General features: G+C 38.2%; 9 protein-coding genes across 17 annotated transcripts; 4 read left to right on the top strand and 5 right to left on the bottom strand.

Moving 5' to 3' along the window:
* Positions 1-2,094: 2,094 nt before the first annotated feature.
* NAPEPLD (N-acyl phosphatidylethanolamine phospholipase D) lies at positions 2,095-24,082 on the top strand. 3 transcript variants are annotated; one of them, XM_074869908.1, is made up of 5 exons: positions 2,095-2,336; positions 13,602-13,914; positions 19,876-20,522; positions 21,590-21,704; positions 22,959-24,082. In XM_074869908.1, the coding sequence occupies exons 1-5, from the start codon at positions 2,140-2,142 to the stop codon at positions 23,082-23,084; spliced, it is 1,398 nt and encodes a 465-aa protein (XP_074726009.1). In that variant the 5' UTR covers positions 2,095-2,139; the 3' UTR covers positions 23,085-24,082. The 3 variants fall into 3 exon arrangements, with proteins under 3 accessions (XP_074726009.1, XP_074726010.1, XP_074726011.1); XM_074869909.1 differs by lacking the exon at positions 2,095-2,336 and adding an exon at positions 2,343-2,588; XM_074869910.1 differs by lacking the exon at positions 2,095-2,336 and adding an exon at positions 2,653-2,922.
* Positions 24,083-25,812: 1,730 nt separating this feature from the next.
* On the bottom strand, positions 25,813-35,339 carry ARMC10 (armadillo repeat containing 10). Of its 5 annotated transcripts, none has more exons than XM_074869913.1 (6): positions 34,601-35,339; positions 32,608-32,753; positions 31,291-31,425; positions 29,788-29,964; positions 28,658-28,729; positions 25,813-27,366 (listed from the first exon to the last, which is right to left on the bottom strand). In XM_074869913.1, the coding sequence occupies exons 1-6, from the start codon at positions 34,611-34,613 to the stop codon at positions 27,112-27,114; spliced, it is 798 nt and encodes a 265-aa protein (XP_074726014.1). In that variant the 5' UTR covers positions 34,614-35,339; the 3' UTR covers positions 25,813-27,111. The 5 variants fall into 5 exon arrangements, with proteins under 5 accessions (XP_074726014.1, XP_074726018.1, XP_074726016.1 ...); XM_074869917.1 differs by having other exon boundaries at positions 35,217-35,237; XM_074869915.1 differs by having other exon boundaries at positions 34,635-34,704.
* Positions 35,175-133,724, top strand: FBXL13 (F-box and leucine rich repeat protein 13). The gene is made up of 20 exons (XM_074869907.1): positions 35,175-35,249; positions 42,147-42,250; positions 44,860-44,953; positions 46,305-46,372; positions 48,070-48,224; positions 50,772-50,881; positions 52,912-53,007; positions 63,278-63,373; positions 69,323-69,458; positions 86,350-86,402; positions 91,057-91,157; positions 94,543-94,672; positions 102,881-102,979; positions 103,602-103,719; positions 103,872-104,034; positions 106,883-107,002; positions 108,029-108,155; positions 115,703-115,786; positions 125,151-125,314; positions 133,452-133,724. Exons 1-20 carry the CDS (start codon positions 35,175-35,177, stop codon positions 133,603-133,605), a joined length of 2,247 nt encoding a protein of 748 aa, XP_074726008.1. The 3' UTR covers positions 133,606-133,724.
* LRRC17 (leucine rich repeat containing 17) lies at positions 76,516-94,714 on the bottom strand. Its single transcript, XM_074869919.1, has 4 exons — positions 94,613-94,714; positions 82,414-83,288; positions 78,589-78,744; positions 76,516-77,366 (listed from the first exon to the last, which is right to left on the bottom strand). Exons 2-4 carry the CDS (start codon positions 83,168-83,170, stop codon positions 76,963-76,965), a joined length of 1,317 nt encoding a protein of 438 aa, XP_074726020.1. The 5' UTR covers positions 83,171-83,288; positions 94,613-94,714; the 3' UTR covers positions 76,516-76,962.
* Positions 133,725-134,811: 1,087 nt separating the features above from the next.
* On the bottom strand, positions 134,812-181,655 carry FAM185A (family with sequence similarity 185 member A). The gene is made up of 8 exons (XM_074869911.1): positions 181,072-181,655; positions 174,075-174,184; positions 168,818-168,910; positions 163,315-163,453; positions 157,904-157,945; positions 148,994-149,089; positions 146,147-146,281; positions 134,812-136,544 (listed from the first exon to the last, which is right to left on the bottom strand). Exons 1-8 carry the CDS (start codon positions 181,463-181,465, stop codon positions 136,429-136,431), a joined length of 1,125 nt encoding a protein of 374 aa, XP_074726012.1. The 5' UTR covers positions 181,466-181,655; the 3' UTR covers positions 134,812-136,428.
* Positions 181,656-181,903: 248 nt separating this feature from the next.
* Positions 181,904-261,002, top strand: CCDC146 (coiled-coil domain containing 146). Its single transcript, XM_074869896.1, has 19 exons — positions 181,904-181,971; positions 190,573-190,739; positions 219,036-219,118; positions 226,565-226,774; positions 235,050-235,107; positions 235,650-235,826; positions 236,428-236,501; positions 237,846-238,073; positions 239,036-239,222; positions 241,863-241,958; positions 243,206-243,376; positions 244,749-244,837; positions 244,955-245,119; positions 247,501-247,725; positions 248,349-248,577; positions 255,994-256,122; positions 257,662-257,799; positions 259,172-259,420; positions 260,618-261,002. Exons 2-19 carry the CDS (start codon positions 190,584-190,586, stop codon positions 260,819-260,821), a joined length of 2,868 nt encoding a protein of 955 aa, XP_074725997.1. The 5' UTR covers positions 181,904-181,971; positions 190,573-190,583; the 3' UTR covers positions 260,822-261,002.
* Positions 198,801-205,248, bottom strand: FGL2 (fibrinogen like 2). The gene is made up of 2 exons (XM_074869895.1): positions 204,510-205,248; positions 198,801-201,799 (listed from the first exon to the last, which is right to left on the bottom strand). The coding sequence occupies exons 1-2, from the start codon at positions 205,246-205,248 to the stop codon at positions 201,093-201,095; spliced, it is 1,446 nt and encodes a 481-aa protein (XP_074725996.1). The 3' UTR covers positions 198,801-201,092.
* An 888-nt stretch (positions 261,003-261,890) lies between the features above and the next one.
* On the bottom strand, positions 261,891-309,990 carry GSAP (gamma-secretase activating protein). Of its 3 annotated transcripts, XM_074869897.1 has the most exons (31): positions 309,829-309,990; positions 306,273-306,346; positions 301,768-301,824; positions 300,986-301,055; positions 300,512-300,568; positions 300,291-300,379; positions 299,824-299,893; positions 298,747-298,793; positions 297,365-297,469; positions 296,368-296,427; positions 295,661-295,704; positions 294,083-294,168; positions 289,489-289,566; positions 287,154-287,231; positions 286,599-286,691; positions 285,110-285,327; positions 284,732-284,801; positions 283,937-284,019; positions 283,230-283,283; positions 279,212-279,337; positions 278,742-278,797; positions 278,290-278,321; positions 276,582-276,643; positions 274,900-274,995; positions 270,461-270,531; positions 269,795-269,889; positions 268,552-268,671; positions 265,912-265,973; positions 263,865-263,969; positions 263,638-263,731; positions 261,891-262,615 (listed from the first exon to the last, which is right to left on the bottom strand). In XM_074869897.1, exons 1-31 carry the CDS (start codon positions 309,911-309,913, stop codon positions 262,515-262,517), a joined length of 2,538 nt encoding a protein of 845 aa, XP_074725998.1. In that variant the 5' UTR covers positions 309,914-309,990; the 3' UTR covers positions 261,891-262,514. The 3 variants fall into 3 exon arrangements, 2 of the variants coding, with proteins under 2 accessions (XP_074725998.1, XP_074725999.1); XM_074869898.1 differs by lacking the exon at positions 289,489-289,566; XR_012629128.1 differs by lacking the exon at positions 265,912-265,973 and having other exon boundaries at positions 262,532-262,615.
* A 37,126-nt stretch (positions 309,991-347,116) lies between these two features.
* Positions 347,117-429,244, top strand: PTPN12 (protein tyrosine phosphatase non-receptor type 12). Its single transcript, XM_074869894.1, has 18 exons — positions 347,117-347,325; positions 380,536-380,644; positions 384,274-384,350; positions 385,369-385,464; positions 386,458-386,496; positions 387,296-387,367; positions 390,016-390,075; positions 393,489-393,631; positions 395,060-395,126; positions 395,742-395,819; positions 395,919-396,017; positions 408,869-408,954; positions 419,324-420,288; positions 423,668-423,745; positions 425,073-425,161; positions 426,153-426,183; positions 427,229-427,345; positions 427,935-429,244. The coding sequence occupies exons 1-18, from the start codon at positions 347,227-347,229 to the stop codon at positions 427,994-427,996; spliced, it is 2,367 nt and encodes a 788-aa protein (XP_074725995.1). The 5' UTR covers positions 347,117-347,226; the 3' UTR covers positions 427,997-429,244.
* The last annotated feature ends 2,481 nt before the right edge of the window (positions 429,245-431,725 follow it).

Genomic DNA, 431,725 nt, shown 5'->3' with positions numbered 1-431,725 from the left:
CTCTGAAGTAGAATTTTATTGTGTACACTGGCATGGCAGAGTAGGTAATAGGTGCTGATATATACTTCTAGCGGGGTCAGAAATTACTTGAACATTATAATTCCTCACCAGTTGTTATACTAGAAAAGAGATGTTCGCTTTCAAATTGAAAACTGCATGGTGCACAGACACCAGTTGTCTTTACTTACAGCCTCCAAATGTTGACATCTGTATCTGTGAAGTGAGGAACCTTAATAAAATAGATGCAGGCCTCTCAGCAGGGTGGGCTCTCAGCAGGATGGGCTCTTGAGATAAGGGAGGAGCTGCAACTACTGAGTCCCAAGATAAGGAACCGGGATTCAAAGAATGCTAAATTGACATGCTGAAGAGACCTAATTGGGTGAAAAGTCACAAGAGGAAGAGGAGGCATCTTCAATCTTCATCCTGAAGACCCCTGCCCAAGACCACCAGGAGCCACTGCACAGGCACAACGGGGAGGAACTTGAGAAATCATTATCATAAATCCCGCCCCAAGACTAATCGTAATATCTCTCCCTATTCTTGGGATTATCATGAATATGTAAACAATTTACGCTATAGAAAGGAGTTGCTTTTCGCTCCAAAATGTGCACGTTTGTGGAGGAGGGATCCCCCATGCACTCAGCGCTGAATAAACATATCTTCTTTATAACCTTACTGGTTGTAAAGTCGATACTCTGCACGTCATCTGTAGTACCCACAAAATGCATTTAGTAAAGCAGAGCCTCCTGAACTGTGGCTTTTGCAGCACTGGTGACATATAAACTACTTCCAAATGCCATGTGGAGGCAGGTCCACCTACCAGGAGATACTCAGCTGAAGTGTAGGATGAGCATCCCAAACCTGCTACTGTTGGCAATCAGTTACCACCAGTCTGAAGGCACTTACCTCGTGGCTTACACAAATTTCTATACATAGGCACTAAGTATTACTAACTGTTAACGGCCATTGATCAGAGCTATGGAGAGCAGCTTTATCACCTAATGCATTTACTAGGTCTTAGAATCCATACAGTAGAAATAACTTCAATCAATATAAATTTGTGGTTAATAATGTATGAGTAAAAGTCATTGCTACAAGGCCAGTTTGGCATTAGACGTACTGATAGGAGATGAAATGATCAGGAAATACCAGGTGAGAAGAGCCAGAAGTAAGAAATAAATTAGGATTTTCCACTGGCAAATCTGCCTGACTGTAAACAACAAACACATACCTCTCTTCCTCATACAGAACAAGATAAATTGGTGGTATTATGCTTGCTCTACCTTACCTAGACTAAGAGAATGATAGATTAACGATAAGAAGAGTAAGGCTTAAATTTCTAGCATCCCAATACCTACCTTGAGAGCTTTATGTCTGAATATAGGTAAGATTTATTCACTAATCAACTGGACATCCATTCCTGAGCTTCAAGATTACATGTACATAAATGTGTTATCGGAGCTCCAGATAGTCTTAGATTTCATATTGCAGCTATATATGATTTTTTTTCCCTATCACAGTTGCATAGCTTTGTCCTTTAACTTCCATTGTATTATGTGCTTAAGGAGGTAAGGAAAGATTAAAAAAATGCATATTTATTTCTAAAACCCTAATTTCTCTGGATTGGGTGCCTCAAAATCCCTCACTTCCCAGCCAGTCGGCTGGAGTAGCGTGTGAACTACTCACAAGCGTGAACAGGGAGGGAGGCGGTGGCTGTAATCCAGCACGTGGAGGAACCTGGGCACGAGTTTTAACTTCCCAACATTGGGGAAACGGCGACGGGGATAGAGGGGCCTGCGAGGCGGGAGGCGGCTCCTCCCGTCAGCGCCGGTACCCCCCGAAGAAATCCCAAGAAAACCGGGTCTAGGCAACTTTTCACTGCAGCACCAGGTGGTCAGAGCAGCTCGTACTCCCACGTGGGACCGCGGGCAGCGTTTACCAACCATCGGGGCCGGCCAGGAGTGGAACCAAGCGCTTCCCTTTCCCCGGTGCTGACGAGCAGCCCGGTGGCAGCCCCGCCACGGCTCCGGGCCCGAGGGCGTCCGGCCGCCACGGCTCCCTCAGCGCCGGCCCCCCCGCCGCCATCTTGCTAACGGGCGCCCGGCGGGGCCCCGCCGGGTGCGGGCAGGCCGCCGCGCCATGGTGCGGGGCAGGGCGCTGTGGAGCTGCTGCCTGCAGCTGGCCGCGCTGCCCTCAGCGGCGGGCGGGCCAGGTGGGAAGGCGCAGCCGTTCAACGGCTCCTGCTGGAGAGCCGCGGAGCCGCGGAGGGGGTGGAGCGGCACCATGGAGGAGGAGGAGGAGGACGAGACTTCTCAGGGGCAGCGGCAGCCCGGGAGGTGAGCGGCTCTCCGGCGGCAGGCAGCGCGCCGGGGGCGGGGGTCGCTGCCCCCGCGCCGTCCTGTGGGCAGGGAGGGACCGAGCCGAGCGGCGGCTCCCGCCTCCGTGCCCGTCCGGAGGAGAGGCACCTGCCCGACCGGCCGCCTTCACAGCCCGCCCGGCGGCAGGCGGGCCGGAGCAGCGCGGCGCTGCGCACCTGCTCCGAGCACGGCGGCGGGGCTCGCCGGACACACGATACCGGCGTCCGCCGGGTGAGCGTGGCGGGGGGACCGGGCTGTGCCGCCGCGGGAGGCGGCGGGGAGCGGGGCCGAGGGGGAACCCCGCCGGCGGCAGCGGGGCAGAGCGTCCCGCTCGGAAAAGTTCGGCGGTGGGCGAGGTGCCGGGGGCGGCCGAGCCCCGGCTGCCGGCCGCAGGGGAGCTGTGCAAGGCGGCTCCTCCGGCGCGGCCCGGCCCCTGGCGGGGGTGGGGGCTGGCGGCGGCGCGGGCGCAGCGCGGGAACCGGCCCGGCCCGGCCCGGGGAGCGGCGCCGCGGCCGTCGGCGAGAGCCCCTGCGGCTGCCTGGGACGGGGAGAGGCGTTTGCACCGGTGAGAGGAAAAAAGTCCTGGAAGGAAAATGGAGACTAAAAATACTGTCCGTAAATTGACAGTAAAACATGCTGCGGTGGTGCTCGGAAAGAAACAAGTTATATAATCGCCTATATAAAAAAAATACGCTTTGTGGTATTGACGGTGTAGCGAATGTTTTCCTTTGAGGGGGAAACACGAACAGTTGTTTATCGCGAGCATTTTTCTTGCGTTGTGTAGTGAGAAGTGGAGGATACTGACACAGTCATTTAGTGTCATCAATTCAGTCAAATAATCTCAATGATCGGCAATTATCTCTAGTAAGGATTTAGGGAAAGTATTTGTTGAATGTCTTGACGGCGTGCAGTGGAGTCCATATTAAACTTCTGCAGTTTTTCTAGTGATGATTTTCTAGTGATGGTTTTGATTTCTTACTCTGCTAAATGGCGATTGTGGAGCAAGTTTTCAGTTTTAAAGGAAAGTACCTAAGTATTTTTTCTTTATTTTTAAACTACACGGGCTAAAGTGACATCAAAAATGAAAGGTAACGACGGGAAAATCACTTCTGTTTTCTGGCAAAAGAGCCTTGAAAAGAGTCATGTATTTTTTAATTCATAGTAGCAGCTTTATCGGTTATTAAAGTAGGAAGCCCGATCCATTTTATAGGTAAGAGTTTCAGGAAGACAAGAAGAAATAAGATTTTTATCTTATTAATGCAAGAATTATCATAACAATTGCTTTAGAAATGCCCCAAATGATCTGAAATTGAAAAACCTCTTACATGAAGATAATGGGAATTTTGAATACCTGGAGATTGGAAAGCCCTGCCTGATTCACTCATTTAGATGGACAGGACACATTCAGGAGAGGAGGAAGGGATGACAGTGAAACCCTTCAGGTATAAATAACAGTTAATTGGGCTTCATCTTGGCCCAAACCAAAAGAGATCTGCAGCGTTTTTAAAAGGAAGCAATCCATTATTATTATTTTCTTCACTTGTATTGACTAAGTAGATTTGAGGAATTACCTCAGCAGGAATCTGCTATTTCCTCAGCCTTTATAAGCTCAAGATTGAACCAAAACTGCTAACTCTCCATTCAGAAATAGCTTTTCTTTTCTGCAAATGGGAAGGCAATTGTTTTGTCTATGATGAGAAAAATGGAAATGCTGTGGTATTAATTAGTGCCTTTATATGTAACACCTGCTGTGAAATTATTTTTTTCCTTTCCTTACATCTATGAGTCCCTTCCTGATCTCACTTTAATTTTTTTCAGTCAGTTGCTGCAAGTATGTAGTTTGCAGTATGCTGGTTAGCACTGTAATCAGAATCCTACTTCTAATACACTCAGAGCCAGGACCATGGTAAATCACTTGGTCATCTTGTGTCTAAATGCAGCTTTGGGTAAAAAGGATTTTTCTGTAAACCAAATGTTGCACTTGTTTCCTAGATTTTCTAAAAATATTCAAACCAAGTTACATGTTTTTTACTGATTACTTGTAATATCTTATTTAGCAGCTGTATAAAGAAAGGATGATTTGGGTTTGAATAGCATACAACTATGCCCAAGCAGATAAACCTTACAAAGCTGTTCAGCAAAGAGAATTGGGCGTTACCAAGTGGCACTATGAAAACACTTTGCTGCCATTGTGTCCCTACTGTGAAAAACAAGGTTTGATCAGATGTTGTGCAAGTGAAAAGTCAAGTGATAAGGAATGTATATCAAGAGATTTTTCTTGTTTAAGACCTGTTACCATGGTTAGAGCTAGTAGTGCTACTGTCTGCTGAGTAAGGCTTACGATAAGATTTCAAATTTTATTGCTTATACTCTTTAGAAATAGTATCAGTTGTTGCGGCAGAAACCTCCTGTGCTGTGGACTGGGTTTTGAGGGAGGGTTTCAGTGAGGTTCAGCTGTTTCTCATAATGTGATTGTGGCAATAACAAGTTGTTTATGTGTGTCTATTTAGGTGTGTTTAAATTAAACACTTAGTCTCCTTAAAACACCTACATATTTAGGATGGTGCCTCCAAAATTAGTAGATGGCTCACATTTGTGTTGGAAAGGTGCCTTGACTCTTCCATAAGAAAAAAACCCAAACCAAAACAAAACACCAAACCAACTTTAATATTAACACTTTTGTTGTTGACTAACAACCAAAGCACTTTGCATTTCATTTAGAGCACATGAAGAGACATCATAATCTAGAGTCACAGGGATAGAGTAGAAGGCTGGTTACCTATAGGAAAAAGTGTTGTCTTGAAAAATGTTAATGTGTTGTGACATTTCCAGTTTCCTTGGGTATTTGTGTTTTGTTGTGTCTGGTGTTCTATCACTTGCAATTTCTTTTAATGGCTGTGTTTCAGTTAAAGAACCATAAGGGTGCTGTATCGCATATGCTTTCTGGCTTTCCGGTATGAAGTTTTGGTGATTCAAAACCTATATTTGGAAAGGCAGATGACCTTCTAGCTTAACTCATGGGAACAGTTGCATTCAAGACAAACATATTTTTCAACAAAGAGAAACTTATAATTTCCTTATCTTAACTGACCTGGAAATGATTTGTTTGGATTTCAATAAATTTGAAGTCAAACGTTATAAATAGTTCTATAAAATTCATATATCTATGGGGTGTGTGTACATGCATACACAGACAGAGGGAGAGACAGAATGTTGTTGGGACAAGCAGAAGTTGAGTTTATGTTGAAATCTAAGTAGATGTACAAAGAATTTAGGGAAATAGTTTTATATTGCAGAGCAATGACATTGGGTCCTTCGTGCTTGGACTTTGAACTGAAGAGAGGAAGTCAAATAGACAAGCATTTAAATATGTATATAAACAAAATTGTATGACTATGCATTAACTTAAAAATAAAAACTAGTTTAGTGCTTGGGTGTTGCTGCACTTCCTGGACAACTGAGGTTTTATAGGGTTTTTAGGGTTTATTCTTGGTGTGAGTCTAGAGAAAGTTTGCATACGACTTTGTTCCTTTCTGGCATGGAGAGGAAAGGAAAAAGTAAATTAAAAGGTTTAGTAAATGAAGTGGAGATAGCAATTGCACAGTTGCAGACATAAAAGTGCCAGAGTTGTTTATAAGTGAACTGCTTCAGATCCTGCTTTGCCCTGTGGATCCTACGGATCAAGGTTTTAACATGATTTCTATGCATTTTTATGGAAACAGTTCTTACCTTGCCTCTATGGACATGTGTTATGAAGGAAATCAGATTTCTACCGTAGTATGTTAAAGTGGAGCCTTAGTTTCATAACAGGTAGTAGTATTTATTTTTAGTCATATCTAATTGACATAAGATGATAGATGGGAAACCTTTACCGTCAGGATGGAGTGCAAGCTTGTAATATATTAAAACTTTATTTTAGTTAAGGAAAATCTGTGCTAGCAGCTTCAACATTACATAATAACTTAAAATACTAAAACCAAGATGTGTAGGCTATTAACGCATGGGAATGGCTAAATTGTGTTTATAAATGCTAAACTTTAAAGTTTGGTTGTTTTTTCTAACAGTAAGCCCCATCCTGGAAAGGTTTGCCTTTTGTTATTACTGGTAGTCACATCAGTAGACCAACTGAAACCAATGACCTACTCGTTTGCATAATTACTTACAGGAGTGGAGCTGGGCCAGAACACTAAAGTTGGGGTCTAGATCCTGTAGCTGGGTTGGTACAAATTTCATGTTTGCTCTGTTGGAAAAGCTTTATTGAAATTCTGTACAAGTGTGAAGGGCTATCCATGGAGATTATCATTGCTGTTGGAATCCAGGGTTTATCTGCCCAGCTGTGTGCATGTGCTATCTTCTATTATTTTTCTGTTGATTTGAAAAATTGTCTGTATTTGATTTGTGATCCAGTTATTGTCTTGCATACCATAACACAGCTGTAATGCACAAACCTTGCTTCTGTTGTCAGCCTGAGTCCTGCAGAGCAGGTAAGAAAGCTTTCATTCCAGCTCTTGTGTTTTCTACATTCTTCACTATATATTATGTAGTCATATGGAATCAGTTGTTTAGAGAGAGCAAAAGAAAGCACTTTCTGTTCTGGTGCAGGGAAAATTGACTCCTGCTTTCCTTTGGTGGCTGCTTCAGCAACAGCACAGAATTACGCTGCTCTTGTGCTTAATCATAATGATAGTCTAGGCTGCTCTTTTAAATGTGATGGCTACATGCCAACTTTTGGATGCTTTTATTCAAGACTGCAGTAAAAGGTGAGGGTAGAGAGGGAAAGAATTTATTTTAATAGGTTTGTATATCTAAAGAAATTGGCTACTGGGTCTGTCATCTCTGTTAATATTTGTAGCCTCTATGGACAACTACTGTCATATCAGGGATCATAAGCTAAGCAGAATATGCATGTAACAGAAAACTTCTATAATATTAAATACAGTTCATAAACATGTCTGGGGACTACAAAGTGTTCATATTGGAGAGGGACAGCCCCAACTGGGGCACCTGGAAACAATGGGAAAGTAGTTATGTATTTTCCCAGTTCCAGGAAGAGGCATCTTTATGCAGTTGATAAAATGCCCATAGCTGATCAGGTTTAACTCAGGGTTGAGAAATAGCTGGCTCCAGGTACTACTGATGGACCTGACTGTGCAGCCTATTTGCATTTGTATCCAGAGGCATATAAGGGTGTAGCTGATAGGCACTCGTAATGGCTATGAATAACTTTCTGTTGGTTTGGTTCCCTTAATGAGTGCCAGGAAGGTAGAGGTCGGAATGTGTAGTAACGGGAGTGGGCTGCCTTTTGGGTGATAGGTAGCTATTAAATTTGATTATAATATGAAAGTTTAAGCAGCTTTAGTACTAAATGCGAATGAAACTTTGGATAGGGAATAGATTGAAAATGAAGCATATTAAGGGTAGGGGGGGAATCGTTGAACCTAACTTGGACCTGATTTGGTGGTGTATGAAGCTGAGCTACACTGCGTGAATTCTAAATGGAGGGTATTTAATGAATTAGTTTTTTTATAGCAGCACTGGCATAAGTAGTTCTTGTTTACAAGAGTAAATTCCTGTTCTCACCCTTCCCTGTCCTAGCCAGTTTGTTGGTATAAACACTTGCACGGTTACACAGTGATGCAGGTGAAAATTAAGTGCTTCTCTAGGGGATGGGAAGGTAAAAACTGACTTATCAGCTAGATCAGTTTCTTGAACTAATTCACCATGTGGACACAAATGTTTGTTTTGGCAAGCCTGGGGGTGTAAGGAGGGCAGAAATGGCTTGGCTCATGGTGGCTGCTTAGGTAATACAGCTGTTGTAAGAATATGCCTAACAACAGAGGACCATGGGTAGATGCTTCACATTTGTTTTATTTGTAACTAAATTTTTTTCTCTGTTATTTTGCTTTGATTTACTGTTGATCCTCAAAACTATATAAGAATGGTGAAGGATTCATCCTAATTCTATGAGGTTGTTAATAGAAACAGAAATAACTCTCCCCATTATCAACTCCATTATTCATCTTTCTTGAACAGTACACAAGATCACTGTAGAGTCAGAATACTTACAGATCTGTTGGGAACAGAGAAGAACCGGGCTGGCAACCTACAGCTGTGCTGTGCAATGGGTACATCCGAAAATGGAAGAAGGCTGTACTAGCATGGATTTTTTGTTTTGTGCATGTTTGGAAAATACGGAAGTAGGATGTCACACAGAATCCCAAGCTGGCTATTGAAATATCAAATAATACGAATTAAAGTTTCTGCAATGCTTGTTCTTGCTTGCAACTTTTAATGGGAAATCTGTAGAAGTATTTATAGATCAGCTAGTTGTAAGCTAGAGAGATTTCTTTCTGTGAAATCCTAAGACTAAGAGCATCTGGAATAATTGCTGTTGCAAATGATGTTGCAGTCATAAAAAAGAATGTATAGTGAAAGAAAAATTCCAAGTTGTGTATCAGTATACAGTTTGCAGAAGGCTCAGGTTCTTGCTTTGGTAAGTCTACAGTGGTATGATGCTGAAGTACTGCACAATAAAAGTTTAAATGCATTCAGAATTTTCCAGTCTCAAACTGTTTGTTAATTAAAGCAGACAATTTCAGACCTGAAGGAAAAATAAAAGCACAGCCAAAACTTAGCTGACAGTTGTTTGATAGTTGAGCGTGCGGAAGCCTTTTTTCAAAAAATTACTTATATGCTCCCTAGTGTTTGCAGATATCTTTTAGCTGAAATACTTTTTGGCTTGAAACTTAAAAAATATGCTTTTTGCAGTCATAAAAAAATATGTGTGTTGAAAGAAAACTTCCAAGTTGTGTAGCAGTATATGGCTCAGATTCTTGCTTTGGTAAAGCTACAGTGGTGTGAGGAAGTGCTAGGAATTGTGTGCTGTCCCTTTTAGTTGATGTGTAGTGCAGCCCAGCTCTGGGTGTAGTCTATACAGAGAGGCAGTGGTTAGAAATGAACCAGACTTGTTACTTCAAAAATAGAGAAAATTAAGGATATTTGGAAAGCTATGGAATGTTTGTAAGGTAAGTGTAAAGTTTTGTGGATGTTACTGGGTTCCAGTAAACCATAGCTTCATAGTAACTCTTTGTTAAACTTTCTAGCTTATGGATTTGTTAAATAAGGACCGTGTTTATGTGTAGAAAAGAAAGATAAATCTATTCTGGTAGACTTCACAGTTAGTAGCGTGTCTGTATGCTTAGCAGGGGGAACAACATCCATTTCAGTTGTGGAGTAGTGGATGTTAGAGGAGGCTGGGTGGAAAAGGTGAAGACTCACACAGTAGATTTTATGTTGATGCATTTCTTCAAATAAAATTAAAATAATTTGGCTTGAAGCTCGGCTGTGTTTAAAAGACCATTTAAAAAGAAAAAAATTAATGTTAGAGTGCTTCTTGTAATGTTAATGTATCTTGTTTCCAACCTTCTTTTAGAACAGAAAATATTAAAATATTTAGTTAAACTTTTAATTATTTTCCTATATAAACAGAAGACTCAAAGCCAAAATATTTGTGTCCATGTTTCAGTTATATAAGCAATGCTAAAATAAACAGTCTTTAGGACAACAGGTTTGGGGTCATATCCTGTTTGCAGGTGTAAACCTGTTTACTGGGACATAAGACATGGGTTTTCCATGCCATGCCCTGCCTGATCTACAACTTCTCTCCTGCTTTGTACTAGGGGCCCCTTAGTATTTGGTGCTGGAAAACCAGTTCTGTGAGCTCTGCGCTTTGATTCATGTTAGGCTTCATCCTATTCATCAGACGTTGGTGTTCTTCCCCTCTGTCTAGAGTACCTTCTGGCCAAGTGGATTTGGCATGACTAATGGTCTCCTTTAGTAGTCTGTACGTCTTGGTCCATTTCCTTTTCTGAATTCAGTCGAAGCAGTAAAGCATCTCTGAGCACAGAGAGGGTAGTTGGGTTGCATCTTGCCTGAGGCCCTCTCACAAATGGTGACAATCCACTTGCCCTTGTTTGGGGGTAAGTCACCTCATCCTGAAGGATGGGTTCCATTTGTTAAGAAAGCAGTTTAATGCTTGTGAGTAAATAGTAGTTTTCCTCTTCCTCTTTGTTTAAAAGTGTGGACAATAGAAGATTTCTTGTGGAACCTTACAATAACAAATACTCACCAAGGACATGACCCCTTCCCCCTGCCCCTCCCAAGTGAACACAACTCTACTCCAGTTCGATTTTGGTGTCTCTATTGCTCATAATTTGGCTGGCAATCCAGTGCTTAAATTTATTTCTCAAATGTCAAACTGTTTTGTTGGGGGGGAAGAATTCAGGAAGGCTGGATGAAAAATCAGCTCATTTCTGGTTTTCTAATATTTAAAATATACCTGCCACATCTCCTTGTCTGTAGAGGCTTTCTTTTGCAAATGGATAAAAATTTCCTTGGATGAACAACTGTTTGAGTTTTACTTTAAGCTAATGATGAGTGGCTTTCAAGAAATGATCATGTACCTTTTTTTTTTTTTTAATAAGAAAAATTAGATTTCTTTATTCCACGAATATTCTAGCATGTATTTTACCAGTTTAAATGAAACAGAAACGAACTGGCAGGATTGATACTTCAGAGGACTCTACAGTTTGTCAGGAATACTTTGTCAGTTAATTGTTTGTAAATGTGTCCCTTTCTTATGCATGTAAAAGGGTTGAAAGTATTCTGTGAGCACTGAGGTCTTTTATCCCATCAGTTGCTTATGGAATACTAATGAAAGCCATGTATGTGCATCATGTGGAAAATATGTTGGCAGACAGATACCTGCAGTGCCTTAAATGCTTTGGCATTGTCTTTGTTTAATTAGCGTAGTTGATCCCTACTTCCCCTAGAGGTTTATACTTTCAGAATAAGATCAAAGGTTTATATGAAAATTTAAGCAAAAGTAGAATTCACCTATTTTAGAGATGAATGAATAGATAAACAGAAGCTTAAAAACAAAACCTTAGGCACTCTAGTCTCTAATATAAAATGGCTCGTGGGAACAATAATTACGGGAGTTATATATATTTAAAAACCAGACATCTGAGATGTAAACAGAAGAATTTCCTGGAATTAAATACCTATCTGATTAAACTTTTGTGATTTGTTTTCATGATGCTTTCTAGAAGAGTAGATGTTTTATGCTGTGTCTGCGTGCTTTGCTAAATTAATAAGCTGACTTGGCATTGAAAATGCTCTTTGAAGAATGCCAAAAAAAAAAAAAAATCTCTTAAGTTAAAGTAACAGTTAAAGTATCCATTACAATTTTTTGAGTATTCTGTCTGTCTTTTAGTGGTGCTGATTATTTCTGTTACTATTTATGTCTGCTTAAAATGATATAGAGCAAGTTGGGTGGCTGTTCCATTGAAAGCTGATTCCAGTAAATGTTTAGTGGAATAGAGGAAAAAATCCTAGGAGTATCAACCGTTAAATTAAAATTATGATGCAGGTGTGGTATCTTATTGCTAAATAGAAAAAACATAAATGGAGTAGTTTCAGTAAAACTACAGGGAAACTAGAGAACAAAGCAGTTACATTAAAACAAGATGATGACCAAGGGTGGTACTAATAAAAAAATTCTGTCAGCAATGTTTTATGAACATAGTTCATGCTTCTTTATTAGAAGTGAATTTTGATATGTTAATGTTTTATCTATACTGTATGGCAAAATTATGGTTCTTTTGTTAAGAAAATGTCACAATATTTATCAGGTGTCATATCTTTGCAACTGAAACCATACTTTCTGTTAGTAATCAGTTGTTGATGAAATAACAGGGCCAGGCTCTGCATTTGAAGTTGAAGCATCACCAGTAAATGTATTTGGGTTCAATTTCATAACACTTATATGTGTATAAAATCTTAGCTGTAATGTCGCAGTAACATATTTCTTTTTCCCTGTAATTATGAACTTATGAGGGGCACAATGAGTTACACAATTTCGAAGACTGTGGGCTTGAATTCTGTTCTCTGAAAATGCTGTTTGAGTGGACTGGCTTTGGTACATCAGCCTAGTGCTTCTCGTATGAGTATGCAGCTAAAGTTTGAGTATCTGAGTTGCTGAAATAGTAGATAGGCTAAAACATGTGGTGGAGAGTTTTCCACAGGACAGACTTCACAATTTCTTATTTAAAATTATTCCTGCACCTAAGCAGTATATCATGCTGTCTGTTCATTACTGGTCATCTTCTAGTTTTTTATCAGGTAGAGTTTGTAAGTACCAGAAAGTTGTGCGATCTTTAAAATATCAACCTATTTTTTTAAAAAAACTGTCAGAACAGTCTATTTACTTTCAACTGAAATATTGAAAATAATTATAGAAAGCATTTAGCTTTAGCAACTTTTAAAATAAAGTAGGGATATTTGTTTCTTCTACCTTGGATATAATGAGATAGTAGGACTCCATATTCCTAAACTCTGCAACACGTAAGTGCAGTTTGGAATAAGAGACTCTGACTACTGGGTTTGCAGTTTTCAAAGAAATGTGCCAGAATTGTGGCTTTATAGAAATAAGCTTTTGTCAGTTATTTTCTCACTTTTTTTTGTATTTCACAATGGAAGTAAGAATAAACATTGCTGCCATGAGTTGAGATGTTCCATTTTTCTGTGGCCTTTCACTAGTCAGTTCAGTTAAATGTGTATCAGAATTGTATTTGAAACAGTTACTTTTACTGTTTTTACAATGAGCTTTTCCTTCATTCTTGACAAAATAGGAAATAGGACAAATGTCTTTTGTGTTCTGACTTTTCTACATGTATGTGCATCTTGTCAGCTACTAAGTAGTGTGTTATTACTGCTACCTGAGTCTGGTGCTCTTACTACAAAACAAAGTCACTATATAGGCAAATCCTGAGGTACTGTATAGTTCCAATATCTATTGGACAGGTTTGCAGGATCATATTACATCAGGCACTAAATGTCATAAGTTTCAGGAGGAACTTACTATTCTTCCAAAATGTAAATTAAGGAACCCTTCCCCCTCACTTTTGCAGTTGGTAGACAATAGTGTTAGTATCTGAAGCTGTGCATACCGGGGAGTAAAATTCTGCCTGAACTACAAAGAGATCTCGTCTGCTTGCCACAGCATGTTTTTGAAGTCTTTTGTGTAATAGCTACTGTTCTAAAAGCATATTTTGTTGAGGTAGAAATACAGTAGATCATAAAATGAGAAGGACAGGCTTGTTTCTGATGTGTGTGAGAACATTCAATCTTATTAATGTTGATGTTAGTCCAAGAAAAGATTGATTAATTTAAAATTTATTTCAGTTCTCCTCAAAAAGATATGGATAAGAAAACGGATGAAGAGCAGCCTTTGACTGCGTGTAACCAGTACCCTAAAGAAGCAGTGAGGAAACGTCAGAATTCAGGTCGAGGTTCCAGGGGCAGCGATTCTTCCAGGACCTCCAGGAAAAGCTTCAGACTGGACTACAGATTAGAAGAGGATGTAACTAAATCAAAGAGAGGCAAAGATGGGAAATTTGTCAACCCGTGGCCAACATGGAAATCACCAACCTTGCCAAATATTTTGAAATGGTCCCTTATGGAAAAAAATAACAGCAATGTGCCATGCTCAAAGCAGGTAAATACTTGTGTGTTTTCTGCTCTTGATTTAGACTGCTTTTTCCTCTGCTCTAATCAATAAAACAGGACAGTTTCTGACTAATACTTATTAGGCATCTTTTGGAGACTTTTCTAAGTCTTGTTTTTCTGATTTTATTATTACTTTATCTTTTCAAAAGATGGGTTAATACTTTCTGCCTCTTTAATTTTTTTCTCCTTTCTGTTAGTTCCATACCTTTTAATTTATTCAGCTAGGTTTATATCTACAAAAACAATAAAAATGGCCTCCTAGTTCAGTCATAAACTACAGTTACACTCTTTTTCACAGGTGTTGCCTTATGAAGCTTACTACTAACATCATTGGTATTGCATGAAATAGCTGTGGAATATCTAATTTTAAAAATTTTGCCTTTTTTTCCCAGATTGCTGTTTACTATGTACGTTACATCTTTTTCATAAAAATGTAGTAAATAGTTGCTGTCATTTACTTATGGAAGTGTTCGCAAATCTATGTTTTTCTGTTTCTGTATACCAGGAGCAAGTATTTGTATTGAAATACTAAAGATGCAGTGCCAGTTTACACCAAGAATAGGTAATAGTGTTTCCTTGTATTGCTTCTGTCAGATATTCTATATAAAGAAGGAGGCGGGGGAAGCAAGCTCTGAGGAAAGCTTCTTTTCCATGAAGAGTAATGGATACTGGAAAGCTACAGGTTATCTTTGTGGCCACAAGAAGTGTTACGATGGCTACAGTTCTGACAGTTAGGATTACTTCTCAGTGTATTTTCTAATGTGTTGACTGCATTCAGAAAAGCTGTGCTGAACTGTGCAGAACCAGGGAAAGTGTTTTTGAACAAATAGGTGTTGTTAATGCTTTTAAGCATCCAAGCTTTTCATTTTTTATCTTTATATGAATTGCCTGTGAAGGAAGGAATTTGATCAATTTCATGGATAGGAGGGCCATGTTACTTATTAATACATGATGGTCAGAGGTTTAGGGATTTCTTTAAGGATATTTAGTACTGAACATGTTTAAGGGAGAAATAATCTTGGCTGTAATTGTTCTATAGTAATAATAATAATAAGACTTCAGAAAGAAGCACAGGAAACCTATGTTGGTTTTGGGATCCCTTCCAACAATTTACTGTTTTAAATTTGGTGTCTTGCTTCTAGACACTATCTGCACCTTGTAGAAGTAACCGCAGTTGTGCCTCTGTGTGTACAGCTTTCTAGGCAGTGTGGTGCATAGTGATACTTGGGCCACATTTGTGTAAAATTCATGCCCTGGCATTTTCAATTGCCTTTGACCGCTGCCCTATTCCGTATGTGCACAATAGACTTCGTATCTGGCCAGCACCAGTGAGAAGCCTGGTTAGTGACTGAAGTACCTAGAAGGCAGTGCTAAGGAGTACTACAGAGTGCAGAATATATAGCTTTCTGATGGCAGTGGACAACTGCAGCACTCCCCTTTAATTTACAGATTATCCCTGCAATAAAGGATGATTACAAGAAATCCACGCTGTACCAGTTGCAAAGCTGTCTCTCTGACCCACTTGGGATTCATTTTGGACTAAATTTATTGCTTTGCATATGAAATTTTTTTAATTAAGTGCCTGCAATTATTAAGGAGCTCGGTGAAGTAAATCAGAAATACAAAAACCTAGATAGGGATCAATGAAAAGCACTTCTGGAGTTCTCAGCCATTTTGATGCTTCTTCCAGCTATGTTTGTTCCACACCTAAATCAACCTGTAAAGTACTTCTGAGCTTATTTAAAATTCAAACTAAGGACTCCATACTTTATTTAGCACTGCTAGATAGCATGTCCTTTGAGCAGACTCCTACTTTAATTTCCACACTGAGTGAGCCTAGTGATACCCTGCTATGCTGAGCAGGTTCAGTTTATCTGTACCAAGTGCTTTGCATATGTAAAAAAAAAAAAAAAGGCATATTATCCAGGATATGTACTTCACTGTGTAAAAGCTGTATGTATTCTAATCATGCCTTCACAACAAGCCTGTATCATTATCTAGAATGCATAGACTTCTTGTATTTTCATTACAGTCTCTATTAATAACTTTTTTCAGTGCTGTTGGAGTATCTTTAGTTGTTGGATCAGCAATTTAGATTGTTTTCATTTCTGCAAAGTCCAGTGGTATTCCAGTATGCACTAAGCACCAAAAATCCTAAGCTAATTAGCTAGTCTTACCAAAGCCTGTCATGTGTTTCTTCTTGCTTTGCATTAGGAAGGAAAGAACATGGGAGGGGGGAAAGGGCACAGCAGGAGGAATTTTTGTATTACTCCAGTGATGAAGATAAGACAGTATTAGGCACATTTTGCTTCTGTTGGTAGCTGATTTGACATTAATGCCATATTTCAAAGATCTGTTAGGATTCTTGTAGTATTAATATGTTTCTGGTTAGTCTGACAGAGAACAAAATGTACTATAGCAGGATAAGAGTTCCATAAGATTATGTATTTCGTTCATGATGTTGGTTTATCCTGTTGTATGAGTTTTAAGAATTTAATATGAAGTATACTACCAGTAGAACTTGTGTTCTAGTTTGAAATCTTAGAGTTGAGTAATGAGTCCTTATTGCTTTAAAAGGTAATTCTGGGGATTTTAGTGTACTTTTGTAAAATATTAAAAAAACACAACCCCAAACACAAACTCCATGCACTGAGAAGTAATTTCTTCAGCTTTTTCCCTGTGATTTAGTATGATAGCTCAACAAAATGCCTGATTTCTGATCTCATCCTCTGAGGAATCACTGATTTGGATCAGAGGCCTGTGTATCACAAGCATGTAGATCTCATTCAGAGTTTATGCTTTCCAAGTTACACTGCCTTTGTGCTCTTGGTTTGCCTTGGACTTTTGTTCACAGAATTTCGTTTAAATAGGTCAGGATACCGGTTTCTCGAACTGTGCTACTCTTTATTTGTCAGTCTTCCTGTCTGTGTGTCCTTTACAAATGCCTTTTATAGTGATTAGTTCTATCTTTAAATCAACTGTTTGAAATACTTAATAGTGTCGATCCTAGTGACATCCCTGTAAAGCCTTTAACAGTGCAAATGTGTTGTCGTTTTACCCTGGTAGGCAGCTAAGCCCCACACAGCCACCTGCTCACTTGCTCACCCACAGTGGGATAGGGGAGAGAATTGGAAGGTCAAAAGTGTGAAAACTCATGGGTTGAGATAAAGGCAGTTTAATAGGTAAAGCAAAAGCTGCATGCACAAGCAAAGTAAAGTAAGAAATTGATTCACCATTTCCCATCAGCAGGCAGGTGTTCAGCCATCTCCAGGAGGCAGGGCTCTGTTGCCCGTGACAGTTACTTGGGAAGACAAGTACCATCACTCTGAATGTCCCCTTGCCTCCTCCTTCCCCCAGCTTTTATTGCTGAGCGTGATGTCATATGGTCTGGCATATTCCTCTGGTCAGTTGGGGTCAGCTGTCCTGGCTGGGTCACCTCCCAACTTCTTGTGCACCCTCAGCCTACTGGCTTTGGTGCTGTGTAAGCACTGTTCAGCAACAGCTAAAACATCAGTCTGTTATCAACACTTTTCAGCACAAATCCAAAACATAGCACCATAGGAGCAACTAGGAAGAAAATTAACTCTATCCTAGCCCAAACCAGTACAATATATTTGAGTTGCAGTTAAGAATTGTTCACATCTGCCAATCAGCCAGTTCTTCATCCATTTAGTATTGTTAATATTGTATTATGCTGATTTTAAAAACTAGTTTGTGTCAAATGTCAGCAAAAATAAAGTGGATTCATTTAGAGTTCTCCGAATAATTTGTTGTCTACCTCTAAAAACAGCTACTTAAAAAGAACATTTTCCATAAAAAATGTATTTACTGACCTAAATTGCATTATGACAATTAATAATTAAATTCCATATCTGAGTTTAATTTCTTTGATATAATCTGACTTGTTGACTTAACCATGTGTAATTTGGTGGGTTGTCCTAATTTCCATTTTCGAGTATTATGTTGGTTTTATGGATCTTCCACTCTTTTTTTTTTTTAATTGAAATGTCACAATATAACACTCTCTGTTGTCCAGATTTCTGCTGCCAGTGTCATTCCCATGTACTTAGAATGAAATAGATGTAAGAAAGTGATGCTTTCTTGGAGAAGCAGCAGTTCGTCTCAGTTTAATACTCATACTTTGTTCTTGTATGAATTAAGTGGTTGTATTGTACTAACCTTAGATTCAGCTTTATAGAAGGTTATCTATTTTTCGTTTCTGGACACAGTAATCAAACTCTTTCTGTAGACATGTCTTGTCCATTAGCTCTCAGAAAAAGCAATTTCATCAATATTTTATTACTTACAGTAGAATTGCAGGGGGATGGAGGTGTGTGTGTTTTGTTTTTCCCCAACATATGCCCTCCAAATCAGTAAAATACTGTGGAGAAATTAACTTTCCTGAAGCTGTCAAGACTGTTTTAGCAACAAAAATCCTAGACTCCTAAACTGTCACAGCATCGGCTGGACTTTTAAGGGAGCAGGAGGTCAGCTCTGTATAAGCTTGCTGATAGCACTGATTTACTATCCTAGACCTAGAGAATGAGAGCACCAACGACTGCAGGGAGAACTTGACCAGGAACCAGAAGTACTGGGACATCTGTGATTACCAGGGAGGGAAGAGTGTCAGGAGTCTGTAGAAGCTGCCTAACATGGGAAAATTCTTCTAACGTGATGTGAGGAGTTCAGACTAGAACTGTTTGGGAGGAGACCCTTAGCCACACTGTGGCAGAGCTGAAGGTGGTCAGGAACTCTGAGAAGGCTTTTTGTTTGGTTGTCATTTTTAATAGGAAAACTCTTATTTATTATAACTCAAACCTCTGCTTAAGCATCTCAACCAAATTGCAGTGAAGAATGTAACTGGTTCAAATGAGATATTGAGTGGTCGTTGGGCAGTGAGTTTCAGCAGATAATGTACAGCCATGGCCTACTTTGTGCCAACTTGAGCCTACATACAGAGTCAAATTTGGAAGCTGATCAAGCTGAAAGGTGTTTATTTTCCTTCTCTGGATTAATGTTCAGCTGGATCAGTTCTCTCGCCCATCAGACTTGAGTGGGGACTGTGTAAGTATTTCTGCTGGAACAAGACGGGAGGTGGGAGAAGGTTTCCATAACTTCGTTACACGGGAGTATGGATTTAGGTTGATTCGAAGTCATTCATGGGACTGTATCCTGTACGTACAGGGAGTTCAGTACAGTGATTTATTAATAATTTTAACTACCTTGAAGGCTTCAATAAAACATCACAAGAATAATAGCTAAGTGCCTTAAGGTCCATCTTAAAAATGAGTTTGTTTTACAAATGTTCATTGAATTATTGGCAGATGAGAAGAGAGAATTATAAAAGCTAACACTAGCCAAGTGAGGTTAACCTCCGTGTGCTGCTTCTGTATGTAATGGGGAGAAGAGAGGGGGTCTGCTAAAGGCTTTTGTGGAATGTTGTTGGGAACATGGCATTCTCTTTCATCGGTGGGTTTCCAGCCTGTTTATGTTAGGACTTAAGGGATGCATCATTTAGTTGCACAAACTAGACTTGAACATTTGTTACAGTAACAGTAATGTACATATTCTTTTCCAGGTTAGGAAGGCCAACCCATTGCAAAGCCTTTCCCAGGATGCTGTTAGTGCCTTGCAGTGCTTTCACTGCAATGCTTTGAGACTCTCTCTCTCTTAGTAGGTCTCCTGGCCTGATGGGATACTCTCAAGTTCTCTCTTCTCTCTCTCGACAGAGAAGTGAAAATGTTACAAAAACCCAAGATGAAACTAGGAGGAAGTAGCTGGGAAAGTGGCCATTAAAAAGGCATCTGTTTTGTGTTGCAGTTCTGTGGTTGCCTAAAAATATAAACAAAATGTAAATCTTGACTGTAATGATTTGTGCCTTGTATGCAGTTTTTGTTCCATGGCTAAGTACATTCTGAAATCTCATGCATATTGTGTTCTTTTTTGCTAGGAACTTGATAAAGAGCTTCCAGTGTTAAAACCTTACTTTGTTCAAAAGCCAGAACTTGCTGGGAAGACAGGAACTGGTATGCGAGTCACGTGGTTGGGACATGCCTCAGTTATGGTGGAAATGGATGAACTTATATTTCTTACTGACCCAATCTTCAGCCAGCGAGCTTCCCCTACTCAGCTGATGGGTCCCAAGCGCTTCCGAGGACCTCCGTGCACAGTAGAGCAGCTCCCCAGAATAGATGCGGTCATGATCAGCCACACCCATTACGATCATTTGGACTACAACACTGTTACGAGTTTGAATGAACGCTTTGGGAGTGAGCTGCGCTGGTTTGTGCCTCTGGGGCTCCTGGACTGGATGCAGAGATGCGGTTGTGAGAACGTGATTGAACTGGATTGGTGGGAAGAGAACTGCGTCCCTGGTCACGATGCCGTAACTTTTGTCTTCACCCCTTCTCAACACTGGTGCAAAAGGACTGCGACAGATGACAACAAGGTTCTTTGGGGCAGCTGGTCTGTCTTGGGACCTTGGAATAGGTTTTTCTTTTCAGGAGATACTGGGTATTGTGTTGCTTTTGAACAGATAGGTAAAAGGTTTGGACCTTTTGATCTTGCAGCCATCCCCATTGGAGCTTATGAACCAAGGTATGAAAATCAAAGTTTGATCAAAATACATAAATGAGATTATATACTGATGACAAAGAAATACACCCAGAAGTAAAAAATGTAGGTATACTTTATTAAGAATATACATTAGAATGTAGAGGCAAAAGAAGGAAATTGCTGAGGCGAAAGGAGACTGCTGAATGACAAAAAAGAAGCAGGCAATTGGAAGAGCTGAAATACCTAGGATGCGTGCCTGTGTATGTGTGATGCTCTTGAAGAGTTTTTTCTTCAGTCTTAAGCACAGCAAGATGACTTTCTTCCATGAAAAATATGGATTAAAAATCTGTAATTACTTTGTGGGGTTTTTTTTCTGAAATAGCATCACTTAATCCAACCAGTTTAGATGCATGCAATTTGCTGCATTTTTCTCTTGCTTCAGGCTTTACTCTGTTTTTGCAACTTACCTGGAGATAAAGGTGACTCCTTTCTAGGGTATGAAAGATCCGTTTCTTTAGGCATCTGTATCCTACTTACGACAGGGTTCTAAACTTTTAGATGATAATACTCATATAAGGCTGGAAGCAAAGCCTGTATAGGCTGGGAAAGGAAAATAGGAATCTGAATAACATGGTAAAAATCCAGTATCTTTCAAGAATTGCCAGGTTCTCTCTTCTGTTTTACCACCGTTCCCTCAGGCTATCTTCTGAAGCACACACTTTTTGGTGTGTGCTGCTAGCATGAAATTTTTTCAGGGATGGATTTAAATCTATGGCCTTAATGCCTCAAGGCACCAGTAATATGTCCGTATGCTATTAAAAATATAGATAAGAAAAAATCCATTTGAAAAGGGGAGTGAAATACATGAACTGCTGTTTCGTGGGTATGTTGGTATATTCCAGCTTGTTGATTTTGAGGGTTCCGTATGTTGTTCAGACATACATGATCCGTAATTTTTTTGATTAGGTGAGTGTTTAGACGGGGATTTTTTGTTTGTTCGTTTATTTAGTTAGTTAGTTTTGATTCTTTGTCTCTTACCCAATGAAAGTAAAGAAGAAATCTTGCACTGAATTAGTGACACAAAAAAAATGTACTTTGTGTTTTGGTAGGTGGTTTATGAAATACCAGCATGTGGATCCTGAAGAAGCAGTAAGAATCCATATTGATGTTCAAGCAAAGAAGTCTGTAGCAATTCATTGGGGGACCTTTGCTTTAGCAAATGAGGTAAATTTCAATGCTATACATGAGCTCAGATTTCCTGTGTACACAGCATTAATGAAGGTTTGCTCTTGCAGTTTGACCTAGTATCTGTAAATGTATATTTAAAATGTAAACTTTGTATAAGTGAAAAGTCGTTACTATATGTACTGCAGTTAAAAACAATTTTTAGCTTTTCATTTCCAGTTACATAAAATATTTCTGTTAACATTTATTTGAAAGTACAGAGTTACTGAAACAAATGTGGAGGATTTCTGACATCCAAAAGGTGTGGACATGCATGCAATAATAAAAGTAAACTCAGCAGTGCATCACCTGGAGACAGTAAGAATTGCATGTCAATACAGTATTTATTAATCATGTCTGTCTCATAAATAAATGGAATAGTATTTTTAATAGTTGATTTGTAGTTAAACCAGCAAGAATATGAAAAACTAAGTTATTCTGAGATGCTGATTTCTTTTTTTTTAATAAAATTTTTTTTGACTCCCCTCCCACCCCGCCCCAAGTCCCCAGTTGTAATAAGGAAGTTACCCAGGTACCTTCATAATGACTAAAAATGCATTGAAAGGGAAGTATCTACATCACCTTTGATACACCTTGTCTGGTAGCTGTTTTTCAACTTTGTAACTTTGTCTTTGTATCAGTTGTGCCACTTTATTTTATAATTCAGTCCTGATGCTGTTACCTGTGCTTACCTGATATGTTTTCCTTAACTTGGATATAACATTTTCTAACCCGATGCTTCCAATAAACAGTCACTAGTGCCCACAGTACAAATGCTGCTATGCATTTAGAAGCACAAAATTGGATGATTTCTTCCTGATGATGCCTTTTCAGAAATGTAACAAATACAATGAAGTAACTTCAGGGGGACCTTACTGAAACGGCACTAGTTTTGAAACAGCAAAGCTGACAACTTTGTTTTACTGCCCGAGAGAAAGCGCCATCTGCTGACCTGCCAACTCTTACCGCATTTCTGCTTCTAAGGGAGCTACTTCAATACGTGGAAGACTGAATTTTGGATGCTAAGTTGTGCCTTGCTAGTTACTCTACAACTGTAAATCAGTATTCTTATCATTTAATAACTGCAAATGAAACCAAACATTTTGACAAATGTCTCTTCCCCCTTCCCCACTTTAGATAACGTTTAAAATATAAACCATATCTTGTTTAGAGCAGCGATATTCTTTTTTTTTTTTTTTTTTCCCCAAATGCTGCAATGGTATCTTTTCCCTCATATTATTCTTATTTTTCCAGTACTACTTGGACCCTCCAGTTAAACTGAATGAAGCTCTTGAAAGATACGGCTTGAAAAAAGACGACTTCTTTGTCTTGAACCACGGAGAATCACGGGAGTTGAGTACAAATGATGGGTTTGAGTAATGAAACAGTAGCAGTTCCTTGTACACCCTGTTTGATTTGAACTAGCAATTAATGTTACAAATATTAATATGATGTACTTACAAAATAGACTTTCTGGAGTGAATTGGATTTTCAGATGCCAGGTTTGTCAGTTTCAGAACTAAAACTTGCATACCAACTTCGTGATAAATTTTACTAGTTATATTGTTTATAAAATTTGAGAGGTGATCTAAAAAAAACTGGTTAATATTTAAGGTATTGTCTGGGAATAACTTGCAGTTTCAACTCTTATGTACACCACTGATAAATTACTGTTTTTTTAAAAAAAACCTCTTCATCTTACCTGCAGCAGCAATAATAACCTCAGCACAGGACATATTCTTAGAATTAATGGCTGACTTGAATTAGTCATTGTTAGAATGTCATCTCCCACTTGTTAGTCATTAATCTTCAGGTTATGTCCTGTGCCTTGATAGCTTCACTGTATGTTTTGTGGGGTGGAGTCTTCCAATACAGCTGTGTTGTTAAAGCTCAAGCACAGTAAAATAATTATTTTACTGAGTGCTTCTACATTTTCATATCTTGACGAACCACAAAAGCTGAATTTTACAATGATCTAAAGAAATGTGCCTTTTAAAGAGAGAGATAATTTAATATTGCATCATTGATGTGTAAAACTTACTGCTGGCCAGAGTATCTGCACACTTTCATTGTTTTGTCAATGTTTTTAAGTTAGGCCTGAATGTGTCTAAAATAACTTTCTTGTCAAATGCAGTACCTGAAATGGAAGAATCCCTTAATGGCGCTTGTCTTTGCATTGACTCAGCCTATTACTAAGTACTTTTTTTTTTTAAAGTCTTAAGCAAGGGCTGCGGTATTTTTTCTTATAACTTCCCTATAATTTTAAAGTTAAATGAGAGATTACAACATTGTTCAGTATTGTAAAACTTGGCTAAATGTATCTGTATCAAATTGCCATGCTAATTTATAGAATTAAAGCCTATTGTTGCCAATAAAAAGGCATATTGTTGTTCTTCATAGTTCACTGGCAAATAATTTTTTTTTGGTCATGATTTGTTTTGGTCTCTGGGATATGTGTGGGTTTTTTTGGTCTTGCTGTGCATTACATTTTATGTTCAAGAATATAAATAAAAAAGAGACACATTATTTCCCTGCAATTCAGATATGAACTTCTGGCAACTAATTAAAACCAGTTAATGAGACTTCATGCTAGGACCAAAACTGTGGTAATCTTAACTGTTGCCAGTTAACTTCTAAAAATTTATATTGGGAAGTCCTAGAATTCTTATAGATCTTAATACCAACAAAGAACAGCACAAGGAGGCAAAGATCAGTTAGTCCAAGTTCATACAGAGGATTACAATTTTATGTTAGGAAAAAGTAGCTTATATTTCTTTGGTGGGATTCATGTTTGACAAACACCAAGATTTCTTTATTTGAAGAGGTAATTCTAGCATGATCTGGATGTATTCACCAGAATTTGTTCAAAACTGGTTTAAAACTACTCTCAGTCATTCAGTGTTGATTTTGGGAGGGTATTTCAGATGAAGTCTCTGTTGGGCCACATATTTACAGAATAGCTTCAATAACAATTTGGATAATATAATGCATATTACATGTTCATAATATTGTGGAGGACATCAAGCTGCAGGATGTTTTGAGTACTTTGAAGGACATGGTTAAAATTGAAGTTGTTGGGGCTTTTTTTTTTTTAGTTTTCAAAATCATCAGTAGACTATTCTATGAAATTCTGTACTTTAGAAAGAAAGAGTGAAGCTAAAATACAGAATACCTAGATAAGCAGCCACATGGCAGAGAAGGATTTGAGACTAAATGTCAGTAAGGGCATTTGTTTTGGTTTGCATCTATTAATTCATTTGTATGTAGAACAGTGACTGTTATGCTTTGCTTGGTGCTGGTAAGATTCCATCTAGGGTGCGGGATAAAAAAATTAGACACACTTGCATGAAGACACTTTGGAGAGTCCTGCCTGAATACAAAACATCTCAACAGCATTGCTCTATGAAGAAAGCATTTAAAAATAGAGGTGTTTCTAGACCAGAAGATGATGACTGAGACAACACTAATAATTTTCATGTTTTTTTAGAAAAGGGAACACTGGTCACTTGTTTCTGTTGGCTAGCAAATCAGAGGATGAAGAGATCAGCTTTAATTATCAAAAAGATGATACTTGAAAAACTTATTTTTGGGTTGGAGAACATGGGGAGGGACATCTAGACATCTCTTGTTGCTGAGCTTACAAAAACATATATACATCAGATATACCTAGAACAGACTAATCTAAGTTCTTGTCAGAAGAGAAGGGTGGGATTGGTAAATTCTTGGTGTCTGACCTAGCCTTTCTTTTCCTTTGTTAAATACAGAAGCAGAAAAAAATTAAAACTACAAAAAGTGACAAAACATTGATTGATTGTAATGTAACTTGCTTATTACAAAATAAGCAGGTTTTGGAGCAGTGGGAAGGAGAAAGGGAAGTTCATTGTCAATACAGCAATTGTCAGGTTCTGACTGGGAATCATGCCAACTTCGATTTCTGCCTTAATTGTAATCCTGATGAGTTAAAGCTACCTAAGTAGATAAATTGGATACATGTAGCTTTACCCCTGTATTGATCAGGGCATAGATACATTGTTATTTTCAAGGTCATGTTTTTCTTGCAGTTTTAACTATGTGCAAAGTCACCTACTGAAAAAAAGTATCTATTGAATTACAGAAAGAGAAGAGAGTAGCATTTTTATTAACAGCAGAGTGGATATATTAATTTTAGAAAGATGAAGCATCTGTAACAGTTTAGGTAATACAGTTCTCTTAAAAATGGTACAAGGTGGAAAACTTGTTTTCTAGCCTTTACATCTGACACTTTTTTACTTTATGATGTGTGTTCAGGAAGTTTTAGTAGTCTCTTTTTAGTATGAAGTGTTTTCTGGTATGTTTTATGTTCACCAATGAAACTTCCTTCAGGTTCTTTTACAGTGATGTTTATATGTATTCCACTTCATTTTGAATTATCGCTGGATGGATGACTAAAACTTTATGGGAGCTAACTCAACAGAAGTACTTACTCCGATGATGTTCTAGTTGCAGAGAAAAAGGAATAAAGCTCTCCAAGGAAAGCAGGCTTGAGGGCTGCTTCAGAACAGGAAGCTTTTGTAAAAATGTGTATGATACTGCTCTTGTAGACTTATAAAGATGAGAATGTTGAATTGCAGTTGCAGACAAGCTTTGACTCCCACTACGTTGAAAAATATGTATGCTTTCCTTAAATTGATAATTTTAAAGCAAGATAAAAATTCTTTCATTTTTTCTTTTTTTTTTCACCTGTAGAAACCTTGCACAGTTGTGGTTAACTGCACTGCAGTTTGGCTAAATGGCATGGATATACTAAGCGTATGAGAATAGTTTTAGAATATATTCTGTACAGGTGAAAAAACATACGCTGGGTAACTTTAATATGCAGTTTTCATTGAAACTACTAATTTTGTAGGAAGCCAATGCTAGTTTGGTTTTCTAATTCAGTATTTTCTAAGATTTGCCTGCACCCATTTAGTAGATATCAGACTAATAAAATGTAAATGTCTAATCTCTAATTGCTAAATCTTTAATGCACCATTCTATAGAGATATTTATTCAACAGGTGTAAATACTTAAGGCAACAAAAATTCATTATGGTATTGAGAAGAACACTTTAATTGACTTAGCCATCTAAAATGTTCACTGTACATATGAAAGTTCTCATGTTTTAAACTACTCCTCCCCCTTTGTGTACATGTACAGTGGTTTCTCAGTACTAATTAAGCTCTTGCTTTTATCCTGCTCAAAAAAATCTGTTATGCTCTCTATATTAAATACATTGCATTCTCTTTTGGAGTAACTGATTTGTGCCTAATAATATGGCGGTATTCAGTATTTTTTTGGTTGTTTTATTGTTTGCTTGTTGGGTTTTTTCAGCATAGCATTCCTAAGATTAGATATTTTCACCAGGTCAGTTTGTTTTTTAAAAAAATCACTACTGTGTTAATATTCTCACAGCTTGCTCTTTCACTTCTCTATCAGGGTGATGCAACAAAGATGCCAGTTTCTGAGCAAATGGGGTAGAGTCCCTGCAGAGTGTAAAGAAAATTGAATCTTTACTGTATTGGTCCTGAATCATGGTGCCATCTTCATTGTTCACATTCTTCTTCAAGTTTGCTGCAAAAGCCAGGGATCTAAGCAGAATATCTCTGTTTATACAGTTGTCAAAAAGTAACAGCAATGATGGCACCTAGGATATTCAAGAAATAATCCATACTTAATCACCAGCAGTAAGTACATGTAATTAAATCTAACTTTAAAAAAAAACGGAAAAAAAAAATCTGCACTGAAACCTTTTAAAACAGAAACCCTATGAAATACCAGAACTCCATATGCTGTGAAAGCATACCAGAAACTTGCACAGCATGCACATTTCCTCTTTAGAAAAGACTGGCTTGTGCATCACAGGCTAATAAATGCTTTGTAGTTTCAATCTTCAAAATGTGGCTGTCTGGAAAATTCCCATTTGGAAGAGAGGGTCTGGCTTTCCTTCTCAATAATGTTGCTTTTGCCCTCTGCAGTGATCTGAATGTTTTTAAGTTAGCATATCTGATAAACAAGAAAAGGGTATGTTTTTAACAACTGAATATTTAGCTACCCTAACCTTTTTAATAATGACATTTTTAATAATGAAAAGCCAGTAGTATCTAAACCAGCTTTGCTCATGGCAGATAGCTCAAAAATAAAAGCCACTGCATTTTTTAAGAAACTTACTTTGGGGAGGGGGAGGAGGATATAGCACCATTCCAGCCCCTGATTCTTTGTTTTGGTGTGAGGAAAAGATGTAACTGAAATAAACCTGTACGCCAAGGCCAGCAATAGCAAATGTCAGATACAGTTCTCCACAAAGACGTAAGCAAATCCACAGGGACAGTTCACTTACAGTGCTCAGAGACAACAGTTTTATGGCTGCATTCAAGTAAAGGGGTGGGGATTTCAGTGGAATTGGGTCATCTTAGGTAGAGTATGTTAGCTATAGAAACGGCTGTTGAGAAGGATCATTTACAGCACTGGTTGCAGTTGATATTTGTTCCTGGTCTTCAATCTGTATACTAACTGCATGTCTGGAAATGAAGTTTTGGGTTTGTTTTTGAAACGTACTGGGGTACCTTATGTGTATTACATACAAAAGTTCATGGTACTACCCCTTTGGTGGAATGTGAAGGTGAGAACAGGCTTCTGCAAGTTGTCACTGATTGTTTGGAATGGTTCACAGCAGTATGACCAACCTTCCTCCAGTGCATAGGCCCTGTGACCCCTCAGCAAGCACGGTATCTGTACTACCCTAGCTCTGGAAGAAAGCTAGCCTGTGGAAGAATGCACCCTTCTACCTGCTGATTTTGACCAGGTACTACCTGAAATTTTACTCTGGCATTATATATATACCTCTAATACATTAAAATTCTTCCAATGCATGCACCTACCTACACACATACACATCTATAAATGCTAAAAATACAACGAAACAGCAAGAACCTTACTTCAGCTCTGAGGAGATGTCTTGTCGTGGCTGGGTTTGCAGATAAGTTCACAAGTACTTTCAAAACTTGAATCTGAAATAGGGAACATGCAAGTTCATTGCAAGCTCCAAAAACAGTAAGTACAGCAGTAATGGGCATCAATGTCAGCATTGACTTGGAAAGGAAACTGTAGAATGGGTCAACTAACATCTTGAGTTGCGTGCTTCAGTCTTTGGTATAGGAAAAAACAGCTTATGGAGTTACTAGCATGCATGTACTAAGAACTGACATTTTAGAAGCAAATTCAGTTTGACTTAAACATCAAACAAGGCAAGATACATACACAACTCACAGTAGGCAGAATATGGAATATTTTTTAAATGTACAGAGGATAGCTAAGTACTGTATTTAAAATGTGATCAGAAGCATATACAAATACACCTTTGTACTTTCCTGGACCTTGTGACACTAATCTTTTAACTAAATGCTAGGAAAAGGCCAAGTGCTACTTAATATACTTAACAGGTCTGTTAAGTTTAATGGAAATTGTTTTGAAAAACTGTTTTTGATCTGATAGAGCAACTAAGTGCGTTGATATTGATGGTACTGTGACATCTTGAATAAACGCTGTATTAGGTCCCTGTTTGAAGCTTTTCTCCTCTTTCAACATTACAATAATTCACAAACAAGCACAATTTCTCATTGCAGTCACTAGTGCTGAAAGAGATGTAATAAGCATAAGGGAAGAGAAATCCGTAACTTAGGTTATCACAGCTTGGCATATTTCCCTACAGAGATTCATGCATCAGTGAAGCCTTTCACGTGCAGATTCTCCTTGCCCTGCGATGCAGTAGCAACGTTTAGTGAGCAGAAGAGAATTCGGGAGTTGCTATAGGCATGGGACAACAGCAGTGCACACAGCACTGCTTTGGTAGAGCTCTAGTCCAGCAGTTCCACTATCGAGATTCTCTTCCTCCTCTCATCTGAATTTACATTGAGAAAGTAATACAGATCCATATTTTACAGATTTTATGCACTATTTGCTACTATTAACAAATATTTGATTTTCTAAGCACAGTCTAAACCATTTTACAAAAACAGTGAAAAGGAGGCAAGTAAAGCAGCTTCATAAAAGGTTTGTAACCCAGTACCTGTGTCCTTTCAGTTCCTTCTGAAAGCAAATGAAGAAAGCACGGAATTGAGTTTAGCATCTTATGGTGGTAGTTACTGGTAACAGACATATTTGTCAACAATCTGAGTCCAGCTAGCTGCAGATCAGAATTCAGGGGAGCTGACTCAATGTTCCTACAAACTTGTGTAATATACACCTGGGGGAAGAGGAAAGAGGATAAAAAGATAAGACATTTTTTTTATACAAGTAGATTCTCTATTCACAAATAGTATCAGTGGCCTAGCTACAGTAGCGTAAATACCTCTTGAACACCACTGGCTGAATACATATCCTGATCAAAGTTCTTGGAAACAAGTACTTTTTTGGTTTGTTTTGAATATATTCAAGCATTCTATTGGCGTGATAGAAGCAGACGTTACAGAGTTATGCTCACTAACCTTCCTGAACCATAAATTGCTCTGAAAACCCAAATTGCTTTGACTCCATCTCAGAAGTGGTACAGCTGCTCTAAGGAGTTATTTAAAAAAAAATCACTTACAGCAACTAACATCATCTTAAATGTTGAGAACAAGCTAAGGACAAGTCTTGGAATGAAATCCTTTCTTCCAACCGTGTGGCCCATTCACTGGAGTACTCCTCAGGAACAGTGATGACAACTGACATTAACAACTATTATTTACCATATTTTCTTCTGGATGACAGTATACAACGAATCTTGGAATCTTAACTAAGAAAAAAATTACTTTGCCTTTACCAAAGGAGTTGGTTTTTACCTATATGCCTATATAAATATTTGCTGTTGGCACTACTTTAAAAAAAGTTGTTCCATGCTAAAGATGCTGCAAACTACCATGTACAGTCAAACTGCCTTTTCATCAAGCTAATGAAAAAACTAGTAAAAATCTTCAAATCTGCATCAGCTCACTGCTTGGACACTTCTTGACCTATTGATTAATCTGATAATGTCAAAAATGGATGCTTTTTTGATGGTTGGTCCTTTCACATGCATAGCATCTACTATATTTTGCCAGTGGGACTTGTTATTGTTTTTACATGCTATTCTTTTAAAATGAAAGTATCACCCTGAAAAATTGGTCTCATACAAACCCAGGGGATCAACTACTGTTTTCTTCTCCCTTGCCCAAGAAGTCATGCTAAATTCAGTCTGTAATCCATCCTATTAAACAACCACTGCTGATGTTCTAGACGTGTTTCAAAATGATCTTGCCTCACATAATTTTACTATAAATTAGCAGCACAATCTCTGTTTAATAGCATTTGGTGAAAGCTGAACACAAACTGCCTAGTTTCCTAACCATCTTTTAAAAAAAGTGTCAGTGATACAAGGCATTTTTAAGTAATCCTTTTGGCCTTGGGACACACAGATCTTCCAGATCCGCTGACTTGTATGTCTAACATCAAAACATTTGGGCATCCTGGCTTATATTTAACCAATATGCTGAAAGCCCTGTACTATCTCCCGTGTCTTAATTACTTTGATTTTGCCCTTTAAAAAACTTACCTGTATCTCTTCCTGATTTTTAATATTCATACTCAAATTATTAAGTGCATTTAGTGCTTTTTCTTTAACTTTGGGAATGCAATCTGAAAGCATCCCTCCAATAACAGAAAGGCCATCCAAATTTCGGATTATATCCTGAAAAATAAAACAGATATTTAATAAGATTTTTAAAAATTTAAATTAAACGCTGAGGGCTCTCCTCAAAGTTTACATTTTAACACAAATGGAATGTGTGAATAAAGACTTCCAGAACAGACGGTTTAAAGAGAGTGTTTGCAGATATTGCTTTACTGCTTCAAAATTTAAATTAAGAAAGTAGTCCTTGCTTAGGGTCAAAGTAATATTTGACATTATTTGACTATGGCACAACACCTTTACTTTTAAAATCCAGCTGCAAAGCATGTTTAAAGCATTCTAGATTATAAAGAATCAAAGGTAATTATTGCATAATGACTTTATAGAATAGCTGAGCCAGGTCACAGTACCTAAACATCCTGACTGAACAGAACAGGATGTCAAGACACAGCTTTATATTATTATGAGTAGAAGTTCTAAAACTTTATCTTTCTTTTCCATTACATTTCATTTTATTTTTTTTTAAATCTTTCTCACTTAAGACTCTAACCATCACTGAAAAAAACATGTACTGTTTTCAAGAAAATGAAAAATGGGCCAGTGGGCCTTGGGATTCAGTTATGTTCTGTTCCGAGAGATTTATATTAAGAAAACAGTTTTGAGAAGCCAGAACAGACAGCTATCATAAGTGCCATACAAAAAGGAAATACAAAAACCAACCAAACAAAGCAGGACCCTGGAGATTAAACCTTTACAAAGGCATGAAAATCTACGTCCAGCTCAAAGTTTATCGGCATCGTATTTCCAATTGATTCAGAGATACCTGGATAGTTGGAAGGTTGCTAAGATGTAAATGGCATATAACTTTGTAAAGATAAAAAATTAATTTAAATTATCTCAATAAATTTCAGATCTGATCCTGAAAGTATTTAACCCTTCTCCAATTCAACCCTTTCATTAACATAACTGTAAGTAACAAAAGATCTATTTACAGCACTCTTAAAATACAGAACTCTGTACAGACTTTTAAGTTGTACAAACATTAAGCTCAGATAAATTCTGTGAAGCTGGTAAATTATATTATTTGGGTTAGCAGAAGTTAAGGCATGGACATAAAACAGATTTTCAAACACAAGCTATCCTAGCTCTCAGTCCTGTATCATTCTTCAGCAAAACAGCACCTCTTATCTTCCATACTGACTGGTATTGAAACAGTGGTGTTTTCTACAGAACAATACTTACTTGATTTACGGAGAAGGCAGCACTGTTGCTGAGAGTGATTAAAGCTTGCTCTTGAATTAATGGATCATCTGTGGCCTGGAGCAAATGAATAAGTTTCTGTAGAGCATCCGCATCCATGGTATGGGCTGATGCTGGAGGACTGTTGCCTGTCAGTATTTAAAAATGAAATACTTGATACCAAGTTTGAGACATTTCACATAGTTACCACTTAACTTTTTTACAAAGCAGAAGTTTAGTTCTCAGTTGTAGAACGTGTTGTTCTAAGTTTGATTGTACCCAACCGTCATATCATGTCAAAAAGTCTGGTGTTCTACAACAGCAAGACTTACATTCTTTTTCCCCTCCCCGAGTCCTCTGACTACCTCTTTTCAAAGTAGAAAATAAAAGGAATACATAACAAGAGCTTGAAGTATGTTACTCTTTGGTTAACCAACAGCAAAGCTCCCTTCAAAATTATTAGGAATATTCACCAATCATGTTAAGTTTTTACTTGTGTTCCCTGAAATGAAATGTGGAAATCTGTCTGGACACTGTAGGAAAACAAAACTTCTCACTTGCAGACTACTACTTCCAGAAATTATGATCATGTCAATTTGCTAGTACTGTGATGTCATTTGACAAAGTAACAGCCCCAGCATTAAGAACACTGGCAATCATGCCATCACTCAACCTGTGAAGGCTGAGGAAGGCTGTTTCTGAGTCAGGGTGATGTTATGGAGTACCTGACTTTCATAAAAGGGTGACACAAATGCCATCAAAGACCATTTCCAGCCAGGTTGGAGGCAGAACTATTTAGCTAGCTGAATAGCCTGAAGTCCCCATCTATGACTACTGCACTAGTCATAGATGACTTGAGATGACTTTTGAGAAGCTAACCAGTCCTTTATAATTCCACATGTTTGCTGCCATCACCTCACCAGGCAAACATCATAGTATTCTTGGGGGAGAGGAAATCAAAGTTAATTATGATAATCCATGAGCTGGCTTGAAAAACAAAATTGTTTACCCTCATCTCATCCTTGTCTAAACACTTGATTTAGCTTTGAATTATAGGGGGAACACAAATAACTTTAATAACAGAACAGCAAATCAGCCCATTAAGTACATACACTGATTGGACGTACGCTTTAGGAGACTTTAAAAAAAATAAATTGGGCTTTTCTAAAAATAAAACATGCCTAGAATCCTTTAAAAACATCGCATGGCTGTCAGAGGTCGGTAAGCAGTACTGTGGTATCCCCTCGCACAGGCAGCAGACCTGCCTCCGAGGCCACAGGCGGGCAGCAGCCCGGAGCCGCGCTCCAGAGCCGCGGGCAGCGGCCCGCCGGGAGCTGGAACCGCCCCGGGCCCTCCTCCGCGGTCACCGGCGCTACCGAGGCCCTGCCGCGGCCGCTCCGCCTGCAGCCGCGCCCCCGCCCGCCCTCACCTGACGGTGGGCCCCGGGCGGCCCCGCTCGCCGCCCGCCGCCCCCCCGCCGCCAGCCGCCACAGGCAGTAGCAGGCGCCCGCGCCGAGCACGACGGCGGCCGCTCTCACCACCGCCCCCCGCGGCTCCCCCATTCCCGGCGGCCGCCCCGAGGGCCCGCGGAAGCCACCGCCCCATCCGGCGCGGCGCCGGCCCCGCTTCCCTCCTGCGGCCGGGCCTGCCGAGGCGCTGGCGGGGGCGCTGAGCCCACGGCTCTGCGTGTGGCACTGGGGGGAGGCCTCAGCCTGCTGGGGGCAGCGAGGCGCGAACCCACGTAGCGACGATGCGATGCAGCTTGTTTTAAAAGAAAAAATAACCCGCGCCCCGAAGCCAGGCAGACCACCTGCACCCGGGACCGAAACAGGCTTCCCCTTTGGGAAGGCTGCTGCAGCCAGGCACCTGGGAGGAAAATAAAAATGCACTCTGTAGGCACTACGTTATTTGTAAACACATCAATTAGACCACATACAACCCCTGTAAACATCTATTTAAAGTTTTAACAAAATACAGCAATATATTAAAAACATACATGCTGACAGCATTTGCTTCAGGGGTATGTATACCTGCCGGGCAAATCCTTCCCCTGCTAGTGCTGTCTGTCCGTGTTGGCTTTAAATATTAACACAAGGCCACAGTTTCTCGGCTGCCATCTTAGCTGCTGCCCTCTCCGACACCTGCGTGCCTGCCAGGCCTCCGCGCTGCATGCCGGCCGCAGCAGCAGCAGCAAGCCCCGGGAGCGCTGCGCTCGGCTGCAGCCCAGGCCGGGCCGGAGGCCCAAAGCACTGGAAGGAGATGCCGCAGTCAGGGCTGGAAGGGCTCTCTGGGGCCCCTCGGGTAGCAGCTGGTAGATGCTCCTCTCCCGCCTCTCGGTACATGGCTGCCTCTCTACCGCTCCTTGCCCCGCTCGACGGGGGAGCGGGCACCCGGCTGGGGCGGGCAGGGGCGCGCAGCCGTCCGAGGAGTGAGGACCGGGCGCCTGTCCCAGCCGGCTGCAGGTGCCGCGCAGGGCGGCAGCGGGGACCGCAGGGCACCAAAGCCCGGGCAGCTCCAGGCCGCGGGCCCGTTGCTACGCGACCGCCGCCGCAGCTGGGCCCAGCGCCGCCATGGCGTCCCTCAGGACCGCCAGCCCCGAGCTCCGAGCTTACTTCAGCCGCCACAACCTCCCCGACATCTATGAGGTAAGGGCGGCAGACCCCGCGGCAGCGGGCGGCTCACGCATCGCCGCCCCTCGCCATAGCGAGCAGCGGAAGGCGGCCGCCCCCGGGACCCTCCGCCCGCCCCGGCCTGCGCTCCCGCTCTCTGCGCAGGCGCCGCCGCCGCTGGCGGGCGGGAAGGGGCGTCCCGAGCATGGCGGGGTCGGGCCGCGCCATGGCAGCCGCTGCGGGGAAGGCAGGCCCCTCAGCTGCCCATGGCTCTCCACCAGCCGGCCGGGCGCCCTCCCTGGTCGGCAGCCTGGTCTCCCCTGGAGCCGGTGGGACCACAAACTCCCCCGGTATCATCCGCGGGGGGCAGGCGACGCCTCCGCCCCGGGTCCCCCTTACCCCTCAGCAGTGCCCCGGTACCGCCTCGTTGGGTCGCTCAGTGTTGGCCCACCAAGCACCCCCAATGCTGCGCTCTCCTCGCGTGGGACATGTTTTTGTTCTGCTCCTTGTATTAAGCTTGCTTCAGACAATTGAAACTTTAAAAGTAGAAATAAGATGGAACCAAGTAATTCTGCTTCTTAATCCATATTGAAACTCAAAACAGTAACTGAAATGAAGGTAAATGCAGTGAAGTGCGTTGACGCCTTCCCTAGATTGGCTGAAGTTCTTCAGTTTTAATTACAGAAGTACCTCTAGATTTCAGCTGGATACTTCCCTCCTCTTTGAGCACTGCGGGTGCCGTCTGTGGTTTTTAATGGCCTGTCAAAGGTAAAGATGGTGGTGGACCACGTTTCAGATATTGGTGGATTAGGTATTTATTGGCACAGGAGTAAATTACCATGAAATGTTAGAGGATAAAACTGTCACAACCTGAAGGACTGGGGGAGATGGGGTTGGTGGGTTTGCCTGTAGGATTCTTACCTCATTCTCTATTTCTTTAGTTTCCTCCCTGTTTGTCACCTCTGCCAGTTTCAAAATCTGCAGCAGCTGATTTTCAGTTTCCTTAAAACAAAGAAAGGCACAATGCACAAATACAAGTTAAGAGCCATCCTTTTAAGCTACCAAAAATAGACCCCATTTGCAAGCAGCTATTACAGCCAGGATTTCCATGGAAACATTAATAAAGAAATCTTGAGCCAATTAGAATAATTATAGAGCAGCACTGCCACGTAGACTGAGTACCTCTCCTGAGAGTCTGTCTCTTGATCATTCTTTGTTTTTTTAAGCACAGAATAACATAAGATGTATCTGCGTGAGGTATATTTCTTGATTCAGCACTTCAAAAATAGCTCATATTTACATTTCCAAGCAAAAGTTCTAAACACCTTTATAGCAACAGTGACATTAAGTCAATAAACTAAAAATGAAAGAAGGTTAAGATTGAAGGGACTTTCTTAAAAGAAAGAACCAGTTAAAAATTAGCCTGTGTAAAATCTTTTTATGATTTTTTATCTTGTTTCTTAGAGGTTGGTGCTTGCTGATATCTAGCCTTATTTCTTATTTCATTTTATTACATTTTAATTTCTTTATGAAGTTACAGTATGCTTGGCCTGAATATAAATGAGATGATACTGATCCCTGTATTAAGGAACATCAAAGCTAAGCTGAGACCTATGAACATTTATACACATATTCTCAGAATTAAGGATATAGAGATCTAAAATGTCCATTTGCTTAAGTCTTTTTATGATTAGGCTGTGGTTTGGACATTGTCCAAACACAGTTGTAGTCCAAATAATCATGTCCAAATAATTTGGGATTCCCTGCTGCGTCTGTTTCATTCCTGTCTGATTCCTCTCTTTAGTTCTCATCCAGATTTGCTTTTAAACAGAATCCATAAAAAGTCAGGCAGACTGTAATCCTGCAAACACTACACATATGACGACTTTTCCTGTTGTTAGTAGCTGTATTCTTAACTGTGTTAGAATTAAATATGGATGCAGAGCTGGTTTAAGATTTTTCTGCTGTACGACCCAAGTGAATTTTGCTGTGAAGGGTAAATGGCTAAAGGGGTCGAAAGAGGAATGGGGTCATGGCTGGAAGAGAGAAGCCTTTGAGACAAGCCAGGCTTTCTACTCTGGGTTAGGGAAGGCAGAAGCTCATGGCCAGTCTTGGCTTCATTATGTGTTTCTCACACCCTCGTCTTTTTCGCCTCTTCCCTTCACAGGAATAGCAGTAGCGGACCAGATTTTCTGTGTCTCTGGAAGAGACAAAGTTGACAACCGTTTTGTCACTGTTTTGCATCAGTTTCATTACCATTGTTAATTTGCTGCTTCGCGCTGCTGCCCACCTTGCTAGGACTCCTCCTGGGGATAGCAGGCTTTCGCTGCCTTTGCAAAATACATCTGATTTTAGGGTGTAGTCTCTTATTGCAGGTAGATATGGAATAATAATAATACTTATAACTGCATTGACGTTGAAGCAAGGTGTTACAGAATAGCTAAAATGTATAATTGGTAATGTAGTTTGAATGTACAGTGAACAACACATCTTCAGTGCTGGAAGTACGATGCTGGGAAATAACACGCATTTGTAGCAACAAATAAAAATTCATACCTTTCTTGGTACTTTTTTTTTTAAATATTGGTCTCACATGCTACTTCTTGTAATAGTTATCATCATTGTAATGCTTAGAAACCTAGGTAATGACTCAGGATATTATGTTGTGCTAGGTGCTGTACATTTATCAAGTGACATTATCTGCCCAAGTGCCTTATAAACCGATGGTGAGTCAGCAAATGGACATAAGAAACACAGTGGGCATGAAAACACAAAGACACAGTAAGATCATTATGGTGAGCAGGGAAAGGCAGTAGTCACAACACATCAAAACTGACCACGGTCAAGGGCTTTTATCCAAGCTTCACAGGAAAGAGAGTTTTTTGGGGAACCTATTTAGTTCATTTTTTGATATTCAACAGGAAAACATACAGTCTCTTCATTTTAGTAAGTGCTCCTGGAAAAGCACTGCACATTATGAGGGTTTGCAAGAAAACAACAGGAGCTGTTAACAAAATTACATCTGATTCTGGATAGCTTAGGGCGTTTGGGAGGATCATTACGTTTAAAGCTTGTTATATCTCTTACAAATGACTGTTGAGTGGATGCTGTGTTGATTTGTCCAGGATTAGGAGTAAGAGAAAGTGATGAAAATAAGCCACTGTTAAGAATTTTTTGGTAAAATGAATATGTTGTGTTTAGATTACCTGATATTTGGGGCATAGAATTTAGGTCTTGAAACATCTGGCTTTGGAAAACTTTATAGGCAAGACATGGATGTCTCTTCATCCTCTTAGGGAATATTTTCTAAGGCACAGCTGGTAGTCATCATCCATGCCACGCAGTCGTGCTGCCTATTTGGTGGTGGAAAGAAATGGAAGTTACTATTTAGAAAATGTCAGTGTCAACAAAACTATTGCTCTGTGTACTGAGGTCATTTCAATGATGAAAAAATGTTACAGCTGAAGAGTTTGTAGAACTTGTTAGATATCAATATAATATATTTTACTTTATTCAGATGATGAATATGCTGATTCTCAATAACTCTCACATATGAATAAGGAATAAGAATATATATATGCAGGTATGCATGTATTTTTAAGAGTCGCTAAATGTACACAGGAAGGGAGGCTGAAAATGGTTTTCCATTACTGAACTTTAAACTGAATGCTGTACGATTTTAGGACTTTTCCTTTGTGAACTTTTAAACAACAGGTGAGCTTTTTCAGATTGATGAATAGGAACAGTTCATATAAAAACATGACCTAAATATTTAATTCAAGCCTGCTAACTTAGTTGCACTGTAGCAGTTTTGTTGATAGTTTTTTTAAATACTTGTTTGTTAGTTGGTTAGCTGGGGGTTGTGATGATACGTGACTAACGATCATTTGACATATGAGTATACTTTTAGTTGTTTAATGTTATGAATGAATACGATTTATAGATTGAGAAAAATTGTCAATGGACTCTCAGATTGTTGAGAGTTTTGTAGAAGTTTAATAGAAGTATCCAGACTTGTACAGATTTGTCTTAATTGTTTTTGGTTTTACACCTGGCCCAAGTATCACTGAAAAGTACCTGAATGAGGACTTCAAGACCAGGTGTTACAATCCTTCCTTATTTAAATTTTCTAAAGGAATTCTCAAATGTTAAACTGAGGCCTTGCACTCCAGTATATGGTCGGATAGTTTGGATTTCCTGTGTTGGAGACCTTTCAGAACATCCAAAGAAAAAAAGTTGGTTTTGTTTGAAAAAGGAAAAAAAAAGGTAAACAACACTTGAAATAATAAAAAATGGCGTTCATATGGAAGACACGTACTGGCTTAATCCAGCAGAGGGAGTAGCCGACCAACATTGGAATTGGCTTTGGGAAATCTGTCCATGGGAAAATTTGTGATGAAAGCCATTTAACTGCCTATATATTCTTTAAAATTGTATGTCATCAGAGATAAGTGATGGATTTATAATATTTTCTTAATATAGTCAACCATTAAGATATACTTTGCAAATTACATTTTTCATAAAATTGAAGATATGCTAAGGTTGGAATCAGTGTGTGGATTAGTGTTATAAATACTCAAGGTGTCTAAACTGAAGACAGTTGCCTTTCATTGTGTCTGTGCATAAAGAAATATTTTTCTTTGCCTTTTCATATTGGTCTTAACACAGAATCACAGAAGGTTTGAGTCGGAAGGAACCTTCAGAGATCACCTAGTCCAACAACCCTGCTGTGGGCAGGGACATCTTTTGTTAGATCAGATTATTCAGAGTCCCGTCAGCCTGACTTTGAACACTTCCAATGATGGGTCCTCCCCAATTTATGTTCCACAACCTTCAGAGATCTCTTCCAGTTTACATTATTGTCTGATTCTGCACAGTATTCTGATTAGCATCTGGAAGATCTCTTTAGCATGCAAAAGTTCCCAGGCTTCTCCCTCTACCTGCCTGCCCTGCCCTCTGCCTCTTCAGAGTGAGGGCCCACTTTGCAGGACATTGAATTACTGGAGCATGTCCAGAGAAGGGCAACGAAGCTAGTGAAGGGTCTGGAGCACATGTCGTACGAGGAGCGGCTGAGGGAACTGGGGTTGTTTAGTCTGGAGAAGAGGAGGCTGAGGGGAGACCTCATCGCCCTCTACAACTACCTGAAAGGAGGTTGCAGAGAGCTGGGGATGAGCCTCTTTAACCAAGTAATAAGCGATAGGACAAGAAGGAATGGCCTCAAGTTGTGCCAGGGAAGGTTTAGACTGGATATTAGGAAGCATTTCTTTACAGAACGGGTTGTTGGGCGTTGGAATGGGCTGCCCAAGGAGGTGGTGGAGTCCCCATCCCTGGAGGTGTTTAAGAGTCGGGTCGACATAGCGCTGAGGGATATGGTGTAGTTGGGAACTGTGAATGTTGGGTTGATGGTTGGACTGGATGATCTTCAAGGTCTTTTCCAACCTTGACAATTCTGTGATTCTGTGAATCTGTGACAGGGTGCCTTTTTTTGCTCATGCTGTGCATGGCTTTTGCTCTATATCCATAGCATGTTTTTGATATAGAGCCTTCCTCTTTTCCCTTGTCCTCTCAGCATGCTTCCTGAAAAGGATTCAAGCACATGCTCCACATTAATGTAATAATAGTGAGAGACTGTATCTTCAAAGGAAAGTAGTATTGCATCATTTGAGTTTGTACAGTGAGTAAACCATTATATTACTGTGTTGTCTTGATCCATCAAACACGTAGCTGTTGCTTCAGATATTTCCTGGTTTTAAAATTTAGTTTTATATTTATATAGACCAGTTGTATTACGGTAATAACAAGTCAGAATCAATATGGATGTTAGAAAATGAAGAAAGTATTTCTACCCCCTGAGTGCATAGGTGAAAGGCCGTGGTTTGGGAAAATGAAACGTAAGTGGATGGTGAGATTGCATACTCAGAATTTTGGTGGTGAGCTTATCAAGGCCTGAGCAGACTCTGAATGGCAAAATTTAGATGTGTACCATCCATCTGCACCATGGAGGGTGATGGTAGTGAAAAGTGGGCAGAGGCAAAGAAAAACAGTTTTCTGAGAGTCAGGGCTGAAAGAAAATCTAAAAACTGATGTTGTGATAACTAATAAAAGCTAGTTTCTTTATAACAGAGGGAAGTATAAACAAGAGAGTGTCCCAGGACAGCATCTTTTGCATTAACATAGATTAATGACTAGTTAAACATATACAATCATGTTTTGAAATTTTTACCAGATGCAAAACCTTCCAGTTTATAATTTTCATTAAATATTCACTTAAATAACTGTAATTTGCCTGTATACTTTTAAAAATCAATATACTTTGGACGTTTTTGCTGTATGTGAGCTCACAATCCAAAAATAAATGATCTATGAACTTTAGCTGATGACAGCTAAAGAGCAAATGAGAAAAATGGTTCATTGGTTATTGTGCATTATTACTAGAAGATAATACAAAGTAATGTGATAACACAATCCTGAAAAGGAAATATTTTTTTAAACTGCATTTTGTTTTCAATATTGGTTACAAGATCAATTTCTGGGCATGATTCCCATTCAACATACTCTTTACTACACAGGATTAATCTTGTTTTAAATTCTGCTTTTCATTAAGTAAATAAAATTATGCAATCTTCTATATATTCTTTCTTTAATGCACATTAAAAGCAATTAAATTCTTAGTAAGAATTGTTAAAGAAATACCACATATTTTATTACTATCCTAAACCCAGTGCTTTGAAGTCTATCAATTGAAATATGCTGATACATGCAATACTACCTTCAAAAATAGAATGAAAGGTAAGGTAAGTGATAAAAAGAAAAGCCTCTATTTTACAATATTTTAAAAGATGCTAGTAAACTTGTGTTTATTTTAACAGTTTCATGTCTAGATGCTATTTTGCTGTTAACACAAAGGCATTAATTTGCAGTTTCTTCTTGCAGGTGCTGCTTTGTGGTGTAATTGTTATGCGTCCAGAAGATCCACTTACATTTTTAGAAGAAAAGCTCAGAGAAATAATGGAAAAGGGATTAGATGCTGTCCTTTGGTACATACTAAATGATTGTGTGTGTGCTATGTGGTTTATAGTAGTGAACTTGGACTTTTAAAACATGCTAATGGCACAGCATCTACTGTGTAGATGGCAAGTTACATGCTGATACTGCTTTTTCTTCAAATATTAATGGCATATGATATAGCAAATACAGTAAGACAATATCTTCTAAAAACAGAAAATACTTTCTTTTGATATCTATGTCTTTTTTGCCTAGAGGATACCTAATGAATATAACCTTTACTTAAAGCTCCTCCTTGTTTAGTTAATATATTAAACCCGTACTTTTGCAGTAATTGAAACAGAGGTAGTGTTAACTTGTTCATTGCTGTCCATGGTATACTTACTTATATGAGCCAGGGATGTGGCCTTCAAGCACTGAATCATTTATTGTAGTATTTCTCATTTTTTCTCTTCTCTGTGTGATCTTTCACCCTTTTAAGTGAAGTCATCACAGGAGGCGATAAAAAAGACTTAAGGATTTAGTTCTCTCTACACTGGAATCTTAGAAAATATTGTGATTGATTTAAATGGGAGGAGGCTTTGGTCTCTAAAATACGTGCAACTTCTATAGGCTAAAAATGCCATTCTGAATTTTTAAAAATATGTTTCACAGCAAGTGCTTTTTCTCAGACTTGTTAGTGCTTTTTGCCCACTTATAGAAAAAAGCCCTTGATTAATTTGGAGCTAGTCTGTACCTGACAAGAGAGAAAACGTGTATGTGTATTCTTAGATTACTGTGCAGAAAACAAGACACAAAGTTTTGCATTAGTTTTGAGTACTGTGAGATCATATGTTCTTACCTTTTTTTGAAGCATGTTCATTACTGTTGGTGCAGCTCCTGTGGAAGTTACTTCCCCTCCTGCTTTAACTTACACATGTAATTAAGTAATTTCATGCGTGTTTCAAGAAAAGTTGTGTTTTGTAAATATGCCATCTTTAAGGTTTATAAATTCTGGTTCATTGAAGGTTTTTAATATCAGGATGAAACTTCAGTAGATGCAGAGGGAAGAGAAACAAGCTATAATGGTATTTGTGTTGACATGAATCACTAAGAAGATGAAGTACCCTCTTTTTTTAGTTGCTGAACTTCATCTAAGAATGAGGTTTCATTTGTAGGTGTCACAGCCGTGCAATATCAAGCCTGATGTTTTAGGATATCATCAGGATTAAGTTGCAGGAAAACTTCAAATATTGAGAAAAATTTCTACTGAGATAGTAGTGTAAGCAAGTAAGAAGAAAGATGAACAAAATTTCATAACAATAAGGATGCTTGGAGGAAAAAACTGCTGAGGAGTGAAAGAACTTTGTACAGGAATGAGATGGAAAGTGTTAATTCAATATGAATTATATTCTGTGTTACATGTAAAGTCTATACAATATAATTTTTCAGAGTTCAGGTTAAGTAGATAAAACTTTTTAATAAGGGACTGTTCTGTTGAGATACTGAGTTCTGTAAAATGCCTCATTGTTGTCAGAAAATTGCAGTGTTCCTCACTTGATTAAAGCACCCCAAAAGACACTGCTGATCTATTTAGATGTGACCTAGAAAATCTTAGAGAATGAGAACTGGAAAAAAGAGGGAAGCCAATATAATGGACAAAGTCATGGTTAATGGTAAGAAAATAGGCATGTTTTGCAGTGTGAAGAAGCTGTAATTTCAAAGCTGGTGAGGTACCTACCTCACTTTTATATTCTGTGCAATTGTCACTTCTGGTTGAAGTCTTCAGTAGGAGGTGGATAATAAATCCTTAATCTTTGGGCTCACTCAAGCAGAGATCTCAGGAGTTGTCTGGACCCCCAACCACTCTGCATGCACTCAGACAGACTTAAGTACGTTGTGGTAACAGGTAAAATCATTACAGTGGGTGATGCAGATTTGTGCCCTTATTGTGTCCTTTCCCTGGGGTTCTCATGGGGTAAGACGGTTCCTCATATCACAAGGTGCACCAACAGCCTGAACCATAATGATGAGGTTTTATTGTTTACTTTACAGTATTTGTGATGTCTTTCCTAGAAGTTGGAAACTGACTTGATTTCTCTTTTAATTTTGGCTCTCTGGTAAATACTTTTTATTTCCATATTTTTCATGGAAGTATAATGCAGCGTAGTCTTTTTTTGATTGGCTCTTGCAGTGTGTCTTCTTTTTTTTTTTTTAATGAAAAAAATCTAGTTTACCTACCTAGATGTGGTACAGCCTGTTTGCAACAGCAGGAAACTTTGCTCCAACTACTGAAAATTTGAAATGGCTGTTCAGTCAGTATTAAGATGAGAAATAAAGCAGTATAATCTGATGGGAAATGTCTAAAATACAGGGCTTAATACATAGAATACATGAAGTGTATTAAGCTCTGATGTACACAGTATTTCAACATAGATCTAAGAGCAGCAATAAAACATGATAATTTGTTTTCATATTTTGTAAACACATTTAAAAAATGGGTGCTATAGGTATTTGTAATGAAAGTGAGATACGTCTTAATCTTTTAATAATGACAATATAATACCATAACATGTAACTGTAATCTATTAGGTACAGAGAAAAGATGTGTTTTCTTTTGGGAATACTAATATGGTTAATATAATTTACTTCTCTTTTAAAGGTATATGCATATTGATCTGTCTTTACACCCAAAATTAAAGAGGATTTCAGAAACTTACCTGAGCGCTGTTTTTGGACTAGATGGTGAACAACTGGTAAAAATTATTGAACATTTGCTGCATTAACTCTGTGCTGTGAACAGATCTTCTAATACAGAATACTCATTCTGGTTTTAAGTTTTCTCATTTTACTCTTCTATAGCTAACGCAAGGAGTATGATACTTTGCATTTCTTTCTATTGATACTGATTTGTATACAAAAACTGATGTCATCAGAGGTGAGCATGGCATCCAGGTATATGGTAGGGAACAAGTAGTTCCTGTTTCATATTTGATCATAATTTTAAAAAGAGTTCCACATAAATATGAATCTAGTTTCTGTAGCATGTTTTTTCTATGCATTATTTATTTTTACTTAGACCGATTTCTAAAATTACACTTGAACTAATACATCTTGGAAAGTGCTGTCAATGCTAATGATTAGTAGTTACAGGTAAATGCAGTATTATTGTACATAAAGCAATAAGGAGTTTTGCCAATCAAAAAATGTCACCTGTAGAGAAGAAAAGCTGTTATTTTAAAACATTCAGAGAAGGAGAAAGTTGCTGTAAGACCATGCAAGGAAGCGGTCTAAGCAATTTAGTCAGTAAGCTGGCATGCAGTGTCACCAGATTTTTCTCTTAGTTATAAGTGTATAACTGTACTTGATTTTGTCTTCTCTTAGTACATCTGTACTGTGAGTGTACTGCAATTTCATTTCAGCTGTTTCCTCTTTTACCAACCACTCAAATATTAATCAGTCTAAAAGTGGAATGGTTGATTTATATACTATATCTATAAATATACAAACGTCTCACAGTCAGATTTTCTCTCATAGATTTTCTTAGGAGTAAGAACAATAAATGAGATAAAAGACAGTACTTTCCGAGGCCCAATTGGTATTTGCACATTCAAAGGACCATATTTTCTTTTACAGGGATATTCTGATGCAGTTTGGTTTTGTAGAAGTTCAAGCAAGTTTATTATGAGTTAGAATCATATGATAAATTATTTACATAGCAATGGGTCATGAAAAGATTTTTGCAAAGAATAACTAAAGTATTTGTTTAATATGCTAAATTGCTGGATACAGCTGGTCAAGAAAAGAGTGGATATGAGGGATGAAAGACCGAATTTCAGTTATTGAGCTTTCCCTCAAGCACACATATTAATTCTGTTTTGTATGCTAACGTAGCTTTTCCTTTAACTTCTGTATGTAAAAACAGAAGTATAATTTGGTAGCAAAGTACTTCTAACTATACACAGAATTTGAACATTTGTCTCTTTAAAATAGATTAATTTGCACCAGTCAACATGGAAAATACAAGATTTCATATTTTTGTCTGATTTTTAAATATTCATAACACAGCACTGTTTTGTGTACTAATGTCATAAATGATTTGTTTAGATGACTGAAGAATTATGTACCAAAGCATGGGACTTTTACAGCAGAAACTTAATGAAGCTGTATTTTGGGTAAGTACATGCATTTTACATATACATCAGGAACATCTTGGAAAAATCTTTTACGAAAGCACTATTTATGAAGTTCCTTTGGGGAATGAAAAAGTTTTAATTTTAGTAGAACAACGTGAAGAGAGATTAGAAACTTAGATTTGGCTTTACTTTTCTTCAGCAATGTTATTCTATGTTAAAACTAGTAAATTCTGAGTTTCTGCCTGATCCAGACCTGAACAAAGTCCTTTGACACTTCTGTACTTTAATCAGTTCTATTTGCCAGGAATATGGTAGTATACCCAGGAATAAAAGGATAATTTGCATTTGGGTCTGAAAGTAAAAGATTTGCATTCTCTTCTGCTCTTTCTTCGGTTTCCTTTATGCTTGGAATTATGTAACTCATACTTTATGCAATTCAAATTTTCCTTTTAAAAATGGGGATAATATATAAATATGTTTTAAAATATGATAATCACAACACATTAACTGATTTATTTGTTATAAGCATGTGTATCAAAATGTAATGATCCTCCATTTAGAACAGATAAGTTTGGGCTGTTTTGTTTTGAAAACCATACAATGCTAATTAGATAGGAGGTACAACTCTGTAGGAACACTGTGTAAATCCCTGCTAAGAATCACAGAACTGCTAGGGAGGTGAAGATTTTCAAGCTATGCTGTGGTTAGTCTTGGTGAACATTTGTCTTGGCTGGTTTTAGTCGTCTTAAAAATCACAGGTGTTGGAGACATGACAATCTCTGCAGGCAGTTTATTCCAGTACTGCACAGTCATTTCTACTAGAAATGTTTTCCTAACACCTGAGTCGTTCTTGCTACAAGAGAAACCCTTTTTCTTCCCCTTTTTGTCTTATACATGAGGGACATGGAAGATTATTCCTTTTTCCTTTGCAGCGGTATTTTGAAGATTGTCTGAGCTAACAGTTTTGTTTAATTATCACAAAAGTCAGACTGAACAGTAGAATGTTACATTTATAATTACTCCCAACTATATGAAATGAAATTCTTTTTTTTTTTTTAAATTTGAAATGAGAGAGATTTTGGCAAATGAAAGTAGTCATGTAAAGTCTAATTTATTCAGTAGTCTTTCCAGCAAATCAGATATGAAGAGATAGTGTATTTTAATATATCAGTGAGATGTGATTAATTTGAAATACATTTTTTGTTCTGAATCTAATTATTCCTCATTACTTAGCTTAGAAGAGAAATGAGATTTTTACCAAAGGTTAAAACTGTTAAGTTATAAATTGAATTTGTATTCTATAATATTAATTTTTATTGGTATTGCCAAGAAAATGTAAATAGCACTTAAGTAGATGCTTGCAATCTAGCACTTTTAAATTATTTTCTATAAACACTCAAATGTCCTCCCTTAAATACAGATCTGTACACTAAAGTATAGCTGACAGCAGCAGGAGTAGTATATGATGGTGGAAGCAAGAAAGTTTTTATTGCTCAATACTGTAGAATATCATGAACAAGTAGAAATTTTATTAAAATGAGAGAATGAATTACTACTGAAAAAATTATCAATGCGTATTTTGTTTAAATTATAAATAACGAACATCAGTTCTATTCAGAAGTTTATATTGTTGAGCTTGACTGCTTTGTATTTTACAGCAAACTACAAGTTTTATAGGCTTTACTTCATTCTGGTTGGGAGCCATATTAAATTACTCATTCTGTTTTACAATTCAGAGGATGGATAAAATATAATCTGCTGAAAAAGAACAAAAGAAAAAAGGCAAAGCAGAGGATGGCTCTAGCAGTAGTCCATTATAATGTCCAAATATTAAGAATTATTATACAGAAGTGGAGCATGTGGGTGCAGATTCACAAGGAAAAAATGACATGTAAGTCTATGTAACTGCTTTGCATAAGACAAAAAATACGTGCTATATAAAAGCAAATTATGCTGTATAAATATGCTTGGTCAACAATTTATCTAGTGATCTTTTTGCAGGATGCCATTCATTGTTTGACGTGTGTCAACTTGCTGCCATGAATGCCATGAGAGTCAGTTCCTTGTGTTCTTTGTTAGGACAGATAGTGCTGGTACTCTTCTCTAAAGACTGAGCAGTGATGCTGATCCAAAGCAGGCTTGGGAGGTGTTAGGGAAATGGAGTGTATGTCAGAAGTACAGGGTGGAGTGAGTCAGGATGCTTTTCTGGGAGGTGAAGAGTACAGTGATAGAGATAAAACAGGATGGATCACAGAGTTGGAGTCAGTTAAAGGGAATGCATGATGAAAGGTGGGGAAGGAGTGAAGATCAAAGTCAAAAAAGTCAGAAGACAGAAAAAATAAATACTTTGTTCATTCTGACTGAGACTTTGTGTCCCACAGATCTTCCAGGTATGGGTTTTTAAAAATGTCTCCACACAGCAGCATCTGTGAACACAGACTCTGAACCTGAGTCCTCCCAGACAGAAGTTTCATAAAAGTGAAGAATGGGCCAAAAGCTCTACCTATAGCTTTTGTTTGAGCTCAGGCGGTTATGTATGACTCAAACACTGCTCTTACAGAGCCGGAGGCCTAAGCTGTTGTCTCACTCCCCTAGGCAGTTTTCAGAGATTTCCTATTCTTTTTTATTACTTCCTTTTATATTCTCTTCTAAATATTACTTTCAGCCAAGGCACCTTTTGTTAATTTTAGATTCACAGAGGCAGAGGAGCAGATATCTAGAGGGCATAATTACACAAGATATTTCCTTCCATGACAAAGCTGACATACAGAAAAATGCCATTGAGCCCTTCTTGACTGCGTAACTCTTCATTGACTCTTGACTAGTACCAGTATAATTGTTGTGGGATTGCACTATAAACAAGGTTGCTGGAATGACAGAGAATAAAAAAAAAAAAAGTAGGTATTTTTTTCTTAAAATTTTATCACTTTGGGAATCTGCTTGTAGTAGAACTCTACTGTACTGTGAACACAGCCCATGAAGGGGTGATCTGTGGAAAAAGTTCAAGAGTGAACAATGTGTTGTGAGAAAGAATTAAGGGGCAGGTCAGTGGGCTGTTAGGTCCTGATTGTTGAAAGTCAGAGCAAATTAATGTAGATGCAGTTTGGACTTCCCTTGCAGTCCTGAGAGTCCAGACCCCTCCCTTGGGCAATGAAAATTTGATATTATTTTGTAGGCATTTGCTTTGCAAATATTTCTAGTTTCTGTACCTTACTGGTTGTATAGCCTAAAAAGTTATTAAAGTTTGTAATTAAAGTGTAAAGTGTACAGTTATTAAAGTGTATAATTAAGTAATATCATACAATATCTTCCCTAGAACACATAGTGGTTGACCATGACTCAGGTAAGAGAAAATAGACTTAGATTTATACTGTTGACACTGCATCTCTTGCCAGATTTGAGATACATTGATTTTTTTTTTTTTTTTCACAAACAAGAATGGATCTTAAATGTACCTGTATAATAATTTATTTCAGTTGAATTTCAAGACACCTTTTTGTTAAAAAAATAGTAGATAAGTGATTCTATAGAGTGCATTTAATATATCAAACTTTACATTTTAATACTTTTGACAGCAAAGACTGCATGTCACACTAATCAAGCTTAGTCCTTGTTCATAAAATAGGATTATATAGGGCTAAGCTACTTAAACAGCTATATCTTCTTGAAAGTATCAAGAAGAGTCTCTCAGCTCCCTTTGTAGCTTATTACAGGGTTTTTTTACAAAGTTAACTGATAAAAATTTTAATGATGACTTAATTTTTTGCAGAAAATTGCACTTATTTCCTCTTGATTTTATTTTAGTGGCTGTGAAGAGCATTTTTTCGATTGTATTTGTAACACCTTTTACAAATAAAAGGACAGTTATATTATCCCCCATACCTTTTTTTGTGCCAGACTAAAGCAAATTCAATTCCTTCCAAACTTTTCGTAAAAGTAATTATTTAAATGTTTAATTTATAATGAACACATGATCTTTCATATGCTGCTTTACTCTTCTTTGTACATTTAACACTTAGCACTTGACTTTACTGAATTTATTCTTACAACTTTTGACTTCTATGCCATCTGAAATAGTATTAAAGTTTTGTTATTGTATTTTATTTCACTGAGGTCTGTATACATTTTGCACCTCCAGGCTCTGAGAAATTACTGTGTAATTTGGTAGATCAAACTGTAGATCAGTAATGTCTTATACACAACTCTGATAAATTGGAAATATGTCATGTTTATGCCTTGCCTGCTAACTTGAAATCCTATTGCAACAGTCTTAATTATCTATTGTAAAAAGTTGTTATTTATTTCTTTACAGAACCTGAATTGAATACTATTTTATTGAAATGTAATTTGAGAGACAGTCATTCATCTGAAGCATTTAAATGACATACTTGTTTTTGCTTGTGGTCCTCAGATTGGTTATAATTATGTATATTTTCAGTGGCAGCGAAGAGACTGCAACAGGTCTTTAACAAAATATATTTAAATGCTGTCGTGAAAGCTTGGCATGCAGAGGCCTACAGTTCTTCGAAAACAAAAGCATATTTTGAGGTATGCAGTATAATACTTTAAATGTAGTAAGCCCAGTGATTAAAGATTAACTCCTTTAATTCTAACTGTTATGGAAAAACAATTCTATCAATATTAATGAAGCATTTTAGTGTGCTACTGCTAATACTACTACTTAGTACTTTTGGCATTATGGAAAGCAGATCATTACCTCTATATTCTACAAGTAAAAGTTTGGTCATATCTTATGCAGCAAAAGGGGTTGAGTGTTGTTGTATATTATTAGTGATCTAGCTGGCTTGGATCAGGTGGCTGATGTTTTAGGGGTGATATTACCAGCTGAGATGAAAATCAGTAAAGATGATGCCTCTGGATCCCTGCCACCAGAATCCAAGAGGTGTAGGTTCCTACAGAGTGAGAAGAAGTCTCAGTAACCTCATCTCCTCCCCAAAAGTGTGAGGTAACCAAAATTGTGACCACCTGAGAGTAGACAGCAGTGGACAGCCCCATATACCCAACTTCCAGCAGCCCTATCTGGTCTCACTGTGAAAACAGGGCTCTTCTCATTTCTGGGAAGGTTTCTCCTGCCAAGGAAGAGAATGCCATGGGTTGGTGGGATGCTCAGCAGATACCATGTGGGGAAGGGGAGAGATGGGAGCTGTAAGACCCAGCCGCTGCTAATAGCATGGGGGTTCTGAAAATCATGGTCACACAGATAAAGCTCTCCCGCTGTTTGGTTGCTTTTCCTTCCCCAACTGTAGGATGGTCAGAATGGAACCAGCTACGGACAATTTATCAATTGCTTTTATTTTTGTTTCTTCTCTCTCCCATACATTTTCTTTCTCCTCTTTTATTGCTGGTTTCTTAAAATACTTAAACTGTTAGTCTGACTAGATTGTGTGCACAAAAGATATCCTGTTTCTGGAGCGTATCAGGGCATTCCTAGGTAGTAATATCCTTAAATTCTTTTCATTCTTAGTATCAGTTGCAAGGATAGGTTTGACTTCCATAATTAGATTATAATGCATATAACAGAAAGCATATAACTGAATAATTTTTTAATTGTGTACTTTTGTATTGTGTACCCTTTCGTAGTCATTTTGGGTGCAACTGAGTCACCTGAAGATACGTTTCTGGTGTAATTCAGTATGCCCTGGAATATCTCAGGCAGGGCTAGACCAGACAGGCCTCCATCTTAAAGCTCAAGAAGTGTAAGAATCATCTGCCAATCCTTTGTTGTATCTCCCAGTCTTTTGTAGATATCTTGGATAATCCAGGACATCTGAGATGACATTCATTGGTTTTAAAATGCAGAATTAAACCATCAATGATTATAATATGTAATAAACTTAATGGGCCAGAAGAACTCTCATTGCTACTAAAGGGCAAATAAATTTTCAGAATGGGAAGTTACAATCTAAAGCTCATTATTTCCATTTACTCTGTTCTTTCTGGCTTTCCCATCCCACTGTTTTCCTCCTTTCCATTTTCTTTATTCCTGATTTCTCCTTTCCTACATATTTCCTCTTTCTTTTCTCTTCTCTCTTCCCTGTAGCAATATTCAAATGAAAACCAATTTTATAACACCTGAAACTTTTCTGTTTCTGGAGCTAGAATAAAAGAATAAGAAGTTCAATGTTACTCCCATACTGAGATTATACACGAAAAATACTTCAGTATCTCATGCAGTATACATTGTTGGATACAATATAACATCAGAGAGGTTTTAGTAGTGATACCTTTTGAAGACTTATGTGAAAAATTTGCATGTGCTAACAGTACGTTTATGTCATGTTGTGTGTACACAATGTTTTAGTTTGGAAATGCAGATGGTCTATGCTTCTATATTGTGTTGCTACGATGGAAAATCATGAGATGCCCCCTAAAACTATGATTATTCTCAGTAATATCAGTTACAGATGTTCATAGATGTGTAACTATATATGGAGATTTGAAAATACCTGGTTAACTTTAGCAAGTTTAATTTCATTTTTTGAATATTTAAATGTATTTGAAACTTTGAACCTGCAGTTAGGATAAAATTTTACTTCTCTTGTACCATCTTTTTTCAGAGTTTGGCAAAAGAAAGTCAGAAAGGCTGTTTTGAATCAAATGATCTTACTGTCAGACATAAAACATCCCATTTACCAGAAAAAGCCATATTACAGGTTTGTGATAGTTGGTGTTCTTTTTAATTTTTAATATGTTTATTTCATAAATGACATGTATAATGTTTTGTTGAAAAGGATGTGTTTGTGTGATGGAAGGGAAGGTTCCTGTTTACATTGTTCATTTTGAAGGAAGGTAATGTTATTCTTCCCTTCAGTGGCACCTGATCATAATCTGTATGCCCTAACCTGACATCCAGAAGCTTCTCTGAGCTGAGACAAATGAAGAAAGAAAGAGACTCAAAAAGGGAGACCAAGAAATCAGGATATCTGTAGGACAGGTTGAGGGTGGAACTCCTGAGACAAGTAAAGGGGTTTGTTTGCAGTGAACAGAAGCTCATAAGCCAGGCCCCAAATGTGATAGAAAGCAGTTTGTTTCTCTTAAAAAAATAGAGAAACTGTATGGATATTATGCAGCACCTTAAAACAGAAAAAACTGCTAGGCCAGAAAGCAGGAGTAGAGGAGAGGAGAATCTACTGCAAGGGCACAGTGGGTAGGGAGAGATTTCTTGCCAAACATTTTTATTCAATTTGTTTAAATTAGATTGTTTAAAAAGTTGCTTTGTTCAGTATTTTTGTATCCTTACAAAATGTAACTGTAAAGAGTGAAAGCTTGTTCATATGCTAACTTCCAGAAGAGAAGGTATTTCTTTCCAGAAGCAAGAAGATTGATTTGCGGCAGTATTTTAGAAAAAAGACAGAATTATTAACTACTGGTCGTGGGACCTTCAGTTGTAGAGGCCAGTTTAACTAAATTATAGGTTGGTTACTGAAAATAACTGCTGTTGAGGGATACATTGGAACTACTGCTAAAATGTTTTCATTTTATCTTCTTATTTATAAGCTTTAATTTGTCCTATCATTTTTCCCCCTTAATTTAACATTGGAAAACCAATAAAGTGGTATTTCAGAAAAACATGATATGTTTTTCTTTTAAATAATATGGACTATAGTGAACTCAAGATTCGATTTTTATCCAATAAAGTCTAAAACCCAAATGCAGGCACTTAATTTTAAGCATGTGCGTAATGCCACTGACATCACAGGAAACTTGAATCTGTAAGCTAAATCAGGTACATAGTTTAAAGACCTTACTCACCAAAAACACAGCATGCATACTTTAAGTCCTCTTGATGTTATCTATATGGATTCCACTGGTGGTGCATATGGTCTTCATGGATGTGATACTGGTTTATTTTGACTTGGGTCCATCAGTGGGGTTTAGTCAGTGCTATTTTCTTAGTACTGGCTCGTTCAGTAACCAGAGAACTTCTGCTATTAACTGATTCAGATATGGGCCCCTTGCAGCAGCAGTAGTATCTCTCCTAAAGAATTTAGGAGTCATAATACTCATACCTCTGATTACTGAGACATTGATACAAGTTAAGGAAGAATCTCTAGTATGACCTCTTCTTCAAAAGCAGTGCACTCAAAAGGAAATGTTCTTCCCATACAAGTATAAACACCACTAAAACAGAGAGAGAGATTAATTTACTGTATGAGTAGCAGAATGATCAAAATTTGATCTACAGGCCCACCTCCTAATGTTCTCTTTCCTAATAAGGTTGTATTATACACCACAATAGTAGTATATATAAAAGATAGTACTATGTAAGAGAGTGTGTATATCTGTGTCTATATTGCTACATCTATATCTATATATCTCAGATAGAATAGCTTGCATGCGTCCATAACTATCAAACTTGTCATACATCTAAATAAAAGATTATTCAAATTTTCAGGAATTCTGAGGTTGGTAGTAGCATCCTTTCTTCATTAAAAACCCTGAAACAGTGTAATCTTTCTGTTAGTCCTATAACAAACAATATTGACAGTATCATTCCGTAGCTTGGGAGAAATCTGTTTATTTTATCTTAATCTATGAGCCTTGGTTTTTTGACTTCCAAACCATGAGCTCAAAATATAGTGACATTTTAAGCTATCCTTGTAGGTTGCCCTTTTTTGAGGTCACATCATGTTCACAGTTACATGTGCTGCTGTCACAAAGAATCAGATCTCACATGCATGAAGATTTTGCACATGAAAACCAGAATCCAGATACTGACATATCAAAAAGAATGACAGCTGTTCTGAGGTATGTAGCTGTACTTTTTGATTGAGGCTACAGAGCAGCTGTAAAAATACATTATATGATTTTTCTCTTCTGTTTATATACGAACTTAATTTTATAGCCTATATAAATCAAATATACTGTCAAGTGCTACTTTAGTGGCTTAGCGGAGAACATTGATGTCTTCCATTTCTAGAGCAATTCCAACTCTGAGGTCTGGAGCTGAAAAGCAAGGTAGTTTGCCAGTTTAGACTTTGGTCCCATCATAGCGTATATTTTAATGTGCCTTTAGGAGGAGAATGAAGTAGGAAGTGAGAATTCTACTGATTTGAATAGGAAATAATAACCTAAAGAATAAGAAAAAAGAAAATTGCATAATCCATACAAATTTCAAGCCATATTTCTATGATCCATATATAAGTATGTCATTGTAGGAAGAAGAATTATTTTTGTTTGTCTATATTTAAATACATTTGCATATCTAAAATCCAAATCCAAGAGCTAAAGCTAAGGAAATTGTATGTCATAAAGGAAATCAAAACTAATTATATCACTGCAGTGAAAAAACCTGAGAGGTAATAAAATGAAAAACAGCAATAGGGTAAGGTGAATATATTAGGGAATGTTAGTAAAAACTGCATTGTAGTAATGATGATGTTGAGTTTTTCACTAGAGAGTGGTCAATATCTGTTGGATTTTCAGGAAACAATAAATGGCAATAACATTTCTGAGTATTTTCAAATCTGATGATTGATTAATTAAAAAGATCTTTAATTAGCAGTATGCCCATTCAGGAGTATGCCTTGTTTGTCACAGTTCTTTTCATGTGACTGAACACACAGGTAAAGATAAAGAAATATAAAAATCCTGCATCTTAAGCAGTATACATGTCGCATAGCTTTGTATTCCTAAAGACAAGAGGTGCAAACTGGTTTCTGTCTTTTCACATATTCCTATGTGTAATATCTGCTGCTTCACTGAACTGAACCAAATGTAGTTTTCTATTCTTATTTGTATGTTGTAAATAATTTTAAAATATTATTTTTTTCAGTCCTGTTTTCTTATGTCTGAGTCCTGTTATTTCCCTCTCTTTACAGCACAGGAAAATAAAAAGCTTTTAATATGTAACATAATATTATTTCTGTGAGGAATGCTCCAGTTCACTAAAGAATTACAAAGTATAAAATGAGCTTAGATAGGAGTTTATCACCTAGATCTAAAATAGAGATCCTTAAAATTATCCTTCAGTATCATTTAACTGCAAATGCTCAAGGTTTCAATATTCAGGTTCCTCAGAACTTGAAGTTTTTCTGAGGATCTTGGACCCACAATTATAATTGGAGAGAAGCTGTCCCAACCTTCCTGTTATTCCCATTTACATTTTCTTGCCCCAGCACTGTTCTCACCTTTGTGTTCATTACAGGGATTTATAGGAACCACATCAGGGAACAGATCTGTCCAAAAAATTTTCTTTCATTTTCTTCTTTTACTGAATCAGCTGACAGTTGAATCAGTTCCTTAATCCAGTTCTTTGTGTGGTGACATGAACAGTTGTTTGGGTACAGAGGAGGAGGTAGGCAACAAGTGGTGGAGAAACAGGTGAAGCAAGAGTGGATCTGCCTCATTTTGTAGGTGCAGGGTGTTCACTGAGCTGCAGTGCCTCAAGGCTAAGCTTATTGGGATCTGTCAGTGAAGCAGGTCTCTGCCTTTCTAGCCTGAGAGTCCATAGGCAGTTTTAGAGCGTACAGGGTGTAGCAGCTGCTGTTGTTTTTCATGTACATTGGAGAAGGATATATCGGTGCCTTCCTTTTAGGCATTATTTAAAAAGTTGGTCCCTTCACCATCTGTGGGAAATGTGAGTTAAATTCTTGCCCTTACCAAAGAGGTTCAGACCCCTGTATCTGCTCTGAAAGCTGCGCTGACCACAGAGATGTGAACTGGCAGTTTTCACGCAGAGTAAGGGGGAGATAGGAACAGGTCTTTCTGGGACACCCTGGGAGAAGGAAGAAGCCTCCCCAAAATTTCATTCAATCCATCCTCATCCCTCTTTTCTTGTCTGTCCCCCCCTGCCCCTGGCCCCTCCTCCCCCCAAAAAAAACCCCAGACAACCAAACCCCACCAAATCCTGTCTTTAACAGAATGAACAGAATAACATTACTTTGAGATAGTGAGGACATAGGTTTGGGATATAGATGAAGGCAGTAGCTGAGGCAAGAACAGGGTTTTTTTGTGTTAACTGGCTGGTGTGCTGCACAGGATTTGCCACCTCCCTCCTTTTTTTGTGTGGTGTGGTGAGACAAACTGAGCTGTCGTGGGGTATGCTGTGGTTGTCGTGGGCATGGGGATGCAGCAGTTTCCTGTTTTTCCTAGGGAGTTATCCCAAGAGAAGTTGGGCCAGTGGGAATGGGAACTGGTTCTCTTGGGTTATGTTGTGGTAGGGAGGGTTAAGGACTGGGATCAACAAAAAGACAACAGCAGCAGTGTGGGGATTTGGGGAGGAGTGCATGGAAGCATCTGGGGCTGGGAAGCACCTTCTGGAGAGTCGCCTTCAGGGCACACAAGAGAGAACAGGCTGAGCCAGCTGTGCTGAAAGTATTTTTGCAAGTATTTTCTGTGTATGTGGGATAAGTTGATAAGTTGTGCAAGTTGTTACATATGTGGGCTGGAAGCTAGAGCTGTGAATGTTCAGGGAAAGCCAGAAAATAATGGCTTTATTTATGTGTAAAGTGTAGAGGGAACAAAAATCATTACAGAAAAGCAGGAAGCCTACTGAAATGCTTCCATTTTGTATTTAAAAAGAATGCAGCTCCCTTGATCCAGAGAGAAGTGCAAATCTATGTAGTTGTCACTGGGTTTCTTGAGCTGTCACTATTTTATTCAGTATGGAAAGTGCAAAAAGAGCTCTTCTGTTTACTGGCAGAGACCAGAGCTTCCACTAGCTGAGTGCCTAACCATTTGCTGTAGAAAGGCAGAGCTCCCTCCCTCCCTCCCTCCCTCCCTCCCTCCCGTCCTTCCTTCCTTCCTTCCTTCCTTCCTTCCTTCCTTCCTTCCTTCCTTCCTTCCTTCCTTCCTTCCTTCCTTCCTTCCTTCCTTCCTTCCTTCCTTCCTTCCTTCCTTCCTTCCTTCCTTCCTTCCTTCCTTCCTTCCTTCCTTCCTTCCTTCCTTCCTTCCTTCCTTCCTTCCTCCCTCCCTCCCTCCCTCCCTCTCTTTCCCTCTCTTTCCCTCTCTTTCCCTCTCTTTCCCTCTCTTTCCCTCTCTTTCCCTCTCTTTCCCTCTCTTTCCCTCTCTTTCCCTCTCTTTCCCTCTCCTCTCTTCTCTCTCTTCCTTTCTGTCTTCCTTTCTTTCCCCCCATGAATCCTCATGCTCTCTTTTTGGTGGTTCCAGTATGTAGGTACAGCCTCCTTCAACAGGAGATTGTTACTGGGTGCTGTCTCTTCCAGGCCAAACCTGTGTTTGCTCTGAACATTCACAGACTGGAAAATAAAGTATGCCTGGACTTCTCAAAGTTTTGGAACTTATGATAAGGAGACTTTATTGTCTCTGGCACTGTGGATGATATTTGGCAGTGGATCATTTCAAAATCACAGGATATTTAGTAAATATCATTATTAGTATGCTATCATTTATTGCAGCTTTCTGTTCTGCTTCTATGCAAAAAATATCTGTCAGTTTGTATGTACTGTTGGGACAAGATCTGTCCTCAGGGCCAGCTGGAAACCATTTGCTTTGTAAATTAGTTTCCTTAAAAAGTCAGTGGTACCACAGTACCATAATGTTGAGTTATTGACAGAAAATGATTGCTGTGCTTTAAAGCTGGCTACTGTGGTCTTGACCTGACATGAAATAAATGTTTCAACAGACCTTTCCAGAACTGAAAATTCAAAAGGTTACTAGCAAGAGAGTGTCAAATTAAAAGCCTTGCTTTTGTTCTTCTAGTGTGAAACTAAACCCTACTAATGAATAATAATACAGTCAATATTTTCTTTCTCATTCTAACAAGTCATATAGTTCCATTTATTCAAATACTTTGAATACTGTTTGTGAGCTGTGTCAAAATTCCTTCGAGTTTTAAATTAGATTGAGTTTTGAAGTTAAGGAAATAATCCACGTGTCCAAATTAAACAGACTTCTGGTTAGAGAAGCCTGTAATGGATCCAACTATAATTTTCATGGGATGCAAGTCTTTGAAGGGATGTGGTGTACAGAAGGAATTTGCTACTGAAACGGGCCTGCACATTTCTGTACTTTAAAAAAATCTTAGTAAGTCCCCAACTGCATTCTGAACCACCTAAATATCTTTAAAATGAATATGGCTATAGCAAGCTCCCAAGATTCCAGAATAAAAACATAAAGCCAGAAAACCTGATTTTTAAAATTGTTTTAAGTAGTTTATATGAAGTGAAAACAGACAACTTGTGGGACAGCAGCTTATTTTGAGGAGCAGGCAAATTGCTTGATTGTATTACCTCTGCAATTAAATGCTAGTGGTAAAAGACACATGATCAGTGATTTTCTTACCTGGTTTGTCCTTTTCTAGCTAAAGAAATTGTAGCCTTTAGGTAGTTGCTATAGGTTGAAACGTAAGATCTTTTTAAATCTTGGTAGAATAATCTTGAAATTTCTGCTTGTTTCTTTTAATTGTAAAAATGAGTTCTAGCTGGTATGTTTTTCAGTCCTGTTCATTTCAGTAGAACTGCACAGAATATAAATCAGGATAAAAGTTTCTCTTAAAGAAATAATATTTCTGTCAGTGAAACATCTTTTTTATTAGAACATTCTCTTTTGATTCTAACAGTTTTTAGTGACTCATTTATTATAAAGCATATTTCAGTATAACGAAGATAACCTGCACTTTGGTAATCCATGCACTCTACAGAATCACAGAATCACAGAATTGTCTAGGTTGGAAAAGCCAACCATCAACCCAACATTAACAGTTCCCAACTACACCCTATCCCTCAGTGCTATGTTGACCCTACTCTTAAACACCTCCAGGGATGGGGACTCCACCACCTCCCTGGGCAGCCCATTCCAACGCCCAACAACCCGTTCTGTAAAGAAATGCTTCCTAATATCCAGTCTAAACCTTCCCTGGTGCAACTTGAGGCCATTACCTCTTGTCCTATCACTTATTACTTGGTTAAAGAGACTCATCCCCAGCTCTCTGGAACCTCCTTTCAGGTAGTTGTAGAGGGCAATGAGGTCTCCCCTCAGCCTCCTCTTCTCCAGACTAAACAACCCCAGTTCCCTCAGCCGCTCCTCGTACGACATGTGCTCCAGACCCTTCACCAGCTTCATTGCCCTTCTCTGGACACGCTCGAGTAATTCAATGTCCTTTTTGTAGTGAGGGGCCCAAAACTGAACACAGTCATCGAGGTGCGGCCTCACCAGTGCCGAGTACAGGGGTAAGATCACTTCCCTGTCCCTGCTGGCCACGCTATTTCTGATACAAGCCAGGATGCCATTGGCCTTCTTGGCCACCTGGGCACACTGCTGGCTCATGTTCAGCCGGCTGTCAATCAACACCCCCAGGTCCCTCTCTGACTGGCAGCTCTCCAGCCACTCCTCCCCAAGCCTGTAGCGCTGCTGGGGGTTGTTGTGGCCAAAGTGCAGCACCCGGCATTTGGCCTTATTGAAACTCCTACAGCTGGCCTTAGCCCATCGCTCCAGCCTGTCCAGGTCTCTCTGCAGAGCCTCCCTACCCTCGAGCAGATCAACACTCCCACCCAACTTGGTGTCATCTGCAAACTTACTGAGGGTGCACTCGATCCCCTTGTCTAGGTCATCAATAAAGATGTTAAACAGGAGTGGCCCCAAAACCGAGCCCTGGGGGACACCACTCGTGACCGGCCGCCAACTGGATTTAACTCCGTTCACCACAACTCTTTGGGCCCAGCCATCCAGCCAGTTTTTTACCCAGCAAAGCGTGTGCCCATCCAAGCCTCGAGCAGCCAGTTTTGCCAGGAGAATTAAATACACTTACACAGACAGTCACTCTCTCTTCACTTCTTAGCTCTGTTGATTACCAGTAGTGAAACAACATTTGCAATTATTTCCTTACTTTTACGAGACTTTATGTGTATTTCTTCTGACTACAATACTCATTTAAGTCTCAAATCCTCTATTTGACTCAAGATTTCTCTTGTGCCTGTATAGTTTGAGTGAACTCTGTACAGAGTATGCATTCATTTTTCTGGAGCATATTTCAAGCCATGCTTCATATACCGCTATAATGGAAAACAAGTTTTATGGTGTGCATTATTGTATGGAAAGTTGTATAACTAATATGGAAATACTCTTCTATAAAACACACTGGCATGTTTGCTATGTTTTCTCTCTGACATCTTACTATTAAGGTACATATCTTAAGTGCTAAGCTCTTTGAAAATGTATATTAATAAAAATTAATCTTCAGTGACAAGTTATGGGATAAAGTTAGAAAGTTCTTTATGTATTTTTGCTATCAGTCAATTACTGTACCAGGTTTAAACTGTTGCCAATGATGTATTATTGTGCAGTTATGAAAGTAATGACATTACAAGAGTAAAGTTTTCTTTACATAAAAGTTGCTTTAGAAAAAGTTATATGGGATTTTATTCTCTGTGTTCCTTTCAGCTGGTTTCTTTTTCATACTTAGAACTGCACATTTTAAGTGTTGCATTTCATATCAGATATTTATATTTCAGCATACGATGTAGTAATTCAGTTCTGCAAATGATTATGGATATGGGAGGTTTTAGTATGTAAATAATCCAGCTGTTTTACATAAAATTCTGCGTATGCGCTTTGTCTTTGAGTCTTAAATGCATCTTACATTTTCAGATGGTTGTAATATAATGCATATTTCCTTCTATAGCAAAGACATTAAATTTTACCATATTTTCCCTCATTTCATTTTACCAAGTTTCTTCTAAGATGAAACATTAGCGTTCTGTTGGCAGAAATGCTGTTTGACACTTGGTTGTAAAAATGGCAGGTGAGGAGCTATGGCAGAAGTTTGCCAAATGTTATCTTCATTCAGTCTCTTACTTTTATGGCCTGAGATTGCTGTATCTAAGATTATTTACCAGGACAAGACCTTTTTGGAATTCTATAATTTAATTCTTTCAAAATTTTGCTTAGTGGTATCAGTATATTTTAGAATATTTTAACTGTATAAAACAAACTATCAGTATAGTTTTCATATTTTTTCTACCATAATGCAACACATTGACTTTAATATTCTGGGGTTAAAGATTTATAGATATATTTATCTATATAGCTTGCCTTATAGTAGCCTTCCAGTACTTAAAGAGGACCTACAGGAAAGATGGGGAGGAACTCTTTATCAGGGAGTGTAATGAGAGTACGAGGGGTAATGTCCTGAAAGATGTTTAAAGTTTCAAACTGAAAGAGGGTAGATTTAGATTAGATATTAGGAAGAAATTCTTCACTGTGAGGGTGTGAGACACTGGCACAGGTTGGCCAGAGAAGCTGTGGCTGCCCCCTCCCTGGAAGTGTTCAAGGACAGGTTGGACGGGGCTTTGAGCAACCTGCTCTAGTGGAAGGTGTCCCTGCCCATGGCAGGGGGGTTGGAACTAGGTGATCCTTAAGGTCCCTTCCAACCCAAACCATTCTATGATTCTGTGATTTACCAAATTATACTATATTAGTTAAATTACTTAAAATATTAAATCTAATTAAATTAAAATGAAATTATTAAATCAAATTAGTTAAATTATACTGTATTAGTAAAATTAAAAAGACGTCTGAGGTAGAAACTACAGAAACTCTTCACAGGTGGTTTAAAGTTGAATTTAAAACTACTGTATTTAATCTACAAAGCTTTAGTCCAAATTATATTGTCTCAAATAGGTTTAGGAGAGGTGTTTTAACAAGGGTTGTTTTAATATAGGTGAAATGAAACTGCTGATAGTTCATGAAAAATCTTCTTTTGAAACATCCCTGTCATTCTCCGTCATAGCTTGAATTTATGAGCTTTTAAGCAAAGCCATTTTTTCATACTCTTTGTTAAGGCTGTTAATGAGAGTAATTATTGACATTCTGCTATAAAAGGTATGTTTAAATTCCTAAGAAATAAGTATTTAATTTGAAAATAGTTCTGGTTGTTTAGGATAGATGAATATGTATCATTTAATAAAGCAGTGCTTCTTATTGATTGGTTTTTTAATATCATGTATGTGTGTTTTTCTGATGTAGATTTTCCGTTATGTAAATTTAGTTGATCTGGCAAGATGTGCTCAAGTTAGCCAAACGTGGATGCTACTAACTCAGAACAGCTCGTTATGGAGTGCTGTAAGTAAGATAATCACTTTCAATATTTTATTTTAATTTTATTTGTTTTAAAAAAGAGTGAGGCAAGGAGGTAGTTTAAGAATGTTAAATATCTAGGATAAAAGTTTTATCTCAGAATCTGACTTGTTCTTGTGATGGTTTAGCCCCTGCCAGGGTCTGAGACCACGCAGCCGCTGCCCCTACCCCACAAAGGGAGTGAAATACAAAGCCCCGAGACTGAGATAAGGAAAGGTTTAATACAACAGAGCAACAGCAACACAACAAACAGCAACAATAAGAATAACAGTGATAACAATGAACAGAGCAAAGTATATACCGATACAGCAGTGAGAGAACTGGCTGCGCCAACTCACGCGATCACCAATTCTTCCCGTGCTCGCGCCAGGATGTGACGTCAGCATGATATATGAATAACCTGGCTAGAGCTTCCCCCCCACTGCTGGGGAAACTTAACCCTATCCTGGCTAAACCAGGACATAATCCACCCCTTTATTCTATACCATGTGCGTCACATCCAGCTGCCACTTAGCAATTAGCATTGACAAAGAAAAATTAACAAAAGCACAGTATAACTCACGGTGTGTTTTCACCCACAATCAAGTCCCCTTGTGGCACGCATCAGACCTCTCCATCCTTCTGCATCACCCACCAGGTGCACCTAGGTCCTTGAGCAAAAACAATCCTGTGGATGGGTTTGCCTTTGCCCGGTGCAGGACTAACCCAGACCATTTTTCCCAGCAGGTCCCTCATGCGCACCACAGGGACTTTATCCCCGTCTACAACACGTGGAAATTTTGACTGAGCTGGGCCAGCTCGATTGGCAGATCCTCTTGTGTTCACTAACCAAGGGCCTTTGTCAGATGTATGTCCCAGTGTTTGAAGGTTCCACCCCCCATTGCTCTCAATGTAGTTTTTAACAGTCCATTGTAGCGCTCGATCTTCCCAGAGGCTGGTGCATGGTAGGGGATGTGGTAGACCCACTTGACGCCGTGTTCTTCTGCCCAGGCATCTATGAGGTTATTTCGGAAGTGAGTCCCATTGTCCAACTCAATCCTCTCTGGGGTGCCGTGTCGCCACAGGACTTGCTCTTCAAGGCCCAGGATGGTATTTCGGGCGGTGGCGTGGGACACTGGATAAGTTTCGAGCCACCGAGTGGTTGCTTCCACCATTGTGAGCATGTGGCGCTTGCCTTGGCGGGTCTGTGGCAGTGTGATATAGTTGATCTGCCAGGCCTCTCCATATTTATATTTCATCCATCGATCTTCATTCCGCTGGGGCTTCACCCGTTTGGCTTGTTTGATTGCAGCACATGTCTCACATCCATGGGTGATCTCTGCGATGGTGTCAATGGTGAGGTCCACCCCTTGGTCTCGAGCCCACCTGTATGTTGCATCTCTGCCTTGGTGGCCCGAGGTCTCATGGGCCCACCGGGCTATGAACAGTTCACCTTTATGCTACCAGTCCAAGTCCACCTGAGCCACTTCGATCTTAGCAGCTTGGTCCTCCTGCTGGTTGTGTTGATGTTCATCAGTGGCCTGACTCTTGGGTATATGGGCGTCCACATGGCGCACCTTCACAACGAGGTTCTCCACCCGGGCTGCAATGTCCTGCCATACTTCAGCGGCCCAGATGGGTCTGCCCTTGCATTGCCAGTTGTTCTGTTTCCATTGCTGCAACCACATCCACAGGGCACTTGCTATCACCCACGAGTCAGTGTAGATATAGAGCCTCGGCCACTTTTCTCACTCAGCAATCTCCAAAGCCACTTGGATGGCTTTCACCTCTGCAAACTGGCTCGATTCACCTTGTCCCTCAACAGCTTCAGTGGTTTCTCGTGTGGGATGCCACACTGCAGCCTTCCATCGTCGATGTTTTCCCACAATGCGGCAAGACCCATCAGTGAACAGGGCGTATCGTTTCTCCTCCTCTGGCAGCTCGTTATATGGTGGGGCCTCCTCAGCATGTTTCACCTCTTGTTCTGGTGACATCCCAGCATCTTTGCTCTCTGGCCAGTTTATGATCATTTCTACTAATCCTGGGGGGTCGAGGTTCCCTATTCGAGCCCGTTGTGTTATAACGCAACCCATTTACTCCACGTGGCATCTTTTGCATGATGTGTGGAGGGAGCCTTTCCTTTGAACATCCATCCCAGCACTGGCAGTCGGGGTGCCAGGAGGAGCTGTGTCTCAGTGCCGACCACTTCTGAGGCAGCTCGAATTCCTTCGTACGCTGCTAGTATTTCCTTCTCAGTCAGGGTATAGTTAGCTTCAGAGCCTTTGTATCCCCGGCTCCAAAAGCCTAGAGGTCGGCCTCGGGATTCCCCATCTGCTCTCTGCCAAAGGCTCCAGGAAGGGCCATTCTCCCCGGCTGTGGTGTAGAGCACGTTCTTAATCTCCTGCCCTGTCCGGACTGGCCCGAGAGCCACTGCCTGGGTAATCTCCTGCTTAATTTGTTCAAAGGCTTGTTGTTGCTCTGGGCCTCATTTAAAATTGTTCTTCTTGCGGGTTACGTGGTAGAGAGGGCTCACAATCAGGCTGTAGTTTGGGATGTGCATCCTCCAGAACCCCACAGCGCCCAGGAAAGACTGAGTCTCCTTTTTGGTGGTTGGTGGGGCCATGGCTGTTATCTTGTTTATCACCTCCATTGGGATGTGGCGACGCCCATCTTGCCATTTTATTCCTAGGAACTGAATCTCCCTTCCAGGCCCCTTAACTTTCTGTCGCTTGATGGCAAAACCAGCCTTCAGGAGGATTTCAATTATCTTCTTTCCTTTCTCAAAGACTTCCTCAGCTGTGTCCCCCCATACAATATCATCAATGAACTGCAGGCGTTCTGGAGCCCCACCTTTCTCCAGTGCAGTATGGACCAGTCTATGGCAAATGGTGGAGCTGTGTTTCCACCCCTGGGGCAATCGATTCCAGGTGTACTGGATACCCCTCCAAGTGAACGCAAACTGTGGCCTGCACTCTGGTGCTATTGGAATGGAGAAAAACGCGTTAGCGATGTCAATCGTGGCGTACCACTTGGCTGCCTTCGATTCCAGCTCATACTGGAGCTCTAGCATGTCCGGCACTGCAGCACTCATTGCTGGCGTAACTTCATTCAGGCCACAGTAGTCCACAGTTAGTCTCCATTCGCCATTGGGTTTTCTCACTGGCCATATAGGGCTGTTGAAAGGTGAATGAGTCTTGCTGATCACCTTCTGGCTTTCTAGTCGACGGATCAGCTGATGGATGGGGACCAGGGAATCTCAGTTAGTGCGGTACTGCTGCCGGTGCACCGTCTTGGTGGCAATTGACACTCACTGCTCTTCAACCTTAAGCAACCCCACCACCAAGTGGTCATCTGAGAGGCCGGGTAAGGTGGACAATTGCTCAACCTCCTCCAGGGCAGCTATACCAAAGGCCCACCGGTACCCTTTTGGGTCTTTAAAGTACCCTCTCCTGAGGTAGTCTATACCTAGGATGCACGGGGCATCTGGGCCAGTCACAATGGGGTGCTTATGCCAGTCCTTCCCAGTTAAGCTTACTTCAGCTTCTAATAGGGTCAGCATGATATATGAATAACCCGGCTAGAGCTTCCCCCCCCCCACTGCTGGGGAAACTTAACCCTATCCTGGCTAAACCAGGACAGTTCTACATGAATAAAAAAGTAGGAGCAACTCAGATGAAGTTGTCTGTGGTATATCATTATAAAATCAGTGGAATTGAAAGAGAATTGGCTACTAAGGCTTAGCTATAGGCCACTAAATTTAGACAGTTAAGTGAGGTGTCTTAGGCTCCCTAGGTAATCTGAACAGGTGCTATATGACTACTGTGGAAGGAGAATGTAAACTCAGTTACAGATACTCTGAGACTACTTGTATTTGCTCTAGAGAGGCTCTTGTCATCCCTGGAACAAGTGGTGCAGACCAGCTCAATTCCATACTCGTGAACTCTTAAGGGTTGTTGAGGTGGTCACTGTGTCTCCAGAGCACATGTCAGTGTCCAAGGTGCTGCGTTGTTTCTTCTACCTTAGCAGTCCAATTCTCTAGCACACACGTTTCAGTCAACTTGCATTCTAATGCAGATTTCGTGACCATGCTAGTATGGTCTGTTTGGGGCCACACCTGACATAGCTACTCTGAGTCTTTGCCTTGAACTTAAAAATACAATCACACAGCTCATTGCTATTGCCTTCAGTGTGCTCATGATCAGCTCCAGTGAGAGTAACCAGGGTCAGCCACCCGCCAGAGACTGCCAGTCAGCCCTGTAGTGAAGAGGCATCTCCAAGGTCAAGTCAGGAAGTGAAGTCCATGAGTGAGGGTCAGGGTCAGCCAGACACATGGCTGGACACAGACATGCCTAACGTGTGGTTCAAGCAAAGACTCAGGGCCAGAACCTGAGCTTAAGGGCAGCTCTGAAACCAAGTGGGGAAACTCCTAATGAGGCTTCTCCAGCTCTTTCACACAGTGAATTGTTTTCACAACAGTCTTATCCAGAATTACACTGCTGCACCATGTAGGAGCTGACCTTGGACTCAAGTACCTAATCCCCTGGGGAAGGAAGAGGTTGCAGAGCCTGTTGGTGAACCCAGGGCCCTGACACTAGGCACCTCTGTCCCACTTGGAGATCCATTTGAGATCCAGAAGGTGAACTGAGTCTGAGAAGAGATTTGAACTTGGGTCTTCCAAATATGCTGTTCTGTCCCCTGAGTGGGTGGGACACAGGCTCTAGTTCCCAGGTAGCTGGAAGTGAATTCCTGACTGAGGTGAAGAAGTTCCGGAGGGCTCAACCAATGCTGCTTACAGTGTCCCACTGTCTGGTTCTAGGCAGCTGCCTGTTCTCTGTGTGAGTTTCTTTAAATTGACCACTTGAAGTGCTTAGCTGTCATGTATATTTTGTAGTCTCTGCTCAGATTTGAGTTGTTGTATCTACCCTGGGCACCAACACCTAAAAGTCACTGCAGTGCCCAGGTTGTAGGTCCTTGGAGCCTTTATTAGGTCTAGTCTTAAGTTACTATGATGAATTCATGATGTTAATGAAAACTGATAATTTTAATGTAAGAAGAAAAAAATCCTAATAAGAAATTGAAAAACTGAAAAAAGTTCTGAACTTCTGACTTCCTGGTATTGTAGCCACTTCCAAGCATTCTGCTTAGAAATAATGGTGATTGATTTTTCAAGGTGTTTGGATAATAAACACATATTATGAAATGTACAACAAACTGGTGTGGTATAGCTGTAGCAGTTTATACAAAAGGGAAAAAAAGGTTTTTCTGGATTTTTTATGAATAAATTTAAAGAAGGCATGAAAAAGTCTTCTCCAAAAAAGGAGATATTTCTTATTAAGTGTTTGTATGTTGGCTTGCCTGCTTTTTTTGAAACACTCTGTAGATAGACTTTTAAAACTATTTTCTAGTAATTTTTGTTAAAACTTCTTAAACTTGAAATTTTGACAAATACTAAAAAAAATTACGGTTTTAGTTAAAGATCTAGATATCCCCAGCCTGCAGCTTAAATCATTTAAGGATTATTGTCCTAAAACTAAGATGGTTGGTTACATATTCTTGATATCTTGATGTATCAATAGACCACCAATTAAAAAAAAAAAAAATTTCAGCAACTTTAGGATTTTATACATATTAAAGGGAAAAAAATAAAGTAAATATTCAAGTCTGACAAATTTCTTTACACATAATATTCTGACATGTCGTATTTAATCAGTTCAAGACTTGCCTCAGTTTCATAAATACTGTAGATACATGCTTTCTCTACATTTAAGTATTTTTAGTCAGAGGTCTAGAATTTTTATATTTGTAATACACAGACATTTCTGTGTTTTCCAGACTATTGATTCAGTGTTTACATAGAACTTCATATATGTACTAGTGATTTTCATAATGATGTGTATTTTGTATGTACTACCTATTTTTAGTACTGAATTATATATCAATTTTTAAAATTTTTAGATCAATTTTTCAGCAGTGAAGCATAAAGTTCAGGACCAAATAGTAGTAAATATTTTGCAGAAGTGGCGTCCATATGTATTACATTTGAATCTTCGAGGTTGCTATTCTCTTCACTGGCCTACCTTTAAAAGTATCAGTAAGTATTACATGTATTTTTAAAATTGTAATTATATTTTTAAACTGTGTCTTAACTCTATGCTTTGCTATTGTCCCATTTTGCTGCCTATATTCTTCTTTATATGTCCAGCCATAATGAAGCAATGTGAGTATGAGATCTGTAAAATTACTTTAAATGCAGCCCCCATTCTTTCATTACAGTCTCCAGGTCCAGCAATATCCATATGACTGAACATTGCTAGAATGCCATAGAATGGTTTATATTATGTGTGAAATACTGTAATATGACAAATAAGATTGGAATGCAAACATGTGCTTAAATATATCAGAATGTCAGAATCCAACTCTACTGAGATAATTATCACAGAATCACAGAATGGTTGAGGTTGGCAGGGACCTCTGGAGGTCGCCCAGTCTGACCTCCTGCTCAAGCAGAGCCACATAGAGCAGATTGCCCAGGACCATGTCCAGATGGCTTTTGAAGATCTTGCAAGGATGGAGACTCCACAGCCTCCCTGGGCATCCTGTGCTCAGTCGCACTCAGAATAAAAAAAGTGTTCCCCGATGCTCAGACGTCACCTCCTGTGTTTCAGTTTGTGCTCGTTGCCTTATGTCTCCTCTGTCACTGGGCACCACTGAAAGAGCCTGGCTCCATCTTCTTTGCACCCACCTTTCAGGTGTTTATATACCTTGGTAAGAACACCCTGAGCCTTCTCCAGCTGATCAGTTGCAGCTCTCTCAGCCTTTTCTTACAGGAAATATGCTCCAGTCCCTTAATAATCTTTTTGCCCTTTGTTGGACTCTCTCTAGCATGTCCATGTCTCTCTTGTACTGGGGAGCCAAGAACTGGACACAGTACTCCAGGTGTGGCCTCACCAGTGCTGAGTAGAGGGAAAAGATCACCTCCCTTGACCTCCTGGCAACACTCCTCCTAATGCAGCCCAGGATACGATCTGCCTTCTTTGTGGCATGGGCATGTTGCTGGCTCATGTTCAACCTGGTGTCCACCAGGAACCCCAGGTCCTTTTCTGCCAAGCTGCTTTCCAGCTGGGCTGCCCCCAGCATGTACTGGTGCCTGGGGTTGTTCCTCCCCATGGACAGAATTTTGCACTTCCCCTTGTTGAACTTCATGGGGTTCCTGCAAGCCCATTTCTCCAGCCCGTCAAGGTCCTTCTGGATGGCAGCACAACCCTCTGGTGCATCAGCCATGGCTCCCACTTTGGTGTCATCTGCAAACTTGCTGAGGGTACACTCTATCTCATCATCCAGATCATTAGTGAAGGTGTTAAACAGGACTGGACCCACTATTGACGTCTGGGGTATACCGCTAGTTACTGGCCTCCAACAAGAGGCTCACAGACGCACACACACAAAAAATAGAATCCAAGCATGGTCCAAGATATCAATGTGGTGTTCAAGATTTAGCACAAATAATAGGTACTTCATTCTACTGCCAAAACAGAGCCCCTCTGGATGTAGAAAAGCACTGATAATATATGTGGAAGTACACGTGACCATGTGATCAGAGGTTAATTCCCTTCGTGACAGCATTTTGCAGTAGTTTCAGGTCAGTAATCTTTTTCTCAGTGCCGTTGTATGCTCCACTAAGCAGTGAAGTGGTCAGGAAAAATAAAAGCATTTATGATCAGTGTTAGAGGTTCAGTGCTAGCTGTGAAAGTATACTTGATTTGTTAGGAATTACCTGCATCCTAACTGCTATTCAGCCATTTTATCATGAAGAGTGTTAAAACATCTTGGTAGTGTTTTCATGAGAAAAAACTCTTCTGCTACAACTAGACAAGATCCCAAGAGAAGTTTTTGATTCCTGGCACAGCTTTATTTCAGTATTTCTCAAGCAGGAGAATGTTACTGATTGACTCTTTCCTAGCCTACACTTTAATTGAATGCAAATGCATAAAAAAGAAAAGGAAAATGTTTCTCTTTTTCAAATAAAAAGTGTATTTTTATGTTTTGAGACTATAATGCATTTATTACTTAATTAGATAATACATGATTGAAATTGTTGATGCAGTCTGTAACAATTTCAGTGTGTTTTGTTTTAGAAAGTGACTGTGTAATTATCAGTGAGAACAATTTACTCTCTAGAGTGGTGACGGAAAAGAACAACTGGCCAAGAATAAAAAGTATATTTGATCATGGTCTTGGCTTTTAAATCACAGGATAAAATAACGTTCTTAATGGTATCAGCTTGCAAGTTGTTTAGTGAAGCAATTTAATTTAATATTGCCATGAACTTTGGCAGCTAATAAAGAAAGCAAGCCAAAATAAATCATACACAGCCACGTTGTCTCCATTGTACTTAGAAATGTTAAATACTTTTTTGATTTTGTTTTCCTTATGTATTTGAGTTCAAAACTAAAACCATAGTAATGTTTATAGTGTTTAAAGCTAAAAACATGTAAAGAACAGTTGCAATAGAATTAAATTCTCTATACACGCTGTCTTTTCTATCACAGTTTTTAATTGATTCGTATTTAGTTAAAATAATTTAACTTAAAAGTATCAGTATGTTGGTTATATCAGTTGGAATATCAGTAAGTTCATTGCCATCCATTTCCATTTATCTTACATATCAAAGATACTAAATTCAATTGTGTACAAAGTATGTATTTTCCATTTTTGTTGATAATTTATATTTTCTGTAGGCTCAATATTAAAGATTATGTCCGTTTATGTCTACCCGGTGCTATTAATTTTAAACTGGTCCACAGGGACTTTTAGAAAACAGTGATTTATAAAGCTGTTTCTTCTGACTTTGAAGATACCCTTTGAAGTTCTTTTTAAGAGTGAAACGTCTTTATATCAGTGTACTGTTGCTATTTAGATTAATAACATGTTATTTCTGTTAAAACTCATTGATCATACAGCCTACTTGTGCCATTCTCTTGAAGGTCTTGTAGATAGTTTAAAATTGCTGCAAAATTATTTTTCTATCTTTTTTTGGTGATTGAAAATCATATTGAAATTCTCTTCCTTTGACGTTTCTTCAGTTAACAAACTGCGTTGAACTGTCTGTTCAGTTATAGGCTACAGATGTGATGAACCTTTCCATTTGAACTTCCCTGAGCTACAGTTCTGACCTCATGTTTCCAAATAAGTCCAGACTTACACAGATTTTGGCAACATGGTTTTATTGTTAATGGTAAAACAGTAATGATATTAACTGGGGTTTAGGTCTGTTTGGCTGGCTAATCATGTTGATAATTTTTTGTAAATTAATTAGCTGCAATGTTTAAAAATTATTTTTATGTACTGTAACTTTGGTATGTGGTATATGCATGAAATAGTAGTCATTGTTTAATATCTGCATATGAGTGTTATACAATTCCAGCTCAGACTGTTTTTGGCGAATTAATGTGTTATTGTGCCAAAGAAAAATGAGTATATGAGATGCGTGGATTACAGCTCAGCTGTTTGTGGTATTACTCCACCCACTCAGTGATCTTCGAAAATCATTTGACTTTCATGTGTGACTGGGAACTGCATTTAAAAGCTGTCATTCATATTCATAGTGCAGGAGCTAAAATTTCCTCAGAAGCTTTTGAAGTTTTTTATTCCCGGTAGCGGTCACAGTATTGACAGACCCGTCCGTTTTCCCTACACCCTGTCATGGCAAAACATGGTGCAAAATAATCTTTTCTGTGTTTCATGTGTGCTGTGTAGAGGGAGGGGCACTGCTTCGATGGAGTACTGTAGTTTATCCCTTAAGCTGGCCCTCCTAGTATATACACTGCACGTCAGCAAGACAGTGCACTGCCATGCAATTACTTCCTGGATATGGACAGAGAAAGAAGGGGAATCAAGAGAGAAATTACTGAAAGAAAGGACTTAAATAGCATATAAAGGAAGAGGAAAGCCCATGATTTTCTTTTAGACATGGAAATGCTTCTGGAACTTTTGGGATTAAATAGTACAGAAACAAAGAAATGTCAGCATTAAATTGTGGTTTGTGGCTGTGGTGTTTCATGGAGAGTGTACTTTAGTTTACAGTACATTTCAGAGAAGCTTAGAGAAATAGCAATTAACCCTGTAATGCTGAAGGTTTTATTAACTGTTAGTTGTTTCCCCCATATGTATGTTTTTCAAATATATTTTTGTCTTTTTCCTTGGTCTGCCTCCTATCCTATCTTCATAGTTCCTACATGCTTTTCCTGTTAATGCGGCCTTTTCTCAAGGAATTTGCTACTAGACACTGTCATAACATACTAGCCTATGTTACCCTTGCCCGAATCTAGTATTTCCATTCTTGTGGTCTTATATTATTTGCAATTGCAGTTACTGTCTATTCTGCTACACGCTCAGTATGGATGTCTGAAAATGCCAACATGCAGAAAATCCTAATGGGTTCCAGCTAGTTTTCCAAGGAGGGCTTTCCCCCCACCTCTTTAATTATAGGAAACTAAACTGCCACTTGAATACTCCTATATCTATTTTATAACAATTCTCCAGTACCATTGCAAAAACTGAAATATGCAATAGCTTTAGACAGTAAGGAATAAAATCATAGTGCATTGAAGTTAAAAGAATAAAACTTCTAGCTACTCATTGAAAGCTCCAGAGGCCATCTAGGGAAAATAGAAGCAAGGACAATTCCAGAATGCAAAACTTCAGTTCATTCTTCTCTTGACTGCTAGAAGTCTTTTCACTTGTTGGTTCTCAGAGGTCTAGACAGATCTGCTCTTAAGTATTAAATTTTATTTTGGTGTTATTGCACAAGTGTTTCTTTCATGGAGCTTCTGAGATGACACTGATTTCACAAGTTCACACTGAAAGCTTTATTTGCAGGGTAGTTGTTTAACCATGTTCCTCTAAAGCATCCTTGTTGATATGTCCCTCACTTACATATTTCACACTTAATAGCTGTTGCCAAACATCTTGTGCTGTTAGATATAGGCAGCATGTTCAGCTCATCACCCCCCTTGAACCTTCAGCAGATGCAGCACTTTCTGGTGCCACTATTTGAGAGCCTGAATGATCACACAACCACACCGCCCCCCACCCCTAACTTTGGCTTCTACTGAACAATGGCCACTGCGACCCCCAGCTTCTAGCCTTGGTCCTAAGAGGGACATTTTGTGGTCTGTTTAGGAATCCCCAGGGCCTTTGAACTTGTTATTTACAACAATTAGGCCACTGCTTGTGGTCCTCAGTCTTATTCGACTGCTTTTCCAACTGGTAACCTTCTGTTGACCAGAGAGATCAGAGACCTTGTACCCAGATTTTATCCTATATTCCTTTCCTGGATTGCCTTTTCTACCCAAACTTTAGCCTACCTCAAGCTAGTCTTTTTTCCTTAACACTGATTCTTTGCAGAAATTAACTTAACATGATTTATAAATTCATTTTTTCCTACTCAGCTTTTTCCATTGGCTCTGCTGCCTATAACAGATGTTCTGCTGTGGTTCCATTGTCTGTCCTTTTCAATCATTCCCAGTAGTTCCATTCTGTACTGAAATAATCCTCCAGAATTTGAGAGGAGGAGTTCTTCACTTAATACTGGCTACTACTTATGACAGATTTTTTTTTCTTTTAGCACTTTTAAGTTTCTAGAAAATGCCCCATTTAGTGAATATTACTGGCCAAATGGAATTTTCATCTGTGTTCCATTTTATCAGGATTAACCTTTAATAATTAAGATAATGCTTAAGAGATTCCCAGGAGCAGGGATGAGTTAGATACTGTTGTATCTGTTGCTATGAAGTTTTTAAAATATGCTGCAGAAGAAATGATTAAATTATTCAGTTTATCAGTAAAGCACCATTAAATATATTAATAATCTGAATAATGGAGGACATGAAGGAATGCAGTTAATAATACGATGTGTTTGCCTAAGGATTCTTTGGCGTTCCTACCACCCTTAATAATTTCTGAATTTTTCCTTTATGTTGTTCTTTTATTTCATGTTAGCATAAAAGCACTGAGTGCTTTGTATTGCACTTCTGAAACAAAATGTTGACCTTTTGGGCTTGTGGCTGAAGCACCAGAGGAAACCACAAACACCGTAATTATGTGCAGATCATTAAAAGAGATAATTTTCTCCGTGGAGTGTTCCAGAACTTCTTCCATGATAGCCAATAGATATTTGAAGTTTTGGCTCTGAATATCTATCGTGCACTGATGTATTTCTTACTGATCTAAGAGCAGGAGATTGGTTTAGGGCTTGAGCTGGGAATAGTGAAATTTTAACTCAGTGTCTCCTACGTCTCCACCATGTGAGCTTGGGGAGTTACTTGTCCTTTCCATGTGTAAAAAAGGGTTTACTATATCTGTTTTTAAGATGCACTAGGTCTGCTAGTTCAATAGTAACTGAGGCAAAAATTTAAAAAAACCTATTATGTAAAAGCTAAGAATAGTCATACAGTAAAAACAGCTTTTAGCCAGTATATTATGTTGCAAGGAATTTTGTCTTTAGAGATACTGTCTGCTTAGCTGGGGCATTTGTACAGCTCTGTTACCATAGTATTTGAATAATCACAGTTTTTAATGAATGTATATTCACACAGACAGTTGTGTGATAAGGAGGTGCTATAATGTGCATTTTACAAATGAGCTGGGTGAAGGGTGAATGTTGAGAAGGTGTCACACTTTTAGTGAGCACTCAAAAGCTTACTTACCTTCAGTTTGTCTGGGCACTGGCGTGTTGGATGCAGACCACAGCAGCCTTCATGTGGTCCTCTTCACCTAGAAGTGATGTCATGTAATCTGTCTCAAACTGCCACAACAACCTAAAGTGCTTCTTAGAAAGACTTCAGCTCCGCCTATTGCAAAAACCAAACAAGGCAAATATGAGCATGTGGAGCTGGATCTCGGGAACCAACCATGTCTTGGCTACTCATGGTTTCAGGTAGCTCAGGTACGGAGGAGGCAGAGGCTGAGTTATTCACTCAAGACTGAGCAGGAACACTGGTAAATCAGCAAATAGAGCCCAGCTTCTGGGTTTGAATCCTAATCAGTATAACAACTTCAATTCCTGTTTTTCTAGAACTGTATTTAAGGTTAGTCTTCAGTTTGATTTTTTATATATAATAAAACAACAGGAAACTGATACAAAAATCTTAGAAGTGTTTTCTGGGAATATTTCAGGAAACTGATAGATACAAAGAACTGTCAATACATTCAAGAAAAATGTTTCTTGGTCACAATCCTGCAGCAAGTTCTGTCTCAACACATAAGCAGCTGTGTTCATACATAAGACAGCTTCTCCTCACCACATTATGTACATTTGTGTCTATCTATTTCTACTGTATAGTTTCAAATATTTGCCAAAATATTTCACAAGAATGTCCAGAACAAATTGTCAGAGACTATTATTACTTGATGAAGGATGCTGTATAACTAATGTCATTCTGTAATTATTCACTGCAATAAACAGATATCTTTGTAGCCAGATAGTCCTACAAACAATCAGTATAATTAACAAAAAATGTAAACAGCATGTTTTAATTTGTCAGAGTATCAAATATTTGAATGTACTAAAAAAAAAAAAAAAAAGGATTCACTTATTAGCCTATCACAGTGACAATTACACCATGCTTCTTTACTGTTTGAACTGATTGTTCTTTGTGTCGTTCCCATTCCTCATCATCTTTGTCCAGATCAAAAGTTTCTGGATAAATGGGCAGCTTGTCTTTTGGGCACTCCTCGTAATAACTTCGAACGTATTTTCCAACAGACCATCCTTTGTATTCCTCAGGCATTTTGCATTCTAGGCCGTTGTAGTGAACATTGTAGTGATGCTTCAACCAGTAGAAAAGATAATGAATGTTGTAGTCACATCTCCAAGGGTTCTCTCTCAGCCACAGTATTTTCAGAAAGTAAAGATCTTCCAGTACTCCATATTCAAAATTCTGCAAGCTGTTGTTTGATAGATCCAGCTCCTCTAAGTTATTGAGGCCTGAGAAAGCAGCTAGTCAATAGAAAAATAGTTATTGGTACCTTATAAAGATAAGTTAGAGAAAAACATGCATATCTGCAGCAGGAAAAACATTTTCATAATTATACATGTATTAAAATTTTTTGGCTAAAGGCTACAAAAAAGAATTTTCAAACAGTGGACTTTAAAATATGGCTTGTGCCTTAAGAAGTGACATATTGGTATAAACAGATTGACACTAGGGGAGTTGTACTGCTGGTAAAGTTATAAAACACCTAATGAGCATGCATGAGTGTAGAATAGGGACAGTGAAGGTGAACAAATGCTTAATTTGCTCATAGAATTCTACTGTTATCGCTCTGATATGGAAGTAGAAATATGGAAATTGATTATGTATTGGACAATGTTCAGGGCTAGTAGTTTTTGTGTGTATGTATTTGTGTGTGTGTGTGTATAGAACCTTTAAATTAATATTTTAAAATATGGAACATAATAAACATGGAGCTTCATGATAATGCTTCTGAGTCACATTTCAGAGAGTAGTTCATACTTTTTGCAAGTATACTGTTTCTTTTCATGGCAGAAGTCTTAAATTGACTGTGTAATGTTAAATCTCAGAAGTACCATTTTACTGATATTGCTACTTTACTGTTTAACTTCCAAAATACTACTAGAGAAGGCTCTTTTTGCTTCATACTTTCTATCTCTCTTTTCTTGTGTCTGCTTTCATAATTAAAAACTGAATACACATAGGTGATAAGGAAATTGCCAACAAGGCCACTTGAGTTCTAATAATATATAACTTAAGAGCAATTATATGTAGTGATTTTTAACCCAAAAGAGTTTAAATCCTTGTGCTTTGTCTGTTACTTTATTGTCCAATATAATTTAAAAGCAGCCTCGTTATATGACAAGTTTTCCTATATTTGGCAAAGATATTTAAAAAATCATTCAACTATTTAACATTTTAGGAAATGATTACCCTTCAGTCTGCAGAATTAAATTTTTGCACTTAGTTGATTTAGTATTAAGAAAGGGCAGCTGAAATCAGTCTCTCCTTGTCGACTTCCTAGATGAATATATTTCAGTGCAAACCTTTACTCTGAATTGAGTGGTACAAAGGTAAAATTTGCACCAACTTCTCGATTTTTAAATCTTTTTTCCCCCTACATTTATATCTGATAGAGAAATTATCAAAGTTTATAATTAATAAAACACAAATCACTTTTGAAAGAATATTTAAAATTGTTCTTACCAGGATCAATGTAAGCTATTCCATTACTGTTTAGATTTAATATCTTCAGTTCACTGACATCTTCAAACTCTTTGGCTCGTAGTTGTCTAATTTTGTTGTTGGACAAATCAAGTTTAACTATATCTGGAGGTATGTTACCTGGAACTTTCTTTAAATCTTAAAAAATGAAAAAGACATAACTCATGTCAGCTTTAGATTATTCTTATTGCTTAGGTATTACAGTTGCATACCACACAGAGTTTGGTCAGTCTAGCATTGTTTCTTGTTTTCTTTCCCTTTATCCCCACTACCAGTGTCAACATGTTTTTTCAACTTCTGAATTTCATTGCTTTGTTCACCTGTATCTTTACATTCCATGTGAAAATTGCTCTTCGTTAGTGCTTATAGTAAAGCCTCTTTCTGTGTTCGTATGTTTATTTTAATAGAACTGTACTATTTATGTGCATAGGGATAGGGTAGGTAGTGAAAGTACTGTACTAATAAAAAGTATGTGTGAAGGGCTTGATCATTTAACAAAATAAAACCAGACTATCTATATAAAAAAATGTTCATTGGTATGTGAACATCTTCCATAATTAAATTATAGTGTTCTGTCTTACATCCTTTGTTGCCAGAAGGTAAAATGTTCTAAGTTTTATCAGCAATAAAAATGCTAGTTGTTACAGTATTTATAGTAATATGTATATAGTTCTGTAGTTACAGTTATGTAGTGTTTTAGTAATATTTAAAACTTTATATTTGTTACAATACTTACAGTTATTATATGTCCGGGCAGCATAGTGTCATTCTGTCTATCTATTTCTTTATCCTAATTGTGTCACTGGCATTACCAAAGTAGCCAAGCATCTCTCAGTCATCTGTGTACATACCTTACAGTGTTCCTTGCAAAAGAGTTATAGAAAGAATAGCTTCTTGTCCAGTAGTAAGGGCACATTCTTAAGAAGTGCAAACTGTGGTTTGAATCCTCTCAGGATACTGTTAATAAAACTAATCTCCAGGATTATGTTTACTCAATGAATGTTCTAATCCTGGGCTGTTTTTACAAGAAAATGAGTGGTATCTCTTATTTCACCATCTTTGAATGAAAGCAAGTAGTTTCCAGATCTGTGCTGAAATCTGTGTTGTCAGTGTTCTTCTGAAGTTCTGAAGACGTCTACTGCATCAGATATTCTCAAGACTAAAGCAACATATCAGAGTCTTCCTGCCTTATATCTGATTTTGAGCAGAGCTTTGGTATTATAAGTACATAAATATTATAACTACTCCAGCCCGCTCTGGTTGGAGTGCTTCCTGCTTGTGCAGATGTCAAAGTTTCAGGGCCTATTTATCACCAAATGAATGCAAATAATGCTTGAATTTAGAGACTTGGAGAGTTTGGCAGTCCTAGAAAGCAGATTTTTTTCAACTGCTCTTGCAAATACAAATTCTTTTGCAGAAAAACAAAAAAGTTACTTTTGCATCCAGCTTTTGTTGCTTTTTTTGGTAAAACAGAATCAAGGACATAGGGTATTTTCATTCTGAAGTACTGAAAGATCTGGCGTATCACTGGTCTGATGAGATATAAATAGCAAGTTCTTCAAAAAAGGAGAACATACACATGGTTATATGTATGTTTTAAGATGTTTCTTTCATGGGCTTTCTGACATTAACTGAAAGCTGCTGACTTGTCATATATCCTTAGAGATACATAGTGCTGGTATACTGCTTGTCACTCCATCCCCTCGACTGTAAAGGAATAATGGATTGCAGCTTTTCATGTCCTCTTACTGGTTTGGCAACTGATCCACGTTTTTTTCTACTTTGAAACCTTGTCCATGTGGGTTTTCCCAGGATTTTGGGTGCATACTCCTATTTCTGATGAAAATTCCAATGAAATTGTGCATCTGCTGCACAGTAATCATATGCAAATACAGTAAGTACAATGCTTTCATCAAAGATTACCATATGTTCAGAAATCCCAAATGTCCATGGCATATCTGCATCCAGCTGTCAAGCATATGCACAGTAGATCTGATACTTCCTAAATAATATTGAACATACTCAATGTGTCCATGCTAGACATTCAGGAAGTCCTGAACTGATATCCTTAGTTCTTGACCTGAAGGAGGGAGTCCCTGTACCCTCTAGTACACTCATGTAGAGGTTGAAGTGACTTTATTTCAGCAAACCATTTTTTTAAAAGAGCGTAAAAGCCTGTGAAACTCATATGAAGAGCAGACCACATGGAATGTTTCTATGAACTTAGAGAAAAAAGTAACACTATTCTTGCCAAAAGTTTTTTAGTATATTCATGTATTCAGCTCTCTCTTTGATACCACTAAATGGAGAGAGCTGGAAAGTCTTCTCTTATATATGCCTGGTTTTTGTTCAGTAGCACGGTTTACTGGAGACATAAGGTAATGATGATATAATTAAGATCCTGTGAAGGATAATTAAGACTGTGATCTGTAATCTAATAATTAAGATCCTATCTACAAGGAAAGGTAACGTTAGTGAATATTAAGAAATTAATGAATGTTAACCAGTAAAAAAGCATAAATCATTAATAAAAAGGATGTAGTAGCTGCATGGTAAAACAAAGGGAAAAGTGAGCCAGAGAAAGAAGAAAAGAATTTAACAGGGTAGAAAAAAGTAAAAATGTGAGCCATTTTTTATGACATACATAGTAGATAAACCATGTAATCAAATACTGAAATCATTAATTCTTTGTATTTAGGTATTGTCTCCTTATACTGACTTCTGAGCTTGTCTCTGGCATCAATGTCTAAGAATAAGGGCACACAAGTGTTGTTACATAAATTTAAGTCACTGTTAAAGCAAACAAGTTTAGCAAATACACTGCAAGATACAAGTGGGCAAAACATCCTGCAGTGATCCTGTATTGCAGGCTATGCTTCACAAACGTTGGGAAAAAATCCTCCCAATTTTGGCTACTTCTAGTAATGTTTTTTATTTCAGATTTGTAATGTTAAAGAATGACTCTCTTCTGAATTCTTTTGTTGTTTGCTTTGTTTCATCATGGGATAAAATATGGGAAATATAAAGTACGAATAAATGTGCACTTTTGTGTTGATATATGCCCCAGCTGGTTTGCCCTTAAGGCTTAACTGTGGCTTTTAGAAGCCTGAGAAGGATTTAGGAATGGAATGGATCCAAGTGTCTGAAAACATTTCTTGAAGCCCTTCAACTTTGAAATGTTTGCTGGATGCTGGGAGGAAGAACACAGAGGAGGTATTTCTTTATGAACAAAAGCATACGTAGAAGAAATCTTGCACAGAAAATGAGAGGATGCAATGGCTCTCCTTTGCAGTCAGGTTCCTTTGGGCATTGTAAGCACAGCTGGCTGCTCCAGTCCTGCTTCACAGCTTGCTTCTGCCAAAGTTGTTGCTATCTTTGTTGCTACCTGTTTGTACACTGGAAAGAAGAAAAGACACTCTGTGCTTTTCTCTATCAGTACAATTTTAGCACAGCTGTAATTTGACTGATTAGTATATTTATAGTTGTAAAATAGGACTAGTGAGGTGCTGGTCCTTCAGTAACTTAAGTATGTGCTTAATTTTATTCCTGTTGATTTTTGTTGGATATCTTATACCAGAGCACTAAAGAATATCTGTGGAATTGGGGCTGCAGAGTAGAAGTAAAATGCAGAAGGAATTCCTGCTTCTTGCTTGTAGTTATGAGAGAAAAACAATCAACACTATTAGTTAAAGTAAGTAAAGTGAATACTAGTCCTATATTAATTTGCTGTAAATAATATGTGAATAAATGTAGTAAGGGAGCAAGGATACTAAAATAATTAATTCAGTTATAAGGACAGATACAAACCTTTTCTTTTGCAGTTCAGAGTTGGTACAGGAAACACATACATGTGGCAAAAAGAGGAATCAAATTCTGGTTTGACAGCTTCAGGCTTCTCTCGTTTTATGTTTTGGGGGTCCTGCCTGTCCTCTTCACTACATAGCTGTTCAGCTTTTATCTGCTTTAGCTTTTGATTTTTCAGTTCTATTGGGTGCACACACTTGGCATAATTTCCCAAATTCCTGTTTGTTGGGACCTGTAGCATTGTAACAAGAGCTTCTAGTTCACAGTTGCAATGCCAGGGATTATCATAAAGACGTAGGTAGTTTAGACTGGGCATATAAATAAAAATCTCCTCAGATAAACTCTTGATTTGGTTATGCTGAAGTAAGAGTGTAGTAAGTTTATTCAAACCAAAAAAAGCCTCACTTTCAATTTTTGATATGTCATTCTGTTGTAAATCCAGACTTTTTAGTACTTTGTACTTGGAAAACATATTATTCTTCAATTTACGAATCCTGTTTCTTGCTAGCAGCATGTGTTTTAAATCCTCTGGCCAATCAGGTGCCACAAAAATCAATTTTCTTTCCTGACAATCTAGGTATTTCTCGTGAAGATAAGTGTATATGTCACATGGTAGGCCTCGGGCATTGCGCTTAACAGTGCTAGATGCTTTCCTTAAGATGTTTTCCCTTCCATTGTTTCTCAGACTCCTATTCCTTGTCTTCCTACAGTCAGATGCTTTACAAAGAAGAAATAGTAGTATAATAGTAACTACTTGCATCCTGACATTCAGCTGGCCCCAGTTACTTTCTGTGACAGCTGAAACAGTTGAAATTTTTGGATAGTCTTAATCAGTGTTGCACAGATCTGAGGAGGCACAGCTGGGGTATGTGGGATCCCTGTGTTGGAAGAAAAGTAAAACATTAGAACAGATGAAACAGTCATTTTCATGGAGGCTTGTACATAATATGCAGCATTCAGTCAAGAACTCAATCATCACACTACTTGGAGCTTCACAAATACTTTGAAGATTTAATGTCCTATTTTTTTGGTCATTTTTACTGTCTCTGGTCTACTGTCATTCATTTTGATTAAACATGGGAAGCTATATGGACCAATTTCTAACTGATCTTTGTTAGAAGGTTCTTATGTATTCAGTAGAATGGCATGAGGCTGAATCTTCTTTGTATTTAAGTTCATCTTGGAAGATGAGCTTGAAAGAGGATCTTGAAGCTGGTATTTTCTAGCTTTCTGGGTGTTGGCCCACTGGAACACGTACAGACCCAGACCAGGGAAAGTCATCCAGTGCCTATGAAACCCCCAGTTTTAGACTGTGCTCAAGTGTGGACTTGTTTTCAGGTTGAGCCCCAATTTATAACTAGCCCTGCTACTACCAAGTGTCTCTCATGGCCCATGTCAGGTAGACAATGTTGGCTGGACTGCTCTGAGAAGGACCCAAAATTAGTATTTTGCAAGAGCCTATGAGGCTATATGTCATCTGAGCGTAGGCGGAGTGCAAAGAGAACGTGCAGGTCCTGGCCATGGCCTGCTTCAAACTGGTCTGGCCACTTGAAGAGGGAGAGTACAGAGGGGTAAGCCAGGAGCTTTTGCCTTTCCAAGAAAGCCAAACACAATCATTAGGAATTGTTATTAGGGGAAGACAAGGACTGCTCCCCGCAACCATGTCCAAAATTGCCTCAGTATTTTCAGTAATTGTTTGGCCTGTGTTCCCTCCTGAGTTGTACTCCTGAATGTACTCCTGTGCATGTACTCCTGTGAATGTACTTTTCCTTCATTTTCAGTGAAGTTTGGCCACAAGGTTGTTTCCTTAGAACGCCTCAGGTTTTTGTGTTTTCAAACTTTTTTCCATCTCACAAATTTCATACTTTTGCTAGTCAGTATCATTCCTTCTGAAACTTTTTTTTAATTCTTTGCTCTTTGGCTTAACTACTTAGTTACTTTTTTCTCTATGACTGTGGACATCTTTGCATTATGCTCAGTCCTTTTTGACCTTAGCAACTGGGAAGGTATTGAATCCCAGTCTTGAGTGCAGATGATTTCACAGATGTTCTGTTTCTAAAACACTGTTGTTTTGGGCTCCAAAAACTTATTTTTATCTAGAGGAAAGGTGGTGCAATAAATCAACTAATACCAGGTAAAATTCTTTTGAAAGCAAAGAATTTTTTCCTTTTTAAACAAAGTGGTAGATCAGTTTAAACCACATCCCAGCTGTAGGGTGTTCTCAGTATTTGTGCAGATTTTACTCATTAGACAGATGGAGCAGTCCTGTCTATGCATGCTACTGCATCCCTCTAATCCATGTGGCTAGTGGCTAGTTGTTAATATTACCTTTGAAAACCCACTGATTGGTTCTCCATTTTATTCCTGTAGTTTCCAGTTGTCTATCTGCATTCAGATACTGTTAGTTCACAGTGTGAATGAGTGTTTGCATTGACGACTTTATCCCTTACATGAAAAATGAAATTTTATTCATTACTTTTTGGCAGCTATATGCTAGTCACTGTAAATTGATCATGTGTTTTAATAACTTGAATCATAACTGGCGTCCTCTGTGTTGTTTTGAACTGTTCACCATTCTGGTAATGTGATAGCTCATTCTATCCAGCAGAGCTCAGAAACAGAAAAAGCAGAATTTGGGGGAGGAAAGGTAATAAATAATTATGGAAATATTCTTTCCTCTTCCTTTCCATCTCCTGGGTCTCAACTGAAATTTTTTACTAGTATTACATTCTATCTGCTAACTAAATTATACTCAGCTATAATACCAAAATGAGCAGCTGTTTTCCGTAGCATGTATAGGTTCACATGTAAAATTATAACTATGTCTCATTTAGTGCTAGAGCTAAAAACGTGTAAGAGCTATGTCATTTTTGTGGCTTAGCAGCCTCAAGGATGATTTTAATTGGTTAGGTTCTTTTGAGTTGTACAATCTCTCTCAGTATTGTCCTACTCTTCAAAAACGCATCGAGTTTTACGGGATATCAGTGAAGTTACTGTCCCCGTAGAAAAGAATATACAGATCTATTTTGTACTAATGCTTGACTGCAATTGAAAACATGTATTTGGCTTTCAATGTGAAAATGTGTTTTTAAAGAGTTAAAAATGTATTTCTTTTAACTCTATAAACCTTTCATACTGCATTTTCCATATTAGGTATCTGTATCAGGCCTATTTTTTTCATTTCAGTTTAGACGGATCAGTTATTTTTGAAGATTAGGTTAAGGCAAATAGTATTACTATGTTTAAGAGGAGCTTTTACAACTCTGCCTTGGAGGATAGACTCCAAATTTGGCAGAATGCTGGCTGAGGGGATGTGTAAGTGTTGTTTCTAGTGTCAGACATATATCTTTCATTATTTTGTTAGAATTGCAACAATCTCTGCAAAACAGGAGTTTCTAAAAATAATAAATTATAAGCACACAGAAGATATTGTCTCAGGCAGCTAAATTCTCTGAAATTCCATACCTGCAGAAGATAAGCAGGGCTTTTCCTACAATTGGTCTGATTGCTGCACCTCTACTTTCAGAGGGAAAAAATTGTTCATGTATGTAATTAGATACTAGTGTCATAATATATGGGTGGGAGGGACAGATAAAGCTACGTGGAAAATTGAATTCTGGCATTTCCTAACACCAAATTGCTTAATTAGGTAGCTTTCTGGTCCTTTGGTAACATAAAACTGAAAACAGCTTGATTCCTAAGCCAGCCATTAGTTGATGGAGCGTAAGAAGAGACATTTCCTCAGGACAGCTTACTCCAACTTTGTATTCTAATTTTGTTTTTTTGTACTTTCTTCTCAGTAATCTGCTGTGGCCATGGTTTCAGGGAGGATATTGGCCTAGATAGACAGAATCTGTAATAGGAATTCTTATGTTTGTGTTGTACATTGAAAATTTGAACTGATCATCTTTAATATGATTTTTTTTTTTTTATTTTTAGGTGAATGTAAGAATTTGCAAGACTTAAATCTCTCTGAATGCCAGGGATTAAATGTAAGTGCTACAGACTTTTCCCACAATCTAATTTATACCAAGAAGGAAGATTTTTTAAAAGTGATGTTGTTATTTGGGTACGCAATATTGCTGATAAAAGTAGAGACTTGTGTTCTTAAATACTTTGAAAACAGAGTTGACTAGGATTCAGAGATACTCAGTGAAGTTCTAATTTGTTTTGTACAGTGCCAGGGCAACATTATATATCAATCTCAATTAATTTTAATAAATGGGCTTCAAAACTTCACCAGTCTGGGGTGAAGTTTTTTCTGTTTTTTTTAAGTTTGGATTTGTCAACAACAATACTTTTTAATCATAGAATCATACATGGTTTGGGTTGGAAGCGATCTTAAAGATCATCTAGTTCCAACCTCCCTGCCATGGGCAGGGACACCTTCCACTAGACCAGGTTGCTCAAAGCCCCGTCCAGCCTGGCCTTGAACACTGACAGGGAGGGGGCAGCCACAGCTTCTCTGGGCAACCTGTGCCAGTGTCTCATCACCCTCACAGGAAAGAATTTCCTCCTTATAGCCAATCTAAATCTACCCTCTTTCAGTTTAAAACTGTTACCCGTCATCCTACCACTACACTCCTTGATAAAATGTCTTGCCCCATCTTTCCTGTAGCCCCCTTTAAGTCCTAGAAGGCTGCTATAAGGTCTCCCCGGAGCCTTCTCTTCTCCAGGCTGAACAACCCCAACTCTCTCAGCCTGTCTTCATAAGGGACATAATTCTATATTGTTTTCAAGTTCCTTTATTCATTCAGTAGTACACTTGGTCTCTAAAAATGTCTCACTAGATTTCTAGATATTTGTGAGAGCCTTTGTTTGAAAGGTGTCTAAGTATGCAATCACCATTATGTATTTGTCTATCCTTTAACATTTTCAGTTTTATCTTGCTTCCATTAATTCTCTTTAATGTTTTTGCATTGCTCTTCTCTGATGGAAAAACAATGTTTGACTCTGCTTTAATTAGTAATTTCTTAGAAATGACACTGATATGTGCAAATTTTTCTAATAATAAAATCAATCTAAAAATAAAATCAATTTTTTTTTTAGAAATTATGGTTCTTAATAGATTCATGTAATGTATACATCCATTTATAGGCTATTTATAGTGTTAAGTAAATAAACAAATAATTTGGTATAGTTTAGTTGTCTTTGGAGTGAAATGTACATCCAAGGGCCTAGCCCAGAAACATGCCAATATTTACACACAAAGTTTTAAAAATTACCACAGATAAACTACAGCTTATGAACTTCATACAAAAATGGCATATGATGGTCAAGTTAAAGAGGCAAGAGCTGCAGAAGAATCATGAGGTTCTATTTGATAATGCTCTGGTTTGGTTCTGCTTTACATATATCTTCATCTCTGTCCTATGTTGATGTTAGGTTTATTGCCAAATATCTTGTTCTCACTGTTTTCACAGATTATATAATTTTCTTTGCTATACCAGCTACAAGGATAAAGATATATTATATTATATTATATTATATTATATTATATTATATTATATTATATTATATTATATTATATTATATTATATTATATTATGAAGTTCTTTGAGTAACACTGTAGAATTATCTTGCTACATAACCTAATACTTGCTATATGATATTATAATTACAGTGTAATATTCAGAGGTTGTATGCTTCTTAAGGATCATGTTGATTGTAGGTTCTTGCATAAAGGCAATAAGAGGGCCAGGTCTTGCCAAATTGTAAAGACTCAAACACTGTTTCATAACTGTCCATTCTGTTTGGTTGTTATCATGCTTGCTAATACACATTTGGTGCGTACCAGCAAGCGCATTCCTAGGTGATGCCAGGGCTTGGTTCATGGGATAGCAGGGACTTGCTGATTACACTCTTGCCAATACAGCCTAGTATGCAGTTGGCCACCTTTTTCAGAAGGGCACACTGTTGATGTTGAAATTGTTATTGACCAGGACTCTCAGGTCAGTGTGTTTGATAGCTGCTTTCTGTCTGGTGTCTAGACTGTACTGATGCATGGGGTTATCCCATTCCTGATGCAGGATTTTGCATTTTCCTTTGTTGAAATGTTGAACTGAGGTTTCTATTAGCCCATTTTTCCAGACTAAATCTCTCTGAATAGCAGTTCTAGCCTCCAGTGTATTGACACTCCTCCCAGTTTGGAATAATTAGTGAATTTGCTGAGCATGTACTCTGTTCCTATCATCTAAACCATTTATAAAGACATTTAACAGTAATGGCTCCCATACTGACCCTTGAGGGATGCCAGTTGCCACAAGCCAACAACGGGACTGAGCACCATTGGTGACAACCCTTTGGCCTGGCAGTCTAGACAAATTTTCACTCACCTTGAAGTCCACTTATCCAGCCTTTATTTTACCAATTTGGCTGTGAAGGATACTGTGGCCTGTGTTGAAGGCCTTGCTGAAGTCAAGATACACAACAGCCGCTTTTCTCCACTTATCCATAGATCCAGTAATTTCACCATAGAAAACTATCGTGTTACCTTGCCCTTGGTAAATCCACGCTGGCTGTTCACTGACACTTTTTCATCCTTCATGTGCTTGGACAGGACTTCAAGGAGGATTTGCTGCATAACCTTCCTAGGGACTCAGGTGAGGCTGACTGGCCTGTAGTTTCCTGGATCCTCCTTGTTCCATTTCCTGAAAATGGATGTGACATTTCCTATCTTCCAGTCATCAGGAATCTCCTCTGATTGCCATGACCTTTCAAAAATGAGTGAGACCTTTCAGTGACAGGAGGCAGCTTTCTTGGTACTCTTGGATGCATACCATCTCATCCCATTTCCTCAGGTGCTCCCTGACATTATCTTCTTCTGCCATGGGTATTGCTTCATGCCCACAGACTCTGCTACTAGGCTCCTGGCAGGCACCTGGGAAGCCTTAAGACAAGCCTTAGCAGTAAAAACTAAGGCAAAAAAGTAATTGAGTACGTTGGCCTTGAAGAGCAACCAGTTCTCCTGGGCCCCTTTGCCGTCCAGGGCTGTCTACCATGAGATCCTGTTAAGCTCTCAAATTCAGGTTTTGTCTTCTACAATATGTCCAATTTTCTTCTCCCAGGATTTTAAACTCCTCATTTTCATGGTTGCAGTAACCAAAGTCACTCTGGTTCTTCACATCCTTGACCAGTTTTTCCTTGTTTGCTAAACAAGTCCAGAAGAACATGTTCTGTAGACCACTCATCAGTGACCTGGATCAAGTAATTGTCTTCAACACTAGAAGTCTCTTGGATTGTTTGTGCCCAGCCATGTTGTTCTTCCAGCAGATATCAGAGTGGTTAAAGTCTCTCATGAGTAACGAGGATAGGCAATTGTAAGGCTTCCTTCAGCTACCCAAAGAAGGTTTCATCTACTGTCTTTTCTTCACCAAGCAGTCTGTAGCAGATACCTACCACAATGTAATCCTCATAGGTCTAGCCTCTAATCCTTACAAATAAACTCTTGACTGACTTGTCACCCATTCCAATGCAAAGCTCCATGCATTTAGGCATAACTTTGCATAGAATGCAACCTGTCCTCACCTTCCTGGGTTGTCACTCCTAAATATTCTGTAACCATTAATTGCAGCCTTCCAGTTGTGTGTGCTACCCCTTTGCGTCTCTGGAATCCAAATGAAATCATAGCTCTGCATCTGTGTGTGGACTTTTATCCCTACTGGTTGATTCCCATGGTGCAAGTGTTTGCGTTCACTTGAGATGGACCCCTGGTTCTGCTGCTTTCACATGGAAGGTTTCAGAGTTTTCACCATCATGTTATCCCCCCAATGCTTTCTCACCACTCCCTGTGCCTTCAGTTCATGGTTATCTTCTGTCAACACACCTATTTTTACTGGTACCACCTCTCTCAAAAACTTTGTTCCAGGAATTTCAAAAGCACAAACTGTCCTCCTCAAAGTTGATTGGTATGGAATTTCCAGCTACCTTGATAGTTCTTTTGCTTAATAACTGAAATAATGAAAAGGTGACCACAACATGGCAAAAGATACACACTCATCTATTATATTTTTGTATAAGTGCTGACTTTTTGCTTTTCTATTATATTGACATATATTATTGTGAAACTTTCTTCATACTAGGAGATTTGTTCCCATTATATTCTAATGGAATGATATATAGAACAATATAGGTAGTACCACTTTTGCAGGTCAATAAAACATGGAAGCCTTATAATTACTCAAGCCTAATGTTCCACCTAGAGAGTAGAACTAAACAGGAAGCATTTTGTAAATGATATTACTGGTTAGAGAAGTGTACCAGAGTTTATGGAGAAAACTCACCAGTGGTTTTAGATACTAGGGTTGGCTAACAAGAATCTTGGTTTAGCAAAATATGTAAGCATGTGCTAACCTTCAGTCACGTGAAAAGTCCCCTGTGCTCCGTAGGTCTGTATAGTGTATAATGTTTCCTTGAATTGGACTGTTAAAATTACCATACTTCAAGTGAGTAACAGTGGCATCACATGTCTCTCAGTAGAAACTTTGAGGCTTCCAAAGAAATTGGCCGTGATTTATAAAATTTATGATGATGTTTTAAAGATACTTATTCATATTTTTTCCCTTGTTACTCCACATAAAAAATGTGAGATAAATGAATACAAATATAATTTGAATGTACTTCTGGATTTTTTTTTTTATTATTCAGGATGAATCAATGAGACTCATATCAGAAGGTTGCAGAGCTCTTCTCTATTTAAATCTGTCGTATACGGATATTACTGATGGAACACTACGACTATTGTCAAGGTAAAATTAAACAAATACAAAAGTGTATTTGTTTTAATCTTGCAGGAAACTTAGAGGCATATGTAGTAGAAATACTCTGAGTGATATACAGGATTCCGTCTGCTATACAAAATGAAAAAAATGCCCCATACCATTGACTTAGATAGCAGCTCTTTTCTTTTTTTAGTATAATTAAAAGTATATGCTAGATTACCCTGTATATTTCACAGTCTTACAGAAACTTCTAAAAGAACATGCTAGCTAAAAATTTCTTGGGCATGTCCAGTTACTCATGATGATGCAAGAAGTTTGCAAGTTAGATATGTTCTTAAAAATTTCTTTTGCAAGAGAGGGTTGTGGATAGGTGTATTGTGTGGGCCAAGGCCTTGTGTGACAACTGCAAAAGAAAGAGTTATTCCAAACTCTTATTTGGAAGATCATTGAGCTGAAGGCAGAGAATTTATATTTCTACAGATGTCTGCTATTCCTGTTTTAAATGTGTCTGTCCATGAGATTTGGAGTCTGTCTGGTAGGTAGAATTGCTGCATTAAAATCTGCCATAAAGGAAAAGAAACGTGCTGGTCCACGATCGCAGCCATCACAAAGATGTATATAGATTTGAAGATAGCTATACACTGTTTCTCTTTCCTATGAGGAAAACTAATGTCTTCCTTTCAACAGCAGCCCCACAAAGTCCAGAAACATGTTTTTCTTCGGCATTTACATAATACATTTGAATTTTGTTTTTCTTAGACTATAATGCCATATTCTCATATAACTAACATTTGTTTTGGCAAAGTTTTCCATTTAGTGTCTCCAGTCTTACCACTCATTTCTTCATCATTATTCTTTTCTTAATGTGTGTTTTCTCCATGCTGGCTGATATTTCGTCTTTTAAAATTTCCATATATTTCTGTTGAAGTTTGGAACAGCTGTTCTATAGGTAATCTCAGCATATGTTATTCTGGTTACCTGAGTGTGCTGTTGCCACCAAAAGTCAGAACTGTTCATTTGTTTTGATGCATAAATAGCATGTCCCCAAGAAAGAATTCTCCAGAGTAGGTGAAGCTTTCAATGCAATAAAATGTTTAAAACAAAAAGAAAAATTCTCTGCTGACAAAATATATTTTTAGTTAACTTTTACCTCACTGGTAAGAAATTTTCCCAGTCACACATGATGCTTCTAATGTAAAACCATAAGGTACCACCATTTTTATTGACAATGTTTGGACAAAAAGCAAAGCTCATTGTTTCTGAGACTGTGGGGATGTACAAAAAGTTGCTGTCCTCTGAAGATATTGATAGCAGACAAATTTCATAAACATTTCACATGCCATCTCAAAAAGCATTAGCTCACCACAAATCCTGTTACCACAAGGTGACTAATCAGAGTTCTTAGAGGTGGCAGTATTGCATTTCATAATACTGTACATGAAGTTTGCTATTGTATACCAGATGTCTGTTATTGGAACAAGGAACAAGTGAAGTGTAGGCTGAGTGTGCTCAAAGCTGTTTGGTAATTTTTTATTCTCTCCTACTGTTCCATACGAGCATTTTAACCTCCATATTACACAACACAGATCATCAGCTAAAACTTCTCTCTGACAAGTTCTGTTGCATATGGTAGACAGGAATATTGTCTGTCAGGAATAAATGTCAGAACGTGATTTTGTCAGATTGCTTTAAAACAATGATCCTGAGATTATTAATGCCAAAATTAATGGAAAAACCAATATGACAGAATTCCTGCAGAATTTAGCTGTAACACAAACCAAGGATTTTTAGTAGTCTGTGTGCTCAATCTTAAGTTTTAAGAAAGCTGTCACTTTAAAAATGGCAGAAGAAGGCATGTGTTAAAATTCCCAGATCATAAAAATGAGTCATATGACCTGTAAAGAAAATCAGTGACTCTTCAAAATTATTGGAAGGTTTTGATCATACTCTTCAAAATGCAGTAAGAAAGGCTTCCCTGTGTCTTAAATTGTGCAACCTTGTAGTAAAAAACTAGCATGTAGTTTAAAAACACTCAGAACTGCCAGAGTATAAGAACCAGTCTCCTAATTTATTATCTCTTTTGTCAGACAAGTTTGGAAGTGTAGTCTCTCTGAGTTTGATTTTTCCCCACTCATTTCTGTGGAATATGTCACTGAAATGCAAAAAGGCTTATGCTTCTACAAAGAAGGATACTTTTATTCCTGTATTTAATATGAATTAAATGTTTCCATTTAAAAAAACCACACCACAAACACATGCCCTTATATTCTAATATCTGGTTCTGATGCAAGTTGTGTCTTTTTTTTCATGAAATGTAATCTTACATTTAATTTCTTAATATTTTTCTATTATTTGTTTTTCACAATAACCTTTTTTTTCCAGCTTCCTATCTCTTTTTTGTGTGTGTTCAGTTCAAGTCAGCATGTTTCCTCACTTTATATTGAAAGTATAAAGTCAATTCAAAAATGTATGCCACTCCTTAAGCAGTCTTCAGTGGGTGTTCCCATCTTTCTTCAAAATGCCTACTTTTGCTGACTTGCAGAACTGCATGACTATCTCCCTACAACTAAATGTCTACCAGAGCAGTAGGTCCTAATTCTACGTTTTGATTTTCTGCATGCTTTCATTTGTGGTGCTTGTGGCAATTGTTATTTATTCCAGTTAGAAACGTAGTTCAGTAAAATGAATAGTTTGCAGTATGTTATAAACCAAAGCTGCAGATGGAAACTCAAGTATATTCAGAGTATAGATTCTTGCTTTTACAGAGTGCTGTTGATTAACATTTTCCACTTACACAGTTTGCTTTCTTTTAATTGACATTTGGTGTAAAGAAATGTTTTCCAAAAGAACTGAGCAAAACCTAACACTGGATGTTCATTTTGGATAATTCCCTTTTGTATCTCTTTCAATTTTTCAGATTCTTTTAATAGCACTTTTCTAAATAATTGAGAAGTTGAGACTTAAGTTCTAACTGTACATTTATTCTTTTAACGTCCTTTGATAGAGTTCTAGTTTTCATTTCCAGCAGGCACTGCTTGTAAAATCAGTGGCAGACAGTCCAGCAAACTTACACTGAAAAGTCTACTAGCTTCCAAAGTATGCACACAGAAATCCCAGTTAATTTAAAAAGTATGCTTTTGCAGTTATTTGAGATAACTTTAAAATGATACTGTATTCAGATGGTGAGATATCTTGTATGATAGTGCTATTCCCCAGTAATTTGCAATACAAGGAGCAGAGGAAAACATACAGCAGAAGAAAGGGACTTTCAAACTTCAGCAAGGAGATAATTCTGTTTCATATCAAACATCTTTACAGTAATTGCCAGAATACTTCAACTATGTTATTTTATGTTTTTTTGATTCTGTATCATACCCTTGTAATAATTTGCTCTCTGTTTTTTTTTGCAAAGCAGCTTCCCCAATTTACAGTATTTGAGTTTAGCTCACTGCAGAAAGTTTACAGACAAAGGTTTACTGTACCTGGGCACTGGAAAAGGCTGTCACAAGCTCATCTATTTGGACCTTTCAGGTTGCATTCAGGTTTGTAGTTCACGTCTTTCTTTCATTCTGTGAAGAAGAGAATCCTTTATGTGACTGGCTGCATCCTGCATTCATGGTATACTGAAGTAGAACAAGCACTGCAGCAGACTTCCAGGGTTTTGAATTACATGACTACAGCTGTTTAAATTTTACTAAGGAATAATAGCACTATAGGTTTGGATTGCTTCCAACAAACTGTCAGATCTATAAACAGCTAGTACTTACTGCATAATGAGACTTGCTTTTTGTAGCCATAAATAGACTAATTCTATGTCATGATTTGTTAGGATTTTAAATCAGGAGATTTGAAAATGCAGTTTTTACTCAGATATCAAAAAAATAAAAGCCACTCTGCACTGGAAAAGTACAATTTTACACTTGATTTCCTGAGAAGGAAATGAATTAAAAAGTGAACTTTTGATACTATTTTATAATGATTTAATGTATAAATTGAAGTAATATTTATAACTGCAATCTAAGAATAGTTAATGTTTAGGATTATTTTAGTTTCCTACTAAACATCTAAAGAAAACCAAAGTTTTAGAATCTGGTACTATTTTAGAAACTTTTAAATATGTACTGTATCTTGAAACATACTTCAAAAACAATGTGAAGTGCCAAACTGTAAGGCAATAAAAGCTTGTCAATGTTTTAATAAAGACTGCCATGTATATTTCTTTATGCACTGAGAAGATTCTCCAAATTGCAAAATACATGTGAAATGATAAAGAGATGGAGTCTGAGGAATATAACAGTTTAACTTTCCATCTAACTAAAACTTTTCAGAACCAAGGATGAAGGCAGATAGGGCAACAGTCTGCTCTTTACTGTGGGTGTCTGTTTCTTGTTCCTGAGAATCATGCTGAGACTATTGTATGGTGATGGTGTGAAATTTGAAATGAGGGTTGAGGTTAGACGAAAGTTAAGAACTACCTACCTCTAAGTTACTTTTTCAAAATGCCAGTAATTGGTTATTTTTTCCAAAAGCAACATTTGTGCTTGTTCAGAAGTGTAATCATGAGCTGTAAGGATCTGCCTCTAGAAAGCATGATCTAATAGTAGTCAAAGTGATCATCATCGAACCGGGAAAACCACAATCCTCCCCTTTCCAGAGGAAAGCGTGTTTGCTCACCAGTGTATTTGAGAGCTCTGAAAGGAATTCCACAGCTGCCTCCATTTTGGGTTTCCCCACGAATCTGGAACAGTTCTTAATGATTATGACTGAGTGCTTAAGTAAACAGTTAAAACCAAAAAGAGCATCAAATTGCATCACTGTTGCAGAAAGCATTTTAATAAGATATAATTCTTTTTCTCCCCCCTCACTGGATGAACTAAACCAAAGGAAATTTCTATAAGGCTAATGTTTCAGAATTAGTTAGAAAAATGCAGTGAAGCTGTATTGTAAACATCTAAATTATGCTAAAAAGTGTTCTATAGAACAGAATATATATTCTATGGAACAGAATTTTTCCTCTTTTTTGATGTTTCCTGTTCTTCCTTCATTTTAACATTACAGTTCTTTTTATATGAATTCTTATATTACCATTACTACTGTAGGATTTGAACATTTATTTAGAAAGTCCATCTGTAAAATGGATGATTACGCTAATGATTTTGCGAGTGGCAACTTGAGGACTAGGGCATTTAAATGGCTTGTTAAAACATAGTTAGTCAGAAAAGCAGGAATTAAGCATGCATTTTCTATTCTATTGTCATTAAAAGAAGGCAGTCTTTCCTTTGAATGTTATATTAATACATGGTAATAATACTGGATGAATTGTAGGTATGGATTTTTTGCATAAAATCTCGGTAATTAAGGTTGTGTCGTTATGACACACATGGTAAATATTTTCATTAATGAGTTTCAAGATACATAACAATATAGAGATTCTCCTGTGTCCTGCTCAGAGGTGTCCTATTACACCATTGATATTCTCAGAGAATTACCTAGAAAGCATAAGATTTCTTTGTTCTGCTTCTGAGACTGAACAATATAGGTGGAAATTTTTCTGCTATTAGACACAACCCTGAGAAGACGGAAGGGTATAAAGCAATTGTATGTCATTTACCAACATATCAGATTGAGATTATACAGCTAGAACAGTTTGGTAAGAGATATTTTCAGCTAAATTAGAAAGATGGAGATTTTCAAAGAAATGGACTTTTTATTTTTGGTGCCAACATCCATGGCTGATTATCAGACTGGAACTATTCTGGCCCAAAATGTGCTAGAGCAGTCTACCAATTGCCATAGTTTACCACAGCTGGATAAGAGATCACAGGCCACTGGGAAAAATAAATTTGACCTTTTGATTTCTTGACATCCTGCAGCGTTTGTGGGGATGTCAGAGAAGCAATTGGCAAATGGGTAGGCTTCACCAGTTTTCACCATTTGAGTTCCTCCTGCTCTGGCTTCATTGGGAGAATTCTTATTTTGGCAGCTACTGTCAAATTCTGGTGTCTTCATACATATCAAGCAGCAAAAATGGGCCATCACTTGAGCAGAAAATCTGAGCCATGTTCCTTATTTATTGGAGGACTGATTACATTTCCTGAGTACAAACTCGTGTAACTGAAGAGTACTTTATTATAAGTTACTCATGCACTAGTCTGTATTTTTAGAAATATGCTAATTCAGGAGTATGTTAATATAAGCTCTTTTTGGACAGTGGAAAATTAAAAGAAAAATAACATGTGGAGGCAAGCCATCGATGTAATGTGCCAAACGTCTGAAAGGATGTCACAATTTGTTTTATCATTCTTGACAAACACAGAACAAAAAAAAAGATAGCCCCTTGTGCACCACAGGAGTACTTATTCAATCCTGAACACTGATTTTCAAGTTTCTGAACACTGATTTTCAAGTTTCTGCACTCACAGTGCATTGACAATACTAGATCATAGAACAGTGTTTCTTCAAAATCTCTTCAGTGCCGCAGACAGCATTCTCCTTTGCAGGGTGGATTCCACATATACAATCAGTTCAGGGGGTTAAAGAAAGAATTTTAAAGCAGTACTGGATGTGTAGCAAGTAAGCCAAAACCTGAATAAAAATTCTGTGTGTTCCTATTCTTTGGAATTAAGAAACTATAAAAAGATGGAATTAAATGAGTTTTGACATTCTTACAAGCATTTAATCTTTTCACTACATTTATTTTCTAAATCTATGGGGACAAATCTTTAGCTGTGGTTTGCTCCATGTTTGTTTTGATGTACTTTCATTTCAGATCACAGTATACTAGCATACAGTTAAGAAAAAACCACAAATCAGTCATTTACACATTAGACTGAAAACTCCTCACAGCCAAAGAATTCTGTTTTATGTATGATCATTGCATTGACTTCTGATCCTGTACATGCAAGAAAAATAATACATTTATAAAATTATCTTGCTGAGTCATGCAGGAAAAGTCTGGTTTGCAGAATTTTATAGGATCTAAGACTCATAATAACCTTCCAAACTTCCTCCCTCACAACTGATTTGAAGGAGGAGGTTTAAGTGGGATTTTACTGATCCGGGGCAAAGAATGCAGTATTAAATTCCATATGTATCCTAACACTGATTCTCAGGTCAAGATGTTCTCTCTTGGGTCAATCTGCTAAATATTGAAATTCCAACTGAGTTGAGAAAGAAATTGTTTTACTAAAGAGTGCATAAAATTTCATATTTCTACACCTTATCTTCAAGAGAGTCTGAAGTTTCATAGATAATCCATGGGGGCTTTGGAAAAGAAATTTAAGATAAAGATTTTTTTGTTCTAGGAACAAAGGAAAATAAGGCAAATACATATGATATTGCAGCAGCATCTAAATGTTTACTAATTTAAATTGAATCTTATCTGAATGCATGTTTCACACTGGAACTTTCTCAACCTGATGCCTGAGATCTATTATTCAGCTTTAAGTTAGAAGGCAGTTCAAGTGAAAAAAATTTGAAACAATCTGTTCAAGGGTATTATTAGCTGCTTCATTATAATTGTTTTTGGCTTGCATGAAGGAAAACACTAAATTGTTGCTATTTGTAGTATCAAATGACTATGTTAAGCAAACACTTTTTCCAGACAAACAGATTAAAAGTCCTTTAGACTGCAGTTAACATTCTACAATCATTACTGAATTCCAGAAACCGATATGCTACTCTGTCCTTCAACATTGTTGAGTTTGATCTGATTACCTGCTACCTACTATCTATCCTTTTGAAATGGGAATTTCACTTAATTTTAGGTGTTTAACCCACGGTAATGCCTACAAAATTACCTTAATTTATCTATATAACAATTAGAGAGGGAGAGAGGTCTCCAGAGGTCATTCAGACTTTTTCAGGTCTGACCCATCTTCGAATCTTTCTTACTCTTTGCTGTACAAAGATCCCAGGTTTCATAATGGTCTAACATAGACACCTCAGTTACATTCCTAATTTCAGTGGAGTAAACAAAGGCTTTAGCATTTGCAGTCTATTTTTAAAATCAACAATATCATTGGAACCTTCTTGATTTAGCATTTTTTCTACCTATTTCCCTGATTTTAAAGTCCCCTCAACTCTACAATTATTAGAACAACCTGTAAGCCTCACGAATATTTATCTTACTGCTCAGTTAAATGGCTAACATTTGCAAAGTCAGGAGCTTAACATTAGGCTTCTGAGTCTGCATTTAGGTTTTTTTCAATGATATTTTAAAAATCTTGGCCAAAGGAACAAGTAATGTAATGTAACTAAGATCCATCATTTAACTGTATTTGCATCCGAATTTTAGGTACCTATACATGAGGGATCTTGTATTCCTACTCTGTATCTAACTGTGATCACCAGCCTACGTAGGTACTTAACAGTTAACAATGTGTTTTTGGTAAAAAAAACAAACTCAAGAACAGTTGGCAGCAGGCCCCATTAAGCCTCATACCTTCCTTTGATTAGCAGTCATAGGAGTAAGTTGTAGTTGGTTACAACTGATGCATGCATTTAAACTGAATCTTACAGAATCTCTTCAGTTTGAACAATAAGCATAGCTTAATATGGCATGTTCTGCATTATCTCAGCTTTTGAGTGACTGTTCCTTGGGAGCAGAGTTATCCTCATTATAGCAAATCTGTTCAGCAGTTACAAGGGGAAATCCTACTGTCCTAATAGCTAAAGCATACTCAAACTGCTTAACAAACTGCGGCAGATTTTTTTAGAAAAGTGAAAACCTCAGTTTTCTTTTGAAAAGGCACCATGTTCAGGTTATAATGGACAGTGTTATTACCACGTATTACAAGAAACTGCATGATGTAACATACCCTCTCTTCCCTTGGGAATGCTTTGCTCTTTGTAGTATATGGAACAAGAACAAGACTCAATTACCAGAAATTCACCTCTCAAACTGAAATTTCTAGGGGGTGATTCGTTTCACTTTAACATATTTAACTAATTGGTGTGTGTTGCAGAAATGTGTTGTCTTCTGTTGCTGTGCTGCTTGAGAGCCAATGATGAGGAGGCTTGTTGCAGGGTTAGGTAAACTCTTGCTTGAATGGATTGGTCATGCCATGTTAAAGCAACTCGTGCTTCTTGATCAGCAGAGAGTGGAAATTTCCCAATACGTCCCTCAGGCAGCTGTTTGCATGATGTTCACAGTGTAAGCTAATCCCTTTCTTACAGACGGGAGGTTTTGGGCTGAGGAAACTGGAGATGGGATTACATTGTACTACATTACACATACCAATAGTGAGTACAAAACTGTAGAATTTGCACAACTGAATTTCATATTCTGCTCTGAGAACTAGCAGCCATCTTTCCATGCCAACATTTTACACTCTGGTGGTCACTACCTGTTGAAAAGAGGATTGCCTTTGCCACAGTAGCACTACACTAGTACTGTTTTTTTGCAGTCATTTGAGGTAGGCAAAGCCAATCTATCCATGCTGATGGGTGAAATCTGCAGTACTTTTCTGCAGACCCTTGCTGATGTTACCCACATCAACCAATTCCCAAAGCCATGGTGTCCTTTTGTCCAGCAGACATGTCTCAGTTGGAGGGCGTGTGAGAGCCTGGAGTGCACCAACAGGTTCTACATGCTCTGACCAGCTTGTAGTTACAAGATGGTTATTTTTCAGTATAATCCTTTTCTGCAGCCTTTCCTCCTGCCTCCCAAGATTTTGCTCTTTTTCTTTCTTTGGCCCTTTCTTACAATGTAGATGTTTTCAGAGGAGCCTGATCCAGGGTTACACAGCTGCACCATATCAGACCTGACCTTGAACACAGGCAGCTGACAAAGGGTAGTTGATGAGATTTATATCACCATGCATTACCTGTATAATATTTCCTATAGTTTTTCTGATGGTAGGGTTTTCACTTTGTGTTTTTGCAGGCTGTTACAGACCCACTATAGGAAAAACATTCATGCTACACCTGTCCTGAGCTTAAAACACATCAGACTATTTGCATCCATCATGCTAACAGTGCCAGTGTGTGTCATGAGCCACACCATATTCTGTCTGTCTGAACATGAGACCTGCACGAACACTTCAAGACTAAGAACACATTTGACAGACATGTAGCCAGTTCCCCTCTAGTGCTGACACCACCCTGCACAGGGGAAAAAAGTGCAGAGTGCCACAATCCCTTATGAAGGAGTGACAAGACATTTAACATCAAAACATTTTTTAAAAATTATAAATAATCTCTTTAAAAGGCCACTCCAGCCTGAAAATAAAGAGCAAGCCGACCTGGCCATAAGTTAAAAGATGGGGCATTATGCTGTCTGCCTTGATTATAACTTGAAGTCAGATACTCAGTTCATGAAAAAAAATCTCACACTCAAAAAGAACCCAAACATTAAGTTTGCAAAAAGAAAAGCCAGAAACCCAATGTGTTAACCACCTCACTCAATGCTAGAGTGGAAGGTAAACAGGCTTGGCCCTTGTTTCCACTGATAAGTAGTTGTGGGGAACAGTCAGATGTTCTACAAAGGCTGGAGGCTGCAAGTGCAAGAACTGAAAGCATCTTCTGGTGCACTGCTACTGTACTGATGTGTGATGGGTGATTCGCTGCTGTTAGCTTCTGGCTTGCTTTTCTGTGACTATCTCTTGTCTGCTAATGGTGTCCACTGTCAGACAACATATATAGCCTAAGCAAAGCCCGTGTTTTACACTGCCACTCCCCTTAAGCAATGTAACTAAGCAAATCAGGCTTCTGCAGCAGCTGGAGAGGTGGGGTACAGCAAGAATCCCTCTCAGTAGACTTTATCTTTGAAGTTTCCCCCTTTGGATTCTTGTCTCCAGAGGCCTTGTTTGGTACGCAGGAAAACATGTCAGACTGCTTTTTTGTAGATGTTTTGCAAATGAATTCCTGGTGCAGAGCAGTGCAAGATTATTAGATTATGCAGCTTCAAAACTCTGGGAAATAGTGAGATCTCTACATGCAAATATCAGGGGGGACTATTTCATGGGGAGGAATGGTTCACATCCATGTGGTCTGTAGAACATGGAGCTAAAAGGAAACTGTCCTGTGCTTTACAGAGGATTTATATGTCAAAGGAACTACTTCGTACGCCCAAGAGTGAACTGACATCTATTGAATTTGTTCAGTTGAAGAACTGACTCCCTGGAGTAACTCCCTAAAGTCACTCCCTGCAGTGATAAAGGGAATGAACTGAACTGACAGGTCCATCTGTCCATTCAGACTTTCACTGAATATTGCTCTGTTAGAGTATGCAGAGTTGGTGATGTGGTCCTACATGAGGGATTCTGTAAACAAGCTCCATGTTACTGTGACTGCATAGGACCTTTCTTTGTATCCCATCTGAATTTAACACACATTTTACTATGGAAAAAACAATGAAGATAGTTTACCACACTCAAACCTTCCTTCAAACTAGATGTGAGCACCTGCCATGTGCCTGATAAGGTTGGGAGAACAAAGGTAGAAGGATGTGACAATGACATTCATTACTACTCCCATAAATGGTGTTGACTGTAGAAATTGTTGTGCTTTAGTCTAGCTTGCTTAGTAGATACACTTTTGGAACAGATCCTGGATTTGGATGATGTTAAAATTTCAGAATAATATGTATATATCATGGGTCTGTTTTTCTTTTAGTGGGATTAATGCATATCTTGTTTTAGTGATCATCTAGGTACCTATGAATTTTAAGTATTGAAAAGATCTCAAGCCTTTCATGGTATTGCTTTTGTTAGGCTTGCTGAGACATAAATATTTTATTTCTTACTTAGATTTCAGTTGATGGCTTCAGAAATATTGCCCGTGGCTGCAGTGGAATTCAAGATTTGCTAATCAACAAAATGCCAACTCTTACAGACAGATGTATTCAAGTAAGAAATTGAAAATAAATCTGTAATTTGAGAAACTTTCTGATATTGGAACTAGGAACTCTCAACTGACTTTAAAGAAAGTTATGCAGATACAATTTAAGAGAAAAATTTCTCCCTGAAAATATTTTTTTAAACTATTATCTAATTATGTTTATAAATCTTGCTCACTTGCAGTCACTTTCAGAAAATGTCAGTTGTCTTATCTTTTGCTACATGGGTAATGGCTAAATTATGGTCGTCCAGTTTATAAGAGTTTTTAATTTTGTTCAGTGTTAAGCAAATATAATATGTGGGCACAGCATTCTGCTACCAATTTTGCCCATCTAAAAAGAATTTTAAAGCTCCTGCAAAAGCGATTGTTAACTAGATCTCTGTCTCGGGTGTCTGCCATACTTCATGTCTCCAGTTACTTACTTTTCCTTGTGTTCCCAAACATAATGAATGTATGGAGAATTTCAGTAGTTTGTATACCGCTCACTGGCTAGAAGTTACTGTTAAAATGGATTATAACTATTTGCTTGAAATTGTAATATTTGGTATTATGTGCAGAATATTTGCTGGTTGTTTTTTATGTGACAGCATAAGTATATGAATATTTTATTTCACCTTTTTCCTTTTGAAGGTTCTGGTTGAAAAATGCCAACAGATAGTTTCTGTTGTCTTTCTTGACTCTCCACATCTTTCTGATACAACTTTTAAAGCCCTTGCTGAATGTAAACTTGTCAAGGTCAGCATTGAAGGTTAGTATAATAATTCACAAAATTAGGATGATGTATTTTCAAAATTAATCCAGATAATTTGAAATAAATCTTTCAGCTGGCTTCAGCAGGTTTTGGATCAGGCCCTTAATGTATGTCAGATGTGTAACATATGTCTTTATATATTTCAACAGGGAATAGCAAAATTACTGATTTAAGTTTCAAATTTATGAGTAAATACTGCCCATATATCAGGCACATTCATATGGCTGATTGCCAGAAGATTACAGATGCTGGTCTTGAGATGATTTCACCATTGAAGCATATTCTTGTACTGAATGTAGCAGACTGCATAAGGTACTATACCACATCCAAATTTCTTCAAACTATTGCAAAGATATTTTGTTGAAGTTAATTATACTTGTAATAAGTCCTGTTAGCATATCTTTCAGTTTTAAAAATAAATTCTTAGAATGTTAACACATGTATGTTAATATGTAAAAAAATACTTTATACAAGTAGGGTTTTTTCCTGTATCATTGTTTTCAAAAATCCATTCATTATTACTCCAGTTCAAGCAAAAAAATCAACTGTAGATGTAATATTACCTAATAGCCATGGCATATTTTAGTGCTGGAATGTGGCTACAAAGAAGATGAAAATGATAACCAAAGACAATTCCAATGCCACAACTCTAATAAGATTTGGATATTGTTTAATTTTGTGAATATTAAAATAATACTTTCTAACTATCTAGTACTAAGATATAAACAAAACTGCCAATTTTTTACAATTACCAAGACAACATTGTAATTTATACTGTAGAGGAAGGATATATTTTATGTGAAGACTGTTTTCTACTTCAGGTGTGTCATGTATCAGAGGAAACAAAGACAAATAGAAGGGCTTCCAAAACTGCACACTTGTTCCCTGTTTTGTGGCGTGGTGATGGAGTCAAGGGTGGGAGGGAACAGCGTAGGCAAAACCTCCAAACATTTCAAAATCAGCAGATCTATAAAATAATACCAAGAAGCTGAATTGCTGCTTATCTTAAAATTTCTGATGTCATATGAAGTTTTAGGGATTCTGCTTTAATGTGTAACTAGAGCACTTTTTGTGCCTGTTAATGCTGTATAAAAATCTGATAACACTGCGTGTAGATGAGCTGAGAAGCGCTGGAGTAATACCATGACATCACATTGGTAGTTCAGTGGGGCAGATGGGACAGCTGCCTGCATTTTCTGGTTTAACATTTAGAAGGCTGGATTTTCCAGTCTGTTAGCCAAATCTTGGGCTGTGAGTGTGTTTGCACATGTGTCTACTGTCTTTACTGCTAAAGAATTGCCGAATTGCCTTAACAAAACTTTTTAAGCAGTTGTGAAGCTATTGTAAAACTCGGTGCTTATATTATTGATTTTCCAGACACTTGTAAAAGTTTCAGCATTAACAAAGTTATAGATTGTAACACATCTAAACTTGGTAAAGAGTTTCAAGAGTTATGAAACTACAAAAGGGGGATGTTAGTATTTGTGTTTCTCTTATTTGAACAGTGTGTTGCTATAAAAGTTCACATTGTGAGTTAGAACATTTAGGAATTTCTCATAGAAATCAAGGGAAGCGCCATACTGGTGGTAGAATCTTAAGAACAGATTTTGAAATGCTTAGCCATCTTAGTGCTCTTAATCAGTTTCCTTTTTTTCATTGGCATTTTATCTTAGTGTAAGATTCTAATTTTTTCTAACTTAAGTGATATGGAAATTTTTTTGTGAAATGAAAGGGAGGGAAAGAGCAAATCTACCAATTCAGAATTCTTAAATTACAGGAAGTATTTGACTACATGTGAAATATGAAGAAAGAAAATTAACTGATCATGATTATTAGAATTATGAAATAATAGAGATGTGAGTAAAAACGTGTCTAAAAATGGACACAGGCAATGTGGTGGCTCATACCCTTGGCACATTTTCCCAATTTAAGTATGTTATCTTCATGTATGATAAAGCAGTGTGTGGCCTGTGTTCTTATGCAGTTAATCAGCTGACTAGAGAAACTTAGCATGTATATTCACAACACAATTATTTCAGCCCTCAAGCCTAGTGTGGTTACAGAATATCTTTTTTTTTTTTTTAAATTCAGTTGACTGTATTGTCAGGTTCTGCATTCCTTACAGACCCTATGCAAGTTAATTATTCTGAAAGTATACTTCTTAAATTTATCTATCTTGAATGAAAAACAACTGCACTGTGAAATAACACCAAAACTACCACAGTTGTTGCAGAGTGATTAACGCTTTATGAATTGTGGCTTCATCTGTAGCTTGTGGTCAAACGATGAGGCTCTGTTCAGGTTATCATTTTATTAGTAATGCTATTCTTACCCATATGTTTCTGGGACTTTGGGATTTGCAGTGATTCTTTGTGCTGCAACAAACTGTGGAAGCCAAAATATGATTCCATCCTACAGAATTCTGGGATTGATTTTTTATTCATTGGGGAACACAGAAGAAATACTGGGAATGTATTGAAAAGCTAAGTGTACAGTAATGTTAAGCATACCAGAGATATGAACTGTATTGAAACATCCAAGTTGCAGTCAGCTGTCCAACCCTCTCAATTTGGCTGAAAGATTTTCTGTCTACTTAATTTTTATAACCTTTGTGTATATTATAAACTAGCTGTGTTTGAGATTATATGCAATTAAGTGAAACACTCCAAGGATAAACTCAGGTTAACTCTCCATGCATATGTACAGAACAGCTACTACATACATATAATACCTATGACTTTTGCTTCTGTGCTAGAAGATCATTTTTCCTTTAAATTCTTTCAGTACCTTAAATTAACAGAGTTACTAATATAAATATTACTCTGAAATGTTTAAACATGTTCTGATACTTTCTAGATATGTATTCCAAGCTCTGTCTTTTGGAGTGCTGTCATATTTGAGTGTTGGAACTACTGGAAGTTCTCGTAATTGCCGATAGACTTTTTTTCAGAAAGTTCTGGTTTTCAGCAGTTCCAAAGAGCAGCATCTTTCTAATTTAGCCATTAATGATTCTGATCCTTTTTGGGTTTAAAAAGCTATTTTAAAAATGCCATTATTAATTTCTGCTTATCTACAATGTAGGCTGAATGTAAATTGTATATTGACTTGTATGGAGTAGGAAAAATGCATATTATAAATATTGTCTGCATTTCTCTTTTAGAATCAGTGATGGAGGTGTAAGGCCATTTGTACAAGGTTCTTCAGGAACTAAGCTAAGAGAGCTGAATTTGACTAATTGTATTCGTGTCACTGATGCTTCTGTCACAGAAATAGCACAAAGGTACCATAGTCCAGTACAATATTTTTCTAGTGTTGTTAGACTTTCAACATACTTCTGATGTTAGTGTTCTTAATATGTTAATAAATGGGTAAAATTATGCAGCCAATTATATACAGAAATTGTACTAGGTAAATGACTAGTCCCTTTTGGCATTGTGAATCGCTTAAAAAATGATCCATTATATAAAGGGGAATTCATCAATATAAATATGGAAACCTGAGAAGTCTTAATTTTAGGGAGGAAAAGGTGTGTAAATGATGGTCGTCAGTGACAAAACTGCATTAAAAGATTAGTATGTGTAAGTTACATTTTTGTAAACTCAATAAATACTGTTGTCTGCACAAGCAAAAAGCACTCTATTGCTAAACTGCTTCAATTCCAGTTCCTCGGAAGCAGTATTGGGTAGCTGAGCATCACTGAGCGTAGATGCACTGTTTGAGGAGTCACATTTCTCAGGTTTTCTTGTTTGGTTATGGGAACGTATAGTTTACAGTGCTTACTTATGCAGTAAAATTCAGTCTTCCATGTATGGTCAGTGCTGTATCTGCTCATTTGCAGAACCTGGCAATGTTTTCATTTGCTGTATACCATTATTTGTGTAGCTGGAACTGGATGTGGGTACAGCCATGGGGTCCTGAATCCTGTCATTGCAGTGAGCTTTGAAGTTCCTGTGCAAGATATGAGGGATTTGGAGATGTGGACAAGTCAAGTATCAAACAAATTTTTAAAATACTTTTATTTGTTACACAGCTCCTTGATTTTCATATTTTGATTTAATTGCTGTTCATGGTTTGAAATATTTGCAATGTTTATGCGTTATGAGTATAATCCTTGAAAGTGCCTATGTAAACTAGGTATCAGAAGTCTGGTATAGTTCCATGAGTTTAGAGTGCTTATTTTCATAGGTTCCCTGAAAAAAACTTAGCAAGGTTTATTACAAAAATGTACTTGCTATACTACATTTCTGTAACAAAAGTGGAAAGGTGACATTTGTGTTTGGTTTTTTTGTTTTTAAATTTAATTTAGATGTCATGAATTGACCTACCTAAATCTGCGTTACTGTGAAAATGTGACTGATGCTGGAATTGAGGCTTTGGGAAATATGTCATCATTGATATCCATTGATCTCTCTGGAACCAGCATCTCTGATATGGTATATATATATATATATATATATATGATTAAAGAATGAAAAATGTGTTTACATTTTATTTAGGCTTTCTGAAAAAATGAAATAAAAAACCATTCATTTAAAAACCTGCATGGATATGAAGCAGTGGAGTTGCAGTATCATGAAAATATATTTTAGAAATGTATATAATACAATATTAGCCTGTGTATAGGCAGTACCCAATAAAAGATAATTCTTATGTTGAACAATTCTCACATTTGAAAGAGAAACAGAAACCATCAAAAAGAGAGGGTTTGGCTGCTGTGAAACTGATCTGGAAAAAATGTTTATTAAACAGAATTTTTTTGCTTCAGGATGATTAGACCTAAGGAAAACTAAAAAAAAGGTAATTTTTACAATTTAAATTTATAAAAATAGTCTTTTCCATGAACTAGATTTTATGGTGAAAAATCCTGAATGTTAGCTCTAGCAGTCACTGCTCTACACCGTGGTCTAGAAAATAATTACTAGTGAAAGAAATACTAACAAGGTATCTTCAATGTGTCAATTTGGTAAGACTCTGGAAAGCAAAATAATGAATGTGGGAGCCAGGTTAAACATTGCAGGCCTCCACATCAGATGTTCTTGGCAGGTCCTGCTTTGTGCACAGGGTTCAGAGCCAGTTCTGCAGTTTCTTTTACTTTTGGGGCAAACTCTTTTCACTGAACACAGAAATCTAGGAGAAACTTTGTGAAGAAAACTTGCCATAGAGACTAGTCACTGTTCCAACAGAATTCTGACCAAGAACTTTATTATTTGACTCTAACACAGAGTTTGTGCAAAAGTAATTAAAATGTGAGAAAAGTAATTAAAATGCCTGTAACTTTTCTGGAAGCCTAAAAAAAAATTAAGCTAAGTAAGGAGGGTTGGGAAATCCAAGAAGACTTCATTTAATGTGGTAATTTGAAATATAAAATTATATCTGAATGAGTTTTATAATGCCTTGAATTACAGTCCCACAATGTTTCAACATAAATGTTTTCTTTCTCCTTGCCTGCCACAGCTAGTCTTTTAAAATGCTTTGTTACTTCTTACTCTAGTTTTCACATAGCACAACCCATGACCTTGGCAATAAACCAAGCTCTTTTGCTTACACTGCATTTCTAAGGCATTCAGTTGCCTCCCTCCCACAAGACAGATAAATTAACCCGGAAACTGACCATTTATCATTTTTGTAATTTCTGATCTGATTGCTAGTACTAGCAACAAAACTGTTACGGTTTTTGCTGTTCACTGTGTTTTAAGTATGTAACGTTCATGCATGTATAATAAATACATTTTCTAATCTTAAAACATGATTTGATAAAGGAAATCTAGCAATCATGCTTTGCAACAAGCTACTATTTGTATGCATTGACTTCATATTATGCATTTTATTAGCATATAGGTGAAGTTGTATTAAGATACCTTTCAGTTCAGACTTTGTAAGTACTGTTGCCAAATTGCTTTAAAAATGTAGCAGAGTGTGCAATGTTTTATGTGCTGTAATCAACACCATTATGCTCTGCTGATAAAGAGAAATTATAAGGCTCATATGCTTTGCTGCAGTCTGTGCAGCAAAGAGATCTCTCTTGCTTTTGCTGTCTTGCTGTTTAGTGTGTAACATGTAGAATACGCAACATAGATTTGCACTACACAGGAGAATTTTCCTTTCTAGCTTTTCAAATGATGACAGAATCATTCTGCCCATCAAAGCAGAGCAGAATTTAGTGCAATAAGGATGACATATACTAAAGGAAAGGATAGAGGAGAGTCAGATTTTGTTGCAGATTTGTGCCTCAGTATGACTGATTTAAATGTTAATCAAAATGGAAGTTTTTTCCACTGTTGGTGCCTCCCTCTGTAGTTTCTCTGTTGCCAAATAAGTGAAATGTTCCTGTTGCACTCTGTCTTTCATTCAGGGAATGTGTTGCATTTGGAAGAAATATATTGACTCTTAGAATTTTCTTGATGAGATCTTGTTAATAAAGTACTCTGTAGGCTCACAGTAACTGAAATATGCAATGCTAATAAGAAATACAGCACTCGTCTCTCTCTCTCATGTTTGGAGAAGTTTATTATCCTTGTCCTGAGTCTGCTCGTCAACAGAAAGACTGGGAATTGCATAAAAATAATCATTGCATGTTTTCAAATTTTGGTATTGTATAGAAAGTTATGCATTTTACATTGAGAGAAAATGCCTAGGTAAACTTCTAAACAGAACCTAGAATAAGGCAAGTAATTCATCACATGCTTAAGGTTGGGTGTACACTTACATGTCTTGCTAAATAAAAATCAAAGACCATTCATTAACAAAACCAAATATCATCCCATGAAAAGGATATCAGCTTTATGCATATGAGAGATTGGTGGCATACCACAGAAGTTTCTTCACTTTTCTCATTAGAGCTTTGACTACATTGCTCTTACTCATATAGAATACATGACAAAACATAAAACACAATTACATTTAAAATATTAATTTATTCAATCAGTTATTTTAGCATTCATCCTTTTACATTTCAGAAAATATTTCCTTCTTTATTCAAAATTGATTTTTTAAAGCTAAATTAACACACATTTTTAAGTCTCAATAACTTTTTTTAATAGTGGGAAGGACATTTGTTTTTGTCACTGCTGAAGTACTACAAATTGGTTTCTTACGGTTATAAACAACTTAAAAGAGACATACAAATGAAAAGATTTCAAACTTAGTGACAGCATTTTTTTTTTAAAGACGCAATGACAGTGCCAAAAATGTTGAGTTTTTGAAAAGACTATCTTTAAATTCTTTGAGAAAACTCCCTTTTTTCTTGCTAGCCTTCTACCCCTCATTGTTTTCCCTCACGCTTTGCTCTCCTAAACTCCCTGAAATAGAGACCATAGGCTTCTGGGTTTTAAATTGTGAGTATTGTGAATATTTTCAGGAATGCATAGATAATATTGTAATCACAACTCATTTTAGATATCATTGTAAAGGCCTTTACAATACATGCAAAGTGTTTAAGCTTCTATTATGGAGCTGGAAACACTGGCACTTAGGGCTAAAACCTGTTTATCTTTCTTATAAAAGCAGTCCCAGTGACTCAGTGGAAACGCTTCCATGAGTTGGAGAAGCAATTTTATTTATAAGCTTTATTCTAATGTTCTCCATATTTTTGTTAAAATGTCTTGAACTTTTTCTTGATGTGTATATTACACAGCTTTGGCAGTTTTGCTCCAAGTCTGAGAGTCTGAAAGCATTCAGCTGCCTAGCTTTACTCATTCCGGCACAAGCTGCTAATGCATATGGCCTGGACCACCCATCTTCTTGGGACATAAAAAAAACCATTAAGTATAGAAGTTCAGGACATTTGAAGAAAATGTCTTAAGTCAAGCAGGATTTAGACAGTCAGAAAAAGCATAGCAAATAATAATAAAAGGAACTGTTAAAGTAACTTAGTTGACTCCTGAGATATATAGAGCATCCAGCAACAAAAGCAGTATATGGCCTGACATAGACTCAGGGAAGCTTAATATTAGTGGTGAATTATATGCAGTGTAATAATGAGAGAGGAAAAAAAATAGCCTAAAACATAAAAAATATGTAAAATACTTTAAAAATGGGAAGAATCCTGATACACTTCTGAAATCAAAGATAAAAAGGAAATATTAAGTACACAGAGAAATATTCGTTGCTTCTGTGTTTTCTTCTGCAATAACTGTCATGCATTAAATTCTCTCTTGCAACAGTCTAAGGCCCCATTCTCTCTTTTAGCTGAAATACCTCCTCAAGAATTATCTGTGGCATCAAGTCAGCTGATCAGGAACAGATTTTTTTGGGTGCTGTGTGTAGTTACTCTTTGCAGTTGAGGATAATTTGTAATCGTTAGGAACTCTGGAGTAGTGGTTATAGGGATGTATACACAGTTAGCTCAGCTTTCTTTTCTTATGTGTTTGTACTTAATCTTCAGATCTTGGCTGGTCCTGAAGGCCAGGCTGCAACATAAATATTTACTAATATTTCTGTAATAAGTTTCTAAATAGGGGGAAAAAATTAAAACAAAGTGGCATTTTGGCTTTCCACAGTTATCTAGAGGAATTTCTTTGCACTTAGTGAATTCTGAATCTATGGTTACTTGAATCCATAGACTGGTTCCACATTTTGGTCTCTTAGAAAGTTAGGCCAGTAGGACTGAGTAAGAGCCTTGTGAAAGTTCAGAAAAAAAATATTATCAGGTCTAATAGATATAACCAGCAACAGACTGCAAATGAATTAGTTGCATTTGATTTCCAAAGGAAAGGATGTAATAAATCACACACATTCCCAAGGCAGGAAAAAGGAAATGTTAAAATTTATTAAAGTGGGCTCCAAATTCAGATGTTAGCACTCCAGTTTGCTTGGGAGAATAGAGAAAGAGAGAATTTGACCTGGAGACTTAGCAACTTAATTCAACATAGAAATAGGAAATACTAACACAGAGAGTCATTACAATTGATGCCAGATGTCCTAACACCTTGACTCCCAATGCAAATGTTGGCAACTGTATTTCATAAGTCATGATCTGGTCTAACCACAAATTATGTTAGGTACAGAAATTTAATTTTATGGCATGCATTATACACAAAGTCATACAGGAGGATTCTGCACTATGATAGAAAAATCTCTCTACAGTTCCTGTAAACAGGTCTGACCCATCTTTATATCAGCTCAGGTACTGGAAACAGTATAGCTACATTTGCTTAAGAACTTACCCATTTTCAGAAGGCTTTTGCTATCTGAAACTGAACTTTGTTCTGCCACATATGTATTGTTATTAGCAAAATGGTACTGCATGATAGGAATTGCATTCTTCTAGTGTTTGATCCATGAAACTGGTGCCTGACTGTGGCTAATCTGTGCAGAAAACTGAGCATTTTAGAGGACAAACTGAATCATTTAATGTTAAATGGCTCAGAAATGGAAGGTGGGAGATGCCTCTTAAGAACTGTCTTCAAGATTGGAGTCACTTTGAGGTCAATCTGTTTGGTTTGGGGTATGAATAGGAAGTAACATCTGTATATCTCTGGAACATAAAGATACATTACAGATGCTGACCTTTAAGGTTACAAAGAGATATGTGAACAGGAATCTCAGAAGAAGTTGAAAATAGCATAGCACATGGTTATTGTTAGCGAGAGACAGTACATTCATTGCAGTCTGCAGTTGAAAGGCAGAGACTTGCAGCTTGTGAATATAAATAATAAAGAGTTGTTCTTTGGTATGCCATAGCCTCAGATGACTTTTGTCTCTAGCAAGTGAAGACCCTCACCAACTGGTACAGTTGATACTCATTTTCTCATCTACAAAAACCATGGTGAAATAATCAAAAATAATGTTTTGCGAATGTTTGGGCCTCACATAATAAAGTTAATGAAACAGAACAAAAATGTAAAAATTGCTTGGAAAAATTTGGTTGGAGAGGAAGTTTCTTTTAAAGTTCTTTTCTAAATGGAAATGGTAATATACATGCTATACAAGAGATGCAGGACAAGATCTTCCCAGAAGATTGACACAAGATACATGGGGTGATTTCTTTATGTTAAAAAGGAAATTTGTTTTTGGAGTCACATAGAGTGGGTGATCCTAGTCTGTATGCTGCACAGTATTTGTTTTGCTAACATCTATTTCTAGGAGATCCAATGATATTATGATAGCTCTGACCATATCTTTCAAAAATGTGGGGAGGCTTAGTATAGAAGATAAAAGTCTCTAGAAATAGGACAGTATCCTGGATGGGGACCTCTGATGTTACTTATCAGGGAATACTACTGAATAAATCAGGAAGTATAATAAAAACTAGTGATAACTGGCTCCTTTATATATATGTAAGGTACAAAAATAATAGTTAAAAATTTCACATAGATTAGACTTCCTGCATGGAGCTTGTTCGAAGAGGTTTATTTTTGGAAATGTAAAAGTTTCATAGTTTTTCTATGTAATAGACAGTTCCTAATGACATTCCTTGTCTCCCATGTCTTCACTCTTTCCCTTCTCAGATCTGGAATTACTAATGAAATGCCTCAAAGGAGACCTTGTTTTTCATTGAAAAAAAATAGTTGTTCTGTGATTCAATGTCACTCTAGTCATATAAAGCATTAGTTTGACGTCATAGCAGCATTAGTTGTCATATAGCAAAAAAATCTTTATAATATTCTTTAGTATTTCATTACCAAGTACATTAAAGTGGTGCCACTTCTAAATAAAGAAACCTGCAAGAAGAAATTATGTCCCTAAGGTCACACCTATTACTATCAGTCTCTGCTGTAAGGAATTCAAATTCTGACATAAACCCATGTGGGGTTTAAGTACATAACTGTTTTTTTGTCTTGAATAGGAGTGCTATGGTCAACAAAAATTTGAAATCTGTAGATTTTCATGAAGCTGTTGAAAGTAATGGTCACCACATAACTGTGTCTGCTGAGAAAAATGCAAATGTCTTTGTTTTCATAAGTAGCCAGGATTGGAAATCTCTTTCATTGTTCCATTTTTTGTTTTTATTCAGCCTGTGAGATTTCAGGAATTTGCAAAATTTGAACTCCAGCCACACTCTTCCAGCATTATCATTACAGTGTCCACATCTGGATTCCAGACACTATTTACATGCACTTATTTTTTCAAGATATTTCCTCTCTGTGCAGTGCTGTTTGCTGCCTAATTGTAGATAATTTATTAACCATATGGAATTAAGTGATAATTTTGTTTTTCAGTGAAGTTTACTTTATTGATATGAAGCACAGAGATATTCTGTGACTATCTAAATACATTTTACAAAATGAACATTTAATTCTCCTTCAGATTAGAGAGGTTAGGATCAGAACATGGTCCTGTTTGCTGGTGTACAAGCAGCAAAAATCATAAAGCATGTTTGGATACTTTTGCACTACTAAAATAGGAATTTACCAAGGTTTTCACCTCCCTATCGTCTTGAATATGGGGATTGTTCATGCACCTAAGAGTGACTGCACCATTTCAAATGTTGCCTTGTACCATAGCTGTAGCCATAAAGTCCTTACTGGTAAACAAATCATAAAGGCAGAAATGTTAAGATATTATTTGGTCATAGCAAATAGTATTTTGTTCTTCCAATGAAAAAATTTGTGAAAAGTTCTTTCAAACCCAAATTTTGGAGGAGATCTGTGAATATATTTTGTCTAATGAGAGTCCTGGTCTCTGTCCTGTGGAAGTATTTCACACCACTCTACTTTTCTTCTGTTTCTTTTTTTCTGAACAGGTTTCTGTTTTCTTCTGTTTCTTTCTTTCTGAACAGGTAGGAAAATCTAATTTTTCGCTTCCTCAATTTAACTATTTCTGTAAAGAATTCTTAATCCTTGTACATACCTCAAGCAAAAATTGGAGGATAAACTATATGCATTCTGCTGAAGAGAATGTCTTAAAAGGTGCTGTAATTCTTAGATAGACGCTTTATTATACAGACATTGGATATTATTGACCATCTTAACATATTAAATGTAATTACATATAATTTCATGTATTGATTTTTAAAATTAATTTTTCTGGATTTTTTTAGGGCTTGAAAGCCCTTGGCCGCCTTGGAAAAATAAAAGAACTTTCTATATCAGAATGCAAAAACATCAGTGATACTGGGATTCAGGTAAAATTTCACCTCTCTTCTTGGTGTTTCCTGAAAACATCTCTATTTCTTCAAATTAACCATGCCCAAAACGGATCTTACTTTACTTTATATGTCATCATTTTTCATTACACCATTCTGCACTCTCACTCTTACAAATGATTCTCCCCTTTCATTCCTTTCCTTTTTTTTTTCTTTCCTTCCATGAATTTTAATGCATCTTGAATTCTGCTTGTCTCTGAAATTCATTCTACAAGCGCCTTAATTTCTACTGAATTATACTGTGCAAATTTCAATCTAAATTGCTGGTACTATTATTTATTTCTTGCTCTACAAATCCTTCACTAATTCCTATCTAAAACATTTCTATCTAAAACTTTTCTTATTGCTGGTGTGGGCTTTCAGGTCTTGCTTTCTACTTCTTTAGTCAGTCATTTGTTGAATGCCATATTTAGAAGACTTAGCATGTCTACACAGTGAGGAAATACTTTATTTCTTGAATAATCAGCAATTATCTTAGAAATATTAATAATAATGCAGTATTTTAATTTCATTTTACAATGCTTATAATTTTTTTTATATTTCTGATTTACTAACTCTTGCTTTTTTTTAACGAATATCAACAATGAGACTTGCCATCCAAATATTTATTAGACTAACACTATCATCACAGCAGTAACTACAGACTAAATTCTGATTTATTAGTACTCATTGTCTTGTTTTGGTAAAATCAGTTATACATTGTTACTGTAATTCTTTTTATGGGTAAAGCATTGCACTGGAAACTGGAAGAGATTCAGAGAGAGTAATAGGGATGATCAGAGGTATGGTACAATCTCCATAAAAGGAACAGATAAGTAAGCAAGGAACCTGCAGTCTGGAAAGGGGATGGCTGAGACAGTATGACTGAGATCTGTTCAGTCGTCGCAAGTGGTATGAAAAGGTTGGACAGGGGTCAACTTTTTGCTGTTTACTTCCATACATAATCTAGTGGGCATGAAATGAACCTGGTTTGAAAATTCAGGATGAGGAAACGGAGGTGACTGTTTCCAAAATGTATAGTTAAACTGTGAAATTCCTTATCCTTGTCACAGGTTGCTTGAAGTTTACCTAAAACCTTATGGAGATTTGACAGATTCAATATGATTGCATGGATTTACTGCTTTGTGTTTCAGAGCAATATAAGAAATAAACACTAGTTGGTAACTTTACAGTAGAAAAAAGAACCATCCATTTTGTTAGGAAGAAGAGAGGATTTACATCCAAATAAGAGCACTTTTTTCAGTAACTGAGAATTGTTCCTAACCATATGTAACAGAAATGCTTAAATCATGTTTTTTAATTATATCAATTTCATGCCCTTAAGCAGTTGCAGATCATAAGGCTGCAGGTACAGGCAACGCCCTCACATAATCCCAGTCCTCAGCTTCTACATTTTTTCCATTATAAAGCTCCAACATCCATCATTTTATAGCCATATATTGTAAGAATGAGTCAGTTGTTGCTGTACCACAAGGGATGCATCTGGATTGAATCTTGCTACCCAACATACATGTCAGGCTATTAGCATTTGCTTCTTTAGGAATAATTCTGACTTGCCTTTCATGAATGTTGTGTAAAGTTCCATGGTTTTAACCGAAACAATGACCAAGTATGTACATCTTGTGTACCTCACGGAAAGTTGTGTAGCATCAGTGTTGCTGCTTTCAGAGGAGAATATTCACTTCTGCATTGTGCTATGCTTATGGCTAAGAAGCTCTTTCAGTTGTCTCACTACATAAGAGTAAGTTCAAAAAAAGACTGAAAAAAAAAAAGTGTTTATGGTTTCCTTCTCTGCCATATGAATTTGAACTTTTTGAGAAAGAAAGCATCAGCAGGGAGTACATGGATCTAGGGGGGGCGGGAGAAAGAAGTAACTTGAAACAAAATGGCAAGTCCTTTTTTGTAAGTTGAATCTGAAGGATTTATGGAAAATTTGTAGGGAGTAACCCCTTTGGATGCTGCATGACTTGGTTATCCTTTGGTTATATAAAGAATATTTAAATTATGTGAAAGAAAATGCATATTAGGAGGGCTTTACTAACACTGTTAAGGTAAATTGCTGGAAAGTTATAAAATACCTAAATAATATAACCAAAAATAATATAAACAGAAATAATGTTGACTGTACAGTGTTAATTCTTTTACTTGTTCTCAGGCATTATAACAGTATGCTTATGTGATCACATATTTTGTAAATACGATCTTTGCTCATTCATAACTCAGATGATGCTCACTTAATGAGCAGCAGTTTAGTATTTCATATTTTCATTGATGCTTATGTGTGTCCTCAGACCTTCTTTACGCAGAATTAAAATTGTGCAAATAAGTTAGAAAATTATGTTATTTCATTCTTTGTAGTGTCTAAATGTTTTGCAAACATTACTTATCTTCAAAACCTCTTCTGTTATTCTTTATAGGCACAGAACCAGGGATGCAGACATGAAGAGAGCAAACAAAGCTCCATTCCCTTTGATTGCAAATGTAATTTTAGTGCTATTTGCAAAATAATGTAGGGGTAGACTTAAAGTTAAGAGCAAATTCAGAACCTAACTTTGAAGGATATTTTAAATATGTATGTAGACAAACTATGCCAGTAAAAACAAGATAAACATATCTCACAGGCATTGAAATCTTGGCTTCAGCTTGTGCTACATACCCTAGCTGGGAATGTAGTGACTAAGTCATTACATCTGAGGCTTGATTCTGAAGGGAGTGCAATTTCTCTTACACATGGATAAAAAACATTCGGACACTGGGTTTAGAATGTTTCTGTATTGGAGGTTACAAACAGCCTGTAGAGCTATAATTGAAATAGGAAAGGTACAGAAGCCAATTAATATAAATTCTGAATTGTCCATTCTAACCAGTCCTAAGTTAAAACATTGACATTCTAATATTTTTGTAAAATAAAAGAAGAACCCAAAGCCTGATAAGCACTGCCTTCCTACAGCTATACTGATAGATAGAAAAAAGAAGCTAGCATGAGGATACAGACAAAAATTTCCAGTCTGTGAAACAAATGTCAGACTTAATACATTTCTTTGCATCTGTTTAAGTAAGACTTATGAAAATCACACAGAATTGCATAATTTTTGGTCATAACAAAGCTAACATTTTCCAGTGATCAACATATGTTATTGTCCCAATTCCTGTTTTACATAAGGATAAAATAGCTATGTGTCAAAGGCAATAGTCTGATTACTACAGAATTTTTTTCAGAATTATAAATATATAATATTTGTGCATGATAAATATGTGCATTTTTGTGTCTCTGTGTGCATGCACATGTGTTATTTATCCGTGTTGGCCTTAGTCTCTTCACCTCAGGACTAATTCCTGAAAGTTTTGAAAAGCTTCATGCAACCAGTGGTTTTTATTCTATCTACTACATAAGTATTTCCTTCTTTCCCCTACAGAGGTAGAATTTCCATTCCAGTAAATGACAAATTACACTGGCCTTAGGCCAAGATTAGCAGGCCTGGAAGATCAGCTCAGTTACAAATTTAAGACATCTATCTCACCATGGTTTTAGGCTGGATGTCACAGAACAGGAGAGATTCTCACTGAACCTAAAGTTTTGCTTGAGCCGCAGGATGTTCTGCGATCCTCACATCATGGCACCGTTAGGTGAAGAAATATGATTTTAGGTTGTTTGGTTCTTGAGTTAACAAATCTGCAGGCTCTTCAAGAGAAGATTATGGTCTTCCTTCTCCTCTTTGTAGGCCTAGAAGTGAATATTTTCAGGTTTGAAAAAGATTCAGGCCAAAAGGTAAACAAAGTTTCAGAGTGCAAAGGAGAAAAGTATCTTTTATGAATCTATGGGGCCTTTCATAGGAGTTTCATTGCAAACAATAAATGTGCATACTATGCCAAAGTTGTAACTACCCATGTTTCATGAGAAGCAAAGTTTTATGTGGGATTCTCTGATGCTATTTCAAACATATGCTTTAACATACGTTTTGCCAAAAATTTTCATTCATATGATCACCTGTTAGAGGTGCAAATATCAAATGTAAGATGAAAAATACATGAACACATTGAGGTGGTCAGTTGTCCCTTTGGTCTTTTCAATTCAGCTTGTAGAAAAGAACATGAAAAAGGTATTCATGCAAAAAATTAAAAACTCATGTAGAAGCTGAAATGTCTTGATAGTAGTAGTAGTAATAATAATAACACCATACACCTATTTATCACCTGCCATCTGTAGGTCACCAAAAACAGCTCTTACAATTTCATAATATGTGAAGTTATCTCCACTGGGAAAGGTCACTGAACAGTTGGGTCTGTTATTTTCCAAAATGATCTGTTTTACAGGGCATACAAAAAAGCTAATACCTGAGTTACAAAGGTGCTGGAATTGAAGTCAGTAGGATTTTCAAGTGCTTATTCACTCTAAAAATGAGGATAGAAATTGTAGTCAACAGGTATCACAGCAGGAGTTACATGGCACTTCAGCCACAGTTAGCTGGCCTGAACTCCACAGAGGAAATCAGAACCCAGAACTCCCAAGTGACAGTCCTGAGATTCTTACCCATTCTTTTCCAAGAAAAAAATGTAATTTATACCTATACTCTTGTTTGTTCATTTTTGAAAAAAAACCCAGAAAAGTTAATATACAGACAAATGGGCATTTGCAGGAGTAGAAGAATAAATGTATAAGCAATAGAAAATAGCCTCTTAATGCATCTCGTCTTTTTCTAGTGACATTCACAGCCAGCAGCTGAATGGCTTCACTAGTAATAAAGGGTACCTAGAAAACTGAAGTGCCTGAAGTGGATCAAAGGATTGATGTAAAAGTATCGTAAATTGAGAAAAACAGAGTAGGCCTGTCACCTAAGAATGACTGCTTTGTTTGTCACTCTTTCAGGAGTTCTGCAAGGGCACAAAATACCTGGAACACTGCTATGTCTCTTCCTGCCCTCAGCTGACAGACGAAGCTGTGAAAACAATGGCACGTCACTGCCACAGACTAACATCTGTCAGCATAGCGGGTTGCCCAAAGGTATGTAGAAGAAATGGGGCAATAGTTCTGGGATTGCTATTGCAAAGAAGTACTTAGTATTTCATTCAGAAATTTGACCTCCTGGCATCTGTGTCTTGTCACGATTCTACAGGGTACTCAACAGATTTAGAAATCAGCTGTATCAGAAATAAGTTCAGCTGACCGTCCATGAGGTTTAAGTTCTGAGACTTGGCTCTTGAGAGTGTTTGGCGTTTTTCTAATGGTTGCAGTTACAACATATAGGTGTCTGTGCTATATCAGGTAAAAGTTTGTCTCTCCAGGGGTTGATGTCTAAGGAAGGGTGAAGAGAGAAGGGCTTTTAGTGATACTTCCTGCAAATACTCTCTCAGCTGCTGGTGTTTTGGGTGCTTCCAAAGGGTGGTGTCTTTGTTTTAATAACTCTTGGTGTTTTCATGCTTTATTTTTTCCCAGTGCTCTTTCTGAACCCAGGTGAAGCATAAACTGGGTCATGAGAACTTTATACCTCTGGCTTTACATAGCAGGGCAGTGGCTACTTTGAAAATAGCAGTAGTGCCTAAAAGCTCATGCACTCAGAGGTGTAAATTCATGCTTAATTATTTTGAAGATTCTAAGCCTAAGCAACTAAGTCCTTTGCAAAATAAAATTTATGAGGTATTATTTAAGTAACTTATACCTATGGAAGGGAGTCTTAGGCTGCTTTTTATAGTCAGTGGAGCAAATTGTTCCTAGAAAGCATCTGTCAGGGAACCTTTCCTTGGTTCTTTGAGAAGCCCTGTCTCTCTACTGACTACTAGGAGACTCAGAATAATAGTCAGCCCAGGGCTATATGAATATTCCCTTAATATCCAAGTTAGTGTGACAGTTTTGCTAGTGGTTCCCACTGTCACCAGTGTGCTTTGGTGAGTCTGATGTAGTGTATTGTGTTTAGTAGGTATCTATTACCAATAAAACCATGTGCAGTTGCAGCCTTATTCAGTTAACTAACATCTCTTCAGGAAAGGTGCTCAACTAATTTTCATTCAGGATGTCTGAAAAAAATACAATTATTTCCAGCCATTCATTTATTTAGATTAAGATTCACCTATAGTGAAATTTAGTTCCTCTTTACCATGAGCTTATACTACAGCACGTTTGCTTCCTATATTTTCTGTATCATTTCTTTTTGATTCAAGTCTTGAATCTCAATTATCTTTTTCCTGTATCCAAATGTGTGTTCCTTTTTGAAATTATCACTGTTATGAAGGCCTAAATCTTCTTTCCTATACTTTCTGACTTAATACCTCTGGCTTCTGTGTGTTTAATTATTTCTGTGCTTTTAATTATTTTCTTTAACAGCAAAACCAAATACTTGCTGCATTTTGGCAATAAGCATTCAAAAACAATTTTTAAAATGATGATTTCATTTTTTTTAAATTTCATGGGAGAAGTTGTTGTAATGTTCCTTCCATCACTATCAAGTGGGAATAGACCAAGTTTATTACTACATTTGGAAAAGTTCACCTTGAAGTATCCTTTAAAATTTCACCATCTCATTAGGCCAGTTTCCCCCTTTTTTCCTACTGAAGTGCCCATGTCCTGTTTCCTTCCACAATATGTCTGCAGCCATCACTTGTCCCTGCATTCCTCCACTCCAGCACCCTTCTCCATAACCTTTGACTGTCCTTTCAGTCCTCCACACAGTCCTCGTCCTCTTATTCACTGCAGTGGTGGAACACAGCCTCCTGGCCAACTAGTTTGAGATGACTTAGCTGACTAGCTAGCCAGCTCTGAATTATAGATATTTTGGTCAATTTGCTTGCCTTCCAAAAGTTCATAAGTTTCTCAGCCTCTAGCCCAAACCCCTATGTTTCAGATCTGGCAGGCCAAGGAAGTTGCTAGGTGTCTTACAATAGCCCTTGGTTAAAAATCTTACAGATACCTACTGTACACCATTAAGTATTATATACATGAGTCTCAATCTCCTGTATCCTTTGCTTTTAGATAGATGTTAAGCTATTTTCCCATAATAGCAGTGACAATAGAAGTTGAGCATGGAGATCTTCCCAAAGTAGTTGAAGTTAGGTGGTGTTACAATCAGTCTTCTCTGCCATGCTTTCCACTACACCTTATATCCTAACACAGGAAACCAAACCAAACCAAACTAAACCAAACCTCTACAATAGCAGTAAATATATTTAGTCTGGAAATTGGGAGAGTTTCTGATTATCAGAGCAGTGAATTGTAAAACAGCATCTTGGGAAAGGAGATGGGGCAAAGTATTAAGGAAAGTTACGATGGCTCTTGGTAAGGGATTAAACTGGGTCATATTTTGTAGTTCCTGCAAATGGGAACAAGAAGGAGACTCGGTGACCTAGTAATCCCCTTCCAACACTTTGTTCCTAGATGGTTTCTTTTCTTTAAATGGTTATAAAGCCAATCTGTTAACTGCTAATACCCTACTATTTTCAGAAAAGAACATCAAGCCTCTTCCAAATAAATCTACACATAAGTTTACAAGTCTTTTTTTGACTTGAATCCAGCTTGCAACTCCGTAAAATGAGATGGGTACACCTGTGGATGTTAAAACTAATGGGTCTTTCAAATCCTTTGGCAGTCTCTAGTGTAAATTGAGGGGATCCAGCTGCTAAGTAAGGAAATATTTTCCACTCAGAGACTGTTTAAAAATGGTCAGGAGATTAGAGTAAGAATGAACCTGTTCCAAAGGATATATGTTAATATGTCTGACAGTCATGTCCTGCAACATCAGCTAAATTATATCAAAAAAAAGAATTTAAAAAAGAAAGCATAGCAAGAGAACATGGAAAAAAAATCAGTAGAGAAATACATGTCCATTAAGAATTTTTTGGCATGTGCTATGCAGGTTACTCTAAAATTAGAAGAGCTTATCACTTTAATCATATCTACTGAGGCAAATTAATTGTCTTTGAACAAACTCCACTGGCTTCAGTGAAAGTGCAGTGAGTGTCCCTGTCATGCTTCTGTATACCTAGGATAGGTGTAAGTCATTTGCTAATGCTGATACTATAAAATATTCAGCAGTGCAGTTCTTGGTCTTACTCAAGGAATGAGCCTGATTCAAGAGTAATTCTTATTTCATAGGAAAAAAATGAAGTTGCTGTGGGAAACATATCCTACACATGAAAAAATACAGCAAGAATTGAAAATAAATCTCTGGTTAAATAGATCAGCTATTTAAATAGAAAAGTTCTGGAGAGACAGTTTGATGGACAATGAATTATGTAATTCATTACTCTGAAGAGAGGATGAGTGTATGATGAATGTACATTTCTCCTAAATGCATCCAATATTGATTACTGACTTCAGAGTCAGCAACTTTTTATTTCAGTAGGCATGTTAATCTAGTTATTAACCTTTTAATCTATTTATTAATCTGTTGCAGATCTTAATATTGAACATACAGCTAAATCTGGAATAAGCAAAGCACAGAATTAGCTCTGTATTCCAGGAGGACTGTATAATGAGATAGTGTGCTAATTTTCTGTTCCTCAGCCCAAGGTCTCAGCTTCAACTTGCCTCTTTGACCCTTTTAGATTTTCATGAGATTGTCTGTTTAATGCAAGTGAAACCCTCATCTCTCTTTCCACCCACTGATTTTAATCAAGTATCTTTAAAAGGTCTTTAGTATTTCCACTCTTGATTTTTGGTCCTGACTGACCAAGGTAATTAAAGTATGTGCATAGTGTATTCTTGACTGTTCCCGGTGAGGTCGGTGAAGCAATTAAGTAGCTTGCATGACTGCTTATATACCATGAAGACTCTACGTCTCATGTTTTTCTCAAATGCTACTTCTAGCATTAATGGCAATGAATGTCAGTATCAGTTTAGAAAAATGGAATCGCGAAGTGAAACTAAGCAGCTCTGCTTCAGAGCTAATGAAAAACAACTATACATTAAAAAGCTCTTGGTGTGAGACACTCACTCGTAACAGAGAACTGAGATACAAAACTGATATAACTAAACTATAAGTGCAGCCTAATAGTTTAGCAAGAACAATGCAATAGCAAGTAAGGCTAAAGGCTTATATGTGCTGCATGCAAAATTATGAGGTTGGGAAAGTTAAACCATTCTGATTAGGTGAAAAAAAATTCCACAATATTTTTCACTGTATTGGAATTACAGTTAACTAATACCTAATATGCTTCTGATATTTAAGTGACAGTTCCCATAGAGCCTCTTGCATAGATTCAGAATTCTGCTGTGTCAGAAACTTTACTTCCATGAAGTATTTTAAAACATAGTTTTCCTACAAATCAGACACTAAAATTGTGGTCTGTGTTTTTTTCTTTTAACTATTCAATCATCATCTAACTTCTGTGTGTTTTGTTGCTTCATTTACAGATGACTGATACCTGTATCCAGTACTTGGCTGCAGCCTGCCATTATCTCCACTTCTTGGATGTCTCGGGTTGCATTCATCTTACTGACAAAGCACTGAAATATCTTTGGAAAGGTTGTAAGCAACTCCAGATTCTCAAGATGCTGTACTGTAGAAATATTACCAAGTAAGAGAATATTTCCTAATGCTATTTCAGAGCTGGTTGTAAACCCCAAAACATGAGGGTTTTTTCTTCATTGGCAGCGTGGCGTCATGCCAGGTATCTGGCTTGAGTCATCTTGCTCCTTTATGTAGGGGGTGTCCACACTGCTGTCTTAGGATTCCTGTGGCCTGGTGTGGGTATCTATGTATTCTAGTGTCATCCAGGAGTGAAGAGGAATAGGAACCCTCGTCTATCTTTATGGCAGACAACGTCCTCTTAGGGACATTTCTGCAGACACAGGGTGTCACCTCAAGGGCACTTGGGAACATGAGGGAGAAAACCAGAATGGGCCAGATGCTCTCAGCCATCGCACTATGTACTTGAGCTCACTCTGAGGGTTTGTTGGAGCCTGTTTTCCAATGACTGAATGTCACTATATGGCAGAAGTAGATGTCGGCCTGTGCTCAAAATGCGGCATGGTTACAACAAATGAATCAAGGTATCATATGCATATTTCATGAAGTACAAGTGAAACATATTTGTTATGTATCTACAATTGGAAAAAACAGGTCATCTACCACAATGTAATCTAACTTCCCCGCTGGTGTAAACGGACCAAGTCTCCTGATTCCCCATGAAATTTAAAAGCCAGTTAGGTTTAGAAACACAAAATCACAAAATATCTCAAGTTGGAAGGGACCCGTAAAGATCATCAAGTCCAACTCCCAGCTCCTTGCGGGACTACCTAAACACATGACTAAGAGCTTTGTCCAGATACTCCTTGAACTCTGAAAAACTTGGTGCTGTGACCACTTCCCTGGGAGCCTGTTCCAGTGACCGACCACCCTCTCGGTGAAGAACCTTTTTCTAATTTCTAATCTGAAGTTCCCCTGATGCAGCTTTATTCCATTTCCTTGTGGTCTATCACTGGTCACCAGAGAGAGGAGATCAGCACCTTCCCCCCCCCGCCCCCTTGATGAAGTTGAGACTGCGATGAGGTCACCCCTCAGCCTTCTCTTCTCCAAGCTGAACAAGACAGGTCACCTCAGCTGCTCCTCATAAGTCTTGCCCTTGAGGCCCTTCACCATCCTGGTCACCCTCCTCTGAACATACTCTAAAAGTTTGATGTCTTCTTATCTTGAGGCACCTAAAACTGCACACAGTACTCGAGGTGGGGTCACACCAGTGCAGTGTAGAGTGGGACGTGGTTGGCTATTTTGGCTGCCAGGGCACACTGTTAACTCATATTCAACTTGCCATCAACGCAAACCCTGACATCTCTTTCTGTGGGGCTGCTTTCCAGCCTCTTGTCCCCCAGTTTATATGTATAACCAGGCTTACCCCATCCCAGGTGGAGAATCTGGCAGTTACTCTTGTTAAATTTCATACAGTTGATGATTGCCCAGCTCTCTAGTCTATCCAGATATCTCTGTAAGGCCTCTTTACCCTCGAGGGAGTCCACAGCTCCTCCTAGTTTAGTATCATCATCAAACTTAATTAATGTGCTCATTTATAAAAACATTGAAAAGCACTGGCCCTAAACTTGAGTCCTAGGGAATCCCACTGGTGACTGGCCACCAGCCTGATGTAACCTCACTTACTATAACTCTTTGAGCCCAATCTGTTAGCCAGTTGCTCACCCAACATATTATGGACTTGTCTAGCTGTGTGCTGGACAGTTTATCCAGAAGGATACTGTGAGAGACAGCATGAAAAGCTTTGCTAAAATCCAAAACTGCCACACCTACTGGCTTCCCTTGGTCAACTAGATGGGTGACCTTGTCATAAAAGGGAATTAAGTTGGCTCAGCAGGACTTCCCCTCGTGAACCTGTGCTGGCTATGACCAATGACTGTGTTGTCTCTCAAGTGTTTTTCAGTAAATCCCAGAATAACCTTCTCCATAATTTTACCAGACACTGAAGTGAGGCAGACAGGCCTGTAATTACCAGGGTCTTCCTTCTTACCCTTCTTGAAAACTGGGAGAGCTGAGTTTAGAGCTGAGTTTTCATCTGTGAGTCTCAATGACAGCTTCAATATCTGTCACCCCTCCATGGCTGTTAAGAGCATCACAGACCAGACATTGTACACCTAGAACTGCACAGTGGCCAGATATGCCAAAGGGACTGAAACTGGAAAAGAACTAAAATTTAAGCATGGTTGATATATCTGAGTATATAACTTAATCAGACTTTATGAGAGTAAGAAACATATAATACTATTTTATGTAGAGAGTATCCATACTAGGAGAGCTCTAACCCCACTCTAACAGGACCACTGTAGATAGCGCACTCCCTGCTAAACCATTCCAGGGTTTAATAGTCACTTTAGAGACCACAAGACTAATGCAGATGCTTAATAACTTAAAAGATATTTCCAGTGTGCTTCATGATTTCCAAACCCTCCTTGGTTTATTTCCCTCTGTCTCACCACAAACAATTCTGCTGTCATTACTTTTATTTTCTTTACTTCTCTCTGACTTAGTTTTCTTAATGTCATCTCAGAACTTCCTTCTCAAAACTTCTAATTAAATACTTGTTAGATACAGAAAGTGTTTTTAAGGATTGGTATGCAAGAGTAGTAATTGAGAAAATTATTGTAATTGAACTACTCTGTTCATTCTGAAAAAAGATATTTCAAATAAATTTAGTCCCTTCATAACTTTCTGATTTACAATTTTTCTCATATTAAGCCTCAAAGGATTTTCTTTTACCTCCAGATTAGTTGTTGACTTGCTTTTTCTGTGACTTCATATCTCCATTTAGAGCACTAAACAGTGTGTCATCCCTTTCAGACTCTGGATGCTTATACGTCTTCCTGTAGAAGTGAGATGTAGTAAGAACAGACATTTGTGTGAGTTCCAATTTATGTTGGGAGAGCCATGATCAAAGAGCTGACGTGACTTCTCAGAAAACCATTTGCATTACTGTGGCCTTTGCAGGATGACCCAGGATTATGCCTCTGCTTCAGAGTCCCATATGCTATGGGTTCTCCAGACATCTTAAACTCTTCTGACTCAGCCAAGGAATTTCCCAACCAGTTATTGTTACTGTAAAGAAGGCCCTGGAGAGTTATAGATCTTTGCAAAACAAAAAAGCAACACATCTCCACCCAGTGTTATCTTTCCCCTTTTTGTGATTTTTAGAACCAGACAAACTTTGCTGATTTTACTTTCTTGAGCCTGATTTTCTGGTATGTGATGGTGGATGGTTCTTTTCTTTGCCAGCCTCAGTCTCTAACCCTTTGCACCATGCGCTCAATGATAGGAAACTCCTACCCCGTGCCATTTGAGCCTGGGACAAAAACTATCAGGTGGATTGATTGTGTAGAATAATTCAGCACTGAAGATTTTTTGCTTGTTCCTTCCAACAGGTCTGAAGAGCCTCCCTAGACCTAGGCAGGCCGCAGAATAGACTGACCACATCAAGATCAGAGTGCTTGTCAATCAGACTCTAAAATTGTCATTAAAGAGACTCAGAAAAGAAAAGGGTGTTCATAGCTAGATTCAGATATATTCCACATCCTGTATGTGTCACACATCAGAAAAATCTTTTCTTATTGTAGTTAAAGGCCAATATTGCAAAGATGATAAAAAAATTATCTTCTGCCAATAACTACATCAAAAGCACAGTAAAATACGGCAGTGATCCTACAGTCAGTTGTCCTGCAGTAGCTTTTCAATGACATCAAAAGCAGTGACAGTACTGTTACTAATATGTCGCAATATGCTTTTATAAAACTACGTATTTAATGCACAATCTGTATGCTTTTAGTAAAGAATAATAAGCAACCGAAAAATGAACAACAGGGCCTCATTCTCTGTTTTCAGACTAACTCCTAAAACTTTATTCAGGTTCTTGGATTTTCAAAGAATGTGGAGGAAAAGGCTGGTTTCAGGTGTACATTCTGCAGATGTGAAACCACATTTCAGAGACATTTCATTCCCTGTTTAAGGGGATGGAAGAGGACATCTATGTAAAAATCACATCACAGCTCAAGAACTAAACATGCTAGTGGCTTAGGTTCTAAACAAGCAATAGAAGAAATATGGTTTTAGTTTAAAGTTGCCCTACAAAATCTATGTGTCATGTATACTTCATTTTGCCAAAGGAATTCCCCATTATTTATGATTAAACACTAACTTGCAAATATTGAGGTGTATCTCTTGTATTGTGTCACATTCTTTTTCAAAATTTTAGTTTTGCTTTTTTGTTAGATTAAAGTAGAAAACATATGGAGGCACAAAGTTCTTCAAGTTTCAGTCCAATGCAGCTTCATAGGAAACAGTTACGAGCATATAAATTGTCCATTCTTTCCAGTATCAGGTAGCATTCAAGATTATATTTGCCAGCATACTAGTCTGGTTCCAGGTTTATTAAATGTTAGAAGAAAAAAAGGTCTATGACCTGATATCCTGCTGCATATTTCTTATCTAGGGGCTAATGACCTTTCAATTAATCCTGTTTCTAAATGCCGTAAAGAATCGTGGATAATCCACCTGTGGGAGTATATGTCACTGCTATGATTGATTTCTTCTATTAGAGGAAAAGAAGCTAACTAACTGCTTTTCAAAATATGGCTTCTGTAGGAAAAGGTTGTATTGGTTGTGATTCACTTGGGACTAAGCCTACAAGAAGTAACACACTGCCATCTTTAGAGAACCACTTCTCTTCCCTGTAAAACACTCTCCTTAAACTTCAAAACAGAAATACCATTTAAAGTCAGCTGCAGTGCTGAGAAAGATGTGGTGCTCTATTAACATTTCTGGGTGCAAAATGAGAAAGGAAATCTGCCATTGCCTTGAGAAGCCCTTGCCAGCCAGCCTGGTGTTCTCACCAAACTGCATCTCGTCTGTAACAGTTTGGTTCCACCAAAAGCTATTCTTTGAGAGCAAAATTAAATGCTTCCTTCTTTCTTGTCTGCACTAATATGAAACCAGTTACATTTCCTTTAAAGTCAGGACTATGCTGTTAACAAGTGACTCAACAAATACTGTTACAATTTTTGCCTTTTAAATAGAAATTACATTGGGTCTTAATAGCTGCAATACATTTGACATTTGGAGAACATTCTGATTTTGGGGGTTTTTTTGGTTGTTTGCTGATGGTTGCTGTTGGTTAGAAAGGAGATTGCAAGAACTCTCTTTTCTTGGAAAAGCAGAATTTCTTAGGTATTATCTAAATATTCAGGTCTCAAGGCAGGAAGGATTTGGGAGGCCAACACACATGTAATCAGAAATGAAGACAGCCGACACATGATTTGGTAAAGGACTAAGAATAATTACTGTTTTCTCTTGACAAAGCAACAAAAATATCGTAGTACTGTCTTCTCACTGACTGTAAATTGCTCTTCAGAAGGGACATGGAGGCTCCTGGAGTGCCATGTTTCAGCCATTGTGTGCACTTGAACTGGATGCCAGAATGTGATACAACTACTGCAGCTGACATAGACCTCAGAATACTTCAGATTTTGTGGAGTCTTATCACTTTTTGTAGCCTGGAGCATGCTTGCAGGATGCTTTCTGCTCTTCTCCTTAGTGGCCTGCCTCTTTGGCTTAATTTCTCCTGCATTTGCACTATAAACAGTTCTCCCATGTTTAAGTTTTTATTTTCCATTACTTTTTCCTCTTGATGTAATCTCATCTCAAAAAATCTTTTTCAAAAACTCTGCTTTTTAGTATGATGGACCCCATCAAACATTTCTGAATTTTGGAATGGCTCGGGATTCAGACTGATGTATTTCCTACCTACTCCCTCTTAGTAAAAGGGAATGAAACTTTGGGTAAGGATTCAATTATATATTCCAGTGCTGCTCAAGCCATGTGTTTGGGCCAGTACTTTTGTCTGACTTATACCAAGAGATATTTGCTTTGCCAAAGAGAATTGCAATTATTTGCTGAAATGCTTTTATTCATCAATGTGCTCATTTAAGACAGTATCTAAATAAATAAGCAGACACTATCATAGTACAGTATATCTTAAATAAACGATCTATTTTGCCATGTGTTGATGATTAATGAATGGCTGTTTCTGGCAAACTAATCAACTGTAGCTCCAGGCATGGGACAGCGTAAGTTTCCAAAAAAATAGTAACAGATCCCCTTATACATGCTTCAGACAGCCACCATACATTGCAGTTTCCATGAAAAACAGCAATTTGGACTTGGATGAGTTGATTTTTATTTTATAGCTTAACACATATAGCTCATATAAATTGTGCACACATTCCTCAATGGCACAGGCCTCCATAATATAAAAACAGATACAGCCTTGTGTTCATGTCGTTCATACAGTGTGTCAGTGTTAAATTTAAAAAAAAATATCCTGTAGCCGTTGAAAAGGAGCCCTCCTTGCTTCACTAATTTTGTCCCTTTTGCACCCCTCCCTGCTTCCCCCTCCCTGCTGTGGTGGTGCAAGCATCACAGCTGTGTGTGTCTGCCTCTTTTGTAACCATCTCCAATGTTTTCACTTTGGGAAAAAGAAAGATACTGTAGTAGCATTACTGGCAGAGAACAGACCGCTTTAATTTAGATTTTTTTCTATTATTGTCTAGATGCCATATATTATATTCTGTTACAGAGCTTAGGAAATCGGCCAGCAGGGAGCAAGGCTACCTTGCTGTGGCTGAGACACACAGATCAGGTTGAATCTCCTGAAGAGGATGGGAGATGTAGAGAGCTGGCTCTTCCCCAACAAGCACATGAGTACACTCAGCCCCGGGGAGTTTTCTGGAGTGCAAGAGGCAGTGATGGGGGGAGGCCAGGGGTGGCGGGTGCTCTGCGCAGCCGGGAGCGGGCTGGCAGCCAAGTTGCAGAAGTGATGGAAAAAAAGAGACGTTCAGAAGACTGAAAGTGGCGGGTTGAGTTTCTTCAGCTCAGGAAGGCAATGAAAGTTCCTGGACTGATACTGCCTGGAAATGAGGGAGAGGGGAGTTGCTCTTCAACTTCTTTTTAGGGTGTCTCACTCAGCAGGCCTGATTTTCTCCTATTTCTGTGTCATTTTGCTCTAGTTTGTTATTTTTGTGTTCTAACACTGCAAAGGGGCAGTGGCCACAAAATGCCAAGGGAGATCAGAGGGGTCATGGGTGTTTTTGGACATCACAAGCAATTCTCTTGTGGATCAGCTATCACAGAAGTTGCAAAACACAGCCCTGGGGCAAGCTCAGGGCTGGTGCAGGTAACTAAGGCTCTGTAACACTGCCCGACGTGTATCCAATTCTGTTTCAGAAACAATACACTTCAGAAAGAGGTGGGTGACAGAAGATAACTACAAGTAGAGACATTAGCCAAAAAGAAATCGGAAGGTGCACCACAAAAGGGTAAAAATACTTGGAGGTGCCACAGAGACTGTTCAAATTAAAAAACAGAGATAGGCACCTGCACAGTTACTATAGCTGTCCTACATAGCTATGAAAAACCACTCTGGAGACTCTGTGATATCTTTTGATGTAACTGGTTTCTTTGTTTGGTGTTGTCTTCAAAACACAATGCTATTATTCCAATGGCCTCACCTACTCGGTCCCGAAGATCTGTGCTTTAGGCTCCCCAGTCCAGACACTGACACACTAGGGCAAGTGCAGATGAGGGGCCACCAAGACCATTAAAGGGCTGGAGCACGTGGTGTGTAAGGAGGAGCTGAGAGAACTGCTTTACTCAGTCACAAGAAGAGAAGGCTCGGGCTGGAGGAGACCTTATTGCTGTCTGTAACTCTGATCAGAGGATACAGAAGACATGGCCAGGCTGTTCTCAAAGGTGCACTGATAGGACAAGTGGTGTATGTGAAGTTCTGATTACACACAAGGAAACTATTTTCATCAGGGGGCTGGTCAAACACTTGAATAGGATTCCAGAGAGGCTGTGCAGCCTTCAGCCCTAGAGATATTCAGAACTCAGCTCGCAAAGCCATGGCCCACCTGGCCTAGTTGGATCCATTTAGAGCAAGACCAGGATTAAATGACCTCCAGAGGCCCCTTCCAACCTCATTTATTCTGTGACTCTATGGCCTCACCAATTATCTTCTATTTTCCACACCACCTCTTCTAATATTGATGGTTTCAGTTAAAACAAGGAACTTTTGCTCATTAAACAGCTTTTAGTGCTCTTTGTAGAAACAGCCTCTGCAAATTTTTTTTTATTTTTTTTTTATTTTTAAACTCTTGTTGCAGGCAAGCTGTCTCAAAATATACAGCCAAATTGGAGAGACAAGAACATAATGATGCTGACCCTCCTTCCTGGCTTGGATATAATCAGGATGGTAACATACTCACCTTCACCAAAAAACACACATCAGAGCCCAAAAAACCAAATTCTTCAGAATGAAAAATGAAGAAATTGCGCAACATCTACAGTTTAAGGTTTTTTCACTAGAGCATGAAAAGAACACTGTAATATTTTACTGAAAACTAATCATACTTTAATAAAAGGCTGTTTGTTGAATCAGTAAGGAAGCATTGTGAATCCTTCTTGCAGGAGCGTGTGTGCCTTCAAGCAAGACAGCTGCACTGAAACAACACTGCTAACTTTCAGATATTGATTCAAGCTGTCTTCATCTTTCAGTAATGAAAGTTTTTGTAGTCCCGTGCAGAGCAAGCAATAAATAAATCTGTGTGTGTCTGGGGTTCTTGTTTGCCATGAAGGTCCTCTCCAGGACATAAACACTCTGGCTTCCCACAGAACTTCACACTTGCCACGGCTGGTACTCATCAAGTACAGTGTTCTTGAGCAACCAAGAACAGGTAGTGACTACCAATTCCTTAAGACAAAACTACACATGCCCATTTAAGAACAGTTTTCTACTTCTCAACAGATATTTGTGCACCCAGAGCCCTAATTCTCCTAAAAGTCTCTCAGACTGAGTTCAACTCTCTAAGTGAGCTGATGTTTACATTTGTAGATCTGAACCACAGGCTGGCTGGCAGCTGACAGAGTCACACCACATAAAAAGGAGCATGAATGAAAAGAAGTGTTAAAGGGTAAGTTTTCTCCAGTTACAAGAACATGTCTTCTCATCAAATGGACAAAAAAAAATAAGCACACAGGGGATTTGCCATTAAAGTCCTAATTACTAATAACCCACTAATCTTTCCTTGCCTAGAGAAAAATACAAAGTTTCACCTCATCACAGCAGAACAAGACATTACTCAAATGCCTTTGGGGAAACTCCCAAAGATTTGTCTTTCTTCAGCTCATTCTTGACCTTTATGTTAAAGTTCTAGCTAGTCTCAACATTTATTAGCTTGGAAAGACTATAATCAGAATAGCTTTAGTGGTAGCACAATTTTTCTGATGGCTTATTTAAACTTCTTTAAGCAAGTAACTAACAATCCTAATGTTTAATTCCAGCTAGTTTTAGCATATGAATGTCTTAGCTTGCTTTCTTTTGAACATGGAAGAAATAACATATTTTCTTACTGTGTTCTCCCTTAAATTGCTGATGCAGCAGTCTCAAAAGGCACAGCCTTAATCGCAGAGGCTGACAGGCTTTGAATTCCAGGTGAATAATGGAACCATTAAATGGACTCTCCATTTTGTGAAATATCTACTACACTTTTTATTTTTCAATGCAGTGTGAATTTAGAGGTGCTTCTTTCAGTTTGTCTGCAGCAGTGCAAAAAAAAAAATCATCAATTTCAAAAATTTTTCAGGAAATCTAAAACCATTAAACATTTATTTTGTATCTTTTAAAAGTAGTCTAATAATAATTACTAATAACTAGTAATATCATGTTACTTTTAGTAATAATATTAGTAATGTTTTATATATTAGTGTTTATATTAAAAATACATAAAATTTGCCATACATATCAGTGCCCGCCTCATCCAAACAAACAGTACACACAATGCCAAACAGAATGTGGAGGTTTTAACCACCCTGAATTATAGTAAAAATGTTGCCCTTGACTATTGAATTCCAGTAACCAGGGGCAATTATACATCTTCAGGAATCCTGTGGCAAAGGAGAAGTTCATTTCATAATGTACCATTACCATCTAAAGTACATACACATATATACACAACTTAATCTGAGCTGACGCTCTGAACTCTGCTACTCTCCATCCACTCAGCTGGCAGAACATTGCAGTTTTAAAACACAAATTTCAGCACTTCTTTTATAAGGTGCCATATGTGTATGGAAAGGCTTTTAAAAGCTCTGTTTACTGTTTATATTACAGTAACACAAAATCCTCCATAAAAATCACGTATGCCCTTGGGCCGGGCATATGTCCCTCACCTCCCTCCTCTGCCTTTCTGCCTCAGAGCTGACAATCCGTCATGCAAAGTTGCAGGAAGGCAAGTCACTGGAAATGTAGCAACTAAACAGATTACAGATCTCATGTATTGGGCCAATACTTCCATTCTTTGGCAGATTTACTTTACGGGAATGTTCATGTAGACTCTTATCTGAAGTGCAGCTGGTGGAGTGTTCCTCCTCGAAATCAGGCAGATCCATTGCACTTCTGAGTATTTATTTTAAAACCTTTTTGTTGCAGCGGAACAGTGGTAGACATAGCTAGAGTTCTTATTTCTATCCACAAACAAGTTGTTCAGGATGACATGGAGCAAGTTCTGTCATTTCATATTAGTTTTACACATACAGTACCCATTGACAAGGCAGAAACTGCTTAACGGATCAAACACCAAAGAAGACCAAATAAGAACTACAGTTCTGAAAGTGGTTTTATCCTCTCCACGATACAAATTGGTTGAAGAAAATTCTCCGTCTTTTGCATAAACTAGTAGAATTCCCACGGTACTGAGACATTTAAAAATATAAAATAGTTTGCAGAGCATGTCATCTTGGAAGTAAATTTTCATATTTTCAAATATGAGATGTTGAAAACGCGTTTTCTTTTTAAATGACAGCTCCAAACTTCTGCTTGAAAGTTACCAGTTTTTAAACTGATATGTTAAGTGGGTCAAGTTATACAAATTCTGAATATGTAAGATCTTGTCGTTCCTAAAAGGCACTAAAAGTAAACCAGATCTGTTAAGCACCAGCCACTGTCACAGGCAAATCTTGGGTTAAAACACCCTAATTTTTAATATTGTTTCTCTCTTATATTAAGAATATAAAAAGTTCCATAATTTTACAGAAATGTTCCTTTACAATTTCTTGATTTAATCTCTTTGGCTTATTTCATCTTTAAGAACTCTTCAGCTTGACAGACTGGATCCAGCTTTGGCTTTTAAGACACACTCTGCCATATTGTGTGTCAGCCTTAATCCATTTGTCTGTTTCATTCCTTTGATTCATGTGACCTGGAAAAGAGAGTTCTGTTTAGTTTAGTTTGACACACAGTAAACATATCTCCATATTGCCATTTTTTTCAAGCTCCCTTGAAATACTTGTAAGACTTTTATTTGGCAGAATTTATATATTTTTAACAAGGGCTTCTGACATTTCATTTTCGATACAGTTTATTTGCATTAATCTAATGTAATAACATATTACTGGAAATGAAAGTTGTGGGTTTTTATTATATAGTACTGTATTTTCTATTATGGGCTAGGAAGTATGCTGTGGTGGGTTGACCCTGGCTGGATGCCAGGTGCCCACCAAAGCCGCTCTATCACTCCCCTCCCTCAGCTGAACAGGGGAGAGAAAATACAACAAAAAGCTCATGGGTAGAGGTAACAACAGGGAGAGATCACTCACCAATTACCATCATGGGCACAATAGACTCAACTTGGAGGAAAAAGATTAATTTAATTTGTTACCAATGAAATCAAGAGTAGGATTAATGAGAAATAAACCAAAACCTTGAAAGCACCTTCCCCCCACTCCTCCCTTCTTCCCAGGCTCAACTTCACTCCTGATTTCTCTACCTCCTCCCCCACAGCGGTGCAGAGGGATGGGAAATGGGGGTTGCACCAGTTCATCACACATTGTTTCTGCCGCTCCTTCCTCCTCAGGGGGAGGACTCCTCACCCTCTTCCCCTGCTCCAGCATGGGGTCCCTCCCGCAGCAGACAGCCCTCCATGAACTTCTCCAACATGAATCCTTCCCACAGGCTGCAGCTCTTCACGAACTGCTCCAGTGTGGGTCCTTTCCATGGGGTGCAGCCCTTCAGGAGCAGACTGCTCCAGCGTGGGTCCCCCATGGGGTCACATGTCCTGCCAAAAAACCTGCTCCAGTGTGGGCTCCTCTCTCCATGGGGCCACAGGTCCTGCCAGGAGCCTGCTCCAACATGGGCTTCCCACGGGGTCACAGCCTCCTTCGGGCACCCACCTGCTGCAGCATGGGGTCCTCCCCCGGCTGCAGGTGGAGATCTGCTCCACCGTTACCCTCCCTGGGTGCAGGGCACAGCTGCCTCACCATGGGCTGCACCACAGGCTGCAGGGGAATCTCTGCTCTAGCACCTGGAGCACCTCCTCCCCCTCCTGCTTCACTGACCTGGGTGTCTGCAGAGTTGTTTCTCTCACATATTCTCACTCTCTCTGGCTGCAATTGCATAGGTTTTCCCCCCTCTTTCTTAAATATGTTATCACAAAGATGCTACCACTATCATTGATGTCCTCAGCATTGGCCAGTGGTGGGTCTGACTTGGAGCCAGCTGGTATTGGCTCTGTCAGGCATAGGGGAACCTTCCAGTAGCCCCTCATGAAAGCCACCCCTGTAGCCGCCCCCGCCTGCTACCAAAACCCTTGCCACAAACTCAGTACATACGTCTACGTTAGACATTAATCTGGCTATGTAATTTGAAAAGTTTTCTTCTTTATTGTAAACACAGAAGAGACATGGGTAAGACCTGATTTTCCAGACGACCAGACATTGCTACTATTACTGCTTTCTTATGATAGTGGTTTAAAAATACCCCAACCCCGAGATGTCTGTCTTCTTACATGTTTCACATAAACTTAGTATGCATGGTCATGCTCTGAAAAGCTTACTGTATAACAGACAAAGGAGAAAGTTCCACTTATCCTAATTTTACAATCAAGAAACTGAGGCCAAGAGAGAATAAGTGACCTTCCAAATTTATACAGAACATTTATGACCAAATTGGGAATTAAACTGGGATCTTTTAAGTCCCAAATCAGTGCCTTTATCACAAGATCAACTTTCACTTTTGTTTATCTTTATAAAATACCTTTTATTAATACTTTAGTGTTTGTGTGACTGAGGGAATTCTAAGTTTAGAACTAATTTGAGCCTGGAATAGCATAAGGGATGGCAGGGAAGCAGATTCTGAAGCAAGTTTGCAAACATGCTCTGCTCTGACCTGTAACACAGCTGAAGTTAAATTTTGGCCACGTAAAAAACAGTGGCGAAACTCCAGCTGACATCACTGCATCGGTTTCCACAACTCAAGCCTATGCACCAGAACTTTTCAATAGTGTTTCAGCACTTTGGTACTTCTAAGTGGGATTAATTTAAGGTTATGGGCCAAACCCACATTAATTCACTAGCCGGCTGAGGTACTGTCTAGAAGTACAGGATTTCCAGAGGAGTCCAACACTGACAGAGTTCTCCCACTGAACAAAGAGGTATATCAGTATCTTTTGTTACCAGACTACAACATACTTTCAAGGGTCTCCATGTGGATGTCCTAGTACAATTTCTGCACTCCTGACTGCTCCAGGCAGTGGCAGTCTCAGTCACACTCAGTCTCAATATCATTCCTACTCTAAGACAGAATCCATAGTTCTGCTCCCCATCTAATCATGGACTTATATCTATGATGATCACCACCAAATTGGACAAACGTGTACATGAAATGTTAAAATCTGAACCTTCTGTTCCTCAGAAAGCTTTCCTGAATCATTGATTCCAATAGTATTGTATAAGACTACAGAACAGAAATTAAAATAGAATCTATCTTTTAAGTAGAGGTAGCACTTAAGACATTAGATCAGTCTGAATTTTAAACAGGAAATAGCCTCCAGGTGTCAAAAAAATAAACCAACAAAGAAGTGTAAAGGAAAACTTCAGCTGATCCCTGTTGTAGAGCACTAAAAATACAGCTTTTTCCCTAAGGGGAGAGGACACAATAAATGTAGGGCAGATATATACTTCCAGAAAGTGCATATTGGAGTGCTTGGTCCCAGTTCCCCCCTCTCATGTTTTTGTCACTATGGCTTGTACTTCTGCACAAGGAACAAACATTGAAGCACAGGATCAGCCCTGTCAATGAACAATTTCATGCACTGCTTATGCCCTGCTACACTTTTGCTAAAAAGTTAAAGAGTTTTGAAGAAACACAGAAACAAATTAACAAAAGCTGTTTTAAAGCTCAGTTGTGTCTGAGTTCTGTTTCTCATTTTGTATTTGCTATGTGAACTTAGAAAAATGTTTTGTTCCTTATGCTTCTCTTGGAGATTTGCCTGTGAAGGGAATGCAGAAAATATCAAACTGCCTGCAGGAAAGTGAGTGTCAAGTTCCACTCCCTAGGCATGAAGATCTTCAAACTACTTTAAGGTTATTAAGCCTATCGCCAGTAGCAGGTTCAGATCAAGCTTAAGATATTTAAATAGCTTTGTCTATGAGGCGCTCGCTCATCAAGCAACAAGTTTAGTTTGAGACCTTCTGATGACATTTTGGTCTTAACTGTACTCACTGCCTGTGCTCTGAATATTGTTGGAACATAAGTGGATTTTGAGGATGACTTTGCTAGCATGATTAAATCACGAAAGCCAACATCCTGCTGGATTGAGAGAAGGAGAAGGAAAAAAAAAGGATTTAATTTCAAAAACCCACCAGTCAAGACAACAGCATGAGCTCAGGAGAAAACAGATGCAAAGGTACGCTGTGTGGCCACTTTTTCAATCTAATGTCGCAGAAAAAGGATTCCTCCCCCCCCACGTGTGGTATCTAAAGGCAGCACACCTTTGTAGAACTTCACACAGTAAAGTACTGACTGTTCATTCACTTGCCTTCCTGAAGACTGAAGCAGTTAGAGTGCTCTATTTTCATATCATAAAACACACGAAGAGGAATACATTTTAAATGTTGTTCACTGGTGTTAGGACTGTGGTGTATCTCAAAAGGCTGTGAACAGCTTGAGTTAAATGCAAGCTGAAACCAATAAAAGTCTGTAGGATAGCATCTCATCAAATGTGTTTTATAAAAGTTGGATGAACTTTCTATTTGACTTGAAGGAATGTAATCTTTTCCAGATACAACCTGGGTCTTTGTTTGTTTTTTTTCAGATACTGCTTAAGGATTAAGGCTTCACAGAGGGACAGTGTTTGGAGGGACACTGTAAAACAAAGCTCTTCCCACTCAATTCTAGTGGCAAAGAGTCAATAAAAATTGCTTCTAGGAAAGAAGGAAAGTTTTGAAGAAGTGCCTTGAGAACAGAGAAAACAGGGAGGGACACAGCAGCAGATAGTGTTACTCCCGGGATCAGAACCGTAACTGAATGCAAGACCTGAGTCAGCTGCACAGTGGGAGGAGGATTGCTACACTTGGACAGCTGTTAGGTTTCAGAACAAACTTAAGTTTCATCAGACTGACATAATGCAAACTCTTTCAGTTATTTCCCTTTTAAAGGCAAGCTGCTTGCCTCACATTATTCACTACTTCTTCAGCTGTGTTTGTATTTAACCCTGGAACTTCATGCAGCTAAAGAAACAGACATAACCTTAAACAATACAGAATTTCTGATAACGAAAGCAGTTAAACACATCCATGAAGTTTGGTGCATGGTATTCGAGACTCATGCAGTGAGCTCCCTCCTTGCACACTGGCTTTGAAGCAATCCTAAAGGGTAAGTCCACAGCACTTGATAGGCTGCTCTCCCATTACTACCGTATGAGGGACCATTGTGTCAGCAGTAAGTTATTCCCAAAGGTAGGAAACATGTCTAAATCCCCTGTGTTCCAGAGGGGAATCCACCAGATCTAACCTCAGACAGATGTGAAAGTCTTACTATTTCAGTGCATGCCTGAGCAAATGATTGCTGTAAGTAGAAAGGTGCTTCTCACCACAATCTACCTGGAAAACCAGACAAGGTGAAAAGACTTGAAGTACGTTATTAAGAGAAACCAAAAAGTCAGATAGGACAGTGGCATCAAAGCCCATCTTTTCAAGGGGATTTGGTAATTAGACAGGTTGACTCTCTCCAAAGGCACATGAAGAGGAAGGCGATCAAAAGAATAACTGGATGCTGGATCAACCCATAAGGTAGAGGCAACATATACATGGAAACTTCCACAGGAGAAAAGGGGTTAGAGAAGACAACAGGGGGTTCCTCTCCATAGCCAGGACAGACATTTGAGGGAATGCATAAGTTAGCCCTATTACCTGTGTGCACAGTCACCAGAAGCCATGGCTCAGAGGACACTGTTCAGATGTGGCTCAGCTCACTAGGCTGTAGATGGGGTTGGATTAGTACCAAAAGCTAAAAATCCTGTTAACTCCTGCAACTGTTGTCATGCTGGATGACATAGGGAACAAGTATGCCTCAACTTGGGAGAAGTCAGTAATAACTGAAGAGTATGTTCTTTGTAAGAGGACAGAAAAATACAAAGAGGTTGGTTTGCCAACTTGAGAAAGTAAGAATAGGGAGACACAATAACCTACAAACATTCACGGCCTCTGAGGAGCACCTGTGGCACTGTGGGACTTTTACCAAGGAAACTCATGCAAGTGCTGAAAACCAGATGGAGTAAGTCACTGCGAAAGTTAAAAGGTCACTCGGCACCAAGCAGATGGATGGCGTCAGGTCAAAGGTTGCCGCTGGATATGAACTTGGCACTAGAACTGGGACCAGGGATGGAGAAAGATCTGGAATCCCATGAGTCCCTGGCACCAGAGATGGAAGATTTGCACAGTTTAAAGAAAGGGTTCATAATCCAGACAATTGGATTTGGAAACTGACACTACCAGCTACAAGGATCCAACGAAAGTCTCTGAATGACTGCAAGACTTTTTCCAGCAAGCTTACAGTTGTCAACACACAAGCTGGCAATGGAAGGGGGCGGAAGCATGCCCACTGGCTGCATTCATTTAGTCCCCAAATTTATCTACCCACAGGCCTCAACCTTCCTCTGAGTTGCTGTGGAGTGGGTGGGAGCAGATGGTCACATCAACTTCAGACAAGAGCAAACAGGGCTGAAAGCAGCCTCCTGAGGATGCACTGTATTTAACCCAACATGCTCGCCTAGCCTGTTCTTCACAATCTGCAGTACCGACAGCCCTACGGCCTCACCAGACAAGTTCTTATTACCAGAAAGTTTATCTTACTATGCAGCTAAGTTTTCTTTACCACAAGGTCAAATCATAATTTCTAGTCCTATCACCAGTGGACAGAGAACAATTTATTTCTTTCATCTCTGCAGAAATTTCTTACATTGGAAAAATGCATCTTATTTTCCCTTAGTCTTCTTTTCTTTAGAAAAAACACCACTTTTTTAGTCTTCCCTCACTGATCATGTTTTTAAGCCTCTGATCATGTGTTCTCCTTTGGAGTCTCTACAGTTGTCCACATCCTTTTTTTAAGTACAGTACTCAAAGCTGGACATATTCCAGCAAAGTATTACTAATGCCATGTAAAGCCAAGGGATTATTTTGAGTCTACAGAACAGTCACGTTAATACACTGTTTATTTTTTTCAACTGTGTAACATTTTTGTTTCCTGTTTACTGATGTTTTTATTGAAATACTTCTCCTCTTGGGACCACAAAGGTAATTATTTCTACCTTCATACTTTGAACTTAAAATGTCTTAGAAAAATGGCCTAAAAAGCATATAAATCAAGATTATCTGTATTTTAACCTTGCCCTTCAACATGTTTGTAACCCCTTTCACATGACAGTCTAAGGGTTACTTTTCTGCTAAAATATTTGACACTTTTTGGCCTGCTACCCTTCCTTTTACATATATAGTACCAGATATAGTTAATTATCTCTACAGGCTTCTTAAATCAGCTGATTGCAGAATACAGGCAGACCTGGAGACATGGGGAAGGTGCAGACATTGAGCAGCAAGGGCTTCCCTCTTTGCCAGGGAAAGGAAAAGAATGCCTTGACATGATTACCATCAGAAATTACTAGAGTTACTCAAGCATTCTCAAACTCGCAGCCAAACAAACTTTCACAGATGGAAGCTAGACCAGTGCTTAGCATGAAAAATCTGTTTTTATAACAGATTTCATTATACCATACATACTACTTCTAAGAGTACCTACGGGATGTCAGTGGAAACAGATGCCTTATCCTTGCAAATTTACACTGAAGAGTAAACTCCTTCACACTGTTCCCTAGGCTCCTTCCCTTTCTCAGCAAGTGTCCCAATTCTGCAGGAAAGTCCCTTCCCTTTCTAAAAGAGCAAAACACCTTTTCACACTTGCATCACTCTGCCTCTAGAGCACCCAGTCCAGGCTTTCATCTTCTTGCTTTGACTAAATCCTGCCCTATTCCTTGGCTATCCTGCAAAACCCTGCACGTGACTGCTTGTGGGATTGTAGTGTACTGACTTCTCCACACGGTGTGGAAATGGGAGCCATGAAGCAAGGTGATGGTGTTCATCATAACTACTGTAACAGCAGTAGGGAAGGCCTCCCTAGCACAAGTGATAAGACTAGGTGCATGTTTACCCATCACAGAACTCTACCATGTCTTCCCACCGGAGAGCCTCCTCTCTAACATCTCCCAGGGGCAAGTACAGCTTCCTGAAAGCAGCCAGTTCTTGTGTTATCTACATGAGAACTAGCCAGTTTCTGAAAAAATAATCTATTTTTAAACTAACCTTTGAGCTCAAAAAAATCATAAAAATCTAAACTGTCACGCTCTTGTGATACAGTTTTTTTCCACTTGGCAAAACCCCTCTTCTCTATTTTCTATTACTTCAGTTGCAGCAGCAGGACAGTTACAGACTGTACCTAGAAGTTCAACAGTGGATAGTGTTTTCATGATATAGAAACAGTATTAAATGATTTTTAATTATTTCAGAAACTACTTGTACCAGAAAATTCTCAAATATCAACTTTGAGAATGAGGGTACAAGTGCTTGGCCTGCAGAAAGAATACACTGTCCCCACAGAATAAAGAGAAGGAGGAGCAGGAAGCATCTTCCTTGCCATGCCAAAGCAATGTTACTGACTTGGCAAAGAATGGGGAGGTACTGTTTTCAAAATGGTAAAAAAAAAAGGAGCAAAGCACATGATAAAATCAACTACTTCATCTCCCTTTGGGTTTGTTGCTTCTTACTGACCAGTGAAGAAAAGGGAGGACAGAGCTGCTGTAACTGGTTACATTATGTGAGAAAACACTCAAAGCTAAATGCCAGGTATAAAAACAGATGAAGATACATTACTTCAGGCCAGCACTACTTTAGCTGAATTGTACCCCACAGCAAATCCACTCCAGGGTCTATTTTTCATTCACTTGTATTATGATCAATTTAGATCTATATTCTATATTTTTTTGTGCAATGCTGTAACCTCTTTAAACAACTAGTAATCAGTGGCCTAATGCTGCTGCCTCTGCATAGTTCTTGTTGATTTTCATGCCTTTGGGATGTGTATATTTGAGGGTTAACTAATCAGAGCTGCTTTTGGCCTCAACTGCCAAGATCATTTCCATACATAATGGTGGGTTGAAAAATTGCATCTGCTTCAGTGATGACTGTCCTACATAAACACTGGCTGGGTCATGAAACCAGAGAAGCCATTCAGCTGTGTATATCTGAAACACCACTCTTATCTTTAATGTTGCCAGAGTGACACCATGATTGACTAGCCAGTGCTCCTCTTCACTGGGAGAAGTGTTGTTTTACTGCTAAGGCAATTCATTCCACAGAGCCTTACTAGAACCTGGGGTCCTTCCACAGGTTTCTAGCTGGAGAACTTCTAACCATGTTTTTTAAAGAAATTGTATTTAATAGTCACTAGTAAATTTAAATGCTAGCTACTGTTCAAGGCAGGAAGAGATATGCCTAAACATTTCAAGACTAATGTTTTATATAAGCAGGCTACATATTAAAATGACATATCTATTTCTAACATTTCCTGACTTTGAGATTATCATCTTACATGAGGGAGGAAAAGAAGTTTTGTGCATATTTTCTTAGGTTTAAAACCAAAGTAAAACCTCAAAGCCTCACCCAATCTGCTATCATATCAGGTCATACTGACATAACACGTTCAAAACCAAATCTGGAGCCTTCAGACACATTACGTTAATGTTTCCTCTTGAGCAAACTGAGTAATTGGTAACAGCAACAGTCTTAACTTTTAAATAGACACATCCGGAGAGGAGGAGAGAAATACACACACTGACATTGAATTGTACAACTGTTTTCTAAAGCAGGAAACAGCAAGACTTGGGATTCCCAAGTTCAATTTTAAATGCATTAGAAGAATGCTTCCAGTAACTGCAGGCACCTTTCCATGTACTCTCTATTTCACCATGCTCCAGCTTCTGCTCTTCTCCCAGCTATCTCCCACCTATCATTTCTCAGCCTAACCTGCACTGTTTAACATTTATACTCTACATTTATAAATATGCAATATACCCCTTTTACTTCCCCCTCCCACCCAACAGAGACAGAGAAAACTTTTCATTACGTTTTTAGTAGACATTCCCCAGCAATTTGTTATATGCGACTTGCCTAAACCAACAAAGCAATGGGTCAAATTCAGCCCTGGATTGCCTCCCACAAGTTCACTGGAATAATGCTGAGGATGAATTTGACTAAGACTTTTGTTAGAGAAGCAGTTGTTTGCAATCACAAGTCATTTACCAAGAATGAAAAAGTCATCTAGTAACATGGGGAGTACAATGGCACAAGCAAACATCTGAACCTGAAACAGATGAAACAAGAAGCAGCCAAAAGCAATAAACTCATAACGAAACATAGATGCTTTTGACTAAGGCCAGACAGACATTTATTGGAAGCCAAGATTAGTAAGCCTTACCACTTATAGTTACGTGATCATCTTTGGAGGCACTGTGTGTTTCTTTTAACTGGATCTCTGAGCTCACATCCACTTTTCTTCCAGACAGCTGTAAATAGGCTTTGAGAGAGGCAGGTACCTTGACTATAATTGAACCTGGTATAAATGTAAAGTTAGTGTAACATTGAGATCAAAGCATGAAACAGGCAATTATTTAGCAAACTTGAATCAAATCATCGTTTGTTTGTTGTTTGTTTGGGGTTTTTTTTAAGAGCCTTCAGACACACTATCCTCTTTTTTTGTCTCTGAAAGGATAAATGAAGGCACCTTCATTTCTCATAACCAGAATACTCTGTCACATGTAGAAAATGGTGTCACAGTATTTCCTTGGTGGACATGAAAATTAACAATGACATATACTGCTAGCAACAGCTCTTAGAAGAGGATCTTATTACAGGAATGATCAAGGGAAGCAAATCTAATCGATCTCACAGGTGTTTAGTTTCATCTTCTAGTTGCATATTTACACTCCTGAGAAAGGACAAGGGATTAGATTTGATGATTAATCCAACCACTGTGTGGCACATTATGAAAGAACCGCTCCTCTGGAACAATGAGATGCCACTTACATACTGTTAACACTAGCAACTGTCTTTGCTTCACCGCACAGGGCCAGCTGTTCACATCCTTGAACAGATGCAGTCTCAAAAGTGACTATGGCAGGGGCACTCCCCCCAGTGAAGATGGGGCTTCCTGGCTGCTGAAATATAGTGGCCATTAAATTTTTTTTTTTTTTTTGTGCCCTTGTTCTCAGGGTTTCACAGTAACTGGGACCCTCAGCCAGTAAGGGCTGATATCAACCACAGATCAGATGCAGCTCAGGTATAAATGGAGTCCCCTGGAAGAGCCATTTTGAGCTAGTGCCCCCTGGAGCAGCACGCTGCAGTTGAGGACTCTCCCCTTGGGTTGTGATGCCACCCAGGGAAATTCCTTGAGGTTGAGAACCCTCACTTTTTAGGTGAGTGATCAAGCATTTTGGATTGTCGTTAAATCCTAGGAGTTTTGTGCAGTAATAGGTTTTTTTCCTTTCACAGACATTTGGATCTGTCATTTGTGAATAATTGCTGGAGTGCCAATTGATTGTATCAAGATAAATATATTTTAAATACTGTCTGTTTATTTTGAGAGCCTCCACAACAGTGACTAACCAGTTTAGACTATATAACTAAAATGTAAACTACTAGCAAAATTGCTGCTTTGGTGGCCTGAATAATTCTACCCTTGAGATTAAAACCAGAAATTCTGATTTCTGCTTCCCCTAAACATGTGCTTCTATGCATCAGGCTGATGGCAGATGCTGGGCCCCCAACCTGCCCACATTAGTCATATTTGGAATTACTCGGTCACATTTGGAAGCTGTGCCCTACACATTAAAACAAAAACCTACCAAAATTCAGAACACGCTTTCTGTATACATGCTCCTTAGTTTTTGCCCAATTCTAACATTCACTTTAGAAAAACATAAAAAAGTTTATTTAAATATATCCTAAAATCTGAAGCAGAACACAGTAAGAAAACTGATAAGAACTAAGTAGCAGTCAGAAAGCAACCCTACCTATGCAATTTAAGTTCAGCAGAATCATTTGCCTGTGATGGTCCTGATGAACAAATAACTGTCAGCATAATTTAGGCCTAAATTTTGCTGGATACACAAAAGCCTTAGAGTACGAAAGGGAAAAGGTCTTCATCTTTGGGTCCTCCTTGGAGAGTTGCTCAGTGATGTGACTCATAAAACCCAACACACATGCAGCTAATTTATCACGAACAGGACATTTTCTACACTGTTGTTGTCAGCAGTTATTCTGAATTTACAGGGTAAATGAAAACAGAACTTCAACTTTGCCTTTACTAAACTGTGCTGCCAGAAGAGATGTCAGGCAATGTTTTGAAAATAACATTAATTAGCTTTTATTAACTACATTCCTCTCTGCTACTAATTCAAAGACATGTTAACTTAGTAACAAGTGATTCAAAATGTAACTAAGAAATAATATAAAAATAAATTTCTTTGCACCAATGGAAGCCAAATAGATTGTACAGAAGAATGGCACACAAATGATTTCAATGCATTTCTTTCATTATTCCCATTCTGAGTAACTGCTAGGTTTTAACAAGGCACAGACATTGTCTCACAGATGACAGAAGGGTACCAAATACCATATTCATTTAAACCACCTGAAGTGCCTAACATAATGTTAAAGTCAAATATAAAAATACTGTAGTGAGGTTTTTTTTTTACAAAACTAGGTCTAACAAGACATATTCAGGGCTTTGTCATTTACAGTATCATATCTTCTGAATAGCAAAACTCTGAACCCAACTCTAGGAGTGAGCTTTTAAGTAACTGAAATTCTACCGAGTCATCAGGAGAAGGAAGGAAGAATCTTTGTTTTTCTGCCTCCCAATTTCAACAATGGGACATTTCACCCAGAAAGGTAGGAAAAAGAAATGTAAATATGTGTCAGTTGTCACTCTGCACACACATATATCAGCATCATGGAGTAAACTGTGCTCAAGGCAAAGTAAGACTGTAATCCAAGTCAACTCTACAAAATTCTGCTGGGTACATTGGCAGGAAAAAAAGAAAGCATTGAAAAACATAAAAATTCTGTAATCCATTTTAAGTATCAGTGCCCCTTAGAGAATTTACTGTATATTTATATACATCCTCTAATAATGAGGTAAAAATTAATGTAGATAACCAACAATCACATTTTTTTTTCCAGACAGATAAACAAAAAACCCCTTTACCCCTTTTTCTTTTACATCATTAGTTGCCACAACAAAGATTTGGTTTAGTTTGCTAACCTTTCTGGGATTTCAGATCTACTTTTCTTAATTGACTGACATAAACATCTATTGTCCCATGATGTGTAGAAGCTTTTAGACTTCCATCTGATGAATCTAAAAAAAAAAGAAAAAGAAGAGAACTTGTATATTCACTCTTTTTAAATAAAAATTTACTAGAATCTTTCTTTGAACTGATTTTGTCAATTCTTCTGTGTTTGAGAAGTATATTTTATCCATTTACTGAACTGTCAGACTTTGCTTAGAAAAACCAGTTTCTGAACAAAACTTATCCCCTAGTCCAGAACTGCTGCATATACTGGTCCCAAGGCCATTGCCCTGCAGTTATTGAACCTGTGGCATCTACAAGGCCTCAACAACACTCCCCTCCTTCTACAAGGATGAATTTATCTTCGTGAGAAGATAAAGCACAAGATTTGAACACAAAGATCTAGTTTGGTTTCCAAAAGAGTTCATTTGCTCAGATTCTGCACAGGGAGAACTTTACCCAAGAAAGCAAATAATAAGCAGTTATGCATTGTAACATCTTGTCACAGAGAACTGTGTATCAGGCTTTGTAAACTCTGATTCACTACTGAATTTTAAACAAATCAAATAAATCAAACTCTGAATTTTAAACAAATGTTTGAGATAACCATTGCACTTTAATATACATAGGAAAACAGCATTCATTCTTTGCCCTGGAATAGAGAGGCCTACATTTTCTTCTATACCTTATTAACTGAAATTTGTGGTAACAAAACTTTCTAGAGAAACATTTTTACAAATAGGAAGTCTTTATAATATACTTAAGAAGTAGTCTTTAATTACTTGCAATGTATTCCAGTTTTAAATACATGAATTTCCACAATATTCCAGTGAAGTCCTAAAGAGTTAACTTTTGAACTACTGAACAGACCTATAGCTGATAAAAATTGAAAAGAAATTCTAAAGCAACTCTAGTGAAGCATAAAAAAATTACATATGTACATGAGCAAAAGGCAGTCAGTGAAATATCTTTTTAAATACAATGCTAGAAATGAAAGTATTGGCAAGAAATCTTGAAATACTGATAGAGACTGTTTCTTAGTTTCTGGATGTGCATAGGAAAAGAAACACAGTCAAACTTTCAGAAGTAGATAAAATAACAATCAAACCTGAATGAAACTTCCCATTTTAAACACTAAAAACATTAATGAGAGAATGAACTTGATTAATCATAACAAGGATGTCCAGCATTAATGCCTTACACTTGCCATACAGTTTTAGCTCTAAACAAACTCATTTGGAACTTTTCTGATCCCAGATCTCAAGCACAGATGTCGAAGATCAGTGTATTACATATAACACTAAAAACAAGGAAAGGGATTATTATCTCACAGCTGAAACTGATTTCTTTGGAGGAGAAAGTAGTTTTAAAAAAAGTAGCTAATCCATATTCAGTCAGCTGAGAAACTGAGACCATCTTTGGCTAACAAGAAAACAGTAACACCTAGAATTGGATGTGAATGTTTCTACCATCTCAACGGATTTTATGTTAAAGAAGTTCTGTTCCAAATCTGAAAAAAAAAAAACCCTTAACTCTTAGTTAATAGAAATTAATGAACTGGAAAAAAAGGTTTTGCTTGTGTAAGTAACAGTGAAACATTTAATTGATGACTTTTTAAAAGGTTGTTCATGAAATAAGAAAAGAGTGCATAGTTTGAATTCAGAGTTTGCTATGGACTGACAGCTCAAGGGGAAATACAAGGATGAATCCTTCTACTGGAAACAGAACAGATGGTCACTCTTGAGCAATTTCAGCTATTTAAGAATTTACTAGCACAGGAAAAAAAAGGCAAGAAACAAAAGCAATGAAGCAAGATGTCCTTGACAAAATTTTTATTAAGCTTTATGAAAAATAAGTACAGCTTGAAGAATAAGACCTAACTCACATAATTTGAGAAACACTATACAATTAAAGATCACTGAAAGGCCCACAAAGGTGACAGAACTGAAATATCATTTCCAACATTTAGTATCTCTTCTTCCTTCATTTCATAAAGCCATGTACTGAAGAAAGGATTAAACACAAGTGATCTTCCCTTACATCTAAGTAAAAAGATACTTACCTTTCCTAAAGGCACATAATGATTGACCTTGCCCATCAGATCTAGGACTAAAATAAGTGACAAACCTGATTTCAATAGGAAAACACAATATATTTATTATGATTTGGTTAAAGACAGAAGATTCCAGCATATATGAAGTGTGAGGAACATTTAATTCGTACTTAACTGGCTATCTAGCATTGTTTGTTGATAAAGACTGATCAATTTTCTTGTTTCAGTTAATTTTCTAAAACTGTCACATGAAAAATATTATTAGAAACTGAAACGTATACATTAAATAGACTAATTGCACATACTACTAAAAAATCATTAGCAGTGCTTACCATACTCACCATCTGGACCTGGCAAAACAAATGACATAACACAGAAAGCAAAGAAATCTCTCATGAAAACAGTTTCTTTGCTAACTAAATTGTCCAGATTATCCTTTTACCTCTAAATGACCTGTTTTCTACCTAGATTTTAAAGTTATATCCATTGGTTTTAAAGGCCATAGTCTCTTTTGGGTAACTGTTCTGTTCTGAAAAAAATAATTACATGCCTCAATCCTGTATTATAATACGAAGTGCCAAATACCACATCACCTTGATAAGCCTCTGACCTATTGCAGATCAAATGGGATCTTCCCCTTTGAATATCTATCCACACTGTCCATATCTAGGCATCTTCCTCCACAGACTATATCATACTGTGTTTATCATCTCTGCAAACTAATTAGCTATAGTTCTCCATTATTTTAAATGTTTAAGAGACTAATGGGGTGGAAGCAACTTCTGAAGAGATAATGCGCATCTAGTCAGGAACATAACTGTCAATAATATGAAAACCCTGGCAAGGCCTCCTTTGGAAGTTTCAATAAATTACGTAAAACTGCTCATCTGTGAGTCTGGAGTTGGAGGCCAGTAACTAGTGGTGAACTCCAGAGTCAATACTGGGTCCAGTCCTGTTTAACATATTCATTAATGATCTGGGTGATGGAGCAGAGTGTACCCTCACCAACTTGCTGATAACACAAAACTACAAGTGGCCAATATGCCAAAAGGTCATGCTGTCATCCAGAGGGAACTGGACAGGCTGGGGAAATGGGCCTCATGAAGCTCAGAAAGAAGAATTGCAAAGTCCTGCACCTGCACAAGAACAGCCTCAGACACCAGTACATGCTGGAAGCCACTCAGCTGAAAAGGAGCTTGGCAGAAAAGGACCCAAGGGCCCTGGTGGACAACAGGTTGAACATGAGCCAGCAATGTGCCCATGCCACAAAGGCAGCAAATGGTATCCAGACTGCATTAGACAAATCATTGCCAGCAGGCCAAGGAAGGTGATCCTTTCCCTTTATTCAGCACTGGTGAGGCCACACCTGGAGTACTGTGTCCAGTTCCAGGCTCCCCAGCACAAGAGACATGGACATACTGCAGAGTCTCCAATGAAAGGTACAAAGGTGATTAAGGGACTAGAGCATCTCTCCTGTGAGGAAGAGCTGAGACAGCTGGGACTGCTCAGCCTAGAGAAGGGGAGGCTCAGGGGATTTTTACCAAGGTATATGTATCCAGGCAACCTGCTCTAGGCAACCCTGCTTGAGCATTGGGTTGGACCAGATGACCTCCAGAGGTCCCTGCCAACCTCAACCATTCAGTGAGGCCTAGACACATTCATTAAACGTTATGTTTTCTTTTCTATGCCAAGTGCTTTAAAACTTCCTTTTTATTAACAATGAAAAAAATAACAGCCTCCTTTTAATAACAGGATTTCAGGATTTCATTTTCACAGTTTCAAAGTTCATAGTTTATAACACTTGTAAAGGAGTAGTAAGAAAATGAGAGCCTTAATTTTAGCATGTTTAAGGAGAATGCTGACCTACACAGGAAAAAACCCCCCTCAAATTACAGAGTGATTTCTTAAGTTGGCAATGGTATTTTATCCCAACAGGAAAAGCACTTTGGGTTTTGCATGATAGATTTAATAAATAGTATCCTACAACACTAAATACACCCCTGTATTTTAATATGCATGAGACATGCAATTCTTTGATATCATAGCTTCTTCTTTCCAAGAAGGATGACTACATAAGCCTAGATTCAGACTTTCAGATTTGGTCCCTTGATTTAAATCCATAGAAACGAAATCTTCATTAGCCAAATTTCTGTAGATCAACTTTGGCCTAAGTGGGAAACATGTATTTGAAATATAATGAAGAAACCTGATATTTATAGGATACTTCATTTCTTAGAATGTACCCCATGTATATTAAATAATAACAAGAGTACTTAAGGAGATGCAAGAGATCATTTCGTATTCACTTATCAAGAGCTTTCAGTGCACCCGAACTAGTGAGGGAAGGAAACCATTTTTCAGAAGAATCAAGTATTTTTCCATTTGTGGCATCCTATGAAAGACTTTCAGACATCATATCTGTAGGAAAACACTGCCTGTTAGAAGTTATTAGAATTGGATCATACTTGGATGTCTAGTTATATTTGTACTGTCTGGAATGTAGACTGGTTAGCTCTATATTAGAACAGAATTATCCATCTGTGGATGAAATGGGTGGTGTGGTCCATTTTTCTCCTATAAACAAATAGGTATTGACAACTGTAGCAAGATATACATTCTACAAGTACAAAATACGTTATCAAGAGACAAAAAAAGGAATATATGGCTCCCAATACAATATAAACTCAAGTACTACAGTAACAACATCCAGAATCTTCAGTGCCATGATATGAGATGCTATAACACATACATGGTGTAACTTCAAAACTGTTCATTGCTAACAGAACACATACAGAAACAAAAAAGTTTATTCTTTTAAGCTGCAAGGAAAACCCTGTTGTTCTCAGGCAGCAGCTACATTTCTGTATGCTCCAGTTTTTGGAAGTAGTTTCTTCAAGACATAAGCTCTGTCCAGAATGCTATGTAATCTACACTCAAAAGGACAAAGAGAGGGAAGGGGAACATGGAAACAAGACTGATGGTAAAATCAAGTAGTAACTCAGAAGATATTAAAAAAAACAATGTAGTCCACTATGAGCTAAAATTTTCATTTTTCATAACCTGACACCTGAGGGATAGGAAAAAGCAGCTGATTCCAACCTACCTGGAGAGCAACACCCTTAATACAGGATGGTGTGGAAGAAAGTATAGGAACAATGTGGAAAAAAAGAAAGTTACAGGTCTGTCATCATCAGAACACAGAAGAAGGTCCCGTTCCGAGATATGAGGTTGGAAGATGAAGTACTTAAAATGAGAGCCAGAACATCAACATACTTTGAGCAGATGATAAAGACTAAATCAATAGAACTCATTCCTATTAAGAGATAAGTGCGAGCATGAATAATTTTTTTTAAAAAGTACTTAAGAGCTGTACTTTATGAAGTACATGTCTAAAGACAAGTAAATGTCTTTAATGGAATTCAGAAATGAGGTTTTTAATTTAAAAATTTAAGAATTCCCTAGATCACATATTAAGAACTGAATCCTCAAGACAGAACTCACAGATGCAGCCTTACTTCTAAATACATTAAGTTGTTCATTGTTTTATTTTTCAGTTATCCAAAACTGTCTTAAATACCATAGTTGATTCCCTACTTAAAACTCTGGCCTTATCACAACACTCTCATCACATAGCAAGTCACTGAAGCTTTTAGGTCATCTAGTGTTGGTTACTGAAAAAAGAAATTAGCAGAATAAGGCAAGCTGATGCAGACATTTACAAAAAAAAGAGTTAAGAGTTTCTTGGATCTCAATATAGTTTTCCTTGTCAGAATAAGTCCCTGCTGCCCATAAGCTGGTTAAGGTTGTTTTCTCCCCACTGAAACAAAACAACCACCATAAGCTTTATCATTTCTGACTATGCCAAAAGATTAATTTCTTGAATGCATAATTGGGTTAAACCTAATTAATCCAGTATGGAAAAAAATTTTCCTTTACCAGCTCAAAAAAAAAGAAAATTTGGCTTGGCAGCAGAGTAGATAATACATAATCAGACCATACCAAAAACATTGAGAAATAAGCATAGCAGGACTGAACATGAGCCAGCAGTGTGCCCTGGCAGAAATGTCATCCAACAGTATCCTTGGCAGTATTAACTGAAACATGACCAGCATATAAAGGAAGGGATTCTCTCTCTCTACTCAGCATTTATTAGACTACACCTAGAATACAGAATCCAGTATTGGGGCTCCCAAGAGAAGGGAGACATCAATAACCTGGAGTGAATTCAGAAGAGAAGCACCAAGATAGTCAGGTGTGGAAGCACCTTCCTCATGAGGAGAGGCTGAGGGATGAGGGCTTGCTCAGCCTGGAGAACAGACTCCTTCAGGACCTGACAGTAACCCCCTAGTATCTGTAAGGAGGTGATCAAGAAGACAAAGCCAGGCTCCTCAGAGCAGTGCATGATGAGAGCATGATAGACAACAGACATAAGCTGAAACAAGAGTGTTTCAGTCTGGAGAGAAGGAAAAATCTTTTTCACCCTAATAACAGTCAAGCAGTGGAACAGTTTGACCAGAGAGGCAGTAGAGTCTGCATCCTTGGAGGTTTTCAAGACCACAGAATAAAGCCCTGAGCAACCTCACAGTTGACATGGCTTTGAGCAGGAGGCTGGAGACTAGAGACTGCTTGAGCTGGGGAGCTGGACAAGATGGCCTCCAGAAGTCCCTTCCAACCTCAACTGTTCTGTGGTTCTACAACTTCCTGAGGTCTCTTCCAACCTGAGTTTTCTTATAAATTTACCAAATAAAAATTTAAAAGATTAAGCTAGTTCTAAAAACAAAGTACTCTGTTACTTTTTGTAAGATTATTCAGATTTCTAATGACTACTTTTAGTAGTAACTTAAACTAGAAGTAAAAAAAAGGCTGGTTGTTTTAAATTAAAACCCATGCAAAACCCATAGAACATCTGTTAGAAGTAGGAAGCTTCTAATATAGGGTTGGAAAACAATTTGTCTGTGACTAACAAAGCTCACAGAAAAAAAAATAATACCTACTTTCATATTTTCACAATGTCACTGTGAAACACTGCTGTATGCCAGACACAAAATCAGACTGAATTTTGGATAGAGTCTTCAAAAAATAAAAATAGATTTACACAAGCAAGTAATACCAAAATAAATAAAACTATTCCATCAATAATAAAAAAGCAGAAAATTAAAGGGAGTGAGACAACAGCATTAGTTTCCTGTTTTAATGCACAATTATACAAGAATAAGAAACTGTTAATACAGTTGCTTATGTTTTCCCCAAAATATTTTGAAAAAAAATCCAGCACTCTCAACTATGTTTTAGTTTGACTTGTAAATAAATCTCTTAAAAGCTAAGGATACCTCCCCAAAAATCTAGAGATGAGTACATTTTTTTCAGTTAATTGATAAAATTCTGGCTCCAGTGAAAAAAATTAACTACATCCCTATGAAAACCCAGCCAGGGAAGTTGGAAGATCTGATTTATTCTTCCTATTTCTATCAAAAAATCCTTGTCAGATCTCTGACAATCTAACAAATTATCTTGTGGTATAAATTTCTCATACACAAAAATCTTTCACTTAAAACTTTACCTTTTCTTTCTCAAGCTTTTAGAGTTAAGCCACTGGATCTTTAGTTATTTGCCTTTGGAAAAATCCATAAAAGTCTTAAGACTGTTTAATACTTTTTAGGAAAAGTCTAAACTAGTGCTTTCAGAATTGAAATCTGAGAAATAAAGCTTATTCAACTGTAAGATGTGTCTTAATGTTTAAGCTGAACCTGGTTAATTAAGGAAAATAATCATCATCTGTTGATGGAAAAAGCTGCCTCCTGTGTTGAGACCTTTATTTAAACACTCTTCATATTCTATGAGTTTATTTAACAGAAGGAAAAACAGACTAGCAACCTTAATTTAATTCTGTGGTTTAATGACTAACTCCTAAGAATGTGTATTGCGTTCATTTTCCAGCAATGTTAATATAGATCGCCTAAAAACATAAGAGTTGTAACAGTACAGCTCGTCCCTAAACAATGCTTAGTGAGTGACTATGGTTACTACCATTAGCAGAAGTCTTTGAGATTTGGGCCTATAACCAAGTTTATTTACAGAAGGGGAAGTCCTTCTATGTACATTCAAGACACTGAGCCTTGTCTATGATTTTGTTCCTTCAATTTTCTGCCATAGAAATAACCAGAATTTGAGTTTCTCACTTTTGTGTTGATGTACTATAAAAATGGTCAAAGAAGAGGCCCTAATATTTTCCGAGAATAATGCAACTGATATAATGTATACCATAATTGTTAACTCCAAGTTATACTGTTGCATAATACCTCAACTTCCTGATTTATGAGCTGTTAAGGGAAAACAGTGATTAGTGTAGTTTGGGAATGGTGTTTAAATTGTCACAAGCCTCCCCCCCAATATGTAATACATCAAATGACTAATGCTTTTTGATATAAAAATTAAACATAGCTAATCATTGATACAACAAATGTAAGATAGAGAACTAGGTTAAAAGCAAAATGACTGTATTTGATGCACGCTTAGTCTTTTCTTCATGTCCTTTTATCCCATCTTAATCTAAAAGACAACACCTAGACTCAGTCTAACTTGTACAAAGCCCAGCAGGTACTGTGGTATCAAAAGCTAGACAGTGTGCCGTGCCCAACTGCAAAAGGCTGACAGTCAAGTTTGGAAAGGATCTACTTCAGCTACACAGCTATCAGTGCTACTCCTGAAAAGAAAAGAGGGTGGAAACATCTGTGAGAAATCACCTCCCTTTTACTTTCCCTGTGAATATTTAGCTTTTAGAAAAAGTAAGAGCGAGAAAGAGGTATCTCAGAGAAAAGGTAGAACCTACCTACTGTGATACTCCCTGTTTTGGTCTGAAGGCTGGTGTTACCTATTAGAGAAAGAAAAGGGGAAAAAAAAAAAAGCATATTATTTAACTGGTTTCTGAAATTGTAACAAAGGCTCACAGGTAATGTGATTTTATACAAGGGCATTACAGTTGTGTATCTGATTTGCATATAAAAGCAAAATAGTTAAACCAGTTATATTGCTTGAGTATTACAAACAAAAAAAATCTCAACACGTGGGTAACAATGAAGCAATTCCAGACAAGAAAAACACTCTGAGTAAAGCTTAAAGACACAGACTGGATGTGAGAGAGAGGCATTGCAAGGCTAAAGCATGAGATTTTCTCATTTTATTTTTTTTTAATTGTTCCGATGCCTGCAACTGCACTGTGGATGATTTAAGCCATTTAATAGGATGACCAACAAACAGTTTCTGTTTTCCTCTTTTATATACACACATGATCTGCCTCCCACCCCTGGGTGATTTTTTTCTTTATCTTCAGAGGCTACTTCCTGGACTCACTGAACATTACCTACTCCCTCCAAACTTATTCTTATGTACATGACAACCCCTTGTCAATGCTTTTCATTTACTTCAGTAAGATCCGAGTGTGTTGAACAAACTGTAGAACAAACTAAAAGAACATGTAAGGCATAGAAGTAGAATGGTCTCCTATTGAACTTGCATTACTTTGAACAGGCACTGGTGTTTTAACCTTAAAATCTCAAAATACATACTCTTCCCCTTTATCTGTGGCATCAAGGAAATCTGGATGGACAGATGGACCTCATAACTACACTAACAGTCCAAAGTTGGTAGAAACTTCCATAGTTCCATGTAGATTATACATATATAATTGTCTCACAAAACCATTTTAAATTAAAAAACTAAACCACAACCCTCATCCTCCCAGGAGGATAATAGATTGAAAAATAAGATTTATCACAGTAATTCCAATTTAGTAATACAACAATTTTCAGATTTTTTGGGAGAGGCCTTTAGAATTTGCAAAAATCAAGCTCTGGTCCCATCTTCTGTAATTCTACAGTAGTAAACAGCTATTAGGGTTGAATGCATTCCACTGTATATGACCTGTAGTGTTGCTCTTAGTGGTCCGTGGGCTGAAAGCTAGAAAAGCAGCCTATCATCAATAGTCTTAAATTCATTATTTCAAGAACATACTGTACAAAATACTTAGGGGTTCTGAAAAATCAGAGTTCAAACAAAACCGTTTCTCAATGAACTTGAAAGATATTTGGCTTTACTGTTTGCTGTTTTTAAAAGGCACACTATAATTATCCCACCCTTTTCCCCATTTTATCATGACTAGTATTATTTTTGTACAAACTACAAAAAAGCCTAGGGTTTTGTCAGCCACCAACTCCCACGGAGCTGAAGTTAGATTATACTCTGTCTGAATAGACCCTGGGACTTGCAGATTTGCTGGTCTGTTCTTTGTTTCTTGTTTTCTGTTTTGATAAGCAGGTCCTTGAAAAATATTAAACATGTAGAAATCAAACTCCTATTAACCACAAACTTATATGGCAGATATGACTAATGTTGCATAATGTACACATATTAATGTGATAAGCTCACTTCAAACATTTAGTTAGAACAAAAGTTGCTTTTAAAGCAGGTGGGAATGTCCTGCTGTGTTGTGACCTCCACCATCTACAAGCAGCACACAGAAGAGTACTTCTGGTCATGTAATTGTTCAGTGATGGCCAACACTTCACTTACAAGTTTTAAGCTAGCCAAGTATTTTCTGGACACATCAAGGGCAAAGAGAAAGACCTGACTAGAGGTAATTACCAGTTTGATTATTACATCCAACTGACTTCAGCATTGTAGTGCAATACTAAAAAGTCTAAAATATACTAGTTTTAACAGAATATTGATGACAGTGGCTTGGTGTTTCTCTTTTTGTTGCGTCTGAAGAAACAGGGTTTTTTTCTATCATGTACAAGCTTTGCTTCTCCATAAACACTATAAGACTTCAGACTACTGTATTGCAAGTCACAATCAGTATAGGACCAGGGGCAAAAGATGGCTTTTGGGATATAAAAAAAAGGCATCACTTTACACTGTATTATTTCCATTCCTTCAATTTGTTCTGAAGGTACTCAAGGTGGCAGGGTTATTTTGATGCACAGAAGTAGTAAATAAACCACCATGCAGCTTTTTACCACTTTGACTTTGTATTTTAAATGTGCATCAGACTAAAGTACAAGACATGCCTAAAAACGAACAAAATAAAATTAATTTCTACAATTCCACTTTATATACAGTGAAATCCAGAAACATTAGCAGAAATTTGTGGAATATACTTTGGTATATCAGATTCTTTTCAGAAGGGATTATAGAATGCTAAGCTCAAGTATTATACCATACTACCTTTGAAACATTGCAGACTTTCTACTCGTCTTATTCAGGCCACTGACAGGACAAAGCAGCTATATATTCACCTTTTCCTATATATTACTTAGTGTAAATACGTAAAATAACTTCAATAATCATGTTTTCCAGTGTGATTCCCTCACATAATGAAATAGTTGCTAGACTATGAAAGAAGAAAAGGTCAAAAGCAAATATAAAGCCCTGCACATGAGTCTCATCCACCCTGTAAAGCAGTAAAAATTGAGTAGTGACTGTTTGCAAAAAAGCTTTGCAGGTAAGGACCTGGACATCTTGATGGACACCAACTTCAGTATGAGTCATTAAAGAAGGTCAACTGCATACTGAGCTATATGATTAAGAGTATAGCCAGCAGGTAAAGGCCTCTTGTGAGACTGCATTTGGACTGTTGTGTCCAATTTGGGCCTTCCCAGTCAAGAAAGACACTGATGTACTGAAGTGAGGCCAGAGAACAGTATTGAGAAGATTAGGGGCCCAAAGCACACTACAGATGCTCAGAAAGTTGGGCTTGTTTTGCTTTAAAAGGAGAAGGCTGAGGAAGAATCTGTTGTGGTCATCAACTACCTAATGGGAGGGTATAGAAAAGACAGACTCTTCTCATGGTGATGCAGCAAGAAGAAGGGATAACAGTTACAAGTTGCCATAATGGAAACTATGATAAAAAAAACAAAAGAGGAAAGCTTTTTTTCCCACCAGAAGGGTAATTCAAGACTGGAACAAGTCATCCAGAAAGGTCATGCAATCTCCATCCTTGAGAATATTGAAAGCTCAACCAGACAAGGCCATGAGCAAGTTCACTCTAATTGAGCCCACTTTAAGCATTAGTTTGGACTAGATGTCAAATTCCTTTCCAACTGAAACTATTTTGTGAATAAAACAAATCAATAATTAATGCAACTCAACCCAAGACTTTGGCACAGTTGCAAAGAGGGGTTTCCTTCTCCTACATGCCCCTCTGTGGAGAGGTTTCACGGTAACGTTACTGCACCTTGGATAAAGTAGCACATTTCTCAGTCTCAGAGCTGTTGACCTTTTGTTTTTCAAGTGTCAACTCGAGAGCTCAGTGGCACCCAACATGTCTAATGCCTGTTACAGAAGCTGGTGAAAATGACTCAAAACCAATTTATTCAAAATAATGCATTATTCATTTGCCATAAAAGTATGAAGCATGCAAAAGAGCAATTAAGAAAGCCTGGGCACTGACAGCATTGGAATTGTACAGCCCAAGATTCAATTACAAAATGAGTCTCAGGCAGGTCTGTAAAGTTTGTGTTGCCCTGACTTCAAAGTTCTCAGTGCAAAAGCTATGAAGTCTAGCTCAGCGCTGTGCACAGATGTGCTGATTTTATGGCAACTCTAGTATCAGCACACTATCAGCTATAGCAAAATAGGGGCTTAACTGCCCAAGAAACAATCTGTTCAAGAGTTTACAAACAAAAAACTACTAAAATTGAGCTACCTCATGAGCAAAGACTAGAAGTGAAAGTATTTTCTAACATAAAATTATAATAGTTTATCTTTTCCACTAATATCTATGTTTTTATATGTATATATATATATGCAATATAATATTTTAAAATACTTAAAAAGTATTTGCTCTTATTATTAAAACATGATTGAGGAGTATCATGTTTTACAGAAAACATTTTTCTGAAAGAATAGACTAGAATTACCAAGCAAATGTTAGTGTGCAATTGTTTTTAAAAGATACACCTAAAATAACGTTAGGTGTTCCAGACCTATTTAGTAGAGCTCAAAAATAATCCTGAAATAATGCAAGAAATGTCTTTATAATTTGGATACAATTCTATTTGTTTTCACATTGTTCTTCAGCTAAATAACAGTGAGGCATTACTAAGGAAGTAAGTCACTAACTACAGCAGTTATTTCATTTTTGTACCAAGAAAACAAAACCAAACTTTTGGATGTGCAGAGAGGCATGAACATATTCACAAACTGATTATTCCACAGTATCGTTATATCGGTTTGAAGTTGAAAAAAAAAACCAAAGCAAAACAGCTTATCAGACAGAAGTACCAGTAACAACAAGAAAAAAAAAAGTCTTATTTCAGACTATGCATGCTGAAGTGAACTTTACCTAACATGTTTAGAAAGCATTCTTAAAATTACTATAAATCAACAAAGGAGTTGCTCCTTTAAGAAAGAAATAAGAGTAATTTCTCAAACAAGATGACAACACAAAATTGCTAAGAAATTGCAGCAAGTTGTTTACAAGACATATAGCTGGAAATCTGGAACTCTGACTTGAGTAATTTTCACTCTTTGTACATCCTCCAGTTTGTTTTACTTAATGTTAAATCACCACAAATACATTACAGAACAGCCAGAATTCAGTGGGAATTTTTTTAAACTAGAAAACCACATCAGATTCCGACCTTGACTACTGTTTATGTAAAAGACAATTAATTTTAGTTCTAGGTGAAGGACATTAAAGGGTGGAAGGACTGGAGACTTTTTTCTCCCCCAAAGAACAGGAACTGTCACCACTCTTAGTATACTGTGCTAGCACACACACACAGCCTATGCTAAAAGCTTTCTGCTAAAAGCTTCTAAACATGACCGAGTTCTACCATAGCAGATGCTGTAAGAGTTAGTTCTATGAAGAAAATAAGCATGGAGAGAGGGAAGAGAAGCCTCTTTACTACTTTTAGTATTATTTTCATTTCTGACTTTTAAAATATTTTGACATCCTTAGTATGTGTGATGCTTCCTTCCTATAATACACACTTTTTGCTATTTCACAAGTGTGCTTATAAAACTGTTTTTAAAAATAAATACAGTATGCTATATGGTAAGTTAATTCTCATCAATTCCATCTCTAACAAATACAGAACTGTTTTGTTCATATACTGTGCACAGATGATTTAGTGATAACCTACAGCATTAGTCCATTCATTAATGTGCACATTATTGATACCTTCAAAGCAGCTAAGTTTGTGACACTATCTTCCTAATGATGTGACAATATTTCCTTACCATGAATACTTCCCAGCAGAATATCACCACCTACTGAAGACAGAGATGATGATTCTGCATAGAGATACTTAGTTTTCAGCAGCCCATCTTCAGTAGATATGTTGATGGATGTCCCCTGCAGCTTCTCTATATTCACACTCTAAGAGAAATAAACTTAAATAAACATAATGGAAAACTTGTCATCACAGTTTGAAAAAGCAGAGGGAAGCAACAGTTTTAAGAGGCAAAACAAATGGAAAGCAGTTGTTGGTGCAGAGCAAAGGGAATCAAGTTCTTGGTTAAAAGCTACACAAGACAGGGAGAAAAACCTTTTCATCCAAGAGCTCTGACCAACAAGTTAATAATTCTTTACAACATTCCTATGAATTATTACATTCATCATACAGGTGAAGAACCCAAATAGTCATAAACAAATGAAAGAAAAACTTGATTTATTTTTAAAAAACAAACTTAATTTTGAAAAGTAAAAAGGATTATTTTTAATTATGAAGAATTAACGTTCATCCAGCATTATGACACAAAAGCATTGGTAATCGGTTTTCTGCCACCACATACTGAAACATCCATTGTCTTTATTACATAGAGCTATTTATTCAGATTTTTAACTGGCTCACTTTGTAGATACAGCTTTAGTAAAGGTTTGCAAAATAGCCACAGCTGCTCTTTTTCTCAGTATAATTGTTCATATTACCTCAGTTAATCAGGCCCCTATTCTTGGACTGAAACCTCAAGCTATACAAAGCCTTGAAACAGGAGGGATAAGATCTCCATTTCTACTTCTTTTCAGTAGAAATTGAGAGAAAGAGTAAGATTTGACAAGTTGCACTGTGGATACATTTGGGGAATAAAAGGTGATAGATGATATTTATGTACAAGTCACCAGTCGTGTGAGATAACCTACACCGATCTGAACAAAACAGATCACATGCTTGTGCAACTACCACATGCATTTAATTCTATTATTCCTCAGTTAAACTTGGTTTATGATGGAATCATGCAATAGTTCATATTTAACTCCCACTCAATTTGGTTTTATTTTACTTACACAGATTTTAAGCAAATTACACAAAATCCTCATTCATTACATGACATTATATATGGCCTTCTAGACCAAACTGTGCCTTACGTTGAATTATCTTTAAATCCACTTTGTCATTTTAGCATTGTCCTCTTGTGGAGAAAAGTTAATACAAAAAAATAAGTCTGCTGACCCTTCCAGTGTTATATAAAAAAATAAACTATGGATGAAGTAAGGTATTCTGACAAATAGCAACCAGTGTTGCACAAACTCTATGCTGTATTGTGTCCCAAGTAGTGAGCTAAAGAGGCTAGCTTAGTATGGACTACACAACAGGCAAATTATACTGTGACCTTACCAATCCATACCTACTGAGCTTTACACCACCCTTACACCTTAAATCATAAGACTACAGAATGGACTATTGCCTTTAAGACTTTTGACATGATACTACAATACAAAGTAGGTCTCCAAGAATGTAACAAGATACATTAACATTTAAGAAAATCTGGTGATCAAAGTGCTGTGCTAAAATTAGATACATGACAGTCAACATCTACAATTCCTTCAGGTGATGCTGCTTAGAACTGTGCTACAGCACCTAAGCATCAATAGTAAACAAACCCAATGATATTAAGGCATAATTTGTCACTACTGAAAGTGATAGCAATTCAGCCTTTCAATCTTTCAATACTTCTAACAAAACTCTAACAAGCAGAGACCTTAACAAATATAAGTTTACATTGCATCTGTCTTAATGTTTCCCACAGAGTACTCCACTACTCCTTCACCCAGGATGGCAAAGTGTAAATCTGCTGTGGTACATGCCCAAAGCAACGAGTAAAAGAAAAGCCACTGTTATTTTAGGTTCTACAATCTAAACCTGTACTGAAGAGGAGTTAAATGACTTGCAGTGAACCTTTCAAGTTTTAGGAGGGCCATGATTGCTATCATGCCAATGAAAATAGAGTGAGGCACACTTTAAGGGGAGGGGGAATAAAATAAAAAAGCCTGCATAGTTTGGGTGCAAATTGGCTGCCTTGTGGCATTCCTGGATGGGAAAATGAAAGCTCCAAAAGCTACATCTGTTACTATGGTATGCAAGTTTTGACTATTTAAATATTTATCTTATTTACATATTATGAAGTGCTTTATTATAAACAAGCTCACATACCAACTCATCTTATTTACCAGCCTCAACTACCTTTCTTAAAAATGCACAGCAATAAAAAGAGTTGTCTCAGCACATGATAAAAAGAAACACTGAGTCAGCTAGCTACTGTAAAAAAATAAACCAAAACCTACCAACACAATGAACATTTGTTTCAGAATAAACCAATTTGGTGGTTGGGGGAGGAAATCAGACTGCTCAAGTATAAGACTAAAAAAGTATTCTAGATAGGGAAAGCATAAAAAAAAGGATTACTTTTTACTGAGACTAAATATGTTTCCAATCCCAAATTCTTTAACTTGTATGAATTTTTGGCAGACCATAGATGTTTGGCTCTGCTAAATAAGTGCTACGGGAAAGTCCCCATGGCACAGATTAGCTAATGACTCCCCAGGCAAACAAATTTGATTACTTTTGTCCATTGAACCATCAGGTTTTCTGGAAAAATTCCTTCCCTTGAGAGTACAGCCTTGAGAGTTGCAGTTATTAAGACTGACCACTGGCTCAAGTTCCATCAGCTTCTTACCCTTTAAAGAAAAGGTGTCACTATCTTCATAAATCAGACTAAGAATGTTTTGCACCTGAACACATTTTCTATATGAAAACTAGCATCTTGCTATGTTTAAATACGACAAAAAACTTCCCCACGTATTCCTCTTCTTGGCCTTCCTTTTCAAGCTATCCTTCCTCAACCATCTTACTAGTGTCTTCTCCATTTTTTCCCCTTAAAAATATTCTCTGTTTCTCAAGTGCTTAGTGTCTTTTACCACATCCTTTCCCTCCCCACCTCCAGGAGGGGGCTGGAAATGCTGACAGAGCCATAATTACATAATGATGACTACAACTGATGGAAGAAACATCTCATACAAACACACACTGGAGATGTGAGACTGACTGATTATTAACAGAAGCGGCCAATTGACAAAAGAAATCTCACACTGTTCTTGCTAAGTACGCAAAGTTTGTTAATGAGAAGTTCAATAACAAAAGCCAAAAGTGTTCCATAGCTGTAAATTCCTGTTAAAATGACTCACTTCACTCAGGTTACTACAGCTTTACAACTGTGACTTCTAGCAATATTACAGACTATGTAAATATTTATGATCACAAAGATGCACTTCAACTTAATCTGCATGGAGTTTGTTTTATTGTTTCAGGACAGTGTCTGAAAAAAGATTTTTAAACAGCACTTAGAGACTCAACACAATTACATTTCTCATTTTCATAACTGTATTTTCACATAGATACAGAGCTAATTATTTTTCCATCCACTTGTTTTTATCAACACCAGAAAGATTCTATTTGAAGTTAACTCCATGGACTGCACTGGTGTAACAAACTAGTTTGGAACAAATGACTAAGCCGCACAACTCTAAATACCACCACCACGCTAGTATGTTGTGAACAGCATGAATCTACAGCAGTCAAAGCACTGTCTAGACTGCAGTCCATCTTACTCACTGGTAGAAAGCAAGGATCCCAGTTTCCAAATGCTTCCAACAGAAGCCCTCTGCAGGAAGATGGATGACACATCAACAAAGCTGTAAACTACCTCTGCGCTATTCCACCCCCTGTGGCTGCTCATGGCTTAGGATGGATCCCAACTCCACTAACTAGTAATAGTCCCAAGGGAACTGCAGACTAATTAGCACTGATGAGTCCAACTGTGGCATCAACAGAGCATGTCACAGTCAGACCTTACCCACTCTGTTTTATGCTGGGAGGTCTTGCTGGGATGAAATAAGGTTCATGAGGAAATATCAATCATAGAATCAGTTGGAAAAGACCTTTAAGATTGAGTCCAACCATAAATCTAGCACTGCCAAGTCCACCACTAAAACATGTCCTTAAGTGCCATGACTACACATCTTTTAAATACCTCCAGAGGTGGTGACTCAACCGCTTCCCTGTTCCAATGCTTGACAACCCTTTCAGTGAAAAAATTTTTCCTAATATCCAATCTAAACATCCCCTGGCACAGCTTGAAGCCTTTTACTCTTGTCCTATCACTTGTTACTTGGGAAAAAAGAGACTGACACCACCCACCTTGCTACAACCTCCTTTCAGGTGGTTGTAGAGACTGGTAAGGTCTCCCCTGAGCCTCCTTTTCTCCAGGCTAAACAACCCTCAACAATAGTACAGATGCAGCACCTCTGGGCTCTTTTGTACATAAAAGGCAGGCTAGCATACACTACAAAGAAATGCAGGTAATTTAATGTTGACAGTTTTGGAAAAATTCAATGACAAGTTACTTAGTTTACAGCAGGACTTTAAGAACAGCTCACGGCTGACTAAGTAAGCGAACACACGATCTCAGAAGCTAATCTACAAGGTGTATAACAGTGCTGAATGACACTTCACATAAGTGATTTCGGACTCCTAGAACTTAATAGCTTGGTCTCAATTCTATCCTTGGCTAGGGAGAGCTACCTGCACTCTTTCCAGTTCTTCCCCATGCTGCTGGTTTTAAGGATACCTACTGATTCTGACAGAGTACTGCATGCATTTAAGCTACTTCCAGACTTGGCTTGGCTCCACATGTTCAATATAGCAATGCTTCAGGTCTAATGAATCCAGTTGCACAGAAATTATGATGCCTAAACATTCAAGTTGAACCTAAAACCAGACTGGATGTGAGAACTGTAGTATTATGTAAGGGAGCCTAGCTCTACATTATTTGAAATAATGAAGAAATGACTACTTATGGCAAGAACCAAAATGAGATTAGAGTAGTATGAGGTTTGTCTCATACTGCCATCTGCTGAAAAAAACCCAAGCTACTCTCTATGAAACTTTTCTTGTTCATGATTCTTCTCACTGCATCTCATAACAAGATTACATGTGACTATTTCCTCAGCTGCAAAGAAATATACAAAACCATCTACTCTTCTATTCCTACAACTATATAATGCCAGAAGTGTACAGCATGTATAGATATCAAGCCACTATTCATGAGACACTAAAATAAACTCACAGGCCTACTGCAGAATCCAGGTGCCTAGATATCAGCCAAGTAAAAAGTTTAAGAGCGTTGAGGGTCTGTATAATTACAGCTGATGAGTTGTACCAGCTAGCCCAACCTCTGTGCTGATGGAATGATAACATGCTTATTACTGCTCTTTCTGTGGAGCCTGTTTACTAATCCAAATCAAGCATAAGACAGTATAATTAAACTGACAAATGTAAGTTAACAGTGAAATCAATCCACCAATGAGGGTCATTAAATATCCCTCAGCACATTCTTCAAAATTTAGTCATTTTGCAACAGACAAGCTGAAAAAGCCATTGTAGAGAAAGTTTTACTTCTTACTTACACCCTTCTCTGTTGCACGAATATCTGTATTTCCATAAAGTGTTCCAAGACCAATTACTTTGCCACCGTTTGTTCGTATATCAATTTTATGGCTCTGAAAAAAAGTTTAAAAAACATATGGTTAGGATAATCGTAATTAGAAAACAAGTTATCTTGTTTTTCAAGCTGTACCCCAATAACTATCTTGGATCACAAACTTCTAATTTACTGTGAAGATTTCTTCTCAAGTGATTGCCACATGTGCTGTTTATTTCCAGTGGAGCCAAACTCAAAACAAGTTACCTTTCTTTGTAATCAGAAACACAAGAGGAAAAGAAAGATACTGAGGAACCCTTTACTCTCAATACAGGTGGGGGTTTTTTGTTTTGTTTTTGGCAACTAGAAAAACATTCACTCCGTATATATTAAAATAAGCAGCAGGAGAAGGAAAATAGAATTTTGTATTTCATTTATACTCCTTCCAGAAACCAAGGTATGCATACACCCAGTGTTGCAGCAGGTAAGAAACAGGAGCTGGCAGTGAGAAACAAACTTGCAAACTGGAGCCTTCCAGTGACCTGAAACCTACAGTGTTATAGAACTCTGTAGGATAATTATACATACAAACAGACCACAGAGCTACTTACACTTGGAGTAGTATGTACAGCTGTAAACTTCTATGGATGCATCCCAGTGCAAACCTTAGGCCTGCAAGTAGAACTAGATTCTACCGTGTTTCACTCCAACCAGATTCTCATTCAAATTAGGTATTTTGCATACATCTGCATATTAGTATCAAGTTTTTCACAAAGAAACCAGGTTTCAAGAAATGCTATAGCTCTCATACCATTCAGCTGCTGTATACAACTGACAAGAAAAAAATACAGAAATACACACAAGAAAGGATATGCAGCTAAATTATATTCAAAAGATCTACCACAAATTAAAAAACTAATTTCACAAAGACAAAAAAAAGTAACAAAAACCCACGAAAATCCCAACCAAGTCTTAAGAGTAAAAAGCAAGTATTTGTAAGAAGGGAGAAGGGAAAAAAGAAAAATTTAAAAGTCAGATTTAAATAATCTAACTGTATTCATAAACTGTAACTTCAACAAACCTGAGTTTATGGATCTCAGCAGTAAAGCTCTTTTGCTTAAGTTCACTAGCATGAATGCTGGAATAACATAGAATTAAAAAAATATTCAGCATTTTTTATACTTAATGATGGGTAAGCTTGCCTTTTTTTCATACACATATATTTTGTTTTCCCATACCATCACCTTCATTTTCAGATTTATCCATTTATATTGACAAAATTATTATTCCTGTAGATGATATTTAATTTAGGACACCATCCATTAAATTTGACCATCAAGCATATCAGAAATATTTAAGATATTTAGATTATTAAACACCTGCCTGGATAAGCCATAATAAATTGCATTAACTAGGTCTCATCAGATTAAAAAGTTTAAAAAATATGAAATCAGGTTTCCAACATGGAAAACCTGGACTTAGAGTGCTCCAACACATTTCTGATGAAACACCAAGAACCAGACATTTCATGGAGTTCCATAAGACATGAAGAACTCTAGAGCAGTGTTTCTTAATGTTTCTGTACCTGAGTCTTGCTTTCTCCTCTCCATTTAAGAAGCTTGCCCACAGTAAAGTAAAATGCCCCTAACTTTAGACTACAGTAGTGCTTCAGATCTTTTAAAGGTTGTAAGAACTTGGCTGTTAAGCTTCTATTCGAATATAATAGATGATCGTCTCCACATACAGTAAACAGAATAAAATTACATTAGATGCTTCAGCTTAATTATCTGATGATTCAGCCAGACATCACAGTTCTTTTGAGGCAATTACATTAGGCACATTATCAGAATAATGGTTAAAGAGCAAATCCTCCAAACACATAACTTCAGGAAAATATGGGGACTCATAAGATCAGAAGAACTAAGGTATAGCAGTGACTTACCAGTATGGCCACCAATACTCAAGTAAAATAAAACTACAGCCTACACACGTATTTCTCCCTCCCCCATCCTTTTTGGGATAGAAAAAGCTTTGTTAAGGTATAGGTCCCTCCACCTTTTTTTCCCCAGAATTATTAGACTATCCCTATCCTCTTAAAAAAAAAAGCCAACCAGGCTTTCAGAGGTAGGTATCAATGGAAACATCTAACAGACATCAGGATTTGCTGAGAGAGGAAGCAAGTTTTAATGAAAAAGCTACTTAACCATTATGAGTGAATATTCCACTAGCTGAAAGAAGCACTGATTTGTCACAGGGCTTCTCCTAGAAAGGGAGAAAGGTTTGAGTAAAGAAGAGATAAAAGGCTGTCAAGGCCATGACAGATGTTAAAATAAAAACAGAAAAATATGTTCAGTTCAAAGAAAGGAAGGACAGTGGTGCAGGACTTTAACAGATCAGGCTCAGACATGATGTGTGGTGAGGAAGCATGGCAGGTCTTCCACTGATTGTGCCTGAGACACCTGGAAATTCTTGTTATCACTGGCACAGTCAAGGAGTCAGAAGTAATCATTGAACATAGAGACAAAATTAAAGGGTCTCCTTGGTCCCACTGCCACTGCTAAGCTGATGGACTGTAATAAACAGCAGAGAAAAAAATTAAAAAGAAACAACACTGCTTTCTCAATATAGAATTTGGGAGTAATTTATACTCCGAAGATGACCTAGAAGTCATAACTGTATTTTGGAATTACTGCTACTATCAGCTGACCTAGAGACTTGGAAGGGATAGGGTGAACTGGTCTTTAGCCAATTACAAAACAATACCAACAAAAAAAAAATCTCAATAAAACAACCCTCAACAAGTCTCACTGGCTGGATAATGCCTACCACACCAAAAGTACCAGTCAAAATCCATTAAAAAAACCCATACAGAATACTCATCTTTTCTGTTCAATTACTAGCATGCATGCTTAAGGAAAGTAAATGCCAAATTTCTGTGTCTTCTGTAAAGACACCATACAGTCTACCAAAAATCGGCAAGTTTTTTGAATGACAAATTATACAAACAACTTCTTGCAGTCTGTGGCAAGTTAAGAGAAGTAGCAGTTGTGAAGCTGTTTGCTACTGCTCTTGAATAATCCCTACATGACTAGCATTTGCTAGTCAATGAGGTTTGTGGACAGCATGACAGTGAAGCAACATTAACCAGCTCTTTAATCCATCCAGGGGAGGGCAGTATCACTTCAGTTCGCTCAGTAAAGCACATTCCCTTAAAGGAGAATTGGCTTTTGTGCTGCACTACAGAACCTAGTCTATCAGATTTTCAGTAGCTTTGAACCCAAAAGGTTAACAATTCTGCTTTTCTGCTAATACAGAGTATAATTCCTGAACCTATATTAGCAAAATTGAGTTACAGCTGCCTTACAAGAACTACAGTGCTTCTTAAAAACAACATTAGACTAAACACTGACCGTACAACTAAGTGATAATGTAATTGGACAATTGTTTGTTCTTGCAAACACCTACATGATCAGTAATTTTAATTCAAAACCTTCGTCTCACTGCGTCAGAGTTAACAAAACCAAGAGTGGTCACACATCTTCTCTAGTACTGTATGTTGAAGCTGTCATAGTAACCAGCAAAGACAACCAATCATCCCTCACAACCCAGAAGAATACTTCGGATAATTATTTTGGTTAGAAAAACCCAGAAGCTTTATAAGCTACCAAAGCTTTATTTTAACAAGAGTTTCAGTTGAAATCTGCAGTCCTTTCTTGACTCTTTAAATTTTAAATGCCTTCTGGGACTAGGCCATTCCTCTCATCTCAGGCGTACAGGAGCAAAGAAGCTTTCTGTGGCCACCATTGTAGAGGACACGTTGAGGCTCATGCCCAGGGGGCACACCACCTTCTACACTTCTAGTTTTTACTGACATTTTTGTCAATCAAGCAAGGATCAAAGTTAACAGAGGAAAAAAACAACACCAAGCTCCTCTGAACTATAATAAGGCTATGGAAAAGCTGGTCTCAGAAGCCCCAAACTGGTGACTTTTCAGCCTTCTTTTCAGTTCATTAGAGAGCATTGTTTCATTGCTACTTGAAGTCTCAAGGAAAATAGAACTGACTTCTTAATTTTTAAAATTAAACATTTTTCACATCTCAGACTGTATATAAGATGCCCACAAAATGTTAGTTATCTTTCCTCAAAATCCTCTTTTTCCAGGACATCACAAAAAATTCTTGACAGTTGTGATAGCATGCTGTGATTACTGTCACTATTGCTGGTCAAAACTACCTTGTTATTTCATACTATGTAGTTTCGCAAGTACTGCTGTTTGCTGTTATTATACAAGGTCATTTGTAACCAAAGCTTTAGACAGTAGTAACATATAGTACTATTATTTTTTTGTTAAGATTTTACTTACATTTTTAAGAGTAATATGGTCAATTACACAGAATCTGGAAGATACAAGCTGTCTGTAGTTCACTGAATATGGAGTAAACCTATCTCTATTGCATATTAAATTTCCCCTTAAGTTCAGTTTCCCATATGTGTGCTATAAAATCACCTCTTACCACAGTAAAGAAACATGTTGAAAGATTTTTCATATCTCAAAATACTTAAATTTAGGCTTTTCAAATAGGGTAATTCCTTTCTTTTAAATTTATACCAATTCCTGCAGATACAATCTCAATTATTCAAGTGAGATTGATTCCAAACAGCACCTAAGTCAGATATACTTCATTTCTACAAATGTCTATGTCAGCAAACTTGAAGTCTTAAGACTGTAAAAACAAGGTCATGATCATGATATATACAGCATTTATCAGATACATTTCAGTTGGGTATTTCGGACATGTAATGTGTAACTTCTGACTGAAAATTAACCTAAAGAGTTTGCCAACAGCACTGATATATCAGAATTATGAAAAATGCAGGCAAAAAAACTAGAAGCAGCACACTGCAAAGTCCCAACTGAGCAAGTGTAACTATTAATCTACTAGACAGGAAATCCCAGTCTGTGTTTTTCTGAGGGTCGAGGGCAGGTATCAGGCTTATTACTGTCACCATTTCTGCTGGCTTTGGCTATCAAAGGTACACGGACTTCTGACTCTGCATTATTTAGGGTTATTGACTCTGTGTTGTAATTGTTGTGCAATAAAGGTGAGGTGCTACACACAGAGTACACTTAGAAATATCAGAATACTTATCTCTAGAACTGGAATTTAAGTTTTTATACTACATTCCACCACACAATCCCTTTTAAAACACTGATGGAGTGGGGGAGGGAGGGTTCTTTGTACCTTTATTGACTGCAAGACACTAGTCCCCTTCTCCGTTTCTATTTTGCAGTTATCACATTCTATTTTCTGAATCTTCACGCAGCCAGTCCCTGATGTTTTGATATCCAAATCTAGAATTAAAAGAGTTTTATTAGCAACAGAATAAGAAAAGTCAGATTTATTTAACATAGTACTTGATCACTTTATGTAGTAACTACATACAATAGGGGAAAAAAAGCAGCTTCTTCTGAAGAACCTTCTTGAAAAGTTTGGCCACACACTTTCAACTGCATGACTAGTCACTATCAATAATTGACACAATTGACACTGAAAATTCTGTAAGCCTGTGTATAACCACCCAGCTTCAAGAGAGAACATTAAGAGGCAGCAGAGTGACTGTAACCTCTGGCAAGGAATCAGGGTGTGGTCCTTTAGTAAAGTTTTATCTTTTATATTTAACCCACTCCCAAACTCCACCTCCATCTCATAGCTACCCTAGTCAATTCTACTGAGACGTTTGGGTACCCTCGCATGGGTTTTGCGGTAGGAAGTTTGGCAGGCTGTCTGAGGCCACATGTAGAGTAATAAGATTCAACAGCACAAATACATAGATCTTGTTTAGAACTATGCTGCTTCAGCTAGCAAGCAGTGTAGCACAAAAAACAGGTATGGAAGAGTGTGCATGCGTCATTCCTCCCTAGCCTTCTGGAAGGCCTGACTTACCCCCTTGACATGAAGTAGCATGTTTGCCTCTAGTCTGAATCACCTCACATTACTGTTCATAGGCTCCCACAAAACAAAAGTCATGAGGTCTTGTAGATAACTCTGCTACCAAGGGAGTAATTTGTTTGTTTTGACAAAGCAGGGAAAGCCAAGAGGCAAAGATAAAGCATGTTACACCTTTGTTGCAAGAGTGCTAACTTATTGCCACAGTAAGCTAAGAGGTTAAATTTAGTGAAGGATGCAGACTGTGTTCCAGGTAACAATTCCCTATGGAAGGGGGCTAGAAGAGGTGGACTAGATAGGCAGGTTTTCCAGAAAGCTGTTTTATTTGCAGATATTATTTTCTTAGCCTCTTCATGGAAGACTTACAAGAAAAAGATACTGTGACCAAGATTTTAATCAAACTGTATGTTTCTTAAATTTAAAGTAAACTCTAAGAGAGGCTTTGAGGCATATAAAAGCAAAAAACCTGGCAAACTGGACTGGTGACTATTAATCAGAGGCTTGAGGGCAAGCACCACAAGGTTTTGTGTTAGTAAAGCCTAGTCATTTTCTCCACACTACAGAAATATCTGAGTGGTATCTAAACTATTTCAAATTTGATTGATGCTGATCTACAGGTCCTGAAGTTGTTAAGACAGGCAGACAAAACTTTTCCATAACGTCTTACTTCTCAGGGAACTGTTGGGTTGTTTAAACACAGTTCCCAGAGAGACACAAATAGAGGCACTCTCCAAAGATCTAAGCTCAAAGCAGTATGCCCCTGCACAGCACAAATCTGGAGAGTTCAGGAAGAAAACTATTATTTTTGAAATACAAGCTTTCTCGCTCAAAACCGCTCAGTTCACCAACTAGAAAACTGCATGGGCCTTGGGAGGGTCTATGTCCAAGACTTCTGGTTTTTTGCTTTCAGAGAAGAGAGGTCCAAAAGCAAGTTGGCTTGTGCAAATCTTTGAATTCAAACCACTTGATAGCCTCTTGCCCTTATTGCTTCTGTCAAAAGGGTGGGGGAGGAAGGCTTAAGAGGAGTCAGTTTAGCCATGATACCAACTTACTTTTATATGAATAAGGTTAATAAAAACTTCTGATCCTGCAGGGCATAGTATGGACATTATTTGAAAGGTAGAACAGTGGTGTAATCCTAGATGTACTGAAGATGGGTGCCAAAAGAAGACACAGAAGTCTGGCTGTTAAGAAACACCATGGATTCCTGGAAACAAGCTTTGTGCCTTGATCATTTGCAGAGTCACCAGCGCTTTGTGAGCCTTGGTATAGCAAAAATTAGTGTACAACAAATGAAATCCCTCTGTCTCAGAAATAGGCTTCCTGAAGCAATAAGTGACTCTACAAAGAGGTAGGCTAAGAGCTGGATAATAGTGCTAACAAAATTTGAACAAGCAAGGAGGAACAGGATACAGCCTGTTTCAGTGCCAAAGCTCCAAAAACAGCTAGTCTGATTCCTCCTTAGCAAAGCTGAGGGCTGAAGGCAACTTCAGTCACACAAACCTTGAAGGATGCATGAAGATCTTTGAGATGCAAAGGGCCTGTACTGGAAATAAAGGTACATAGGCTAAAAAAGACCCTTGGTATCAGAATGTAGGCAAGGGTACCCCAGAAACAGCACCTTAAGCTACAGTATTTGAAATAGACTGTAAAATACTAAAAGTGACTCTGCAGCCCTGGACCACTAGAAGTACTTCATGATGATCCACTTCTCTGTTCATAGAGGAAGCTTATCAGTAAGTGAGCATTCAGTCTGGGAAAAACTACTTATTGATGGCTACTCTGAGGCTGTGTATCTGCCACCCTTAGAAGTAGACACTGACGATCTTTTTTCAAACTCATTAATATGTTAAGACTTCAGAAACACACATGGTTGAAAACATTCACATCTGCTTTCTCTTAACATTGACAAAAAACTAACACAGACCAAGAGGTCCCAGGAGCTTAGGTTCTCCCCTCACATAAGTAGGCAGAAAAATTGTTTAAGGGATACCATAAAATGATGTTGGTGATTCACCAAAATGCTCAAGATCCATTCAGTTTGCCTAGTTAAGTCCACAAGAATCTACAGTATTTAGCCAAAGAGGGAAGCAATCTCATGGGCTTAAATAAAACTGATGTGAAAGAGCAAAGTTCTCCCATGGAGAGAACTGATTATATAAAAAAAAGAAAAATAATGATTAAAAAAAGCACAGCAGCTTATAAGTGAGCCTAGACTAGAAGTGCTTGATCCTGTGACGGAGGGGACAAAGTCTTGGTATTCTACTCAGTAAAGCTTGACCACCACTTCAAAACTTATGGTTCTCCTACTTGACTTTGGCATAGAAACCTCTGCTCGATTCACCCGGGGATAACACGGAAAAGCATTGGAACACCTTGTCAAAGGAGGTTGTGTAGTCATCATTCTTGGGTGTTTTCAAAACCAGACTGGATAAAGCCCTGAGCAGCTTCCTCTGACCTTGGAATGGACCCTGCTTTGAGCTGGAGGTTGAACTAGAAACCTTCTGAGATCCCATCCGATCCGAATTATCCTATGATTCTAATATATTATGTACCTACAAAAGCAAAACATAAGAACCACATGGGAAGACAGGACAGATGGTTCTCAAATTCTTGTTATGCAAGACCTCAGTTGAGTGTACCTCTGAGTACTCAGTCCACATACACTAACCAGAAATCAAAGAACTGGTTTCAGGTTTAATTAGCACGTGCAGTTTGATATGCCAAGACACAGGGTTTTCTCTGTGTGGAAAGACTCCAAACCTACAGCCATGTGCCTACGCTGTCTCTGGAATAAATAGCTAATATATACATGTGACCAGAAGGAAAGTTAACTAGATTAAAGAGAAATTCATTGACATCTATCATTTGTGAAGGTTATATCAGATTTGTGCATGATACTGAATGACTATACACAGCGTTAACACTAGACATGAAGAAATAGAGGATCCTTAAGTAAGCAGCCCAGTAGGGCAACTACCAGCTGCCTTTGGTTTAAAATGTATATTTAACCTCACCATCTAGCATCTTCTGCACATGCTCTTCAGAGTCTAAGGACTTCTAGCTAACTTCGAGCTTAAGCTCCAACCTAAATTGCAAAAGCTGTTATGAAATGCTTTAACTTCCTAAATGAAGAAAGAAGCTAGAATACCGTAAAGTCATTCACATCAGCTTCTCAACTTCTTACAGAAGAGTGACAGAAAGATAGCTCAGATAAAACGGTCTAAACAGAACAAAATTAACATCCTCCTCAGATTCAAGGAAGGCCAGAGAAAACCCGAAGTACTTGCAGAGCACCAACAGCTTCTTTCTGATTCGAGATGTTTTTACAAGAGATAAGATCTCTTGCTTATGCAATGATGTTTAATAGATAATTCCTAATTAAAGAAAAGGAATAACCCAAGCACCAACTACTACTCAGAGAACCCCAAAACCAAACCAGAGCTGAGAGGACTCTTAAAGTAGAACCTCACTGAGAAGCGGCAATTCTACTTCACTGAGTACAAAAAAATATTTACGTTTTAGGAACTATATCTCCAGATATGCCTGGTTAACAGTATGAACAGATGTAATGCTAACACCATGCTGATTATGGGGTGACAAACAGCAACTAGCAGAAGACAAGACTGTCCAGGGAACCTGAATTACATGAGGTTATCACAAACCCAAGTGGAACAGCTTGGAAGCCTACAAACTAATAAAGCCTATTTCAAGAAGGAAGACTGTAAGACAGTCTGCAAGGTTGGTTGACATTCAGAATATACTAAGAATCTCAAAGACAGGACAAAAGCTAGATGTTTTTCCTTCCATTAAACTGGATTCATTATTGAGACCTTTAGGAAGGTTCCCCACATTGAAATTCTTTATGAAGGCTGAGATTCTCCAATCTTAATACAATGAAATTTACACACATCTCACCCCCCCTGTCCCCCCAAGAGTCTGGAGTAACTCAAGAGATCCCTGGAAAAACTGTAATATTAGATTACTAACAGCTACAGTAATTAGACACACCTGGTACCAGAGAAATGAAGCGTAGTAAATGAGATGCTGGGTTTTGGTTTGATTGTCTGTAATCCTGGGACTGACTACATACAAGCCAAGGTAATCTTTGCACTTGCCAAGCAGGGGAAAAAAAAAAAAATAAAGAAAAACTGTAAGAATGTAACTGACAATTCTTAGTGAAGAGTCAATACTACAAAAGTCTCTTGGGTAATCCTGCTACAGTTCAGTGAAAGAATCAATGAATATATAGGTAACAGTTTAAGAGAATGAACTTGGATTTTCAGATGTCTTTGACAATATTCTTAGCCCTATATTGCCTTTTAGCTGTAAACTATGCATCATCTTCACCACTGCATGATTTTAGAAATAAGCACAAATACTGAGGTTGAAAAGTTTCATCAACAACACTGAATTATTCAGACTAGTTAAAAACCCACTGACAAATTGCAAGAAGATTTTGGAGTACCACATACTCAAATCATAAAATACAAGGAAATGAATAAATGGCATGCTTTGTGGGACTCTGCCAAGAGGCACAGAATTTGACAGGAAGCTCTCACACCAAAACTGTTCACACACGTAAGTGGACACTCAGAAGAGATCCACTGAGGGGCTGAGCTGTAGCAGGCTCAGAAAATCCCCCAAGCTGAAAAGAGCTGACATCTAAGAGAACACTTAGATGAAATATCATTTATGTTTGTCCTGTTCTTACTTTCTGCTGATCATCTGTTTGACTAGTGCTGGAGACAGGACAGTGAGCTGGCTGGACTCACGGTACAAATCAGTACGGCCATTCTAACACACACCAAGTAAAGCACACTAAGGGCAGGGAGCCGGGGAAGCCCCTGGTTTTATTTACAGAATGTTTGTCTCTATGGTAGTTGTTAGGAAACAAAAGAGACCATAAGTTTTGGTAGATATATCTAAGAAACACCCATTCAGTTAACAACAGTGTTCCAAATAAAGAAAGAATTAAAGGGATGAGTAAGACTAGAAAATGAAAGAGAATACTGCTATGGTAAATCCACAGCACTTCTCCATTTTGAATGATACACAGTTCAGGTCCTTCTAAATGAAAACAAGAAAAAAAACAAACACAAAACCGAAAACCAACATAGAATTCAAGACAGGAAAAAAAAGTAAGAGAAAATAAAAGGTGTGAATGTCTTTGCTGTAAGGGTTTGGAAAAGTGGTAACCAAGAGGATATGACACTATGCTGCACAAAAGTCATAGATAACATGCACGAAGCATAAGTAGAATGAGATTATTCACTATTTCTCACACCACAACTGCAGCAGAGCATCAAATGAAATAAAGTGGCGGTCTTGAACAACCACTTGAAGAAAATCAAAGGATCAGGTTTTTTGTACACCAAAAGGTTTTCCCAGCATGGTGAAGCTTATTTTGCACTGTAGAGACAATTGCACAAATCCACAGGAAAAAAACCACATCAATGACTAAACACAAATCTCTCTGGCTCAAGTACTCCCTAAACCTCTGCTCACTGAGGGGAATTATCCTAGCAAGCTTGCTCTTCTCCTTCCCTAAACTTAGAGCCGCTGTCAGTATTTGAGTCCTGCACAGATGTTTATTTGTTTCAGCCACTACAGCTGCTCTCCCAAGTTGTTTGTAGGTTCCGTATCAGAAGCCCTGCACAGATTTTTGCCTCGTGCTCAAAAAGGTAATGCAAGACTTGTCCGAGACACGGGAGCCCTTCTTGGCATTTCATCTGTATTGTTACTTTGGAGACTTTTTGATCCCTGGGGATGGCCACTCACCGTAACAACCACTAATGGTGCTGGTAGGTCCCACACCCCTACCGGGAACTGCCCCTCAACTCCGGGTGTGCACAGCACATACTGAGGACTGTTGTCTCCCAGCTGAGCTGCAGTTACTGGTACACCAGCTGTCAGAGCAAAAATCAAAGTGTGCATTGCAACTACCACTTAATAGCACACGTTTCAGCATTAATTACTGCTGACAAAAGCGTCAACAACAAATCATGTATACAAACACCTAAGAAGTCGGGAAACACAGAGAAAACCGGGACTCTTTGAATCTCCTTAATTAGAGGGGGCATGATGCCACCACTTCCGAATACCCGCTGCCGAGAGCGCTTCCAGCCGCAGCAGCGCCGGCACAGCCGCCGGTGAGCCCCGCCGGAGGCAGAAGCCCCCACGCCCGCGGGCTCCGAGCGCCGGCATGGCGGGAGGAGCGGGCTGGCAGCCGGGCGGGCAGCCGCCCCCCGCACCGAGGGCGCACGGAGACGCGCACCCCCGCTTCACCCACCGAACTTCACGGGCGTCCTGACGTCCACGGCGGCCTTGCTGTCCACGCCGTCCGCGACGATCGCCATCTGCTCCAGCGCCTCGTCGTACTCCACCCGGACGCGGTCCTGCTGCCGGCCGCGGGGCCGGGGGCTGCCGCCGGCGCCGCTGACGGCCACCAGCACGCGGTCCGCGCCCGGGTAGCGCTCCGGGTCCAGCGGGCGGACGCTCACCTGGCAGGGCAGCCGCACCCGCAGCCGCCCCCGCGGACTGACCGCCAGCGCCCACTCCTGAAGGGGCTCACGGCCGCCGGCCTCGGCGGAGCCGCTGCAGCCACGGCGGGGGACGGGCGGCCGCCACCACCCGCCCGCCGCCCGCACCGCCAGAGGCCCCCAGCGCGGGGGCAGAGCCCTCATGCCGCCCGGCGGGGCCCCAGGCCCCGGGAGCCGCGGCAGAAGCCCCCTGAAGCGAGGCGAGGCGAGGGAGGAGCCGCTCCCGGCGGCGGACGGCCGTTACCTCCCGCCCCGCCCAGGCCACGTGACGCGGCTGCACGCGGACAGAGGCACCGGGGCGGTGGGTAAACAGGCGGTGGCCGCTGGCGCGCGCCCCGGCGACGACAGGCGCCAGCCCCGCCCACTTGCCGAAGAGTCTGCCGGGAGCCGTAGTTCGCCAGCGCGCGGAGGGAACTACCGCCGCCGGGAAAGGGACAGCCCCGGCCGCGCTCATCGGCCTATCAGCGAAGGGGAAAGGCAGAGCCTTTCCGCGCTCTGCTTCTATTGGGCAGCGGGGCGGAACGCTAGAGCCAATCAGGAGCGAGGGTGAGGGCCGAGGGCGAGGTAGGCCGAAGGCGGCGAGCCGGGTCGCCATAGGAACGCGGGACGCCGCTCGGCGCGGTGCGGCGCGGTGGGGCGGGGCCGCACAGGTAGGACCCTGCGGCGGGCCCGGCGCCGGCGGCTGCGTGGGCTGCAGGGACTTGCGGCGGCCGGGGTCGGGGTAGGCAAAACCGCGGCTCCAGCGTAGAGGTGGGAGGCGAGTCCAGCAGCGCCTCGGTCCGGTTTGAGGAGTCCCGGGTGGGCCAGGGCCCACCCTCCCCGCCCGCGTTCCTGGGTGCCGGGAGTCTCCCCCCCGCTCCGCGGGGCCCAGGAACAAAGTACCTCAGGGCGTGAGGGCCCTTTCCGTGGTCGCCTTGGGCTGATCGTGGTGCAGCCAAGCGTTAGTTTCCAATGGAAGGGCCGTCCTGGCTGGGTCTCGGCCTGCGAAGCTCCTGATGCAGCAACCTCCGCAGCCACAGGGTTTAACTCGCAAGGGGGAGGTAGGGAAAAAGAGAGGAATGGGAAGGGGGAAATGGCAGGGCTTTGGGTGGCAGCCTTGGCTTTGTGACACTTAAGCCTACAGTGCTTGTGGTGTAGCAGGCTGGAGTGGAGAGACTGCATGTGGACTGCAGGCTGGAGCAATGGGCTAACACCAACTGTAGAAGCTTCAATAAGGCCAAATGCCGGGTGCTGCACTTTGGCCACAACAACCCCCAGCAGCGCTACAGGCTTGGGGAGGAGTGGCTGGAGAGCTGCCAGTCAGAGAGGGACCTGGGGGTGTTGATTGACAGCCAGCTGAACATGAGCCAGCAGTGTGCCCAGGTGGCCAAGAAGGCCAACGGCATCCTGGCTTGTATCAGAAATAGCGTGGCCAGCAGGGACAGGGAAGGGATCTTACCCCTGTACTCAGCACTGGTGAGGCCGCACCTCGATGACTGTGTTCAGTTTTGGGCCCCTCACTACAAAAAGGACATTGAATTATTCGAGCGTGTCCAGAGAAGGGCAACGAAGCTGGTGTAGGGTCTGGAGCACATGTCGTACGAGGAGCGGCTGAGGGAACTGGGGTTGTTTAGTCTGGAGGAGGCTGAGGGGAGACCTCATCGCCCTCTACAACTACCTGAAAGGAGGTTGCAGAGAGCTGGGGATGAGCCTCTTTAACCAAGTAACAAGCGATAGAACAAGAGGTAATGGCCTCAAGTTGTGCCAGGGAAGGTTTAGACTAGATTTTAGGAAGCATTTCTTTACAGAACGGGTTGTTAGGCGTTGGAATGGGCTGCCCAGGGAGGTGGTGGAGTCCCCATCCCTGGAGGTGTTTAAGAGTCGGATTGACATAATGCTGAGGGATAGGGTGTAGTTGGGAACTGTCAGTGCTAGGTTAACGGTTGGACTGGATGATCTTCAAGGTCTTTTCCAACCTGTGATTCTGTGAAATGTCCTCAGTCAGAGGATGAAGAAGCAGTTTGGCAGATGTGCTGGAAAAACAGTTTTTTCAAAAGTGGTATTGCGGAGCTCCGGAATTGGGCTCTGTCGAGAGAGCTTGGTTAACATCTTATTTACTGTGACTGCTTTTTAGCAGTTAACATACAGCCTAGCAGTTCTAAAGCCAGTCCAATAAACATTTTCCTGAGTTCTGTACAATTATGTCATGAGACAATTGTCCTTACAGAGTTTACAAACAAGTGGGGAACTACTGAATTCAACTTAAAAGACTTCTATGGGCTTCATAGACAACATTATCATTGTATAATAATTTAAAAAAATTAGGTGGGGGATGTGGGCATAGATGATGTAAAGTCAGAGGCTGCATTCTTGTCAGAGATACAGTTTACTGCCAGTAAGGAGAGTGAAACATGCATAGAAAGGTGCATTGTTTTAGCTACATTGCAACACAAGAAATAATGAAATCTGAGGCTGTTACATTACTGATTTGCTGCCTTTCACGCTCCATGTGTTGTTTTTCTTCTTTTCCAAAAATAACTGTGCAAGCCATGCAATATGCTGTTTGGTCATCAAGCTCTTTTCATCTCACTTCCATTTTTATCACTGTCTGGCATTGATTATTTAGGAATCTGAAATGAGAACTGAGTGTCCAAGAGGAAAGAAGATGGTGCTAGCTTTTTGGTCCATCTGTAATTCTCACTGTGGAAAGTTGATTAAAGATTCATATTCATCAGTCAAGCCCTTCAAGTTAAATTATTTCATTGGTTTACATTATTCAATCTCAAAAATCATTAAATGAAACACAAAAAGGGCTAGCCTGCCATATGATAGTTTAGTATAGAAAAAAAAAATTCTAGAAAGACAAAAATGTATCAAGAAATATCTTCAGACATGATGGGAGATAGAAGGGGTTTTTTTTCAAGTCTTCAGAAATAGTTGATTTTGGGAAAAAATACTACAAAAGTCTTACTCTTGAGACCAAACACAAAATTTAAACGTTTTATAATTTGTCAGGGAAACAGTTACAGACCTGAAAGAAGTGTGGTGCAATGTGCTATAATTCCGCTAGATGACAGCCAATTCAACAAATAACTCTATTAACCGACTCGTCAAAAACCCGGGTCTTTGGTTGGGTGGGGTTTATGGCTGCCACCCCTTTCTCCCTGAAGTCCGTGTTGCTGTTCCTTATCATCGTCTCCTACCTCCTCTTAAAAGTTAGTGCCGCTGTCCCACTGCCCCCCTTTCCTCCTAGTATCTTGGTATTTGATGCTCCTCATGTAGGCAGAGGTTTATCAGTTTGGGCTCCATCCTATGCTATGAATCATCTTTAATATTGTCAAGTTTTGCATAATTGAGAACTTTATTCAAGAAACCATTGAAAGATGCTTTAGCCTCAGCTATGTATATATTTCACTGTTTCATGTTGGGGTTTTTTATTAGATACAGTTTAAGCATACTTACATAGCTAAAAATACTGAAGAAAAGAGATAAAAAGTAATTGCTAGGAAGAAGTTCTTCTTTCTCCATACATATGAAACTTCATGTTTTTAGTGCTTTATCTTGACTGAATTCCAGCCAATCCCATATCAGCTGGCATGGCATGTAGCAGAGTCCAACAGTAAAATCAGATTTATTTACATCTTTAATATTCTGACTCGTCACTTGCAGGAAAAGAAAGCTATATCAAATATATAAATGAAGATTTAATTGGAGCTCCAATTTCAAGATGCCCGTGTGATTCCTTAATGGATTACAATACCTATTAACCATTTTGCCAGATACTTACTTATAGTGTTGAAAGTCAAAGAATATTCTGTATTTCATGCAAAAGATAACAAAAACTAGACATTGTAAGTGTTACAGAATAGATTTTAAAGCCAAAACATTGTTAGAGGCACTTTTAGGCTAAGGTAAGTGAGAGAGAGATTTCAAGGGAAGAGGAATTAAATAAAAAGGATATACAGGAGAGGCTATAGAAGGAATAAATTTTTCTAACTTTTATATTTGGAATTAATCACAGAATAAGGTCAGACTGCTTCAGATACCCACAGTGTATAAACTTAGTCTGGCTGGGCAGGATTAAGTTCACCCATTTGCTATAATTGTAATGAAGAAATAATGTGACCTCACTACTCAGGAAAACGGGGCCACCCTGCAGGAGTGTTCTTGCTGGTGTTACGCTCATGCTGAGGCTCCTACCTGCAGGTGCAAGAACACTTCAAGTTAACATCCAGCGTTTGGGCAAGGTTCACCACACACAGGGCTAGCTACTTATTAACATTCCTCCATATCATAAGGCTTAAGAATTTTGTAGTCAGGATATTCTTCATCAAGTTTATTAAAAATTCTGCTGTGTTTCTATTACGAAACATTTGTATTACGCTGTTTTAGTGCCTTTATTTGTATTTTGTAATTTGTATTTTTTCAGTGATGTGTTTCTGAACTGCTTCCATGAGCCTTCTTAGTTTTCAAGGCATGTCTAGGTTTCAGTGGGTAGGCAAAGCATGTTTTGTTTGTTTTCCCCTCAGTATTTTGGTGTGTGCGTAGTGATGGTAACCATTTCTTTTCACGGATGGCAGAGAGAGAGTCTCCAAAGCACACAATGGTTCGGATTTCAGAGATTTTTTGTCACACTACCAGAAATTTTCTGAGGAAATTTAAGTTCCTCATGGAAACCACATGAAGAGGGAAGTGGCAAACCTTACAATTCAAATTTTCCCTATCTTAGCCATACCGAATTAGAACTCCAGCAGATAAAGTCTGTGTGTGGTTCAGGGAGATTCCATCCCAAATAGCAGAGACTTGAAAACAAAGGGAAACAATGAAACTTATAACAGAAATTGTTAAGCAGTTTAGGTATGCGGTGTGCTCTCAATTCCCCAAAGTAGTTATCTATGGAGCTGTACGGTCTAATCAAACAATCCATTCTCAATTACATACATACTGTAATCCCCTATTTTACATGATATAATTTTAATTTTAATGATCATTTAATGTTGGCATAGCTTTGTCATTTAAAGATACATCCCTTCATGCCGAAGCACAGGCTCTACCCGATTAAAACAGAAGGTCTGCTGTTTACAAGACTGCAAGTTTTAACTTTAGGAAAGAAGCATTAGGAAATAAAATTTTAGAGGATGGAAAGAAGATCACTGTGCAATTGAATAAATCCATGGTACTCCTATGTTATTAATATTATCTGTAGGTCTTATCTCTTCCCTTCTCCTTGAAGAGGATATGGTAGAACTGGAAAAGTTTGGAGAAGGATGACAAGGACAGTGGAAGGCAGAGAAGGGCTTTCATGCCAGTGACAGTAGGTGGATTGACTTCTTCAACCTAGAAAAAGGATTATCAAATGAAGATACAATGTTAAAAAAACCTAGTGGCACAGAAAGGTGGTGATTATTCAGTAACTCATCCAGTAAAAAACCTAGGTGGCATCAAGGAGGCAGATTCAAAACAAACAAAAAGCACTGGTTACTCAGGTCATGCAGAGGTAAGATGAAAATCTCCATTCCCCTGGATTTTGCAGATACTGAAAGTTTTGTATGAGTTCAAGGGGAGAGGAGATGGGTTCAGCAAAGCATCACCACACTGTGACTAGTGGACCTGCTGGAGCAAGTCCAGAGAACAGGCTGGATCGATGGGCTGAGGCCAGTCATATGAGGTTCAACAAGGCTCAGTGCTGGGTCCTGCACTCGGGTCACAACAACCCCAGGCAACACTACAGGCTTGGGGAAGAGTGGCTGGAAAGCTGTCTGGTGGAAAAGGACCTGGGGGTGCTAGTCGACAGTGGCTGAATATGAGCCAGCAGTGTGCCCAGGGGAGACCTTACTGCTCTCTGCAACTACCTGAAAGGAGGTTGTAGAGAGGTGAGTGTTGGTCTCTTCTCCCAAGTAGCAAGCAATAGGACAAGAGGAAATGGCCTCAAGTTGTGCCAGGGGAGGTTTAGATTGGATATTAGGAAAAATTTCTTCACCAAAAAGGTTGTCAAGCACTGGAACAGGCTGCCCAGGGAAGTGGTTGATTCACCATCCCTGGAGGTATTTAAAAGATGTGTAGATGTGGTGCTTAGGGACATGGTTTAGTGGTGGACTTGGCAGTGCTACATTAATGGTTGGACTTGATGATCTTAAAGGTCTTTTCCAACATAAATGATTCTATGATTGATTTTATAAATGCAAGGGATTATGATAAAGTTTAAAGGGGTTCATCAGTATATGTTAATGAAGTCGACCACTTGAAGTGTAGTTCCCTCAACAGAGATTTTTATAATTTTTGTGTCTTCTTAATTAGTGTAGTTGATGTATCTTCATAAATGGAGCTACATCTCTTCACGTTCAAAATTAAATTTTACTACTTTTTTCATCTGTCACTCTGGAAGGTCAGTGCAGCTAATCCTATCTCGATTCTGCACTGATTTATGTATATGTATGAACGTTGATGTTTGCTAGAGTGATACTGAAGTAAAGATGCTGGCATTAGTCTTGGGAATCTGTGTTCAAACTGTTATTATTATTTCTGTCCTAAAGCTGTTTCACAAGACTGTTCTCAGCCTAATTTGACCCGGATTCCAAAACAGGCTTGTAATTCCGTTTTTCTGCAATTCTGTGTGTTGGAGTAAGGCTGTGATATTATTTGCAGTTCTACAGTTTGAAAACATCCATATTTCTTGAACTATTCTGTAAATTTAGAAATCATGCCACCCTTCATTTCTGTTTGAATTAGACTGTTTATTTATCAGATACTGCAAAAATACCATTTTTCCACTTTGCTTGTTGAACTTTATACAGCCAATTTTGTATAAACTGAATTTTAAATTTAATTATGTAGTAGGTAATTGAAGGATGCTGAACTTATTTTAATGTCCCGTAGTCAGACTTATCTTTTGTTACAGTCTGTCCCCATCCCTCTTAAAAAGAGTGGGGAGTATTGCTTATCACACTAGCTAAGGCTATGTAATTGTTGCCCTTTGTCTCAGCTGTCTATAGTTGTGTCTTAACATAATGTTATAAACTTTTCAGATTCAGAAGATACTTTTTGTTCTCTGCCTGCTCAGCAAATTGGAGTCTTGAAGAGGACTCTCTTGTACAACCATACTGTGAGGAAGTGTATTTTTTGACTGACATCAACTGTATGGTTCACATACTAGTATCAACAAAAATGCCTACACCAATAAAGCTCTCAGGTTTTGGCATTGTTTCTGCCACTGTGCTTTTCCCTCTAAATTCTTCCTGTATGTTTAGAGGAAGAAATAAAGCAGCAGCCATAAACATGAAATGCATATGCTAAAATATTCAGTGGTTCTTTAGAGATGAAAAATTGCTGTCTATTTATAAATGTGTATACTTGTTTATGTACAGTATTTCAGAGTTTATTTCTTGGCCTCTATGATGTTTACAGTTGTTTCACAATGTTTTGACTCCTCCAGGAGGGATCATGAAATTGCTTTTTTTTCCGTAAGCAAATACAGCCGCTGAAATCTCTCTAAAAGTCAAAATGTTCCTGAAGGAATTCCAAGCAACACTGAAGAAAGTCATAAACTTGCCAGTTTAAGTTTCACCACCCTTATAGATAAGTGATTTTTCAAAAGGTGCATACACACAACACAACATTTTTATATCCATTTTCCCACCACAATTATAAAAAGAAATGTTACTTTTTCTTAACTGTCAGCTTTCTGGCTTTGGAATGCAAAATTGCTCTGGTTGGTTCATTGGAGAATCTGGTATATAGTATTGAAATATTCTCAAAATTTCTTTTAGATTTTATTACAGTTTTAATTTTGATTGCCCTTAATTTATTAATTGCCCTTAATTTAAAAAGCTCTTTTTTAAAAGAGAAGGGTCTCCAATATGTTATGTGAAAGGCTGAATGATGTCAAGGCTGACTCATTTGAGGTGGGTTCTGCATCTTTGGAAGCTGATAGGGGTTTTATGGTTTTGTCCCATAGCAGATTACAATGTTCTCTGCATAATAGTTATTTTGCATGATAATTAATCTAGAAAGGCCTGCTGGTGTCAGGTGAACACTTAAAGAGGTTGGCACTCTTTCTCCAAAAATTTTGAACTAATATACTGTGGTACTGATTTGTCCATTCATTTCATCTACAGCCAGCTTCAGTGAACTTGTGAAGGAATTCTTGAATTCCTCCATGTATGCTCCGTCTCCACCTTCCACTGTGCTTCGCTCTGCAAATACTCCATGGCTCCCCTATCTCTCTGTCATGGCAAGATTTCTGGGTGCTTCAAAAGTCCTTCTTCCCCTCTCTTCCCTCTGTAAGATGCTTATTGCCTCTCTTTAGTCATCCTATCTCTCTTATATCTTTCTCCTGAAATGTTTGTGTCTTGCTTCATGCTGCCTTCATGCAAAAGATCAATATTTCAAAACTCTTTGAATATACAAAACTCTCAAGATACTCTTGTGCCAGAAGATATTTTTGGCAGCTGTTAATTGGCATTTGATATAATGACAAGTAGCAAGCTGATGGATATTGCTGTCTTATCAGGGTACCAGGAGCATTGTATCCCCTTGTATTCAACCTCCCGTTTCCCTCTTCCATCTTGGCATTTTCACACACCTCAGACAGTTCTGATGATTGAAGCTTGGGAACATAATTCTTAAGTGCTGGACTGAGATGGTAAACACAAAGTGAAGTTACATGAAGCTATAGTAACTTGATGACATTAGGTCTCATCTTGCTAAGAAGTAATTAATAAATGTCCTTGATCTAGCTGTTCCTAATGCAAGAATCTTAGATTTCTGTTCCTAAATGAGAGCTATGAAAGTGGGATTTTCTCAAATATAATTGTAGGAAAGTTATCTTTTCCAACAACCCTACTTGTTCCATCTTTCTTTTATTTCTCTCTTTATTAAAAAAAAGTGTTACCTAATTTGAAAAAGAGCTTTCTTTAGAATAAAGCTTACACCAAGCTATGATTATAAAATTTGGATTTTAGCTTCTTTTAAAGCTCCGTCTTTTGGGGAAGAAAAAAGGGATTCCCACACTGTACAGGAATCAAAATACAGCTTGTATTCTGTGAGTTTTATTATTACTCTTGAATTAGTTCACTTGGATATTTTTCAGGGTTGTATTATTTTAGCAGAGGTCACAGATACTAAAAATGTAACCTGGTACATAACTGAAATGTTAGTACTACATAGGAGCTCTGACATGAGGAGATCTCAGGAGATCTACATATTTATCTTGCACAGTCATATATATCCCTGGATCTAATTAACTGTATTTTGGTATTTTTGTTACTTCCTAGAACTTCAAACGATGAGTCAGGCTGGTGAAGAAAGTTCCAGTTCCAGTGACACAGAATTGGAAATCGAGAAGGAGCAACCTAATCGTGCTCTAGCTCCAACAGTTTATCACCGAGATGAGGGATCCACTGATGTGACAGCAAGTCCTGCATTTCAGTGTTTAGATGAGGTACCACGTACCCCAGCTTTCTCTGACTATAACAGTGCATATTGTATCCAAATCAATTAATCTGAAATGTATATTTTGTTGTTAGTAATTGAAGGTTATTACCATAAGCTATCTGTAGCTTCCCTATTTCTTCTCTGATTTTTTTTCTAAGTGGTAAGAATATTCCGTGAAGCAGAAACATACATGGGGCGTATTCTTGTTGGGGATAGTGTGCTTAAGAGATAACCATGTTATTGTTTTCAATGATCATGACCTTAAGGGTAGTAGAGAGGTCTTGTTCCTGTAGTATTCTAATTATAGAGATAGTTGCATCGTGATTTTTAGAAAGGCTTAATTGTTGCAGGAAAAATCCAAGGTAAATGGCTCCTGAGGCACTAATAACTGATGATGATAGAAGAAACCTTTTGGAACTCAGTTTCTTTTGCAGAATTTTTTGTGTTAAGGAAACTTTTCGAATACTAGAAGTATTTTAGAATTTAAGATATCAAACACATATCAAATGGAATTCTTAAAAATGTAATGCCAGAAGAGACATTAAGAGATCATCTAATGCAAAATTTACACTGAAGTAGATTCTCTGCAGATATTTGTCTCATTTGTTCTTTAAAACTTTAAGTGATGGAGATAGCTCTTTCAGTATCCTTTTCCAACACCATCATTGCTATAGTTTTAAAAAAAGAAGCTTTTCCTAAATCCCAGTTTAAATTTCCTTTGGAGTGAATAATGTAGCTTTCTTCTTGCCTTACCCACAGTGACAATGGGGAGCAATCCATTTCTGCCCTGTTTATAAAAAAAATGTACATCTCTCATATTATAAGCAGGCTTTGTTCATACTTCACATTTTTCTTAAAGTTCTTAAGTTGCTTTACCTTGGGCTCTTTCCAGCTTGGATCTATCAGATTGGTTTGTCAGCCCAGCTCTCTGTCTCTGCCTTGGACCTAATGTCAGTAGAAAGGAAGGGGCAAGAATTTGTAGTGAAGAGAAAAATAGTACTGCCCCTTTCCTATCTTGCTATTAGATCATACTGAACATAGCATGAAGCTGCACAGCCAATCTCTCTCTAATCTCTTGTACATTCAGCAGGGAGATTTTCCCTTTCAGTCCAGTGCCAGTATATGGTGAGTCCAGAGCTTCCAGTATTGTTGTAGCACAAAACCCCTTTCTTCTCAGTTCAAGCCAGCTGCAAAAGTCCAGGACAGCTCAACTCTCAAAGAGATTTGACCTCTCACCTAACAGAAATCCTTCTGTCTACTGAAACTATGGAAACTGCACTTCGGGGAGTACTTTATTTTCAGCTACTCCTGTACGTTTTCTATAGATTTTCAGTTGTGGTAGAATTTTTGGTATGTCAACAAGAGGCATATGTCTAGTACAGTATCTTTACCCCCCACCCTTTACCCAAATAAAATAAAACTAAATGGTATAACATTCTAAAACATATTTTACATTTCTGCTTTGTTTTTCTTATTTTTAATCATGGTGAAAACTTGTTTTTCTGGACTTATTCTAGGAAACGATCAGATCATTTGGCTCATTTTTTTTTTCTCAAAGAATCTTTCCAATGAGTTTATTCCGCATGTCAAATTTAAGGCCAACTTGTTTAACTCTGATAACATTGTAAACCATTAATGGGAAATACAGGGTAACCTTAGTATTAGAATTTGTTCCCAACTCAGGAAAAAAAAAAAGTGCAGTGGAAAACTGAAGTAAGCAATTTGCATAAGATTTCATAAATGAGGTCTTTCGGTCATTTTGTCAATTTTTAAAAGGGAACTATGACTCATTTATTCTTACCATAATTTTTAACAGTTCGTACTTGTGCTTTACAGGCTGATTTGGCTTTTCATCACTTATTCACATTTCTTCTCTTCCACTGACGTGTTTGTTTTCCTTTGTTGAACTTTATACATAATTCAGAGATAAATATATGACTTTGGTCACCACAGAGGTTGTTGCATTGACACTGGCTTCACCTTCTTGGAATAGCTTTCAGAAGTTTTCCACAGAAGTGGAACTGTATCATATTATCTCTGGTTTACTGGCTAGTCATTTATGCCTGCATAGCAGCAAATACTTGTCAGAAGGGACACCTTTTGATATTATTAGATTTATTTGAGAACAGACATATCCTTTCTAGCAGTAAACCTTCCAGTCAGGCCAGTCTCTTTTCTCATGTAAACAGCAGATAGCCAAAGATACAAATAGCAAGAAGTCACACATGCACACTATTTCTCTTTCATTTTTAATAACACATAGGAACATTGTTTAGCTTTGTGGGTTAGGTAAAAATATTAAAAACTGGACAGAGGTTTGAACAAAAGCCACTCAGTCCATCATGACTTGCTTCTTTTCACCACGTGTTTTTATTTATTACCAAGTTGACATCAATCTAACTCGGTACTTCCACTGCTGTTGGTTAGACGACTGACATTCACAAAATGAACTTTCCACTTTTTTAGCCTTTGTTGTTATGTCCTTGAAATAAAGACCTTTACTCTAACATTTCTAATTTAATTTCGTGACTTGTGAATCTTTTTTCGTATCCTGTTTTCTTGTACTGCATGCCGTTAGAAATAAATCAATCTGCATCATGTTAATAACTTCCATGGAAAACTACATAGTCTAGTACCTGTATGATGAAATAAATATATTACTTGGATAACTGTTACATTAATATGCAATAAATTATGCTGTTTTCATTTTAAATGTAGTGCATTATAGACCGTGTATATGTACTTTGATTCTTAAAAGGCAGCAAAAATGTATTTAATGACATGTACAATGTCTAAATTTCAAGAGCTATTAATTTTACAAAATGAATATTTGACTAGCAGCTAGCTTCAGCAAAATGGTCTGAATTTATACTCATCTTTTGCATGCAAATTTATGATTTTTTTTGCAACAGGTAGTAAGAATACATTTTACCTCTCCCTTTATCCTTATATTATCCTTGTTACAACACTACTATTACTGCTAAAGCCGCACAGGACATATTAAAATTTCCATTTGAATATAAAAACCAACAGAACATGACATGAAATTGGATTCAGTGCTCAAAATGACAAGATTAAACAGAATGGAAACAAAAAAGACCAATTAACAAATGGCTTCCTGCCCAGTTTCATAATTTTTGTCCCCATAAATTTGCCCATCCCTGCTCTGTATAGTAACATTTTTTTCCTATGGACACTCAACTTGTTCTTTCCTTTCCTCCACCTGATCCAGGCTTTCCTGTTTTAATGGGAACATATACAAATAAAACATCAGTTGTCATAATGATGCTGTTAATGTTTAGTTTGTAATCTATTATAGACTTCAAATCCTTTCCTGTTGCTTAATTTTTGTTTTGTTACCCACATCACAATTAATCCCAGACACAAAAAAGACCCCTACTCTATACATCTTTCCAATTTGATAGTGAATCATTGACAGCTACGCTCCAGAAACAGTTTTCCATCCACTTTATCTTTGCAAAATTTTGATGATTTAATAAAGTTGATTAATTGCTCACAAAGCCTACTGGTTCGTGTTTTTGATTCAAGAGACTATCCAAAAACTAGTATTCTTCAGGTTCTTTCAGGTAGAAGGAGAATCAGTCATGGAGCCTAGTATCTTTGAATGCTGTTCAGTTAATTCTATTTATTTATAAATTAGGCATGAGCTCTTCTTTTTCTGGAAAAAAAAAAGGAGACATCAAATGGTGGGAGGGTAACTTCTCCCAGTTTGAGGTCTTTTTCAGTTAGTATTTTATTAGCAGTTCTTATTAGGCTTTACTCAGGATTGATGTCTCTGAGCTTTTCTATGCTCTGTTTTTTCTTTCTCTTCCTTTTGTTGGTATTGGTTCTTCAGTTAGAAAGATAGTTGTTAGTTCACTCAAATGTATACATCTATTTTTAAAACATTGCTAGAAAAAGGATCCTGCAGCATTTGTTTTGTATGTCTTTGTAGTGGACTCTATGATGGAGCTATTCATTCCCTACAATAGTGTACTTGTGAATGAAAAGTGCTTTACTATTTACCAGATTCAGCCAGCGGATACCTTGTTTGGAAGGTACCCCAATAATCTCTTTCTGCTAATAAACATCATCCATTTATGTACTAAATTGATACCTGCAGAAGAATAAACTCCTTTGTGAGATTTTTCTGATTGGTCTAATGTTGCACTCTGTATCCTATAAAGATAAAATGGACTGTGCTCCCTATCTGATACCAGCACCAAATCTTTACTTTGCACTGCTTTTTCTTGATGGCAATCGTCACTATCATGCTATGTTTCTTTTTGCTGGTGTCCAAGAATCCTGTTGCCACCATCCGTCAGGAAGCAGAAAGAACCTTTCATGAATATTTTTCATGAGTATTTTGAAACTTTGAGTCCTTCTGAGATTAATGAATGTCTTACCCCTGACTATCGAAAGTGGTTGAAATGCTAATAAAGATGTTAACTGAAATCCTGGTTCTACTGGAAACAGAGCAAATCTCCATGTTTACCAAAAAATGAACAGTATAGTGACAGTGACTTCTCAAGCAAATTTTGCTTCAGCTGATCTGGTGTTGACTCAGGTGGATTTGCTTGCTGTGAGAGCTTTAAAGTCATGGAATGATGCGTGCGTTCAGTGTTTGAATGTGGTTCAAGGAGGGAAAGGTACTTTTCATTTTTCTCTTTTTTCTCATCTGTGCTGCAGGAAAGAAGAGAAAGCTGCATAAAGGTTGGCTACAGCTTTCAAATATAAATACTAAGAATCAGTATTTCATACATTTCTTCAGTGGCATTCTGATGTCTAACAATGCCACTCTAGAAAATACAGCCTTTTCCAATTTCTTTTGCTAACAAGCTGTTTTTTAATTCTCTCCTAATTTAGGTTAAAAGGTAGGTGTAAATAACTTCTCTTTAAAAAAAAAAAAAAGTCAATACATCTTTAAATTAAAACTTTTCCTAGAAAAGTTAGCTTGGTAGTCTAAGATAGAAAATAATTTTTTTTAATATAACCACCAATTTAATTTCTGTTCACCTACTGTAGTGTGCTTTCTACTCTTATAAAGTATGATCATCAGTATATTTTTGCATGGTAACCATAGCAGTGGATAAAATGTAAAGCAGTGGGTAAGATGTAAAAATCTTAGCTGTTGAATGCAAACAACATTTCAGACTTAAGCTGATGCTGGCACACTCCACATTACATGCTTCAAAGGCTCCTGGCACAACAAAAAAGCTGTATAAATATGTTGGCACAGACAGCAAAGACAGATGTTGCCTCCACCTCCACCCATAGGAATCTGACTGCTAATTAAATAAACCTTTTTTAACTTTGTTGATATGGTCACTTGGGAAGTCAGCTAGGGATGATAATGTGTCTGTAAGCTAGAGTCTGGGTTTTTTTGCAACAGCTTTCAGCAAGCAAGCAATAGTTTGCATAGCGAACGTTAAAACGATCGGTTGTTGCAAAAGGTAAGTTGCTTGTCCCAATTGGTGGTAACTCCTATAAAAAGCTGTAGCAGAGTGGGGTGAATTTACAGATGCTTTTAAAGAGCAGACCCAGTGTAATATGCTCCTTCAACTGAGAGATTCTTTTTACCGCTTGAAGTGACGTTGTGAGGAAACAAGGCCAGTAAGCTGTTGCATGTGTTCATATTATCACAAAGCAGGTGGTATTTCTGTACATTTCTGAAAAGCACGTTTGAAAGCATTTGTGATGTGTTGTTTCTTCTATGCTGCTATAAAGTCAAGTGCAGATTTCATGCCACACAGAGGAAACACAGCTCCCTAAAGCTGTAAGACTAGAAGGAATAACCTGTAGCTGCAGCGTCTTCTTGTGTTTTGGCCTTTTGTCAACAATTTTTGAGACTTGCGAGACTTAAAAAGACAAACATATTGCTGTCTTATGTTCCAAAGCTTTCTCTCTCTTCCCCTTTTCTCATCCAAAGTATGTATCGGAGATCTGATACTGCAAAACAGGGTGATCTTGTACTAAAATTGTGAGTCTGCCTGGCCTTGGCTTATGATATTTATGTCAGCACACTGCATGGTGAGGAAGATACAGTTCACCAAACGTACATTCGATAAAAATGTCCAGTGGTGGAGAATCATCTGTTACACAGATTAGGTTACTTTAAATGTTAAAAAGGTGATTTCTGGTTTCCTTATTCAAAAAACCAGTGTCCAAATACCCCTTAATGAACAGAGCCTTAAAGATCTGCATGAGAAAGGATCCTTATCTTTGTGTTTAGCATCTAGACTTTGAGCTGCAGAGGTAAGGAGAGGGGCTTTTATATTCTGTCAGAAGAAAGAAGTGAGAATTTGTTTCTCAAAGTGGATCCTACTTCTCCATAAAAATCATTGACTCCATGTAATTGCTTAAAAATAAGTGTGTAAAGCATACTTTTTATTTTCGACTGTATAATTCTAAATGTTGGCATACTATTTCAGTAGAAGTGTAATATTAATTAGACTTACAGTTTGTCTTGATTCTATGAACATAATTAGGTTATTGGGGATACATTTTCCAGTTATTATTTTCCAAATGGATTCTTTTTTTACTGAGATCAGAAAAACTGATGAACAAGGACGTAAAAATATTGATTCATATCCTGTTCTCATGACATGTGTGAGGGTCGGTTTTGACACATCATCTTAACACATTGTTTTCTGGATTTGGTTACCATTGAGGGTGATGGCCAAATTTGCTTCTGGCAGAAGTATTATAACTTCATAAAAGTTTCATTAAAGCTGTGAATGAAAGAGATCAGTTTAGTAAGTGGAATGTTTGCATTTAGCAGGGCCTGTGGATGGCATTGCTCAGCCATTTTTCTTTGAAACTTATGTCAGTGTCTTCAGGTCCATATATACCATATTATTTTTCTTTTATCTCCTGAAAAAAAGAACACAGAACACATTTATAAAAATGTATTTCAAACCTCCTTCTTGGTAGGCCAGTATTTAGGTCTTATCTTTTTTCTCTATGAAGACTTGAAGTCGCATCCTTCCTGTTTTGATTTTTCTATCGTGTGTAAGTTATAGATGCTAGTTAAATTTGGCACCTTTTTTTTTTTTTTGTATTTTATTTTGCTTTAAGTTATAAACACGGTATTCTAGGTATGGATTGAGAACCATCTTAATTTCCTTTGAAAATAATCACATAAATGCCCGTTTATTTTCCACCAAATTGTCAAACTACCTGTTGTTTGCAGTTCACTCTCTGAGTTTGACCGCAGTGTTTCCCAAAAAATACCATTAAGGAAACAGATATTTGCATTAAAAAAAAGGAAGAAAAGAAAATCACTGCTGTCAGACCTTTTCATTTCTTCTCTGTTTTTTTTTTTTTTCTGTTTTTTTTTTTTTCTGTTTTTTTTTTGTTTAAGCAATGCATAGAAAGCCAAGACATTACAGTCTGCTTGGCTGATCACATTGAACAGATGGGTTTGTGCCTTTATTTTTTGGAAATAACCCATAGGAATTTTGCTAGCAAACCCACTGTTAGTAATCTTCTTCAGTAAAATTCACAATTTAAATATTAGTGAGATAAAAACCACAAGTGTTTTCATATGATAGTCAGTGTTATATAGATGTTTTCTGTAAACTGGAAGACCTTTTGAATTCTTAAGCCTTAAGCAGAGACCAAATGCTTTTGTTTGTATAAAAAATTGATGCTTTAATTTGGGGTATTCTTTCTATTCACATGCTTTGATAAAACTTGCATGTGACGTGAAAGGTTGTGTGTACTACAAAAAACAGATGAGTTTGCTTCTCCTCTTTCATGTTAAAGATATGGGTTGTGTAAACTCTTGATTGGGCAATTAGTTTTTGCTCTTCCAAAATATGAATAGTTTCAAAAAGATGTCTGAGATTTCATCCTTTGGTATCATCTGGCAACTGAAGTGTCATAAAACAAATCTCTTAAGAACTCTTGTTACTAGCAGTAACTCTCCTGGCACATCACACAGTCATCTTTGTTGGCCATCTAAAGTTAGCTGTGTTTTCTTATTGCTTCAATTTTTACAGAAAATCAATAAAACAATTTATGATAATTTTTTTTGTAGTCCCCATAAACATCTATGACAGTAGTACAGCTTTAACAGTGTGACTAATTTTATTGCCAAGGAAAACCAAAAATAATGCTTGCAACAAGTAGATGGAGTTACACTTTGTAAAACTGGTACACATCAATGGAGATTCAGCTACCAAAGTTCCAAGCAGGTAATACTCAGATTTGTGTAACAACATTACATTTCCCGCCCCCCCCCCCTTTTTTTTTTAAGACATCAGACAAGGCTTTTATAGGTGATATTAGTCACATTTGCTTATTCTGATAAAATTTCTGTGTTTTACAAAGTTTCCTTTAAACAGGATAAAAAAAGGACAGTTTCTCATCTAACAACTTAGCAGGGAAAAGACATTTTCAGTTAGAAGCTTGTAGATACTGTAAGTCATACTTAGCTAGTTACCGTGTAATTGAATAGGAGCAAATTGTGCATTTCATGCAAAATGATTAAATATGGTCATATGCAATTAGATGTTTACTCTTCTAACCAATACCTCGTAAGTTGTTTTTTTTTGTTTAGACAATCCTTTTTTATTCCAAAATAAATATTCTATAGCTTCAAAACATGTTCTCAAAGATTATACATCTTGCAATTAAAATTTTCCATTAGTCTTTAAAATTGAAATAAAATAAACCAAATTACACTTCATACTGAAATATCCTTCAAAATATTTACTTCCTTAAAATATATATTAATATTTTACAATTTAGCAATTGCCACTGTTGCTCATTTGCATAACTTGTAACCATAATAGTTTCATTATCATCTTAAAAAAAACAGTAAAGGTCATATTTGTAAAGTATTAGGTCAGGTGTATACTTTTTTTTTTTGGCAGGTCTCTTTTAATCAAAAAGGCTATGCCAGCAAAGACCACACTTTAACTGGTAAAGAAATACAGTCTTAGTATAGTTTATGTGCATCTCAAGATTGGCATAAGCAATATAGTAAAACAGCCTCTTGCTGAGGTTAAGTTGCATCTCCACTCAGAATGTTAGTCACTGTGATTATAGAGACATGTCCTTTCTAGGGGAGGCAATAGATACGTATAGTCAAATTTCTGCTTGCTATCTACAACATGAGCTTTAATAGTAGTAGCTCTAATTTGCACTTCTTGAAGTATTTGAAAATTTGATTGTTTCATTTGTTATTTTTTAGAAGAAAAAAGTATTTCACATACTCTTTTCCGTTCATCGTTGCCAGTTCATGTTTCTGTGGCTACAAAAGGGGTACTTAGAAAATGGGGAGAACACAATCTTTGTGTATCTTGCAAAATAAGTATATATAATCTTCCTTAAAATTTTAAGGTCTAATGGTACCTAGAGTGAGAAGTACTTAAATGAGAGCTTGAGTCTCTACAAGAATCATCTTGTAACATGTGGCTTACCTAAAAGATTCAGGAGAAAGCAGAATGGCACTGGAAACTCTTTTTGTATGTATTTAGAGGCATTAATACAAAGACAGGGATTCTTCTTGATGTGTCTCCTTCCTACCTGTCTACTTGGCTATATAAATGTGCAATAAGCTACATAACGGCTCCTTTCTCCCATCAACAACAAATAGGACCTTGAGCTTGAACAGAAGAACCAAAATGAGCAAGAAATACTGTCTTTCATTACATGCTGTCTACATTATTTCCACTTGCTTTTATTAAATTCCTTCACCGACTTCTTTGAATAATCTTTGCAAAGGGAATATAAGATTTGAGGAATCATCTTCATTTTATAAGTTTTCTTCCAGGCTTTTTTTGTGTCTTTGGGCAAACCACAAGGCCCTCTCTTCCTAGACCTTTAAAAATAATAACTTGTAGTACTTTTCCTAATTTATATTGATATTGCCTTGGTATACCTTTTGAAGTTGTGAAGGACAAATGATATACAAAGTCAGGCTGTTTCAGAGAGACTAATTTTCCTTCTAAGTGTTGACAGATTATCAGTTATACCTCTGTGTTATTTTCAGGTTAAAATGAAGGTGCTCATTCAGACACAATTTGTGGAAGACCATTTAAAAGTTTTAAATTCTAAAATCTGGTACATCACAGTCAGTAAAAGCACCAAAAGCAATGCTTAGAATATTTACATAACAGTACCAAGACTCAACCTCTGCTAAGTTTTAGCTATAACTATTCAGAAACATTTATGCTGGTTTTAATATATTATATGGGTCAAACCATCTCTAAAAATTTATGTGGAAGTATGTTGTTTTGTCTAGAACTATTTTATGCCAAACATAACTGAATACTTGAATTCTGAGTATAATACTGAGTAAGTAAGATTTTGAGTGCAATCCAATGCAGACTAGTTATTGAAAGGTGTAGAATTACTGCACAAAACTTTTGGGTCTGATCATGATTTTTACTGATTTAAAAGCTTGCCTATATCCACTGGGAATATCATCAGAAATACCATGCCATGTACCCCAGAAAATGCCGTTGCGAACACCTTTGTATTTCTTGTGGTAGTACTTGCCATTGAGGTTGGCAGACAAGCATGCATCAAACCACCAGCCAGAGCTGTAGTATGCTCCACAGTTTCCTGATGGATACCTATCATTGTCCTTGTCTGGAGTTGTAAAGAACTTTTGATCATGGTTGTAATGCTTGCTGTAGTGAAGGGCATCTCCTGCTGTGCCGCTATAGCCGTGAACACTTAGACGGTACTTTAGATATTCGTTGGCCACATAGAAGTGTTCATATTTCGCGTACTCCCTGATACCATTAAAATCTTCAAGTTCAATTCTTAGTTGCATTTCCTGGCTCTTTGTCAGAAGGTGAATTTTGTCATTCCCCAGCCAAAACTCCCTGCTGAGGTTTCCAAAGCCACTTTTGTAGTCATTCCAGGTTCTGTTAAAGTTAGTGCTACCATCCTGACGCCGTTGCAGCACTGTCCAGCCGCCTCCATGTGTTCGCATGTCACAGTAAACTTCAAAGCTATCATTTCTGGGGTCAGGGCTAATCCTGTAGATTCCGTTACTCCTTCTGCCTGCTGTGTAATGATCAGCACAGTCTCTCTGCATTATTTGTATAACTGGTAGAAGAGCAGACAGTGTTAGAATAAACATAATTTCAATTTCAAAACAAGCACATTTTTCACCCAGACTGATGTGGCATACAGAACTTGGATTGGACAGACTTCTACATAGGAAATAATCACAGCAACTTCAGTTCTAGAGAGAAACAGTTTTCTTCCATCAGGTTTATTCTATAATTGATGCCATCTAGAATCCCTGCATCAGATAGTTGCCTGAAAAAAACCATTTAAATGACTTTTTGTATCAAAACTGCCTAATATGGGAGCATTTTGATTGTTTGCTTTCCCTCTTCTCCTTATCTCTACCCTTCTCTTTATCCTTTCATTACCTCCTGTAAATTCAGCCTGATTTCTTCAGTTGAGATTTCTAATGCTTTGTTTTTTCACACTTGCTGCTTTTTGTATTTAAGGGTATACCATCACACCCTGTCTATAATTTAAATTTTCATCTGGCAGTACGTCAGAGAAAAAGCTTTCTCCATATGGGAATGACATTAACCTGGCTGTTGTTCAGTTGACATCATTTGATACAGAACATAACATCATTAGAAATATTTCATGTCTTAATGTTGACTGTACTTTAGGAAACAGGAAAAAAAAAGTAATAAAATTGTCTCATCTGTTGTAGTAATACCATTCCTAGAAAGATGAAGCTAGAAAAGTGATGGTGTTTTCCTGTTTATGTGGCACTGCTGGCTTTACAGTAAGAAAAAGTTTTAGCATCTACCATTAACATAGCTTTTTTGCACTGATAGATGATGTATTCTATTCAGAAGAAAAATACCCCCAGGTTTTTCCTGCAGAGTGGAAATCCATTTTTGATCCACAATGTCATCCAGTAATGACACTGTGTTCAACCGAATGGTATCATAATTCCATGTTCTTAAGTAAGTGATACAAAGAACTCTCAGAATTTCTGAGTTAACAGTCAAAATCATAATGTTCATTATTATTGCAGATTTCAATTTATGTGCCTGTTCATTTGCAGGCTTAAATTGCATGTTTTTCCTATAAAAAAATTAAACAATTAAACTATTTCTTGAAAAAGAGGAGTGTTCTCAGGCTGCAGCAGAGGATAAGACTCAGGACTCCCTGTTTGCCTGTACAGAAAACTAGACATCTATGAAAGCTTAATCTGAATCCACAACAGTCTCATTTATTTCACTGAACTTTGTGTAAGATGTTTGGTGGACTAAGTTTCAGAGCAGATATTGACAGAGAATATACATTTCAGCTAAAATGCTTTGATAATCCAATTCAACTCCTATTTAAGTAAAGTTTTGCTGTTACTTTCAGTGGAAGCAGGAATAGCTTTTGTATAGGGAAAAGTTGTAACTGTTATCCTTACTAGTTTTCATAATGTACATATTGCTGCTACAAACACTTCTAGCATCAGTTACTGTAAAATATAAGGAATATCTACATGATCATATACTATGAACAATACCCAACATTTCAGTGTGAGAAATCTCTAAAATTAGTCTGTTATGAAGTACTGTACTTGGATTTGATTCATTCCCATTATCATTCTTTTTGTGAATGTTTTATATCTGAATTAAAGTAACTGATTTATACTGATATATATCTGATTTAAGCAGATTGTTGATATAGTAAAAGCATTACCTTTATTATTATTCATTTGCTGTTTTCACACTTTCAAGAATTTCAGCTGTACATACACTGTACCATCTGCAGATCCTTCAATTTTTAATATGGGTAGACAGAAGAACAGTTTTATTTTAAACTTGAATGCTAAGCAACAGAGGCTTAAAAACTGTAATGCAGCCTGATTTTTCTCTGCTTTATCTCTATAGAGAACCCTATCTTCATATGTATGATATCTAAGTGGTAGAATACACAGACCATCTAGTGACTATTTCTTGTTTTCAAAGATTCTTATATGTGATATAAAAACTTTATGACTTTAAAAAAACCTTCAGTCTTCTCTTAATGAGTCAACATTACAAAGAAATTATTAGTTCTATTTCTTAATTTTAATTAGGACAATTAAAAAGTGATAGAAAAAAGTGTCAGTGATAACACCTGTTTTCTATTTTATATTGCTTAGATATTAGATCCATGTTAAGGGTTTAGTATTAAAATGATGGTGCATACATTACCCTCAAGAAGTACTGTTAAGCTTTTTTATCTAAGCCTTTCAGATATTCACTGTGATGGTAGAAATATTCTTTTATTATCCATCTGTTTAAAAGTTTACTAGATTCTCTTCATGTTTAATAATGACTTGCAGACTATTTCAGAATAATTGCAGTTTCGCATTGAAAAAAAACCATAAAGGCACACCTAGAGAAAATTTACCCCTTGTCATCCAAGGAGAAAACATACATAGTTCACTGATATTTAATATCCTTAATGAAGGGTAGTAGGGTGTAAAATAGTAAGTTAATTTTTCATGTTTCCTAACTGAAATGCAAAAAAAAAAAAAAAAAGGTAATTTGAAAATTCATGTTTTAAATCCCATAAGTCCCAGTTCTAGGAGGAACTGAACACCTGCAGTTCTCAGTAACCCTCTAGTGGCAGCTGAAATATTTTACAGCAGTATAAATAAACACTAAAAGAGCAAATACTTTACTTGTGAAGTTAATAGCACAGCTATTTAGTTAAAATATATTTTAAATTGTTTGCCTAATATTTGTAAAACACACAGAAAGCTTATACAGGCAGTAAGAATTAACAGGTTACATACCAGGTCGTGGTTGCATTGCTGGACATTTAGAAGAACATTTGTTATCAAGGCTGTTCACAACAAATGTCAAATTAGCAACTTTGCTGTCAACATAATGTTCTACATTGTTCATATTTATGAGGCTCATCTTCTCTAAACGACCCTGCAGTGTCTGAATCTGGCTCTTTGCATTTTTTAAGCTGGTTGCCATTCTGTTAACTTTGCTTTGCAGGTCCTTTACTCTGTTATCTTGGATTTTGCTGGTTTCTGCTGGAGTTTCTGCATTAGGTAGCTGGAATTCATTACTACTGTCTCTCTCTTGGTTGTCATCTGCCTGCAGCTGGCAGCATTTCTTCAGCTTGTTTACTGCTTCTTTAAGGGTCTGTACTTCTTTGAGAGTCTTCTCAAGCAGTCTGAATTCTTTGGGTAACTGGATGGTCATCGGAGGCAGATTTATCTGATAGGGACAATCTTCTCCTCCATCACATTTCCGATTAGTTTTGAGCTTTATAGGACAAGTGTCAGTAAGTTTTCCTTCTTTAGCATCCTCTTCATCTTCTAGAATAACTGCGAAGACATTTGTTAAAGTGAGGAGAGCTGTCTTCAGCAAGACTAAGTAAACGAGCAGCTTCATCTTCAGAGAGAAACTAGCAGTATGAGGAAGTGTGCAGAAGTGGAACAACTTTATAAGGGCAGCTTGAAGCCTGTGAGTTATCAGACTGCCTACACTGTTCTCAGAAATGGGTGGGAGTGTTTGCATCACGAGTGATTAATAGCAGAGCAAAGTAGGTAGTGCTTGCAAGAGTAGCATGTTTCAGTGAGTATTCCTGACTCAGAACTAGTGTATGTAAGCAAAATTATGAAATGCATGTGTGCTGATCACTTATGCAATTTAATTTCATTCCTTGTTGCACATGGATTTTCTTTTTTGAGGAAAAAAAATCACTTAGTTGTCTGTTATAACAGTCCTCTAACATCTATTTCTTAACATCTGAATGTTCTAAAACTGCTTTTCAAAACCAGACTATGGTTTTACCACAGCAGGTGGAAAAGGGGAAAAACAGCCCCTTTCCCAGTTTGAGGTTTATCATAGCAATAGCTTTGCTGTCACTCAGCCCCCTTATTCCTAAAACTGTATAGGTTCATGAACAAATGTATTCATGAAAATGATTTAAATCTCAAAGCATGTTGAAATGCACATATAGTTTAAGTTCCAAATATTTTTCAGGATAGAGTCACAAACTAGGGAGGATGAACAGCAGTTTCTTCCTCCTATTTTGCCTAGCACTGCTTAGAATAGTTACCTGGAATATTCATGATTTATATGACACATCACAGTTAAAATTCACTGTTACCTGATTCTGAGTAATTCTTACTGAACCTTTCTAAGTGAAGGTAAGGGAACTTGAGAGACCCTCCCCTGCTTTGATGCCCAGGATCCGAGTTGTTGGATTGATTGTCCAGAAAACCCAAAGCAAGTTCTGGTCTTCTGAATAATGTCCTGAATTCTAAATCCAAAGCAAGGCAGAGAGCTAGGGAAGAAGCTCCCATGGGCCCATCAGTTTGGGGTATTCTTTTCTGTATTCCTGATTTTCGGTTCCTGCTTTTCTTTTTATTGTGCTTGTATCAGCTTTAAGAGTTAATCATGTACTTCAGAGGACTAATCACACCAAATGGAATACTTCAGCTCTAGGTGACATTTGCCATGTACTTCCTCATTTTTATTCTACAGCCACCTTTGCCATTCTCACGTGGTGCCTATGCAATTTTAATGATCTATGTCATTTTCCTTGTGCCCCAAAGCAAGGCTACACAGGCACATATTCATGCATTCATAGCCCAGTCAGGAGCCAAATAAATTGCATGAGTAAAGGGTTTTTACACCAGTTCTTGTTTAATTCGTCCAATCTGAACAATTTATGTCCCTAAACCCTATTTGAAATTACTCATAATACAGATTAAACATTAAACAAACATTAGTCACACACATACTCTGTAAGTTCATGATCTCTGGAATGTTACTAGCTTTTATAGAGACCACAAGCTTATATTGATAGTACAGGAGGGAGGCTTGATAAAAAAACCTACTTGTCTAACCTGCTACAACAATTCCTTCAGATTCCTGGATAGCACAACGGTCTGGGCACTTTCTTGAGAAAAGGGGTTTGAATCTACCTTTCCCATATTCTAAATGAACATCCCAGAACCTGCCATGGCACTTCTAGTTATGTGGCAAAACTGTGTATCTCTCCTTTTCAGATCATGGTAGTTCCTCAGCAGTGAGGTGAAAGATCCGCCACAGACTGCAACTTGGGTGTAAGATACTGACACCACTTTGGTTTTGTTAAAAATGCATCAAAGCTGAAATGTTTGTAACGGAGAAATGTATGATTTCAATTTGTGACTAAAATTTTAAAATTTTTCATTTGATTGATAGGATCCTACATTTTTTTATCAGTCTAAAATCAGGTGTTTACAGAGCCTTGTTCTCCTTTCGGCTGCTACTGTCAAATTGAGGAAAGCTATACCAGCCTATTTTGAGGGCCTTTAGAAATCCAATAGAATTCCTAAATCCTAGTTATTTAGGAGCCATATTGCTACCACACTGTTGTTTATTCAATTTACGATGAACTCTGCTGTGGGACTTTGGACTGGAAAAACTATTCTGTATCTGTAAAATTAATAATAATAATCCTTGGTAGACCACATCTTATGAATTGCCTTGAAATGTTTAAATGCTTGTCAAATATTGTTATAATTTATGACTGTTGCGCTGCATTGAAAGCCTAAAATATCATTGGAACTTAGTAACTTCAAGAAGGGCAGAAATTTCTAGTAATGCTGAATGTCAAAGAAAAGAAAGTTCAGATAGTAATGTGAGGTATCTGAGATTTTTGATCATCTTTGTCCTGAGACATTCATTCCTTGGTCCCTTATATACCTTCATTTTGGGATACTTACTTCCTCCTTTGGGTGAGATTTCTGTAATCTTGAGATGCTCTGCTATCCTCCTGATTTTGTTACTAGTCTGAGGTTCTGCTGCTAGGCTATCAGCAGTCTGTTTGGAGCCTGAAAGACCCATTTCTCCATCAGATATCTGTACGCTTCTCCTACCTGGAGCAGTCTTCAAATTGAGGACTCGTGTTTCTTCTTGTTCTGTCAGGGAATGTCCATTCCCAACAATTTTTCAGATCTCTCTTCTTCCTTCCAGAACTCAAAGTAATATGCCCGAGCCTATTTTGTGTTTTGCACCTCTTATTTTCCTTGGAATAAATGAAGCAAACTTTGAAAACTGAGTTTTTAACAGGTCTTTGCCCTTAGAAAGGGCACTGAGCAATCTTAAACTGTTAAGATGCTTATGCATCTTAACTAATGGCAGAAATACTGGACCAGATAAATCTGAGAACTGCAGTTTGTTTATAAACAAAGTTTCTTCCCAGATGGGGCATTTCTAGATCCCTAGAGTGTTCTGTTTAATACTTAAAACTTCAAAGTAGTTAAGCAATCACAAAACCGCGAAGCAAAGCCAATCTTTTTCAACTGTGAAAGGATCTAGCTGAATAACAGCCAATGACCGCAAAGGAGAATTTTATACCAAGGTCTTTTGTTTGGTTAAAGGTCATTTTCTTGTAGCTTTTCATCTCTTTTAGTCTTCTTTTTAGGAATCTACTTTTCCTCCTGTGGACTGAAGAGATATCTTAATCTTACAGACATATCTTCCTAAAGATAAGAAGATAACTGAGAGCTAGTGATATTTTTAAATTCTGCTGAAGATTTTATATCTGTTCCCAGAACTACCCAGTGGTTGCAAGGTTAAAGAAGTAATATATTTTGGTTTAACAGACTTGTCTCAGGACTGTTTATTCAAAGTTTATCAAAAGCAGCATGAACCATTTCCCATGATGTTTTAGAGCAAGGTTTCTTTTCTGGCAGATAATGGAAAGTAGGTCAAATAGGAAACAAGAAAGTTAAGACTGTAGGCAGATGTTAATTTAACTAGTGACTATGGCAATTTAAAACACAACAGCTTGCCATCTGTTGGATTTCTGTTTGTGCTGGGAGTTAACATCTCCTGCAGAAGAGTTGCTGCAAAACATCCAGGTTTGTGCAGGCTGTTTGAATGATTGGTATGAACATGCCTGAAGCATATCTTGGCTCATTCATATAAACCATTTTGGTGGCAAAGGTGGAATGTGTTAAGATTTAACTGCTGCAGTAATATTCCTGATGTTTTCTATAGACTTCAGTGATTCTGTGATACGTTTTGGCTGAGAAAGAGGATGAAAAGCAATTAGATTCATTTTCAGTTTTTCCCACAATGTGGAATACATACCAGAAGTCCATACTAGAAACAAATTTTGATTTAGGATTCTTTTTGATTAATTCAATTGGTTTCTTTTTTAATTCAGTAGTCATTTTTTCATTCAAACAGTCTTTTTGTTGTCCACTGGACCGTGGGACTACCTGTTCAACTTCTTCATGTGTCTTATGAGAACACATCGGAGCATGAAAAGGAAGGCAGTCCTCCTCCATTTAATTTTAATTGTTAATATTCTAATTGAGATGCAGATTACATAGAGCTTGTAGCCACATGGATTCCCTATCTGTTTAAAGTGGTCTTTGCTTTATAAATTCTGGTGACAGGCAGAAAGACAACACTGACATGGAGCATATACGTAGTAGATAATGTATTTATATAAGCAATTGTAAATGTAATACATATTACAAAATTCATGTGATCAAAGAATATCACTCCTTCTGTTAAGGTGTCAGGACCATGTTTTAAAGAGAGAGATCCATGAAACTAAGTTCCTATTCATTCTGTTTCTCCCATGGCATCTGAAGATCTGCCCACCCAAAATCTAGAATTTACTGCTGAATACTTCCTTTTTCTATAGCCACAGAAGATGCTGTAGTTGGCCAATTATATGGAATACATAAACCAGAATGCATTGTAAGAACGATGACGTACCAAATACAGAAGCCTCTCCCTGCTATGTCTTTTTGGAAAAATTTCTTTCTGATTCCTGCAAACCTGCTCCAATAAAAGCAGCCAGTGTAAGACTGTACTGGATACTCAGTATCCTCTCGAGATTCATGGCCAAACAGGTGATAGCAGGAAAGCTGTCTCCTTTCCTGAAATGCCTACCTTGCCAGTCTCTTATCCCCCCTTTTACTGAGCCATCTGAGACACAGTTGGCCACCAGATGCAGTATTTTCTCACCACTGTATCATCTTGATGGTGGCCGATTTTGATATTTGCCATGTAGGGATTGCTTTTTCCCATGAACTAGGGGACAAAACTACTGTTATGAACTATGCCTTGGGAAAGAATTCATGATATTATTTTTCCTAGTTGTTATTTGTTAGTTTTAGAAGGCTTTTCAGCAGTTTATTTTTCATTAAAGGATGCCTGACTGATCCATCTGTAATTAAAAAAGTAAAATTGTAGAAATTCTGTGTAAGGCAATACAGTGCTATATCTACCGTAAGTAGGTATATTAATGTTTTTCATGTATGCCCTTACTTTACCCCACTCTCAGTTTTGTCTTGTTTATGTGGCATCATCTGCATATAGCTTTTTTTGTGCGAAATGCTCTGTAGTAGACTATGAGCCTTTCAATGGTATCTTGATATAAAAGACTCTATATCAAAATGAAGTGAGTAGATATTAATAATTTCTCAGACTCATTTTTTTAGCATTTGACTTTTGTCTTCTGAGTTACTGGCTTGTTGTATGTGGAACCAATGCAGTCAAGTCACTTTCCTTTAGACAGCAAAGTTCGAGGAACCGTAAACCTTATGTCTTCACTTTGTGAAATAATGACATGCAATATTTAAAAAGTGCATGCTATCTTCTTATTCATGACATTTATGCTTTGCTTGGAATAGGAAAGAGGACAAAATAATTTGTGAAGCACTTTTATGAAATACAAAAAATAATTTTATTAAATTATTTAAATTACTTTAGCTTCCAAGGAGAAATGGCTTAGAAAGTAACAAAAAATAGCACTTTTAAGGGAAAACAGATTTACATATAAATGTGATTTTATACTAATGTACTTGTTACTTTGTTATAATTTTGCTCATCACAAACATCAGGATGGCAATGCCTGACTCCATTTGTGCAACCAGTAACCTCATGGCTTCAGGTATCATTGTTTATCACCTAAATTAAATGTTGAGAAAACTCAGTGACAAACTTTTTCTACTTGAATGACTAATAAATAGGCTTTTCCTGGGGACTTCCCATGCTTATCCTAAAAAATCTACTGCCTATCAGTATGTGCGTAGTTGCAGATGAGAGGGATTTCACCATATTTTTTAACTCTAATGACAGCAATAACTTAAAAATCGTACTGCAGTTTTCTTTACCTTCTACATTTCTCTGGCTTAAGGCATATTGTTCCCTAAATATCTGGAGTATAGCTATTCCTGTCTGTACTTTAAATGTTTCCCAATCTACAAAATGGAATGCAGGATGGTATTGAAATACTGATAACTACAATTTATGGTGTAACTAAATATTTACAGTCTTAAATTAGTGATTTTTATCTTCTTCTCTTAAAATACTTAGAAATATGTGCTGAAACCTGGAATATTGTTGAGTAGAGAAATTCTAGTTTTAGAAGTGTTAGTGTTCTATAACTGTATAAATATTTGAGGCATATTGAAAAATGAGTGATGTAGATGACTGAATAAGAAGTGTAATGATGATACTTAGTGGGCATATATAAATTGTGATGCAACACTACATCAAAAACAGAGTTCAGGTCATCTAAATATCTGTTGCATAGTCTGAGCTAGTTAGTTATCTTTGACTTCCTCTGTTATCAAAGGCAAGTAAGAGCCTTACTGAGTATATTTCTTGTTTCTTATAAATGCTGGAAAACACTCTGAAATAATTTAATGAGTTAAATTTTATTATTAAAAAGAATCAGAATCTTAAATACACTGGCTTAATTATTATCCTCTATTCTGGCATCTCTTTTTGCCTTCCTTATGCTTCCTAAAGTCTAAAGGCAATACATTTCAGTCTAGCTGCATGGTTTGGAAAAAATACGCAAGTGAGTCAAAGTAAGGTAGTCAATATTTAGACTCAGTATACTTCAGGACAAGTCAGTATCTTCTTTTGGGTAAAAAGTAGAGAGTTGTTGGTACATCAGCAGAATACAGAGACTGTCTTATAACGGGTGCAATATTTATTCAGCCACTGCATCCTTACTCAGTCACTGTATTTTAAAACTTTGACATGACAGGGCCCTGAGATAACCTGGTCTCATTTCGTAGCTCTCCCTGCTTGGAGCAGAGGTTGGAATAAATGGCATCCAGAGGTCCCTTCCAGCCTTAATTTTTCTGACTCAACTCCTCTCCTGTATTACATGGAGTTTATTTTTTGCTTTACTGTATGCTGTAATAAAAACTATGTAATCAAAACATTCTGGAAAATGAAGTGCATACTTCAAGCCCTGTAGCAAAAGTGGTGAAGATGGTAAAAACTGTCCTATGTATTGTTCAGGGGAATCTGTGAAATTGTCAGAGAAGTCATTATGACCATTAAATTCTCTGGCATTGCAACTTGTAGTTTTTAGAGCAATTTTCTTGTGTGTTTTTTTTTTTTTTTTTTTTTTTTTTTTAAGATAAATGTATTGGCAGAGGTTACAAATACTACCCCTATAGACTTTTAATTGTTGTTCCTACGTTTTTGGATGCCCCATCTTGAAGTAGCCAGGACATGATCTTCAGAAGTAATAAGTCATAGAGATTCTTAGAAATTGAGAACAATATAAACTATTATATTTGGCCATTTAGAAGCCAAGTTAGTATGCCGCATTTTTCTTCATTTTATTGTTAGCATACCACTGTCAGTTCAAGTTGATGGCAGTGGTGATGCTAAGGACCTAGAGCAGATGTTCCTTGTTTTCCATTTCTGTGTAGACAGTTCTGCACTGTTCTGGCACAAGTGCAAGCTCAGTTATGAACTTGCTCTGAGCAATGGGCTGAACTGGAAGAGAAAGCTTCAGTTCAACTAGTGCATTACCATGGGTCCAAGCTTTTGTCTAGATAATTTGGAGATATCAGGCACAAGCAAGCCAACCACCAGCAGATACCGCTAGCTCACCTCTTCTAAAGGTTTAAATAGATTCTGTGCGGACTGATAGCCAGCAATATGGATAGAAAGAAATGCAAGAGTCATAGCATGGGTTCAGCATGCTTGTACACGTTGTCCCCCTAAAATGTAGAAATAACCCCTGAAAAGTCAGTGGGAGATGTTGCTGCCTTCTCCCCAGACTAAGAAACACCTGAGCTGTGTGGTAAGTGTCCAAACAGTGTAGACTCAATGAGGATTTTGACAGAGGATACAGAGCTTTCTGTTCAAAGAGGAGCACTTACCCCTTTTCTTCCCTGAATGTTTAAACATTTAAATATTACCCAAAAGAGGTAAGACAAGCTCTTCAAATAAACAACACAGAGAGAAAATTCCAAACCTCACATAGCAGACTGGCCAGAAGAGCCATTTGCCAAGTGGCTAATACTGTACTGAAATCCCGAGTGTATACAAACTATAAAATATATTAACCCCTTGATATTTTTCTGTTGTCTCCTATTATGAGGCAAAAGAGTTGTTTGCTGAGACCTTTCAGATGTTTGAAATAAACAAAATTAATGCAAATTATTGGATATTCTATGCATTAAAATCAAGTGTAGTCACGATGTCTTGTTATAATTACAAAACCTACAGCTTAGAGTGAAGATGTGGAAAGTGTTATTATTCCATTCAAGCTTAGAATACATTTTAGTTATTTTGCAGTATCTGCAAACATAATTAGAAACATGTGTTAGCCTCACCATTTCTCCGAAATGCAGATTCTAGGGACTGTTGAAATTCTTTCCTAGGGAGCCTTCAAGTGTTTCACTTTCATAATGATTATGAGTGATGGTAATCAGTAATTTCTCAGTGATGGCTATATTTATCTTCTGTGCTTTTCTTGATGCTTTTTATCAAAAGAGCGTGAGGAGTTAGACCAACATTCAGAGTGCATCATCTTTTTAAGTTTAAAATTTGGCTTAGTTTTATTCACTTCTGGAGAGTCCCAAAGGAAGCTTAAAAAACTTCGTACTTAGAGTTCTTATTTATATCACATTTGAGTTAGAGAAAACTTGTTTTGAAATTCCAGGTGAGTTCCTTGACGTATTGCTTTGAGCTGACTGTCAGAAAGGATTGAATATAATCTGTTAACATGGAGAATGTAAAAGCCTACTGCACTTAATGCCCGAGTGAGGAGTTGTTGGTGTAGTTAGGGCCAGATTTCACTAGTTTTGCTCACATGGAAGAATACCTCATTTATCAGGTGGGTTGTCTCCCTTCTGTGGTTTTAATTACCATTCATATTCTGACATCTTCTCTTTCTTACCAACATCTCATCTATATCCACCTTCTAGCCTTGGAGAAACTACTGTGGTCCTACATCCAGGGGCTAGTGGATTTACAGCTAAGCTGGAAGGATATACAAGAGCTCCCTCAGATTGTGTGTAACCTCAGATTGTGCTCACTTTTTCTTGGAATTTTCTTCAAGAGATTTTGAAGAGAGCTTTGATGGGGAGCTGTTGGTAGCAAGTGAATATGAACTTATTACTGATATGGGTATAGAGAAAAGTTATGCAAGTGTACAGGACAGCTATTTGAGCATAAGTATTTTCTGTTTTTCTCATGGATTCCTATATTTAGAAGGTTCCTGCCCAGAGCCAGAAAATCCACCTTTTCCTGCTAGAAAAATATGAGGGATATGCCCTTTTCAGCAAAATCTTCCTCCACAGTCTGTATAGGACAGGATTATACAGTACTGTATTTCATGGGACTTTTCACTGATGGAAGGAAACAAATTTGTTTTGGAATTTGGGTTTGGGTTTGTTTTGTTATGTTTTGTTTTTCTGGTAGGAAAGCCAAGCTTCAAATAGTGAGGTAACATGAAAAAATGTGAGAAAGTTAGAAAATTACACCCATGTTAATCAGTTAAAGGTGAGTGTAAAGTAAAAGAAAGGGTAACTTAATAACCATAACAGAAATTTTAAATTAAAAGGGAAAGATACAAATAAATCCAGTAATAAGATACATACTTCTATCCTTTTTATGTAATTACATTTATGGGAGTATGGGGAAAAAGAAAGCAGAAAGTCGCCAAGCAACCATCCGTTAGCAGCCAAATTTTCATCCAACTTTCCAATAATTCTCTGTTTAGATAAGAAAAATCTATTCTAGTTTATCCAGATGATCTATCAATTTTGAGTGTGTTTAAAAATGTATGGTATCCCAGTTCATTGTATAACGAGAAAGAGAAGCTGAGATAACCAAAACACAGTTAAGTACAACTGACATGGAAAGGGACTGGAAGACTCCACAGTTTAAGAATATTTACCCAACTGTATTCCAAACTCCAGATTTGAGATCACCAGTATAACAAAATTATCTCAGTTCTTCCCAGGGCATTATGGTTAACACAGGACTGAAAAAAGACATCCTTAGTTGCCATTCACAAGCTCTTTTTTTTCCTTACTACGCTATCTTCTCACTTGTCCTTTTCCTTTTCAGTGTAGCAACATAATTAGTTGAATTAAGGAGAACTACCATTTTACTTACCCCAGCAACGTGAGAGCTTCCAAGCAATAAAATGAACTATGAGTGTGTCTTGGGGGGAAGGGGGAGGAGTGAAATGCAATTTCTTTTTTAAACTTGGGATATTAGTCTTGTACACAGGTTTTTTATAGAAATGTGGCTAATACAGATCCAACAGACCAGAAGAAAATTATTGTGAACATTCTTCATTTAGAAATGTTTTGTTTGAGTGTGTGTATGTATGTATATATATAAATACTATTGTCTATTTTATCATTACTTGTTTTATTTGTGTGTTCTTTAATTTTTTTTTTTTTTTAAATTTGAACTTTTTTTGAACTAACTTGCAAGCTTACTTCCCTAAGGTTGAAATCTGGAAGCTCTAATACTTATTACAGTCACTGCTGCCAAAGTATAATGTTATTTGAAATACCCCAGAGCTTATTCAAACATATGTTGTTTAAACGCAAGCATTTTTACAAATAATAAAAAATGCAGAAATATTTTCTATTTTTTACATTGAATTTCCATGATGCTATTATTAGGAATTAATCAAATTATTCAGTGTAGTCTTGTGTTACATGTGCAAGATGGGCCATTTTGAGATTTTTTTTTTTTTGAGTAATCTTTGCAAGACTCTTAGCACCAGTTGTCACAGAAATCTGGGGACTTTAGTACCGACTTTTATACAAGACATTAATGCTCTCTGGCAAGCATTTCTTTTCTGAAAGTGTGAGGTGTTAGGTACCGTGTACAAGATACCTCCTTTCATACGGCATTCTGTCATGCATATTTATAATTTGCCTGCAAAATCAAATTTATTCTGGATGAGGTGAAAAGCATCAGGGAAGTAAGTATTCACTTAATCCATTTCAAGTAGATTTTTTAAAATAACGTGCTGTGTTTTAAAATGTAGTTATGCTAAATACTGTATATGTCTTTTAAATGGTTATTATGAACATAGTATAAATTTTATTTAGTAACTGGTAGATATAATAGGCATGAACATTTTTACAAAATTAAGATAATCCGATTGTTGCCCTTAGATTGCAGTTTTCCAAATGCTATTTTGCTGTCTAAAGGGAAACCTAGTAGCTAATATTATTCTCCACTGTAAGATGTGGGTCCTTGTAAACAAAAATACATAAAAGATATGTGAGGAGATGATTTGGAATGGAATGTCAGAGACAGAAGCATATCTCCACAGATAGGGGATAGGCAAGGTCTGTCATTACAAACCGAGAAGGCCAAATGTTCTTGTTTCCATACAATGGAATAAAGTGTAATATATTCTGAGGAGAAACTATACAGGAAAAATTGTTGTAGTAGTTACTGTAATTTGCCATTGAGCTGGAGGATGTCCATGGCTACAAGAGGCAGTTTGCTTCAGGATTGTGAATAGCCTTTTCAGAAGATGGAAGGACAATCAGTTTCTTGACTCTAATTCCATTCTAGATGTTTCCAGATGACTTTGGTTCCTAGTCATCCCAGCTGGAAAACTGTTCACTTCTCAGCCCACCTGATGGCAAACAAGATGGACTCTATCCTTTATACTGTCCACTGAGTACTGGCTCTAAAAGAAGGTGACCCCTAGCCATTTTCATTATCTTTTGCAAAAAGCTGTTACTCATTTTCTGCTGACTGTGCACAACCACGGTTCCAGATGTCTGGACAGACAGTTACCTATTGTCATTCCAGTCCTATCTCTAATTTTTGTTAGTAGTCAGGGACTGGAAATTTGCTATTCATCAATATGATAGAAATGAGTAAGAAAGACAATTGCTAGCCTCATTCTAGGCATTCAGTGAATTTCTGGGATCATCCGTTGATTCAGCTAACATAGCTTCTGAGGTTCATTACTTTTACATATCACCCGCTATCATATATGTGGGAGAGGCAGTCTTGAAAGGGACATCATCCCTTCTCTGGTTTTACCACTAGAAATAATACAATTTTTCTACAGTAGGCTCATGCTTTTCCTCCCTTCTTCCACAACTATTTCTTCCCCTCAAGCAATTGCCTCTTTCCCTTCTGCTTTGCTGAGAATCTTGGGGAAAACAGTGTGGTGGGCTATAATAACAAATCCTGGGATCAGGGTAGCCCAGTGCTAACTCTCTGATAGCTTTCCAGATAAAGTTGTGGTAGTGGGAACTATCTGGTGATGATGCTTTTCACAGAAGTCTGACTCCCATCCTTTGACATGATGGTATGCCATCCTTACAGTCTGTCTTGTGTAGTCCTCAAAGCTACATGTCTTCACATTGTATAGGACTAGCCTTATTGGAATAGAGCTCTTACCTCTGAACCGAACTGAGAAATTAAGTCTAAAAGGTGTAAAAAGCTTATGGATATGAAGGAGAAGACACAGCCTCAAGGACAAGTAAGTTTATTTCGACAGAAACATTGTCAAACATGGCATGTCTGCAGTGAGAATCTAAGCAGTAAGAAAAACTGGAACTCATAGGTGTAGATCAGAGGAGTATGGAGAAAGGACATTAGTGAGGTACCACTCAAATAAAATAACTATACCTACATATGAGCCTAGGAAATAAATAGGTTGAGATAGAGAAATACTTTCTTTCTCACAGAAGAGCTAGTTAGTATTGTGAACTTAAGCGAACAATATCTTTGGATCATAGAGGATGCCAAAATAAATATTTGAGAGCTGCTTATCTTTAATCTCATGAAAACAAATGAAAGACAGATCTACTTTCCTTTTCTCAGGGTCTCAGACAGCAAAGATTGTCTTTGCTACCATGAAATATTTTGCAGTGGATCTTAAAAAAATACATAAATCAAACAGTTATCAACAAAATGTATACTTCCTTTGGCATATTAACTTGGGTTCTGCTTCTTGACCATAGGACTGGTTCTGGATAGTTTCTCCTGGATATTCAAGAAAGGGGCATCTGCAGGATAGCCGACAAATGAATCTCTTAAATGGCCCTTAATTCAACTTAGAGAAAGGTCTTTCCCTGGAAGCCTTGTCAAACATAAGGGTTGAAGTATGACTTCTGGGATTTTCCTGGTGCTGTAGTCACTTCGTTTCTCATTTCAGGAGATCTGCACAACTGCGTTTCTTGACAGGTTCCCATAGAAGTTGCAGATTTGACTTGCTGCCTCAAAAGACTAGCTATGGACTTTTACAGAGTTAGATCACCTTACATTTTTTTACCTGGATTTAACTTGGATTTAAACCTTACCTGTAACCAAAGGAGGGGAAGAAAAGTTTTTCTGAGGAAATATCCCAGAAGATACTATCGTATTGCTGCTGTGATATTTCCCAGTGGCAAAATTGGGCTCCTAGTCCTATTTCCTATTTATATTAAGAAGAACTGGCTCATTGGCCCAAGTTTCTGTCCTCAAGACGCCTGAGGAATCACCTAAGAGATGGATACACTGCATCACACACGTACGGGTTTTGTAGTACTAAATATGTGGAGTGGTTTGATCTTGGTGTTTGCTGAAGGCCTGCACAGGCATGTAAGGCAATGCATTCCGTGGCCTGGGGATGATCCAGCTCCTCTTTTTGACAACCATATTGCCTGTGGAAACACTTCAAGCCTCAGTTTCACTTGTGCAGGCCAGCTGGTATATACCAAAACTGAACCAGTTAAAGGAATGAGGTAAACAGGTGACTTTTAGCTTGAGTTCAAAGTCAAGACAGAATTACCATGAAATATTAATACAGACAGAAAATCAGAGAAGAAAAGGTGGTGTGGGTAGCACTGTAGTTGTGACAGACATATTCTTTATATTCTTATATTTATGCTTTAAATTATTATGTAAATAAGCATTTTTTCATCTGTGTATTTTATTTGGTTGTATATTTGATTTGGTATGTTAAAAGACTGGTATGAACTAAAAGGCTGCAGCAGAATGAAAATATTAGTGCTTAGGAGATTTCATAACTGTCTGTTTCCCTTCCATAGCTATTTTCTACTGGAAAAATCACAGGCACCAGAGTAGCTGAGCTGAAGGGAAAGTACACTCTGCTGCATAAGACTGTCATAAGGTATAATCTTTTTTTAGACTTTCTTTAAGTAGCCAAAGCATTACATATTTAAAGTAATTTTCTGCTCATGCTAAGGTCTAATTATCATTTAAGGCTTTCTTACAGTGATTGTTCATAAAGAGGAAGCGAGAACACAAGGTTGAAAAACAGTATTATTTAAAAGGAACTTTCAAGGTAATTTGGGATATTTAAATACTTGTTTGAATAACATCTTTGTTTTTAATATAACCATAATAATAACGGCAATGGAGGGAAGCACAAACTGCAACAGACAATATGCAATTTAAAATAAATATGTATTAGAAGATCGTGTAGCCAGAATTGTAACATATGAAAAGACTGTGACCTGCAGAGCTAACATCATAGGGAGAAACTGGAGAGGCTAAAGGCTCGTTTCTAAGAAGGAAAATCTAAATAGGTGTGAATTTTACCCTGTTGAAAATATTGACAGTCACATTAGACAGGAATACTAATAAATATAGGTTAGAACCTTAAGCTTCAAAGTATAAATAAAACTCGGAAGTTAGGTTTAGTAGTTGTGAGTCTACCCTGCTCCAGTACTTGCTAGAGGAAAGAGAAGAGAAGACATCATGCTCATAGCCTGATGCCAGGCTTGAGCAGGGCATGTGTGTGTGTAAGGAAAGAGGGAAGGACAAAGTGGAATGGAATACTACAGTTGTACTAGGTGAACAGTGTGTCACAGAACAGAGCAGTGCTATCGCAAACACCATTTCTTACTACTAATAAAAACATTAGTGTTTGTGACTAATAATTTTGATATTACTTATGGTATACCCATAATTATCAGTAAAATCAGTGTCATGATACTTCTGTTATATTTCTGTAATATCTACCATATTAACAGTATATTAGTCTAATTTCCCTGAGAGTCCACTTCAAAACCTTTATGGCAATTCTACTTAATAAGAGAACCATAGCTAAAGCCTAATTTAAGGAGTCAAACTAACTCAAGTTGTACCTGCTGAGTTGGGTTATGCTGGGATTTGGTGTGCCTCCTGGCAATCTGAATAGCTACAAGTGTTAAGTAATGTAACGTAATTTGAAAAGAGGTTCCCAAAATCCTGAAAACAGAGTTTTTCTTGAGGTTAGCTGAGTCTTCTAGTTTCATCTTAATAAAGAGTTAGAATATGGCTCTGACTCTGTAAAAAGTCATAGGATCATAGAATGGGTTGGGTTGGAAGAGACCTTAAAGATCGTCTAGTTCAAACCCCCCTGCCATGGACCAGGTTGCTCAAAGCCTGGTCCAACGTGGCCTTGAACACTTCCAGGGAAGGGGCATCCACAACTTCTCTGGGCAACCTGTTCCAGTGTCTCACCACCCTCACAGGAAAGAATTTCTTCCTGATATCTAATCTAAATCTGCCCTCTTTCAGTTTAAAACTGTCTCCCCTCATCCTATCACTACACTCCCTGATAAAGAGTCCCTCCCCATCTTTCCTGTAGGCCCCTTTATAAGTACTGGAAAGCCGCTATAAGGTCTTCCTGGAGCCTTCTCTTCTCCAGGCTGAACAACCCCAAATCTTTCAGCCTGTCCTCATAGGGGAGGTGCGCCAGGCCCCTGATCATCTTTGTGTCCCTCCTCTGGACCTACTCGAGCAGGACTATGTCCTTCTTATGTTGGGGGCCCTGGAGCTGGACACAGCACTGCAGGTGAGGTCTCATGAGAGTGGAGTAGAGGGGGAGAATCACCTCCTGTGACCTGCTGGCCACATTCCTCTTGATGCAGCCCAGGATACAGTTGGCTTTCTGGGCTGCAAGTGCACATTTGCTGGCTCATGCTCAGTTTTTCATCCACTACTACTCCCAAGTCCTTCTCCACAGGGCTGCTCTCAATCCACTCATTGCCCAGCCTGTGTTTGTCCATGGGATTGCCTTGACCCATGTGCAGGAGCTTGCACTTGGCCTTGTTAAATTTCATTAAGTTTGTGCAGGCCCACCTCTCAAGCCTGTCAAGGTCCCTCTGGTTGACATCCCTTCCCTCCAGCATGTCAACTGCACAACACAGCTTGGTGTTGTCAGCAAACTTGCTGAGGGTGCACTCAATCCCACTGTCCATGTCACCAACAAAGATGTTAAACAGTGCTGGTCCCAGTACCAACCTCTGAGGAATGCCACTCGTCACTGCTCTCCACCTGCACATCAAGCCATTGGCCACAGCTCTTTGAGAGCGACCATCCAGCCAATTCCTTATCCACCGAGTGGTTCATCCATCAAATCCATGTCTCACCAATTTAGAGACAAGAATGTCATACAGGACAGTGTCAGATGCTTTGCAGAAGTCCAGGTAGATGACATTAGTTGCTCTTTCCTTATCCACCAGTGCCTTATCCACCATCGCCTTATCCACCATCCTACAATGTAACCCTATTGTAGAAGGCCACCAAATTTGTGAGGCACAATTTGCCTTTAGTGAAGCCATGTTGGCTGTCACCAATCACCTCCTTATTTTCCATGTGCCCTAGCATATCTTCCAGGAGGATCTGCTCCATGATCTTGCTGGGCACAGAGGTGAGACTGACTGGCCTATAGTTCCCAGCGTCCTCTTTATTTCCCCTTTTAAAAATGGGGGTTATATTACCCCTTTTCCAGTCAGCAGGAACTTCACCAGACTAGCACAACTTCTCAAATATGATGGATAGCCACTTCATCTGCCAGTTCCCTTAGGACCCATGGATGCATCTCATCAGGCCCCATGGACTTTTGCATCTCCAGGTTCCTTAGATGGACTCAAACCTGATCTTCTCCTACAATGGGCAGTTACTTCTTCTCCCAGTCCCCGCCTTTACCTTCTGCATATTGGATAGTGTGGCTGGAGCCCTTGCCAGTGAAGGCTGAAGCAAAAAGTCATTGAATACCTCAGCCTTCTCCATATCCTGAGAAGATGACATATAAAGTCATCTGACTTTATTCAGATTTCTGCATAGAAAATATTTTTGGGAAGCAAAATTAAAAACAGCACTCCTAAACCAGTTCAACTCCCTAGAAAATGCAAGAAGCATTTTCTTAATGCTCAGAACTAAACATATTATGTGGGTTTTGGATTAGTTGATTGAGGTTTCTGCCACACTGGTGTTCACTGAGCTGAAGTAGAAATCCAGTAGCTGCTGAATTTGATTGACTTTTAGCCAGTGTTAATTTGAGACCAGTCTTTGGTTGGAAAAAATACGAGCACATTACTACATATTTTATTTTATATATTTATATAGCATTTTTTTATATAGAACATTCTTTTATGTAAAGAAAATTCCTTTGTTTGTATAAGTGGAATATGGCCTGGGTGAAAACAGGACTCAGCTGTCTTTTCTGTCACACATAAAATTACTGTAAACACCATGCACCAGAAGCATGAAAATGTTAGATGGTAGATTACATGTCTCATTCCTTCCATGATTCTCACATGAGTACAAAATTGCCATACTTCTGTAAGAAAGTTGATCAGAGAGAATCATGTCACATTCTTTACTTAAATGTAGTCATGTGTCAAAGCAAAATGCCAACGTGTGAATGAGTACTAATTCCCACAGATAAATTTCTCTTACTGATAAAAGAAAGCAAGGGATATCAATTACCAAAAATTGATCGTGATCTCCAATATATTTTAAGGACTTTTCAGACATCAAAAGTGGGATTCACTTGTCAATATGTTAACATCAGTAGACATGAACATCTGAGCTAGGTATCTAGAGTCCCTTAACAATCAATGGAAAGAAATAGGGACCACACACTTCCTCCTCATAGGAACATCAGCAAGTGTCTGGTTTTCTCCTTTGGTTATAAAGAGAGTCCAGATGATAGGTTCAGTATGTGTATATACTCTTTTTCCTGCAAGGAACCGTTTACAGAATCAGTACCACTTTTTAATTTCTAGTTCTTCACCCTTACATGCGCAGTACAGTTCTGTGGATCAATAACTTATTTTTTCACTTACTACAGTTGAATTTCCTTTCTTAATTAATCCCCATGTGTCCCAGTGCTGTTACAATGCCATGTGGAAACATATGATGCTGGATGAGGTCTTCAAGCTATGTGTTCTTCTTTCCTTTAGTTGCATACAAAAATCTCAAGGAGAAAGTCTTATGCATCTTAAGCAGTGTAGATCCCTGTGACAGCTATGTCAAATGATTGCAACTGATCTCTCTGATACACAGTACAAATTTGTCTAATATGATGAGTGCAGCTAGTCTGTTTGCATATAATTTCCCAGACCATTGCTAGAGTACACAGACTTATAAGTTTATAGTGTGGTCCTTTAGTGGTAAATATCCTTCATTTCTTGGTTTCAGTTTTGCACAATTTGGAATTCTGAAAAGCTAAGAGATGTCACCTAACAGATAACATCTTTGATACATTTCTTCAAAGTGTTATGTGCTTTTGAATTTATGTTTGCTGCACAGCTGAAGTTCTGGGAACAGGCCGTCATCCCATTCTAGTGCTGTCTCACCCATCCACCTTGCAGCGAGGCTGCACCTAAAGCTGATGTACCTGAGCTCATATTTGGCCCCTGAAAACTCATTTAGTCACACAATCATGTGGCCCAATTGTAAATTTTAATTTTCATTATCTTAGTTTAGGAATCTAATATGAATATTCTGATACAACAATCTGTAAGGAAGTCAGGTAATCATGATAGTTCATTGACAGTTTGGGAATCTTATCTTAAGCCTCTGTTAAATTATTAATCACTTCACAAATTCAAAAGGTGCCACATCAGACTTGGCAAGCCTGCTTTTGCACTCATGTGATTCTAGATGTGTACATTATTTTAGGCCCATCAGTCTTACTGCAATCCCTGGTAAAGTTACAGGACAAATCCTTCTGGGGGCTATCACAAGTCCAATGAAGCACATGCTTGACAAACCTTTGTCACCTTCTATGACAAAGTAACCTGCTTGATTGATGTGGGGTAAGCAATGCTCATTGTCTACCTCGTTTTCTCCAAGGCTTTCAAGGTGGTTTCCCACAGCCTCCTCTTAGGGAAACTGATGTGTTACAGTCTAGACAAGCAGTCTGTGTGGTGGATGGGGAACTGGTTGACAGGCCGCACCCAGAGGGTGGTGGTAAATGGCTCCTTTTCAAACTGGCAACCTGTCACAGGTGGGGTCCCCCAGGGATCAATATTGGGCACAACACTGTTTAGTATCTTCATAAGTGATCTGGATGATGGGATCAAGTGTGCCCTGGTGAAGTTTGCTGATGATACCAAACTGACTTGGGAAGTGGACACTTCAGAAGGGAGAGCCACCCTGCAGGAAGACCTCGATCGGCTGGAGGATTGGGCTAACAAGAACCTTATGAAGTTCAACAAGCACAAGTGTAAGGTCTTGCACCTGGGAAAACATAAACCAGGAGTGCAGCACAGGCTGGAATCTACCTGGCTGGGGAGCAGCTCTGTGGAAAGGGACGTGGAGGTCCTGGTGGACAACAAGCTCAGTATGAGTGAACAGTGGTGCTGCAGCAGCAAAGCAAGCCAACAGGATGCTGGGTTGCATCAACAAGGGCATCACCAGCAGAGATAAAGAAGTCATTATCCCACTCAGTACTTGTCAGGCCACACCTGGAATCTTGTGTTCAACTTTGGTCCCCACTATATAAAAAAGATGTGGACAGGCTGGAGAGGGTCCAGTGAAGGGCCACAAAGATGATCAAGGGACTGGGAAGCCTGCCATATGAGGAAAGGCTGAGAGAGCTGGGTTTGTTCAGCCTTGAGAAGAGAACACTTAGGGGACACCTTATCACCATGTTCCAGTATTTAAAGGGTGGCTACAAGGAAGATGGAGAGTTCTTTTTTTACAAGGAAACACATGGAAAAGACAAGGGGTAATGGGTACAAGTTACTCCTGGGGAGATTCTGATTGGACACGGGAGGAAAATTTTTCACAATGAGAACAATCAGCCACTGGAATAATCTCCCCAGGGAAGTGGTGGATTCCCCAGGGAAGTGGTGGACACTTTTAAGATTCAGCTGGACAGGGTGCTGGGCCATCTTGTCTAGGCCGTGCTAAATATTGTATAGGATCTTGTGTCAATAAGTCAATTTATTTTCCCCTTAAAAAGTTACTATGTAAATACATCACATATGAAGTTATTTGTTCGTGATAAAGGCACACTCCTGCTTCCTGTTGAAGTCTGTGTTTTTCTTATTCTCTGGTTTAAAAAAGGAAGTGGTTATCTAAGTAGAAATGTTACACAAAACAAAACTTTTTCTGCTCTATTAGTTCAGCTATGTTTGTGCAGTATAGTCAGTTGTATATTTTGTTTTTATAGTTACCATCTCAACTCTATTCTTCAGTGTGATACATAATCTTGGTTTTGTTGCTAAGCCATAAATGTCACCTTTGAAATAAAATTTATATATAGACTTCCTCAATAGGGGAGTTTCTAAATTCATTTGTTTTAAAAAAATATGAAATTGCATTGTATTTTTAATTAATAAAAGGCAAGTAATAGAGTTCTTTATTCTTCCACATCATTTGTGACTAATTTTAGTATACCGTTATACAAAAGTTATAATGTAGTAATATTGAGCAGGCATACATGATGATTTCTATAGTATAAAGAATAGGTTTATGAACTGTATATGAATTTTCATACTGTTCCCTTTAAGAATTTTCCATAATAATCAGTGTATTTTACTAACAGCCTTTAAGATCTGTTATTCAGCTATCACTACACAGGTTCCTAAGTATATTATGAATACCTGTCTCCTAACATCAACAGGATATTACAGTTTGTTGTTTCTGTGAAGCTAGACTTCAGTGATAGAAGTCAGATCAGATAACTGGTCGTGTCTACAAGCCTTATAAGCTTCCACAGAAGTCCACAAATGTATTTGCAGCTTGTGTATCATTAAATGACTTAGTTCAGATGCTGGTAAGAGTACAGCAATAGCAACATGCAGTTCATCAGCGGGTAGGTGTTCCAGTATTTACTAAGAATTGAAAGGTGTCATATAGCCTAGACCGGGCCTTGTTCTCGTGAATACTTCCCTGTTATTGGTTCCCACACTGATTCAGATCTAGCCTTTGGCACTTCTTAGGATAAAACAGACTCCCTGTCTCTTCACTGGTTCTAGGAGAACAAATAAATTAGACATATAAATTAGACAAACTAACCATCTTTCATCTAGTTAAAATTAGATGAGATGAATCCCACTTCAACTCTAGGTATGCAGAAAAAAAAGTCAAATTAGATTTCACTGCTCTCATGGCATCATAGGATAATTCAGGTTTGAACAGACCTCAGGAGGTCTCTGGTCCAACCTCTTGTTCAAGGCAGGGTCAACTAGGAGGTCAGACCAGATTATTCAGGACTTAATCCCATCTCACCTTGAAAACCTTGAATTAAATATTATAAGTAACTAAATAAGTATAAATACAAAGCTTATGCTTCTCGTTACCCCGTTCTAAATTTTTCTATTTAATGTAGTTTACAGGAATCTGAGATCCAGCTGTTGCAGGAAGCCAAACGTCTTAGTGTAGAACTGGAACAACAACAACATGAACTGGAAAAAGCAGAACAGTTCCCTGAAGAATCCTCCAGTGAAGTTTCACGAATAAGGCAACAACTTCTTGGTTGCCAAAATGAATACAGTGCTATTAAAGAAAGAGAGTATGAAATTCAATTCAAGATGCAATGGTAGGTGATAGTGGTCAAACGCTGCTAATTTTGTCATAGTTTATCTAGAAAGATAGACTATAATTCAATCTCCTCTCCATTTTACATGGGCACATTTCTTGATGCCTGTTTTTAACAAATTGCCACAAGCTTTCCCTAGTAACGGCAACATTTCAGTAATGAGTAAAATTGCCCCAGTGTGAGATTTGTAGATAATTTTAATTTTAGAACATGCTATGGTGTCCTCTGAAATGCTGTTTAAAATTTACTACATTGCATGATTAATGTTTAAGTAGGCAAAATTAACAGGAACACTTTAGTCTAGGACACCTTTAATACAAATGATAAAGTGTCTCAGAGACCTGATGACTGGGATTTTATGGAAACAATGTAATAAATAGACCCAATGCTATTTTTTACTGTCAGAAGCACAGTGTATTCAAGTTTTTCTGTTCAATTATTTAAAGGAGAAGTACTTGTATATTCTTATGTCAGAAAAATGAGAAATTTGCTGTGAAAGAAGTGAATATCTGACATTTCTATAAAAGGAAAAAAGTCCAGAATAAGCTTGTTGTTGTATATATTTTAATTTTCTGCATTTATGAGTGTGTTGTACTTGAAGCTTTTGTAGTAAAATAGTACAAAAAGTACTATTGCATTTTTAAAAATACATACCTATGAAGATGAACTCATACTTTCATTTTGTGGGGTGCTTGCTATTTTCACCCATCTTCAATCCAGCTGTAGTATAGTTGGTGTATATAAATACAAACAAATAATGCAGCAGCTCAGCAGTTAAAACTATTTTTCTGCAAGAAGAGCAGGGGCACTGTACAAACTGCATAGAGCAGATTTTTCTGGCAGTTCTTTCTTGATTTTTTTTTTAGAGCCAAGTGTTTGCTCTAAAAGAGAAAGAAACTTGAGAAAGAAGCAAATTGGGAGGGGGAGAAATAAAGAAACATGGAAAGCATCTGGAAAAAATTATTTGCTATGAGATAACTAAGCAACATGAAGTTTCCTGAAATAATTATTAAATACAGAATTTATTGCAGTTTCCAACAGTCCAGAAATGAGCTCTTCAAAATATCATGCTTTTTACCCATTTGTCCTCATATCTTGCAAACATTTTTCACTGATTTTGCATCACTTTTCCAAAAAATGATGGGGTTTTATCTGTTTAGGGGATATTTACTCATACTCTATCTTCTACTTCTAGTGAAAAAGATATTTCTGTCCTACACAAAATGCAGTTTAGGTATTGTTTCAATTACCCTTGCATATTTACTGCATTAATTTTTATATACTAATTTATATATGAATTCTATATTTCAGATCAAAAATATACCTTTTGGGCCAGTCATACTGTGAAAAATGTTCTTTCACTTTAATAAGACACTTCCTCTGTTTGGTCTTACGTATTGCTTGAGACCAAAACCAGCTGTATGGTCTGATCAGAGGTCCATATGGCGCAGTATCTAACGACAACAAAAAGTGCAGCCCCCAGCCATTTCTGATGCACGGTTTTCATGAGCCAAATACAGTCCTCTGTAGTTAGGAATCCCCAGTTGACCCCTCTTCCTTGAACTTCTCCTGTCTCCTCCTCAACTGTATAAATTTCTGGCATTGCAACACCCTGGGCAACAAGTTCCATGGATTAACTATGCAAGAACTGCCACCTCCTTTCTTTTTTGAACCTGTCTCCTACCAGCTTCATTTTATGCCCTGTAGTTCTTTTATTGGATGAAACAGTGAACATCTGAGCCTGTCTTCATTTTCACTGCTGCAGGATGGTTTGATAGATCTCTTTTACATCCCCACCCCTTAATTTGTCAACTTTCTAAACTGAGTTGCTACAGATTATTTAGTTGTTCCTTGTTTGGAATCTGTTTCATGCCTGGTGGTAGCATTGGGTCTTATGTATGTTGTGGGTACGGAGCGAGGAGAATGTGCCTTGGTTTATGTGTGGATTTGTTTATTGGGAGAGAAGATACTGCTTTCCAGAAATGACAGGGATTTTAATGTTGGAGTAGCGTAGAATGAACAGAACTGGCACAATACATATCTGTGTAGGAAACGGATGAGTGAATGTAGCAGGGAAATGAGAAATGAGCTATGAAGAAAAACAGATAATGGATGTGAATACATGTTTGTAAAGAAGGGATGTGTTTGGTACCTGTGAAAGACAGTGAAAATGAATGTCCAGAACAGAGTTGTGAGTAGCAGGTGATCTAATAGTAACACTGATGTAAAATGAAGATCAATACGCCTGATGGTTTTATACAAATAATAAAGTGATGTCTTCTGAAATATCTGCATGCATGGGCAGTGTCACAGACAGAGGGCAAGCTGCACCAAAGATATTACAAGTTTGCTGTTAGGTGACTGCTTGGTTTCCTTCATTTTTCAGAAGAATAGAAACGCACGGTCCAACCTCTCTTGACCCTTGATCTCTCTGGAGGACAGTTTCCCTTGTTGTCCAACTGTGTTAATACAGTCTCAGCAGTGCTTGGCACCTGCAAGTAAACATCTCTTTGAGAATTAAGACTAATGGCTGTTTAGTCTGAAAATAAACATATTGCTTATTTACCTCTTAGGTGTAGCAGGCAGGGTAACATGGAGGGGAAAGGCTTTTGAAGGGATTATCTATGTCTCTTATCTATTGCTTTATCTTTTTCTTAGAAGTCTCAGATCTCGTCTACTGAGAAATACTGCTGAGCTAGAAGTGAGAGAGAGCCTCTGCAGATTTTCTGCTTCCCTGTTTCTGTAAGCCTTTCTTTCTCTGAAGCATCTCTCTAATCTCTGCTGCCTTTACTTCCTGCCTCAATTCACTTTCTCTGATAGCTAAGGGCACTTAGCACCATTTTTGCACTCAGATTCAAATCTGACAACAGTGAACTTTTTCTCTTGAAGAGTCATATAGATATACCATAACATTAGCAAAGTTATTTTTTATCTCAAGGTCCCTTAGTAGTCTATGTTCTCTTTTCCATATTTCATTTTCTATTTGCTTGCCTCTGTAAACAGGTTTTTTCCAGATAAGATACCTTTTTCTGAAGATGATATTTCATCTTCTGTTTTAATTCATTATTGTTCCAACAAGTAGTCAACATTCCAAGAGTAAATTTAAATTGCTTTCCACACTGTAGTATCAGCAGGTTTTCAGGAATTTTGTGAGTTTTCATAGCTTGACTTTTTTCATAGCTTGAATAGGTAGATGAGGTGTTCAGAAGCAGGTCTGATGGACTTCAGCTGTTGGGGAAGTCACCCCAAGAGTGACTGCATGGGTGTGGTGTACTCCCACTGTTGGTGTGCACCTCCTCTTCCGTTTTGTGTTCCTGTTCTGCTGTACAGTTGTACTGGGTTCATTGCTAGTGTGTCTGCCCGAGTGCTCAGCACAGGAGGGGAACAACAGTTTGAAGAATTTTACTGAGGTTATAAACTTTGGGCCACTACCCAAAAGTCAGAGCTGACTCCAGGAATATTCTTCCTCTCAAAAACTATTAGGCAAGTGTAATAAAGGAAAAACTGTGATCCCAATTCAGTTCTGGTACAATTGCATTGAGATCCGTGAAGTTTCTTCATATGACTGGGACTGAACAAGCCTCAGTAAATAAGACTGAAAAATCAGATAGCACGAGAATGAGGGAAGGATCAATGTGATCAGCAAGGATTTGTTCTAGTTTGAGGAAACTTTTCATTTTTCATGTCCACGTGAGGCTTAAAGTCCTGGTTTGTGAGACCAAATAAAGAAGACCTGCTTTTCTTTATCAGGTGATAGTATCAACAATAGTTTATTATTGAGAAATAATAAATATATCATCTAAATTTATTTATAATCTAAACAATATATTTAAAAGTAAGCAATTAATTTGCAATGAAATTATCTATAACAAGAGTTTGTGAGATTAAAGGTGCCTGATTCTTGAAAACAATTTTATTTTAAAGCCTAGGTCCAATCTACAGCCCTCACAGTCATTTGTGCAGGTAGCAAAATGTCTATTCACCAAAGTACTACATGCTATTGCATTCAAGTCAGTATTGCAAAACGGAGTTTGTCCTTGCAGAAGCATTGCAAATATGGAAAATTATTTCAATGCTTGTAATTATTTCAGGATTAGTCACTCAATAATTAAAAAGCAAAAAGTTAAGCTTTTGTCCATAGTTTTTCTAGTAAAGAATTACAGGCCATAAGTAAAATAAATTGAGTTACAGCTGAAGTTGTTATCAAGTAGTCTTGTGACTGCATTCTCTGGTACACACAAACTAATTACAGCTTGACTGCATTCTCTGGTACACACAAACTAATTACAGCTAAGAGCCTTACAGGAATCTCGTGCTGGCAGCTTGTCAGCTGTGGTATCTTCTACCTGTGGTCACTAGATTTTAGCTGTGAGGTGCTGAGCACCTTCTATGGATTCCTCAGCAATCCCAGCTATGTGTCAGAGTAGCTGAAGGAGTTTTCTTTCTTGCATGATAGGATTCATAATGATAACAACATTCTAGCTGTTTTGTGAGCTGAGGAATTGAAATGAAACTCTGTTGCCAACTACCACTACATTTCTTAATCTCTCTGACTTAATTTTTTTATTTCTGTGTCAGTTTGCAGCTGTAGACATCTCTCAGGGAAAAGTCTGGAATGTATTTTCATTAATGGTCCAATTTTCTGAGTGTTTTTTTTAACTCATTACATCTGCATCCATGATAGCTTTTCATATACGGTACCGCTATTAAGCTTTATGAAAATAAGTAAAGCAATGTGAGAAGCATTTGCAAACATTAATGCTTAAACTTGAAGAGTTTAATCTTCTTTTCATTATTTATGTTGTTATATGTATAATAATGATTATAATAAAAACCACATGATGTTGAAAAATACACACATCAAAGAAGGCCTATAAAACAATGGGGATTATAAATGCCTAATGCCAGTTGCAGCTATTTTTTTTGTTGTTGTGATTGCTGTATAAGTATTTTACAGGCAGTCATGAGGCTGATGTCCATCTATCACAGATTATGACATTCAAATGCTAAATGGAAAGACCAGATTTTTCTCTGCTTATCTTACATTAAGCTTCTGTGTCCATATAACTATTAAATCAGAGACTGAACTTAAAATCCTTGATTTCTTAATCTGAGTTAATCATCCTGGTCTCCCTTTAGAGTCAAAAGAGAGAAATATGTTATCTTCTACCGGTACTTTATCTCATCCTAAAATAGGCACCTGGGATATAAAATGACCTGCTCTTTGGAAGTTCCTGTTTTTATCCCTGACAGTAAGGAAGCCTGGAGATGTTAGCACAGGCGCTACTGTCTGACTTTTGGATGTGGGCAGCTGGACCAAACTCATTGCTCAAAAGGGAGACATTCAACTTCTTTCTTTTACCCCCTTTTTCTTTTGACACCTTCCCTAATTTTTGTGTGGAAGTAGTTGGTCTGCTAGCTCTTAAGGTAACTTGATGCTTGCTGTTCTGTGATGCCTTTGTTTATGTCACAGAAAATGAGGTGTTCAAATCATTTTTCTTTTGCTGGATAGAAAGGTCTTTATTGTGAAACTGGAAACGCTCCACAGGAATCTGTCCTCATGAGTGAAGAATGTGACAAAAGAAAAACTGTCAACTTTGCTCTCCCTCCTGATTTTTGGGATTTCTCTTTTGATCGTCTGGCATGATATTAAAGAGGGCACAGCATGGAATAATGATGAGCAACGCAGTACAACTTTAATCAGTTTGCACAGGACTTACTAATCAGAGTTTGTGGCAGTCAAAGAGTTACGTGTATTTGGGCAAAGTGCACATTCATTATAATTAGTTTGATTATGCCGGTCCCAAGGAGTTCAACCAAGAATCCTGCCAAAGTGTGTTGGGAATATTAATTGTCCTTATTAACATATTTATACATTTAGACAACCTGTTGGTAAGTGCAAACATTGTGTTTGGCCTTCATGGCATTCCAACACAATATACTCAGTTGTAACTTATGGCAAGAGTACACAGGAGCAGACCAAAGCTGCTATCACAGAATTGAAGTAGCTCAGTCTTTAATGCAGTTTGATCCTTGTGCTCTCCCTCATTGACTTTAAACTGTAGAACATACAAGGAGTAGTTGCTGAGCCCCACTGCAGCAGAAAAGAAATCACCATATGGTGTTTCCTTCTAGTCACATGTACTTGTACTGTACACCTGCAAAATTCTCCTGTGTGTTTCATCACTCTTCTGTGCAATTCCTTAAGTTATCATAGATTTTGCAATAGAACTTTTTTTTGTAATTCATTTTATCAGTTTTTGGGAAAACTGATCTAAATTCAACTTTTTTCTTTGAAAGATGTTTTTTTGCAAGCTCATTCACTCTGTGTGTGTTCAAACACTGGTATTCAAATTGGTTTTTAGATTTACCAGTCCCTGTAGAGGCATACTTGTACTGTGCCCATTCAAATAGACATACATGCTGGAAATCAACAACATCTACGCTGCGCCTTTATTTTCTCTCTGCTCTTTATCTGAGCCAGAGCTTGTGCTTCATGGGGTTTTTTTGAGAGTGATTGCAACACCACCAACCCAGTTCTCTTTTTGACTATTTTCTTTCCTTGACTGGAAAGATGTCATCTGAGGCATCCAGGTATAAGTGTTGCTCCTTCTGTTTGAGGGCCAAAATATAAGAAAATTTATTGGAGATGGGGAGGGAACCTTAAATCAGCACTGATAAAGAATTGAGCACAAGATCCTAAGGATGATCCTCCACAAGGCTGGCTGCGAGGAGACTGATCTCTCTCCCCTTGACCACCACCTTCTGAAACCTGAACCACCACCATGCAAAATCTTGGGTTGCCGCTGAAAGGTTTTGAAGAAAAAAAAGAAATACCAATCAGCTGCCTCTCTTTTGTATCAGCCACATTCAGAGGCAACTGTAGTATCTGCTTTGGGTAGGTGAGGCTGCCCTAGGACTTCCTTGCCATAGTTTGTAGCTCCAAGTGACACAGCTATTTCATGAAAGCCTGTCCCCTTCTCTTAATACTCCCCTTATTTAAAGACTTACTTATTCCAACAGACTGCCCTGAGTCTCAAGGAGGCCTGACCAGCACATCCTCCAGCTGGAGTTACAAATGCAGATTTAAGTGATGAAGTTGATTCTTTGCTATATCTGGGACAGATGATTTGGTTGTTCCACCTATTCCCCAGCTTCACTCTTTACTCCTTTATAGCCTGAGACTCAGAAATGTCATCATAGGTACTAATTACATTGCAAGAATCTGCCTCCTTGTTCCCAATAAGTAGCACAAGGACTTAATTAAATTCAGTTTGATTGTGACAACACGGAGACTGCTGTAGTCCATTTACCTCCTATAGGTGCAGAATTGTTCTGTGCATGCACTGGGGATGTATTGATGTATTTCTTCACTGGGGCTAATTTTTTATATTTGCAGTATTTAGCTGCCTGCCCCCAAGCAGCTTCCTATTAAGTCCAACAAGCTTGTTGGTTCAGCTCCACTTTTGTAGCCACTCCTTCATCTTTCTCAGGGTAGCATTACTGAAAATACACCCAGAAGATCTAAGAGCTTTCCTATTTTTGCTTTCTTTCTTCTTTCCTCTTTCAGCATCTGTCTCTATTGTTGCCTGAAATTAAATTGCAACATAGTTTTGGATATAGGTTAAGATCACCATGGCTATTCAATTTAGTTTTCTACTATACCCCATTGACTTAGTCTACAACCCCTGTCCCCTTTCAGGATTTTTTTTCACAGAACCCTGTTCAGATTTGAGGAGGTTCACTTACAGTTGCTTAAAGTGTGAATGTGTGTGTGAGCAGTCACTCAAGAATGTTTCTCACTAGCAACTGCAATTTCTTTGATGTGTGATGTCTTTGTGGATATTTATAACCCACCTCCTCTTTCCTTTTGCCTCAGTTCCATATTAAAATTTTATTTTATGAGGTTGGGAGGAACTGTGGGTGTAGGGTGCCATCTGACCTGTTACACTGTGCTAGTATAAAGACAAAGGTGAATGAGGCATAAATGCATCCCTGCAGGAGGTGGTAAGACTAAGAAGAATCAAGTTCAAATGTTTAGATGTATGCACTGTAGAAAAAGCCTGCATGTGTACAACATGTCTTTTAGGACTTCCAGTTAGCAGTCAGCAACCTTCCTTTAAATCTAGACACCTTTCAGTTGTCCCTGATGATAATTCACGATACATTTTAGTCTAACACAAGATAGGCTTCCATACTTTTTTACCATTTACTATATTATAGCAATATTTATTATATTACTAATATATTTAATTCTGTTTTTATTTTCCTGTAGTTTGCAGGAAGAAAAAAGGCTTCTGGAAAATGAATATGAAAGAATTCCAAAACAAAGGGTAAGCACAAAACATGAGAAAAACCATGTTTTATGTTCTGTCAGCTAATATATAAAAACAGCAATGAAAATGTTTTCACAGTGTGTAGCTCTAGAGTCTATTTAAAATCTGGAATACATAGGAAAATCAAGAGGTAGATTTTATAGGAGAGACTATCATATCATTTAGGTTTGATAACTCTAGGGCCAGCAATGAATAACTGATTCAGAAAAGATCTGTGTATTCTTAAGTTTACTCAACAGAATTTTTTACTGTATTTAGCAAATGGATACTGCATATAGAGATAGCTGCAGGTTTTTGGTTCTAGGATGAGAGTATGGAAAACACATTTGCAGTCATAAATCCTGATGAATATATGTGGTTTTGTTGGAAATAAAATTCTCATGGTTATTGATAGAAGAAATACACATCTAGTAAAAATATTTCACACCTTGTTTTAAAAAAATGTTGTCAACATTCAATGTTAATGATTCTGTAGTATCACAAGCCTGCAAAATGTAAAAGGGAAAAGAAAATTAATCTCTTTTACTTGATTTTTAAAGGAAGCAAATAAGAAAATTAAACAGTTGAAAGAAAATTGTGATGAGCTCTGCAAAGAAGTAATCCGAAGGAAAGCCGAAATTAATGCAATAAAGGAAGATATTTCATCCAAGCAGAAGCTGGTGTTAATAGATATGAAAGAAACGGAAAAGCTTCTGGAGAAGCAGGCTAATTTAAAAGTAACACAAAATTGGTTGTGTGTATGTATATCTCTGGGTGTGTGCGTGGTACATGCTTTGTGCAAGGAAACAGTGAATATTCTGGATGTGTTTGTCATTCCAGATGCATTAGATGGCATTACATTATATATTACATCATTTTTCAATAGGTGTGAAACGTGCTGCTGTGCCATGTCCTTTATTACTCCTTTAGGAAATAATAATAGTCATGGTTTTGATTTAAAAATAGATTCTATAATGACATTTGCTATGTTGTGTTATTGTAGGCTGCTCTAACATATGCTCAGATCCAAGTTAATACAGATTTATGATGAGAATTAAAAACCATACCCAGGTCTTTGCTGCTTTCCTCCCCATGGTATAGCTAACAATCAGATGTATTAATAATATTCAAGCATAATTTTTATCTTGCAGACATAATGAAATCGTAAATATCAATGTTTAGTTTCAAAAGTAGCAGCTACAATTCCCTGGGACAAGCTCAAGTAGTTTGAAAATATGTTTTCTGCCCATTTTCACAGCAGCTCTAGATGAATATTACTTCTATGAAATCTGATCAGATTTTGAGGCTATTGGTCTAACCTTTCTGTTTTGTCACTAGGATGAGCTAGTTAAGATCCTTGGTGTTCCATCACGACTTGGAAGAGAAACTGAGAAGATGAATCAGAAAAAAATGTATGCTCTTAATAAATAATTAAATATACGTGAATATGTATGTATGACTTATTTTCATCCATTTGCTACAGAGATGATTGAGTATAGCTGTTGATTGATATTAGGATCAACATTTTAAAACGCATCTATAATCCACTTAAAATCCATGCACTGTACTGAAATATATAGTATATGCAGTGAAACATTGTAAATTTAAGTACAACAAAGAAAAATTTAGAACAAAGCTTGGTCAAAAATTGCTTAACCATCTTACTGTGCTGCGTTACTGTATATCAGATCTACTTAGTAGATTTTTAATGGAAAATAATGTTACCATGTAATCTAGCAGTTAGGCTTTTTTACAGTTTCTAGTCCTCAGTGACTGTCTATTAGTTTGTCTCTATTGGCCTCAGTGAAACTAGCAGCTTTCACAGCTACGTCTGGCCTGAGCTAAATAATCACTCTCCCTTGATACTTCTCTACCAGCTTTTTAGCCAGAGGTGCTTTGCTGTAAGCTCCTGATGTGAATTCTGGTCTCTAATATTTCAACAGGGAAAATGTAAGCCAGTAGCTAGTCTTTTCTTTCTATCTTTTGTGTAGTTGGGGTTTTTTTTCCCCTAAAGCGTGACATGTACTGCTTTCTGTATGTGTAAAATCTAATTAGCTCTGAGCAGTTTCAGCCAGGTCACTTGGAGATCCCGGCAGTCCAATTGTCATCCAGATGAATGATGTTTTTGTACCGTGTTCAGGCACAGGGTTACACTGAAGTTTTCATGTCTCCTGCTTGCAGTCCTTATTTGTAATATAGAAATTGTTTGACTATGTTAAATTTCTCAGTTTTAAAACTTGTATAATGGTTTTCTCCTACATTTTCCTCACTACTCTGCTTAATGCAACTCTGCCATCATAAATATAAGAAGTTTTTCCTATAGTGTTACAGAGAAGCAATTTTAAAAAAAATAGTACATTGTGTAGATTGCTATTAGTGAAGTATTTAAATGAGTCTTTATACTTGTGTCACATCACAGAATGAACTAACCAGAGTTCCCAGTCTTGGGAATAGTATTTAGAAATGTCACACCCATGTACCTATAATGTTGACAGAAATCAGTTTACTAAAACTCTTTTTAATACTGTTATGGGTATAAACTCCCTGTTAGCCCCATGGCTATCTGCAGTTTTATTGTTGAACTGTATTGGCATTTAAAGACTTTCACTGTACGTAGTCTGCTTTCAAACATGTGATGTAAATAGTTGTGTTGAAATTATTTTGTGTGTCCATGAAAACTGGCAACTTACATTTTGCCATTTAAATATACATCTGGAAAAGTTAACCCCTACTGTTTTGTTAAAATCTATCTACAGCGATGCAGAGAAGAAGAAAGAAGCCCTTAATGACCAAATAGAAGAGTTGAATGGTACCCTGAAAGCCATTGGAAAAAGGACTGAAGAGATTTTGCAAGAAAGAGAAGATGTAATGAAGGAAATGGATGGGAAACAAATTTTGCTAGAAAGCAAAGAACGAGAATGCATTACTTTGACAAAATTACTAGAAATTAGCAGAGAGGAGGAATCAGCAGTCCTATCAGACAGGTTAGAGTACTAGACATAAGCCATGTAGTATGGCTGAACAACTCTCTGTTCTGAAAGATGTATTTCATTTCTCTACTGTATTGTTTATGTTTTCAAGTTTTATGATGCAACCAGTGTGGACTAGCAATTATTAGGCTTGGTTTTGACTTCAGAAATGTTTATATAAACTACTGGAATCTAGGATCTGGCTTGAAGTAGAACATCAAAAAGCATAAGCATTTGATAAAATCCTGGGAGAATGAACCTGGATTTTGCTCTGAAAGGGAAATCTTTTAGAGGGTTTCTCTCTCCAGTGAAAATATTTCTTTTTCTGTGTAACCCACAGAAAGGAAATTGAACAAGAAAAAAATATGTCAGAATTTTCACTTTCAAATGAGGATCATAGATTTCTGCACCCACGTACTACGGAATTTCAGTGGGGACTGGTTACTCATCTCTTTAATATTCCCTTGAGTTATGAGCTTATATATACTTGGTAAAGTAAAATAAACTGTTAGGTTGATTGCAAGCTTCAAAGGATTCCTTCTTTTCAGAGGAAGATGTATAGTTGTAATCATGGCCATACACTTAGCAACAATGATTTTGCCTTTAAAGTTTTGTATTAAAGGATAGTGGCACTTTAAATTGAAATGTTTGAGTGAAGCAAATATGTAAATATTCCCTCTTACTAAAAAATGTGGTTTCTTCTTTTTATAACTAATAGTTTCTCTGGAATTTTTAGCATATTTAGAACAGGCTGCAAGATCTCATTGACATCATTAGGAATAATATCATTGATTAAAGTGATAAGAATGCTATCTTTTTAGGTAATTTGTGTCAGTAGTTTATGCGTTTAGTTTATGTATTTATCTTGCTGCTCAGCCATAATGATGCAGTACTCAAAACCAATTAAAAATGTTAATGCCTGTTTGCATACATGTCTTGGTCAAGTTACCTGCTTCTAAAATTCTGTGTCTATACAGAGCAGCTCTGGAAGATAATTTAAATAAATGTGTCTTGGAGAAAAAAAAGCAACATGATATTCTCATTCAGAAGCAAACACAGAAAGATAGAGAACTGAGAAATTTAAAAAAGATGCAGTTACAACTGAATATGATTTATGATTCCTTGGAACAAGTTAAGTCACAGCATAAAAGACTCAAATTAGAGGTCTGTATGAATGTATTGATCGCAAGGATTCTACTGTCTATGAAATCTTTTGACTGGTCCTAAAAGGGTGAAGGGGAGAAGACTGTTTTAAGTCTTATGCACATAGAAGTGACAAGAGTGTTGCTACAACTAACAAAGAATTCTCTAGGTGCTCTAGCTCTAGTAAAAATACTGCACCAAGATATATTTGGACTATTCTTAAGAAATGGATTTAGGTGGGACCATCCTATCAAGGAGAATTGGGAGATTATATTGGCACTGTGGTGTCATGTCTTCCTCTAAAGCACTGTAGAACTGTGGTCATTTATGAGTGAAATAATATAGTGACTTTCTCATTGGCATCAAAAAAATTTGTGTCAGAAAAATAGACCCAAGTACTCCCTGGCTCCCAAATGATTAAAAGATATACCTTTTAAAACTTGAGGTTTGTTTGTACATTGCTGTAAATTTATAATGTATTTAACATTATTTCAGGGGACAGGAAACTAGCAGTATATAAAATTTGGTATTAAATAATATGAAATAATTCCCTATGTTCTAATTGTTTCCACTCAAATTTCACCTTCCTCATTTCCTCCCTGCATTAATATTTCACCCATTCCTCTTCCCATACTGATTTACTCTTTTTTGTTTTATTTGTGCCTTCTACTATGCAGTAGAGATAAAAGTGAAATTCTAAGCAGTATTTTACTCCAGAAGTGCAGGATGCTACCCTAGCGCAAACAGGCCATGGCAATATAGTTTTTTTAGCTTATCCTCCCATGCTCTGTGTTTTCTCTGATTCCTTTCTTGTCGCATTTAGAAGAGAAAATGTGAAATCACCGCTCCTCTGCAGCATGGTCCATTCAAATGCAGTACTGGAGTATGAAAGACTAGAGTGGCAAGCTTGATTATGCTTGACTTTTGCTATCTTGAGACTATTTTAATTTGTAAGACTTGGGAACACACCGAGGAAATGTTAAAATATTTTAAGTAGTTAAAGAAACTTTAACTACTTAAAAAGCCAGATTTACATTTATTCATTGTGATTTCAAGTGAAAAATCCACAAGAATTAATTGCTAGTATAAAAATGTGATTGCAGAAGCAGCAGTACATCAGTGTGCTTCCCCAAATTTCTCTTACTTTAAATCACGTGCTAAGTGCAGAATGACTGGTTTGTAGAATAAGGAAATTACAGGAACACTTCCTTCAAATGTGTTTTTCTTCTTAGTAAGTTGTGAAAGGTCAGCTATTGCTAAACGACGACATTCTGTGTGAAAGAGAACTGGCTGCCACCAGCCCCAAGCAGAACACGTTCCTCTCCGTGCACGCCTTCCCTTTGGTCAAGCCAACACAGAGACAGCCAAAAGTGCCTAAGTTTAGTCATGTCTTATGTGAACAAAAGTCCTTAATGGATTAAAGATGTTTATATGAGCTTTCTACTTTTAGACTCAAGAACTTGATGGCATCTTTAGAATCCCATCCTGAAAATGTGGAAATGCCTACTTACAGACGCTACAGACTTTTACACAGCAGAACTTGCTTAGAATAGGTTTTATTGACCTTTTAGCAAACCTAAGTCAAATAAAATCTCAGAGTTGGCAGCTGAAACCAAAGTAACTCCGCAGCTTGACCTTTACTGTGCCTCTTGTTTCCCTTTCTCTTAATGCAAGTGAATAACTTCTAATTTTGTCACAGAGGTGAAAAAAAACCCTAAGTGCAAAACATCTCATTATCTGTGTTGAGGTATAGTGTTTTGACCTCTAGCATCTGGCTGAGATCCGAGAAAGATAACACAGGGTTGCATGTATTATCTTTGAATAGTTTCCAGATGCGTCATTTAGTGTCATTTTTCCCCACCTGTATGAATTACAGATTTGCAATTACAGACAGGCAACATATGCCTGCATAGTTAACCTGCTGTATTTAACCGGAAAGAATTTTTAAGTGAAGTTAGTCACTGTGAGGCCAATACAACCTTTTGCCTTACAAGTCGTATCATGCACGTAGTTGTAGTGGGATTGTTCAGGTATATTTTAGTCAGAAGGTAGTTTCTAATGTGTCTTCCTTCACACACTTCATTTTATAATCTGATTGAATAAACAAATTTTCCCATAATGTACAAGAAAAAATAGGACATAACTGTTTGTGTTGTTAGTTTTAACTTCTAGAGACTAAGAAGAAAACAGGAAAATCCTACTTTAATAATGAGAAGCAAAAATTATGATATCAAACCTACACGGATGAGAAATACTGACTGTATTAAAATCAGTGGTAGATCTAATTTTTTCCTTCAGTAAGGTCAGAATTTCACTCAGAAAATCCTATGTGAATTTAGAAGGTGACATCTTTGCATAGACTGTGTTTTGCCTTTTTAATGACAGTTTAGTTGCTGAAAAACACAACCCTCATAAATTCAGTGCTTAAACTGGTCTTTGTGAAGTTTAGTGTTTATAGTTAAATTCTTAAAAGATAAATGTGAAAAACTTGGGTATGTCATTGAGGAACTCTACTCAACAAAGAACTCTTGGACTAGCTATTGTAACAAGACATAAAATTCACTTCTTGATTTGTGCAAGTACTTCAAGTAGATTATCTGCAGTTTACATTTTTCACATCTTCTGTTTGCTTCACTTGGTGTCCTTGCTTTATTTTTGTAGGCAGAAGCTATCCCTAAAAGAAATGGAGTATTACTAGAAAGACGACGAGAACTGCAGAAGGAAATTGAAATGACCAAGAGGAGTTTAGCTGAACAGGTGTTGAGTTTTGCTTTCTCATGCTTTTTCACTATAACAGTTGGGTTTCGGTCATGAGAATAAAGGGACTGTTTGAAGAAAAAATGGTGGGAGTTTCTAGCTGCAGCTTTCTGGTGAGAAAACATGCGATAGTATTTATTCAATTTTAAAGACCACTTGTTTGTCATATTCAAAAAAACATTTATCAGTGTTACTGGTCACACATTGGAAGGCAGAAAGCAAATTACTTTCTAGGTTAAGTCTTTCTGAATATCATTAACGACGTTGCAACTAGTATATGGGTATAAATATGGGTATAAATTTCTAGTATATGGGTATAAATTTCCTTTAGATATGGCACAGTGTCTTGTTGAAACAAGGGCAATTCAGCATTTGTACATTATCATTTTTCATCTTCAGAGTTTTGTCATTTGTGGATGTCCGTCTCTACTCAGCACAACCATATATAGTGTGGAAATGCAGATGTCTTGATTATGAGAGTATTAGTACTTGCCACTCTATAAATGACACTATAAGAAGCAATATATTTCAGACATACCTGCTTCTTAAGATCATACCTCCTTATCTTCTTTCCCTTATATCCATTTTATTTTTGTGCTGTCTTTGAATTCATTAGCATTATCAGGTGGGATTCAGCTTGTGTTTGAATACATATTTGTTTGGTATCTACATGTCACTATTTGTGTAGGGGATATGTATCTAACGTGCCACGGTAGTCAATAACAACTACTCATGTAGTCGGTGGCGCCTAGGAAGCCATCCATTCACCTCCTCCTAAAGAGGTCAGCCTACACTGGGTAGAACAAACAGCTCTTCAGAGTTCACTGGCCGTATTGAGTGAATCTTCAACAACTCTAGGCATCTACTTTATCGTTTTAAACTTGTTCTCTTAATGTGAAAGCTCAGTGTCATCCACTGTGTAGTATGGACATGTCAAGACCTGACAGTAAGCTTATCTGAAGATTACATGGCTATAAGGAACCATTCTGCCCAATGGACAATAGCTGAAAGATGTGCTAGACTGAGGAACAGAAATGCTTCTAGGTGATAAAATATTTTGACATGTTATTATAACAATTGTGCATGGTGTTTCAGATGGTATTTTAAAGCTTTTTTTTTTTTTTTTTTTTAAATCCACATAGTCTGTATATATGTGTACTTTGCAGATAAACCCAAAGGATTTCCAACTTTGGGTTTGCCAACACAGATGCATTGATGCATAAGGAACTGACTTCAATTTTCTTTAGGAAATGATGTCAGATATGGATACCCACATGTTAGAAGCATGTATTGCTGAAGAAGGCCGGCTTTTCAAAGAGCAGGAAAAATGCCGAGATGAGTTATCCAGACTTGCACATCTGACTTGTCTCAAGGTTGAAGAGAGGGAACAGAAATCTAGGGATGTTCAGAAAACCCAGGTAAAAAATGATCTCATATAATTGAAAGACTCCTCTAATGTGAAAGCTGGGATATGGAGAAATTAAATTACTAGTGAGGAGAGCCTTATGGACTCACTTTATTATTATTTCACTTTATTTATTATTTCCCACTTTATTATGAAGTTCCATCACAACACAGGAAGCTCACAATACTGTGTTGTTTTATTGGCAATTTATGGTGCAATGCAATAGCATATTGAAATACCATGCCACAATTGAAATAAGGTATTTGAAAGGACATTTCCTTTCAAGCCTATGGAATAAAGAGGCAGAAAACCAGATAGCCTCAACTGAGATTCTCAGAAGTACAACTATGTGTTTTATTTTACAAATATGTGGACATTAAAACATAAACAGAACTGCTACTCATTCCAAGGAGAGACAGCAATTTTTATTTGCCTGACACGTTTCCAGGTGTAAATTGTTATATTAATGTGAAGAAAGATGGAAAGGAAACTTTTCCTACTGTCACAGAAACTAGGACTAGTCATTGGATTTGCTGCCTGTGGTTTGCTGGCATTATAATATCATATGTGCTGTGATGTTGCACAGTTTATACTAACTCTCAGGTTTATATATGGGAACAAAGTATTTATGCTTCCCCAATGTATGTCTGTATTCAAATAGATTAGATAAGATACTCTTCTAGCACTTGAGGAATCTTCGACTGTCTGTAAACAAACATGTCAGGCTTTGCACCTTCAATAAAAATCAGTCCCAAAACAGATAAAAAAAATAAACATACAAAGTAATTAACACACACACGTGCTCAGAGTTGCAACCCAACATGCACCAGCTTTTTTAATAGCAGTCTCCTCCTCCTGATACCAGTGGGAGGTGAGAAAAGGCCTGGTCCACTGAAGGTTAAAGACGTGGGGTATTAAAGACTGAACACAACTGAAAACAAAAGGTCCAGAGCTGTAACAAAATGCAGATGTACTGTTCTACTCAATCATCAGTGACTACTTAAAAGACAGAAAAAAGTAAAAAAAATTACATTTGAAAAGGTACAATTTCAGTGGTGCATATGCCAAATAATTATATAGAGGTGGAACCTAGAGCTTGATTAACAGAAACAGTAGAACTCCAGATACAAGGGATCAAGCATTTTAAGATGCAGCATCAAATTATCTACATTAATAACAGTCGTTGTAAGCTTAATATACATAGAAAAACTGTGTTCTTTAATGTTGTTACAATAAAAGTATTTCATTAGAATTTGAATAAGTTCTTAGAATAATCTTACCTCACTGTCTTTTCCTTGTAAGAGGAATAGCTGTTCTGAGTCATTTCTTTTAAGAGATTTCTTTAATATATCTAAAGTGCTCACTGAATTCTATTTAAATTTCAGATACAACTCCAAAATATTATTAAAGAAATAAAAAGAAAGGATCTTGAAATAAGAGAGTATAAAAAGAGGAAAAGAGAAATCCAAAACCAGTAAGAAAATAATCACAACAATACATTAGCTAAAAAAGTCTTTTAAAGCTATTGTTATCCAAGTAATGTATGCATAAAATTATAATAATTCTTTCTTTCCACTTGTCATTTCTTCAGACTCCAAAAATTTGCTAAAATACATGATGTTATTCAAAATGAAAGGAATAAATGTATAAATCTGGTGCATGCTGCTCAGCAGAAAGCAAGTGAAATTAAAAACCGGGTAAAATTGCTAGGAAATGAAATAGAAAATTTAAGGAATACTGTTATAACCAAGGAAAGGTGAGTTTTAAGTAGGCTGTAGATCACAATTATAGAAATGTAAGACTAGAAAGACTCAAGAGAGAATCTAGTCCAACTTCAGCTATGCCTATATCATCCTTGATAGTTATTATCCTGATTTTTGAAATCTGACTCAAAGACATTTAGCCACACCCTTACACAATGTGTTCCAATTTCTTGTCACCCTAACACTTCACGATTAGCTTGGGCATCACTGCATGGCACAAAGCATTTTTGAGGTTTGTCTGGCTACTCTCTCACTTTCCTGTCCTTTGAAGGGATAAAGTATCATTGCAATTCCTTTGTACCACAGTTCTTGAACCTCCAGTATCAGAATTATCATGCTATTTCATTCAGTATGAACAATACTGTTGCACTCATACTTGCTTATCCTTAGACAAAAAGAGGTCCAATACATATGTGATTCCACAATAGACTGGTCTTTGGTACTATTAAATGAGTCACTAGCTAGTAATGTGGCTAATTATTAAATTAGAACAAACCAGGTTTCTTGGTTCAAACTCAAACTGAACTTTATTGGATAACATTTATTTCAGATCAAACAAAACATGGTTTCAATTTCCAGGCAATCCTAGTCAAAATGAAAGGTTACATTCACAACATAGAGGATGAGGTGGACCAGGTGGTGCATGTGATTCTGTTTTCTCATAGACCATTATTTAGTAGAGATGTCTTTTTGTCATCCTAGTGATGATATTCTGCAATATAGATAGAATGACAATGTCTCTGAAATTGGTATTTGGGCAAGTAGGAAACTAGTGAATAGTTAACTGTGTGTGCAAAACAACACCGCCAAAATTGAGTAGTTTAAAAGTATTTTTTTTTCCCAAAACTTCATTTTTCAGTGCCAAAAAATTGCAGAACCAGACCAAGGAATGCATGCAGGATACATTCACTCAAAGTATATTCTGAATCTCCAAGTAGCTTGATTTCAAAGTCGTGCTGGAGGGAGCTAGAAAAGAAGTGGAACTTCAGTGATTTAAGTGATTTTGTCAAGATGCACAAGCTGACTTTTTGTGCTAAAATTTTTGAGGTCTTCCCAATCAATCACTGTTGAAAGGAGGGGGAAAACAAGGCTAAGGCGGCATATATATAGTCCAGATTTCATAAACATCTAGTTATTATAGAGGACCCAACTCCAGTATAGATCCCAGAGACATTTTGATCTCTGCAAACCTAGTTTTAAAACTAGCAAGAGTTACTGAATTATCACTAATTCTCTTGCCTATGGAAAATATTTTTAACCCCAGTAACACACTTCTGTATCACAGTATCACTGACTTAACTGCAACCTACACGATTTGGAGGACAGAGTATCAGGCCAAATAAGAGAAAGTTTTTTTCAGAAAAAATTTAATAACACATTGCATTTCTGCAATATTGTCATGCTTTCAGTCTGAAATTTGCTTTACAGAAGTTTAATTCAATTCAGTAATACCCTGTGGAACTGGAAAATGTTATACACATGGGGAAAATAAATCAGAAAGAAGCTCATTGCTTTGCACAGAGTAATTCAGCAATATAATGATGGAGCCCGTGAAGAGAGGCAGGACATTTCATCTGCAGTTCTGTATTTTAACAGGACACTATGCTTCTCCTTTCACTACCTCTTTTGTAAGTTGACATGTCTATCTCCCCAGTGTAGATGAAGTAGTGATACTTGATCAAGAAGTGATACTTACCACAATCCAATGCAGTAACTTTAAGTTCCATGTTGTGAGCAAAGGAATGATCCATGTGGCAACAAGAATCTGTATTTTAAGTGAGGGACCATCATTTAGTGGCCAGCAAGGTTGCTGGAAAGAATCAGTTCTGTTCTTCATTTTTGTGGGTCTAAAATGTGATCTTGTCACTAACTTTTCATTTTGATTTTTTTTTTCTCATCTGTCAAACAGAGAAACTGGTAATTTTCTTTCTTGTGTGCATGTTGTGATACATTGTTTTATAAACAAAAAACTTGGAGACCTCTGAATCGAAACCACAAAATTGTTTAAATATCGCTCTTTAAATAGAAGGGCAAGATTTCTACACATTAAGACTTTACCTCACAGCTTATGCTCTGCTCTTGAACTTTATTTCTTACATCCCCTTGGATTAGCCAGTGGAGAAGAAAAGAGCTATAGTGCAGTACTCCATTTATAGCATTTTGTGGGGCCATAATCCAGTTCTCTTCAAGCTGGCAAGAGCTTGCAGATAGAAGCTGTTCTCAGAGAGTCTTTCCACTTGTAATGCTTCTGTGAAGCAGAGTTAGAAGATCCTTTGTGTATTTGAGGAATTAGTTTAAGCTCTGCTTTTAGTTGCTGAAATTGCTTTCAGATTGAAAGGACTAAAAACTTTCCTACTTTTCTGTTATGTTAAAGAAAATTGCAGAAACAACACCTGAAGAATACAAATAATGTAGCAATTACAGACAGTCTCAAAAGTGATTATTGCAAAATTGTACAAATCATACATGAGATGGAAGAAAAGAAAAAGCAACAGTGTCTGGATCTTGAGAGACTTACCAATATGGTCACCCCTATTGAAGAGGAAATTGTGCAGCTACGCAAAAAATATGAAAGGGCTATTCAGCAACGAAATGAGAGGTATATATCTAAATTTGATGTAATGTAGTGTTTAATTTTGACATTCATAAATCAACAATATTTTTCAATTTAGGAGCACTCCAAATTAGGAATACTAAAAGGCTGCCTCACAACAACGTTTCACTAAACAGTGTGCCTCACTGCAATGCCAATGCTGCTTTGCATTACACAGCTGTTTTTTCTCCATTGGTGATGACGTTCACTCTTCAGAAATATTATTAAAAAAATATGGTGGATTGGCTACTGAATGCCTTGAGAACTTGTAGCCTCCTGCTCTGTGCTTTGTGCACAGATAAGGTATAAAAATGCAGAAGATGTAAAGCTCCCTGATTATGATAATCCGGTTTCAAATGAATGCTGTGGAAGGCCTGAAGAGCTTTTAAAATTACATGAGAGACTCGAGTAACCTTTGCAATTGTTTGCACTCTGATTTTCACATTGTGATTATTTTGTTACTTATTTAAAATGTTGTCATGATATTAAAATAATGTTTGTGAAAGCTTTGTACATTTTCCCAGATTATTATTATATTTCAAGGTTGCCAGTTATGTTCTTGAATGGAATACACTGAATATGAGTCAAATTTTTTTAAATTTTACCTTTTCATTTTGGGTTTATTGCAGTGGTCTTCTGCTCAGAGATCGAGAAGAAGAACTATGCATTTTATATGAAAAAATAAACATTCAAGAGATGTTGTGTAGAAATGGAGATACTGAGATGCAAGTTATGGATGAAAAGATCAGATTTCTGAAGCTGAAGGTAGCTGAGAAAAAGAGACAGATTAAATTGTGGTTCAAAGCACTCCCAGTGAGGAAAGCCCTGGATGCACATCTGGTGGTACTTCAGATACAGGTTGGTGGGAAAGAAAGCCTTTTTTTGTTATTTGTATTATCTTGTATTTTAAAACTTAAGGTAATTTAATAGAAAAAAATGTGTGGCGGTACAATGTTTATTAAAACAGAAAGTTCAGTAATACACCTGTCTAGCAAAACACTGATGCTGTTTTTTAACTTCAGATATGTGAGTTTCTACGCTTATGTATAACTGGCTGATGCACTTTGTTATGCACATGCCAGATGCTTCCTGGGTATGGAACCTCAGCTAACCCTTCCCATAGCCTGAAGTGACAGTATGACTAAGCTGGAGAATGGGAGTCGTGGGGGAAAAATGGGAATGTAGATAAAATTTGTTAAAACTGTATTGAGGGGGTAGGTGGAGGGGTGGGAGATATACTTAGCTCTTCAAATTTCCAAAATAATAACTCAATTCACACTTGACCCTGAGCCTACTCTGGAAGCTGCTGCCTACAATGGTATAATCCACATATATTTTCTTCTACAGAAAAACAGTGTAAGTTTTAGTTCTAGTTACAAAATGACATTAAACAACGAACAAACTGCAGTGTTTGGGACATTCTTTCCTTGGTTTCTGAAATGGCTCATTTACTTTTGACCTTATCTCCAGATGGTAATTTTTTCCATACATATTCTGTTAGTGCCTGCACAAAATCATAAATTCGGGTGTACCATTGCCTTTCATAATTGCATTGATGGGAGCTGTGACTCACTGTTAAATAGTTCTTGCACTATTCTGTTACTTCTGGCCTTCTAAAGAAATTGTATGCTCTGCTAAAAGAATAAAATGTTGTACAATACCTTACGCAAATCGTACCCCAAAGAACTTTACAGTGCCATTACAGATTTAAATGATGAACAGAGGCAGTATGAAAAAAAAGAGGATAGACTAAAGAAAAAAAAAAAAAGAGATGTTTTCAGGTAAGATTTAGAATGAGACTGAGAATCACTGAGTCAAATACAGGAACAAAATGTAGATTATTTTTGTGAACTGACAGAGTCAATCATGAAACTTTGCTTTTTTTGTTCTGCACTCCTAAAACTTCTCCTTTGTGATGATGGTTCATGTGAAGCCTAAAATCACCCTTAAAGGGAGGCTATTGTTACAGGTACTTTAAATCTTTTTACAATATTGACATAAATCTAAAAAGTAGGAAAATACAGTTTGGTGTGATGTTACACATGGAGTGGTCTTAATACATGTTCCCAAATCAGAGATTTTCCAGTGAACAGTGGCAAATAACCAGTTATCAGCCTTTAAAATGTAACTAGATACTGTGTTGTTGCTGAATATTATGTGGTTCAAACTGGCCATTAAACCAGCCATGTCCTTATACTCAACTATTCTAGCATTAATACTCTTCCTCCCACTGCCAATAGCCATCTTTTCTAGTGAGAAATAGTTTCAAATTGTTTGGCTTTATCTTCATGATTTAAATAAAAGCCATAAGCCTGAATCTGAATTCTAGTGTTGTTTGCCAAATTCAGAATGCTAATTCCTGTACTGATTACAGATTTGATCCCATGTTGAAATCTAACTCGGCATCTGTTCAGTTATGATGTGCAAAGGATCTTACGACAATGATCAAGATTTTGACTTGATGTGGTGAATACAGATCTAAATCCCTTGTCTTGCCTATGAAATCAACCTCTGAAGCCAAGCTGAAATCTGAAGAGGTGGTATCAGGAGCTCCTTTTGGACTACTATTTGTCTATCTTTCAATTTAGATAATTATAAACGTTCGGAGAGAGGATCAGTGCACCACAAAGACTTTGAAACCCTGATTTTTATCAGAGGCCCTTAGACCTCCTCTAATGCAGACTACAAGTCTCATTTCTGAGTTCTCTTTGTTTTTATTTCTCCATTCTGTTGTGACCTTGTGTAGGAGCCAGTGTGCCTAATCTTAACTTCATGTTAGTAGCCCACAGAACAAATTATGTAGATAAGTGAACAAGGTCTCTTTATTAATGGAAGAACAGGGTGTCTTTGCCTCCAGGGAGAGATTCTGATAACCTTGCTTAGGGAGCACAATATTCCTCTTGGAGATCTTTATTCTCAAGGCATCTACCTCTCCCCATCAATGGTAGGGGAAGCTTTGAATCGTGTAAGAAGGATGCTTCAAAAGGCGTCTACAATTGAAATACAGTTTAGACCATCTGAATTAGGCAGGCTGAAACTTGTACCCGTACCTCTTAAATTTCCTTCTTTCTTCTTCCTACCCTTCCTGCCTCCTTAAGTCTTGGGTATTTTTCAGACTTTGTCATCTTAGTCTTATCTGTCCTATTTTTCTCCTCTCCTTCATTTCCCAATCTTCCCATTACCCCAGAACTTTTTTCCTTTTTCTTGCTCCACAGGTGAATTAAACTTTCTAGTACTGACTGGTGAATGATTTTCCAACAACAGATATACATCATTGATAATACTTCAAATATATAAAGAGAGATCTAAAAGGAAAACAAGATTCAGTCTTACAAAATAGAAAAGATTTCAGTATTTGTTTGCATTTGACTGAGATATTTTGACTCATTTAGAGACAGTTTGAATCTATGTCCCATATATTCTCACCAGATGCTTTAATCAGCACTAAATTAGCTGTTCTGAGATAGGGTATCTATTCCTGTTAGAGATGTATCTCTTGGCATAGATGAATGAAAGAGTACTTTGTATTCAATAGGCTGCAGAAGGTGACCCCCTATCTAGGTGGCTGTGGTACCCATTGGGAAGGGGAGAAGCACAGGACAGGGCTGTGTGGCAAGTCAGCAAGAACAAAGGTTTCACCTGGGTCTCCTATATTCCACATGAGCTGCTTAATCATCAAACTGATGTATGTTCCACTTGTACACTTTTCATCAGAAGCTGCATGTTTCCACAAAAGAATGAAACATTGGTGAATAGGTTTTAGCTAATGAAATACTGTTGTCTTAAGCAGTACCAGGCCTTTTCTAAGCAAGTGCTAGTAACGTGGACTAGGTATTTTTTTTACTATCAATGTAAAGCACTAAAACCAAAAATATTTACAGGTACTTCCTTTATCTGACACAAAAACTACCTGGTGAGATTCTAAGGTGGTTTTCTCTGGGCATAAAACTATGTAACATCTAATTGGGACTGCACATCAAGACACTCTTCCTGCTGACTGAAATGACCCGTGAAATCTAATCTGCCTTCATGCATTAATGAGAAATACTTAGCATTAATCATTCATTAGTCCAACACGTAGACCTGCTGAGCTGTCAAGATGCTATAAATGGGACTTTAATGCCTCAGAGTTCAGCTAATGTACAGGGACTGTCAGTTTATTTGAGGCATTTGGCATCAATGTTTGTCCAGCTTTCAACACAATCCCATGAAAATCTTCAGACTACATCACAGTCATAGAAAAACAGGGCTCATAGAGTGGTAAAGAGTTTACTTAGGCAATCCTGCTCCTACTCCAGCATCAGATTGCCTGTCATTCCTGAGAGGGCTAAACTGTGCTTTCAAGCCGCCACCGGGAAACCCCAGTTTTACCAGCAAGCTATCCCAGTCCTTTCTTAACAGTGGAAAGATTTTCTTAACCTTTAGCCTGGATCTCTCTTGCTGCAGTGTCAGAACAGTGATTTGTATTCTGTCCACTGGGGACATGACAAATGGATTATTCTCTTCCTCCCTGCAACATTTCATGTTACTGGAAGAAAGTTAATCATGTTCCTCTCCCATTCTTTTGCTAAGCAACCCTGTTTCTTTCAATCAGCCCTTACAGATTTTTCTTGGTTTTTTTTTTTTTTATTTGCCCTTTTCTAGTGCTCTATGTACCTTACCTACCTTTGAGATTTCTAAAATAGGCACCAGATCTTCACTTTTTCAGACCAGTCCCTTTAGCTGGGTATGTGTTCCCTCTTGTCTGTTCATCCTTCAACAACTGATCTTGGCTGATTACAATCAAACATAGTAAAGTCGCTCCTCTAAAGCTTTTTCCTATCCCCTGTATCAAATCCACTCCAAGAAAGAACAGATTCTTTTTGGTTTTAAGACTTAGAATCTCTTAGAACTCAGATAAAGTCTTGTCCAAGGAAAAAACTACAATTAGGAAAAAATAAAGATGCCTATAGTCACAGAATAGCGTGATTATCTCTAAATGACCTTTGTTTTCTGTACTGTTGGACTAGCCTGCATCTAATCATTCTCGATTCATATTACATTTAAAAGTAAGCCTAGTATTTAAGTTTAATGTTAAGATTTTTATGGATTTTTTTTTCTGATTTGGACAGTGCTTTTGCTGCAATATTCCTTCTTCTCTAAATTAACTATTTGAAGTGCTAAGACTTGGACAACAGGGCCAAGCCAGAGTTGACCTATAGATGAATCCTGTATATTTTATAACTGATAACCATTGTGCTAGTAGGTATTGTACTAAGTTATAACAACCCATATATGCTGGTGTAAAAAGTGCTAAAGCATTGAAATACTGCAGCCTGAACAACAGGCCCCAAGCTGAAGCTGCTAACTTAGCATGTAGTCATTAATAAAATATGTAAAGGCGCTCGTGAAAGACAAAATACAATCAGTAGTGAGGAGAGAATGTATCCAACTTCCCTTTCGCAGCCTTGTTCAAGGCTGAGAACCCACATATTTGGCCTTGTTAGAAACTCCCTTGGTTTCCCCCCCGAGCCCTGGCCAGGCTTTGGGTGGAATCCAACAGGAGAATGAAACCAGAAATTTTCCACCCAAAACAAAGGTGCCAGCTATTCTGGCTTGCGGATCTCTAATATATAAGGCTGGACCCGCTCACAGCGACTTTGGAAGCCTCACCTACGGATGGACACACCGCGTAGGATTTCCCACTTGCCGGGACAGGCTCTCCAAATCCTCGCTGTAACCGGGGCTGCCCAGCGACTGCGGGTCTGGATGATGATGATTATATATGCAAGTGGTGATGTATTTCTCTTAATCACTATTCTCTCTCTCTTGTGTAGTAATGATTTGATGCGTTACCCTGTATTTTCCTGTTAGTTGCTTTAAGTGCACTATTCTGCCTTTTCTTACTGCATGTTTTCTGTATTACACTGTTACATTATTGGGTTATCACCAGTAAAATACGCCTACTCTTTTCACTCTGGTGTCCGAGTTTAATTGGTATCCTTAATCAGCAAAACACTATTCAATCTTGCAAAATTTTACTTGGTGAGTTGTCCCTACTCTCATTAAGAAAGCATAAATGTCTCCAACAAGGCATTTTCACATGAGTTAGTGGTTGAGAAATTTGGCCCCAGATAGGAAATATCACTGGAAGCATAGCTGCATCCTGTTGTTTGTGCTGGTCCTGATTTTACATTCTTCCACTCTGTGTATTTTTGGACTTGAGTTTTAGTTGTCTATAATTAAAATAAATCTTTCAGTACCTAGTTAGGCACTGACTGAATCATGGTTTGCCAAAGAAATTGTTCATTATGGTCATTTAAGGTTTTTACTTTGCCTGCCCTTAGATGAAATGTAAAAGAAAGAGTTGTGTTTTTATGAGCAGAAGTATTTAATTCAAGTGTTCTGGTAATGTTTCATTACCACCCAAGAAGATCTGTCAGTTTTCCCTTTTCCAGTTAAACATGACTTGTTAACTTCCAGTGAACAAAGCCCTATCCCGGTAGCAACATCTAAACATTTACTTTTTATTTTTGGTGACTGTTCATAACTCTCAGAGCCAGTGACCACTTATTTCCTTAACAATATCATCACCTGCAGTTGATGGTTAGCATTTATAGCAACTTACTTGCATTATGTTATGTCAGTGCTAATAGATCAAGGTCAGAGTGACAATGCACTGACAGATGGCCAGGTGCATATCAAAGCACAAAACCTCACCACTGTCAGTCTTGCAAGTTCAAACATGAAGAAATGGTCCCAGTCGCTCCTTCAGCGAGTATTTACGCGAAGCATGGATGTCCATCTAGTGTATTCTGGCAAGTGTTCTTCCACAGGAAGGGCTCACACTGGAGAGGTCGGGGAACACCTGCCTCTCTGGGTCCTGGGAGTACCACATCGCTCAGTGTCACCACTGAGTCACTTCAGGACATGTGCCTGGCAGCTTTAGTGTAGAAAACTTGGATGCCTGTAGGGATGAGACCTTTAGCATTAAGCAGCAGGGAAGCGGGACTTTCAGATTTAACTTGCAAACAACCTATCAGGCACTTGCATTCTTCCTACAGCCCTAGATGGATCCTGTGGGTCAAACAGATAATTATAGGGAATAAAGGAAGACATCTCACCCAAACATTTGATGTATTCCTGAGGATAAAAGAAGTAGCCTGAGGACAAAGAAACGGGTGGAACTCAATTTCTGTTAGACAGCAGGGTTTGCTTCCATCCTGCTACTGTCATACAGTTGTCTCCTTGAAAAAAAATTTAAAATGGCTGGTAATCCTTTGTATTAACCCCTCTCCCCCGCCCCTGCACAAGGAAATCTTGTCTGTTAGTGTTGAGAAAGGCTGCAGGGATGTGCTCAAGCTATGAGTCCCACAGGAGCCCCAGGCATCCACCACTGCCCCCCGCACAGCCACCTCCACGGCTGGAGGCACCAGCTCGGCCAGGCTGCAGAGACCTGGGGCGCAGGGAAGGATGTGGACACCCGTGGGGGCTCCCATCCTTCCCCAGTGCCCCTCTCCCTCCTCAGGACAGAGCCGTAGCTGTGGCGGGTCTCAGCTCGCTGCCCAGCCCCAGCAGCTCCGCTCCATTCCCCCGCCTGCTAACAGGGGCTGTGGGGAGTGGCCCTGAGCCCACCCTGCTATGGCCCAAAGGACATGAACGACCTGTGGCTTTTCATCCAGGCCACCCAGCAGAAGCTGAAGAAAGTATCAGTCCCTGGGACACCCTTTTTCTGACTTAACAAACATGTTCAGAAGATGAAAATCATCTTCCAGTCCAGGGCTCTTGTGATACCTGATGGCTCAGAGAAGCCTCTTTTGTGTGGCTGAATTACTTATACACAATTTCAGGTGGTTGTGTTGCACGTGGAGAATGAGTCAAGGGAACAAGCATGGAAGACATTTAAACCATTCATAAGATGAAGCTGATTTGTATTTGTGCATTATAGGGATGACCGTCTGGACATGATCCACTGCTTTTCAAATTCATCTTCATTAGCAATAGGACAGGAGGATGATGTATATCCACCTCTGGTTTCATAGGGAAATGTTTCCCAGTGTTTGACCAGTATCGTTTTGCTTAGCCCTACGCCACCCAAGCATCCCAAACATCTCCCAGCAAGGCTGGAGTCTTGCTTCCAAGCCCAGATGTTGGCAGCGCAGCCACCCCAGCCACGTTAGTGCAGCTCTCCTGGTGTAAATCACGCTGAGACCTTCCATCTCTGGTCATGCAGTAATAGTGGGGCTTTTCGCTTCTTGTCTGAAAAAATAACTGTTGTGCCTTTTTGTTTGCTAGTATTCCCAGTGCAAGGACAGGATTAAACAGATGGAGGAGATCTTTGCTGACCCCACAAATGAGAGTAGAAAGCGAGACTTGGGAGGGGAGGACCCATCTCCACCTGAACTGCTAAAAAAGATTGAGCAGGTAACATCACTTCTCACATCACAAGCTCTCCTGCTGTGATTGACCTCTTTTGGAAAAAGCAAATGGTATCTTTTATTTTTAAATTAAACTTTCTGTAAGCAGAATTAAAATAATTATGATTGGCTAACGGGCACTCCAGCCCAGCGTCAGCTTTCCAGGACAAATGGTTGTGGGACATTTTGACTTCTTACAGCAGAAGCTGGCGAGGAGGAGCTCTGTGCAGCACACCTGGCTCTGCAGCATCCTCTGCTAGCTGGTCCGTTTGCATCATTGGCATTTCAGTGCAGACCCTCCTGCTTCACTATGGGAAGGCACAGAAAAGGCAGCAGAAGGAAATAAATGCAGAAGAACCAACTGCTAACAAAGTTGTCATTCTTCTGCAACTGGCTATTAGCTGTTCCACCACTATGCACGGGCTGTGAGCAGGAGGCAGTTCCCACTGCCTGCTTAACAAAGGCTGCATGTGTGACCTAGGACCAAACAAACACCCTTCTCAGGCTTTGGCTTTAAGCTTTGTTTCCATGCTGAACAGGGGCCACAGAACAGACCTTCATGGAAGCGTTAGCCAGGCCGCTGCACGCCTGACTGCAGCATTGCCAGCGACTGCCACGCGAGGCTTCAAAATGAAGCATTAGGTCCCACATGAAAGCCAGCTTCAGGGCACCTCCTGTATGGCAGCGTATGGGGGGAAGGTAAAGGAATGAAATGAGCAAGCATGGTATTTTCTTAGATAATTTTGTCTGTCCCATTTATAGGGGCACAAAACTCCCCCCACTGTATTTAGTATTCAGGGGAATTCATGTGGAGCTGTGAAGGTATTAGGGTAACGGCAAGCTCAGAGCAGCACACACCTACATGTTCCTTTTGAAGTCTAAGTATTTACCACAAACACCTCTGCTTGAATTGCTTGAGCTTTTTGCTTTACTGTCCCATATTCCTTGACAAGAGGGAGCTCTGCATAGCCAAGCAGGTTACAACACACGCAGCCTGCTATTACCAACCCACACATTGAAAAGCCAGGTTTCTTGGAGTTGTGAGATAAGTTTAAACATTCTTTCAATCTCCTTGTGTTTTTAAAGTCCTTTTAGTTGCACAGCACTTTCTTTTTTAGTCTTTAGAGCCCATACTTATTTTTTTAGCAGCAGAAGTGAAAAGGTATTATTTAAAGCAAGAGCTGAAACCTGCTCATTATCATGTGACTCAAGAAACCAGAAGTTTAAAAACCAACAAAAAACTCACAAGAAAAAAATCATTGTTTTCAAAAAAATCACAGCAAGGCAGTAATAATGCTGGTGTAAGCCCCTGTCCCTGAAAAAGGGCCTAGTCTGATATGGAAGAATTGTACAGCTGACAGTAACCAACTAAACCAACTTTGGCCTAATACTTGGCAGAGAAGGTGAAAATTTTGAGAAAACTGATGGTGATTATTTATGGCTGTTTGCTGGTATTACTTCAGCAGCCCTCAAAGCAATCACAGGAACACCTGCTGCACCTCCCCCCATCATTCACCTACACCCTGTATGCTCCTTCTCGCTGCAGCTAGAGGTAGAGCTGGTGCAGAAGGAGAAGAAGTTGCTGGAAACAGATTTTCTCTACGAGCACGTTTCCCGGCTAACGGACAGAATGCGTGTCGCGGCAGAGAACGGGAAGCAGGACACACTGCTGTTAGCTAAAAGGGTAAGAAGGGCATTGCAGGCTCTGCTCGCTGGCCGATACGAAATGAAATAGCATTTGGGCCAGAGGTAAGATGACTCACTTGCAAATTACAAAAGTGGCTGGAAATAGTGATAGGCAAATCATATGTTAGTCTTCAGAAATTATAGACGTTTAGCAGCAACGGTAATACAGACATACCAAAAGCATTAGGTGAGCGTACTTTTCTTTTTGAAAGAAAGTTACACTATAAATAGTACCTTTCACCAAAATATAGGATTAGTTCTTTCTCAGATAAGAGAGAAGATTAGAAACTTGGCAGAATCCTCCTTTTGCACGTGTACTTAACAGCCTTTCCACAACAAACATGTCAAAGGCTAAAAAAGAAATAAGGAAAAGCCAGGGAAACTCTACTTCAACATACAAAAAGATAAACTTGATATCTGGCTCAAAGTTTCTTTGTTATTTAGGTAGGGAGAACCATACAGGAAAGAGATACCGTTTTGAATACAGTTACTTTTGTATAGCTATTTCCTTTTAACTACCAGTAATATTGTTTGGGGAAGAGCAAAAATCTTCTCACCTCCACCTCCTTAATGAAAAAGCTCCAAATAGAGCAGAGCTGAGTGAAAGACAGAAAAAAAATGCTAATTAATGTAAAACGAGGCCAGGGTTGATTTTTCTATGTTAGGTTTGACACGCCGAAAGGCTTAAAACACAACATATCTTTATAGTAAACCTTTAATTTTTCACAGAGAAATAACATGGCTGTTTGTGAAATTATGGCCATGGGCTAATAAACTACTGTAAAAATGTCAGCATGCCAGAAGTTACATTCGCAAGTGCTCTGACTCTCCCAATTCCCTATTAGTCACTTAAAAAAAAGTATTTAAGTTTTGTTGGGTATTTTTGTTTAAAGTGTCCAGTCAGACTCAAGGATTCTTGTCCCATTCCTCTTCTATTCCTCCCCCTGCCAAGGATAACTTCACAACCCACAGCCCCACTGTGTCCACTTTATCACTTAATTATCTTGTAAGGATTTGGCTTATTACGCCTTTATTACAAAGTTAATTGTGCATAAACTCAATGCAGATTGGGTTACCAGGCCTTTGAGGGCAGGGGAAGTTTTGCTATTCAGCTGAAAAGGGCAGGAGGTAATTACAAACTTGCTTTTCTTGTATTGGCGTGAATGTGACTTCTTATGCTGCCAGTTTCTGTGGTTCCAAGCGTACACAGAAACACAGATCCTGTTTAAGTCATTTTCAATCATGGAACTATTTTTTAAAACCTTATCAAGTTGGACTTGTTTTCACGTGCCTAATACATACCTAAGTGTCATGCCCAGTAAGTGTCTAAAGGGAAGCTGTAACTAAAATGCAATTGTTACTTATTCCAGACAAACGCACTGCAGAAGAAGGTAAAGGACAGAACCCAGAAGACGATGGCTCTTCTTGCAGAGTTATCCATGAAGCAAGCACTTGCCATTAAACTCCAGCAGGAAATGAGAGACAAAGAACGATTTTTGATGACTGTTTCATCCAGGATAGATCAAGGCCTTCCCCCGCCTAAAGAAACAGAGAATGAATGGTTGAAGGTATTACGCAACGAGAAGATGCAAAAAGAAGCAGCTGAAGCCAGAGCTAAAGTAAGTTTTTGCCATACGTTGCAATTAGATCTTCAGCCCCAGCTTTTCACTGCTCTAGCTTGTCCTTCCAGAAGAGCTGTGCTAGCTCACACTGTGGCTGTTCGCTGCCAAACACGGAGCTCCAGGAGTCAGAGGAGATGATGGCACAGAGACAACCACACATTGTGGGTTTGTGGAGATATAAGTGCAGTCTGGTAACACTGCTTACAACTGGTCATTGAATCTTAAGAAGGGAATACACTAAAAGGAAATTATTAATTTGTGTGACCACGTTTTGGGATGATGGGTGGGATAACCATTGGTGAAGTACTGCTTTCCCTTTGATTTCAAGGTAAAGCTGCAAAAGGTGGGGTGTGGCGTTCAGGAAAATAAGTGTAGTGTCTTCCACACACCAGATGCAGTGAACATCAGATCAGAAGCAGCAAGAAATCAGATTGCTGGGCAAGATACTGAGGGCCAGCAGGGCAGCATATCAAACAGTGCTTCAAACTCTTACCCTGTGGGATATGCCTCCTTAGCTGAGACCGTCAGTGATCCCTGAGCAGAGCTCCCAGAGAAGAAAAAGTAATATAGAATTGAGATGTGCATGCTGAGGGAACTCTTGCTGATGGGAAATAAACTCTGCTATAGGAATCCTTTAGCTGATCACTCCCAAGGGAATCTGAAAGGTGCACAAAGCTGGGAGAGGAATACACTGTGCATACACTTAAAGAACTTGATGTCACGCAGAGGTGCTGCAGCAAAACTGGTTTAGCATAAGAAACTTCTCTGTCATTAACACTCCTCCTCATGCTGTGACTCAGTTTCCTTTCAGTGCCAGGGATACAAACTCACTGCAGTAACAGTATTTGGGAACAGCTGCTCTCAGCATAAATACAGCCACGTTTTGAAGCATCAGAACTACTGTCTTGTTCCTGAGATGTTCTGTGCACACTTATTACAACCTTTAGAAGTTCCTTTAATGTTTTCTTCACAAGCAACAAGAGCATTACAGGCTCAAACTGTATACTGTTTAAAAGGACAAACTCACATGGTCGATAACTCACGCTTTCCTTTTAATACCCCTCTGGGTTTCCTGGTTTGCTAAGGCCTAGACTGACGGTGTTTCCTTTGTTAGGCATCCTGACACTGGCTCAGGAGAGTGCTGGTGTTTTAAAGCATATAATCACTCGGTGATCAAAATGTGTTCCTTCACAGCATGCTGCAGAAGAGAAACAAGCTGCAGCACCCAACTGTGTCCACACGACAGCTGAACAACGCCCAACCGCCTATATCCCAGATGATGAATACAGCCTCCCGCTGCCGCGGCCCTACGGCGCTCTGGCTCCTTTCAAACCGACTGAACCTGGTTCGAATATGAGACATTTCAGAAAACCTGTTGTAAAGCCAATTGAAATCTGAACAGACAGCACCTAAAGCAGGAGAGGCCGTACTAGCTGCTGAATCTCAAGGGGCAACAGCATTTACACTGCACTGAAGAAACGTTCAGCAGTGCTTAGTCAAATTCCATACTGAAAACAAAGCAGTTGTTAGTGCCACAGCGTTAGCTAGATAGTCAGGGATCCAAGTTCCCTTCTCCTGACGAGGAGGAGCCTGGTATCCCAAATGCAGTGCAGTATTTTAACATGTTAAGAAAAATGAATGATGGTCATATTACGCTTATTTTTTTCCAGGTGAAGTTTTATTGCATCTGATTATATAATACATTCCATTAAAAAGAAAAGGCTAGAAAATCTTCTGTTGTTATTCATACAGTATGAACAAAGTCCCCATCGCTTACACAAATACACCGAACAGCTTTCTGCAGCCTGGGACTGGAGTTTACACTTGCCAGACAAATTTTAGTTACATTGAGAAAAATATTCCTTCCCTCTATGCAGTTACTGAGAAAGCCAAAACTCTTGCCCCACTGATGGCAATGACAAGGGAATGACCATGAACTTGCTGAGTTGCTCCTGAGAACTGGATCTTTTTATTTCTCTGGTAAGGAACAGGAAGCATCAGTGGAAACGGCTCAGAGTGAGTATCACAGGTTGCTATCGAAAACCTGCCAAATCTATCAAACTATCAATGAGTTTCACTAGTTTAATAGTCTGAAACTTTGAGAGAGTTGTTTTTAAATCCAATAGAGACTGCAGAAGTCCTACGTGTCAGAATTTCAGATTTTCTCTGCATAGCAAACCACTATTACTATCTTAAATTAATGTCACAGTTCAGAACAAAAAAAAAAAAAACAAAACAAGAAACCAAACAACACTAGTTCAGTTATATATAAATAAAAGTTGAAAATGAAGAAAAAACAATCTCCATCATGTCTTTTTGAAGCCAAGGTTTGAACTGTAACATGAAAGAATGTAAAACTCAGTCCAAGCCACCGTTAAGGTAAATTTCTAAAGAACTTTTTCCTTGTCCTGTACTGCTTACAATATATTATACATATCTTAAAAAAACAAACCCAAACTCTGTCATGTGCACTTTAAGAAGTTTATATTTTGTGCTAATTACAAAACTGAATATATTAGAATCCAAGTCCAAAGGCAGAACTACCGTAAGATAACGCATGACAACTGCAAGGAATGAATACATCGTTACTGATGCATTATATACAGGACTGATTCATCATTTGTTAGTCTTACCTGCTTTCCAGAAACACAGCAAGAAATAATTTTATTATCAGTTTCTTGTTACTGTACAATACAACTGGACTACCTTCTTCAGGATTGTCTATCTTGTTAAAATAATTGACATTAATACCAGTTCTCACAGTGTGCTTTGATACCCGCTGTAGTTCCCCTTATTTGGCCACTTCAGCACAGAACCACAGGTATCTTTCACTGGAAACCTGGGTTTGTGTCAGACAAATTTCTCTAGGGTTTATCTAGAAGTCAGTGATTCCAGCATTAATTCGTTGCACCAAACAATATTATGAGTAGCTTATGTCAGTAATGGTGACTACACAAAACTGCAGGTTATTTAGGAAACAACATGACATTTAAGTTTAAAACAAACAGGAAAAGTAGATGGTTGCACACTTCTGTGTGAATACTTTTTATACAAGAGTACCACAGTTATCCTTCTTCACCAGCATGTTATTTCAGGAATATTTGAGGCCCAAAAGGTTCATAGTGTGTTTGAGTGCTGTTTCCTCTACAAATCTTACATTAACATGATCTTGGTTTTCATATGGATGCACATCTAGAAAAACATTGTGAGAAAGTTAGTATGTACAAAGTCCTAAGTGTTCTCGTACACTTAGTCCTGCAGTCTATTCAGCATCTTAATCTGCATTACCAAAAGATAAGGGAATAGATGGACCTGTGTTTCCATTCACACAAGACACCTACAGCTTTCAGTGGACTCGTCTGGATGCTCACCCATGGCAGAAACTTTCCTGTAGTGGGATGTAAATGACAGACCATCTCTGGAGGCTGCTGGGGATTCCCGTACTAATTCCACACAGGACATCCAAACCATGATTTAAGCACAGTAGCTATGTTTGTGCTAGTGCATTAAATGGACCAGGGCATATTCTCATATGATTCTATGTGGTTTAACTCTTCTTCCTCCCCAAATGGGATGATATCCGTACATGGACAATCCTGTTTTAGCCTTCAGGTCCCTATCCTGACTTTTGTTTATTAGTATAGGCATAGCCAGTAATGCTAAAATGTAATGCTTCCCTTAATGCACCTTGCTTTTTCAGTGGAATTCAAAATCTTCAGATGCTTAGGTTTAGTCTATGGAGCAAGTGCCCTAACCAATTTGAATTTAATTTGAAAAAAAGGAACATCATTGAAATAAAAAAAGGCTGTTACTTCAGAGCAGCTCCTGACCTAGTGATCTCGGTGCTCTTTTCTGAGGTGGAAGATCTGATTTTGGTTGCCTCTTAGCCACCACACCATCTAAATAAGGAACAAGGCCTTCTCCCCATTTGAACACAGAGTAACAGCTACCCCCACGCTGTACATGAACATTTCATTACATATGTTCTGAAAAATGCAAGTTTGCCAACTGGATTCAACACAGAGAGGATGTGGATGAAAGGATATGCAGCAAGCCCCCTGACACTTCCCATCAGCAGAAAAACAATCAAACCTACATGTTCAGACATCACTGGAATTTTAGCACTCAGTTATGGTCAATATAGCCAGAACACAGCTAGTGAGAGTATCACAGGGTAACAATTACTGTCTTCCAAAGTACAGAATTAACATTACCTTGATTCTCTATGTCTGCCAGAATATTACTCAGGTAGTTAAGCGGCAAAAACTCTACAGGGACTGAGAGTCTCTCAGGGACAGGCCTGCTACACTGTAAGGGAAAATATTTCAGGTTAGTTCACAAAGTCACACAGTACCAAGTTTCAGTGTTAGTCTAGAGAAAGGTCAGGAATCTCAACACTGTCAAAGCAAAAGGTTTAGAAAAATGGCCTGCGTGCTCTTACCTGCCTGTTCCCCAACTTCTCAAGCAAAAGTTTCACATATTTCCGTGCAATGAAATGAGCATTTGTTGGATGATTCCAGAACTGGCGGACCTTTTGACCAAGAGCCTAGTAAGCAAAAATACAGAAACCAAAAACCTGAGAACATAAACACAGGACAGTGAAAACGTAGGAGAGGTAAAAGAAGGAAAAAAAGGGAAACAAAATCCAGGCTGTAACACAGACTGCTTTGCTTTCAGACACTGATGACAGAAGCTAAGACATCATTTTTAGCCACGGAGCCTGGCTTTCACAGCCATTAACTGAGAGATTACAATATGCTCCCAAAACATGGGAAACAATAAAATCCTTGCTACTCACTGAGCTACTCAGTAAGTTTCTATCAATCAGTCTGTCCCACTGCCTCTGTCCTTCTTTGCATGTGTACTTAAATATTAATTGAGGCTTAAAATGACCATTTATCCTTTACTGTGACTCTGGTTTAGATCCACTCTTGTTCCAAAGAGTAACACAGACACCCCATTCCTCAATGCTCTGTTCAGGACAGGGCTTCTCTCAGGCTCAGTCTAAGGAATCTTACAAAAGCAGAATGCCGACAAGGAGAGATACTGGGAACACAATTTGTATCCCATTATTTAGGACATCATCCTGGGAATTGGCAACATTGATTCACATTCCAAAAGGCAAAAGAGATTCAAACCCAGATGTCCCAAAGCTTCCAATCCTAACCAATAAGCAAAGAAGTATGAACATACTGTGAAATTAGCTCCACCAATTGTTATTTTCCCTGTCTAGATCTTTTTTTCCTCCTTCACTTTTGGTTGTATACAGACTACTGAAAGAGTTCATTTAGGAAACACCGGACAGTTTCAATGGTGCTTAAACACTTGCTTTTGATGTAACTGAAGTCATCTAGTGAATGTAACCTCCTGAAAATAGTCTGAGTGACCCCAAAGTGTCCTTTTTGGCAAACAAACTATTCTCTGCAATTTTTCCCAAAGCTCTAAATAGATACAATAAGGCACTGAGTCTACTGTGTGTAACCAGCAGTACACGTCCCCTAAAGCGCTCACGGCTCAGCCCTCCACGTCAAATCGCAGCTGGAATGGTGTTCCCCACCCACCAGGCCTGGGGCTGACAGCTCAGCGAGGCCCTGTGCTGACCCCAGCTCACCAACCCATGGCCAAAACAAGACACAGAGGACAAAGAACCTCCTGTGGAGTTCTCCTTCCCTACCCCTTCTCAAAACTGCTGCCAAACAAAGAAACCCTTGTTAGAGGAAAACCAAAGCAGCACTTCTGGCCATTTGAACTATACGTTAACAGCCCATAATGAGCAAACAATAAGCAACTTATGTTGAGCAAAGTCTGTACAGCAAGGCAGTCCCCGAGGGGGGATCCCTGGTTTTCCTCTGCTCACTGAGATGTTGTGCTTCCTCTGCAGTACTGTGGTGGGCACTAAGAACCAAGGGGAAAAAGTCAATCTCCCGTTCTGTTGGAACTTTTAATGGAGCATCAGTAATTAGTTCCAGCATTGAGGCTGAGTCACCTTACCAGTGGGTGAGGCTGTGAGATTTTACAGAGGGGGAGATCTTGTAATTCAATCCCTGCCACAGAGTTGTGATATGATCAGATTTAACAGCTTTTACTGTACCAGCTTTCAAACATATTTGATAAAATTAATAACACAAAATTAAGAGGTCACAAGTGAGAAGGGTACTTCTGGATGCTAAAACCACACACAAAAATCCTCTTTAAAACACGTAAGACCCTTACTGCTTTATGCAGATGAGTACATAGCAGAACAGTGTCAGTCTTGTCTATTTGATTCCTGCACCCTGGAGACACTGTAAAACATATGGACAAATCTATAACTTATCAGGGTACGCTACAGGTCATGAGCAGCAGATGGAGAAACTGTGGAGGTTCAGGTTACATCTGTGACCTCTTTGAATCACATCTAAGTCTTCTGTTGGCTTGATCCTGTGCACAGGGAGGAATTTCCTATCGATTCCAAAAGCCAAGAAGTAACATCTAAAGTGATTAGTTACCTCAGGAAGCCTCATGACAATACTGAACTTCAGCTTTTCATTCTTCTCAGTGTTGTCTAGATCTATAAGAGAAAGGAAAAAAAAACCCAACCAACCAACCAGTAACCACATCACTAAAACTTTCAACTTTCACTGAAGACATTCTGAATAAGTATCATATCCGTAATGAAATTAAAAATTTAATTTTAAATAAGGGCTATTAGGAGTGTTATTTATGTTTATAGCGTTTATAGAAATATTTTTCTGTACATTCATACACAACTTCACCATGTTATGTAACAATTTAAACAGTAATTCAAACATGTTTTGACTAAGTAGAACTCCCCATATTTATAATACTTCATTTATCAAGACTAGGCACAGATTAATACAGCATATTGTGTTGACCATTTTCTCGAACACCAGAGAAATAGCACATTACAAGGGAACATGGTTGCAGCTGTGAGGAAATGCATTACAGTTGGAGAGTCTTATCATGGTGCTGCTGCATCCCAGGAAACTCATGCTACACAGTTCTCTCTTCCTCCCTTCTGATCTAGAAAAGGCAATTAACATTGCTGCAATGCCAACTGTGCCTGCAACTGCCAATTTGTCCCACTCTCCATTTCGCTCTGAAGCCTTAGGCCCCAGTCATTCCCACCGTACATCTGCTAGTTTGCTTCTAAGCCGCCTTCGTGGGAAACGAGCTACTTGGGTCCTGCTGAGAAGAAAGCCACATACAGAACATGATCTGCTCTTGATGAATACACTGATTCATACAGAACTTATTTTAACTCCCGCTTTCAGTTAACATTACATTATACTTAGAAGTCATCCACAAGCTTAATATTTACTAATAATATTGTGATACTGGGTCAGGTAGGCTTTTGTTTGCTTATTTTGAAGTTCTACTTCCTAGCACAGAGCTTCTAGCCATTTGCCAATCCAAGCACTAGGATTATCTTAGAATCATGGAAGTGTTTAGGTTTGAAAAAGCCCTTTAAGATCATCAAGTCCAACCATTAACCTAACACTGCCAAGTCCACCACTAAACCATGTCCCTAAGCACCACATCTACACATCTTTTAAATACCTCCAGGGATGGCGACTCAACCACTTCCCTGGGCAGCCTGTTCCAATGCTTGACAAACCTTCCGGTGAAGAAATTTTTCTTAATATCCAATCTAAACCTCCCCTGGTGCAATGAGGCCACCTCCTCTCATTCTATCACTTGTTACTTGGGAGAAGAGACCAACACCCACCTCGCTACAACCTCCTTTCAGGTAGTTGTAGAGAGCGATAAGGTCTCCCCCGAGCCTCCTTTCTCCAGACTAAACAACCCCAGTTCCCTCGGCTGCTCCTCATAAGACTTGTGCTCTAGACCCTTCACCAGCTTTGTTGCCCTCCTTTGGACACGCTCCAGCACCTCAATGTCTTTCTTGTAGTGAGAGGCCCAAAACTGAACACAGTATTCAAGGTGCGGCCTCACCAGTGCTGAGTACAGGGGGACGATCACTTCCCTGTCCCTGCTGGCCACACTATTTCTGATACAAGCCAGGATGCTACTGGCCACCTGGGCACGCTGCTGGTTCTTCTTCAGCTGGCTGGTGACCAGCACTCCCAGGTCCTTTCCCACCAGGCAGCTTTCCAGCCACTCTTCCCCAAGCCTATAGTGTTGCCTGGGGTTGATGTGACCCAAGTGCAGGACCCGGCACTGAGCCTTGTTGAACCTCATACAATTCGTCTCGGCTCATCGCTCCAGCCTGTCCAGATCCCTCTGTGGAGCCTTCCTTCCCTCAAGCAGATCAACACTCCGGCCCAACTTGGTGTCATCTGCAAACTTTTTGAGAGTGCACTCAATCCTCTCATCCAGATCACTAATAAAGTTACTAAACAGAACTGGCCCCAATACTAAGCCACTTGTGACCAACCATTCCATTCACCACCACTCTTTGGGCCCAACCATCCAGCAAAGAGTACACCTGTCCCAAGACATGAGCAGCCAGTTTCTCCAGGAGAATGCTGTGGGAAATGGTGTCAAAAGCTTTAAATTCCAGGTAGACAACAGCCACTAAGAGGCTCACCTTGTCATAGAAGGAGATCAGGTTAGTCACACAGGACCTGCCTTTCATAAACTGGTGCTGACTGGGCCTGATCACCTGGTTGTCCTGTACATGTCATGTGATGGCACTCATGATGATCTGCTCCATAATCTTCCCTGGCACCCAGATAAGACTAACAGGCATGTTCCTCTTATTTCAAACATAATTAAAGCAAAAGCTGAGGACTGGATTACAGACTACTTCCTTACACATAGGTGTGCACTTTCATACAGTCACAGAAATCCCCCAACAAATTCTATGACGATCTTTAGTATTCACTTTTCTAAGAAGTCCCAAGTGGAAAAACTATAAACTCAAATTCTCCCCAAACAGGTATTTCTTTGTCTACTACAGTAAGGCTCAATTGTATAGTCTGAGCCCTAATTTACTCCTTTCAGCTGGGCAACACCATCAGCTACAGACCTCACTGAAACAACACTCTGTGAGAAGAGCTGAGTCTCCTGGGTGGTAAATCCTGTGTCTGAGTTTGAATGACTGAAAAGACATCACTCCCAACTAGCTGGCTGGTAACAAGTGAAACACATGAAACTCACTGTACCTTTCAGCAATTTCCTGACACCCGTTTCTGTCAAATGCAAGACTCCATGATCAATATAGTGCAGGAGGGTGTGCAGAGGGAGACATCGAACACCAAGCCCCAAGTGCAAAGTGTGAAAACCTATGGAAGAGAGACAAACTTGTCTGGTACAACAATATATATTTTTTTTCTTAGTCTGTATTAGAGACTGGCATTAGTCTAGCTAAAGCCAACACTCTCCTTAACTTCTCACTGTTTTGCGTTGGTGAGGAAATCAGTTTGTCAAAAGTCATGTAGTCTTACTTAGGCATCCTTTAACTCCTCTCAAGTACAATCCTGCCAGAAAGAGGAAAGCCAAGGGGACTGAAAACAGTCATTATAGTCATATACAATCATTAAACATCTCCAAGCTGTTGCCTTATATCTGAATTGTTCTATTAATTTGCCTTTTATCTCCCTCTTTCCTCTCAATTAATCAAAACCTGAGGCCTCACTGCCCTGAGTATGTGGCTGCCACCCACACATTCCCTCAGGCAGACTTCAGTTTCTCACTTAACATCACCCGGAGGATGGTCTTGTCATCACGTGACACCATTATGTGGCAGCATTTCCGTCTAAACGTTGTAAGTCTGAGGGATAACCTCATACCAAAAATCGTTTCGAAGACAGATCAGGAAATAAAAACTAGAAAGATTCAAACAGAATCAGAAAGAATTAAGATGTTAAGAAGTCTTTCCGTTACAAAAATAAGCAAGTGATTTTAAAAGACTAAGCAATTACGAGGAGCTCTAGGAAATTAAAGTCTGCTATCAACATCATCTATCAAGGCTGGAGGTAATCCTTTCAGAATAAAACTGAAAAATATTAGCAGAGCAACAGCATGAGAAAAAACTCTCTTTTTTCTCCAAGACATGATTTTCCCTTGTAGCCCTTGACACTAAAATTCAGTTGTCTAAGAAAAATACGTAAATGAAAAAAGTCTAAATCTTAGTTCTAAGCTAAGACTGCACCTGAGCATTTCACTGGAAGCTGAAAACTGAACTAAACCTCTGATTTGTTGTCTCTATTTGTAGTAACTATTCAGTTTTGTTTCATTTCACTTGCACATGTTTATGGAGGGTCTTCCCCTCTGTAACTGTCTTGAATAGACTTCAATACTACCAAAGCTAATTTGACACATGTGCTAAAACTAGTGCTCTTCTGGAAGGAATTCATAGCATTGTTCTCCTCACTTATGATTAAAACAGCAAAACACAGGACTTACCAGGAGGTAAAGGCATGCACATGCCATTTGCAGCTTCCAGAATCCGACTCATGATGTGGAACACTGCAAACTCTCCCACACTTCCTCTCTCATCACTGTATTTAACAAAGTAGCAACATATTAGGAACCCAAGATGCCCACACTCTCCTGGAGATATGGTCAATCTGTTGTACTACATGTGCACTAAGTGCATGTGTTTTGGGTGAATTGTCATGGGATGCTATCTTCTTTACTAGGTGCCTGTCACCTAACAGCACTAGCTGTTCAGTGTTGACACAAAGTCTCTGTGGTGTCCCCTTTCTCCTTCCCCCACTATGGCTTATTTCCAATTCTCTCAGCAGTACCTGGTATCAACAGAAATAGGTTGTTTTGAGTGCTGGTATAAGCGACCTGGCTTTCACTGATGTTTAACACCCATTACCCAGCTTAAGACCACTATGAACTCAGCAACTTTGAAATTCAGCTGTAAAACTGCCTATATGATTAATATTCATGTCAGCTTACAGAGGACCAGCAGGATCATTAAAAAGAGTACATGACAGTCATACTGACAGTTACAGTAGAGTGAGCACCGACTGTTCAAGCGAGTAGTACTGTTGAAGACCAAAATTATTATGCCCATATTTTAAAAGGTAGGCTGAAAACTTTAACAAAGGACTTGCTCACAAGCAGAAGATGCAGGAATGAAGCTGGTATCTCCTCCAAACTTCTTCCAATATTCGATGTACCAGATTCAGCTAAAACAAAAAAGAAAACATTGAGTGTTTCTAGGAGCCTGTGTACAGCAGGCCCTTGGCCTTCTTTATTTCACACACCAGTTTATGTTAAAAACTTCTCATGAGACTCCTACTAAGACTTCAGCATTTGTCTTTTTTTTTTTTTTTCCTAGGGGCTTCAAATGTAAAATTGATTAAAATTTGAATTGTAACTGAATTGCCTTATTCCATAAGTTTACAGTAAGTGCTTCCAGCTCATCAAAGCATTGTGCAAGACATATAGCATCTTAACATATTCGTGCTCCTTGGGGATCAGCTGATCTCACGTTCTTGCATCAAATTCTCAAAAGATGTTTGCCATGAAAGCAAAAACTGCATGTCCAAGTGGCTGAGCATTTGGCAGCGAAAGGTCCCGAGGGCCCCCACAAAACTGGATGATGCTGAAGACAACGGAATACTCAGTTTGCTGAGAAAAGTCTGCAGGAGAAATTGCAAATCTAGTTCCAGCAAGGAGGAAAGATGAAACAAGCAAATGCCTCTCCTCCCCTACTGAGTTTCCTTTTTGTCCATAGTGAAGTAAAACAGTGCCTTGGCCCATACTGTTGCTTCTTTGTGCTCCCAAACTGACCTCCAGTATAGACTGTCAGCATACAAAAGGCACAAGCCCTGTTCTCACTTGGGCCTCCTAAGCCTCTGCAGCTGAAAGAGAGAAATCACACATGAAAGAGTTGAAATAACTTCTCCTAGCCGGTCCCTCATAGTTGTCACGTGTAACCACTTCCATATCTCAGTAACAGAATTGAGACACTTCCTCTATGCCTTTTATCTCTGGGCCTCAAAGTGCACTACTCAATCCACCCTAGGAAACTCAGGAAGCAAGTCTGACCCCTGCTTTGCAGGGAGGTATCACGAGAAGTTACAAACCCTTTTCCCCCAAGATGGCCAGAATCCAGGAATCCTTTTTCCCACTCTCTTTTCTTCTCATAGGCTATGCCCTCTCCAACCTCTAACTTGTCACAGGCTCTGAGCAAGAGAGAAACAGGACACACAGGGGAGGTTCATATGCAAAGGCCAAAACAGAAGTATTGGTCTTCAGTAATGCTCCTGAGTGCTCTCCTCTGTACCTTGGCCAGAAAGCTCTACAAGGTAGCACCTCTTCCCTCCACAACCACCTAATACTTTCCATCTTCATACTTTCTGGATGCAGTGGAAACCTCCAGTTTAATCTCTCTGGAGCATGGCAAGTTTTCTCCACTCATTCTCTAGGAAATGCGTGATTTCCAATTTTCAGAGAAGGGTCACAAGAACTACACCTGCTGCCGGAATGACTTTCATCTCTGGCCAGCACACAGGGTGCAGCTAAGGCCTCTGCATCAGGAGCTACAGCTGGATCTGAAGATCAGTGTTGAGATGAAGGGAAGGTTCTTACAAACTCCAAAATCATGTCTTATGATTTGTGCAACAAAAATGGTTTTCATAGGTATGATACTCCAGAATCAATATTCTTTGCTTAACAATACAGCAAACTATACGGCTTTTGCATGGTGTAGAAAGATAATAACTTCTTAAGTCACAGTCAACCTAGCTATCACAACATATTTAAATACATGCATGCTTGTGACATGACACCCTCACCAACAGCACTACTCACTTTGGAGATCAGCACCTACCATCTACAGTGGACATCAGAGAAAATACCTACAGAAAGAGAAGCCATATCTCCACTCTTTTCAGTGTATAGCACACAGGATAACGTGCATGAGAGAAAACAAACATGATCTGATTTATAGAGGGAGTACAGGCAGCTTTATCTCCAAGGCTAGCAGCAGGTCTCTGGGGGAGCTAAGTTAAGAGCTAAACCCATACCTTCAGTGCAAAGCCATTTTTAATTTAGTAACGAAGACGTACAATATGAGGTTTTTCTGAGTAAGCATCAGAAGCCATTTCCCTTGCAGTGCTCTAAACTAATGAGAGAATACATGATCAACAGCCAGACAGTGCGTGCAGCAGGGCCTAGGCTGACATTTGCAAAGCACCTTGCTGTCTTGAAACATCTACATTTTCAGGCAACAGTGCTGAGTAGACTCAAGTTCCACTAGTGACATTTGGACGAGTGCTCAGCTCCTGTGGCTGTTTCTACAGGAAAGACATGGATGCAGCCAAGGAAAAGAATCAGGAGCAAAGGACTAAAGGGAGTGAGACAAGGTCTTGCTGTCTTCCAGATCCCCTCCTGCAGAAGGGATATGAGGCACTCCTCCTTCTCCTGAGAAAACTCAAATCCAAAGGGTGTCTGCCTTCTATTCCTCTGCGGTTCAGATGCCATCAGATGATAGCTGGCCACAGACATCAGTGAAAAAGGTACAGCTATTGCAGCTACTTCCAGAGACATTTCAACACTTTATTCTGGTCTGCCTCTTTCCTGTGCCACAGGCTGACTGTTCACTCTGCCTCCCCTTCTGCTTGCTGTCAGGGCAGCAAATGTCATACCACTTCTGTAAGTTATTTCCCCCCTTTCCTGCCCCATTGAAATGAAAAGAGTGAGAGAAACAGATACGGAGTAAAGCTAAGACAAAGTGATTGCAGGGGAGAAAGAGAATACGGACATACAAACAACTACTGCAGGCTTGGTGGCACGTGGACCGTTAACCAGGCAATCTTGGGCTCTGCAGACCTCCTCAGCAAACAAGGGAATTCCCACTGAGACATTTCATTCACACTTCCCCACGTTACTTCTCTGTATACAAATACACCCAGTCCTCCGACAGCAACCAGCCGCTAGCCTGTTGTTTTATGAGAAACTGTCAATGCTCCCATGTCTTGGCTACTTCAACTTCAGCTGTAATTGATTTATAGAGTGGCTACACACCACAGAGCCCTATTCTCAGCCACTCCTTTGCTCCTGAATGTAATAAAAAAATATTTTATGAAAGCAAACAGACAAGAAAATAACTTCAAGTCTCTTCCTGTTTCAATAGTTTCAGTAGCTCAGCTACATGCTACAGAAAACTGTTGGAAGAATCAAAACAATTCACTCCCCTGAAGAACTTCCAAACATTTAGGATATAGAAAGATTTAAGAAGTAGGAGTTTCTGACTAGGATTCTTTCTTTTAGTGACATTAAAAAAAAAAATTAATCCTGAGTTTGCTGATGGGGAGGGCTGAGATTTGTTTTGACTGTTAAGATTTAGTCTACAATAATTTAGTTTTGAAGATCAAGGCTGCATAGGTGTTTTCATATTTTATCTTAGTTTATATTAAGAATGAACAAATGATAACTGGAAACCGAATGAAAGGAAAATAAACATTCCCCTTGTGCCTTTTTTCAGCACTGTTTTCAGGTACAAAGCTTTGGTTCATGATGTACTGTTCCTATTTTAATCAGCCATTAGTTTTAATTTCTTTCCTGCAAAGATATAGAAAACAGACTGACGATTACCAGTGAAACAACTTGTCAAGCTATAAAGCGAGGCCTGAATAGTAAAGTCAGTAACCTCAGTGGAAGCCGCAGCGGTTCAGAGAAAATTGTAACATTGACAGCACAAATGATTTGCACAAGACATCTGAAACGATGCAAGGCACCAGTAGCCTCAAGAAAAGTTTCCAGAGATTTTCATCCTTAGGAAACAGCACTGTGGGGAGTTTTTCCTGAACAGTGTGGCAGGGCTAGCACAAAGGCAGAGAACATGATTTACTAGTTGCCATGTGAGCTTTCATGGACTCTGCATTCTGCACTTCAAGGACTTGATGTTGAGACAGACAAAAACAGGTACAATAGAAATTATTGTATGCCACACCAGCCACAGTTTTTACAGCTTTTTTTTTTTTTAAAGTTTCCCTTAAGAGGATGAAAGGCAGAAAAATAAGAATTTGGAAAGCAAATTTTCACTGTAGTTTATGTGGATTTCTTCAGGCAAACCTCTGTCTCCTGTTACACTCACAAAAAGCCCACTGAAGTCAGTATGTAGCAGTGATGATATACTCTCATGTCATGTTGGAGTGAAATATTTTTTTCTTGGTCTGTATTTCCCTGATGGCACTTTCGTTATTCAAGACATGCAGCAATGTATTCTACAGGAAACAAAATGGATCTAAAGACCATTCTTTTGCCTTTCAGGATGAGTTCACATTTTCACTTCTGAGCGTAGACCATATTTATACCAGCTGTAAAGGCAACTGTTTCTTCTGTATTCTGAGTGACCAATACAACTCTTTTTAATATTAATATTTCCTTTATGAATACATAATATTAAGCAGAAAAATATTATTAAACATCTTTAAAACAATGTCCTCCCATCAAATATATGCTACATACACACAGTACATATGCAAGACCCTGCCCTCCAACAAATACATGCTTGCTCACAATAGTGACTATGAAATCAAACTAACCAGGTTTGCAACGTAATCCAGAACTATTTGGTCAATCTTCTTTTTTCCTACATACTGTAGATGTCTCATAAGGTGATCCTTTAGCTGAGCAACCATCTAGGAAAAAAAAGCCAACAATTCAGTGTCCTTGGGCATCTTCAAAAAGATCCAAAAGCTCCAGCAGGTTTGGGGCCTGATCAATAGGCATTAGCACAACAAAACGTTTCCTTGTTAGAAAACTCCAGTTCAGAGTGAGTCCCAAGCTACCATACAATCTTGCTGAATTCAACAGCAGATGTGAATATTCAAAATGGTTACTTGGTGTAAATTCAGAAAAATGAGTGCAAAGCTGAACTTTCAATGACATTGAAGAGAAAAAGCTTACAGTTCTTGTATCTCTCTGGGTCAAGCCAAGAGAACAGGGAGAGAGAAGGATTTTAATATGAACATTGAATCATGAGAATATAAATATTTATTACATACAAATAAACTTGAGGGATTTTATGATAGGGAAAACTAGCACAAGTACAGTTTGTGGTAGTAGCCAAGAACCTGAGAACCTGAGTGATTAATGGCAACTTCAGCTTAAACATTAATTGTAAAGTCTTTAAAATCAGGTGTTTGTTATCATACAGTACATGCCAGTCCCTACCTTCTCCTCTCTGAAATATTCTCTGACCTCATGTAGCTTTGGATTGCAAGTCAAGTCCATGCTGGTTCTTTGCTGAGAATTACTATAAGGATTACTTGCCTCCAAGCTCAGAGTAAAACTGAGGCAAATAAAAATCTCTGTCTCAAAGAGTTTACAAGTAGATTAATTTCAATGTGTCAGGACAGCAATACAGGTATTAGGAAAGCATAGACAAAGGACAGCAGCGACCTGTTTTTTGGATCTGTCTGAATAAACTGAAGGGAAGGAATGTAGGGAAGCTTCAGAGAATGAGAGGCACAACTTGGAAACAAGGGGACAAGACTGCAAAGAATGAAAATTTGCCTTAGATTTGGACAGACAGGACAGTGTTGATATGCTCTTCACAGATGCAGTGCTGCGACCTTCCAGTGCATGCTGAAGGGTTTTATTTGGTTTTAGTAGTAAGAGAACAAAAGATAACCAAAGATGTGTATTTGGACAGAGGGAGGACAGGCAGGGATTTGAGACAGGATTTATTACCCAGAAGCATAAGGATGGTAGGTCCTTTAGGGAGATCATCAGTGAAAACAGTGCAAAAGATGAAAGGACCTCAGAATAGCCATAGCAGTCCCAGAAGTGAGGTAGAAGGAAAAGGAGACAGTAAAAAAGGTGATAAATTGAGGAGCAAGAAGATCTGTGATCTTCTCTTTGAGGGAAGTAGTTGGTGGGGAATTCACTTATACATGTTTTAAGGACATTAAGTAGTCCAAAAGTAACTGACAGATTAAGACGAATTCCAGGGTAACAGTTTCTAGCCAAAGGAAAGTTGCATTGGGAAAAAGCATTTTGACAAATCAACTTTCCAACGCTGTTTTTCCCCTATGCCTTATGATATCGTGACCTGTTAAGATGGTATCATGATATGATGACTATGAACTCTAAACTCAGGAAATACCAGGTTTGTCCCATAGCTACTATGAGTAAGCTTCCACTCAGCACTGAACTCATAGCCTTACTCTACATTTGTTGAGGCTGTGCGTCCTCTAGTGCACACTGTGACAAAAGCACATACCAGTCCCATCAGTAATTGCTGCTCATAATCTTCCTCTTGAAAGAGAGGTACTAGCCTTTCCTCTGAAATACACAAAGCAAGAATCATTCAAGGACATGACACTATAGACATACCACCAGACTTCAACCAGCTTCAAAAGTACTTAGAAACATGCACAAACATACAGAAGTTGTGGTTTGATCTACTCACCTACAGAACTAAGATAGTGAAGAATCAGGACTGCGTAAGAGAGAACTGAGGAATGGAAAATAACCCTGTATCTGCCATCTTCTCTCTCAAGTGCTTAACACAGAGGGACACAAGCCTGTTGCACCACTTTACACTTCATTTGCATTACTCTTTTCTTTGATATTTAAGTAAGAGTTATTACAGTGTGGTGATTCAGTAGAGCAAAGAGGCACACCTGGTAACACCAGTGCAAATGCATGTGCTAGTTAGATCTTGTCATTTACAAACAAACAAGCTAAGACACCTGCATAGGCCTTCAGGGAAATGGCTGGACAGAAAGTAAATACTCCACAGAATCACCTCCCACTTTCCCAGTTCTCCCCCATAGTCTGGCTGCTTCTGTTATTCAGATTTGCACACTGCTATGTAAAAGAATGCAACTTTTCTAACTAAATGGAAGGAGGTTATAGTACTACTGAAATCAAATACCCTGTATTTCCTAATCAGTGCTTCCTGTCTACTAACAGCAAAGGAAGAAAAAAAATCTCCTATTTCATCATGTAGCATAAAATCAAGTCAACAAAGTTCTTTTTTACAAAGTTCTTTCCAGCCATCTTTGCTCACCTTGAAATATATTTACTCCACCACTCAGCAGCACAGAAACCTGTGTTGCTTGATTTTAAAGGACCTGAAGAAAAATCTACAGGGAAGATCCACTACACCGATGCTTGTTACCAGCTGGCAGCTATCTAGAAATTCTCTAGTAACAGTTAAACATCTGCCTTCTTTATCAGTAAGCACCTCTGGAAAACATGAATCTGAGGCTCACAAAGTTGGTACAAGGTCCCTAAAAGTCAGAGCCCATAGCTACAACCAGCAGTGGTGTGAATAACTGGTGTTAGGGGATGGAAATGAATGCACTGAAAATTCCTCATAATAAAAGGAGTGAGCAGCACTTAGATCAGCATCATTTCACAGGACACAGTGGCAGAGCACATAGAAGGCACTGATGTGTGAACAGCAGGAACATAATTTACTACTAAATTCATTTTCACTTATTTTGACGGAGGAACTGAACATCCCAAAATCTCAAGTGTTCCTGGCCTAGGAAAATTCATTACATGTGTTTCGTCTACACCATGGTTTTTCACCAGCCATAATCTCCTACTGTACGCAAGTTCTAGAGTTGCAAAGGCAGCTATACATGGACAAGACTCAACAGTAACATGGCATCATTGATACTCTGCTGCAGGAGAAAAATCCTGAAGAAATCCTTAGGCAGACAAAGGTTTACTGCTTATGCTGTTAGGTCCAATATGAAGTAGGAACTTTATTTTCAAGGGTTTCCTAGTCAGTATATGATCCTACCACTACTATCAGAGAGAAAGTTTTCCTCTGATTTAATAACCAATCATCTTAACGCCTCAGACTCTTTGGTGCTGAAAACACACAGCAATTTATTTTTAGCCAACAACAGCTAGATGAAAATATTGTAATAAACCTTACAGTTAAGATCTACATCAAGACAAGTTTTACTTACCAGAGTCCCAAGTGTCCAGATGAGAAAGCACCCTGGAGTTTGAAACAAAAATCAGCTTGTTTCATATGCATGACTCTAAAGGATTTCATAAGGACATTAAAAAGCTTAAACGACCCTTTGATCTTTCAAAGGCAGCTAAAGAAATTTAAGAACTGTACATGTCACTGCATTTAGTAAAGATATTAAATAGCATTAAAAAAGTTTTATCTGTCCAGGTTGCATAAGATTAACTCTTCACATCTACCATAAATACCTTAGCACTAGAGGCCTGGATATTTTGGATCATACTGTAGTGATTACAAGGATTCCAATAAATGATTTTCAGCTGGATAATCTTCTTTAAAGTAAGATATCTAATCAGGTACCTAATCAACTATTTAATGGCACATTAAGTCCTTCAACAAGCTTCAACAAAATAACAAAGGGTAAATGTAATAGACAATAGTACCTACTTTTTGGCATTTTCAAAAATATTCCTCAAATACACTGTGGTGGTTCTCTCCTCTCTCTGGTTTATAAACAAACAAAAATCACCAAATGAACAAAGTAGAAGGACAATTAAAATATTCCCTGATAAAATGCAGGTGAAAAATGAAGCTAGTTTTCCCTCTGAATAGAAATAACGCACAGTGGGGCTTCAACTCACCTTCCAACTACCCACGCTCATAGGCACTCACACACCTACCTGGCAATACAAGTATGTGCAAGCTCTGTGTGTGTTTAGTTTCCCACATTATTTTAATAGAGTAAGACTTACAGGCAATCACCTTATAAGTAAAATGACTCTAAGCCTTTTCACTTCTCATAATCAGATTCCCATTTCTTTATCCTCAAAATAAAAAACCCAACTCTTCCGTGCTTGGCTTTAAAACGTCCACTTCAGAGGCAGCTCTGGAGACTGTTTTGGGGCATGCATATTTACCTCTTCCGAAAGTTTACGCCATTCCCTCCTGAGCACGTTACTGTGGTAATGCAAGTGTGGCTCTGCATACTTCACACTCTCCAAGTTTGAGTTGAGTTTCTCCCAGAAGCCTTTGGAGTTTTGGAACTGCAAAGTATTGCAGGGAAAGCATGAGTACAGGCTGCACTATTAAAGAAATACCTAATCACTCTCCCAACTAAGTGATTGGAAAGAACTGTGATTAATGTACCATCATAACAATCCAAGTGAAGAAAGTTAAACAAAAGTAGTTACACTGTTTTTCCCCAGTACTTTTATTTCCTTGATTTGATGTCAGGGGTAGCACTTACTTAAACTTGAGGTCAAGATTTGGTGCCTGTAAGGCAGATACTTTGCCACTTAGGATCCTTTTAAGTCACTGGGAAGAACTAAGTACCTCTAGGTCGTACTTCATCTGACCTATTTCACGTGTTTGGGACGGAATGAGAAGAACTGCACCACAGACTACACTGGCCATGTTGCCTAGACTTCCACTGACTGTAAAAGGAGCCTTAGGCAACTGACTTAGATGTAAATGTTTACATTTGGTCAAATAAATCCCATTCTGGTTTTCTAGTAGTTCCAAACAGAGGAACACCACTGTAACCCTGGCAGCTGCAAGCCACCACTATTTTCAAGCTGCATTAATACTTACACTGCAAACATCCATTTGCCAACCTCAAGTAGGAGTGCCTCATCCCAGAAAAGAAAAATCCAAACATTTCCATAGTAATTCTAAAGCCTTTGACTCTAATGCTGTTAAACTCAGCTGTGAACAGACAGGAGGAAAAAAACCCAAACACACACTGCTTTCCTGAGCTAGTTCTTGGACTGGGTATAAAGATTTGAAGCTGCTGTTTATAAAGGGGGAGTAATGTGATCATTGCTGAGGAAGAGATGAGATTAAGGCAAAAACCAGAGACATTACTAGCTGTATATGCTCTTCATATACATTTATCCCCCAATACAGACACTACAGTAGTGACATTTGCAAGAAGAGAAGTTTGAGTTCACAATATTCCTCCATCTAGCATTAACATGCTGGATTTTGCTCTTTCCCCCCTACTTTTCTACAATGACAATACCTTTAGAAGAAAGACTCAGAAGCCTTTAAAACCACTTCGTACTATAAACTAGAATTTGCCAAGGAAAATAAATTGCAGAGACTCAATCCTGCCAGCCCCTTCCCTCTTGCTGCCAGTGCTGATTGTCGCTTTATTGTTGTAGCTGCAGCAGAGAAAAACAAATCTCATTTTTGCTTCATGTTAGTTATATTTAGCATTTGGGAACTAGGAGTGCATGTGGCACCATATGTTCACCCTGCTGGAGCTAACTAACAAGATCTACAACCTACTACTGCAGTATGTTACTGCCTAAATGTTACCAATATAAAATCAGAGAAATATCAAGAATATAGCATAAGGGTATCATCTAGTGACCAATTTATGCAACTGCGACAGCACCACCACTGCAAAACTGCATTCAGGCCACACTGGATTTTGTTTGATGCGTGGCAGGGGGGAAGCAAGACAGCAAGTTTCTTTCATATAGTGCATCTGTAACAGGAAGTGGTAGGCTTCGGATTAAAAGCAGACACCACTGAAAACCTGCACTGTATTAGATCTCATTAAAAAGTCAAAAGTTAAAAATAAAGGATTATTTTAATTAAATCTGTTACTTCTTGAGAGTCATTAGGGCAAGGACTAGAAAGAGAAGGCTTCGTCTTAGGTGGTGTATATTTTGCAGGCATTTCTAGAGAGCCAGGAATTAATACCTAAGCATGAATACCTATAAAAGCCAGTGTTTTACCATAAGTCAATGTAAGGCCCTAGCAGGTTTCAATCCATGAAAAGCTCCCATGAAGCCTTGCATAAGTAGTGTTTTCTTAACTGAAGACAGAGAGAGCTCTCTGCTATACCCCTCTGAAAGGATGCAGGGTGGCAATGACCTTTAAGAGGCATGTGTCCTACCCAGGGGAACTGTAGTGCTATGTCTCTGCAGCAGTGAAGGTATTCTGAGAGCCATGGAACTAACTAAAACATCACTATTCACCGCACTGGCTCACAGCACAGCATGAGGGAGAAGCTGCCTTTTCCTGTGCTGATCTCTGACAACTGCTTGCACTATACATTTTCACTCTTCTCCTGGACCTCCTCCTGTTTTCTTCCCTTCTTCCTCCTGCCCCTTCCTTCTCCCCCTCTGATCAAGCCTGTTTGCACCCCTTCAAGTTTGGTTTCTGTGTTTAAAAAGGAAAAAAAAAATAAAAAAAAAATCACTCTTAGTAATTGCAATCACTATGTAAAGCTTTTTAACAATTGCACTGACTGTTCCTCCTTTCTCTCAGACTCTCTCAATATCTCTTGCTGAACAGGAATTTAGTGATAAAAATACACCTGTTGCCTAAATAGCACATATTTTTTTGTGAATATGGACACAGCCCTCCCAAAGGCTCTCAACAATTCACGGGTTTGAGAACTCCAAAAAGATTCTCAAAGCAACAATTCACCATTGTTTCTGTGAAATGCCATAAAATATTTGCAAAAGAAATACTACTTGTAGGACCAGATTTGTGACCAGGGTCTGACTTGTGATGCCAACAACATACATCAACTGACACCAACAACTGACCACCTGAACTCGAGCCATGGTGGGTTTGTGTCACTGGAGTGGTACAAAGTAGGCAAAGCACTAACCCTCACCCTGTGTACTATCATCTTTGTCCTCACTCAAGAGTCAGAGCAATTTGTAGTCAAAAGTAGCAGGAAATATTTGTCTTTAGTTCAACTCTGACCTTTTCAATCTGTTTAGGTTTCAGACAGAAATAGGAAATGAGTTCCACAATCAGGAAGTATAGCTGCTAAAGGCATTTGCCCCGAGGGGCTTGAGGTTCAATCTCAGACAAATTAAAGGCCTGCTAACTTTGACCTCAGTGAATTACAGGGATTATCTAGCAACAAATTTTCTCAAGATCTGATTTTCCCAGGTGTCCCAGCTCTCAGGGCAGCCTTCCCAAGCCAAGCATGCAAAGCCCGATTCCCTGACAGCAGTCATGTGTATCTGTAGCAGCACAGCCGTGATGCACTGTTGTGGAGTGAGTGAGCAGTGGGTATTTCACTGATTTTAAAAGACTTTGTGAACAGTGAAGCTTTATGAGCTAATTATAAGCACTGGGGAGGAAACAGACTCTCACCTCTTTAAAGTGCTACATGAAACAATATTCTCATGTATCCAGAGTCTACTCCCGTGTGTTGCTGGTACTGTTGTGTTCAAGCTCTGACTCTCCCCATTAGCCCTCCACAAGAAGCTGTTTATTAAAAGCCTCTTTCAGATTTTGTATGGGAACACTTAGGAAAACTTCAAGTATTTCTCTAAACTGGATCTGAGGGAATGGAATGGAAGACGGGAAGAATCATTCATGTTGTTTTCAACGGAAAGTACAATTTCCTACCCAAACAGCATGTGCTCTCCCCATCCAGCTCACTGCCTTTTCCAGGCTGTGCAGGAATTTGTCTAGATTTAGCTAGCCAAAGCCCTGACATCAGTGCAACCACAGGATGCTCTGGACAAAACAAAGTGAGAGGGTCATGAACCACTGGTACCAATGGCAGCACAATGAATTATCCCTCAAAGTGGGGATACATAGAGATATATAGAAATCCTACATGTCTACTGTGCCAAGTTTACTTCCAGATAACAAAGTCACAAAATGAAGAGGTATCAATCAAATATAACAAGAATTAATTCTGGGAGGATCTTCCCTATTGAATGGAAGAAGTCTTTTCAGAAAGGGGAAAAAAAAATTATATCTTTGAGCTAGAAAACATCAGTCTGAATAAACGATATTTTAGTAAATGCATAAGTCATTTCAAACAGGGTAATTTTCACCACTATTTTTGGATAGGCCTGTGGGGTCACTGCTTCCTTACTCTTTAGCACACCCACACCCCACAAAAAAAAGCTCCTAATCTGCAAATACTAATGGCTTTATGCCGGAACTTACCTCTAACACAGGTAGAGAAATAATGTCTGTTGCACATGTTACTCCGGGGATAATCTATAAATACAGATAAATTACAAGGATATGAATCATTTAGCGTAAAACATTGGCCTGTTTGGGTATCTAAGTGAATGCCCATTACCCGTTCCCTTTGTGAAACTAGTTAGCTAACCAAAACTGTACATTCAGTTTTGCCAAGAACAAATATGGAAGATCTTTCTCTCAATCATCGCATTTAAAAAAAGACAACATATTAGAACAATGTCAGATCAGAGAAATTAAACTATTTGCTCTAACTGTAGAGTCTTGCCTAAAGTTATTTTACTTCTGCAAACTTACTCATAAATCTTAATTCTACTGATACTGTTTGTCTTGGAAATAACTGCATGATTTTGCTGGTGAAATATATTCTGCATTAATTATAAACCTCATATGATAAGCAAAAGAATATCTTATTATGAAAACCAAGAGATTTAATCATCCATTCAATTATGTTCTTGTTTTATAAATGTTTTTATTTGTTGACAAAAAATAGAACTTATGAAAAACATCGCTAAGGTTAAGACTCGGCAAAACAAAATGGGCATACAGCAGAGATATGGATTTAGAGCATGTCTATGAAAAGGTAAGGCATCAAGTTAAAGGCTCTATTAAGGGAGAAAAAACAGACCCCCTCTAGCTATTAATTAAAGTACCAGCTGTTATCTTACCCCTATCCAGTCAAGCAGTGAAGTGTAGGGCAAAAGTTTATCCAAGTCATGAGTTTCTGGACACATTCTGCAGTACAGGGAGGCTGAATGCAATGTAAAAAGATTTATAAGGGCAAGATTGTATAAACTATCAGTTAACAAGAGTAGGCTTCACAGTCAGTTCCTTATCTAACACTTCTTTAGGGACAAATCCTGCTGCTGTCTCTGAAACAGCTTCCTCCATGGTGGAATTGGTCCCATTCTGTGCACAAAAGGAGGAAGAGAAGTCCAGATGGCTGCAGAGCTGGGTCAGCTGCTTGGCTACAGCTCAGCGCTGCAGGGGTCCTTTGTACAAAGGCTCAGGGCACAGGACAGGCACTGGCTAAGGCTGAGGAATCAGCTATTAGAGGAGAATATCATGATATGCCAAACCCTTATGAAAAAATGGTTTGGCTAGGCTAGAGGAGATTTGTTCCTCCACTCCAATCTCAATTATTTACATCCCAGATATCCAAGACAGGAGCCAGATGGAGAATTTGCTCTCCAGTGACCTAAATAACAAGAAATCTCTTTGTCCCACTAGACATGTGTAATTCAAAGAATGAATTTGAAGTTTTACTGCCAATCTCATTTTGAAAGCTCTAGGTATCTCATAAACTACTGATATTGTCTCTAACACCGCAGAATGCAGGTCAGTTAACACAAATCATAACAAAAAAGTTTGGAAAGAAGAGAGTCAGTTTGTGACATTGTGGCGTCTCAAGTCACAACTAGGGTATGCAGGAAAATTCAGTATGCAGGAAAAGAAATACCTACCGATGATAAATTCTTGAATGGGGTCAAAAGAATGACACGTTGACAGGTTGTCAGAAATCCACCAAATAATCTGTCAGAATGAGAACGGGGGAGTTTATCACATCTCTCTGTTTAAGCATGTGTAGTAAGAGACTATAGAAACTTTGGTTTTGGTAGTAATGCTTTGCATGAAGTAGTGATATACAGATAAATGTTTCAGGACAGCCTTGACCAATAGAGCTGTTTGGGCAGCCCAGCTGATCAGCCTCTTGGCACTGCCAAAAGGTACATGTGAATAAGGACTTTTCTTCTTTGGCTGATATTATCCATGCCCATGCTTTGTATAAGACGACATCAGTCACCGAAAAAAAAACAACTTAGAGGAGGTTCTTTTCCCACCTGCATTTCCAAGTCTTCTGTGTGCCGGAAGTACAACAGGGCACAATGTAGAGCTGCCAATCTCTCGCTGTCGCGTTTGCTGTTCTGTAGGAACTGCAGTAAGGCACTGTCACTGATGCTCACAGCATACATACTTCCTACGTGGCAATCCAAGACTGTTGACATGAGTGGGGATTGGATGGAGCAGTTTTGCAACATGTCAATTCTTGCATCCTCACCTGTAGAACATTGGTTTGAGAATAAAAACGTCTAAGAATATGAAATCTGGCTGCTACCAGTATTTCTCTTAAGACTCCTAGGTCCCCAGCAGTAGGAAACAGTCTGCCTCTTGTACTAGCTGCCCTGGTATTATGCTGAAGAAGGGGACGAATGGTGCTGGCTGGGTAAAAGTAGTAAATGAGGAACACAGTCCATACTCAGTTCTCTCCTCCCCTACTGCTGAAGCAGAGAAGGTGTACAGATTTGAGGATCACAGTGCTGTCATAACACAAATTAGAGTACACAGGATGGAACAGAGAAGGGCACAAGGTTAGTAACAGAGATTCAACACTAGAATTAGCACCTAAGCAGATTGGTACAGTTCAGAACTGCTCACATGCAGAATCGTAATACAAGCTTGTATTGGTGGATCTGTTACCATCAATCCCAACGGCCACAACAGGAAGGTTCTGCTCTACGGTTACTGACTGAAGCATCAGATCAAAACCACTTTTTTTATGCTAATACTAAGGGTCACCACCGCAGTACTACACAGTAGGATTCCAGACCCTTTGCATGAGAAAAATCACAGCCACCATACAAGTGATGCTTTTCACTCATTTCTAGCAGAATGGTATTTCATTATGTATATACAACAGGTATTAACTTCTTGTGATGCTGCCCCTGCACCAGTTCCCCCTACTTACCTCTCCTACACCCAATCAGAAGAACAGATTTCTGTTTTCAAACAAAGGCCCCCCACTTCCAAAAATAACCCACTTCCCATAAAGACATGTTTGTTGGAAATGAAATAACATGCCTCTCAGATGAGATTCTAAATCAAATTGCATCAGCCTGATCAGGTGAAGGAAACACAGATTTCCTCTCCCCACACCCTCCAAACACACACATTTAGAGCAACTCAATTGGAGGAAGGAAATGTAAAATCAAATTTACATCTCCACGTGAAATTTGAGAACAGTGGAGGACCAGAAGCATGTGCAAAGATGGGGGAAGGGAAACCATGAAACCAAGAGAAAGAATTTCAAATTCAGTGAAAGGTCTTCTTCCATTTCATAACAAGCTAGAAGTACGTAACAGGCGAAGTACGAAATGTCACTTCAGATTCTCTCTTTAAAATGGAAAGTGCAAAAAAGCCATTCTTATTTCTTCAATCTCTCTCCTTCTTCAGCATAAAGAAAACATTGAGAAATACAACTTTCATGTAAAGAGATCTGAACAAGTTTCCACTACAACAATAAAATTACTTCAAGCAGCAGTCTTACTATACCTGTCAGAAATAAACTATAGCACGGCAGGTCAGGATGCTGAATATTCAGGAGATGCAGGAACTGGCCAGGCAAATAAGCAGCCACATAATAGTCTATTTAAAGAAATAACAGTGGTCAATTTAGCACTTGTTCACTTATTTGCTTTAAGAGGTTGTTTCACATGATTCTCATCTTGGCCCACCTCTCTCTGATGGAATTGATTATATCTAGGAAATATAAAAGGAGTTAATTAAAAGCTGCTGTTGTATTAACACAGGAAACACTAGCAATACATTTGGGTTTCCAGGGGAGGATTCAAGAGGCTTGAGACACTCAAGAACTCGGCAGCTGATGTCCAGAGCAGATTGAGGCAATTTCAGAGGAAGTTGCTTAGTAATAGTGAGGTATTGCAGTATTGAATGCCAAATATAAAAGTTAAGCCAAAAAAAAGCAGCAAAATAACACAACTACTTAAAGAAAAATGGTCCTTTCCTTCTAGGGAATGGGTAGCCATTTGTCTCCCTACTGGGGACAGAGAATGGCAGTCACACAGGGAATTAACACAAGTAACCTACCAAGATTCATAAAAGCCACTTCCTTCAATTGATGAGATTCTGTTCTTTCTAGAGAAACTGTAAAAGTTTTGTTGTAACCTGGGGAAAAATAATAATACTTTTAAAAAACCCAAACAGTAAACACCATCTGTTACAAGCCAAGTATGACTTTACAGCTAGAAACTTCAGCAGTGCTGATACACCCAAACAGAGATATTTTAGACTGCTTTATGGGTTTGTCTGCACAGATAGACTTCATCCTAAACAGAGTTGCTGCATACTTAGTAGACCTGCACCCACACAATGCAGTTCTTTAGTATGCGGAAAGTGGCCGTGCACTGCACAGCCTATGTTCGTGTTTGAAAAACCATTCCACCCCAGAGCAAGCTTGTGTAAAAATACCTCCCCCCAAAAAAACCCCAAACAAAACCTTTAGGTATCTTTGCTTCACGTTCTGGTGACCTTTCAACTGCTTTAAAGAATTTTCATTTTGTTTATCTCCATGCCCTATTGCTGTAATTTAGTTCAGCTCTGTTTAAACACAGGCTAATTTCAGACATGCTGTGTTTGCATGAGCTTTGCATCAGCACAGCTGTTATTTTATTCTACACTTGCACCATACTTCTTCTGACATCCAGTAAAAATGACACAGAGCCCTCAAACTTCCTCAATCTCTGAGAGAAGCTGAAGATTAAAATAACTAAGGAGACAATGACAGGTGTCCAAATGTCCCTGCTGTAATAATCTAAATGCTGAATGGTGTCATGATCAGGATGCTACTTAATAGTGCATGAAAATTCAAGATAAGATGATAAATCCACAGTTTACAGGACCACCAAGGAAAAAAAGCAGATCACGAGCCATGCTTCAGCCACTCATCTAGGACTTTGATTCTCGACCCTAGCATTGAGATATGCTTTATCTATGCTGCAAAAAAAGAAAAATGAGACCTTCAAGATCAAGAGCAACACGATCAATGAAGGCGTGTCTAAAAGAAATAGTTTTTCACACAAGATACTGACTGAAGTTTGCTTGCAATGAGTCAGTATACCCATGATCACCACCCTGTTACATACCAATGCAAATACAAACAAGCTAATGCCATCACTGCAGAATATACCTGCAACATCACAACTTTAGTGTTTATGCTACATCAAGTGACTGCTTTAACAGGGGATGGGAAGCTTCCTTCCAAGTTTACAGATGCTGCAGCACAGACTGAACTCCTTATATGTCTCCAAAATGTGGCTTATGGACCTGATATACCACTGCTTCTGTGGGTCACCTCAGGACCAGTCTTAAAATTCTCTCGTACGACTGATGAATCTTACATGAATCCACAAACAGCTCTGCACCAAACAACTCCTTTCCTTGGAGGTCATTTCAGATGCAGCTGGTCAATGTCACCATATTTACCCTCTGTTTCTTCCTGGTACAGATGGGGATGTACAAGGGCCATGGCTGGCTCCAAGCAGTGCAACCACCCTTCAGCTACACATCAAGTACATCTGGGGAAATCAGCCCTTCATAGCAGTACAATGCAGAGTGCTACCACACCCTGAATGGACTTTTCCAATTTGCTAATGCCTTCAAGAACACAAAAATGCAGTTCATTCAATCCCACAATGTTCCAGCAGCAAAGCAACATTAGTGCAATTCCAACATATGAAAAGTTTCCTGACACAAGGAAGCAAACACTTAAAACAGAGGTATGTTGTTCACTTGAACACGGTTACTCCCTACTATGCAGCTTCACAACTGAAAAATAATTCGCCTATCTCCTCCGTGTATCAAATGAGAAAAATCCTGCTAATGACAAGTTTTATTCTGATCAGAATAAAACAACGTTCTTTATGCCTTTCAAGAAAAAAAAGTCTTAAAATTAAGAGCTAGAGCACCACTTAGATAGCAACTATTCTTACAGTCAGTGGGTGTTGTACCTCTTGCTGTGAAAATGACATGTTGAACTGGAACTCTAAACAGACATTCAAGCTAAGAGCTGTTGGCTCTATTTCCCACATAAATGCCTTATGGCATAAAGACAACACACCTGCAAGCTCCCACAGATTTCATTGATGTTGGTGCTCAGCATGCCGGAAAGTCTGGCTAGAAATAAGGGACCAAATTAATAGCCACTCACGAGGTCACTGGTTTGAAGCTACTCGTTCAGCATTGGGCAGGAAGTCTACAGCAGGAAAGTCAACTTTGCAGCTGAAGGCAGCTGCTGCCTTTAAACACCAGCCACAGTAGTTTGTCTGCAGACTTTGGTAGTTATTTGCTTTGCAAGGCATTCTGTGACTCTTTAAGCCAAGTGACATTCTCCAAAATAAAGCATAACTTAACAGGTTAATCTTACCTTTATGCAAAAAATATATGGAGTACATTATTTCATCAGGAATATCAGAGGCTAGACTACAACATACACACAAGCCTCCTAAAAAGACAAAAAAGGAAAAGACAATTTACTTGTCCACCTGAATACCTAGACATCTTTACACTGCACAGAACTAAAGCAAGACTGTTTCTAATTAGAAACTAAAAATAATCTCTCAAAAAAGGTAAACATTACAGAAACATATATTACACATCCTAACCACCATTTACCTAGCAAAACACAAACCAGGAGAGAACAATATGGCATAATGGAAACCTGGGTTCTGACGTGGCCAGTTCTTTTTAGAAGTACATTTTTAGCCCTTCCCAGTAGAAATCATGCTTGCAGCCAGAAAACTAATCAAGCCTTTCTCTCCACAGACTGCCTCAATCTCTAGATATTTTCTGTTCAGGGAGTGTCAAATATGCACAGAACAACATAGTAAAATACAGTTTGTTTGCTTTCTAAGTGATTTCATATTGGCAGCAGCTTGATACACTACTGGAGCTTTTGGACCCTAGAAATGATAGTCACTTCTCCCCTTTCCAGCCCAAAGAGCCATTACTTCCTTTTTTAGGAGAGAAGTCAGTCCTTGGCACAAGCTTATTTCAGCCAAGGTACCCTGTGCAGGAATGCTCCCCCCTCCCAGCCTAATTCTAAATCAGACTGATACTGTTTTGACTCCACTGGATGGTAGCCCTCCCTCCATCTCTTACAAAAAACTTTTAATCCACTTACTCTGATGCTTTGGCAAGCTGCTTTGGCATTCATGTTAAAAACAGCTTCCAAACCACATTATCCCAATACAGCTGGGAAAGCTGGGCCACAATTATGACCATTCACCTTTTATCTTTATATTTAAAGTTTATCACTTAAAAGAAAACAAAGAAGGGTAATACTAATACAGATACTGTTCTGTAAAAACATAGAGGTTTAGGTATACAAGTTATACAGAAGAAGGCACAGTATGGAAAAACACAAAGCACAAAAAAAGAATAGCTACCAAGATATTTTACTTGATTAAATGCCTCATACTTCAGAGCACAAGGCTGTACCATAGCTGTGATACAGATATGGCTGAGGCACTTCATGCTTCTGGGGAAGGTAAATACTTTCTTCTGGGATGCAATTTTTTTTCCTGCTTATTCTTAGCTGATTGAATATTGTTTGGTACAGTTTTGCTTAGATATTTGAGTCATTTAGACAACAGACAGGGCATTTTGCCAGAGCACTTGGCATCTTTCAGAGTATGCATAATTTTTAAAGTAGCAGCATCAGGACTCATGAGGAAGACTGGAAAAGCTCCAGCAACCCACAATGCTGTTTTATTATCAACAGCTCCCTTTCAACACTGCAAATTTCTTTCTTGTATGCTGGAGGCTAGTGTATACACTGTTCCATAAATTGCGAAACATGCAAGCGAGTCTGTTCAGATTGAACTGTCAGTGAGTAATATATGCAAGCTGATCACAAAAACAGTGGCTATGGGGGACTAGTAATAGCACATGCATCTTTCAACTCTAGGATACTGGTCCAAATATCAACAAACTGAACTACAAACAACAGAAAATATCAAACAGGGCTTCATTAATACAGATAGAAACAGGACAGTCTCAGATCAGCAAGTGTCCAAGCAATGTTACATCCAATACCATCTTGGGAATCCCATTAGAACAGCCAGCGACTGAGAATATAAGGCTACCCTTACCACTGCTCTCTGCAAATTAGACCTGGGTTGTGCTGATGCAGGGCAAGCTTGTTATCCTATTGCACCTATATGGTGTTTCATGAAAAGGCAGAACCAGGTCTTCTACACTATTAACTTCAAGATCATCTGCAAACAGTGAGAGCTGTAGCTAAATGCCATGAGGTGTGAAGACTCACATGAAGTTATATTTGGATAGACTCTCATCTTTTCAGAAATAAAAGGGAAAAGAGAACTTAACCACAATAAAGTAAAAAAAAAAAAGGAAGCATTTAAAAATTAAGTTCTACTCATACAGCAGAATTAGGGAAACAACAATTACAACTCTGCCACTTGATAAATAAACATCATACCACTGAAATTCTAAGAGTCACCTGCGAAGACATGAAGTTTTCCCTAGGAAATTTTAACTTCAAATTCCTCATTTCTGTTCATGCAGAAGCATAAGATGTAAGGCTGTACCAACATCTCAACATGCCATCCAAGTGTCACAATTCAAATACAACACTGCACCAGGGCATTTTGTCTAGTTGTACTAGCTTAGGAGTGACTTGCCTCACGTAACTTCAGCCATCCAAACATCTCTCATTTAAACTCCTATACAGGTAATGAAGAAATGTGGATAGAAGCAATCATCCTCTGGAGATGCCTGTTTCTCTCTATAATAGTCCACATGCTTAACCGCTAGGCAGGTAAAGTTAGGTGACAGTAATCCAGGGTTTATGTCATATTAGTGCCTGCATTTTTTTTAATACCGAGCAAATTTAACTCTAAAGTACTTCTAAAGCACGAAAAGAAAACCTAACAGCCCAGTGTTGTTTAAATAACCACTGAATTCTAGATATACAAAGTTAATTCTGAGACTAGAGCTGCTTGATCTCAGCTAATCTAGAAGTACATAGTGGTTTTTATGTGGAGACATTTTGTTTGTGCTGTGTATAAGGAACAGGGCTACTTTTCTTCTACTGCGGAAGTTTGAGAAAGGAAGAGTGATTTCATTCAGAGTTCAGATTGACAGTAGCCAGTAACAGTTTTATTAAATGCGAAATTGCATGGAATATTCCATTTTGAAGTTATGCCAATTATTTTTTGCCAGAAATGTCCGAATGGTACAAATATGGATATCAGCATTAATATTTGAAGCATGCTAGTAGTTCCACAGAAGGCATAGTCTGCGCCCCAAAGAGCCTGCAGTCCAGTTTTGTAAATCACAACAAACAAGAATCACAAAAGGGAACTTTAGTGTGATTACCCACAGTGTCCCTTGACAACAAGATATGGTCTCAGAGCCAAAACCATTTGTTTCAAACTGTTAGTTACTCAAAATGGGTTGTGCAAAGTAATCCTCAATTTCAAACAACATTCAACGAAAAGCCACATACAATGATCTCACTTAATAAGTGTAATTGTCAAATTATGTGTTTTACATTAAGCGCAGTGAAAAGTGCTCGTGAAAGGTTCCATACAGAATTTAAATACTGTGTCGCCAGATGGAAAAGAACATTTTACTTCAGAGTAACCAAACAACAGTCTTGTTGGAGGAAGAGTGACTTTCATCCTAAACTAAAAAGAGGTGCTTCAATCCGAACAAACTGTAGAGAAGTATAGGTTTAAAAGGAAACATATATATATATTTATATATATCTATACAAATCAATTACATTTTCCTTTATTGGACAGGCTGTTTGTATAAGAAATAGTCTGTGTTGCTAAGACAGAAAAAGTAGCCTAATTTACATTTGGTAGATAGAAATTTGGCTTTCTCTTATTTCTAATTCCTCCCCTTTAATCTTTGTAAGTGTGCTGTCTGCCTTGGTAAGCAAAAAATCCATGTAAGGAAACCATGTTTCACTTGATTCACATTAACGGTCATTTCAACATTAACTGACAACCTCAGCAATTCGCCCGTGTGCATACAGCACGCCTTAAGAAGTGAGATGTAAAGCCACTTCTCCAACACGTCATATCCTTATACAACTCTGTAGACTATTGAAAGGTTAACCAGACACCATCTCTGCTTGGTGGAATGGTCTAATTTAGAAGCTGAAAATGTAAGCATCTGTGATGAACAGATGCCTCTTGAGACCAGTTTTTAATCAGAGAAAAAGCTCATGGCATTAGGGTGCAGGGAGACTCCTAAATCCTAAGGGTTTAAAGAACACTTTAGGTTTAAGTTTAAAGAATCATATATATATATACACTAAACCCTTAAGTATCACATACTAAGTTTAGTATCATGTACTTGGACCTTCTAAGTATCACATATTAACAGCAATATGAAGCTCTCAGAATCTGTACTGCACATCTGTGTCCAATCTGTAACCCACTTATATACTATGTTAGATACCCAGACAACAGGTGTAGCCAAAACCCTCCCTGAATTTACTTTCTAACACATTTTTGGTCAGTTTTAACATTAAATTACTCTAATGTAATACACAACCATGCTGTGGTACCACCTGTGTTCTGAACTAGCAGAAAATGCGACAGTGTGCTTAGACCGAGATATTTCACCATATGAGTACATAATACCAGTTCTCTGAAGTTAGGCTACCAGAAAATTTCTGGGTGACTGTTTTAGTGTTGGTGTTGATATATAAAACTCTAGGTACTCTTCAACTCAACTTGGAATGCAGCTTTCAGAGGGTAAAAACTGAAGAAAAACAGGGCACAGTTGCCTTCTCCCTCTCCTCAATTACCTGTCAAGTATATTCTGACGGAATAAAAATCTCACACTCATACAAAAAACACACACAAAAAATACAAAAATATATATAGCATCTTATGAAGAAATTTAGTAATCAATTACATTTACACTGCATGATAATTACTAGGGGAGATAATTTCAATAATATTATATTTATTCATTACCTGCTTTACTTGTAAAAACCTGAAGATTCAAAGATTTAGATGCAACATCTTGGTCTTGACAGTAATCATATCCAAAATTCACAAGTCTATGAGCAAAGAAAAATCACTAAATAAATCACTTCTTCATCCACAGTGAATCATCACAACACAAAGATCATGAGAACAGTCTCTAATGCAAGTTAAATTAGGCTTTAACAAACCCACTCAATATTGTTAAAAATCAGCATCCCAAGACTGCATGGTTATCAAAAACCAACAATTTTGATTACACCTGCAAACTTCATATTCACTTACTGCAGCATTGTCCAACCACTCCTACACTTTGAAGTGAAAGCAAGTTCTGATGAAGTACTGAAAATCCAAACATTCATCATACCTGAGAACTCAAAGGCTTTGCAGCCTAACTCTACCATTCTTATGTCTGTAAAGCTACATTTTAATCTGCAGTTAGGCACACTAATTTCAGAGGAAATACTTGAAAAAGAAAGCACAAAAAACACACTCACATGGAATTTGTTACACCATGACATTCTTTTTCAGTCTTGTGCTGCCTGTGCTTTAATGGTTTAGGTATCTTTGAAATTTACAAGTCCTATTTTTGCCATGCAGAACATGCAACAGAAGATTGCAGTCAGTCTGCTTTGGCTTTTTTTTGGTTGTTTTTTTTTTTTTTTTCCAGACAGGATTTTGATCCTGTAAGGGATTTTTTCGGTACTAACTGCAAGAGGACATACTGCCCTTTTAGGGCATCCTGCATGTGCGGCAGCACCACACTGAGCCTTCTGCACAGCACTGAGACATTCTGAGAGTCACAGTTTGGGCAGGGTGGAACTCAACTACCTTCAGTTATTGGTATCTGATCTAGTAGCTTTGGCCTCCCTTTTTGGTCACAAAGAGAAACAGGCCCTTTTGGAATGTAAATTCAACTGATTGAAGACAGATGAGAATGAGATGAATTATGACAAGTCAGACCATCCTGACTAGTTTTTCTTCAATTAAAAGAGAGCCTTAAGAAGACAAGCTCAGATGCAGTCATGTGCACGGTAGACATAGATAGAATCAGATGAATCTTAGCCTTTGAAAGGGTAGGTTGCCTGGAAATAGCATGCTGGAGGAGAAAAGAGTACAGGCAGTGTCTCATAGGCTATAAAAAGTAGCTACTGGTCTGGTTAACTGCCCAGTAAAACATGTAACAGCAATTAAAAATGGAGAGCTTCCCTTCACAGGAATTTTGACATCACTACTACAACATGCCCAAGATTAAAAGAAATTAATTTAAAATAGGTACCGAATACTCAGAGGAAGGATCATTTAACCTATAGCTAGCTCTTCAGACAAATAATTTTTTTAAATGGCACCAAAAAGCAGTCAAGGATTAAGTTACATTTTACAGCTGACCCCGATGAAAATGAGAGAAACTGAACATTTGGACACAGTGTTCATATTATTCTTATGTTCTAGTACCATGTGGGCAACTGCAAACAGACACTGTGGTTCAGATACAAATTTTACTTAGGTTTGTAAAACATTACCCAATATATTACAAGAAAAGCAAAACAAAACATAAAAACGCCTTACTTTAATTGTGTGTCATTTACAGAAATATCCAGGTGTGATTCCAGCTGTTAACCAAAAATGAAAACAGTTTAGTGAAGTTACTACTCTATGATTAGTATTTCAGCCCAGTAAAATGTGTTGAACTCACATTTCACCAGATTCAACATTTTAGCAAAGTTTATTTATCCTCCTCTAATCACCCCCAAAACCAAGTAATAGACTCTTTAAAACAAAAAAGAAAAAGAGAAGAATTTGCAAGCTATTTAACCCCCTGCATCCTGCATTAGAGCAGATTTCATCCACTGGGACAAAAGCCTAGTAACATTTACATGTTCAACACCTGTAATTTTTATGTTCTCTGTATTTTGGCCACAACAGATTTTCCTGTCTCGCTTAAAACTGACACAAAATTAGTACGTGGTTTCTTTGTCTAGTGCATTTGATAACCCTGCTTTTCAATACTTGAGTGTAAGATTAGTATAATGTCATGAAGATCAAAATTTGTGCATTTCCACTTAAGTTACCTTACTGTGGCACCACCTGAAACTGACTGAATATATTCTTGGAAAGAATGTAGCAAGAAAAAAAGAAACAGAAAAACAAAACCCAGTTTTCCTCTGCAAAAGTTCCAATAATAAAAGACACTGAAATAGACTTCCCTATCAGTGTCTGGAACACATAATTAATCCAACTAAAAACCATTGTATAATAAAACACTAATGACTTACTATTGAGTTAAAATTTTCATCAGGATAAAACTGGACACATTTTAACGTACTCCTTGATTCCTGGAATTAAGAGGACGTGGTTTGTAACTGATAAAATAAAAAGCATGTCATATAGACTGAAAAGTGACTGGATACTCCACAGCACTCTACATACTCAACCCGCTTTGCTAACAGATATGCAGAAGTTAGGGGACAAAAGATGACTTTAAAAACCACATATAACCCCCCACAATAGCACTATGACATGCTTCCTTCCTGTCCCAGATCATTATCTGCCAATCATCTATAATTGCGTGGGCTCCCACTTGAAGCACAACATTACATGTCACACACACACACACATTCTAGAAACTTAAAAAAACGTTTTCCATAACTACCTATATGGCAAAAGGAACTGTACCTTATTTTGGTCAGTTCAGAAAGGTTATCTCAGAAACAAAAACAGGAATACATTTCTCCATCACAGTTCACTTCCTGTTATTTCCTAACACTCGTATATTTTTGGTGGCTAAGAAGAGTTAAGAAAAATCAATTTTCACTTATGTAGAATACATCAAGTGCAAATAGTCCCTCAGTCAAAACAGAAAAACCCAAAGAGTTTCAGCATTTCTAGCCAAGAACCTGCCCTCATTTAGTCACTCAGTAAGTCTGTGTACAACATAACTTTCTAGATGTGAATTTTCTAGAAGAGGCATTATAGTCACAATGTTTTTTGGTAGATTTAGATCCTTTTGAATAAAAGACCTTTCTAAAGTCAAAGACTAACAAACCCACCCTTTTTTATAGAAAGCACTGAGACCACCAGTCTTCTTGCAATTTACTATGCACAAATACCAGTTAAGGCAAGTCTGGCCTTTGCTTTAGTTTTATTTGAGGCAGGAACAAGACAGACTACTATAATGAAAACCAAATTCACACTATTATTACCCCACACACTCAAAATTTTACTGTCATGAGACAGGCAGGAACAAAACTACTAGAATGACTTTCATCTTACCTTTGGAACAATGTAGAAGAGCCTTTGTTCCATCATATCCCATTGTGCCCAAATGAGATCATCTGCAACTCTGGCTCTTGGAAGCTGACCTGAGTTTTGAATCACCTAAAAGGAAACAAAGAACATTAGAAGTCATCAAATAAAGATCTGTAACAATTGCACACAGCCTGGGCTTCAAAGAGAAAAGCAATGACAGAAAAGGCGCAAATACTGAAGTGCTTGGAGGGAATATGCCACTTGTCAGCTGTACGAAGTCCACTTCTGTCATGTGCAAGGTGCTCAGTTTAAAGAGATCAGAAGCAGAGTTTTCAGGGTACACCTACTACCAAATATTTTGAGATTTCCTTGCTTGCAAGAAATTCACCACTCAAGCTGCTCAAAGTGAACAAAGAAAAACAGACTGCACTCTTCATCACAGAGAAGGAGAGGAGAACCCAGCTACATTAACTATTGAAGGAAGATGTGTTAGCTACAAAAGGGATTTCTGCCCAAACTCGCAGCTACATGATGTAGAGTACTGGCAGTAGGGAAAGGGCTAGAATTGTGGAAAACTGTTGGCATTGTATAAGTGCACTCTTGAAAGATGTAGGGAGGTTTCATGTCAACCAAAACAAATCTGTTTGTTAGAAGGACATCAGATTGATCTGGTTTTTCTGATGACACTCTTAGTCTTGGCTCCAGTACTGTAATCTAGTATATAAAACCCACCTGCTTTAAAAGCAATGATAAACTGAGAAAACCACGAAAGACTTCAAAGTGACTGAAAATCAGGACTTTTTCCTTCCAAGAGCGCATTTGTCTCCATAAAGTGAAACATCGGCTTTTGTGACACAATTCTTTACTGTATTAGATGTATGTTTATTAATAATAAGTAGTTTAAGCAAAACATTCACAATCTCTTGAAGACGAATTCATTTTGAAAACAGGAAAAAGAGATGAGGGGAAAAAGAGATTGGAACATTCACAGTACTTGGAGTGTATCTAAGTTTTATGTCTTTCGTTTGTTTACTTGTTTTTTAAATGAATGCTTTACTGGGACACACAGACTCCCAAAAGGCAAAGTTAGGAAGGTGATTCTGCAAATACTTTAAATGGTTTTTATATATATATATACACACACACATACACTATGTTTACTCCCAACTTCAATGGAAGCATTCAGCAACAAACAAAAAAACAATAAGAAACTTTCCTCATAAATTACATGGTATACAGGTTTTTCAGCTTTGCGGTTAGCTGCATAAGTTGCCATACTATCAGTACTTTCTTTAACATACTCTGTGTTGCTTATGCATAAAACTACAAAACCAGCTATAATTACAGATAGTTAAATTTTCAGTTAAAGCAAAACACCTCAAAACCCAAGATTTTTCAAGTCTTACCACTTTGTGTTCTTCTGCAACAACACGAATGTCAAATTGTTCAATATCTTTAAAACATATAAAAAAAATAATTAGAAACATACATTTTTATATGCTTTTATGCAGCTTATTAAACAATCTCACCTCTTAGAATGTTATAAAAACACATTAGGGCCAGGAAAGTTCAACTCGGTGTAAGAGGAAATCTGAACACAGGTGCCTCTGCAGAGACCTGTACTCTCTTCCCTTCCTGAGCCGAGGGTGGCCTCAGCCAAACCACCTCATGGAAACAGTTCTCTGCCCACATCAGCACAGCACCGTCACAAGAAGCGCTAACTGAAATATGCCAAACCAAGCCAAGGAGCAGACTTACAAAGAAAGAGCATGCAGAGCTGCCTGCCTGTGCCTGAGACTAAACCCTAGCCCTGTTTCACTTCATAGAGTGAATACCACCTCACAGTCCTTTCCCACACAAAACTCCTAAAAGTTTTTGGTAGCTTGCTGGTGGGAAGGGTGCAGGATTCACCCAGCAGATGTTACAAATGTTTGTGATACAGTTCACAGCACTATGTGGAAGTCCAGCTACCTGAAGGTTGGTGTCTAGCTTAGCAGAGAAGATGGGCCTCTCCAAAAAGATGGGAAAAGTAATCTCAGTCTATAATAAGACTGAAAGACAAGAGGGATAAACAGCTTTTTCCAAGTGTCCACCTCTGTCCATTCCCTCCCATTAGATTAGGCTGAGCATGCAAAGTTACCCGAATCCAAGGAACTATTGTCCTATTCTTTTCCCACTTGTCACGCATTAAACCACAATCCATGTCTTATAGTCAACTGATCTGCCCTGAATTTATATAGGCAGCTATAAAAGCCTATTTTAGCTTTTTCAGACATAGAGATAACTGATTAATGCATGAACTAAGCAAATAATTGCAGTCAAAGCTGGCCCTTCTGCTAACATTGAAAAATTCCCACTAAATTACAGTTTTTGAAAGACACACCTTTTTTTCTGTTTTTTAATAAAAGTCTACCAAAAATATAATCTATAATGATCATTTTAAAGTAAAAGAATTACAATGTATTTTCAAAATATGAACTCACATTTATCTTCTGAAACTAGCAAGAGGCGACTTTCTGTAGAAGTATTTCTGTCTTCAACTGGATAAAGAAACTATACAGAAAGTTTCACAAAAGTAAATAAATAACCAAAGCAGTTTAGAACACTTATCTAAAATGGGTTTTTTAGCTGGATATTTACATATTTTTAAATGAAGACAGGCAGGCTAATGATATTTAATTAATAAAAATAGCTATTATTAAAGACTAATAGTCACCAATCACTATAATTGCAAGCTTCAGGGGATTGAAGAGAAAAAAGTAGCCTTCATGTCAGAAAAATATTCTACATCAAACATTTTATGAAGTTTGTCAGTTTTTTGTCCTATGAAGAAACATGGGCACACTGTAACAGTTGCAAGATAACACCAGATATTTCTGCAGTCAACCACTTTTTCTCTCTAGCACAGTGAATTAAAAAGGCTTATATATAGATTAGTTGAATAATTTACCTGTACTCGAACACAGCTGTCCACAGCCTTTAGGACTCTCACATTATTAATGGGTTGAATTTCAATTAGCAACGTTAAATACTTGGATACTGCAAAAAGAACACATTTTAGATAACATTTGTTTTTATACACAATTTTGTTTTCTAAACAGAAATTACATGGGGAAAAAAGCAAAAGGGTACAGTATTTCTAACTGTATTAAAACAATCCACTTGTAGTACCTGACTGTAATAGCCGACTTACTCTTGCTTCCTCTGTATATTGACGGAAGCTGACAGCTAAAGAAAAAAACCAAAAAACACAACCACAGTGAGCATGCATATTTGATATTAATCTCATTAAACATTCTTGAACAGCAAGCATCAGAATTTTTTTTACCAAAAACATTTACGTTAAAGGAACAACAGAAGCTCTTCTAGATGTAGGAGGCATGTATAAATGCAGGAGGGGGAAGTGAACAAAGCGTCAGTGTGTCTCAGATTTTTCTTTTAATAAAACACAATATTGTTAGAGCTGTCTCTTTATGTTGTTACCTAGATTATTTGGTGATGGATCCACTGAAATACATAAACTGCTACGGGCAACATATGGGTCAAAATAGATTTAAGTAATTCTAGACACAAATGTATCATCCTACTAAACTACATCATCTTTACCGTGACACAAAAAAATTTAATGATAAAACACATATTTACCCAATAATGTCCTTTCGTTGTTGACTGAACAACTGATTATGCGTAGATCCCTCTCAAACATATAGAGATGCTATAGAGAAACACATTAATGCTAATAAATTATTTTTTTAACTATATAAAGAAAACCATCTAATTACTCCTCCTTAGGAAAACACTGCTGACCAGTACACCATTTTTATTTTTAAAGCAAATCATTTCACAGCCAGAAGAACCATATTTCAAGCCTGAATTGCATCACTTCTCCTTTTTCTCATTTGTTTGTTTCTTACTGGTTCTTTTGAGCAGCATATTCCCACTAGAGCAGCACAGCAGACCTTTATGTAAATACGAAATTTCACCCATTTCATACTGTTATGGACACACCTGCAAAGGCCTGTTATCATGATTCCAGCCACTGAATTGCACTACATTCAGTTTTAGAATAATTTCTTACAAACTGTAGCACCAAAGAGACTGAGGATGCACATATAACAACTAAACTCCAAAACATTCACTTCTTAGCACACTTATTCAGTGTGAAGAGAAGCAGAAAGGGCGTGAATTGGTTGTTCAGAAAGAAAGATTGCAGACATGATGCTTTAGTACTCCCAAGTCATTCAGATATTCTGAAATGTTCTGCATCTTAATACTACACAGCATCATTCAAATACCTTCTCTGGTCTCTCTTTTGTTTCAAACAAGCGTATACTCCTTAAGGACGTAACATACCATGTTGCAAAGCATCAAAATCTGAAACACTACAGCACTGTCTTCACCAGGGAAAAGCCTGGTATTACTCTCACCTCATTTTGTTTAGTTTGAAGATCGTACGATCCAATGTGAGTATTTCTCTGATTTCCCTATGGATGAAAACAAATTAGCACCGGCAGTGTAAATATATACAAAGTTAAACACTGGGGGTTTTTTTCCTCCCTCCCTCTCCTCTCCCCCACCCCTTGACACACATCCCCACACACTTCCCTGTCCTATAAACAAGCAGTTAATTATCTAATTCCAAGAAAGCTAGGCAAGAAGGAGATTTTTTTTTTTTCCTTTTAAAACCAACATATGGGATAAGGCTGAGATGTGGCCAATCCACAGTCCACAAGGCATTGCATAAGCCAAGCGCCTCTCTCACTTCAGTTCTAAAGTGGTTTTAGTTATAGGCAGTAGGGGCAGGAAGAGAGATGTCTGTACAAGAATGAAAGGGGATGCTATGGCCCCTGGAAGATTTAAGGCTGGTATTCCAAACTTCACCAACTCGGTGGAGCACAGAAGCATCAAACATCACCAAACACATCTTTCAGTGACCTGGCTGCAGGCTGGAGAAAGGATTTCAGCTCTGCCTTAGGAAATGATTGTTTGAAGGCTAAATACATTTCACAAGCTCAGATGACACCATTAGCCTGCTGCCTTTGAAAAGAAACATAATACACATCCTTTCTAGCTTATTGATAATAACATACAATGGTTTTGTTTGGGGCACTTCTAAGACTATACAAATCAAAACTTTTCTTCTTGGTAATTTTTACCATGCTTTAAATTTTCAACATATTTTTAAAAAAGGTAAAATAAATTCTGCTTGGCAGCATATATTGTATATCAAATCAAGCTGAAGTCCATTAATGTACTCTAAGGTATAGGCACTGAATTGCTAAACTGTTGAAATGAAATGCAGCCACATAGGCTTGTACTCAAACAGTGATCATCATTGTTTTAACTACAGCTTGGGGGGAGAGGGGAGAAATCTGTGGTTATTTACGAAGTTACAGCATCTTGCTTTGTGAAGTTAAAACAAAAGCCTGAGTATTCTCTTCCTAAGGGGTCTGCTTCTGAGTGTCTCATTATTGTTGTGGCAATGACAAAAGTCTTTGACTTCTGACTTAAACAAGGAAAACAAAATGTCTTTATATTAAGATACAGGCTTCAGGCCTCCTAATTTAAAGTTAAGCAAGTGCTTTCACAAATGACCGTTCTTTCCAAGTGTGTCTGAAATGCTAACAGCTTCTGTACTTAGCTACTGAAAAATATACAAGACTGGTAACAGAACTACATCAGTGTTCCTATCTGCACGTAAGCCAAGACACTTGTTTTCATGTTTACTCTAAAGATTCTTGTATTGAATTGCAAAACACAAGCACTGACACTAGAATTCACTTGTTAAAAACATCTTCCTTTACACCAACTATCAATGTCATAAAAGACAGACACTGTCAAAACTACAGTACAATGTAATACTCTAAAATAAGCTTTGAAAATAAAGCTCATTCTCCACCTTCTCCTGATTTCATGCAGAATGCACTTGATTTTCTTACACTTAGCAAGATGAATGTTGTTTTCTATTTGTATCTATTAGGAAACAAGCCAGGGCAGCTCAGTTTAGTTTACATCTTTGTTTGTGCACTATCGTCACTGACAATGTCACAATTGAAGTTTGCTGCTCTAAAACCAACAGGAAAGGCTGACAGACATATAGCTGTGTCTTGCAAAAGTGGCAGCTCGTTAGTTATAAATAGTTTATCATGAAGGTGGGAGAGAGAGAGAAAGAAAAATAGATGTTAAACTGCCTTAACAATTCAGTAAAATCTGTAGTTTGTTAGAAGCTGTAATTACATTGTGTTTTCTCCAATGTAAGTTTAAGGAAACAGGACTAACTGCAGACACTAAAAGGAGTCTGTTTTCCTCAGGTAAGCTTTCCAGTGTGATGATGTAATTAGTTGAACAGAATAGCAAAGCACACAGAATACTTACATTTCAGAACAAGTTTGTAAACATTTAAAAGAAGTGTCAAATTGGGGCCTAAAACTACTTGCCATTCGCTAAGATGCATACACCAAGACTCTTTTTTCTTCTATGTGAATATGAAAGGATACTCCTCTTAAAAGGTTTGCAGAAATCTCCAGAACCACAGAACTATACCCATACATTGTCAACAGACTGTTTCAGAAAGAGAAACATTTGGAATGAACCCTTGCTAAGTCAGTAGTGTAAAAAGTGTAAAAAGACAGACACACAATACGCCCAACACTTGCTGTTTCTTAGCTTTCTACTCTTGAAAGGGGGGAAAAAAAAATTCAGTCCTGCTTTAAAGTATTACAGTCCCAAAGTGTGACTGCAGCTGACACAGACATAACTAATTTAACAAAAGCACAGACATCAGGAAAGGTGGAGCGTTAGCAGCTCAGGACCCAGCCTGTTCAGGACACCAGGTGAGGGCTATGCAGCTACAGCCTGGGCCACCACACGTGCTCCTACCTATATACAAGCCACCTAGACAAATGTGAACTTTGGAGTAGACATACCCACATGTTCTTATCACGTACACAGACAACTGCAGATGTACTGACTCCCACTGACATCAATAGCACCTAAGCGGGTACCAACACTTTCAGCTGGTGAGCAGAATTTTTATTGATTCAAGAAAGAAAGGTGTACCATACACTATGAACAACTTCTCTCTGGAAAAAGCATCATATATTTAATGCAATATCACCTTAAGACACATTTGTTCTTTGTGAGAAAACTCCAGGAATTATCTTTCAGTTTGCCCACTAACAAGTATAAAATCACTTATAGTAGAAGCAAACAAAATATGTCAGCATCCTTCCCAATAGAGGAATAAATAGATGATGGTTCTTCAGCAGGCTGACTCAGGAAAAAAAGCTTGAACTACTTTATCATGGTAAGAGAACAGGAAAAGAAGCAGCATCAGCATCTCCTTCAGGATAGCATTTGAGAGGTGAAAACTGCAGCACTGCTGTGCAGTTTCCTAGTTGCAGTTCTCAGGCTTGGTCATCCAGCCATTCCTACCACACAGGTTGCAGAGGTCACTTTATTCCCAAAATTAGGAAAGAGAAACTACTAGTGAACATTTTCAGTGACTTCCTATTTACCCCTAGGTTTGGGGAACTAAGCCTAGGTGTTTAAATCCTCCTGAGAGCCACTGGCCTATTCAGTCAGTGGAGTCTAGTGGGTATTTGTCCACCTCCTCCACCCCACACACCTCTTTCTGAAGTACAGGCTACAAGTGGCCAGTTCTCTAAACTCCACCAACTCTTTTGACCAGATCCCTACTGACTACAATGGGAGCTCAGTCACCTAGCAGACACCTATGTTTAGATGTGTGAACCTTGAGCTACAACTCATCCCTGGGGCCAGTTGCAAGAGCCTGAACAGCATACAAGGCACTTGGAGTCCACTGCCAGAAGCCCAAAAAAGCTTACTGTGAGATTCCACAGATGCTAGAAAGCAGCAACATCACACATATACAGTACCAGATCTCCTGTTGGGAGCTAGATGAGTTACTTTCATTAAGTCTTTCTAGAGTTTTGAGCAATGAAAAAAACCCAAACTTGACACATTCTTTAGTGTTGTTTTTATGGTTACTGTTGTCTTGTACAAACTCCCCTCCCTATGCTCATACTAAAGGAAACATCCACCCACAGTTGAAATGTATTATACCTTGATGAAGGCCTCGCCTCTTCCCTTAACCCTAGGGAAGCTGGAGAGTTTTAGCATTGTTGAGCCAGAGGGGAATGAAAGGCAGTCCTATTCTACCTGAGTCTGCTACCTCCAATCTGTCGGCTGCAAGAACCAAGATCTTCCAGAATCCAGCTGGGTCTAAAAATTTCTACAAGATGCACAGACAAGAAGCACAGCTTCTCTCATCGAGGGGAAACCTTCTCAAACCATTTAAAAATCTCTTGGAACTACAGGTGTTTCAACCTAAAAGCTATACATATGCCATGGAGAGCAGAATCCTACGTTAAAAAAGATAGCTCTAGATACTTGAAGACATCAAATAAACAATGGTTACTTCAGACTACTTGCAATAAAATGCTATAGATGAACCTTAAAGTAACAAGAAAGGCAGAAGCACAATTAATGTTAGATGAATGGCATCTTAACATATATATTGGTAGGAGGAACTATTTAACTAAAAAGCAGTGCACATGAATTTAATAGTCAGACTTCCCTGAGAAATTCTGAGGGTGAAAGAATGTGCTGCTTACAAAGAGTTTATCTCTTAAAGAAATTGCATTTCATTCAGGGTGAGATTCCGGCCCTTCAAAAAAGTCAACAGAAAAACCCCTATGGATTTAATTAGGTCAGTACTTCACTCTCCATTTCAACATTCTTAATCTTCATCTGGAGACAAGTATTTTCCCATTGCCCAACCCCTAAGTTGTAATCAGTCAAGTTTTCATGTTCTAACCCTCACCACAAAGGGTTACTCACTACAAGGACTCAATTAGGCATAGACACACATACTCTGCTATATTTTTATTAAGTTCCGAAACAGACTTACCTTCCAGGTATAAATAATTTTTCCATTTCTTTCAACATTTACAACATAGAGTGCTGATGAATTCTCAGAAGTATCTGAAATGATAAGTATCAAAAGGCACAGGATTTTCATTTGAGCTGGTTCACTATACAACTTATGCATGCTTTAAGCAAAGATACTAAATATATTTTTACATATGAATACTTCTTTGTATATGCCAAAATTACTCCCTTTGGGAGAGAGTATTTCTTACATCATGATTTAAACCTGATAAACTTCAGCACAAAACAGTTAAGGGGTTTCAAAACACACAGGAAAGAATTATTTACGTAACCCCCTGACCTTTTGTTATAATTCTGATTCTAATGGCCACTACCTTTTGAAATGAAAATGGAATGTGCCTTTTCACTATCTTCCGTTCACAGAAAAAAAAAAAAAGCATTTATTCATTATACACAACATGGGGTTCAAACAGTTATGTTGCACTCCAATCCTCAGAAGCTACAGGGAGGCAGAACTAGCCTGAGGAAAGTGTCACTTGCTCCCACCTGCCCCTTCAGCATCCCAAAGAAATGCCTGGAAATAAACTACATCTTTAAAGATCAGTTCTGCAACAACACCACCGCTCACCCACCCCCCTCACTCCCAAAAAAGCAATCCCACCCAAACCCCAAGAACGACAAGATTAAACACCATATATATATATGCAACATACCTACAGTACAAGAGAATTAAGCAATGCAGGACAAGAGATATGATGCAGGGTATGAATAAAAGGGAAACAGATGAGCAGGAAGCTAGGATGGTCACAGAAAAGAAGAGCGCATCTGGACAAAGCAGCACAAAATAAAAAGTAAAGGAAAATACCAGAAAAAAAGATAAAGTATCATACTCAAGGCGACAAAAATGCATGCTTTCCTGATGCTGCTTTTCAGTTTTCTAATCACTGCTGTCACCAAAAATGTGTTTATCTCAGATGGAACGTCCACTAAAAGTATAAATTTTGCCCTTAATAAGGTTGACAGCTGCATGATCAGTACCAGCTTTAAGATAAAGGTAGCCTGTGGTTCAGTAAACATCAATGAAAAGAATTCTCCACAACTCCCGGCACTTAGTCTAGTTCAACACTAGTTACTTTGCAGTTATCATGAAGGAAGACATGTGAAACTTAGTTTCACAAGGCTGACATTATAAACTGGCTTGTACAGTTTGCAGTGATAAGAAAAAAACCTTTTTACAAGTATTATCAGAAGGAAATAAAGTCTGTATTTTGTTGTGGAAGGACAATGAAAATCTCTAGTGTACATTTAATAACTCATCACTTTCTACCGGTTTCATATCACTCAAAGTACACTACAATACCACCACATTAGGGCTAGCTGGTGACGACTGAGAAAGTCTCAAATAACCATATATTCTGCTCTTCTTTTAGTGGAAACTTCCGGTAATTTAACCACCACCTCCATCTTTCAAGATGAGTACTACAGTGTCCACACTTCTCTCTCATACACTACTTCCTCAGAACCAAATTTAAGCTAGAGAAGAAGGTCCACAAGAAATCTCCACGTCAATGAATTTATCAAACACAGAGATCTTAAAGGTGTTGAAAAAGTTCTGCATCAAAAATGAGTTTCATGTCACTGAACATTGTCAGGGGGGGTATGGGGCCAAAGAAGTGGCAATCATCTCTGCCCTTGCGAAGTCCTGCAGTAAAACTCTGCATGTAGAACTACAACTTCTTCCTCATCCCACAGCTTAGAACAGCAGATGAAGGACTGCAAAATAACCAACCCAACCTGCCTGCCCAGCAAACAACTCTTATCAACATACTCAGAATGCAGTGTTTGATTTCCTGAAGGCCATTATATGCAGCTCATACAAAAATAAGTGGAATAAAGAGAACAAGGCTAGTTCTCTTTACGTGCCTCTCCCCTGCCATCATCATAGCTACTCCCAGCTCTCATGCAATTACAAATTCTCACATGGTATCAAAGGTTTTCAGGTCCTCAGAAAAGAAAATAATAAATATGAGTAACATCTGAAACCACTGACACAGAAGTACCATGACTCCTAAAAATTACTTGCTTTCTGTGAATAGGTATTTCTTTGATGTTTAAATGAATATTTTCAAAGTCCTGCCTCCCACCTTCACAGTCCTAACCCAACAGCACTACACCAGGTGAAAAGTCAGTATACACAAACAAAAGTTGAAATGCAATGCAGCAATGCTGGTATCTGATCAGATGCACCTTCCAACCTAGATTCTTCGGATTCTGTATTACCAGAGGCATTTACTGAACAAAGAGTCTGTATTACATTTTAAAAAGCTGAATACGGTTGTCCCTTTCCCAAACACAAGTCAGCACCATCTTGAGATCGTCATGACATAAATGCATAGGTTGACTCACTGAATTCATCACAAACTGATAAATTCATAGCCAAATTGATTATGCATGGAGAATTTCAGAATTTTATCTCAAATCCCTTCAGTACGCCCTTCAACAGTTGTTCAGTAAACTAGTACATGTGAAATAATTTTTAACAGATTTTTTAACTGATGGCTTGGTAAGTAATTTTCTTCTATAAAACCAAGAAATCTGACACTTTCTTGTTTACCTCCAAACAAGTTCTTATGTTTGATAACATCCCTCAATGTGGGAAGCAAATTAAGTATTTGGAATTAATTGAAAACAAGCAAAGGACCTGAGGTTTCAAGTTCATCACACGGTGCATTAGTGATCATCTATTTGTACGGAAGTAGTAATTATTATTTTTTTTCAGACTAAGGTTTCCATCAGTTTCAGGAGCCAACTGCCCTGTCAATGAATGAGAACAAACACAAGCAAAAAACCACAGGGCCAAGAATACAGGGGGGTCATTCTTTTTTCCAACCACAACATCAAGCACTCGCAGCGTTGGCTATTGCACGCTGCTGTGACAGCTCACACGTTGCCTAATTTTAACCAGCACTCATTTACCACATAGACAGGAGTGTTTGGGTTGTCTTGTTTTTTTTTTTTTCCCTCTGAGAAAGGGGAGTAGTGTGGGAGAGGGAGTCATGCTAAAAGCCTTTTTGGGGAGGAAAAAAATAAACACCCAAACGTGTTTGGGTTTTTTGACAGAAGAGATAATAGAATCAAGCTGTGCAGTGCAGACGTGCAGAAGTGCTTCCCGCATGTGAGAACCTCCTTGAAGACACCAAACTTCCCCGCCTCAAGCACCCCGGCCACCGGCACCGGAGGGGCGACCCCCCCGCGGACACGCGGCCGGGGGCGGGCGCAGCTCGCTGCTCTGGGCCCGGCCGAGGAGGGCAGCGGCCGCTCCCCCCGCCCTGCTCCGAATGAGGGAACCCCTCTGCGACCGGAGGCGGCGCGGCCCAGGGCGCAGGCCCCGGGGGTCTCGCCTCAGGTCTGGCCCCTCGGCCCGCGGGAAAGCGCAGCGCACGGAGGCGGCCGAGAGCGGGCGGGCGGCCGGAGTGAGGGTGGGGGCTCTCCTCGGCCCTCCCCGGGGAGCGCGGGAGCGGGCGGCCCCGCCGCAGCGGAGCCCGCCGGTGCAGCGCCACCCGCCGCGGCGTTACCTAGAGCCGCAGCCCAACCCCGCGCCGCCAGCCAGGGGACCACATCCCTCTGCAGGTCAAACTCGGCTACCAGGTGAAGCAGCATAGCGCCCTCCGCTCGCCCCGGCCCGCCGGGGACGCGGGGCTGCCGCTAGCCCAGACCAGCGCAGCCCCGCTCCGCTCCGGGAGCGCCCCTCCCCACCGCACCGGCTCCGCCCCACCGCACCGGCTCCGGCTGGGCGGCCGCTGCCGCCATGGGCCCGCCCGCCCGGGCCGCCTCCGCGCCCATTGGGCACGGCGGGTGTCACTCAGCTGGCGACGGCGCGGAGTGGCTGGGCGCGCTCCCGCCTCCCTCCGCCCCCCTCAGCCGGTGGCGGGGCGGGGCGGGGCGGGGCGGGGCGGGCTGGGCTCGGCTCGCTGAGGGGTTCCGGCGGGGCCGGTCCCACGTCGGGGCCTGGCGGTCTTCCGCTTCCTACCGGGGGACGGGAGCAGCGGGGTCAGTGCCCCGGAGCGTCGCCACAGGGTGCAGCCTGCGTGCAGGTGACCAGGGGGAGCCTCAGGTGGACCCGAAGGCCCTCGTTTGCCTCTCGGAGCTGGCGCGCAGGCTGCTCCCGAGGCCGGCCGTTGGAAGGGGTCATCCTTCTCGAAGCTCACTCACAGTGTGACTCAAGTGTGTTAAACAGTTGCCCGTGGTGAGGTCTGGTGTCCACTGATCAGAAGGCCACAGTCATCTGTTACTCTCCTCACATCCCCACTGGAAGTGTTAGGTGTTTTCCAGAATGTCAGAAAGTGTCCCTGTTTTCTGAGGTGATGCGCTCTGAAATTGCTTGTTGAATAGATCGAGTCTCTCTGTGCAAACCGCTTTGGGAGATCTCAAGGATGTCCTTTCAGACTAGGTCTGGCCTGATGCTGCTTTTCATCTGTCTACTAGCAAAGAAGGTAAAGCTTAGTGTAGCCTTAGGGTTTTTTGCGGTTTGTTTGCTTGGGGTTTTTTTTAGCTTTTGAAAGTGTAGCACTGGTAAGATGCTACTCCATGGCTATCTATAGCCTGCCTGTAATTACCATTTCCCTTCCGACATGCGCTGCCTGATGTCAGCCAGCTAAAAGTAGCATAAAAGTGGATAGGCGTAAGGGCACACACCAAGCTAGACATACGTCGAGTACAGAACAGCTTGAGCCTGTTCTAAGAGGTAATCCAGTACCAAGTTTTTTCCCCTCATTGCTAAGCTTTGGAGCTATATAAAGACCAGATGAGAATCAGGTATGTCTGCAAAGTGAGGATGAAAGGCAAGTTGACGATCGAAATGCAAAGCAGACATATGCTTTCTCTCAAACTCCGTATTGCAAACTTTTACAATTTTATCACAAGTTTCATAATCAGCATTCTTCTTAAAGCTCCTTGGATCAAGTGATTGTGCAAGAATTTCAGCTTATATGTTCACTGTTGTGAAATAAAGCTTGAAAAGGTGACTGGAATATTTATTTCAAAGACAAAAGTAGAAAACAGAACAAAGGTCCAAAATGGATGCATTTTTTAAGAGATGAGGTGGGACTAATACATGATTATGAGTATTTGGGAATGACACAACTGGAGAAGCAAGCAAAGGAGAGAAACGAAGCCAATGAAATGGCTGATTCTGTAAGTATTTGCAAAAAGGGAAATTTTCACATGGAGAAAATCTCCCGTGCCCAGGGCTATAGAGTGCATTTAAGGCCAGGATGAGGCCAACTGGCACAATTTTTGCTTTTGCTGTAAAGCAAAACAAAAAGAAATGTGGAGATGGGTAACAAGGAGTCTGCCTGTAATAGCGGGCACTCCAAATGTGAAAGGAAAAGAAAGAAAACTAAATATAGCTGCCTAGTTTGATGGTTCTGCATTTGAAAAAAAAACCCAAACAAAACAAAACAACTGTCATTGTTCTTTTGTTTCAAAATTAACCATGTCACTTACAATTCTTGAAAGAGAGCCTGCATAACTGATGATGAGTTATTCTGTAATATTTACAGACTGAGAATCATATGACAATGCTGTTCCTCTAGAGTATCTTACACAATATGTGAAAGGCCTTTTGGACAGTAGGAGCTGCATGGAGTTAACCAGAGCAACTCTTGGCTCTGCCATAGAACTTAAGCTGGTTAACATGATTAAAGGAAATTGGAAATAGATGGTGTGAGCTGGCGAGTAGGTACGCAGACAGGTGGGTGTGAAGGAGATCCGTTCACTCGTGGTCTGTGCATAGGATCCATTCTCCAGTCCATATTCGGGAAAGGACTGGAAGAGTTTGTACAAGTAGAAGACTTCATGGTCAGCTGTGCAGTAGGAAAAAGCTTTCTCATTGAGAAAATAGTTAACCACAAAATTTCCCCTTGGATTGTGTTTTCACTGCAAAGGACTCTTCATTATTTTTGTATGCCAAATATGTTTGCATTATCTCACTGAAGTTTATAAATATGCTTTCTCAAGACTCCTGGCATAGAGTGGGACCTGACCTCCAGTGCACCATCCCAGGAACTTGGAAGCTTCTCTGATGTTAGTCCCTGAAACTGAGGCAAGAGAAATTCTCTCAGAAGTTTCCTTATCTTTCCAATGAGAAGAAGGAAGTGGTAGCTTGACAGATGAAGAGATCTGAGAAACAGAAAGGGATGAGGCGATTCATGATGACTATCAGGGTTTAGAGGTACAGAAACATAAGAGCAACCACATAGAGCTGGGGAAGATGGTACCAGCAGGAGCTGAGGGAATTGGTAGCAGCAAAGAGCCAGAACAGAAGGGAATGAGGAAGAGGGCATCTGGACAGACAAGACAAAGGTTTATAACCCATGTAAAACTGAAGTCAGTCTTCCCAGAATTGAAGTCAGGATTCCTAAGTTTCTCTGTTGTCCAGCAAATGATTTGAAATCCACTATTTTCCAGTGGCTTATCCATATAAAAAGACAAGATATTACTTCTGCTAGTTTCTTTGGTTCAAGTGGTAAAGGTTTCCTTGTGACTCTTAAAGATCCAAAACTGCTGATGACCCTTGGGAATGTAGTTATGATTCGATGGTGTAATCTCTGCTTTCTCAAAAAATCACACACAATTATATGTAAAAATGACAATAAAACCACTTCTGGTTTAGGTAACAGTCTCATTTGTTGTATCTTCTTTAATTTCCAAAATGTAATCCATGAAGGAAAGGGGAATCTTAAGGAAAATGGACTGTATACTACAAGATGGATGATATTTCAAAGAGAAATAATTAAGCTTGTATAAACCATGCTTTTCTGGCCATTTTTTATTTTTGAGAGCCTAGTTTACAGTCATGATATACATTAGGATTACATATATCCGCATTCAGTTGCCAAAAATATATTTAAGAGAAAGCAGATGGTTTGCCTGCCTGTTTGTGTGTTTATATAGTACAGAGGAAATACTCCCAATCAAATAAAGGAGGTTCACAGTAAATGGAGAAAGTGATGCATTTTCTGAATTGATTAGCTTTAGCAGTCAGACTTTTAAAATTATCACAGGAAACATCATAAAATGCTGACAATTGATGTCAGCGTTAACCTTAAAATGAAACCCGAGTGCCTATTTACTAACATGTACAAGATACCCATCTTTCAAGAAACAACAGACAATCGCAGATTTGGGGCTGTACAGTCCTACACTTAAGGAACAAGAAAACAGTCTCTCATAAGAATTTGCAATGCCACGAAGAAAACTTAATCCACTGCTGCTTTTTCTCTGCGAGATACCACTAACTAAGTGTTTGGTACAGCCTCCATCACCCGAATAGCACCTAATACTTTGAAGTAGGATGGGGTTTCTTCTTTCTCTTCCTCTGTTCCCATTGTTACAACTGTAAAAAACAATTCACAGATTTAGAGTTTGCTATGTAAAACTCATTATTCCCTGAGCTGTCAGCCTGGCTGTGCACATTAGAGGCCATCTCTACAGGCCCAGAAATCCAGGTTGAATTCCTAGAAGCACAACACATTCCTCAGAAACCACAAAGCTGACTCATTCAGAGTACGTCACATAATAACTCAGCACAGTGTATCATGCCACCTCGATCCTGATGCATAAAATTAAAAGCTTGATGCAAAAGACATAAGGATCTAAAAAACCCCTTATACTTTCTTCAGCAGGCTTTGAATTAAGACGAGGGCCTGATGTATTCTTGATAACATCTGCCAGCTTTGCTAGATGGAGAAAGAAGCTCTTGGTTTAAAAAAAACCAACCTAAATTCTTATCTCTGCCAAGTGAAATTAATGTTATAACCCATTTCTGACTTTTGCTTCCTTTTTACTTGCACCATGAAACCAAACCATGAATTTCACTTTCTATTTATACTCAGTTTCCTTTTCTGATTATCACGCTCACTTAGTTTGGTTTTCTAGAGCCAGGCTGAAGCTGTGTGCAGGCACACAAGCTGATCCCAATGGAGCAACCTCCAGGATAGGCATGTGAAACTAAAGCTCTTAGAAAAAATGACAGATTAAATTTTTCTATCTTTTTTTACCAATAATCTGTTCCAGCCTTAGTAATGGGATAGGATCTCCCTCGAGTTTTTAGCTGGAGTGGGTCTTGACCATAGACAGGCAAATCATCAGAAAGCAGTAGTGGCCCTACTGATCACGTTGTAACCAGCGCCAGCATTTTTTTACCAATAACAACAATTTTTGTGCTAATTGCATATGTGCCTATCATCCCTTTTCAAACAGTTCATGTGGCAGGAATTACAAAATCATACCATGAAATAAGTGTGGGGCTGATGTGGCATTGCCCCCTGTCCTGGCATTGACAGGTGTAACATGCTTTTCAGCTCTCTCAACAGAATAAAGCTTCGTTCATGGAAGAAAACATACGGAGCCATAAATTGTCAATGTTTTCTTCATCAGGAAATTATACTTAAGACTTCTTATGAAGAATGAATATCTGAAATAATTATTTAAGCACATGACAGCCTGGCAAACAGCTCATGACTTCTTTGGGAAATGCTGCTTACTGAGGGCAGCGTCTTTTCCCGCCATTCTAGCAACAGAGGGTTTATTGTGATCATGTCTAGACAGTTGTTTCCTTGAAGAATGTTTTCAGCCAGTCAAACACAAAATATATAAATAAATTGTTTTCCTTAAGGAGGTAGTCAATATGTTTATTAAACCCTCTAGGAAACACAAATAAGATGCAATTAGAAATCAATATTTTGATAGTAAAAATAAAGTCTGTGATTCAAGGGTGGTAAAGTAAAATACCTTTATTTCAGTGTGTGAGAATAACATTTTTTCAGTATCTTTAATCACAGAATATCAACATAAATAGTAGTAGTTTCACTGAAGTCAGTCAGCATCTGTTACAGATGCCAGTGCTTTATGGACATGTTTTTCTATGCTTTGTTTAATAATTAATCATAGGAAATAGTCTTTTAACTACTAAGGAAAAAAATCCATCTTGCTATTAATGCTCATATTGAACAGCACCTTTTTTAAAATAGCTTCATTTAAGGCAATACCATGCTCAAGCCAATAACATATTTCAAGTCAACGAGGCTTCTGAAACAATTAAGGTATTCCTCAAAGCAAGGGAGGGGAAGAGAAGGGGACCTAACGAAGTCCCTGACTGTCGTCCAAGTGGCCTTTTTGTTTCCGCCCGTTCTCGCTCCATGGCCCAGGCTCTGAGGCTCCTTTGTTCTTTCCACAGGCTAACCCCTGCTAGTGCGGAGGAAAGCTCTCTGAGCCCACACTGTCTCAACAGCTGTTGAAGGAGATCTTTGCTCTGTTTATTCTTCCAGCTACAGCCTCATCAGGACTCATCAGTAGTGTTTAGAAACTTGCCCTTTTTTCCTTTGTGATCTTTCAGTTTTGACTTCATTTTGCATTGCAAGAGGACAGTGTCAATACTCTGCAACAGACTTGCAACTCTTTCGGGAACAGATATAATAATGCATTTATCAGCAGAACAATCCCAATGTCTTTCGCTTTTAAGGTGTCTTTTCATTTTCATTGTCATTTTTATTGTAAAATATAAAAGAAATATTTAGCACAAATGCGTTCCTTTGACATGTAAGGCTACAGCATGGTAGTGTGGTGACTGCAGACAGGGACAGCAGAGGATGAATGCATCAGCTGAATTTTGTCTCATTGATCTTCAGCTGTTTTGAAACCAGGGTTCTAGTGTGAGTTCTTTGTATAGGTTCCTGCTAGTTAATGAAGAAAGATAAGAGCTCCAGAGGGTAATTGATACAACCTGGTTTTGGCACTTACTTTATGGTGCATTTTGTTCAAGTCTGGATGCTGGGTCTCCTGTCCCCTCCCATCTGCTGTCATGCCTACAAGAATGTGCAGCTGGAGGCCTGGAGGAAAGTGGGATTGTCCCTTTCTGTGTCTGCCTCCAATTAGATCACATACAATGTAATATGGAAAGGCACCCTGAGGGTGTGGTTTGACGAGCAGCTGATCTAACAAGTCATGACTGTTGAAAGGATGGTCCCAGATATCCTTCCCTTCTCATTTTTTTCTCCCTGCCCTCATCCTGAGGTCACCCAGCCTCTTTGTTTGCCAGCTCTGCTGCACATCTGACACCTCTGTGATCCAGCTCTACTTGCTAACCCACTAAAACCTATTTACTTTTTTTTTAATGGTTTAATTTTCTGTCACGTTATGAAGGTGTCTCTGGTCACAGAAAGCTTTTACAAATGTCACAGCCATTGCAAAGGGAAGTGGTGGTAGTGTGCAGCTGGCAGCAGGGAGGGGAACAGAAGAATAGAAGAAGACCCCCCTGTACTGGTAGCAGTGAAGTGTTCGACCCAATCCAATTGAAGAATAACCTTGAGGGCAGAATGGAGGGGATGGGAGAGCTACCGATCAAGTTTACTGAACCCTTATGTCAACAAAAGTGAAGATACTCCACAGAACTGGAAACAAGTCACTCATGCTGGGAAAAGGGCCTTGGGGAAACTGCTTTTCCCGATGTTGGTACTCAGTTAGGCCAGTTTAAGTTTGTGCCAAACTATAGCCTTAGGATGGGGTTAGTTGTCCATGGAGGCATCTGCTTTTCTCAACTTACAGTAAAAGGAGTCTAGGTATCACCTCTTAGCTGATAGAAGTCAGGCAGGTAAACCCCATTCTTAGGATCCTTGTCCTGTTTTCCTGTTTCCATCAGGATCAACAGAAACCACTATTTTTTAAAACCTTATTTGTATGCTGTAACAACCATCCCTTTGATACAGTGCAACACTTTACATACATTCAAATTATTCTCTCAAAATCTGAATACATTTCCCTGGCACATCCTAAAAATATCTTTTATTTATTATATGTGTTGGTTCCAAACAAATGTCACATTAATAAGCAGAGAGGCTTGGGTAGCTGTACGTCATTAGTCACGCAGTGGTTTCTTTTTCCAAAATACTTCTAGAATTCAATCTGACCTCTTTTAACAATGAACTATTTATAGGATTCATAAGGGCCTTATCCTCCAACCCTGACTCAGCCAAAACTCATCACTGACCTTGACCTCCTGTAGTCTATTCTTATAGCCTTACTCATGTGAGGAGCTTTTATTTGCTGACCTGACTTGGGGAGTGTATTCTCATGAGTATGGTTTTGCAGGCTTAGTTCCCAGCTCAGTAGCACTTGGTAAATGTCACAGAATCAAGTCCTAAGATGCATATATTATTTTTACAATGTTATAAATACAAAAACAAGGGAAAGATATGCAGCTAAGTTCTGCTTCCAGTACCACAACAATAAACTGAGTGTAATCACATAAGTTTTTTACAGCTACGAATGAAAGCATTGAATTCTCCTTATTTTGGAAGAGAGTGCATATATTTTTAGAAGAAAGCAGACACTAAGTTTATGAATTATAACAATTATTACTAAATATAAAATGTTTTTTCTCAATAAGCTATAATTATTTTTAAGTAGAGTATTGTTGCAGTTTTAGGTGAGTTCACTAGCACAGTATGACAATGGCCATTTTCTTCTGTAACATCTAAAAAGCTTTTGATCTATAACTAGTGTCGATGTCCCTAATAATTTTCTATTTTTCATTCTGATACAGGACAATACTTTTTTAGAAGCTTGTATATTGTCATTAGTGGAGCTGGGTAACAAGATGTGTTGTCTGTATTAAAAAAAAAGTACTCGTAGCAGTCTACAATCTTTACGTTTGAATGACTCTTCCAATTACAGAGATTATAAATGAGTATACTTGATGTGTCTTCTTTCCAACAGATATTGTGTTACATATCTCTTTCATTTCCTTTCTTATTTTCTCACTTTAAAGTAGAAGAGTCCAACTTTTTAGATGCTTTTTTTAAGTCCCCAGTGCTTTTTTCTTTCACATATGAACCACCTCTTTTTATTTCCCTATATTTTATTGTACGTGGTGAAAGTGTATTTATTATATACTTGAATCATCAGCATATTATATGGTGGTCTTTCGTAGCTCCTGTATTTTATCTGTTCTTTTGAATATAAGCGTGCAATGAACAAGTGTCTTCAGTTAGCTGTCTACTATGATTCCTAGGCCTTTTTCCTGAGTAGTTGTGGTAAGGGTGGAATCCATTCTGCTTATGAGTAATTGAAGGTATTCCTTCCAATCAGCACTGTCAGGCACTTATCAGCATTTGACTTTATCTGTCTGTATTACCAGTTAACCTAGTTTCACCAGTCCTTGGAGCTTTTTGTATTCTTTTATAGTTTTAAGTGAACTTTGTAAAAAAATTTGGTAATCTGCAAATGTTGCCAATGTACAACATACTTATTTTTTCTAAAGTATTTTCTAAAGTACAGATACCTCCCCAAAGCTAAGTGGTAGCATTTCATTCTACAGTAGTTGCCTTCCTCTATATACTTAGTGAGATGTACTTGATCATTGTGATAATAGTGCAACTGCTTCAAGGTTTGCTTGGAGATCATGTAGAAGGTGCTTACAGGACCTGCAGACTTTAGCATCCTTATCCTCTTGTTTCTTTTTCTAACTTCTTCACACCGTGAGTGTAATTTCCACAACCCACTGTTAAAAAAAATGTCTCGGAGGCACATGGTCCCAGAGGCACATTTCCTTGCTTCTGAAAACCCATGAATGTCAGGGGCACAGGCAGAAAGGAGTTGCCCTTTATCAAACAGGTTGGAAGCTGAGGCTCAGCTTTTTTTTTTCCCCAAGACCAGGCCAAGGCCATGGTGGAAAGCAGACCATGTCTGCCCTAACTATTCCATTACTGGCATCAGAGGAGATAGTTCTGTTACTGGATCCCAGGATAATTCTTGTCAGTTGGGTGGATACTTACAAGCAGTATCTACAAGGAGACTTGCTTGCTTATTAGTTGTATGAAGGCTCCACATGGATAAACACTAGACGTGGGTTCAGCACTTCTATCCATTCCATCTCCTTCATGTAGTCCTCATGTTTAATGGCCATTGACACTAATGTCCTACAGGCAGCAGACTTCACGCCTTGTCATTTCTTTTTTTCTAAGGTCTCCAGACTCCCTCCATTCCCTCCAAAACATGGCTGCCACAGATATCTGTGCCAAGTTCACTACAAGTACTTACTGGCCAGCCTCCTCTTCCATCTTTTCCTCTTGCACTCCTCTCCTTTAACCCCAGTCAGAAAACACAAGCATTGAAATCATCATATCTGACATGCTTACAGCTGCCCAGCTGCCCTGGTGTCTAACCAAAAACTTCTTTTTTCTTTCCTCTTCCTCTTTCTCTCATTTTGGACTACTGGCTCCTCATTCCACTACAAATGCCACCAGTCCCAAACCGAGGAATGCTGCAACTGGGCTTGATTCTACCTCTTCCCACAGCACTACTTAATTGTTCTAGTCATGGCAGGAGTACAGAAATTGAAAATGCATTTAAAATTACATATGGATTGCACTGTTGTAGCTTCAGAAGTGGTCAGCATCAAATGCTTCTGAGAAAGGTGCAAGAAGCCCTGAAGTTGTCAACTAAAGATATTAGGCACCTGTCTTGGATGTTAGGTTTCATTCCAATCTCTAATAGTCAGAGTCTAACATCTAATATTCCAGGGTACTGAGATTAATTAGAACTCTGCATATTCTTGAAACCCATAGAAATGTTTAATTCCTTTTTAACTTTTAGTCTGAATGACCTTTTTTATCCACAGTCTAATTACAGGGTACGTGAGAAGTAAGAGAGAAGTAAGAAAGAGAATTATTTAAGAAACTGCCATCATTTAGGTGCTTTGAATTAAATTTAAACTCCTGCACTTTTTAGTCTTTGGTGCTCCTTCCTAAGTTAATCACAATCAATATTTTAAATTTGTCTTCAGAGAAGATGCTTTCCATGCTCTGGATCATTCTTATAGCCTTTCCTGAATGTCTTCTGAAGAAGGCCCTTGAAAAGCTTTCTTTAAAAATCAGAAATAAGGTATATGGACTTGTTTTTCCATTTTGTCAACAAACTTAGATGATAAGTAGCATGGTTTTCCTTTACATGGGCAGAGCTGTTTGTCCTATCATGCTCATGGCTAGGCCTTTTATAAGTCTGTCGTTAGATACTGTGTCAACCACTTGACCTTGTGATAAAGACTTTCATAATTTCTAGAAACCTTTTTTAGTCTTAGAGTTTTGTGGATATATACACATGCTTGTCATGGTTTGACAGACTTATAATACTGTTAGATAATTAGATTATTTAAATGAGAAAGTTTGTATGTTAGCTCATGAACGTTCTCATTCTTAAAGTGTGGGTGGATGTATATGGCCTGGTTTTTATTTTTAATTTATCAGTTTATATTAACATTTATGTTATTTACTCTGTATTCCTTCTGCTGTTGTTGTATTTTTATTACAAGAAAAATATGATTTTAACCAATGTTCTGTGCCAGAAAAAAAAGCTAAACAGGGGTGATTATTTGTTTTGCATAAAACTTCAGACTAACTGTGCCAATCAAATTAAAGGTCCATCTAACTAGCATCTTGCCTCTGACAGTGGCCAGCAATAAATGCTAAGAGAAAGCATATATAAAAATGTAAAAGATTATATTTTCTTCTGTTGTGACTCTTCTAGATTATAAAAATCAGGAATCAAGACAATCTGGAACCTATTGATTCTTTTGGCATCCAAAAAATCCTGTGCAATTAGTTTAATGATTTAACAAATGTGAAGTACAGCTGTCTATTTAATTCACCCGCTTGATAATTGTGTGATGTACTCTAGTTTTTATACTAAGAAAAATAGTGCATAATCATTCTTTAATCAGGATTTTATATACATTTATCATGTTTTCCTTCCCTATAATCTTCCAAGGTGAGGAGTCTATTTAATGTTCTTCATGTAAAATATATCTGCTACCTCTTATCATCCTTATTATACTTCTTCATGTTTTTCTGTGGCTGCATATTATATTTGAAATGGGCTACAGGGGCTTTATTCTTTCTAATTGTTTTTATTTTCTCGGGAGTCATATTGATCCATAATTTATATCTTTAACATTATAATAAGGTTCCCTGTAATTTATTTTATGTCAATGCCTATTTGCTTGTCAAATTCTCACCTACGTCTTCTAGTTCCCATTTTATACTTTACTTTCCGTAAGTGTCTTTTATGAAGGCATGTAAATGAGTGGTTTGCTTTTCACAAGCACAAAAGCCATCTAATGTTAATTATCAACTGTATTTCACACATTGCTTTTAGCTTTAGCCCTAGGGCAGGTAGCAGCTGATTAGGACAGAAGACTGGTGGGGACAACAAAATCACTGTAGAAACAGTCTGTACTTGGCACCATCCACACTGAAGGTTTCAGAATGTCAAGATGAACTGAATTCCTCAGCCCCAGTAGTAAGACACTATAGAATCATGTGAAATTTATGAGGTTCAACAAGGCCAAGCATAAGGCCCTTCACCTAGGTTGGGGCAAGGCCCAGTATCAATACAAGTTGGGGGATGAAGGCATTGAGAGCAGTCCTGTGGAGAAGGACTTGGGGGTACTGGTGGATGAAAAGCTGGACATGAGCTGGCAATGTGTGCTTGCAGCCCAGAAATCCAACTGTATCCTGGGCTGCATCAAGAGAAGTGTGGCCAGCAGGTCAAGGGAGGTGATTCTCCTCCTCCACTCTGCTCTTGTGAGGCCCCACCTGGAGTGCTGTGTCCAGCTCTGGAGTCCTCAGTACAAGAAAGTCATGGACCTGTTCAAGCAGGTCCTGAAGAGGGTCACAAAAATGATCAGAGAGATGGAACACCTCTCTTATGAAGAAAGGTTGATAGAGTTGAAGTTGTTCAGCCAGGAGAAGAGAAGACTCTGAGAAGATGTTATTGAGGCCTTTCAGTACCTAAAGGGGGCTTATATGAAAGATGGAGAAAGATTTTTTACCGAGGCCTGTGGTGACAGGACAAGGGCCAATGGTTTTAAACTGAAAGGGTGTAGATTTAGATTGGATATAAGGAAGAAATGTTTTACAATGAAGGTGGTGAGACACTGGAACAGGTGGCCCAGAGAAGCTGTGGATGCCTCATCACTGGAAGGTTGGATGGGGCTTTGAGCAACCTGATCTAGTGGAAGATGTCCCTGCCCACAGCAGGGTGGTTGGACTAGATGATCGTTAAAGGTCCCTTCCAACCCAGCCATGCTATGATTCTATGATCACTACTTGCCAAACCCATTTTCTTAAGTGCTTCTTGCCCAGCAGGAAGACAGTGGCCACACAAAACAGCAGTGCCATGCAGTCGCAGTAGGGTTTATGTGTTCACACGTTGCTGGTAAGGACTATGGGTAGAGAAATGTTTAGGGTGGTGCTGGGCACGCAAGCAGTGGGACCATGGTTCCTGGTTATGGGAACAATAAGCTTGCTTAGTTTTCATGCTCTGAACTGTTTAAGGATTTCAGATTAGATACTCTGAACTGCCTTCTGGACTGAGTCTAAGGAGGTTACCTAATGAGTTGTACATATTGTGCTGAGTGAATGTTTCTACACAATTTTATTTTAAGAACTACATGAATAATAGCCTTGAGTGTTATTCTCAGGCTGGAAAAAAAGAATTTACAGCAAAAATGTAACTACAGCTTTCAAAACCAAGATTTAATTATTTTAAGAGTTAAATGCACTAAAGCATGCCTTAATTCTAATCATCTGATTGTTGTGTGACTTCCCTCTGAAGTACGGTTACAGTTGTTTAGGTACCTTAAGGACACATTGCCATTTTAACCTATTTTGTTTCTACCATATCTAACCTGAACTCTGAATATTCTGGGCTTAAAAAAACATTTCCTTTTATTAATTACTACAATTTTATTCTTTATTCTACACTTTAATTACTGGTACATACTCTGTATCAATATTATTCTCCTTTTCTTAAAATCCTGAAATAATATTTTTGGCTCTCAGTGTAAAGGTCATCTTCATAGGTCACTTTAAATATCAGTACATCTCAAATTGCCTGAACTAAAGCCAGTGAAGTCAGTGGAAAGTAATACAGCCTACTGCTGATCCGCTTTTTGTCATTTCTGGAAAGGTTTGAAGTTGTCTAATGTGTGGAAAGTTGCACCTATGTGGAGTTAGAAAATTCGCTATTTTCTCACAAAAGAAGTGATGAAGTAATCATCAGGGTCACTGAGGAGGGCAGGCAGCATCGTGCAGAGCTTTGCTCATGCAACTGAGAAATGTGTTGAGGAGCACTGTACAAATGTACAACATGCAAATCTAACCAGTTGTTTGTACATTTTGTAGTTCTCACATGACTAAGAAGCTAACGATCATGAGTAATGTATTTCAACCTTTTATCCTATATCTTTTTATGTAAAGATGTGATCCTCAAGACATCACCTTCCCCAAACCACGGAGAGCACAGAACACTTATTTGTAGAGATCCTCTCAGTGCTTTATTTTCAGACGTGACAGTCTGTAAACCCGCCACTTCTCCAGCACACCTAATGGACTCACCGGGTGTGCATGATTTACTTCTCACTTTCAAACAATTGGTGTAAGTACATCTGTCTCAGTGGACCGCAAACACTACAAGAATAGCTCTGCTCGTGTCTACTAGCTTTCGTTTTGTTCAGGGCTGCAGCCCCACTGTAGTGACTGCTCTCTGACCATCCTTTCAATCAGAGTTGTCACAAGCAGCGGAAGCCAAGTGTTTTGAAACATGCTATTGTTCCTGGAACACCAGTTTAATCAGAGCAGACTGGGCCTTTCAGGTGAAATGCTATTAATTCACTTGTAGGTCCTGGATGCACAAAATTTGGCATAACTATGTGACTACTTCAGAGAGTGAAATAAGAGTCATCCCCATGATTGAAGGGGATGAGTGTGAGGTGGAAGGCTTTATCTTCTCCAGTGGGGGCTACAAAGTTTCAAAACATAGCCAATGGCTAATGAAAACATCCAAGTCTTTGAGAATTACCTAAGAAACTAAACTTGTGAAACTATTTAACCAGTGGAGGAAAAAGGGAAAGAGTTGTTCCCCCCCTGCCAGGTGCTTTGTAACTATCAATCCTGTAATACAAAGCCATGCAAGCAATGTGTAAGAATAATGAACTCAACTAGCAAAATGATTGCAACCAGGAGCTGGCCTGCTACTGAACTGAACTGGGTTTAGTCATCTGTGGGGGTGAATTGTGTTCATGAAAGTGGGGGAAATGTGCTTTTCTCTTACAGGTTCCTTGGGATTGGGCTAGATGGGGGTATAAATGTTGCAGAAGCAGAAAAGCACAGGAATTACTGCTGGGCCTGAAAGATAAAGCTGCAACTTTTAGCACAACTGTGCACATGTAAGGCATGTATAATTTTTGCTTAAAATGGGGTATCTTTGAACAGTGAGAAGTAGATATGTTAGGGTCTGTATGTACCACAGTAAGTATCTTCTCTTTTTATTTGCCCAACAGAAAAGAGAATGTCATTGTAAATTAACTGGCTTATTGGTCTCAGACCATCCCAGATGCTAGATTCATATTTCAGCTGCTGTTACCCCATGAGTATATAGTTGAAGCTACTAGGACTTATATTTTACAGCACCCTTTTAAACATTGTAATCCAATCTTTGATTAGGTTTCCACCTTTCCCAACCCATCCTGAATACAGAATAAATGCAATGAGAATTAGGGGCAGATGTTAAAGTCTTGGAAATATAACTAATAAATATAAAAGCTGGGAAAAAATTCTGTGCAGCAAAAATTAATTAACATGATTAGCGTAGCATCTTTAAACTTTCTTTTTTTAATTGAAACAATTCCAGAATTAAAGTCACTTAAGGCTTGTCTTCAGGCCAGACTGACTGGAAAATGTTTCAATTTCAATAAACCACTGTTTGGTTTAGTCTAAAACTGGTAGGACGTGAAAAACTTCAACAAAACCTCATTTAAATATAGTAATGCCCAATTTCGGTAATGTAACATGTATAAACAAGATGTCCATCAGTTTAGTTGGCAATTTTGAAAGATTTCCACTAAATACTCTGCAATCCTCTGAAGCATTTGGGAACCACAAATACTATGCACTTATTTTGTTTGCTATTTAGAGAATAAATGTAGCTTACTTTCTACTGTTATTTTATGCTAGTATTTCTTATTCCTTCTCCAGTGTGGTTGGTGCAGTAATGCTTTAGCTCAGAGCTCAGCTAGAGTCTTTTATTCTGTTGGCTACTGGTTGTGCCTTTGACCTGTGCTGGGGATTCACTGGTGCAAAACTGGAGCATAATTTAGTCTTGGTTTGGATCAGAATGTGATGCAATGTTTGTAGCATTTGCATTCCATTTGCATCTTTACAGGTTATACTTATGAGCAAAGTATGGGTGCACATTTGAAAACCAACTATTAGCTTTCTAGACACCAGGTCAACACATAATTTTGCTGGTGGGAATAAAATCAGGATTTAAGGGGAACATTAGCGAAGTTTATCTGCTGCTTTTTTGTTTTGTTTCCTCTAATATTAATTAGAATGTCTGTATATTTTCAAATTTCAGGTTTCAGTTTCTAATTTTACAGTATTAGATGGCCAAGACTGCACTCAGGTCAGAGTTTAGATTTTTACAGACAAATATAATTTGTACCATGAAAAATACATGTGAAAAGTCACAAATTTACAAAAACTGAAGAAAGCGAAAGTCAGTTTTATACATATCAAAGTAGTTACACCAGCAAAGAATTTGGTTTAGAGGCTGAGCTCTGGCTACTCAAAAGGATTTGCCCTCTCTAAAAGGGTGATGCAGACAACATGACTGCAGTAGGTCATCAGTTTTCAGTTTGGTTCATTTAAACTATTTCTTTACCAGAAATGCAGGCAGCTAGCCCTAAAAGTGGCCAAGCCAGAAATGTATTGTTCTAATGTTTATGCAGTTAAAAAAAACTCAAGCAGAAACTCTTCAGCCATTCTATCCCACTTGGTCAACTCTTATAAAGTTTTGCTAAGACAGGGTGATATGAAATATGTTTAATTTACAATAAAACATTCCCAGAGAAAATTCTGAGGGCATAAGCCACATCTCTGGAAATTGCAGTGACTGAAGTGACCTCTTGTTCTGACAACTGCAATTTTAAGCCTCTGCTACTCTGATCTGTAATCAAGATAGGGAAAAAGAAACAGTGATGTGGGCAACACAGACAGGACTGGATTGCGTCAGAATATGGTATTTGTTTTCTTGGCTGACCCAATATAATACACAACTTTGAGATAAAGAGTAGTAAGAAAACTGTAAGGACATTTCCTTTCTCTGAAATTTATTCAGTCGTACAATTGTTTCAAGTTGGTCATTTGCTTTCAGGATTGTTTGTACTGTACCAGTCTAAGGGCAGTCCTGCCCCTCTTAAATCATTATACTGAAAAGCTGGATGGGATTTCAAGAGATCAGTGGTTTGTTCCCCTACACTAAGCTGGTCAGCCTCAATAAAGTACGCCTAACTGTCCCTAAAATTTCCAGCTTCCTAAAGTCTTCCTCATCTGTGGCCTTCTAAGCTAACCTATTTGTTGTTTAACAATCCTTTAGGTTGGAAAGCATTTTCCTAATGTCTGTGCTAAATCTCCCAGGCTATAAATTAAGCCAGTTATTTCTTGGTTTTCCTCTTGCAGCCATGAATAAGAATTAACCATCTGTTCTTCATTGAAGGAGAGATTGTTTCATTTTTAAAAATCTACAATTATTTAAATATATTATTAATATGATAAAATGCAATAGTACTGGTAGGATGAGGATTTGCTGTATTGGACCTGGTTAGTGGTCTGCAGGCTCACTCTCCTTTCTCTGTGCCAGCATACAAGTATTCCTCTGCAGTAAGAGAAACCCTCCCTGCTGCTGGATGAGTGTCTGCCTATATCTACATGCACTGGTGTAGCCACGAGTAAATTCAGTAACATTTTGTCCTGTTCTGAATTTTTGCACTTGTAGGGCAGATGTAGCAAGGACCTAGGGTGTTGGCAAATAGCTGTGTTCAGTGAATTTGTCTCAGGCATAAATTTTATTCCACAAACATAGTAACCCCTTACACAAGCTTAACCTCAAAATGAGTAGATCCTGCCATTGCTTAAAACTATGGAATCCTGTAAGACCACAGCAATGGCTTTGCAGATCAGGGCAAAATTTGATTGAACGTTTTAACCTCTTTAAAATATTTTTAACCACTAAAAGCCGAATTATATTATCATGTAAAGCTGGAGAAACTGAGTTCCACTGAGTTAATCCTGAGTAACACTGCTGCCCGTAAGATCAAGTTTGACCTCAATGTGTATGACAGACAGGATTAATCAATTTAAAATGTTTTCAGTATTTCAGAAACATGAAATACTGTGTAAATGGTAAATATTAATTTTGCTACATAATGTGGATTTTAGTTGACAATGGAAAAAAGTATTTACCCTAGTGACCAACATTTGGTCTCAGTGTAAATTACAAACTGTATCTCCGCAGGGTGGCTGTGGTCATCCTGCTCTTACTCCAGGCTATGTAGAGGGAATTTAGTGCAAGCATAGTAAATGGGGATAGTAAAAATATTGGTATAGTAAAAGCTCAAGAGCAACTAAGCAGAGCAAAACTAACTCTAAGAAATAACAAGTACATTTTAGCAGGTCCCTTTACATCTGCACCCCTGCATGCTTTGAAACAGGATTATCACATACACAGACTGCACAATGGATCTCTGTCATTTAAAGGGGCATTTATGGGGCCTACCAACAAATTCAGACTGTCCAGAATTTCAGGAATCACTAACAAAAAGATATTTTTTTTTTACCTCATAGTTACAGAAAAATCTCTAACGCAAGCCATTTTGTCCAGGCTGCAGAACTGATGCTGCACTATCTTGTTCAATTTGCAGAGATACCAGAGATCTTCAAAATGTCGAGTATTTCTGCCTTCCTTTAGGTCTTGTGACAATAACACCTTTATAATACTTCTTCAGTACCATGAACTAACTGGTTAAATGATGGCCAGATTCTACCCTTGATCGTTGTACAAATCACCCTCTGGTATTAATTGAGAAGTGACTAGGGCAGGTGTAAAGTGCAGACTTGGAAATTCTGCATTGCCTTAGCCTTTCTGCAGCTCTGAACATCTCTGGTGAGATCCAACATTGTATTCCTGAGTGCAAATTAATGATGATAGCTTCCCCAGAGGCATCCAGGCAACACAGTCTTAGTCACTGGTTTCATACAAACCCAAGTATTCTGTTTAAAATTCAGTGGGATTTTCCCAGAAAATTCAAAGTGTGTATTTCCATGTGGGTTAGAAGAACAGAGGCAATACAAAAATGGAAATAACTCCACATCTTGCACTCAGCACTCTAATGGAAAACCCAAGCGCTCAGTTTCCCAGTAAAACTTCTCAATGCTAATTTTCATGCAAACAAACTACTGCTTAGAGTGCTAATGTGTCTTTTGCTATGACTTGCGAGACGTGTTTCACTGTTTCATGATATTCTTTTGTAGGTGCAATAGCAATCTAATTGCCTACATAAGATTACATTTTCAAAATGCAGTCGTCTTTAATGTATGCACCATTGTTCCGGCAATTTGCATTGCATATAAAAATTAGTGTGAAATTTTGCATTGTAAATTGGCTTTTAATGTGCAAATTATAGTGCATGCATGAAAGTTTTGAGTCAAAACATCGAGAAAATAGACATAAAATGCATTTTTTTTTAAATGAACTGATAAGGAGTTATGTGGAATATGCAGAAATATGTAAGAAAGGGAGGAAGGGTAGATAAAATGTCAGCCTTGACATTTTTGTCACTGCTCATTTACATTTTTCACAAATGAAATAAAGTTCAGTAAAATGCCAGATCAGCTTTTCTTTTCCTTACTTTGAAGCAGTATTTTTAATAATTAAGGTTAGACATTTACTATCTAGTGCAGAATTGGTTTTCTGTAGTCCTAGCTTTAAGCTGTACTTCCAAAGAAAGTTTTCCAGAGTAAAGACTTTGAGATTTAGTTCTCCCAAAACATGGCATAGAGTTCATGGAAGAATTCCTTCTGCTTGAAACAGGCTTTGCTTCTCAAAACAAAGAAGAAATGGGATGGTATAGATTTATTCTGTGCTCACTGCAGGCAGCAGGAAGTCTTCCACAGAACAGCATCAACCTCATAGGGAACATTATAACCAGTAATAAGCATTTGCTGCAGCAGAGCCTTGATTGCAAATTTTTCTTTGCATCAAACACACAGTCAGCAAGCCATCTAAATGCATTAGAGCTCTTTGGAGTTGCAAAAAGACACGAGTGGACTTTGAATTACTTCCAAATGGCCTCCAAGCCTATATCTACAGTTGAACTTGTCTTTGGAGCTCTGCAAATGCATTGTATCAATTTTTTATTAATGTTCTCTTGACTTGTTGTGCACACTACAAAAAATTAAAAGATGTTTTAATAATATAACTACAGACATCTGGATGATAATCAGCTATTAATAATCTCCTTGTTTACTTTTGCAGTTGATAGAGGATATGGAAAAGAAGCCTTCCAGCTGCTGTTCTAAAACAGAAAGGTCATGTGAGGAGAAAGTCCATATGATTGGATTGGTAGAAACTGTACAAAATAACACAAAAAGTAAACACCTTTTCCAGATCGATATGTTGGAGAAAGATCAACAAAACGTCCTCATGTGATGTGGTGTTGCACAAAGTTATTAGACATGTTAGAGGTCAAACGGGCAAGGGTAACCCAGTGTTTATAGTATACTTATGTTTTCAAGTTTTTTGAAAGCTTAGGTCCCTCACCAAAGCCTTTGAAATAAATGCAAGTAACATATACTAAAAGAGAAAATTCTCTTCAGGGTTTTTGGCTTCACAATGAAGGATGTTATGAGCAGTCTCTGAAAGTATCTGTACTGAGATGGATACTACTCAATAAACTAGCCATAAACAATCTTGGATAGACAGAGATCCCAGTGATAAGTTTGAAAATTTATTTGAAGAATTATTCAAGATAGTCAAGTTTAAAGATGACAGCTGAAAATTGCAATCATTGAGCAGCTAGAATAGCTTCTGTATGAAGAAAGGCAAAACAGATTTGAACTCACCAGCTTACAAAAGAAAATTTAAGGAGGGATTTGAGAGAGAACTCTGAACTAGTGAATGCAAGGGAGGCTAGTCATAATTTTCTGTGATACAAGGAATTAGGAGGAATCAAATTAAATCCTACCAGGCAGCAAATTTAAAATGAAGAAAGGGATGTACTTTTTCACATAACATATAATTATGTTGTGGAACTCAATACCACAGAATGTTTTGGACATGAAATATATAGTGTCAAGTACAGGAGCTGACAAATTCGCAGATACTGTTTGGTAACTATAGCACAGGATGGTCAATATATAAACTCTAGCTTAGGATCTCCTTCAGCTGCTAAGTGCCAATGCCTCTGGAGTCCCACTCTATGAATGTGTCATCTCTTGCATTCATTTCCTTAGCATTCACTGTTGGCCACTTTAGAGACAGGTTACAGGGGGATGTGGACCCAGATGGACTGTGATCTGACCTACCATGACAAAAAATTGTTTTCATACTTTCTTCATTGAAATTTTGGAAAGAAACACAATTAAATGTTTGCTGAAATTCACTCTTTGACCTCTGTGTACACCAAATACCAGTACAAAAAATTAAGAAGTGTAAAAATAGACAAATTGTTAATGTCAGGGCTTTTAGTGAATGTCACTGAGTGGCCATTAACTGACCATTATGGTGGGAGACCATTACCTGTAGACTGCCCACCTGCTGAATTTGAAGAGAGAGGGAAATAGGGAAGGGTTTTAATGTATGTTGCTAGTTGTTACATGCACATTATTATGTCAGGTACATTCAACAGACCTACATTTTCTATACTCAATTCCTAATCCTTAGAATTTTATCCTATTTCAACCGACATTGTTGGAAAAACTTTTCTATTGAACTATTTCTCTTGATAGCAAAATTGACCTGGAAATATTCTGTCGACCTGTCTCACAAACAGATATAGAAAGTAGAATGTAGGATGTAGAAAGTAAGATTTGGATTTTTAAAGCTTGCATCATGAATCTTTCTTGTTCAACTTTAGTAGAAATTAAAGTCTTAGTGAGTAGAAATCTACATTTAGTAACCATCTATCATAATCCACTGGGAATGATAAACTCAAAAGATTACAAGGAAATAATAACTGAAAATGTATTACCATAAATATTTTTGAAAGGTAGGTTCTGTGAAAAACAGCTGAGATCACTGGGAAGTCAAAACAAAGAAGTCTGCATTAGACAAGTGTCTAGTGAGCAAAGCGCACAGAAATGACAACAAAAGGAGTGAGACGATTACGTATTAGGCATTCATAGGACATAATCTACACACAACTGAATTATGAAGTAATAATATTAAAAAATAATTACCCGATCTTCAGAAAGGTATTTAAAAACTCCTGGGTTTTGAGACAGATGCTTCACAGTTTTTCATGCAGAAGCTGAAAGTATTTTAAAATGCTAAAGGTTCTATGTGTGTTTTTTGCCAAGATGGAGTATGATATTTATGAGATTAAGTTTGTTTCTGCCTTTGCAAATTATTGCTAATGACAGAATAAAAATGCACATCAGAATTCTCTAATTATTAATGTTCTTAAGCTTAAGTCTTCATTTCTTGCAGCCGCACCACAAAAAAGAGATTCAGAATTCAGCAGCTGTCGATATACTCTAAATAAACAACTGCTAAAGCCAGTGTGAACTAGACTCCAGCAGCACTATCAGTAATTCCCTGTACCCCTTTTCCTGTGGTTGACCTGAATGAATGTTCATGCTGGCTCCCTCCATTCCACCTCACAGAGCATGTGGAACAAGAAGTCTAAGCAGGGCCGATCTGCTCTGGCAGAAATACTGTATAGGACAAAAGACCACAAACATCTGCTCCCACATTGCCCCTGTCCCCTGTACAGCTGTTGGCTGCATAAGAATCTCCTGCAGAAATTGGATTGCAGTTGCTGCTGGGGGTGTTTGCAATCGACATGTATTGTCATTCAGGACATTTTTCAGCTTAAAATATGACTCTTTTAAAAATATAAACTAGGCTGTTCATTGTTGATGAATTACATTTGCTTAAGCCTTTAGGAGATGAGATGAAATGAGAGGAATCTCTAATAAATTATCTATACCCATGTATAATGCTTCCTTTTAGAAAAGCCAAGAATTGAAATTAATGGAAACTCCAGCTTTTTGGTGATTGACTGCTTCTGCTGAGCTGACTGCTGAAAGCAGAGTGTGAGCTGGAAAGCCTCATAATTCCTGAACATGTGCAAAACAAGGGAAAATGATACAGGTTTATAAGCTGCTTCATAAGCAGCCCTTGGAGCAGCCTTGTGGCAGGAATGGAGCAAATGGAGAACATTGATGCTGAGGTAGCAGAATTATGCTCAAGCAGAAGAAGAATTATTTCACATTGTCACTAGATGTCAGAAAGTTTATCTGTGAAAATTCAGCAACAGTCAAAATCACCAGCCTCATTAGTCACATCAGGAAGGGTAAGAAAACTTTCCATATTTTGTTGTGAGACACATGAAAATCATAATGTGTCAAGTGAGACACAATGATAGGGACAGCAAGGATAACAGTCTGGGCAAGCTCTGGATAGGTGAATTGTATAACAATTCCTAGAAAATATTCTTGAGAAAGGTTTGGTATCTCCACTGCCAACTTTTCAGTGACAAAACTTAAAAGATGGAAAAATACAACTTGTAATTTAATGTAAGCCTGGAGGCTTACATTACATTTAGACAAACAGATCTTACTTTATTTCAGAGTACAAGAATATGTAAAAGATATAAGACCAAGGAGAAACAAGAGCACAATACACTTACCATAATCTACAAATAATTTATCAGACAGGGAGAAGCAATGTTATGTTTAAAGAAACAAAAAAACCTTCTGGATGACTAGTAGGGAACTTCACCAATTCTTACAGACATCTAAAATAAAGGCAGAGAATTGACTGTAGGAAGTGGACTAGTCCTAAAAGAAAAGGAAACAGTTTTGAGGAAAATGTGTAGATTTGGGGAAAATCCCAGAACTCATACTGGTATTGTGCTGACCAAAGAACATGCAAGAATAATAAAAATCCAATAGAAGGCAGAAACAGAAGAGATTATTTTTTCACTGTACAGAGAATATTACGGATAAACTTACAATAAGTCTGTGCTCATTTGTGAGGCAGCTAGCAGAGCCTGGAAGCATTGGTAATGGAATTATTTGAACACAGAGTTGACCAGGACCTGCTCACAGTTGACTATTGCACTAGTTTCATTAAAGAAATTCAGCTAAGTAACTCATTAGTCAGCAGGGAAATGAATCACAACAGGACAGCATTAGCCAACATCTATGATAAAGTTGTTTCAGATAACAGAACACATTAAATAGTTCAGGAATTTAAAATATTTTAAAGGTATAGAGGTTTCATAGACACACTTGCAGCCTGTATTATTTAGAGGTCAATGCACTTTGAAAACTATGTTGAAAGAGCAAAGCAAACACCAAGGCAAATTAAGATCATTAAGACCCTATCTTGGTTTACTTCACTATAGAGCCACACCTCTGCATTTGAGAGCCTCATTCACATGTGTAATACAAACCAGGAAGATCAGTTTGGCAAAAAAGCAGACATTTGAGTGTGTTATCATGAGCTCAACCACCTCTCATTATGAGGGTGAAACTTGTGACGACAAATATAACAAGGGTAAAGAAAAGTAACTGTCTAACAAACCTTTAGATCCTACCACCAAGCAGAGACAAAGAGGCATGTCATTTGCAGCAATGAAAACAAGAACCATCAAATGATATAAAACCTTATCTTTCAAGTCAGAGAAGCCTCATTCACTCCAGATAAAGACGATATTCCGACTAGGACTACCGTCTTTCTGTTTTCTCACTTAGAAATCTTGTCTGGCATGATATAGAGGAATTCAGTATTTATCTAATTTGAGGTATGCAGCAGCCCTTTTCCTGGTGAATCTGATGGTTTTGCAATTACAATGAGCATGCACAGTTGTGAGTGGAGGCTTGACATAGTTTTGGAAACCCTGGACATTCATAACACATTCGAGCTTGTGGCTCCATGTGTACAGTAGGTTTGATGTTTCCGAAAAAAGTGCAGCTGTGCATGTGCAGTAGGATGGCACTGCCTCAGAAATTCCAGGCGCATTCTGCAGGTCTGACACAGACCTTTATTGTGCACACCGACTCTACACTGGCAGTGCATAACCCCAGTTCAAACCTGAATAATAGCAATACGGGTAAGATCAGAGTTTCATCTAGCTCTGCACCTTGTCTCCAATAGTGACCACCAAGTGAGTGTCCTGAGAAGATCATAAGGACCCTCTAGAGAGCATTCCCAAAATATTTTTTTAGTATCTAGTGATCAGTTATTCTAGGGCTTCCTAAACTAGATGCTGTGGTTTTGTATTGAATAGCCCTTGGTGTCATTTTCTTCCATGAATTTATCAAATTCTTTTTTGAATTCAGGTACATTTTTAGCATCCACAATGTCCTGTCACAAGTTCTACTGGTTAATTATGTGCTGAATGAAGACATAGCTCCTTTTGTTTACCTTGAGGCTGGCATTTTCTGGTTTCATTTAATATCTTCCAGATTTTGGATTTAAAGAAACAGTTATTTCCTATTCACCTTGTCCAGGCCACTCCTGATTTTGTTTATCTTTGGCATAGGTGTTCTTAGTGCTTTTCACAATAAAAGCCTTCATCTATTTTATTGTTCTTCATCTTGTAACCACTCCATATCTTTAACCATACTTGCTGTGCTTATCTGTATCTTTTACAGCACTTCTATATCTGTCTTCAGATGGATACATAACTATGAACACTGTTGCAGATGTGGATGTGTCATGTATTTATACAACAGCAAAAGGATATTTTATGTTCTTGATTCCTTTTGTAGTGATTTCTAGCATTGTTTGCCTTCATTTTACATTTCTCTACAGTGAATTTTTATTGCCTAGTCATTACATGGTAGGAGGTTCTTTTGTGAGTCTGCAATCAACTATAGTCTATATCACTCTGACTAATTCAGTGTCATCAGCAAACATTTTCATCCCTTTTTGACACTGTTTTATTATTACTTGTGATCTGTGTTGAGCAATGCAGGCTTCAGCACAGAGCCATGTGGGACTCCATGTGTAATCTGTTTCTACTGTGAAAGGCAACTATTAGTTCCTCTCCCTTCTTCCTATCTTCTGAACATTTCTTCATGTCTGATTAGCTTCCTCAAGAGCCTCGAGGGAGGAAACTTTTTGAGTGCTGAGTGCCTTCTGGAAATCCAGGCAGATGGTATCAAACAGATCTGTGGTGCCAACATGTTTTATTGACTCTGTCAGAGGACTTTGGTAGATTAGTGAAGCATGACTTCTCTTTACAAAAGCCATGTTGACTCTTCTTCATTGTACCATATTTATCCCGATGTCTACTGATTCTATTGATTATTATTGTTCTGGTTTAATCAGTACAGGTTATTAGTTCAGAGTATTGAAGATCTGCCCTGGAGTCCTGCTTAAAAACTGGTATCAGGATAATAAGCACTAAGTTTAGCAACGGATACACAGTTAGGCAGCTGGAGCTCTGTGCCTGAAGTATATGCAGGAGACAGCTCCAAGATGCTGTGTCCATGCTACAGCATGGGTTGAGCACTGATGCTGGGATCACCGTGTTTGAGAAGCCACTCCTGCTGAGTGTTTGCCTTCACGTGTGAATCTCCATTTCTGAGAGCAATATAGAAGAGAACCATTCATGTTTCATTTAGAATGAAACAAGGATAAAAAAAAAAAAAAGCTTAGGCAGCATGTAGATTTGAGCTTAACCATAGATCAGGCTTTTCAGGAATGGCAAATTTTGTTGAGCATATTAAAAGACTGTTTATTTGGTTCTACTAGTTTTACAATACTGTAACTGTTGACTTCATTGGATTTGTATAATGGAAGTAAAGGCTAAAATTAAAAGCAGATTTAAACCATGAGTACAGCTAACTTCATGAACATTCTGCTTTAGTAGTTGTGTGTGGACCTGAGTAGTTTAGTTTTCTCTGGTTTTATATTTAGTATTCAGAGCATTCAGCCATGATATTACCTAATCATTGACTTTGTCAGATAGAGTATGGAAAAAAGTAGGTGATTTATTATGTTACAGGCTCTTGGGTTCTTGGTTGTTTGGGATAAAAATATTGCAGTCCAAAGAGTTTCTAATGGATACTGCAGGTATTTCCAATAAGACAGCCTATATGTATATATAGCAGATTTGATCTATTAAATGTTTGTCAGTTATGTATATTATTCTGGGAGACTTCCTAGACACTTCTTCAGCAGATATATCCTTCCAAGACATTGACACCATAGTCATTTGTAAAAAATATCAACAGTCCAGGTAGTATGTCTATTATAGGGCATGTTCCGTAACTCCAAAATCCATTAATGGAACAGATTTACCTCTTATTTTTTTTGTACATTGCCTGTGTTTATTGCTAATCATAAATTAGAAGTACTCAACTGTGTTCTCCATCATGCACACTTTCAAATTAGCTTTGTTGTTTCTTTGACATATGACAAGATGCTGACTGTAATGAAAGGCACAACTTTGTCTTTGCTGCTCTACCCACATGCTTATGCCATCTTTCTCTTTCTTGATATTAATAATTTCCATTCAGTTACATTCTCTGACACACAGTGCTTTGAAAATGCTTAGTAGATGCCATAATACTCAATGATGATTTATATCTTGCTTATTTAGTGAGTGAAATTACATCAATAGAGGAGGGAAAGCCATTCTCAATTTGTAAACACAAAGTCCCCGGACAGCATAACCATCCAGATGGCAGTGAGTGTGAGTTTTGCATTTTGATTGAGATGGTTAATACTGATGTGAAAACAACAACAACAAAAAAACCCATGTTGGCAGAAAATTGCCTACTGACTATGCATCTGGTAATGTAGCAGGTATGTCATTTATTCCAGGTACAGAGAACATGTTGCACTTAGAAAACATAACCAAGTATAATGGTTTCTGACTCTAATCAAGTGGAGTTTCTTTTGTGATGAATGGAAATTGAGGTGTTCCCTACTTGTGGAAAGTATAAATTGGTACAACAACCAGTAGGGAAAAAGCAGTGAGCTGTTTTAAAGCTAAATAATTATAAACATATATACAATCAATACTGCAACCAAGTTATGTTAATGCTGAAGTCTTAGCGTTTTCAGGAGTGCATGCTCAAAAATGATAGCCAAATATATGTGCAGAATAGTTTTATGACTGATTATTTGAGCAATTACTGCATTTTTCTACAGAAGAGCTCAATAAAAGGAGAAAAAGAGATACTTTTAAAAAAGCCTCATGTTACTTTTCTTCAATAAGTGATGCTGAAATGTAACAGCTGCATTGTATTCTACCCTCATTCTTTGTGCAGATTTCCTATTATCACAACTGAACGAATTTTTTCTTCCTCTTCCTATTTTACTTCATAAATTTGTAGATTTTACCACCCACTTTAGTTTGCTATGAAACTAAGTATGATGAACATGGAACAGTTTTAACCAGTGAACATTGCATGCTAATATTTTTGATTCTCTGGATTCTTTTGTTCCATCAAATTTAAATCAACAAGTGTCAATATAGGTGCCAGCAGACAGAAATCAGCATTTTAAGAGGAATATTCCATCATAATAGTCTGGTTAGAGAAGCCAAAACTGTACGCCAACATTTTTTTTTTAATGATCACATATGTTAGTATCTAGCTTCAATGCTGATATTTATTTCTTTACAAAACAAAACCAAAGAAAACGAGATAAATCTAACCTTAATAAACAGTCAGGCAATGCTTATCAATGACTAGTTATGGTAAGGAGATGGAGATTAGTTCAGAAATTGTAAGGTAAATATGAAACTGTCTAAAGCAAAGAGCAGGCTGTCCTTGCAACATCTTCTTCTGGGTCTCTACTTGCAAGTGGAATTCCTCAGAATTCAGTCTTGGGCACAGTATCATGCAATGGTTCTATTCATCACCTTCATTAATCGAAAATAAGAATACACTAATGAAATTTTTGGTGTCAGAAGGCTAAAGTATGTCAAGAAGGAAGAAAGGCAATCCTTGAGGACATGAGGACTAGGAACAGGGTGGAAGTTAGAGTGAACTCCATTGCACTGGAGGGCAGTTCCTCTATAGGCCTTTATCACAGAGTCTGCATTTACGTCTTGTAATCATCTCATCATCTTCTAGATGGTGTAAAAATCCTTCCCCTTCAGAGCTTGCACATGAATGAGAACATGCACCGCCTCTACTATATCGTGATTCCTCTTCCTTGTGGCAGCCACCTAAATTCCGCCCCTGCCATCTAGGATGTCCCGTGTGAGTCTCTAGGTCAGAACTGTGACTCCTAAACTGAGATGCTCAGCTTGTGGCCAAGTCTGTCTGGGCTTTTCTCCTTCTACCGCCTCCAGGTTTCTAAGGAAGTTCTATACCTGAGGAGAAAATAACAGGCACTTTATTTATTCATCTATTTATTTATCCAGCTTTTCCAGTGGGCCTGAGGTGCCAAGAATGAATCACACAGACCATTTTCTGAAGAAACAGCCCTCTTTGACTGCTGGACCAGTTGACTTACTTGGTTTCTAGGTCTTATCTCAATGTCACAAAGTCTGTGGCAATGCCACTGCCTTGATTAGCTGTTAATGGAGTATGCTATGAATGTCTATGTTTTATTGATATCTGCACTGTATTCATATATGGCTTATGATGGGAATAATGACGGCCACCCATTAGGGTACCTTTGTTGTTAGTTGTGCCTACTTTCAGTCCCACAGATTTCAGCTATACGTGAGGATATTACGCTTTTTTTGCTCTGTCATTAATAGTTTGTCATGCTCTGAGCCTCTTGTATGGCATCTGGCATATGTGATGGAGATGGTGAAGTAACAAAGGCTAAATGAATTGCCACATTTTTTCTATATTTTCATTAAGAACATGATATGCATCAAATCACAATATTTAGAACAGTACTGCAAATAGATTTCTGCAGAAGGGAAACTTCACTAATGGTTTGTGTATAATGTGTACTACTCATGTCTTCTAAATAATTCTGAAGAATTCCTCCTTTTCTGAAAGACTTTTCTTCTGAGAAAGATGTGGTCAGCAGACAGAATTCATAAGGAACCGAGGACTGCAGAGGATCTCCCAGGTGAACTCCACAAGATGGTCTTGAAGGCAATAACATTAGATAATTCTGTTACAGAAAAAAACACCTTCTCCTCCTCACTCTGTAAAGGCTGCCTGAGAACTCCTTATTCTTCTCTGAACAAGATGCCTAATCATTTCTAGATTTCACAGTCTGTTTATCTTATGATAATGTTGTCTTTTAGCTTAAGTAGAACTCCTTTCCCCTTGATTTTTTTAATACCTTGATATATTTATAGAGCAGTCATATCCCTTTTCAACCTTCATCTCCAAGTCCTTATTATTCTCCGAAAAGAGAGACTTACCATTCTTCTTTTCACACTAGTAGCCCCTCTGGATGTGACTGCAATCTCATGGCAGACATATTGAGAAAGCAATACTAAAACTCATTTTATTTGAATTTTTCTATCAGGTCTTGAAAATTCAAGCTGAAAAATGAGTTTACAGAGAGAATTGGCTTTCCTACCTCTATTCAACCTGTTTATTTTTAGCTGAGTATTACTGAATATGGAAGCAGTCCAGTTTACATCCTGGTTTGATTTCCTGTTTACATGAGCCAGTCTGGTGTCACCATCATATTTCTGGACCACTCTGGAAGGCTGTGTGCAGCTTTCCTTCCACCTCTGAGAAGAGCTGCCCTACACAATAGAACTATTGTTGTGCTCTCTGATAACAAAATATGAATATTGTTGAACATAGTATATATTGGGCTTATGTCTCACTTTGTTAAATGTGCACAGATATAACATCAAACCTATCACTGAAATATGGGAGAAAAGCCACATTAGAGAGTAAAGTCAGAACTGTACTCATATTTGTTTTTGAAGTTAATATAAAAACAGGCCTGGTCACATGTAGGGTGGCTCCCTATGGTACAATTTTCATGGCCTTGAGGGGGAGGGGTGTCTTTAGTTTTCTTTGGGTTTTTTTTTTCCCATCTGGTTTTGTTTCCCAAACTATAAAGCTCACTATTTCCCTTAAGAGACTATTAATTTTTTTTTTTTTTTTTAATCTACAAAATAGTCGAAAATCTGAACTGGTCATTATGGCAACTAATGGTCATAACAGCAGGCATTTCACAGGAGGAACTCTTAGGGAGCTCAGTTTCACCAGCATATCTAATGCATTAGTAGCAGCAGTCTCAGTCCTTGTTATTATTATTTTAATAGGATTTTCAGAATAAAGTGGAATAGTATGTGCATCCAGAGAATGCTAATGGCAGGTAAAAGAGCAGCGTTTATTCATTTTGGCTCAGATTTTGTCTAATCATTTTTAGTTTTATTTTCAGTAAAGATGCATTTTAAAGAAATGGAAATATTTTAATTTGTATAGATTAATATAAAACTGGAGACAAACATTATTAGCCTGAGGTTTGTTTAAGGATAATACAAATATTGCTACATTAATGGATAAGAACAATTGAAATAGAACTGGTAACAGACTAATTCTTTTGTTCTTGAGGCTGATACACAAAAACTAAACATCATAAATTATGTGAAGCTCATTCAGTTTTTACACATATTTCATATTCATTGATGCAAGATTTTAGTACTAAGATTTTATTATTTTTAAAGGGATACTGCAAACTTAATTTTTGTTCAATTACTTGTTTTCAAAATCAAATTTTGAATGAGTGCCTCCCATTGAAAATCCAGATTCTTCTCTTGTGTCTTTTAAATGGGCTGATTTTTTTTTAATGATGCTTTTTCTGATACTTGCAGGCAAAGATTTGAGAGCACAAATACCTAACATGCCCTGTGCACAGGCTTACCTTCTGCTGCTGGTATTTCCATTTCAGATGTGCTGCAGCCGTGCCTGGGGAATACCCTCGAGGAAAGCTTTGTCACAAGGAGGCAAATGAGGTTCCCCCAGAGCAGCCCACTCTAGTGCTGCAGCTGGCTGCTGGCGGACAGCAAACCAGATTTGTGTCATGTTGTGTCAAATGTATGGCGTAGTCACAAAATAGAAATATTCCCGCTTCAGAAATCTTATGTCCAATTTTATAAGGTCAAAAGATACAGATGGAAAATGGCTCCTGATTTTCCTGATCTTATGTCCAACAGTGTGAAGCAGGTATCCTACTGAAATTAGTGTTCCTGTGAAATTAGTGTTCCTAGAGTGACATGCATAAATAACAGTCATCAGGCCTCTCAGTAATTTACAATGAAACTATTGAAAAGTAGCTATCGAAAGGACACACAGCAATTTATTTGGGGTCCATATGCTATTTATTTTAATACCGTTAAAATCTTGCAGAAAATATTAATTGTATTCTGAAATTCCCTTTTTTATATTCACAAAAATCAAACAAAATACCTCAATCAACAGAGTGTATCTAATTATATGAAAATTTTAAAAAGTTAAGCAGAAAAATGTTAAGGCTGGACAGTATTTCGCAGCTGTTTTCTTTTTAGAACTGGTCATGGTAGAGGATTATTTTGATGATCATAATGCACACAATTATATTAATTTCAGTTGCATGTTAGCAATACCTAAGAAACACTTTAAACCTGAATGCTGCTACAGTAAGTACAGCAGCAAGAACAAAGTTTCTTCTATGTATGGAAACTGTGTGCATATGGGGGGTGTGTGTGTATGTTACAGTTAGAGAGGAATCCAAATTATGCACTGATTATGAAACTCACTCAGTAATTATGATCTAAAATATTTATTAGCTGTATAAGAAATGTCACATTTAAAGTGTTTTAGCAATATTGTGCAATGAATCCCAGAAGATGGTAAGTGAATAAATAAAAACTAAGCAAGCCACGTAAAATTAAATTGCAGTAGTAGTATTTTCAGTGGTAATTATAGGAGTCTGACATTGCCTAACTGAGAGTAATAGAGGCAAATGTCAAGAAATCCAGCTGTCACATGGCACTTAATTAGTATGAATGGAACGTATTATACAGACACTGATCAGGTCTTTATGACTCATTTAAAATGAGATTAGTTTCAGGTTTAAATCAGAAATTCAATTTATTTGTTGTATACAAAGGATACAATGCATCTTTCTCAGATTTATTGTCTACAATGTTCTTTGTGTTGAAACCAAGTATTTTGAGCCTCCATGGGGATTCCTGTTTGTTAGTTTGTTACTTACAATCTAAGTGGTCAAATTGTAACTGAGGATCTGCCAGAAAACCCAGTATGATTATTTTTATCCTCTTCGGAAACTAAAGTGACTAAATACCAAAATGTTTTGAGGGTCAGAGTATACAAGAAGTACTTGATGCTGATATTCCTGAATGTTTTATTTAACTATTTTCAACCAGCATGAAACACTTTGACATTTGTGGAAAGACTCATTGCATTTCAGTTCATCAGATCAAAGACAAATGTTTCATCTGGACTTAGTTTTTATGTGTACCCTTGAGCTGCTCAACAGCTTCCTGGCACTTATACTCCATGCTCCAGTTCTTTCATGTACTGGGTTCCTATCCCAAGTTGTACTGTCTTCAATGGCAAAGACATTTCTGCATCTGTAAGTATAACAGCACATTGGTTTTGTCAGAAAGCAGAAAAAGTTTGGCAAAATTGTTTCCTGTGGAAAATTTTTTTACAGAAACAGCATTTTCCATTGAAACACCACATTTTTAGAAAACTTCCAACCAACTGCACTTAAAATACATTTCAAGAGCGTTATTTTAGAATCTATGAATGTTAGCATCTAATTTTTATCCTAAATGATCTTGATTACAAAAACATTTTTCAGACTCTCAGTATAGATAAAATTAATTGGGATTTCATGTACAGGGTATACTGATCATCATTTAATGATAATTACAGTAATATAGTAATAATGACACACCACTGTAACTAATAAGTTACTCCAAATAGGGAGTTAAAATCTAAAAGTTTGTAGATTATTGCAAAGGAAAGGAGAAATTAGTGAGGAAGTGAGCTATCATTGTAATGTAGTCATGCTAAATTACAAGGAATGCATCAAGTCTTGTTTTGCTGGACAAAGGAGAAATCAAAGCATAGGAGACGATGCCCTTACTCAGAGCTGTTGCGTTCTTTCAGCCTTCCCTCTCATCCCAGTTCTTCGATTTCTTTCTGGAACACAGTTTTGGGTAGATATGCATTGGACTTTGAACATGGCTCCAAGCCACACAGACATTGCAGCCAAAGAGCTTTGAGGTGAGCCTGTGCTCCATCCCAGTCTTCAGGGAAACCCCTGAAGCTTGGTAAACTAGGAGGTTTGGTACTCCCACCCATTGACTGGGCCTAACCGTGGTATGCATGCTGGGAAACATTTACCAGTTAACACATGCTTACCTTGTGGGAACATGAGAAGCCACCTTTGAACAGCAAAAACCTGGCTGTCTTCCTTCCCTGCAGCAGCTGGAATAGTGCATGGCAAGGCAAAATGAGATTAAGAGCAGAGAAGCTGCCAGTGATCTACTTGCTTTTCTCCAAGGACCATACTTGTATGGATTGTTAAAACACAACCACGATTTTCTTCTACAGATTTTGGTTGCAACTTCCTGTTCTATCTATAGGGTGAGTAATTCGCCCTGCGTCTCTCTCTCTTTTTCCGCCTCTCTCATACAGCTACACAAATACACACTCATGCACACATGCTAGATTGGTCAGATGTCTGGGTTTAACCCAGACAGTTTGAGTTTCAGATCAAAAGTCTTGGTTGAAGCACTGCTTTTGCTGCTCAAAGTTTATGTTTCTGTGTTCATAGCACAGAGATGAGACAGCCCCGTGCAACATTTGCAGGGCTGAGGGAGATAAAACTGGCGCTATTGGGTTTGTGCTCAGGACTGTCTGGCAGCTCTCACAGGTAGGCATGCATATGCAAACAACGCTAGGCAAAGTTCTCCACCCGGCTATTTCTCATTTCTTTGTTTTGTATGTGCCTTTGTTTTGGCTAGTGACACATGCCTGGTTTGGGGGGCTTTTTTTTCCTTCTGAGATTATATATCCTTTTTATCAGTAAACCCAAATGAAAGGTCACTGTTACACTTGCTAGTCTACAACAGTTTATTACAATGCAGTGACAGATTATGAACCAGGCCAGACTGATTACTGGGTCCTTTCAATGCGAAGCAGTAATGACACGAGATTCAAATGCAACATGTCATGATGTTTCTTTCTCTCCTAATCAAGTCCTCTGTAACTCTGTTCTGTGAATAAATGAGCGGAGTGAAGGAAACCATGCCACATTCAAGACTTCATCAGTTGTTTAATCCCAAGTATCACTTTTCCAAAGTTACATGCCATCTGGCACTGGGAGCAGGTTTGCCAGGGCAACTGCTGAGCAAACTAAGCAACCTTCCTGAAGCAGAGATCAAACAAGGTGGTATTAAAAGATTGTATGACGATCCAAGTCACAGCTATCCTTGGTGATCTCTGTGCCCTTTCATCTATCTACCTACCTACCTACCTACCTACCTACCTTGTTTCTCTATTTCCCTTTAATGCTCCTTTTTGGTAGGAGAGAAAGAGGAGTCTTAGAGAAGGAAAAGGAGAAGAGGGATTAAAGCAAGAAAAGCAGGTGTCTTTGTGGCTCTTCAGGGCTGATCGATTAGTTTATGGAGGCTGGTGCCAAGGACATGGAGAGGAGACTGAGCTCTGACAGCTGATGTGTTTGTGTGGGGTGCTCAGGCTTCAATAAACCTCAGCACAGGAGAACCGATGCCCTCTCCCAGTTCCTTGGTGTGTCCTCATGTCTGCTGCATGTTAGGCTCCATGAACAACTGCTAAAAAAATAACCGTTTCATAAGAGGCTGAAGTCTGCAGCGAATCATGTGAGAATGCTAACCCTTTCCATTTTCCAACCTGCCTCTCTGCCAGAGATGACTGCTTCTGTAGCAGATGCAGAAGGAAACGTGTGTCCATGCACCAGCAACTACCTTCACTAGCAACATGATGAGTTGATGGGCACTGAATTGGGCTGAGGGTGATAACATGACATTTTGCTAATTCTGATGTAGGGGTGGTAATCTTTGGTAGTCATCTAAACCAGTAATACCTTACACCACCACAAGACCAAGCTTTTATGTAGGTTTGTTTCGGTAGCAAAGCCAGATTAATTGACTCATCTGAGAAGAAAAAACACATTTTTTTCTACGGGCTTATATCACAGTTCCCTGAGCTGGCTCAGTGCATTGTCCAACAAGCGGTTGTGCTGGTGCGGCTGCAAATGCAACATACTACAGTGGGTGGGAACGAGTAGGAAAAAATGGGCAATTTGGTAGGAATGCCTTAACCATGTTATGGTTCTCAGCATGGACCTTTATCATTAGTCTGTGTGACAAAGTTTTACTGGATCAACTACATCAACAGAGGCGGTGTAGTTCTTCAATAAAATTATACTTTGACAGACTTCAGTTAGTATATTTACTGTGCTATAAGGCTATACATATACACACCTCTAAAATTATTTTGCTTTGCTGAAGCATAAGTTATAAATGTAATCAGGACACCAAGCATGAAGATGTTTTCATGTTTAACTTTTCCCCATAAAAGAAAGGCAGAAATAACACTCCCTTTTCTTGCTGGGTCGTCATGTTTTGACATTGTCAAAACACCCAACATCAGGTAAGAAAGGAATTTTCAAATATTTTCTAGTAGGAAGGCCCGAGGTGCCTGAAGACGCCCCCACCGCAGTGCTGAGGGGTGAGGGACCCTCCTCCTGTCAGGACGGACTCGCTGCGGTGTCGCTTACTGCCACCGAAAACCAACCCACAGCCCCTGACAAACACCGACGGGCAGCACTTCCGCGTTTCATCTTCGCGTGCGGACATTTTTATTAAGTACAGATAGACAGATGTACGCGGGCGGGGAGCAGCCCCCAGTCGGGAGTCTGCGTCCGGCCTGTCACCTGCCCCGGCCCGCCCGCCATCTTCCCGCCGCCCGGTGTTTACCACAGCGGCGCCGCCCGCGGCCCTGCCCCGCTGGGCGCCCTTCGCCCCGCCTGGGTCACCGCCACCGCGGGGAGCCCGCGGGCACGCTGCACGGCTTCGGGCTTCCCGCCCCGAGGAAGGAACCCCTTTTCCTCCGGGCGTTTCAGTGGGACGCTTCGTGAGGAGCCGACAAACCCCAGCCCCGCAGCCCTCCCCCGCCGCGGGCCGCCGAGCGCGGGGGACGCGGCGCTGGCGCGACTACATGTCCCGGCAAGCCGCGGCGCCGGCCGCTGCCTCCCGGCCGCGGAGCTGTAGGCACCCACCGCCGCCCCATTGTACTCCAGCCAGAGGAAACCGCACTTCGCTGCGCCCAGCCTCCCCTCCCCCCCACCTTCCCAGTGGTCCCTTCCAGGGCTCCATTCGGCGCCCTTCGGAAGGTCCCATCCGTGGGAAACGGGAGGGGCTGGCGGAGCGGGGCGAGGCGGAGAGCGCAACGACTGCTCCCTCGGGGCTGGGCTAGCCGGTGATTAGCGTGCGCGGTCACCAATAGGGAAAGGCGGCTGTCAGAGGAGCCAATGGGCGGGAAGCGGGGGCGGGCCGGCTCCCAGGAGGGGCGGGCGTAGGAAACGCCGGAGGAGCGGGAGCCGCGCCTGCGCGGGGGGAGGAGGTGGGGACATCGTCGTGTCCCTGTGTCGGCGGCGGCGTCCAGGGAGGGTCGGGCGGAGGGAGGGGAGGATGGAGCGGGCGGCCGGGCGGCCGTGAGCGGGGTGTGGAGCCGCGCCGCGCTAGCAGGCCGCGGGACAGGCCCGGGGGGTGGGAGAGGAGAGGCGAGGCGAGGCAGGGAAGGCAGCCGGGTGACGGGCTGGTGCGGCGGAGGGGGCTCGAGGCGGAGAGCGGGCGGGCGGCCGGGGCTGCCGCTCCGCGGGGCGGCCGGCGGGGCAGGATGAGCCAGGAGGAGATCCTGAGGAAATTCATTAAGCGAGTCCAGGCCATGAAGGACACGGACCACAATGGGGAGGACAACTTCGCCAGCGACTTCATGGTGAGGGGCGGCGGCGCGGCGAGGGGGGGCGGGCAGGGCTCCTGCCTCCCCTCGGGGCGGGGGTGGGGGTGATCCCGCCGGGGGGGCCGAGGTGCCAGGATGCCCCCGCAGCCCCTTCCCCATCCCCCTGCGAGCCAAGGGGGGGCCGGGGGAAGCATCGCTTCCCTGGGAGTGACCTGCTATTGTGTAGTCCCGCAGCTCGGCCGGCTCCCCCGTGCCCCCCACCACTTTTTGAGCCTGGCAAGGCGGGGGGGGGGGGGGGGGGAAGGTGGCCGCCTTAATTTACCCTTCTTCCTGCCCCCACCCCTCGGGAAGGTTTGTTACCGCAGCCCCCTGCCCCGGCCCTTCCGCGCTCCTGAGGAGAGGGTAGGTGATCGGCTGTTGCAAAATTAAACGGGAGTCTCCTTCCACCCCCCCGCCCCCCCCCCTTCCTTCCCTGAGCAGATAAAGGGGACAGAGGCGTCTCTGGGAGGGCTGTTTGCGCTTCCTCTCCCTTACAGCCCCTTTTCTCGCGGGGTTGCCATGTATAATGTCATCTGGGGATAATTGGGCACTCCTTCCCTCCTTTCCCCCTTTATCTGCCCCTGTAGCCGCCTGCTTGAGATTTCTCTTCTTTCCGAGGAGACGTGTTAAATGCACTGAATAGTCCTTGGAGGAATATTCATCTTCCCTTCCCTAACATCTCCCTTCGCTCCCCATCCCCCATCGCAGCCCTGCCTGTATCCCTCGTCCTTTCTTCATTCCAGATCAGTTCACCGTCAGCCTTTGGTTAACGTGCGCGCTCGGGGGAGAGAATTTATTGGAGAATTAGCTATTTTCCTGGTTTATTTTAGCTGTTTAATCGGGCTGTTGAAATGTTTGAGGAGATATATCTTTTGAATAGATGGTCTGAGCTGTGAACAATAATTTTGATTGGGTAGATGTCGCAGGCACTTTTCAATATTGCTTAATTACTTCATATTAAAATACAGTTTGACCCACAGAAGAGCTGAAGATGAGCAGGATAGCAACCTCCGTATACGTGTATCTTTGTAGCTTTGTTTTATTATCCGGTGCTATTTGGGATTAAAACCACATCGTTAGCTCTTTAAACTGTCAATCTTCGCTAGTGGTCTGAGAACAACAACAAAAAAAAATCTCAATGTAAATGTCGCATCAGGGATTGTCTGAAATGTGGGGAGGAGGCCGCGGATATTGCGCAAGGCAGAGGGGCATTGGGAGCGCTGGCAGGTCCAGGGGTGGAAGAGGAAGTGGAGTGGACTTTGGGAAGTAACGAGTTCATCCAGGGTGGGGTAGGAGCCCGTGGGAAATCGGCCACGCTCTTTGGGCAGGATTTTGCAAATACTGAAAGTATGTTGCCGAAAAATCTGACTGTGTGGGAAAGGAAGAGAGAAATATGTGAAATGAAGAATGGTATTGGAGCGATAGGACACTTCTAAGTCTGTTTTGCTGAATAGAGTGTCTTCACATGAGAATTCAAAGGTTAAACACTTTGACAGAACTGTTTCATTAAGTGGTAGTTTTAGTAATATAATTGCTGTTAAACACAAATTGACGTACTGACGAATCCGTCTTGTTCACGTAAGCTACATGTACTTTACAGAAAGGGTGGCCTAGACTAGTGGAAAATGCAGGATTTTTTTAATAGCCTTTATGTTAAATACTTTCTGCTAGGTCTCCTAACCCAGTTCTACCTAATGATAACTAGCCTAATGCTTTAGCTTTGTTATAGTTGAATGGTATACAGTAGTTTTGTCAGCCTTTCTTCTAAGTAGTAGCACCTCTGTATGGAAAAATACCTTTTGTTTCAATTTCTTTATTTGACGGCATGTTGTTTCTATAGCTTTCAACTGTATAGTCAGTAAGCGTTTCCATCGCTTTCATAGAGCAGCAAGGAAAGAGAATGCTGCTAAAAATGGGAAAACAGAACTGTAGGAAGTAATTGGCAAGGCATTTCAGGAGAAAGGTGTATTACCTGAAACAGTGTTAAATGCTTTAGAAAGAATTGCATTCAAAATTTCTTTTGTCCTCTTAACACTTTCTCTTTCAAACTTTTATTTCTGATTTTTGCATAATAAATTATAGGAAACCCAGGAAATTAGGATGAGGATCTTCTGCCTTAATATTCGCATTAGTCTCCATATTCACTTCCATGTACTAAAGCAGATATAGATTAGTGTGGCGACATGAATCATAGTTACTGATTTATTTACTTTTTCACTGTGAATATGTTGGGGTATTTTGTTGTTTTTTTGGTGTGTGGTGTCTTGTTTTGCTTTTTTTTTGTTAACAGAGCCATGCTTAGATGCTCTTTAAAATGATTGAAAAGGGAGAAGAAAAGAGAGGTGAAGGGGTAAAGAGCTTTGGTGTTATTGGTATTCTCTTTAAGATTTAGCAGAGAATTTTTGGCGGGGGGAGGGAGGAAGTTGTATTTTCTCATTTAAGTGCAGGATGTGCTGCTGCTGCTAAGCAGTGGCAAATTTGTGGAATAGGAATTGCTGTTACTCATCGCTTCATTTCCAAGTCAAAATGGAATCTAAAAATAGGAATGGAATAGTGGGTGAGTGCAATTGAAAACAATTCTTTATTTTCACATCTTTATTGCCTTTGAATGTGTTGAGTAATAGGCTTACAGAATTATATTTAGGCCTAAGTGTATGAACTAAAAGTGCTTGATAGACAGGTGCCAGGGAGCGCTGGGAAAGAGGGTAGAGAAGCTAGAGTTATGTGCAGGTAGGCTGATTAGTCTGGCTGAATGTTATTGGAAGTCCATGGTGTAGGTGACTAAGTGCTATTTAATAATGCTATTGACATGCCTGAAAACATGGTCCACTTTGAAGGTGGAAAGTTGATTTCCCCCCCCCCTCCCCCCCCCCACTGCTTATAAGATAAATTTTATAATTTGGACACCAGTAACAAGTTTGTTACTGGAAATCAAATGTATTTAATTTTATCTAGTTTGCACTAGAAAGTAAGCAGGACATAGCAGATCAGTACAGTGGGTGTGCACAATTGCATTTAAACAAAGTGGATGGTTTGAAAACAGTATAGACTTGCCTGTGTGTTTTGCCAGTAGTGTATCTGTGGTTATAGGGGCAAGTGGGCCTTTTCCTGACATAATATAGGTTAGGATTTTACTCGTATGGTTACAACACATCCAAGAGTATACTTTTTCCTTGTTTTCTGCTGACCATGCTATTTGGGCAAAAGGAAGTAAGTATACATTGCTTCCTCTTGGTGTTTCATGTTGTATGAATGCAACCAGCCTGGTCTAGATTCGGATTTTCTATAATGAACATGTGTCTTACATCAAACAAGGGTTGGAAGTCAAAGCTCCATATGGAAATAAACAGTTTTGCTAAATTCTAGGTTTTAGAAAGACTTCAAAAAATACTTTTTGCTGATTTTCATTTAACTTATCCACAACTAACACATTTTTGTTTTCCTATGCAATAGTCTTGGCGAAAGCATTGTGATACTCTTGTTTCTATCATTTGTCTGATGTAGATTGCCATTGTTACAGGAGAACTGAAATATGAATGGTAAAGCTTTACCTTAAAAAATCAGGTGTTATTTTTCAAATGCTTTGTGGTATGTGACAATCTTGCTTAATCTTTTGGGTTATATCTCTGGCTAATCTGTTGTCATGGAACACAGAGTGGCTGAAAGTGTTTGTGGTTTTTGCAGTGGGTACTGTGTAGGGGACCCTCAGCTGTTGTTTGAAGGTAGTGGTGTCAAAATGATCCTGTTTTAGATCATCAGTCTAAACATCAGAATTATTTAACAACTTTGCAAGGAGTTACTAGGTACCTACATCTGATTTTAGGTCGTCTTATACCTTTCATTCAGGAGGACACCGGTAACTAACTCACAACTGAATATTGTGTGTCTGTGTGCTGTTCAATCCATCTAGACTGAAACTCTTAGGTTTGGAGACAGTAAAGAACTCGATGTGCTCTTTTCTAAAGTATGAAAGGGGATTTGAACGGGTCATTGATTTGAAATGGGTAAAAAGGTAGTTTGTATACTTTTAGCCTCTTAATGGTTTTATTTTTGAAATCTTTATTTTTAAGTACTTCTACCTCATTGTTCTCTGAAAATCCTATTTAAAAAAAGGGTAGGAATATGCTTGACTTCTAAGGATAAAAGCTAAGTTGATCATATGCAGTGCTATGCCAGATGTTATAAAACTTGTCTTCCCTGTTTTGGTGGGTTTTTTTTCAGGAAAGTGCATTTTTTCTAAAATGCCGAAGATTACTAAAAATGAGAAGGCAGTCTAGACTATTCTAAATCACTGATCAAGACTATTAAGATACATAGTGAAAGTCCATGTACTAATGGCAATCGTGACATTTTGTTCTAATTCCTGTACATTCTGAAATACCATTGAAGATATCAGAAATACTATATTTGACCATCGCCATAGCACTTGGGAAACACCGTTCTTAAAAGCTTGTCTGTGTATTAATGTACATTTCTGTAAACCTTTCTGAATCAAATACCGTTAATGCACCTCTTGAGTATCTGTGAAGATATTTTTCAAATTTATAAGGCAAGCATATAATCTGGAAATTTAGTGAAGAAAGATAAGGGTATTATATATCTCTGTGTTACTATTTTTGTTTTTAAAAAATACAGACTTTTTGGAAGTGATGTTTTCCAGTATTCATTTAGTTAATGAGTTTCATGTTTGTAGCACATAGTTTGAAACATGACCTCTCAACTTTATCATATACGTTATAAAATACAGGCTGTCTCTTCAAGAGAAATAATTTTTATCTGTTAAGGCTAAACTAGGAAAAATGCTTTGGTAGAATCAACTAGATGATAAACTGGTTTTTGAAACTTAAAAAAAAAATTAATTCACGTAAATATAGTTTTGCATGAAGTTCTTGTGAATTAGGGGCTTTTCAATGAACATCAACAATTCTGAACACTTATCTTCCCTTAAGTATGATAGAAAGAGTGATTCCCTTGGAGAAAATGTCCCGTAAGTATGTTGTGCGGCCAGCTGATCTGTTATAAGAAGCTCTGCTCTTACAGATGTGTTAATAGGTCATAGACAACTGTCACTTGAAATATGCTTTAGGCCTTTTTATAATTTCAGAGTAAGAAATGGGTCTGTTACTACTCATCTTCCATATTAAGCTTTAATTTGAGTGTTAATGTATTTTTTAAGTTTTACTTCCATTAACTATATTTCAGCTAGATGCTGTTAATTTGATTGGGGACACGTGCACACCCACAAATTACTTCATTGTGAGCAGTGATAGTCATCTAGGCCATTCATAAAGCTTCATTTACATAGGCTACATCTGGTTGGAGCAATATGACTGAATAGTAATTTCAGTAACCCTTAACTTCAGAGGCTTCTGAAATTTTGTGAAATACTGTTCTTTAAATGTTATACAAAAATACAACTTTCTGTGAACCACCACTCAAGTTTAAATATTCAGCTTTTTGTCCCCTTCTGAGGAAATGAGTGCTGTTCCTGATGTTTCAAAGATGCCATTCTGAATTTTTGTAGAGGCAGTTGAATACAACCACAAGGCTGCTATAGTGACCCTGGGGTATAAGAACTTGCAAACTCTGCCTAAAATTGCAGTAGTTCTTTTCTTTTGGGCAAATAAAACTAAACCAAGGCAGTGTCTGGGTTGTGTCAAATAGCTTGCGTGGTGGTAAGTTGTGTTTGCTCGGTCTCTAAAGACAGCAGTGTCTAAGTCTACTGTTCTTGTGGAGTAAAGGGTTGTGTACTGCTTTTGCTGAATGTTACAGAGTCGTTCAGGAGGAGCAAGCAATAGTCTTGACATTGCACCTCATGGCACACTACATGCACTCCGAATAATTCAAATGGCATGTCAAATACATACTTTGCTTTTATTCTCCTCTCAATCCTACAGTGCCTTTTGCTGTATATAGTTACACGTATATACAGATACATATACATAGATACCTAAATACCTATATATAGATGTCTCATATGACCATAGTTCATCAACCCTAGGCCCTAATCTATAGTTATGTAGATCTGTGTACCTACAGGGATATATGCATATATATGTATATATCTGGATGTATGTCTATATACTATTCAGCATATACGTGAGACTGATTGCTATAGTATGAATTCCTTGTTTTGGAGTGTTCATAATTTACCTTAAAACTGCAGTAGGTTCAGGGTATTTTTCCCTGATGTTGTTATAGCTGAATAGAAGTTATCAGCTCTGCAAGCAGGGAAAGGTTAATCTTAATATCTGCTTATCTAATGTGTATACATTTGTTAATAGCAAGTGCGACAAAAGTCTGAGGTTTTTAAATTTATCTTCAAGTCATTGATTTGTAATAAACGGAAGTTCTGTTTGGTTTTCTTCACTGTTACTTTTTAAGATCTGTGGACTTTGTGTTGTGTGCTGCTACAGTTGTACTATACTATGCTTAGTACATAGGGCATTTTGGCATAGGGAAAATAGTAATGCACTTGTTAGTGTTGGAGAAAGGTGAAACTATAGTAGGACCTTGAGTACTCATTTGTAGAACTGAAATCAGAAGCTAGATGGCGGGGTTTTTTTCTTGATCTTATAAAACTGCCTTCATTTAGGGAAAGGCATCAGTGTTAAAGGTCAGGTACGGAATAGAGTAAAGCATAAGTTAATTGGGTAGAGCAGAAGCCCTTTGTGCCATTAGGAAGTGTGGTGGTTGCATCCTGGTATTTGCATCCTGGTGTTTTCCTCGGGCTGTTGTACTCTACAATTGTTACAGTTATGCCAGTGCAGGCTCGGATAACTCAGCTGTGTATATTTGTCTGAAATGAAGCATGGATATGCATTTCTATTTCTGTTAACTAGCATGTGAATGTTGCAAAGAGATTAAGCTCTTTGTTTTCCTGCTTCATCTGGCAAAAAAACTTGCCAATATAAACTTAACTCATGAATTATTTGTTCAAATTTGAACAGTCAGGATGTGTTCATGGAAGGAGAACACTCTGGTATGGCTGTGGAGTTTTTGATCCGGAACCGGGAGCCCCAGAGAGCAGCTGTACTGTTAGAGTACTGTCTCGAGTCCCTCTACATCTTAGAGAAAGAAAATTGTGTTCAGACCCAATACCACTGAGACAGTACAAGCACAAAGCTAGTAGCTTTATTAGGGAAGCTGAGAGTACAACAGCAAGGTAAGGAAAGAGATGTAAGAGGAGAAGAGCACAGTGAAGTCTGACAGACTTTAGGACCATCGTTTTGGATTTGGAACTGTTGTTTTAAAGTATGTTTGAATACTGATGTCAGGATGTTCCAGTCACTGCGAGGTTTGCATAGGAAAGTTATTGCTTGTATCTCTGAGGGCCTTGTTCTAGCTACACTTTTGCCATCATCTTTAAAATGAAAAAATTCTTACACAGCTAAAAAGATAGAGAAATATGTTTCCCAAAAGGTACCAGATAAATAGAGGTATAAATGGATGACCTAGTTTGGTTGACCTAATTTTTCCTTCTATCTATCTGCCTACAAATTGATACTTTTAATTTTTGTAAAAGGTAATTTTATTGGTGGTAATCAATTTATGGGACGACTTAAAGGCAATATTGCTCTAATGGAAGTGTCTTGTGAAAGAAAAACCCAGAAGAATTGAATTATCAGCTGTAAAAAGTAGGAAGCTGATGTAGCCAGTTCCTTGAATGGAGAAAGTATCTAGCTATTATAAGAGGACTGAAGCTATGAATGATGTTGCCTCATGGGCTAGACATGTCATTAGGAACAAAAGCAAATAAAGATACGTTTCATTCATTCAGATTGCTAGAAGGAAACAGCAGTAATTTTGAAGGAAATCCTACGACGATGTTTCTGACAGTTAATTTTTTAAATTTATTTTACTTCTGAGCTCCCTTAGTCCAGTAAAAAGAATTGAATTGCCTGGTGTTAGGAATGTGCCAAGGGCAACTACATTAGTAGACTGGAAGTTGTAAGTGCTGTATGGATTGGTTGGCTTGTTCAATTATTAATTTGTTGCAATTTGGAGAAACCCTAACACAGTTGTTAAGTGTTCATAAGTGTATCCATATAATTTAGGTTCCTTTCTCTTTGGAGGAACAGCTATATGCTCTTATTTTTATATGTTGGAAAGCAGGCCTCGATTCTTAAACATGATTGGAATATATTAGTTTCAATTGTATGATCATAGCTATAAGTTTTGGTGTCTAAAGTCATGGGTTGGAAAGCATCAGTCTCTAGGGGGAAGTTAATTTAGTCAAAACCATATTGCTTTAAAGAACATATGCACTACTTTAATCTCTTTTATTTAGTTATAATACTGAACTTGTCAATTTAAGACAACCTTTTTTCATTAACTTCCTTATGCAGTCTGCTAAGTTGTAGCAGGTTTTGTTTGTTTTTCTAAGGTCAGAGTACAGTGGTGCCCTCTTGAACAGTTTTGCATCTTGCTGCATTTGTCAGTCTTGCTGTCTTGTCATTCTTACTGTCTCATGTGGATGACATCTGCTTTTTGTTTTTCGTCTGAAAAAACACAGATGTTTTGTACTCTTTGCGATCACAGGAAGAACAGCTTCTACGTGGATCAGTGAGATTGAGAGCAGTTTTTTCTTTGGTTCCGAAGGGGTACATGACCATCTCTCAGCTCTGCAGCTGGGCTACAGTGGAAAAAAGGGGCCAAGACTTCTGGACAGCTAATAAAGGACAATCAATGGGAGACAGAAAAGAATGTGGTACACAAGCAGCATTGTCTCATCTTCCTGCTTTTATTGAGGTTGGGCAGTTAGCACCTCTGCTATATTTGTGATCTTTCATATCTGCTATATGGTCAATATCATGGATGAGAAATCCAGTTCTTCTGCTGAGCTGGATGTCTGCAGCTGTTTAGTCAAGGTTGTAGTTCATGCAGGTTTTGACTTGACTTCAGAGACATAGGCGTTATTCCTAGCTACTCGCCACATTTGAGTATTTCAGGAGGCTGTTGGTCCAGAATTTTCATATTGTTTTCTTGATTATTTTTTTTAAAATAGATGTTGTCTTTCATTTATGTTAGTATGACTTTATTTTTATTCCTCTGATAGTTCTTGGAGGACACACAGTTATCTTTGAACAACTGGGTTCCTAATTTAAAGGATGCTAGCCCAGTGTAGGGTATGCATCATGTTGAAATGACTGATTGCTGTGGGAACTGCCCAGCTCTTGAGAAGCCTGAGTGGTATTCCACTCTGTCCTAAATGTTTAACTTCTTATTTGACTGTGTTTGACTCTATGCATAATCCTGTGGTGGAACAGTGTCTTTTTTTTCCTCAAGGCACTCAGTGTTCTGGTAGCATATATGGTGCTCGGCTATAGCTTCCTACTGAGACAGACGTTTTTATTGGATTAGTTGTCCAGGATTTGCACAGTCCTACTGCACAAAACTGAGAAATTAATTAACATTAAAAGCTGAACAAACAAAGAAAAACAAGTGATATAAATACTGCACTGCACTTATGCTGTGGATAGGTTGGGTTTGTAAGTTGATGACTAGCTGCTCTGTTAGTGAGTAAAATTGAGTATGGGGATGCCTTGGTAAATGCATCATGTTCTGCATTTTTGTAGTGCACAGTGGGGTTTTTTTATTCCTTTTCCACATGTAGAAAATAAGTCTTAGTTCTTCCTTTATTTTCTACTTGAATCTTTGTTCCTGCATAGGAAGCAGGATTACAACTGGAAGCTATGCTTTCATTATTAGTTGCTCCCTCATGTATATTCTGATAGTTTTAGCAAATAGGTAATTGTTAATTGAAATTAATACAGTTGTCCAGTAGGAGCACTCAAGGGAATTATTTAGCTCAAAATAAAGCTGGAAAATGAAACACTATTCTGGAGGGAAGGGCATATGTAGGTTAGTTTAACTGCTTCAAAAACCTGAGAATTCCCGCAGAAATGAATTAATTCTAAATTGCCTATAGGGCAGCACCCCTATTGCACAAACTATTAAAGGAAGGAAATAATCTCTTAGATATTGTGAGTCTCCCCAGATAGCTCAAAGTATTTGACAGTTTCTTCAAAGACTTCAATTTTTATTAAATAGGTGGTTACAGAAAGCTGCATTGATTCTTATTATGACCAAATCAGAATGTAAAACTCATTTTAACTCATTTCATGAGAGGTTGCATAAACATAACTGTGTAAATGCTAATGGATATATGGGGAACTATATGTAAACGTTAATGGAGAAAAGTGAATGTGATTTAGTCAGGTGGAATGATCTTGGAAAGTACTTCAGGCACTCACTGGAATTTATTTTAGTAAAGAAATGTGTTGTTTTATAGATACTTTATTTTTCTGTTATTTCTACTTCATGAAGAGTAGGCCCAGAAGGGAGAGATGTTACTTATCTTGTTTCCTTAACAGCTTTTTGCTGTAAAACTGGAACACAGGAGCTTTGCACTTTAAGCTTTGGACACGAGTCTGGTTTTTCAAACTGAATGTTCTGAAGTAAGTTGTCATTAAGCTGGATGTTATGCCATATCTCTCTCAAATCTCAGTCACAAATCAATCCCAAGCTCTTATATTTTCCTTACAAACAGAAGAACTTTTCCGAAGGCTATTCCACAGAACTGCTGTGGGAATTGCCCTGATACTCAGTAGTAACATTGCTCCAGTTACTTCAACTGGTGCCAGATATTTTCTTAATATTTTGATAAAGATGATGAAATTTGAGCTTTCATTTCTTTTCTTTGTTTTTTGTTACAGTGAAAATGCAGCCTGCAAGTTATTTAGGATGTCAATTTCCTATTTTTCTTTTTCTGAAAAGAACATGTAGAAACTTGAATACCTGAAACTGTAGCAGAGAGAAGCCTAGTTGTATTTCTTACAAATCACAGATATCTATAGCCTGTTAATAAATGATTTAAATTGGGAAACCAGAAACACTGAAAAAATGTGTGTACGCTAAAGTCAGCAAGATGTTGCCATAAATCCATGTATAAACTGTGATTTCCTAAAGGGAAATAATGTTTTCTTCTAAAATGCTAGTGAATTCCATAACTAGTTCTAATGTGGAATAGCCTGAATGAGAGCTTACATTTGGTAACTTATACATTATTATATCATATACCATTTTTGGTGCAAAGCTATAGCAACGTATCTTTCTGGCACAGCATTTTAAAAAGCATTTGCACTGTTTAAATTGGTGATTGTGTGAAAATGAAGCCAGCATCCTGTTTGTACAGTGTTATAGCATACATAATAGGTTTCCCTTCCTGTATTCATAGAAAAAATATTCCGTGTCTGGTAAAGTAAGCTAATATGATCATCCAGTGAAGAAAGTATGTGGATATAAAAACCTTGGTGATGATACTTTTAGCTCTTATGGATGAAGATAACTTCCAGATATATTAAATATACATCAGGCCAGGATGTATTTAGAGGTGAGAAAAGTAGCAATGAATTAAAAAGGGAATTCAGTGCAGGGATATATTTAAGTAGTGAACTGATTTATTTCTAGAGAGACAGTACCTTTGAACTAAAAATGACCACGATTTTAGTCAGGTAAAGCATCTTGTAGGGCATTTCAGAGACACTGGAATTGGCTTCAGTAAATAAAATTCCTTCTATTCTTGCATTTCAGTGCCATGTCCTTTAGATTTGATGGGGCTGTTGTATTACTACTTTGAAACCTCCTGAAGTCAGGAGTTTCCTGAATCATGTACTGATGGTGTAGATTTTCAGGTGTTGTTCCTTGCAAACTATTCCAAGACAAGTGATAATAACACAGCAGACAATATTTACTTATAGTATTTGTGTGTTTTGTTTTTTTTTCCCCCCTTCCCTGTTAAAAGGTTATTGCTAGTGTGATACTGGAATTTAACATTTATTGGTAACAACTGAGAAGGCGAAATACCCTGTTCGTAGTTTACCAACTTTATATGCTTGAGCTGAAGATTTGTTTGGATAGAGATCACAACCCGTGTGGGAAGTTAAGTACATAAAACCTTTTAATTTATAAACTGGGCTTGAGAAAACCTCCAGAATGAAGTTGGGGAACTTTGCTTATGCGAGGTGTATTGTGGCTTTTAAGGGTGTCTCAAATGCCATGGAGGAAGCATTTCTGCAGAAGAAAAGACAGAAGAAACACTTGCTCCTGTGGGCTTCCTTTTACATTCATACTGCTGTCTTTTGCTTTTAGCTTGTTGGATCTAGCTTCTGGACATTGTATAAACAAGATACCCTTTAGGAATTCTGCATTTATGTCAGCTAGTGGTTGAATCATCCTTGCAAAGTGTGTAGTTTTCCACTGGGCATAGTACTTCTGTCAGATCTTATGCAAATTGCAACATGTATTTTTGATTCAACACATACCAACTCTGATCTATCTTGGATATTTTTTTTTAATTTTTCTTCTCTCTCTTTTTCTGTTGTGGGGTTGTAATTTTTGTGGTCCATCTGTCCTTCCTCCCCTTTACTCCTGTGCTTGTGCTACCTTGTCCCTGTACTGCTAGAATGATTTCCTTATTTTTTTAAACCATCCGTTGTTACTGTTTCTGGAAGATAGAGACCTTTGCAGGGTGAGTGGAAAACCATGTGAATAAGTTAAATATATTTCTTTAACTTTGCCTTTGCCTTGCTTTTAGACAGGAATCTCTTCAGAACAAGCATTAGCTTTATACAGGTTGTTACGGATTTAATGAACTGAAGGTAGATGATTATCTATAGTGTAGTTTGGTACCTTTTTAAACTGTGCAAGCATTGCTTGATTGAGCAATTGTTGGGTTATAATAAGAGAGAAGGTGTATGGGTGGATTTTTTGCTGGTTTTTTGTTTGTTTTGTTTTCATTCAATGTTCAAAGTAGAACTGGCTGGTCTATTTCAGTCTGGTTTTAAATTCAGAACCGAATAGCTTAGCCGAACGTTTTATTGGCTTTATTATCCTCTTAAAGAGAAAGTTAAGTTTGCAAATGTTATCTAGCTCTGATAATCAACATTTTTTAATGAGTAAAAATCTTAGAAGTGTTTTAGCTCTGGACAATGGGATAAGAGCCTGGGAAGCAGGACAATGAGGCTTAACCAGACTGGTTAAAAGCAACTGCAGGGATTGAAAGGGTTTCTCCAAAGCTGTTCTGAATGTAGCAGGCATGCCTGCATGTCTGAAAGTTGGACTTTTTTGATTGTTTGGAAATGGTCTTTGTAAAAATCATCATGCGCACTGTTCCTTCTGAATTTTCATGTTATGGCTTGTTCATTTCACCAGGATTAATATTCTGGGGTTTGAACTGGACCAGGTAGTATTGCTTATGAATCCCTCTCCTCAAAAGAGGAACTGTAGTATTGAACTATTGTCTAAGCTTGATTATTACAGAGATTCCTGGAGACTAAAACCTAATCTGAGTATTTTGAAATAAATGTTGAGTCCTGACAGCTACAAGGGATGCAGCCAATATTCAGAGAGAATAGAAGTGCAGCTTGCACTGGGGTCATGATGCGATCTTCTATTCACCATAATGCATCTTTAAGAAGCATTTGCATCCTGATAAGAAATTGGGATATGTTACTTCTCCTGTGAATTGATTCACTTTGGCTGTTGAGTATGTATTTCTGTATTCTGCATTTTAAAGCCAGGATTTAGCAATCCTGTATGTCTCATCCTATTACTTGTCATGCAGTTACTGTCTCTTTAGAACAAACCTGTATTCCTGTCTGGGCTTATTAGCATTAATAGCTGTTCTGCTTACCCAGTGGAATACTGATGCACAATGCTAGCAACTGGGAATGAGAAGAAGGTAGCCTTTAAGGGAAGGCACAATGCAAGGATTAAAGAGGGCATTGCTTTAGAAAAATGCTACTGTTCCTTAAAGTCAAACTGTGGCAGACATTAGAGTTGAGGTTAAACTTAACTGACGCATTGAAAATAAATTGAAATCTTTTAAAGCTACTGATTTTGTTTGGAATGCTGTTCCATTAAGGGAAAATAAGATTGAGAAACTTGGTTTGTGTCCTACTTATAGTGTGCTTAAATAGTTTTTAGTAAATGTGGGGAGTTCTGATATTTGGAAAGTGTCATTGTTTCTCCCCAGTCCAAACAACACGGAATATCTAGTCTTTTTCATGGCTAGAAATGCTGCAAGAGGCGGTCTTCCACATCTATAGGAATTTAGAAGCTTGGGGTTTTTACTGACTAAAGGCATATCCGTTTCTATACCGAAAAGCAAGTCACTTAGTTTTCATGGCTGTAAGCAGCAGTACAACCTGTTCCTTGTAAGTTGTTCCGTGCTATGTAGCCTAACTTTATTGGTTGTTGGGTTTTTTCTTCTTGTATAACAAAGAAACCCACGCTTTGCTTGCTTAGATTCCATGCCTTCTTATCTAGCCTTTCCCAAGAGTGGCTTTGATAGATCTGAGGAAGTAACTTTGGTAATGCAACTTTCCTCATTTCCTGTATTTCGTCTACTTATTTTGTCATTCTGAAGAGCCGTGACTAGTGGTTTTGCAAACTTACATTTCTATTATCTAAAAGTGGAATTAAATGTTGATTCTCCAATTTTAGATCTGTAAGTTCAATACACTTCATAGCTTTTTACTGAGTAATTTTTTTCTTGAGGGAGGTAGAAAAAACATCTTGATGGAGAAGAAGCAATGAAGAGTAAAATTTAGGAGGAGACTGTTCAAAAACAGGAATTTCTTTGTGGAGATTACGTTGCATTTTAGTGAGCTAAAACAGGAAGGTATTTGTAGCTTATTTGTATGCAGGTTAGCAGCCTGCTACTCTCTCTGAGTAATGTAAGTTGAGCAATATACTGAGTTGAAAGAGATAGTAAAAATATGGTAGAAGTTCTGCTTGTGCCAGGAACTGTCACCAGTATTTTACAGTCAAACAAGGCCTGACTCCGGTCACTGCAGGCAGTGGGCTTTGCGATGCTAATCCACCCACTGCCTTTCTTCTGGTGTGTCCAAAGTCCGAGTGTCTCACCGAGTCACCTTGTTAATTCTGTGGCTTTGCTGAAATGGTTTCCGCTTTTCCAGAATTAGAATGTGAATTTGACCACAACTGTAGTATTTTCTCAGAATTTTTTAAAATGTATCTGTAAACAGAGAAAAGAGGAATGCTTCATTTAGTGTTGAGCAACTTTCCTGTTCCTAGATGGGCAAGTGTGGGCTGCAGACAGTGTCAGCAGCAAGTTACTATACAGACAGCATTTGCTCTGATATGAGGAAGGAATGGCAATAAAAGAGATTAGGGTTTAGAAAATAAGATTAAAGGAAGCAGAATTGGAATAAAACGCAAAGAGGTGGGAAACTGTTAAACTTGGTGCAATGGTTAAGTGATTGACATGTAAAATCTCAATTATATAAATAGCTGTTGTAATTGATGTTAACTGTTGCCTCCAGTATGGTAAAAACAGTGTGGCTAACCTTTGTCTGTAGGGGTGGATATGAAACTCTGTCCTGGTGATAGTTCATTGTACGAGAAGTTGAACAGGCTTGCATTGATGAAGCAGCATGGCTCCTACCAAACTTAAAAAACCCCAAAGCTATAGAAGTAGGAAACCCCTCTATCCATATCTGATAATCATGTAGATCATCAAAAACTGTGTTTCCTGTATTCCTTTTGTTAGCTTCCATAATATGTGATGAAAAGAAGCAGATGAATAGCAGTTTATGCACTTATGGTTATAGCTAGAGGGACACTTATTAAAAATCTGAAGTATGCCATAGAGTTGTATCCAAAGTATTTATTTGCCTTTCGCTAAAAAATGGAAAGACCTAGAATCTACTTTTGCTGCTTTATGATATTTTTGCTGATTTCTTATTTTAAGAAACGTGATTTCCATCAATCCCACTAGTTCATTAGCATTTTAATTTATAGGGTTTTGATGGTATCTAAATATTTAAATACATTATTAAATTTAAATAATTGTTGAATCAGAATTAATAAACCACTAAAGTATTAATCTGTAAAGGTTACTTGTATGCTGAGGTGATGGGTTTGTTACTTGAACACACTAAATATTAATAATTTTAATTGTGGTATTTGGGACAAAGGACTAATATGAATGAGATTGCTTATGCTGGCTGGAAAGGATCTCAAAATGTTATAAACATTTTTAGTTCTATATTTTTTTTATCAGTGTTAAAATTAGAATCTGCCACACATGGTACAGTAGGTATATTCATGACTGGAGAGAAGGATGAGTAGATTAAGTGATAGATCAGTTATGTTGGTGCTGAGTACACCTGTATTTGGCCAGCCAATAGTGTCAGCATGGTGGATGAAGATACAGTGCAGATACAGAAAATGTTGCCACAGTTGGAATTTGGCCAGGATGCTCCCCTTATTGCCTTTGTTGCTGTTAAAAGACCACTTGTTCATCGAAATTATCAAAACAATTACCTTGGAAAGAGACGGACCAACAACCACAGTATTCTTGTAGTGCATATATGCACGTAGGAGGAAAAACCTGGTGGTGTTTCCATATTGAGGGCAGTTTTCTTGAGATTACTTTGGATTCTCAACATAAGAGCAAAAGGGTAAAACTCTGAGACTTGCTCAGGCAAATAGGAGCTGGGTAGAAGACAGACTGTCCCTTAAAAATAACTTGGTTATAAAACAATGAACAGTTAAAGTGATCTTAACTACGTTTGTGGTGTTTGAGGTGAAGCAATAACATGAATGAGACTATTTCTTTATCCTTTCTAGGCAGTGCAATACAGTCTGCTGTATGTGGTGGAATAGGTATATTCTTAACTGGGGAGGAAGAGAAATAGGTAAATTTTAGCATCATATGATACTTCATGGTCTCTTCAAAATATAAAAAAAATGCTGTAATGTGTTAAAACAAATGTACACCTAGTCTGATACTTTATTCTGACTGGTGGATACTGAGAGAAAGAATGGAAGAAATGAAACAGAGCTGTCCTCCCGCTTTCTCTCAATGGCAGATTCTGAGTAGAAGCTCCCAGACTGCGTACACGGTAGCAGCAAGTTGATGATCACAGGACACCAGGACCCATCATTGCTGTATTGACAGTCAGGATAGTAGCAGATACTACTACCTGGCATGTTTAAACAGGCCTTGTGCTGCTTGCAAATGTTTTACTTTTTTAACTCTATTATTTCCTTTCATTTAACTTCCTCATTTGTTCTTTTTTGTTCTTTTTTTTTTTTTTTTTTTCAGAGTTCCTATTTCTAAAGGAAAAAGTTGTGGTGAATTTTTTTTTTAGCTTTTTCCTGTCTGGCAAGGATAGCAGATATAAGTATGCAGTAACCTTAAGTGGTTCTGCTGGAGCTGCGTCTTTAGCCAGGTCCTGTGCTTGCTCAAATCTGCTTCAAGGTGTTTTTCTTGCTGGGGGATTGAGTGACAGAGTTCTCTGGCAAAGTGATCGATATCTTTAAAAAGAAAGAAATGTGTATTTTGTACCCCTCTTAATTTCTTATTTTTTCTTTTCAGAGCCTTTCCAGTCTCTTCCACAAGAACCACCAGGTTTCTTGTGCATGCTACCACTACTGGGATTTCTTCCTTGATAGTGTAGGTCTTGTACAATCCTGGATACATTAAAATATATTATAGAAACTTAGCTTGATTTTTCTCACTTTCCTCTTGTTCATGTCTGCTTTTGTAATGCATGCTGCTGCTTCCCCTCTGGCATGCCCTTGCCCGTCAGTCCTCCATAATTTGTATGGGTGGTATTAGTTTCTGAGTATGTGGTCCTGCTGCCAAGTTTAAGATTCCTTTTATATCAGTATTCTCCTTTTAGACTCAAATTTAGACACCCTTGCAGTGCTCAGGCGGTTGGACTGGATGATGGTTATAAATGGTTCCTTTCAACTGAAATATTCTATTCTAAATTTATAGCTTTTCTTTAAAATCTAGATTTCATGCAGTTGAATGGTAACACCTACCCATTTCTTCTTGCAACAGGCACTTAGTGTGCCTGAACTTTGACTTCTGCTCTGTCCTTAGGGTGTGGTGTTTTCATGCCTATCACTGAGGATTTCACACTGTGCTGTAATAATCTATTCTATTGCTTCTGAGTCTAAGCCTATCTAGATCTGATTGAATTTTGGTGGAGGGAGAGCCCATTCTTGTGTCTAGCATTGTTTTTGTCTGAAAGTGGTGGTTTGTGTTTTGGGGTATTTTAGGAAAAAGGAAACAGAAATACCTTTATCTTGCTGTCTTGTTATCACCCATTTTCATCATGCTTCAATATCTATTGACCGATGTCCTATACTTTTAATCAGTAATGTTGCATGAAACAGCTCTTGGTCTTTAGCCTCTTGCCTTACTGGCTAAACTTTGTATCTAGGACTATGTTTATGTTCTGTGTCCGGTATCCACAAATGTTACTGTTGCTGGCTGCTTCTGTTGTGGCCCAGGTGATGCCCAGGGATGCTTTGTAAGGATATCCTCCTTCACAGTTGACCTGATAACCAAGGACTCTCAGCTCCTGCCTTTTCGTTGGGAATCCAAGGTTTTCCTCTGCCCAAGAGGACACTGACATCTAGTGGGTGGGTTCCACTGACACAGGGCAGGCAAACTGCTACTTTAAGGCCATTTTTCTTCTGGACTTTTACCGAAATTTTGCTTTCATTTAGATCCTCAGGGTTGTTTGGAAGAAGGGGAAAAAAAAGAAAAAGAAAAAAAAGCTTAGCCAGTTTTGTCTAACTTCTGGGGTTCAAGGAGTAAGGTCTGTGCTGTCAAACTAGTTTGGGGTTTTTTTGTTGGTGGTGGGGTTGGTTTTTTGCTCAGTCAAATCACCTGCATGTGAGCCTCAGATGTTTGTAATGACATGATTTAAGGTACTGCATTCCCCACTTGTCCTACCTGTGTAGCACAGCAAGAAGAGGCAGATGTTCCAGCTTCTCACCTCTGAGACAGATAGTGCTTCTAAGTTGCCTTCAGTTCTGGGCCTGTCCTCTCAATGAAACTTGAAGCCTAATAACATGTGGTAGTGTTGCTTTGCAGCTTGTCTCAGACATCTGTTAGTTTAACTGGGAAGCAAGTAGCAGGAAAGTTTTAACAAAAACACAGTTTTTCCAGGAATGTTCCTAAGCAGAGAACAGTACTTAGAAATCAAACTTTCTGAAAATGTTCATCAAAATGTTAGTATTGCTTTAAAGACAAAAATAGACATTTCAGTTGAAGTAATAAAATCATGATTTCTTCATCCAAGAAAATAAACACTGCATAAAGCTTGATAGTTTAATAGTTAAGCATGGCATCTTCTGCTACTAGAGACACTTGATTCGAACTGAGTGAATCATTGTGCCTGTGAGCAGCTAACACCATTGCTGCAGACTATTGTTTGATCTCTGAGTGTTTAAGTCATTCTGTACTAGTGTTCATTAACCAAAAACATACTGGTTTTGGATTTGGTGACTATCTAGTAATGTCCTAAATGAGGTTAAAACAAGAGACACTTTCAAGGCACTTAAATTATGGCTTAAAATCAAAAGAAGCCTTTCAGGCCCCATTTAACAGTGGAAGAGTCAGAGAAGGTGTACCCTGACAGTGCTTAGAATGAGGGTGTTAGACTTAAATGGCCTTTAAAAAGGAAAATATTGCTTCCTTATCCAGAGAAAACATTGATTTTTTTGCTGAAAGATGCTAAGATTATTTTACTGTTAGCTTGCATACTTTAGTTACAGCAAAAGTATCCTCAAGTAAAAACAGACTATCACAACAAAAAACATTAATATAAAAATGAATTCATGTTTTATATGAAATACCAGGAAATAAAATGTAAAGACTACTAACGCTTTTTCTGTGCTAAAGTGCACTGATGCAATCAAGCAATAGATAAAGTAGGATATGAATGTTTCCCAAGAGGAAAATTTCAGTAATTTCAAGTTGAATCAGTTTTATAATGTCAAACCATGAAGAAAAATAAGAACATACAAGCCATAAAAAAAGAAGAATCACAGCCTCAACTGACCTGTTATTTTAATTAAGAAAGAAGAAAAATAGCTTTTATCTCCTGTTGGATGTTGAGAATTTACATTGTCTCATCTCTAGCTGGACTTACTACTAAATACAGCTTGTTCATCATAAATATCCCGTGTCTTTATTTCCTCGGTGACTACTATAAACACCAGTTGCCACTTAATTTGTGATAATATGTGTGTGTGTTTCCTTCATTGTCAGCTTCTAGTATTCAACTTTATTTGTCATTTTTAAAGTTTAGCCTTATTTCTTTTACCCTGAAAGTCTGTCTGCTTGCTTTATGTTATATTCCCATCTTCCCCTCTTCTTGATTGTTTTCTGACTTTGTCATCAAATATCTGTTAGTGTGCTCTGCTTTTCATGAGAGGTCATGAAGGAAAATGCCTGATTGCCCTGGAAAGCTCTTTGAGAAACTCCTCTTGTGAAATCCCTCCAGTCAGATGATTTTTTTTTTTCCCCCCAATATTTTTCCTTGTAAAAACAGACCAAAGAGTCTCTTGTCTTGCTTAAGTTATTGTAAAAATTCACATACTTTCTTTTGAATTGGCACCATATCAAATACTTATTCAAAGCTCAGTTTAGAACAGCTTCCTTTCCCAAGAAAGGAAGTAGAGTCTTATTAGTTTGTCACTTATTCCACATAGATGAGAATTATAGATAAGCATCTTGAGGCTGGATCTGAAGGTATTCCCATGTGTTTCTGAAATACCTGGAAGTAAATCTGTCATGCAGAACTTGAGGGTGTTGAATAAAGTTGTTTGTATTTCAGATAGAAAAAACTTGATGAGGGTTTGCTGTTGTTTACCAAACAAACTATGGACTTCTACATTCTGGTTTGTAAATATTCAGCTTTTTTAAGTGATGACAGTTGAGGGTTATCTTAAATTTATCAACAGCTTGATTGACAAGGCACTTGCCTGAACCAGATTCATTTTACCAGTTGACTTGAGTACCTTTTTATTTGTTGAGATTTGGCACTGTAGAAGGACTGTATTTCTCAAATTATTTGTGTAACAAACATAGCCTGCAGGGTACAAACATCAATGAGAGGTTACTTTAGAAACCTCTATGTGATTGAGTGTATACTTCATATGAGGTAAACATTCCTCTGCTCTTCAAAATAGAAGAATTTTGGAAGTAATTATATTATAAATGTAATAAAGGCATCCTACAAACTGGAAATTAATTTAAAGTTTGACTTGCAGCTTTGATGTACAGAAGGCAATGAAATATATGTAAAGGCTTTATTTTAGAAGTATCAGGGATTTAGATTCTAAACGCTGGTTTTAAAAGAGGACATACACAGTGTGTTTGTTACTTGGCCCTTTGGTTTGATTCAAGCTTTCATGAGTCTCCAGAATTAAAAATTTTCTTTAAAACGTTCATGATTTAAAAAGGTTAAACTTCAAACCATTTGATTAAAACAGTATTTTAATTTACTTTTTAGTAACTTCACTGTAGTTTTCTTGTCTCTGGATGTTATAACGAAATCACAGTATAGGCTGCAGAAGAGGCAACTATATATTTTGCTAGTCACTTCTAGGTTTGCATGGCCTGAGAATACCTGTGATTAAGGTTACCATGGAACTTTTAAGTGTTAATGGTATGTCAAACAACGTATTTGAAATGGTTATATTCAAGAAAAATCTCAGCCTTTTCCTTTTTTTTGAAGCAACTCATTGATCAAAATATGAGGAAAGTAAGAAACATTTTCAGTATGAGTGGTAGTGCTATAAGGTTGTAGAAAATGCTGCATATATGCCTATGTGACTTTTATAGAAGAGAATTGCATACGATATACCGTGTGTGGAAAAGGTTCAAGGACTTTTTTAAAAATTTTAGCAGAAACAAACTAGATGGTATAGTTTATATTCAGGCAATTTAGCAGTGTTACTTCCAACTCTTGAATGTTCAGCCATTAAAACAAAAACTCTAATGGAGATGATTAATCTAAAATTATGCTTGTGAGTAACTTGTTGTCTAGATTTGTTGTTTCTGTACTTGCCATTGTTGCTTTGGTTTCATTAGAGTAGTTGCTTTATAGCTCTTTTTGCTGGAATTATGAGAATTTTGTTGGCCATTGCATTCCCTGTTCTATCTCATTTTTTTTTAAACCAGAATTGGCGTAATCTGGTTGGAAGGTGTGTGGTTTTGAACTGATGGGGACACATTTGTTAGGCAAAAATGGACAGATACTACAAATACAAACAATTATGATACACAGTTCCTTTGCCTGTCCATAAATACTGAGCTGGTTATTAGGTAGAGTTGTTAGAGTTGAAAACTTAGTACAAGTTTATATCTTTAATGAGGCTACTTCTTTCTGGCTCTTAAAATGCTATTGAACTCAGTCATAAATGGCCTCTTTATAACTAGCACATTCCTTGGCTTCCAGACACAGCCTCCAAGAAGGGGTGAAAATACTTATAAGCATGTTTTCTCCAGTTAGTAGAAATTTATTTTCTATTTGATACCTTCTCTTTCTCTTCCCATTCCGTTATATATTCCCTGCATAGAGGTACTGATTCAGTGCTTGTCAAAAGTTTTGGGCTATTTTTGTATTTATGTCTGGAAAGATTTTAGATTGTGGGTTTTTTTGGAGGGGGAATAGTCATTAAAACCTTGTGAGTGTTCTACTTGCCAATTATGAACTAATATAACTATTAACAGTATCCTAATCTTGTCTGCTGAATACTGGGGGTTCTAAACTACTGAAAGGCTCTACAGATACTATGTTTCTATACAAGGTTTAAACCTGCTTCTGGGGAAAAGAAAAAGTTAGACTTCTGGGGTGTATAAAACTGGTGTATTTTATTGGAATTGCTTGCATGCCCAACATTGACATATGGGACACTGAACTCATGTCATCACATAGTGATACAACTGAGTGCTAAAGGATGCCACGTAACTGAAAGGAACAGCACCTTTGAGTTGTAGAGGTGTTTCAGTAAGGTAATTTGGACCCAAAACCAGATCTCAGTTGCAATGTTTCTTGACTGCACAAACAGCTGTGCTTTTTAGCCAAAACATTGTTAGGCTCCAGCTTTTCAGCTTAAAGTCATTCTTGGTGAAAGTCTTACAGGACAGGATATCAGTTTCAGATAAATCAGCAAGACATAGCTGTTAAAAAGCCCTGATGCCTTTTTGGAAGGCAGGACATAACAGGTATAGCAGACCTTTTTTTGGGGATGCAGATTTTACAGGCTTTAAGACTGTTCTCCTATACCTTTATTTATGGCAGCTTTGGTAATGGAGGACCAGCAGGTAGGAAATTCTGGTTTACTTCTGTTGGAGTGAAAGCTCAGTGCTTCCTGTTTCTGGTGTGGTGCTTTTTTTTCCACCTAGTATGAATTAGGCTGAAAACAAACACTGACCTCAAGGAAATGTGTTCCAAGGCATGGGAAAAGAGGAAGAGTTTTGCATCTTGTGAAGGGAGAAGAACTTTGGGAGATGTTTTTTTTTTTCTTTTTTTACTGTTGAGCAGAAACAAAAGCAAAATATATTTGCCATAGAACTTCATTCCACTTATGAAGTCACAAGCAAAGGAATGGTAAAGACTTGGGGGGGGGGGGGGGGGGGGGGAGGAGCAGTTTTCGTGGTAATAAATTATGAAATTTCTCTGGGAGTGGTTAAACAAACTAAATAGTCTTCAAAGACAGAGGCTTAGCTAATACCTGTTCAGATCCTTATGCTGCTTATTTGTATGAATTGTACCCAGTCTGCATTGACAGCTCTTCCTTTGAATACTTGTCACAGGGTGCTTTTGGCTGTTTAAGGGTGTTACATGTGTTAAGGCATGAGCATTGAAACTAAAGAGCTGTAGAGTCATAACCGAAAGTGGCCCAGCCCCTCTCATGTGGCCCTGAAAAAAGCATAGCTTATGTTCCTTTTAGGTGCCCGATTGAGCTGGAATAAAACCTCTTGCCTCTGGGATGTTCTTTGTAGAAAAAGTCTCAACTTGCCTTTAGATAACTTCTTCTGTGCTTCTGTGGGCTGGTCCTGGGGATGCTGTTACTTTGGTATCCGTTCTTACTACATCATAGCTGTTGGGTTTTGACTTCCCTGAGAAACATTAATCTAGTGTAAGGGAGGTAGGGCAAGTACCTACTTTCACCTCTCTGGTGAAGGTCACACTCTAGAAAAGTCTTCACTCAATTCAGATGTTGCACTGACAGTGTCAACATCACATCTAGGATGTCAGAATTTGACTTTGGAGATAGTCTGTCTAGATAGAGTGGACTGCAGTGTGGTCACCTCTCCTGGATGAGTCAAAGGGTGGCTCTTAAGAGGAAGTTTATCTGGACCTATAACTAGTTTTCGGTTTTAAAACAAGCAAACAAAACCCATTTCTAGCATCAGAGTGGAAAGTTCATCCCACCTGTCTCATACTTTCTCTGAGACTTGTTCCTGGCAAGGCTTTTCAGCAGAGCTCTGCCATGGCAGTGTTGGTGTTGCAGGCTTACTTCTGCTTGCTTTTGCAGACCAAGATGAGAAATAAGGTGGCCTCTTAAGCTGTTCTCTACATTTTTTCATTTAAGGCTAAATCGCTGCTTAATATCAGTGATTCCACTTCTAGTTACTGTTGTACTAAGCAACTCAAATCATTGGGACCATAACAAGACTAAGTAATCTTCCTCTTGGTTTTGGATGCCTTATAGCAAGGCAGTCAGGATTCAAGGTGTGTTTGCACACTCCCAACCGACCTTTTATTGTGGTGTTGCTGAATTCCCCCAGACATTCTGGAGGATGTCATGGTCTAGGGCAAGATACACAGTTTTCTTTTGCTTACACTGTAAATGCCTGCATTGACTGCACATATAGATGACATCTTGGAGAACAGCTACTATATATATATAACCTTTCCTGTTGTCCCTCACATGTGCCTAAGCCCTATTCTGTAGGAAGATGCTGAAGGTGGAAGGGTTATTCGTCTTTGTACCTTTGTTATGGGATGGTAGGGTAGCTTCCTGCTAAAATGGAAATACGCATGTAACGAAAACTGAGTCTGACAATTCTTTTTGCAAGTTATTTATAGCCATCATGTGATAAGACCTTACATTTCTGACTCTGATCTGAATGCAGATTCAACCTAAATGAGGCATAAATATGCATCCACCAGTTTCTTGAACAAATCAACATTTGAAATGCTGGCAGTAAAATTGTACAAGAACTACTAATACCGTTAGCATCTACAGTGTTGTTGACAAAAAGGTCTGGAGGTGGGGAAAACTGTCTTTTGCTTCCTTATTTCCAGATGTTTTGTATTCAGTAGATCGGCATGCATAGTTATTCTGCAAGTTTTAAGAGTTTAAAACTCTTTAGATGTTAATAATTCTTTTTCACATAAGAAACAATCGCTATTCGTTTGCCCTAAAATGAATGGTGTTCGTTTTCTTAAAAAAATGCAGAAAATTGTATGAAGGACAGCTCGGGCCTTTAGCTACCATCTTGACTTGAAAGTTCAACTAGTGAAAAATGAATTAATGAGGAAATCGGTATAGAAGGCTTGAATATGAAGATGGCATATTTTATATGCTCCAGTTAACTGAGTTTTTTACTGCATTAGTAGCTGTTTTCTTCAGTAACAAGCTGCTGGATTTTTTGCAGATATGTTGATTAATTCCACTGAAACATTTCATCAACTAGTGTTGTAAAAACATTCTCTTAAAAATCATTCACCATAGCTTTCTTTAGGAGCATCTTCCCTTTTTAGGTAGGTAGAATAAGAACTGTATATGTTCAAAGAAAGACTTAAAGTGAAAATCGAGATGAAATGTGATGGTTTTTTAATATACTTGTGCTGTCAGCATGTACAAAACCACCGAAACCTAGGAGCGAAGGAGTAAGTGGAAAATAATGAATCCAGAAACTTGGAAATTATGCTTTTAAGCAGGGGGGTTCCCTGGTTATGAGTTCTGTTTCCTTGTTTGTTTCTTTAAGTGCTTTGCTTCCTTATGGTGTTTGTGTTTATATTGATGGGTCTGAAAATCATCTTGTTGCAAAATATCTGAGGCTTATTTCTGTTTTGAATTATCAAGAATTGTTCCTGAATTGCTTTAATGTTGTTAAGAAGCCTGACTTTTATAGTGTGTGCTAATTTTAAAGACCTTTTCTGGTTTTGCATCGACATGCTTTTCACCCTTCAACCCAAAGCAGTCGATTTTCTAATCACGTGGTTTCAGACTAACAGAAATTTTTGTGTTCTTCACTCATAGCCTGTAAGTGTCACTGCTGTGTTGTCCCGCACGTTTTCACTTGATGTAATGTGTTCATAGTAGTCTCACATTACCACACATTGAGTGTGCTAAGGAAACAGTATGGTTCAGAGATAGAAAGTTATTACACACGCAAGAATTGCGATTATGAGTATGGTGCAGAGCTTTCTAAAGTATCTCAGAACACACATTACTAACTTAATAACTATAACTTGATTATGCTTTAATAATTTAATCTTTTGCTTTGCTTATTTACTTGCTCATCAACTGACCACAGATTTCTCTAGTCTTCCTCATCCTTGTAAAACTAGCCCATTACTGGCAGTACATATGTTGCTTAACTATTATGCTGAACATAAATTGACTGCAACTGTAATTGATAGTACTGTTAATTTAGGCTGGGATTAACATGCAGATAGTATAAAAATAGTTTCAGAAATGAGGAAGAGAAAAGGAGAGTTTTGAAACAATCAGCCCACATTTTGATAATATGTCTGTGTAAAGTTATCTTTAGTTATTAGCAGTGTGGGAGACATGCCTGGTTCTAACATTTTTGTTAGGGAAAACATAGGTTTGGAAAAATGGAAAATGTTGGGCTCTCTGGCAGTACCTATTTCTTGAGAGTATGCTGGGGTTTTTTTTGACCTGTTTTACTGTGATACTGGAGAAAGTAGGATATATTCCTTAACTGGCTGCTTTTGGTACTGTTGTTTGGCCCTCTCTGTATGAGGATCTGCCAGCATTGTCATCATTGACTGATGCTTCTTTTATCAGCTACAAATCTACAGTTAATACAATAACATTAATTCCCCTCCTTCCTGAGAAAAAAAACAGAGTTAAGATGTTATAGAGTACACTATACTATCTAATAGTGAAATGATGCTGTTCTCAGTTCCCTGGGTAATTTTGGAGAGATTTTTTTCTTTTATGTGGTTGACACAATCTTCCTTGAACTCAGTGGGGTTTTTAGACCCATCGTTGTCCTGCTGTGAAACACAGAAGACAGAGCTCCCAAGGGACTGTAGTTATCAGACTTGTCTGTTAATCGCTTCAACAGAGATTCCCGTGGAGCACCTAGAGCTTGAGAGTTAGTAGGTGTTACTAGAAGAGAATGCCATGGTAATGAAAACTCCTCCTTCTTATATCTCGTTCTTCTTATCAATTAGCTTGCAATCTCCTTTCAGGGCTTTATTTCAGAGAAATCAGTTAAGTCCAGACTGCTAGCCTGTTCTTGCAGCCAAAGCCATCTGCAAATGTTGAGATATGGTGAAGCTTTTATTTTACAGCATCAGATCATTCTCCTTTCATTGTTTATGCTTGGCTAGCATTAGGGAAGGCTTTTTCCTATCATCGTGAGGGCTAGGAATTCTTAAAAAGAATTGTTGTTTGAAAGCTGACAGGAATAACTGGGGAAAGATTGACATGTGGCACAGGTCTGTGCTAATTTCCAAATACTCCTAAGGCAAAGCGTTGAGAGGGGTACTCTTAAAAATTAGCTTTATCTGTAATTTCATATGTATGTACTAAGTGTTAGTATGATAACTAATTTTAATTGTCAGCTTAGACTCTTTGGACATTATCTTGCATGTAGGTCTCTTCATGTTTTCTTGTTGTGTTTATTTGCAACAGATGCAAAGCATTTAATGTACAAATGTAAACCACAGAGGTAGTTGGGAGACTTAAATGCAAGTATGATACCTGAAATTATACTAAACTCGGCATTATTTGTACTACTTAACCAGGGAATGAGGTAACCAGTGATATCCCCTATGGGACAGTTTAGTGTTGATTCAGCCCAACTGGACCTGACTTCCCCACAAACTTTGTGCTAAGCTGCACTGTGCCCCACTCTCCCCATGCAGCTCTTGTTCTGGCAGAGCGACTAAAGGAAACCCAGCTCACTGTGTTCATTCATACCTTGCTATTGCAACATGGAGCTGCAGAGGCACCCCCGGCTTGGAATGGTCCATCCTCCAACTGAGTTTATTAGCATCAGCTTGTCTTGGTGTCTCCCAGAGCTGTCAGTGATAAGAAAATGGTATAGGAAAACTCCAGTTGGATTTGCAGGGACTTTGAGCTAAAATAATTCTGGAACCAAAGCAGTTTTAGCAAGTCAGAGCCCCGTTTGAGCAGTGATATATCTGAGTTTGCACTTGGAGCTGTCTTTTGACAAAGGCATCTCTGGCAGCTCCGTGTTCATATTATTGCTACAGAATCCGAAACCTGTGTAATCTGACCAAAGATAACCAGAAGATAGTTATTTTGACATTTCTGTGGTAGTTTGGTTCACATCGCTCCGTACAGGTACATTTTTCTCACTGTATAGAAGTAATAGGGAATTCATTCTGCCCTAGTAATGTTTATCTAAATTAATAGGATGAGAGCACAGCTGAACATAGTTCATGTGTTTGTTCTTTCCCTGCTGCTAGTAAGAACAATGCGATATCAGGCTTATGATAGAAATAGCTGTCTTCATGAAATGAGTGCGTTAGTACAACTTTTAAGAGTTTCCTAGTGTCGTCTTCTATGCTTTGATTTTTAAGGTAACTTTTCTGGAAGCTTTTCTTTAATTTCAGTTCTCCGAGTAGATGAGCTTCAAGGTCTTTTCCAGCCTACATGATTCTATGAGTATTTCTTAATGGACTTAAGCACATTTTGCAAAACAAAATATGGTTTTGTGTGATTGGTGTTATCTCAGGAGTCTGCTGCCACAGCTGGCCATGTAGAGCTTCCTAAGCCTGTTGCTGTTGCCTGTTGTCACACAGCAAATGAACTACGGGTGCAGTGGAATATTCTTGCAGCTGACATCTGACACTATGATATGTACTGCTCCTCTGGTATGGTCAAAAAGGAGATTCAGGCAAACATCACTGTGTTACTAACTGATGTTTTGACCATTGGAAGTGTCAGAGAAGGCTTAGGAGACAATTTGAGGACCTAAATATTTCACCAGAGCTTCACTTATTTAGTTGTGCTTTCCTTGAAAAGAAGCCTGGAAAGGAGTCACAAGAAAATTTGAATCTTGAATTAGGTTCAGGCTTTTGAAGCGAGTTCTTCAAATCTCAATAGGCAGTATAAATATTTTCTTTAATCCCCAAACAACATTTCTAGGGTATTAAGCAATGTGTCTTTACAGGCTTTCTAAAGTGTTAAATAGATGAAATAGATTGACTGCGAAAGAGATCTGTGTTTTCTGAACTGATTGGACTAAATTCTTCTTAATATGGTAGGATTCTACATGCTGGGTTTGAAAAGCTGGTTTGTCTTTTTGTAAAAACACTAAAGTAGATTTGTAGTACAGACTGTAAAACCGCTGTGGAAGTACGTTTCTGAAACTCAAATTGATTCAAAGGCTCGTCTCCCTGCTGTCATATGTGGTAAGTGTTTGTCACCATCCCACAAACCACTTCTTGTCACGCAGTGAATAAGCAGAATTAAACTTTTCTAATGAGAATGGAACTTAAGGCCTTGTGAATGTAGTTCTTTAAGTATGATGAATTGTGTATACACACTTACTTTTTGACCATATTGTTCTTAAAAGAATAGATAAATGAAGATTTTTGTGGTACCAGAATAGCAGTTCCAGTGACTATGCAAGTGTCACGGAAGCATCCACTGTTATCTGCAGAGGCACCAGGCTGGATCTCTGATGTCCCTGCTGTTGGCGTCCGAATATCTTCTGGGAAGCAATTTGGCAGTTTACTGGCTTAACCCAAATGAGTGCTCCTTTGTACTGTAGACAGTTGTTTATTATGAATTAGCATGAAACTGGACTGTGACAGATCTTACTGGCTATCTTGTCATTAACTTACCATAGTCTGAACAAAATTCTTTCTTCTTCTGCCCTGTCATTACCCCCATTCTCCTCCTTCTGGTCACTCTAGGTTGTAACCCAGGAAGCACTGAATCTCCTACATCGTACAGCAGGCTGTGTGTGCACATTGCAGTAGCTTTCTGCCAAAATTTTCTGTTGCGTGTAGGGCAAAATCTTCTGCTGAGTCTGACAGTTTTCCATTCCTGTGGTAGTTCATTCAAACCTCAGTTTTTAGACTTCTTTCCTTACTCTTTAGTCAATTATTTCTCTTCCAAAACATGAAGTAGGTACTATTCTATGTAGCAGATACTCCTACAAATCATAACGAGCACTACTTACCCTTTTTGATTGCTCTCAGGACTGTACTTACTTAACTTCTATTACCCGTGTCATAGAATAGCTGACAAACATGCATTAAAAGCATGGATCCTAAAGTATTTTAGGAACAGATGTGTGTTAAAATCCACCTGTATTTCATTTCCAGTCTTTGCCTTGGAGCTGGGCTATGCTAATTCTACTTTCCAGTCTGTTTAGTGGATTATACAGCTATTGAATCATACAGGGGGGAGGCTGTGCTGAATTCTCATATCATCACTTTCTAGAAAATGGAAGTTGGTAATAGTGACTCCAGCCTTTTTGGCTTCCAAGTTTTAACTCTGAAGGTGTGTTTTTTTTTCTTGCATGCCTTTAAAATGGGCTAAATCCTAGGGTGCTTTTTGATACTAACGTTTTTCCTGTATCACTTCCTCAAGTGTATCCTTTCTCATGCAAAATAACTTCTGCTTCTACTCATGTTTTTTAGAGGTTGTGTTTTCTCTAAATTTTTTTCCGCTCCTTTTTCTAAGCAGAATCATGACATTTGTCCCATCAGTAAGATGGAAAAACACACACACACCCATTTCTCCCTGGCAGTCCCACTCCCCCCAACTCACAACCAGGTTGAGATGCAAAACAATATACAAAATCATATTAATGGCTGTTCTTGGAAAGTATCGTTGTTTCTTTTTGCCTTTTTTGTGGATATTTTTTGTCTGAGTTGGAGGCTTATAGCCTATTTCAAACTATTTCTCAGTCTTGCAATTCTTAGCTGATATAGCTAAATTATTTGTGTGTATTTTGCTATTTCTAGACTGCTGGTTGTGTTCAGTGTTAGCACAGGCAATATTTTTTATTTTGACACCAGTAAGGACAGTGTTACATATGACAATGTCTCCCATGTGCAGTGGTGGTATTTCTCTGTACCACGTTACAAACCGGGTTTCTCTGCCCGCTATATATACAGATTACGTTGTGAATTGTTTTTTAGTGTTGCAAAGATGAGTGTAGTCTGCATGGAAGCTTCCTGTAGCTGTTTACATGTCTTATCAAGAATTGCATCTTCCTAGTCTTCACTCTAGCTATGTTTTTAGATAATATATTTAGCACTTGGATCACTGTGTGGTCAGAGACTTACTGTCCCACCTTCAAATATTTACTGCTTTTTCTTCATCGACTAACGTGGGAAGTTTTTCAAGATGAATGTATTTTAAGAAAAAACCCCTGTGTGCTAGTTCTGTTACTCCTTTTAGCGTTCAGTGATTTAATCTCTGAGAAAGTCCTCGAAGAAGAGGAAAAAAAAAATTGTCTGAAAGCTGCTACTTCTTGATTTGCCTTTTTTAATTTTACCTTGCCATTGTTTTTGCTCTGTAAATACCACTTTTATGGATTATTAGATGCATATTATTCAACTAAATGCAAAGTTTTACCCACATTTGCTTATAAAATTTGCTGGTTTTTCACTATATCCAGAGAAGTTTTATAGAAGTGGTTTTCTGTATGTAACAGAAATGCTGAGTTTTGTGTGTTTTTTCTTCTCCTCATTTGCTGGAAGAATTATTGGTGGGCTTGAGCTGCCAATTAATTTTTTCTTCCTTTTTAAAAAAATTGACGTGTGCCGTGAGTCTCCCAAGTGTTGTAGTAGTTTTAGAAGAATTCAAGAAGAAAACTGGCTTTCCAGGCAGATTGTCTTGTTTATGATGCTCTTCTGCCTGTATGTTGTTGCATAGTGATAAACAAGATTTATATTTTCAACTAGCAACCATCCTCCCTTGATTCTCCCCTTCCCCAAAAGTAAGCAAGCCATGAACATTTTAGGTCTTGAAGGATGATAATCGGGCATTAAAGATGGAGGGAGGGGAACATGAACAACCTCTATCCTTCTACCTGTGCAGAATACAACTCAATGGGGATGATAACTTCTTTGAAGCTACACTCTCTGTTTTCCTCTTGATCGTCTGATATACCACCACCACATCAGTGTTGATAGAATGGCTGGTTTCACAACCACCTAGCTTTAGCTGGAAGACAGAGTTAACTGAGTTCTTCAGATTCCTTTTTAAATCTGGATGTCCACATAGTCTAAAATAACAAGCACTGCTGGGTCCTCTTGTAGTTTGGGGGTTTTTTTGTTGTTGGGGTTTTTTTTGTTGTTTTGGGAGGGTTTTTTTGTGTGTGTGGTTCCCCCCCCAGGAGAATCTATACTCTTTTCTTCCTCCTGAGTTTTAAGGTTGCAAAGGCCTAATTTGAGTGGGATGATAAAAGCTGTATTGCTCTTGTTACTTCCTAAATTGCTGGAAGGCATGGGCTGGATTTTATTAGAGGTTTTGACTGTTTCAAGTTTCTAGGATTTGAAATAGATGGAGGCGAAAAAAATGACACATTGTTGTGAATACAGCAGACCTCCTGTCACTCATCCTAATTGCAAGGGCCTTGTACCTGAGAGGCAGGGACCTTCTTTCTCTTGGTGAACTTGAAATTGAACAGGAGTTGAGTGTTAGTTGATGCCTGTTAAAAGCTTTCTGTTCAGTTGTCAGTGGTGGAAGCCATGTGCCTCAGAGCAGAGTACCAGCTGCTAACAGCTGTTTCTGAACCAGCCTGCTCTGTGCTCTTCCTCCAGGTATTCTGAGCAGTAACAGACTTTTCTGTTTCTCACAGAAATACATCAGGGCAGTATATTTCCTAAATAAAATACAGCTGTATTCCATACCGGTGCGGTAGTGGCTTTTCTGAAGTTCCGCGTCTTGTGATGTATACATCTGGCTTCAACTTGGTTGTAAACTGCTGATGAGCTAAAAGTACTGGATAATTAGATTTTTAAACTTCATCATAGTGAATATTGTAAAAGGAGAGAAGAGGGGTTTTTTTTTTGAGTGGTGGTCTTCATCGATGAAGCTAATACCCTGTGATGTTTCTGTTATCTTGAGATGTGAAAATATAACATACATTTTTTATCTCAGAGGTTAAGAAGATTATCAACAAAATACAGAACAGAGAAGATCTACCCCACGGCCACTGGAGAGAAAGAAGAAAATGTTAAAAAGAATAGATACAAGGATATATTGCCATGTAAGTCTGATTTACATGTTAATCAAAGGCTAAGGGAAGTGCTTGTTATTCTAAATGTGTTTAGTTATTACTGAAAAGCAAAACTGGAGGTAATTTGCTGAAAGATAACTCTCATAACATTTTTATTTTTTACTTGGAAGGTGAAATAAATGAACATTTATATATTTTATTAGGAGAGCTATCGCCTAGAGATAAAATGTGTGGTAGGTCGCAAGCCATAACAAGCTGACACTTTCATTTTAGCTTGGAATAGTCTAGAACTTTACTAGATGCTTAACTGTATTTTTTCCTTAGGAACATGTTATTAATGGTTGAAAACAAACAAATGTCAGCATAAACTCTAGATGAAATTTTAAGGAGCCTTAAGGAAACTTGATTTGTGGGTTGAAGTAAAATAGATCTCTTTTTTTTTGATTGATTGTATCCTGCAAACAGTGTGAGAGAACTTTCAGTGTTGGATTATCTTTGGTTTGTGCTTTGCTAGAGCCCAAATTAAATTCTGTTTAATCTATGAGCAGAGAAAACAGCAGTCAGAGCAGAACTTAAATTTTAAAACCACCAATGTGTGGATATAACAGATCAGTGATCTGTAATGACAGGATTGCCTGTTACAAGCTCACTTTCTGTAGCTTGTGAGGCCGTGTATTTCAGAAGCTCTTACTGTGCTTCTCAGTAAGGACAACTAACAGTGAGATGAAAGGATAGCCTTCTGACAAATGCCATTTTTTCATATCCCAGAAGATTCACAACGGATACATTTTACTGCTTAGCTTTCTCAGAAGTGTTAGGAGGTTTATAACCAATTTGAAGTTGAAAATGGTCTTAAGCATTGTTAGCTTTCACTTTCAAAATGCATTCTAGTGATAAACTCTGCTGAATTACTGTGTGTTTCAGATTGTTGTATACCTGTGTGCTGTTTTTCTAGTGCTGGAATTTTTTCTGTTTATCAGTGCTTGGAGCAACAAGCACTTTGCCCTGAAGCCACAGGCCCTAGGTTGTTTAACAAGGTGGGCATAGCACTTGCTGCTGCAGTGAGAAGGAAAGGCACATGTTTGTATTTTGATGGGGGATATATGTATAGCATACATCACATGTTGAAGGCTAGTGTGGTACTAAGCTTAACTGCAGGAAAACAGTTAAATATCATTGAGGTTTTTCTGTTTGTTCTTTTTTTTTAGTTGGGAGGAAACCTGTTTAATGGATGGAGTGAAAAAGAGGGGAAGTTGTTATTGTTGTCTTATTATTAAGAGTTGTTATACTTTTTCTTCTGTGCTGGCATTTTGATAGCTCAAGAACAATATAGCAAAATCTTAGCAGCACTTAAACTGAATCAATGAGACACTTAAAAGTTACTACAGTAGTGAATGGCTGCAACTAGAGTGGTAGATGTGCTTTTCTTTCATCTACATAAAAATAAAAACTGAGTCGTTGGGACCTGAAAGAGTACACAGATCACAGTGGGGAAAATGAGCAAACCTCAAAGCTGATGTTGAGCAAGATTGAAGGTATATTATCAGTTAAAGCAAGAGTATCTTCCAACATCTGAGGCTTCCAGCAATGAAGTGATGAGAGATCAGCTGGACAGAAATGAAAGCCAGGAGATGTTTTGGAGAAGGAAGGGGGATGATACTTTGCCAATCTTTTATAAATCCAGAAAAAAACCTTACAAATGTAACTTAATCAGAGATTAGTGCTATATTTATCAGAAATTGTTACTCCCACCAGCGAGATCAGTACCTCAATTGTAATGCAGTACTGGCTTCAGTGTAAAAGGTGTGTGCGTGTTCACATCATAGTTTGCTAAGCCATCCTAAATGATAATTAAATGGTACATGGTGTTCACTGGTTACCTGAAGACACCAATTAGTGATGTGAACGGAGCATTTAAGCTATATATAAATATCCAAGCACTTAAATGTTCCAAAGCTGGAACCTGCAGTGGAATTTTTCTTGGAGAATTCTGTTCCAGACCTAAAACTCTGAAAGAGGTGAACTGTGGCAGATACAGTCAGGCTGGAAATATTAATGCTTGGAAACTGCTCCAGAACTTTGGGTCAACTCTGCTGGGAAGATAGGAGCCCTCATTAGCCTACCACTTTAATTAGTCTGATCCACCATGTAAAAGTAGTTTTTAGTATTAAGTCTATGACACCTTTGCATGCTTATAAAGTGTTCTTGCTTTTACATTATGAGAGTGTAATACAGTGTAGCCTATTTTAAGGGTTTCTCTAGGCCTTTACGTGAGAGCGCGTTGTCTTCAGATCTGTGATCTAAATGTCTTGTAATCTACACTTGTGCTTTTTTAGGAAGCATTACATGGTAACACAAACATTTTCTGCATGTTATCAGGACTCTGGCAGAAAATATCACTGTCTTGGAAGCAAGGATCTTGAAAGCTTTTTGGAAGAGCTTTCTGTATAGAAATAACTCTTAACATGTACTTCTTGTGGGCACGGTTCCCTGTTTTATTAGCAATGATGTTTTGAAAAAAAAAGACCCCACCAAACCATATTTCCTCTTTTTAAATAGACTCTTTCTTTATGTTTTTTTCTTGAATATAGCTCTGATAAAAGTTTTAGCAGCTGTTCTGTGGTTGAGGAATTGACCCTGGGAGCAGAAAGTAACATAAATTGCTTGAGCAGATGCTGTTGCTGCAGATAGTTCTGTTCCCCAGTTTGAATATAATTTTTTTTTAATTCTGGATTTCCAGACAGCCTTTATTGTAGAGATAGTTTGAATGATTTTTATGTGATAGCTAGAAAGTGTTGATATCATCAAGAGCTGAAAGGGCTGGCGAACCTGCCAACCACCTACCTACCTTCTTAGTAAGAATCATCAAGTTTTTTCTGTAATAAAGATGCACTTAACTTTTTTTTTTTCAATGCCAAAAATAATTCCAAGATGTTTAGCTTATTCTATCAACAAGAGTAATAAAGGATATTTTTAAGACGGCTAAGGATTTTGGTCTCCAAATATCTGTTTTTATAAGACTCTTTCTCTGAAACAGTCAGTAATGCTAGAGGCAGAAACTTGCAGTGTCAAAACCCCCTAAAGGAAGGAATCTGCTGCTTCTGGTTTAAAAAGGTCCCAGCAAAGTGCCTAGCCCAGTGTTTGGGGGATAGAAGTCAGTCTGTGCCTGAGCAATAACCCAGTGCATGTTTCATGTTGTAATACCTGATAGAGTCCTCCTTGAAAGAGACTTTTAAGACCTACCAGCTGCTTTAATTATGCAATGGTGTTATTCTTTCTGCTTGCTGTAAATGTGCCTTTAATTCTGGCCATCATGATCTGTGTTAATACTGTGTAACTGCAATTTTGATTACTGCTGATCAATTGAGTTTTGCTTCTTTGTAATGAATCGCTCTTGGAATTCCAGTAGTTGGTACTCTGTAAACTTGAGCATCAGAAGCAGATAGCAGTAGGAGCTACTCTGCTTATCCCTACTTGAGTTGGTTCACCCATAAATTAAATTGACTGACTTGCTTGTGTGACTTAGCTTTGGGAAACATTCTTTAATGCTTAATTTCTTCTATACATATCATATGTACTATATATATTATATTTACTGTTACATATTGATTTACAAGTGTTGTAATTCTTGTTTAAAAAAAAAAAAATTCTTCTTTTAGTTGATCATAGCCGGGTTAAACTGACCTTAAAAACTCCCCCACAAGATTCAGACTACATCAATGCAAACTTTATTAAGGTATGTATCTTAATGGTTCTTAAATTCTTTTTAAGCTTTTATTTCATATCAGTGCAGTTTTAATATTATAGTCTGAGATAAGAATTTAAAGCTGTGACGGAAGATTCTTTTTTTTATTATGGCTTGAATAAATGGCAAACGTGATGCCATTTATAAAGAAATTTTTAAGGTTTTAATATTACTCTTAAGTGTAAGCAGAATATGAAATACTTCATTTTAAAGTGACAAGCATCCAAACTGGAACTTTATACCATAGGAAACTTGAGATATGATTGTTTTAACAGTTTATGGTGTCAAAAATACCAGATTGTAAGAGAGGCTGTTTTTAGGGATCTTAGAGGCATGTGACAAATTGTGTATGTTAATATGCATTTCTTGCTGTTCGTGGCAGAAGTGTGGTAATGGAATTATATCTAACGTTCTTAAACAGAAGCCAGAATTTGGCTAAAAGCCTGTTACACTTTTGTTTCAAAGTGTGAATACCTTGGGCTCCTTGTGGCCTTATTCTGTTGCTTCTACACTGTAATGCTTATTTGGAATCAGGTGTTCCTATAAATCTCAGTTCTTGAATGTTTAGTCTGAGAAGCTAAATGTAAATATCTTCAAGCTTTATATAAAACAAGTTTTAAAAGTTTGGCTTTTTGAAATGTGGTATTACTGGGAAGGGGGAACTTAAATTTGTTCAAGGGATGCTTTTTAGCAGAAAGATTTTTCAAATTTTCATCGTTAAATGTTAGATTAAGAAAGAAAATGCAGACTCAAAAGGAATCTCCAGAATCTGAACGTACAGAAACAGTCTGTTACGGTCTCTGGCAGCACAGTAGCTGTTATAATCTTGGGCCCCTTTGAAATCACCAGCAAAATTCCCAGTAATGTAAATGGAACTTAGATTTTTATATTCACCCTTCCTGTTGTATCCAAAAAAAGATATTTTACATGATTATAACCTAAAGCCTTTTTTATTCAGTGCAGATAAATTTTCTTTATAAACATTAATGGTTCCTTTGTGCAATCCTAGGGAGTGCATGGGCCAAAAGCATATGTTGCTACCCAGGGACCATTAGCAAATACAGTAATAGACTTCTGGAGGATGATATGGGAATACAATGTTGCCGTAAGTACCTACTTATAAACCAAAATTGGGTATTACCTTATTTCATGGCAAAGTGATTGTGTATCTTTTGCCTCATCTGGCTATTATCAAAAATGTTGACCGTGATTTAATCCATTTACTTGTCAAATCTCATTTTGGTAAATAGCCACCATATATTATTAATATTACATATTCTATTTAATAACGTAAATTCAAAGTAATAATTTTATTGAATGAATAAGGAATCATGCATACTTATGAATAGGTCCTGTAGGAGACCTTACAACTCTGACTTAATGTTGACTGACAAAATCAGATACAGAAGCAGCATGTGAAACAAAAAAAATAAGTCTGTCTTTTTATTTATGCAAATTTTGTGTTACTTGTTGGTTTATATATTCTACATCTGTTTAAACAACTATTGTCAGGAGTACTGTGAAAATTGGATAAGTTCAAGAAATTATTTCTGAAAATATTTTTTGTTGTATCGGACACTTAAATCATGGTTACTTATTGTAACAAATGGCTTACCTGTTGGTGCATTTTGATGGTGCTATTCACATTAATCTGTCTGAAGTAGCTTCCCCTGCGAAATATGATTCTTGTTTTTTAAGTAAGTTTTGCACCTATTTTAAGCAGTCTATGTGATTTTAAGAAAATACAGCTATGTTTCTTCCAGTTGGCAAATGGTTCTATATTTTTGTGATTGTTTAGACTTTACAGTCAGGCTGAATAAATAAGGTATTTGTATAGGATTACATTGAATTCAAATTAAGTAGCCTTACAATGTTGTATTAGTGTTGCAGACTATTTTGTGCAGGATAAAACTTGAGTACTATTTTAGAATTAAAAGAGCATGCATCTGCAGGCAGGAAAAACAGTATTAATGTGTCTCTTCAGTAGTAACCAGTTAAGGAGTGTCAGTATCTGCCCAGGCAGAAGCAAGCAGTAAAGTGTTGGTGAATTTACTTTATCTAAAACCAGTTAACTTTATGCATCTTTGTTTCGTTTCAGATAATTGTAATGGCCTGTCGAGAATTTGAAATGGGAAGGGTACGTACAGTAAATACAAAACTAAACGAGCATTGCCCATGCAGGCCAATATGCCTGTGAAGCTTCATATGCCAAATCCATAACTGTAAAAATAATCTGCCAGATTGAATGAAAATACCCATCCTTATATTTGTATGCATATAAGATAATGAATGCAACTGCCTTTCTTTGCTCCGTTTATAGTGTTACATTACTACTTAGGTGTCATCTCAGTAGAATGTATGTGTTTGTATCCAGACCTGTACCGATGGCCTGTTACTGGTCATGTCGCTATGGAAAAAAATCTTGCTCTTTGTGGGATGTAGGCCAATTATCAAAATCCTGAGCCCCTCAGAATTTCCTGTCAATTGATACAGCTGCAAAAACAATCTGTCTTTTAAATTTCTCTGCTATATTCTTATGACCTGAGAAGGAAAAAAAAAAAAGTGTGGTCCAGAATTGTGAACTCCAAACTTTCACAAAAACTAAATTAGCTCTCATTGTTTCCCTCTGTATGATGCGTGTTTGCACATATGTAGGCAGTCATGAAGTTCATGTCCCAATTTACAGAGTGTCTTTTGGCTGTATTTATTGGTCATCGGGGTTTTTCGTTTTGTTTTTCTTTTGGTATCCAAAAGAAAAGACATTTTACTATCTTAAAAGAAGTCCAGCAAGGCACCAGTGGGCAGATGTTAAGGTAGAACACCGAATAAGAGAGAGAATAAGGCATTCGAGATGATCATTTTGTCTGCTCTGCTTGTGTTAATCATCATCTTTCAGTACTACACATGAATTAAACTAGGATTCTTTGCTTTAACAGAAAAAATGTGAACGTTACTGGCCTCTGTATGGAGAAGCAGCTGTAACTTTTGGACCATTTCGTGTTTCTTGTGTAAGTATAAAGGTTTATAAATTAATTTTGAAGGATTTAATGCTTTTGTAACTTAAAATAACTGTTCAACAAACAGTTTGCATTACAAAACAAATGCTTTTTTAATTGTTCGGTACCAAATATTGCACAAAGACTCGCGAAGGAATGCAGTGGAAAACAATGTGTGTATCTAAACTGTGTGGTTTTTTGAATCCTCCATGCTTTTTTATTATTTTTTTTTTTAGCATGGAACCTGTGTACCTTGGTCTCGTATCTTTTTGTGTATCATTTCTTTAGCTTTATGTGATATAGTTTTGAATGTCTGCACCATACTCAAGAAATCAAATAGCACCCATGCTCTTGTTTCCTTCTGTTATGAGTTGTGCATTCTGGATGTGCACGAGAAATGAAAGTAACACTGGAATACGTTACATAAAGTTAATTAGCATGAATAAAGAAAATAGAAACTAAATTCCTGAATTTTTTAACTTGTTTCTGTTGGTAATAGATACAGGTTTATTTGGAAATACTTCCTTTGCTTCTTTCTTTGTTTTCATTTTAAAAGCAACAATAGAAAGAGTAGCAGATCACCATGAGATCTGAATCTTTTCCTGGAGAATTCCTGAGGGTTAACTGTCAAGTAAGCTATGATTCCAGAAAGATGGAGAAAAGCTGAATGTTTCAATTGCATGTTGTTGGTGTTATCAGGAGTTCTGATCTCTGAGCATAACTACTAGAGCCTCTTCCAGTTTTGGTACTTGTACATAAAGGGGTAACACAAGGATTTCTGACAGATAAATATGCAGGAAGAGGGACTGTGGATAACTCCTACACACAGCACAGCAGGGAGTAGAAAGTAATCATTCCTTGGCACCTGCCATCAGCATCACACAAGAGTATATACCCCAATGGGTTTTTGAAATCATCTTTCCTTGGTAGAGAAAGCTGAACAGTAAAAGAAAGTAAATACCATTTCACAAAAGGAGACCACAGCAGAAACTCCCTTCATTAATTGTGAGGTTTTCAGGGTATGGGTGAGGATACAGTGTGTGGGAGCATAGCCACCAGAGTCACTATGATCAACATTCCTTAGGTGTGGGATAGTATCCGGTTGCCTTTGTACACACCTGTTTATGTATCTTTATTCCTTCCTGCTTTGAACACATTTATGGCCTGTTTGTTCAGCTTCTAGCTCCTGGAGTTGTGATCACATAGCCTTCACTTCTAGGTGACGCCAGGAGCCATCTGGCCTATCATATTGTGTTCAATGACAGCCTAATTACTTAAGGGAAGAGAATAGAAAATAAGTGTCCTTGTACTTGTTGTTGGCTTCTACCGATGGAGTAGCAGGAATTCCTTAATTGGGTGTTGCCCCTGGATTATCAATATTTTTATAATGTAGTGGATGATGAATTTGGCAAATTTTTTTGTTTGGATTTTGTTTTTTGTCACTTGTTCTTTCTGACATTCATATCATTGTGTTGTTGGAAGAAAACACTCCATTGTGTCTTTTTTTAATCTTACCACCTGGTAGTTTAATCAGATTCTATTATGTTCTTCTAGTTAACATTAGGATGTGAATGAAACCTGGCATCAAACTGTTGAGTATAACTGTCATTGTTATAAATGATCTTACTGTGAACTCTTTACACTGGAGTTCATGACTGGCCTTAGCTGTTCACATACTCTAAAACAGTGGAATTGATACATTCAAAATTGATCTCAAAACTGTTTGTTTCTTTTCCTTAACTCAAAATTACTTCGGTTTGGACAGGAATTGTTGTTTTCTAGCTGAAGTGCTTTAACTTGTTCAGAAAGAGCTGGCATGACAGTTTATCGAGCTATTCTTAATCCTACTTTGAAATAGTTTAGCAAGAACATGGCTCCATTGCTGCTATCTATGTACTATGTCCTTTAAACCTGCAAGGTGTTGCAATTGTTTTCTTGATGGAAAATGGTAAATTTCAGTAGTAGATAGGAGTGCACTAAAGTATATATGCAGTCTCCTAAATTCACTGTGGGAAGCTGTAATGTTAAGCTTGTAAAGGCATCTTCAAATTGTGATCTTACTGATATTTTAAGTACAGTAATATTGTTTGGTGTCTACAGTATAAACTTCCCTTAATGTTCCAAAGGCAGACTGGAAAATTCTGGGAGTCTAGATGCTATGCTTTTTGGCCACAACCAAGATAATTACAACAATCCATTCAGATGCACCCTTAACTGAAAATAATAGAAGGGGAAAAAATGAAAGGAGATGTCACAGGATAGGGTGATAAGAGGCTGAAGTTTATACAGCAGAATCATTATAGAAGGATGGTTGTGGGAGGCAATCTGTAAATTAAATGTATGGAGAAATGAAGTGAAAAAGTACTTTGAAATACTCTTACAAGGTTTATTGGTTTCAGGAGCAGGCTAGACACTTACTGGTTTGAAAACTCACATTTTTATTTTAAGTAAAAGTAACATCTTTCACACATAACGTGTAGTTGCTGCTGTTTTAAAATGAGTGCAGTTTTGATTGCCTATCTTTTAGGGCAATCGTAGATACAGACCCAGTAAATTTAAAAAAAAAAAGACACGTAAGTTTAAAGTTTGGGTTTTCAGTTATATCCTGTTCACTGCATATTGATCTTTTTTCCAATTCATTACTGTTTCCTTGTGTTTAGGAAGCTGAGCAAGCAAGAACAGATTACTTCATTAGAACATTATTACTTGAATTTCAGAATGTAAGTATACAATTACTTCTGGTGTCAACTTTAATGGTTGCTCAAAGGTCTCTAAAATGATAGATGGAGGAAACTCATGAAAATATATCTTCACTTTTTTAGGTGCTGACTCTGTATAAATCAAGTTGAGAAGTGATGTTAAAAGCTTAGTATATAAGAAAAGAGTAGTGAAACTCTACCTGTCTTTTATGTATATTCTTGGTTAGCCAAAGGTGTGTATGGTCTTCATTAGCATGTGTTAACAACTAGAAAGCTTCTGGCACCCTTTGAGAATTTCACTGTTTACCCCAACTGAAAATATGATGACAAACTCAACCAAACTTGTCAGAAAACCCGGTTTCCTCTAATTAACTTATTTTTGGGTAAAGTATGTGTACTGGTTAGAACTTGCCCTATATTTTCGGGTTTTACAGGGTTAAAAGATATTTCTGATGCCTGTTCATATATTTGTATTGCTAAATAAAAATAAAGCAAGAATGACAACAACTTAGTGATTCTCTTTTTTTTTTTTCCTGAACTTTCTCACTCTAGCTTGTAAGAAGTTACTCTTTTTGGAATTGAAATAGATATGACAAACATGGAATGTTCTTGACTAAATTGAGTTGCATTGTCTTTTTGCTTGGAGAACTTCTTCATGGGGGAATTGTATGTAATGTAGTCAAGGGTCAAGATAGAAATGTACTTCTAAAAGTGAGCTCAAGACTTAGGAATTCTTGAAGATTTGATATGCTAGTGTTCAAGATGTAGAATTGGCTTACCAGACAAGTATTCTGACAAACCAATTCATTTACACTATTTGTTAAGTTGGCAACTGTAAATTATTACTACTATTAGTTTCTTTATGGAAAAATTGAGTTTATTCATCATAGCAAAAACTTACGACACAAACATGAGACCTACTTCATAAACTATGTTATGTTAATTGTGAAAATTGTCATATTTTCAATGAAATAAAAGTGCTTTCATTCTCATAAGTGTTAAGAATGAATGATTTAAGCCTTTCTTGCAAACCTATGCAAGTGTCAGATTTCAGGTGACTAGTTTTCTGAAAAGCAACTGTCAGTAAATAAAAATAAGTGTGGAGCTGTCCTGCAAAACCGTGAAGGCTGACAGTCTATTTTACAGAATACCTGTCACTTTATTTGGCATTCTGTATTAAGAAATTATTTATTACAGGTTAGTCTCACTTACGGTTATGTTTTCTTTAGCAATGCTTTGTTCCTTTTCAGCAACTGATATCACAGCAGTTATGAAAACTGTTTAATCATGAAGGGGGTGATTTTTTTTGTCTGCACTAGCTTGCCAGGTGCTTGTGTGGAATGCATGAACCTAATCAGTTAATTTCTGTTAGTGTGTCCTGAATGCTCATAACTGAGCATGCTGTGAAACTTCTTAGATAGCAGAAATTAACTGCATGATAACTGTGGCGTTTGCAACATTTTTTGAAATGGTGCACTTAGAACTGAAAAGATACCAAAAACCCCAAAGCAGAACCTACATTACTGTTAATATCTTAACATGATAACTGGTTACTTCAGAAACTATAGCTAATTTATATTTTGCTTGCGTATACTATACATGCAAATCATGTTTAGCTACTTGACTTCCATGAGTTTCCGTTTCAGTTAATATTTATAGGATGCCTGTATACTACATAAAAACTAAGTAGTAACAAAAAGCTACAGTTTGTGCTATGCTGTTCATCTTAGTAAAGATCCCAAAGTTTATGTTCCTTTAAGGAGCAGTGTAACTGAAAGGATTAACAAGATAGGTTGATATTTTATTAGCTGCGTAAATTTAATGATCTTTCTTCAGACTTACGTAGCACATTTGTTTCAGTATTTCTGTGAGTGCACATTTTGGTGATGAATTGCAGACTTTTCATCTTATTTTGAAGAATTCTAAGTGTTGCCTTGAACTGCGGAGGAAAATAAGTATTTGTGGTATAAAGTATGGAGCTTTGAAGTTTACTTTCTGGTTTTTGAAATAATGAAAACTTTTGTCACTTCTGTAAAATTTTCAGCGGAGTATCATACAAAATACTGTGTAAAAGAATTTAAAATTCATATAAATATGCAAAGTTACTCTAATTTTTAGGAGGTAAACCAGTTTAACTGAAATTTGAAGAATGTTTTAAGCTAAAACACCAGGTTATTTCTTAAAGTGGCAGTAAAAAAGGACTATGAATGTTCCTTTTAATTTTTAATTTCCATATAAAAAGCATAAATTCAGAACTTTTTTCCCTGAAAAAAGATTTTTCACGTTCTGCTAATGTGAAAAATCCCTGGCTGTGTCTCTTTAAATGTAATTAAGTGAAAGTTACTGGTGGACCTTAATAGGCAGCTGTAACTTTTCTTCCTCCTTACTGATGACATTGGTTTTACATAATCAGTTGGATTTTTAAAATTTCATTTCTTAGGCTGGATTTTCTCTTGTTTTGTCTAGTTTTTAATAGCTACAGTGCTTCCACAGGCCTGGCAAAAGTAAAGTATCAAAAATGGTTGGTTCAATTGGAAGATGATACAAATTTCCATGTTCAAGAGCCCCACTATGTTGCTTCTCAAATAACTAAACAGAAGGTAGCATAGGTCTTGTAACTTGTAACCTGTAACATTGATGAAAAATTCATATGCCTCTCTAGTAGATTATTTTGAGGATATACTAGAAGCCAGAGGTGTGACGACAGCATGGAAAGGGGCAGCAGAACTAGCTATACTGCGGATGGTTTGGATAATGATGAGAAAGGATTTGGTCTTTGAGGGATTCAGGTAGCTGAGTAACTAGGCTGTTTTAAAGCCTGCTTCTTACCTTGTCTTTAGTACTACTGTAACATGAGAACTACTTTAAAAGTTTATCTACTGTTGTTGCAAGTGTAATCCGTATTTAGATATGGCCTGAATTATTTCTCTCATTTTCTTCATTTCCCTCTGCACACGCCTGCACACACACACTTTATTTTGTAATGTGACAAAACAACAACCACCGTCCCCCTTCCCATTTTTTTTCCAATGTAAGTTACTGGAGTACTATTGGAAGAAGAACCTTTCATGGTGGTCTTTCCCTTTCTTTCTCCCTTTCAAAGTTTATGACTAAGGACAGAGAATCTTTTAACACAGTGCAACATTGTGGGTTCTTTAACCCATATATTGTGGAGAGGGATTTCTGTGAACTGTCTCATAGTGCTTTCTCCTATGCATTAGCAGCACTCAAAATACTATTTCAGAATTTCCTTTTTGTTTTTCTAAGTGGTACAAGCCGTAGGGTTTTTAAATACAGTAAATGGCTTTGCTTGTCCACGTTCAATTATGCAAAAAGTGAAGGTTCATAGAACTAATTTTCATACAAACTCCTCAAACATGTATTATCATTAACACCTTCCTCCCTCCCTCCCTCCCTCCCTCCCTCTCCTTTAGGAGACTCGTAGTGTCTATCAGTTTCATTATGTTAACTGGCCTGACCATGATGTCCCTTCATCTTTTGACTCTATTCTGGACATGATCAGCTTGATGAGAGAATACCAGGAACATGAAGATGTACCAATTTGCATACACTGCAGGTATCAAATATATTTATTTTTTAAGTTTATAAACATTTTGATTCTTTTGAAGTCTAGACTTTTGGTATGAGATGTTCTAGTTTGATTCTAAACCAGAATTTATTTGCTTATTCCTTTTTGGAAAACTAAAACAAATATTTCCTCGTATCAAAACTTGGCTCAAAATCATATAGTCTTCATTGTCTTAAAACTCCTGCCACAGTGAAATTCTGCTTCTATTACAGTTTAGGACAGAATATCAATCAGAAAAGAATTAGTCTTTGAAAATGAAACTGTTGCGTGGTTCTTAAGACATTTAAATCATCATTAGGACAAAACAGACTTTGAAGATCATTCCAAATCAGATATGGGAGTGAAAGCTCCATTCTCAATAGGAGACACTATATAGCAGATGCATCACTACATAAGAACTTTTCTGTCTGTCTTCTAATATGACAAAAAAGAGCTGTAATGAGCAGGCTGTAGCTTCCAGTTGGTAAGTCTTTGCTTCTGAGCAGCGGTTTCATCTTTGACATGAAATTTGGCTAACAGAAGGACTGGTGAAACTTAACTGCCATGAAAATGTTTTGGTGAATTGACAGTTTCTGACAATTTCTCTGGTACTTGATACTTTTTAAAGCAAAAAATGTGTTGTATGTCAGAAAAACTACATTCAGAATCATAACCCAGGAAATGTTAAATTGTTTGGAGTCATTAACTCTTTAGAGCTTGGTTATTCTCCAAGTGTATAGAAATCTACTGTCTTTAGCTGCATTCTTTTTTAACTTGTCACCCTAAGTGACTGATATCTACCACCATAAAAAACTTATGTAGTACTGAAATCCACTTTACTTTGTCCTGTTTCTCTTGAATTTCAATAGAGTTGTGAAGGTTGGCTCTTTACAACAGTATAATTATAATGTAATAAATATGCATGCATAGCTCTTTATCTGTGAAACAGAGGAATTCATACTATTAGGAAGAATAAATGTGATACTTCACTGTTATTTTTTATAACTTTCACGTTTAAGTTTTTTAGATAAAAAGCAGAAAATATACTAAATCAGAAAAATGTGGAAAGTCTTTCAACATATTCTGTTCTGCCATTTAACATATCTATCATTAAACTTCGACAAAATCCCTACTGTTGAAGCAGTGGTAACTAGGAATAATGTGACAAAAAAGGCCATCAGCATGTCAGTGTTGAACCATCTTTCATGACTGCAGTTCCAATTGGCTACGAAAAACTTGCGTTAAGAACTTCAGTGCTTCATTTTGCACTTTGCACTGCTAATTCTTTTATTTTTAAGACACTATAGTGTCAGGTTTAGTGAGTTTTATGGTAGTTGAGCGATTTATATTTTTTTCACATGGACTCTGGGAATATAAAGGTTATAGTGTGTTTTTAACAAAATAATTTCTAACACACCTAAATGTTTATGTTCATAGTGCAGGGTGTGGAAGAACAGGAGCCATCTGTGCCATAGATTATACATGGAATTTGCTTAAAGCTGGGGTAAGGAATCTTAAAAGAAGACATTTTGTGGCATTTGGTCATTTCGTAATAGTGATTGAACTCCCAAATGTTCTAAAATAGTGTAAGATGTTCCAGGACTCTTTTGATAGGTTGGATGTTTAGTTTCATTGCATGCATGCTTTAGTGTGGACTTGCTTTCCCTTGACAGCAAATTTTTATCTAAAAAAAAATCACTGTGAAATTCTAAATATTTTAAAAATATGTTTCAATCTAAAGTGATTTTTAAATTCAACTTTTTCAATGTCTCTGTTTAATCTTGCAGGTCCTAAAGGCTATTTCAAATGTACAGTGATAACTTCTTTCGGGGGGTTTTTAGGTTATGAAGCATCATTAATGTTGCAGTGTCATATTAATGCTTTAATTGAATGTCTCATTTTCAGAATACTTGAAATGCTCTCATCTGGTCTAAATCAAATATTTACAACCAGTTCTGGAGAGGAATTGCTTTTTTAAAAATATTTTGAACAGCTACAATGTGTAAAGAACAGATTGGCTTTACCTACAAAAGTTAAACATACTTTTGGATGTCGAACAGCTTTTGTATTGCTGTTCTGACAGTTACATCAGTGTAATTGACTTCTTTCTATATTTCAGAAAATACCTGAAGAATTCAATGTATTTAATTTAATACAGGAAATGAGGACACAAAGGCATTCTGCAGTGCAGACAAAGGTATAGTTTGTTTTTAAATTAATCTTTATCATACAATAACATACCATCATTCTTTGTAAAGATCTCATGCACTAATTTTTATCTGGTAACCTACTACAGGAGCAGTATGAACTTGTCCATCGAGCCATAGCACAACTGTTTGAAAAGCAACTGCAAAAATATGAAAGTTGTGCAGACTGGAAGATTGCAGATGGAGTGGTATGTGTCTTTTCCATATGAGTTTCAATCAGTTGTAGCTGTTAGCTTCTGATCAAGATTTTCCTCTAAAGTCTAGTTTTTAAAATTAAGTATTCAGTGGTGTTAAGGCACATACAGAACTTGTTTGGACTGCAAGTGGTTTTTGCTGAGTAGGGACAGCTAGCCTGTATTCAACTTGCACAGAGGACTTGGTTGTAAAAGTTGAGTCAGATAATTAAAGGAATACTTATTGCATATACCAAATGCAATTGCAATGGGGGAAGCAGTAGAAAGAATTCCAGTATGGATGAAATGTAGGACACTCAACTCAATATTTAAATTGTGAAATGTGCCCTTATCTTGGTGAGGTGGCAGTAGTTGACAGCTGATCGTTGCTTTGTCAGCACTTACCCAGCTCTGATATATTGGCAGCAAATGAAATTTTGTCTAAGCCTAGCCTTCTGCAAATTACCTGTTAAACAGTATGATAAAGAGCAAGTTAGAAATACAACTCTAGCCTACTTCTACCTGTATTTATATATAAATAAAAATAAATATACACATAAACAAAAAATATATACACATGTGTATGTGCATGTAGGTGAATTCTATCTCATCTAGGTTAAACTTTTGAAAGGCAAAAACTTCATTAAAGTTTTCTTTTCTTCCTTCCCCCCAGTGTGGTGTTGGGTCCGATTTTAAACCAGTAGATAAGCATTGATCTGACTCTTCAACTGAGACTTAGGTATTGCATACTGTTTTGTACTGCCTTGGTCTTGGCCTAACACAGCCTTGATGTAGTTGAGCAGGGCTGGCAATGAATGGTATTATTAAGTTCTCATATTGTATTGAAGTACTGTTTGCACTGGAACAGATTGGGGGAAGGAAAAATAACTTTAACATGCCTGTGCCAAGGAAGCTTCATAGTCTACCCTTTTAACAAAAGGATTAAAAAAAAAAACCCTTGGAAAAATAATATTCTTCATTAGTAATCATGGTATTTGAGGATTTTTCTGTGTTTTTTGTCGTTCCACTTTAAATTTCATGTCCCTTAGGTTTTTTCCCTTTTTTATGTTTAGATATGTTTTCTAGGCTGCTACACCATGAAAAATAGCTTTTTGGATCGATACGTTCTTTCTCCCACAGTCCAGAACTGCGTACTATGCTTTACCCTTGGACTGTGTTTTGTTTATTCAGTAATTTTATTTGTCCCTTCAGTACCTAATTGGTGTAAGCTCTATAACTATCTAGAGGGAGTATGAGTAGTATCTTCAGGATCCTTTGAAATATCTGGAAGCATTTTAAAATCTACCTTTATTAAGAAGCATCCCTTTAATTTTAGGGGTTTAGCTGTTCTATACTGTGCTTTCTAGGAATTCTAAAACATTTTTTATTCTTGGAAAAAAGGTATATAACCTTCTGTTAACTCTTAAGACTTTATCAGTTCATGCAATAGTTCTGAGGTCTTTAGTCGTGGCAAGAAACCTGATGGACTAAACACAATGTGGAATAGGGTAGGCTATTTTAGTTTGTTATAGGTTTGATGTTCAGCCTAGCTGGTCAGTGAACAAAATTTCATTTTATTTCTGAGGAATGAACGTGATAGGGTTTGGAATGTGCAGATTTATTAGCTTTGTACAGAATTGATTCCTAACTACTTGAGTTTTGGTCATAAAATAGTAGGCAGATCAGTCTACTGTATCTTCTGGTTAATTGACTTTGATCTGACTTCCTTGTCTGCACTCCTATGTGGAATCAAAAATGTCTCTTATTACTTACATGTATTCCAGAACATCTGAATAAGGAGGTGACACAGTATGTCTGTAATAAAGGCAAGTGCTGTCTGAAGCACATCTTAGGAGATTTGAGTGACTGAGTAATAAAACAAGAGCAAATAGATTATGCATAGCTAATGTGCATGGGGGTGAGACAGGGAGAAATCCCAACTCTGAATATGCAGTGATGGAGTGTGAGTTTTGAGTTTTGCTTGGATATGATCTTGGCTATAATCAGTAAGCTGTAAAGGAAATTGGATTTTAGCAATTCTGTGGAAGCTAGTAAGAGCAGAGAACGTAATGTCATTGTGTGGATACCTTGCAACTTGAATACTGTCTGCGGGTCTGGTCTGCTTATCTCAAAAGAGTACTACAAGATTCGAGCATTAAAAATTTGGACAAGGATCAAAGGTGTCGGAAGGTTCTGTCTAAAGAACAGCCAGATTGAGCTGGAAAAGAAATGGCTGAAGTTAGATATGATAGAGACTAAGTAACAGTGAAAAGCTGATTTCTATTAACCTTTTCTAAAGGGTATCAATGACACCTGGCAGACTTAATATAAAAGGAGATAGTTCTTCATGCAACATGAAACTGCAGAGCTCCTTGCAGCTGAAAGCCTGTAGCTTTAAGGTGAATATCTCATCATCTTGGAATCTTCATCCATGAATTTGCCCAATGTCTGACCTATGAAATTCCAGAGTTGCAAACAGTTGGAGAACATCCTAGGCAAAGATCCCTGCATGTCTGCTCTGTCCTTATTCTTCCCTGTAAGTTTCCTTTCGGTGACTGCTGGAAACAGGGCAAAATGTATCTTTCAGTCTGACTAGGTACAGCCTTTTTTGTGTTAGGAAGTGATGCTTCTTCATATTGTAGCTTGAACATTTCTACAGGAGGGTTGAGGAAAAAAAGTCTCATAGATAAAGAGTTCCTATATCTAAAAACTTGGTACTTAAAAACAAATTTGCCATTTGTTAGTTAGGAAATATGCCTTCAGGGAATGAAGTGGTGTAGGCTTAGCTTCTATTTTGGTTTTATAAGGTAGTCATCTACCTCACATATCTGGTTAAATATCTGCTTTTAGCTTTAGCCTGATTCTCAAAACTTTGAGGCTCACTTGAAACAGTGTTTTTGCTATTCTGAGGGTGTTATGTAGCATCTGTTGCATATAACATGTTTTCCCCAGAAATGTTCTAGTCAGTTTTTTTAAATAAAATATATCCTAGACTGTTTGTTTAGTTTTTAAAAGGAGACAAACTCTGATGTAGAAAATTTTCAAATAACTTTTAATAAATGTAATATACTAAGGTTCCTTCCAAGATCTTACTCTGCCTGCAGATGCTACAGCAACTGTGGAAATGTGTACATGTGAAGAGTTTTATTTAATTCCACTAATTTAATTCCATAATTAAGTGGAAACCATTCCAAAAAAAAAGAATGTGACTACCTTGGATATATCACTGTTAGCTATATAGGAGATACTACTGAACTGAAGAGGAAATTTTCTTTCATCTTTCACTTATTATATTTCAATAGTACTCTGAAGAGTTGGAGTAGTCTGTAGGGTTGGTTTCATGGTTTTGTCGTACAATTGCTTTACCCGTTTCAAGCAGTGTTTGAAATGAATTGAGTTACCTAAGCTTTGTAAGCAGTGTTTGCCAGTAACATCGCAGTAAAAAGTTAATCTGATTGGCAACGAGTAGCAGTATTCATAGGGAAGTGGCTTAGACACAATCCTGAACGTGTGTTCCTGTAAACTTGCCAGCTTTGCCCTGCTGGAAACAATACTGTAAAAAGTCAACAAAAACCCACATGCAGTGTTTGAAAGTAGACTTATAATCGGGTTAGAATTTCTATTAGAACTTGATAGAAGGATTCCAAATCATGTAGAAAATGCACATATGATATAGTATAATGTAGTGATAGTAATTGTGTACTCTTACTATATAGTTATACATATTGCAAATTCACAGAACTATAAATGTGCTTAAAATAATACTAAGTATGTAAACAAAATTATATGAAGAACAGCTTCCTTCATATTCTTTCAGATAGAGTACTTTCCACAGCCAAATTTCAGGGCAAAGATGAAATTTCTGCTCAGAAGCAATTTTTTTCTGATAAGAAAAGACTCGGATGCTAAAGTTGATAACCAGAACTATTTTTTCTCTCTCCCCCTTCCCCCCCCCCCCCCAGTAGAACTCTTAAATTATCAAATAATTAAATTGGAACTGAATCTGGGTCTCGGCCTCCTTTCCACTGAAACTGTTGATCATATTGTCATGTATTTGAAGTCATTAACAGTGTGCTTCTCAATAACATTGGTTTTGTTAGTATTGCTGTGAAAATACACTTGGTTTTCTGTTTGGAAGCTTTGAAACGTGAGCTGATTAGTCTTGATCATCTGGTATCAGTTAGATTTGTGTCAATACAATATTTTGTGAGTTACTTGAGAGGCATCTCCATCATCTAAAGTAAACCATGGTTGTCTTCAGAAAGTCTGAATCAGATGGAATTCTGTCAAGTTGGATGTTCCATAGGTAGAAAAAGGAAAATTGATTAAAAGACAAACAACAAAAAGTTTACTATCTCTTTAAAAATATTTTTTGAATTTTGTCTCTTGACAGTAACAAGCATGTTACAGTACTGCAAGTCCTTGTTTTACCCTTCTCCGCTAATAGAAGCTTGTACTAATAAACACTTTCTCCAAAATATGGCATTGCTAGTACTCAAGTATCTCTTGCATTTCTTCCTGTAAAAGTGACAGAATTTTGTTGCTGCGGTTGATTGCACTTCTAGAAGCTGTGGAGGAATTGACTGCTGTAAGAATGTTGATATTCAAAACATTAGTGGTTTGGAAACTAAGTGAAAAGACTTTGCTGTTCAAATTGTCTTCGCTGTTTTGCAGCTTGGAAAGAGATTTTTTTACCATTATAGCATTCTAAAAAAATAATATATGTCTTCAGAGACATTGATGTTGTTTCCTATGCTTGGAAAGTTTTATTTAATCTGAATCATTTGAGTGTATCATTTCAGTCTGAAGTATTTCTCTTTCTATCTACTGATGCTCTGTGGTTCCCATGCTGCTTTATGATAAGGCCAAAAGGAATGCCTCCATTCCTTTTAAGGGAAATCATGAGATTACTTCTGGAAGAGTCTTTGCAGTAAATTTGCTAGTACTTTACCAGTACAGAAAGCTTCTGAATGACATTAAATATTTCCACTGTGAGTTCCAAAAGAAAATTATGCATTGCAATTCCTGGGCAAAATGTTTTGAATTGTAGGCAATGCTTGTGAAATATCAGTCTCAAACTGTAATCCTCTCTATTTGCTCAGTCAGTGACAGCTCTGTTAGGTGATTCAGCCATTGGAGGAAGTGAGTGGGGAAAAGACCCACCCTTGGGAGATGATAGCACAATTTAGGTCACCTTAGCAAGTTGAATTCAGATACTGCGTTTGCCATGAGAATTCCTTGTTCCTCTGCATTACTGCAGGAACATGAGTTACTCTGTATTGTTGTAGACTAGATGAATCTACACTACTAAATATTTGACTTTATGGTCTTTTTCTTAATGTAGTCTTTCATGGATAGATATACACACATTTAATGTATATAAATACATACATGTAATTTAACAAAATACCTAGAAATTCCTACCTATGAACATTTTCACTTGATCTGAGTGACTGCTCCCTCAAATCAATGAGGACAGAATCACAGAATCATCTAGGTTGGAAGGGACCTTGAAGATCACCTAGTCCAACCATTAACCTAACACTGACAGATCCCAACTACACCATATCCCTAAGCGCTATGTCAACCCACCTCTTGAACACCTCCAGGGATGTGGACTCCACCACCTCCATGGGCAGCTCATTCCAACACCTGACTACCCATTCTGTAAAGAAATGCTTCCTAATATCTAGTCTAAACCTTCCATGGTGCAACTTGAGGCCATTTCCTCTTGTCCTATCACTTGTTACTTGGTTAAAGAGACTCATCCCCAGCTCTCTGCAACCTCCTTTCAGGTAGCTGTAGAGGGCGATGAGGTCTCCCCTCAGCCTCCTCTTCTCCAGACTAAACAACCCCAGTTCCCTCAGCCGCTCCTCGTACGACATGTGCTCCAGACCCTGCACCAGCTTCGTTGCCCTTCTCTGGACACGCTCGAGTAATTCAATGTCCTTTTTGTAGTGAGGGGCCCAAAACTGAACACAGTCATCGAGGTGCGGCCTCACCAGTGCCGAGTACAGGGGTAAGATCACTTCCCTGTCCCTGCTGGCCACTCTATTTCTGATACAAGCCAGGATGCCATTGGCCTTCTTGGCCACCTGGGCACACTGCTGGCTCCTGTTCAGCCGGCTGTCAATCAACACCCCCAGGTCCCTCTGACTGGCAGCTCTCCAGCCACTCCTCCCCAAGCCTGTAGCGCTGCTGGGACATTGGAACATTGGAACTCGAACTGTTCAGCAGTTGATGCATATAGAAGCAAAGGTTGGGGAAAGCTCCAATTCTTTTGTTTATCCACGTATTGTTAATGCTTCTTTTTTCTCACAGCAAGAAGCCTGCCACAAGAGGATAGGTATCTTCTGTAAGAAAGCAAGGTGCTGCACTGAACACTTAATTAATCGACTGAATTGCACATTTTTTAATCCATTTTAAAAAAAAATTCATTCTGTACGATGACCCTTATGAACTACGTATGTTGTCCTGTTTTTTCTGAGCTGATACTTTTAAAAATTGTATTCTGCCTGAGAATGCAACATCTGTCTCGAAGTAAGAGAGTGTTGACTGATGCTAATAAGCTGTGATTAGGAAGGCCATAAGGCTTTTTCTTAATGCTGCCATCTGCTCGTCTCAACAGATGTGGTCATCCCAGTGAGATATCCTATATTCACTTTTATAGTTGAGCTTCTTTTGTTCTGCTCTGTGGTAGTTGTTCTGCATGTTTGCCAATTCACTTATTTTGATGTATGACAGAAGGGGAAATCTGTAAGTTGGTATTGCTCAGGGATGTTCAAAATACCATACCAGTTCTTCACTATCTCTTGTGACGCAGAACCGAGAACAAATAACAGACTTGCTCTGAGAGTTCAACAAACAGTATTTCTTCAGTTAAAAACAATAGGAGATCCAGTAGTGACTGAGCATGATTACTTAAAAATGCTGCAGCAGCATAAAGTTCATATGAGCACTGTTTTCTTTCCTGCATGGGTCACTGCATTTGGTTGCTGCCTTTAAACTTTTATCATCTTCAACCTTTGAAATAAAAATCCTTCACTTACTGGGGAATGAGTTGTCTAAAAGTAAATTAAGCCTTCACAGAAACATCAGTCTGTTGAACTAATTAAGCAAAGTAGTGAGGTACCTCTTTTTTGGTGACAGTAATTCCTGTAACATTCTTGCTCCTGATTTAATATAACTAAACCAGAGTGAACTGATCCTGATTTTTAACCTAATGCAGAAGTGAAAGCTTTTGAACACACATCTGCCTGAAGCCTTCCCAGTGTATGAAGTTGAGGTAACTGCTGACTTCTCTTCTGGGATAGAATTTAGAAGTACCGTTTTGTGTGCGTGTGTGTTTTGTTGTTAGTTGGTTTGGGATTTTTTAAATTTTCTAAGGATTTTTTTTTTATAAACTCTCTGTGGTTGTATATGTGCTTCAGACATTTGAGTTTATACACATTTTTGCTAGGTATATCCATACTAGTAGCAAAAATGGTAGTGCCTCTTCAACTACTTGTGCCTGTCAACTAGAAACAGCTTCTATGTATGGCGTTTAAAAAAACTTTGACATATGTTAGCTTCTTTAATAGACTGTTTCTTCTGCCTGTGAGAAAAGCATATCTCAGGAAACATTCTGTTCACAAACACTTCACTTTACAAACATAGAAGGACAGGGATGCAGTTGCTGGTTTGTTTTCTGGACAAGTTAGTCTACATCAGAGCCAGCAGGCACACCCTTTCGCTTGCCAGTACCTTTTAGAAAACTGAGTGCATAAATAAGAAATCTTTCTCAGAACTTCTGTGGTGGTGGAACTGAACTGGAATACTTCTCTGATCTGTTGTAGGAGAGGTTGGTAGTAAGGGGGAGGAACTTCTCCTGTGGAGTCTCACTCTTTCTAATATCTCTCTGCCTTATGAAACTTGGATGTGCTGTGGTGCTGAAACAAGGTGAACAGCCTGCTCTGTTCTCAGGATGCTGTTGCATTAGTTTCTAACTCTAGTTGCTAGTACTTAATATTAAGGGAGGCCTCTTTAGTACAATAGCAATGCATTTAGTGCTGTCTGTGGTAATGACTACATATGGGAGAGATTCAGAGTTTGTTTTGCGCAATCCGGGGAAGCGGGATGGAGCATGACGCAACCGTTGAGCAGGAAACTGAATTGCAGCTGTTGGATACTGTGAGCCTCAGCATCTTTGGTACCAACCTTCAGAATGGTACTCTGCCTGAATGAGGGCAATAAAATTCATTATACTCTGTTAAGGGCAAAATGGTCTGTACGGTCTCTGATTACCTGAAGTCTAAAAGCTGGAAACTGCTTTTCTGCATATTTGAGAGGAGGCTGGTAGAGGACTTGTATGTCCATGTCCCATGGTAATGTTTCATTCCATAAACGACCAGAAAAAAAAATATGAGGTTTGGTTTTTGGTTTTTTTGAATTAACATGTCTGCAATAGTTTGCAGCTAGATTTTAGAAGTTCCTTGAGCCATTAATGTTTTTCAGTAAGTCATGGGAAACTGACAAAGGACTTAAAAGGGTACCTTTCTTCCTAGAAAAGATAATGAGGTTCTGCATTCAGTTTATGGATCAAGCAGGGCATTCATGCTTTTTTTTCAATATCTTATTAGCCATTATTGTCACTACTTTTTTGGACACTATGTCTTGATGACAGCACTTTTTGCTGAGGATGATTGTTAAGGTAGTGCTGATGCAATAAATCTCTGAAGGTTTGACTTGCAACCAATGTCGTTCATTAAGAAGATAGAATGATACAAAACCCAGTACATTAAATGTATTAAAGCCTAGTTCACAGCACACTTCCTCTGAGAGCCAAAAACTGGATAATAATCCTAGTTCAGTAAGGTACATGATCGATTGGCCTGATAAGGTTATTAGTTTTTTATGGATTACCCCAGGAAAACCAAAAGTCATTATTAATAAAAGTAACAGAGCTTTAAAGAAACAATGTGTTCTAACATAAATACCAAAAAAAAATCTGAGCTACTTGGCAAGTTGAGCAAGAGTGTGCTTTAATGTTGCAAAATGTAAAGGCTCATATCTGGAAACAGGGGCAGAATTTGGTTTGGAATGGAAGCTTTGCATGTGGTCTACATGTCTAAGCTCCAGATGAAGTTAGTAGGGCCAGCTGATCTGTTACCTTCATTCCACAGCTTACTGGCTGGTCACTTACTGGTGAATGAAATGCTGGACAGGAGCTGGCGGTGAGCACTTGTAGCCCAGAAAGTCAATCATATCCTGGGCTACATCAAAAGAAGTGTAGCCAGCAGGTCGAGGGAGGTGATTCTCCCCCTCGACTCTACTCCAGTGAGGCTCCACCTGAAGTGCTGTGTCCAGCTCTGGGATCCTCAGCACAGGGAAGACATGGATGTGTTGGAACAAGTCCAGAGGATGGTCGCAAAGATGATCAAAGGGATGGACACCTCTCCTATGAGGACAGGCTGAGAGAGTTGGGGTTGTTCAGCCTGGAGAAGAGAAGGCTCCGAGGAGACCTTATAGCGGCCTTCCAGTACTTAAAGGGGACCTACAAGAAAGATGGGGAGGGACTTTTTGTCAGGGAGTGTAGTGGTAGGACGAAGGGTAACAGTTTTAAACTAAAAGAAGGTAGATTCAGACTAGATCTAAGGAAGAAATTCTTTACTGTGAGGGTGATGAGGCACAGGAACACGTTGTCCAGAGGAGCTGTGGCTGCCCCCTCCCTGGAACTGTTCAAGGCCAGGTTGGACAGGGCTTTGGGCAACCTGAACTAGTTGAAGATGTCCCTGCTATTGCAGAGGAGTTGGACTAGATGACCTTTAAAGGTGCCTTCCAATCCAAACTATTCTATGATTCTATGAAAACCATCTAACCTTGGTTGACTGCAGTGGGAGCTTCAGTTGTGGTTGTCTAAATGTATGTGGCTTTTATCTGCTAATTGAATCTCACTCCAAAAAAAACTTGATAGTTACAGCCAGTGGTCGGCAGGACAATGAACTCCCTGTGTGATTTGTTTGAAAGGGCTAACACAAGCCATTGATATAGGAACAATAGGGTATTTCTGCTGGAGTACTTCAGTGATATTGTATTGGACAGCTAGTTAATGGGGGAGGTTAGTAAAAAACAATAAGAAAGATTAAAATACTTTTTTCTTCACAGGAAAAGCTTCAGTTAGTACACTGAGGAATAAAATTTGATAATAGACTCTTCACACTAGCAGACAGTGATAGATAACTGTTTTAAGACTAGTCATGGAAATTAAAAACATGTAACTAATAAATCTAAATGAGGGTAGTTAGCTGTTGAGAAAACTTAGTTATGGTTTATCTTCCAAAATTGAAATTGCTTACCAAATTGAAATGCAACTATCACATTTGAAGCAGAAATTAACAGTGAATTCCTTTTTGCTTTATAAGACCATAGAAGGTCAGTCTCTGCCACCCAGTCTGAACAGGTAGGCTGGCAGATAGTAGACCCTGTTGCATGAACCTGGTATTGTGCTTTGAAATACATTACAGAGATTTGGGATGTTTGTGGTTCTTTTTTAAAATTGCTTTTCAAAAGAATACTCCTGCAAGAAAAGCCTTTAGGTAAAATAGAAATTAAACTCATGATAACACTAAGGTCCTCCTTGGTTTTGTTGGATCTTTGGCTGTACATGTGTATGGAAATGGTATATCAGCTTTAGACTCTTGCGTGTTCTATTTTTATACATATACATTTATACGTATTTGTACTGAGTCTGGGTGGGTCAGAGTTAATATTCTTCACAACCACTCTTGGGGTGCTGTGTTTTAGATCTGTGACCAAAACAATGCTGATGACACACTAACATTCCAGATATTGCTGAACTATGTTTGCAGTCTCTGTTTCTTAGTCTGCCCTCTTATTGAATGGACTGGGGTGGGAGGGGTGTGTGCAAGTGGTTGGGAGGGGACATAACCAGACAGATGACCTGAACTAACTAAAGAGATATTCTATAACACCATTGCTGTGGTTTGAGCCCAGAGGGCAACGGAGCACCACACAGCCACTTGCTTACTCCTTCCCTCTCAGGAATGGGAAGGAGAAAATAAAGCAAAAGGCTTAGGAATCTAGATAAGAACAGGGAGGGATGACTCACCCATTATGGTCACAGACAAAAGACAAGACTTGTTAGGGGAAGAAAAAGAACATCAATTTAATTCAAATACTAACAACAGCAACACTTAACAGACAGAGTAGGACAGTGAGAAGTATTGCCACATCTTAGAAACACCTTCCCCCACCTCTCCCTTTTTCCTGGGCTCAGTTTTGCTCCAGATTTCTCTATCTCCTTCCCTCAGCATCACAGGGGACAGGGGATGGGGGCTGCAGTTAGTCCCACTGCTCCTGCCTTGTCAGGAGTAGGACTCCTCCCATTCTTCCCCTGCTCCAACTTGGGGTCCCTCTCACAGAAGATAGTCCTCTATGAATTTTCTCTGACATGAGTCCTTCCCACAGGCTGCAGCTTTTACTGAGCTGCTCTGGTGTGGGCCCCTTCTGCATGTTGTAGTCCTCCCAGCACCAAAGGACAACAGCAGGGACTTCCCACAGAGTCTTCAGGTGCAGCCACCTGCTCTGGCATGGGGTCCTTTGCAGGCTGCAGGTGGGCATCTCCTCCTCTGTGGACCTCCATGGACTGCAGGGGGGCAGCCTGCCCTCTTACCATGGGCTGCAGGGGAGTCTACTCCAGCGCATCTCCCCCCTCCTTTTCCTTTCTTCCACTGAGCCCTGTGTTTGAAGAGGTGTGTCCTTCACAAATCCTCACAATTCCAACTACTCCTTCCAGGCTTCCCTTCTTAAATACGCTATCGCAGAGGCACAGCCACCATCACTAATCGGCTCGGCCTTGGCTAGAGACGGGTCTGACTTGGAGCTGGGGAAGCTCTGAAAAGTTTCTCACAGGGGCCACTGCCACACACAAGCCCAACACAACCATATAACATCATGCTCAGCAATAAAGAGGGAAAAGAGGGGTGTTTAGTGAGGTTAGCCATCTTTTGCTCAGGAACTGGCTGGGCATAGGTCTACCTGTGGGAGATGGTGAGTGATGGGTTTTGCATCACTTGTTTTGTTTGTTTTCTTTCTCTCTTGTCCCACTTCTCTGCTTACTACATTTTATCTTGACCCACATGTTTTCTTGCATTTCCTCTTCCCTCTCCAGGGGAAGGGGGGAGAAATGAGTGGCTTTGTGGTGCTTAGCTGTCTATGGGGTTAACCCACAACAATATTTTATAAGTATTATACAGATAAATGTGTATGGATACATATATTTATAAATATGTACATATATAAAATATATCTCTTATGGCCCTCATAAAATGAAATAAAAATCTTCATGCTTTGCTAAGTTAAACTTCATTGTACACAAACTGGAGATGATTTGAAAGTGTTTTAGTACAATGTGTTAACTTATCCACTTGTCACTTTATGGTAGCTGAAATTCTTATTTTCTTACTGAACTGTAGATTAGTCTTACCTTCAGTGGAGTGATTGTACAAGTCAAAATAATTAGTTTGACTGGAAAATAAATGTTTTCAATATGAATAATTTGGAGGGCATAAGGGAGCTTGCTCACTACTAACCTCAAAGATCAGCTTTGGAGAATTTTTTCTAGTGTATTGTACAGTTACATGCGAAACAAAATGTTTAGTCAGAAAAACTTGAATTTGGATACACAAGATAAAAAATAATATTGTGGATTTAGAGTAGAATTTTGAAAGTGATCTCTATATGATAGCCAAAAATATGTAATATTATACATTATTTTCAAGTATCCTTATGGATCTTTGGACCTTACAGTTCAAGTATTGTCTGTATCAGCTTTACAGCAATGAATAAAAACTTTTTCTTTTAATCAGGATGAAAACAATACGGAAAATGCTGTCAGTTCTTCAGATGCTGAGAAACAAGATTCTCCTCCACCAAAGCCTCCACGGACCCGCAGGTAGTTAACTATGTTAATACACTATTTTAAACTGACAGATTGACATGCTTCATAAATAAAAAGTAGAATAAAATCACTGATACTATAAAGGCTGTTAAGATGCAGTTTTTTTCTGTTTATAAATATAAATATACATAATACAATCAAAGTCTTATAACTGACTCTGTAAACACAAGCTTTAATATCTTTGGGAAACCTGATCTTGCAATGACTGCGTGTGAGTAGACAAGATACCCCCTTAGTAGTCATATACGTTAGATCTACTTGTGCTCTAATTCTGCTAGGTGGTAGTAGCAAAACATACTTCAAGGTAGGCTCAAGTAATGACTGAACCTTCATTTTCTGGAGGCAAAACCATAATGAAACATACCAATTTATTCAAGAAAATATTACCTTACAGACAAGTGCTGCTATTGACTACAGTATGCCAACAAAATGCTTTACTTACTGAGTAAAAAATTTGGTCTCAGCAATCCTTTCATTTAACAGAGGAAAAAGAAAATACTTTCTAGCTCTTAAAATGCATAGACTTGACTTTGAGGAAGCCAAAAGTAAATCTGAACTAACAGATTCATCTGCTTAAAATGGGTACCCAACCTGAACATTGGACCGCTAAAGAAGCAACTCTCCTGAAGTAAGTGCCTAAGTTCCCTAGCTAGTTTCTGGAAGGCTTGTAGGGACCTTTGGCAGGTGATCTTGCCTGTGCTACATTCCCTGTAGTTAAATAGATATTTAAGGTAAGCACTTGGGTTTCCTAAAGTTGTACAATGACATGAGAAACCACCAGCTGATTAATATTCTTCCATAATATTTAGTCATATAGCGGAAGCAGTCTTACTGCTTTAAAATATAATCAAATTGGATTAGTGCAAGGTCAGGTCAGTAGTGGGAATTCCTGTTCTTTTGATACTTTAATGGGTAAAGGTAGAAGATGAGAATTAACCACTTCTTTCCAGTACTGCATTTAGCAGGGTACAAATGATGTGGTAAAGTGAGCCCATTTTTGAGGGGCTAGCAAGAAAGCAGTGATTATACAATAAAATGAATTTTAAATCCTAAAATATTCTAGGTTTGGGAAAGGAGGAAGTTTAAATATATGCATATGTTTATAGACAATGTCATTGGACATAGAAAGCCATTTGAAAATTGGTGACTCAGAGTGGGTAGCAACATGTGTGTATATTCAACACTGCAGCAACATCATCTTGTCACAGGAATAAACGTAGTTTAAAACTGGGTATGGAAGTGTTTTGCTTGGCTATCAACTAGTAATTTGGACCAGATCTGGAATATTGCAATGTGATTCTAACACCCATTCTAGTGAGGATACCAGAGAACTGCCATAAATGGATCTATTGCTTTACTTATTTAGTGGCCCCAGGGGTGGTATTTGAAATAAGATCACTTTGGAAATAATGTATGATAACAACCATTAATGATACAGTAGGATAAGAATATGAATAGCTGTTATAGTTACCTTAGCATTAATTATGTCAGCAGAAGTTAGAGGGGAATACAGCATTGAAAGAGAGAGATGGAAATGAGTTGTGGCTTTTCACAAACAAATGGCACAGTTTATGCTATGTAGGTAATATAATTTTTACTTTTAGATTGATGGTAATGTGATAGTATTCAATTAGGTAAATTAAGATGATGACAGAGGAGTCTGTTAACCTGGGTTCATGATGAATTCTAACCTCTTCTTGAAACTTAGTCACTGAACTTAGATATGATTTCTGTCCAGCAGGTAATTTCCTTATGAATATTCCTGGAAATAATCTTAGGTGTACCTAGGTTTTTACCATTTTTATGTATTCATGTAATAATCATATCTGCATAATTCATGTTATAGCACACATCTGTTTTATGTGCATTGCATTGTCCTTTACTTCTTGCATTCAGTTAAAGATCTTTTAATCTCTCTTATAAAACCTGGTCTTTTTTGGGCCTGCTTCCATAAACTCATACTTGCCCATCTGCCAGCACTTGCAGGAAGGTTGGTTCCTTAGAGGTGAATAAATGGAAGCTTTTAACAAAGCTGTTGTCTTTTTCAAATGGAGATTATTTTTGAAAAACAATTAATTACGCCCCTCATGGAAGACACTTCTGAGGAAAGACTTTATTTGCTATTAGTCACATCTGCTCAGAATACTCACTGATGAGCATGTTTTTCTTGATGTGGGAGGTAATTTTACAGATCTGTAGCCTGATTCAGTCAGGATTTAGAGCCAGGTTTTGCATATTGTGGATGTTCTGGCATAGGTTAACATCTTTTTCCTGGGGAGGATGGGAGAGCAGAATCTGTGAAAGATTCTAATTTAATACCAGTATGGAGAAGGAAACTGTTAAACATGATACATCTCCTTATTGCATCTGTAGCTTTTTTCCCCAAACTCTTACCACTTGTTTCATGTCCCTTCTAATTTCTCTCTACATTGCTGTGACTAAAAATATCTTAGTACAACTATTTTAAGTATTTGCCTACATCTTCTCTGTAGTGAATGTTTTCAAGAGGTGTCTAAGGATCATTGTGTTTACAGATAAACTCTCATTCAATAGGTACTCTGAAATAAGGTAGTTTAACCCATGGTTTTAGTTTGTTTTATAATTTTCTCTGGGAACTTGCTTAAAATACTTTATTCAGTAACACTTTTAGGTTGCCAGCCAAATGTGTACTTAAGTTGTACATGCGCTCTTTCTGAAGAAGTTACAAGCAAGTTGCTAAAGCTAGTGTTTTTTAAAAGGAATAAGGCTTTTAAAATCTTTGTGTTGTGTTGTAGTTGGCTCTAGAATGTGTAGCAATGTGCATTTTTTTAAGAGAAGGTTTAAAAGTTGATTTTTTTCCTAAAGAAAAAAGGGCTACAGCAACTAATACTGAACAGTACTGTGTGCCAGCTTGGGTTTGGGTAAACCTGCCTGAGATGGTCCTGACTGAGGAGGAGGAAGATTGATTTACATCTCTTGACCTCAGGGTGCTTGTCATCCATATTGCTGTCAGACCAAGTTGTGTTTGCTTAGATAGTAATGCTTATGATTCCTGTTAGTTGTTTTCTGACAGCCCTGAGGCTGTTTGTTGGATGAGATGGTGACATCTCCTCTACAGCACTTTTCAGTGGCTAAACACTCAGTATATTGTAGAATTTTTCTGTAACGGTGGCTTTCTCACCTATCTCTTCTCTTGTTCGTGACAGGATTGTAGGACAGGTCATCTCTGTATTATCTTTACATTTGTAGGTCTCTTCCTTTTAAAGTGTAGCTAGTATCAAGTTAACTCTCATGTCTGTGCTAGTTAAGGATGAGATGCCACTAAAGGCTTCTGCCATATAAGATAGGAAGCTTACTCAGAGGGATATAAATCCTTTTAGTACTTGCATTGGCCTGGGGCTATCTTGGGGAAAGAGTGATAGAAAGTATAACTTCTAATTGATACTGATATTAAATCAATATGAAATTGGAATTTTGTTTACTTTTATTAACTCACCATGAAGCATCTAGCTGTACTGTTTTGCAGAGGTTCTGGAATTGTATTGCCTTCCAACCTTTTATCACCTTGTAATGCTTTAATGTAATTTGTATTTGCTGTACAATATCTGAATGTAGTCATTTAGCTTAATGTCTACCTGCATTTGATGTCAACATAAAAAATTCAAATGCTGTTACTCCTTGATTATTACAAAGGTAAACAAGACCAACTCATGAGTGCATACATCAGCATGTTACTCTAGAAATGGCTTGGCTTTGCAGTTTATGATCTCTTCTTGTGAAAGTCACCTTGAATTTACATCTATGTTAACTTCTTTTGGAGGACTTGGGGGGGTGGAAAGCATTCTTTGTTAGACATGTTTCACTGCTTTCAGGCTAAGATAGGAAGAGGGCATAAGTAAGTTTTGACTTGGGTTCTTTGCAGTCTTATATCTAACGATAAAGTTTTAAATTCATAATTTAGGACTGTATGTGATTTAACATAACTGTGCAATTGGAGCTTTTACTTCAGATCTAGAAGCAATGATTGGTACTTCAGAATTCAGATCGAGCATCTTAATACCTTTAAGGAATAGCCCTTGAAATATTTGCGTGTTTAGTAGTTCATTCTGAAGTATTTGGAAAAAGAGGTTGTTTATTTTAATCAGAAAATTCTTCATTTTCAAGTTCAAATGCAATTTGAAAGAAATGGAGAAACTGAGACAAACTCCCAAAAAGAAAAGATGAGGTAACAACTTTTTTCATATGTAGTCTAATGAAGAGCTACATGCTACTGTCTGAAGGAGAACAGGTAAAATACTGTAGCTGTTTAACTTTTCTTCAAATTATGCTTGGACTTCAATCTCATGACGTTTAAATACATTTCAAGGGTTAAATGTAACTGTTTCATTTCGAGCCCTGCAGAACACTGTCTCTGCATCTGCAAAGCGAAGATAAAAGCCATTGATTGGTGTTCCTTCTTAGTTAGCAGTCTCTGATTTGTGTGTCTCAATTAAAAAACCAAAAAGCCTCTTGTAACTAAATTTTACAAGAAAAATTCACCAGCTGGTTATTTTTATTAATTCCTTAAACTTTTATATAAATGATTTGTAGTGTAGTTTATGACAGCATCACTAACTGCAGCTTTTCTTCCATGTGGATGGCAGTGATTTAATGTTAAGTAGAATAATGTGGTTGTCTAGCTTCAGCCTGCTTACAGTGAGTTTAATTTTCCTATTTTAATTATGAGGGAGGATGTAGAGCTTGGTATCTATTTTTAGTTGATCATAGCAGCTGCATTCCATGACCTTGGCATCACTCTTTTATTTGAAAATAAAACCCTGCAGTATGCTGTGTAGAATAACCATGGATTTTTTTTTTTTTTTGAACACTGGCCAAGTTTCATTTAAATCTGAACCGGTGGTGCCCTGTTTTAGTAATAGAGCTCTTTTCCATTAAGGCTAGAATGGCTTACGTTTCAAAACATTCTAAGAATTTAGAATATATTGAAGAAAAAGCAAATTGCAGAAAAAATTTTTTGTTTGTTTTTTTTCCCCATGTGTACATTTTTGGTAGAAAGTTGTGGGAGGGCACTTTTTTGACAAATTATTGTACTTTTGACAAATTATAATTCATTCTTATTATGACAAATAATTTTTTAAAAAATTATTATTTCTTAATGCATGGTTTACCTGACAGTTGAGAAGCCATTAACTTTGAGATCTTGGGCACTAAAGCACTGCATCAGCCTCTCAGGTTGTGTGGCAATAAAAGCATATGAAAAAGCTGCCCTGATCATCTAGGGAAATTCCATATACAGTTAGGTATGAGGAAGTGTTAAGGTAGTGGAATTACAAGATAATCTGTAGCAGTTGTCTATGAAGAGATACTGTCAAGGCTGATTTATGAGAAGACTTTCAATTTTCTATTGCACAGTGTGATTTTACAAATGTACTTGCAAAATGCTTGCTTTTGCAATATATAAAAGCAATGCAGGATTAATTTAAAGGTCTAATACAGAAAAAAAATACAGTTTACTTCACTTTCTCAAGTGGTCTGGCATTCTTTGGTTCACTGACTCTTTTCTGTCTCAATATCCTCTTTCATGAGCTTTCGATTAGTTTCCCGGTAATTTAAATCAAGCTGGTTTTACTATACTGCCTGTTGTTTGTAATAATATTAGTAGTTCATCTTCAGATAATTTTCTGCCTCTGGGGGGAGAAGTGTCTATAGAGCACAGCTGTTGAAGGAAGTACCCAAAGAAAGCATTATGCAGCAGCCCAAAATGCCCAAGATTTTCTGGCAGAGTTTTACAAAGAGCTGCTGCTAAACAAAGACCCCTTAAATGTATACATATCCTTATATTTCTGCTTTGTAAAAAGAAACAAAAACATTATTTGCAATGCAGAACATGTGAAATAATAATACTATGATGTCAGTAAAATGGAAAAATTGTTACCTATTCAGAGAAAACCAGGAAATCCTGTGTGGCATATATTTCCTTAAAAAAAAAAAAAACAAACCATCAGAATGCTATTTGGGCATCTCATTTTCTGAGGAAGAACATTCTTCAATATTAATAGGCAAAGAATGATTTTGATAAATTTCTTATTTGATCACTGTAAGCTCTCATTTAAGAGTGAAAGAATGAAATTTAGCTTCAAATATTATGGGGAACATTTTAATAGCTCTGTTTTAGATGTGTACAAGGAAGATGATTAAGCAACTTTGGGGTTGCTGACATGCAGTATTTTCTGTATTATCAGTTCTACACATACCCCTAAGGGGGCTGTTTGTATACGTGTGGGGTTCTGTTTACTAGTGAATCAAATGAGAGTGATTTCATTAAACAGTAATCAGTGAAAAACTTTATGAATTTTGACTGGTATTATGGGCCTATAATCCTGTCATATCTAGTTTAATGTTAAATTGCTTCTTTAGCTAATTGTAATGCTAAAGAAAAGAAAATTAAGTTTTGCTGATTGCATGTATAACTCTGGGTCAGGAAAAGGAGGTCAGTAAGGGAAAAACCTCATTTTCAGTAGGAGGATTTAGTGAAGATTATTGATAAGTATCACTGCTGGTAAAGGGGGCATGTAAACATTTGTGCAAGTAAACTTCTCTCTCTCTCTGTCTCTCTCTCTTTCTCCTGGCATAGAGGAGAGAAATCCAAGAGGAGGAAAAGTCTCCTGTCTTCCTTAGTGGGTATTAAATTGGAGCAAGACTTACTCTTTCTTCCCCCCCCCAGCTTATCTTTACTAATTCAAGGAAACGACTTGTTCTCAAGCATGTTTATTTTTCAAGAACATCTAGAGGCAAAAGAGTTCCCAAAATATTTTTAATTAAATTATTTTGATGTGCTTTGTATTCCTCCTATTTTAATGTAAAGCAAAATAGCAATATACAAATGCAAAGAGGGGAGGAAGAGAAGGAATTTGAGGCCCAACCCATTGTGACAGGAGTCAGACAGAGAATGGGAGAGGGCACCTGGGACAACTGCAAGGGGATCTGGGATTTTCCAGGTACGAAGATATAGTAACTTTTAGAAGATAGTTTGGAAGCTGGGGAGCTTGCAGTACTTCAGTGGGTGGGGATTTTCATAAACTGAAAATCCAAACGGTTTTCTTTGGTTCGGAATCCCTTGTATAAGGATTTTAGTTCTTCATCCCATACTGCTATAGCTTGGTGCTAATAAAATCACAAGGATGAAACTCATGCTGTAGTCTGTCCCAAGACAGGTATGCTTTCAGTTCTGTAGAAGCTTCAAGTGTGAGGCAGTCCCTTATTTTTATTCTAATTGTTTTTTAACATAGGTCATGATAGTCTCAAGAATTTGCACTGGCTAAGTCCTTTTTAGGTCTTGTTTGCAAGCAGAGGAGTTAATAGTATTACTTTGGTTTGGTTTTTGTTTGTGATGGGACATGCAGACAAGTAATGAGAGCCTATCTGATACCTTTCATTCATGAATAGACAGGCAGGAATTCTTGTGAAATTGTGTGGTCTTTAGCTATGTTCCCTATGACTTTTAAAAGCGAGCCCACTGTTGGCTTTATTCCAGTGTAGCTGAAACAGCCTGTTTGATACTTAATGCCTTTTTCTGTTTTATTTAAATAATGTCTTTGGGGAAGAGGTAGCAATTCAGTTTTGTAGCTGTCAGGGTTTTTTATTTGTCTTCTACGCTCTCCAGTAACCTTTCTGAAAATATGATTTCTGAATCATTCTTGCTTCCTCTCTTGCTGTCTGACAAAGATAGGCTGGCATACATGAGAAATATTAGAAGAAACCTCACCATGGATTGCTGGATAATACAATACTGAAGGGATACAGAGTATAACTTGGTAGTCTGCATTCCTATAAGCCTTTCTACTTGTTTTTTTTTAATTAATAATTTCTTAATGTTGGCTGAGAAGGTAGAAGATTCGTTGTCCTAGAACTGCATTACTAGCTCATGTTCTCTCAAGTAAAAATGCTTTTTCAGACTTAATAGGAGCAACAAAAGGAAGACAGAGACCGATTGAGGCATTTGGCTTTCCAAGTGCAGGAGTCCAATGTTAGCCTTTGTCAGTCTTCTTCAAAGAGAAGTGATTGATTTACCAAGTTTCAGAATGTCTATTTTAAAGTATTTATGTTTTATCATAGAACAGTTAGGGTTGAGAGGGACCTTTAAAGGTCATCTAGTCAAGCCCCTCTGCCATGGGCAGGGACATTTTCCACTAGATCAGTTTGCTCAAAGCCCCGTCCAACCTGGCCTTGAATGTTTCCAGGGATGGGGCATCTACCACCTCTCTGGGCAGCCTGTTCCAGTGCCTCACCACCCTCATCATACAAAATTTCTTCCTTATAACTAGTCTGAATCTACCCTCTTTCGGTTTAAAACTATTACCCCTTGTCTTATCACAACAGGCTCTGGTAAATGTTTGTCCCCATCTTTCTTATAAGCCCTATTTGAGTACTGAAAGATCACTATAACTGTGTTAGACTCCTGGTTTCAGTCTGGGCTTCCTAGGTGAAAGATTTGTAGGAACAAGATAGTGGTAGAGCTGGATGCTTTCTAACTGTTCCAAGTTGAATGGCAACCTCTATTTGGATGTCAGACTTCACCTACAAGCCTGAAGGTGTGGTTTCATTATGTAGCTGATGGCTCATTTATGAGACGTTTTTTCTCTATAGAATCTGTCAGGTCTCTAAAATGCAAATACGTTCTCATTCTTAATCTGAGTTAGTAAGATATGATTAACTGCTACTGTGATCATGGAAGCTTCATATAAATAGCCTGAAATTACAGGGCCTAGAGAATATAATCTGTATATTATTCTGCTGGTCCTTACAACATGAGTTTTTACTGGCACACCTTCTTCCAGACCTGCCCGATATGCTGTGTTCTCCCAGGTTTTACACAAATGCGGCAGAGAATACTGTCACAGTGATCTTGAATCCAGCAAGGTAGTAAGAGGTTTTGCCTTTTTGAAAGCCTCTGCTTTCTGGGTTTTGGTGTGTAGCCTTGAATTCATTTACAAATAAAAGTCTACTTCACAACAATACTGTGAACACTCTTCTGAATAGATTCAGTTCTTCAGGATGTTAGATTGTGAAAGGAAGGTACAGTCCAAGGTCTACCAGTGACTTCATTTTCAAGGGAAGAGAATGTCCTGCTATAACCTTATCTCCAAGAGGAGGTTCCAAGTTTCCTACTGCAGAGCTGGTTTTGGGTGATTCATGGTGCCTCTGACATAGATTATCCAAAAAACCTAAAGGTATATGAGGATTTGTCTAACTCTTGTTCGTTCAAGGTTATCACTGTTTTTGATGTTAATTGCTGGTCTGTATATAAGGTTTATTGCTTCCTTATGAAGGACATCTCTGCCAACAGCAGGAAGTGATCTGAGCTTTGTATATAAAATGGGCTGGTTTCTCAGCTCAAGCATGTGGCCAAATTGCACTCCTTTGCAAGTTTGTTGTGCTTTGATTTATCTGTCTGGATTGAAAGTATCATTTCTTTAAACTATTTCATTGTATTTCTGTTCTTGTCACACATTTGTTTTGCACCTCAGTTATTACTATGTTACCAGTCTTACATAATGAAACAAAATATTTTTGAAGGCTCTGAATGAAAATGCCTAATTCCTGGTTGTAGACAAGACCTCAGTCAGTTGTGCAAAATGTTTGTAGCCAAATACTCTATCTAATCTGAAAGTAAATTGACCCTATGTTTGAACAGCTTCTCCTTTTAAGTAGCTTAAGATGAACTGCAATAATAAGTGCTTTGGTCTGACTAATATGCACTGTGATTTGGATCATATATTCTACTGTGAATGGTTTTTATATAGACTGCGCCTCATGTCAGCTAAATTTGGTCTGCATCATTAGCCTTACAACTATGGAGAAACTATTAAATGCACAAATATAAAAATAAAACCTTTCTGGACATGTGCAGAAAAATAAAGGAAGATATTTGGTATAGAGCAGGCTGTAAGGGTTTTTTTTAAAGAAATTTTTCTTGGCTTTATTGAAAATTGAATTCTGTATGTCAAGTTCCTCTGAAGCACTTCTTAAGAAAGAAGAAAGCAGAAAAGTACTGAAATCCTGCCACAAGAGGGCCTTTCTTACAGAGTCTTTGAAAAAATGCTTCTGGGAAAGGATGTGAGCAATCTTTGAACTATCAATGAGGATTAGCTGTGGCCTGAATGCATGTCTTTGTGATATTCTGAAATATGTTTTGAGTGTGTTGACTTAGTTCTTGCCTACCCCATTAGTCATATTTCATAACTGTTGTCTGTATGCAGTGGAAGTGCTGCTTGGAGTTTAGTATTGGTATGAAATCATTACTACTGCAGAGACAGATGGTAGATATCTAAAATATTGTCAAAATACAGAAAACTTACACAATTGTGTTTTGGGTTTTTTGCAGTTGCCTTGTAGAAGGAGATGCTAAAGAAGAAATCTTGCAGCCTCCAGAGCCTCAGCCAGTACCACCAATCTTAACACCATCTCCCCCATCAGCTTATCCAACAGTCACTACGGTGTGGCAGGACAATGATAGATACCATCCAAAGCCAGTTTTGCACATGGTTTCGTCAGAGCATTCAACAGACCTCAATGAGAATTATAATAAGTCAGCAGAACTTTCAGGGAAGAATGAACCCAGTGAACGTGCAGAGAGAAGGCTGGAGCGCAACTTAAGTTTTGAGATCAAGAAGGTACCTCTTCAGGAGGGACCACGAAGCTTTGATGGGAACTCTCTCTTGAACAGGGGACATGCAGTTAAAATAAAGCCTGTGTCATCCTGTGTAACTGATAAGAGCTTTAAGCCACAGGAACAGATTTCAGGGGGTTCATTTGTAGATGCTTCTCAAAACTCGTGTATGGAATGCAGCGTGCCACAGTCTAACACAGCCTTAATACCTTCACCGGAAAGTCTGCAGAGTCAGGAGCTTTCTGATACTCCACCAAGACCAGATCGTCTGCCTCTGACAGAAAAGGGACATGCCACGTGGTCACTGCATGGGCCTGAAAACGCACTGTGTACGTCAGCGTCTGAAGACATGTCTTCAGACATCTTATGTCATGGTGTTAAAACTCTCTCTCTGGTATCAAACACCACAGTTGAACATCCTTTCAGTGATAATGTTGGTCATACTACTATTTCTGCTCGAGCACCACTCTGTTTTACTAATCCTCTTCATTCAGATGATTCTGACACAGACGAGATGAACTTTGACGGAACCATGAGCAAAAGCACGTCTAATGTTTCAACCGCAAGTGCCACAGTTTCTGCTGCCACTAATACTGAAAACATTTCTGCCAGAAAAGTGTTGCCAATGTCTATTGCTAGGCAAGACTTAACAGCTGTAACATGCTCTGAAGATGGCAAAGGTAGGTTTCACTGTGGTTCATAAGTGCTACTCTTTAACCTGGTTGCATCTGTGGAATTGGACAATGTAAATTTCTTTACAATGCAGTTTTTTAAATGTAAATTTAAACAGTGTAGTATGGCAGCTTCAGAAAGGGCACAACTCTTCTCCTCCCAGTTTTCGGTTTGCATGTGAGCCATGCCTGTTACAAGGTACTACAGGCCTTGATAAGCTGCTTCAAAAGCTTTATTGAAAGGTATGAATGCATCCTTAATTGCAGGTTTCTGTGTTATTGGTTGGTGCATTTTTTTCTTCGTGTCCAATTTCATGGAAGTGTCTATAATAATGGCAGTTTTGAGTAGTCGAAGTAATTTAAGCAGGCTTGTCCAAACACACATCAAATGCATGCTTACTGGTTGATGTGCTGGTCCTAAAAATGTAGACGTAACCTCTTTCACTGTATCACTCTTTGAAGTTGCTCATGATTTGGCTTCTGTGTTTTAATAGCATTGTAAATACTTAGCCCTACATTCCTCTTTTTCTGTACGTGGCTGGGGGAGACAAAGTAACATTGCTGTTTATCTCAAAAATCCAAGTTCTGCTTTAGCAGTGCTTTGAAAATTATTCGGTCGCTTTTAATCTTTTACTGCTTTTTGTAGTTTTTTGAGCAAGAAAAGTTTGCAAAACTACTTCTGCAAAAAGTTATAATATCACTTATCAAAGGCAAAAGGGTCCTAAAATGTGCTGGTTCAGATTTCGGTCAGGCTGGCACACTTAGATCAGATGGAGGATGTAACTGGAAAGAACAAATTAGGCCTTGGTAACTGGCTGTGCGAAGTCCAACAAAGCGTGTAGTAAGGCTGCGGAGCTGAAAGGAGAACATGAGCTTCTGTGTTTAGATCAGACTCTTGTGCTAGGAGGTCCTTACAGTGATGGCCTCGCTTCAGGACTCTCTGCAAGCTACATGACTTTGAGGTGAAATGGGGCTCACTGTATGATGGAGGATGCAGAACCAACTGAAAGTACTTGCTTTGTGAACTAAGTTTGCACCAAAAGTCAGAAACGTGACCTATTTTGCAGCTTTAAAAGCAATCTGTTTTTAGAGATTTTTGTGATACTGTGTATACACACAAAATATTTGCACATACATGTATGTTTTTTTAACCCTGTGACACTTTAAAAATGCTCTGCATAGCAGACAAAGCCCTTTATGTCATAGTTATTTCAACGTTTATATCAAGCAGTCCTCCTTGGATTTGTTTTCAGTAGATTTGCATGCTATAGTATTTTTCCAACACTGCGCTTAGCCGGGCTTTGTTCCTTCTTTCCCAGGGCAATCATTGTTTATCACTGTTTGAAAATCATTACCTCTCTACACATCTCTTTACATAGATGCTGTAAAATAAGTGATATGTCATAAATGTGATAAAGAATGGGAGAAATGTCTCTCAAGAATTTGTTTCATGTAACTGCATATCAGAAACATCCTGAAATAACAGTTCAGCCTTTGTGCTGCTGGTATGTTGCTGCATTCACAGGAACGGCTTAAAATTTTTATATTAATTTTTTATAATTTATCTTGTTATCGAGGGTGTGTCTATTCTTTTGTACCGTAGTGAACACTTCCCATTTTATTTTCAGGTTGCAGGTCTTGTAATCCACCTCAGACTCAAGAATACAGGGTTAGATCACTTTGCACCAGTGATCCTAAACCATGTTTTACAGTGGGTTTTTCATTCTCAATAATTGTTCAGGACTCTTCTGTCTGAAGCTGGGGATGTGGGTACAATCAGCAATGAAGCTTCCCTGTGAACTTATCAGCACCCTTGTTGCTTAACCATAACTGTTGGTGTGCATGATCTTACCACATAATTAAATCTTCTTTTTAATTCAAATGAAGTGAAAAGTAGTTGTACCCTGAGGTTAAAAAAAAAAAAAAAACCAAACCAGCAACAACCATCCCACAAGAATAACAGAAAACAAAAAACCCCAAAACCTCACTTTCAGTTAGTGCATACTCCATAGTCACTTCATTTGCTGATTTTTATAGAGACTATTTCAATAAATGAAGATTTTCTTATGCTGTGTAGTGAACTTGAGACGGAGCAGGTCTCAAAGAAGTCACTTTGAACACAGTGGCTTGTAAATCATGGTGGAGTTCCTGTCCCTGCTGCTGGCATGTTGGTAGGGCAAGTTTCATGGTTTCATTAGTTGAAATGTGTCTTCATTTTTTTATGTCTAGAATACAGTTGTCAGATGAGACTTCTTATGGCAGCAGCTACTTTGAATTGTTTTAAACCTTTAATTTCTACCTCAAATTCCTTAGCAGGCTGGAGAGGGCCTTTTGCTGCCAAAACAGCTTGTGTTATAACACTCCAGAGAGGCAAGAGGGAACAGACTGGGAACAGCATGTGTTACTGGCACAAAGAGTAGCCTTCTCTTCTGGCTCCTATTTACCCTTCTGGCTAGTTAACCTTACACTAGATTGTTTAACTAGTTTACACTGGTAGTGTGGGAAGCCAGCCTGGGTGGGCTCCGAGATGGACTTGGGAAGCAAAACTGAGACTTGGGGCTTTAGAGAAGTGGTTAATGCAGAGCTTCCCTGGAACTTAACTGTCACACGATGCAGTCCTGAAAAGCAATGTTGCTTAATGTCCTTGCACCGTGCAACCTAGCTGCACAGTACTGACTTTGGACTCATAACTAAGTATGGTTACAGCCACTTAAGAAAAGCTCAAAATTGCTGCTCATCAGCACTAAGTTACTATCTTCAGCACAGCTGGAGAGCTCATACATATTTTCAACACGCTTCTTACCAGGGTTTGGAAGCTGCACCAGTGTTTCAGTTGGTAGGCTCCAACTGTGTGCAGTTACCTGTATCTGCAGAAGAGTTCAAGAAGCCAATGTGTTGTAATGAGCTTAACTCACTTGCAGTGGCAGCAAATAGACATGTAATGAACTGCAATTAAATTATGTTAACTACTATGGTTACAGTTAGTGGCAAGTTACTTGTTCAAGAAGCAAACGGTACTGCTCCAGTGCAGACTGTTAATTCTGCTTATCTTCTGTTTCTGAAAGAATGAAGAAAAATTTTTCATTGGAGTTGCTGAAGTTTTTTTTCCTCCAAATTACTTAGACTGAAAATGGATTTTACTTTTCTTTCTCTCATAACATGTGAACTGATCCTACCCCCTTAATGTGAAGATAGTGTTGTTATCATGAAACAGCTCCCAAGGCATTAAACCAAAATGTTTTATAATATATGGAACAAATTTTCCTTTTGCCTGAAATTTAATACCAAGTTTAGGATGATCTCACATATCAAAAGATCAACTTCTAAAAACCTACGAGGAAAATTTAAGTGTGTGTTTTAACTTATCTAAATGTCATTTTTGATTTAGATGCTGATACTAGTGAAGATTCCTCTCCCCCACTCCCAGAAAGAACACCAGAATCATTTGTATTAGCAAGTGAACAGAGTGAGTTCTTAATGTTTTGTGATAATTGGGGATAAAAAGTGAAATATGTTTCAGTATTGTATTGGAATACCCCTGCTTTTTGGTTAATCTTAGTGTTGGAGCAAATTGTAAAATGGTATGAAATCTAGCATGTGTAATGGCATATTCTGAGGTTTAACTTTCACAAGCCCTTGAACACAGTCAAATTATTTCTCATTTTATGACTAAGCATGCTGTTACATGATAGTTAAGTATATGGGAGACTTAATATTGATTTTAGTAGAATCAGTCTGAAGAGTATGGAAATGAGATACAGTGGGTAAATGCAGTACAGCTAGGGGATTCCCCAGCTATTTTAGTTTCCTACTGCTCCCGGGTAGGGAATGGGAAAACACATGAACAGTGCTTATCTGATTCTCCTTTCTTAAGCAAAGGAAAGATGATGACATTTCATACTGCACTGTGTCTAGTGAACAAACCCAGTCTATTTTTAAATTTAACATAGTTTACTCTTTGCCTGTATCAAAAAGGTAACTGGAAGAGAAAACTGACACTTACAAAGGATGTACTTCTATCTTCATATTTCATTCATCAAACTAGTAATGGCAGAATACAAAAAAGATTAATTGAAAGGAAATGATAAATTAAGTTGATGTTTGGTATCTTCCAGAAAACCTAGTGTGACGCAGTTATTTAATGAGACTTTTGTTTAGTGTCACTTTGTGTGTGACATTTAAAACATATTTGGCCAAAGTAGTTAATATAGTTATTTTCAGCATAAAAACAAGGAAGTTTTGTAAATATGGCCCTTGAGTATCATAAGATGGGTAGTTCAGAGTCAAAGTGATCCTTTCTTTGGATATTATGGACTTGCTTCTTTTTTGTGAGAACACAAGAAACACTAAAAAATCTTTTTGGGTCTGGAATCAGTAAAATCACTTCAATTTTGATGTTTTTGCATGATGTCAGTAAAGGACAGGTATGACTGTCCTGACTTGTGTGTTTTCTTTACTTAGCATAGTTTTTTTTTCAGAGCTACTATTATTGCATGGGTGGTATAACAAAATTTTTAAAACATCATTGGAAAAATAAGCTAATTTTCCTATTGGTTAGGAACCCCTAAATGAAGGAAATTAACATCCACAATGCAAACACTGCAGTCTTGTGTTTTGAATTATTTTGTGGAGTTTTCCCTTATCTTGAATGCTCTTCATGTAAACAGAGATTCATGTTTTTACAAGCATTTAATTATAAAAATGTTGCTTTATAGCACACTTCAGATGCTGTGTTCTAATGCCTCATCATGGAGAAAACTCATGTATGTTGAGTTTGATGTAATTTTTCCTAGGCACACCCTTGCTGAAGCCAGTTATGATTGCACAGTCTGAGTGGAGCATATTGCGTGATCAGCATCTCCCTGAACAAACAGTCTCTACAGTAAGTACAGGAGACAAGTCTGTACTAATCAGTCGTTTCTAGCTCAGTCAGGAGCTACAACAAAAAGCAAAACACATATTTGTGAAAAGTCACAGCTGTTGATCATCTGCAACTAGCCAGTTTTTCCTCTGCCTGTGCTGCTGAACTGATGTGTTAAGAGCATGTTTTCTTTCCAATAAAACTATCTAGTTTTCTAAGTTCAGCAATACTTTAAAAAGTCATCCTTAATACGCTCCTAAAGCCCTAATTTAAAGCATAAATATGCTGCTTTTATGGAGCTTGCTGTCTGCCATTAATTGATCATAAGCTAACTCAAGCTGGAGGATAATTGCAGTCTCTAGTCTAACCTTCTGCATGAAACAGGGACCCAGACCAGGCTGCTCAGGGCTTTATCCACTTGGGTCTTGAAAAGTCCCCAAAGGTGGAGACTTCGCTATCTTCTGTGGGCAACCTACTTCACTGCCTGATAAAGTTCTTCCTTATATCCGTACTTATTTTAAACAAACTCTTTTCTGCCCATCAGATTCCATTTTTCACATCAGTCTACTAGTTGCTCAAAGTCATCCAGCATAAACATCTGGCAAAACTTCAAAAGCATGTGAAACCTCTTTACGTTTGTGCCTTTTTTCCATGCACCCCCAATACACTTTACAGCCACCTTTACACATGGCTTAAAAATATGACAAAAACGTTACGTGTGAATTTTCAGGGACTGTATGAGAACTAACCTACCTAATTTTGCAAATAATTTGTAATGTGACAATTTTACCTTTTTATTAAATATTAAGTAAGGTTCTGATAGTAAATTCTTTATTAACTACTGTAGCATTTTTTGTCAGTGTTATAGCAAGTCAGAAATGTGGGAGGAAGTAGATATTTCCACAGATGTTGTATATTTTTTACAAAATGTTTTTATTGTCTTAAATTTCTGGTATTCTTTAACATTTTGGAAGCATTTTATAGAATTACTTTAAATATTTCTCATTAACAGGGTTTGAAAACAACTTCACCTATACTACCCGGTAAGTGAGGGAAACAATTTTTTTTAATACATTTTTCCTACTGAACAAAAATTTGCCTGAACTTGGCTTTTGCTCTGAAGATATTTAAGTATATTGTCAAAATACTGGCATTTCTGAAAAGGCCTTCTGTTTTTAAAAGCTGCTAAGGTTTTCTGAGAAAGCAAGTTACAGGTCTAACTTAAAAATTTATGTTAAACTTAGGGTGTGCTAAAATAATGAAGACCAAAAATACTGAGTTTAAATGCATATTATAACAGCAGTATTTTTTCAGCTTAATTAGAACTTCCCATGTTACTGCAATAGAAATTGTAAAAGTGGGTGCATTAATTTCTTTAATTTCATAAAGATGGGAGTAAACCTGAAATACATTCAGCAGTGATGTGTGTGTATATATATGTGTATGCTGGATATTTACCAAAGTCTTTAATTTTGGTCTCTGAAAAGGCTTCAGTAAGAAGTGCAGTATATCAGCTGATGTTTAACTTTGCAGCAACCTGCTTCGGCTGTAAGCTTATGTCTGCCATGTGTTTTCTGCATATGCTTGAATGGGCTTGGACAGCCTATCTGGAGCTGCATGTTAAATACCTGGTAGATTTTTAAAAAATAAATTAATTTTCAGAAATATTACAGATTTGCTAATGGAGTGTTATACAAGTAATGCAACACACAGTTACACCATGTCTTTTTAAGTACCTTGAGTTTAGAAAGAATATGAACAGATGCATTTATATTGATGTATTAAATGGTACTGTGAGCTCTTGCTGTAAATAGGTGCTACACAGGATTTTAAATATCCATACAAACTTAAAAAAAAAAATTCCATATTTGGCAAACCAGAATGTATCACTGTCATTGAACATCTGCTTCATAAACAATTTTGAAGTATGCTTTTTGAGAAATGAGAAACTGGCTTTTAAATCTTTATTTTTGTAAATAATACTTGATGCAAGTTGTGTTCTGGACTGAGCTATACTTAAAAATAGTATTCACACAGTGCTGACTAAATGAATGTTACAGTAAGGGGGGGTGTGTGTGTGTTTTCCAGATCGTCCTGAAAGAAGCAACAAAACACCAACTGACATTTTACCTCAGATTTCTTTTTCTGGTGCCACTGATGCAAGAGGTCAAATTTCAGAATTTCCTGCAGAAGTAACAGATATTGGTAATTACAATTAGTTCAAAGCATGATCACTAGATGATTTAAACAGAAGACTTACTAACAGTGCTAGTCTGGGTAGCTGCTACTACTATCTCCCTCCATCTCGCTGAGGTGGAGGACCCAGCCAAATGAGCCTGTCTTGTCTCTTCAGCAACGCTGAAAGAATTTTTCCCAGAATAAGCGATTCAGTCATTCTTCACTTTGTTTTTTAGAGTGTATCAGTCAAATGGGATATCACTTCTGTAATTTTCAGAAATAATACCTGAGAAAACTGCTTTGATGCACAGAGAAGGAAAAAGAAAAATCAATAAATGGTAACAAGGGCTGTAATACTGTATTTGCTGAAAAGTATTTTCCAAGTGAGGTTTAAATAGTGAACTATAATTATATGCACATTCTTCATGTTTGTATTACATATGGCCATAGTGCCTTTAGAACTTCTAATACTACAAAGCCATCTTCTAGCCCTGAGAATAAACCTCTTCCTTTAGAGCTGGAGCATGTGTTACAGTGATCCTTCTGACTGCTGCCAACATTTGTGAGACAGTGTCGTCCAAGTGGACAGAAATATTAAATACATTTCTTCCCTTAGGTTTTGGTAACCGCTGTGGAAAGCCCAGAGGACCAAGAGAGCCCCCTTCAGAATGGACATGATGCAAGAACCAATGGACATACTACCAATAAATTATACTGGAAAACTCAAGTGCCACTGAGAACTAGAAAAATAGTATTCCACTTTTCTGGGGGGCGACTAACACAGAGCAGTGTAGATCTAACTACCAAATGGTACACTCTTACAGTACATCCCATGCAAAACCTTAAACATTGTTCACAACAGTGGATTCCAGTATTACAACTTAACTTTTTGCTGGGGCCATCTACCTGCCTTATTACACTTAGGAGAAAGTATTACATATGATTTATTTTGTAACTTCAAGTATTATTGCCTTAATGTCTTTTAACCCTGTTACACGCTGCTTGTAGACATATGTTAATATAGTAATACTTTTGACAGATTGTGTTTATGGACTACTTTTTGCTAACGTTTGATTACCATGTATGCATTATTTTGTATATGTACAGGGCAAGTAAGTATATAATTTGATAAAGTTGCAATCATAAAATATTAACAGAAGATGTAAGAAATCTCTGCATGATCTAAAATTTTGTGTACCTTATTTGTAAATTATTTGCCCTGAAGTTTTAGAAAATAGTTTCTGGGGTTTTTTACAAAAATTGCTGGACACACACAGCCAGAATTGCAGGTTAGCAGAGATAAAGATTGTAATACATTTTGTAAATTGTAAGCAAAAGGTTATTTTTATATTATATACTGTTTAATTGTCAGACATAATTTGTTCTGGTTTTCATCTAGTCATGGAGATTCAGTAAGTGCCTTGGAACAGTATTGAATTCTCTTAGCCTGTGTATGTTACTTCAGTGTTTTGAGTTCATCTGGAATTAGATTATCAGAAATATTTGTATGTTTCTAGTATATTTGACCTGCCAGTAAAAGAGAAACCATTCTACATAATCAACACTCCTTAGTTTTCATTTTAATGTTTCATCAGTTGTAATCTTTAGAAATTTCATCTCTATCAACATTCTGTATAGTAGGATTTTACAGTTTTAGTATGGTGTGTTTCTAATTTGGGAGAACCAGAACACACTGGTAAAAGGACTGTTTAAATACCACTGTCTTCTCTTACAAATGGTAAATACCATTTTTGTTGTTCAGCAACTGTGTATGTAAGAAAGCAACTTATATGAAGGTTCACATAGAGCCCTTGCAGCTACACTGTATCTTGGCAATATATAATGTCAAGAGTTAATCCTTATAAGGATTCTTTACTTAAACTTTTCTGTAATACAATCTTTAAATTAAAGAAAGTCAAAATCTCACTATGGGTGTTTTTACTCTTAGGAAAAAAGCTGTATTTAGAAGCAAACTCAGAGTGAAGGATGGCAGTCTGGCTTAGTTTATAGATCTTGTACTTGAACAAAACAGTGACCCTCAGGACCTTATTTTTAATAACTACTTTAAAAGTTCTGGCTAACAATAGTGCCAGAGAAGTGATGAAGAATGTTTAGAGGAAAAAATGTTTATTTTAAGTAGTGAAATGATCTATTAGTCTGAACTTTAGCAGTGGAAACATTATGTTTAATTTGCTACTTGTACCTTTAGGGCCTCTCTGCTAAAAGAGAGCTAATACCTAGATAGCAGCCCTATTATAACTTTCAAAAGGTACATAACTTGCAATTACTGTCTTTGGCTGTGGATTAGTCACCATGCATTTGGTACACGACAGACTGCCTAGCTGGGGAGCTATTTCAAACAACTGTATGCACTATAAATACTTAACTTCCCGTGGACATAGTTTTGCAATTATTCATTTAAAAATAAATAATTCTGATACATGCCATTTGAGATAACCTATATCAACTGGATTCCTGCTTTGTAAACAGTTCAGACAGTTGGAATGTCTTGCAGTTGGCAGAATAAAGTTGGCCTGAACTCTGTTCCCCTTCCCCTGCATTGAAGATGATTAGCTTAGACTTTCACTCTTCCAGACCTCCTGCGGTTTTGTAGTGCGTGATGGGCTGTCATCACCGCTGGACAGTCCAAACCATTGTAACTTTTTTGAACCAATTGTTAAATAAGAAAATTCCCAAATATGTTTTGGATGTACTTTTTAAGGATCACTTCCATATTTCTCTACTAAGAAAGTATAGAACTGTGCAGATTGTAGATTTTTTTTCCGCTTTCCACATTTGAATTTCATTTAGACCAACGGCTGACAAAAATCTGTGCACTATATACAGACCATCTGGTAATGTTTAATTGAAGTACATCCAGGTTCATATTTTTTCCCTTAGATTTGCATGGGTTTGGATAGTATTCCAGACTTGAGTTCATCACATAAAGTTCTCAACCTTTCTTTTGCTTTAGTGATATGAAACTGCAGTTGTCCTGTATGTATTTCTGTATCCTTTGACAGACCTGTTTTACAACTCGCTGTTACCCGCTTACATTCATCTAAGTTTTATATTTTCACCTATTTTATTTCAGGTGAACTAACAGTTTTAAATGCAAGGCATAACCTACCTGATGTCATTACTTTCTGTATCCACTCTCGTGAGTGGTGCAGGGGTAAGTGCAGGGTTGGGTGCTGTATGCTGGATGGTTTCACATCATAACTTTGAAATGGTATCCAGCTGTAGCAGCTTCATCAAAAAACAAGACCTTTCTTTGGTGTGGTTTATTTGAAATTGAATCTAAAGGGGTTTAGAATATTACATTAGTTTGAAAATTATCACTGAATGCAGATCTGGACCAAGTCATTTTATAAATGTATTGAAATCAATCATGGAATAATCTTTCCTTTAATTTAACTCCCGTCTTCCACGTTATTTTTTCTGAAAACAGTCTTCAACTTCAGTCTCTAAAGTGCAGCTTTTATCAGGCATACAGTTGACTTGATCACTGTAGCAAAGGACGAGTAACACTACTCAACCCAGCTATTCTTACTTAATAACCACTGCATTGGCTTGTTTGTTCCTTCAGTATTTTTCTAATATTCCATTTATTAAATTTTCTACATGTATTAATATTGAATAAATCATGCAGTAAATTATTACATCAAGAGAAGAATGAGTTCTTCATGTTTTAGGAATGTAAATACTCAAACCTTTAGAAGAAAGCTGACCTCTACTGATATCATTGCTCATCTCTTGTGCAGCATATTTTAGGTTTTGTATTGATTTGGCAAGTAGCTTTCTACTTTTTAGTTATTAGAGCATTACTTTAGCATTTTTATTTCTTACTTATCTGTTAGGAAAGCCTGCTGCATTTACATGTAATTTTCCTTAAAGAAGTGTCTAACTTGGGAACTGTGCAGAGCAATGAAAAATCTCAAAGAATTACCTCTGAGTTTTTTGTATATTGACATCTTGGATTGGGTTTCTTTGGAGACACAGTGACTGGGCAGCGTGATAACCCCATCCTGCTGGAGGAGTTGCTTTTAGCTGCGGATCATACTGTCTTTAAACAGTCTTCTGACAATTGAACACTTAAATATTTGCATTTGATGATTAAACTGTGTGTTTAGGTTGTAATTCCCACTGTGCCACGTAGCACTTGGAATGAATTGGTGACTTTGGCTTTAATATATAGTGAGTACAAATTCCATGTTTCTAATGGTTTATTTCAAGGTCACTTAACACAATAATGTATCTCATCTAATTCATTGTGCTTTTCACATACTTGATAATACTGTACTGTCGGTGACAAGTGGCTCCTCCTGTATTATCTGGTGCATGTGGAAGGAGAGTTGCGCAGCAATTAAAGCCACTTTCATCAAAGTCAAGCAGAGGCTTTGGACT

Source organism: Strix uralensis, chromosome 5 (genome assembly GCF_047716275.1).
Source record: "Strix uralensis isolate ZFMK-TIS-50842 chromosome 5, bStrUra1, whole genome shotgun sequence".
NCBI lineage: Eukaryota > Metazoa > Chordata > Aves > Strigiformes > Strigidae > Strix > Strix uralensis.
This window is presented reverse-complemented; position numbering and strand designations above follow the sequence as displayed.

What these genes read in the sequence shown, in the direction of transcription:
- NAPEPLD (XM_074869908.1), top strand. Translation starts at nt 2,140, where the DNA reads ATGGTGCGGGGCAGGGCGCTGTGGAGCTGCTGCCTGCAGCTGGCCGCG. An exon ending in ATGTGCCATGCTCAAAGCAG is followed by an intron (nt 13,915 to 19,875) that starts GTAAATACTTGT and finishes CTTTTTTGCTAG; the next exon opens with GAACTTGATAAAGAGCTTCC. An exon ending in CCTTTGCTTTAGCAAATGAG is followed by an intron (nt 21,705 to 22,958) that starts GTAAATTTCAAT and finishes TTATTTTTCCAG; the next exon opens with TACTACTTGGACCCTCCAGT.
- ARMC10 (XM_074869912.1), bottom strand. Translation starts at nt 34,166, where the DNA reads ATGGGGGAGCCGCGGGGGGCGGTGGTGAGAGCGGCCGCCGTCGTGCTC. An exon ending in CGCCCGGGGCCCACCGTCAG is followed by an intron (nt 32,754 to 34,033) that starts GTGAGGGCGGGC and finishes AAATACTGACAG; the next exon opens with GCAACAGTCCTCCAGCATCA. An exon ending in GACATCTCCTCAGAGCTGAA is followed by an intron (nt 27,367 to 28,657) that starts GTAAGGTTCTTG and finishes TGAATATCCTAG; the next exon opens with GTGCCATCATTGCTGTTACT.
- FBXL13 (XM_074869907.1), top strand. Translation starts at nt 35,175, where the DNA reads ATGGCGTCCCTCAGGACCGCCAGCCCCGAGCTCCGAGCTTACTTCAGC. An exon ending in TTAATGAAGCTGTATTTTGG is followed by an intron (nt 46,373 to 48,069) that starts GTAAGTACATGC and finishes TTTACAATTCAG; the next exon opens with AGGATGGATAAAATATAATC. An exon ending in AATGTAGCAGACTGCATAAG is followed by an intron (nt 104,035 to 106,882) that starts GTACTATACCAC and finishes TTTCTCTTTTAG; the next exon opens with AATCAGTGATGGAGGTGTAA.
- LRRC17 (XM_074869919.1), bottom strand. Translation starts at nt 83,170, where the DNA reads ATGCAAGTAGTTACTATTATACTACTATTTCTTCTTTGTAAAGCATCT. An exon ending in TCTGAACTGCAAAAGAAAAG is followed by an intron (nt 78,745 to 82,413) that starts GTTTGTATCTGT and finishes TCATTTTTTAAG; the next exon opens with ATTTAAAGAAAGTTCCAGGT. An exon ending in AATAGCTTACATTGATCCTG is followed by an intron (nt 77,367 to 78,588) that starts GTAAGAACAATT and finishes TCTATTGACTAG; the next exon opens with CTGCTTTCTCAGGCCTCAAT.
- FAM185A (XM_074869911.1), bottom strand. Translation starts at nt 181,465, where the DNA reads ATGAGGGCTCTGCCCCCGCGCTGGGGGCCTCTGGCGGTGCGGGCGGCG. An exon ending in CAGGACGCCCGTGAAGTTCG is followed by an intron (nt 174,185 to 181,071) that starts GTGGGTGAAGCG and finishes TTTTAATTCTAG; the next exon opens with ATTTGGATATCAAAACATCA. An exon ending in AGATCTGAAATCCCAGAAAG is followed by an intron (nt 146,282 to 148,993) that starts GTTAGCAAACTA and finishes CATTTATACCAG; the next exon opens with GTTCAATTATAGTCAAGGTA.
- CCDC146 (XM_074869896.1), top strand. Translation starts at nt 190,584, where the DNA reads ATGAGTCAGGCTGGTGAAGAAAGTTCCAGTTCCAGTGACACAGAATTG. An exon ending in AAGATGAATCAGAAAAAAAT is followed by an intron (nt 236,502 to 237,845) that starts GTATGCTCTTAA and finishes ATCTATCTACAG; the next exon opens with CGATGCAGAGAAGAAGAAAG. An exon ending in AAAAGAGAAATCCAAAACCA is followed by an intron (nt 244,838 to 244,954) that starts GTAAGAAAATAA and finishes TCATTTCTTCAG; the next exon opens with ACTCCAAAAATTTGCTAAAA.
- FGL2 (XM_074869895.1), bottom strand. Translation starts at nt 205,248, where the DNA reads ATGCAAACACTCCCACCCATTTCTGAGAACAGTGTAGGCAGTCTGATA. An exon ending in AGCAATGCAACCACGACCTG is followed by an intron (nt 201,800 to 204,509) that starts GTATGTAACCTG and finishes CTCTTCTACCAG; the next exon opens with TTATACAAATAATGCAGAGA.
- GSAP (XM_074869897.1), bottom strand. Translation starts at nt 309,913, where the DNA reads ATGCTGCTTCACCTGGTAGCCGAGTTTGACCTGCAGAGGGATGTGGTC. An exon ending in CAACGAAAGGACATTATTGG is followed by an intron (nt 300,569 to 300,985) that starts GTAAATATGTGT and finishes TTTTTTCTTTAG; the next exon opens with CTGTCAGCTTCCGTCAATAT. An exon ending in GCTAGTTTCAGAAGATAAAT is followed by an intron (nt 298,794 to 299,823) that starts GTGAGTTCATAT and finishes TATGTTTTAAAG; the next exon opens with ATATTGAACAATTTGACATT.
- PTPN12 (XM_074869894.1), top strand. Translation starts at nt 347,227, where the DNA reads ATGAGCCAGGAGGAGATCCTGAGGAAATTCATTAAGCGAGTCCAGGCC. An exon ending in ATACAAGGATATATTGCCAT is followed by an intron (nt 380,645 to 384,273) that starts GTAAGTCTGATT and finishes TTCTTCTTTTAG; the next exon opens with TTGATCATAGCCGGGTTAAA. An exon ending in TGTATTAGCAAGTGAACAGA is followed by an intron (nt 423,746 to 425,072) that starts GTGAGTTCTTAA and finishes AATTTTTCCTAG; the next exon opens with GCACACCCTTGCTGAAGCCA.